Source organism: Myotis nattereri, assembly GCF_964212035.1.
Source record: "Myotis nattereri genome assembly, chromosome: 4".
NCBI lineage: Eukaryota > Metazoa > Chordata > Mammalia > Chiroptera > Vespertilionidae > Myotis > Myotis nattereri.
Genome location: NC_138079.1, coordinates 11838355 through 12415070, shown reverse-complemented (window position 1 = coordinate 12415070; position 576716 = coordinate 11838355). Strand labels below are relative to the sequence as shown.

Here is a 576716-nt window from a genome sequence, read left to right as displayed (position 1 = left end):
ATAAATCGTAGTTCATGTGAATGATAAAAAGTGTGTTTAGTTTGGATTTGCCAATCACCAACAATGTGGGTTCAAATACCAACCAGTTTACTAGCCCAAGATATGCAGGCCTGCTTGTACTAAGCTAGCAGAGGTCTTTGCCTCTGAAGATGCGGGGAAGTACTTATCTTCTTGGGTCTGGGAATTAAGCTCTGAAGCTGATCTTCCTGATCCCACAGGTCTCATACTTCATTCCTCAAGGGGCAAAATAACAACCTCCATCTTCCTGCTATTTCCTTTTCCCATGGCCCCTAGGCGGGAAGGTTTATAGCTAATTGTGTACCCAGGCAGCCATCTCTAGCAAGAGCTATTGGGTCCTGGAGGTGATTACTGCTGCTGCTTTGAGAAGGGACAGTGAGGAATCATATTTATTTCTGCACATCTCAGATTCAGATGCCTGCTCCTTGAGTCATGGTATGTCAACCTGCAGGTGGATAGATTGAGAGTGGGAGCAACTTCAAAAACTTCAGGAAGAAGCGTATACAACTCTCGTGTGAGTTTTTTTCTAAGGCACTGAATTCTGGTTCAATTTCACGTAACTCCTGCTTCAATGATGTTGGTTAATGAAATAAATATTGAAGTATGACTGTTTGTACACTTAAAAGTTACCAAGAGGTATAAAAAAGGGAATTCATGCTAAAAGCAACCTATTTTGGAAACATTTTCATAGTCTCCTTTCTTAGAAATATATTTCTCCCAGAAATCTTGCCTATCTATCGCATTGACGGATATTGTAAGGATGCTAATTGCTCCCTGGTAGAAGCAAAACAGACTCTCTGGAGCCACCCTTATCTGGACTCCTTAGCCCTGACAGATTGTTTGGTCCTGCTCATCTAGCATGGGGTTAGCCTCTGAAGTGCGGCATCTCCCTTCTCCCATCCTGTATTTTTAGGGATGGACTGAATACTGTGGTCCCTGGGAGCCTTGGCTTTAGGATCACAGGCCCGTGGGTCAGGCCAGAGGGCTGCTGACTACAGGAGGTGATGCTGTCCATGCGTCCCCCGCTTCCTGTGGCTCCCTGAGGAGATCCATCACCATGGTCAGTCAGAGGCAAAGGAAGATGGGCTCCAAGGCAGGCTCTTAGCGGATGAAAGCTTTCAGATAGGGTTCCAGAAGCGGCCCCAAACCAGAGGACTAGTGTTGCCACCTGTGCCCCACTCTCCATCTGACTCCTTCAGTGCCCAGGCTCCAGGGATTCGCTGTGGTTTCCAGTGACTAAAAATGGTGCCTGCAACTGAGGAAGCTAATCTATGTGCTCGTAGAAAGAGATTTTTAAAAACATAAATGAGGCAGCAATTTGAGTATTGAAAAAAAAAGTTTTAAAAGTCTTGTGAATTACAAATACCTTTTAAATTCTCAGTCACTCATTAAAATATAATAAAAGCTTGCTGACAGAATAATCTGTATTTGAAAGTGGTAGGAAAACATTAGTGTTTCATGTCTACCCGTCTTCTTCAGGCTGATACCACCCATTCTAGATACTTCAGAAAGCTCAATAGTATGCCTTTTGTATGCTGAAGTATAGTCAGACTTGTCACACTATGAATATTCTAATGTTGGGCCTGGGAAATATGGTTTCCATAATTTTGCCCATGTAGACCCACTACATCTCTTTGGGTGAGAAGCGAGATAGGTAGTCAGAAATATCTGAGAGAGAACAAAACTAGGCAGATCATCCAAATTGACTTTGGCGATCAGTGGAATAACAGATGTTGCAGACAGATGGCACCCATATTGGAGAAAAGTCCAAATGATAGGGTCAGGGAGCTCCACATGTTATAAAGAGGGTCTTGTTAAGTAATGAGTTCAGAATTAGATCAGAGATAATATTAACTCAAACTTAGTATCGGTGGTATATTCTTTTTTAAAAAAGTATTCTTTTGCCACCAAAGCATTATAGACTGTCATGCGAGGCCTTTATGCCAGGCGAAGGGTAGATACTGAGAAAATCTGCCTCAGTGAGTCGAAAACATTAAGCTTTTAGGGAGAATCAACATAAATTCAGCTCGTGGGCATTTGTCTCACTGCATTTTTATAGAAAGCTAGCATTTCTTTCTCCTTGATAACTTAAACCATCTGAGCACCCCATACCTTTGCAGAATTAAATAATGATTGTTTTTAAGATGTGATGTAAACATTTGGCTTTATATCTGACATCTGGATCTACTTAATCATTTTGGCCGGGGGTCAGAAGTTGGTGATTTTACCCTATAATTTAAAACATATTCAAATCAATGAAGTGTGGATTTCCTTTTTTCTTTGGGGTGTTTTGTTTCTATTTTAAACATTTCTCTGCAAGATCATCAACATAATATCAAAATATCAACTCAAATCTCTGAAAACATGTTTGTTTTTAAAATGATGACTGGAAATTTATTTTGTTTAGACCTCAACATTATTAAGAAAAAGATACATTGTGACTCTGTCCCATTTTTGAAGTTGAAATGCATGTTCTTAAATGAAATCTTTAGCTTCTATTAGCTGAACTCTCTTCCTCCTATGGAGTTGCATAAGTGATTCACTATAAGCATGTGCTGATGCATAGCTGGGTAGAGTTTGAATTTGGGAGTATCTGTGGTCCCCATAGCTGGATTGGACTCAGCACTTAGTAAGCACTCTGAATGACCTATATTCCAGAGTGACTAAGGTAACTTCAAATTCTTTTGAAGATAGGCAAGTTGAAAAGAATTTTGAAGACAAGTTAAGTGGCTAACAATGGGATGGGATAGGATTATAGTACTAAATGTGTGGAATGCCTTCTGGCCATAAACCCACTCATTTGGACAGCAGATGCTGTACTTAGGATTATAAATTAATACGTTTTACTTCATTTGAAACCATGGTTAGTTGGCTTCCAGAAAACATTGACCAGATATGGTCAGGAAACTCAGTTTCATAAGAAATATTCACCATTATTTTTCTGTTACTTTAAATTCTTGAAAGACTGATTGTGACTTTGATCATAGAGGCATAATATTCTCTTTTTTTTTTTTTTGCCTTTTTTCAATTACAGTATACATTCAATATTATTTTGTATTTGTTTCAGGCATATAGCATAGTGGTTAGACAATCATATACTTCACATAGTGTTCCCCCGATATTTCCAGTACCCATCTGGCACCGCACATAGTTATTAAAATATTATTAACTATATTCCCTATGCTGTGCTTTACATCCCTGTGGCTATTGTGTAACTTCCAATTTGTACTTCTTAATCACTTTACCTTTTTCATGTTGTCCCCTAATCCCCCTCCTCTCTGGCAACCATCAGTCTGTTCTCTGTATCTATGAGCCTATTTCTGTTTTGTCTGTGCATTTATATTGTTCTTTAGATTCTGCATTTAAGTGAAATCATATGGCATTTGTCTTTCTCTGACTGACTTATTTCCAATAGCATAATACCCTCTAGTTCCATCCATGCTGTCACAAATGGTAAGATTTCATCCTTTTTTATGGCCAAGTAATTTTCCATTGTATATATATATATATATATATATATATATATATTGTATATATATATATATATATATATATATATATATATATATATATCAGCACTTTTTTTTTTTTATCCACTTGTGTATTGATGGGCTAGCTGCCTAAGTTGATTGTGTAGGACCTGCCCACCAGGTAAGTGGTGGTCCCTGCCTCTTCATAAACTTTTTCCTTCATCACTCAGGTCTTTCTAAGTAGAGGTCAACATTTTCCTTCTTGAATTAAACTGGGAGAAAATTTAAAATGTAACATGGAGGAGACCATTTCTCAGCTTCAACACTATTGCCATTCAGTGCTGGGTAACCCATCAGAGGTGACAGAGGTCATCCTTTGCTTTGCAGGATATGTAGCAGCACCTCTGGCCTCCACTATTAGATGCCAGAAGCATCCCCACTCCCTAGACATTGCTAATGTCCCTGGGGGCAAAAATCTCCCTTGGGTGAGAACAACTCTGCCAGAGGAAGGCATTTTTATTTATTTATTTATTTAGTACTGATAAATACATAGATTAACATTTTATAATTTAAAACTAAACTGTGACGGTTGTATTAACTATACAATTAAATAATAGAGCATCGAGTTTCCGTAAATATTACCTTCCAGATAAAACTATGGTGTCATTGGAACCAGATTCAAACTCAGTCCATTTTGGAAACTTCCTTTCAGAAAGTTTTCCCATGACACATCCTCCCTTGCTTCCTTTCAAACTACTGTTTATTTTATGTAAGAAACAGCGGCTGTACCCCAAAGTGAGGGCATAGAATCATACTGTTTCTGTACCTGTGTTCTGGGAGTGTTGTAGGGCTAATGAATTTATGGGTACAAAATTCAGTGCACTGGAGGAGAAATCACAAGAGAAGAGCAAAGTGTTATGTGGACTAAGAGGTCCACATAGCTTAACAGGCTCTTCCTTTTATTGTGGTTCTGCTTAAGGAGGAGACTGTTTCTAAAGTGCAGACGACACCATCGATGCTCTGAGTGGGTCTTAGGGGGCAGAGGAGGATGGCAAGACAGGAAGCTCCTCTACTACACTGTCTATGTCTATATTGGGGTTCCCTGGGGGTGCAGCCAATCTTCTGTAAGGGTGTCTCCAGCACCAGTGTCCATCATTTCTTTTCTTTTTTTTTTTTAAATATATTTTATTGATTTTTTACAGAGAGGAAGGGAGAGAGATAGAGAGTTAGAAACATCGATGAGAGAGAAACATTGATCAGCTGCCTCCTGCACATCTCCTACTGGGGATGTGCCCGCAACCCAGGTACATGCCCTTGACCGGAATCGAACCTGGGACCTTTCAGTCCGCAAGCCGACGCTCTATCCACTGAGCCAAACTGGTTTCGGCCCATCATTTCTTTAGGCACATGGGGACAGAGGTCAAGCCAAGCAGCGAGGTCTGTGCCCATAGCAGTGTCATTTTCCTTCATCTCATTTCTGAGATGCCATGTATGGCCACTGTCAGAGCTGGGGACAGCCCTACCCCCTGCATAGTTCCCCACTGAAGCTTAGGAACTATGTCTTCTCTGATGGAGCCTGTGGAGACCTCCCTGTGAACAGGGCCATGGGGTAATTTCTGCGACCCAGTAGGAGGAGAGTATAAAGAGGAGTGTTAGTGTAATGAGCAGCACGTGTACAATGAGGAGTGCTGGTGTTGTTTTTAACTATTTTCTCACCAGACTGCTGGTGGGACTAAGACAGCCAGCTGGTTAAAATGTAAATATACCAACAGAAAGATAAATGAGATAGAATTTGTGCTGAGGGAGGTCTTTCTGAGCAGAACACTACAGTAAAAAATTCACAGGTCTGATGACATCAATATTTAAAATATCCCTACAGGGAAAATCTCAATGATGATCACCAGAATATTGAGGAACTGTCACAATATATGTAACAGAATTAATATGAACATAATAAGAATTCTCAAAAGCAACGAGAAAAAGACAAGCCTGGTCAATAGAGCAGGCCAAAGATATGAAGGAGGCAATTCAATAAAGGCCAGAAAATACATGGAATTTTAGTAACCCAAATGTAAACTGGGACCACAGTGGGGTAGTGCCATAGTTTAGCTGGCAGGTAAACAAAAATGGAAAAGAATGCAGTCGTCAGTCTGGCCATTGTGGAGTGTGGTGGGGGTGGGGGTGGGGGTTGTTATCAATACAGCATTAGAGAGAACTGTTGGCCAATAGACCCAGAGGTTTGAAAGTCTGAATACTTTGATCTAGCAATTCCACATCTAAGTACATAGTATCCTATATAATAAAAGGGTAATATGCAAATTGTCCCCACGGCAGGAGTTTGCCCAATCGGGAGTTAGATGTGCTTTGACCACCAAGGGGTGGCATGGACCATGGCGGGCGTCTGCGATGCAACTCTGGCAGCGGGCAGCAGTGGAGGTGCTGCTGGCCCCAATGGGCCCCGGCAAGAGTGGGATGGTGCTAGGCCGCTGCAAGGGACCTTACCCATGTATGAATTTCATGCACTGGGCTCTAGTCAAGAAATAATGTGATAAGGAATTTAGTCAATAATATTGCAGTAAGTTTATATGGTGACAGATGATTACTAGAATTAGTGGGGTGATCACATTATAAGGTATAAAAAGGTCAAATCGCTATATTGTATACCTGAAACTAATATAACCAATACAAGAATGTATACCAACTATACTTTAAAAAGTAAATTGAAAATAAATAATTAAAATTTTTAAAAAAATGAAAAGAAAAAGTGAGGTAAGTGCCCCAAATGAAAATTGAGAAAGCTTCCTTACATGTTTGTTTTTTTTTAAAAAAAGGCAAATATGTGAAAAACCCTAAGTGACTAGGAGAGTGTTTAAATAAAAACCATATGTGAACCATATAATGGAATGAACTCCTGCATGTATCAAAAATATTTATGTTGACCTATGTCTATGGACTTGAGGATGTTTATAAAATAATAAATGGAAAAAAAGATTGGAAGGTAATATATTATTTTATTTATATAAAAATGCATATGTATATTAATACATAAATATATAGAAAATTTGGAACTATATATACCAAAATATTAACAGTCACTATCTCTAGATTTTCAAATTAGAGTGATTTCATTTCCTCTTTTGTAATCTGTATTTTCTAATATTCTTATAAGCAACATGAATTATGTGTGTAGCAAACTAATAATAAAAGCAAAAACATACAAATAACTAGAGACCCTCTGACTCTGGCCTGGCCTTGTTGCAACCTGTTCCAGTTCTCAGAATCTGTTCTGCCTCCTCCCTTCTGCCTGACCTTCAAAGCTGGGCGTTGGTCTGAATCCTCCAGACGCTCATGCAACTCTCTTTCTCTCTCACTTTTATCAGGGTGCACGCACCTCTACATTCACTCCTGTTCCCCGAGGGATCCAGATCCTTCAGGCTCTTAGTGCCTCCCCAGGAACAAGTTCCCAGAAGCAGCATTGAAAGCAAAGGAGGCCTATGGTACACCTGTGGCTATTGTAAAGTACGTAATATTTCTCCTGCACAAAATCCTCCAGTGTTTTGCTTTCATATTCAGAATAAAGGCCATACTCTCCCTGCAATTTATGAGATACCATGGAATCTGAACCCACTCCAAATTCCTTCTCTTTCCCTTTCTTTTTCTTTCTTTGTCTACATAGAACACAATGTCCTCCGTGCTGTTCCTAGTTCACATACCAAGTTCTCTTCCACCCCAGGGCCTTTGCACTTCCTTCCCTTTGCCCAGATAATGCACAGTCTAGCTCTCTCCCTTATTTATTAAGTCTCTGCTCAAATGTCACCTCCATGAAGAAGCCTTTCCCAATATCCCACCCAAAATAGAACCTTCGCCCATCATTCCATATCGCCTACTCCACCTTTACTTTTCCTCATAGCACCTCAATCATCTCCTGGCAATTAATGATGCATTTAGCTATTCATTTGTATATGACCTGTCCCCAACTAGAACAAAAGCTCCGGGAGGTTGAGGGGAGGGGTGTTGGCTTGTTCTGTGCTATATCCACAGTTCCTAAAAGAATATCTGATCTGTATTGGTGGAAAGAAAGAGTAGGAATTAATGAACTAGAAGACAAAGAAACAAAATCAACAAGAGCAAATGCTGTTTTTTAGAAAAATATTCTAAAATAAACTGACAAGGCTGATTAAATAAAAAAAAAGGAAGACACAAATTATATTAGTGGCAACAAAGGAGGCAAAACAGATAAACGTTTTTTAGAAAGTAAGAACTGCCCTGACCAACTTTATAGCAATAAATTGGGAGATTCCACTGAGGCAGGGGTGCTGCCTTGCCCTGCCCTGCCCTGAAACCCCACCGCCACCCCCCTGGCCTCTGCAAGCCGTGGGCCAGGCACAACCCAGGCATCACGGGGTTTGAAGCTACGCAGACTAGATCATGACAAGAAAAAAATCACACAAATGTTCATACTAAAAAGCTGACAAATATGGCAAACATCATAAAATCCAGAAAAATAACAGGAAATCTTTAGCAGTGGCAGCAACTGCCTGCCTGATATACCTCTGTAATACTCATTTCTCTGGCTCCCCCCACCCATACTCTTACATTGCCTTTTCCTATGACAATAATTTGTTTTATCGTTTTCTGTAGAGAGAATAGAAAGCTAATTCCATCTTTCCTTGCAAGGTTGACAGAATTTGTTTCCTGTTATGAATGGTTTAGAAAAGCTGCTTTTAGTGCCACCTCTGGGAATTGGTAGAGCCACAACGGTGACTTTCTGTGGAGTGTCTTGCTCAGCGTCCTCCTAGCAGGACTGGAGAGGGGTGCAGAGTCAAGGGAAGCCCTCAGAGGCCTTGGTCTTTCCTGGGGATGGTGGTGCAGGACAGGCCAAGCCCTCAGAGGCTTGAAAGCCTTCCTCCCTCTCTCTCTCTGGTCATGGCCTCCCTAGCCCTGCCTCAGTGGCAGGTTATTTCCTCCCCCCATGTCTGTTCCCATGGTCTTCTTCAGCTCTTTGAACATACTGAATAGCTTATTCAAAGTCTCTGTCCAGTAAGTCCAATGTCAGGTTTTTCCATAATTTTTTTTAAAAAATCAGACCTTGAAAGTAATATAATGTGATAACTCTGAAAATTAGATTTTCCTCCCTCCACCCCCGTTCCCTAGTTTGTTTTCCTTGTTGCTTGTTGTAGTTGCTGTGTTTTTTGCTTGTTTGTTTGTTTTGTGATTGCTGAAATAACCTACCAAGCTGGTATTTTTTTCATGTGTGGCCAGTAAAGTCTCTACTCATTTAGGTTAGTGGTCAGCTAATTAGCGACCAAAGCTTCCAGCCTCAAGGACTGCCCCTTCTCTACACCTCTTCTTCAGCAGGAATTCACCTCTTTCCCTCCAAGAGCCCCTTTTCCATCTGAGAAAAGAAAGGGAAATAAGTTTTTCCTTTTATAAACACAGGAAAATGACGTTCTCACTTTTGTTATCCTGCACATCTATATTATTTACACTCCGAGGGATCCATGGTTAGACTTATATTTATCGCTAGGTAAACTGAAGGTAGTTTTCATCCTAATTTGCAGCCAATGCTTTCATTGCCTTAAAAAGTTGCACTTTGAAGAACCCTACAGATAGCACTGCCGATAAACACCAAATGGAGGGCCGTGTAATTGAAAACTAGAGTCCAGATTCTAAGGGCTGGAGCTGGGAGGCTGGTGACCAGCTTTCCTGGCCTAAGGGCCCAACAACAAGGTTTATTCCTGTCTGGGGCTTATTCCTGTCTGGGGGCACCACGCTGCTGCGCTTGACCTTCCCTGACCCTCTGCACCTCTGCAGTTTCTCTGTTTGGTATTAAGATCCCCACAGTCGCTGGCCCAGCAATGATTGCGCTTGGAGATGTGAACAAAGCAGAGCTGAATAGGCTTGTACTGAGGAGGAAAAGAGAGTGTCCCGGTCGGAGCCACCTGCCTTTCCTAAGCATCAAAACAAAACAAAAAGAAGCTCTTGGTCTTAGTGAATGTGTGTCCATTCTTTGTCTTCCCGGTTCATGCTGAGCTGATTGCTAATCTTTAGCATTGGGACAAATGTGTCCAGTTGCTGTGTATTGGGCTTTAATTATAATAAAGAATGTTTATTGGGTTTATCTTGAACAAAATGGTGCACTTAATGGCAATTTTAAGAATATTTTTATGCAGCAAAATGTTCTATTTGAAGTATAAATGTATGGCCTCAAAAGGAAATTTTTTTTGTAAAGGTTATAGAAATGGCAAAGTATGCTAATTTCTTTCTTTTTTGTTCTCCAGCCATTCACCCGCTTCCCTTCCCCACCCACACTTATTGAAGACGAGGCCTTGCCTACTGGCATGCTGGTCTACCTCCCCAGGCAAGAGCTTAGGAACCACCAGGAGCCAACAAAGGCACCAGGAAGTCATAGGTATGCTTGTCATTAAGTCATATTTCTTGAGCTTCCAGAATGGGAAAATCTCCGAGCCAAGGCAGATAGAAGCTAAATGAATGGAAAACCTGCAGAGACACACAGTGGAGGCAAATTCATCTGCTGGCCAAGAACACAAGCTAATAATTGCTTCTTCTCCATGTTTTCTACAATTTTTCAAGAAGAAACAGTACAAATATGATGGTAGCAGAAAAAGATTTTTCTCACATTATAGATGCGAATCTGTTTCAATTAATTTATCTGGAGAATTTGAAAACTCCGATGTTTGAAAGTAGGAATGATAGCCTAGCTAATATTTTTTTCCAGTTCTCCAGGATTATGTAATATTTCTTTGAATGAATCAGAACAGGACAGTGTTAGACAGTCAGTCAGACATTGCTGATTAATTTTTGTCAGGTATTTCTTTAAATTAAGGAGCTTGATATTTGATGAGAGCAAATAAGCATCGACTGTCCTACAGAAAACACCAGAAATAAGTCTTGAACTTATTTTTATTCACTTAAGAAATAAAGCATAGATTTGTCTTTATTCAGTAATTGAGAGAAATTGCATTCTGATAGATGCACTGGTCCTCCATTTAATATATGCTGTACCAACAATAACTGAGCAGAAAACCAGAATTGGAAAGCAGACACTGGACAACAGTATTCATTCCTCACAAGGCATCTTCCTGGTCCCTAACTAAGGTAAAACACCACCTGAGAAGCCTGGCTGGTGTGGTTTGGTGGTTGAGCATTGACCTGTGAACCAGGAGGTCACAGTTCAATTCCCTGTCAGGGCACATGCCCGGGTTACAGGCAAGATCCCCAGTACGGGGTGTGCAGAAGGCAGCTGATCAATGATTCTCTCTCATCATTGATGTTTCTATCTCTCTCTAGAATAGGATGACTTGTTTCCATCCTGTGGGAACTGGCCAACTTTCTGGGATGCTGCTGCTCAAGTGAGAGATGACCCCCTGGTGACTCAGGAGGCAGAGACAGTGGGAGGGCCTGGGAGTGGCTGCCCAAAAGCACACTGGCCTTTTCAAGAGGCCTGTGCCTTGTGGAGACTTTTTTCTCCACACAACAAAAGAAAAAAATAAAGTTTGTTCTTTGTTGCAGTGCAAATACCTATAGGATTATAATGTTCCCTGAGAAACATTAAGAATTGGGAGAATAAATTTGAATACCAATTTAAAGTACAGCTCAGTTCTGTGTATTTGCTAAATAAGGGAGAAGGTGGACAGGGGAGAAGAACTAAAATGGAAAATGAGAGCGAGAGGGAAGAGGAAGCTCAAAGGGGAAAAGCGGGAATTCAGTGGAAGGAGAATAGAAAAGGGCATGTCTTCACTCGTTCAGGCTGCTGTAACAAAAATACCACCAACTGGGTGGCTATAACAGCAAACATTGATTTCTCACAGTTCGAAGTCTGGAAGTCCAAGATCAAGGTGCTGGCAGATTCACTGTCTGGTGTAGTTTCATGGCTCATAAAAGGCCAACTTCTCTCTGTGTCCTCACATGGTTTAAAGGTGAAGGGAGCTCTCTGGGGTCTGTTTTTCATGGCACTAATCCCATTCATGGGGGCTCCACTCTTAGAACACAATCACCTCCCAAAGGCTCCACCTTCTTATATCATCACTTTAGGGATTAAGTATCAATATATGAATTTGAGGGGCACAAACAGAGCAAGGCACAGAGACAACAGTGAAGAGGAGGAAAGGAGAGGAAAGATTAAATGCAGAGATGCCGGCAGCAGCAAGGGGAGCAGGGTCACGAAAAAGGGGGGCAGCATAAGACAAAACATAGCGAGAGGTTAGTGAAAACTGTAGTCTCAGGTCCCCATTGTCTTTGGAGTAGGTTATGGCATGTGGTCATTAAGCACACAGACACTGACTTCCATGATGAGTTATTCATCCTGCAGGCAGGTCTGAGGTGCCCATTCTTTGTCAGGTGGAGTTCTGGGTGCTGAGATATAACTGTGAGGCCCATGTCCTGTGAGGTCAGAGACTGAGAAACAATGCTTTTGCCACTGGGAGCCATGATTTGTGTTCATTATAAAATTCTGGTGCTTACATTTTAAATAAGGATTCTTTCACCACAGATTTCTTGTCTTTGCATTCTTAGGAATGATTAAGGGTTTAAGGTGGTAGTTTGGGACATTAGAGAAGTCTAACTTTTTGGTAAAGATTAAAAGGCTGCTTTTATATTTGAAAGCAGCTAGATAGGTTTGTGATTTGATAAGGGGTTTGCACAGAGGGGTGGGGCGGGGGCGGTGAGAGAAGAATGGAAATATTTCATGAACCTAAAGGTTACATTTTGAAACGGCTTTGTCTTGGTCCTTTTCTTTTTTCTCTAAAAGTGATATCCGGATTTCTTCTTAGTCCAGTTTAGTCTCAGAAAGCAGAGTTCTTGGCACTATTATCCAGGGAATGAAAAGAAACTTCAGGTTAAATAAAGAAGTAAAACTCAGTCCTTGCTTTCACAACTGCTCTTGTCGTATTTGTGATGGCTGAGATGGCTAGTGAGTTCAGCAAGATAAGGAGAAGATGAAGGCAGGTTGTTTCTTTAGATCAAACTGTGCCTTGTGGTCCAGTGCTCTGGGCGTGTCCTCTTGGCCTGGTGTAGAACCTGGGTGATGGGTCCAGGGGGAGTGGGATTGCATCTTCCCAGTGGTGCCCTAGGTGGAGCATGGGGCAGGACCTGGGCAATGAGTGGGATTCCCAAAGGAAACTCCCTATGAGTTCCTGTCCCTATGCTTGAGAAATTATGTCAATAAAAAATACTGTTTAATAAAGTCATTTGGGAACAGATATTCATCTTCCACACAAAGTGAGATTTCTTGGAACTCTTAGACATGTCCAATTTTCCAGAAAAATTCTGGAACTAGATGATTGCACAACAATGTGAATATACTTAATGCCACTAAATTGAACACTTAAAAGGGATCATGTCCTAGCTGGTTTGGCTCAATGGATAGCACATCGGCCTGCAGACTGAAGGATCCCGGTTCCATTCTGGTCAAGGGCACATACCCAGGTTGCAGGCTCCATCCCTAGTAGGGGGCATGCAGGAGGCAGCCAATCAATGACTCTCATCATTGATGTTTCTGTCTCTCCCTCCCCCTTCCTCTCTGAAAGCAATATAATTTTAATAAATAAATAAAAAGGGTCACAATGGCTTGGCCAGTGTGGCTCAGTGGTTGAGAGTTGATCTATGAACCAGGAGGTCACAGTTTGATTCCCTCTCAGGGCACATGCCCAGGTTTTGGGCTCGATCCCCAGTAAGGGATGTGCAAGAGGCAGCTGATAAATTATTCTCTCTCAGCATTGATGTTTTTGTCCCTCTCTCTTCCTCTCTCTGAAATAATAAAAATATATTTTTAAAAGGTCCAAATGGTCAGTTCTGTGTTATCTATATTTTACCAGAAATATTTTTTAGGTGGTCAATTTTATTATGAAACAAGTTGCAGCAATAATTAGGCATCAGAGGTGGGCAAAGAGGGGGGAAATAGGAGACATTTGTGATAATGTCAACAATTAAAAATAAATAATTAGGCATCAATATAATAATACCTTTGTTTTTAAATCCATGGAGAAATTTCACCAAGTAGGCTCATATTTTAGTATGATTCGCTAATGAGGAAAATTCAAAATGGGAACAAATGTCTTAGCAGAACCATAGCTTCTGAGTTTTTCTGATGCAAGAGTAAAATTGGGAGGAAAAAACAGAAACAAAAATTAGCAAGAAAAATCCAGAGCTCACCATTATATCAGGGACTAAGAAACAAGGAACTGGGTTCCTAGGAGATAAATTGCACCATTTGGCTTATAACCACTTTGTTTGGGAAACACTACATTCAGAGGGAATGGTATCTAGTAGGAAAAACATCCTTTTAATCTTATCAGAACCAGCTCTGCACCTGGAGTTTGGAGCCAGCTTCCTCTTTCTTCATTAGTGGCTCAGTTTCAAAGCCTGAGAGGACTGTTTGAGGAGAAGCAAAGCTACATACAGTGATTCCTCTCCCTTTGCAGACGGAGCTGTGTGAGTCTGGAGAGGCAGCTCTCAGATCCCCAGGCAAAATGAGGGTTTCTAGAAAATGCAGAAACTTACTCTGTTTTTTTAAATTTATCTTTATTGTTGAAAGTATTACAGATGTCCACTACCCCCCACCCCCACTGACCCTATCTACCCCGCTCCCACTCCTTCCTCAGGCCTTCACCGCACCATTGTCTTTCTCATAATGGTAAAATAATTCACCTGGTAAAATTAACTTACATTGATCCACTACCATCTGAGGAATAAAATAAATTTTTCTCTTCTTTTAAGCTTTATAAACAGCAGAGACCAAGCATGTGCTCAGTAGGCTTCTCCTGTAAAGAAGAGATTGACATTATTATGTAACTAGAGGCCTGGTGCGTGTATTCGTGCACCAGTGGGGTCCCTTGACCTGGTCTGCAGGGATCTGGCCAAAGCCAGCTCTCCGACATCCCCCAAGGGGTCCTGGATTGCGAGAGGGTGGTTCTTGGGTGACACACCCTGGAATTGGGCTTTCTCCTCTCTGGTTCTGGGTGTGTCACCCGAGAACCACAGCTGCCAAGTCACCACAGCTTAGCAGCTCCTGTGTTGAGCATCTGCCCCCTGGTGGTCATTGCATATTATAGCTACCGGTCAGACAGTCAAATGGTCAGACAGTCGCTTAGGCTTTTATATATATAGATAAGCAAAGCCTCAATAAATGTTCCCAAATGATACTACATGTACCAGGATCTTAACCTCTTACAAGTTCCTTAGGCCATGAAATGCAATGTCAACTTCTTCTAATGTTTAACCTAAGATGGCTCTGCTATTAAAGAAATAATTTCTTTATCATAATGTCTCATTTCTTTAAATAATGTCTCTTATCTAGAAAGAATGAGGGAAAATGATTTATATATTATCAACTCATCTACTTCATGGCTGTTGACTGTTTCCTCCTTTTTCTTATCTTTAGGCTAATAAATACAGAAACCCTCATATTGACATTAAGAAATGATTCCCAAATTTTGATCATGCTGTAATTTTTCTTTGGATGTTCTTTAAGGTATTCCATTAGACAAACAGAACACACTAAGTTATTACTGATCACCCAGGAGCCCCTCTGAACTTGCAGAGTGAATACATATATTGTTGTCTGGATGGCATGTTATTCAGTATGACTACAGTCACCCATTGATGACCAGGGTTGATTCCCCCACCTGACTGATGGGGGGTATGTCCTCCCCCTCATTAATGAAAGAGCTCCTCTCTCAAAACTACACCCGGGAAAGAAAATATAAGTGACTGTTGTCTGCATCTAGTGTTCCTGACTCCCTCTAATGTTCCCTCTGGGGACTGCACCCACACCCACTCTCACTCAGTGCTGTTCTATAGAGGACAGTACATCCTTGAGGAGAACCATGTTCCTTGCCTTTGCCAGTGAGGTCCTGTTCTTGATGGAAGCTTTAACAGACAGCACCTGCTCTACTTTCCCTTATCTGTGATGATGGAAGCAGTGAGCCCCTGGATGTCCGAGTCCATGAGGAATTAAGATGATCAGTGCATGCAACAGACAATATAAGCAAGAATCCAACCTCACCACTTAGCCACTGAGATTTTTTAGGTTGCTTCTACAGCAGTACCCAATCTATATTGCCTGATACCTCACCAATCACAACTAGAAATATTGATGACTTTGTCTCTGGATTCCATGGAACAATAATGACCATAAGTGACTTTCAATCAATAACTATTCCTGACCTACTGATTCAATTGAAAGAGGAGCTGGAGTATCTGGGGTCAGCTTAGCTGGCAATCTTCCATAGATCAGTCAGTCTGGTTCAGACATGAAAATGGAGAGTGGATATTGAGGGAACCAGTGGTGACAAGGTTTAGTAAGTCTCTTGTTAGATGAGATAATAAATAAATGGCAGATGTAAAATAGAGGTGGGGCAGGGGGCATCCAAAATGAAATTTTATGTGGAGTGCTAGTAAGAATGTCTGTAAGAAGCTTTAGGGCAGGATTGTTATTCTAGAACTCATGACAACTTAATGTGGGACTATATTAGTCAGGGTTCTCCAGAGAAATATTTATACTTAAGTGCAATATATATTTATTGTAAAGAATGAGCTCATAGGGTTATGGACCCTGAAAGGTCCGCTGATGTGCTCTCTGCAGCTTGGAGACTCATGAAAACTGGTGCTGCAGTTTGAGTCCAGGTCTTAAGATCTGAGAACCAGGAGTGCTGATGGTGTGAGTTCCAGTCTGAGGGCAAGAGAAGACCCACATCTCAGCTCAAGCTGTCAGGCAGAGAGAATTCAGTCTTCTTCTACCTTTGGTTCTATTCAAGCCCTGATGGCTTAGATGATGCCTGTCCACATCAGGGAGGGCTTTCCTATGTCTACTGACTCAAATGCTAAGCTCTTCCAGAAATACTCTCACAACACATAGAAAATAAAGTTTAACTATCTGGACACCCTGTGACCCAGTCAAGTTGACATATACATTAACCATTACGGAGTCATTTGGACTATTTCCCCACTCTGGTGCCAATGAAATTGTGTGTGTGTGTGTGTGTATGTGTGTTCATACATACTGCAATTATTGAGGCACAACATACTCCCAGAAATGCAGACAAATCATAAGGATGCAGCTCAGTGAATTTTCACAAAGTGAGCCCACCGCACACCGTGTGACCAGTACTCAGAGGAAATGATAGTACCAGGCCTGAGGCTCCCTGTCATGTCTCCTTCCTCCTACTTAAGACTAATTATTTTCCTGACTTCCAAGATAAATAACATTTGCCTGCTGTGTCTGGTTTCTTTTTCTCAAGGTTGTGTTTGTGACATTCACCTGTGTGTAGTTGGAGTTCATTCAATATCATAGCTGCATAGCATTCCATGTGTGGACATATACTGTACTTTATACATTCTACTGTTGATGGTCATTTGAGTAGTTTCCAATTTGGGGCTACTACAAAATGCTTCTATTAATATGTTGATACTTTCTTTTGATGAATATATGTGTACAATTCTATTAGATACATGCCTTGCAGTGGAATTGCTGGATTGCAGGTATGTTCCATTTCAATATTACACCCCAGTCATGTTCTAAAGAAGTTATACTCCTACGAGCACAGTAAAGGAAGGTCTCACTTGATCCATATCCTTCCTAATCTTTGGTGCTTCTTGTACTTTTCACTTTAGTCATTCTAGTAGATGTGTGGTGATAGCCTATGGCGTTTTCTGTGTTTTTAAAAAATAGTATGCTTTTGTTGATTTTCAGAGACAGAGATAAAAAACGTCAATGATAGGAGAGAATCATTGATTGGCTGCCTCCTACATGCCCCCTATTGAGGATCTAGCCCGCAACCTGGGCATGTGCCCTGTTGGGGAATTGAACCATGACCTCCTAGCTCATGGGTTGATGCTCAACCACTAAACCACACTGGCCAGGCTCCTCTGGTAGTTTTAATTCACATTTCCCTGTTGCCAATTGAACATCTTTTTATGTTTATTTCCATTTGGAGTATTCTTTTAAATACCTGCTGAAATCTTTAGCCCTTTGGTCTATTAGTAGCCTGCCTTTTTTTTTGATGGTTTATAGATGTTCTTTATATATTCTGGATACAAGTTCCTTTTCAGCGATGTGTTTTGCAGAACTTTCTCTCCATGAGCTTCCCTTCCAGTCTGTTTATGATGTCTTGATGTACAAATTTTTAATTTAATCTGGTTCCAACTTAATCATTTTTTATGATTGTCATTTTATAGGTCTTGTTTTGAAATCTGTGCCTATGCCATAATCATGAGTATGTTTTCCTATATTTTTCTACTGAAAGATTTATGATATTACTACTTGCAATGAGATCTGCTCTCCATCTGTAATTGATTTTTGTGTTTAGTGTGATATAGGGCTTAAGAATCATTTTTTCCACATGGATATCCAATTGGTCCAGCCCAATCAGTCATAAAGGCAATCTTTCCCTCCTGCTTAGTAGTGTCACTTTGGTGAGTGCATAAGCATGGGTCTAGTGTCCAGACTTTCTATTCTGAATTATTCATCTAACCATGCACTGCATTAATTGTCAGTTTTATAATCATGAAATATATTGCATTCTAAAATTATTTTCTTAATACAAATTCACAGAAAAACAAGCAATGGTTCAAATAATAGAGATCACATTTGAGGAGCTCTTAACATAGATGATCAAATGCCCTCATAAGACTACACATTCCCACCCAGCTGGTGTTGCTCAGTGGTTGAGCACTGACCTATGAACCAGGAGGTCAAGGTTTGATTCCTGGTCAGGGCACATGCTCAGGTTGCGGGCTTGATCTCCAGTATGGGGCCTTCAGGAGGCAGCCGATCAATGATTCTCTCTCATCATTGATGTTTCTATTTCTCTCTGGAAAAAAACAAAAAGGCTACACATTCCCTAACAGTGTATAGCATTATTATTTTACTTGTTTGCCCTGAATTTTGTCAACTTTTAGTTCTAACATTTTTTTAAAGTGTACCACATCAACAGTGATATTAACAACCACCATTTATTCCATTATATACCAGGCATTGTGTTGGCGGTTCTCTCAATATATCTGCATGCTTGGGTTTATGTTCCTCATTTCCATTCATTGAAATCTTTCCAGGAAGTGTCAGAGATGCACTTTCATTCTTTCTGTCTACCTCTCTCAAGAGCTCTTCGTTTCCCCTCTGTACTATTGCATTCATGTGCAATTCTTTCATCACAGGGTAGGTGAGGCTGCTTTCTTATTGTGAGCCTCGGTGTCCCAGTCCCTATTGTTCTGTCTGATTCTTGTGCCCTTCTCAGGAGGGATGACAATTCACGAGGCTTCTTACTGCCTGGGGAGCCCTGGGTATTTTATCCTCCCACCCACCTCCAGCCAGGAAAGAATGATGGCAAAGATGCCCTTTGCACCGATACCTATTCGTCAGGGACCAGTGGTCTAAGAGAACTAGTTAAGCATGATTTAGAAAATTTATTGGTGACTGTACTGCCATTCGTCATGTGTAGGTGAAGAGAAAGATGTGTAGGTAGCCAGTTTTCAGGGGAAATTGAAAACATGGTGAGAGTTAGCTGTTTGATGAGCATGGGAGATGCCAAGGCTTTCGGGAGGACTGGGCTCAAGGCCAGTGTCGGTGACCCTGGTAGGAATTCTCAGGGACAGCATTCAAGGGGGGTGGGGAGGGGAGTGCAGCAGGCCAACTTGGCGGTTGAGGGTGTGTTACCCACCTTAGAAACAGGCTCCAAAGGAGGCCAAGGAGCAGAGTCTCTAATATGCACATTCTTTTTCACACCCAGGCACCCACAGGTCTCGCCCTGCCGCTCCCCTCCACACCAAGGGCAGAATATTGAGAACTTTGCCAATATTCTAAAAGGAATTTTGGCAAAAGAGCCTCCAGCTCTTCCCATGGCCATGACATATGTGCCCTGTTCTGCGCTGAGCAGGCAAAGGTGGGAAGAGGAGGGAGACTGAGCAGAGGCGAAGTGCCCTCTTGCACCAGCTGCTTTGTTATGCAGTTACCATGCATTTTGTATGTTTTCCCAGCAAAGTTAAAGTCATTGGTGGGAGCGGACTGTGGTGTATAGCTAAAAGTGTGGAAAGCAAGGAGTCTGGACTTGGGAATAACAGTATTTGGAAATAATCCCCTGTTGTTGGGGCAGACTTCGAGGGGTTCTTCTACCCCATTTAAACGGAGGATAATGTCACCCTGAGAACCAGGTTAGTTGGTACTGAAATCCTTGAGCTCCTCCAGGGACAGGAAAGGAAGCAAAGGCTCCAAAGGGGCTCTTATTGTCCCTAGATTAGCTCAGCTTCCGAGTTCTGTACACCTTACACTCACATCCGTGGACGAACAGGGACGAGAGCAGCAGACTGCTCAGAAGGAGAGGGAACCCAGCAGCCTTCTGAGTCCCGCAGGCCCTTCTGGAGCTCCGGACATGGTGGGAGCCTTTACACTGTTACATCAAGGTGGCAGGAGTAAGCCCGGCACATCCAGAACCTTACCTCCCTCCCTTAGTCTGTCCCCAGCACCAGAATGTGGCTACCTTCACGGTTTCCTTAACTGTCCATGAGATAAGATGTTCCCAAAGTGGCTCAGGTCGGGCTGAATGCGGTTCACGTTGATTATGCAACTCCAGCTTCATTACTTAGTGTGTTTTACCAAAATTGGAAGGAGGGCGTCGACATTGTTAGAGCAAGAGCATCCAATCCTGCCACCTGCCTAGAGCGTGCCTCCTGCTTCCATGGAGACAACTTGTAAACACAAAGGAAATAACCTTTTGCAGAATTTACAATGTTTAAGCCTAATTGCACTCTGACCCCTTAAGTTCTCTAACCCTCCCAACTCTAGGAGGCAGACATTATTTCCATTTTATAGATGGGGAAACTGAGGCTCGGAAAGATGAAGCCATTTGCTGAAGATTGCCTCAGTAGTAAAAACTGAAGAGAAGAGTTAGTCCAGATCTGTTTGACTCTAAAGCAGATGCCCGAAAGTGAAGCCAATTTTGGTCTCAAATACCATAACAGTCCTCAGGACTTAACGTTTTTATTAGTCCTGTGCACCATCTGTGGTTTGCTTCATGAGCAGCACTAAGGTTCTATGGAAGGTTGTTATCACCTTGGCCCTTCACATAGTCCCATTCTTCTCAAATATTTTAAAAGGTTGGTTTTCCAGGCATGGAAACGTAGGCAGTCTCACAGCTTCTAAGTGAACCAAAACATTCTTAGCAGACTGGGTAATTTTGACATGAGTTGTTTTATCTCTGAACTTTATGGTAATGGAGCAATTGACAGTCTCACCGAATGTTCAAATGTGTCAGGAGATCCATTCAGAATGGAGAGGGAAAACGCAGTCAGCACATGTGTGTGGCAGATGAAAATGCCTGCTCTGTGCCAGCAGTGGACAACCCAGGTGTTCTTCATTCGCAGCTCAACCCAGATCTGAGACTTGGAATCGAACTTGCCAGAGCTTTGGTTGAACTCTCTTGCTTTTGTGTAATTCCACACAGAGTGTCCAGAGAAACCTGCTTTCCCAGGCCTTGGCTGCAAATGGGTTATAAATGGGTTTGTTATAATTTAAATGCATCTGAATCCAAACAATTCCTTGAAGTTTTGAAGGTGCCGCGTCTGCAGTTTCTCAGATGTCTGGCGTGAGGAGGGCGTGCCAAGCAAAGGACACACCAAATGTCCTGGCTGCGTGGACCACACTTGACTGTGGGGTGGAGAGGAGTCACCTACACTGGGAAATTAGGGTGGACAGCTCTCAAAATGTGAGGACCTCAAGGGTTGTCCCAGCAAATTTCCCAATTAATCCTTTCCATTACGAGGCGTACATATCCAGTGGAAGTAGCTGAACTTTGTAGAAAGTGGATATAATACCAAAGACTTGAAGTAACTAGTCCATAGCCACACAAATCAATGCTAGAAGCTGAGAATAGAAACTAGTCTTCTGACCTCTAGCCTGAGACTCTATCCATCATCCTTGTCTCCCTGGGACTAAAATACACCCTTTTCTTTAAAAAAATGAATGGAACCAGCATGAAATTGAGCGTCATTACTGTAGTTGCCATAGCAACTAGATTTAGAATTCAAAATACAAACTGATTTTGTGTGTATTTTTTTTTTGGGGGGGGGATTAAAGAGATAGTGGTAGCCCCCTCTCCAAATAAATAAACTTTGCTTTTTCTGTGACTTTGAATCCTCATACAAAACGTTTTAGTGATTTGAGTTTTAGAAGTTCCAGACAGATCAACAGAATTTCCTCTCATGGATTTTTTGCTGTTTTTCTTTCTTTTTTTAAAAAACAAAATGAATATCCTATTTTAATTCTATGGTTATCTTTATAGTATTTAAGGTTCTTTAGAAACTTGATGATCCAATATGTAATTAGTACATTGTATAGGATTTTAAATAATTTCTAGCTAGGATGTAATTCTATGTATCATCACAATGGATAGGCAAAGGTTCTTCATTTATTTTGTTTCTAGGGTCATACAATTATCACTTCGAAAATGAAAATTGTTCCCCAAAAGTCGTCCCTAGTGAAAGGACTTTACATGGAAAGAGGTTATAATGATATGTCGTATAAATTCGTAGTTGCCGCTCAGTGTCCACTTCCCCCTTTTTCCTCAGTAATCAGAACCTCAATTTTTTGTTCTAATCTCTTTGCCCTCAAGCCCATGTCCACCAAAGCCAAATGTGCCCGTGCGTTTTGGCCAAGAAAATATAACTGGGAGTGCTTTGTGCAACTCCTAGGAAGTATCTCTAAAGGAAGAAGGGTCACAGGCTTCCTCTCCAGACCCTGGCTGTGAGGGCTTGGGGCTCTGGCATCCATCTGGGACTCTGAGGTCATGGGACACATTTGGGGGGGTGGGTAGCAGAGGTATTGGCTGGACAAATCCTGTGTCTTGAAGATTTAGGGGAGCAGGACCATGCGTGCCCTCACGGCCTGCCTCTGGGCAGCTTTTCTATTTTGTGTAAACCACTGCCAACCTGGGCTTTCTGTACATGGCAGCCGAAGCTCCTCTTAAGGGATACACGTAAAACAGTATTATCACGACCCGTTGGATCATTCTATTAAAAAATGTAAACTTTCAGGCCTAAAGGAAAGAAATAATCCATCTGGTCTTTTACACAGCTCACTCTACACATCCACACCCCAAGCAGGTCCCTGCTGGGATGGGTAAGAGGAGTTTGGAGCCATGTCTGCAGAAAGCAAACAGCCTTTGACAGCAAAGATGTATACCTAATCAACTGGCTGTCCAGGAAGTGCGGGCTGGCCGGCTACTTCATCAAGGTGCCATTTCCAGCCGGTGAAGCAATCTCGTCCTTCGTGCCCCTGCACCTTGATACAATTAATTTGTGATCATTATTGACCTTGGGTATAGAACAACCACAGAATGGGCTGCCTAATGCAAGTGGGCAAACACAGGCCTAATGCACTTCTTGTCTGCTCATCCCTGTCATTTAGTCCCAGCCCACATCCCCGGAGCAGTGCAGGGGAGGCCCAGCGCCAGCTAACTACTTATGTTAACTGGTTATGGCCCCTTGACTTTAGGATCTGATCACTTGGAAAAATACGGAAGCTGCCTTTATTAGATTAGATAACAAGTTACAAAAGGCCTGCACTGGTGGATGAACTTTGTCAGGGAGGCTGTGTCTCACACCCCTTTCATTTCCTGGAGCAGGTGGGAGAAACAGGGCCTGGCTGTGGCCTGACCTCGGGACAGAGGTGGATGCGATTGTCCAGAGGTGGACAGTTATTATTAACTCTCCCAGACCCTTGCGTCAAGTTCTCAAGGAGCAATTGGCTACTCTGGCACGGACACATCACTATCCACCAAGCACAAAACTCAGATCCACAGCAAATCACAGGAGGGTTTTCACCATCAACAAAATTTACCTTTATGATGGGAAAATCTAAGGGCAAATAGCCCTTCAGGTATCTTTCGGTGCAGTAAAAGTGAGCAGCAAATAGGCCAATATTTGCATTGCTTTTGAAATGGAAGAAGTCTTATTTCAGAAAAGTCTTTCAGGATAACAAATATTTTATCAAAAATACTACCTAAATATATGCCCTCTGCATGAACCTAAATATGCTCTGGAGGTTAACCACTTAAAAGTAGCAAAATGTGAATCCCAGCAACAACACAGAGCGGGTAACTATTAAGGAACCGGCTCTGGATAGTTGACCTCCCCAAATCAGTTTTAAGTGCGATAGAGAAGCCGTATAGACTCAGAGGCCAACCCCAGAACGCTGCCACCCAGAGGCTGAGCCACAAACTGACTCTTTGCTAAACACAAAATAAGGAAGTCTGGGAAACAAATACGGCCTGCTTTAAAATAAGGACTGTGGTTTACACACAGAGGAACAGTGTATTGCAGGGAAACTCAACACTCCCCTGAATACCTGGCAGGACTAAGGCGAACCAGACTGAAGAATAGAAGAACCGAAGGACCTTCACTACTGCAATTTTTTTTTCCTTTTTTCACCTTTTAACTAAGAAACCAATTTTTTTTTCTTCTTCTTTTTTCTTTTTCTCTTTTTCTTCTTCTTTTTCCATCACCTGATTTTACCCTTTTAATTACTACCTTCTTATTTTTAACCAGTATTATTACTGCTACCATTTTACCATTTTTTAAAGTGCCATTTTATTTTCTCTTTATTTTATTTTGGGATTAGTGTTCTCCATTCTATTTTCATCATTATATTATTGGTTCTTTATAGTTTGCATTCATCTCCAGGGAGCTGTTGCTGGAATTTGTTGGGATTAGTGGCGGTTCTATAGGAGTATTCTCCTCATATAAAAAGTCTCTTCCCCTCTTCCACTTCATTCTCTCTTTTCGCTCTTTTTTTTTTCCTTTTCTTTTCTCGCTTTTATTTTTCCCCCTCCTTTTTCCCAATTTCATTTTTGCACTCCTTTTTTTGGTCCCTACTTTTTTTTTCTTTTTTCTCTTTTATCTATTTCTCTTCCTTCTTCCTTATCCCCTAATTCTCTTAATTCGGGTGGTCACCTTTATTTGGGGTTATTAATATCGTGAATATATTTGGGTTTAGTGCCTGGTACGTGGTGCCTTGTTGTGTTGTATTTTGTGCCTTTAAATCAACGCAGCAGATCCAAGCACAGCAGCCTCCTGAGCACCACACCCTCTGCTGAGGAACAGCAGCTGTATGTGAAACCTCCCCCCACCAGCCAGAAGAGCCACCACAGCTGTGAACAGCACCCACCAGAGGAGCTGCTGCCAACTGAAGAGCAGCTGCTACCGCAACCGCCCGAAGAGCAACCACAGACCAAGGAGTCACTGCCACCCAGGGGGCAGCCACTGAACGACTCAACATCTAGATATGTCAGTGAGATCAAACATGGGTAGACAAAGAAACCCCCAAAGGAAAGAGAAGGAGGACTCCCCAGAAAAGCAGCTAAGTAATACAGAGGCATGCAACATGACAGAAAAAGAATTCCGAATAAGGATCCTAGAGTGCATAAACTGGATGGAGGAAAAAATCAACAACTTCTGCAAGAAGCAAGAAGAAACAGATGAAAAAGTCAACTACCTATGCAAGAAGCAAGAAGAAACAGATGAAAAAATCAATAACATATGGAAGAAGCTAGAAGAAACAGATGAAAAAATCAACAACTTAAGTAAGACCCAAGAAGAAATGAAGAGTGATATAGCTGCAATAAAAAAAAACACCATTGAAAGTATCAACAGTAGACTAGGAGAAGCGGAGGACCGAATTAGTGAATTAGAAGACAAGGAAGCAAAACACACCCAAAATGTACTGCAATTGGAGAAAAAAATTAAAAGACAGGAGGAGAGCCTAAGGGAGCTTTGGGACAACATGAAAAGAAACAACGTATGAATAATAGGGGTGCCAGAACAACAGAAAGATGAACAAGGATTAGAAAACCTATTCGAAGAAATAATATCAGAAAACTTCCCTGAGGTGGGGAAGAAAAAAGTCACACAAGCCCAGAGAGTCCCAAACAAGGTGAACCCGAAAAGACCCACACCAAGACACATCATAATTACCATGGCAAATGTTCAGGACAAAGAGAGAATCTTACAGGCTGCAAGAGAGAGATGGAAAGTTACATACAAGGGATCTCCCATTAGATTATCAAATGATTTCTCAACAGAAACACATCAGGCCAGAAAAGAATGGATAGAAATTTACAAAGTGATGCAAAGCAAAGGACTGAATCCAAGAATATTCTATCCAGCAAGGCTATCATTCAAACTTGAAGGGGAAATAAGAAGCTTCACAGACAAAAAAAGGCTAAGGGAGTTTATCACCACCAAGCCAGTGATGCAAGGCATGCTAAAGGGACTGGTATAAAAAGAAGAAATAAAAAGCTCAGAAAGAAAACAGCCACACAAAAAAAGAAATGGCTACAAACAAGTACCTTTCAATAATAACTTTAAATGTAAACGGACTAAATGCTCCAACCAAAAGACATCGAGTGGCTGAATGGATAAAAAAACATGACCCATACATCTGCTGTCTACAAGAAACCCACCTCATTAGAAGGGACTCACACAGACTGAAAGTGAAAGGATGGAAAAATATCTTTCAGGCAAATGGAAAGGAAAAGAAAGCTGGGGTAGCAATACTTACATTGGACAAAATAGACCTCAAAGTGAAGGCCATAACAAGAGACAAGGAAGGCCACTTCATAATACTAAAGGGATCAATACAACAAGAAGATATAACCCTGGTAAACATATATGCACCCAATGCAGGAGCACCCAAATTCATAAAAAAACTCCTGGAAGATATCAAAGGAGAGATCGACAACAATACAATCATAGTAGGGGACTTTAATACACCACTGACAGCACTGGATAAGTCCTCTAGACAAACAATCAGCAAAGATACAGCAATCCTAAATGACTCACTAGATCAGATGGACTTAATAGACATCTTCAGAACACTTCACCCCAAAGCCAGGGAATATACATTCTAATCATGTGCTCATAAGTCATATTCAAAAATAGACCATATATTGGGTCACAAGCAAAGTATCCCCAAATTCAAGAAGATTGAAATCATAAAAAGCATCTTCGCAGACCACGGTGGCATAATATTAGAAATAAACTACAATAAAAACAACCCAAAATACTCAAACACCTGGAAGCTGAATAGCATGCTATTAAATATTGATTGGGTTACCAATGAGATCAAAGAAGAAATTAAAAACATCCTGGAAACTAATGACAATGAAAACACAACAATCCAAAAACTATGGGACACAATGAAAGCAGTCCTGAGAGGGAAGTTTATAGCTCTACAGGCCTATCTCAAAAAACAAGAAAAAATGGTAGTAAATCATCTAACTCTACAACTCAAAGAATTAGAAAGAGAGCAACAAGAAAACCCCAGAGTGAGCAGAAGGAAGGAGATAATAAAGATTAGAGCAGAAATAAATGACATAGAGACCAAAAAAACAATACAGAAAATCAATGAAACCAAGAGCTGGTTCTTTGAAAGGATAAACAAGATTGACAAACCTCTAGCCAGACTCACCAAGAAGCAAAGAGAGAGGACCCAAATAAACAAAATCAGAAACGATAGAGGCGAAATAACAACAGACCCCACAGAAATACAAATGATTGTTAAAAAATACTATGGACAGCTCTACTCCAACAAACTAGACAACCTGGAGGAAATGGACAAATTCCTAGAAAAATACAACATTCCGAAACTCAATCAGGAAGAATCTAAAAATCTCAACAGGCCAATAACTATGGAAGAAATTGAAGCAGTCATCAAAAAGCTTTCATCAAACAAAAGCCCAGGATCAGATGGCTTCACAGGGGAGTTTTACCAAACATTCAAGGAAGAACTAAAACCTATCCTCCTCAGACTACTACAAAAAATTCAAGAGGAAGGAACACTTCCAAGCTCATTCTATGAAGCCAGCATCACCCTAATACCAAAACCAGGTAAAGACAACACAATGAAAGAGAATTACAGGCCAATATCCCTCATGAACATAGATGCCAAAATCCTCAACAAAATCTTAGCAAATCGGATCCAGCAGTACATCAGAAAGATCATACACCATGACCAAGTAGGATTTATCCCAGGGATGCAAGGATGGTACAATATCCGCAAATCAATAAACGTGATACATCACATAAACAAATTGAAAGAAAAAAACCACATGGTCATATCAATTGATGCAGAAAAAGCATTTGACAAAATTCAACACCCATTTTTGATAAAAGCTCTCAGCAAGGTGGGAGTAGAAGGATCATACCTCAACATAATAAAAGCCATATATGACAGGCCCACAGCCAACATCATACTCAATGGACAAAAACTAACACCATTTCCCCTAAGAACAGGAACAAGACAGGGATGCCCCCTCTCACCACTCCTGTTCAACATAGTACTGGAAGTGTTAGCCATTGCAATTAGGCAAGAAGAAGAAATAAAAGGCATCCAAATTGGAAAAGAGGATGTAAAACTGTCCTTATTTGCAGACGATATGATATTATGCATACAAAACCCTAGAGACTCCATCAAAAAGCTACAAGACTTAATACATGAATTTGGCAATGTAGCAGGATACAAAATTAACCCCAAGAAATCTGAGGCACTTCTATACACCAATAGTAAACTTTCAGAAAGAGAGATTATAAAAACAATCCCGTTTACCATCGCACCAAAAAAATTAAGCTACCTAGGAATAAACTTAACTAAAGAGGTAAAAGACCTCTACTCAGAAAACTACAGGACGTTGAAAAAAGATATAGAGGAAGACATAAACAGATGGAAGAACATACCGTGTTCATGGATTGGTAGAATCAACATCATTAAAATGTCCATACTACCCAAAGCAATCTATAAATTCAACGCACTTCCCATTAAAATACCAACGGCATACTTCACAGATCTAGAACGAACTCTCCAAAAATTCATCTGGAATAAAAAAAGACCCCGAATAGCTGCAGCAATCCTGAAAAAGAACAAAGTAGGTGGGATCTCAATACCAGATATCAAGATGTATTACAAAGCCACTGTTCTCAAAACTGCCTGGTACTGGCACAAGAATAGGTATATAGATCAATGGAATAGAATAGAGAGCCCAGAAATCGGCCCGAACCAATATGCTCAATATTTGACAAAGGAGGCAAGAACATACAATGGAGCCAAGATAGTCTCTTCAATAAATGGTGTTGGGAAAATTGGACAGATATATGCAAGAAAATGAAACTAGACCACCAACTTACACCATACACAAAAATAAACTCAAAATGGATAAAGGACTTAAATGTATGACAGGAAACCATAAAAATTCTAGAAGAATCCAAAGGCAACAAAATCTCAGACATATGCCGAAGCAATTTCTTCACTGATACAGCTCCTAGGGCACTTGAAACTAAAGAGAAAATGAACAAATGGGACTACATCAAAATAAAAAGCTTCTGCACAGCAAAAGAAACCATCAACAAAACAACGAGAAAACCCACTGTGTGGGAAAACATATTTGCCAATGTCATATCTGTTAAGGGCCTAATCTCCAAAATTTATAGGGAACTCATACAACTTAACAAAAGGAAGATAAACAATCCAATCAAAAAATGGGCAAAGGACCTAAATAGACACCTTTCAAAAGAGGACATTCAGAAAGCCAAGAGACATATGAAAACATGCTCAAAGTCACTAATCATCCGAGAGATGCAAATCAAAACAACAATGAGGTACCATCTCACACCTGTCAGACTGGCTATCATCAACAAATCAACAAACGACAAGTGCTGGAGAGGATGTGGAGAAAAAGGAACACTTGTGCACTGCTGGTGGGAATGCAGACTGGTGCAGCCACTATGGAAGACAGTATGGAGTTTCCTCAAAAAACTTCAAATGGAACTCCCATTTGACCCTGTGATCCCACTTCTAGGAATATATTCCAAGAAACCAGAAACACCAATCAGAAAGGATATATGCACCCCTATGTTCATAGCAGCACAATTCACCATAGCTAAGATCTGGAAACAGCCTAAGTGCCCATCAGTAGATGAATGGATTAGAAAACTGTGGTACATCTACACGATGGAATACTATGCTGCTCTAAAAAGGAAGGAACTCTTACCATATGCAATGGCATGGATGGAACTGGAGAGCATTATGCTAAGTGAAATAAGCCAGTCAATGAAGGAAAAATACCACATGATCTCACTCATTCATGGATAATAGAGACCATTATAAACTTTTGAACAATAATAGATACAGAGGCAGAGCTGCCTCAAACAGATTGTCAAACTGCAGTGGGAAGGCCGGGGAGGGTTGGGGGGCAGGAGGTAGGGGGGTAAGAGATCAACCAAAGGACTTGTATGCATGCATATAAGCATAACCAATGGACATAAGACACTGGGGGATATGGGAGGCTAGGGGACTGTCTAGGGGCGGGGGGAAAAAATGGACACATATGTAATACCCTTTGTAATACTTTAAGCAATAAAAAAAAAATAAAGATGAATTCCTAATGTTTGAAAGCAAAAAAAAAAAAGTAGCAAAATGTGCATTTATATACGAAGCTATGTTACAAATACTAATACAAAACCATAAACTTAAAAGCTCAGCTTCTAACAATTTAAAAAACAAAGATTGTTGTTGCAATTCAATGATCAAGCTATCTGATTTTTAAATCTGAGACACTATTCCTAATCATTCAACTTCATTATAATTGTGATTTAACAGTTTTATGGGTTAGAGATTAGTATCTCTTTTCCTTGAAATCCCCAGGTGATGGTTTAATTGAATCTTTTCTCTCTTCCGCCTTGTTTTACATGATTTAGCAAGTGGAATGTAGGTTTCCCTTCAAAAAGTGTTTGCTTCCAAAATAAGGAGTAATTATTTGTGGCCGGCCCAGAATCTACTGACTTTGGGAACATTGAGCATTGTGCAGTCTCTCAGTGTACTATATCGTAACCCCTGGGCGTTGCACATTGGTGACACTTGCTTAGATGCACCTCTAGAGAGTCCACTTGCAGGTCATTTCAGTGGTTTGTGGGTGTTTTTTGCTGATTTGTAAATGTTTAGAAGAAAAACAATCTGGCTTCTGTAGAGGCAAGGTTATAACATGGAAAGCTCATCAGGAGAGAAGGTCTGAGTCAGTTAGTCCAGAGGTGGACAGTTATTATTACCCTTCCCAGGTTGAAGCATCCTGGTGACATAAATACAAGAACAGCAGAATTAAGCAGGACCGAGAAAGGCCGTAGAGTTGGAATGGACAGGGCATTGGAAGCAATAGGAGCAGAGAGGTCTGTGGCATCCCAGAGGGAAGAATAAGAAAAACTATAAAGAGAAGAAATATTTTAGTCAAGCTTATATTTGATAAGCATTATTTGGGCGCACTTTGATTGTTATTAAAGCTTATATATCTTATACTTTGTGCTCTCAGTGGACTGTGCTGTTTTTAATAAGAACACCTACTTTAATGACTGCATGTTTTATATCCTTAATAAAGGGGATTGTGAGCTCCTTGACAATTGAGCTGGGGAAATCACACTCCTAGTTTATTCATTCAATGATTCAACAAAATTGAGCAATGTGTATTTTTATATCTGTATATTTGACTTCAGAGTGATTTCCATGGATAGTCATTTTTTTACATTACCTTGACTAACCAATACATTTTTTGGTGCTTTATAAAGATTCATGAAATGTATTCAGTTTTGTAGTGGAAAAAAAGCATAGGTTCATATATAACCTCCTCTCACTTGAGAAAAGCCTACTGTTGGTCTAGACAGCTCAGGTGATGGTTATCTAAAATATTAAAATGCATTTGTCGTGCTACAAAGCTCACCTGCCTGGGTTCAAATCCAGGCACTGGAAGTTATTAGTTGTGTGACTTTGGTCTTAATTTCCTTAGGCCTCAGTTTCTTCATCTGCAAGAGGGGGATCGCTGCAGAGGTGTTTCATAAGGTAAAGATGAGACATTGGCACACTGAGAATGGCAAGTTTCTACCTTGTAGGTGTGTTTGGGTGCGAAGCTCAAGGCTTGTCCTGCCAGTAGGATAAGGAAGAAGAACATTTCCTTGCCTTGGGGGAGCTTATGACCTAATGTGGCAATAAGAAAAGATACCGGCCTAGCTAGTTTGGCTTAATGGATAGAGCGTCCGTTGATGGACTGAAGGGTCTCCAGTTCGATTCTGGTCAAGGGCATGTACTTGGTTGCAGGCTCAGGCTCAGTCCAGAGCTGGGGTATGTGTGGGAGGCAACCAACTGATGTGTCTCTCCCCCTCACTTTCTCTAAAAATGAATGGAAACATATCCTGAGGTGAGGATTAACAAAAACCAAAAAAGATACAAAAATTATGAAAAAAGTGCTTCTGAATGTGTACTAATGGCTATAAGGTGACAGGGAACCTGTGATAGGTGTTATTTGTGATAGCTTTCTGGAGAATAGAGGATTTCAGCCAGGTTTTAAACTGTAGGTCAGATTTAAACTCATAAAGTGTGTTGTACAATCCTCAAATTCAAATGCTCTAAAAACCATCCTATCTAATAAAGAAGGAATATGCTAATTGACCCTCACACTGTCACAACGATGGTGGCACCCACAGCCAATGAGGAGGGGATATGCTAATTGCCTGTCCCACCCTCAAAGATGGCAGCGCCCACAGCCACAAGATGGTGGTGCCCAGTCCTCTCAGCCCCGCCGGGGAGGCAAGCATGCAGCAAGGCGGGCCTGGCCACTCTGCATGCCTGCCTCCAGAGACCCCCAGTCCCCTGGGCCCCCAGCTGCCCAGGGCTGGCCCGAGGTGCAGGCAAGCCTCGGATGGCAGCTGCCCAGCCGACGCCCAAGGCACAGGCAAGCCTCAGATGTTGGCTGCCCAGCTGCCCAGGGCCGGCCGAGGCTTGTGCTGTCGGCAGTGGCAGCAGCAGAGGTGTGATGGGGGCGTCACTTTCCCCTGATTGCCGCATCGCCTCCCACCCCTGAGGGCTCCTGGAATGTGAGAGGGGGCAGGCCAAGCTGAGGGAACCCCCCTCCAGTGCATGAATTTTCATGCACTGGGTCTCTAGTTCTATTTATAATTCATGGGACTACAAAAATGACTTCACACTTTTTAGTAAAAACTTGACATGAACTGATGTGAGGCTATCGATCTTCTTTATTATTCCATGTTGTGACTTTCTAATTTTTCTGCAGAAGCATTAATGTATTTGACTCCCGGGTGCCGTCCTCCATTGGTGGTGTATACTAGTTATCTTATTGCTGTACAATGAATGACCCCCAAACTTATGGCTTAAAACAGTAGTAACCATTTATTATCTCTCATGATTCTGTGGGTTGATGGGCTCAGCCAGGTTGTTCTTCTACTCCACCTGGTGTCAGCTGTGGGCTGTTGTCCTCTGGAAGTTCACCTGGGCTGGACCTTTTGACATGGCTCACTCATGGCGGGGGCTGAGTTGGAACTGAGCTGGACCTTGGGATGAGATGTCTCAAGTTTCCTCCACAACCTTCTCCATGTGACTCCATTGGGCTTCTTCATCATTGCAGTTGGATTTTGAGAGAGTGAACTGCAAGGAGATGAAAGAAAAGCTACAGATTTCCTCAGGCACTGGCTCAGTTTACAGTATCACTTACACTGCCTTCTAGTGGCCCAAACTAGTCACATGCCTGCCCAAATTCAAGGACAATGGAAACGAACAACCTCTCAATGAGAGAAGTAGGAAAGAATTTATGGCCAGTGTTAGCCCAAGACAGGCTGTTCTGTACTCTGTGGTGTAGGGACCACATCATCTTCATAAGGTGTGATACGTCTCCAGCTCAGGAGCTTTGGGTAAGAGGTAGATGATCTGTCTGTCATCCCATTGTGTACTTTTAGTCCAATCTGGTGCGTGATAATGTGGAAATACACCAACACCATGATTGACATTTTCAAATACTTTTCCAAAAAGAATGTTTTGTGACTGTTTCCCTTCATACATGCATAGGTTAATGTCCAAAATCTCTTACCATAAATTTAAATAATTGCAAGACTGTACTTTCAAATGTCCTGTTAAACATTGAAAACTCACAGTAAAGCCTTAATATTTTCTCTTTTAAATATCTCCAATGTATCTAAATTCCAATGTACTAAAACTTAATTGAATTAAGTTTTTACTTGACATGGACTGATATCCATCATCAACTATTTTTAAACGACATGAACAAACTTGTTTTTTTTGCAAGAGAAGTTTTACATCATTTCTTTTGCTCATGAAATTTGCATTTCCATTATACTTTTCTACAATATAAACATGGGAATCCATTTAAAGCTAATCTTCTAAAATACCACATGATATTTTAAATACCCTGCTCCACATTTTGAATAATTACTTCTGGATTTAGTTATCATTACAATAATTACCATTATATAATGGAATAAAAATAAAAATGTCTCACAAATTTTGATAATTATATGAAAGAACATAACATTTTATTGAAAAAAAATCATCCTTAGTTAGATGGGTAATTTTTTCCTTCTTATTTATTTTTTCTTTTAGTTTATATGTCTTTGCCTGAATATTACTTATTACTAAAATGAAAAAAAGGATTCAACATCTACTTGATTTATATTTTTCAGTTTTATACTAGTAACTCCTAGTACTTAGACAATTCAACCACATAACTAGATGGAAATAGAAGAAATTTGTTATAACAATGTCACTCAATTCTTTGAACTCTTCCAAGCTACACTCTAGAAATTATATTATAGTCTATCATTAAAAATTACTTTTAATGTTCTATCAGAAGGCAATTCACTTAAGTTCTCCCTCAATTTGGTTGAAAACAACACCAAATTTTAAAAAACTTGGAAACCAATCTGATTTTATTATACAGTCATAAGTATAGACTTAGACTTCTTTCCCATTTTGTGGAAAGATCAAGGAATGGTGAGAGGTATGCTTCTGTCCAATAAAATGGCTTCATCCCTTTCCCCCAAAAGGGCTACAGGAGTGATGGATCCCTGGCGTGAGTGCAAGTCACAAGAAGGAGTTGGGGGCTCTGCTGTTGTGGCTCAGTGGTTGAGGGTCAACCTATGAAACAGGAGGTCATGGTCAGGGCACATGCCCAGGTTGCAGGCTCAATCCCCAGTAGGGAGTGTGCAGGAGGCAGCTGATCAATGGTTCTCTCTCATCACTGATGTTCCTATCCCTCTCTCTGTCTCCCATCCTCTCTGAAATCAATAAAAATATATTTTAAAATATATAAAGAGAAGAACTTAAAAAAAAATAAGTTGGGTGACTGTGGTCTCTGGGTCTGTGAGTCACTGCTCCACACCAGGAAAACCAGCTAAATGTTCATACTTTAATACACAGAGCACTGCTGAGAGAATGGCTCCCTGGGTGACTAATAAGCCACAGCCTTTTGACGAAATAAGTAAGTGGGTTGACATGTTGGAGGGAGAATCAGTTAATACAGTTTGTTTCCCTTTGGAAAATCCTTAACAAATTGATATTTTAAATGGTTATAGGTAGTTAAGTTACGTATTTTACACTGGCAGAAATATAAAACGAAACTTTGTGTCTGGCACCTGATAGGAAAATAATGAATATTTCTAAATGAATGAATGAGATTATTAGAAATTATTCAGATTCTTCTCTGGGGAATAGGTTTATGAGATGATTAGATTTAATATTATTATGGTGTCTGAGAGAAGTGTGTTATTTGGGTGACACTATGTTTGTCCTCGACCCCAAAACTTCAGTATAGACTGAAACTCTGCAAGTGGACGCAGCAATATTAGATGAATTTTCATTTTCAAGTGTTACACAACCATGTTTTAAAAACTAGAGTATCATTTGTTTGCATAGAAAGATGGAGTCAGCCTGACCAGGTTGGCTCAGTGGTTGAACATCGACCCATGAACCAAGAGGTAACCAGTCAGGGCACATGCCCAGCACGAGGCATCCAGTTGATATTTCTTACTCTCTCCCTCTCTCCCTCCCCCTCTCTCTGAAATCAATAAAAACATTTTTAAAAAGTTGAAAGATATAATAAAATATTTTTCAAAAAATTGAAAGATGAAGTCAGTTAATAACTTAATGCTATACATAGAAGCTACCCCTTGAATTTTGAAATAGAAGTAACATAACATTGACATAAAATGAGGCCAGTGTTTTTTTAAATATATGGGAAACAACGTTTAAAACGTTTTACCCCACAAAGTGATTGTGGCAGAGGAGGCTAGCTATGACCGCAGAATAGTGTTCCTTCTTCCACAATTTAGAGATGTTTTTGGTTGTGGCTGTCCAATTTAGGACATCTTCCCACTCAGCTTTACCTGGGCCTGGCCATGAACCTGTTCTCTCCAATGAGAAGTTGGAAGATATAATAAAAAGTTGAAAGATATAATAAAATATTTTTCAAAAAATTGAAAGATGAAGTCAGTTAATAACTTAATGCTATACATAGAAGCTACCCCTTGAATTTTGAAATAGAAGTAACATAACATTGACATAAAATGAGGCCAGTGTTTTTTTAAATATATGGGAAACAACGTTTAAAACGTTTTACCCCACAAAGTGATTGTGGCAGAGGAGGCTAGCTATGACCGCAGAATAGTGTTCCTTCTTCCACAATTTAGAGATGTTTTTGGTTGTGGCTGTCCAATTTAGGACATCTTCCCACTCAGCTTTACCTGGGCCTGGCCATGAACCTGTTCTCTCCAATGAGATGTGAATGGAAATGATGGATGTTGCATTTTAGCCAGGCTACTTAATAGGCAGATAAGCCTTCCTCCCTGTCTTCTTGCCTTTTTGTTGGCTAGAAACAGGATAGAACTCTGGGGGTGGGGGGGGGGTCAATCACAGCACCAGGGATGTTGACACCACAGCATGGAAGGTGTTACGGTCTTTGAATCACAAGTTAGAGGAAAACTCCCTCGTGACCAGAAATTTTTCATCAGACTGTTGCATGAACAAGGGGGGGGGGGGAAGCCATTATATTAAACAACCAAATGTTGGGTTTATTTCCTATAGTTGCTAATATTGTCTTAATAAAACAGAGGTCAAATATATAGAGATCAAAATCACTTAAATAAATTAAGGAATGGTAGGTTTATATTTTATATTTAAGGGAATATACAGCATTTAAATAAACCTAAGGTATGTGTGTGCTTAAATTTTTCTTGCTGACTTTGAGAGATTTGAATGTGCCTCTTTATTGTCAGGACTCCACTCAGACATGCTAACTTTCTGAATACCTGCCATTAAAAATGCCTGAAACTGGCACAAGCAAATTATGGATGACTACAAAAGATTCTTTGGAAAATGTTGTCATTCCAACATGTATGAGAGAGAGAAAAAGAGAGAGAGAGAGGAGAGAGAGAGAGAGAGAGAGAGAGAGAGAGAGAGAGAGAGAGAGAGTGTGTTAAACAAGAGCAACATGTCATATTATTAAAATGATTAGGAGTTAGCAGCAAAGTCAGAGTGATGGCATTGACTGGGACGGGGAGCCGTTGTTCTGGCCGTGGCATCTGTTAATTGCACTCGGGTAGTGCAGCCCTGGCCAGTGTGTTGGCATCCACGATTGGCAGTGGAACAGCCTGACTGGCCAGGGCTCGCCACTCATCCATCTTCATTCAGTCTTCCTTCCCAAAGGCCAGGGTTATTGATGCTCTAACAAGCACACTGACAGGCTTTCTCCAACTTCTGTCCAGAACCCACTGCTCACAGGAGGGCACAGCTTTCCCTGCAATTTATACAAATGACTTTGAATATGTGGGTTTTAATGCTGATTTTTTTTTTTAAGGAATCTGTTGAAGTCTTCTTGTTTTTATTTGGGGTAAAAAGAGGAATAGGACACAGCCTATCAGTCTGTCATATCCCTTCTAAAACCGACTTATATAAAACAGGAGAGAAACCAAATACCATTTGCATCAGTTATGGGTAGACATCCCACTCTATATTAACAGATACTCAGCTAACACCACTTTTTAAATTTTGCTTCATCTTTGAAGTAGTCAGTTTTGATTACTCCCAGAGAAAATTACATGCAGCACATATTACGGTTATGTAGAGTGCAAGCACGTTCTAATTACTAGGATTCTCCTAAATTCAAAAGCATTAAGAATTTTTATAACATGATGATTATAGTCAGACAATAGCAGGGCAGGCAACATCTTCACTTTGGTCCACATTTCAGTCTGTAATCCAGATGTTTTGTTTACATGCGGCCAAGCCTTCATCTTTCAGATTCTTTCAACTTTAATTGACAAAATCTTTTAACCATATTGACCTGATGCTTCATAGGCTCAGCCTTGCTTTACTCTCCTTATGTGAATAATCAACTAAACAAAGAGTTGGTTAATTCCAGAATCTCTCAATCCGTTTTCACTATATTTTGCTGCAGAAACAACCCCCAGATGTCTGGTTTATGTCTCACTCACATTTGATGACATCTGCATTTGGCTTCATGTATCTTTATTCTAGGACCTAACTGGGAAGAGCAGCTTCTTTTGTGGACATGCCATGGGCATGGCTGAAGGAAAAGAACAAGAGAGGTGATGTAGACACACCTCTCCTCAAAGAGGAAAAAACAAAACAAAGCACAGTTTAGATGTAGCATATATCCTGTCAGCTCACATGTCAGCCCAAGCAAGTCACAGGTCAAGTGGAGGTGGGGGGAGGATAATCCTTTTACTATAAGAAGGAGCCAATCATTGACAATAACAATACAAGCTATTTCAGTGCACTCTCGTGGTTGCAAACATTCACTTACACCAGCGGTTCTCAACCTGTGAGTCGCAAACAATGAAAATACATCCTGCGTATCAGATATTTACATTACAATTCATAACAGTAGCAACATTACAGTTATGAAGTAGCAACGAAAATAATTTTATGGTTGGGGGTCACCACAACATGAGGAACTGTATTAAAGGGTCGCGGCATTAGGAAGGTTGAGAACCACTGACTTACACCCATCTGTTGAGATTTTGGTTCCCGGCAATTATCATCAGTTTGGCTCAAATAAACTCATAAAAGTTCTTACAGGTTTGGACATTTCTTACATTGACAGTAGGTAGAACTTACTCTGCTGAATCAGAAAGGGTGGACATATTGTTATCAGTGGAAGTGGAGTTTTTGGGGTGCCGTGAAGTAGAGAATTTCCTGAGCCCCCAAGGGAGGATGGGGTTTCGTGGTAAGCTTTACTGATGGTGTAAAATTAAGGGGGTTAACCTCCAAGGTCCCATTTCTGTTCCTCTTGCCGTGGAAGAAGTCCAATCTCGTTTTCAGCAGGGTCAGAATTAAGGCTACTGCCCAGAATTTCTGCTCCATATTAAAGTCCAGTCCAGTCCAGTCCAGCACCTGGATAACTTAGTTTGTGTTCCTAGCTTCAGTCCATTGTGTGTAAGTGTGTGTCCCAAGCAAGAGAGGGCAAAAACATATGAGCCAACAAAAGAATGAGAACTCTTTGTCCGGTGATTTTAACCATGAGTCCCTTCAAACTAACAAGTTAACTTTTCAAGATGTTGCACACTTCTGATGGGGTCCACCCCTAGCCAATCCATTGCTTCCCAGGCTTCATTGCACATGTGCCCATCTTCCCTTTGTTGGATCCCTTCCCCTAGTGATCTGCAGGGAATGGACTGGTTTTTCTTTGGGGAGTTGAAACTGCAGCTTCCTGGTGAAGTTGCTCAGATGACCATGCTTATAATGTCTGGCCTCCCCTTTCCTCTTTTCCCATTATTAACTAGAGGCCCAGTGCACGAATTCATGCACCAGTGGGGTCCCTTGGTCTGGCCTGTGGGATCGGGCCAAAACCAGCTCTCCAACATCCCCTGAGGGGTCCTGGATTGCGAGAGGGCACAGGCCAGGCCGAGGAACCCCACCGGTGCATGATCGGGGCCAAGGAGGGATGCGGGAGGTTGGCCAGTTGGGGAGGGACCGCAGGAGGACTCCAGGGCATGTCCGGCCCATCTCGATCAGTCCAGATTGGCCAGACCCAGCAGCAAACTAACCTATCGGTCAAAGCATCTGCCCCCTGGTGGTCAGTGCACATCATAGCAAGCGGTTGAGTGGCCTTAGTATATCATTAGCATATTATGCTTTGATTGTTTGAACAGACGACCGGACAACCGGACACTTAGCGTATTAGGCTTTTATTATATAGGATATTAACTAACTAATTATGATGATAATATCACAAAACATGGCTATCCCAAAAGGAGACCTTCATTCAGCTCATCCCCTATTTCTAAAGCTTAATAAACCTGGACATCAGAAGAAAGAGGAAATGACATGAGACTGATTTTATCCATAAACTGAAATGAGATCTACATCCCATTCCTCTTGAGAAAGGGGACCAAAGTTTTGCCACCCTGAAGCTACCTCTGGGATATTGACTTTAAGCTGGTTATTGAGAAGTAAAAGACTCAGGAAGAACCTTGGAATCACCCCTCCCCCCTTTCTTGCCCAAGAGATTCAGACAGGAATCTTCCTGTTTCAGGAAGGAAATTTTAGGATGTTCACCTTAGCCTGAATAGCCTAATTTGAATTAAGCAGATAGAGAACTTCAGGCAGGGGTCTGTTAGCTAGATACCTTCTGGGTCCCGCTGTTTCTGAGTCCCCTAGCAAGGATTTTCCTGCCATGTGTGGCCCAAGATTCCTCAACTACCTGTAAATTGCCCAGTCTCACTTCTGAAATCTAAGACAAGCCCCTTCCCCCTTTCTCCTTTGTTCAAAATTCCTTATGTACTCAGTGCTGTCTCACTGTCTTTGGAGTTGTTGTGCTTGTGTGAATTATCCGTGCCCATGCATTAACACTTTGATTTTCTCCTGTTAATCTCTCTCTCTGTTCATTTGATTACTAGCCCAGCTAGAACTTAGAAGGTGGGAGGAAAAGTATTATTATTGTGTTTAGCTCTCACACTAATCAGACTCCCAGGATCAGGCCTGGTGCTCAGGGGTCCTGGGAAAGAGATACAATCTGCTTTCAATGCTTCTCTCCTACCTCTTTCCAGGAGCCCAGGCATTCCTCCTGAAACAGCCTTTATTTCCATCCCCAGCTGCCCCACCCCCATCATTCTACAAGCACAGGGAGGGGGGCATGTGAGGCGTGGGGGAGGGGGAGTGCCTCCAGATAATCCCTGAATCTTAGGTTCCCTGGTGGAGCCATTCCTCTTGGAGCCAATCACTGCCCACTTTAACAGAGTGAGAGCTACTGGAGGGTCTTGAGTGAAAATGTGTTCACAGTGGGGTCTGATGACTGTGTTGTGAAATCAACTTTTAAATGTTGCCTATTCTTCTGCTCAGTTGCCTATTCTTCTCCTCTAAGGTTCACTGCTTTATTTTTTTAATATATTTTTATTGATTTCCGAGAGGAAGGGAGAGGGAGAGAGAGATAGAAACATCAATGATGAGAGAATCATTGATTGGCTGCTTCCTGCAGCAAACTGGGCACGTGTACTTGACCGGAATGGAACCCGGAACCCTTCAGTCCGCAGGCCGGCGCTCTATCCACTGAGCCAAACCAACTAGGGCTCACTGCTTCCCATTTTACACTTCACCAGCGACAATTCCAACACTCCTTGCTTTGTGCCTTTCTACAGCCTGGGGCCAGAAGCAGAAAGATGCTGATGCGCCCTTAGTGTTATTACATAACCTTGGGCCATTGCAAAGTTTGCATTTTAAAGACGTCCAAACCGAAGAAAATCCCTGTCTTTAGGAAGCTTACTTTCTGGTTATTTTAGTTTTAAAAGTAAAGTGTATTGTTTGTTGTGTGGTGATAGGTGTCCTGGGGTGGAGAATAGATCTCAGTATGAGATCTAGGGGTATGGGGAGCAGGGTGAAAGTTTAAATGTAACCACCAGGTAGGTGTCACTAAGAAGGTGACATGTGGACAAAGATTTTAAGAAGGTAAGTGTGTAATAACATTTCTGACTGCATTTTTTGTATTTGCTGACAGCTCTCAAGCCCCCATTCCCCTTCTTTTCCTGGTTCACCCACATGTGGGCAAGGCAGTGGTGCTGGGGAAGTTCATCATATAAGCCCTGGACCCGTGCTGGAATAGCTGTGCAACTTGGACAGTCCCACAGCGCCCCTTGCTCAGGCGTCTCCACGCTTGGTTCAAGGCTCTGCTGTCCACATCTTGAAATGCTTAATCCGTTTTGAAAGAGAGGCCCTGTGCTTTCATTGACCCTGGGCCCTGTGGATTACATAGGCAGTGTTTCCCTTTCTCCCAGATCTGAAGCAGAATTCCCAGGAATCCTAATGTCAAACTCAAGGCTGGCCTCCCAGGTTATTCACAAAAGCCCCACTTTTTAACTCCTCAGGTAATTATCACAATAATGTTTGAGGTACATCTTGCAACAATCATAGATTCACAAGCAATTGGAAGAAAATCTTCAGGGGGGTCCTAGGTATGCTTTACACGGTTTCATCTAATGCTAACATCTCATACCAAAAATATCTTTTTTAAGATATGAGGATAGAGCATCATTTCTGGAGAGGATGTGGAGAAATGGGGACCCTAGTACACTGTTGGTAGGAATGCAGATGGGTACAGCTACTGTGGGAAAGAGTATGGCGTTTCCTCAAAAAATGGAACTGCCTTGCCTGGCCAGCATTGCTCAGTGGTTGAGCATCTACTGTGAAATAGGAGCTCATGGTTCAATTCTCAGTCAGGGCACATGCCCAGTTGTAGGCTCAATCCCCAGAGGGGGGCATGCAGGAGGCAGCCGATCAGTTATTCTCTCTCTCTCTGTCTCCCTTCCTCTTTGAAATGAATAAAAATATATTTTAAGAAATTTAAAAAAGAAAAAAGAGATGAAACTGTCTTTTGACTCAGCAATCCCACTTCTGGGTATATATCCTAAGAATCCTGAAACACCAATATATGCACCCCAATGGTCATAGCAGCATTATTTACAATATCCAAGATCTAGAAATAGCCCAAGTGCCCTTCAGTAGATGAATGGATAAAAAGGCTGTGGTACATATGCACAATGAAATACTATGCAGCTATAAAAAAGAAAGAACTGGATATTATGCTAAGCAAAATAAGCCAGTCAGAGAAAGAGAAATTTCACATGATCTCACTTATATGTGGAATCTAAAAAACAAACTGACGAAATAGGACCAGAAGCATGGGTAAATAGAATAGTCTGACAGATCTCAGAGGGCAGAAGGACGGGGGGACAGGAAAAGAAAAAAAAAAGTATCTTTTTCAAGATATGAGGATAGAGCATCATTTCTGTAATAGCTTGTTAGTTCCATTTAAATATTCAGTTAACTAGGCCTCTTTATACAGTTTTTTTCTGTTCACGCATGTTAGAATTCAAGCCATGACCACTACCCTGTGTAGCAAAACTTTAAAGAGAGCCTCCATTTCTTCTCTCATGTTCTCCAACATTTGCTCCTCCATTCCCAAGAGCTGCTGTCATGGATTCACATGGTTACAACCAGGGGGTGAATCTCTATGCAGCTAATTTCTCAGCAGCGTCCACAGAGATGATTTCTGCCTCTTCCTGAGCCTCCTTCCTTCTCCTGGCCTCCAGGATGCTGAGTACTCCCAGCTTGCCTCCTGTCCCATTGGGCCCTCCTGAATCCATTGCTGGTTCCTACCCCCACCCCAATTCTGAGTGCTGGGGCTCTTACTCATCTCTCATCCTGCCAAATCCTCTCCCAATAAAGACCCCCAAACCCCTCTTTCAAATTTCAGATGTGTGCATCCCCACTGCTCGCCTGAGAAGTACTTTCTGTCCTCACTCTGGTTCCAAGAGAATAACATTTCTTAAACCAAGATTAAAAGAAGTATACTGTTATAAAGAGAATCAAGGTTATATTAAATAGTGATTATCTGACCCACTTCTAATCATTACCGAGGAACTGCTAACATGTTTCTGCTTTTCTTTCTAGATTACATTTTGTTTATTCTACTTGGAGGTCTCCAAGAATAATTTGAGATGCCTGGTTCTTCTATGCCAGCATGAAGTATGTATGTTTAACTTGGATTTTCTGCTTTTGCATTATTTCCAGTCATCTGTAGGTTTTAACATTTTGAATTTAAATTTATTTTTTAAATACCCCGCAAATCTAATCAATGTATAAAATGTGAAAGTAGTGGGTTTATTCCCCCCCCCCCCCAGGCTTATTCTTTTAAATTGAAAGCAGGAGAAAATGGTTATTTTATATATATGCTAGAGGCCCGATGCATGAAATTCGTGCAAGGGGCTTGGCCCCTGCTGCAGCTTCGCCCCCGCTGCGGCTTCATCCAGAAGGTCGTCCAGTCTAATTAGCATATTATGCTTTAATTATTATAGATGAAGCCTGTTCTCTGTCAATACTCCATGCTGACTCTCTAAATTGGTGGTTTAGATTAGTAAGAAAGTATTATTCTAAAAACACCTAAGTAACAATCAACCAGTTTGTGGTCCTGTGAAAATGTTGCTCAGAACCCATGAAGCTCTGCCCAGTACCACTGTCTATGTGGGGCAACCAATTAACTAGAATTTCTAATCAATCAGGAAAAATATTTTTCACTAAATGGGGAAGAGATGTAATCAAAGTAGGTTAAACCAGTTAAAAGTACTTTCTATTGTAAAATTTTTTTCTCTTTTTTAAAAAAATATGTTTTTATTGATTTTAGAGAGAGGGGAAAGGAGAAGGATAGAGAGATAGAAACATCAGTGAGAGTGAAAGATCATCGATCTGCTGCCTCCTGCACACCCCCTACTGGGGATCAAGCCTACAACCCGGGCATGTGATCTGACCGGGAATTGAACTAGTGACTTTTTGGTTCATGGGTCGATGTTCAACTTCTGAGCCACCCCAGTCAGGTCTATCCTATATAATAAAAGGCTAATATGCAAATTGACCGAATAGCAGAACGACTGGTCCAATGACGTGCACTGACCACCAGGGGGCAGACCTCAATGCAGGAGCTTCCCCCTGGTGGTCAGTGCACTCTCACAGGGGGAGTGCCGCTCAACCAGAAGCCCTGAGCCAGTCTCACTGCTGGCGAGTACAGTGGCAGTGGCAGGAGCCTTTCCTGCTTCCACGGCAGTTGGACATCCCCCCAAGGGCTCCTGGACTGTGAGAGGGTGCAGGCCAGGGTGAGGGACCCCACCAAGTGCATGATTTTTGTGCACTGGGCCTCTACTCATATATAATAAAACTATAATATGCTAAGTGGCCAACCAGTCAGTCAACCAATAGGTCTACTGCTTGATCAGTTGCTATGATGTGCACTGACCACTAGGGGGCAGAAGCTCTGACTAGTAGGTTAGCTTGCTGCTGGAGTCAGGTCAATTGGGAGTGGGCGAGAGGGCTGGACATGCCCTGGAGCCCTCCTGCGGTCCCTCCTTAGCCAGCCAGCCAACCTCCTGTGGTCCTTCACTGGCCGGCCCCCATCAGCTCTAATCAGGACTAAGTGAGATGGTCCTGATTGGCCCGATCACTGGCCAGGCCGAGGGACCCTACCCACGCACAAATTTGTGCACTGGGCCTCTAGTTATAAAATATTGCTAAATATTGGCACTTTCATCTGGTTTAACCAAATCTGTACAGGAGTGAAATTGCAGAAATTTCTGAGAGTGATGAAATTGCTAACTAGCAGAACAACTCAGAAAGAGATGACTCAGAGCAAAGAAAAAAGATAAATAAAACAAAAAATAATGAGAAATGCAATTCTTAATAATGGGGAACAGCTTGGGGAACATTTGGCTTGGAGGGCTGGCCTGGTCATGGAGCCTTCCTGCCCTCAAGCATCTCTCTAGGTGTGTGTATCAGAGAAATGGGAGCCAAAGCCTAGAGCCACAGAAACCCAAGGCAATATAATCATAGCAAAAGCTTTCGCCGCCCTTTTCACTGACTGTAAAGATAATCGTGTGCATTGTGAAAATATTAGAAACTATTGGGGTCCAGCCCCAGCGGGTCCAGGGGTTCCCAAAGGTGTGGACGGAGTCGGCGAAGAAGGAATGACACAGAGGCAGCGTTCAGTTGACCAGCCTAGCCAGGTTCTCTAGCCAGGTTCTCCAGCCAGGTTCTCTATTTATTCTCCTGTTACATCTATATTTATACCATTTGATTTTAATCCTATCCATTCTATTCCAAAGGTTTTGGGCATTTATTATCTCCATTCCAAGGTCACTACTCTACTGTTCTGTTAAGCTACAAGGAAATAACTGAAGGAGATTATCCTAAGTAAAGATTATGTAACTTAAGCGTGATTGTTCATAGTTAAGGTGATTAACTACCCGCCTGGTACTTAGTTAAGGGGTTTTACTGATTTATTCCCTTCTTTAGTCCTGTTAATCCCTAACTCCAGGGAAAAATCCCCACCTGGGGAAACAACCTTTCTCAGGGAGGTGGTCCTGGTTAAAACACATAGCGCTAAGAGGGGGAGCAAACATATGCCATATACACCAGGTCCCTTGAAACATAAGCTGTACAGGTGTTTCTTCCCTGCATCAACTGTGTCAAGCAGCAAGTGTGGACCGGCTTCCATCAAGAAACTATACAAAATCATAATGGAGAAAATAATCACTCATCTATGTACATACTTCCTGTTGTTTTTTTATGCATACTTGTGTAAACTACAAAATTAGAACTATATACTTTATTTTATTTTTTTTGTTAATCCTCACCTGAGGATATTTTTCCATTGATTTTTAGAGAGAGTAGAAGGGAGGGGAGAGACAGAGAGACAAACATCGATGAGAGAGACCCACATTGATTGGTTGCCTCCCACACGAGCCCCGACCAGGGCTGGGGGTGGATCGACCTGCAACCAAGGTATGTGCCCTTGACTGGAATCTTACCTGGGGTCCTTCAGTCTTCAGGCTGATGCTCTATCCACTGAGCCAATCTGGCCAGGGCTAGAACTATATACTTTAGACGTTGATACACAACCTGTGTCATAACATAATTAGGTTGCAAACAATTTTCATAAGAATGTCATCAACAGCTTTCCATGTGTTAAATAGGCTGTGAGAGGACAGTTAAGATTCAAGTGGTTCCATGCCATGTAGTAGATGAAATGACCTTTGATTGTTCTTCTGTTGTGGCTATTCATGTTGCTTCCATCTTTCTACTTTGTATGAGTGCTACAGGGACAATGTCTGTCCCCAACTTTTGTAAACCTCTCACCTCTCTTATTACTTCTTTAAATTAATTTGGAGTGAAATGGTGTGCTCATTTTAAAAGCTCTTGCTAAGTATTCCCTTCATAACATTTATACAAATTTACGTACCCACCAGTCAGGCAAATAAGAGGGCAAAATATATATCCTTGTCAATTTGGTAGATGAAAAGAAATTATCTTTTATTTTTTAATTTTTGAGCAAAATTAATTTTTAGGTTTGGTATCTATTTTATTGTTCCTTTTATAAATTTTCCTTCATTTACCAGTATTTTTTATTTGGAATTTTCCTATTCTTAAGCACTCTATATATTTAGCATCACCCAGATGGCCCATATCTTAGTAGAATAAAGTAGCTTTAGGGACCCAATCAATTATAGGAGCTCAATAGCCACCAGGCAGATTGCTGGAATCAGCTCACTACCAAGCACCTGCTCCTGTTACTTCCGGGAGAGCCCAGAGGAATTCCTCCACATGCTAATAAGTCCAGAAGCGAGTTGCCATAACTGCCTGCTCTCCAACTTTCTCTGCCCATCTTGTTCTGGCTCCTTCTGGTCCATTTCTACCAGAGGATGCCATATGCGGAAGCCACACCGCTGCTACCAATTGTCAGGAATACTCTCTGAAGTTAACAGAGCTGTCCTCTCTGGGGTGGAAAACAGAAGTGCCAGTCCTATAAACTCTGTGGATGCCTGTCCTTTGGATGCAAGAGTTTTCCAGGCTTCAGAGAGGGAGTGAGTGACTAGAGAAGGGGAGGGAAGCTGGTGTTTGTACCGCGGAGCATCTGGGGTCCAACTCACATAGCCAGCTGTGCCCTGTTGTGCGAGCACACTAAGCCTTTGTTTCTGGCAAATGTTGCAAATATTTTCTTTCAGTCTGTGGCTTCCATTACAATTAACCAGGTTGAAGTATGTAACTTGGCTTGCTTCTATGTGAATGAAATAGTGAGTTGACTTCTCTCAATAGAAACATGGCTCATGAGGTGTTCTGAAGCTCTCCTCACCACAGAACACCTGAAAAGTTTGGATAAAGATCAACTAAATTTCTTTAAAATGCATAGCAGAGCTCACAAGAATGTATGAAACTTCCAAAGGCTAAAAATTAAAGAATAGAAATTCGCTTGGTTGCATTGTGTGAATCAGGGGAGAGGGTAAATGGGGCATGCCTGTCTTAGCAACCAGTAACCAAGGGACTTAGATTTTAATGGTCACAGGAAATAAGGCTTTGGGACATGCATGAGGATATGAAGGAATTGCTCCCCCGTCCAACTCTACCCACACACCAGCCTATTGATTGCTTACATCCTCTGTGAAAGGGTATGTAAAACACCCATTCACTAGCAGAGATAATAAAGCTGTCTGCTCCTGGCTCTTGGGGAGAAAAACTCTTCCCTTCTATGAGAAAAACTCTTCCCTTTACAGTGAGAACCTCCAGGTTTCTCCCATGAAAGTTTGGAGTTGACATTACTATACCAATACCTGAGATCTCCAAAGGAGGAACTGTCACCAACAATAAAGTAGCCCTGGTCTGACATCACTCCTGGGATGCCCAAAGCCTTCTCCCAGGGGCCTATTTTAATCCAGGACACTCACATACAGAGCCCCACTAAATACAAACTCACACTTTAAATTTAAAAATCACAAGAGAACAAGCTACCACGTGCATAGGTGGTCAGCAGAAAACACAGAGATTCAAAAACTGAAAGAATAGGATGCTGACTATGAGATTAGCACAGTTGAGGAGACTAAGGCACACACACACACACACACACACACACAAACAACAAAAGAACTTTGATATTTTTACAAAAAGACTTGTACTTTCTACCCATGAAAATTCTGTTCATTGAAAATAAAAGCTTAATGGGCAAGTTAAAACAAGGCGTTTAACCAGATGTATTCAAAATGTGAACCTTGAGCAGTAAGGAGTTAGTTATTCACCAGCTCTAATATGATTTCAGGTATAAGGAGAGCCTGGGCTGACATGGTCCAGTGTGGATGCCCATTATTTGGGAGTAGAGGAAAGATAAAGTGACAGTAAAGGACCAGGTCGCCCTAAAGTTGTGGATGTGGAATTTCCTGTAATTTTCTTGCTGGCAGTATCACCAATATTCTAGACAAAGGGGATTTAGAGGGAAATGGTACAGTCACACTGCAATAACCTAATAATAGGTTGTTTTTCTAACTATTTGTGCTTAACATTCAGAAGATTTCATAGTGTGGCAGAGCCAGCTCATCTTCCGTGATGTTGACTCCTGTAGCGATAAGAACCCCGAGTTTTTTTTTTTATGTTTTTTATGTTTTTCCCTCCCTAAACATTTTTTTTAATAAAAAATATATTTTATTGATTTTTTTACAAAGAGAGGAAGGGAGAGGGATAGAGAGTTAGAAACATTGATGAGAGAGAAACATCAATCAGCTGCCTTCTGCACACCCCCTACTGGGGATGTGCCCGCAACCAAGGTACATGCCCTTGACCGGAATCTAACCTGGGACACCTCAGTCCGCAGGCCGACGCTCTATCCACTGAGCCAAACTGGTGCTGCAAGAACCCCGAGTTTTGCCTGAACACTAAGCCATGTTGAAAAATGATTTTATTCTTGAGATTAAGTTCTGAATAATGGGATTGAGCAGAAATGATGTGTGAAATCTCCACGTTGTGCCTTAACAAGCAAGGACATAGGATCCCTCTTCTGCCTCCTTCCTGGGGGACACGGTGTAAGAAATGTTGGGCCATGAAGGCAAGACAGTTAGGGAGGCAGAGCCCCAGGGAGGAGGGAGCCTGGGGGCCCAATAGCCTTGCGGGGGCAGAGGCAGCACTTCAGATTTCATGTGAGAAAGAACTAAACTTTTTTGCGCTTAAGCCACCATGCACTGGGGTCGCTGTCACCCACACCTGCATCTGTAGCGCAGAATTCGATTACCGGAAAGGGCAAAGTTGCCTCTGTTAGAATCTAAACCTGATGCCCCTGGCCTGGAGGAAGCCTTGTGAGAGTGGGCGGCAGAGACTCGGGTCCTAGTGGCTGGGCCTCTGCTGACCGCCGTGATGCTGTGAAAAGGATCCGGTGCCGCTGTCACCTGCAATGTTGTGGGAGGCAGAACTTGTGCCGTCACCAGCATTCAGGGATGTGTGCAGAACATGCAGAATGTTGTTGTGTTCTGGCTGCTACTTAGCACACAAGAGAGGTGAATTTGAACTCCAGCCAGGGCAGCTAGCCATGAAAGAAAAATGGAAGGGCCACCGCTCTGCTAAGTGGAGTGGCCGAGTTGCGGGGAGGAGGAGCCGGGTCCCTGAGGGACTGGGGAAGTATGGCACCAGGGCAGCTCTGGCTTCTTCCTTTACCCAAAGACCTCCAGTGCTGAAGCCCTTGTTATTTCGGGTGTCTGTCACATACAGTCCAATTAAATGCTTATTACTCTATGTAGTAAGGTTAGGCCATTCTTGATTAATTCTTTCATGGTCTTTGTGCAATGTTTTATTAACAGGTCCAAGTAAATGAAGAATTATCTGAAAATAGTGGATTAAACTAAATGTATAGCCAAAAACAATTGTAGATGTGCCCCCAATACTGTCTTGTCTTTCCTTCTTTTCCCTTTCCCTCTCCTGCCCTCCCATTCCCTTCTCTCTCTCCCTCTCTCTCTCCCTCTCTCCCCCCCCCCTCTCTCTCTCACACACACACACACCCTTGCACTTTTGAAGGTGAAGCAAGGAAGGATAAATTAGGTCCCCTTCCTTGTAAGAAGTTAGTGGGTATAGTGGAGCCTGGGGGGTGGGGGTGGGGATGGTTGATGTGCCAGGAGACTGGGCATCAGATATCACTTGTTCCCAGCTGGCTGTGTGAATCTGAGAGGGACACATTATCACCCCAGCCTCTGAGTCTTCATCTGTGTGATGAGGTTTAAGATCAATGATCTCAAAAGTCCCTCTGGCTCTCAAACCTTATCTCGACATTCACAAAGTAATATTAATTTTGCAGTTTCATAATCTGCAATTATACACTCTCGTCTTCAACTCCATCTGCTTGCCAACCTCAGGAACGTGAGCCATTAAACTTGGAATAAAAAACGCTTAGAAGTTCAGTCTGCCTTTTTGTTATAAAATAAAATTAAAGTGCCAACAGTGTTTTGTCAGTTCAAATTAACATTTGGACACAGGAAAGCCCTGATGTGGGTGGACCAAAGACAGCCAGTGGTCTTTTCACACTCCCGCTGAGTTCAGTTTTTCTCAGCATTGGGGAGGAAAAAGAAAAGTCACACTTCAAAACCAAATGAGATTCTCATTTTAAAAATTCACATCGTTTGGAGGACATTTTAATTTCCCACCCATTATTCTAAATAAAGACCCATGTGGCCCCGGGGCCTGTACGACTGCTGGAGCACTGAGATGTGTAAGTAGCTCCTTGCTGTACATCTGCTCTGTGCCCCGAGGGGGGAGTTGGTCCTGGCAGGTATCCTCTGCTCGAGCTATTTCTAGACATGCGCAGTCAGCCTGATCCCAACCTTTGAACTCTAAGGTCTGTGATTGCCCAGCTGGGCCAATGCCTTTTGTGAACCTACAACCTGCAAATCCTTTTGTCCCCAATCTCTAAGGAACACTATCCTGACAGGAAAGGGCCTCTTCTTAAGGGGAATCAAACTCTGAGCAGGCTACATTTAATGTGACGTGGGCGAAACTCAAGACCGTCTTAAAATGTAGATTTTTCTTAATGTATCAACTGGGAAGAATGAGCTACGGTACAAGACCAATGATTTCCTCGCACTAGGTAATGCCATTCTCTGAGTTACAGCAATTTACCCAAATCCTTGTATTTTTGCCACATTTAAAAATTCTTGGAAGCGATCTAACATAGCAGCAATAGAGTCATTCATGTTCTTCTCATTCTTCAAGCAAACAGTTTTGAACACCTGGTAACACAAACCACTATACCAGGCGCTGTGAATACTGAGAAGATAACACCTGATTCCTGGCTGACGTTCCAGAAAACAAAATTCCTGAGAATACAGACTGCAGGGGGAGGGAATGATAGGGATTTAGTCACAGGAATTGCGGGCTTTCATATTCATTCTGATTTGCTTTCAGAAGAGAATGTGCAGACTGTGCGTGTTAGTATTCCTCTAGACCAGTGATGGCGAACCTATGACACGCGTGTCAGAGGTGACATGCGAACTCATTTTTTTTGGTTGATTTTTCTTTGTTAAATGGCATTTAAATATATAAAATAAATATCAAAAATATAAGTCTTTGTTTTACTATGGTTGCAAATATCAAAAAATTTCTATATGTGACATGGCACTAGAGTTAAGTTAGGGTTTTTCAAAATGCTGACACGCCGAGCTCAAAATGTTCGCCATCACTGCTCTAGACAGTGGTTCTTAAAGTGTAGTCCCCGGACCCTTAGAGTCCATATTATCCTGGAGACAGGCTACATGATGCCAGTGTTGGACCTCACCAAGGCTTAGTGAGTCAGAAACTCAGGAGGCTGTGGGGCAAGAGTTCAATTTTAACACTCCCTCCCAATGATTTTGAGGTGTATCCACAACCTGGGGGCAGATGTAGCCTTCTGCCTGCTTTTTACATAGAGTGTTATTGGGACACAATTAAGTTATGTATTGTTTAGAGTTACTCACAAAGCCAGAATATATACTCTCTGGGCCTTGCAGGAAAAGTTGGCCCTACCTGGGTCACCAGCCCGGCCCCACGCAGCCCCCATGTGCTTGCTCACGTGTGTGTGTGTGTGTGTGTGCCTGTGTGTGTGTCTATTGCTGTGTCATGAAACTGTGCCCGTCACCCCATCAAACAAGTGAATGGCCATGGAGACCACAGTTATGCAACTTTCGGTGTGTGTCATGACAGCGTTCCTGCTGTTTGGACTTGATAACTCTTTATTTTAGTAAAATGCCCCAAGAGTCTAAGAAACTCCTGTCAGACATGCAGAGGTTTTATTTTTTTGGTCTTAGACTCTACAGAAATTAGGAGGTACTGACCCTGTGCAGCAGTCCTGGCCCTGGATTGCATTTGCCTTAGTGGATTTGTTTACACAGATGAATATAGGAAGTTCTTTTTCTTTTGACTTATTGCTTTTCTTTTCTCTCTTCTCATCCCCCCCCCCACCCCCCAAGACCAATTTCTTCATTCAGGGTACAATGATTATTATTTTTAACTAAAATAAGATAAAAATTATATATTCTTAAAAAAAAAAAAGTTGGCCAAACCCTGGGCTAGTGCACAGTAGAGGCAGTGGTGCCATCTGAATCCTACCCACACCTCCTGGTTGTTTCTTCGCAGGGGAAATGACTTCACCTCTCTCTGCTCAGTGTTCTCATCTAGGAAGTAATGATTAATAAAGTTGCCAGCATTCAGAGTTATGGGTGGACAGGTTAATGGTAGTTTAAACCTCTGAGGCCAGAGCCTGGCAAGCAGGAAACTCAGTGCATGTCAGCTCCACAAAAGACACATTGCAAGACACTCACTGAAGGTTGCCTGAGCCTCAGACATTTGTGACTTCACCCATGCAGTCACCAGATGTGGTGGATGAATCACCGCTCAGGACTCTGGAGAAGGAAATCGAAGACAATCCAGCCCACTCAGAGAGAGTGGCAGTGTTCATCTTGGTGGGCACTGGAAGGTGTGGCATGAGTTTCTGGTAATGAGGTACCTACAGGCCATTTCACTCCCCTGTTCTAGATCATGACATGTTTCCCTGGGGGGAGCTGGAACGACATCTCCTGAGGGTAGGGGAAAGTGAAATAAATATTATTGTAGCTCTTATGTTGGCATGATTAGATAACCATGTCTCTGTTCTTTGATCTGGGAAGTTAGGTAGAAGGAGAGTAAACAATGGTCAAAATTGTCTTGTGCTACTCAATGGGATGCTTCCTCAGGTCATATCCCACAGTAGGCTCCTTCTACTCATGCACAAAGCTTCAAATCTGATCTAGCAGAAAAGGGATGTGTGACAGAGTGAGAGAGGCAGAGTGGCCCCCACAATACTGGCATTCCCCAAAGCAATAAACTTGGCAACAAACATTTTTCAGGTTATATTACAGACTAGAGGCCTGGTGCACAAATTCATGCACAGTGGGGTCCCTCGGCTTGGCCTGTGGGAAGGGGCTGAAACCAGCTCTCCGACATCCCCCGAGGGGTTCCGGATTGCAAGAGGGCACAGGCCAGGCTGAGGGACCCCACCGGTGCACGATCGAGGCCGAGGAGGGACACGGGAAGTTGGTCAGCCAGGGAGGGACAGCAGAAGGGCCCCAGGGTGTGTCTGGCCTGTCTCAGTCCCAATTGGCCAGACCCCAGCAGCAAGCTAACCTACCAGTCAGAGTGTCTGCCCCCTGGTGGTCAGTGCACATCATAGTGAGCAGTTGAGTGGCTTTAGCATATCATTATGCTTTGATTGGTGAATGGCCGACCAGACAACTGAACACTTAGCATATTAGGCTTTTATTATATAGGACTAGTGGCCCAGTGCACAAAATTCGTGGGGGGGGGTGGTGTCCCTCAGCTCGGCCTGCACCCTCTCCAATCTGGGACCCCTTGGGGATCAGGCCTAAACCAGCAGTCAGACATTTCTCTCGCAATCTGGGACCACTGGATCCTAACTGCTCACCTGCCTGCCTGCCTGATCGCCCCTAATGACTCTGTCTGCTGGCCTGATCAACCCAAACTGCCCCCCCTTCTGGCCTGATCACCCCTAATGGCTCCCTCCCTGCCAGCCTGATCGCCCCAACTGCTCCCTCCACCAGCTGATTGCCCCCAACTGCCCCCCCCCCCCGCTGGCCTGCTTGCCCACAACTGCCCCCCACTGCCTGCCTGATCACCCCCAACTGCTCTCCACTACTGGCCTGATTGCCCCTAACCTCCTCTGCCTTGGCCCTGCCACCATGGCTTTGTCCGGAAGGACATCCAGAAGGTCTCCTGGAAGGTCTCCCAGTCTAATTAGCATATTACCCTTTTATTAGTATAGATAAGCAAAATGTTTTCTAGAAATCAACTGATAATAATTGATATTTTAGTGAATCTTTGAGCAAGATGAGCACACATTTAAGATATTCTCTGATTACATAAAATTCTAAACAGGAAAATGTGTCTCAATAGATTTTAGCATGGAATGAGTTGCTATATAGGATACTCAGAGCATAACCCTTAGGGATAGACAAGAAAGCACTCACAACTGGACATTCAAGTCTTTGTTCTCTTGGATCATTTCTTTCTTGGGACTGTCAGAACCATTTATGCTTGGAAGGCAGGTGAGCTTTTGTACAGACTATAACCTGAGGTTAATGGTTGGTAACAAGGCTATGGATCATTCATCTGGGGATCTTTTTTAAAATCATAGGTCGGGGCTCACCCCCTAGAGATTGATTCATGAGGTGTAGGGTCAACCTGGGCTTGTTTATGTTGAAAAAACTCCCCAGATATTTCTGATTAGTCATACTGGTTAAAGGTCATGGTGACTGGCTCCGTCCAAAGGAGATACTGGAGATTAACATCACATTTCATTGTACAGTCATTCAAGTTTCCTGTGTGGAGACTTGTATAAGAAGTCTGATACAGTAGAAAGAGTATGGAGTTTGAAGTCAAACACTTCTTGGGTTCCTCGGGTTATTCCTTTGCATGTTGCTTCATAGAGGCACACCCACTCTGAACCACATTTTCAAGTTCTGTAAAATGATTACAGCAGTAATCATTTGCTCCTGGCTGCTGTCTTCTGAACATCCTGGATCACACTGCCTCATTCACTAAAGATTCCTCTTGATAACTTCAACATCAACATTGGGCACACATGGAAGATGCGTGCCTTCTGTTTCATGACCCATCTGTCCTCTCTGCCTTCAACATCATTAACTTCTTCACTTCATCCCCCATTGTCATGGAACCATGTTGGGCCACTGTGCCTCCTCTACCAACCACGCCTCCACAACCACTCCTGTTCACTTCCTCCAGGTTCCCATTGCAATGACTGACCTTGTCTTTTCCTTCAGTCCATTGACACCATTGTCATTTTTGTTAATTTGCATCACTTCCTTGCAAACATCGTTAGCTTTTCTGCTTCTCTTTTTTTCTGTTACCTGGTGAAACCATCTTGTGGTTGGACCCAATCACTGGCCTTCTCCGCACCAGAGCCTGAGATGCTGATGTTTGCTGGAAATAATTCCACTGTAATGTGGATGGAGTTCATTTTAGGATGCTGAGCACAAGCCTCAACTGGCTACTCATTGCAGCATGGTGATGACGGTAAGTTTGTTTTCCTGACTTCCAAGATGTTGATTTCATAGCATTGCTTCTCTTCTCTAATGTTCTTGCCATCTCTGTACTTGTCACTCAAACGTGACCTTATACAGCTAGCTGGCCCTCCATATTTATGGGTTCCCTATCATGGATTCAACCAACCTTGGGTAGGAAGTATTTGAGAAAATGTTACAGTGTTGCTGACATGTACTGTGTAGATAGGCCTACGGTGGTTGTGTCTGTCCTGAACATGAACGGACTTTTTTTTTTGTCATCATTCCCTAAACCATACAGTGTAACAACTGTTTACATAACATTTACATTGCATTAGGGATTGTAAGTAATGTAGAGATGATTTAAAGTATATGAGAGGATGTGCATAAGTCATATGCAAATACTCCATCATATTATGTAAGGGACTTGAGCATCTGTAGATTTTGGTGTTGGGGGCAGGTGGAGATGTCCTGGAACCAGTCCCCTCAGGTACCAAGGGAAGACTGCATTTCATTAGGAAAACAAATAGTTCTTAGAGGGGCCGGTCTTCATCTGCACCAACAGAACTTCCATTCCTGCTTGGGCCTGGTCTCCCTTGGTCCTCCCTCCTATGACAATGCTAAGAGATCCCCTGTTCTCCCCAAACACAAGTTCTATTGCCTCTTATCTTTCCAAGGCTTTTGCTCCTGTGATTATCTTGTTGCTGTACTGCATAATCAATGTCTCTCTGTCCATGAAGGAATTTCAATCAAGTATAAACATGCTTCCAATGACCCACTCTAAAGAATAGCCCTCTGTGCTCACATCCCTCCAGCTGCTACCAGTCTCTTTGTTCCTCTGCAGGACAAAGCTGCTCTAATGAGCTCCCTCTGCCTAGGTCTGCACTTCCTTACTTCCCATTAACCTTCTTTATTGAATTATGACATTTTGTGAGCATACAGAAAAGGATAATAATCTAATGAGCACCCACCGAGCCACTTCTATCCAATCTTCACGTTTTTCAATATTTACTTCATATTTATTTTTTATTGGAAAACACAATAACGGATAAAGTTCTCTTTTCACAATCTCTGCCTCTGTCCCACCCAACCCAAGACAAATAACCCAAACTTAGTGTATATCATTTCTGTACTATTTAACTACTGTGTATGTATTCATACATTATATAGATATGATTTTTTGGTTGAATGCTTTATATAAACTGACAGTATACTGCATGTCCTCTGCAACTTTGCCAACTGGGCTGTGTGGAATGGACATTTTTAACTTGACTAGAATGGCCAAAATGCCTTCCCATGTGATTATACCAATTTACACCTCTAAAGTTCCCCTTGCCAATACTTGGTAACAGTTGGTATCTCCAGACTTTTTTTATTATTGCCAATCCAATTCGTATGACATGGTGCCATCTTGTTTTAATTAAATTTCCATGATTATTAGGGAGGTTATCGTCTCTTCTTATGTCTATTGGCCATTGAGCTTCCTGTTTCATTTGCACAGGTTTCTATTGCTTCCTGCTTCTCCAGTGGAATGGTAAGTGTTTGAAAATATATTCTGTGTATCATCTTTGTCAATTGTATGCACTGAAAATTCTCCTAGGCTAAAACTTGCTTCTAAGTTGAATTTCGTCATAGGGAAGGTCTAAACTTTAATGTTGTTTGCTGTATTGATTTTTTTGTTTTCTTTATGGCTGGTCTTTTATTTTGAGAACTGCTTCCCTACCCAGAGGTCAAATACATAGCTTCTTATATATTTTCCTTAATGTTTTCATGTTTTCTCACTTTAGCTTTAATCTACTTTAAAGTTATTTCTATGAGTGGCTTGAGGGAAGTTTCTAATTCCGTGTTTTCCCACCAGGGCTGTCCCTTGTTTTAGATCTGCCTATTGAGTCCCACCTCTCCTCAGTGAGCCCTTGTCACATGTCAAAGACGGCGTATATGTGGGTTTGTTTATGAAGCCGGTGTCATGTTCTCTTCATCAGTCCCTGTGCCAGTATCTCAATGCCTTAATTTCTTTATCTTTATGAACAATATTGATACCTTACAACTCCCACCTACCTTGTTTGTTTTCTGCAGAAATTCCTCAATCACTCTTAGACCTGTGATTTTGCCTTGCTTATAACTTTTAGGATCTATATAAGTTCCATCCAGCCAGTTGTGATTTTGATTGCATCTGCATTGTATTTAAGGATGAATTTGGGGAGCATGAGTTTTCTGAATGAATATTAAATATTCAAGATATTATATACTGAATCATTCCATGCATAAATATAGGATGTATCAACTTATCTAAGCTTTCTTTAAGACCTTTAAATTTAATTTTATAAGTTTTCCACAAAGGTCTAACATGTCTTTGTCAAAATTATTCTTAGGAAACATATTGATTGTGTTTTGTTAATGTTATCTTTTCTAAATTATATTTTCTCATATTTGCTGCTGGTTTATGGGAACACAATTGATTTGTGTATTGGGAGTCTAGCTAGCAGACTTGCAGAACTTTTCTTTCTTCTAATTATTTATCTGTAGATGTTCTTAAGTGCTTTTACTGGAGACAATTATATTGTCTACAATTAGAAGTTTGTTTCTTCCTTTGGTAGGGGTTGGGAGTGAGTCTACCCAGAATATGTACCCCACCTCCCCCATGCAGATTATTTCCAGCTGAAAGCAATTAAAGCCCAAACAACTCAGAAAGAATTTGTTACTCTTTACCTGCTTCTAGCAATTCAGGTAGCAAACCTGCTTCAGGAAGGGAACTTCAGCATAGCCACCTGAGCGCATAGGAATGAAGTGTGGCAGACTGGAGGATCCAAGCAAAAAGCTCTGACTAGATCCCCCCTGTGCCATTGTTTCTGGGGGACCCTGCATGCATTTGTTTACCATATGTTTGCTTTCTTATTTACCTGTAAATTGCCCCTCCTTAATCCAAAATGACATTTTTGCTTCATTTTGCCTCACTGTCTTTGGAATTTTCATGCTTATGTGAATTCCCCCGTGTGTAAATATTAAAATTTAATTTCCTCCTGTTAATCTGCTGTCATTTGAATGATTTGATCAGCCAGAAAGAACTAAAGGAAGTAAAGTGAAAGTTTCCCTGCCCAATACTTTCAACCAGTTGTTTCAGTGTTGAACAGAAGTGTTGATATGTGCACACTTGCCTTTCAAGTGAATATCTCTAACTTTTCACAATTATATGTAAAATTTCTTGTTGATTTTTTTTTTTGTAGGTAGTCTATCAGGTTAGGTAAATTTCCTTTCTTCTTCTAGTCTATTAGTTAAGAGAGGTCTTTAAAAATGATAAATGCATGTTAAATTTTATCAAAGTATATTATGTAGCTGTTGAAGTGATCATACAGTTTTTCTTAATTCTGTTGATGTGGATGAAAGGGGGATCATGTACTAAACCTGACAAGCTCAGGGCAGTCCTGCATGGGAGTCCTGCTAGATATAAACTCAGAGACCTCAGGTAACCACACGGGATGGTCTAAAATTAAACTTTCCTAACTAAAAGCTGATAATGGCAGGTAGTCTTGTCCTAGGCCAGTAACTTCCCTGACAAAGGTGAATCTTTACCTTAACTGAGCCTCTGGAATGTCAGGGTAATTTCCTTTTTTTCCAGACCCCCTCAGGCTACAACCACACACCCTAGCAGAGACCACAGATCCCCTCATTGTTAGTGTTACTGTATTAATTGTTGACTGTTAACTAGCCTATGCCCACCTGTGTAAAATAAGTATGTGCCTAAGTCCTTTTCCTTTTTATCCAATCCCAGAGATTTCTTGCCCTTTGACTTATAAAATAAGTGATTAACACTGACATTTTCTGGAGCATTTTCTCTATCTGTTGAGAATTTGCTTCCCGACAATTGTCAGTTTGGCTCAAATAAACTCATAAACATTTTTACAGTTTGGACATTTCTTATGTTGACAATGAGATGATTTATATTAGTATGCATTCTAGTGATAAAACATCCTTGAATGTTGTGACTTTAGCCTATGACTTTATTCATTAGAATAACTTTCATAAAATAGGGATGAGTCTTGAATATCTGGTAGGATCTTCCTAGAAAGCCATTTAGGAATGTGTGTTTGTTTTACTCGTTATATATTTATTGATTCAGTTTCTTTAATGATTGCAAGTGTATGTGAATTCTTATTTCCTTTTAGTTTCCTAAAACAAAATATTTTGAGTGAGTTATATATATTTTACCAGAGGTTGGTCTATTTTATTCAACTTATTTTTTTAAACAGCTTTGACATTGTTGACTCTTTCTATTGTACCTTTATAGTCTTTCATTAATAGGTGATATTAACTATGTTATTTCCCTTTGCACTTTTTCTGACTTTTTGGGTTGGACTTTTAGCTTGTCAATTTCAGTCCTTCTTTCCTAATAAAAGTATTTAATACTTTCTCTGTAAATACTGTTTTAGCTACATCACATAAACTTTTTATGTTGTATTTTCATACAAAATATGAATCTTTCTGATTTTCATTGTCTTCTATGTTCCATAAGTTATCATAAATGTGGCTTACTGGATGGGTGGGGGAAGAGATAGAGCAAAAAAGGAAAAAAGGGAAAAACTCATGGACCAGGAGAGTAATATGGTGATTGCTAGGGGGAGGTCAGAGGAGGATATAAAAGGGGATAAATGGAGACTTGATAAGCTCCTTAAGGTAAAGAGTCACCTTTATTAGGAAAAATACCACCCTAGGAGACTGCCTGCCATGAACTGCTTTTGGAAAGTTTTCATTTCAGACCTTCCTATGTGGTGACTGTAGGTCTGAGTTTGTAAGGCCTGTGCAGGCCTCCCTTGAGCTTCTCATGTTTAGTGTGTGGCCCCTTTTCTGTCCACAACATGTTTACTGAAATTCTACTAGTTCTTCTCTTTCTACATTTCTTTTCTTTCCTCTTTTTTTTTTTTTTCCTTTCCAGCCTTCACTTGGATTGATCAAGTTATCTTTATTTCATTTTCCCCTCTCTACTGTTTTAGATTATATATGTTTCTTCTTCTTCCTCCTCCTCCTCTTCTCCTTCTCCTTCTCCTCCTCCTCCTCCACCTCCTCCTCCTCCTCCTCCTCCTCCTCCTCCTCCTCCTCCTCCTCCTCCTTCTCCTCTCTTTTTTCAATTACCATCCTAGGTATTTTAACAAGTGTGTTTCAGTTAAATTCTAAAATATCTCCACTCTTCTTTGGAATCTCACTCCTTCCCTTATTTACTTGTTAATCACTACTCATCCCTCAAATGTCGGCTCAAATGCCACCTTTAGTGATGCCTATCCTGACTCTCCAGACTAAACCAGACATCCCCAAACTTGTCTTTCCTAGCATTTAGCAGGGCTTATGATTACATGCTTGTGGGATCAGTCCTTGATCCCTACCTCTTCCCAAAGACTGTAATTCCTACAAGGGCAGGGATTGGCTCTGTGCTGCTCTATTCTATTCTTAGTGCACTGTCTGTGCCAGGGCACATGCTGTGCAACAAACTTGGTTGAAAGCCGGAAAGCAGAGCCAGAGGGAGGGCCAAGTGGGTGGTAATGTTGAGAGAGGAGGACGCAGGGAGGCCAGATCGGGACAAGCCTTCTACCTTCTTCTGCTAGAAATCACATTATCCTCAAAACCCAGAACGGAAACAGTGGTGGACAAAACCGAAGGGAAAGTTATTTGTTTCTCCTGTTAAGAAGTCTGGAGGTGACAGTCCATGGCTGAGATGGGGGCTCCAGAGGGTCACCAGGAATTCAAGTTCCTTATTTTCAGCTCTCCTGTTCTTGGCTCATGGCTTATATCCTCAAGGTTACCTTACAGTCCCAGAGGTTGGCTGGGATTTCAACTATCACAGTCAAGTTCCAGGCAGGAATTCAGAAGTGAGATGTTACTGGAACCCCAGTGTTTTTCCTTGGGTCTGCCTGCCTGCACACACTGGCCCAAAGAAATGCATGAGAAGGAGTTTGCAAAATAGTTTAACATTGAATTGGCCAGCCCAGACACTGGGAGTTAACACTAAAAATCCGGCTCCCAGATGGCTTCTAGGTAACAGATTATATGCTTAGGGCAAAATCACAAAACACCATGGGTTAGGGGTTTGGGGTCATGCTGGGGGCAAATTGATCGGAGGTGAGGAAAGGGTAATAAATCATTTCTTTAGGTCTTGAGGGCAGCTTTGAGGTTTTTCTGGAGTCCCTCTGTCCCTCTCATGGGAATGAAGCCAGGGGGTCATTTCACCTTTAGGCTCAGGAAATGAGACATAATTTAGGTCAAGATGTTTTCTTTAGCCTGCCAGAGGTCCCAACAGTGTGACTGTTATAGAATAGTAAGAAGCTAGGAAAATTCTAGGACAAGCAGAATAGGGAAACTAAGACATAGTTAAACAGCAGTTTGCACCCACCTAGTAAATTCTATCTTCCCTAAACCAGGAACACTTAAGAATAAATGGTTTGCACTTCTCCTCCCCAACCAGAGGGTAAATAGTTTAAACACCCTCCTCAGGGAGACAGGTAACAAATTCAACAAGTGCCATTTGCCAACCACACCTAAGAACAGACAAATTGAAGAGAATGAATCTCATTTTGGTACATTACCATAAAGCTGATGAATAGTCTATTGATTCTCCCCTAAAAGCTCCACTAAATGCCCAGCCTTTAAAACCCCTGAAAATGAAGGTCCCAGTGCACTGTCCCTCCAGAGAGCATGCCTGTGCCTTTCCGTTTCCTCTCTCCTTTCCCCACAGGCATGTATCCCTAACCTCTAAGGTAGTGGTTCTCAACCTGTGGGTCGCGCCCCCTTTGGGGGTCGAACGACCCTTTCACAGGGGTTGCCTAAGACCATCAGAAAACACATATATAATTATATATTGTTTTTGTGATTAATCACTATGCTTTAATTATGTTCAATTTGTAACAATGAAATTGGGAGTCACAACATGAGGAACTGTATTAAAGGATCGTGGCATTAGGAAGGCTGAGAAACACTGCTCTAAGGGATACCATGAGACTTGCAACCAGGGGAGCAGTGGGCAGCGGGAGCTTGTCCCGGCTAACCCCTGAACCTGTCTCCAAGGCCCCCTTTTCTCTGACTTCCCAGTGAGCCAGAGCAGCTCAGCCTAGGCTCTCCCTTTGCTTCCTCTAATCTATGCCCTTCCTTGTTTCACTGTCCTAAGTATGTTTTTGGTCCAGTCAATACATTCTTGCTTGCTTTTCTACACTTTGTCTCTTGATTGAAACCTTTCCTTCAAGAAAACAAGAACCAAAGTCTACTCATCTTGCTGGTAACATCTTTGGTCCCAGTCGGTAACCCCAGTCACTAGGGTTTGAGGGCCATGCTGGGAGCAGATTGATCAGAGGTGAGGTACGGGTAATAAATAATTTCTTAAGGTCTTGAAAGCAACTTTAGGGTCCTTTCTGGAGTCCCTCTGTTCACTCTCATGGGAATGTAGCCAAGGGGTCATTTCAGATGTAACTTAAGGTCAAAATGTCATCTTTAGCCTGCACAGCTCCAGAGTGTGTGACCATTAGGCAAGTCCAGGCTGTCGTCTTCTGCTGCCTTGGGGGTTGCTGATTATGTGGGGGAAAGGCCAGGTCTCTGAGGGATATATATATATATATATATATATATATATATATATATATATGGAGAGAGAGAGAGAGAGAGAGAGAGAGAGAGAGAGAGAGAGATGATTTCTAGAGCTAGGATTTAAAAATAAATTTAATCAAAGTCATATGGACCCTCAGTTTCAGGAGGGTAGGGCAAGAAAGGTCACACATAGCTAGTTGTTGCTCTCTCTTACCAAGAACTTTCTTGGATTCCCACCGATTTGCACCTTACTGACTACAGCTAAGTTCTAGGAAAGTTGCTTTTTTAAAAATCTTTTAAAGCCAGGCAGATTGCAATTCAAATAAAATCAGGTCCGTTATTAAGGATGATTGTGTTGTTGGTATAGTGGTATAGACCAGGGGCACAGGGAGACCTGTAGGCCAGTAAGAGTTGTTGGTGCTCCGGGTGAGCTGATATTCTGAATTAAGGAGGCAACGGTAGGAATGGAAAGGAGGATCTGAAATGAGAATTGACAGAAGGGTGACGGGATCCTTGACAGCTCATCTTCCCACTTATATGCTTCAGGAGACACTTTGCCTCCTGGTCAATTTCACTTAGCAGATATTCTTTTCAATTATCTCAAGGGCATCATGAGTTAATCTCCCTAGTAAACCATGGAATAAACTAAGGCAGAGTAATTTGTATTTCTAAATCTATGTAGGATGAACATTATTTTTGAAAATTTATTTCCAAATGTACTTATTTCTCCCCAAAATCTGTTTCCAAACACAGTAATATAGAGGACATTGATTAATGGGTATCAAGCATATCTGTTATAAAAGCACAGCCATTCTTCACTTACAGACACTCAAGATATACACAAGGCTTCATGTCAGAAAATAACATTCGGGAAACCATATGGATGCTTTATCTCCATGCCACAAACCATCTGAATTTCCTCTAGGTATTCCAAAAATCTTTTAAACCCAACATTTTTCCTCTCTTCAGAACATACTTATAAAAAGGCAACTTGAGGTATTTTGAGCACAGCAATTTTATTGTAAGGGAATTGGGTTGCTAGAAAAATATATCAAGAAATTTAACCATAAAAACAAGGCAATAAAAAGAAAAATAACAAACAAAAAAGACAAGGCAAAAATACTTGCGGAGGTGGTTTTCACCTGTGGAGTGAGCTCTAGTCTAGAGCGTGCAAAGGTGAGAAAGCTCACCTGGGTTGGATGATGACCAGGTTGCTCTGTGCCAGCCTCTGTGGTACAGCTGGCAGGAGCAAAACGTTGCTGGCAGACATGAGAAGCTGGAAGCAGGCCCTAGGTGGGTACGGGTGGAACTCAGAGAAGGGAGTGTGATGAAGTGTCCAGTGTACTGACGGGCAGAGGGCTGGCCAGCAGGTGCCCTTGTGGTTGCCCTGGTCCTTCCCTTTAAGGTCCAGGACCCCAAACTTTGTCTCATTCCCAGCTCCTTCTCAGATGTGCCATACTATTTTGTTTGTATTCTGTTTTAGTTTCTGGCTGTTGTTTTGAATAAAACTAGCCTGCTTACCTCTGTCATGGGAGTGGGCTGCTACACTAAAGGGGGAGTGAGCATTTCTAGGGTTAAAAACCCTAAAGAACCCTGGTGCAACTCAAGGGACTTGAGTCAGGGCCGATGGCTCCCTGAACTCTCCCTATTTGGTGATTCTTCTCTCAAGACTTTGGGGAGCATCACAGCATTATCTGTAGCCATATCATGAGTCTTTCAAATACTTAAAATAGTATATGAACAAAAACCAGCATGAGGCAATCTTAGTGAGGCATAAAAACTGCATGTCGTTTTATCAATGGCCATTTAAAGAAAAAAACTAATGGGGCTGATCAGAGGATCTAGCAGTTTTTTCAATTCTTAAATGCCACATCTTAAAAAAGGAAAACAGTAGAAAAAAGGAACACTTCTGGAGACTGTAATGCATCCCTGGCTTGTTTGTAGGAAAATCCAGTTAAGATGTAAACATCCATAAGTCATGATTTCTGGACTGGGGTTTTTCATGATACTAATACAGTCCGGGCGTTGTAAAGGTCACAGATACCGAGGTTTCCCTTGAAGGTCACTCCTGACCACAGCAGCGTCGGCAGCTCCACCAGGTGACATTCTCTTCAGCCTCCTCCCTGCGGCTCCCCTCGGAGGTGGCAGTTTATGGATGTAGCTGAAATTCAAGCACAAGGGAGAGACATACAGACAAGAAAAACGCCGTTAATTATTTCAGAGACAGAAGAGATCCTTCATTTGACCACAGAAATGGAGGTGAATCAGGAAATGGATGGCGTTTTTCAGGTCACATGAATCAGTGCCCCAAAATTCATCATTTTCACCGAGTGCTTGGTTGGTGTTCTCATTCTTTTACATTGTGTGCATGGGTGACATAAAAGTTTAGGGAGAGCCCTACGTTTATTTTTAAAAGAGAACTAAAGAGTTTTGTTTCGAAAGTATCACCTCTAATTCTATCATGTGATAAGAGGCTTACTGTAGGAACAGTGAGCAAATGTTAAAAAAACTAATAACAAGAACACACTCAGAAACTTCATTTGGAAGAACGAAACACCTGTGCAGGCTTTAAAATAATTGGATTGCAGAGAGCCTACTTCTGTGCTGGGCCCTGAGTACTCACATCACCTCATTTCTCTTTCAGAGCTTACAAAGGACACACCTAGGGCAGGTTCCCCTAAACTCCAGGTGAAGCGAGGGTAGCTCAGGAAAGTTAAGGAACTTTCCCTAAGTCGCAAGGTGAAATCAATGGACCTCAGATGAGGGCCAGTCACTGTAAGGATGCCCTCTAATTTACTCTTTCATTTCTCGTCTGTCCCCAGTATTAATTTGTAAATCATTATCATTAAACATACATATTTTAACAATGCTTGGGTGTAGCCTGTAAACTGCCCATCTAGTTGACCTCTCTCCTCCACATACACATAAAGTTACATAATTTATTGAGCTAAACGTTATCTTATCAGCCCTGGGTTATGGTGTAGAAAGCTATTTTCTTCCCACTGCTAAGCTCTCTGTATGCCAAGATTTTTTTTTAAGTGTACACACCTTTAACTGTAATTCTGAAAGCCAAGGGCAAGGATTAATTACACATCGGGATCTTTATTTCCGTCTCCCTTTGCCCTGGCGGCTGGAGGCTCCAAAGGTACCCAAGCACCCAAGGGCTGCAATGCCAGGAGTAAGGCAATGCCCTCCCTCCCCTTCCCCCCCAACCCAGGAGCAGAGAGGCCAGGCTAGACCTTGGCAGCCTCCTCCTCCCAGGGTGCCTCCTCCTCCCAGGGCGTTCCTAGGCCTCTGTGCCACGTAGGCAAGAGAATCGGAATGTCAGGAATGGAGCTAGTGCCCCTCATGCCAAGCGCAGAACTGTTAAGCTGTTCACTAAGGTCCCCAGGAGCCAGGCAGCTGCCAGGCCTGAGTGCCCCCAACTCAACCCAGGGAAGAATGCTTCTCCAAGAGGCTCCCAGCTACTGACATTTCCTCCCCAGTGAGGCCTTGAGTACCCAGGCAGAGCTCAGCACGACAGAGAGAGAGAGAGAGAGAGAGAGAGAGAGAGAGAGAGAGAGAGAGAGAGAGGATTTTGGGCTGCACTAGGCTTCTAAGAAACCTTCAGGATTGCTTTCATTTAATTCTTTTATTAAAAACTATTTCTACAAAGTAAAAATTCAATGTCAATTTGTATTTCTATCATCTTTCTCTTGGATATGACAGGCTAAGACACACCTTCCAGCCAGTGGTGGGTTCTCTGTTGCACAGATGAGCTCAGTGGCACAGTAATGGGCATACCGGCCCCTTTCCAGTATGGGGTATGTCCACAACCCGCTCTGGGGCCATTCGTGTGTGGGCCACAGGGACATCCTATGTCACTAGCTAAGAGAGGCCCGCGGCGGGGGGCGTCCACGCGTTTCCCTATGCAGGGGAACTTGAAAGCCACCCTCAGAGGTCCACGCGGAGACAAAAGGGCCCAGAGATACTGTCCCCACCCTCACCCAGAGGAAAAGGGACAGGCGCTGCTCTTCGGAGTTCTGAGCAGATGCTTTGCTAAAAAGTATCAAATTCTAGGAGTCTTGAAAGGTACTTTAATGTAGTATTACGAATCTTTTTACCTGAGTACTTGCTCCATAGATCCCAAAGATTCTACAAAAGTGCAACAAGTAACATTTGGCCCCAGAATTGGACGAGCTAACCTTATCCATCCGGGAGCTCCTCTCTTAGTGCTCAGCTGCCTCCCTGGTTCATCTGATCTGTTCCTGTCTCTGATTGAACTCCGCTGAAATCGACCCAAACTAGGCGGGAGGCTCACCCCACAAGTCGCTCCTCTGAGAACCGGCAGCGACTCTCTTGGTCTTGAAGGAGTTTCCAGTTCAGAGCCCGCAAGAGGATGTCACACAAAAAGGAAAAAACAAAACTCACACATCTCGGGAGTCCGAGAGGACTTTGCGGCGCCCGCCCACCCCCACACCGCACGGCCGATTCGGCCGGGGACGCACACGTACCTGGAGCGGAGGCCGGGAGAGTGGACGCGCCACGTCTAGGTCTCGGCCCGCGCCGCCTCCGACCCTTTATACTGCGCTCCCCACCCCCCCCCCACCCCCACCCCCAAAGTAGCCACGTCCGAGCGGCGGGACAGGCGCGGGGAGCCACGGACGGTCCGCGCGAGGGAGCGGGGGAAGGAAGCCCCCCAAAGTCCAGGCTGGGGCGCACGGCACCAGGGAGGCCAAGTGGGGCTGCTGGGGTGCAGGGGTGCCGGGGGAGCCGAGGGGCCCGGGCCCGGGCAGGGGCGGGGCCGGGGGCGGGGCTCTGGGAGGCCGGGCGCGGGTGGAGCGCTCGGGTTTCACTCCGAGGAGGAGGCGCGGCGGGGCGGGCCGGGGGCGGGGCGAGGCGGCCCCGCGCTCCCCGCTCGCGCTCCCCGCGCCGCTCGACTCGCGGGGAAGGAGGCGCCGGAGGCAGCAGCTCTCGCGGCGCCCGCTCCCGTGCGCTGCCTTCCCATCGCGGGTGGGCTCTGCCGTCCTCCACCAGCCGCGGCCCCTGCCGGGCGGCGGCTCCCGTTCTCCACCTCTCCTCCGCGGGGGCAGCCCGCTCCTGGTGACCCCTCCCGGGGGCTCCCTGGCGGAGCTGGTTGGGGCACTCAACTTTGCCCCCTTGCAGTCTCCCCCGCTGGGAACGAACCTGCTTTCCTCCGGGCCGGCCGCTCACGCCGGCGCCCCCAGCCCCGAGCGCATAAGCGGGGTACGGCTCTGAGGAAGTGGCAGGGGGCGGAGGCGGCTGCTGCCTCGACTTCCCCGGTCGGGCGCTGAAGAGGGACCCTACGACCGCTCCGGGGCTCCGGGCGCCGGGTAACTGGCCCGAGGAGCGCGCATCCCACCTGGTAAGCGACCCCCTGCCCCATCCCTGGGTGGCCGCGCTGCTGGCGGGACCCGGGGCGGCCGTGGAGGGCGGGCGGGTCCTGTGGATCGGGGCAGGGGCGGTCTGCAGGCCGGAGCCGGGTCAGCGGGAGGTGGCGCGCACGGGATTAGAAGGACACCTTCCCCGCGGGGGTCCCCCTGTGGAGCGAGTGCACCAGCTGGAAGTTTGTGTCCCTCCCTCTGCCGAGGCCTGAGCGTGCAGAAGTGAGGAGCGGACGCGACCCTCGGGGCGACCGGTCGGTGGGCGACCCCCACCCCGCACCTCGGGACGGTGCGCAGTGGCAGTGTGCCCGCCCCGGCGCGCCCAGGCTCGCATGGTCTGGAGCGAAGGGCAGGGGTCCGGGTAGCCGGGGCTTCGCGGGCTCGGAGCCGCTGCCTGGCAGCCTCCCGGCGGGGGCAGCTGTTTCTGGTTTAGTTCCAGCGGTTTGGAGGCGCACGTGCGGAACTGGGAGGCAGTGGGACTTGGGCTCAACTCCGCCGAGCGCTTTGGTTAAGGAGGGAGATGGAGGATGGGGGCCGCCCTGAGCGCCGCGGCCGGGGAGGACGGGCCTGGAGGACCCCATGGGCCGCAGGCTGGCGAGTCCCTTGCCGCGAGCATCTCTCCGCCGCTGCACGGATTTCGCATCCTCTGGCTCAGGGTTTCGGGGCCGGAGGAGATCTGGGTCGCGGAGGAAGCTGGTCCTCTCAAGATGTGTGAGGGAACCCCCGCGGGGGAGCGGTGCTCCCGGGACGCCCAGTGCGGGGCCTCACGCAGATCCCCATCCCCCCGGCTTTGGCGGGAAGCGCGTTCACCTCCTCGCCCTTTCCTCGCTTTGTACCTGGATGCAGCCGCTCAGAGTTGGGATTTAACTTTCCTGCGCCCGCGGCGTCCCGGGGATCCCCGGAAGGGGGCGCTGAGAGCGAGCGCTGGGAGCGCTAGAAGAGAGGATGCTGAGAGCTGCGAGGTCCTGGGTGAGTGGGTGAGGGTCCCAGTCAGCAGACAGCGGGACCAGGCAGGTCTGGCAATAATGTCGTAGGGGAGGAGGGTGGCGGCAGCTGATCTGTTGACCAGAGGGAGCTGTCAGCATTGCTAGAAGAAGGGACAGGAAAGGTGGTTGCCAAACACAAGCCCTTTAAATAGAAAGGTTCCTTCCAGAGACAAACATATCGCTGCAAACTCTTCTTGTCTGTGTATCTGTCTTCCTCCCTGTGACGACTGTCTTTACTCAGAAAAAAAAAGAAAAAAATAAGAAAATCGAAATTGCATGAAGGTAATCTGAGTTAAGTTTAATACTGACATAAAGTTCTGTTCCTTGGGAGAACATTCGTTAACATGCCAGGAGTTACAAATGATCATTGCAGCCTGTTTTTAAGGAAAACAATCGTATGTCACCGTTAGCTTCTCCAGAAGAGCGCCATCATCATGACCAAGTTTGGGAATAGCAGATAGTAAGTTATTAATTATAGGTAGTCTCTCCTAAGGAGGCCCAGAAAGACAAAAACAGACTTTACTAGGGAAGGTTTTAAACACCTAATGAGCATTGCTAAATTAATTGTTAATTAATGCCAGTTTTATTATTGAAGAGTGAGTAGTTTATCTTGCACTATTTTGAGTGACCAGTTCACAGTTTCAGTTCGGGCAGATAATATGTTGTGCATCACTAAGTAACTTTTTCTGGTGTATGCCTGTGTTTATCCCAGAGGAAACATAGATATATATTATTTTACCCGCAAAGATTTACATCCATGCTTGTTTGTAATAAAAAAAAGTACAGTGTAACAGTTCGGGTCACTTGAAAGACAGATTTAATTTTGCTTGAGTTTCTCTCTTGTGAAATCTTGGCCACAAGATAGCAGTTCTCCTGGGTGTCTCATGGTCTGACTCCCGGAACTGCGGGGTGATGAACTAGTTAGGACCTGCTTTTACATGCTTTTACTAGTACCCACTTTTCTTAACGGGGAGAGGATGGATGATGCTAATCATTTTATGCCTTTTACGAATTGTACTAACGTATTTGATGGTTTTAATGGCAAACAGCTGGGAGATCCCTGCTGAGAGCAAAGACATTGGTCTCCGGGGGTGGTCAAGCTTGTCTCTGTCCAAAAGATGCTTCTGAGATGTTCGGAATTTGGTAACAATAAGCCTGTGTTCTTCACTGCCCTTTCCTTTTAAAATGACTTCTTCACCACGGCTGGATAGAGTGAAACCTAGGAGCGTCCAGTGCTGCGGTGTCCGTGGGATCTAGGAATACGTGCACATTCACGGAAACGTTGGCTTCAGTGTCAGAGTGTTCATGGACCTTCCGAAGCCCCATCCTTGGCTTTGCAGTGAGGAATCTTGCTTCACAGTCACTTTAGACTCTTGGTCAGGGATTAATGTTAAAACCAACAAACTTTTCTCTCCGTTGTATGCCGACTCCTTAAAATAACAGATGCCAGCTCCTTGAGACTACGTTAGCAGAGGGAGCTGCTTAACGGAACCATTGCATAGTTTTTCTTTAACTTGGTGATTATTTTTTTAATGATTCCAAATGTCTTTTCATGTTGTTGTCAAGTCATTGAAATTGAAGCTTTGCTTCTCATACACATACACGTCCAGCCAAAGGCACCCGAAACTAATCGCTATGAAGAGGTTTGGATTACAAACCATATAGCGTGCAGGTAGAACAAATCAGTTAGTTAATAATACGTCCCAGTCAAGGAATCCATTTCTGTAGTAGCATGTGTCCAGTGTAGCAGAAAAATCTCACATCCCTCAGTACCGCCTCCATAATTCCCGGTTCTATAATTATACCACATTTGTATTTAAAAATGCCTCTGAAATTGTTGCTATAGTTACTCAAAGTGCTTAGGGTATAATTATAACACCAAGGTGACCGGTTTTTATGTTTAGTGTTAAATAATTTTTAAACGTAAATTACAGTGTCTAACAAATTGAGCTACAGCAGAGTGCAAAGTGTGTAAGTGGGACCTTGTACATTTCCGCCCACCTGCATCTTTTGGCAAATTTAGAGAAAAGTGAACCTTTTTCTTGAGTCCTAAGATGAGTATATATGTGTGTTTTAAGTTGTTTATATTCTATGTTCTCTTAGTGACAACACAGACATTTTCACATATGTAATACCAGCAACCTTTTAAAATCGAGATACAGAAGTTTTCTTGAAAATTGATGGTTTTTTATCACCCTGCCTGCTGCCTTGTGGAAATGACCTACCATAGATAGGGGACAATCAGCTGTCTCTAATTCCTGTACAAGTTGGTTGCATCCTAAAGATAAATTCAACAGGTGAGGAGTTGCTCTTTGGCAAGCAGGTTGATGAAACACCTTTTGCCTTTTGGTATGCTTAATACATATGTCACTTATTTCTTTGATGTGAATTCGTCAGGTCCTGGTTTTCTGATATATAAGATCAGTTTCTAACAGAAAGAAAAGGAGAAAACAATACGAGTGCACCAGAATATACATAGGTAAAGTTTTCACTTTCAGTGAGCCTCCCCCACACTTGTTTTGTTCAGAATTTAAGCCACACAGAACAAAGCAAATGCAAACTCCGTCCAAGAGAAGGTAGCATACACTAAGTCACTTATTATAAATTACTGGTATTGACACAATTAGTCTTTGCCGTTTGAAGGTTCTAGAGCTAAGGAAACCTGGCTCTGAATTTCAGAAGAGTATTTTGAAGCCAGGCAACTTCAAAGACAAGTTATATTTCACCTGGTGCATGACATTTAAAACAGGATTAGCCCAACAGTGGGCTCAAGAAAACAGAACATTTTCTCCTAGGAATTGCTGTTGTCTTTTTTTACCCCTTCTTTTTTGTCCAAGATTAATGGTTGTTTGACAAGAGCAAAGATGAACACACTTTATTTCCCTTTTCTAAGTTTTAAAATATATTGGCATTTGAAAAAAAAAATCATTTCATTCTTTATTTTTTATCTTATACAATAAAATTGGTTTCTGATTAATACAAAAAAAGTGTTATGCTTTAAGAGAATACATTTTAGGGGTGAACTTCTTTTATTTCTGGAAGGCCATGAACTCACTAATCTTTTATCTTCTCATCTTTCACTAGCTGTCACTGTGTCTCTATGGAATTGGCTAGCCTATCATTTGTAGAATGATGAGGAAGTATACCCACAAAATTTTATTTTATGTTGCATTTTTATGTACATTTTGAGAGTGGATCACATTACTGTAACAGGTAATGCAATTGCAGATATGTATGATAAGTAATCAGAAGAGTGACGCTATCAGAAACCAACTGTACTGGGGACATAATACTGTATTTGCTGAGATGTGAAATTAAATAAGTTCTAGGCAAGTGACAATCAGGATTGAGCAAGGACAAATTGTTCACAGGAAATAGAGCCTCTTCTCAATCACTTCACACTCACCTAACAGTGATCTGTGAGGTGCCTATGCAAGAAAAGCAGAGCCAAGAAAAAGTCGCGAGGAGAATTCTGCTGAGCAGTTTCCTGTGAGCTCTCTGGAAAATGGTTAGTGCTTGGCTAAAACTTCCCCGAAGAGATGCATTCCTCATAAAACCGAGTCCAGATAAAATTCCACGCAAAGAACTCCCCTTCTTGTCAAAAACAACAACCCTGGAGATGTGACTCAGCTTGGAGAAGGCTTCCCTCGCTGTCCTCAGTCAGCCTTGGAGGCTGCCCGCTGCCGGGACTGCTCACGCGGGCTGTGGGGAGAGCACCTCCAAGGCCAGGGACACGTATGGTCGGACCTCCTGCAACCAAGTGGGTGTTAGAATCACACTGGCTTCTGCGGTTTCCTTTACAGGACTGAGATTTAGATCTGCCATAAAACCTTACCAATTGTAAAGCCAGAACATTGTTTGTGCGTGGTGACATAAAGCAAAAAGAACTGCCGTGGACGTTAAACTTCCCTTGTCCAGCGGAAAGTGTAATAAAGCCATTGTTCATGCCAGTTGACATACAAATATGAACTAAAGGAATTGCTTCTAGGATGTCTGTCTTGTAAATTCTTGTGTTTTCTGGCTGTGAACTTGACTTTTAGAAAGGTAGCACTAGAAAGCTTAGAAAGCTGAGCAGAATAAATACCACAAGCCCACGGTTTAATAGAGCTGGTTGCCTAATTGGGCAGGGAGCCAGGAGAGGTCTACACCTGAATGCACTCACTGGCCAGGGAGAGGTCCCCAGGGTTCAGGCCCGCCCACTGGTGGAGAGATGTCAGCAGTGGTGGACAAATTCCTGGCTAGAACTGGGCAGAGGGGAAGCGAGGTGTGGGTAGCAGCAGTGGACAGTGGCATACCGGGCCCTCTGTGACTCGGGAGTGTTGGATAGAGGTCCTGTGAGGGCCCTGCCCAGAGTTTGTGGGTGGAATGTATGAATGGACTTGGAGATGTCAGTGGTGGGTCAGAATCCATGTGTGCCTGAGGTCTGTGGGACCTTACAGAATCAGGGCCTGGAAAAGATGAAGAGGGTGTGGAGACCGGAAGTCTGGCAGGACTTGTCTACAAGAGTGGTTAGGATGTTTGGTTACCAGGGCAGGGCCTTGGGAATGATGACACAAAACCCATTACTGGAACTAAGTTCTGATGTGGAGAACAGCTCAAGCGCACAGCAGGACTGAGGTCCCTGAATTTGGATGTCAGGATAGAATCAAGCTAGCAGGACTACTTGCCTGGGAGTGTGGGTCCAAAGCTTCAGTGCAGGATGATCCTTGGGCTGGAGACCTGCAGTGGGGACTGAACTGGTTCAACGGGCAAGTGGGGGTGGGGGCGAGGCCGCTGTGCACCTGAGGCTGGGACATAGGAAGAGACTTGTGGGACCATGGCTCCCTGACCTGAGTTGGCCTGGCTGCTGTCCCTCCCTCCTGACTCCAGGCCCTCCCGCCTCCTTCTAGCCTTTGTGTGTTCTCTTCCCTCTGTTGGGGAGGTTCTCCCTCCACTGTCCTTGATGGCTCACTGCTTCTGGATCTCCCTGCTTTGAGGGCATCTCCAAGCTACACTGTCTAAAGTTGCATTCCCTCTTGCCTCTCTTCCTTCAGCCTCCCCTTCCTCTTCATAGCATTTTGCGTCACCCGCCACACTATTGATTTCTTCAGGTCTCTCACCAATAGAGAATATAAGCTTAGGGGACAGACGAGGCTGTCATATAGTGTCTCCGGTGCTGCAATAGTGCCTGGCACACATGTGGCTCTCGGTCCATGTGTGATGCGTGAATGGATTAATAAATGCATTTATGTAGTCTATAAACAGTACAGACTGCACAATAGTTTCCCAGATAAAGGACTGTGCCATGGGAGCTAAACACTAATTATATTCTTTAAATGGAGAAAAATGTTTCAAAAACCCTCCCAAGCTGATTCATTAGCCTAGTCTTGAAATACAAATGCCTTTGTAAGCCAAGGACTGTATATACTTCATATATGCTAATCCAGGGCTATTTGCACAGTAAGTAAATGCTTGTTCAATGAATGGATGACCTTGCTTGAGTTAGAAATTAGCATAAAAACACTTTATGTGTATTAAAACATTTTATGTATATTAAAAAAATAAAAGAATTGAAACCCAGGGGTGTTGTCTTAGTTAAAACAGCAGCCCTCCACTCCCCTGCCCCCACACACAAAAATTCCAAGGAACGCATTGTGTTCTTATTATCTATTTTGACACATTACAGATATTTTAGAAATTCTAGAGTATATTAGAAATATAGCAGGCTTTCTTATTTTATTTCTATTATTAGGCCAATAAGCCTTGTCACTTAGTTGGATTTATGGATTTAATAAGCTGAGACAGATGTGTGGATAAACACAGTGTAGGATAGCCATACAATGGACTACTATTCAGCAATAAAATGAGCTCATGCTGCGATATGTGTGAACTTCAAAACGCCATGCTTAGTGAAAGCAGCCAGTCACAAAAGACCACGTATCCCGTGGTTCCGCTTATATGAAATGTCTAGAAAAAGTAACACATGAGAGACAGACAGCAGTAGATTCATGGTAGCCTGGGGCTTGGGATGGGAACGGGGCACCGCAAATGTGTGACCGGTGTTTTTGGGATGATGGAAATGTTCTATCACCGGATTGTGGGGATGATCCACGCAACGCTTCACTTACAGAAATCATTGAAATTGTACACTTGCAATGAGTTGATTTTATGGGATATAACTTACACCTCAATAGAGTTGTTAAAAAATGAATCTGGGGCATAACCGCTAAAGGTAGTGGGTGTTCAACTGCCAATGGCCTAAACAGGGCCTGCTGCCTTCTCTGGGAACTGGAGTCCGTGTCTCCAGGATTGCCACAGAGCCTGGTGCTGAGGCCGTCAGATGCCGGGATGAGCAGCAATGCTTTGATGCGGAGGAAGTGTGTCAGAGCTGGGTCTCTGCTAGGAAAACAAGCAAACCCAGGTTGTCTCCAGATGAGCCCACAAAACCGAACTTAATCAGGCCATTCGACGAACCAGCCATCCTCGCCTGTTTGGTTCACTCCAACCCTCGTCACATGTTCGAGTATACTTCTCTCCTGCCACTTTCATCTGCCACTTCTATTCTTGCAAGATCAGGGGGGACACGCTGGAGAACAGAATCTCATGGTCCCATTAGGGCTGCGGAGTACTGCTTTGCTCAGCACGCGATGCTGCTCTCCTGTGCAGGGAAACATCCAGGGAGCCTGCTCTGTAGCCTTGTGCACTTTCTCAGCAGAACACTGGCTCCTGCAGGTGAGGCGCAGACTGCCAACAGCCAGACCCAGGGGCAGAAGGCAGGTTTTTCAATGCCCCGAGTTTGAGTACTTAAAGGGGCATGTGCTCTTTTTCTGCCTTTGTAGAAGAGGTATAGAATCACTTCGAGCTTTTCCTGTTCTGCTTTGCCATGTTTTGCAGTTCAAGTACAGCTGAAATGAGACTGGGTAGAGGGACATGGGGATTGCCTGTAATTGCCTTGCTCCACTGCTGTCTCAGGGTGGAAGTGACTTTAGTTCTCCCCTCTTGTTTATTGCTACTTGCATCTGTTGAGTAGTGTGTTCACATCCTCTCTGCCCCCTGCCTCGGGGCTTCCTCAGGTCTCTTCCGGGCACCATCCTCTCCCCACACCAGTTGGTTTCCATGTGGGAGTGTTTACTTTGGCACAGACGTAGGAGCTCCAGATATCCCCGCCTGGCCTTCAGGAGCTGGCTGAGACCCGCCAGCCTTAGGGCTCTCGTGCATCTCCCCGTTAGTAATACAGTATTTTGATCCAGCCCTGTGATGTTTCCAGCAAGCATTTTTGACGATGTCTAATTTCTTCAGTCCTTCCTTGTATGCAAAATTCAAAAATTCAGTAGTTGTATGCAAAATTGAGACCAATAGAGTTTAAATCCTTGTGCCACACTTTTTTTGACCTCCTGCCAATGTAATTTTGGACTAGCTTGTTCTGAACTTGCCTCCGCCCACCCTTGCAGCCTAACCTAGACACAAATTAGGAGCAGAATTTATAAAATGCTCATGTTTTTTCTATTACCACCAATCCTAAATTATTACTCACTCTCAGTGAGCGGTCAGGCGTTATTTATGAGATCCCATGAATATTGAATATTTCCTTCTGCATGTCACATGGCAAAGGAGTAGCTGACATTTTTATTTTTGATGTCACTTTGGATAGTTTTAGTTGCTCAATAAAATACTGTTTAGGTTGGAATTCTTTGTGTGTGTGTGTGTGTGTGTGTGTGTGTGTGTGTGTGTATGTGTGTGGTTTTGTTTTCTTTTATTTCCTATGAGTTAATGTTCTCCAGATTTCAAGGAGAACTAGTTGGACATTCTATTAAACAGACTGACTGGTTACTCGATTAGAAAAATGTCCATGTTGCCAGGCCATATATTTAGTTTTGAAACACAAGGAATAAGAAACGATGCAATTTTCTCTTGTTTTAAGACCTCCTTTAGAGGAATTGTTGATTTGTATTGGATGTGATAGCTGGAGTTGATCATAATTAAAGTAACACGTAGTGTTATATACAGGCTTATTGAAGATGTTGTCCTAAGTGGTGAAAATGTATTAGATCATTACTTTAGATGATTTTACTTTTTTCTAACCATTTCCTTTCCTGGAAAGCTTCCCAATGTTAACATCGATACTGATTCTGGACACTCTAAAATGAATAGGGTCCTAAGTTCCTTCTGGCAGGCCGGGCCTCGGGGAAGAGCCAGGACTGTTGACTGCATAGGCCTGCAGGGCTGTGTGCAGTCCCTTCTTCCCTGCTGGAACCTCCTCACCTCTTGTTGTTTCTCTGAAATTAAAAATTGGAGCATATTTGGCATCAGGTCAGTGAAGGAAAACTCTTCTAAAGTTTGAGCAGGGGGTTAAAGGTAGGCAGTTCATTCATTTAAATTTAATATTTCTGGGCTGTAAATATAGAAGAAAGACCATGTTCTTTCTTTAGTAGGAGTCCAGTGCCCAGATATTGAGCTTTTGCTCAAGATAAAGTGACCAGATGTCCAATGTGGAAAGGAGAGGACTGGACCGTGGTTGCCTGTCCTTTTTGATAAGGCTGCTCCTCAAACATCCTTTGATGATGTTCTCCCCCTCCCCCATATCTGAGGGATTCTCCATTTCTCCCTCCTTGCCATTATCCTCCTGCAGTTAGTTTCTCTGCTAATCCAACAGCCTTTTAATTATTATGTTCCTCCTTCACTAGAAAGGTTTGAATCAGGCTGAGCTCAAAATAACTTCTCATTGACCCTTTATTTCTGATAAGACCCAGCCCTCTCCCTTCCCTTTCCCTTCACTGTTACAATGCCCTTCACCATGTCAAAGGGGGTTTGCTTGGTTTTGCATCTGTGTCTGATATTGTCCCATGTCTCCAGTACCTGGTTCTTTGCTATGGGGATTCAGAGTTGCTGCTGCTATGACAGGGACTCCGTAGGCATGTTCTTTTTCCCAAAGATTGTTCCTGGGCTGCTTCATGTTGGCTCATTTGGACCAGACCTCATCTAGGTCAGTTGTGGGGATGTGAGGGCTATTTAGTTACATCCCAACATTTGCTTCCCATTTGGTACCTGCTTATGAGGAGAGAACCACTTGCCACAAGGCAGTAGGACCTCCTTCATTCCTCAGTCTTGCCTCTTATGGGAAAGACCTGAAGCCTTGGAGCTATGCCTCTTGAGGCCCTCCCTCCTCTCCAACGTTGAATATGTTTCACTTCCTGGGCCTCTGGCTACACCGCAAAGGTGGTGCTGGGCAGGTGGGGCTACCTGGACCCAGGTGCTTGGGATGAAAGTATTTCTCATTCTACTTATCCACCCTTGTTCCTTTTTTGTTTGTTTATATATATTTTTTACAATGCACATCTTAAAGCTGTGTTTTTCTCTACAGCTTTCTGTACTGAAAATGCCACGCTTGAAAGTAAAGTGTGCAGTGGTCAAGGGGGTGGGGCTGGAGGTGGGGCTCTGCAAGTCCATGCAGTACACATTGGCTGTCAAGGCTTTCAAAGCAGACTCCAAAATCAGGCCTGGAGCCAAATTTATTCTCTGCCAGCAGTGATGGAATTCCTAGGTTCTATTACCAGCCTGTGAAAAGAAATCATTCAAGAAATTGCAAGCTGGCAAGTATGAATTGCAAAGATTCATTCACTTGAAAGCTGATGCCTGCAAATATTATTTAGCTTTGGACATTTTTCCCAGGTCCACTTGCTGGGTTTCCATCTCATGGAGGCTTATCTTGGTGCAGATCTTAGGGGACACGTGCCAGAGATGATGTTAGAGAAGGGTCTTCCGGAGGTCCCACACCTCCCTCATCCCTGATCCAAGAATCTGTGTCATAAGGTAACGTCTCTAGACTTGGACTTTAATTGCTAAAGCTATAAACCACAGTTAGGGCAAGAGAGGGGAACAGTATATCTTGATAGTGCTCAGATACCTGTCCATTAAAATACCTTGAAGGTATATTTTTAAAAGAGTATCAACCAATGAACTAATTGTTTATTGTGATAGGCTCAATGATATTAATGATCTGAATGTGGCTCATGTCTAGAGGGAAGATTGACTTGACCAATATGGGGAAGAGAATACAGAGAATACCACACTTTAAGTTTTGGGCTGAGAAAAGGGTTATTTCCCAATATCTAGATACTATTTAAAAGGGACTTTGAAAAAAAAATATCATGGAAATTATAACAGAAAATAACTCACTTCAGGTTCAAACACAGTTTAGAAGTGTATAAGATGTCTTTGTTTTGGTTGGTAGAGGGGAGTAGTCCAGGCTTTGGAGTGAGTTTGGGAACAACTGTTAAACCTTCTTCATTTGATCTTTGTGACCTTGAGAGTCCCTTCATAATCTTTTAGAGAACCTTTATCTTCACATAGCCAATTACTTTGCTCTTGTGTTTCAAGGGGGAAAAGAATCATCAGGACCTCTTAGCCAGTGAGCGTTCATTAAAGGAGAGACTCATAAAGGTGCAGCTCTTATTTTATAATTCTCCAGAGCGTCATCCACAGGCCACCAGATCCTGTGCTCCTTCAGAAGGCCCAGCTCCATTGGTGGGTTGATTTGAGGTCGACATGAAGGAGAGGAGCAGAAAGGAAAGGATCACCCTGAATCATGGAGAAGCCCTCTGTGCTCCAGAGAATGCTGGTCCCATTTAGTCTTTTTATTCCTTTTAATGAAGTCCACTCTGGCTTCTTCTGTCCTCCTCCTGCATCTGAGACAGCAATCCCTATTTGCAAAAGCAGCTGTGGTTCTGATCCTTCCCACAGCAAGTTTGCGATCGGCAGGTGAGCATTATCATGAAGTATGGTGACACAATTTGGTGTGGGGATGGAGCCCCATGGACTGGCACCTGTGGCCCATAAAACATGGCTACAAGTTCACTTCCCACGACCTGTAACCAAGAGTCTCTTTAATGGTGGGAGGGCATGAACCTGGATGCAGTTCTGGATTTGCTACTAAGTGCCTTTCAGTGGGATTTTCATTCCCCCTCTCCCCAAGAAATCTGGCTTTGGGGCCAGATTTCCTGCCTTGAGTTTGTTGGAGACTGTGCTGGGAGCGGGAAGAAGGGTTGTGAATGGAGGCGTGGCAGTCATTCTTAGGAGGCCTGGACCAAGGACATAATTAGTAAGTGGCTCAGGTTGGGGGCTGATGTGCAAGGCCCCATAGGGTCAAGTGGTGTTGGTGGATTCTCCTTTTTTTTTTTTAATAAAAAATTATTGATTTATTTTAGAGAGAAGGAGAGAGAGGGAGAGAGGGGAACATTGGTTTGTGGTTCCACTTATTAATGCTTTCATCAGTTGACACTTGTATGTGCTCTGACCAGGGATCGAACCCACAACCTTGGCTTATGGGGATGAAGTTCTGAGCTACCGGCCAGGGCCTGGTGGGCTCTTCTTTAATTGCACTGTTGAGTGAACATAGGGTTGGCTGCCAGGCTCATTGAAGCCTGCAGGGGTAAACTTATGAAAGCAAATCCCATGCACTTTGGGAAGGCTGCTTGCTGGAAGGGGCATGGGCTGCTCCTGGTGGTTTTTATGTCTCTTCAGGAAAAGGCTACCGGGTTTTTAAAACCTACCTGTTGGGATACATTTTGACTTTTGGCAGTTAGCCATTTTGCCTGATAATGGCAGTGCGACCCAAATATGTCACATGTTGTGTCAGATATTTAAAAAGCCCCTGTGCAGGGGTCACCAGCGCCAGCCAGACCCATCCCTTGTGTCTTTCCTATATGTGGGAAGGAAAAGGTTTTGTAGATGTATTTCTATATAAGAGTTCGGCATTAGACTTTTAAAGATTGGTAGACAGCTAATGGAACTCATATGAACACATACTTAGAGGTACATATCAAATACACTTGTTTGAAATGTTTGGCTTTTTTGAGCAATTAGGAAGTTGTCAGCTGTTTCCTTTCCCCATATTAGCTTCCAGATGATTAATTGGATTGTTTAATTAAATGCTCCACATTTAAGTGGAGTGGAGGCCCAGGGAGTCCTCTGAAATAATATTGTTTTCTATTGATCTGCAATATACCATATGGCTTGCTTCTCCTCAAAGAAAAGATGTTCAATTTTGCATTCACAGTCTTTTACAATACTGTTAGTTCTGAAGTGAAAAGTCTGTTTAAAAAAATCTTACGGACAATCTCAAAAATCTCATGTCACGGAATTCTATTCCTTTACTGCATTCCAGAGGAGCAAGCCGGGTCTGAGACGAGAAGCCCTGGTCTGTGGCTTGAAATGTTCGCAGGGGCAGCTGGGCTATTTTTAACGACTGCAAATGTATCCTGTGGTGGCCGATTTCCAATGATCCAAAATTAGTCCTGGGATCTTGGACACCACAGTGTCAAGGGCTCAGACAATCAGCACGCTCAACATCTTTGAATTGTCAGCCTTAATCTCACACCAGGATTGATGGCTTTGGCCAAACAGTACATCATTGTTTGGAGAAAACAAAAGGATAACCTCCTTTGAGCGCAGAGGTTAGAGTCTGCAGAACTAGGTGCTAGCAAGGTGGGTGTGAGTACAATTGGGAGCAGTTCCTAGTGACTGGGAGGTGTCAGGCTCTTGGTGATGAGGGCAGTTAAATGTGCACAGGGGCATTGTTATTTTATCAGTAGGGGCATGAAGGAGAACAGCTGAGGTTTTTTCCCCCCTCTTCTGTTTTATTTTTGTTGAAAGAAGGTCAAAGGAGCAGGTTGACCGGACCTCAGGGCAGGAAAGGCTCGGCCATCACCTCGGCCTTTCATGGAGGAGAAAAGGAGAGAGACAGTTACCCTCGCTTCTTATACATGTTGCCCCTAATTATCTAGAGACAAATGACCCATTAGTTTTGAAAGAATTATATTGACACATCCCCATGTCTCCAGAAACACTTCATTATTAAATTCATGCGCAGCATACAGTTGTCCTCTGTCTGGTTCATTGATTACCGGGTTTCCCTAAGGTTTTCTGTTTGCTTATAAATGAATCCATAGCTCATAAGGAGATGGGCTAATTTTTAATAGCTTTATTCTGACAAACCCTGTCTGTTGTCTTAACTCAAATGGACACGGCAGAGAGGAAGTGGATCTGATTTAAAGGAAGGGAGATGCACTTGGTACAACTATAGTCTTATTTGGGGAATGTTGACTGCCTCCTAATTGATGTAACCATTCCACAGAATTCCAGAGTTTGGAAGCCGCTGTGGAGGCTGACCAATGCATCTCTGTCTCCAGGCAGGGCCTCATCTAACCCTCATAGAGAGGTGAGGGGCTTACATGGGGCCTCCATTATAACGGGGCCATTTGTTTTACCATAGTCCAGCTCCAGGGGAGCCCTAGGGTGACGGATAGCATTCAGCCAACCAAGAAGTATTTACCAGAAACTTCTGTGCCAGACTCCAAGCCCTGCCCTGTGAATACAGTGAGTAAAGAGATGGGTTTTGTTCTCTTGGTCCTGTTTTCCAGTGGGATGTCCCTTGTCTTGGCATGGATGCCATTTTTCTCTAGTGTTCCTCCACAACCTCAGTTGATTCTGCAGGTGCAACCAAACACCTAGGATTCCCTAGAACCTCCAGCCAGATGGCCGTGAGGCAGGTGGGAGGAAGAGTGAGTGTGGGAACAATTGGAAATGTTCAGTTTTCTGCCCATGTAGAGCTGCCTCTCTTGCTGGGATGAAAGGGAGGGGTGGGGATTTGGAAGGTGCATGCCCCAATGGCATGGACACATGGTGAGTACCCTGAGCCATGGCTCTGTGGGGAGGACCCTCCAATCACTGTGCACAGCCACACCCATCAGAGCACATGTAGCCAGAATATGGTGTCTTCAGAGGTGGTTCTCTACAAGAAATAGGGCCTGAAAACCAGAAATGGCTTCTGGCTGAAGAAGGAAAAGATAGAATGTTCCGGGCTTCCTTTTCTGGATCTCAGAGAAGTTTGCAGTCCCTTGTGTCTCTGTGGAATCACCGAGAGCCCTTTCTTATTGGGAGCTGGATGCCGAGACCTCTGTATGAGGGGCTCACTATCTAGCATGGCCCCAAATGTGTGACGTTTCTTAGGGACAAAATTGCTTACTTCACCTTCATTGCTGGGCCGTCTTTTCCAGTGTCTAGTGCACTGTGCAGTCAGGATAAAGAGAGGCTGACCTTTCCCAACATTGTAGCCTTGGGATGTGAAAAGGAGAACGGGGGCCGAGTCAGGTAACGAAGATGCTCAGTGTCCTTCCCACCAGCCTTCCCTGCCGGTGTCAGGGCGTTCTGCCTCTCACCTGTTTCCTTAGTGTGGAGTCTGGTGTTTTGTGGACATTCATGTTTAGAGTGATTGCCAAGAGTCCTAGTAGACTGTGTGCTTCTGCAGAAGGATCATTCTTTCATAAGCTCCTCTGAATCGTAAATGCTGCTTTTATCTGAGCTGAGCCATCATCAGCGGGGTACCTAACGTCAGACCGTTATTTGAGATTCTTATTTTTGAAATAAGAGGATATCATAAAGAAGCACACCCCCTTCCCCCCGCACTCCCTACTGCTCCAGGGTGTTGTTTGAGACTTGAGTCTATTAATTATGAGTGTTGTATCCTTCTGGATGTTTAATTAGATATATGTGTTTATGTTATGACTAGAGGCCTGATGCACTAAATTCGTGCACTCAAGGGAGTCCCTCAGCCTGGCCTGTGCCCTCTCACAGTCCAGGACCCCTCGGGGGATGTCCACCTGCTGGCTTAGGCCCGCTCCCCAGGGGATTGGGCCTAAGCTGGCAGTCAGACATCCCTCTGGCAGCCCGGGAGCCCTTGGGGGATGTCCACTTGACAGCGGGGAGCAGGCCTAAGCTGCAGTCAGACATCCTTAGTGCTGCAGAGGATGCGGGAGAGGTTCCTACCACCACCGCTGTCCTGGCAGCCATCAGCCCAGCTTGTGGCTGAGCGGAGCTCCCGCTGTGGGAGCGCACTGACCACCAGGGGGCAGCTCCTGCGTTGATCGTCTGCCCCCTGGTGGTCAGTGCACATCATAGTGATCGGTCGTTCCTGGTCATTCTGCCATTAGGGTCAATTTGCATATTACCCTTTTATTATATAGGATATAGGATTGCCCATCAAGTTCTCTGCAGCCGTGAACACCTCTACACCAAAAAGCATGGCTGTCAGTCTAAATGGGGATGGGATATCTGGACTGTCCTGTCGTCACCTGCAGCCCTGTGAGAACACTGTTGTTGTTTTTTTAATACAGGGTCTATCTCTGTATAACCCACGTAGGAAAGAGCTGCTGGCTTTCCTATGTGACACACAGCTCTGGAAACAGTCACTCCGAGAAAGCCGGGGAAGGCAGAGATCCAGACAGCAGGGAGTGGGAGGAGGTGCCTCCTGCTAGCAGATGCCCCTGAGCGCCTATCTGCCCAGCCGGCTCCTGGACGTTCCTCCTTCAGAGGCCACACTGGCCGCCCTGCCCTTTGGATACTATGTTGAGTCTGTTTGATTGTGACTCTGTTAGGGTTTCATGGTGCTTAGATTTCAGATAACTCTTCCAAAGGCCCCAGTTCCAGTGACCCGAGGGGGTGTGTCAGCAGGGATTATCTGAGTGGAGCAGAGGAAGAGCTGAGTGATACAGCAGGTTGCCCCCAACGAACTTTTACTTCCCAAGTTAACCCCCCTCCCCGGCCCCACCCGAAGAGCTTTAAACAGTGTGAATGACAAATTGAAAGCTAACTTCATAATTCCTTTCAGATATACCCATGGAACTTTATGAGGATTGAAATACCAAGAGGAGGCTAGGATTGGAAAGCAAGTTACTAGTTTATAGTGGGAAGAAACATATAATGCTGGCTCCAGTTCAGTGAATGTCTTCATAACGTCAACAGAGGCCTTTGGGTCCATGTCTGAAAGATTCCTGGCATAAAGAGTTCACGTTCTTTATTTTGTTTTAATTGTAGTTTATTAGCTGCAATTTCAGGTCAGTAGCTTACCATGAACTGAAGTCCATAGTCCTATCCCCTGACACCCCTGGGAGGGGCTGTGCAGCTGGTGGAGGAGCAGGTGGGGAAGGGCAGGCTCCCCCCTGGGCCGGCCAGTGGCACCTGACCTCTCAGAAAGGTGCTGACAAGCCTGGCAGCCAGAGAGAAGGCTGTGAGGGCTTTTGCTTAATTAAACTGCGTGGAAATGATGGGCAGGAAACTCCTCTCACCCAGGGCCTGGCCACCATCCTTAGCAGGTTCCTCAGGCGGTGGTGTGGCTGACAGCTGGTTGTGCTTTCAAAGCTGCGGGAATAGCCAGAACCCTCTGCATGCAGCACTACAGCAGGTTCAAGACTCAGAGAAGGCTGCCCTGGCGCCTGGGTGTGGGTTTTCCAGAAGTACCAAGATCTGCAAATAAAATCGCTACATCTCACAGATTACTTAAGGGCAGCCAAAGCAGAAATAAACAAGTGGGACTACATCAAACCAAAAAGCGTCTGTACAGCAAAGGGACCCATCAACAAAATGGAAAGGCAACCTGTGGGATGGGAGGAAGTACATTTGCAAGTCACATATCTGATAAGGGGTTAATATTCAAAATACATAAAGAACTCATACAACTCAATAGCAACAAAACAAACAAAACACCCCACAAATAATCCCATTATGAATGGACAAAAGATCTGAATAGACATTTTTCAAAATAAGACATACAGATGGGCAATAGGTACATAAAAAGGTGCTTAACATTGCTAATACTCAGGGAAATGTAAATCAAAACCATAATGCCATACCACCTCACGTCTCTTGCAATGACTATCATAAAAAAGATAAGAGCATTATGCTAAGTGAAATAAGCCAGTCAATGAAAGAAAAATACCACATGATCTCACTCATTTGTGGAATATAAAGACCATTATAAACTTATGAACAAAAATAGATACAGAGGCAGAGCAGCATTGAACAGACTGTCAAACTACAGCGGGAAGGCCTGGGAAGGTTGGGGGGGGGGTATGGGGGGAGGGGTAAGAGATCAACCAAAGGACTTGTATGCATGCATATAAGCATAACCAATGGACACAAGACACTGGGGGGTAGGGGAGGCCGGGGGAAGGTCAAGGGGGGGGGGGAAGGAGACATATGTACTACTCTTTGTAATATTTTAAGCAATAAAACAAAATTTAAAAAAAGCATATGGAGAAAGGGGACTCTTATACATTGTGGTTGAGATTGTGAATTGGTGTAGCCACTAGGGAAAACAGTGTGGAGATTCCTCAAAAAATTAAAAATAGAACTGCATTATGATCCAGTGACTCTAGTTCTGGATATTTATCTAAAGGAAACAAAAATACTAACTTAAAAAGATATCTGCACCCCTATGTTTATTGCAGCATTATTTACGCTAGCCAAGAAATGGAAGCAATAAGTATACACACACACACACACACACACATATTATGCATAGTATACACAGAGATTTTCAACTGGTATGCTGTAAGAATTTTTAAAACATGCAATACCAGACTAATTACTTAGGGGCACTGATCTCTTTTCTCACAGATTGTCAAATAAAAATTGACAAAAGCCAACACAACAATAACCATTCAGTGAGAATGAATCAAAATTATACAGTTGTTTTTTTTTTTTTGGTCAGATTGGCAAAAAATATACTATATTTTTTTAGTGTGCCGCAGAATTTCAGTAATTAATTTGTGTGTGCCATGAGTTGAAAACTGCTGGTATGTTGGAACTGACAAAATAAATGTGTAATCACTTGCTTAAGTCAATCACACTTGACTTCATTTCTCTGAAGACAGGATTTGGAAGCTAACACACTGGTACTCAGAAGTACAATATGCAAATGTCAACCTACAAATCACAAAATGGGTGATCTTTTTCACTCAAGTAGATTTTTTTAATGCCACCAGAAATATTGCAGGATTTCTTAAAAAATATAAAGGTCTTCTAAAATGTTTCAATATGATTACAAGGCAGTATAAATGTAGCGATTATGGGAGAGCGTTTTGGATAGAGGTGATCAGATTTGTAGCTCACCTTCCTCAATTCTAAAATGGTAAGATTAGTGCCTCTCATTAGGTTTTTCTCTTCTTTTTAAATATATTTTTATTGATTTCAGAGAGGGGAAGAGAGAGGGAGAGAGGGATAGAAACATCAATGATGAGATAGAATCATTGATTGACTGACTCCTGCACACCCCCTACTGGGGATTGAAGCCACTAACCAGGTATGTGCCCTGATCAGGAATTGAACTGTGTCCACCTGGTTCACTCAATCACTGAGCCACATGGGCCAGAATTTTTTTCCGTTTTTTAAAAAATTGATTTTAGAGAGAGGAGGGGGGAGAGAGAGAGAGAGAGAGAGAGAGAGAGAGAGAGAGAGAGAGGAAAAGAGAAACATCGATGTGACAGAGAAACACAGATTAGTTGCCTCCCACATCCCACATGTACCCTGCCTGGGGATGAAACCTGTAACCTGGATATGTGCCGTGACTAGGAATCGAACCCACCACCATTTGGTGTAGGGGATGATGCCCCAGCCAACTGAGCCACAGCAGCCAGGCTGTGAATGATAGAGACTGTTGATACATGTAAATTGCCTGCTCCATAGTGAGCACTGGAAATGTTAGCAGGTATTAATGTTGTGATGATTCAGAGAATCAGAATTCTCTGGAGTCGAGCCATTGTTGGGTGAGCACCTTCCTCTACTCAAAGGCACATCCCACAGTGCACTTGTTGCAGCTCCTCTACTGGATCAGCTGCACAAGGATGCCCACACAGAGTCCTGGAAGGGAGGTAGGAGGAAAAGTGGAATTGCTAGAAATAAAACTGGGATGAGCACTGTTGCTTGACTCTGCATAAAAGCAAATATTTCTTGGCATTAGAGAAAAATAAAGGGAAGGTCGGTGATTTCCTGTCTGTCTGTGCCGGGTATATTCTGTGCTCAGGCAGATCCTCTCAGGTGCATTCTCCAGACTGGGGAGGTTCAGCTGCAGGGAGTGCACAAGGCTTGCTAGCTCTCTACTTCTTTCTGGTGGGCTTTCTCCCACTGGTTGCCCTGCAGAGCATGGAGGAAGCAGGGCTTATTTCCTGAGGGGTCTCCCTGGACTAGCTGCTTCCTTCCACCCAAGGCCACAGAACCCCTCACCCCCGTCACCCTCCCAACCCACTCTTAGGCTCTGGTACCTGGAAAATGACCCCTCCTCCCAGCCCAGCAGGCCAGCTGAGCCACTGTGACTAGCCCTAGCCCTGACCATGTATTTCCTCCTTTTCAATGATACTGGTGTTACACTCTCCTGCAGATACCCATGATACCTGGTGAACAGGACCCTCTGTCCCTCCTGGCCTCTGGACACCCCATCTCCAGGATGATTAGCATTTACATCCATATTCAATTGGTTTTGTGGTGGCTGTTCCTGCTCTAAAAGAGGCAGTGAGCAGTTAAGAACTGTATTGTCTTGACTAATGCCAGGGAGGAGCTTCCCAGCTGGAAGCATTACCTTGAAGTCACTGCGGGTCCTGATGGTAGGCAGCCTCCCATAATCTGAGTCACCTAAAGCTCAGGAGGGATGAAGCAGATCATGTGATCAGAAATATGATCTTGTGCTTAAATCAGCCACCAGGGAGGATGGAACCTGGGACATGGACTTGCAGCTTGAAGCCAAGTGCCCCAGGGTTCCTGGGACCTTCGGGTGCTGATGGCAAGAAATCACCTCTGGAACTTAACTAAGGCCTGACAGTATTTCTACTAGAAAATTGGGAAAACCTATGTTTGGGGTCTGTCTGTCTGTCTCTCTCTCCCTAAACTAGGTAATTCTTGTTTTGTAAGCTGATATCTTCACTGGGCAGTGGAAAGCTGGTTTATGTAATTAAAGGCACCGGAGTATGCTGTGAATTAGTTTTGATAAAATCAGTAAACTGTTATTACCCTGGGATAGTCCTAATAAATGTGGTCTAAAGTATATTTAATTTTAGATGTATAAACACACACATTTCTCTTTACCTACTGGTTTATATACACACATCCCACTTGGCTTCCTAGCTTAATCCTAAACTTAAATGAATGTCATCACTGGTTGTTAGTGTGCTTATGGGTAATTGACAAGAATGGAAAGGAGGAGACTCTCCCAGCTCAGACAGACTCCCTCCTCTTGTCAGCATTTCTGTCTCCTGGGGAAGCCTTTGGTAGCAAGGCTTTTCCAACTCAATGTGCAATACAAGCTTTACAGCTGGTCGTATTTTGGCTGAAGTGTGTGGCTTATTAATGAGGAAGAAATGCTCATTTTGATAATAATCCCCAAGTAGGTTTCCAAATGTCTGAAACTTCCCCTAGTTCTTTAAACTATAATTACTGCAATCATTGCAGTAATTAATTAATCTTTATGATGTGACCCTACAAAGAGCGACATAGATATTCTAAATAATGTAATTTTTGCTCTCGATTCAATTATTTTACATCTATAGAATTTAATTTTCCTAATAAAACAATTTTATTTTACTTTTGTCCTGAACTTCTATTGATTCCTGCTAAACTAAAAGGATAGCATTTCTTAGACTGGAAGTTCTGGTGTTCAAGGAAAGTTGGCCTCTCTGAAAGCCGAACCAGACTTTTCTCATTTTAATTTCACTTCACCCGGGGGTCTCAGCCAAGACAGTGCCCTGAAGCAGGGGGACATTTTTGGATGTCCAGTGACTGGGCTGCTGCTGGCATTTGGGATCTGTTGTCATTCCATCAACCCCTGCAGAGTCCTTGTCCCCTCTGGCTCAGAATCTAGCTCTTCCTTAGGTCCCAGCTGAAGTCGGGCTCTCAGGGGACACATTGCCCTGATCTCTCCTGCTTCTAGAATTCTGTTGCCTTTGCTGTCACTGACAGTCATTTGATGTAAATATTAGGTTAAAACAAAGGATGACAAAGTTTTCTTGTGAGGAGCCAAGTGGTAAACATTTTAGGCTCTGAGGGCCATGTGATCTTAGTCATGGCTAGTCAGTTGTGCTGTTGTAGCGTGAAAGCAGCCATTGGCAGTATGCAAAAGAATGGGCATGACTGTGTTTCAATAAAACTTTATTTACACAAGCAGGTCGAGGATCAGATTTAGTCCCCTGCCTTAAACCATATGAAATAGTTATTGTTGTAGTTCAAACATGGTCAACTGACACTTTTATGATTTAAGCGATTATATCATATACTTTGTTGTAAATCTCTTTACCCTCTGGATGTGTGTCTTATTTCTACCCCAACGGCATCTGAATCTCTTTCTCCCCATTCTCCCTTTCTTTTCTTTGGCTTGATTTTAGCTTCCCATGATGTGTAAGTCAAAACCTTAAATATTTGGGCATCCAATTAATATATATTTATGATAAGACTGAAGTGCACAACATTAAACACAAAATTTCTTCACTGGAAGAAACCTTACAGTTTATTAAATATTCTCTCAGTTGCCATAAAATGTGTTTATGTATATGTATGACTGCATTAATAGTGGTTGAGAATTTGCTGAGTCCTTATATTGTGACCAAGGGGATTTTCATTATAGTTGTGGTTGTTGCCATCTGCATTTGTTTCCTAGGGCTGTCGTAGACATACTTGGTGGCTTCACGCAGTAGAATTTTACTTTCTCTCAGTTCTGGAGGCTAGAAGTCTGAGATCAAGGTGTTGGCAGAGTTGGTTCCCTCTGGAGGCTCTGAGGGAGAATCTGACCCATGTCTCTTCCTAGCCCCCTGTGGTTGCCTGAAGTTGTTAGTGTTCCTTGGCTGTAGACAGGCTCTACCTCAGTCATTATGTGGGGTTCCCCCGAGTGTGTCCTTGTGTCTCTTGTTATAAGGACACCAGTCATTGGATTAGGTCCCACACTAATCCACTATGAGCTCATCTTAATTTAACTAAATACATCTGCAAACAACTTTTTTTCAAATAACATCACATTCTAAGGTTCCAGGTGGACATAAATTTTGGGGGAGGGGAGAGGAACACCATTCCACTATCCAACCCAGTGCATCATCCATGGGGGAGGGTGCAGATGCCTGGTGCTGGAGATGTACCTGTGACATCCTGAACAGAAGCCCCCAGGTCTACAGAGACCTTTCTGCCTCTGGGGATGGTTATTTGCTTTGGATCTAGAATGGAGAGCTAAGTTTTCAAGTGCTTAATAGACATTTGGTGATGTTAATTTAACTGTGAGCTTCTTCCAGACCAATTATTGACAAAAGGGAGTTCACCCAAGAGGGGATTATTATGTGATATTTGATGATAAGTTCCTGCTGAAACACTGACTCATGTCACCTTCCCTTTGGTTCCTCTTTTTATCTTTTTGTATATTTGTATGATAACTTAGACTCTTAGATTGTGTTTAATGGCTTTGATTTCTGAGCTTTTGTGAACAATTTTACACAATATACAGAGGCTGTGATGACAGTAAGATTTGAAAATATGCTATGATGTTTCTCACTTTATAAATATTTATAGTGCCTATAGTATTTTATGGGATTTATAAGCATGATTAAGTTTGTCATTTTAGAAATTGAAACCACCTTCTAAGAAAGATGAGATACAGGAACTTAGATCTCTAACATAAGGAGAAGACTCTGGAAAAGGGCACAGCATTCAAACATCTGAAATAGCGGTCCACAGCCACTGATTTTTTTCTGTTCTTCTACTCAGATCATATTGTTCTTTTGGGGGCTCAGTCTGGCAAGTAACATAGTTCTCTGATGTAGGTTTCATTTTCCAATTTCATTTTTCTCTTGATTGGAAGAACTAATTCCCATTTTATCTAAATACAGAAAACACTTCTTTAGCTTATAATAGATTTTAAACACTTCTATTAGCTGTGTAAATCACTTACTAATTGCTTTATCTTATAAAATTGCTTATATTTTTGTCTGTCTTAAGCTCAAAATATGCATGTGCATATTGAGTTTGGAAAAGAAAAAAGATTACCTCTGTGAAACCGTTTAAGTAAGAGCAGCTGCGTCCGTCCTCACTACATAAGAGGCTGCGGGAATTCGGTTTCAGTTGAAGACCAATTCGATCAAGAACTTTGAAGAAATTCCACAACTAAAACATAAAAGGGAGAAGCTGGGTTGTATTAGGGCTGCTGTTGGAGGCTAAACTCAGGAGATTTTTCACTTTGCTAACTATTAATTCCACAGTTATCAAGAACCTCCAAGGCTTGGTGTAACTTTCCAGATAAAACTAGTTAGTTTCGGAAGTCCAGGAATCAAGCCTTCAGGAGAGTGAGGCATCCTTGGAGACTCACCCCCCATTGTTTGCACAGGGCCCACGGCCTTTCCCTCATTTTCTCTCTCCTCCATATAGCCTGGCTGCTCCAGAGGTATGGCGTCATTTATTACATTAGCCTGATCGTGCTTGTCTCCTTAGAAGTTATCAGCATTCTTGAAAGAATAATCCGTGGGTGTAGAGATGGTGTTGAGCTGGGAAAGTACCCAAGGAAGAAGTGCGGTCAGCTGAGAAGGTGCAGTCTTTGTAGATGAAGCTTCTTATATAGAGACGGAGAAGGAGGGGCCCGGGGACAGGTGTGGCAGCAGCCCTACCTGAGCATCTCCTCATATTTGTGACCCTATTTCGATATCAAGCTGGTTTTCTCACCCGTGGCCTTCTCCCTGGAAAATGCCAGGCCTTCTCCCTGGAGATCGTGACAAGCAGACACACCAGTGACAGGGGGACACTCACAGTAAGTGCAGTTCCCTCAGAAGCCAGCAAAGGGAAGGAAGTACTTGAATGGAAAAGCACTTGCCATAAATAAAGACTTGAAGGGCTGTTGAAAGGAAGGGAGGTTTTCTTGTCATTTGTGCCCCAGGGGAAAGAGTGGGGGCACTTCATAATTTAGAGTCATGTAGGAATGGAATGGGCTAGCTTTGAGGGTTCCAATAGATCTGATAAACTACTTAGCAGGGCTATGCTGAGAGGCGATAAATCCTGAATAATTAACCTCGACTGGTAAGTTGTTACATAATCTTCATTATTTTTTATTTTAGTTTGTCTTCCAGCATCACTATTATCTGAACAGAGGAGCATTTCATATTTTTAACAAAATCAACTTTTAAAAAAATTTTAGGATAGTTTAAATTTATGGAAACGTTGCCAAGATAGTACAGAGAGTTTCCATATGTCATGCGTCCAGACGACCAGTTAACATCTTATCTTAGTGTGGTACATGGGTCACAACGAGAAAACAACACTAATACATCATTATTAACTACAGTCTGTACTTTATTTGGACTTCCTCAGCGTTTCCCTCATGTCCTGTCTCTGTTCTGGGACTCCATCCAGAATTCCACTTTCCATGTAGTTGTCATGTCTCCTTAGGCTAATCGTCACTGTGACAGTGTCCCAGGCTTTCTCTCAGATGACCTTGGGAGGTTTGACAAGTATGGGTCAGGTATTTAAAATGTCCTCAGTTTGAGTGTGTTTGATGTTTCTTGGGACTAGCCAGGGGTGGGCAAACTTTTTGACTCGAGGGCCACAATGGGTTCTTAAACTGGACCGGAGGGCCGGAACAAAAGCATGGATGGAGTGTTTGTGTGAACTAATATAAGTTCCAAGTAAACATCATTACATAAAAGGGTACGGTCTTTTTTTTCAATAGTTTTATTCATTTCAAATGGGCCGGATCCGGCCCGCGGGCCATAGTTTGCCCACGGCTGGACCAGACAGTAGTTGCTGGTTTGGGGGAAGGAGACCACAAGGAGGTAGTGCCCTTATCACATTGTATCAAGGGCACATGCCATCAGCAGGACTCATCATTGGTGATGTTGACCTTGATCACCTGCCTGCAACAGGATAAAATAGGCAATAAACATACCAATCCAATGTCTAGTCGGGTCCGAGGCCCTAAGTGAGGCCTACCGTGTGCTTCCCCTTCCCACTCACTGCCCAAGCCCCTCTGGCTCTCCACCCCTCAGAACTTGCCCCACCTACTGATGCTATGTTTTGTCTGGCTCTGTCCTGCACCAGGGGCACCCTGTGTCGGTTTGTCTGCTTGGTTGATGTCTCCTCCCTAGAGGGCAGGCTGCAGGAGGTCGGAGAGCCTGCTTTGTTCACTGTATGCTTAGTCCCTACAACAGTGCCTGACACATAATAGGTGCTCAAAAAATATTGAATGAACAAATGAATGAGTGAATGATTTGTAGGAGAAAGGCCACAGCATTCAGACCACAGTCCTCTCAACACTGCAGGTTCCAATCTGGGATGAATAAAGACAGATGCGTGGCCACAGTGATGGGCCAGGTAGTAGTAGCACTTATGCTTGGCTTTTTTTCTGCCAGCCTTTCTCACAAACATATTCTGAGAATTGTGGGGTTCAGGGGCACTCTTTTACTCTAACACTTTTTTTTCCTAAGGGTCTGCACTTCTGGTTGCTGTAAGTGTTGTGAGAGTATTTGCAGAAACGCTTTGTCTATGGGGATTAAAATGGGTTTCAATCAGGGAAATGCGTCAGAATTAATCAGAAGTATGCCGCGACAACAAAAGGAAGGGTGATGTAATAGATGTGATAGATGATGTATTAGAACATAATGATGATGGCACAGAATGCACGGAAACACAAGAGAGTTACAGGCCTGAGAAATCCGCCTGTGCTGGTCCTGACGAGGCCCTAGGCTACAGCCGTGGGCAAACTACAGCCCGCTTGAAATGAATAAAACTATTGAAAAAAAAGACCATACCCTTTTATGTAATGATGTTTACTTTGAATTTATATTAGTTCACACAAACACTCCATCCATGCTTTTGTTCCGGCCCTCCAGTCCAGTTTAAGAACCCATTGTGGCCCTCAAGTCAAAAAGTTTGCCCACCCCTGAATCTGCGCCCTGTGGTCTGTGCATTTAATTGTTAGGAGTTGGTGATAGCTGGTAGTTCTGCTTTGCTAGTTCTTGGCATCAGTACATGCATGGCGATTGGGAACATAGCTAAGGAGTTTTTCCTTCTACAAAGACATAGGGTGCTCAGTGGCAAACCCCTAAGGCTTCTTTCAGCATTAATTATGCGGTTGGAGCAAATAAATGAGCAAATGAGAGCATTAACACAACTCACAATGACGCTGGGATGGTTATAGCAGCGAGTTTGGTTGTTTTTGCACTGTGGGGATGGAAGGCTTTTTCTCACTTCGTAAACATGGAGTGGAACAGTGGAAAGTTCAGGGGCCTTGTCCTGGCTGAAGCCACATAATAAAACAGTATTGGACTTAAAGCTCTTTTTCTTTTTCTAGTTAATCCATCAGCAATGTCCTATGCACACCATGGAATGCAAACATTTAATTTTGAAAATCTTTTAGAGTTCCTTTTAGATTTTTGTTGAAAGTGGGACACTCACTTTTAAAAAAGTCACAACCAGGGGGGTCTCTGCAAACAGTGTCAGCTTTTGTTTGCACAGGGGCTCCGTCAGTGCTTAAAGACAGGTTTCTTAAAGAGAAAGAAGGAAAACCAAACACAAACACACAAAATAAGGTAAAAACTCATATTAATATGCTAGGAAGAATAGAGCTCAAAGTTGTATTTATGACTTTCTAATATGCCAGAGTTATTAATGGGACCCTAAGAGTGGTAATTCAAAGAGCAGGTGCCCCCAAAGGAGCCTTCATTTATCAAGCTCAAAAAATATTTTCTGTTCTGGTGTGGAATAAAAAAAAAAAATAGGTGAACAATAAACATGTCATTCTGGCCTATAAAAGTATCCTTGAGACTCATGTAAAAATTTCCTGTTTACTCCCTTCTGTTGTGATTCAGTATCTTCTCTCTTTTTTTAATAGAGCAGTCATTTTCTCCTGTGGATATCCATTAAGCACCAGGCAGTGCTCAAGCTGGTCTGAATAGGGAGTAAGTAATTTCTGATCTGAAAATGAGGGAGAGCGCATCACATTGATTAATAGGAGGACCTGCAGCAACACATGGGGGAGTTGCCGTGGCAGCAGAGCTGGATGCTCGCCTCTAGGCAGGGGGTGGGTTGGCATTAGTAGTTCAAGTTTTCTTCCTTTATTTTGTCCCTATAAATGATGTATAAGGTGAGCCTGGCCAGCATGGCTCAGTGGTTGAGTGTTGACCCATGAACCAAGAGATCACTGGTTTGATTCCTGGTCAGGGCACATGCTGGGATTGCGGGCTCTATCCCCAGGAGAGGATGTGCAGGGGGCAACTGATTGATGATGTTTCTCTCTCATCGATGTTTCTATCTCTCTATCCCTTTCCCTCTTTCTCTCTAAAAAACCAATAAAAACTTTGCTTACATCAGAAACATAGAGAGGACCAGTGTAGCAAATGTACAATAGGCAGTATCCTTGATCATTCATCTTTTTTTAGGTGAGCATTAGATATTGTAGAAGTACTTACATGAATTTCTTGAGTCTCGAAAATTGATGAGATGCCACCTTACTGAATTTTAGGAGTTAATTCACCTCCTAGAGAATAAGCCTTTCTCCTAAGGAATTAGCTGATGCAAGAAAGGGCCCATTTTATCTTCAGACTGCAAGAAGATCTAGATTTAAAATGCCACCTAAGTAACCCAATTGTACAAACATGCAATTTAACACTTCCACAGTAAATAAACAATCCCTCGTGGGGCCTGCGTAGGAAGTGTGTGTGATTATCTTCTGCAAATTCACCTATTTCTGGGAAACATTTCAGCGGATTTGCCTATAATTATTGTTACTTTTGTGTGTGTGAGTAAAACAGAGTTGCTCTGCCCTTTGTAAATTTCAAGTCATTTTTGAAGTTTTTGTCTGGTTGCCATAGTTACTTGTTATGTTTCTTTTTCATGGGATGATGCAAATATTGCTTCTCTTGACCTTTCTCACCTGTTGCTACCACAAACCATGACCAGAAGGGAGAAAACTCTGTGTTGTTCGCTTTTTTGTGTGTGTGTTCTAAGGATGCAAATTTGAGTTGCTATGGTTACAGGAAACCAGATTGGAGGGAATCAGCTCTTGGTAAGGTACAGTGGCTACTAGGTTCTTTTGTGACATTTTCTTCGTAAGGGAAATTTTTGGTAAACCGTAATGATGCACAAAAATTCACCATTTCACAGATTAATTACATTGAGACCTTTCTGTTAGCCAAGGAATTCCAGCCATCACTAGCTTCAATAATGACAGAAATGATAATCCATAGTTTGAAGAAGTAAACTACAAGAGGTGACTTTTTTGTCTTGGTTGTACTTGAGTGTTTATGTCGCTGCTTCTCCTACCTAACGGTACAGCCAGAGCATCTGGGGTTCTGTAGAACCGCAGGTCCTGAGCCAGTGGTTCCGGGGTGGGCCCGAGATTCTGCATTTCTAGCATGCTCCCTGAGGACGGGTGCCCCTGGCCTTGGGGCTCCACTTTGAGTAGTGGGGGTTGTGCTACACAAAGCTGCTCTGCCAGCATGGACATTTAGTGTACAGATGAGGCAAAATTTAAACAGATTCTCACTGTTGTGTATTTCAAAATATCAACAGGCTTCACAGAATTTATTTTCCATTTGTGTTCTGTGCATTGAGTGGTGGCAACAATGACGGACTTTCCTCCCCACTTCACATAGGTTTGGGATTTTTTCGTGTGTGTGGGGGAAGAATACATTGGACTTTTTTTTTTTTTTTTTTTAACCACAGAGCCATGGATGTTCCTGTGTTAATGTGGCTGAGAAGAGGGTAATAATCAGGGACTGGTGTGATGGCAATGAAGTGAATTCTGTGTTCACACTGACATTTTTCTCTACTTTCTTTCAAAGAGGCTGCTGTGAGAATACTAGGATTTGGTAGAGCTTAGAAATTCTTTTCAACTCCACAGTAATTCTTTTGTCCCCATTGAGAGATGGGGCAGACAGTCTACTGGGTGTGTTCATTAAGTCTCTACATCTGTGTTGGCAAAAGCCTCCCAGGGCCTCTGGTGTGCCCCACAGGTGTCACTCCAGTGTGGCCCCAGGTCTGCTCGGGCTACTTCTTCTCCAGTTGTATGCCAGGGCAGCCAGCCTTGCTCCCACACAGCTGCCGCCTGGCATCCTTCTCTGCCTGGGCCCCAGGGTGCTTCGGTGTGACAGTGTCTTAGGGAACTGCCTACCGTTTGGTAGTAAGTGGAAGACTTCACAAACCATCGTGCCTCTTTGCACTGGGCTCCCTCGGTTGGGATGGTACAGGATTGTTGTATTCCTACTAAAGCGGAGATAGTTTTCTAAATTTAAAAAATTTGCCTAGTGTGTGGACTGTCACTAAAACAATGGAATGTGTGGATGGATTGTGAGAATGCGGAAATGGTGGACAGGAGGACTCTCGGTTTTTCTAGAGATTGGAAGTGTGACCCCAAGTGAAAGTGCTCCACAATCTCTTTCAGTTCTCTATGTCATTAACAAGACAGCTCTTGCTCTTCATGGGTAAATCAGAGAGTGTATAGTATGTGTATGCATGTGTAAGTATGGATATGTGCATAGCTTTCTGCATATGCGTATTTCTGTATATGCATGGTATGTGCATATGTGTATTTGTATAGACACGTGGATGTGTGCATACATATGTGGTATATGTGAATATGTGTGACATGTATGTATATCTGTATGTGTGCATGTCTGTGCATGCCTATATGTTCATATGGTCTGCATGTGTGTGTTTATGCATGTATGTGGTATGTGAATGTTTTGTGTGGTATGTGTATTGATGTGTGGTGTTTTATATGTATACTAGAGGCCCGATGCATAGATTTGTGCACTGGTGGGGTCCCTTGGCATAGCCTGCGGGTATCGGGCCAAAACTGGCAGTCCAACACCGCCTGCCACTCCTGCCTGCTGCTCCTGCTCATCCCGGCCCCCCTGCACCTGCCATGGGCTCGCACCCAGTCAGTCCCGATTGGGAGTGGCTCATGCCACCACAGTGGCACTTGCCAGCCATGAGCCCTGCGTCTGGCCCTGGCCAGCCATGAGCCCTGCGTCTGGCCCTGTGGGTTAGCTGAGCAGCGCTCCCACTGTGGGAGTGCACTGACCACCAGGGGGCAGCACCTGCATTGAGCGTCTGACCCCTGGTGGTCAGTGCACGTCATAGCAACTGGTCAACTGGTCATTCTGGTTGTTCAGTCAAGCGGTTGCTTAGGCTTTTATATATATAGATAGATGTGTTTGGTGTCTGTGTGTGTATAGTGTGCATGTACCTATGTAATGTGTGTGTCTGGGTGTATATGCGTACACTTGTGTATATGTGTATATGTGAGTGTATATTTGTATGCATGTGTGATGTGTGTGTGTGTGATGTGTGTGTGTGTGTGTGGATGTATGCATGTGTATATGTGGTGTATGTGTGCACTCATCTCCTTAAAGTCAGGGCTGAAGTCACATCCAGTCTTGCACGCTTGGCCTTGCATTGCACGATGCCTTACAAAGAGTGGGTGTTCGGTAGATCTGCTCACTTAATTGCATTGACTGTGTGAGTACTGGCTTTGATGGAATGAAAAGAGATTGCCTTCATGTTGAATTTACAAATTCAAGTTACCACGGTTAAGAAAGGAACAGAGGAATTCCTAAGTGAACAGAATTCCCATCACCGGTTCCTCTGTGAGGTGCCACCTGACGGCCTGACGGAGCAGTGAGGTGCACCATGGGCCTCGGCGCCGGGGAACACAGCTGGATTTTTAACACACGTTTTTTTTTTTGAAATAAGAAATGAAAATCCTGTGATTGATGTATTTTCAGATTTTCATACTGCCATTAAAATATTTTCTCCTCCTCTCTGTCTTATCGGTTGCTGCCTAGGGGTCGGCTCTGAACAGTAGCTACTGTTGCTGGGTTATCACTGGTTAGCCGCCCTGCGCTGTGGCCTGGCTGGGGGGATAAGACATCTGTGTTTCGTTAGAGCTGAAAGTGTCTCTGCTTTGTGGTTCTTAGATGATCTAGGAGTAATTGGCAACATTGCACATTCTCCCAAGTATTTGCTCAACTCCGTATTGCTGTAACCATATTAAGCATGTATTTTTCACACCTATTTCCAGGATCTCAATGACAGTTTCCATATATTCTTACTGTCACACAAGCTGCCGTATATCAGCTTTTTATGAAGCTTCTGTCCAATTTTCTTTTGCGTGATGGACTAGTGGGTTTTGAAAATTATGTCCCTGCAAACGTGATGCACAGTGCACGTGTCTTAACGTGCCGTGTGGTAACAAGGAGTTTTAGATGTCCATCCTTTGCCTGTTGGGCGAAGGAAGGAAGGACTTGCTTGTGGAGTGTGTGGGAGGCCATCCCCTGGCTGGGGCTCTGAGTATACAGCCAGCAGGGACCCTCTGCAGGGACTAGCCCCATGGGAGGAGAAATGGTATCCATCCCCAGAATATAGGAAAGCTGCCTTGCTCCAGTTGTGGTTTCTAGGCGAGCCTTCCTCACCCTTGAATTGGAAAAGCTGACTTAAGAGTGACATAAGTAGGATATAATATATTTCCCCCCTCATCTGTACCCTAGAAAAAAAAATGTTGTATAGGCCCTCTGAAGTTCCACAGGGTGAATTTGTACACTCACCTTGTTTCCTGTTGACAGCTCATGGTATTGCTACTTAGAGATGAAGATCTCCCATTGCTATGCCCTTTAGAGATGGAAATCTCAATTTGGCAAGGCAAGAGTTCCCTAAATGTTTCTCTCTCTCTCCCTCTCCCTTCTTCTTTGAAATCAATATCTATATCTATCTATCTGTATATCTGTCTGTCTATAATGTGTTTTCCTGAATAGTGTTAAACCATATTTTAAAATTGAATAAGATTTTTAAATGTTTTTACGATAATTCACATTATTTAAAGAACCCTGTTGAAAATGTATATGTAGGTGAATATAATTCAAAGAAGAACATGAAGTATTTTTTAAAAATATATTTTTATTGATTTCAGAGAGGAAGGAAGAGAGAGAGAGAGATAGAAATATCAATGATGAGAGAGAATCATTGATTGGCTGCCTCCTGGACACCCCACACTGGGGTTGGAGCCTGCAACCCGGTCATGTGTCCTTGACCGGAATTGAACCGGGACCATTTATTCTGCAGGTTGACACGCTATCCACTGATCTAAACCAGCTAGGGCTGATTTTTTTTTTTCCTTTTTAAAGCTAAAATTTTGTATTGAGGCATTTATAAATAATTTTGTGTGTTTTTTTAAAATTGATTTTGAGAGAGACAAGGGAGAGGGAGAGGGAGAGAGAAACATCAATTTGAGAGTGAAACATCCATCAGCTGCCTCCTGCACAACCCCAACCTGGGATTGAGCCCAAAACCTGGGCATGTGCCCTGTGCCCTGACTGGGAATCAAACCAGCAATGGAGTCACACTGAGTGCACGGGGTAATGCCCAGTCAAGCCACACTGGGCAGAGCAAGAGTTTTGTGTTTTTAATCTTGTGTACTAGGGATGAATATAAATCTATCTATCTATTTATAATTTTTTATACAAACTGATCTGCTACTTAATCAGATCTTTATATACTACTTATATTTTATTCCATTACTTAAGCTTCTAGAATTTTTTATGTGCCAATGCTCATGTGCTAAATAGTGTTTCTGACACCCAGTTTGGAAGGCTCTGCCACTTACCAGCCTTGTGACAGTGGACTAATGAGTTAACTTCTTTGTGCTCAGTTTCTGTGTCTGTAAAACGCAGATGATAGTGCTTATCTTTCAGGGATTTTTTTTTAGGGTTCAATGAGTTAATATAGGAAAGCACATAGAACTGTGCCTGGTACATGTCACATATGTATCATCATCATCACATCATCATCATCATCAAGAACATTATCTTATTAAACATTAGAGTTACATAAATTATTTGGGATGAGGGGGATTAATTTTTGTTTTTAAGCAGCTGTTATATTCTAATAACTGTAATGTATACTTTACTTATTTAATCTCCATTAGTTGTCCTCGAACCTAATGACAGTTATTTTAAGAGCCTGCAGCATGTATCAGATTCTGCGTCTGATGCTTCGTTCCAGGAACTGCAGGGTAAGATGGGGCCTCTGAACAGAATGTATGTCCCGCCCTCCAGACTGACCTTGTGTTGCAGAGATGGACTGCTTGTTCCAGAAACAACAGCGGGCTGTGGCTATAGGACTGCCTGTCACCAAGGACAGGCAGAGCCACCTGAGGAGCAGGGAGGGACAGTTGTGATAACAGAATAAATGCAGACAGAAAGAAGGCCCTGAAGGGGATGGAGTGGGAGGACAGAGTTTGTGTGATGGGCAGAGGCACTCAGACGCTGGGCAGTGGGTGAGGTGTGGGCACAGCTTGTCCATCAGCCTGAGCTGTGGGGAGAGCAGCTCTGGATGCTGGTTTCTTTCGGGCTGTGACCCTCCAGCAGGAGCGAGCTGGGGACTGTGGAGTGGTTCCTACATCCGTGAGTCGTGCCAAAGCCATTGCTTCATCTGACTGTTGATAAAATAATTTAAAAGCATACCTGGAAAATTTTATATCTGCTGACATATTAATTAAAAATATAATATTAATTAGCTCAGCAATGCCTTGAAAATAGCCAGGTCTGAGCTCAAATGTCCAATTATTTATTTTGTACACAAAATATCCCATGATCACAGCTACTCATGTCTTACTCTCATATCCCACAACTGTAATGTCTTTGGTCGATTCCTTGACATCATAGGCTGATGTTAAATGAGCAAACTTCTAATTTTTTTTAAACATGAAGTATAAAAATTACTCACTAGGACCAATTTCTAGTTGGACTTTGGCTGCTGTTATAAAATATGATTTGGGCGTGGGTAAAAAAACATTTTTGCGGAATCTGACTTGAAACTTTCCAGCGTCTCTGTTGGCAGAATGAAGGAAATTAAGGGATTACATCCCAAAAGTTTCTCCAAAGGTTTCATAATGCACAGGGTGAAGGTTTAAGTTGGAGTGAGATGGAAGCTAACCAAAGCTTTTGCTGTGAAGGCATCTTCGAAAGGATATATTCATTTATGAATACGATTAGGAAATAGTTTGGAGGGGTTGATCCTGAGAGGTAAACAGACTGCTGTGCTTGGCAGAAGACTGGTCCCAAGGGTGCCCCATCATCATCCCTGGAACCTGTCAATGTCACCGTATATGTGAAAGGAGCTTTGCAGATGTGATTAAGGCTCCTGAGATGGGAGATGATCCTGGGCAAGCAGGAGGGTTCTGGATGTAATCATAAGGGTCTTCCCAAAGTAGGCAGATGAGTATTTGCCCCAGATGGAGAGGGGAAGGGATGTGCAGATGGGGCAGAGAGATTTGAAGATGGTGTACTGTTTGCTGGCCTTGAAGGTGACGGGGTGATAGGTACCAAGAGATGCAAGAATGCAGCTCTAGAAGATGGGGAAAGCAAGGAGACAGAGGAAAAACCATTTCAGATTTCTGACCTCCAGAAATTCAAGGGATACAGTTGAGTTGTTGTAAGCCACCATGTTTATGGTAATTTGAAACAGCAATAATTTCTTACAGAGGAAACTAATCTGCCACTCCACTATTTAACTAGTAAGTTTTTGGCTTAAGGGCATTGAGTTTTAAAAAGAAAATTAAGCCTGGCTGCTGTGGCTCAGTGGTTGAGCATTGACCTGTCAGCCAGGAGGTCAAGGTTTGATTCCTGGTCAGGGCACATGCCAGTAGGGGGCGAGCAAGAGGAAACTGACCCATGATTCTCTCTCATCATTGATGTTTCTATCTCTCTTACTCTCTGAAATCAATAAAAATAAAAAGAAGAAGAAGAAAATTAATATTCAAATGTATAATGAGCCCATGTGAAACTGGAATAGCTATAGTGATTCAAATTGGGAGAATTCCAATGCCAGAATTCTGAAGTGGATTCTGGACTGTAGATTGTTTGGAAAAGCTATGGAAGTAGACAGAATCAGTGATTCTTTAGTTTCTCGGCATTTTGTGGCACAGCTGTGTGTTGTACCATCTGTTTTAGTGACGGCCTGCTACTGCCACAGTATCACACAAAGATGGTTAGTTTTGCTGAGGACTTATGATCTTCACAACCTTTCCTCCTTTCCTTCCCCCATATCCCACTCAAACATGTGTTCCCGGTGGCAAAAGTTTTCTGTAAGACGACTGTATTGGCTGTCTGTGTTTGTGATTTGATTTGATTAACATTCCTAGGAAGAAGAAATGTTTTGGGGTTATTTTTGTAAAGAAGTTTGCTGGAATCTAGAGGAATAACATCTTAGTGATATAATTTTTTCTGGATTATTTATATTTTCCCACTGAGGATAATAAAGTTCTCCAGTTTAATAATGTTATTAGGAGCAAATCATTAAAGTCCTTACATTTATTAAAATATACCTTTAACCCATGTGACTGATTTTTTTTAATTAAATTTATTGGCTGACATTGATTAATAGGATCTATAGGTCTCTTGTGTTGGGAGATTTATGTTCCTAAAATATTTTAGTGACATAATTCACGCTGACAACATTGAACGTACTTTAATTCTCACTTTGATGTTTTCCCTTCGCATCTCATTTCGATGAAATAAGGCAGAACATTTTCACTACTTGATTGGCTCCCTTTGATTCTTTGTTTTCATTAATACGTTCCTCGCTTTGGCACAGAACACTATTTGGTTCACAACACTCTAGGAAAAATGCCTAATGACTGAAAAACTTTGACTGAAATTCCGGGAAAACATGCAGGGGAACATATTTGTTCAGTTTAAGTTTATTTGACTTTCAAAAATAGATAAAAATAATCTGCAACTAAACCACATTGGTGCTTTCATTGAAAGGATTTGGTTGTGAGTGGAACGGAAAGAGATGGTGTGGAGGCTTTCTTTAGTTTAAAATGCCTTAAAAGGAGAAGCAGAATGCATCTCGGCGCTCCTGCTGGCACGCAACCAGGCTCTTCCTGAGGTCTTTCCAGGATCCCGTACACAGTGGAGCAGAGCTGGGCATGAATGCTGACTTTTAAATCCACTCTGTGTTCGTTGAGATTGCTCAGTTACTATGAACACCTGATTTACACAAAGACAGAAGAAAGTTTCACTGGATGATGAATCAGAAGACCAGGATCTCTGGTTTTGGAGTCATCACTTCTTACCCACATAGCTTTAGACAAGTCCCTTCAGGCACTGATCCTGCATTTCTTTTATTATTATTTTTTAATGTTTTTATTGATTTCAGAGAGAGGAAGAGAAAGAGAGAAAGATGAAAACATCAGTGATGAGAGAGAATCATTGATTGGCTGCCTCCTGCACACATCTGGGGATCAAGCCTGCAACCTGGGCATGTGCCTTGACTGGGAATTGAACCACGACCTCCTGGTTCATAGGTTGATGCTCAGCCACTGAGCCACACTGGCCGGGCTGAGCCTCCATTTAATTTGCAAACTAGCAATGTGTGCTTTGCTTGCATTCAGGATTTTTCAGAGCATGAAGATTAGGTCTGTGGAAACATTTAGTAAAATATAATTTTATGTAAAAAATGCTTAATTATAAAGGTGTTTTGATCATTGCTGAAGTCAGGGATAAGTAGATTTTGCACATGTGTTTATGTTTTGGGTGGTGTTAAGAAGAATCAGATCTGCTCCCAGGCTGTGAAATATGCGAGGAGGGTCTGGGGCTGTTTCAGCTCTTCTAGGAGCCACAGTTGTGACCTCCTCTAACTTTCGATGCCAGGAACCTGAGACTAATGGATGCCTCTTTAGCTTCATTCATTCCTAAACTACCAAGTGTGTTTCCAGATTCTTCACCTCCAATCCCTGGAACCTTCATTGGGCCAAAGAAAATGGGAAGTCTTAAAAGTAACTTCAGTGAAGTCGGGCAAGGTTTTGGAAGAGAAAGTAGAGAAAGTTTCACAGTATGTATCAGGAAGGTGGCAATTAGGCAGGGTTCAGAAAAGATCTTATAGAGGAAGGCCATTATGTGGACACCCATGGAAGGCAGAGGGCCTAGCTGAGGTGGGTGGTGGGAGAAGATGTTCAGGCAGAAGGAGCTGCATGTTGGAAGGCCAGAGAGCGTGAAAGCTCGCTCTCGAAGAACCGGAAAAGTTCATCTAACCAGCATGTATCCCCACAGTCAGTGCCATGCACCCATGAGAATGTTACAAACCATCCTTTTCTGCAGGGTAGAGAATGGATTGGTGGATATGAGATTGGATGCAGGGAGACCAGCGTAGTAGCCTCTTCAATAGCCCAAGCCAGATATGGTGGTAGTTTTTATCAGAGAGGTAATAATGGAGCAAGAGGAAATAGATCTATATAACAGGAGTCTAGGAGGCTCAATGTACAGGATTTGGTGCCTGCTGGATGTGGTAAGAGGAGAGGGCTTCATGTTGAAGAGGGAGATGACACTCACTGGTTTTTGCTTGATCTTTAGAAGAAAGGTTTTTGCTGTGTTCCAAGGTGAGAAACCGGAGAAGGCGACTAGTTGTTATGTTGGTGGGGTGTAGAGCAGCGGTTCTCAACGTGTGGGTCGCGACCCCTTTGGGGGTCAAACGACCCTTTCACAGGAGTCGCCTAAGACCATAGGAAAACACATATATAATTACATATTGTTTTTGTGATTAATCACTATGCTTTAATTATGTTCAATTTGTAATGATGAAAATATATTCTGCATATCAGATACATTACGATTCATAACAGTAGCAAAATTACAGTTATGAAGTAGCAACAAAAATAATTTTATGGTTGGGGGTCACCACAACATGAGGAACTGTATTAAAGGGTCGCGGCATTAGGAAGGTTGAGAACCACTGGTGTAGAGGGATGAATTTAAATCTTTGGATCTTAAAACTCACCCACTCACAGTGACTCATCTCTCACCAGTTGCTACCATAGCCTTATAATCATGTTCTAGAAACACTTCCCCACACTGCCTTTCTAATGTTTTTCTTTGGCTATGAAGAACAGCCTTCCATGGTGGATACTTCTAGGGTGGAGCTTGGGTCCTGCCTGTGTCATCTTATGGCAATTACAGGAGTCTGTTTGCTTCCCTCATAGGCAGACTTGAGAATAGTGTCATAGGCTTTATCGGTGTTGCATCAGATAGGGAAAGCAAGCAATAAGGAAAGACCTCAGAAGTATATCCTGCAAGAAGGAATAAACATCTGTATCCATATTGTGTCGGAGGCACAGGGAAAGAAGTTTGACAAGAGAGTCAATTTATTCGTGAAGAAGGTGAGTGCGGCATGTGTGGGAAACATGAGATGATGGCATTCAGATACACTGTTGATGAGAAGTCGTACGGGGCCAGATGGCATCCCCTCTCTCTGAGGAACGAGTTGACATGTAAATCTGCTCCACATATTCCAGGATGGTTTTAACTTGAAAGTGACTCGAAGATAATGGGGGTGGAGACCTGCTATTTCAGGGTGATGGTGAAAGTTCAATGACTCCCTAATCCAAAGCACGTGCTCCTTTATTACAGCCATAAATGTAATTAGGTCTAATTGAGATGGAACGCACCCACATGATTTATTAAATTTATTTCATTCCTCATAAAATAACACCTATGCTACCTCCCTAATTTCATCCCATTTCTCACAAGAATAGACATTGGTCTATAAGGAATTGACACCCATTTCCTTACTGGTTGTGGCAAACTTTAAATCAGATCAGCGTCTAACAAAGACTGGGAAGTTACTGAATTTTAAAGGTTATCTTGGCACAAGCTTGTGCTTCAGAGTGATTACAGAGAAGGGTCCCTGTAAGACACGTGGTGATCTGGGTAGCATGTGGGGTGGGGGGCATGGCTTCAGCATGGTAGTGTGCTCATGGCGGTTGAGGTCCATTGTGTTTCAGTATCTCATAACCAGGATCTGCTGTATGGAAGCTCCCCGTTGACCTTGGGTTATAAAGACATTGTTTTCATGTCTACTTGCCATTTTTGGCAACAGTTGGTGAGAGTCCAACAAAGCCACACAGATCTCCTCCCTTATTCTGATGCTGTAGAGAACTGGGGTTTTTCCTTCCCCGCGCTCCATGGGGATGCCCTTAGTTGTAATTAAGTTTGGCCCCCTTCTTAAGTGGGTTTCTTGTCAGCCAGTCGTCTTGCCAAAAATTAGACCATGTCAGATTGTCTGATGATGGTTATTTACAGTTTTCAAAAAGAGACATTTTATGTTAATGTTGGGTTTAAAACAATAATTTAGGAGTTGAACATCAGAGCTGTTTTAACAGCTTGCTAGAACCTTAATTATGTATTAATATATATTATAGCACTTCAATGTAGAGATGAACAAACTAAGAAGTCAGGTAATTTTAGCAACTTCTAACCAACGGTTTGAAGTTAAAACATGTAGCCTGCTAAAAATGTCCAGTTACAGCTAATATAAAATTAAACTTTTACAGTGAAATTGGAACTTGTCTAATGCTCAGTCTTTAAATGATTCTGCATTATCTGGTCCCTTCTATGTCATCTGTCTGTAGCACCATATCATATAAATCATACTGGTTGGATGTGTTAATTTACCTATATTTGGAATTTTTCATGAGCTTGAGAACCCTCTTCATGGTCCAGGGCACCATTTCTCTTAATATCTACTCACTCCATGTGGTTTTATTTTCGGCATATTTCATCTGGCTCTGTGCATGGTGAATGTGCAGAATAGCTGCTTGGGTGACAGTTAATCTACCAGGATGAATTTCTGATTGCTCACTATAAGGCTGTTCTTATCATTGATCACAGAAATTATAAACCTGGAAGTCAAAGGCAATGAAGAAAAATTGTGCCCCCATCCATGAGCCTGTACCTTATTTTATTTGCAGTGGTTAGAAAAGAAATCACTGTCTTAGCTTTGGGAATCTGGTGGTCCTCTCGGAAAACATGGCCGGCAGAGGAGTTTGGGTGCCACGTGCCCAGACCTCCTCTTGGGGTCCTCAGGTCTCGGGACTGGGGTTATTTGTGTGTGGGCACTGGCGCACTGCCTGCTCTGGCTTTTAGGAAGGGGGTGATCAGCTAACGCTCCATTCAGTGGTGCAGGGAAGGCAAATGGATGAGAGGGAGTTTAACAGCTTCCACCTTGTGATCAGAAAGAGTTGGGACAATCTGCAGACCAACCCCCATGGGGGGCTGGGATCCATCCAGCAGACTGTTTCCTGTTTCCCTGAAGAGTGAGGCTGTACCTGGGATCTCCAGCTGGTAATGAGTGAAAATAACTGATGAAATAGGGTCGTAATTGAAAAGTTTGATTCATAAGCACATTATATATAATGTTAAAAAAATTATACTAAATCAATTTCTTCACTGGATAAGCCGAGCCCAGTGAGCTCTCTGTTGAAAGCTAGACCCAGGATAGGGGGAGGAACTTGGGTATTGCAATCTTAGTCCCCCCAGGTGAATAATTACTTAATAATTATTATAGTAATAATGGATGTTTCCAGCACCCCCCCCCCAAGTTATAATTGTTCTGCCCCCATAGAAGATAAATAGGGAAGCTAAATTAGACTTTTAATTCATCAGCATTCTGAACTTCGTTGAGATTTTTGGTCAGAAGAAATTACTTGCTGATGAATTTTTATTTCCATGGAAAATGCAGTTATAGGAATGCTGAAGGTGATTGGACATCAAGCTGGTGTACCAGGCATACGAGAGTATGAAAACATAATACTATCATTATTTGGATACATAACGTATTCAGAACCCAGGGTGAAAGGATCAAGAAAATGTCTTCTCTAGAGGAAAACTTTATAACCTTGGCTGAGCAGTTTCGTGTTCTTGTGTGGCCCTTTGGGAAAATATGCAGGAAATCAAAGAATGGGACCAAACCTGTTGATCCGTGACACTTCCCTTCCCATCCTTGCTTCTCTTCCCTTCTCCTCCCCTCCCTCTGCCCCCAATTGGAACCATTTGGGAAGACTATTTAATTATGTTGTGGCCTCTACTTTTTCAGGCACCATGTCTCTGAGGGATTTCAAAGGCGTAACTTGTTCCTCTACTTGAAGTTGAAGACTGCAGTGCCAGGGGCCTCCTGCCAGGAAGCCTCTGGTTTCACTGGGCTGGTGCCAAGTGACAAGCTCAGCACGTGTGTCCTTGTGCAGAAGTGGGCCGGCTCACTCTTGAGGAATCCCGTGGAAACTCTGTAAGCCCAAGATGTGGGATGTTTAGAGATACTCATGGTTGACAGGGAGTCCAGGCAAGCTCTCTGCTATTTCTGGAATGAGGTTTGCTGGGACACTGCTGTCCCCTCAGGCTCACCATGGTATGGGTGTCTCAGGTACTTCAAATCACATGGAACATGGCTGTCAGAAGCAGGCATGCTTACCTTGGGCCAGATGGTGCCTCTAGAATGCACATATATCTCTGGGTACTGAGGCCTCAAATCCTAGCACAGCTTGGTCCATGTTGCAGATAGATGGCTGCGGCTGCTTTTATTTAAATTCCAACTATGCCCGGAAAGTGTTCCTCTCCTCCATCTTCATTGCTGCTGAGCAATGAGCTTTGCCTCAAGGAAAAGTGATTCATGTTGAGTACAGACATTGTTTCTTTTCCCCATTTAACTCAGACCCTTCAGATACGTCCACAGTATTTTCACTTTTATTGAAAAAGTGCTATTTAGGGACAGAGTGAGAGTTTACTCAAATATGTATGATTAGATATTTGACTATTTTGGTTTCTGAGGTACGTTTGATCATTTTGAATATTGTCCCAATGCTGTGGCAAAAATGTGGACACCTGCATTCCATCATATGTTTAGTAATTACAGTGGAACAGTGTAGAAATTTTTTCTATAGGGGAATTCACAGAAAGTGTTAAGCTTCCCATTTTGTTACAGTTTGGACAATGGTTAGCTGCACACACCTAAAAACTCAATGTATGGCAGGTAAGCCAGCTAAGTAAGACTCGTGTTCTTGTCATGTAGAAGGCTGTATGTTCAGAGCTGGTGGGATGCTGTGGGGGTGACCTTTGGGACTCTGGTCCCTTTCCTCTTTCTCTCAGCCATCCTTAGTGTGTGGCTTCGTCTTCATGCACTTAGGGGGGCGCAAGAAGGCTGCTCCATGCCAGCAGACAGCTGCATCCTGCACGAAGAGGGGAAGGGCAGCCTGTGCCAGGCAATCTCCTCTTGAAGAGCTTCCCAGTGCCTGCTGCTTACCTCCCGCTGGCCTGAAACTATCAAGGGTTACCCTGATGGCAAGGGAGGGGGAGATGAATATGGGGGTGGGGACAGAGATGGAAACATGGAGGGGAGATGGGCACATGGCTGCCCTGAGTCCAGCGGAGAGGGACAATGATTAGGTGGGGAGAAGGAGTGAAAGGATATTGGATAGACAACACCCGTGTCTGCTCCATATTTCTGAACCATTCCCATTACTGACTTAGCTTTTGGATACTTCTTGTGCCTACTTAATTTTCTTTATTTATTCTGCCCGTAGAAAAACACCTAGAAGAATGTGTGTCTATATTTATATATGTATACGTAATAAAGTGTTTTATACAAACATACACCTGTGGAATAACAATGTGTTAGTCAGTGATGGACCACATATATGAAGGTGGTCCCACAAAATTATAACAGGGTTGAACACTTCCTGTCACCTAATGATCTTGTACAACGCATTACTCACGTGTTTTTCAGTGATGCTGGTGTCAACGCTTGTGCTGCCAATCCTACAAAATACAGCACATAAATGACTACGTTACTGGTTTATGTATTTACTGTACTGTGCTATTTATCGTTATTTTAGAGTGTGCTCTTCTTATAAAATACACGTCTGCTGTCAAACAGTCTGCTGTGTTACACCGGTAGCAGCCCCACACATCTGTTTACCTTATCTCTCTGTTGCATTATTTTCTCTTGTACTTGATTTCATCTCATGTTGTTTGTACAGTAATATACGGTACTGGCTTATAGTATGGGAGTAATAGGATACACCATATAGCCTAGGTGTGTAGACCAGGCCACCTACTTTGTATAAATGCAAAGTATAAATGAACTCCATGATGTTCACACAATGACATCGCCTAACTATGCATTTCTCAGACTTTATCCCCACTGTGAAGTGGCACATGACTGTATTTTGATGTTTGTCTTTAGAGTAAAATATAATTTATTGGCAATTTAGGTTTTCTCTTAGCCTCCTACACTTTTAAATGTAATATACATGGATTTTATTTTTCTATGTTATAGTCAAATTCTAGTAACAGGTTAGGGATTAAATTGTGTTAGCAACTATTTTGACACAGCTATATATATGAAACGGCGAATGTGTTTTGTGAATTAAGCAAATTGAAGAAACACTGTCTTATTTAGAATGTTGTTAATTTCCCCCCATAGTCTTTGTATTAAGTTATTATGAGTATCAAGAAAATCAGTGTAAGAAAAGTTAGCTCACACAATGGCTGTTAAATGTGTTAGCTTTTTTTTTTTTCTTTCTTTCATAAAGGCAGGGGTAGTTAGTTCTTTCACTAGGGGATGAATTTAGTTTTATCCTTAATTAACAGCGCAACTTCTGAAGATATTGATAAAAGATCCTTATGGAGTAAAGGCCCAGCATATTAGTGATGTGTTGGCAAGCGCCAAAAGGCAGGGAGAGACTCAAGAGGGAGCAAATGTGCTTGAAACACCATCAAACATTTTCATCTTTTGAAACAAACAGTGTGGACCTGGCTGGCCAGGCACACACCACCACCTGATGTTCTGTGGGTAGGGTTGCCAAAGTTAACCAGTATGTTAGTCTAAGTATTTCCTAAATGTTGCGTGGGGATGATTATCATAAGAAGGTATCCCTTGGTATCTGAAATGCAAATTGAACTAGGCATCCTGGATTTTCTCTGGCGCCCTATCTTCAGGGTACCTCAGCGTGGACCGTTGGGCTCCGCCAGCCTGGATCAGCTGGGTGCATCCGGGTGAAGGGGTAACCTCTGGATCCGTCGGGAGAAAATGAGAGGTTTTGGTTGTTTAGTGAGGCACGCTTTGATTGAAAATGCACACACCGAGAGCTAGCATGATTAAAACCTTTGGAAGGTTTTGTGTTTTGCCAGACAGCTTTCCGCACGTGTCTTGTGAGCAGTTTTCGAGTGATTTGGAAAGAATATCGCTTCGGAGGCCTCCTGGGGAAGATGTCCGCCCCACCTTCACCATCAATATGTGGCGGATTTTCAAATGATTGAGTCAGAACCGTGTGTTGCATTTAATGATAATGCAGTATAATCACCCCAAATGGGTTGAGGATGAATCAAAACTTTATAAACTGGTGCTAAATTGACTTAGTGATTTGCATCTGGCTCCGTGTGGTCGGCCTGTTGACAATAACTTACTGGGAAAAAATGGCTTTGCAATTTCTGCTTAATTGCATGTGTTGTTCTATAGGGTGATGCAGAAGATATTAAAATATGAGGAACAGATGGATGCTTGCTAATGGAGCTTCACATCCCATATATTTTCTCATTGTTTTCTATTTATTTATGTCTCTATTTCTGTAAAATAAAACTTTTGCCAAATGGCACTAACTTCGACCGTTTTCCTCTCAGTTTTCCTACACTTTACCTCAGTTTCTTCCTGTCACCTTGCTGTGGCTCAGAAGAATCTCTGCTCAGGAATCCACATGGAGTTTGGTTTTTGTTATTAGAGGATGCAAGTTCATGATACATAACCAGGTTGAAACACTTTGAAGGTGATGTGTATTCAGGTATTGATGGTAGTTTTGTTACCTATCTGGTATGGCTGTAATTTACGAATCCTTATTTAAATTAACAGAAAAATGAGATACTAAAGAATCAAAGTGTCTATTTCTGGACCACTGGAAAAGATGTCAGATGTTAAACTTCATGCACTTATATTAGCTTGTTGGTAGAGCCTACTGTGTGTAGGACATTGACTGATATAGGAGACATAGGAGGTGTTTGTCTCTTTTCAAATAGCTTGCAGTTTAATGGGGGGGAGGAGAGAACACGTATCCATATAATTCAGTGGTTCTCAACCTTCTGCACCTTTAAATACAGTTCCTCATGTTGTGACCCAACCATAAAATTATTTTCGTTGCTACTTCATAACTGTAATGTTGCTACTGTTGTGAATCGTAATGTAAATATCTGATATGCAGGATGGTCTTAGTCGACCCCTGTGAAAGGGTCGTCCGACCGCCAAAGGGGTCGCGACCCACAGGTTGAGAACTGCTGATATAATTCTACCAATGGGGCAGTCTTCATGTCCCACAGGAGGCGAAGCTTCTTGGTGCCATTACTAATAGTGCAATTCCTGCAATTTGGTAGTGTATTCATTGCCAAATACACTCAGCATTTTTATCCATTCCCTGTCTTTATTTTGGACTTGATGACTTTTTAATATAGGAAAGTTGCCTCAGGTGGGGACAGAAAGAGAATAAAGAAATGGCACTAAACTGTTTGATGTTTTCTCTTTAAATACTTTTTTTTTCAAAGTACCCCATAAAGGTTTGTGAAGTTTTAAGAGTAGTAATGCTTTGATTCTTGTAAAAAGTCTCCTGAGGGTGAGTGTGGGGTGAGGACAACCAACCATATTTATGACCAATTGCTTCAGTCTCCTTTGCTCCACCAGGTGGCACCACAAAAGCATGAGCTTCCTTCTGGTCCAAGGGAGCGACTGGGACCTTGAGTAGAGTCACCCACGCTTTTATGTTGACTAATTTGGTTGGGACATCGTCATCACTGCGTCATGCGTGCATTTTCATTGTGTTCCCTTTAGCTTGTGGTAACAAATATGTCTGTTTGCTAGTGTGAGTCCTGTAATTGTTAATCATATACAAAAAACAAATACACAGAATAAATACAGAACAAAAACACATGCTCACCCTGCTAAACCCAACCCATCCCAAGCCCTGGTAAACACTGCCTTTTACATCCATGGTTTGAGTTATAACGGCCCCTGGAGTGACATGTTTACCGGGTCAGAGTTGGTTATTGCAGCACTTGGATGACATACCCGTGGGAACCAAGCAGCTGCAGAGAATTCATCCTGGTGATTTTGTGGTCTGGGGCTCATCTGCCGTTTCACACTGAATCTCTCCCTGCTGCCATATTGTGGGCCCCACATCTCCATAGTGGCTGTGCCTCAATGGCCAACCACCTTCCAGGTTAGACTCTACACAGTGTTCTGAGAGAACCCAAGAATAACTGCAACGCTGTCTTTTTAAATGTCATAACCTCCAGAAATTTGAATTAAGGTCTCCAAAATTTATTTCTGAACTACAATAACAGTTTGGCATAATTTTCTCAAAATAGCTGGGTGGGTAGTGAATGAAAGTCATTTCCTTCTTGGTGGCATTGTTATGTTTTCGACTCTTTGTTTTTATTTATGATAATGATGCTCTGAAATTATTGTGACAATTATGTTGTTATTCCAGAAACTCTCTTTTGTATTGTAGGTAACAGATGCATCCTTGTGTGTTGGCCCAGAATCTGTACTCTGTGGGCAATGATTGCACCCAATTTCAGGAAATGGTTTCTCACTTCTAGACAAATGGATAAGATATTTCATCAGGGTTAATTGCGTATGAAGCCGTGTAAGATGCGCTGGTTGGTAGCAGGGAGTTTAAGAACACTTAATTCTGATTCGGAACATCTACCATCTGCCAGGTTGTGGAGGGAAATAAAAGTACAGAAGCCAAGCCAATGGCAGGTACAGGAGCACCTTATTACCAGGTGGGCTTTTGCTCCAATCCTAATTTAACTCCACCCTCCATTCCCCATACCCGCCATTTCCTCTCCTTCCGCTCTGAACCCCTGTCCAAAGCAAAGATAAACATTTGTTTCTTGATCGGGGTCCCGATCCCAACCCAGGCCCAGCTTCCTTTCCACCCCCCATTTCCCTGCAAACCTGGGCCTGATTTTTGACCAGACCCCTTCATTAGAGAGGAAAGGCCAGTCTAGGGAAAAAGATAAACCCAGCCCTCATAAAGGAAGCAAAGGTGGAACGCAAAGGAGGAACACAAAGCCAGCAGCTCCCCAAGCACAGGACTTCTCTGGCTTAGGGTCTGACACCTGGCTCCTTAGGAACCTGAGCTCAGGCAGGCAGGCTGCTGCTCTGGGCCCAGAGATAGGGAGGGGCAGAGGACCCTGCCCACTCAGAGCTGGTGGCCTGCATGCCTCCTATCCATCTCCTTACCTCTCTGACCTAAAGACAAAGAAGCACTTTCCTAGAGCACAGTGAGACCTCTATTCCCGGAACATACCTGTTCGAACACCTCTGAACTAGAGCATCCCCGCAGACTAGGAGGGTGGCTGGGAGGAGCCAAGAGAGGGTTTGCAGCCTCCCTCCCTCCCCTTTGACCAGTCTCTGTCTTTCCAGAGTGAGGCCCAGGGGTCCATGACAGCCCATGGCACATATAAGGCGATCATGAATCTCTGATAATGGTAGGAAAGTGAAAAATGGTTCTCCCGCTAACTGGCACATCGAGTCTTTTAATAACAATAGAAAAATGTTTTTAGGCAATGGAAACATATTAAAAGCACATAAGTAATTTTTAGTTACTCAATAATTTAAAAACCAACTGTTGCTTTTCAGTTGGAGAGTAAAGGGGCAATTCAATGGACATTACTTGCTACTTATTTGGAGTTTAAATGACTGACCATGACTGACAGGGTCAGGTGGACTGCAATAGGGGTATTGGCCCCTGTCCAATGAACTGGGATGTTGTCTTTGTATCCAAGGCTGTGCCCAGCTTTGCACACATCGGATCCCCCAACATTGAACACATAATTTCACAACATAGAATATAATGGTGTGCAACTGCCTGTGAGCACTATCCAAGAGTCAAACCACTGGCCACCACACGATGAGGGAAGAGGGACTAACGTCAGAAGCTTGCAGGTTCAGTGAGAAAGGAACGAAGGCCAAACAGCCTAATGGTTAAGAGCAGCGGCTTTGCAGAGAGAGGCTCACGGCTGGATCACTGCTCATCACTTACTTCGCTTATGACCTTGAACAAATACTGACTTCTGTGTCTCATATTCCTCTTCTGCAAAGTGAGGACAATAACAGCACTTTCTTATGGGGCTGTTTCGAAGATGAACTGCCGCCATCTGTAGCGTGCTTAGATGCCTGGGGTCTTGAAGGGCTGGCTAAATGTTAGCACACACAGTCTCAGACATTTATTACCGGAGTTCTATGACCCCCAACCTTCATCCTCAGTTATCGTGAGGTGTACCGAATTATTGAGATGCACTAGAAGACAATAATCTGAGCTCTCCTGTCTCCTCCATCATTGCTGCTGCAATAGTCTCTGTCCTCAACTACCTGTGTCCAAACACTGTGGAGTCTATATTTGAGAAAGTATCATGGAAAGGTAGCAATCATAAAAAATATACAGGGCTTTTTTTTTTTTTAAATAAAGAGATACTTGAGGATAATGGTTTTGGAGGCAGTATGAAGAGTATTTCTTGAGGAAGCACTGATGTTAAATATATGTAGGCCAGTTACCATGATGAACTCGGTTTTCATCAAGTGTGGAAGCTGGTGGTCTCCATGTCGTTATGGCTTCCCTGGCTCCAGTGTTTTAGAGAAAAATACCTGTCCCTTAACTCCCCAGTACACTAAGCTAACAGAGGGACGAAAAATTCGACCATACAATGCTTTTTTTAACAAGGCTTTGCATTGGGAAGACGATACCATATTAACTTGTTTAAAAGACAAATATTGGAATCATATGCAGGCTGTCTTAAGGCCTTTTTACTCATGCATATTAAAACACAAATGAACAGTCATTATCGCAAATGGGCTGTTCAGAATATTGTTCTTCCTGGTAGCGGGTTGCAGGGTGTACATGGTTTTATGGGCTTTGAAAATATTCTTATGGACTAATTGGTGAGTCATAAAAATGTAGCTCTGAAAATAAAAACGGAAGAATCAAGGCAGTTCTAAAGATCCAGCCTTCTTTAGGTAAGTTACCAAATACCCTGGGACCGCAATTTTCTAGTAGGGACCCCATTATACTCCACGTGCGACCAAAGGTATGGCAGCCCCTGCCTTAGAAGGAACACAGATTTCTGTTTTGCTTAAAATAATGGCAGCCTCACAGGGAATAAAAAAAGAACTTAAACACTTTGAAACATCCTACAGCTTTCTTTTGTTTTGAAGTAGGTTCATGCACTTATGTACAAATATTGCTCTTTGCTGAAATGCCTAGCTGTCAACTTTAGAATGGATATTTTAATATACATAGACAGTTTACAAGAATTTTTAAAGTGAAAAAATTCCAAAAAAGGTGCATTTATCATTTCTTAGAAACCTGAACATTTAACCAGATCCGTTGGGTAGCATAAATTTTTATATGTGGATAGATGTCACTAATATATGCCAGTCTATTGGACAGACTACTTTTTAAAAAATCTTGCATAATGTCTAAATTTAGCCTATGGTATATGTTATTTACTGGCTACAAACAGGGATATATCATATAACCTGTGTTTTCTCTTCTAAAAAGATGATAATAATGATATGACGGGTAAAAATTAGGAGAATCAAAGGCATTTTGCAAACTCTCAAGTGCCATACAAATATTAATTTGCTGTGGGGCATGGGAGGAAGCTGACTCATCAAAGACCTCATAGAACTTCAGGGGCTGGTAGCAGTGTGGGTTAGAAAGCTGCCCAGGTGGATCTGAAGAGCAGCCAGGTTGGAGAATGACTGGCAAGCACATCAACATGTTGCCTGCATAGATTTTGTTCAGATCAAGTGTCCAAATGTTTTGGAAACTTACCTGGAAGCAGAAAGATGATATTAAAAAAACATAGACTTACTTCTTTCATTATAGCCTTGTCTATACTGCCTTGAAGCTCTATTTCTTTGATTGTCTTGAGTTTGAGAGTTAAAAAATTAACTTTGTTGTATTACCCCTATTCCCTCCCCTTTTCTCTTTCTCTCCCTCCATGCCTCCTTCTCTCCATAAGTAACACCTTGAGGTCCAGATCTATGTCTTTGTTTTATTTAATTTAATTTATTGATTTAGAGAGAGAGAGAGAGAGAGAGACATTGATTTGTTCCACTTATTTATGCGTTCATTGGTTGCTTTTATATGCGCCCTGAACCAGGGTTACACCACAACCTTTGTGAATCATGAATATGCTGTAAACAACTGGGCTACCCATCCAAGGCCAGGGCCTGTGTCTTGAATTTCTTTTATTTATTGTTATTCTGAAAGCACCTGGCTAATTATGTAAAAGCAAAGAGCTCTGAGGATAGTTGCTGATTAAATTGGGTTTTATTAAAAACGGGTCATTAAGCTCAGCCTTTATGGAGAACACTTGGAAGGACAGATCCAGATAAGAACATGGCCCACTTGTATTTGAAAACATGCATTTTCTTATGTAATGAAAAATAGACACTATTTAGCACCTGCCAGAAATAGATAGTGCTTGTTAAGAGTATGGTAGCCCTCCATCTGTTGTGTTGAACCCAGGCACCTTGAGAGATGAAAACAGATGATATGTTGGCTTACTGCTAGAAAATATTCTTTCAAAAAATTAAAAAACATCTTTACTGTTGGAAGTATTGCATATGCCCCCTTTTTTCTCATTGGCTCCTTTTAGCCCACCCCATCCCCCACCCCAGGCCTTCACCCCCCTATTGTCTCTGTCCGTGGGTTATGCGTATATGCATACATATACACCAGTTCTTTGGTTGATCTCTTCCCCTCCACCCACCCCCGCCTTCCCCTTGAGATTCACAAATTTTATTTCCAGAAAGGTCAGTTCTGAGCTGCTGGTGTATGTGTGTCTGTATTTGTGTATGTGAGACTTCAGCAGGTGCTGGCATCATGCCAACATTGCATCAAAGCCATCATCTACTAGTTAGCATTTTTTATATGAGTGTCCTGGGTATCTCAGACAATATAGCATGGGAAAAATGTCTTGCAAGGACATAGCACACATTTCTAAGAGAAAAAACACACAATATCAACTTAATTTTGCATATTTGGAGTTGGGAGAAAAATAACTTTAATCTCATTTTCAAGGGCTGTCAGGCCCTAATTAAATTTTTCTTTCTTCCTTCCTTGGCCTTGTGGTTTCAGTTAGTTCGGTTTAATAAATAGAGAGACTACACTGACATTCTCTCCATAGAAATAAATAAGTTAATAACTAGTTATTAATGTTACCAGGTCATGATTCTTGAGGAGTCTTGTAGTAATCAAGCTAGGTATTGGTGGGAAAAATAGAGGGAAGCCATTATTAAAAAAAATTAGGATTTTGTAACTTTTTGATTAAACATTAATATTTCGTGATAATAGTATGCTTTAATACATACATTTAATATACATCATTCTATATAATAAAAGGCTAATATACAAATTGTCCCCTCAGGAGCTTGACCAAGAGAGCGGGAGTTCAATCGTTTTCTATGACATGTGCTGACCACCAGGGGGTGGTGTGGAACATGGAGGGTGACCAGCTGCGGTGGTGGGGTGCTGAGGAAGTGAGGGAAGGAGGAGACAGGGAGACCAGGAGGTGGGGAACCTGATCAGCCCTGATTGCCAGCCAGGCCTAGGGAACTACCTGTGCACAAATTTCATGCACTGGGCCTCTAGTATTAAATATATTAATAATGAGATATAATGTGTAATTAAATATATATTAAATATGTTATGTATATAAATTTATAGACTTACTTTTAGAGCAGTTTTAAGTTCACAGAAAAATTGTGTGGAAAGTACAGAGATTTTTTTTAAATATATTTTTTTATTGATTTCAGAGATGAAGGAAGAGGGAGAGGGAGAGGGAAGGAGGGAGGGGGAGAAAGAGAGAGAGAGAGAGAGAGAGAGAGAGAGAGAGAGAGAGAGAAACATAAATGATGAGAGAGAATCATTGATCGACTGCCTCCTGTACATCCTCCACCAGAGGGGCATATTCCTTATAACTGATGCACCTAAGTTGACGCATTATTATGACCACAAGTTCATAGTTGACTCGTATATTCTTGTAGTATATTCTCTGGGCTTTGACAGATGTATAATGATGTGAATCCCTCATTATAGTATCATGCAGAGTTGTTTCACTGACCGAAAAATCCTCTGTGCTCCACCTGTTCATACTTTTCTCTTTTCTAACCCCTGCAAACCACTGATCTTTTTTTTTATTGCCAGAGTTTTACCATCTCCAGAGTGTCATATAGTTGGAATCATACAATATGTAGCCTTTTTATATTGGCTTCTTTCACTTGCTAACATGCTTTTAAGGTTCCTCTGAGTCTTTTTAGCTTGATAGCTCATTTCCTTTTAGCACTGAATAATATTCCATTGTCTGAATGTATCATTCACCTGCTGAGAGACATCTTGGTTACTTTCATGTTTTGGCAATATGAACAAGAAAGTATGCCTTTAGAGGAAGTCTCCTTTATACTGTTTTCTTTTATATAAAGATTTCTGTAAAAATGAAAAGCAAATGAAATTAGAGTACTACAGGTACCAAGAAGAATGGTGAGAAGGAGGCGCTTGGGTGTTGGGGAGGTTGATGAGCATTGAGTCATCTGGTGTCCTGTTCCTATGTGTTAACTTATTACCCAGCTTGCAGTGGGTGTAGGGCCTGGTTTCCCCATTCCAGTTGTTAATGAGGTCTCTTCTAGGATTGCCCAACAGCCCAATAGTGTAATACTTAGACACTCTCTGATGTTATGCAGATGTGCCTTAGAATCCTTATGTCAGTACTTCCCATTCTGTGAATTTAAGCAAGTTTCTTCCTGAGCCTCAATTTTCTCCTCTAGAAAAGGTGTCGATAATGGCTTCATGGTAATGTGTGCAGAAAGCCCGGCCCAGAAAAAGAGTTCAATAGGCAATTATTATCATTATTATTATTGAGCTTATTTTCCTACTTATTTTAACATTTGCTTATTTTTATTCTTTTTCTTCTACACAAATATGAGCTGCATGAGAGCAGATTTGTTTATCTGACTTGTTACTGGTGAATCCTCAGTACCTAGAGCAGTGTCTGACACAATAAAAACCTGTTGAATGAGTGAACTTTCCAAATGAGCCGATGGACTTCACAGAAGCTGCCGCGTTCCTTTTGTGTGTACTACAGGAAGACTGACAGCTGATTTACTATGGCAGAGCATGAATAGTAGCAAGTAGTGTTTGTCCATAAATTGAGGACCATTACTAGTGGCAAATTAATTTTATCTATGGTGTCCTCTTTCAATAAATATATTGAATAAGTTTCCCTACTCCTGGTTGTAGATATAAAACCAAACTAAATAGTTTTATAACCTTTCTTTTGGGTAAAATGGCAGTGGCAATAAAGAGGTTTTTCTTTTTCTTTGAAAATTATTTTTGTGCTTATTTTTATTTTTATATTTTAACATCATTTTTGCAGTGGCAATTTAAGGGTGATCTGATTAAGATAAAACATTAAAGTTGATGATAGAAATCTGAACCTGACTTTCATCAGAGAATTTGCCAGTGCTGATTATCTGCTCATAAACTTTTACTTCCTTAGATGTTTTTCCTGCCTTCGCATCTATTCAAGTCTTGGAATTGCATGTATAGTCTAGGTATATAAATTAAAAAAGAACATCAGAGCTCCTGATGTACTGTATGTTGATGGCTACTAGGAACAGAGAGCTGTGATGGCCAGGCAGGCCCAGATCTCAGGTTGGGGAAACTGAGGCAAAGGGTTGTGGGAAACAAGTGTGGCTCCTTCTTTCCAATGCTGAACTGGGTGAGGTCATGAGCCAAGCGCTGGTCATATTTGGTGGACATGTCAGGAGGCCCAGACTGCCTGTCACTGGTTTGGGACAGGAGATTCCTAGTTTCTCTCCAGTGGACCTTGCCACTAGGTTCTGACAACTCTGGCTTGCAAGTCTCTCTGTGTGAGGATGAAAACCAAGAGACAGAGTTCATCTAGAGAGGACACAGTGGGAAGGCAGGCGGTGTGCCACACGGGGGCAACTTGAGCTTGGTCGCTGGACCAACTGCCACTTGTCAGTCTGAGACAAGTTGAAGAAAAGAAGTCAGATTTAACACGAGGTTAGCATCAAGGACATTGTCCCTTAGGTGGCATAGCAGCCACAGGCCTGGTGAGATCTGAGGAGGTTCACCCCAAGGAGCAGCAGGAGAGTGGAGTACATTCTCCAGTGTGATGTGGGATTAGGCATTAGCGTCAGAGCTGTGCAGGCCGGTTATTTTAGGAGCTACACATTACCCTCCCTGTGAGTACAGTAACTGGATACCGCCTGAAGGAGGAATACATTTATTTATTTATTATATGTCCACTTTAATGAATGCTTTTGAAATGAAATACTGATGGCCAAGGCATCATTTTATTGTAAAATTATTTTAGTGATTTTTTTCTGATACAGAGAAATTAATGACGGATCACATAAAAGAAGAAAATGATCTTCTATTTTACTGTATTTTACTCGTCCTTAAAAATCTGACTTATGGTCTTCAAAAGCTGTAATGTAAGGATGGGTTTTTGCCAGACAAATCTTGTGTCAATTTAAGTAAGATGTATTACGCTTGTCTTTGGTTCTCTTTCCTGCTGTGTGAGGTCTTCATTCAATTCAAATTGGGCCTTTTTAATGTCCTCAAATTGCAGATGTTGCTCTTAGTAAATGAGCAGATGAAAGTTGACAATCCTATTTGTTAAGTGCATTTATTTTGAAGAAATTTGCTCAGACATTTTACATATGTTTGATCATTTTACCTATGCATTCTCACCAAGGAATTAAGTTTGTTTGGGGAGCAAATAAGAATCATTCCCCGATTTGTTCTATTTTCTATTTACAAATGTCTCATTTATTTATTTTCAATAGTCTGCAGTGATTGGCTAATTGTGTATCTTTTTTATGATCACGTGGCGAGAAGAAAAACACCAGCCATGTCTTCGTGGGGGTGAAGTGGTACTGACGAAAATTGAATATTCCAAAGCTAAAAATTAGAAATCCTGAGAGGTGCTTGAAGCCAGTGTATTTAGAGCAAATACTCAGTTGGGTAACCTATTCGATAGCAATTTGCACTTTGAATCGCAACGGTTGATGTTAGAAATAGGCATCTCTCCATCAGCAGTGACAGTAGCCATGCGCCTCTCCTCTGAGCTCTGCTTCAAGGACACTTTGGTTTCTTAAGTGTTAAATACCTACTTCACTGTTTAATTCTATTTGAGCTATTTTGACCATCCTATTTGGAAAGTGGTTTTTCTCAAAATTTTTGATACTCAAAATGATCATTAGAGACCAGATATATTTACAATGTACTCCACATTTAGCACATTCCATCTAGTTGAGGCAAAATACACCTACCACCATCTCCTCCGATCCCCCAGCTTTCTTCCCATTGGCTGTTTCTCCATTATCTTACATTTCTCCCCTCACAGAGAGCTTGTCTTCTAGGAGGGACTACAAAGGTATATGTTTTATGGAAAGACTGAAGTTTTGTTCCCTTTTGCACAATCTTAATTAGAATGAAAGAAATTCTTTGTATTCTGGGCCAAGTACATTTAGTAAGCATCTGTAAACAAGTTTTTTGAAAAAGCTAACATTTTCTTCTTTCTTGACCATGGTTCATTAGAACCAAAGGAACCCATTGTTGTTAGCTTAATTCGGCATTTAAACCTAGTTTTTTTCTAGTTGGGCCAAAGCTGCTGAAAGGACACTTTTTGGATGTCATTGTATGTGCCACCTGCCTGTCTGGACCTCAGAAATGGTGTTGTGAGCCTTGTCCAAGATTTCTGGTTGTTCAGAGAGAGAATAGTCATGAAAATGTTAAACAGTTTCTCTCTGGAGCTAAATGCAAAATATATAACAAAGAGAAACCATACCAATAAACACATCAATGAGGGAGCATTTCAGAAGAAGCTTTGAGAACAAGGCTTTGTGGACTTAACATGCAAAAGAACACAAGAGGGTAGTTCATACTAAAATTTACTCAATTCAGAAGGACCTTCATAGATTTCTAACATCTTCCTTTCCACAACATTTTAACCCGGTGGTGGATTTCAAATAAACCTACACATCCCTCTGTTCCAAAAAGGACTCCCAAATGGGTAAATTTTATTCTAGAATATACCAAGTAATTATAAGTAAACACTTGTGATCTGGGGGCACGCAGCATTAGGATATACTAGTAGACAACATCAATTTAGGAATCGATTAACCTGAGGACAGCCTCTTACTCGGGTGTGTGGTGGGCATATGCCTCCCACACAGAGGCTGGTATTCAGAAGCTACAGGGTTAAGATTAATCACAGCCATCAGGCAAGATATAAAATGCCCAGTGGTGTGAACCAGACATGTGGCTATTCTAACTTCAACTCAGTTCACGTGCAGATGGAGATGCCCATCTAGGCAGAGTTCTCCTAAGGAAGGAAGAAAGAGTGGGTGATCCCAGAGTGTTACCTGCAGTACTGATGCAGAACCTAAACTACCATAGGCTTTAAGAGAAATGTGGGAAATAACCAGTTTCCTCCCATTAAAGGAGGGAAGAACATAAGGATGCTGGCTATCCAGTGCGATTTAATGCTGTACTGGAAATTTTATGCAGTGCAATCAGATAAAAGGGGAGATAAGAAAATATGAATGTTGAAATGGAAAATATAAGATTCCACATTTTGGCCCCCAAAACACATAATCAGTTCCATATATTAGAAGAAATAAAAATTCTGTCAGGTTACAGTTTCAAAATAAATATGCAAAAGCCAAAATTTTCTTTTTACTAGCAATAATTGGCTAATACATAATCCTATGTAATAAACGGGAATATGCTAATTGACCCTCACGCCATTGCAAAGATGGCAGTGCCCACAACCAATAAGGAATATGCTAATTGACTGCCTCGTCTTCAAAGATGGTAGCACCCTCCACCAATAAGGAGGGAATATGCAAATTGACTGTCACACCCTCAAAGATGGCGGTGCCCACAAGATGGTGGCTTCCAGTCCCCTCGGCCCCACCTGGGCGGCAGGCACATGGCTGCCTCCAGAGTTCCCCAGTCCCTTCAGCCCCCCCAGCCGCCCAGGGCCGGACCGAGGTGCAGGCAAGCCTTGGATGGCGGCTGCCCAGCTACTCAGGGCTGGCTGAGGCTTGCGCTGCTGGCAGTGGCAGCAGCAGAGGTGTGATGGGGTTGTCGCCTTCTCCTGATTGCCGGGGTTGCCTCCCACCCCTGAGGGCTCCTGGACTGTGAGGGGGGCAGGCCGGGTTGAGGGATCCCTCCCTCCAGTGCATGAATTTTAATGCATTGGGCCTCTAGAATATAATAAACATATAACATGAAACTTAAAAGAATCTGTGGGACTCATAGGGGTCTTTGGTGTCTCTTTTTATTGGTACTGATTTTCCTAAGGTTCTTTGGTCATTAGATCATCTTGAGAGCCTGTAGTCTCCTGTCTAAGGTTTCTAGTTTTGCTTTCTTTAGTTGGATTTCATTGCTGAGGTTGATAGGGCTCTGTGTACACGGTGTCCATAATCATTCAGGCACCTCACTGCTTCTTTGGCCCAAGTACTGAAACTGGTGGTTCCATTGAGAAACCCTCCCATTGTTTGACCCAGGGTAGGGGTGGCAGGCACCATTGTTTCTTGTTCTGAACAGGGTTCCCCAGTGAATCCCCATGGCTTTAGTTTCTCTTGTCCAGGCATCTGTTGCTTCTGAACTTGGAGCAGTCCTAGCGGCACTGCTTTGTTTTCTAGTAATCTTTTTAGTTCATATTCGAGGCTGAGATTTCCTGTTTAGGTGAGTTGATTTCCTTTCTGTCTTTCAGAGACTCCTCAAGACTTATGGCCTATAATAGCACTTCTTGTCTTCTAGCACTTCATGAACATTTTCTTCTGCATGCACACACCCATTTCGTCATTCCCAGGATCTGAGGTTGGGAAAAAGAAACAGCTACATGAGCTGAGATAGCCAGCCTGATTCCACCCAGGACAGGACTCTGAACTACACAAGAGTTCACATAAGACCCCTGGTAGGGTTGCCAGATAAAATACAGGCTGCCCATTTGAATCTGAACTTCAGATAAATAATGCATAATTGTGTTTGCATCAATCTGTCTTATACTTACTAAAAAAAAAAAAAAAAAAAGTATTCACTCTTTACCTGACATTTACATCCAACCTAGGAAACTGTTTTTTTATCTGCAATTTAAATTCAATTGCAAATTCTGTCTTTTTAGTTGCTAAATCTGGCTGTCCTGACCATGGGTGTCTGGTGTACAGATGCCCACTCACTTTACAGGTGTATGTGTGATGGAGGGTGTAGATGGAGATGATCCACACTTTAGCGACTCTGAAATATGAGTCTTCCTAGACCCCCCACCTCTGCAGATGCATTAGATATTATCCACCTGGAGAACTGGATCAAATTAAATGCTAGTTGAACCAAAACCGACCCACCTTGTATAGGTCAGGTGCTTTCTTTATGCCAACATCACAATTGTCTTAGTCTCTTCTGGTTACTATAACAAAATACCACACACTGGGTGGCTTATACACAATAGAAATTTATTTCTTACACTTTTGGAGGCTGGGAAGTCCAAGATCAAGGTGGCAGATCCCAGGTCTGGTAAAAGCCCGAGTTCTGGTTCATAGACAGAATCTATTCACTGTGTCCTCATGTGGTGGTAGGGGAAAGGGAGCTTTCTTGGGCCCTTATTATAAGGGCACTAATCCCAACCCTGAGGGCTCCACCCATATGATCAAATGTCCCATCTCTTAACACCATCCCCTTGAGAGGTTAGGCTTCAACATAGGAATTGGATGGTGGGGGAGGGGACACACAAACATTTGGGACATACTAACAATTAAGTATATGAGTGATCCAAATAATACTTAACTCTGAATGAATGAATTTCTAACAATAAATATACTGATATTAATGATAAAGAATGCTTCAAATGTGGTATCATAAAGTCTACTGAGTTATATCTAGTACTCTGCTTGAAATGTAAAATAACCCTTCAGAGGTATTATCAAAACATGCTCTTTAATTACAGTTCTTCCGTGGTTCCATTTAGTATCATTAACTTCAAAGATGTTGAATGTTGACTGTGACAGCTAGCTAACTAGCTATTTGCATACAGCCTCCTGATGACAGGCGGAATAAGAACCACTGTGTTAAAACAAAGAGCTCGCATAAGGAATTTTTAGTATTTCCCTGACTGTGGGAAGTCAATGAAATAATGTCAGTGACTAATTATTGTTGACATATTTGTGAAATGATTGTAAGAGCTATATAAACATAGCTTTCATTTTTATGTAACAGGATCATCCTTTGCCTTAATCTTTGGAAAGAAGTTCTCTATAAAATTGCCAATGTTTTAATGATTTTGAGTTGGAAATCTGTTCCTTTTCCCTCTGAAAAGAATCTGTGGATGCTGACAATTCATTTTCTCCTTTCGTTATTATTCTCAGGTGGCAGAATTTTGATTTGGTTCTTCCTGGGACCCCTGCATTGCAGAATGGTTCTGTGAACAGAGATTTAGCTCCCAGGAATGGTCACGTTCAGAGTCATATGACTTCCTATCTGTGTATGCACATGTTGGCCATACTGCCTGTGTCAGGCAGAAAGAAGTAACTGACCTTGACATTATCTCTATCTTTAATAGCTTTTTTATTCTTTGTCTAATCCCTCACAGCTGCTTTTCCCCCCTCTCCTTTAAGTCTTTGAGTATTTATTATTTTAAAGTGCACTCCTTTTGTAACTTAAGCTTTTCAGTCTTTGGAGCTGATTTACTTTTTTCTTCTAAACCTTTTGATATATAAGAACATACTCTGAGGGCTTGGTGAGTACATAGCCGGGCGAAGGGAAACCAGAAAATAAGAAATAGCACTCAGAATTTTTATGGCCGCATTTTTAGCTACCTTTAAGTGGTTAGTCATTTCTCTCGTGTCTGTCCATTCTTTTGTCATGTGTGCTTGGTTTTGGTACATATATTAAGTGGGTAACATGCACTTTTTTATGCGCTCAGAGCATTGTTCTTGCTTTTGTCATGGGTGGTGTTTTGCTGTGCTTCCATTCATTTACTCCTTCCCATTAGCTCTGCAGTCTGGCATGGCCCTCTTAAACATGATCGCCTGGGTTCCAAGGTATTTTACAAATATCGGAGCCGAGCAGTGAGGGCTACGGTCAGCACATCGAATTTACACACTCCTCATGCACCTCTCTCTTCCCTGTGAAGTGGGTTAGCTATGAGTCTGCTGCTCTCAGGAGCGGGGCTGGCTTCTCTTCTCCACAGGCTGGAGGACCTCTTCCCGCTGACAGGCACTAAGAGCAGATTTGCGATGAGCAATTTTCCTGATGAATTGAAGAATACACATAGCTTAGTCATACTCGCAAAAGCAGGGTTGCCACCAAAACGACTCTAATTGGCTAAATAAATAACCCTAAGGTTTTAGTGCCTGAAGCCTGGATCCTCCTGCAGATTAGCAGCAGCTAATGACTGGTTTGCCTCAGGCAGTGACTGTTCTATCCCTTGTAAATATCCCCATGACTTATTTTCTAACTTATGGCTTATATTATTAGCTCAACTTTCAAAACAGCTTTGAATTCAGGAAGATAGGGAAAATGAAGCCATTTTCAGCATTGTGATTTTTTAGTAAAAACTAAATTTGTTTGTTTTTCTGTAACCTAAAGCAGGCGTTCTTAACCGGTGGTGGTCTTGGTCTCTCAAGGGACATTGGCAGTGTCTGCAGACAGTCACTGCTGGGGGGTGGGTGGGTGTGCTGGTGGTGTCCAGTGGGTACAGGATGGGATGCTCGGATGGACACTGGTAACACAGATACGAATGAGACATTTCTCTTGCTATAGAGTCGTGTTCAGTCTAACTTTTGTACCTATTGGCCAAATTAACCTCACTTTCTGTTTTTGGGTTCTTCCTCACTTTGTTGCTCTGGACCATTCGGTTAAAATAGAAATAGTCATTTGGTCCTGTGCAGGTGAATTATTTTTCTGCATATTTCTCAAAAAAATTTTTGAATATTATGAAACATAAAAGAAATATTTTCTTATAAGCCGTGTTTTCCCTCAAAACTTAACGTGTGTCATGACCTGAGAGGCTCGCAGTGGAGAATGTATTCACAGAGAGCCTACAATGGGCTCCAGGTGTATATTGATGAGTAAGAAGTATGTGGTCCTTTCTGTTTAAAGTGTAGTTGAGGAAACAGGAAACAAATATGGAACAAAGACTTGAATGTCTCATGAAAATTGAGATGCGGGCTGTGGAGGAAATGGGCATGGTGAAGATTTTGACAGGGCTTTCTACAAGAGCCTGTCTGAGGACATTTACAAGTAGACCTGAAGAATGAGAGAGGCAGAGGCAGTCAGACTGGACGAGGGGCGTGTTCCAGGATGTGAGAACAATGGGACAGGAGAAAGCTGGCCATATTTTAGTCTCCAGTGGCTCTTGAGAGTTGGCCAGAGTGAAGGCAGGACGGGTGGGCAGGGCTGGACAGCAGGAGGCAGATGGCCCTCCTTTCTGCTGTGTTACCTTTGTGCAGAGTGGGTAGCCATTTCTCCCTGATGATGGGAATGATTCTGAGATGACAGGCAAGTCTTATACATGTAGAGGTAGAAGAAGATAAATTCCACTGCACATGGTGGGGATTCCTCTCCTAATTACTTAGCAAATAAATAATCTTTAAAACACAGATAGGCTCTTTAAGATGAAATATCAGAATGTCCTAAAAAAGTTGGTAAGATGATTCTCAGATATGCCTATTTACTCCTTGGTTTTTTTCAAGCCAAACTCCTGTTTCCTGGTGGGAGGCCTGTCCTTGTCTTTGACTCCTGTCTGTCACAGTTGGTATCCCTGTGTGTCTGGCTTCTCCCTCTGAATTCTTGTAAACTTGCCTTCAGGCTCAGCCTTACTTCACAGCCTTGTTCAAACTTGGCCTCAGCCAGGTGTGCAAGAGGTGATCTGACTCATTAGAAAGTCATTTCTGCCCACAGACTAATCTGGTCGCCAGGATTCACCCTGAGGGACTGAACTCCTCACCTTTGAGAGAGAGGGAGCTTCTTTCTCTCACAGTCCACAGCTTCTATTAACCGTCTCCACCATTTTTCTACTATTCAAACTTTTGTAAAATGCACCATAACCCTGCTACCTACAAATAGATGTTTAAGTTGTTGGTTTTTTTTGTTATTTTAAATCCTTTATATGACTGGCTGACTTTTATCATTCATGTTTATTATGGGAATAGACAAAAAATCCCCACAAACAACAACAAAAAATGAACAACTTAAAATATGGACCAAAGAAATAGCCACGAGTAAGGAAATGATTTAATAAACAATGCTGTATAAAGTACATGAATATTTTTTAGTTGTTACAAATCCTCCTTCTAAAGGATTTCACTTTATATGCATGGAAACGGATCTTATACATAATATTTAATAAACACCAATTCTGTATAAATTTATGTTATATATACACATATATAAATATTATATACATATAAATATAACATAAACATAAATATATCTTTTTCTAAAAATAATTCGGAGTAGATAAAAGCCCAGAAAGAAATGCACCAAAATGATAATGGCAATGACTTTTTTCCTTTATTTCATATTGTTATACATTTTCTAAGTGGATATGTGAATACACAAGGAAGAAAGAAAGACCTCTGAAAACATTAGGAACATACCTGGAAGTGATAAAAAAAATTATGACGATGCAGTTTTTTTGGGCTGCTTCCTCTCTTACCTTCCAACTCTCTTATTCCCCTCAGATCTGCTGTTTGAGACAATTCCTTTGGCTGCTGCCCTGGACTGAACTAAGGATTCTTTCTGTGCCCATAGAACAGTTCATGGAAAAATAATGATACAGCCTCAATAGGACTAACTCTGCTCTTTCAACACAGGGCAAGAACTTTTCATTTTATACCTTATTTGCACAGCACAGCATTGATTTTCTAAGCCATGTAATGTTATCAGGGGGTGCCATTAAAGGACAAAAATAAAATAAAATAAAGAAAACTCTTCTAGAGTACTATAAAATGTCTTTTTTATGCTCAAAAGTGTCAAGAGGCAGATATAAAGAAAACCAAACCAAACACTGCCAAGCTTTTAAAGAAAAAATGGAAGAAAAATTTTCCAAAGGACAGAGCCTTAGAAATCCTACCACTGGCTATACTAGTATGTATTTTGAGAGACAAAAGCAATGAGTCCATAGTTTATTTTATAAATTAAAAAAAATGTATGGTGCTGTTTTTAAAATTTTGCATTATAGCTCGTATAGTGTAAAGACCATCCCATCATTTTACTAAGAGCAGGTTGTTACTTTTCTGCATTCTTCTTTCAAGTAAAATAGAAATAAAGATGTATCAGGGAGCATTTAATTCAGAGTAAATTCATTTGCTTGTAATTGTATCATTCAGCTAGGTATTTAGGTATTACAGGAATATATACAGACTGGTTAGTTCAGAAAACTTATTCAACATAATGCACATGACTTATGAACCTTAGTTTTGCTATACATTTTGGATATTAAAAAAAAAAAATCTCTCTTGCTTATTCTAATCAAACCCAAAATCAGTTGCTTTGGCAACTGTCTCTGAATTTTCCAAAGTCATGGCTAGTTCGAAATCCGGCACCAAAGCATTTCCCGTCTTTCTGGTGGTATGGGTGGTGGGAAGAGGCCTTGTCATTCTGTCCCTGCCTGACTCAGTCAGTGACACAGAAACCTCAGGGAGAGGGCTGTGCATGCTGGGCAGGAGCAGACCTGCTCTATCTGTGCAGTTTCACTAGATCCTGGCAGACTTCTCTCCACTTGCCTCACTGGGCAGTGTTGCTGAGAGACCCACAGGTAGGAACTGAGAAATCAGTCAGCTTGTTTTGTCTTTTTATTTATTGACTAGAGGCCCGGTGCATGAAAATTCATGCACTGGGTGGGGGGGTATGCCCTCATCCCGGCCTGCCCCCTCACACAGTCTGGGATCCCTCAGGGGTGTAAGGTGACCTGGCGATCAGGGGAAGGTGATGCCCCCATCACACCTCTGCTGCTGCCACTGCCGGCAGCACAAGCCTTGGCCGGCCCTGGTTATCTAAGCCTCAGCCGGCCCTGGGCAGCTGAGCAGCCACTATCCAAGGCTTGCCTGTGCCATGGGCGTTGGCTGGGCAGCCGCCATCTGAGGCTTGCCTGTGCCTCGGGCCGGCCCTGGGAGGCTGGGGGGCTGAGGGGACTGGAGGACTCCAAGGCAGGTGCGCGGAGCAGCCAGACCCGCCTGGGGGTGGCCCCACCTGTGCAGCACGCCTGATGCCCTGGCAGGGCTGAGGGGACTGGGAACCGCCATCTTTGAGGGTGTGACTATTAATTAGCATATTCCCTCTTTATTAGATAGGATGAGGGAGGGAGAGAGGGATAGAGGAAGAGAGCGAGAGAGACATTGTTGTTCTACTTATTTATACATTCATTGGTTGATTCTTGTATGTGCCCCGATTAGGGATTGAACCCACAGCGTTGGTTTGTTGGGAAGACACCCTAACCAACTGAGCTACCTGGCCAGGGCCCAGTTGTTTTAGACTCCATCATGGGTTCACCCTCAGGGCACCCACTTCACCTTCTTTGAAGAATTGGAGGTGTGATCTATGGATGTGAGGGAATTGGGTTCTCCTGGTTCTTTAATTCGGTCTTTCTGAGGCCCAGACCTTCTCCAGGGAAGAAAGCAGAGTCCTTCTCATAGTTCTTGCCTCCAACTGCCCAGTGCTCTGGAATAGCCTTTCTCTTAGGCCACCTCTTCTAATTGAGAAAGTCCCCATGATAATAGTTATTAATTATTGATTATTACTGTTTTGATCAAAACCTAGAGTTTTTTTTCTAGCTCTACTGAACAAGACTGACAAATTACTTATAGTAATGTCAGCATCCATCCGATGGGTCAGGTAACGTAACAAACAGCCCCCAAATCACCATACTTTAAATAATGAATGTCTGGCTCTCATTCCTGCTCCCTCTGTATCTGGGGTTGGCAGAGGCTCTGCTCTGTGTGATCCTTGCTGGAGTGGCAGGCTGCTTCCGGGGCTGCTGTCACCTGGAGCATTGCTGTCACTGTGATAGGGATGAAGAGAATGTGGTAATACTGAGCACTTATTTGCAAAGGCTTGGCCATGGCCTATGTGGATTCTACCAGGAAGACTGGGGAACAGCATTCATGAGGACTATAATACCTGTACATAGTTTTCTTGTTTTTTATGTGCCAGGCTTTGTCACCATAACCTTCGTTAGTGTACTGCTATCTTCTTTACTTTTCGCAGCAGGTAGATTCTGTCGTGATCCTCACTTTACACACAAGCTCACAGAGGATGAATAAGTGCTCCGTGTTGGACAAGAATGCTGGCTAGAGTTGGTTGTAGAAAAAATTTTTATCCTTTTCCCCAGAGATTGCATGAAAGATTATCTCTACAGAATTTTGGGGACAAAGAGTGCAGGGGTAGGGAATTCAGCACTCCTGGAACTGTTCTAATTGTGCCTGCCTGGGTAATGCAGCCCAGGAATTAACCCTGACATCGTGTGGGCAGAGTTCACTATGTGTGGATGTTAGCTTTCTTTCTTTATCCTCTGAGTCAAAAACCTATGCTATACCTTCATTGCCTTGTGGAAATAGTGCAAATTCTCCTAACACATTAATCTTACTAGCTGTTGTTTCTTGAGGATATACCACATTCCAGACATCAGGACATCCCCTCTGCATGCACTGTCTCCTTTAACTCATCTTCAATTCACAAAGGAGCTCTAGGTGGCATGCCCAAAGTCAACACACACCTTAATTTTCAGAGTCAGGACTAAAATCTACAGTTGTCTGACTCAAAGCTTACCCTTAGGGTTTCATTCAAATTACTAAAAATTCCCAAGGTTCTTACGAAGTGTTCCTTCCATTCAAGCCCATTGGGAGTTCATTGAAGGCAGAAGGCTGTTTTAAATCTAGGACTGAAAACTTTTCTTGAAAAAGAGGAGGGAAAATAGCCATGGACTAACTCCAAGGGCCTCTTACCCTTGGAGCTAGGGTCCCCAGGACTGGTTGGGTTCCCATTTATATTTCAGTAGGATGGAGAAGTTAGTCAGGGCTGGCATCCTGGCTTCATGACTTATAAATAAGCTAGGGAATCTCTTTCAGCCTGGTTTTTCTCAGATGTATAACACCTGCATGAACCTTATACATGGGGTGTTTTCCTTAGTTGCTTATTGAATGGTAGTGGGAATGGAGAAATGTTAGTTGCCGTGACATTTGTGGTGCGGTTCAGGATCTGAAGGAGGGGCCGATGCACAAATGAAAATACTATACAAGAAATATGAATTTAGAAGGCATTGGGGGCCAGGTGGAGCCTCTTTCTTGAAGAGACACACCGAAGCCTGGCCTTATCTGCTTTTTATTCAGTTTCAGATACACATCTTGCTCTCAGTAAAGCATGGCAAACAGGTAGCTCGCAGACCATCTCTAAGGTCAGTAAAGGTCAGTAAAGATTAGTAAGGTCCAATAAACATTTACTTGGAGGCTATCAGGTCAGGAAATTGCTTCAAGCCACCACTATCTCAGCATGAACAATTGGTGCTTAGCATCAGCCCTGCTAACACTCAAGGTCCATCGGCCTTCTGTGTTCCTTGGTGCACTCTCATGATAGTATTGGAAAGCAGTGGCTTCCTGCAATTAGTTTTCTCCATTCTCTGGAAGCCTTCTCTAGCCATCCCAACAAGCTTTCTGTAAACATGGCTTTATGCCAAGTGCCCTTGACCATGACTTGCAACCCAATGCCACTCTTAAGCCCCACCAGTATAGAAAAATTAACCTCTTACAGCGGGTGAAAGTGGAAATTGATACAGTCTGGTGAAAAATGGTAGCATATATGAAAAGCTTTAAATATGTATGAATCTATTAACTCCATGATTTCTCTTCTAAAAATTTGTCCTAAGCAAATAATCAGAAAGATTGATGAGAAATGTTATGTGGTGTCATGGAGCAGTAATTGGAAACCATCACAATCTCCAGTAGTTAGGGACTGGCTCAATACATAGTTACAACCATTTGACAGATTGCTTTGTAGCCATTTAAACCATATGTTTGAATATTCCAGGATTTAGGTGAAGATCAATGGAGCAATTCCAATCCTATCTAATAAAAGAGTAATATGCAAATTAACCATCACACCCTCACCCTCACTCTGTCAGTCCGTCACAAAGATGGTGGCGGCCACAGAGCTGGAGTGAGCAGGAGGCTTAGGTTACCCCCGGCGATGGAGGAAGCCAAGCTTCCTGCCTGCCATGGCCTGCACTGAGCTCCACTCAAGGCTACAAAATTCCAATTATAGAAGATAAATAAACCCCAGATACCTGCTTCCAGCTGCCGTGGCCTCCGCTCAAGGAGGGGCTGGAAACATGGGTTGCCAGGGGCAACCCAGGCTTCGAGTGGGACCAAGGCTACAAAGTTTCAATTATAGAATTAAATAAATCCCAGATACCTGCTTCCAGCCTGCGGCCATGGCCAGCCTGAAAACGGCCATCAGCCCCTCACCCAGGCTGGCCAGGCACCCCAGTAGGGCCCCCCACCCTGAAGGGGCTGTGGCCAGCCTGAAAACGGCCATCAGTGCCTCACCCAGGCTAGCCACACTCCCATGGGGTGAGGGTCCCCACTGGGGTGCTTGACCAACCTGCAAACAGCCATCAGCCCCTCACCCAGGCTGGCCAGGCACCCCAGTGGGGACCCCCAACCTGAAGGGGGTGTGACCAGCCTGAAAACAGCCTTCAGACCCTCACCCAGGCTGGCCAGGCACCCCAGTAGGGACTCCCACCCTGAAGGGGGTGTGGCTGGTCTGAAAACAGCCCTCAGCTCCTCACCCAGGCTGGCCACACCCCCATGGGGTGAAGGTCCCCACTGGGGGGTTTGAACAGCCTGAAAACAGCACTCAGCCCTTCACCCAGGCTGGCCAGGCACCCCAGCGGGACCCCCACGCTGATCCGGGCCACCCTCAGGGCAAACCAGCCGGCCCCCACCCGTGCACCAGGCCTCTATCCTATATAATAAAAGGGTAATATGCAAATTGACCCTAACAGCAGAACGACTGAGAATGACTGGTCACTATGACACACACACACCAGGGGGCAGACGCTCAATGCAGGAGCTGCCCTCTGGTGGTCAGTGCACTCTCACTGTGGGGAGCTCTGCTCAGCCACAAGCCAGGCTGATGGCTGCCAGCACAACAGTGGTGGCGGGAGCCTCTCTAGCCTCCTCAGCAGCACTAAGGATGTCCGACTGCAGCTTAGGCCTGCTCCCTGCTGGCAAGTGGACATCCCCAGAGGGCTCCCAGGCCGCCAGAGGGATGTCTGACTGCCAGCTTAGGCTCAATCCCCCCGGGGAGCAGGCCTAAGCCAGCAGGTGGTCATCCCCCGAGGGGTCCCAGACTGTGAGAGGGCAGAGGCCGGGCTGAGGGACCCCCCCGAGTGCACAAATTTTTGTGCCCCGGGCCTCTAGTTTTACATAATAGAAATGAATTTACATGTATAAAAATGTACAGGTAGAACATACCCCCCAAATGTTACCAGAAATCATAATCCAACACCAAGAGATCATTTACTACTGTCACTTCCCTTTTCCTTTTTTGTGTTTTCCAAAGTTTATTAATAATAAATATATATTCAGAAAACTATTATAACTTAAAGAAAATGCTACGGAAGTTTAGTACTCATAATAAGCATTTAAGGTTGTGATGGGAAGCAGTAGAATGTAGGGGCCACCGCAGCTGCCTTGTGAATGAGATTTGTTGAAATCCTACCACCTATGTTCCAGTGATGGTGGAGTCTGTCAGCATCTCAAGTCAGCCCTTTCTAATTTGGCAGAATTACTGTCATTTACTGTTATTAAAGCTACAACCAGAAACAATGTCTACTTATTTTATTTTAAATAAAATCTGATCACAAGTGTCCCTGAGTAATGACAGACTCCTAGCTGACCCTCCCTGTGTTTTAGTAGCTGCCTGAGTCAGCGGAGTAAGGAGCCGCTGTGGTTCCCAATCTGGACTTGGTTGCTACCCACATGTGAGTAACTGATCTTCCCATAGCCCCGAGCTAAGCTTCTTACCGCTCTCTGCGCTCCATAAATGGGGCTAAGCATACTCATTTGCTTCCCAGCTCACCAGGGTGTTGTAAAGATTAGTTGGACTTTGTTAGGAAAAGGACTTTGAAGTTTTAGTGCCCCGAATGGTATTATTACTAAAAAACCTGTAAAACTTTCAGCTGCAGTGTTCCCTTATTTGTAGCATTTAGGAATTCCACACAAGGAACCAGCCTCCCACAGGCTTGACGCCAGACCCACGCTGGGCCAGGACGGGCTCTGGCCTGCCTAGACAGCTCCCCCACCCTGGCTCCTACCTCTGGGCATGGAGCTGTGCGACCTGCCTTGGCTTGATTTTGGCTTAGTGGCTCCTTGGGGTTTATTATCCAAATTCTGTCAAGGTGGAAAGCCACCCATGCTCAAGGCCCTCTAGTCTATGCCAGGAAACAAAGAAACTTTTTCCATGTATGCCCTCTTGCCTGGTTGTGGAGTTCTGCAATGCAGCATGGCCAAGCAGAGCTTAGGCATCCATCAGCCAGTGCCTGGAAGCTCCCCAAAGTGCCAGAAGTCACCATCCAGGACTAATAAATGCTCATCGGTCTCAGAACAGTTCATGCAATGCACGTTCCTGCTCTTGGTGCCTGGGTCTTTTTATTGACATAGGTGAACAGGGAGGGACATCGGTTTGGACAGTCAGTTATGAGGATGCCTTTGCCTGTCTGTGGTCTCTGGTTGCTCAGTAAGAAGGAGACACCTCTGCACTGGGGTTGCCAAGCCTCACTCTCCTCTTCCCTCAGTCGGCCCACTCCTGTGGTGAGTCTGAGACACACCGATCTGAAAACACAGTCTCGCCCTTGGCAGTGACTGAGAAGGGTGTCTTCGAAATGCTCCTTGAGAGTGGATGCCAGTTATTTAATGCTGAGTGGGAAGAGGAGGAAGGAGTAAAACCAGCCAATGACCCAGGTGAAATGAATCCCAGATCGTTAACTCTGAAATATTTATGATAAATGTTGAAAATAATAACTTCGTAGAAACATAAGAGCAGATTGCATTCATTTAATGACTCTTCAGTAATTGGATTTCCTTATCTTTGACTGTAAATACATTACCTAGTTTCCTAAACTAGAAATCTCAGAATCATTCTAAATAATCTTTCTTCCACAACCCTTCTCTAATAGCCACCAAATTCTATCTCATAAATAACTGTCCTTCTCCCCCACATCCCCCCAATATTCTAGCCCTTCTTTTCTAATCTCTTCAACCACATTGACTGTTTGAGGCATAATTCATTTACTGGCCTCATGATTCCTCTAACTCCTACCGGTTTAATCTCTGCTTCCAGAGGATCTCCACATTGATAACCAGATTATACCTTGTTAATGTAAAAACATTCAAACCTGTAAAGAATTTTTGTGAGTTTATTTGAGCCAAACTGTCGACAATTGCCAGGAAGCAGAATCTCAATGGATTGGGATAATGCTCTGGAGAATGGTGGTTTTTCACCTTGTTTTATACCTTATATCAAAGGAGAAGACTTACGTGGGTTACATGAAATCCATTGGTGATAGATTAGGGAGGCAGGAGAAAGCAAAGATGGCGGGGGGGGGGGGGGGGGCGGCGGGAGGGAGGGGGGTGGAGATGACTTCTGGGATTGTATAAAAAGTAAAAAGATAGTGTCCCACATGACGTTTCACCTAGTAAGATATTAAACCTACTTAGGTGGGTACAGGATAGTTAACAGTCAACAATTAACATGATAACAATAACAATGAAGGAATTTATGGTCTCTGTCCTGGCGCCCAGGCTCATTAGGTTGTATCCCAGGGATCTGGGGAAAAGGGAAGTTACAAGTTACTCTGATATTTCATAGGTATGTTATCTTAGATGCAAAAAGACAATAGGCTCAGTTAAGGTAAAAATTGACCTTGTCAGGGAAAATACCAGCCTAGGACATGACTATCCACCATAACTGCTTTTATTTTAATTTTTAATTAATTAATAATAATAATAATTATTATTATTATAATCCTCACCTGAGGATATTTTTCCATTGATTTTTAGAGAGAGGGGAAGAGAGAGGGAAAGACAGAAATATCGACAGGAGAGAAACACATCGATTGGTTGCCTCCTGAATAAGCCCCTACTAAGGTCCGGCCTAGGAGGAGCCTACAATCAAGGTACATGCCCTTGACCGGAATCAAACCCGGGACTCTTAGGTCCGCAGGCCAATGCTCTATCCACTCAGCCAAACCGGCTAGGACCATAACTGTTAAAGTTTTAATTTCGGACCATCCTTTGTGGTTACTTTATGTCTTTAAGTTTGCAAGACTGCCATGCAGGCCTTTTCTGAGCTTGTCAGGTTAGCATGTGGACACCTCCCCCTCACCCCCCAAGTCCACACCCATAGACAACCACTCAGATCCTTGCACCCCCAGCTGTCAGACATCATTGGTTTCCCATTGCCCTTGAGATAAAGTAAGAAACAGACTTTCTTATATGCAGATTGCTTCAATAATGTTAAAGAAAGATCCCCCTGGAGAAGTTAAACAGGTAAGGCAGACTTTATTCAAGACTATTTCAGTAGCGGAGAGAGATTGGACTCAGTTCCAATGAAACCGTAAGCTAGAGAGTTTTAAGCAGTGGAGAGCTAATGGAAAGATACTGGAGGATTTTCGGGGAAAGGGTGGTCAGTGTGGTGAGGTCATCTGTGTTTGTTGACTGGTGCTTACTGAAGTTAGTTAGGCTCCTTCCCTCCCACAGAGCTGGAGAGACAGGGCCCCTATCTCTCTTGATGATTTCATTTCAAAAGGATGGCTCCCAGATTCTGGAGAAAAACAATCCTGGGTTGTAAAACTGGCAAGAGGCTGGGCCAAGATTTATGTCTCAAAGGAGCAGAGAAAAGATTTGAAATGGTGAGTTTTCTAAAGTAAATGCTCTCAGAAAAAGGGAGATCGGGGGCGTACAGTCTGGTCACGCTGAGGGGAAGGTCAGTAGCGTCGACCATCAATTTAACTTGTAACTTCATTTCTGAATTCCCCTCCAGGCTGCTCTCCCTTTAACTCACCCTGAGCTTCTCACTGAAGTTCTGCTCTCACCTCCTCCACTTCCATGCCCTGGACACTCTTCATACTTTTTGAACCTGTTCCACGTCACCTTCGCGCTCCAGGCAGGGACTAGTTCTTTTGCCCAAGGACCTGAATCCCTGTAGAGTAATTAAATATCTACATGGCCGTCAGCCCAATGGGCTATGATTGAGTCTATTAAGCACATCTTGGTAATTGAAATACTTTTTTTTTTTTGATGAGTAAATTTCTCTCAACTGTTTCAGGATTGATCCGTGGGCTCTTTTGAGAACATCCTTAGGAAAGTCACTATATTTTTACATTAGGTTCTGATTTTGAACTGAAAATAAACTCCCAAATAAGCAATAAGTATCACAGGAATCACCCGGTAACTTGTTAAAACAGAGTCTTTGAGGATCCTTGCCTAGAGTTTCTGGTTCAGTAAGTCTATGAGGGACCTGAGACCTTACATTTTGCTGTTTCCTTAGTGATTCTGATGGGGAGTCAGAACCCAGAACTAAGTAAATGACTTCATGTCACACAGCCTCACAGTAAGTTCCAGATAATGGAACTGGGACTCCGGAAACTAACAAGGCAATGAAAGGTCTTTGGGGGAATATAAGGAAACCTGTGCAATACTCCCTCACCCCTCCACCCATCACCCTCCACTCCACACTGATGGGATTCGGGATTCGACAACCTCTGGTCACAGATGGCTGCAAACCAATGCGTAGGACTTGCCACCAGCCTTCGTTTTTCACGAGTCCTAATGGTCTCATTCAGGGCTAAGACTACCACGCAGCAAACATTCATTTGTGGCCACTTGTGGCCCTTCCCACGTTTTCTCCTGATTTCACTCAGCACAGGTGGCGACAGTGAGCAGGCGTCAATGCGAGGCCAACGGAGGAGGAGAGTCAGAGAGAGAGACATTGATGTGACAGAAAATCATCGATCGGTTGCCTTCAGTACATGCCCTGACCTGCAGGGATCAAACTGCAACCCTGACAAGGAATTGGACCAGCAACCTCTCAGTGCATGGGACGACAGTCAAGCAACTGAGCCACTTGGGCCGGGCTAGTGTCACTAATTTTAAAAGACTCAGATGGATCTTGCCTTCAGAATCAGCAACATAGATGAGGGTCACAGAATATACGCAGTGGTAACCCCTCAGGGGTGAGGGCACTGCCTTTTCAAACAGAGCTGTGTGTGGACGTGTCCCCGCCTGGGCTGGCGTGCCCCATCTGCTGGTTTGGAACGACTTTGGTGGTCTCAGCATCTACTACCTGGATATTAAACCCACCTTGTCATTTCCTGTCACATCACTTCTCTGGAGGAGAGCAAGCTGCTTCGGGACAGAGGAAGGCGCGCTGGCAGTGGGGCCCTTGGCGGCTCCCAGCACCTGTGGAACCTATAATTTCATAGGCAAAATGAGAGCATCCGTTTTTAGCCCCAGAGGGGTTTTTTACATGGTTTATATTCTGGCTGCTTTATTTTTGTAGCGGTTCCGCTGTGTTTACTTCATGCCTGGATAAAGAGCCCTTTCTTTTGAGAATGATTACAACGGACTAAGCTTAGAAAAAAGCGAATGAACTTGCTAGGGAAGTCATGCTTAATTATTAACAATATTGTCCTGACCTCCTGTCCTTCCCCACAAAGGCTGTGACAACCTTTACTATTTAGGCAGCACCAGGAGCTCGTGTGTGGTTTTGTTTCTTTCTGGATTTAAAGCAACTCTTTCAAATGCAGTTGATAAACCGGGCCTCTCCTCCTCCAGTTGTTTCAATGAACTTTTATTTATCAGAAGCCTTGCTGCACACCTGCATTTCCCAAGTAAAGTTTCTTGTTTAGCATAAGTTAATCCCCACCAAGTGAGAGTTTGTGAGAGCTCGGGAATGAGGTGCATCATTATTTTTTGGAAGACTCACAAACATTTATTCAGGCTTGGGGTACCGATGCTGCTAGCAGCAGCGTGGGGGAAAGTCTGGTGGTTGAATTGTTCCTAGCAGCCTTCAGTGCAACCATCATAACAAGGGAAGTGCAGAGAGGACTGATAAAGACATTCGTGTGTTTTTAACTTTTGAGCTGTCCCAGTCCCAGTGTCTCCTGGGTGTTTGATTTCCTGACTAGAAAGGCTACTGTAGAGAGGATAGGATGGAGTGGAAGCCCCTTTCCTGGCACATAGAATGAGAATTTCAAGCATTTGGAGATTGCCTGCATATGTGGGGGTGGGGGATGGGAACATACCAGGCTGTTGAGACTGTACCTATCCTTTGCTAATTAAAAAGCATAGACTGCTGGCCTCTAACTTGGAGGTCTCTGAAGGTCTCTACCACCACTGTGGCCCCATGTACAGTTGCGGAGTTAAGTATCTCTAGTTACACCGCCTTCTGAAGGTGCGTCTTGCAGGGAAGAGAGGTAGCAAGGTGCGCTAGAATGGTACTGCAGTGGTGCTTCTGAGCGGATATTCATGGCCCAGGTTTGATTCTGCTGTAAAAACAGGTGACTCTCGATGTTTATTTGGAAAAGTGTAATTCTTCAGGCCTTTCTCCCATTGGATCCACTGTTACTCAGCAGTAAAGTATTGCTTCTTCAGTTTTCAATGAAAGATCTCGCTCTACCTGTGTCATTGTTATAAAGGAGCTAAGCTGAGGTTTCCATGTCCTAGTAGCTAGCCGACTGCGACTACTGTGGGCATTTTCATTGCCAAATGCAAGCTGGACCTTGGTCATTACATTTCCTTTGTCCTAAGGCAGTGATGGCGAACCTTTTGAGCTTGGTGTGTCAGCATTTTGAAAAACCCTAACTTAAGTCTGGTGCCGTGTCACATATAGAAATTTTTTGATATTTGCAACCATAGTAAAACGAATATTTATATTTTTGATATTTATTTTATATATTTAAATGCCATTTAACAAAGAAAAATCAACCGAAAAAATGACACGCGTGTCAACAGCCATCACTGTTCTAAGTGATAACTTTTGGTTTTCCATGCCTCTAGGACACTTTGGAAAATTTAGTGAGCTTTCTCTATATGAGAAGAATAAAACTAAGTTTGAAATAATATCGAGAATTTAGGCTTCCCACCACCATTTCAGCTCTTCCAGCTTTGCTCAAATAACTCCCTACCTGGTCTTGCATAAAAACTTTGTTTTCTCCCCCCCATTGATTTTTAGAGAGAGAGGCAGGGAGAGGGAGAGAAAGGGAAACATTGAAGTGAGAGGGAAACATTGCTCCGCTCCCTCCTACACGCCCCCTACTAGGGATCAAGCTTGAAACCCCTGAACGAATCAAATCAGCAACCTTTCAGTGTATAGGAGGATGCCCAATCAAGTGAGCCACACTGGCCAGGGGGCATAAAAGCTTTTAATTATGGAGTTCCTTGTTTCATTTCTGTTTTAGGAAATCTCAGTGTGAAATGCATGGCTATAGATGGGAGAAGTCCATGACTAAGGAAATGAGCATTCCTACAACTAATGGAAATTTCAGTGAGACTGTTTGTATTCAGTCTTCTTAGCCACTTTGAGAGTTGGGTCCAAAGAGAAGCTTCATGCTTCTTGCTCAGTAAGATTTAGGGAGGTCTAAGGCAACAAATAGAAGAAATAATTGTCAGCGTAATCTTTATAAGAATAGCAAAATAGACAATAGATTAACCAATCAAATTTAAGTCTTAAAACAACAAATAAGTTAAATTTTTCAAAACATAATGACAAAGGCTTATCAGTAGAGGGAAACATGACTTTAATATGGTATTTATTTTCTTTTGATTGTATTGTACACTTTCAATGACAAGAAAAGAATGAATTTTATGAAATAAGGAACTCCATAATTTCTAGGAGCTAGAAAATATAAACTTGGAACATTTGGTTGTGTTTCAAATTGATAAACACTGTCAAGATGAGGAAAACACATCCTCCTGCTTCCCCTCCAAAATGAAGATGTGGTGGAAAACATTTTGCTTTGAGGAAGCAACAAAAGTTTTGTACTTGGATGTCTAGCACACTCTATTTTATTTCACAAATTTTTAGGATCTTTAACAGAATGCAGATGAAATAATGTATTTAAACATACCCATCACATTTACCTTATAAACACAATTTAAAAAATACTTTAATACTTATTGCTATGGACTGAATGTGTCTCCCTCCCACCCCCAATTCATATGTTGAATCCCTAACTTCTGATGTGATGATTTTTGGAGATGGGACCTCTGGGAAGTAATTAGACTTGGTTGAGGTCATAAGGGCAGGACCCTCATGGTAGGATCAGTACTCTTATAAGAAGAGACACCAGGGATCTCCCCACCATTTGAAGACACTGCAAGAAGATAGCCACCTGGGTTTTAGGAAGAGAACCCTTACCAGGAATGAATCAGCTGACACTTTGATCTTAGAATTTTTACCTCCATAACTGTGAGAAGTACATTTCTGTTGGCTAAGTCACCTAGTTTGTGGTACTTTGTTATGCCAACACGAACTAATACACCGGTGTGGACCATTTCATGTTGGGGAGTATATTTAATCTCTAGAATGTTTGAAATGAACAGTGAGATATTTGCTTTAATGTGAGCTTCTTTGTTCTGTGTAAAATTTAGAAGTCTGCATTTATGATTTCATTAACATGTACTCCTGTAAATTCATGGACAATTGTTCAAACCTGTGAGCTGCTAACATAGCACAGTTTAGTAATAGCTTGCTCATGCCTATTCAAACATTCAGATCTTTCATTTATACTCTTGCTAACTTCAAAATAAAAATTTCCTAATGCTGTTTTATATGACTTGTTGGAATTTTGAAAATAAACTGGCTGTATTTGATATGCCACTTTATAATTGAACTATTTATGATTAGTAACCAAAGATCAAATGTTGATGTTTTAATCTTCTTTAACTTAGCTTCCTTTAGAACCACTTGCAAAGCAGTGAATGGAAAATGAGAATCAGCTATCTACAATGCTTGATTTTATGCAGTAGTTGAAATAAAATTATTAAATCAAACATATGTATATAACTGTAGTCAAAGACAGATAAATTTAGTTGAATAAATTATAATATAGTTATTTTAAATAAAATTATTTTAAATAAATTATAATATAAAGTTATTTTAAATAAAAACAACTTGAGTTTTAATGATCTGCATTAGTTATCCTATATAATAAAAGGCTAATATGCAAATCGACTGAACGGGGGAACGGCTGGTCGCTATGACGTGCACTGACCACCAGGGGGCAGACACACAAAACAGGAGCTTCCCCCTGGTGCTCAGTGCGCTCCCACAGGGGGAGCACTGCTCAGCCAGAAGCCCTGAGCTGGCTGGGCTCATGGCTGGTGAGCGCAGTGGCAGTGGCGGGAGCTTTCCTGCCTCTGTGGCAGTGCTAAGGATGTCCAACTGTCAGCTTAGGCCCACTCCCTGTGGGAGCTAAATTGGGTCTAAGCGGCCAGTCAGACATCCCCAAGGGGTCCCAGACTGTGAGAGGGTGCAGGCCGGGCCGAGGGAATCCCCTGAGTGCACGAATTTTATGCACCGAGTCTCTAGTCTACATATATAAAAGCCTAAGTGACTGTTACAGCCGAATGACTGGAACAGCTGGATGACTGGCCAGTATCTATGATGCGCACTGACCCAGACCTTACTGCTGGGGCTCTGTCAGCCCTGAATCTGGTTCACCTGCACCCCAGACCCAGACAGGATGGAGTAGGGAACCTGATTCCTCACAGAATTGACCATTGGTTAGCTTGCTGCTGGGGCCAACCTCCTGTGGTTCCTCCCCCAGGCAGGCTGGCCCTCCCAATAGGCCCTGATAGCTGGCCAGGCTGAGTAACCTACCTGTGCACAAATTCGTGCAGTAGGTCTCTTGTCTCTTAATATGTAAAAATGGTACAACACACTGAGTTAAAAGAACACACACTTGTGATCTTGTTTCTGTGAGCTATCATCTGGGTTCTTAGCAATGCTGCAAATCAAGGGCAGTTGACTGGGGTTGATGTCTCATTTGAAGGCTTGACTAGGGAAGAATCTGCTTCCAGGTTCACTGTGTTGTTGACAAAATTTATTTGCTTGTGGTTGCAAGATTGAGGGCTTCATTTTCTTGCTGGAAACTTCCTTCAGCTCCTCCTGATTTCCCATAGCTTATTGTTCATGTGGGCTTCTCCAGTATGGCTGCTGGCTTTCTGAAAGCCAACCAGGGATAAAGAAACTCCAGCCCTGGCCAGTGTGGCCGAGTTGTTTCAATGGCATCTCATGCACGGAGAGGTCGCTGGTTCTGTCCCTAGTCAGGGCACATGCCTGGGTTTTGGGCTCAATCCCCAGTAGGGAGGTTGCAGGAGGCAGCTGATTGTTGCTTCTCTCTCTCTCTCATTGATGTTTCACTCTCTCCCTCTCTTTTCCTCTCACTCTACAATCAATAAAAACATATTAAAAAAAAAAGAAACTCCAGCAAGCTGGTGCTGCAATTTAATATAACGTAGTCACATTGTCACTCATATCTGGTCACCTTGCTGTGTTCTATTGGTAGAAGCAAGTCACAGGTCCCATCTGCCCTCAGGTAGAGGGTTCATGCAAGAGCATGGACATGTGGAGGCAGGTATCCTCGGAGCCACTTCAAATTCTCTCTCAAGCATGGCTTTCCAGGAGACATTTTTAATTTTTAAAGAAAACAATGTAATTATGGACAAATTAAAAAAAGAATATTTTATATTAGATATTAACTTCATACATATGTATAGCATAAAATACTCTTTATTTAGTTATTGCCACTGTCATTGATAACAATCTTCCTGGTCTATATTTTATCTTGTCAAAATACATCAAATCGGGGGTTGAGTCATTAAGATTTTGGGAACCAGTTTTCATTCAACATAGCTCTCCTTCTCCTAGCTGAAGGTGAAAGTAGTTTGAAAGCCTTTAAAGCAGCGATTTTCAACCAGTGTCCCACAGCAGGCACACCAGTGTGCCGCAAGAGTTTTGGCAATACTTGACTATTGTGTCAGGTGCACTGATCTCTTTTCCCTTAGATTGTCAAATAAAAAAATGACAACAGAGAACACAACAAAAGCTGTCTGGTATGAATGAATCAAAACGATACCCTTTTTTTTTTTTTGTCAGTTCGGCTAAAAATATATTTTTTAGAGTGCTGCAGAATATTAGTAATTAGCTTATGTGAGCTGTGCGATGAAAAAGGTTGAAAATCACTGCTCTAAAGGATGTCACTGTTGGTACAGATCTGATTGTAAAATGTGTACCTCTCTGGGACTCTCTGCCTGAGCTTCTCAGCTTCTTATACCTGCCCATTCCCTGTCATTGAGCCCCCAAATATTGATGCTCACACATGTCCCACAGAATTGACACTCATCCATGGCAGTGCAAGGCTTCCTGAGATATATTTCACAGCCAACTTGGCTTTAAACTGGAGACCCAGGCTTTGCAGAGGTTTTTTTCGTTAATCTTGGAGCTTCAGCTTGTGGACAGGGCAGGTCATGCAGCCCAGAGCAGTTTACAGCTGCCTTCCATGGTGTGATGGGCAGCCTGACCGTTCGTTGCTTGAATTTTCATGCTGGACCACATGTGGATGGCGGCCTGCCACCCTGGTCTCATGGATAGATTTATTATCGATGTGCGTACACAGTGGCATAGCTTAACATTTGAGCAAAATGCCTCGTTGCCAAATGCTCATCTCAGTTCAGAGCAGATCCTTCAGGTTTAAACTTTCTATGTCATCTTGAGGCATTTGAGAAAGACTGCAAGACTGGTCAGATCAATGCTTAGAAGGTAGAAAGCGTGACGATTTAGAACAAAACTGCTATCTGTAGGGGAAAAAAGCGACTCATCTGTCATCAGCTTTTATATTTTATCACATATCCCTGTTTCCCCCATTCTCAAATAAAAGCAGAAATGCTGATTTGTAGAGAATACGTCTTCTTTTCCTTTGTATCAAAACTTATCTTGTGAGCCTTTTTAAATATGTGGTCCTTGTATGCTCCAGAGGGAATCAAAGTGATGTTTTGTGTGTTGTTTTTTTCCCGGGAAAAGTAACTCTGAGAAATAAAATGTCATGCCAGGTATAGAATGAATTTTTGAAGTTGCAAAGTACAGGGAAAGAAACCAAATTCCCAGACAGCTAGATTTTCAAGACCTGAAGCAGCCACTAAGGAAAATAATGTAACCCACTGACTCTATTTTGTAGATGAAGCAGCAAGGCCCAGAGAGGTGACGTTAGAGCAGTGGTTCTCAACCTTCCTAATGCCATGACCCTTTAATACAGTTCCTCATGTTGTGGTGACCCCCAACCATAAAATTATTTTCATTGCTACTTCGTAACTGTAATTTTGCTACTGTTATGAATCGTAATGTAAATATCTGATATGCAGGATGTATTTTCATTGTTACAAATTGAACATAATTAAAGCATAGTGATTAATCATAAAAACAATATGTAATTATATATGTGTTTTCCGATGGTCTTAGGCGACCCCTGTGAAAGGGTCGTCCGACCCCCAAAGGGGTTGTGACCCACAGGTTGAGAACCACTGCGTTAGAGACTCCCGGACTGTAGACTAGAACACCGTTTGTTGTAATGAGAACAATATTGACATTAACTTGGAGCCGGAAATTTGGGTGCATAGTTTTGAAACCTCATTACTTTCCTGTAACCTGGTTGCTGACATTATCCCGCTTTTATAGCAGAAGAAACCCAGGAAGCTTTAAAACAAAACAAAACATGTCCATGCTGCACAGCTAGAGAGGAGTGGCAGGGTTTGAACTTGGTCGCGGAGCCATTTCTTCTCAGGGGAGCCTTTTCAGACGTTTTCTCAAAGAAGACAGACAGCGTTGCAGCTTTACTCCGGCACCGCCATTCTGAATAGATGGCACGTTCTTCCTTTTCTCACTAACTTAGGAAGTTCTGGGCCACAGTTTATATTTTCAGGAATTAAACTTGGAAGCCAGCATGCTTTTTGTACCAGCAGGGAGACCCATTATTTCACAAAAGCTCTGAAATAGGTACATAGTTGGGCTAATTTGCTAGGATTGATTTGGACATTTTAGGGGGTAACATTATTAAGACTCTAGAAACTTTCAGTGTCTCAGGGGCTTTGAGGCCTTTTCAGGGCCGAGGAAGTTTTCCTGGGGAGATAAAAGGCCCGTTTCGTCCTTTGAGGAACAGTCTGAGCAGGGACTTCTGAGGATTTCTCTGTTTGATCCCATTCTCTTTCAGAGGCCGGCCCCTCTGTTGTCATTTAAACACCTCATTGAAAAGCAGTTTCCAAATGGTTTTAAAAATGATGTCTGGTGAGGTCCAGTGCTTCTTGAAGTCCCCCAGCGCTGGGTTTCCTCCTTCCTTTGAATCCCAGTGTTTATTTTTAAAAGCTTTCGTGGTTCGACCTCTCAGCTTTTGTTATTGCAGCTGGGCTGACTTAGCTCTCCCTCGCCTCCAGCCTTTGTGGTTTGGGGGAAGGTTCACCCACATTAGGACCGGGCTGTGGGGACAGGAGACCAGTTCCAGGGACACATCTGCGTTTTGTTAGCTCCCACAGTCACAGGTGTCCGTCAGTGTGCTGTCTGCTCGCCAGAATGGTCCTCTTTTCTCCTTCCTGGTCCGCTCACCTCTTCCTGTCCTCCTTGAATTCCCTTGGAAGTCAGGGTTTTGAATTTGCTCGTTTTGTTATGTTTTGTTCTCTGCTTCCAATGACCTCCTTCTCTTCCCCAGCCCAGTCCTTATTCTCACCTGCATGTGGTGCAGAAGCAATTCTTTGCAGCCAGTTGCAGGAGAGAGATTAAACGTCTAGGAAGGCAACAGTGTGACCAACCGAGACACGGATTTCCCTCCCTGGCTGGGCCATGGGCAGGGTAGTTCTTTGTCACGTGCAGAAAGATGAAGGTGATGAGTGGAAATTAATTAGAACTGATGCCCCAATCAAAGTGCTAGGGCTGCGGGCTTTGCAGAAACAAGGAACGGGCTCCTGCTGTCAGTGGGAGGCAGCTGATGCTCCCTGTGAGCCCCTCCTCTGCGCTGGCTCAGACCTTCTGGTCACTGGGTGCATTTGAAATCCAGAGGGGGTGTCCCCTGCTGACCCTCTTCCTTCCCAGAAGGCTCTTCTGGAAGTTTTAGTCAAATATCAATCATTTCTCTACTTTTTGGTTTAAACATTTTGTGGCGCTTAAGCCTTCCTTTCAAGTTGCCACTGGATCTCTTTAAAGCTCTGTGAAGTTATAGACACACATCCTTATTTTAGCATTGAGTATTCTGAGATATCAGGGACTTTTTAGAGCCAGATTTGGCTGAAAAGCGAGAAGGAATCGTCATTTATTTCTTTTAATTCACACAACTTCTTATTACAGGATTGCTTGATCCCAATTTGAAACCCTTTTCCTGTCCTGGCCCGTTCCTATTGGCACACTGCCTCCCAGTCTTGAAGCTTTTTCTGGAAACAACTGACTGTATGCAAACTAACCAGGAAACTCCAGGAGAGGTGTGGTTAGTTTGCAATAATCATAGCCTCGGGGTATAGGCAAGAGAAAGGCCTGTCTGATGCTGAGGAAATAAAAACTCTGGTGCCTGACTCACACCCATGACACTTGAACTTGATTTACTAGTATTGTTCTTATAGGCTATGTGCTTTTTTTGACAAATATATTTGTGGAGCCTACCAAGTTATCTTTTTGGGATCATGGTAGAGACACTGTTTTTCTTGAACTTGGGAAACGGTGCATTGCTTTATCAGTACGTTTTCTTAGCCTGAGGACACGTGAACCGTTTCTGTTTGGGTTTTTTTTTTCTCACTTTCTATGGACAACTAACAGTATAGAGGTGGAGATGGAGAAGGAGGCTCAATGTTTTTATTTTTATTTTTATTATAAAAGAAGGCAAGTAGTTCAAAAGGAAGCCAATTCCATTCCCAAAGGTTTGTAGTTATAGATCTTCAGATGATAATACAAGGGGAGAAGCTGCTGGGGGGGGCGGGGGGTGGGGAGGGAAGGGGAGGGAGATGAGTCCACCAGGAAGTAAGGAAATAAGAGCTTTGGACCTTTTTATTCTATAGCATCTGTGGATTGCTTTGATTGTTTTGTGTTTCAATGTTCAATATCTCCATGTACTAAAAGTGACTCAATTAAATTATAAACCTGTACTTGACTGGACAAAACAGTACTCGCTGTTCTCTACCAGTTTAACTTCTCCTCCTTTATATGCTGTGCAGTGAGAACACACTTTCCTATTCAACACATAACAGATGAGAATATGTCAGAGGGGCCATGTGTGACGTGTGTGGGTATTTAGAAGTTCAAGTTAATAGCCTGGGCTGTCAGGAATATATTATCTCAAGTGTAATGAGTTGCAATCAACTCTTTAGACGGTAATCATCCCTTAAATAGACGGAGCAGGAATCACTGTCAGATGCAGAAGATGGGGGTCTGGTTCACATTATGTGAGCCGAAGAGTCCTGCCAGCCACAACCAGGGCCTGCCTCCGGGAAGCGACCTTGCCTCTGGCCTGTCACCCCTGATGCCCGCTCATTGTTCAGATTCCTGTTTTGGAGGGGCCTAATTTTCACTGTAGGATGACGTCAGAAAGGTCTCTCCCCTGATGTGGTTCGTGCCAGACAGTCAGGCACTGGGGCCCTGCAGCTTGCAGCAGCACCATGAGTTATGTGCTCTGCTGGAGCAAGAGGGCCCATATTTTGTGTATCAGGAATGATCAGGCAACTTGTCGCCTTTTGAGTTTCTGTTGCCTGACTCCCAGTCTCCTTCCATCAAGGTGGTTCCTCCTCTGAGCAATACCCACTCCATTCCTACAGTCTTGCAGTATACTCGCCTTCACGCCAGTCAGCTTCGGAGGTTCCTGCGCAGAGCAGGGCCACTGCTGGGGTGTTTTACTGTGGCTCAGGTCCTTCAGTATTTACAGGCCGCCCTCACGGTACCCATGCTGTCTCTGTGTAGTCATTGCGCACAGTGTATGAGCTGGTACCGAACCATTGCTCCTAGGACACCTGGCAGGTTAAGCTCCTGAAGCCTTTGGGTGCAGCATCTTCATCACCCATCCACAGAGAACCTTGCTATGCGTCTTTCTGTTTAAAGCATCTTATTTAATATATACTTAATTCATTAGCTTTGAACTCACAGCCAACAGCACATTTTGGGGTTACAAATAAGTTTTAGCAAATAGGCGGGTTTGCGACATGGAATTCGTGAGTAATGAGGATCAACAGTTGTTGTTTTTTTCTTTTTCTTTCATGAATATTAGTTACCACATGAAAGAGTAATGTCTGGCGTTACTTGACCCCTTCTGTACTCTGAATCCCGTAGGTGCAAGGTAGATGTTTAAACTTGTCCCTGGTGGTTGTAGCATCATGGGTGGAATTGTCACAGGCTCCGCAGCAGCTCACAGGACAGGCCTTCTTCCTGGTGATGAACTAGACCCCTGTGGCTGCAATCTAAACGAAACTTTGGCTTGGTTTGGTTTAAAGTGTGTGGTCTCATTTGTGGGAGCCCGCCATAACTTCTTTTAACATGGCTGTGGAACTTCCCCCTAAAATACAGGGCCAGCCTCTGTGCCCCGGTGGGTACACTCAGGGTGGGGTTGGAATAATCTAGGTGGGATGAAAGCGTGTGGATTGCCAAGTGTGATGAATGCTTGCTGACAGCAGTGTCTGCCCAGGCTGCTGTCCCTGTCTCAAGCCTGGGACACCTGGGATTCCTGCACAGCAGCTTGCTCGGGCACCCGCGGCTCCCTGACAGCCATCCGTCTGTCACAGCAAACCGGGGTTGAAGAGAGGTGGTTCCCTCTGGTGATTTCAGCCAGAATAAAGATGTCTTCTGAGCAGTGACAGTTTCTGGACTGAATGCCCTTGAGGGATGAAAGCACATGTCATTGTAACTTCTCTGCCCTTCCTTTCTCTGAAGGCCTGTCATATGTCAGGTGCCTCAGAAGCACCCATGTTGAGCTGCAAGGCCAGCAAATGGACATAAAGTCAGTGGCAAAGGTAAAGGAAGTGGTTGAGGGAGACCCTATTTCTACTTACAGTTTATCGTTTGACACCAGATGGACTAGGTGTAGGGCTGAACCCATTTAATTGTTCAGGTTTCCATCATGACTAGTATTTCCTTTACTTCTACTGGCGGTTCAGCTAGAACCATCGTCAGTACTTGGTGTTCCCACCTCGTCAGGTGGATGTGCCTTGTCTGTGATCAGATTTCTTGTCTCCTGTCCTTGGCCAAGAGAAGAAAGAGGATGGGGAGGTTGACATATCCAAAGGTTTGCAGCAGAGGGAAATCATGAAACCCAGGCCATTTCAGGATGCTTATGATCAATGTGCTTCTTTTTAGCTTTCGCTGAAAGACTCCTATGTGCCCTGAATATGAAAATAGGAGAGACCCAATTTGAAGGGCATGAGTAATTTATGAAAGAGCAGCTGTAAACATCATATTATAGCATCAAATTATGTTTTGGTGGTTTACCTTAGGAGTCTTTGTTAGCTGTCACCAAAATTTCCTGCCACTTTTCTGATGTACAGCTCTTTCATGGTATTTAGGAAGGGACCTGACTTGAGAAACTGTCAGTCAGCAATGAGTAGCCCTTCTTCCTCGTGTAATCCCAGCCATGGGAAGAAGGGAACAGCCAGCAGCGCAAGACATTTTGTTCCAAGTATAATAAAGGGCCTATCACCTCCCCCCACGAGGCTGTCAGCTCTGCACTTGAACGAGGGGTTTTGTTTATGGTTTAATTTCCCCAGAGTTCGCAGTGACTGCTTCAGTGATAGTCCAGTCCATCATTAGATGATAGTTTCTCTGACGGGGTGTGTGAGGAGAGAGGCAGCTTTGGCATTAGCACTCTCCCGAGCTGCAGGGGGTCTGCTGGTGTGAGAGAGGGGGCATGGGGAAGAAGCTGATTGTGACAACGCATCTTAATTTAACACTTGAGTCTATATAGTTTGAGAAACAAATACCCAAGCCAGGGCAGGTCTGGGCCCTGTTGTCATTTGAGTTTATTTTCTGCATCACTGTTCTGTCTTCATATTAGAGTGATGCAGGCCTTTCTTAAGGCTCTGACTTTAATTATAAGGCCTTTTGCTCTCAGGAAGCAGCATCATTTCTTACAGACCTAAAAAGTGGTTGATGAGAATAACAAGTGGGAAATAACTAAAAAAAAACAAACTAATCCTGTTGAGATTAAAATGCACATTTTGGAGCCAACCATAAAATACCTCCAAGAACATAATGCCTTTCTGGTGCTTAATTACTTACAATGCTTCTAAGTTGTTAGTATGGTGAACCTCATCACAATTTCTTGCTCATTTTGGCCAGGGCACACGCATGTGTTCTAAAGCCATATGAGAAATAGAAACTGGGACAAAGGAGCTCCTTTAAACATGTCTTTTCTCTGCAGATAACTGGGGGGAGAGGGGCATAGGAGTGAGGAGGGAGGGGTGAGGTGAGTAGGCAGCCAGCCCAGGGTCAAGTGCTCTTAGGACCCTGCAGGTGTGAAGATGCCTGAAACCCACGAATTACAGAGAACAGAGAGTGGAAGCCCAGGAGGCTGCAGAGTTGCTACAGGGCAACACTCCAGGTCCAGCAAACAGCAGCAGGTCAGAAATTGGAGAGCTGATATCTATGAAAAGCTGGTTGACTAAGGGAATTATTAGTGTAGACATGAAATTTACAAAGATAATGTTTATATTTCTAAGGGATATGTCTTTTCATGACCAGTCACGATTGGCCATTGGGTTGGCCTCGTTCTCCTGTCTTGACTCTGTCCACGAGAGCAGCTGTCTGTCCGTGGGGACATCTCTGACCAGGTGGGGAGGTTCTGGATTTTTTTTTTGGGGGGGAGGGGGGGCTGGATGCTGCTTCTCCAGAGAGTCTGTAGAAGGATCCTTGTATCTGCCAGCCAGCTTAATAAGCAAGAAGAGATGAGACTTTGCTATGTTTGCCCAGCAGAGTCTGTGATAAGTTTGGATTTTATAAGAGTTTGAAGAAGATGTAGAGGAAGGGGCCCCAAACCTGTCTGAGTAGCACCAGAATCTTCTTCTGAGACCTGAAAACCTTCTAAAGGATGTGGAAAGATTTTATTTGGAGCAAGATGGGATCCAGACAAGCCTAGAGCCTCTGGCCAGGGAATTGAGATTTTTCTCTTCTCAGGGCTTGCTGTCCAGCTCGGCACAGCCGTGATCCTCCAGCTCCTGCCTGGGCACCTGCTAAGGGCCTGGCACATTCCAGACCCACAGGAGGTGGGGCAGCACCCAGTGCCTCCAGGTGGAGTTTGCTCTGTTTTTCTGGGTGATTTTGACTGATGTCAGATTAGGCAGTGAAGCTGACTTTTGGGTTGTGCCCCGATCTGCTAACATTTATGCAGACCCTGAAGTCAAAGAAAGGAATCCTCATCCAGTCTTTCTTGAACGTGCATATTTACTTGGCCTGCCCGCAGCTCTTCAGAGTTGAATATGACATGAAAACTGCTCTTGACAGGGAAGGTCAGAAAATTAACACCAGAGAAAACCAGAGGCGAGCCTTGGGGTCCTGGCCACAGAGGACAGGTGACTACATCACAGGGGCACACGGAGGGTGCCTGTGGATTTCGGAGAGCCAGCAGGAATGCAGGAACCATCTTAGGATGAACTGCGTGAGTGATGAGGTCAAGCCAATAAAACAGTGTAAAGGGCAAGAAATAAGAGTTCTGGATTCAGAGTCATAAATAAGCTTCATACAGCTTATAAAATCAAAGCAAAAAAACAAACCAATACCCTTGGTCAGTTTAATACTATTCATTCAACAGAGGGGAGGTTTGTCTTCCTGACAGTTTATAAAAAGAAAACATAAACTCAACCCCACTATTTGGGGATGGAGGGTAAAGGGGCAGGGTAGACACTCATTCTGGGATTACCACCTGTCGGGCATCGTCCTGTGCACTTTCCCTGAGTTATCACCTTTGCTGGCAAAGCTTGTCAGCAAAAAATAATGAAATACCATTTTGTAAAACATGGTGCATTTCAAACTGGTCTTGTTTTCTTTCCAGTTAGTTCAAAGGAACAGGATTTTGAATGTGGTGGTGAGCAATGAACTGTGGCTCCTTGAATAATCGGTAAACTGACAAATTCCCTAAGATTATCCAGGATTCCTCTCCCAGGAGTGATGTTTTACGTCCATGGTGGGGAGGAGGAACCAGGTAGCTGTAGGCGCCTGGGCTGACATTTTGAAGGCTGTGTGTAGCAAAGAAAATGAAAGAAAAGTCTTTGGCTCATACAATGGAGAGTTCATTTCCCCAGCAGGTTTGCATCAGGGCATGCCCCGCCTTCTGGTTCCGATTACGAGTCAGATTTGATCAGATGACTCCTTGATGGAGGCTGCAAGATGGGCAGACTGGCTTCATGACTAATCCAAGGCAGCTGCCATGGTTGCTTTTAAACATGAGGGAAGCTGTGCTGGTTCTTCTTGGGGAGGATGCTTCAGTACAGTCTGTGCCGAAGTGGATGAATGACTCATTGCCAGTAAAAAAAGAGAATCTTTTCATTCCCCCACGCATTTAAACACTCTAAATACAGCAGTGTTTAGAGATAGGTGATACACCAGCTGGTTCAATGTGTAGTAGCCTATTTCTTATTTTTATCACCAATTTATTTTGAGAGGATGACAAATAGAACAGAATTAGATTTCTGGTTCTGCCACACAGCCAGGCTTCTGTAGTCTCAGGAGCATGACACAAATGCTGGGGGTAACGGCTCATTTGCCTGCGCGCTGTAACGCAAAAAAACGGGCAGCGTCTTCCTTCTTCAGGTCTTGGTGCCCACCTTGACAATGGAAGACCCAACAGGTCACTGGGCCTGAGCTCGGGATTTAAAAGTCTTGTATTCTTCATCTCTTCAGAGAGATGAATGTTCTGACATGGCTTCAGAGTATTTGCTGGGTTTAAGCCAAAAAATAAAAACAAAGACCACTGTAGTTTGTCTTCTAAGTCCAACAGAATTTGTTTGGTCCAGATCACTGTACACCATGTCAACCAGCAGCACTGGCATCTAGGCTCATAGAATGAGTAAAGTCCTGGAGAACCCGATCTGACACAGCTCCACATGGATACTGGCTTGGCTTGCATGTTTGCACTAATTTGATTTGCCTTAACAAGTTAAAGGACAACATCTTTTTATTTCTCGGTGTTGAGGTGGAGAGAGCATCTTTTGTAGCTATGAATTCCTAAAGTAATGCTATCTGTGCATTTTTTTTTTTTTTTTAGGAAAATATTTTTCTGAGTCATTTGTCCCATTTTCCTTTCACGAACAATTCATCATGAATTTCATAGTCAGCCATCTTTCCAGTGATCAGTAAGCTCCCTTTCTCCTTCATGCTCATGCAGCCGACCTTTGTCTTAGTTCAGCTTTATTCTGGGGAGGTTTTGGTGCCATTTGTGGATTTGATCTGTGGCTGATATCCACCCTCCCTCTCCCCCCAGCTTCCTATGTAATGACCAAGGGCTAGCTGATATATGAATCCAGCCCTTCCTATTTGCTTTAACAAAAGTTAAGTAACAATAATAGTTACATAATTTTTTAGAGTTAAATCTTCATCTTAGAATCTTGAATTTAGATCTAGAGTTAAATTTTGAATCTCTTGTGTGGGCAAGCAAATGCTTACACGTCTTATCTAATGTGTTGTTTTGAATAAGTAGGAATTGAGAGACCACATTTTTCAAAAAGCCTCAGACACCCTTCTCTTTCTGGGTATTGAGAATGTCATCTACAAAGGATGGATCAATTTAGCTGTCAGAATGAAAGCTGAGGGCCCAATTGCCCATGCAAATTGGCCACTTGGACAAGCGCTTCAAAATTGCCTGCATGAAAAGTAAGCGCCTGCCCTTTGAAAACTGGGCACATGGAGGCAGGAATAAGAAAGAAAGTAGTCACTCCTTGGAGACCTTGGTGTCCCCAGAGAGCTGATTTTAGAAATTGCTCACTTTGAGCAGTTGCTGTTTTCTTGGCAACTTGTTTGCTTTAATAAAGAAGTCATTTTGCCCCTCTCTTTCTTTCCCTCTTCTCCCATGCCTCTTAGCAGTGCAGAACACATCTCATTGTCTGATGTGGGAGTAAAGGCCTGGGAAATATTTTACTCCAGCTTTATTCCAGTGACTGAGGCAATATATTGGTTCCAAGGTCAGCCATTCTGGCCAGCTTTTATATACTCAACAAGGGTGAGCTACACGAAGACTGAATGGAAACAGTTGGGTTTCTCTCTTCCCAAATGCTGTTAGGATTACTCAACACTTAGAGAAATAAAACCCCCAGTTCTCGTCTTTTCTGTAGGTCTCAGCTGTGTTTAATATTTTTAAGGCATTGCATTTCATAGTGACAGTTAACTGAAGGAGAGAGAGGTCTTGGGTGGATCAGGGTGTGAAGGCTTCAAGCAAGATGAATATTTTTTTTTCCTGGTGCATCTTCCTCTTTGGATACAACTTTCAGAAGTGCCTGCTCTTCTGTTAAGGATATGCCTCTGCTGGTCTCAGAGCCTCAAGATTGCATCATTAAATGACCCAGATGTGAGGTCTTATGTTCCCATGTGAGGTCACATTGTCCATGAAACCTCAGCCATCACAGGAGATGGTCTCCATGTGCTCCTACTTGGGACCTAAGATAGCAAAGAAGGGAAGATTCAAAGAAGCGAAAGTGTGACACGTGGCACTTGTCATTTTTAAATGTACACAAGGTAATTATTAAAGAGATTCTTTATTAAATGACCTTGACCAATATGGGGGATTATTTGTACAGAAAATAATTAGCTGTTTACTAATTATTATACAGAACCCTCCCATGTAACTATGGCATTATGTCATGCATCCTGTACTCGGATGCAGGAGAAAGTGTCTTATTGTCCATATATATTGATATGGAAAGTAAGGAAAAACATTTATTTACCTTTTGCATTACAATATTATTGTATAGATACAAGTCTTAGGAATTGATTTTAAGTGTATCTCCCTCTCATCCCCGTACATTTGCACTCATGTTTCCCATGGAAACACTACTTGATTTAGATGCTGTTTACAATTATAGAACGTGGCATAGAATCCACAGGCTGGCCAGTGCGGGCAAACCTTGGGTGAAGGAATGCCTTTAAAACTGAGAACATCCTAAGAGGTGGCCCCTGACAGCACATCTCTTTTTAACCCTGCTCTCAGCATTTACACATCATAATGTCAAAAAAGGTTCAAAGTTCAGGTGGGAATATTGAACAAAGCAACAGACATATATTTAAAAAAACAAAACTAAAAGCAGTTTCATAGTGCAGATGGAAGAATATACCATGTTCATGGATTGGTAGAATTAACATCATTAATATGTCCATACTACCCAAAGCAATCTATAGGTTCACTGCAATACCCATTAAAATACAAACAGCGCATTTCACAGACCTATAACAAACTCTCCAAAAATGCATCTGGAATAAAAAAAGACCCCAAATAGCTGCAGCAATCCTGAGAAAGAAGAACAAAGTAGGAGGGATATCAAGCTATATTACCAAGCCACTGTTCTCAAAACTGCCTGGTACTGGCACAAGAACAGACATATAGATCAATGGAGTAGAACAGAGAACCCAGAAATTGACCCAAACCACTATGGTCAATTAACATTCAACAGAGGAGGCAAGAGCACACAATGGAGTCAAGACAGTCTCTTCAATAAATGGTGTTGGGAAAATTGGACCGATACTTCCAAAAAAATGAAACTAGACCTCCAACTTACACCATACACAAAAAATAAACTCAAAATGGATAAAGGACTTAAATGTAAGACGGGAAATCGTAAAAATCTTAGAGGAATCCACAGGCAGCAAAACCTCAGACATATGCCAAAGCAATATCTTCACTGATACAGCTCCTAGGGTAATGGAAACTATAGAGAAAATAAACAAATGGGACTACATCAAAATAAAAAGCTTCTGCACAGCAAAAGAAACCATCAACAAAATAACAAGAAGGCCCACTGCATGGGAGAACATATTTGCCAATGTTATCACCAATAAGGGGTTAATCTCCAAAATTTATAGGGAACTCCTACATCTTAACAAAATGAAGATAAATAATCCAATCCAAAAAATGAGCAAAGGACCTAAAAAGACACTTCTTGAAAGAGAACATACAGAAGGCCAAGAGACATATGAAAACCTGCCCTAAGTCACTAATCATCTGAGAGATGCAAATCAAAACATTAATAAGGTACTATCTCACACCTGTCAGAATGGCTATCATGAGCAAATGACAAGTGCTGGCGAGGATTCAGAGAAAAAGGAACCCTCTTGCATTGCTGGTGGGAATGCAGACTGGTGCAGCCACTGTGGAGAACAGTACAGAGTTTCCTCAAAAAACTAAAAATGGAACTCCCATTTGACCCAGTAATACCACTTCTAGGAATATATCCCAAGAAACCAGAAACACCAATCAGAAAGGATATATGCACCCATATGTTCATAGCAGTACAATTACAATAGCTAAGATTTGGAAACAACCTAACTGCCCATCAGCAAATGAGTGGATTAAAAAACTTTGGTACATCTCCACAATGGAATACTATGCCGCTATAAAAAAAGAAGGAACTTTTACCGTTTGCAACAGCATGGATGGAACTGGAGAGCATTATGCTAAGTGAAATAAGCCAGTCGGAGGAAGATCACATGAGCTCACGCATTTGTGGAATATAATGAACAACATAAACTGATGAACAAAAATAGATGCAGAGACAGAGAAGCATCAATCAGACTGTCAACCTCAGAGGGAAGTCAGCGGAGAGTGCGGGGACGGAGGAGAGATCAACCAAAGGACTTGTATGCATGCATATAAGCATAACCAATGGACACAGACACTAGGGGGATGAGGACATGAGCAGGGGGATGGAGGGCACTGGGGCGATAAGGACACATATGTAATACCTTAGTCAATAAAGAATAAAAAAAAATATCCCTCAGAAAAAACACAAAAAACCAGTTTCAAGTTTGCATCCTGACCTGTCTTGGGTATAAAACGGTCAGCAATCCTATGTTTTGGGGGATTGAAATGAACCTGCTCTGTAGGCCAGCCTCTGACCCCAGGGCATCGACTGGAGGGGTGGGGTGGGTGGCGGGGCAGGTGGCTGCTGCAGTGACAGGACCAGGCCTCACCTTTACATACACTTTCTTCATCAACCTCCAGCTTTATGCCCAGTTTGCTTTTCCTATTCGCATTGTTTTCTTGAATGCTGGCATTTTTGCTCCGGAATGTGGGGGCAGCTAGGAGCAGAGGCTCCCTCCTCTGCTTGCCCTGAGCCCAGCCTGCCTTCTCTGTTTACATCCCTAACAGTTTGCACCTTTCCAGTCACCCAGGTATCTCTGCAGGCTGCTGCCTGTGTATTTCCCTCTCCCCTCCCTCCTGCTTTTACGTGTCCTTCCTCCCCCCCCCCCCCCCGCCCCCTTGTCCCCTCTCCTCTCTGTCAGCTTCTCTTGATGTCTCTTTCTCTGTTCCTGTTGTCAGCACCTACTTTTCTTTTCTTGAATGGAGGAAGGGCGGGGGGTGGGGGAGGGTGTTTCTGATGAGCCCCAGCCCACAGGAACCCGCCTTTCTTTCAGTCACCCTCTTTCTTTAACCTGAATGTCCACTGTCATTTTAGTCGGAGGAACAACGTGGACAGAGGTGACAACATAGGAAGAGCAAAGTTAGGGACAGACTCCGAAAAGGGAGCAGTGTGTACACAGAGCATAAACAGATTGCCTGGACCCCACTCACCTCTGAGTGGCGGATTCTTCAGACAGTTCCTCCCCACTGAACCAGGGGCCTTGGACCAATGAGCAAACAACATAATATCCTGTATTTATTTTGTATTTTAATTCCTAGTGAGAAAATTCTGATTCTCCTTGTTTCTAGTATTGTCTAAAGTACAAAGACATTCATTCCTCATTTAGTATAGGCTCAGTTTCTAGACTGTTTCTATACAACTAATGCTTTGCAAATATGGGCTTTGATTTGTAGTCTTTTTTTAAAAATGTATATTAAAATCTAAAGTTCTCCCGTGGAGTTTCAAGCCTCTGGTTTCACCTCTCCTTGTCTGTCCGCTGCAGAGCTGCCACGTTGATTCTCCCAGATGCCACTCTGGCCTTCACTGAGCCGTCCATGGCTCCCCCTTCCTTTGGGTGAAGTCTCATCTCTTTCTCATGTTCATGTTCTCTAATTATTTGCTTTGTCACTGAGCAGTTCCTTTGAGCCTTCCAACAACACATTGGCCATGTGTTGGAGCCTGTGTCAGGCTGCCTTGCTGGTCCACTCACTCCAGCTGCTGCCCTTTCCTGACCCTCGGCTTCCCACTGAGAACCCATTTTGTTTGCTTCCTCATCTTCCTCCACAAACTTGAACATCAGGCCAGCTTTCCACGCATGATTCCCGCTGCTCTCCAGTCCTGACTTTGCAAGTTAGAAGAGTTGTTTTGCTTCGCCTGTCCCAGTTCAGCCCACACTCCGGTGAATTCCTATCCTTCCCCAGGTTTCTATTAATTCATCCTGCCCCAAGGGTGGTGCCAGAGGCTCACACTCCGACTCAGCATGACTCTAGCCAAGATGGCTCTTCCTTCCATCCGAGGATTCTCAGGTCTGCCTGTTTGATCTACCATTTGCTTCACCTGTGGTTCACCCCACTCGGATAGTCTTCATCAACTCCTAATATCCTACCCCCCCTGCCAAGCCCTGATCACATCCCTCATCTTCCAGGAGGCTTTTCCCGACTCTTCCATCTGGAAGGAACTTCCTTTTCCTCCAGTTTCAGAGCTTTACCGAATCGTGTAGCACACAAATCAGACAGTGCCTGGTGTGAGCTACCAAGAACATAATCAGTCCTTGCTTTGTCTTCTAGCCGCCTAGAATGGCCATGAGGGTGTGCTGTGCATGGTGATTAAGCGACCACTTGACTGATGTGGATGAAAATGGGCCACATGCTAATCTGACAAGCTCAGGGGAGGCCTGTGTGTTGGCCTTACAAACTCAGAGACCTAAAGTAACCACATAGGATGGTCTGAAATTAAAACTTTTTAACTAAAAAGCAGTTTATGGTGATTTGTTATATCCTAGGCTGGCGTCTTCCCTGACAAAGGTCAATCTTTACCCTAACTGAGCTTATTTTCTTTTTACATCTACGATACTATACTGTTGTAATGTCAAAGTAATTTGCCTTTTCCTGGAACCCTCAAAGCATAGGCACCCTTCTGTGGAGACCACAAATCCCCTCATTGTCATTGAGTTGTTGACTATTAACTATCATATACTCACACACACATTTTACATATTATTTTACTTTTTATCCAATCCCAGAGACTTCCCCCCCCCCCCCCCCCCGCTTTCTCTTGCCTCCCTAATTTATCACCAGTGGATTTCATGTAACCCAGTTACCTCTCCTCTTTTGGTTGTAATGTATAAAATAAGGTGCAAAACTGCCATCCTTGGAGCATTATCTCAATCCCTTTAGATTTTGCTTCTCAGCATTTGTCTACAGTTTGACTCAAATAAACTCACAAAAATTCCTCACAGATTAGAATGCTTCTTACCTTGACACTGATGATGAGATATCTCAAACTCTGTAGTCACGGGTGAAATTCTTGAAAGTTGGGAAACACTAGCCCAACAACTTACAGCTTATAGGTTTCCTGAGCCTGTACTGGTGGGGTTTCTTCTCCACCACTTAGTGTCTTTATGATACCAGGTGGTCTTGTCCATTTTTATTTTAGTTCTTGTGATTTTTCTGTGGTTGGTTCAAAATTGAGCTCTTAAGACTGGTCTGAAATTTTAATTTCTCTCATGTACATGTAGGACAGTGGCCACCACTCAGCTGACCTTTGGTCTCTAGGAGAATGTTTAAATCCAAATATTTTCTCATTCTGAGTAGAATGGGCTGGGGCAGGTTGCATATTTTAGCGGAGAGGCGTATGTTGAGGAGCACTCAAGTTGTAACTGATGCTTAAAATTTATTCATGCATTTCACTGTAGAAAGGACTTTAAGAGCCTGTGAATGTGGCTGAAGGGTACTCCTGGGAATGGTTTATCATTTGTAAGTCACAACACCTTGCAGGGGGCTAGTTCTGCATGGGTGTGTGTGTGTCTGAGACTGGTTTTTGTTGGGCAGGGCTGTAATTGAGAATTATGACACAAAGGCTTCTGAGGTCATATCTACTGAAGATGATACTAAGCTAAAAGAGGAAAGAATAAAATGGAATTGAGTCGAATGGGGACATTTTATGTTAGTGAAACATAAGCGGTTTCTTATTTAATAGATAGTTAAATATCCACCTTAAAGCATTTCACCCTTCAGTCTGAGGCCAGCCCCTGAGCTTTGCAATTTCTGTACCGACTCCGTTTTCTAGAAAATGTGTCCGTGATTTATGGTTTATACATCAGCTAATGTATGACCTCACTGGAGAAGATGGGCTAGCTCAGCCTTCAGACTTGAAGGGGCCACTGTCTGTGATTTTAATTTAGTTCCCATTCAAGGTTACTGCTTTGTTGCTGTGGTTTCTGCTTGTATATGTGGGTGTTGTATCGAGTGATATATGTGCCTCCTGAAGGTGGAACTCTACCCGGGCAAGGGCTGACCTTAGGGAGCAAAGGGTCCTGATGCTGTTCACTAGCCTTCATGCCCCAGAATGGTAAAAATCCTTGATATAAACAGTGGCATCTTAAAACTTTTCATGGGGTATGGGCCCCAATCCTGCTTTTTGGAACTGGTTTTTGGTTCGGAAATCAGATTCCAAAGGAAGTTATGCTGTCCCCTGAGCCATGTGAATTCTGAGCTGGGCATTCTGCCACTTGAATGTTGCCTTTTTATAAGGAAGGGGCCTGGATTCAGCAGGGATGTTCTCTTCCTACAGTACTTGTTGTCTGGTTGCATGAAGGATTCTGAATTCTTAGTCCTCTTGGCCTCTGTCCCCTCTGCTGCTTAAGAGGATGCCGTCCTCTGCAGGCCTGACTCTTGGATGTCCTAGCAGAGGGGCCTCATGGACTCATTTATGACCTCACTAGGGGAGGCTAGGGAAACTCAGCCTCTACACCTAATTATCAACCCTCAATTTTAAATTTAATTCTGATATGTGGGAGCCAGTAGAAATCTCCAGGTATTCATGGCAGCAACCAGTGGCTCTGTCCAACTTTATTACTTAAATTTTGATTAAGTTACAAATAAATACAAGGACATTTTAGTACTAAATTACAAAGCAGATTTTAGGTCTCCGGAAAGTTGATGTATTCAAATATGCTGTTTAATAAAGAAGTCTCAACTAACATATTTGCTGCCACACCCGAAAGAGATATTATTGGTGTAAGAAAGAATTGGCCACTCCTAGGAATTTTTCCTGGGCTGAGGATGCCTCCTTACCTTGGGGAGAGCTCCCTTACTCCTCTTTTGGCCTCAAGGATTTGCATCTGTGCCTTCTCCTTTCCAAAGGATGATGTCACGAACTTTTAAAGATTCTGCTGGGACCACATAGGGATTCGGGATTCTGCTGTGTGTCGGGGCACCTGGCCTGCGGGTGCCTTCTCGGGCAATCTGAATGAGTTGCTTTGGCTCACCCCATCACTTCCTATGAATTAACCAAAGGCACCTCTTGGAGAGATGATGTTACCTAGTCACTGCCCTCTGACCTCTGGACCTGGAGACTTCAAAATTGCTCTTTAGCAGATACAAAATTTTACAAATTTCCAGATGCTGTAATTCAGTTTATCTTCTGCAGGCAGATGGCTTTTTAGATAATTACTGAAGGAGACGGTGTGGGAATTATTGCATAGAGGAATAGCCAGAATGTTCCAGAATATTCTGGGAAGTTCTTTTCTTGCCATCATTCTCAGCTGCTGCCTAAGTGAGTGTGTGATGGGATAGGCAACATCAGTGTGTTCCAGGTTTATGGCAGCCAGAAGCTGCAGAGCGTGGAGAGCAGGAAGAAACTGTGTGAAGGAGGACAGTAGAAAAAGCATGAGCCCTGAGTGCAGAAGTGCAGTATTTGTAGTCCCAGGCGTCCTTAAGGAATAAGGGCACATTTCCTTTATGAATAAGACGTGGGAAGTAACCTATTTGCTGGAGCAGGGGTTCTAGGGGGGCTGGTGTTTTGTGGTAGACTTTCTGTCACATTACAACGTCAAGTTTGCAGGATTTTTGTATGTTAAATTGGATGGGGAGATTGGATGGCTTGGCTTGATTTTAGTAAAGTGAATCATTTTTATGCTTTATAATTTTTTCCTATAAAGTCTCATATTGTGAACCAAATAAGTCAACATAAAAATAAAAATACAAACTCAGATTTTTGATATTAGTTTATTATAAAACTTCTGCCTTTAATCAATTATTTTAAAAATGTATTGCCGAAACCAGTTTGGCTCAGTAGATAGAGCATCGGCCTGCGGACTGAAAGGTCCCAGGTTCGATTCCGGTCAAGGGCATGTACCTGGGTTGCGGGCATATCCCCAGTAGGAGATGTGCAGGAGGCAGCTGATCGATGTTTCTCTCTCATCGATGTTTCTAACTCTCTATCTCTCTCCCTTCTTCTCTGTAAAAAATCAATAAAATATATTTTTTAAAAAAGGTATTACTTAAGGTACTGTATTAAAAAAAGAAAGCATGAAAGAGTCATCCTGCAATGGGTAAATTCACACAACCAATCTGACTGACCTTCAAACTGCTTAAAGTAATTCAAATGGGTTTGAGATGATGGCCCTTTCCATTGTTTCCTGAAATTTGTTTTCATATGTTAACAGCATCTAAATTTTTATTTCTCCTTTTCTGAAAAGAGAAATCCATAAGTGCATGGATATGAATTAAGCCAGGACTGTCCTATTTGTCATTTTTAAGCTATCCTGTGTCACTATTTTAAGTCTCACGTTGCTAAAGCAGCTTCATCTGGTTGTGCATGGCACTAATGGAACGTTCTAGAATTGATACACAATGACTACAACATCTTTTAAACTGGGTAGACAGGATCATTTTTTTCTCTTCTTTTTTTGCAGTGTTGGAGTGTGAGAGTTGAGCTCCAGTGAGCAGATGGCTGTGGATCCTTAGTGTGATACATGATCCAAGAAACACTCCAGCCTTTTCCTCCTTGGTAAGTCAGACATCTAGGTGGGAAATGAAGGAACCAACAGTTTTATAGGTTCAGATACTGTGACAGCTGACGAGCTTCACTTAACTCTGCTGTTAAAAATGGCAGTGAATGGGCAAGCTTTCAGAGAGACAAGTCTCTTTATGGCAAAACTATTTTGGGCCAACCCCTCAGCCAGGAAACCCAAAGCCCTGACTGGGTGCCATTGACACAGCATCCTCTGGCCCACCATGTGCTTGTCTACCTGGTTTCAGTTTTATTTTACACCCCTAAATATACTGATATATATATATATATATATATATATATATATATATATATATATACATACACATACACATACATACTAGAGGCTCAGTACACAAGATTCTGCACTGGGGGCGGGGGAGACCCCTCAGCCTGGCCTGCGCCCTCTCATAGTCCGGGACCCCTCAGCAGACATCCTTAGCATTGCTGCGGAGGCATGAGAGGCTCCCGCCACCACTGCTGTGCTCGCCAGCCATGAGCCCTGTGGGAGCTCACTGACCACCAGGGGGCAGCTCCTGAGTTGAGCGTCTGCCCCCTAGTGGTCAGTGCGCGCCATAGCTACCAGTCGTTCTGCCATTTGTTGATTTGCATTTTACCCTTTTATTATATAGGAAGGAGGAAGGATTAGGACAAATATGCAGTTATTTGGGGTTACTTGGTAATTATGTTGTACAAAAGTGTTCTGGTATCAAATCTCCCTCTTTTATTATAAGCAAAAGCAGATGTTTATAAGAGTCAAGTTGAAAAGGATTGGCATACTTAAATCATGGGATAAGATGGGGATACCCTTTGCCACATACATCAAATAATGTGATTTTTAAAAAACTTTTTCTTAAAAGGGTACACTGACACTTTAAGGCCTATTTGATAGGTTTTAATCTAAAAAATTGGCAAAGAAAAACCACTTAATTTGTGTTTATTTAAAGAGTTTACACGGGGAACTACTCTGTTTGTTGTTCATTCGTTCATTCATTCATAGAAATAAATCATTGTAGCAAGCCCATGAGTCAAATGTAGCAGAACTTTTGGAGATCTTTTTCAAGAACCACTGGTTCCTATGTACTTCCATGAGTGATGGTAATGTTTTCTTCACTTTAATGGCAATGATATAAAAAATAAAATTATGGTTATAAAAGTGATGAAAAACTATATGTGGTACCTAATTAACTGGAAAAAAGAAATTGCAGAATAATATTTAATATAACCCTATTAATCTTCAAAATATACAAACACAAATGTGCAAACATATAATCTCTACCCACAAGTCATGTGTGTTATAAAGTCTACGAGAGCATTTATCAATATATACCAAATTGTAAATAGATTAACACTGCAATTGAGGATGTTGGCACTTCATGAGCCTTATCTTCACTATCTAAAATTTTCAATGTTAAAGTTTGCAACCTGAAAGAAAAATGAATTAAAATAGTGAATGCTCATTATAGAAAATATAGCGTGGAGCAAAAGTAGGCTTACAGTTGTAAGTATGTGAAATGGAGTTTATTCTGGTATTATTATTTATTAATTATTACAATATTTTTCATACAAACAATGGTAATTCTAACTTTTGCCTCACCCTGTATGTACAAGAAGGGCACAATTCCCCCATAATCCCTTAGCTAAAGACAAAGGCCTTTGCCCACATCTTTGGCATGTGCCATGGTTGGTCATCAAACAGGACAGCACCCAACCTAGTCACACCGTCCTAGGCTATAGTATGTTTTTGATTAGTAATTCATAGATTTGAATTAATACTGGGCATAAAATTTTATATACTGCTCTTACACTTGCTATAACATATACTTGTATATTATAAACATATATGTTGATCCTATATCATATAATTGAAGATTGTTAATGACCCTCATTTAATGCATCATACTAGTCTATCATGTAAAGAAACTATAATGTAATTCACTGTCTTTTGGGGGTAGATATATATGTTATTTCCAGTTAAGAAAAATAATAGATGATGCTGAAACAATCATGAGAAGCACATACCTCTTACACTTGTTTCCAATACTGCTTTCTAGCTTTTTGTAGGTCACACTATCTCCTGCCTTGTGAAAAGCAGAAATTTGGTGTATGAAATCGATATTTTATCAACAATAGCAGCTGCAACTGTAAAGCTTTCTTTTAGTTTAAGGTTAATTCATTATGTTACAATAGCTATAGCTGACTTATAATTTCAAAACCAAGGAGTTTTAATGAGACTGCTAATTGGCTTTGGAAAGTGTTGTAGATATTTATATTTTACCAATAATATGCCAGAGAGTTTGCTTTGCTGAAACATCACTGAGTATCATCATTGATTGTTTAGTCAATTTGTTAGTTTTTCTTCCTTTTTATATGTGTCATTGCTTACTCATTATGTTATTTGGTTGGTTTCATTTTTTTAAATATGTATTTATTGATTTCAGAGAGAAGATGGGAGAGGGAGAGAGGGATAGAAACATCAGTGATGAGAGAGAATCATTGATCTGCTGCCTCCTGCATGCCCCCCTACTGGGGGGTCTGCAGCTAGGACATGTGCCCTGACTAGGAATCAAACCTTGACCTACTGGTTCATGGGTTGACACTCAACCACTGAGCCATACCTGCTGGTAATTATTAGCCATTACGAGAGAGAGAGAGAGAGAGAGAGAGAGAGAGAGAGAGAGAGAGAGAGAGAGAATGTGAGAGATTTGTTTGTTTTTATCTTATGCTTTCTGCGCTACTGAGATTCAGAATTTTTATTACAGATTTTAACAGTCTTTAAGAATATTAATTCTTTGTTGTATTTTTCTCCACTTCATTTGCTTAACTTTATCTTCTTAAATTTAAAGTTTATTGTAGTGTTGCCTAATTTTTACTTTATAATTATATCAACCAGTGCTTAGAAAAATAATAATTTTTTAAAACTTTCTTCTAATCTTATCAATATATTCAATGCTTTAATTCAGGAAAACAGTTCAGTTAGCTTTATAAAAATAGATACTTACTTTTGTGATTTTTTCTCACAGCTTTATTCTGCCTCTGTTCTTCCTCACTGATAAAAATCAATCCTAAGTTTTAATTTAATGAGGATATTCAAACAATTAAAATATTTGTATAGATGAAAGATCTCAGTTGCACATTGCTTCATTCTACAAATAGAGACCGTGTTTAGAGCCAGACAACTGAATTTTTTTTTCATTCTTTTATTTATTTCTCTTTTGGTTAGGGAAAGAGAAAGGTTAACCTATATTTTGAGATGTTCTACAGCCTTTACCTATATTTTTAACAGCTACCTTATATATATATATATATATATATATATATATATATATATATATACTTTTTAATAAGAGAAAATTTATTTAGAAAGTCAGAGGGGTAGAGTAATAGAAGAAAATCAGCTTAGGAAATAAGTTACAGAGGCAAAAAAAGGGCCCTTGGAGTTTATAGGAAAGAGAGAGAGGCAAGGAAAACTCACCTGGGAGGAAAGTGGTGGGGAAAGGTGTGGTCGTGCTCCTTAGAGAGAGCCGCCTTGTATATGTTATTTAATAGTACTTTACCTGTTATGTTGACTGTTAACAAGTCATTGTCACAGTGCTTTTCCTGTCATTTTATTTTTGTCCCTAATGTTGGTGTTGTTTGCTTTAAATTTTATGTGGTGTTGTGTCCCCAAGACCAAGGCAATACTGGTCAACTATACCAGTGATGTGTAGGTTGATGTCCTTACTTGTTGAGTTGAGAGCACTTGCTTAGAATATTAATTGGTTATGGTGTTTCTGCAGTAATGGTTTCACAGTTTATAAGTTCCAAGAGATAGAGAATTAGCTAGATTTCTCTTTCTGGGCTTGGACAGATTGAGCCACAACTCAGTTCTCCATCTATACTTTTCTTGGTTTTCTAGATTCATTGGCTGTAAAACAAGGAAAGTGAAAGGATATCATTTGAGACTAGGAAAAGGCAGTGAGAAACCAGACTGAGTTTCTGGAGACAGAATCCACATGTGAAAAGAATGTGCTTACTGATTTATTGGTGTTTTAGTTGGTAACATTGCTGATAGGAATTTCATTTTGTGGTATTTGCTGTTCATTTCTATGAATATTATTGATATGGATACATCACTTGCTTAAACATGCTGTGTGGTTGTACTGTGAGATAAAGATTTAGCCTGTCATTCTTAATGTTGTCAGAAATACTGAAGCTATGGACTCCACTTCTTGTTCCTGCCCTATTGTCTAGTCAGCCAGATGGAAAATCTCCGTGAGATGATCTGAGTTGTGGTGTCACATGCATTTCGCTTTTCATGAGCCAAGTTCACTGACAGGAGGATCATCTGCTCCTATTATCTGCATTGGGATGCACTGGAATTCCCATTCCAGGAAGGAATTGCTCTCCTTCCTTCTTTCTCTTTGGTATGGGATTTTGGCTCCCCCAACCCCCATTTCTTTTAGTGAATGTCTGCAAAGTATGTTATTATCCTGAAGGTTGTTGGCCCTATGAATACTATAAATATTTGTAAATCACAGATGTATGGGCAAGTTCAGAATCCATTTTCTTTTCTTCTCTTTGTGAAGTCAGGCTGGAAATGGCATATACATATGTCTGTTTATTGTCAGACACCCATTAGAGGGGCCGATGTGTGTGGGGTTAATTACTTGGAATTGAAGATTTACGTGTGCACCAGAGGAAATTGCCCCCTCGATTAAACTGTGCATAACATCTTTTTTTGGCAGAACTTTCTGAAGGACAGAAATGACCTTGTGTTTGGATTTGGGGTTTCAGGGGACTTGAGGTTTTCCTACATGTCTTTAGATCAGAGCATTGGAGAGGCTTTTATAGCTGCAGGGCTGCCAACCTAGGCAGTTCATGCTTCATCCATTGGGGCTTTCCTTGTGATTTTTGTGTGCGTTTGTGTCTCTTTTAGTCTCACAGGCCACAAAGGGATCAGAGTCATTTTGTTTCATTTGCTTTTGCTTAAAGTTTGGATAGTCACCACTATTGGTTAAACAGAAGCAGGAAAAGCAAAGGTTGGAAAGATGGTCAGGAGTTTCTGGGAAATAAATGCCACCATATTTTCATATAACCGTATCTAAGAATAGCCAACAGATCTTACATTTCCAATGTGGAGGGATTAGGTGGGTGTATCTAAGTTATTTATCATAGCTCAGACTTTTTTGGGCGGTGGTGGTGACTGTCCTGCTTACAGCTCAGAGTCATACACCTTTTGTGAATGCTTCCTCTTCCATAGCAAACCACCTCCTTGCTACAGTGATGGCTTGAAGATGAGGCACCTGCCCAAGTTGGCCAATTACACATTGCATCTGGCTAGCCTGACTAATTTCAGTTGAGGCTACAATTCCAGCTTGGACACCAATATCTCATTCTTAAACAATCCTCCTTCATCCCCACATCATCATCATTTGTTAGTTTCCTTTCTATACTGGATATTTCCAATAGGAAGGCAAACATCCACTATCTTAATAAGATGACCTGTTGACCCTAATTTTCTCTCCATCTATGGCCCATTTCTCTCCTCGTCGCAGAAAGACTCCGTAACAGTGCGTGTTTATATTTGTTATCCTTAATTTCTGTGTTTCCTTTTTCTCTTGAACCCACTTTGACTACTAGTCTTTCTGTCAGTACTGCCTTGTGAGGTCACAGTCGCCACCATGTTGGTAAATCCAGTGGTTGAAGCTCAGTCCCCATTGCACTTGACAGTCATAGTTGGCAGCTTTGGTATAGTACAGTGGATCCCCCACCTCCTTTGACACTTTCTCGATCTAGTTTCAGGACACCACATTTCTTTTCCCACCATTATCACTATTTGTATAATTTCTGCTCTCCCCCCAACATAGTCTCCATGACAGCAGGCATTTTTGCCTCTTTTGATCACTGTAGCATCTCCAGGCATAGAGAAAGGCCTAAGGCACCAAAAGCTGTCAATAATCATTTGTTTTATGGAAGGATTTGTGGAACATTGATGGATGGATGGGTCTTTGGGGGATTTTTCAAAATCAGTGACAAAACTTTATTTCTCATTTGGACACAGAACTGGAGGATAATGAGATTGTCTCCTGGAGGAAGGAATAGTATTATTCCCATCTACCCCCCAATCAGAGTTTAGTGTATTTGGCATGATTTTTCCTATATTGTCCAATGGGAGAATAGTTGCTTGTTCACCAATTCTCAGCTCACATGTCACTTTCTCTATGGATTTGTCTCTTCCCTCTCAATGACCAGGCCAGTTAAGTTGCACCTTGTCTGTGTCTCCACACTCCCATGCATGTTTCTTCAGGGGTGATTTACAGTTGGATTTCTTGTAGAATTTTTTGTGTACACATAGACTTTCCTCTTCATATAGTGACGTGCTTGACTTGATTGAGTTCATCTTTCCACACTCTGACACACAACTAGTGCCTATACTTATGTGTTATTTTATGAAGTGGTTCCAACTGGAATTTTGTGAAATATAACTTCTTTACTGTCCCTTTATAGGAGATATAAATGTGCTCCTCTAGCCTTCTGATTGAGTTACATTTGATTTAAGATGTTTATTTCATTTTTTTTTAGTAATTCAATAATTAGATTTGCTCTTGCTATCATAGACTGTCCCCATATTGTCCACCTGAGGCCACTTACTCTATGGCTTTCCTTAATAGCCTTTGTTGTTTTCCATATGAGTGAACATTATTCACAGTATTTCAAAAACAAGAGAGAGTGTAAGATCCTTCCACAATCTCTTTCTATGAGCTGATTGTCTATGAATTGTTCAGAGACCTGAAAAGGAAGGTAGGAGTAATCATATGTCATGTAGACCAAGACCTTGGGCCTCTCCCCTACACTGTAGGGTCAGATGTCAGCTCCTTCCTGGCATTTAACATTTCTTAAATTGAGCATTTGGACCTACTCTCAGTGTTATAGTTGAATTTGGCAGCATCATCTTCAAGGAGTACAGCATGACTGTCAGGCCTTGGAGCTGAGCCAAGCTCAGAATGTTGAAGTCATATTTCCTGTAAATTAGTTTTATGGTATATACATGTTCAATATTGATGTGTTTTTAAGGAGCAGGGAGCACGTTTCTGCATCAATTGAATAGATAGATAAATAGATATAGATTTCTAGACATAGATATCAATATAGACATAAATAGATATAGATATACAGATGTAGATATATAGATAGGTATGTTTATAGACATAGATATATATGATTCTGACATAGACATAGGCATACATATAGATATAGATATAGATAGGATTATAATGGGGACTCATGGCAGTCACTAGGCAGACTTACTATCAATGAAATAAATGTCTAAAACAGTGTACTATAGATATAGATAGGATTATAATGGGGACTCATGGCAGTCACTAGGCAGACTTACTATCAATGAAATAAATGTCTAAAACAGTGTACTAAAGTCTAGCCTTGTGGCTTAATTATAAATTTCTGGTAAATTAACTGCTAGCTGCTGAAGGATCCACTGAATAGGGGAAGATCTGAGCTTTGCAGCATCTTTAAAGTAAACAGTCTTTCACTAACTTGGTGCTACAAGCACATGTGAGCTTGCATTCATGCATGCACACCAGATTCTCTCAATCAATCTCTCCTCTCTCTTCCTCTCTCTCTCTCTCTCTCTCTCTCTCTCTCTCTCTCTCTCTCTCACACACACACACACACACACACGTTTTTCATCGAGCAGTATGGTTAGCCATTTTTCTTCTTTCTTTTTGGTTTGGTTTTGTTAATCCTCACCTGAGGATAGTTTTCTCCATTGATTTTTTAGAGAGAGTGTAAGGGAGGGGGAGAGATAGAGAGAAACATCAATGTGAGAGAGATACATTGTTTGGTTGCCTCCAAGACTGGGGATTGAGCCTTGAGCTGACAACTGAAGTATGTGTCCTTGATCAGAATCGAACCCATTACCCTTCAGTCCTCAGGCCGATGCTCTCCACCGGCAAACTGGCTAGTGCTCAGCCACTTTTCTTTTCAGCCGACACTGAACACATACCTGTGTTGTGTTGACACCTGTTCATGGCTGTGAGCAGCAGGTAGGGGGCATCCACAGGGCATACAATAGGTGCCAAAGTAGCAGGAACATCCTCAGTGAGGCATGCACAAGACCACACATTCCCAGATTAGAGCTCATTCGAAAAAACCATCACTGAACCAAGCATCTTTTTAGTAGGCAGGTCTAATTCTTTCTCCCAAGTAACTATAGCTTTTCTCTCTTTTTTTTTCTTCTGGAATTCTTAACTTCTTCCTAACTCAATTTGATCATAGTTTTATGCTAACTTTATCATTCCACTGTCATATTTTCTATGGAGCACATTACATTTCTTTTCATAACTTTCTATTTAATTTATTGTGTTATGGTTTTCTAAGGTTATTTTATAACCCAAGTATAAAAAGGGTCTGTATGCTCATTGGAGGGGGGATTGAGGGGAATGGGGGACACCTATAATACTGTCAACAATAAAAGTAAATACATTAACTAATTTAAAAAAACAGTCTGTGTAAAGGTCTTGAAGTTTCTTAAATTGAGCATTTGGAATGTCACAATAATAGCAATAATTAAAAAGTAAATTATGATGGTCTAATGTTGTTTTGTGTTTTTCTAACCTTGACTTATTTTCTCGTCAAGTTCTGTCCTAATGGAAGAACATTTACAAAGCAACTGTGGTTTTCTTAAGCAAATCCTCAATGGTCAGATACACTTACAACTAATATTTCTAACCACAGTTGCATGGTTTGTGAAGACTATTGATTTGGATTCACTTCTTTTTTTTTGAACCCAGGCCAGTTCCCCAAGTGTGGACAGCATGGAGTGTAAATCTTACTGAGTTGCCTCCACCTGCAGTAGTCATCCTTGTTTGGATCTGAAAGAGATCTGGTAGAAGTTTTAATGCCCTTGCATGTAGCAGTGACAATAGAAATTTAATAATGATTCTCTAAGATTTTACAATATAAAACATTTTATAAACCACTGATAGTAGCCTAGTAATACTTTATAATAAAGGCTCAAATGATTTGGGTACTTCCTGCATCCCAGGCATTGGTATAATTGCTTCACTCCTATCATTTTATCTTCTCAACACCATATAAAGCAAGTTTTAATCTTATTCCCAGTTTAGAGATGCGTATACTGAGGAAAGGTTAAGAAACTTGCCAGCGTGACTCAGAGGTGAACTGGGTGGCCAAGCCCAGTGGATAATATATTATCCAGTATGTGTTTCAGCCTCCCTTTTTTATAAAGCTCACCAAGGGAGCCCCTATGGTGGAATATTATTGAAAAGAATGGTAAAGCAATAGAACCCACCTATTTAGATGTTATTGCAAAATAATGCAGCTATAGGTTTCTGCAAATAGTGTCTTGGTTTTATTTACTGAGCTAGCAGATATTCTGAGGGTTGGAACCCACACTCACTGTGTAATTTCCTTGCCCAAAACACATGATTGGTGGGTTCATCTCAACAAAAATTCCTCATAGACAAGCATCTGTGTAAACAAATGGTGCCTCTGCAGCATCTCTTCCTGTACATGGGGTCACCAGGGACTAGCGGGCGTCCCAGTTAATGTCCTATTTGGAACTGTGTTTCTATTATTGACATAACACACTGACCACTTTTCTTGAAAATTGCAAAGAATGTGACAAGGATTAATAACCTGTAGCTCCTACTTCCTTTAAATATTTACTGAACACCTACAGTTTGTGAGGTTTTTAGGCATTGGCAATCTACTGGCAAACAAGACAGGCTCCCACTTCCCAGGGAGTGTGTATTTTAGTTGGGAAAGTCAGAACGTAATAATTTTGTCACAATACATAAGAAAAGTAGCATGTAGAGGTAAGTGCTAAATGGTAAGCGGTAAGAGATTCAGAGAGGTCATGTGATAGAGCGTGAATAGGTTCAACTTTGGATTGGCCTGTGTGTGATGGGGAAGGGGAGAGCGATGTGAACTGAGACCACAGTGGTAGGCAAGCATTAGGTTGTGTAGGGATTTGTAAGACAGGCCTCAAAATATGGATGTTCATCCTGGGTGTTGGGAAGCCTTAGGAGAAGCACTAGGGGAACAGGATTTGTTTGCATTTTTATTTTTATTTTTTTATTTTTTTTTAATTTAATTTAATTTAATTTTATTTTATTTTTTTATTGCTTAAAGTATTACAAAGGGTATTACATATGTGTCCATTTTATCCCCCCGCCCTAGATAGTCCCCCAGCCTCCCCTATCCCCCAGTGTCTTATGTCCATTGGTTATGCTTATATGCATGCATACAAGTCCTTTAGTTGATCTCTTACCCCCCTATCTCCTGCCCCCCAACCCTCCCCTGCCTTCCCGCTGCAGTTTGACAATCTGTTTGAGGCAGCTCTGCCTCTGTATCTATTATTGTTCAAAAGTTTATAATGGTCTCTATTATCCATGAATGAGTGAGATCATGTGGTATTTTTCCTTCATTGACTGGCTTATTTCACTTAGCATAATGGTCTCCAGTTCCATCCATGACGTTGCAAATGGTAAGAGTTCCTTCCTTTTTAGAGCAGCATAGTATTCCATCGTGTAGATGTACCACCGTTTTCTAATCCATTCATCTACTGATGGGCACTTAGGCTGTTTCCAGATCTTAGCTATGGTGAATTGTGCTGCTATAAACATAGGGGTGCATATATCCTTTCTGATTGGTGTTTCTGGTTTCTTGGGATATATTCCTAGAAGTGGGATCACAGGGTCAAATGGGAGTTCCATTTTCAGTTTTTTAAGGAAACTCCATACTGTCTTCCATAGTGGCTGCACCAGTCTGCATTCCCACCAGCAGTGCACAAGTGTTCCTTTTTCTCCACATCCTCTCCAGCACTTGTCGTTTGTTGATTTGTTGATGATAGCCAGTCTGACAGGTGTGAGATGGTACCTCATTGTTGTTTTGATTTGCATCTCTCGGATGATTAGTGACTTTGAGCATGTTTTCATATGTCTCTTGGCTTTCTGAATGTCTTCTTTTGAAAGGTGTCTATTTAGGTCCTTTGCCCATTTTTTGATTGGATTGTTTATCTTCCTTTTGTTAAGTTGTATGAGTTCCCTATAAATTTTGGAGATTAGGCCCTTATCAGATATGACATTGGCAAATATGTTTTCCCACACAGTGGGTTTTCTCGTTGTTTTGTTGATGGTTTCTTTTGCTGTGCAGAAGCTTTTTATTTTGATGTAGTCCCATTTGTTCATTTTCTCTTTAGTTTCAAGTGCCCTAGGAGCTGTATCAGTGAAGAAATTGCTTCGGCATATGTCTGAGATTTTGTTGCCTTTGGATTCTTCTAGAATTTTTATGGTTTCCTGTCGTACATTTAAGTCCTTTATCCATTTTGAGTTTATTTTTGTGTATGGTGTAAGTTGGTGGTCTAGTTTCATTTTCTTGCATATATCTGTCCAATTTTCCCAACACCATTTATTGAAGAGACTATCTTGGCTCCATTGAATGTTCTTGCCTCCTTTGTCAAATATTAATTGAGCATATTGGTTCGGGCCGATTTCTGGGCTCTCTATTCTATTCCATTGATCTATATGCCTATTCTTGTGCCAGTACCAGGCAGTTTTGAGAACAGTGGCTTTGTAATACAACTTGATATCTGGTATTGAGATCCCACCTACTTTGTTCTTTTTCAGGATTGCTGCAGCTATTCGGGGTCTTTTTTTATTCCAGATGAATTTTTGGAGAGTTCGTTCTATATCTCTGAAGTATGCCGTTGGTATTTTAATGGGAAGTGCGTTGAATTTATAGATTGCTTTGGGTAGTATGGACATTTTAATGATGTTGATTCTACCAATCCACGAACACGGTATGTTCTTCCATCTGTTTATGTCTTCCTCTATATCTTTTTTCAACGTCCTGTAGTTTTCTGTGTAGAGGTCTTTTACCTCTTTAGTTAAGTTTATTCCTAGGTAGCTTAATTTTTTTGGTGCAATGGTAAACGGGATTGTTTTTATAATCTCTCTTTCTGAAAGTTCACTATAGGTGTATAGAAATGCCTCAGATTTCTTGGGGTTAATTTTGTATCCTGCTACATTGCCAAAATCATGTATTAAGTCTAGTAGCTTTTTGATGGAGTCTCTAGGGTTTTGTATGTATAATATCATGTCATCTGCAAATAAGGACAGTTTTACTTCCTCTTTTCCAATTTGGATGCCTTTTATTTCTTCTTCTTGCTGAATTGCAATGGCTAACACTTCCAGTACTATGTTGAACAGGAGTGGTGAGAGGGGGCATCCCTGTCTTGTTCCTGTTCTTAGGGGAAATGGTGTTAGTTTTTGTCCATTGAGTTTGATGTTGGCTGTGGGCCTGTCATATATGGCTTTTATTATGTTGAGGTATGATCCATCTACTCCCACCTTGCTGAGAGTTTTTATCAAAAATGGGTGTTGAATTTTGTCAAATGCTTTTTCTGCATCAATTGATATGACCATGTGGTTTTTTTCTTTCAATTTGTTTATGTGATGTATCACGTTTATTGATTTGCGGATATTGTACCATCCTTGCATCCCTGGGATAAATCCTACTTGGTCATGGTGTATGATCTTTCTGATGTACTGCTGGATCCGATTTGCTAAGATTTTGTTGAGGATTTTGGCATCTATGTTCATGAGGGATATTGGCCTGTAATTCTCTTTCATTGTGTTGTCTTTACCTGGTTTTGGTATTAGGGTGATGCTGGCTTCATAGAATGAGCTTGGAAGTGTTCCTTCCTCTTGAATTTTTTGTAGTAGTCTGAGGAGGATAGGTTTTAGTTCTTCCTTGAATGTTTGGTAAAACTCCCCTGTGAAGCCGTCTGGTCCTGGGCTTTTGTTTGCTGGAAGCTTTTTGATGACTGCTTCAATTTCTTCCATAGTTATTGGCCTGTTGAGATTTTTAGATTCTTCCTGATTGAGTTTTGGAATGTTGTATTTTTCTAGGAATGTGTCCATTTCCTCCAGGTTGTCTAGTTTGTTGGAGTAGAGCTGACCATAGTATTTTTTAACAATCATTTGTATTTCTGTGGGGTCTGTTGTTATTTCGCCTCTATCGTTTCTGATTTTGTTTATTTGGGTCCTCTCTCTTTGCTTCTTGGTGAGTCTGGCTAGAGGTTTGTCAATCTTGTTTATCCTTTCAAAGAACCAGCTCTTGGTTTCATTGATTTTCTGTATTGTTTTTTTGGTCTCTATGTCATTTATTTCTGCTCTAATCTTTATTATCTCCTTCCTTCTGCTCACTCTGGGGTTTTCTTGTTGCTCTCTTTCTAATTCTTTGAGTTGTAGAGTTAGCTGATTTACTACCATTTTTTCTTGTTTTTTGAGATAGGCCTGTAGAGCTATAAACTTCCCTCTCAGGACTGCTTTCATTGTGTCCCATAGGTTTTGGATTGTTGTGTTTTCATTGTCATTAGTTTCCAGGATGTTTTGAATTTCTTCTTTGATTTCATTGGTAATCCAATCAATATTTAATAGCATGCTATTCAGCTTCCAGGTGTTTGAGTATTTTGGGTTGTTTTTATTGTAGTTTATTTCTAATATTATGCCATCGTGGTTTGAGAAGATGCTTTTTATGATTTCAATCTTCTTGAATTTGGGGATACTTTGCTTGTGACCCAATATATGGTCTATTTTTGAATATGTGTCATGAGCACTTGAGTAGAATGTATATTTCGTGGCACTGGGGTGAAGTGTTCTGAAGATGTCTATTAAGTCCATCTGATCTAGTGAGTCATTTAGGATTGCTGTATCTTTGCTGATTGTTTGTCTAGAGGCCTTATCCAGTGCCGTCAGTGGTGTATTAAAGTCCCCTACTAAAATTGTATTGTTGTTGATCTCTCCTTTGATATCTTCCAGGAGTTTTTTTATGAATTTGGGTGCTCCTGCATTGGGTGCATATATGTTTACCAGGGTTATATCTTCTTGTTGAATTGATCCCTTTAGTATTATGAAGTGGCCTTCCTTATCTCTTGTTATGGCCTTCACTTTGAGGTCTATTTTGTCCGATATAAGTATTGCTACCCCAGCTTTCTTTTCCTTTCCATTTGCCTGAAGGATATTTTTCCATCCTTTCACTTTCAGTCTGTGTGAGTCCCTTTTAATGAGGTGGGTTTCTTGTAGACAGCAGATGTATGGGTCATGTTTTTTTATCCATTCAGCCTCTCGATGTCTTTTGTTTGGAGCATTTAGTCCGTTTACGTTTAAAGTTATTATTGAAAGGTACTTGTTTGTAGCCATTTCTGTTTTTGTGTGTGTGGCTGTTTTCTTTCTGAGCTTTTTATTATTTTTATACCAGTCCCTTTAGCATTCCTTGCATTGCTGGCTTGGTGGTGATAAACTCCCTTAGCCTTTTTTTGTCTGTGAAACTTCTTATTTCCCCTTCAAGTTTGAATGATAGCCTTGCTGGATAGAGTATTCTTGGATTCAGTCCTTTGCTTTGCATCACTTTGTAAATTTCTGTCCATTCTTTTCTGGCCTGATGTGTTTCTGTTGAGAAATCATTTGACAATCTAATGGGAGATCCCTTGTATGTAACTTTCCGTCTCTCTCTTGCAGCCTGTAAGATTCTCTCTTTGTCCTGAACATTTGCCATGGTAATTATGATGTGTCTTGGTGTGGGTCTTTTCGGGTTCACCTTGTTTGGGACTCTCTGGGCTTGTGTGACTTTTTTCTTCCCCACCTCAGGGAAGTTTTCTGATATTATTTCTTCTAATAGGTTTTCTAATCCTTGTTCATCCTTCTGTTGTTCTGGTACCCCTATTATTCGTATGTTGTTTCGTTTCATGTTGTCCCAAAGCTCCCTTAGGCTCTCCTCCTGTGTTTTAATTTTTTTCTCCAATTGCAGTACATTTTGGCTGTGTTTTGCTTCCTTGTCTTCTAATTCACTAATTCGGTCCTCCGCTTCTCCTAGTCTACTGTTGATACTTTCAATGGAGTTTTTCATTGCAGCTATATCACTCTTCATTTCTTCTTGGGTCTTACTTAAGTTGTTTATTTTTTCATCTGTTTCTTCTAGCTTCTTCCATATGTTATCGATTTTTTCATCTGTTTCTTCTTGCTTCTTGCAGAGGATGTCGATTTTTTCCTCCATCCGGTTTATGCACTCTAGGACCCTTATTCTGAATTTTTTGTCTGTCATGTTGCATGCCTCTGTATTACTTAGCTGCTTTTCTGGAGAGTCCTCCTTCTCTTTCCTTTGGGGGTTTCTTTGTCTACCCATGTTTGATCTCACTGACATATCTAGACGTTGAGTCGTTCAGTGGTTGCTCCCTTGGTGGCAGTGACTCCTTGGTCTGTGGTTGCTCTTCGGGTGGTTGCGGTAGCAGCTGCTCTTCAGTTGGCAGCAGCTCCTCTGGTGTGTGCTGTTCACAGCTGAGGTGGCTCTTCTGGCTGGTGGGGCGAGGCTTCACATACAGCTGCTGTTCCTCAGCAGAGGGTGTGGTGCTCTGGAGGTTGCTGTAGCTTCGATCTGCTGCATTGATTTAAAGGCACAAAATACAACACAACAAGGCACCACGTACCCGGCAGTATACACAAATATATTCACGATATTAATAACCCCAAATAAAGGTGACCACCCGAATTAAGAGAATTAGGGGATAAGGAGGATGGAAGGGAAAAAGATAAAAGAGAAAAAAGAAAAGAAAAGTAGGGACCAAAAAAAAGAGTGCAAAAATGAAATTGGGAAAAAGGAGGGGGGAAAAAAGTGAGAAAACAAAAGACAAGAAAAAAGAAAGAAAAAAAAAAGGAGAAAAAAGAAAAAAAAGAAAATAAAAGAGCGAAAAGAGAGAATGAAGTGGAAGAGGGGAAGAGACTTTTAATATGAGGAGAATACTCCTATAGAACCGCCATTAATCCCAACAGATTCCAGCAACAGCTCCCTGGAGATGAATGCAAACTAGAAACAACCAATAATATAACGATGAAAATAGAATGGAGAACACTAATCCCAAAATAAAATAAAGAGAAAATAAAATAGCACTTTAAAAAATGGTAAAATGGTAGCAGTAATAATACTGGTTAAAAATAAGAAGGTAGTAGTTAAAAGGGTAAAATGAGGTGATGGAAAAAGAAGAAAAAAAAAAGAAAAGAAAAAAAGAAGAAGAAAAAAATTGGTTTCTTAGTTAAAAGGTGAAAAAAGAAAAAAAAAAAAAAGACTTGCAGTAGTGAAGGTCCCTCGGTTCTTCTATTCTTCAGTGTGGCTCGCCTTAGACCTGCCAGGTATTCAGGAGAGTGTTGAGTTCCCCTGCGATACACTGTTCCTCTGTGTTGTAAACCACAGTCCTTATTTCAAAGCAGGCCGCATTTCTTTCCCAGACTGCCTTATTTTGTGTTTAGCAAAGAGTCAGTTTGTGGGTCAGCCTCTGGGTGGCAGTGTTCTGGGGTTGGCCTCTGAGGCTATAGGGCCTCTCTGTCCAGTGGAAGTTCACTGCCCAGAGCTGGCTGCGTAATAGTTAGTTACCGGCGCTGTGTTGTTGCTGGGATTGAAAATCCCTCTATAGGCCAGACCCTGTTAACTCCCAGGGATTGATCAGATTATTTTAATCCTTGATCTCCTACAGGGTGGAATCTGGGTGTGGCTGTGCTCCTTGCCTGGGGGCTGGGGGGAGGAGTCTCACTCTCTGGAGAGAATGGCTGCCCCAGACCTGGGCTCAGGGGTGTCTCAGCACTCAATTCGCTGCCACCTCTCCCGGCCCCCCTCTCTCTTCAGTCTCTCCCCAGATTCCACTCCTCCGCACACTCTCCCTCTCTTCAGCACAGGTGAGTGTCTGTATCCGAAATGTCCCATGAACAGGATTCAGTGAAAACAAACAAACAAACGCCGGCAGCGGAAACGGGAAAGGCTCGGTTTCTGTAAGCTTCTTCTCTTACCGGGACTGCATGGTCTGGTCAGCTCTTCAGGCTGCCCCCTTTAGGCTCAGTCCTCCGTCTCTGGGCTCAGAGGTCTGGCAAACTTTCCTGCCCAAAACCCTGGTTTTTTTTACCTTTCCAGGGGAGTTCTGCTCTTCCCGGCTGCAAACCGTCTCACCAGCTGAGCAATTTCGCCAATTCGGAGTGGATGCTATTAGTTTCAACTGCTCTCTCCATTTGCTCCGGGACAGGACCTGGGACGCGTCTGCCTATATCGCCGCCATCTTCTCCCTCTCTGTTTGCATTTTTAAATTGTCACTCCAGTTGTCAAGGTTACCAGTGAGGAAATGGATTTTGGGGTAGCAAGAAGGGAAGCAGGAAGGTCAATCAGGATTTCTTTACAGGTGACTGGACACGGCATGATGTTGGCACAGACTAGGGTGTTGTTGCTGGAGATGGAGAAAACTCGATGGACCACATACTGATACAGAAGTCCTGGGGAGATGCAGGTTTTGGAGGGGAAAGCCAGAATTCTAGGGCCATGTCAACTTTGAGTTGACAGTTTTCATTTCTCACCCAATTGGAGATAGTAGACATTTATATAAGTGAGGCTGGACTGTTTGGGAATGATTGGAACCAGAGGGCGATTTTTGACTGTGGGGAGGAAAAGCATACCTCAGACAGAACTGTGGGTGTGGGAATGTTGAAAGAGGGTGTTGGGGCAGTCTTCATAGTATTTTACTTGATATAACAGTGCTTTGATACTTCAGAAGTGATCTTAAAAGTGTCAGGAAGTCCCAGAGGTAATCCTCCCCTTGAGAGATTTCATTCAACATCTTAGCAGCAAAATTCCCTATGGTTGTAACATAACATGCCATTCTGATTATAAGGAACAAGGTCAGATTCTTCCAATGAAGTATGTGAGGGGAGCCCTTTGTAGCCTTTATTTTGCTTGTTTCTTCCCCTCAGTAGTTCAGTCTTCTATTGTTCTCCAAAGCAGGCTCTTAATTGAGTCTTGGGAGGCACTAGGCAGGGCAAGACAAGTTTTCCTTGTTACCAAAATGCTACTTTATGATATTAAAATTTGCCCCACTGTTTTCTCATCCTGCTCTGTGCTCTTTTAATTATTATAATTATATACTTTTTCAGGAACCTTGGACCAGTGACAGTTGAGTATTTGAGAGGCCTGCCGAATGTTTTTGCTAATGTATTTCACGTTCTCAGTGTCGGTTCTGGCAGCAGTCAGCGCACTTGTTGACTAAATGAATCTGTGAACATTTGCCATGTGCTGAGGAAGAGCCTCTGACACAGTGTTAATAACAATCCAGCAGACAGCGGTGCAAGCCGGAGAGCCACTCAATGTGTGATTCCCTGCAAGGGTTTCGGTTAACACCACTTGCATTGTTAACACCTTTTGTAGGAGAATCAAAGCTATGAAACTCAGGATGTCACCAGAGTTTTATCAGTGGCTTAGAACATTGATTTTCCATCAAAGAGAAATGCATTTGGCCTACTAATGTAAAGTCAAAGACTTACATTTCTCGTGGTTAGTTAAAATAAGATTTGGCACTGGCCTTTAAGATTTCCTGGGGCAGGTGCATTTTACTGTAAACCAGGCTATGGGACTGGATGTTGAGAAGTTATGGGTTTGACCATCCAGAATCCACAGAGAGATCTTTGTGAAGGGCACATGCATAATTAAAAACCATTTTATATTCTTAAAAATTTTAATTGATTGATTTTTTTAGAAAGAGAGAGAGAGAAACATCAATTTGTTGTTCCACTTCTTATTGGTTTATTCTTGGATGTGCCCTGACCAGAGATCAAACCCACAACCTTGGCATATCAGGACAATGTTCTAACCAACTGATCTACTCAGCCATAATTTGTAAGGCACAGTGATTAGGCACTTGTTAAAAGAGATGAACTGAACTAAATAATAAGAATCTTTTCTAGTGGATTATTTCATTGGTCAAATGCCAATACAGAAACTAGTCTGTAAAAAATCTGAAAAGCCTCATTAAAAACACACACAACACTTTACTGAGATATGACTGACATATTTGATGTATAGCTCTGCATGCAATAAGAAAATACCTATGAAACTATCAATGCCACCATTAAGGCCAAAAAATATACAATACCACCCAAATTTTCCTCTGCTTTTTATTATTATTACTAGAGGCCCGATGCACAAATCCATGCATGGGTGGGGTCCTTTGGCCTGGCTGTCAATCAGGGCCAATCTGGGTCAGCTGGCTGAGGGACTATGGGAGGTTGGCCTGCTGTGGGAGTTTGGTTGTGGGAGCTCACTGACCACCAGGGGGAAGTTCCTGGGCTGAGCTCCTGTGGTCAGTGTGCATCATAGCGACTGGTCAACCGGTCATTCAGTCACTTAGGCTTATATATATATATATAGATTATTACTATTAATATTTTAGTAAGAATATTTAACCTAAGATCTGATCTCTTAGCTTAAGTATAAAATACAATACTGTTATTCACTATGGGAGCTAAGGTGTATAGCAGATCAAATTTTTAAAATTTGTGTTAATTCTAGAGATTGAGAATCACCTCTCATCAATGCCATTTGGAGCAAGTCTATTAGGGTCAGAAGTCAACATTCAGTACCCTAAATACCCTAAATCACAATCGGCCTGAATTTTAATGTTTTACGATCTCCCCTTTCTGCTGGAGGTGGCGTTCAGATTTCAGGTAACACATGTAGTGCTGGTGTCTCTTTTGAAATGAATGAAGTGCAGTGCACTGAGGGCAGTAAAATATAAAGATGGGATTTGCCTCAACTGATGGGGCTTTTAATAATTGTTTGCAAATTGTCTGTGAGCCCTAAGGACATATCTCCTGTGATTATCATATGATTTGACAGTGGATCCATGCTTTCAGATGGGTCAGTGAGGTCAAAGGGGATTCCTGATGGACATGGGAATTGTTTATATTTTGGGAAAGCAGTTTAACAATCCTTATGAAAAATATGCAAACCCTTTCATGCAGTAGTACCACTTCTGGGCATATAAATTATTAAAACAAAAACACACATACATATATGGTATGTGTATTAGGTGTTTATAGTGGCATTGTTTTCACTGTCTCCCTCCTCCACAACACTCGAAAAACTACCTTGCATGTTGAAAATGTGTATCAATATCTTATAGATTATGTATCAATTAGAATATGAAAATGCCTAAAATATGATGCAGGCATTTAAAGATCAATTCATACCTGGCTACTGTGGAGAGATTTCCATACTATTCAGTGAGAAAAATAGATCCATTTTATAAAGCAGAAAGACCCTTGTCCCCCGAGTCTGTATACACATGTTTGTACGTGATCCCATGGACATGGAGAAGGAACTAGAGGGGGGCCCACTAGAATGGTAACAGCGCTTATGTGGGTAGGAGGAGAAGCTGCTCCTAAGAAATGGCCCTGCTGTGGGTATTGAGCTGGCAAAAGTATGAAGATATGGTCATCAGAGAACCATGAACTTTGACCCTGTTGTTCTGGATATAGCAGAGTTCTGGTTATAAGTAGATGGTCAGAGAGCCTTTTCATTTCTTTAAAGGGCAAAAGTAACTCCTAGGAGTATCAGCTCTTCCCCAGCCCCCAACTTCATGTCAGGGGTTCTTTGTGACTGTCTTCTGATACCATTCATTCTCCTTTCAGATGTTCCGGTTTTAGAAATAAACATTTGCCAGGAGTAGATTAGAAATCCTAAATCTGCCCTTAGGTATGTGATGTAAGATATTAAACATTTCTCCTTCTCTCCAGCCCATGAGTAACCCTGGGCATGTCAAAAAATGCTTCCCCTGTTTTCCTTTCCTTTTCTATGTGTGCAAATACCATAATTCTTGTGTGTATTATGGGTAGAGACAGATACTATAATTAAGGTAAATTATAATGGTAAGTGCCTAACTTTTTATTCAAGAGATGTTGTCTAAACAGAAAGATTGCAGCTAATACAGCCCCTCAGTACCACTGTGTTAGCAAAGCTGCTGCTATTGCTTAAAAGGAGGAAGCTGGCTTGGCGGTCGGGGGAGAAACTTAAATAACTTGCATGGTGACCTCACAGGAGTCAGTGACAAAGATGGGGTTTCCATGAGTGTCGGAAATGACTCTCTGACCCATTGTTTGAAGAGCTCCAGTGCATTACCCGTGGTTCAGGATGGAGTGTCACATGTGCATGTGGACCTGCCCACAGCACCCAGGAGAAGTGGAGGCTGGGCTGGGGATGAGACGCCTTCCGGCTATTTGAACAGCATCCAGAACCAATATGGTGGCCTATGGCCCTGCAGGAGTGCATCCCGAAGCCAGTGTTCTAATAGGGCTTTGGGATGCACATTGGAAAGAGAAGTTGTTCTTAATTAGCCTTTCTGAGAACTTGATTTGTTTTTGCTAGTTGTGGGTTGACTTAGAGGAGCTTTTCCATTTCTTCTCATGCCCTGATTCAGGAGGAAAATGAAATGCTCCTTGAAGAATAAACAGAAGTCACTGGTGTGTCATTGATATGCATTTCAGTGTACCATGCCCTTGTGCATGCATGCAGGCCCCAGGAAGGAGAAGGAACCTCCTCTTGTATCCCTGCCCTCAGGACCCTACCAGCATCAGAAGAGGTTGCCCAGGTACTCAGGAGACAGGGCCGCTAGCTAGGGAGTCTGCCTCCAGACTGTCATCACCTTGGCCCCGTTAATCGTCAGCTCAGAAATGCACTTCTTCTTCACTGAGTGTGACTGTGGAATGATTTGGCATCACCCATCCTGTGCCTCTGCCCTTTCTTCCTAAGGGAGGCATGTCGCCTGGCCACGACATGTTCTAGTTGACCTTCACTTTGTCCTAAATAGCTAAGATGCTTGTTACTCACCTGAGCCCCTCTTGGCACTCACAGGTGTCTGGCACTTTCTACCCCATTACTTGTCCTCATCAATATCAGAAGCTTATGTACTGCACGTTTATGACTTTGGTGTATAAATGCATAGGTATCAGAGCTCCCATTCTTAAGGAGCTGATGTTTTAGTGTACCCTAAGTATCTGCATCTGCAGAAGGCAGTTGTCACCTCCCAAGGATAAAGAACACTCCTGTTGTGTGGCAGGAGTTGTGAGCAAATGGCAAATTGATTGCGATCATGGAAGGGCTCTGATAACTATATGCTAAAACCAAATGCTGCTGCTAATGAGTCCATGGAAAATGGAGTTTGTGCCCTTAATTTGCTCCTTCCTGCACATCAGAGATGTTATAGACTGATTGCTTGGACCGCTAAACTTTCTGTGTTGAATTTCTAACCCCCCAATGTGATGGGGTTAGGAAGTGGGACTTTTGGGAAGCGATGAGGTCATGAGGGTGAATCTCTCCTGAAAGGGAGAGACGTGTGAGAAGTATCTCCCCTCCTCTCCTCTCCTCCCCTCCCCTCTCCGCCAGCTCTCCCCAGACATCAAATCTACTAGCACCTTTGACTTCCAAGCCTACAGAAATGTGAAAATAAATGTTTGTTGATTAAGCCACCTGGGCTATAGTAATTTGTTACAGCGGTCTACGCTAAGGCAGGAGGGATTTAATAAAGATTAAAGTGAAGTTATCAGTCAGAATGGCTGATAGGCAAGGGATGCTCGGATCTCAGGATCCATGATAATACAGATATGGTAGAGAAGTGAAGGAAATGTCTTGAGATAAGAGTGCAGTTATGGAGTCAGGTATATTAAGCCTTCATTATCAGTTTTGTCCCCTTTGAAACTAAAAGAAGTAAGAGTCAGTTCCTACCTTGCAAGTTATAGGCAGTGCTGAAGAATAACTAGGATCAAATAATATGGGGCATTGAAGAAAAAAATGCACAAACTAGCATCCTATTTAAGGCTTAAATAATTGTAGGTTTGTGTCAGAAATTAAAAAAAATGTTTTAGCAAAGCAGATGATGCACATAAGTAGAAATGGTAAATATATTCTGCATGTTCAAGGCAGTGGGGTAGCATATTTAATTAGAAGTTGCAAATGATAATGTTAAAAAATACTCTGAAAAACAATTGTCTGTGAATTGTGTTCAACTGGTTTTATTTATTCTAGTGAAACTTCTTATGGGTAAAATGTCAAAGCAGTAGCATCTTAAAATAATACAGCAGGGAGTTGAATGCTTGCTATAAATGACCTCTCATTTTTCATGTGGCAGAATAAAGAGAATCTGTATGGGTTATCAGAGAAAATTAGAAAGTTGTCCAATGACTGTACCAGGCTTCCTATTTTAGTAACTGAGAAAAGTTTCACTGGTAGGGAGCCTACAGCTTAGTGTACCCTCAGTATTTATGAATAGTTCTATGGCAGACAGTTATCACACCCCGATGATAAAGAACATTCCTGTTGGGAGGGAGGAATTGTGGACAAATGGCCAGGCTTTCATTGGGATCATGGGAGCGGGTCTGATCATTACTTCTGCTAATTGGTTTTACCAATTCCTTTCCTCCTTACAGGGCATAATACTACTTAAATTGCAACTCTGAAGCACAGTTCCTCATCATCAGCACTATTGACATTGGGGGTTGGATAATTTCTTCTTGTGGAGCTTCCTGGACATTTTAAGTATTTGTCAGCATTTCCAAGTCTTTCCTCACTAGCATTGTGCTCCAACCAAAATGTCTTCAGGCATTGCCAAATGTTCCCAGGCAGAGGGAGTCAGAGCATCCTCGGTTTTGAGCTATTGGTGATGGCGAGGTCTTAGATGTGATGCGCCGCAGTTTGCATGTTATCTTTGTTCGTATTCTGGACCTTATGCCAATAGCTTCCATCAGTACATGGACGAGGTACCTGGGGTGGAAGTGAGGCAGGACCCAGCAGTGACTTCTGCTCTCCCTTCCCTAGAGGCTGTGGGAGGCTCCCCGCCACCAGAATTTAATTGCTGGTAAGTGTCCTCTCTAACCTCCCACGGTTCCAGTTTTCAATGCTTTTTCTTCTCATTTATGTAGTCATAGATTTTTACTAGTAAAATGAAAGAGTGGAATAAATAAAATCCAACCCCCCCACTGAAGGTTGAAGAAATTAAGGCTACATTTTTCTAAGACAAGAGCTTTGAGAGTTAATTTATGATCTTATGACCTACTGCCATAATTTCATTTTCCTCTTTTTTTTTTTTCTGACCACTCTCGAAACTATCAAGATGTAGAGTGAAATGAATACTTTTTGGTCTTATCCTTTAAACCTACAGAATTTGTTGAGCTGAGTGAGTGCAAGTTAAAGCTGCCTTTGAAAGAGTGTAATTTAAGACTTTTTTTAAAAATTATTTTTGCTGCTCAACTTTCAACTGTATTTCAAGGAAGGAAGTTGTCTAACAATGGAAGATTTCACAGCCTGTATATTTGAACTAAATCAGAGATCTGATGGCAAGTCTAATACCGCACAACATTATGTGAATTTGGGGAACTTTTGAAACAGAGTGAGGCCATAAACCAGTGAATAGAATTATAATGATGCAGACAGTAGTCATTTTGATTTGATAGGTGTTCAGCAGGTCTTTTAGTACATATATTTTCCATTTTGTTTAAAGGGAAATTCCACCCAATTTGCTTAGACCAACCATCTGGAAGTACTTTTCCCCTTTATTGCCTTTTGATACCTTGCCAACTGAATGAAAAATGATAGATGATGGAAAAATTACAAAAATCCTGTTTTTAATGCAATTTAATGTTAAAGAAAATGCTAATTTTTCATCTTTCAACACATGCATTCAGTTAAATGAAGTTCCTCTGAGTTTTCTTTGGTACTGATTTGTCACCTGGTATGTGTGACAAATGTTCAGATTCCTGTTCTTCCTCCTGCTGTCATTTTACACCTAAAGGCCCAACGTCTCCCAGATGTCTGTGTTCAGTCATCATCACTGAGGTAGGAGAACTCCATCTTACATCTGTGCAACCCTGGACATGACTGTCCCGTTCCGATGGTTGGTGCAGTTTCCTCTATGCAGGTCAAAGCTTGTTTCCCTATTCTGTAATGAAATTTTGCTTAAAGAAAGCAGCTTTATCAAAGATGCATTTTAAAAGTAACCACTCATTGGAAGCACTTAGTGGATGAATCAAGTAGTGGTGGACTTATCATTTGAAAAATACAAGTCTCTGATTTCATCTCAGCCAAATGCCTACCTCTTAAAGAACCATCCTGTCTTTCAGTGACCGGGTCTTTGCCTGTCTTTGTATCAAGTGGACTGAGCTTTGGGTGGCAGTGAGTCACACAATGGAGACCCAGTTATGAATCGGTGTCATATTGTGAAAGGGTGTCATGTCTATAGCAGACATGCTATGTGCCAGGCACTGTCATAGGGGTTTTTGATTGTTATGTCAGTCATGACAGAAACCCTGTGAGGTAAGGGGTTTTATTCCCTTCGAATTGATAAAGTCAAGACACAGACACCACATAACTTTCCCAAGGTAGAATTAGAAAGCTGGGGTTCATTTCACAGTCTGCTAGCTCAGAAGGCCATGCCCTGATGCTGGGGAAAATTCTCCTCTTCTCTTAGTTGTGAATAATATTTATGGTTGATGTTTTTGTCTAATGAATGTATCGGATAGGTTTTTGGATGAGTTTGTTGTTGCATTTGTGTGACGATTTCTAGTAAATAATGTTACCAGTATTTTTATATTATGATTATGAGGCAGTAAAAGCATCAATCGAGCCAATGACTTATGAACATTTTAAAAGGGACTTATTTCCATCTTAATATTTATGCAGGATCTATGATCTTTAAAGCACTGAATGTAGATCTCTGCTATAAAATATAATCAGAGGGACATTTTAAAAAAATTTATGCTCATTTAGAGAGAATATATTGGATAGGCATTGGCTGAAAGAGCTAGAGGAAAACTATCATCTTAGATGAAAGTAATTTTTTCCTATTCATAGGGAATTGCTGGATCTTGAACACAGCTGAGTAGTGTTTTCCATATCTTATGCTTCACTTATTGTAAATGTAATTAATTTTTTGATGGTAGCCTTTAAAGTCTCAAATATTATCATAATGAAATATGATGATTGTAATATCTATTTATGCATGTAATATGTGTTTCCCTAAAATAATTACATAATAAATTTTCATTTCCTAGTGACAAAAGATTTGGGTATCTGTTTAGCTCTCATCTAGTTAAGAGAGGCAGTAGGTGATAATTTTGAATCAGATCCTACTAGATAGAAACAAAATTAGAAAGTGTTTTCTCCTAATTTCTTGAGATGAGTTTTACTTACTTTATAAAAATTTTACATACCAATTTTGGTACATATCTTGCTTGGGTTCAGTGAAATTTATTTAAAGGAGAAGTAGTAAACTTTGTAAATGCTAGGCTGCTGGGGCTACTCAAGAGTTCAGGAATGTTTAAGAAACATAAATGATTATGGCTATTTAACTTGACTTTTATGTAGCCTATGAGCTGCTGTCCATGTATGACAAAAACATTGGCATACTATCTGCTGTCATGTGCCTTTCCTGTTCCATATGGATATATGTATATTCAACAGGGTGAAAATACTTATGGATTTCAACCATTTGTTCTTTTTTTTTTTTTGTCCTTCAACAAGATTTAATATTTTTCTTCACATAGGTCTTGTACATTTTTTTAAAGTGACTGAAAAAGACAGTATAAAATGAATTGCTTTGCTACAAATCCTTTTTTGGAAGATGGGGAATACAGATATTTTAAATTTCTCTTTATTGTTGAAAGTATTACAGATGTCCCCTCCTCCCCCCACATTGACACCTTTTTGGGCCTCCCTGCCCCCTCCCCAAACCCCTCTGGCCAAAGGCTTTACCATACTATGATCTGTGTCCATATATGCGTATAAGTTCTTTGGTTAATCTCTTCCCACCCCTGAGCATTTTTTCTTACCCTTTCTTCCAACCTCCCCTCTTCTATCCCCCTTCAGCCACACTCTCCAGCATACCTTTTCACTCTTTCCAGTTCATACTATTTCAAGGTTTACCCTTCTCCCTTTATGAAGCCCTACTAACTCTCCTGGAAGGTTTTTGCCTTGGTGTATCAACTTCCACCAGCCTATTTATGTGAGTTCTAGTGCTACCTTGGCCAATATGATGGGTGTGCCATTTAAGCCTTGTATTCTCTGCCTAAACTTTCAACATTTTGTTTAAGGCTTCAGAAGCCAGTTGAGTTTCTTTTTATTATTCTCAGCCCAGCTTTCTTATTTCTACTTAGCTCCACCTATATCTGGCGTGTACTATTACATTTGCTATCACATATTTAAATGATGCCCCTTTTCCTTCCATGGAATACTTCCCTGATGATTTGGGAAAAGTTTCTGCCCTCTTTCTTATCATTTTATAATTTTATTTCCCATTCTCCTGGGGATGTGCCCTTTATTCCTACAGTTGCCTCCACTCTGACTTCTAGGAGCCCAGTACTTGGCCACCTGATCTTGTGACCCCTACTTGGGGATGAAGATTCTGCTTACCTCCTGCTAGCAATCATTCTACACATTTCTTTTGGTGTGTTATGTGGAATGGTGGACATTGTGGATGAAACAGCAGATATTGCTGATGGATGCAGATATGAATGCCGTGTTTTGATTATGAAGTTCCTTCATATAAGAAAACATTCACATTGGGGACTGTTCAGTGTAGAAAAAATTAAGTAGTAGAAGAAACAAAACAAGCAGTTCATAGTTTTTTTTGTTTGTTTTATATGACACTTTTGATCTGAAATTCTAAAGATTATTGTTAGTCAATCAAGATAGTTATTCCAAAGTAAGTCATGGAAGTATAGGGTAATGTGTTTTTAAGAAATAATTCTTTAGGGCTTAATTAGAACAAGCAGAAGAAGGGAGGGAAAAAGGAAAGGGTACCTGGAATCCATGACAAGATTGATTTTCTACCCACCATTTACTGGGACAGGACACTGCCTTCTTGAAGAAGACAGTCTTTCATCCCAGGGACCATTTTGCATGGATTCTGCTAAGATCCCCTGTCTTATTCTAAAAGAAAGATCTAGCACTGACATTCATAATATTATTTAGCCTTAATTTATGTTCTTGTAAGTTGTGACTCATGATCCCACACTTAATGTTTTTCCTTTTGGTGAACAAAAGATTAACTTTATTTCCTCCTTCTTCTATTCCTTCCTTGTGAGTAAGTCACCAGCACAGTTCAATTGGGCTGGGAAATGAGCCATTGTTCTGGCAGTGGGTGAAGCATGGTACTGATGTGACTTGACTGTCAGTCTATGGCGACTTAAGAGAAGTGCCTCCCCTGTTCTAGTTGGGGCTGGCATACTCAGGTGACCCCGTATCAGATATCTGCTTCCATGTGATGCTGCTTGGACATGGGCTAGAGTTGCATGACCTCTGAAGTGGCTGAACGGAGAGGACACCCACAGTACAAAGGAGGCAGAGAGTACACATGCACAATAGACTCCTCTCTTCCTGGTTTGCTTTAGCCCAGTGGCTGAGCTAAGTGTCCAATTAAGAAGATTTATTAAACTCTGGAGCCCCACAGGATAGTCAGCAGCATAGCAGAGCACAGGCTGGAGACATGCCGTTTTCTTTCTTTCTGTTCATTGTGCCGCCAACTGACCCTATTTCTTCTGCCTGGGCTGGAGCAGCTAGCATAATGTGCACGCAGATTGGGAATAATTTTTGGAATGGTGCTGTAAGCTATTTTATTTATGGTTACGCAGTGTACATAGTCTTTCACATTATCACAGAATGAAATGAGAAATGACGTTGTGCGAAAAAAAAAGTCCAGATGGAAATTGTCATTTGCTATAACTCAAGAATAAATATCGTAAGTAGGAACCGAATGCTCTGGTGGAAATGTAGGCAGCATGTATGCCTTTTTTCTTTACTTGCAGATTGTTTTATTTACTTATAATATGTAGGAAGGATAGGCTGGATGCTTTGCAAGATGAAAGGCCAATGAAATGGAAATCCCAGTCCTGGGGAAATTGACTGCTGACCATCCAGGGAAATCAGATATTAAAACAGCCCCTGGAAAATGGAACCGAGTGCTTTGCAAAGGTGGACAAAGGAAGGCCCTCCCCCTTTGGAGCCCATGTAATGTCAAAAAATTTTATCATTTACAGAAACAATATTTTTACTAAGATCTACAGTGCCTTATTATTATTAATTTTTACTTTCTTAATAGCTAATTAAGATTTCTTTTGTCCTAATATAGGTATAGGTTCATGCTTATATGTTATTTACACTCTTTCTGTTGTTTAATAAAACCACATCTAAGATACTAGAAAATAAAACTAATGTTTAATTAACAGTTTCTAAAAAAGAAAAATTCTCACAGTAAAACAAAAGCAAAATGAGTTTTTTTTCTTTTCTAATTATTTTCATCGGGAGATACATAACAGTTTTTATTAAGATTAAAAAGAATGCCCGGATATACAGATAAATAAAACACCCTAAATAAAGGGTATAGTGTTATAATTCATATCAATATGAAACTGGAGAGCACCGGGGGGTCTTATTCATTGGTTAAAGCTGCAGTTTTTCTCCGAAGCCTTTTTCTCCTTTTGCAGACTTTGGTTTGAGTGGCTGCCTGAATGATCAACAGGAGCAGTTGGGTAATGACATAGCTTCCCCATCGAATGCCTCCATCGGAGGCACTTTCCCTAGGAGGCCAGGTGCATTTCATCATTTCTCAACACCCCCTCAGGGAGGGAAGTATACTTTTCCACAGGGAGAAACTTAGTCATGGAAAGGTTTAAGATGTGAAGGTCTGAATGTCAACCCCCAAATCAGCTACGGAGCTGCCACCGAGAAGCCACGGTGTCTTCTCCTCACAGGTAAAGGCCCCTTCCCAGGTGTGGGCCAGTAGGGAGAGCCTGGGTCAGGGGCATGACTGGATACAGATGGACAGAGAAAGACAGAAGGACACAGGGTTTTAGCTCTTGCTCTGCCATAAGCTCAGGTCACTAAAGGGTTTGTTTTACAGTTTCTCCATGGCTAGCTGCATATTGGCTACTCTGGTTTACCGGGAAAAGGCTTTGGACTTCATAGATGAGAGATATAGCCTGAATCCCAAATTTCACACTAGCATATTTGACCCTGAAGAGAGAGGGTCATGTTGGGCTGAATGGTTATCTTTTGGCTTTCCTGGTGAATAATTTTCATATGTTTTTAGGCATGTTTGTAAACTGACGGATATTAACCTGTATTTTCCATATAATGCTTATGTGGCGATTCGCCACGGTGTATTGGCATCAGAACTCCTGGGTTCTACTTTCAGCTCTGCTATCCATAGTAATTCCTGGGCAAATTACTTCCCCTCTTGGGGACTCAGTTTCCATGTCTGTGAAAAGAGAAGGTTGAAGTGAAACTACTGGTTTTTAAACTGTTTATAATGGCCCAGGTTTTCCCCAAAGTGCTCTGAGAGGAAAGGGAGGCCGAGGTCATGGCTTTGGAAAATAGCAGTCTGTTCTTAGAAAAGGATGAAAAGACCAAGTGTTGCTGGATCTCTGTATGACTCCATGAGGTTTATTTAAACTATAACTTAAACATGAAATTTGCCTTGAAGTGTTTGCAGTATTGAGTAGCCACAGTGTGGAGTGGTTCAGGTGGAGGTCTTGAGAGGCTGCAGCCAGGTTCAGATCTTAGCTCTGTCATTTATTATGACCATGGGCATGGCTTTTAGTATCCCCGTGCCTCATTTCCTCATCTGTAAAAATAGGATCAGAACTTCGGGTGATAATGATATATCATTAATTGTACTACTCTGGCGGGGGTGGATGTTGATAATGGGGGAGGCTATGCTTGTGTGGGGGCTGGGAGTATATGGAGATCCTTGTACCTTTTCATCAATATTGCTGTGAACCTAAAAATGTTATAAAAAGTAAGGTCTATTAATAAACAAAAGTTTCATAATAGTAACTGTCTCATTGGGTTGTTTTAATGGCAGGAGAGTTAATATCATAACATATTTTGAACCTGGCACCTATTAAGCCCTGTGTAAATGGATGCTCACCCATTGGAACACTTGTTTTGCAAGTTGGAGAGAATTTCTGCAATTTATGAGCAATTTCAGTATTTTCTACATGTACAATGAGTTTCAGATTGACATACTAAGTTGGTAAGCTAAGTGTTTGTGTAGAGTGGATGTCACAGGCCAAGAAAATAATTTGAGCAAGTTATGGAAACATAGCAGTTCCAGAAGTGGCAATGTCTAGTGTAGGTAAGAAGTTAGTGCTGGAAAAGTTTGTTGGGCTTTTATGTCTAAGTTGGGGTGGGACTGTGCTGGAGCCCAATACAGAGTTGCAGGATTCATTATTGTAGAGGTAAGACTTTCAGCTGGTGGTGGGGGTGATGACCATGGTGGTGGTGGTGGTGGTAATAATGATGGTGGTGCTGGTTGTGGAGGTTGAGGTAGTGATGGAGGTGCTGGTGGTGGAGGTGATAATGTTGGCAGTGGAGGTTATTGTGCTGTTGTTGGAGTGATGATAATGATGGTGGTGGTTATGGTAATGATGAAGGTCGTTGTGATGGTTGAAGCAAGACAGGAGTCTGTTCTCTTACCTCAAAGAAGTAGTGTGCAATCTCCCCCCAGAATGCAAAGACACTTGGCACACTGCTGTGCCAGTTGATAAGAAAAAGCTCAGTTAACTCTCAAAACTGAAGGAAGGGAAGCCTCTGAGCAGCAAGCGGAAGACAGAAGTAAAAGTAGGTAGCTTTCCTTCATTCTATTCTCCCGATTGACCCCCGTGAAGGTCATATAGCCTCTTCCTCAGGTGCACACTTGGCTTGCAATTTTATGACCATCTGCAGAGCAAAACAAAAGCAGTCAGATAGCTGGGGGATCAAAGTATACTCCTAGGGAACATCCGGGCTTCCTGTTCAGGTTTTTGAAATGGATTAGGTGAAGGCTTTGCTTACAAATTTCAACAACGTTCATTGCATTTACCAAACTCTGCTGTCCTTGTGACTGCCTCTGTAGAAATGATCTGTGAGATTCCCATTTCTGTGTGTTGAAACTGTGTGTTGTAGCGATTCAGAAATAGTTTTGATGAGTATGTACAGTATTTCCTAGTTACTGGATCACTTTGGCATAGTAAGTAGGCAACAAAATTGAAGTATGGAAAAAGATCAGAACATGCCCTTTTTAGGTATAGTCCTTTTGTTATATCATGACTCAACAATTGCTCTGAGATTTTAACTTTGTATATAAGAGTGATTCTCAATGCGGGGGAGGGTGATTTGCCCATCCTTTTCCTTGCCCCAGGACTGTTATCAATATCTAGCGACATTTTGATTGTCAAGACTATTTGTTGTCTTATGCTACTGAGTTCTCATGAGTAGAAGCCAGCCATGTTGCTAAATACCATCTAGTGCTTAGACAGCGCCCCCCCCCCCCCCCCCCGCCCCGCACGGCCCAACAAAGGTGCATCTCTTCTAAAATGTCAGTAGAGATAAGAAACTCTGGCATATAGTGTTCATCCTATCAGAAGTTTGAGGGAATATATTTGTCATTCTCGAATCTCTTCCTTTCCATTTTCCAAATTTCATAACAATAACTGTCTTATCATTTACCTAAAGATCTATTTGAAATCTGTAGAAAAGAAACCTACTTGCATTGGGGTAATTTTATATCTTTTCGGTACATTTCCAATTTAAGTGTTAATTCTACAGATATCCTATGCTTTCCCCACGATGTTTGTATCAGTTCTTACAAGTCAACTGATATATATGTTTCTTCTCCTAAATTTCGTTTTAAATGTCTGAATACAGTGTAAAATTTCTTTGAATTATCATTATTATTTTTTTTAATATATTTTATTGATTTTTTACAGAGAGGAAGGGAGAGAGATAGAGAGTTAGAAATATCGATGAGAGAGATACATCGACCAGCTGCCTCCTGCACATCCCCCACTGGGGATATGCCCGCAACCCAGGTACATGCCCACGACCGGAATCAAACCCGGGACCTTTCAGTCCGCAGGCCGACGCTCTATCCACTGAGCCAAACCGGTCTCGGCCTTTGAATTATTTTTGAATGTAGTTTAGTGCAATACGTGCTTTACATGGCCAATGCATACTTAGTGTTAAAATTTGATACTTGATTCATTTATATAAATCAAAATATTTTCTTAATATTCATTATCCCATCATTGAAAAGAAAAACCAGTGCCCCCCAAAAATAAACAGAAATACATTTAGATCTCACTGAATTTTGATACTGACATGAGAGAAGTTTGTTTCCTGTTTGAGAAATTATTTCTAGCTTTCTACATTTCTAGGCTTTAATTATTATATTTATTTTTAAAATAAGTCTAAGGTAGAGCCTTTATGAGAATGTTCCAACTTTTAAACACTTGTGTCATGCTCTCTTTTTTATGATATTATAAATAGATATCCATGACTTTGCTAAACTTAGCAGTGGGTAAGCCGTTGCCATTCGGAAAATGTGTCTGTTTGGACAAATCCTGTTATTGGGCATGTGGATCCCTTTGAGATAGAGCTAATTTGCTGCTGACATTTCAACTGTGTTCTGTTTATTTGATTTCTAACCAGCTCTTTCTTCCATGTCCCTTTCTCTGATTAGGTAAGACACCAAACATGTATTGGCATCATCATAGGGAATTAGATAGATAAAGGGAGGTCCCTGACATTCATCATTTTTGGTTATTTCTTCTGGCCTATGGGTCACTTTCTCTGTCTAGCCCTCCCTGGGAGGGTATAGACTCAGACTGTGCCTGCTAGCAGTGACTGAGTTGGTGCCTTCTCTTACAGATATTGTTGACCCAAACACATCTTCCATGTGGTCAATTCAGTCATAAGGACTATTAAGTGATATGGAAGAGAATTTAAGATATTTGAAGTTCCCTTTTTAAATGGTCATGCAAGCTAATTCGTGAATATTGACCATGAGCAGGGCTCCAGCACCTTGCTAACCTTGTTGTTGGTACTATTAGCTCACTGCTCCTTGCAATCACCCCGAGAGGTGGCGTGTTATTGTACCGACAGAGGAACCACCACAGAACTGAAGTAACTTGGCCAAGGTTTTTCTTTCTGTGTTTGACTCGGGTCTGTCCAGGTCCAAATATGGTATTCTTTTCACACTGTCTGCACACCAAGTCTCATTGGCTTTTATTATAAATTACTCAGTTCAATGAGGGTGAAAGGAGGTGACCCAGCCTTGGAAGAAACGCTTCAGAAACTTGATTTTCAATGTTGCTTAAAATTAAGAAGGTGCTGCCATCTGAATGGAAAGTTTGACAAGCCCCGAGGTGGAGAGAATTCAGGCCAATGGATGGCAGGGGAGGTTTTAAGGAGAGCCTGCAGGACAGTCCCCAGCATGGATTCCTGTGGAATTCTGGATCTCTGGGGAGGCTGCTCTTCTGTGAAGCCATTTCTAAGTGTTACCCAGATTCTCAGGAGGGACAGAAATGCTGTAACAAGCAGGGCGTTTTCAACACCCTGTTTTGTTTCCTGACGTGTACAAACACAGTTTCAGAGGGCATTCCTGGAACTGGCTGCTTGGGCCTGTTGTTTCATGGTGGGATAAAATAATGACTATCTTGCTTAACATTCTGTAACTCTAGAAGTTGCTTCCAAACCACATGGCTCCTTATTAAACTGGGTGAGCGAACATGCTCACGGAGCTGGTTACCTTATGTTCACCCTTTCTTTGGGTCGCTGGATAATCCATTCTGGAATCTCGTACCTGTTCAGAAGGAGGGAGATGACAAAACAGCTCATCAGTTGTTGGTTATGGTCATCATGCTAGTATCCTCCTTCCATGAATTAACTTTTGGAGGCCGCCTGGGACAGTTCACCTGGAAGGCCTTAGTGTTTGTTCATTCATTTCTGCATGTTTTCTTCCTGTGAGCTCAAAAGCTTGCTACCAGAGGTTAATTTCGTTATGATTTCTGTTCCGATCAAGGGGAAAGTATTTTTCTTCAAATTAGCTGCCAATGGGACACTGGAAGGATCCTCTGTAAGGGAACCCTTCTAATAACTCATCATTTCAAATTTCAAAATAATTTGATTAAATAAGTGATGTAGTACTAGGGACTTTGAACTGTTACCAAGTCTTATAAATGATTTAGCTGTGGCTTAAAGATTTATTGCTGGTACTAGAAAGTTATGAGCACCCAGGCTGTAATTTGAGTCCTGTTTTTCTCCTACACACACACACACACACACACACACACAGTGGAGAGTGCTAGTTGAAACCACTTGACATTATGACTTTGATTAGAAAAAAAAATAATTGATGTATTTTGCTTTGTTTAACCTCATGGCAGGCAGTTAATGAAAGCATACATCGCCATGGTTTGTAGAAATAAGACAGCCCTGAATTTTATAGATGGGAGAATTAACATAGGAATCATATGTGCATCTTCTGAAGATGATTCACAGTAGGATGCTGAGCCTAGCAGGAGAGGAGAGCTGTGTGTGTCCAGTCTGTTTCTTTTCTCTCTCATTCTCTTTACCTATTTTATTAAGTTGTTTGTTTCTAACACTTTAGCCTCTGAGCACTGATGAGGATTGCTCAGAAAAGAGGATTGGCTCATTTTTCAACAGAGTATGAGATGCCTTAAAATTAGGGGTTGTGATTTTCATTACAATATGACAGCAGGTATGTGTTAGTCATTTCCTGCTAGTTAGTGTGAGATGATGCATGTAAAGACTTTAATATTGTAATCTTCACAGCCATATATGGGGAATGTACAATTAATTTCTTCGTTTCACAATGAGACAGTTGAGCCTCAGAGAGGTTAAGTAAGTTGCCCAAAGTCACCCAGCCAGCAAGTCTGGAAGCCCAGTGGAGGAGCTGGGCTTCTTAACGCTTCTTGTCCTTGCCTATTTGTCTCAAAAACATTGGCTGTGTCTTAAGGCCTAAGTTCTCCATTATGGTAAAAAGGTGCAATAACTAATAAGAGTGTTATATTGGGGAATTAAGTTTATAAATCATTATGTCACTTTGTAAGTGGAACAGTAAAGTTTATATACAATGGGCCCGGGGTGCAAGATTGAAGGAAGAATTGACTCTCATGGAGAATGAGAGTTGGACAAGAATACAGCTTTCCCAGATGCATTTGAGGCAGGCCTTCACAGGAAGGAGGAATAGGTGGAAAATTCTACTTTGGAGAAGGGATTCTGAACACAAAGAGCAAAAAGATGTGTAGGCATGAATGTGCTGGCATCTCAAGAATGCTGAATCACATGCATGATTCCTGGTGGGAGATGAGGCAGGAGTTTGAGTGAGATTGTGGCTGATCTTGTTGGCCATGCTAGGGAACAGTCCACAAGATCGAGTGCGGAGGTTCAGAGCAGAGTTAAGCCTTGTTGAGGATAGATGAGAGAAAAACAGAACAGAGCCAGGGATGATTCAACTAGGACACTTGCTGAGGCAGGAAGAGAAAGCCATTCAACAGGTACCATTTAGTGGCCACTTATTGCATGTGTGGTGATGTTATGAGAGCATTAAAAGCATGAGCTTATGTGGTCCTCACAAAAATCTTGACGGGTAGGTGTGGTACTAGTACTTTAGATGAGAAAAGAGAATTGGCAGAGGTTAGTAAACTCTCCCAAAATCACCAATTTAGAAGGTAGCAGCACTCAAAGTTACATCTGTTGGATTCCAGAAATTGCTCGAAGGACCTGTGAAATAGTTTCATTTACATGGTACAACTGGATATAATGTCATAGCATCTCTTTAAAAACTGAGGGTGAGGTGGACACATGCCACTTCTAAAAAGTCTAGAGAAGTGCTGATAGATCGAGATAAGTAGTCAAAGTCCTTTTGAGCTCCGTAGTTGAATATTTACAGTGGATTTGTTACTTATAGTCCATAGCCATGAGCAAAGTCACCTCATTTATTAATTGTAATAATATGTGGATGTTTTAAGGATCCTTCATTATGGGTTGATATAAAGTAAACATGTAGACCAACAGAATAGGGTTTAGACATCTGAGTCCAGTGTGTGTGTGTGTTTGTGTGTAAATGAAGACACAGTTCTTCATGCTGTAGATAAGTGACAAGTGCAGATGACTGTCTAGTGATTCATACGTGGGGTCTACTTGCCTGGGATAGGCTTGCATTTGATTTATTAGAATGTGCTGAAGAGAGAGCTCTGGCCTGCTCGGAGACAGTGGCATGGAGGGAATGGTGACAGTCAGGAGAAGAGGCAGCTGTTTGTTAGGACTGTGTTGTGCTTAGCTAGTGACCCTGGGGCAATTCTCATCCTTGAAATTCCTTAGGAAAACTCCATGTGATGAGAATCTTGCCTAGAAAATCCCCGTAGGATGAGACTCTTGCTCAGTGGTCAAGGAATTAATTTGCAAAGAGATGCTAGCTAAAGATTTATAGCATTGCAGTGTTTGGAGAAAACATTACTATTTCATGATCTGAAATGCTCAGTTGACAGTTCATAACACACTATGACCTCTGGCTGTGGGAACTGTGGAGGAAGGGGCGATACTGATATTTAAGAGCTGAGAAGAGGACCATGAGGGACTGCTGATTCCAAGTCAATTACACAAGTGTTGCATGATGGAGGCTTCCCATTAGGAGGTGGAACCTGTGGTCCTTGGGATAGTTCTGAGATTCCAGAAACATTCTCTCGGGCTGCCATATGGCACTAGATCCTTAGTCTTCTAAGACCTCAGTGCTCTGAGCAAGCAGAACATTTGTCATTTACACAGTTGAAGTAATACGTCCACATACTTGGACACCGCTATTATGGATACTGCCCATTTGCCTTCATGTCCACTGGTTCTTCCATTTGCTCTTCTTTTTGGAGAATGAGCAATATTACAAAAGCTTTCCTTTAGCTATCTGCCTTAATTTCTTTAAACTGGGCAAAAATACTGGGAAAAGAATGGAAATTTCTATTAAGTGGGTGAAGAAGTGTATATGCATGGTCTCCAGGGACTGTCAAAGGGTGTGCGTGGTATGCATGTTGGAGACGACAGTTCTTGGGCTTGTAGCCAGGTCTCCACCAACACAATTATTAAGTAATAGAACATAAGTAATATAGTCAATTAATAAATAAAATTTACACTAATAAAAGAGAAACATGCAAACTGGTGTCACTCCGCTATGCCCTCCAGCCAATTAGGATGAGTGTGCAAATTAACCCAACAAAGATGGCGGTTAATTTGCATATGCAGGCACGGAGTGAAGACTGAAGGCTCCGGCCCCAGTGAAAACTGAAGACTGAAGACGACTGAAGACTGAAGATGACTGAAGACTGAAGAGGCTTGCCTTCTCCACTGTGGCCAGAGCCGAGAACCCTCCAGGCTTGGCTTCTCCACTGTGGCTGGAGCAAAGGCCTGGGTCCTGGATGCCAGAGGAAAATGGGTGTTGGCAGCCAGGGGAAGGAAGGCCAATTGCACGAATCTCTTCATGCAACGGGCTTCTAGTATAATATAAAAGAATATAAATTGGGCTAATTTTTGATGATAGATAATATATACTAGAAAGTAATTTGTAGTTATAAATAGTGAAAGGTATTTTAAATTATTTAACTCCTAGGGATGCTACTTTCTAGATTGATGATAACCTAGGGCTAGAAGGTTGACTTCTCTGGATCATAGTTTCTTGTCCAGATTAAACTCAGGTCTGTGTTTCTCAAGCTTCCATATTTTCTTCCAAAATTTTTCATGTGATTGCATGCAGAAAATGGTAACATCCACACGGATAATGTTGGTAAATGGGGGAGACTTCCCACCTGGAGGCTGAAGGGGTTGAAACCTGGTACATCTGAGCTAGAGTTCTTCAGTATCCTAACCATACTGGATGCTCCTCTCCTCTCCTGTGACTCTCCTCTGTTAGGAAATCATTTTCTCAATGTGCCTGCACTCTTGCCCCTTCCTATAACCTCTCTCCTTGTAATCTGTGAGAATCACCATTAACACTGGAGAAAAATATTGGACAATAAACTAAAGCTTTTGAAAGGTTATGATCTCATTGTATTTTATCTTTAGTGTGGTGTGTGGAGGAAACTCACAAGATAAATGAAGAGCCCAGTGATGGTGCTTTTGAACTTTAGCTCTGACTTCCATTTAGGAAGTTATGGATGACCACCCCCCACGCCTTTCATTGGATCTGGCATTTGAAGCCATGCCATTGTCGGATTTTTTTTAGGCTTCTGAACATCATTTTGTTTTTCTTGATATTTTGTTCTGCACTTGCTTCAGTCAGTAGCTCTCTGGTCAATGTGCGGCTTAGATATAAAAAAAAAAACTCCACAATTATAAATTACAGTTTGCTACTGTGAGTAATATCTTTGGCCATGTGGAATTTCCTCTAGAGAAGTTGGGTTTATCTTCTTGTTCTATTCTATTTTTATTTTCATCTGGAGATTATTGCTCTCAGAAGAGGACCACTCAGATGCTCTTGAGTAAGGTACATGCCTTTTAGATGATGACCTAGCTCTGAGGAGATAAAATAATTCTGGTTCCTTTAAAATAGTTAGAGGTTGTCTTTGATACCATCTTCCCTTTTCCTGCAGTGCATCTTCATGCATGACCCTAACCAGTGTGCCCAAACTGGACTAATTAGATAGGACTGCTTCTATCCTGTGGTGATGGAAATTAGTCAATGAGGGAAATAAGTCCCCAACTCATTTGGATTCTTCTCTGTAGTATTTCTTAAAAATTTTGTCTGATATAATCACACATGCTCATTTGCAGTTAACTTGCAAAAACAATCCCCAAAAGTATTAAAAATATGCAGACCTGCATATCTCAGAACAGTTTAATGATTGGATGTATTTTCCTCCAGATGTTAATTGTAACAGTGAAGATCCCCATTGTCATGTCTAACAATTGTGAGCATTGCAGTGGGCCCACATTGTTCTCAGTGTTTCGCATGGATTACGTCATTCGATCCTCAGAACCTTGTAAGAAAGGCACAGAGGTTATCTGCACCTGAAGATGAAAATAGAGGACATCTAACCAGCAAGAGGCCGAGCTAGGATTTGCATCCAGTGTAGAGTCAGACTTATAACCCAGGGTCCCATTGTTTGTATATTTGTATTTCAATATGAGAATGTGGGTGAGTGTATGTGTGTGAGCACATCCTTGTGGGTGTGTGCCTGTGTGTGTGCATTTTTATAGGCCACACACAGTTTGGTTTACTGTGGATACACTTAATATTATATCTTGAGCATTTCTCATGTCCTTGAAATTTCTCTTAAAAATACTCTCTGGTGGATCAACCAAAGGACTTGCATGCATGCATATAACCAATGGACACAGACGCTAGGGGGGTGGGAGTGGCTGGGAAGAGGTCAATGGGGGAAAAATGAAACATATGTAATACTTTAAATAACAGAGAATTAAAATAAATACTCAATGACCCTAGCTGGTTTAGCTCAGTGGTTAGAGCATTGGCCTGAGGACTGAAGGGTGTTGTGTTCAATTCCTGGTCAAGGGCACATACTTCGGTTGCAGGTTCCATCCCTGGCCCTGGTCTGGGTGCATGTGGGAGGCAATCAATGGATGTGTCTCGCTCACATTGATGGCTGTTTCTCTCTTCCTCCTCCTTCCCTCCCTCTCTAAGAAAATCAATGGAAAAAATAACCTTGTGTGAGGATAAAAAAACATACTCTCCTGTCTTCCTTATATACTTAATTTGTATAGAACCATTTCCATGCCCCTAAATAGAAGCTTCTGAATCCTGATTGTATCATGTAATAATTAATTAGAGGAGAACATTTCAATGTACATCTTTGTTGACATCTTTGATGAATTCCTTCAGAGAATGTTGTAGAGATAAAACCACAAGGCAAAGTGTATAAATACTTTAAAGCTCCTTAAAATGTGTGTATGTGGGTGTGTGGGTGAGAAATACAAAAAAAACACACACACTCTGTTTTGTTAAACAGCCATAACCACCATCAACAGCCTCACGTTTGCATTTCAAAAACGCAGTCAGTAAAGTAGCAGCAAATTCTACAGGTGGAAAGATTTCCCCCTCGGACTTCTCAAATAGGTAGCTTTACTTGCCAACTTCTGTGATCCGTTAGATTAGTTACTGCACTAGATAGATCTGTTTGTGGTTCACGCGGCATGTTGTGCTCAGGATACATCGGCTTTTCCAGACTGAGCTGTTTGTGAGTTAGAGCACAGCCCCATCACCTCCAATCTCATCTCCGTGGTTAATGAGCTGCTTCTTGTGCTACTGTGGTTGTAAACAGCGAACTGCAGGAATTTTCCAGAACAGCGAGATTAAGCATAATATTTTGCCTCTTATATATGATGTTAGAGAAGGTGCATCACTTTCATCTGTGCACTCAGCCGGAAACGCAATTATTGCTTATCGGCAAAACAAACAGGTGTGCTAGCTCTCCTAGGATGATTTCACAGGGATGTTCTATTTACCAAGCTAAAGTGGCAGCTTTGAGGACAAAAACGCAGCATTGCCATGGAGGATGGAAAGTGTCTGTCGATGCTGTGTGCCCCAGCATTCCTCCTCAGTAAAAGCAGAGAGCTTTGCATGGTACAGTTTATCTGTCAGGGCCCATGAAACCAATTTCCTTTCTGTAGGTTAGAGTGAAGTTTATTTTCCCTGGCTAAAAGGCATTCAGTAAGGAAAGGAGGGGAGATTCCAGTTTCAGAAATGTCCATCATTAACTCAGTTTACACCTGCATATTCTGTGTTCTCATCCCACCTATTCTTCACAGACTGTAAAGGAGACTAATGGGAGTTTCTTGTTCTGCTTGGAGACTACTGATCGGAAGTTCTTGATCCGAGTTTGTACCTTCTAACCATCCCTTCTTTGGACCTGCCCTGCTTTCTGTTCTGCCCTGCACTAAGTGTTTCTCCATTATTTCTGACCGCCTGATACCCAGTAAGTCAAACCTGATGGAATCTAAATCTGTACCTTAGGGTTCCAGTCTCATTAGTTAATCCATAAAGTTAATCTCACCCCACTCGTTTATTCTAAACCTCAATGTGTTTACTCACTTTAAATTGCAATAAATAAATGCTTATTGAAAATTCAAACAAGGTAAAAGAAGATAAAATATCCCCCCTGCTTAGGAATAATCACAGTTCTTTTTCTCTTGCATACATATAAACATAGAAATCATTTGGTTTATTTTAGTCAAATATTGGATCTTTTTCTTTCTTTATCTCTGTAGATAGATAAATGTCTACATTCCCCTCACCCCCACTCAACATCATTATTGGATTTTTATGTCAGCGTGTGGTCTTACTACATTGGTTTTACAAGCTGCATGATATTTTATCTTAGGCATGTGCCATCATTATTTGATCTCACCACTTACAACTTTGTTCCTTTCATTTTAGACAGGTAAATGCATTTGCTACCCCCGTTCTCAGTAATTTCTACCCTGCAACTTTATTCCATTTTTCTGCCAAAAGTGTGTTCTTTTAATTTCCAGTCCATTTACATGATTCCCACTCTTCCAAAACTCACCTTCCCCAGCCTTTTCCTAGATTAGCCTGGTGCTTCTTTGCATTATTTGTTAGTGGTTGGTTGATCCCTTCATTCAGTAAGTATAGGAAAATGAGGTACTTCCTATGTGCGAGAAACTGTTGTGGGCTGTGAGGGGCTCCGGTGACAAGTGGGGCTGAGGCTCTCTGTGTGGCCCTGCACAGATGCCAGGCCTCAAGGTAGAAGAAGTCAGGCTTTGACAGAGTCTGGGGCCACAGAGAAAAACTGCATCCTCAGGAGGCCAGGTGGAGGGGTCCTTTCTTGTCGCTGGGAAATGGTCCCAGGAATGGAAGAGCTGCTGGTGTTTGACCTGGACCTCAGAGAGGGCAAAGGCTCTAATATAGACGTGGGGGGATGTGTTCTGGACAAGGGTGGGTGTGGGAAAGTGTGGGGCTTGGGGAGGATTAGTGAATTGTTTAACTCTACCTGGGAGGTTTGGCTATGGGAAGTTGATGAATTAGAGAATTACCCCTGTTGTTTATTCAACATTCATGCATTTTCACGTTAGCACTACTGTGACATTTCTCTTTACATTTCCTAGCCTTTTTTTTAAAAAAAAAATATTAACATAGCTTTAACAAATGCAAAGTATTGTTTAGTTTAGTTTCTTTTTTATTTTCAGGAAATATTTATTTTGTTATATATTATTCTTGATTTTTCTGCCAACATTATATTTCTAATATTTATGTTGCATGTAGGTGGAGTCCATTCATATTCACTGTGATATAATATTGCATACAAATTTCTGTTCTTTCAGTGGACACCAGTGTTATTTCTAGTTTTTGTTTTTTGCTATGATGAACAAGGCTGCAGTGAATGCTCTTTTACATGTCTCCTGGGCAGATGTGGAGGCTGGCTAGCCCACCGTCATAGCTCATTATTTAGTGAACTGATTTTGTCTTTTCTTTCTAGGAAGACACTAATTTGGTTGCTAGAAATTCTTTTCCTGTTAGATTTAGAAAAACACTTTAAGAATAGTCCTTATTTGTTTATATTTATTAAAACTCTTTTTAGTGCTTCCTCATTGCTAGGGAGTACACTCCATCCTTTCAAATTACTCATATAATTTTAAGTCATGGTTTTTATCTCCAAATTACAGATGATAGAATCTCAGGCATAAGGTTAATAAGGTTGGAGCTAAAACTGGGAGGCAGGCAATCTGGGTTCAGAGTCTGTGTTCTTAAAATCTCCGTACTGCTGCCTCCTCTAAGCTAGTGTTGCTGCACAGGAGGGCCGCTGGGCTGTAGACTGAGGGGCACCATTAGAGAGTTTCTAACCTTTCGCATAGCAAAGGCAGGTGGGCAGACATCCTGGGGCCGTGTTTAACTGCTAAGAGAACAACTTTCCAAATTGATGCAATCTGACCTTCCTTTTTCTGGACTTATATTTAGGAATCATTCCTTTTGTCTGTTCCTTACGGAATTTAAAGCATTTGGGATTACATTTCAGCCATAATGACCTTTATTGTGATGTCCTGAATGACCTTTCCACTCTCAGGCTAATGAGCTGAAGAATAAAATACCATATGTTCACAGCATGTCTGCATTTCTCAGCATCACATTTCGTGCTAATCATTCGATGCTTCTGTGGCAGCTAATTCAAGATTTTTATTGACTTGTTCTCTTGAAATCTCACCTGAAAGACTGATTCCTTGTGAGTGAACTTGTAGTTTTCCATAGAAATTCTTCTAAATCTTGCGGTAAGCACTATTCAGCAGCACTGGCAGGAAGGATCTTCACAATGATTTTTTTTTTTTTTTTTGTGGACAAAGACTGTCTTGGTTTCTATCCCCTCTAGTGCCTAGCCCAGCCGTGGGCAAACTACGGCCTGTGGGCCGGATCCGGCCCGTTTGAAATGAATAAAACTATTGAAAAAAAAGACCGTACCCTTTTATGTAATGATGTTTACTTTGAATTTATATTAGTTCACACAAACACTCCATCCATGCTTTTGTTCCGGCCCTCCGGTCCAGTTTAAGAACCCATTGTGGCCCTCGAGTCAAAAAGTTTGCCCAGCCCTGGCCTAGCCAGTCAGTCGATTATTATATGAGTGATACTCTCTTCTGGGTACTGGGATGTCAAGTGAACAAAACCAAGGCTCAGTCCTCCAGTTAGTTGCTTATTTCCTAGTGGGCTATAAACAAATACACCCACTGAGAAATTTTAAGTCGTTGTAAGTGACATGAATGATTTCAAGTAGTTATATGTGACAACTGTTTAGTGCTTTAGGACAGTGGTTCTCAACCTTCCTAATGCTGTGACCCTTTAATACAGTTCCTCATGTTGTGGTGACCTCCAACCATAAAATTATTTTCGTTGCTACTTCATAACTGTAATTTTGCTACTGTTATGAATCGTAATGTAAATATCTGATATGCAGGATGTATTTTCATTGTTACAAATTGAACATAATTAAAGCATAGTGATTAATCACAAAAACAATATGTAATTATATATGTGTTTCCGATGGTCTTAGGCGGCCCCTGTGAAAGGGTCTTTCAACCCCCAAAGGGGTCGTGACCCACAGGTTGGCGAGCCACAGGTTGAGAACCACTACTTTAGGAGGTCTTGTGGGGGAATCCTTTCTGAAGAGGTGGCATTTGAGGGTTATTTGAATAATGAGGAGTCACCTTGAAAGGACCCAGAGTGAGAGAAAGGATCTCTGGACCTGTGGGCCAGTAAGTGCTATCTGAAAGGTGATGAGCTCAGTGGTCAAAAACATCAGAGAGAAGGGGTGTGTGTGTGTGTGTGTGTGTGTGTGTGTGTGTGTGTGTGTGTGTCAGGGGTGGGGCGGGGGAACATGCACGTTTGAATGCACAGGTCAATACAAGACCTGGTGTAAGCAAGCCATCACCACCTGAGGGAAAAGTTAATGGGTGAAAATAATGCAAACCCACATACAAATCTCTACCTTCTTAACAATATTCATGTTTCCATTAAAATGCTACTCATGTTCCTTTTCTTCAGTTCTGCTGTTCACTGTCACAGATATTTTATTCCCTTATTAAAATTTTCTTAACATAAGAATTGGGGATGCTGGGAAAGGTGCAGAAGTGGGTGGGGCCAGACCCAGCAGAATTCTTGTTGATTAATTTTTCGCTCTTTATATAGGAAAGGAAATTGCAGCTACATACATATTTTTTAAAATATGCAAATAGTCTATTATACTTGTTTTTTCCCACCTTTATCTATAAAAATAAAAGGGTAATATGCTAATTAGACTGGACGTCCGGACATTCTTCCTGACGAAGCTGGGGCCAGAGGGAAGCCAGTCCTGGTCACGGGTGCCTGTGGGCGGCTGGAGGAGGGAAGCTTGGGTCCCAGGTGCCTGAGGGAAGCCGGTGCTGGCAGCTGGGGGATGGAAGGCCTACTCTTGCACAAATTTTCGTGCATCAGGGCTCTAGTTGAAGTATAATTTGCAAATAAAAATTGTTCATATTTACCTTGTACAATGTGATGTTTTGATACTTGTGTATGTGTGAAATGATTACCACAATCAAGCTAATTAACACATCACCTTATGTAGTTACAATGGGGCCTTGACTTACGAGTGTCCCGACTAACGAGTTTTTTGAGATACCAGCTGTCTTTCGGCTGATTTTTTTGCATTGAGTTGATAGAGAAATTTGAGTTAACGAGCTCCTTAACAAGCTCGGTCTCGGAACGAATTAAACTCGTAAGTCAAGGCCCCACTGTAGTTACCTTTTTGTGTGTGTGGTGAGAGCATTTAAGATCTGTCTTAGTACATTCTGAGTATATAGCACAGTGTTATTAACTGCTACCATTGTGTGCTTTCACATGTTGGCAAAGACATTACACTCCGAGTCCTCCTCTTGTATGTAGTTAACATGCTGAACATTAGATTTCCAGAACTTACTCATCCTGTGTACCCTTTCATCAACATCTTCCTATTTCCACCAGCCACAGCCCCTAGCAACCACCATTCTAGTATGCTTCTGTGAGTTTCACTGTTTTAGACTCTTTACAAAGATTGCTCTGGTTGCAACATAGAGGATGGACTCTTGGGGGACAAGCATGGAAAGCCCCAAGACAACTAGAGCAGCTTCTGCTAAGTCTGGGTGAGATATGGAGTGGCTTCAACTGGGATTGCAGCAGTAGAGGTGAGGGAAGAGGACAGGCATGTGACCCACTTGTTAGGGTTTACTGATGGTTTAGAGTGTCCTGTGGAGGAATTAGAGAAATAAAAATGACTACCTGTGACAGGGAGACTCAGGCAGGAAGTGGACTCAAGGAGGGGGAATTGGTGGTTTTCTAGGTCCATGTTTGATTGGAGGTTATTCTTTGTCCATTAGAAAAGAGATGGAAGTGGCAGTTTCAGGGGCATGTTGGGGCTGGGATATAATTTTATATTCACCAGTTGAAAACTGCTATTCATCATCATGGGCCTTCAAGGAGGGTGCGAGATGGCAAGCAGAGGATGGCACAAGACATGGAGAAGGCTATCCATAGTTGTGTGAGGGCTGGTTCTCTTTTATCATTGGCTGAATGAAATCTTGGTCAATTAGGTTTCTGGCTCTAGGACCAGTGAATGATGCTGCAGCTGGTTACTTAGTGAGATTTCTCTCCCCAAGGGCACATGTTCAGGCCTAACACAAGGTCAGTTTTAGAAATAGAGCATCTGCTTGTTTCTTAAGCCCAGTGATCTATGTGTCTAGCGGGGCTCCCAATCGTTAGTTAGTATGGTCATTGCAGAAATCCTATATAATAGAGGTAATATGCAAATTGACCCTCACTCTGTCACACCGTCACAAGATGGCTGCACCCACAGTGGAGGCGGGGTTCCTGTAATGAGCTGTAATGAGTGATCTGCAAGGACCTGAGGCTATGTGGTGCTGGGCCGGGGTAAGGGACCTGAGGCTGTGCCCCCTGCGCGGTGGGGCTTGATGGGGACCTCAGGCCACACCCCCGGCCCAGAGGAGGTTGATGGGAGACCTCAGGCCGCGCCTCCCGCCCTGGCGCCAGAACAGAGGATTTGAGGTCACGCTCACAGCCCAATGGGGTTTGACAGGGAACCTCAGGCCGCACCCCCGGCCCAGAGGGGGTTGATGGGGGACCTCAGGCCACGACCCCCCACCCAGCAGGGCTTGGTGGGGAACCTGAGGCTGGGCCCACCACCTGGCAAAGCTTGACAGGGGACCTGAGGCTGCACCCCTTGCCCAGTGCTGAACCAGGGGACCTGAGGCTCTGCTCCCCGGGGGTGTGGCCGGCTGGGTCTGGGTCTCACACGATTTTGAGGTGCACGGGGGTGGGCAGGGACTTGATTCTGGGTCCTGTGGCATGCCCCAGACTCTGACTGGAGGAAGATTCTCATATACATTTTACTAATTTTCTTTCATCTCTGACACTTCTATCAAAGAGAAAGGGCAAATAGCAATATTAAAATATTTCCCCTAATTAATTCCCTTTTAATGGGCACAAATTTCATGCACCGGGCCACTAGTGAGGTATAAATAAGAATAGGATGTTCAACACAACAAGATGGCCAAGGTCTTGACTGTCAAAATCACTAATTCTTCCATTTTTCTGTGGGGCCTCCTTGGGTCTTGTCTCCATGTCTGTCAAACAGGAAGGAAAGAAAATATTTTTACAGGTTTATTTCAGGAAAATAAGAGATATAGTAATATTGTTCAGAATCACATAATCTTCTTTGAAATTTCTAAAATTTTATTATTTTCTGATAACTAGAATCTTTGATTTTGATATGATATGAATCAGTAATATTTTCTTGTGATTAAAACTTTTAAGATTCCTTCCTCTTAGCAACTTTCAAATATGCAAAACAATATTGTTAACTATAGTTAATTTTCTGTTTTAATGAGGATTTCTTATTCTTGCTTTTAATAAACTGAGTCAAAAGTAGTAAGTAAGTGCACTGCATTTGAGATATGACCAAAGATTATGACAGATTTAAATGGACTCAAATATACTGACTTTGCCATGTCTGGTCCTTTGGGCCTTATAGGTATCAACTAAAATCTGAAAATACCAATTCAGGGCCTTTTAATTAAATATTCTAGTTTTCCAAGTATATTAACAGTCTATTATGTGTGAATTCACTGTATAATATTTTAAGGTATTTGTGTTTTCATCTTAGAATAATGTATATGATGAGTTTATTTCTGTTATGAATTGTAACATCCTCCTTTTTCTGTCCTTTGACTTTCATGTGTTCCCACAGAGGATGGTGTGCCAGAGTAATGTCTCTGAACCCCTCAGGGTTAACATGGCATGGTGATATCTTCCATGAGCTTTCAGTTTCCAGGCCCAGGAGACTTCCTCTTTTTAGCTGGGCTGCCTATAGTAATCCCTTCATCCGTTTGACTGTTAATTGGAAAATTATGACATTTAGAAAGGACATTTCTCAAAACCATGGGAATCCTTGTATTTGGACCAGATGTTAAGAGAATTTTAACAGAGAAATAAAACATCTGTGACAACGAATAGCAGAATTGAAGAAAAAGGAACATGAATAGCATTTTAATGGAAGCATAAATATTGTTAAGAAGGTAGCGATGTGTATGTGGGTTTGCATTATTTTCACCCATTAACTTTTTCCTCAGGTGGTGATGGCTTGCCTATATTATGCCTTGTATTGTCCAGAGGTGGAGATTTTCACAGCCTTATTTAAGAATAGGGCAGATACCCAGGTATTTGCAGTCAGGGTAGTAAAGACTGTCATAGAAATGAGTATTGATGAACAGTGGGGCCAGGCGGGGATGGGGGCAAAGTGGAAAAAATCAAAGAGGGCTACTCAGAGACTGGGGCTACGGATGGAGTATAGAGGCAGGGAAACCCATAAAAAAAAAACAGCTGATGCTGCAGAGGTGAGAAATAGATGGGTTGGTCAGGGTGGGGAAATGGGCATCATTCTAGATATGGGTGAGGGAAGGGTTGTCAGAACATAGTGACCAACTGAAAGATGAACTTCGAGCAGATGAAGGGAGCTGGTGGGTGGGTCCTCAGATTCTGAGTTGGATGTCTGAGTGAATGGTGTCGCTGGATATGAGGGCAAATAGGTATGAAGAAGAGAGCTGGTGAAGACAGGTATTGAAGTCATCTTTAAATGAGGCACCTTTGGGTTATTTATGTGAAGATATCTAGTTTGATTTATGAGTTTGGATCATGTACAGAAGTTTTGAAGAGAGTTATAGATTTGGAAGTCACTAGTTTTTTAGAAAATTTGTAATATTATGTGAGTTTTAATAAAAGGCCATTGAGAATGTGTAGGCTGAGAAGCGATGAACCTTTAGGAGAGATTGGGTTGCACCTTCATGTAGCAGGAGCCCTAAGCAGTAAGAGATCTAGATGCAGTAGGAGCACAGGGAGATTCAGGTGTTATTGAAACCAGGGAACAGGATTTTGGGAGATATTCAGGAGAAAAGCTCAGTGGGCACATGTGCCATGGAGACTTTCAGTTGCATAGGCTCACAGGGTTTGACAATCAGGAGGTGGCCAGTGATGTTGACCAGAACAGTGAAGATGGAAGGGTGAATCCTTTTCTTCCTGCTACCATTGTGTGCTTTCTTTCCCATGTTGGCAAAGACATTGCACTCCAAGTCCTGCTTATCTTAACTAAAAACAAATGGGAGCTATGAATAATAATTTCAACACCATGAGAGTCATTTATAACTTGATTATCTTACTGTGTCCAAAACCCTTTAGAAATTGTCCATTGTTGCCTTGAAAACCCATTATTTAAATTTTCATTTTTAGAAAGAACTCAATTGTTGGTTTAGTAACACACAAGTAGATTCAATGAACTTTCACTTAGTTTTAAAACCTGCTGACAGATAAAATTAATATTGCCTTTGTGTAAATAATAATTTTATCTAATGGACTTCATTTATTTTTATGGATCCTTCAGGCGATCTGGAGCTAAAGTAAGGGAAAAAGGCAAAAATGCAATAACAATTCCCTTTGAAGAGAGATATAAAATAAGGTCATTGGAGCCGAACTATTATTGAAATATATAAAATAGTTTAATGTTTGCTTTTTCCCATTTTATACCATGAGGTCATTTTATATAACCATAAAATTCCATCTCATCTCCATTCAGATATTATGAAAATCTAGAAGGAAGAAAGCAAGATTCTTATTCAGTTACCTGAAGGTGGCAGCGAATGATGCTTCTCTCCTTAAGGCAGTCGCTGTTTTCATTAACACGTTCCTAAAAATGTTTCACTAATCCATTGATGCTAAACCTCTTTTGGCTGAAACTTGGCAGTCGAGACACATGGGTTAAAATAATATAAAAAGGATCTAATCTTTACAAAAAGGTATGTAAATATGGAAGATGCAGTATGTCTGGCGAGCATCCTGATTCCCCATAGAGACTCAACGTCATAAGAAGAAACCTTTAATTTCACCTTGTTTTCCAAATAACGTTCAGTTATTAATTTTGAAAAAGGTTAGAAGAATCTATTTTCTTGCATACTGTGCATTAAGTTTATTGTTTTATTGATTCTTCATTTAATCCCATTTCCTGCTCAGTACCTAAAATATCTGAACTATTGCAAGAAAGGAACATAGGTTCATTCAATACATTGATTCCAGCCTTGAACACATCAGATTGATTGTCCTGGATCATTTCTTCCTGCTGCTTTAAACACTCTTAACTTGAACTCCTTCAGAAGCCATCACTTCTGCCTTCTTCCATTTAGAGCAGCGGTTCTCAACCTGTGGGTCGCGACCCCTTTGGGGGTCGACGGCCCTTTTACAGGGGTCGCCTAAGCCATTGGAAAACACATCTATCATTACATATTGTTTTTGTGATTAATCACTATGCTTTAATTATGTTCAGTTTGTAACAATGAAAATACATCCTGCATATCAGATATTTACATGACGATTCATAACAGTAGCAAAATTACAGTTATGAAGTAGCAACGAAAATAATTTTATGGTTGGGGGTCACCACAACATGAGGAACTGTATTAAAGGGTCGCAGCATTAGGAAGGTTGAGAACCACTGATTTAGAGGGAATTCCTTTGTCTTCTGGGTTTCCTAAGTCTTTACTTCTACTTCTATTTGATAATTATAGAAAGGTGGATTTCTAGTTGTTTGACTACTCTTAACTGTGACCTTGAAGGGCCCCCCATTGTATACTCTTCACCTTTGCCCCCTGTGTTGGAGTGCTATCTCTTGCCCATAGGTGACATCCTTCAATGTGGCTGGTTGGTTAATGATTTCCCCTATTACTCCTCTTGTTTCTGTGCCAAGGGCTTATTCCTTATTATGAAATTTGGGGATACGTTACTGGAGTTGGTTCAGATCATCTGATCTTGTGGCCCTTAATAAGTGTGTGGTTCTGCCAGCATGTGTGGGAAGACTGAGCATGCCTTGCAAAGAGCCAGGGGGTAGTAGCCTCACCTATTTGGTGTGGCTGCCACAACACACTTGATCTTACAGCAATAACCTATGAGATGCCTTTAACCCGAGCCTTCATATCTCAGACACAGAGTGAAGAGAGAGATTGGGTGATTTCAACCTCCCCTTTCATCTCTCAAATTCATTGAATCATTGACAAGTTCTGTCTCATATGTGCCAAGGGAATGAATGAACCACCTCACCATGGTGTTTGCTCAATGGCAAGGGATGGGTGAATTCTAAATGCTCAATAGGTCATTGGCTATGTGATTTCTGATTCATTCAGACTGCATATTCAACATGTTGGAATGCATAAAACTTGGGACTATAATGTTCAAGCCATAGGTGGTTTATAATAAAAAGGAGAAACAAAAGTGTAGGAATATGAAAGGTTGTATGCCTATACATGCAACCTTTGATGAGGAATCAGGCCTTAATTGCTACATTGGGATTCCTGGAAAAGAGCTGCCACCGTGGGCTGGAGTGGGTAGCCTTGTGTATGCAGAAGGTGGAAGCCAGTCTGAACCAAGCCCAGTGGGAAGACTTGGGCAGGTGTGGGGCCCGTGGCATCCGCAACGTGCAGATAAGTGTGCAAGACTGACTGAAGATCCTGACTAGGCCAGCGGGGCTGGAGGGATGCCTTTGTAGTGGGAGTAGCGGAGGTGGAATTGGAGGAGATGGTTGTTGGTGAAGGGGTAGAGTGTTTTCTTTGGAATGCCGTGGAGGAACCCTGAGAGTTTTGAAAGGCCTGGGCTGTTTATCTGGCAGGAGCTGATGATTGTGCAACAGGTACCGTATTTAGCTGTGCCAGGGGGTGTGGGGATGAGACCATATGGTTTGTTTGGTTGGTGGAATGATTCTTCAATGGTTCTGCTGCTTTCAGTTTAGTCTGGGACCTAATTCTGGGGGAGCCGTTGGTTCATCGGATCCCATGGAGTAGGGCCAGGAGATGGGAAGAGGGAATGCAAATACACACATTTCAGAAGAGCTGTCCATTAGACATTACAACACGCTGTAGTAGTTCTTTGTATCATTAAGAGGCACATGTGTAACAGTCTCCTCAACTTTGCCTTCAGCCCTTTGATACTAAGGGCTCTGCAGTGGGCAGGTATGGGGCACGGCTTCCTGAGTCCTGTCCGAGTCAGCTCACCTGATTTCATTGTCCTCTCCCCAGTGGAAGTCCTGGCTTTATGGACTCTCTGAGATGTGCCAAAGGATTAGGCCACTTCCCACTTTATAGTAGACCTAAGGCTCAGAAGAAACCCAGCCACTAATGAATAGAAGCACACTAAACTTATTTTGGATCTGTGTTTATTAATAACTAGTTAGACTTTGTTTCCTAAGCAAACTTCTTGTGTAAGTGCTTATTCTTTTGATTTTTTTCTTTCTTCTTCTTCTTTTTTTTTAATCTGACAGCATTTTTTAAACTAAGAGGAACAGTTATTTCTGTTCCCTAAAGCCTATTCATTTGTGGTGTGGGTGTGAATGGGAAATGTTATTTATTGCACACACATTTATACTCAGAGTTTTGCTTATTTAGATGGAGCTTGTAGAGAGATCCTCCCACATCAGGAAACTAAAAGGAAGGCCTCAGGGGTTTTGAAATAGATGCAACAAAAATGCTTCTATTTTGTAGCCCGAATTAGCCTGCTGTAATAAATCTTCCTATTTGCAAAATTGTTTGTTTAGTATTAACTCACCTAATGTGTTTTTAATTTTTCAGAGGGAGTGGGATGAAATTAGAACAACATTTACTTAAAGTGATCTTTTGAAAATTTCTTCATAATATATTTCCCAATGTAGCAAATAGTTATAATTAACATGACTTTTATTCTTAGTGAAATTTTGCTGACGTGACTCAATACAAATTTAGTTAGGATGTGTGTATATGTGTGTGTGTGTGTGTGTGTGTGTGTGTGTGTGTGTGTATATATATATGTATAAACAATCTTTCAAGTGATGATAGCTTATTTAATTTCTAAAGAGTGAGAGGTTCACAGAAATTGGAGGTTCTCAACCAGGGGTGACTGGCAGTGTCTGGAGACTATTTGGGTTGGCACACATGGGGCGGGGGTGCTACTGGCATCTAGCCAGGGATGTTGTTAAATGTGCTGAACAGTTCCCAGAATAAAGAATGATCTGGATCTAAATGTCACAGTCCTGAGATCCAGCACTAAAATCCCTGATATAATTATGTGCCTCCCCACCTCTGTCATTGAGTGGCCAGAGCTCTGTGACTCAGTGGAAGATGGAATTACGTAATCTGGGATGGAGCCTCCTTAGAGTCAAGTCATTCAGGGAGTTAGTCATGCATGGCAGGCTGCTCAGAAAAGCCCACTCTGTAAATGAAGATGGTGAATACCCTGCCATGGCATCTTACCACGAGGATTGTTTATAGTCCCTTTATTTTAAGAAAAAAGGTAACATGCTATGTAGTCTGCAAATTATAAACTTCTAAAAATCACCTGTTCTCATTAAAAGTGCTTCACTTAGTTTTTCATGGCAAACATGTAATTTCATCTCATCATCGTGGGCCTACAAGTCCCATTTTAGCTGCTCTCCTACTTGACGTGGCATCTCCTCCTTCTCTAATGGTCCCTTTCCACATCTAGACACTTGTGCTATTTTCCCCCACCTTTCCTTCAGGAGGCAAAGATGCTGGCATTGAGGTGAGAAGTTCATGGCTGTTGACTTTGGACAGTTTCGATGGGCGGTTGTTCAGTGGAACTCATTTCATAGGTAGCACAGGGGAGTCTATGTTGGTGTGGGCCTGACACATTGAAAAATCATGTGCAAGAGAAAAATTTGCTCTTAGTCCCTAGTTGACTTGAACTCAGGCTGGGAGGTCAGGCTGAGGCAGTGGTCCATCCATCTCTGATGGAATGTTGCCCAGTGAGAGATAATGTGTCAGAGGTACTGCTCTGGGTGCCCGTTGGGTGCCAGGCACAGTGTGAATGTGTCATGCCTCCCACAGAGCTAGCACTTTCTGAGGGTTTACTGGTACTTTCACTAGCCATCCTGCGTTATTTTATCATCACTGATTTGTTTTGACATGAGCGGTGATAATCTATCTCCAGGGGGCTGGTGAGGGTGCTTCAAATGCCCTTGCTCTGGACAGAACTAAATTACATCTGAAACGCCTCTAACAAGTGTTATTCTATGTTTTGTCATCCGATGAAATTTCCTGTGTTAAGTCTCAGGTCAGAAGGATAAGAAAAGGAGGGCTACTTCATGTGGTTACCTCTAGACTGGAGTTCTAGAGCCTTGCCCAGTTTTTCAGAGACTATGATACCTTGTCCAAGAGTGAACTTAATCATCTTTTAATTTTATAGCCCAGGAAAAAAATAACTCCTGTGCCTTCATTGTCCATGTCTGGGTAGGGGTTGTGGCCTCGTTGGACAGGTGCCCCACCCTCCCAATTTTCCGCTGCACTCCTTCTTCTATCTTCATGCTCAGGGTCCCTGACTCCTACAGAAGCCATACTCTAGCTTAGTCATGATTTACAGTCCCTCCACCATCTTCTGCTCAACGTGTACATTTTCATCAATGGGAACATTGAGTCAATGAGACTCAAAATATAGAGACTGAGAAATATGATGCCCCCTAAAATTTATGTGTCTTCTTTGTGAAATATCACCATATATTCAGGGGACACTCCTTTAGAGGATGAGGCCTCTTTTCTTCATTCATAACCGCGTCCGTTATGAGGACCCTGATAGCTTCCCACTTTTGCATTTTTTGGGTCTTCTATTTGATATCTCCTCTCCCTCTTAAATCTACAGTCTCTTCCCACTCACCACTTCTCAGAAGCCACATTTCATGATCTGTTTTCTTTACACTAAACTTTCCCTAACATTAACTGTTTAGTGCTTCTCTGGTTTCCTTGAATGTTCTTGGCATTTCTTGGAAATACCTGGCATTTAAGTTAGCCATCCATGTTCTAGTCCACTTTTCTCCTTCCAATCCTTTTTGGTTCTTTGACATATGGATTTTGTCTCTTGTTTTACTGAAACTGTTCCCCTCAATTTTTAAAAAAAATATTTTTATTGATTCCAGGGAGGAAGGGAAAGGGAAACATCAATGATGAGAGGGAATCATTGGTCAACTGCCCCCTGCATGTGCCCCTCTCCTCCCCACTCCTTACTGGGGATTGAGCCTGCAACCTGAGTAAGTGCCCTGACTGGAAATCAAACCCTGACCTCCTGGTTCAAAGGTCCATGCTCAACCACCATGCTGGTCAGGCTGTTCCCCCTAATTGATTGATCATTGACTACCTTTTCACTAAAACATTGGTCTGATTCATTGGGATGCAGTTGACCAGGTCTCTTTTTAAGAAGTGTTATTATTATTTTTTAAAAATCTAACTTGATCTCCATTTTCGCTTGGTGAGCTATGTCTGATTTCCTTCTCATCTTTGTGTTATGACTGTTTAATTAGCAGCTTCTAAACAAACATAAAACTACTTAGCTCCTCCTTTTCCCCCTCATGCTTTCCCCTGGTGAATTTAACCACTCCCATGATTTTAACCCTTCCAAACGTTGTATGCAATCTCTGACTTCTTTTTATATGAGCACCCAGCCTGGATTTTCAAGTCTGCTGCTTTTCCTTAAGTATTCTCTCAGCATCTTCAACCCAACATGCACACCACTAAATGATCATATTCTCCTCTAAATAAAATTCTTCTATTGATTATCATGTTAAACACAATGGCACTACCATCTTCACAGTCTCTTATGTTCTCTGTCTTGAGTCCATCCATGCCTCTTTACTTTCTGTTTTCCTAAATTTTGCAGATTAGAACAATGATCATTTTATTTCATTTCACACTTTGCAGTTAGGAATTTGGACAGGGCTCACCTGGGTGATTCCTTTGCTCTCATCCTTACTGAAGTCATCAGTGGCTTCCACATTTACTCATATGGCAGGTGCCTTGGTGGGGGCACTGGGAGGATGGGCTCTGTGGGAAATGTCACTAGAGCTCCTCTATGTGGTCACTCTAACATGGTAGGCTCAGGATAGCTGGACTTCTTACCTGGGGTCCCAGTGCTCAGACAGCATGTGCTAAGAGATAGGACGTGGAGACTGCCAGTATTAGGGACTGGGCTTAGAACCTAGCGCATCATCACTTCTGTTGTCTCTGATTGAGCCACATGGTCACATTGACAACCCAGAGTCAAGAGAGGGTCAATAGCCCAACCTTTACAGGTGGAATTTCAAGGAACCTGTGGCCTTCTTTAATTTGCCATACTTTCCCATCACTTTGAATGCTTGCCTGCATTTTTATTCACATGGACACCACTAGAAGTCACAGCTTCATTTATTTCTCTTCTGAGCAATTGCATTGTCCTCAAATGAACTTCTTCACCTCTGTGCTCCTTTCTACCCAGTTTCCCAAGTACACTGTTGTGAGAATACTTTTGTTAATTTTTCATCTAATGTAATATTAATATACTATGGTAGCTTGTTGCCTAAATATAGAGACATCAGACATTAGTATAGTTTGCCTTTCAAACCTTAAATCAACCTACTCTGTAAGCTGCTTCCCACTATATCTCCTTTTATATCCCCTGGTGTTTGGGTCAAGTATAGCAAACTGTTCCCAAAACACATTGCCTACTCCTTCCTCTTGCCTCTCCAGGACATCTTTTCATCCTCTTCCTTTGGCATGGAATGCACTTCCAGAAATCTCCATCTGTTGAAATCCTCTTTATCCTCCAAAATGAAAGTCAAACGTGAGCCCCTCTGTGGATATACCCTTCATCCGTCTAAATAGCACGAGGACTCTCAACTCCCACCGCATTCCTGCTTCTTTTTATGGCTTTTTAACAACTTGGATTATAGATATTTTTACAAGCCTATCTTATTTTAAAGCTTATTCATCTTTTAAATTATTCATAGGCTTTCAAGTATCAGCACTCCCAGTATAGTAATTTCATCTCACCCAGTAGGTGCTCAATATAGATTTCAGTGGATTTATATTTGGTCCCTAGCCAGAGACTTTGCAGGTCATCTATACATTTCAAAGGATAAATTCACTAAATATGGGCAATTTTTAAGAGTCGGGTAGCATAATAACTGGCTTATAAGTCAATGACAATGGTTATGGCCTTATTAAGTAGAGTCTTTTGAATATTAAAAAGGAAGGCCAGCATTCTCTGGGTTTCCACATATAGGTCTGTGTTTGCATGTTCCAAGGGAAAACCAATTGATGATTATAGCCCTTTAACTGTATTCCTTAGGATAGTGACTGTCATGTTTTCATGGAGCTTAAACTTGAATATTTCTCCTTTTATAAAAAAATGGGTTATCTCATAAAATTATTGTGAAAAAAGGTCCTTATTGAGATACATACACTCATATGTATCTGACAAATAAGCTAGAAAAAAGTCTGCTTGTCTGAGCTCTCAGAGCTCAGACAAGCAGACATTTTTTTTTAAAGGCAGTGGTAACAGGGCATTACCAAAAGGCCACCACCAGAAACCCTGGCCTGTTTCCATCCAGGTGTTCTCCTTTGTGTTTCAGGCACTTTTCCCACATGACGGGAGGACGAGCTTCTGGTTAGAAGACAAGCGCAGAGCCCGAGCCCTCGTGCCCACCATGAAGGGCCCCTGTGTCATCGCGTGGCTGTTCTCCAGCCTGGGCTGGTGGAGACTGGCCCAGCCCACAACAGACCCTTCTCAGTGCCAGAGAGCGGAGCACCCTGTCATTTCCTATAAAGGTAAGGGACAGGCATGCTCTGAGTGCCACGGCACTTTCCACGCTCAGTGACAAGAGGATAGCAGTTGCTCCATTACTTTCATTTTAGACATCGTTCACAGTAGGAGCAAAAATATGAACTCCTTCATCGCCAGAATTTCATGTCCAGAAACGGATCACTAACTCAAGAATTTTTACAGATAAGGAAGCCCCCGTGTTGAGACCACTGTTATGTAGCAGGTGCTGGAAGCATCCTGGACATTTGAACCAGGGGGTAAAAATGTGACCCACAGACATAACACCAAAGTCAAGGAAAACAAAAAAATTCTCAGCTCAGTATTTCCCAACAAAACCTTAGTCTTGCCACAAAACATGTTTTGTTCCTGACTGGCATTGCATGGCAGACAGAATTGGTTTAATTGTCTCTGGTACCTCTATGGATCCATGGGATTAATGAATTGGTATGTGTATCCACTCATGTGTTTTTTCATTAATTAGAATTTATTTAGGGTTCTTTTCACCCCAGACACTCAGCATGCATGAAGAAAATGAAATGTCTTTATCCCTGTCCTCAACGAACTCAGTTTCATTATCAAGTGAACCAAACTTACTCTGTCATTGTATTTTAATAATCCATCCAATAGTTTTATGTTTTGTTACTTTTTAAACTTTGTATCATAACAATTTCAAATAGACAAAAATAGAAAAAATAATTTAAGGAATACCCAAACCCTGTATTTATTAATTCATGGCCCACTTTTTAAAAATAAATCCTCACTTGTAGTCCACACCACACCCACCAAATTATTTTGAAACAAACTGAATAAATCATATAATTGTATCTTTAATATTTCAGTTTGACTATCAAAAAAAGAGAACTTAAAATGCCATTTTCATAACAAACAGACAAAAACAACAATAACAAAATAATTCCGTAATGTCACCAGACATTTAGTGAGTATTGTGAGATCCCTGAGGGTCTCATGGATGCTTACACATTTTTGTAACAGTGGTATTAAATCAAGATCTAAATGAAGTTTACATATTGCACTTGGTGTTGTATCTTTTGAGGTCCTTTTAATCGTTTACTGTTTGTTGTTGTTGTTGCTCCCCTTGCAAATTAATTATTTTTTAAAAAAACTAAGTACTTAGTAGTATAGAATTTCCCAAAGTGTGGGTTTTGCCAAATGCATCCCATTGGTGTTGTTCAAATGTCCTTCTGACTTGAATGTGCCTGTAAATTTGTAGCGATATCAAGGCTGCTTAGATTCAGGTTCAGCCCTGTCTGTCTCCACTCTGTCATGGATGGTGCTGTGCACTTCCATTGGAGGCAGATAATGACTGGGTGTGAAGTTAGCAGTCATTGATGATCACTGCCTAAATTTACTGATTTATTCATGGGTACGAACCTGGAATTTCGTCATCTTGTCATTCTTAATTTAATGGCAAGAATATTTCTATACAAAACAACTTTTCCTCACTATCTTATTTGATTATCCTAAGGGCACCCCTTATATAGGAATGGCTGAGTCAGTTTCTTTAAGACTAGTGAGGTTTTTTTAGCATTACCCAAAGAGGACAAATAAGGTATTATGTTTGCTTTTTGTTTATTTTTCTTATTTTGATGATGATGGTGATTTTAATTCTCACCAGAGGATATGTTTTTTAATTGATGAGAGAGAGAGAGAGAGAGAGAGAGAGAGAGAGAGAGAGAGAGAGAGAGAGAAAGGAAGAAAGGAAGGAAGGAAGGAAGGAAGGAAGGAAGGAAGGAAGGAAAGAAAGAAAGAAAGAAGGAAGGAAGGAAGGAAGGAAGGAAGGAAGGAAGGAAGGAAGGAAAGAAAGAAAGAAAGAAAGAAAGAAAGAAAGAAAGAAAGAAAGAAAGAAAGAAAGAAAGAAAGAAAGAAAGAAAGAAAAAAAACAGCAAACATGGGTCATTTGCCTCCGATACACCTGTCAACCGAGGCATCAAACTCACAACCTGGGTATGTGCCCTGAGCAGGAATCAAACCTGAGGCCCTTTGGTACATGGGATGATGCTACAACCAATGGAGCCACACCAGCCAGGGCTGATTATTAGGATTATTATTAATACATGGGTTTAATGTTTGATATCTTATTTTAAGTAGTTACAGTTTTTGTCCTTATAGATGGTGAAATCATCACATTTCAAGCCCCTGGGAGCCTCTTGAATTTGGCTCCTGAGTTCTTTTGACACAACCCACGTGACTTCCGATGACGTGCTAACTCCCTGGGACAGGATGTCACTGACTCCTCTCGGTCATTTCCTTCCGTAGACCCAACAGCCTGGCATTTTGGCTGATGCTGCGTGGAGGTGCTCAGTTAGGGGTTTTGAACTGAGGAAAACATTTTTAAAAAATGCACCATCCATTCTAGATAGTTTCAAGTCACCTTTGGACTGTCGGATATTTCTGAACCTCTTCTGTCTTGTGTCTACATCTTTCTCTCCCCTGCACAGAATCCTGAGTCTCTGCAGCCAATATAATTATTCCTTTGACCTTTCCTGAATATATACTCAGCTGTTTCAGAATAACAGTTTCATGCAACTGGAGTCCTTTTTGACTACTGAAAACCCTGTACGATGATTTTCTTCCTTTTGTTGTCAGGGTATACATTTCATTGGGAGATTAAAGCAGAATTACTGCCTTGAAATCACTTGAAATAATTTCCTCTTGTACGGTTATGCCAACTCAAAACCCAACTAGTTTTGTTGAATTTTGCTTTTATTTTTTAGAGATTTTTGAAACTTACATCTCATTATTATGTGTTACTTCAAAGTCAAATTCATGACACAAAGGTGTTCAAGGAAGCTAGCTTTCCTTCCTCTTTTCTTTAACCCGTTTAATCTCTGCTTTTAGATAACATTTTACTTAGTATTTAAAGTTCATGCTTCTTTTTAATACAAACATATATGTATACAAACACATATTCTTACCTTCCTTTCTTAGATAAAAGCTTGCATACATACAAACTTTTCTCTATGTAGCATTTTTTGACATAATAATATACCCTAGAGGCCACTCACTAGTAGTATAGATTTATGTCATTTCTTTTTATAGCCTCATAGCTCTTACTTTTTGATGAACATAGTTAGGTTATTTTCTGTCATTTGTGATCATGAACTATTAAAATGGGCTATTAAAATAGTCCATTTAATGGGCTATTACAATGAGTAGCGCCTCCTGCAGTCAACTTTTAATATTTTTGCAATAGTACCATTGGGAGACATTCCTAGAATTGGGATTGCTGTGTCAAAAGGTAAATGCACAGGTGGTTTGCTAGGTATTGCCCAATTTCCATTAATGAAGGTTGTGCCATTTTGCATTCTCTTTGCTCTGGATATGAGTATCTGTTTACGATCAGCTTTTCCAGCAAAGTATACTATTAGACTTTCGGATTTGAGCCAATCTTGTAGCTCATAAGTGGCATCTCAGCTTATTTTAATTTGCACATTTTAGATTAGGAGTGAATGTACAACAGACATTTAATTGGTACCTATTATGTAAGAGGGTCCGTGCTAAGTATTGAGGAGCTAGAGGCAAAAAATACAGTCTGTGTTAAGATATTAGAACACCTTTAGGAATATAAACCAAAAGGACCATTGTATTACATCCTATTAAGGGACCTATTGGGTGTCATTGCTAGGGTCGGTGGGAGCCTAGTCTGAAGGAGTGTGATTAAGGAAGCTTCCTAGGATGAGGTGATGCCAGAGCTCAGTCCCAGACGATGGTAAGCAGGTGTGTGTGAATCTCACGAAGGGGAAGGTGTTCCAGAAAGAAAACAAGTGCATTGGTCTTGAAGTGAGGGAGGGGAGAATAGTGTCCTGCAAGAGGCATGTACAGGGAGTCATGAAATCTTAGTCTAAGTTTTAGAGAGCATATAAAGGGAGGTGAAGCTAAAGTGGTTAGTGGGGCTTTATAATGCAAGGTGTTGGAAGGCATCTTAAGAAGTCCCCCAGCTATCTGGGCAGGCTCAGCTTGGAGGGTGGCAACATGGTGGCAGGGACAGCCCATTCTGAGGCTGCTGCTCTGATTAGAGGGAGCAGTAATGTGGGTGGGGGCTGAGGGAGAGGTAGTAGAAATGGGAAGAAGTGGGTGGATTCTAGGAATCTGAAGAGGATTTTGTTGGTGATTTAATGGGTATAGGAGGGAGAAGGAGGCACTGAATATGATCCCGAAGTTCTTGGCTATTTAACCCATATGGAAGAAAGAAGGGGGAAATATTTGAGGAATGTGATGATTTTAGATGGAGAAAGCTGAATTTTTACCTGCCATCAGAAGGAATTATCTAGTTGAGAACAAGGCATCATGGGATCCAAGAACAGGGGACTTTTCAAGAGGGAGGTGGCCATCATAGTATTCAGTGATGCAGAGAGTTAAGGAAGATGTGGGCCAGAAGGTAGAGTGAGAAACTCACCCTGGTTTGCCAGGGACTTTCCTAGGTTAGCACTGAAAGTCCTGTGTTCCAAGAAAAGCAATGGTATATTAGTTTCTTAGTGCTGCTGTACCAAAATACTATAAACTGGATTGCTTCAAAGAACAGAGATCTCTTCTTTCACAGTTCTGAAGGCTAGACGTCTGAAATCAGGTGTCCGCAGGTCCATGTTCTCTCTGAAGGCTCCAGGGAAGAAACCTTCTTTTCCTCTTTGTAGCTTCTGAGGGTTGTTAGCAATCATTGACCTTCCTTGACATGTAGACTCATCACTCCAATCTCTGAGTCTATAGCCACATGACCTTCTCTCTGTGTGTCTGTCTTTTTGTCCTCTCCTCGTCTTATAATGACACCAATCATATTGCATCTAGGGCCATCCTAACCCAGCATGACCTCGATGCAACTAATTACTTCTGCAGAGGCTCTGTTTCTAAATAAGGCCACACTCACAGGTATCCAAGATTAGGATTTCAATAAGTCTTTTGGGAGGACCCCATTCAACCCATAACAAATAGCATTTATCAGAGCAGGTTTAGGGCAGTGCAGGAGGAGAGACTTAGCTGATGATGAGCAGAGGGATAAACGTGGCATGAAGAAATCGATATAAAAGGAGAGAATTGTTGTCTCAGCCAGCAGGGACATGAGGACAGGGGATGGCTATTAAGAGAGCATTATTTAAGCATCCCTAAATGGTGATGGGAAGAAGCCAGGTGATGCAAGAGGCTGAAGAGAAAAAAGAGAGGGGGAGATCATTGATTAGGCAAAGTCCAGGTTGTAGGAGGGGTAGGAAGTGGGGGATTAGTTTACAGGAAGAGACTCCACCTCCAGTGAGGCTGGAGGATGAGTGGCCAAGGCACCCAGGATGCAGGGAAGTTAGTGGGTGGCGGTGGCTGGAAGGGGAGGGAGTTCCTGAGAACCTCCATGTCAGCTGAGAAGGAGTAGGCAGGGCAAGGACCAAGAGTATGGGGGTTTTAGGAAGGAAGTGCTTCTCTGAATAAGGGGTAAGACTTGACCAAAATCACACACAAAGATCCCTGTCTGTCCTTGAAATGGCTCATGTTACAGCTGAACAGGTGGCCACTGATCACCTACATGGCCGCTTTTCTGTAACACACGACTCCACAAGAGGGGTTGAGAAAGCAGGATGAAATAGTGATAAGGGAGAAATACAAGAAGGACTGGATCATCTTGACTTACAAGATCTCGATTTCCATGTACATTTAGAATATCATGAGTTAGTGTGGTAACCCTGGAGGCACTCTGCACAGAGGCTGTTGATGAAGTGAACCAGATGCTATAGCAACGTCTTAATGCAGCTAAGCACATCTTTTTTAAAAAATCGCCGAAACTGGTTTGGCTCAGTGGATGGAGCGTCGGCCTGCGGACTGAGCGGTCCCAGGTTCGATTCCGGTCAGGGGCATGTACCTGGGTTGCGGGCATATCCCCAGTGGGAGATGTGCAGGAGGCAGCCGATCGATGTTTCTCTCTCATCGATGTTTCTAACTCTCTATCTCTCTCCCTTCCTCTCTGTAAAAAATCAATAAAATATATTTAAAAATATATATATATGTTTTTATTTATTTCAGAGAGGAAGGGGGAGGGAGAGAGAGATAGAAGCACCTCTGATGAGAGAAAATCATTGGTCGGCTGACTCCTGCATGCCCCACACCAGGAATTGGAACCGCAACCTCCTGGTTCATAGGTCATTGCTCAACCACTGAGCCATGCTGTCCAGGCATAAGTACATCTTATTGAAGTCTTTTTTAAACATTTTATTTATTTAAATTTTTAAAATTTAATTAAATTTATTGGGAAAACATTGGTTAATAACATTATGTAAATATGAGGTGTCCAATTCTGTAATATAACATCTGTACATTGCATTGTGAGCTCACTGCCCAGAGTCTAGTCACCATGTATTTGAACCCCTTTATCCTCTTCATCCTCCCCAATCCCTCCCTTCATGGAAGTCTTGATTCAATGTACCTGGCCAGGCAGAAGATGCTGGCAGGACTATTTTCCCCAGCCTCTGCGGGCTTCTCTTGTCTGCTGGAGTTCATTGCTCTACATGCTCTAACAGCTGGCTGAGTTTGCAAGGTTGCTCCCTGGCTGCATGTTCTGGCATATGTATCTCTGAGTGTGCAGGGGCTGCTAAAACACCCTGCCCATTACAGACAACTGTTCACACTTATGTCCTTGTCGTTTGCTTAAAAGTCTATTCCAGTAAAGAGGGGAAAGATATAGGGACCCTTCAAGACAGCATGTTTCTCAGCATGCTTACTGAGTCTCATAACCATCTCGGAAATGAGTTTTAAATGTTTAATGTTCGCTGAAGCGACCGTGCCATATTCTGCTTTTGTTTGTTTATTGATTAAAGTTTAACCCAGCTATTTCGAGAGTATGCTGCAGTTATAGGAATTGGTTTATGGGGAGCAATTTTCCGTTAAGCACAGAGAAGGCCACTGATGGGGTGAGTCATGTCACACTCAGGCTTTCTTGCTGTTGGAGCCTTAATATTGTGACTAATATGGAGCCTTTTCTTCAGTGGCTTAGCTGGTGGCACTTGGTCTGAATGCCTCAAATCACTCCTGCCTGCAGAATCAGGCAGAGCACGATTAATTCCAATCTTAGGACCCTGAGATCTTTATCTCTGACTCCTTGGTGTTCTTGTTGAGTGTCTTCCTACATAGGGATCATTTATTGGCCTGAGAGTCATTTTGGAATTTACTTCAGAACAGTTATGTGGACACTTGATAAAGGATGAGCAACAATTGGCCAAAGACCTTAGGAAGGGCATCTGAAGGGATCAAAATGTATATGCTAGCTTGGGCCACCACTGGGCAGGACTGGGGTGGGGCACGTGTCCCTTGAATTTGAACAGTTGCCTTTATCCCCATATGGAGTCAAAAGTGATTGAAAGAATCATGACTGAAAGGGTCCAGCACAAAATCTTAAACTTGGCTTCTAGTCTGATTCCACAGGATGAATGATTATTTTTTATGGATCCTCTATTTTTCTTGTGAATCACATAATTATATTTCACAGTGTTCATGTCTGTGGTAAAAGCATTTGTTTGTTCATGTTGACAGTAAAAATATATGACATGTTTTGTAACTCTCTGTTGACTCTTCTTTGTATTAACTTCTGGGGACCCCCAGCCTCTCCTACCTCTGAGAGGCTGTCTCCTACCTGTTTGCAAAGTCGCCTCATACATATTTCCTTTTGTGCTGCTAACTGCCAACCTGCCCTTTGTCCTGCCTCTTTCTATTTTCCCTTGACTTGCTCACAGTCCCTGGAGTCCTGGCATTGCTTGGCCTACTACCTGCTGCACTTTGGACTATATAGGGTGTAACTTGGGTATCCTCAGTTACCCTTGGAGGCACAGTGAACTAACCTTTTATTTGAAATTTTTAAGTACATTTTTTTGAATATATTTTTTATTGATTTCAGAGAGGAAGGGGGGGAGAGAGAGAGAGAGAGAGAGAGAGAGAGAGAGAGAGAGAGATCAATGATGAGAATCATTGATCAGCTGCCTTCTGCACGCCCCCTAATGGGGATTGAGCCTACAACCTGAGCATGTCCCCTTGACTGGAATTGAACCTGGGACCCTTCAGTCTTCAGGCCGATGCTCTATCCACTGAGCCAAACCAGCTAGGGCAGTGGTTCTCAACCTTCTGGCCCTTTAAATACAGTTCCTCATGTTATGACCCAACCATAAAATTATTTTTGTTGCTACTTCATAACAGTAATGTTGCTACTGTTATGAATCATAATGCAGGATGATATGCAGGATGGTCTTAGGCGATCCCTGTGAAAGGGTCGTTCGGCCGCCAAAGGGGTCGCGACCCACAGGTTGAGAACCGCTGAGCTAGGGCAACTAAACTTTTAGAAAACAAGGATGGAGATGCTGGAAGGAGCCCCAAGGAACCATTTCTGTGCCATGGCCCCATACATGTCCCACGGCCCCATGCAAACCCCATGGTTCCATACCTGTCCTATGGCTCCATATATGACCTGTGGCCCATGAATGCCTCATAGTTACATGCACGTCCCATGGTACTGCATTTCCTTCCGAGTTTTGGCTGTCTGGTGTCTAATGCCCCAGACAGTCATGTGATGTCTGGCTCTGGTTGGATTTATCCTCTTCTCTGGTTTCTGGGACCCTCGTCATTACAACAGGAGCTGTGGTAGTTGATTTCTTGAGTCCCTGTAAGAATTCAGTCTTCCAGTACGGAGGCCTTGATTAAAACTGTTTCTACTATTTCTCCCTGTTCACCTGTTCTCGGAGCTGCCATTTGACCTTTGTAAGTCACACATGGACATGACTGCATGACAGTGGCCTACTTTCTCCAAGGAAGAATTAGGAAATTTATTTTAATAAAACATAGATGGCATGAAATTGATTTTACTATTTCGTTTTAGTATTTTCATATGAATCTGCATTGAGTTTAACAAGTCAATACCAATTGTAGAAAGCTCTCTTGAACTCAATGCTTTTCTCTGTAAAAACTAAAATTTACATAAACCAAGTGTGATTCTCTTTGGTTTCATTAATAGGAGATGTGTTATTCTCCTGTGAATTTACTTAGGGAAGAAAGTGTTATTTGGATCCCTAAAAAGTCCATTGTTCCATTAATATTTTGACTTTTGTTATGCATACATGAATGTTCCTTATACTGTAAAGTAATGTCAAAATCATATGGGCAAAATATTCGAACCAGTTTGCAAGTGAAGCAACTGAAGTACAAGCACACTGCCTGCCTTTGACATTGAAAATGGCAGTTGGGAATACATTTTGTATTTTAAAATCTGTTGCTAGTTTGCTATCTGAGAAAAAATGGAATATTAAAAAAGATACCACTTTCCAATTCTATAATGTAGGTATATCATGATTATTTAAAAATGCATAGAGGTGTTAGTGGTTCTACACTGTATTTTCATCTAACATCTCTATGAGTTATTCATTAAATAAACTGGTTCCAATACCTGCATTGTACTTTGTTGATGTTATTGATCTTTTGACTGATGAGACCCTGAGACAGTCTCGGTTGTATGTTTTTTTTTATAAATAATGATTAGGTTCTGAAAGTGATTTATTGAGTTTTGAGAATTAGCAATAAATTTTGTATTACTTTTGTGTTCTAGGGCCACTAGTGAAATAATTTATGAGTGAACATCTATATTTTATCCTAAGATAAAATTTTTGTGTTTTGATTGATTTGTCTCAGTGGGAAATAGTTTTTATTATTTTAAGAATACAAATGGAATACTTTATAAGTGAAGTAGTTCAATGTGATTGCCTTAAAACTGGGAATATGATTTTATAAAGTTAGTGTCAGAATTCTGATTTAAAACCTTCATTTCATTTGGCCTCAAATAGTATGTAATTGTGTTTTATTTATCTTTAAGCATATCATAGCCTTTCTAAGCATTAAATGGCTAATTCACCTGTTTGTCACACTGAAGGTAGATAAAAATCTTGTCCTTACTTTATGCATGAAGAAAGAGTTTGAGATTAAATGTATGGTGTGTAAAGTTTTAATTTTGCAGTATTTTTCTTGGACTTATGACCTCTTGCGTTCTAGTATGAAGGCAAGATAAGCAGCCATGCCTACATCTGAGAGACAAAACATTAGGCCAACTCTAGCAGACAGCAGTGCTGAAATGTTTCTGTCATCAATGTGACAAAGAAAAGACTCCAGTGAGGTTCTTAAATCTAATTTAGTTTGTCTACTAATATAATCAATACCTTAACTTTTAATTTTCCGGGAGGTCTTTTATTACTGAGTGAAGAAGGGCCAGAGTTCTACTCTGGCTCTCAGAGGAATTATGTTTGATTTCTTTTTGCTTTCCCATTTCCCGCATGTGGCTCAGGGGTGGACTTCAGAGAGCCTGGGCACATATGTCTTGCATGAGGCAGGAAGCGTTCTCATTCATAATCAAGAGCTCAGTGATATTGTGTGCTAACTGCCAAAATGAATAGATCCCTCCAATCCACGGTGTGACAAGTTGCAGTAAAACAAGGTGACCATTCCCACCTTGGTAGCACCTGGGCACATGTGATGTAGACTAGACATTCTATCAACTGAAATCCATGAGACCAGATCCTGACACCATGAATGGCTAGCAACCTGTTTCTTGTAGCTCTCAGAAGGTAACTGAAAATTGTCATTCTCATTTGCATTTCTGAGTTTTGTGCTAGATAAGACATTCCAAAATATAAAACTATAGACCAATAAATCTCAGAAATATAGACACAAAACTTTTTAAAATATTTTATTGATTTTTTATAGAGAGGAAGGGAGAGGGATAGAGAGTTAGAAACATTGATGAGAGAGGAACATCGATCAGCTGCCTCCTGCACACCCCCTACTGGGGATGTGCCCACAACCAAGGTACATGCCCTTGACCGGAATCAAAACTGGGACCCTTCAGTCTGCAGGCCGACACTCTATCCACTGAGCCAAACTGGTTAGGGCCACAAAACGTTTTAATAAAATTTTATCAGTTGAATTCAGCAATTTTTAAAAAGGATAATACATTGTGTGCAATTGATCTTTATCCCCAAATTGCAACATTGCATGGGATTTCAAAGATTTAACATTTAAGAATCAATTAATGTAAATCAATGTATTAACTATATTTTAAAAAATATTTATTTCGATACATATAGTAAAAAATACTTTTTTTCTTAGAGTGAAAAAGTCATTTGATAAATTTCAGCACATATTCAGGATGAAAACTAGGAGTTAAATGTATTGCCACAACATGACAAAAGTCATCTTAATAAATCTAAATGTAACATGATACTTAATGGTTAATTGTTAAAGGCTGAATGCTTTCCACACAAGTAAGTTGACTCTTACCAATCAGTGCTTTTAATTATCATTGTGCTAGCCACTCTGAAAGGTAATAATAGATAAATAATTTTTAATATTTATTTTATTAAAAGTAATAAAATATTTTATATATTTTAATAAAAGTAATACAATAAACAAATAGATGACGTACAGATTGGAAAGGAAGAATTGCAACTCTTCTTGGTAAATGAGATTATATGGGACATTCTAATTAAATTTTTTAAAAGAAGTATCAAAGCTAGCAAGTGAATTTCTCATGATTTCAACATATGTAGTGAATATAAAATATTCTGTCGCATTGTGATATATAGTCAACTAATAATTAGAAATTGAAATTAAATTATATCCTTTATAGTAGTATTATAGATATGAAATAAGGATATATTTAACAAGATATGTGTAGCTGAACATTGAAAACTGTAAAACATTACTAAGAAAATTAAAAAGACCTAACCAAACGACAAATATTTATAAATCATAAGATTCATTCTTAAGATATCAATTTGTATCATATGTGTTGCCACTATAACACATGAATTGCAATCTATATTTGTAACAAATCCAACCAAAATTTTACTGTTCTTTTATTATATAAATTGAAAAGCTGTTTTTAAAATTTATATGGAAATGTGAAATATTTAGAAAAACTAAAAATATTTTAAGATGATCAAGCTTACAATACTTTCGAGTACCTGACTTCAAGATAATGTGGTGATTCCACAAGGATAAACATAAATCAATGGAACAGAAATCAGAGACCAGAACTAGACCCCCACACATATTGTCAGTCAATTTTAAGCAAAGTGGCCATGGTAATTCAATGAGGAAATGATAGCTCTTTCAACAAATAGTACTGGAGAAATTGGACATCTCTAAGCCAAAATTAGCTGAAATGGATCATAGACCTAAAGAACTAAATTTATAAAACCTCTAGAAGAAAATCTATGAAAAGTTTTCCTGTGACCTTAGATTAGGCAAAGACACAAAAAGCACACAAAAGAGAGTCTGAAATTGGACCACAGAAAAATTAAAACCCTTTGCTATTCAAAGAGACCATTGAGTACCTGGAAATGCAAGCCAGATGTTATATGAAAATATTTACAAGACCTGTGTCTACTAAAGGTCTTGTGTCTACATATATGAATAAATTCTTACAACTTAAGAAAATACGTAATCCAAATGTTAAAAAATGGACTAGAGATTTATAGTTTACAAAATACAAATGGCAACCATAGTGAGATACCTCTATACATGCAGCAAAGTGACTAAAATTAAAAAGACTGATAATACGCTGCTGTAAAAAAGAAGGAAGTCTTACCATTTGCAACAGCATGGATGGAACTGGAGAGCATTATGCTAAGTGAAATAAGCCAGTCAGTGAAAGAAAAATACCACATGATCTCACTCATTTATGGATAATAAAGACCATTATAAACTGATGAACAAAAATAGATACAGAGGCAGAGCAGCATTAAACAGACTGTCAAACTACAGTAGGAAGGCTGGGGAGGGTTGCGGGGGGGGAGGGGTAAGAGATCAACCAAAGGACTTGTATGCATGCATATAAGCATAACCAATGGACACAAGACACTGGGGGGTAGGGGAGGCTGGGGGAAGGTCAAGGGGGTGGAAAGGAGACAAATGTACTACTCGTTGTAATATTTTAAGCAATAAAAAAAAAGACTGATAATACTAAGCATTGGTGGGAAGGTGGAGGAACTGGACCTCAGGCTTTGCTGTTAGTAATTTATGATGGTGCAGCCACTTTTGAAAACATAGTTTCATTAGAAGTTACACATACACTTACCCTAAATACCAGCAAACCCACTCATAGGTATTTGCTCAAGGGTAATGAAATGTTAAATAGGGTCTACAGAAAGATTTGTGCTCAAAAGTTTACAGCAGTTTTATTTATACTAACCAATATGGAAAATTCAAAGGTCCATCAATGGGAGTGGACAAATTAATTATGTAAAATGGAAATTACAAACAATAAAAAAACCCAAACTGGATTAATTTTCAAAATATTATGCTAAGTGGAAAATTCCAGATGCAAAAGACTACATATTATTTGAAATTTTATAGAAGAAAAAACTAAAGCAGCAGAATACCTATCAATGGTTTCCTGGGTATAGGGTAATGGGCAAATTTCACTCCAAGGCAGTGGTTCTCAACCGTCCTAAAGCCGCGGCCCTTTAATACAGTTCCTTATTTATGTTGTGGTGACCCCCAATTTCATTGTTACACATTGAACATAATTAAAGCATAGTGATTAATCACAAAAACAGTATGTAATTATATATGTGTTTTCCGATGTTCTTAGGCGACCCCTGTGAAAGGGTCGTTCGACCCCCGATCCGCAGGTTGAGAACTGCTGCTCTAAGGGTTTGTGAGAGAACATATAAGTTAATATAAATTTTTATATCATCATTGAGGAGGTGGTGACAGGGTTTATACATTTGTTAAAAGTTGTTGAATTTACGTTGGTAAATGTTATTGTGTCTAAATTATACCGCAGTGAACCTAATTTTAAAAATTGTATAAGTTCCAACTGTAGAGGAGAAGCAATGACTTGCCAAGAATGTAAGATCCGGTAATCAAATTGCTTGCGAAGCAGCCGGAGTTTGTCAAAACACTGTGCCCAGTTTCCTTAGCAATAAGGCCAAGCATTATATGACAACTTTACAATGGGAAAGTTAATTATGAACAACGTGTTATGCAACATTTAATAAAATGTGTAACTCTGTGTGTGTCAGAAAAGCTACCTAAAATTCAAAATATTCGGGTCTATGATGGAAACCCACCACATAAACTATTTAATCAGTAAAGTTTTCCCCCAAAGTTATTTTAAAAGATAAAAAACCTAATAATTTAGGATAACAATGTTATTAGAGAGATAATTTATATGGAAAGTTTCTTCTTTAAACACTGCCCTGGCCCAGGGGTAATCTTTGGAGGAAAATATTTCTGACTTATATGTGCTTTGAGACGATGTCATCACATCCGAGCATTGCTGATTTGTAGGTTTCTTGGAAGGAGACTTGAGTTGGGGTGGTGAACACGCAATACAATATCTTGATGATGTATTATAGAATTGTACTCCTGAAACCTATATAATTTTATTAACCAATGTCGCTGCAATATATTCCATAAAAATACATTTTATAAAAGAGGTAATAGTAAGCATAGGGAGGAAATGGGAGGGGCATTCATTTAGCCACAGTACCTTTGGTTGTAATGTGTACACAACTCTCCTTTTTTCCTCTCAGGGCTGATTTTCTACAGGTGGCCTTTTACTTCCTGCAATTGGAAATGGGGCAGTAAGAGGACCTACTGGTACACAGCAGTCCAATAGAACTTCCTGTAATGACGGAAATGCTCCAACTCTATGCTGGCAAATACGGTCGTGTTAGCCATGTGCAGCTGTTGAGTACTTAAATGTTGCTAGTGCAACGGAAGTAATGAATTTTCAATTTGCCTTAATTAAAATATAAAGTCATCTATTGGTGGTGACTATCATTTTGAAAGCTCAGGTATGGGCTTTTGGCTTCTAGCATTATATATAAAAATATTGGCCTAGGCTGCGGTGTGTGTGTGTGTGTGCCTGTGCGAAGGCTGTTATATCCTGGCATAATATTGGAGTCTTCTTTTGGAAACCATCATGGTTCATGTTTTAAGAAAACTGGCCTTGGAAAAGAAAATTTTTTCCTAGAAGTGACTTTTATACTTCTGCTATTAATTACTTCGCTGATGTAAAGAAATCTCTTACTGTTTTCCTGGTTGGCTTCAATTTTCTTAAGTGAAAAATAGGCATATTGGGTTTTATATGAAAGGTTTTACCACAGTGATGATTCTATTGCTCTTTAAACTAGGCTAATAAGGTAGCTTAAGAGGCATTTGGGATATTCTTTATCCCTTAGAGAAACTCCTTCCTCTCTTTAACCCTTAGAAATAACACAAACAGATTCCGTATTAAAGAACAAAATAGCAATTGAGATGCCGTTGACATTGTTGACATTGACAACATTTGTATCACAAATGTTTATTTAATAGGAAAATTAATAGTTTATATGAAGAATGATGTGATTTTTCATTTTCATACATTTTCATAGTTAATTAACATATAAAGAGTTTAGAATCATATTCTCCTTTAGATTTAGCACTTTTTCTTGCTACCTAGAAGGAAACAATTCAGAGATGCAATATTTATATTTTAAGTCATCAATGCAGTGGGATTTAGAAACTTACTCTGAAAGCTGCCTGGCTATTAGGCTTAAAACATCAATTAGAAATATTTGGGCTTCAAGTAACAGATAACTGACCTTTAGTGTTTTAAATCATAAGGAGACCTATGGTTCTCTAACTAGAAGTAAAGTCTCTCCAGGGCTGGTTCAGAAGTGTCAGCAAGGCCCTAGCTCCCTCATTTTGCTCGATCATCCTCATGGAACTGGCTTTGCTTTCTGTTTATTTCACATTGGGATGGCTGCTGGCAGCATTGAAAGGCAGGCAGCAGAGGAGGTTGGAGGATACCCAACTTCTCTACTCATCTGTTTTATGTCAGAAATCAACAACATAGGAGAATCTTTCATGTGCAGAGTTGTTTACGTGCACGTGGCCAGTACTGTGTCACGTGACTGACTCTAGGTACAAGGGGAAAGGAAGGGTGTGCCAAACGGGAATGGAGAAAATCATAACTGAACCCCCCTGAGTCCAGTTGGCCAGGGACTAGGGTGAGGCGAGGACCCGATTTTCAGTGCAATATTTAAGAGGCACCCATAAATTTAGTGGTAAAAATAAATAATATATTAATGCAATATTTAAAAAAAATCAATATTCATGACAAAAAATTCATACTGAACAAACTATCTGGATTTTAAATCAGGATCCAATCAGTGCAGTCTCATGGCAAGCCCTATTGGAGCTCTAATGTCTTTATTAAAAATGTGGGCAGTTTGTTCATTAGGGATTTTATAAGTCATTAATGTAGACTTTTAAAAACATTGCATGAAGGTATTGTTTTGGTAGGTGAGTTTCTTTTGGGTTTTTTTTGGCACCCTCTTAAATTTGATACTAAGGGGAGGACCTCACTCGCCTTAAGTCTTGTCCCAGTCCTGCTGTTTAACAAAATCAGGTTCTGTTGGCAAAGAAGACTGGTGGGCATCAAAGCTTGTCTCCACAGCTGTGTAATTGGTTCTGGTGTATGTGCTTCATGAATATTCATAAGTCTGTTTCTGTTTCCTATCTGCTCCATGGAATATGTCTGTCTCTTCTCTTTTATTCTAAACCTCTGGTTGATAAACGATGTCTACCTTATCTTGTGTCTCTTTCTAAACAATGAATACTCAAAAATACTCTTTATAATTGAAATGCTGAGTCAATCCTCTCTTGACAAGAATCAGAAAATTTACCCTAGCATTGTGATTTTCAACTGCTGTGCTGCAAGAATTTTTAAAACATGTGATACCTGATTGTCAAATTAAAAAACAGCCAATACAACAATAGCTATTGGCGTGAATAATCAAAATTATATGATAATTCCATGGTTTTCCACACAAGTTAGTAGTTAATGTGTGCCGTGAGATGAAAAAGGTTGAGAATCGCTGCCCTAGCAGATTATTCCCAAACAAATCTGATATAAAATAAAGAAGTGCAAGAATTTCCCATTTTTTGTATTTTCTCATTAAATTTTTTTTGAATGACTTGAAATTTGAAAGATGATTCATGAAAAAGTTGAGAGAATAGAAAGATCTGCTGGTACCTTTTTGTGTATCCTGATATGGGCAATGGGAATTTGATGGTCTTTGAAGATGGTTGAGTATGTTCCTATTTTAAGGAACTCATGCCATAAAATTGTAGAAGTCATAATTATGCAATATGAAAGCTGGCATAAAAGAATCCACTCTTCATTTTAATCTCATTCTATCTTTGGTCTGATTAACTACTAATGGTTGATGTTGATAAACTGTTTATTAGAAACCTCTTAAGCTTTCCTTCCCCTCAAGGGGCATGATAAACGCAAGCTATCTCTCAATGGAGAAGCTTTAAAATGCTATCAGGATGCTTTTGTGAATGAATATAAGTAACTTGCCTCCAATGAAAATTTTATATGAAAAAAATTTATGTAGACCTGTGAAACCTGACTAATATAGATATGTAGTAGGAATTTCATGCAAGGCTATAAAATACGTTTGCATTAAGGACCAAATGTAGTATTCACACCATTTATAAGATATAAATTCTTTAAATTCAAAGGTGGGTCTGCACAAAATTGTTCAATGTTTTCTCTGATTTAATTCAGCTTTTGAAAGTTCTTGAGGCCAATGTTTGGAATTTAGGGGGGAAAATGTAAGAACATATGGAAATAATAAATTGACAGAGTTAGTTGTTAAAGATGGCTGCTATGAGAAAATTTAATGTTTGCAGCAGTGAGAGTAAAAATGGAAAGATTACAGTGAACTTTGCATGTGTTTATCATTACCATTCTTATTCAGGACTTCACTTTCCCCTGAGCCAAACCTGAGCACCCAGGATTTTAAAACTATCTTCTTCTTTAAGCAACCAATGAAATATTATGTTTCTCTTTGCTATATCTTCTTGCCTCATTCCCTGTCTTACTTCCATATACCCCATTTTCTTCCTGGCCACTTGAGTTGCCATTTTATTTTATTTTATTTTTTTGATTCAGTCACCCCATTGCATGAATTAACAGTTGCTTTTGTTGCAACTGAGCAAGGGATTCTTTGCAGATCTGTATCTCCTAGCCAGAACCATGTAACTGTTGCTGGGCAGGGGGCTGGGTTGTATTGTTAGAGAATATGCTGTATGTGGTTCATTTTGTAATTCTCAAACACTCTGGGATTCCTCTGCCTTCATACCTATGTGATGCTTCCATTGATATCGCCAAGAATTTCACACTCCTACAGAAAGATAGCTCCCAAAGGATGTATAATTTTGTTATGCAGCAACAACTCTCTCTAAGACTTCAAGCCAAGCAAAAACATGTGCTAGTGCTGGAGCTACTTTTCAGCCAATGCAACCATGTGAGCTTCTCGATCTTCTTTCAATGCAGCAGTTTGCTTTTGACCTATTCCTGGCCTGCCATATAATTGTGCCCCCCTCTTCTGCTGCGGTAGGTGGAGGAGCAGCCGTACTGTTTTCCAGAGCCGATCCAGCACATGGCCACATCTGCCTCCGTGCTCAGTTTGTTTTTATCATCTGTGGGACATTAACGGACCAGTGTGCGTTTTCAGATGGAGTAAAACAGAAAAGATTATATCAGCACTTTGCAATGATTTCCTGTGTACTATAATTGTTCATTGTAGATTAGAAGGACTTATGCCTTTTATAGTCTGAGGCCAGCTCCTCGACTGCATAACCGCACAAACAAATCAATATCAGAAGCAAACACGACTGTAAGAGCTCATGAAAAATTCTGCTCTTATGAAATGGACTATAGAGCCCAGGAATCTTTAATTACTGGGGGTTTTATAACCATATTAAAAGAAACAAAAAATGCAAAACAAAAAAGCCACATCTCAAATATCATGCCTAGATATCTTGCTGAGGACCCCTCCTCCCCAGGTGGTGGGGCAGGTGATATACTGAATGGTTTTTGGGCAGGTCGTCATTTCTCCTCTAATCATTTTCATATGGTTTTGCACATAAAAATTAAGATTTGAGTTGGAGACTAAAGAGTTTTTGCTTTAACCTCAGTTACTAACACTAAAATCATCTCACATTTGGTATTTCTCTAGCACGGGGCCTAGTACAGAGATTAGCATGTGTGTGGGCTGAATCCCGAAACCACAGGACAAGTAGATTAACTGTGTTTACTTGGTTTTTATGTTCTCTTTTTTTGGATATAATTAGCAGTTAAATTAGATTTACTTTAATAGTTTAAATTCTATTTTGAAAAGACAGATGTAAAATTGGAAGTAGGGACTGAAAATTATATACCTCTTCCCTGAAGATTTAAAATGTTAGTATTTGTCAATGTGAAAGTGTTGGGAGAGCATTCAACAAATTTTCTCTGTTCATTTGTAGAAGTTTTCCTAGTTACTGAGAAACTGATGTGAAAGCATAATGAAGACAGTTCTTATAAAAGATTTCCAGCAAAAGAGTGCACTGGGCTTATGAGAGAAATCCCTTACCCTCATATAATGGCATTACAAAATACAGAGCTGCCCCAAAAGCAAGAAAGGGGAAGTCCCAAGGACAGTTATTAAAAAGAGTAATCAAGTGTAGAATCCTTAATAGGAACCCATGTTGAAGGGCCTTAGGGGCTAGGGTTTTCAAACATGCTTAGAAATGGGAGTAGTAGGTGGTAGAGGGTCCTGGTGGGCAGGGAGAGCAGGAACTCCACTTCCTGTAGAAAGCTACAAACCACAATGGGCTGTCCTACCTGAGAAGTGGAAGTCCAGAAGAACCGCATATCACCCACATAGAAGAGGGAATGCAGCTGGCTGTGGGTGGAAACAGACCCATGAAGGAGAAATTGGAATACCAAGTCTACTCTATAGAATCCCATGGGGGACCCAAACATGTACTCTCCTTACCAGGGAGTAGTCCCAGGTCAAGAAATAGACACTTGACATCTACACACCAAATCTTTGGTTCTAAGAGGGGTCTTTGGTCTTCCACTCTCTAGCAATGCTCCAGGATAGTTCCTGGATTGTGGTCTCTTGTTGGAATTACTCTTACTGAAGATGAGCACAGAGTTAAAGAATAAACCTCAATGAGACAATCAATGCAGAAATTACATCCCCTGGTCCATATAACAGACCAATAGCCAACATATTTTAAAGTGTATAAGAGACACACAGTAGAATCGGAATGACCATAGTAAGGGACCATGATATAGAAGTGACAGAGAATCCTGTATAATAAAGAGGTCATATGCAAATTGACTGTCACACCCTTGCACAATATGGCTGCCCCCATGTGGTCACAACATGACCACCACAATATGGCTGGCAGGGGAGGGCAGTTGTGGGCTATCAGACCAGCAGGGGAGGGCAGTTAGAGGCGACCAGGCCAGCAGGGGAGGGCAGTTGGGGGCAATTGGACCGGCAGCGGAGCAGTTATGTGTCGATCAGGATGACAGGGGAGTAGTTAGGGGGTGATCAGGCTGGCAGGCAGAAGTGGTTATGGACAATCAGGCAGGCAGGCAGGCAGGTGAGCGGTTGGGAGCCAGCAGTCCCAGATTCTGAGAGGGATGTCCGACTGCTGGTTTAGGACATCCAGTAGTCGGACATCCCCTGAGGGGTCCCAGATTGGAGAGGGTGCAGGCTGGGCTGAGGGACACCGCCCCCCCCCCCCTTCCGGTGCACGAATTTTGTACACTGGGCCTCTAGTAGATGTAATAAAGAAGATGAGTTGGAAAAAAATTCTGTGGAAAGCTGTGTGAATGTAGTAGTTAGAGAGGAATAGATCAAGCCATATTTGAATTCAAAGTAAATAGTTCATTTAAAAATTTATCTACAACTCATAACATGTAAGAAATACATGAGTCAGTCTTTTATCACAGAAAAAAGGAGGTCGTGATTGCGTAATTTTAATCACTGTCTGCCTTTATCTCAAAAAAGAACCATGTATTCTACTCTTATTTTCAGTGAGGAAAGTACATGATCCTGCATAGACTTGGGTGTTTGGATGGCAAGATTTCTGTTTTATTTATTATTGTACCCCAAGCAAGGACTTCATAGTGGAGAGGATGACTTCATACTTAGTTTCCTGCTTCCCAAGAACATAGTCTCTCCAATAGTATGGAGACAATAAAAAAATTAGACATTTAAAAGATAAATCATAGACTGAGAGAGGAAATTATAAAATTAAAAGCATTCATCATTTGTGTTTCTTGTTCTTCTTTGCCTTTTAGCTCTTTGACTTCTAGTTTTCTTTCATGAATCATGTGAATAATAATATCTTCCTGCAAAATTTTTACAAAGATTTGGGAATGCACATGTAAAATAACCATGGGGTTGCTCTGCTTAGTTCTTAGAATATTGTATGAAACCAATATCTACCAATACTGGTGTTACTATTTTCTCTCAGATTTATTATTTTCACCATATTATCTGAAGTAAAATTCCGCAAGGGTGTATACTAAAGTTTCATTACTTTTGATAGCTATTATCTTGTTATCAAAAGTAAGGTATAATACAAATTTCTTTTGGAGAATACTATTGAAATAGGTCATCTTGCCTGGGTCTCTATCTCTTAATCTAATCTCTATTTATGCCTTTACTTTCTCAGTATATATATTTCGAAAAACACAGTTACTGATCTTTAGACTACTGGAATCTTGTTTCTTTTTGAAATATACTCAATCTGACAAATTTCTTAATATCTTGCACTCTGTACTCTATCTGGGTTTGCTAATAGAATCAATATCCCATTCCTATATGTTATCGCCAAATGTGTGCACCCATATTTGATGCTGACTTCTGATTCACCTCCAAACAGTACAGATAATATATATGAAGACCCATTGCTGAGGTGAATGGTGATTCATATGGTGACTAGTTTCTTGAACTGGCCAAAGGGCTCAAAGCCATTTCTTGACAGATGATGTCACCGTCAAAATTCTTATTTATCTTGAATTTAGAAACTAAACAAAAACAACCTCTCATTATCTTTTTGTAAAATGAAGACAATAACAATCCCAAAATCGGTTACCATGACTTTAGGAGAATCCACCATGAAATGCTGTCAAAGAGATAATTTTCAGAACATTGTAGTCTTGGATTCCGGGTTGTTCTGCCTCTTCTGTTCCTATGGTTCTTATGAAACTAGGTGGACTCTTTGCCCTCAAAGGGTAACTTTTCCCATGGTTTATTTTTTCCCCTCACACTCAAGGAAATGGTTGAGTTATGCTAGCGTGGATATTTCCCTGCTGAATAAACCCACAGGATGTGGTGCGGAAACATAAGGCAGAATAAATTGGATTGATGAAAGTTTAAACTTTTTAAAGAAAAGAGCAAAATTTGGTATAAAGAAATAATTACTATAGGCATAAAAAAAAGTTGTATCATTTTCTTCATGCAAGAAAGGACTCCTTTAGATTCCAGGGATCTCAAACTTGTTACTGATTCAGTTTCCATCTAACATGTGGGAACCCCCTTGTCTGGCCACTCCATTACTCTGACCTCTGAGTTACAAAAGGAATCTACTGGATGAAAATAACATGTCAGGTTGTGAAAGAATATAGCAGTCTTAAATTCCAGCAACGCCTCACAACGTAAAATCACAACCCAGCGGGAGATATTTACGGAGTCTCTTATGAATGGCATGCCTTTTAGTGTTTATAAAAGTCTATAGAGTGGCTCTGTCTCTACCGTATTATACAGCACCAGAAAGAGACTAGGAGACGTTCAGTGACTAGTCCACAGGCCGAGGTGTCTTTGGAACACAGCAGGGATGAGAATCTTGGCCTTCAGACTGCAGTGGCCATGCTCTAAAGTTCTACAGCCTGTAGCTGTGATGGGGAGGAGCTTGTTTGTATCATACTGTTCCTACCTTGTGTGTGTGTGTTGGGGGGGGGGGGAGGGCAGGTGAGGGAGGGGGGTTTGGTGCTGTGCTGAGGAGCTGGAGCCCTGGTTGGGAGGGGAAGCATGCGGTGCCCAGATCAACATATCTGAGCTCCCTCTCTTCAGGTTCACAGAAGGTTCCATAGCCCTGCTGGCTGCTGCATTTACAAGGGGGGCTCTGAGTCAGTGCTTTCTTTGCTCCTTGAATCGAAAAAGTTTTGAGGTAAATATATCTCATCATCTACCTCATTACCCCAAAAGAGAGTCTCTGTTATAGAGTCTAGGGATGCTCATTGCACTAGAGAGGCACAGAGCACCCCAAACATAGTCCAAAGAACTCGTCTAACATTCATCACTTTTTCTTGTTTCCCAGTGTTCACAATTTATTCACTTAGTTATTCGTTGAAACAGCACTCATTCATTTACTAAGTACATTTCCATTGATTGAGTGCCTCCTTCATGTCAATTTTGCATCAGGCACTGGGAATATAGGAAGTGGGAAGACAGATGTGTAAACAGGGTCATGGGGCCTCATTGGGCAAAGTTTGTGCATCATACGCACATGGGTGGGGTCCTTCATCTTGTCTAAGGAGACCCAGGGAGGCCTCCTGGAGGAGTTGTCATTGCAGCTGGCTTCTGAAGGGTGGCAACGGAGCACCGGGTGAGAAAAGGTAGATAAAGGAAGCTCTGGAGAGTCTCTGGACCAACAGGCCTTGATACAGTCAGAGCCCAAAGTGCACGTTCGATGGCAGGAAGATGGGGGTTAGAGCTAACAGGGAGCTAGATCAGTGCAGTTTGCTGAGGTTTCATCTAAGGATGCTGATGTGGAGTCAGAGGCAGGGGGCGCTTGATGGCCAAAGCACTGAGAGAGTGACTGTTGGCATAGCTGGGGAGCAGTGGTGCAGATGCGAGAGAGCGGTGGCCAAACCAAAGTTGTAGCAGAAGGGACAGAGGGAAGCATGGCCAAGAAGAGGAACTAACAGGGTTCTGTGAATGGAAGGGGCAGGTGACCCTGCAGTGTGCTCCAGGATGATCCACTGTCTTCATTTGTTTTAGTTGAATTTTAGCACCAAAAAAAGGCATTCTCACAATTTCTGTCCAAATGTGAGTTACAAAGGAAATCTACTGGATGAATCTACTGTGAGTTAAACAACTTTAGTTAAAAACAAATGAGATTAGAAATTTATCTGTAAGTATTCATCCTATGTACTGTATGATGTAGAGAGAAAAAATTTGCCTTATATATTGTAAGAGATGAAAGATTCAAATGCCCCTCTCATCTTTGCACTGGGCACCCGCCTGACAAGAGCTGTGTCTCCTTTAGTAGGAGCTATTCCCACAGTCAGGGGAATGCTGGGGCTTTTACCCTGACATCAATTAAATGACAGCTTCCTCCATAACAGTTCCTCCTATGCTCTCTTGTCACCCTAATCCTTTTGACAAACTCAATATTTGAAAAGAGGTTTATATTTACGCCAGACTTTATAAAGATATTGCCAGGCTCTCCCGTCCCAGCTATCTTTAATGTAATACTGTTTATGTTTAGGGAAGAACAAAAATAGAAATGTTTATACCCGGTGGGGTGAGAAAAGAACTAATGCAAGCTGGCACCATCAGCTTGGTGGATCCTGTTTGTGCAAACAATTCTTGTTAATTATAGGCCTTCTAAACAGACAGCTTTATTATACTGACCATATGTAATTAACTTGACTTTTCTTTCTCTAGGTATGAAAATAGAATGCATTGCAATTTCCTCTTTACTTATTCTCAAGCAAGGACTGCATATCCTTTAGTGGACACAGTCTAGCATTCATCTTTTTTTTTTCTTTAGAAGTTCTGAAATCACTGTATGGCATTAAATTGAATAGGCCTAGTATATCAAAAATAGAATTATAATTATGAAAAGTCAGTTAAAAGGAGAGTGAACGGTAAAATGAAATGAGATTTTTAATGGCTTGTCGGCAGTTATAATTAATGAGATGGAGCTTGGGCCATGGATGTGACCTTCAGGTAGGCATGGGACGAAGGCCTGTGTGAGTGGGCCCCGGGAGGAGAATGATTTTTCAGAAGACAATTCCTCTCTACATCTTGCCAGCTTCTGCCTTCCCCTCGGTCAGGACTTTTTCTTGAAGTTGGGCTCCCAGGTATGGTCAGGAAGCTGCGGTCCCATCATTGGGCGCATGAGAGCATCCCTGCAGGAGGCAAAGCAGGCCCGGCATACAGGCCCGGGAAGAAGGCAGAGCCGCAGCTAGACAGCGAAGTCTGGATTTGAGAAACCACTTGTTATCTTGCTCATAATAGGAAACTGCTTTTCATGACAATGTTAATTCAGAGGTCGACCCACTTCAGTTTATGGTTTACGCAGTGATTTTCTTTGAACACCAGTTGCAAACAGAGAGAATGAGACAAAGGCATGCTGGCTTCAGCGCCTGATACCATCCAACTGCACAACCTCCTCGCACACCGAGTGGGTTCCTGAGGCTATAAGAATTGTTTTTGTCTGATAAACACAGGTCCCTTTGAACTCTGTGGGGGTTCTTTTCCACTGGCACTTTCTTATAGCTGTATGCAAAGTCTTTTTTTTTTTCCTGGTCTGATTTGGAATCTAAAGAGTCTACATGTGAGCCTACCCCCACCTCCTTCATCCTTTTGTTAAAGCATAAAACATTGTAGTTACTGTAACATCTGTTATGTTTCATACCCCGAGGCACAGGCAGGCAGAGCTAAATCTCTTCACACACGCACACACATGCTAACCTCTTTTCCTGCTCATGCACATAAAATGGGTTGACTGGAAGGCAGAACAAATCCGAACAAATATCTAGCAACTGGTTAACAAAGGCTGTTAGTTACCCATCTGATTACTATCAACAACAGTCTGTCTTTCAAGGGAGCTCACAGAGAGGAAGTGCATTCTCAGTGAGGCTGGGACCTACCTGAGATTATAAAATGTCACTTCTGGGGAAAGATTTGGGGTGAGAAGGGGAGGTTAGAATTTATATTTATGGCACTAGAAATAGTATCCTCTTGGGAGACACCTAAAAAGCACATGCAGATAAATGGCTTATTATCTCAGGAATGCGTTAAATAGTCAAATTAATTCTAAGATCAATACCATTATGGCTGTTAGCTCTATGATTCTACAGTGACCTATAGGAGTTGTAGAAGATTGGAGAGGAGTAACATGCCCCCACTCAGGAAGAAGGTGGAATTCTTACCTTCATTCTTGCCTGCGTTTATTGTTCCTTTGCTCATATTCCACAAATGTCTAGTGACCCTTCAGTGTGGGGTCCCATTTTCCTCTTGTTCTCACCTGCTTCCTTTAATATCCCAATCAGAACTGTATTCACTGTCATCTATGTGTTGATGGATATCACATTTTTATCTGCAGTTCAACCACACCTGAACCACAGAACCACCTGCACCTACCTACTCATCTCTCCACTGGGATTTCCAGTGGGGATCTCCTCTCAGGCATCCATAAAAGAACTGTTGGGTTGTTTCCAAACCCCCAAACCTGTTTTTCCTCCAATCTGTCGTATCTCAGAAATGCCCTCAGAAGTTGAGCTGCTCTAGTAGAAGGTTGGGTGTCATCCCTAATTCCTTACATTCCTTATTTCCCCAATTAGTTTAAAACATCTCCTCAATCTGCCCTTCCCTCCTTCTCCCTGGACTGCAGTCTATGTCCTCTGTGGTCCATCCTCAACACAATGGCCATAGGAGCTTTTTAAAGCACAAAGTGCCCTGACTAGGTGGCTCAGTTGTGATCTCTCTCTCTCTCTCTCTCTCTCTCTCTCTCTCTCTCTCTCTCCCCTCCTTTTCATCTCTCTCTAAAATCAATAAACATATTCTCAAGTGTGGATTAAAAAAAATAAAAAATGGGGAAAGAATTCTAACCTCCCCTCTCACCCCAATTCTTTCTCCATTTCCTCCCCCTTCCACCCCTTGGCATACACCTTGGTTTCCTTGCGCCATAGAACAGGGTTTGTGAGAACAAGAGCTCACCTCCATTTATTGTGAATATTTTCTTGGAGCCCAACACAGCCACTCCTTTACCTTTGCCTGCAGTGACAACAGCAGAGTGGAGTAGCTATGACAGAGGCCATACGGCCTGCAAAGCGTAAAATACTATCAGTACCTTTATAGCAAGAGTTTTCTAGTTGCTCCCATTGAATAAGATCTACACCTTTCACCTTGACCTTCAGGACTCTACCTGAACTGTCTCAGCCTCCCCCTCGGCTCTCCTGGCCTCACCTCTCATACGCCCCTGCCTTGTTTCTGTTGCTCAGTTATCCTGATTCATCCCCACCTCAGGGCCTCCCCCCGGAATGCCCTTCTCCCAGGTGGCTTTTTCCTGTCACTCAGATCTCAGCTTAACGTCTCCTCAGCAGTTCCTTGGAGACTGCATAACATCACTCTGAGCCTCAGTCTAAAAATTGTCCTCTGTTATGTACCACTACACCATGGCACTTACTACTTCTTTTATTGATTCTGTCCTTGTCACTAGAATATCCACCTAATGAGACGAAGAACCTTCTCTCTTTACTTTCCTGTAGTGTCTCTAGTTCCAAGCAAGGCCAGACACAGCGTCGTTACATGTGTTTGCTGAAGGAAGGCTGTCATGCCCCTGGCGGTGGATGGCCCAGTGAGGGAACATTAATGGGATCAAGCAAGTGATTAGAGTTGACCATGATGAATGCCATGAAATTGGGCACAGAGCAGCAAGGGTCTCTGAAGTCTTTTGGGGACATATCAGGAACTGAGTACATGCACTTGTCAAGAAAAATTGAAAACAAGATTAGAAATGTGGCTGTGACACTGAATTCACAATTCTCTGCAAGGAATTCATAAATACAGCTCCTGCTCTGTGTGCAGTGGCTTGTTGCATGCTGAGAAGCAGAGTAGCTATTAGACAACCAGGTGCTGGTATCTGGAAATGAGAATAACCACAGCTTCACCAAAATAAACCAAAGGGGGCAAAACAAAAGAAAAAAACAGCATTTATTTTCCCTGTGTCCTCTGACCATACATCACCTGTCAACCTGTCCTTGTCAAGGTTGGTGATTTGAAGGTGTGAGTGCAGAGTTCTCTTGGGCATGCTGGGCCAATACAGAAATTCACTTCTGCCCTCAAGAACAACCCTCAAGCCATAAATTTCAGCTTGTGTTTCACATTTAAAACATATGCTTTTAACATCTTGAGTGTTTGACTTGGGGCTATTGGTACCTAAGTAGGCCTCCTAGTGAGGCATGTAAATTTTATGAAACCACAGATAACATCAACTAATAGGCCACGCTAGGAGTTCTAGCAAGTTTGCTTTTTCTCTGGGAGGAAATGGAAGTACAGTAATTAGCTGGGGTTTCAAGATGTTTTGTGTGACTGTGTAGAGAACACTCCATGTTTGTCCATGAGTTGGGTAATTATCTCTTGTATGCCTTTCTCGTTTTAGTGGAAAGAAGCTCGGGCCATATAAAACTCACGGAATGAAACACTCTGGAAATGCTATTACATATTGATGCCATGCGATGTGTTGTAAATCATGTACTGTGAGGGGTCGGGGGTTCTGTCTAGACTAGACTACATTGATGTCTGCCTGGGTGAATGTCAGTAAGTCCCCTTGCTCTTCTGGACTCCAAATTTCTTTCTTTTTTTAATTTAAATTCTTTATTGTTTAAAGTGTTACATAAGTCTCCTTTTTCCTCCATTGACCTCTCCCCGGCCACCTCCACCTCCCAGCACATGCCCTCACCTCCCCACCCGCTCCGTCTGTGTCCATTGGTTATGCCCATATGCATGCATATAAGTCCTTTGGTTGATCTCTTACCCCCTCACCCCCTGCCTTTTCTCATAGGTTGGACAGTCTATTGATACTTCTATGACTCTGGTTCTATTTCTGTTCATCAGTTTATGTTCATTATATTCCACAAATGAGTGAGGTCATGTGATATTTATCTTTCTCTGACTGGCTTATTTTGCTTAGCATAATGCTCTCTATTCCATCCATGCTGTCGCAAATCGTAAGAATTCCTTTTTTTTTTTTTTTTTACAGCAACGCAGTATTCCATTGTATAGCTATACCACAGTTTTCTAATCCACTCATCTGCTGATGGGCACTTAGGCTGTTTCCAAATCTTAGCTATTGTAAATTGTGCTGCTGTGAACATAGGGGTGCATATATCCTTTCTCATTGGTGTTTCTGATTTTTTTGGGATATATTCCTAGAAGTGGAATTACTGGGTCAAATGGAAGTTCCATTTTTAATTTTTTGAGGAAACGCCATTCTGTTTTCCAGAGTGGCTGTACCAAATTTCTTCCTCTCTGAAATCAATATATATACATAATATATATGTATATATATTGATTTCAGAGAGGAAGGGAGAGGGAGAGAGAGAGAGGAACATCAATGATGAGAGAGAATCATTGATTAGAATCCTCCTGCATGCCCCACACTGGGAATTGAGCCCGCAACCTGGGCATGTGCCCTGATTGGGAATGGAACCTTGACCTCCTGGTTCATAGGTCGACACTCAACCACCTGGCTATGCTGGTCAGGCTCCAGATTTCTCATTGATAAAATGGGGCATCTAAGTGAATGTGTTCAGAGGTTGCTTCTTACTTTAAGGTTATGTATTATTTTTGTCTCCGTTACTAAAGGATTATACTTAGTATGTTTGATGACATATTTATTGAGCTCTTACTCTGTGACAGTCTAGAGCAGAGGTTGGCACTTTTTTTTTTTTTTTTTTGCTGTGAAGGACCGGAGGGTAAATCTTCTAGACCTTGGAAAGCAAATTATCTATATTACTAGTAGACTATGCTGTTGTAGCACAAATTCAGCCACAGAGCATGCATAAACAAATGGGCAGGGCTGTTCACCGTAAAAATATATTTACAAAAAACAGGTGATGGGCAAGATTTGGCCCATGGACCATCATTTGCCAATCCTTGTTCTAGAATCTAGACTAACAATTATACTCTCTAAATATTACAGGTGGCTTTAAAAAATAAATTTACATTATTTAGATATAAACTCTTTCACATGTAAACCACTTAGAAATGTGATAGAATATAGTCTATAAGTGCTACTTAAAAGTAATCACCAATCAATAAATGTAATAGACAGGCATTGTTGGTTGAGAAGAAGGGATGGAGAATAGTGCGTGAGGTCATTAAGGAAGGATACAGGTGGATTCTAGGATTGCATTGTGCCTTGAAGTTTTCAACATTATATTCATTCAAGGTCTGTTGCACTGCATATTAGAACAGAGATATTAACAAAAGTACATGATACTTTTCAGTGGCTTCCTACCTGTTCTGTTTGTTAGAGAGCAGGAGGGAAGCAGGAGGGAAGATCATTCAGAAAGGGAAGATCATTCATGTTGGTGATGTGGGAAGGTGAGAGAGTGAGGAGCTGCTTGTAGAGTGACTGAGGGGTCTGAGTTGGGGAAAAACAGAAGAGAAGTGGAGAGCAGGTAAGTTTGAGAGGCACTGACAGCCAGGCCCAGGCAGTTTGACAGCCCGTGGAACCTTGCAAGCAGAGAATGACAGTGCAAGCAGAGCACAGCTTTGCCTTCCAAAGGCTGGTGTGGAGTCCACGCGTCTGGAATTGCATAAGACACCGTAAGCTAATGTGCCTTCATCTGTGTGTGCAAATTCCATGAGAACTGGGGCACTCATGATGCTGCATCTGACTTTTCTCCTTTCCAGTCTTCCTAAAAGATTTATCCAAAGTAGATTTCATTTTGCCTTTCTTCATTGAATATTGCTGTTAATTATTCACTAGACTAGAACAATGTGGGGTGCCTGCCACTTTTGTTAAGCTATAGGCATCTTGTTGGTTTCTGTGGAAGAGTACAAGGTAAACATTCTTAAGTAGAGAATTTTTTGTACTGGTTTAGAAAAAAATGAGGTTGCTGTGGGCTGTAAAATATGTGAGGAAAGAACACAATGAAATGCACTGATTATGTATTATGAATGATATTTATCTGTTTTCCAGCCATATGTCTGTTTCAGCTCATATGAAGAATTTGGCGAGCTTGCTCCTATGAAAGAATTGCCCCTTTGGAAAAGCTTTAGACTGGCCCCTTAGGAGATTCTTATGCTATCCCGGAGAACTGAGATCTCTTCTCAGATAAGCAGGTTAAATAATCCCCTGATAAAGTGAGTGAGTGATTCTGTGTCTTTCTGACTCATGCAGACCAACATATCTGTATTTGAATAGCTTCCAAGAAAATGTACATGGGTTTTATTATTATACTGATTATCATCACAAGAGGAATGACCTCCCAGTTAGGGTTTCCCATAACCACCCTCGGGTTTAATGATTTCACTAGAAATGTTGTTATAGTCATAGTTACCGTTTATTACAGAAAAATTAGAAAAGTTAAGTGCATAGAGCAAAGTCTGGGAGAGTCCAGGTGTAAACTTCTATTTGTCCTCTCCTAGTTGAATGACCTGGACAGTGCTCAATTCTCTTGGCAATGATATGTGACAATATGAATGGAATAGTGCCACCCAGAGAATCTCATTTGAGTGTCAGTGTCCAGGGTTTGTTTGTTTTTTCTCCTCAGTCAATAGCCATGGAACGCTCATGCGACTACCTTAGTTAATTCAGTCTCTAGCCTTTATAGAGGTCAAACTGACACAACATCGTCAAAGTCCCCACCATGAGTCACATTGCTAGCATAGAGGATCTGGGATGGCCCAAGGCCCTCATGTATACTAGGGCACTTTTATCAGGCAGGATATTTCAAGGTCTTAAAAATGATCTCCCAGTAGACAGTGAGGGGTCACACTTTTCTTTGGAATATGCAAGGATTGAGCACCTCAGACCTATGTAACCTCTCACTGAATTGATAGAGTTCTGCCAAAGGGTGGTCCCTAATCAGTTCATTTTCAATGGTTGGTCATGGCTTTCTTCCTTTGGCAGGCCTTTCACACCCTTAGCAGGTAGACTGTGATTTACATGAAATTGTGTGTAAGAGGAGATTAAAATTGATGATTGATATTCTGCCTGGTACTCAGGGTGTTGTCAAAAGATACAGTGGGGCCATCCTCATGGTACATACAACTGTGAAATAGGTGAAAACTCCCCTTTACTGCCTAGAGTGGCAAGGGTGGGAACTTGAGACCCTTCCAGGCCTTAGGTACTCTGCTGAATGCTTCATGGGAATTGATTTACATGTTCTTCTCAAATCAACTATTGTTTTCTTATTTCCCCTCAATTTTATAGTTTGTTAAGAAAAAAGTGAGGATACTGGTGGTGGCCTCAAAGTCCCACAGATCAAAAGTTCCTCATCTAAGATTTAACCCAAGTCAGTCAAACTCTGAGGACCATGTTACTTTCATTAATGATTAGGTGAATGGAGGGCAGGTTTGTTGGAATCAGTCTGATTTATTTGCAGTGTTAATGGCAGTTGGTTCTGAGAAGACCCACAAATCATTCGTTTTTCAATACTGGATATGATAGAACAATGTTTCTATGTGAACAAGAAAGCCCTGTTCTTAATACCTAGATGTGCACTGTCCAGTAGAGTAGCTGCTAGCCATGATTGGCTGCTGAGGACTTGAAATGTTGATAGTCCAAATTGAGAGAAGCAGTAGCATAAAATCCACACCGGATCCTCGAGGACTTAGAACATACACATGAGATGAAGATGTCTCAAGTTTTATCTTATTGATAATATGTTGAAATGATATCTTGGATATACTGGGTTAAACAAATTAATTGTGCCTGCTTCTTAACATTTTTTAATGTAGGTATTGGAAAATACAACATTACATGTGTAGGCCATATTTTGGACCTTTTATTGGACAGCATGCTTCAGAGCATTTACCATCACACTTTTCTTGGGACCAGCTAGCATTTCTCTTCTTCAGTTTACCTCTCTTGTGTGTATGTCACTTCTTTTTAGCTAAATGATTATATACCTCAAAGGCAAATATGTGTCTTACATATGGCGTCCTAGCCACTACCTACCATGGGTAGCATGTAGCGGGTACTCAAAAAACGTTTGCTGACTACAGAAATAAATTACAGTGCTGCCTCAACATTCTTGCTGTGTATGACCCTAATGCTTATCCCGAAAGTTCCTAGAAAAATCTGGTCTGTCTTGGAAAACATTTTATTTCTGGTGTATAGATAAAGACCACCTTGGGACTCAGTGGAATGTCTTTGGTAAGGAAACTTTTTTGCACAATGTGGGCTTGTCTCCTGAGTTCTTGCAGCTTGCTCCTTCCCTGGAACCCTGATATCTGCAGAGGTAGTATCTTAGATGAGAAGATACGGATTTTCCACTATCAAACAGAGAGAGAAGAAACTGATAGTCCAAACTGAGTGTGAATTGCGAGAAAGAGGTATTAGCGCCAGGAAATGGTTTTTTTCTTAAAGCTGAGGTCTGGCAGTTCCTGAATATGTGGCAAAACTAAGTGTAGGAATATTTTAAACCAAGTGCCCTAAGGTTCTAAGCGATGCCTGGAATGATCTTGTGCAGTCCCAGTAGTTCCCGGGAGGGCGGGGTGGGCAAATGGTCATCACCACTTCCACAGCAAGCACATGGCCGCTCCTGCAATAATCCAAGTGCCTGTCGAATAGAAATGGTTCATTTTTATATTTTTAGTCATATTAACACCATTTGTAATTCTAAAGTTATAAATCTAAAGGAAATTGCTTTTTAATGTCCTCTGGCACAACATTAAGATTTTGCAATTAGATTTTATAGCCTACAGTCATATGCTGCAGGTCACAAGGCAAAATTAAGACTCCTCTGCACCAGGAAAGTTTCCTGTAGGTGGTGCGGGGTACTTACTTATAAGCCACACAGAGTTTGAGGCAGGGCAGCCCTGGCACCACCTTCATAGCCTGGAGGACCAAGCTGGTCAGAGTTCAGGAGTCTGAGGGTCTTGGCCTATGAATTTGTATGATCTTTTAAAGAAAGTCTGTCTTGGTGGGTGGCTAAGTAGAAATTGCTTCTTGTGTGAGTTATCCAGCAATAAATACCTGCCACTGATTAGTTTGGTTCTTATCCTGCAGTTATTCAGAATAATTGCTCCATATGGTCTAATGAAATAGGAGGTTTCCATGATCTGAAATGTTAGACAAAGGGAAGGCAGTGCCAGTTGGCCAGGAGGAGCTGGAACCTAGCTTATTGACATCCCAGAAGCGTCTTTTACCCCTTGCCAGTTGTGTCCAGGTAACCTTGCACAACTCAGAATTTCTTGGGCTGCAGGAGCCTGGACCCCCACCTTAATGTTGATATTTAGATCCTGAGATTGAACAAGTCTTTCTGTTCTGGCCAGAAATTCATGCAAGCAAGCGAGAGCTTGGGGAAACAGTGGGAATCATGAATTCCACTGGATTCAGAATTGGAGTACATTTCAACCGGTCATGATGGCAGTTGATTGCAGTGAAATTTTGCTTCCTAAATTTCTTTTGTAGTACATGTCCAGGAAAAATATCAAACACAAATTATTTAATTCTGTATTATTCTGCAATAACCTAACTTTGAAAAAATATGTCTGAAAGTCACACAAGAATCCCTTCGACGAGTACAGTGTGCCCTCAGCCTGCCCCCAGCCAGCCTTTTTCTAACCCTGCCTCCCCATGCTGGCTTGCCTCTCCTGCCCTTTCTGGAATAGTGTATGGATTCTTCCCTATAATTTAACAGGTTTGTGGCTATTATTTAGTGCTTACTTACATTGTGAACATATAGTATACCGTGCTTTCCAGGCTGTAAGGCATAGCTTAAAATGAGACTTGTGGTTTTTAAATTAGTTTTGCATTAAGAAGACCCAGATCAGGAATGCTTCAAATGAAGTGAAGGATCACAGCTTTTGGTTTCTTAGAAATCCAGCAGGCAGGCTGTGCAAGATGAAGCAGTGAACTTCAGAAGAACCCATTTCCAGAGTACAGATATTTTACAAACTTGCAGCTCCTGGGTTTTTCCATGTGCAGAATGGATTAAGTGTGTTACATGTCTTTGCAAAGAAAACATGACAGAACCCCTGACTCACATGGAGCAGAGATGCAACTAAAAACAAAGATGATGCCAGACAGCACTGTTTGCAAGTTAAAGCAGTGCTTTAATGTGTCATGCTTACAAATAAAAACGTCAATGGAGATGCTTTATGCATTTTTGATATGTTGTATTTTTTTTGCTTTTACTGATATAAAGATGTTTAGTGTATATTTTATATATACAAAGTAAATATATGTAATATCCAGTATATACTTATGCAAATACACATGTATATAAGCATATATATGTGAATGAACATATTGATGACTGTATCTAGACATAACTATGTATAAATATATATATATATACACATCTGCATCTAGATATAAGTATATGTAAATATATACTTATATATACTTACCCATTTATATATCTGAGCATGTGTATGTGTATAAACATGTATATACATACATTCATATACATATATATGAATACATTATACCTAAATATAGATATAGTTATTTTAGTCCCTTAAAATACTATATTTGAAGAGTTGTATGTGCTCTGATGGAGACTAAAGCATGGTCTTCCCACTTGGTTATTCTGCTAGTGCTGGGCTGGGGAAGATAGAGATCGGTAAAAAAGTCACAGGACTAGATTGTCCTCTTTGCATGTGGCTTTGGAAGGTCATGTAATTTCTTTGCCCTTTGCTTTGTCAACTATGAAGTCCAGGAGGTCGATTGCAGGATAGCCAGTGTCATGTCCTGCTGGAATGACTTTGATTCTACTAAGTCCCAGATAGGAGTTACAGTGAAAATAACTGAGCTTGAACATTTGGAGGAACAAGATTGGCTTGCTATTTTTCAACCTTGCTACAAAGCTAAAGTTAGGCAGAGTGTGTTTGCCTATTTCTAAGTGAACTGATATAACCAGGCGCTGTCTTGGAAAAGACATGATGAAGGAGAGTAATTTTCCACTGTTGGGTTCTTCCGCCGCGTGCCTTGTTCTGTGTGGTGACCCTGGTTTCTCTCTGCCTTGCTCTGGGACCTTCCTTTTTCCAGTTGTGCCCTGCCCACTGGGCAAATTGAGCCATTCTTTCCTGTCTCCATCTGAAAAAACCCACCAATTTCCTGCTTTCCAATTTAGCTCTTTTGGTGGGTGGCAACTGCTGTTTTCAATAAATTATTCCATGCTGATATATTACTAGGTGCTAAGGATTAATGTATTTTATACATTTCTTGGAAAATTGGTTGTAAATATGGACGTTATGGGAACATTTCTGTCGTCCTATTTTGGTTTAAATTCCAGCTTATCTGCTTACCACTTATGTTACATTTGGCAAGATATATAACTTGTCAAAATCTCAAGGTTTTTAACTTTTACTTTTTATTTCTACAAGAAAGATTTTAGATCTGGCTTTACAGGATTATGAACATTAAATAAAAGAAGTTGTTAACATGTAAAAATATCTAATCAGTTCCTAAAACCAAGTAAACACTGAAAATATAGACAGTAAGAAAATAAGTGTAAATAAGAGACATCAGTTATTCTGATTTCTTTTTTTCATGAGCATCAGTGTTTGTGAATTTGCATATTTCCTCTCTGATGAAGTGTTTTGCCTTGACCTGCCACTCAACAAACACATGTGGCTTTGGGACTGCAGAGGTAAGAATGTCAACAACTGTAGAAACTTTTTATAAGATTTTATTTGAGCCAAAATCATAACAGTTGCCAGGGAGCAAGATCTCCAGTGCTCAGGAAAATAACAGTTTTGCAGTTTCTTTTATGTATTTAAAATTAAGGAGGGAATTTAAGAAGATTAACGAAGGTGGGAGAAAGCGAGGTGGGGATTGGATTACAGGAGAGTTAACAAGATTATATGCTCCTTTGAGGGTGGGTACACTTATTTCCATGGTGTGTTAACCTAGATGCACAGAAACAATGGATAGGGCTTGCTTAAAGCAAAGATAAACCTTTTACTAACAAATTATATGCCTGAGGTGTGACTTACCCACCTGACCTATCCAGTTAGGAATTTATGATCAGATCGCCCTGTGAAATTACTTTCCCTAGAACCCCTTTTTTTTCTCCACGAGACTGAAATCTATTGTCATCACTTACAGAATTCCTGACAGGACTCAGGTAGCTGAAAGCTGATGTATCTTATTTTAGGGGGTGGAACATGGCATGTGGGTGCTGCCGACCCACTGTGGTAAGTGCACTTGACTTGCTGTGAGTGACTGTGGGTGGGACAGGCCTGGAAAAGCAGGCAGGAAAGGAGGAGGAAGGAACATGGTAGCAGTCCGGTCACAGTGCACTAACCCGGCACAACCCTGCCATGCTTTTCTTCTTCTTATGGCTTTTTAAAATTCCACTCTTTTGTTTTCCGATCATATTTTTAGCTCAGAGTGCATTGGTCAAATGGGTTATGTGATGCACTGAAGCTGAAAATGAAGTCCCTAGAAGGGAGATGCAGGCCAACTCTATAGAGTAATAGTTGTCTTTGCAATAGGATGGCTCCTTTCACCACCTGGGAAAAGAAAGGGCAGGCAAGGAGTATTTCCAGCATGCCCAGCCAAGAGTACACCCTGCCTTGCTCCCTCTGCCCCGCCATGCCCTGCCCCTCCTGCCCCCCCACAGAAGGGTCCTTCTGCAGAAGGGGAGAACCCAGCTCCTGCATTTTCAGAACAGTGTCCTGTGCCCCCCATATCATAGCTGAATGCTTAGACTGCTTAGAAATCCAGCCATTGCCCCTTCCTCTTTTCATTCCAGAATGTTCTTCACTCCAATAAAGCCGATCAGTGATGGTATTGACATTTTCTTCCCCCTTATTTACATAAAGACCCTTGGATCATAAAACCTTAGGAGTGAAGATGGTGAAAGTTGTGGAACTTAACCGACTTATAGATTATGGTTATTAATAACAACAACAGTAAAGACAATAAATGCTGTATTTATAGGTTGGCATAGTAGCTGGCTTTGGGAGAGTCCACCTTTCGCAACTGTATCTTTTCTCTATTTAGTGAAAATAAACTCATTTTTCAACTGAAGAGGCCGTGCATTTTTTTTCTTCCTCATACTTTTAAAATGTGTCACATAGGAAGGTACAGTTTTGATTTACGGCAGCTAAAGAGTCTAGTGTAGTGGCTACAAACACCACCTCCCAAATCAGGAGCTGAATCTTACTAGCTGTTGACCTTGGCAAGACTTGGTTTCCTCACCTACAATAGGGTGGATGTAAGAAATCAGGAATTAAAATGTGTCAAGTACATAGAATAGCACCTAGCAGATGGCATGCACTGTTTAAATGTTAGCTATTTTTGTTAGCTGCTTTACCAATAATCATGTCGTCAGCTTTATTATTATCTCCATGTGTGGTGGTAGATATTGATTGAATCAAAATATAATTTCATGAGAATCGGGAAAATTAAATCTTGATTTGCATTTTTTATTAAAAAAATCTTTATTGTTAAAAGTATTACAGATGTCCCCCTTTTCCCCCATTGACTCCTCTAGCCTGTTCCTGCTCCCACCCCTTCCCCAGGCCTTCACCACTCTATTGTCTGTGTCTGTGGGTTATGTATATATGCTTTGGATAATCTCTTCCCACCCACCTACCCACCCACCCCCACCTTCCCTCTGAGATTTGACAGTCTTGTTCCTTGCTTCTATGTCTCTGAATCTATTTTGTTCATCAGTTTATTTTATTCTTTAGATTCCACATATGAGTGATATCATGTGATATTTTGGTGCCACCTGTGCTTCTGTGCTTCCCCAACCTCCTTTGGCCCCTTCTAGTTGAACCTGTGACTCAGTTTCCAATATGGATTTCAAGTTTGCCAAAGAAGTTTTGTTGCCCTACTTACTTGATTCCTTAATTGACTAAAATTTGAAGGAGAGAAAAATGAAACTCAGGCCACTCAGAGCCGATCTTAATTCCACCAGAGAAGTTTCCGTTCAGTGTTTGCCCGCAATCTGCTGGATCTCACGCGACCAGTGCTGCAACCCAGCCAGGCAGAGCCATCCATCAGGTTTTTGGAAGGACTGTCAGGTTTTGGACAGGTGCTGTTCTTCATCAGCACAATCTCCTGTGATCCTTACTTATCAAGCACTGAAAGGTTTTCTTGGCTCATAGCCATCATTACCTTGGATATCTTTAGAGTGTTTTTTTTTTTTTTAAGCAACTTTTACTCCTTTTTCTTTTTTGGAGGGCGGGGGGAGGTGACTAACTTGAATCTGTGAAGCTAGTCTCTAGTTTACATATGCGAATAATTTGGACCACGTTTATTAATACTGGGTATATGTTTATAAAAGTAATTTTTCTTGAAGCTGTGACACTAGGTTCTTTTAAAGATTGAATCAGTACACTTTTGATAGATGTTACTAAGCATTTATGTCGGTGCTTAAATAGTAGTAAGAAAAGGCAACATGAATCATTGCAACTCATTTTGCAATAGAAAATCAGTGCCAGAGGCCATATTTCTTTCTTTCTTTTTCTTTTCTTAAGCATGTATTTATATCTGTGTTTTTTTGAGAGAGAGGAAGAGAGAGGGAAAGAGAGGAACATCAATTGGTTGCCTCTCATATACACCCTGACTTCGGATCGAACTCACCAGCCAGGGCTGCCAGAGGCCATATTTTAACACTCATGTTTGTGCAATGAACGGATTAACTAGGATGATCACTATTAAATATGAAACACTGTCGATAAAGCATTCAATTAAAATGTACAGATTTTATGTTACTATTTAATTTCCACACTGGTCATATTGCCTTCCATATTTAAGGTCCATTTCATCATATGGTTCTTTCAGTAAGATCACATTCAGAAAGATCAGAAGAGAGGGACAGGAGGGAAAGGTGAACACATTACTTGGGGAAAATGAGCATGTATTAAGAAAGGCAATGTAATTGAAAATTATACCTCCCTCATTCATTACCTGCTGTGTCCCATCTCCAGATCACCTCACTCTCCCTGGCCTTTCTTTGGCCTCTGATGAGTTTACTCAACACCACCTGCCCTGGTCCTCTCTCCTCTCCAGACTCTGTACTCTGCTAGTTCTTCTTTTGAGCCCATAACTGTTCATTTTCTGATTTCTTAGAAAGCATGATCAATAAATCTTCACGCTATTATTGAATTCTGTTATTTTGTTGGTGAATTCTATGGATAGATTTTCTTATGTTAAGGTTTTCTGAGCCATCCTTGTTTTTCTTAATTAAACCTATCACATATGAAAATGTGTGTGTGTGTATATGTATGATATGCTGATATTTAGCTGTGTTCTTAAAATGAGATGGCCCATAATTTTTCTTCCTCATAATGCCCTTGTCTAGCCTTAGTATCAAGATTATCAAGATCATAATAGCCTCAAAACTGCAGAAATAAGAGCTTTGACTAATCTCTGAAATAATTTATATAAAATTGGAATTATATGTTTCTTCAGGAATTGGTAAAACTTAAATGTAAAACTGAGCCTGTAGCCCTTTCTGACATACTGTGCTTGGGAGTTTATTATATGTTTTGTTTGGGTGTTTGAAACTCTAATAACAAAAGAGTGTGATGAACAGTATTTTCATGCGGGGACTATGCATATTCTTATAGGTTGAAGGAAAGGGGCATTATAACAGGAGTGTAATCGGAGGATACAAGAGGTAATTTAGGGTTAGGGTCAAAGACCGGGGAAGAGAATGGATTGAAACCAAGTTGCAGGGACTGATCGTCCAAAAGAGGACAGAGCGTGATGATTCTGATCCTACAGGAGAAGTTGAGGCGATAGGTATAGATGCAGGTATTTTTCAGTGAGACAGATGGGTTCGTAGGAACTTTGTCCAAAGGTCCTCATGGGACCCAGTGAGTAAGAAGGCTCTGTGATGCACAAAGTTGAGCTAGACAGACCCTGTGGAGGAATGTGCATTAAAAAATCAAAAACGGACAAAATATGCAGATTACCCAACGTGGATGTAGTACTAACCATAAAAATATACAGTTTTAATGGGGAAGCTAGTTAGCAATTTAAATAAGGAAAATTAAACAATATTGACAGAACTATGTGCTGTTAACTCATTTTCACCTCTTTGCATGACTTCTTGTATTATTTTAATATTTTAGGAAGTAGTGTAACCATTGCTCAATATAGGATTTAAAACCTGAAATATGTGTCTTTATCCTTTTTTTTGGTCACTCTCATTCAATTCTTTTAAATGAAAATAAAGATAACTGCATGGGAAAGGAGTTAACTCAAATCTTTCCTTCCCTTTTACCTAAGCCCCAAATCATCTCTCCTTTCTATGTATGAATACTTCCTGTAATGGTATAACTACCTGCATTTATAAATACTGTGTTTAAGGGAGATTTTAGCACTAGTTCCCTAACTGGATTAATAAACTCCTAGAAGGACTGTTTATTAATAAATTTTTATAGTTCCAGTGCCTTTTATATACTTTGCTATAAATAAGTACTTTGTTTCAATTGACTTGCTTATAAGATGAAAAGTTTATATAAAGTACTAAAAAAAACCCAAGATACCATATATATATATGAAATTTTCAAAAACCACATGCCAGTCTCTACTTAACTCAACCTTGGTTTCCTTTAACAGAATAGAACTTTCAGTTTGTCATTTCCCCCCTCAATAACTGATAACAGAGAAATACCATGTTTGTTATATAAAGCTATTACTTGAAAATAATCCATCTCATTTGCATCAACAAAGGCATTTTTATAGGACATGTTATAGGACATGCGTATATTCCTATATTAGATCTGCTTTTAGCATCTGCTTTTGCTGAAGGACATTTTTCCTGTGCTGCACATTTTTCCCTTGAACCAGTAATTTTGTTGATTTGACAGTTATTATGTGCCTATTTAGTCAGCGTGATAGCACTCAAAATGTTTAATCCCAGAAAAAGAGACAATCAGATGACATGGCTAATTGTCAGGGATGATGGTAAGGTATGGCACAAATGGCAGGTGAATCAATGCATATTTTTGCAGTGTCAGAAATGAGCTAATGAAATTTACTAGAATGGCCCATGAAACACCATTGTAGCCATTTTCAAATACTGTCATTTTATAAGAATAGGACTCTGGGCTGGAGGCCATTTAATAGGATTTAACAGTGCTTATAAAACACACATACACACACACACACACACACACACACACACACACACACACACACACACCCCAAAACAAACACTGTCTCTAGAGAGAAGCTGTTTCCTGATTTCCCTTAGAAAGAAAAATGCAGATGAGGCCTGGAAATCACTGGGGACCTCTCATGTAGGAAAGGCAAGTCTAATCATGGGGCCAAAGTAGAAACCCAAGGGAAGGGATCTGGAACTTCTACTTTGAAATAAGGCAAATGGTGCTCCAAATGGTGTTTGTCCTTGTTCCGATGCAGGGCTTTGGTGATTTCTCCAAGTCTTCAGCTCTTTCCTGTCAAGTTGCAGAGGAAATGGTCTTTTCTGTGAATGCTCTGTTATTTTCTGCCCAGCCAGAGCCAGTGGGAAAATGCACATCTGGCTTGTAAATCACCACCAGGCGTTGATGCCTCGCTCACTCTTTATTGGGTGGCTGTCCTTTGCGCTTTATACACTCTCAGTGTGGATTGTGTGACCTCCTGATGGAATCCTCCAGTGCCCCCCCCCCCCAGGGTCACATTGGGGGACCTTTACATCCTCTCTGAAATGTAATGTTTGCTACCTGAAGTGCACTCTCTGTGGTCCCCAAAAGAAAAATCATTCATTTTTACCTTTTCATTTATTTATTTTTCCTGTTTAGAAATTGGCCCCTGGTTACGGGAGTTCAGAGCGAAGAATGCTGTGGATTTCTCGCAGTTAACATTTGACCCAGGACAGAAAGAACTTGTTGTAGGAGCAAGGTGAGAGATCTAACGTTTTGTCACCACACGTATTTCCGGACTTCATTTTACGTCTGTGCTAGTTGCACATGAGCTGCTCTGCCAGAGGTGATGAGTGCTAAGTAATAATTCTTCTATGTATGAAATACAGTGTGAGTGTCATAAAGCAGCCTACTAATAGTAGGATCACTCCTGCTTTTTACAGCAAGTGTTCATTGGGCCTTCCCCATGTGCCAGGAACTGTTCTAACATGAATTCATTCACTTTTTCCTCCCATGAATCCTGAGAGGTAGGTATTGTAAGTATGGTCAACATCCGTATTTTAGAAATGAGGAAATTGAGGTAGGAAGTGGATAAATACGTTGCTTGGGGCATGTTTATTGTGTCTGATAATAGATGGACCCAGGTTTTAGACCCTCCAGGCAGGTAGGCTCCAGAAAGCATGTTCTCAACTTCTCACTAGATTCCTCAGTAAAACTGTAGAGATCAAGAGACCATAATGTCCACTCTGGCCCATGTTACCTTTTTGTGTGACCATGATGAGGCTATTTAACCGCCGACTGGGAATTCAAGGAAGTTGTTACTCTTTATATCTCTTAAGGTGCACAAGTTCCTATATTCAGGCCAACATTTGACGTTCCAGTTTGACATCAAGGCCACTAGAACACAGACAGCACAGATCTTGAGTTTTCCCCTCAAACTTAGCATGATTTCCTTAGAAAACAGACATAATCCGAGCATTCAAAACGTCTGTTCTTGTCAGAGTATTTTGAGTATTTAAAAAACACTGTAAGCATCTTTTAGGAAAAGTGACATTGAGCTTGAAGAAAGAGGTAATTTGTAGATTTGGACTCTCCTGGAATCTAAGCAAAGTATTTTTGGACAGTGAAGTGCTCATCTCTTTTGCCCAAATTTACTAGATTATAAAACATACCTTTCACAGCGAGAGAGGTTGTTCAGTTTCCACATAGACCCGAGTGAAGCTAAATCTGACTTAAGTTCTGGGCACTATAGATAAACATTGGACATATGGCATTGTTGTTTTTGCTGTCAGATCTTAAGGAACCCTTGTACATCCACCCAATACTTGAAGACATTAAGACGTATGGTTCTAACTTTAAATTAATATATAGAAGTGGGTTTAATTCCTGACCCTGAACATGTCACCTGCATTTCTTTATGTTTGTGCATAGACAGTGAATATGGACTGGATGGGCTCAGTTGGTGTGCTTTTGCTTACTCCAGCCATTGCTAATACTTGGTGGATTTCTGATGCTGATTTCCATGGAAATTCATCACTGGAAGCCTGAGCTCTTTATTGCAGGGATTTTTAACTGATTTGCTGGCTTCCAGATTTTCTCTTCCTTCTACATACCATGGCCAATGTCATCTTTTAAAATATCTGCTTCCAATAGCTCCCACTGGATAAACCTTGGCTCTTTGGTGTGGTGCACCAGACACTCTGCCTTGTGGTCCCAAATCACTTGTTTTTCTCATTATTTATGTTACCCAAAAAGTAAAAAGTTCTCTTTCTTGCCTCTGGGATTTGGTTACTTTTCTGGAATATTAGCTACCCATCCAACCCACCGCAAGTTATCTACTTGGTGAACTTGGAGTAAAGATCTGGCTCCAGGCTTCTTCATCCGGCCTGACCTGCTACACTCCTTGCTCTGTGTGGTCTTATTAGAATTCCTGTTAGATGACATCTGTCATCTGCCTTCATTAGTTCACTTAATGCATTATTTCTTGTCCAGTGCCCTCCACCCCTTGTGATCAGATAGTGACTTACCAATGGAAAGAGGATGTGTCTCTTGTGTTTCTCTAGAACAGCGGTTCTCAACCTGTGGGTCGCAATCCCTTTGGCAGTTGAACGACCCTTTCACAGGGGTTGCCTAAGACCATCCTGCATATCAGATATTTATATTATGACTCACAATAATAGCAACATTACAGTTATGAAGTAGCAATGAAAATAATTTTATGGTTGGGTCACAACATGAGGAACTGTATTTAAAGGGCCAGAAGGTTGAGAACCACTGCTCTAGAATATAGCAATTTCTCATCCCGGTAAAAACTCAGAGATGTCTGTTGTTTCAATGTACATATTTCCAGGATTTGATTTGTATGTGCACCCCTCTGCACCTGGAGGAAACAAGGGAAAAGGGGTATGGGTTGAAGCAGATTCATTCCAGATACCTACATTTTGTCAAGGACACAAGCTAGTGGCAGCCCCTAAGCCTCAAAACTAACCCAATGGAAGATGAGCTCTTTCCCTTAGCCACAAGGGAAACAGGCCCCCTTCTAGGACAGCAGGTGCAAATATGACCTCAACTGGTATAGCTGTCTCAAAATCCCTCATGTAACTATAAAGAACTTTAGAAAAGGTTTTCTTGTGAGCTTGACTCAAAAGACACTCCATCAACTCCATCAATTCTGGAGATTGAATAGGTTGCACCACACGTATGCATATACTTTGCCAGAGGTTGACATTTGGTCAATGGCTCATAATGTTCTAATGAATATGAGAAGCCACTGAGCAAAATGGAACTTAGAACAGATATCTCATGGCCGCTCTAGGCTAGAAACAGTTCCCGGGAATTGTTCCCAAGGGACACCTATCCTTGAATGTCTCAATCCTAGTGACTGTGGAGGTTTTCATCTCAGTGTCCTGGAGGTCAGCATCCCAGCATCTCTGAAGATCTCCATCCCAATTTTCCTGGAGGTCTTCCTCCTAGTGCCCTGAGAAATATCCATGCTAGTGTTCCTGGAAGTCTTCATCTACCTCTTCTCACTACAGCCACAGCCCGGCCACACCAGGAGGGACTGGACTAGTCACTGAGTCAACCTAGTATGCAGTATGACATGGGGACCAGGAGCAATAGGATGTCCAAACTTAGCACATAAAAGTCCAGGATATGCAGTTAAATTTGAATTTCAGATAAGCAATCCTAGGACATGGGCTGCATTTTCTATTCTAGTACAGTGCATAGCATATTGTAGGCACTCCATAAACAAAAGAAAGGATAGCCAGGACTTGCTTAGCTGTGTGACCTTGAGCCCATTTCAGAGTCTAATTTTCTCATCTTTAAAATTGATATAATTATTTCTATTCCTTTCAGCTGTTGTGAGGATTAAATGAAATAATGCATGAAAAGTGATTGTCACAATAACAGGCACCCAGTAAGCACGCAGTGGTGGGGCACTCTGTAGCTATTTATGGGGTCTGGCATACATGTGCATATATATTTTGGCCGATATCACTGAGTAAGAATAGGAATTTTACCTAGAAGACCTGCTGGGATTAGGCTCAGACTGTTTGGGAAGGAGTGTGAGCCAATTTAAAAACTTTAAAAATAATCCAGCCCTCAGATTCCTGTTTGGGAGGGCTTTGACCTAACAAAAAAGTTTAGGTAGCAGGTGTATATTGTAGAAGTCTGTAATGATTTAAATATATGATGGATAGAAAAACACAATGAGAGGTTTTGTTTTTTCATTAGCACTAGGCATTGTAAAATTGTTTATTGGATGGCTTCACTTCATACCAGTCACACTTTATCTTCCTGAAATTAAACTCTGTTCAAGATTCTTTGTGCTCTTTGCCAAAAGAACTTCATTGTGCAGCAAAACAAAAACCTTTCCTTAGGCGATTTGTGTTGTGTTATGCCAGAAGGTCCTTGCATCTGAACTCATACATTTCTGGAAGGATCCCTAACGCTACCATTTTCAAGGAGCACATTATCTTTCATAATATTTTAAAAGCATTGATATTCATAGCCTGTTTACCCAAGCCTTTTTAAAAATTAATAATGTTGGTGTTTTAAATGATGTGACTCAGGCATTTTTATTGTAGAAAATATGGAAAATGCAGTAAAGCATAAAGAAAAAACAAGTTCAGAAATATCCACAGTTAATCTTTTTAGTTATTGTCCAGCAGTATTTGATTCTATTTGTTTATATTAGGGGATTATATTTTCTGACAGATTTTTATATATTTTGTCCAAAAATCTACTAAAAGCAGCTCCCATGATATGTTGATAAAACAAACATAATGAAATTCCAGAATGAAAGAATATGCTGTGGTTTAGAGATATTTGAATAGATAATTATGGAAATAATTATAGTACTAATAGATCATAAAGTTGACACAAATGTAAGTTTCCTGCATTTAGAACTGTAACAACAAATGTACGGGAGGGTGATTGAGTTCTCCAAATGAATCTGATGATTTTTAGTGTTTCAAGTTCATTATAAAGATGGCAGGAGATTCTGTGCTGAATTTAAATATTATTCCAAAAGGTGACTATCTTAGGCTGCACACAGTGCGGGGTGTTCACAAATCATCCATATTTTTATAAAGCATAAAGTCATACAGCAGTAAGGAAAAGAGATTCTCATCAAAGATAATAGGGGTTGATTTCATCTTTTCCTGTTTGTTTTTTGAGTTATTTTGTTCCTATAACTTTATTTCTGGGTATCTTCATTATCTCTGACAAGGTCAGTGTCAGATAAACATATAAATTGAAGGGCATAGAAAGGCTTGCACTCACCTGTGAGCTCTCACACAGTCCCCTGGGAGTCCAGGAGACCCAACCACTTGCTTATGATTAAAGTGGTGGAATGGAAGCCCGTGCACCCAAAACTTGGGTCAGGTAATCATCATAATTGATGACAAATACAATAATTTTTGTCATTGGACATTTTTAATTTTATTAAAATTGCATCACAAAATGGGAGCATTATAAGGATATCAAGAAAAAGGGAGTCTTCTTGCACACCTGACCCGATGTGAGTTCCAGCCCACAGTGCATCTCGAATAGAACTTACTATTGTGATTAATGGATTATTTCCATGTATTGGAAGGTATTTCTGTATATATGTTTGTACAAATAGTATAGATTCTTAAGCAGCATGTTGATTATCTAAAACTAAAACTAAAACCTGAGTGCTTCCAAGGCCGAGCTTGGTATTCCTTAACTGTCACAACAAAGTGGTTTTGAAAAAAAATAATTTTTTTTGTATTAATTTGAACCATTTGTTTTGCTCATGGTTTGAATCTACCAAACTAAAGATAAAAAGGAAAGATAAATTACTTCTGTTGTGCTGGGGCTGCGTTTGCTTTAAATATTCAAAGTGCCTATTCCCATAAGATGACATGGAATGAATGGGCAGGCTTCTATTTAATTTGAATGAGTTCCTTCTTTCAAGATGGCTTTGTCACTGGTTCTAAACAAAGGACTCTATATTTTAGATTCATAGAGAGGAATTATAAAGACCACCTGTTTGTTAGAAGGGCACACTCCAGGACCCCCTTCCAGCACTGAATCAGAGGGGATGGGGCTAGGGAGCAGAGATAGCTGAATTTTGAGTAAATGCCCCTGATGATACTTACTTAGGTACACTGTTTGGCAAATATTGCACAAAATTTAACAAATCCAGAAGAAAAAAGAGTGGGCTTGGTCGTTATAATTCCTCTTTTCATTTTAAAGTTTTAGCTTAGGACTAATTTGTTGGAAGCAGCAGGTAATTAAAAGGAAACTGGAGATTTTTATGAGATTTCTGCCTCTAGTAGCCACAACTTCTATTTCCCAAGGGCTCTATTTTAGTCAAGTGTGTACATTAAAGGAAACTCTGCTGAATAGATTGAAATCAGCAATTAGGAGTGAATCCAAAAAGCAGCAGAACCCCATCGTGCAAAGAAATCCCAGGTAACGGTGATGTTTATGTTGTATTTACATTAATTACAACTTAGGAAAAGCAGCTGGTGATGACAAGAAGGGCAGTGCCTTTCATTCTTGGTCTGCATTTTCACCCCTGCCCACCTGGAATTGCTTTAAACCTATACTTTATGGTTTAAATATTTTTTCTCTGTCCTTTCCTTCTCCCTGTTGGCACTCGATTCATCGGTGTGTGTTTTTCTCTTAAGATTCTCTCTACTTATCTTTCTCCTCCTCCTACGGCTCTCCCCTTTCTTCCAGTAGGCCCATTTGATTAATCTGGGTTAAAAAGTCCACTCCTTTTCTTCTGGCTTTGTTAAATTTTGTGCAATATTTGCCAAACAGTGTACCTAAGTAAATATCATCAGGGGCATTTACTCAAAATTCAGCTATCTCTGCTCCCTAGCCCCATCCCCTCTGATTCAGTGCTGGAAGGGGGTCCTGGAGTGTGCCCTTCTAACAAACAGGTGGTCTATAGACACTCTTGTGGGAAAGACTTCTAACCATGTTCCTTTCGCTGTTGTGAAAAACAAAATAATCTCAGTCCTTCCTTCCCTGCTGGAGCTAGAGAGCTGATAAGCCGAGCTCTAGTCATTTCGGTAGTTAAATCGATAGTCTTCCATTTTCCAAATTACATGATTGAGTTAACACAAGAGTGTGATCAAAATAAATCTGACTCTTTACTTTGAGTGTGTATGCGAGATACGAGATACAATATTAGAGTTGAGAGTTTTTCTCCTCGTGGGTCCCACGTGGCGTCCATCAGAATTTAATAGTTCGTTTGTTCTTCTTTCATGACTCTTCATTCATCAAATATTTATTGAGCCTACTTTATGTCAGAAAGTATCTTAGGCATTAGGAAAAAAGGTTGAAGACTTGATAGCCTGGCACAAGGGTTAGCAAGCTAAGGCCCAAGTTGGCCTCCTGTCTTTATAAATAAAGTCTTATTGGAACACAGCCACACCTATTTATTTGTATCTTACCTATGCCTGCTTTAGAGCTTTAGCTGCAGAGATGAGTACTTGCCAGTGAGACTACAAAGGTGAAATCTTTGCTCTCAGATCCTTAAAGAAAAGTTTGCTGACTCCTGGACTAGTGAGTGGGTCAACACAAGCAATTAAATTCTCCCAGGGAGGCCTGAGTTCAGGGCCCCGGGAACATCAAGAGTGAAGGAGCATGATGGAACCTTGCGGGTGAAAAGGGTGCACTGAGAATGGCTCTGCCCATTGGGCCTTGGAGATATATAAGGAGTCTGGCAGGTGGGATAGTCTTCCTTCCAGAAGGACCACACCACAGGGAGAGTCCCAGATCATGATGAAGTGTGACCTGTTGGTGGCTGAGGGGGAACTTACTATAGGTGAGGCAAGAGCTTTAGGTGAGGACAGATTATGGAGGAGTTTGGACTTAATCCTCTAGACCCATGGTTCCAATTCCAGCCTTCATGAGAGTTATTTGAGAGGCCTTTCAAGAAAGCAGATGCCCAGGCCTCTCTTCAGTTTATTAGAATTAGACTTTCCTGAAGTAATGTTGGAATCTCCTCTATAAGCAGCTCGTGTTGATCTGCTGGCGTGGCAAATTTGAGAACCTCTTCCAGAGTCATTAGTTGCTCAGGAGATTGTCTAGGTCTATCTATTTACAAGCTCAGATTTGCATTGGGGAGATATTTTTGCCATACTGTATGCAGAATGTCCTAGAGTTTCGAGAATTTTGGAGGTAGGGATAGCAGTTGGGGGCTGTGGATCAGGTGACAGTAGAGAGATATTAAACTTAGTGATACTGCAAATGGAGAGGAGAAGTTGGATTTGAGACCTGTTTCAGAGATGGGTTTGACAGTGACTGGTGGTGAATATAATGGGGTAGCTGAGGGCAAGAGCCAAAGGTGAGATTTGGGAGTGTGGCTTGTGATGGCATCAGCTGGGCTTGACCAAATGAGGAATGAGTTGTAAATCTTTGATTGTTTGAAGAAACATAAAAAAAAAACCCTCATATTTTGCTAATTCTGAAGATAACCCAGAAAAATAATTGCATATAGAGATAATTTGAGCAGTGACTATTTCTAGGAAAACAGAAGTTAAAAGAATCATAGGGTAATTCACTTGGTATTTTTTAAAATGAAAAATGATCTCTATTAACTCAAAAATGGAAAGGAATAAATCAAATACCCAGTGGACATACACAAAGCAAAAGTCACCCGTTAAATTTAGAATAGTAAGTCATCGTAAGTCATCATCTATAATCCTCAAAGCACTTAGAGATTTGCAAGTAACATTTAGAGCAGGGGTCCTCAAACTTTTTAAACAGGGGGCCAGTTCACTGTCCCTCAGACTGTTGGAGGGCTGGACTATAGTTTAAAAAAAAAAAAAACTATGAACAAATTCCTATGCACACAGCAGCGGCAAAAACACCCAGCGGGCCGGATAAATGTTTTCGGCAGGCTGCATGTGGTCCGCGGGCCGTAGTTTGAGGACCCCTGCTTTAGAGCATAGTAAAATTTAAACTATCAGTGTGATTAACAATATTGATTAATAGCTATATCACTAAATTTGCTTAAGGTAAAAGGTTTTTCTGATTTTATATCTCTGAAATTTGCTAGAAGCATTGGTCTTAATTGTAGCATGCCACTAAAAAGTCCATCTTTTTTTTCATTCTATTTGTCAAATACCAAGAGGCTATCCATGTACTTCTGTGACTTTTAATCTTGGTATTGAAATATATCAGAGTGCTATTAAGACTGTTTGATCTTGGTTTTGATGTATTCTTTGAAACTTATTTCTAATAAACAGGACTTATAAAGGATTTGAAGTAGGCTTTTAGGGAATGAAATAAAGAATGAACTAAGCCAATAAAATTCTGGGAAAGTGGTTACTCAACACATATGGTAACAACAACGATAATAAAATCAAAATTGTTTTTAAAATTTTATTGCCCAAAGTACACATATTTATTATTTTTCAGGAGAGTAGGAAAAAGTTGGCCTGAGGATGTAGCTCATAACATATGACCATATTATAAATTTGTCTCCATATTAAAAAGAAAAAAATTCAGCATTCAAAGCCATGATCTAAATGGGATCCAACTATTTAAATATTGTGCTATATATATGGGATAGTTTGCCAATTTTAAAATTTAATCAAGCTCCCCCAAACTTGTGGAAAATGTATGTGAAAGAGATAATTTTGGAAATATTATAACCACAAAAATAAAGGCTTCTGGAAGTTGTTTCAAGTTAACCGGCATAATGAAAGTCTTAGGAATAGCAATTATAAATAGGTGGGTGAACTAGGGAAGATGGTTACATGGTGGAATTGAATCTTTATGTATTTTAAAGCTATGGATATGATTGACATAATAAATATTTGCATTTAAACAGTTTTTATAAAACACTTTTGTGTTTTAAAGGATAAAAGGATATAGTTACTACTTTTCTGTAGCTGCAACGTCAGACTTATATTTTAATGCACAAGTCTGTCAGTGCTATTGAAAATTTGGGCGTCTTGCAGGTGCTTTAAACTCTGTGCCTGTTGGCAATTGGTGCCAGTTAGAATGGAATCTAGAAATAAAAAGAAATCTCGGGGGGACAAAGCTGGCACAGTTCCAGGTGAGTCTAGCTTTTCAGTAGCCGTCAGCTCTCAGAGCAGAGTTACCTCAGTGGTCACAGGTTTTATACAATGTGCATTTTGTCTTCAGATTATTTCATGATCAACCGAGGTCTAAACCTCGACATGTTTTTATCATCATTGTTTAAAACCTTTTCTTAAAGATTTACTTGCTGTTTGTCTCCATTTTCTCTTTGTGCAAAATGCACGACTGTCTTGAGTACTTGGTATTCTGCTCCTTTTCCTTAAGAAAGCCTCTCACCTACCTGTTCCATAGGAACTTGGAACTTTTTCTTTGATTTTATAGCTGTATTCATCAGAGACCAATTGAGTTATTCTAAGAGAATGTCATTTTAAAACACCTGTGTCTTTCATAATTAATGGAGGTCAGAGTTAAGTTTTATGGTGTCTCTAGATAAAATGAGTCATTTAGTTAATATGCTCATGATGGCTCAACCTTTTCTTTAATGCCAGTTGAATTTTATTACTTTACACGAGGATACAGATGAACTTCTCCTACGAAAGCCCATATTCCTCCCTCAGAGAATATATTGTTGTGCTTAGTGATTTGTTGCTAATAGGCCCCTGGGGGAAGTGAGGGGACACAGGAATGAGTTATTCAGTCCTGCAGTCAATAAGAAATAAACCCCAGTGAAGAGGGAGGCAATGCACTCAGGTGTCTAGTGAGTAAGAGATGAACCAGCTTCAAAACTGTCAGCTCACATCTGCCAAATTGAATGGCTTTGTGATTTGAATTATTCATTCTATTGGATCTGTGTATTACCCCTGTATTAGCTCTCCTAATAGTAATATTTATTACATTGGAATGGGCAGTGTCAAATGTTATTCCAGAACATCAAAAAAATTAGATCCCTACCAAGGGGAGAAAAGCTCATACTTTTGTTTACCATAGCCATTAAAGTGGACCTTTGCAGCGTAGTAAACCCTTGCTTTGCACTTCTGTAATGAGAGGGGTTGGGGAGGGGATGGAAATAGAGAGCAGCTCCCCTAAGCTGTACAGCTAATACACTCTGAGAATCTAATCTCCTAACCTTGTGCACCACAGCCTTTCTCCCTAAAGAATGCTAATATTCCTCCTCACTCCCTATTTACATCTAAGGGTGTTATGAAGATTAATGAGACCACTTACATGCTTTGGGTTGCTCAAAGCATTGCCCTGCAAGAGAAACTGACCCGGTGTGAAACATTTGGTTAGCGTTCCCTGTTGGCGGAGAGCCAGCAGCATTACTCCTTCATGTTGGAAAGGTTGGTAGCCTTTCTCCTGAACCTCACATATGTGGTTTTGCCTCCTCTGTGAGCTCACAATAGCAAGATAAAGAGGTTGCCTCTTTGGTAATGCCCTGGAGAATAGCCACTTGCAGGGCACTGTAGATCTTCCTTTACTGTGTGAGTGGCCCCACGTCTGGTAATATCAATTTTTTATTCCCTTTAGAAGATTTTCTTTCTTTTTGTAACCTTTAGCTTTGTAGGTCGTTGACCTAAACTCTAACAGATCAAGCTGTCTGGGGAGATTTTGGGTCCCTCATCTTGCTAGCTGGATTGGAATTTTTCCAACAGCAAAAACGCACTTGGACTTGGAGCCAAATAGTTTGAGGAAAGAGGTTTGAGAATTGTAGAATACACCCTGGTGTTTTGTCAGATTCTTAGATTCCAGTGAGACTAGGGAATTCCACAAATGTTTCACTTTTATTTCATCTTTTAGAATATTTTTTAAATCACTGAAAATTATGATGGATAAAGTGAATACTGAAATGCATAATATTACATATTTCTAATATGGAAAGGTCCAGCAAGGCATTAAATTGCTTCCTTGGGGTTTGTGTAGACCACAGTCATGTATTAAACAAGTATTGAAAACATCTACCAATTCTTTGTCTCCAAAATTAAACAAATAAAGACAGAGCAACAAAAATGTAACCAACCAACCAACATTAAAATAGACCTTAAATACACATTGAGGCTCTGCAAGCTTACGGATCTATTAATTCCACTTTCAAAACTTTCCAGTCAGTGTAATCAACTGACTTTATGATTAACAAATGTTATAGGTAACTACTTATTGAGTACATTTTTACTAGTAAATAATTATCTTTCATATTTATATGCTGAGATTTTAGTTAAGATTATGTTGAAATACAGTCCTCATTTGCAAATGATAAAAACTTGAAAAGCATTTCCCAGGAATTTATCAAAACATACCATGGTAAGTCTTTTGAAGTCTTTTGTTAGATGGCCATATGGTCACCCAACTCTAATGGTCATTTCATACATCTGAAAATGGTCATGGACTTGTAGGAATTTGTGTTACTTAAATATTGCATAGTCTTTCATTTCATAAATGAAGAAACTTGGGTACTCTTAAAATAAGTATGGGTAGGCAATGTCAGGAAGAATTTGTGAGAAATAGGAGGGTGAAAGGAAGCACCATCTAGTCAACCAGGATTTACATTCTCTTAATGAGCAGACACATATGTCACAGTGAGATCACAGTCCCAGAGCTGAAGTTTCTCCATCTACAAATGAAGTGTATATGCTCTCTGATGACAATCCAGCCCTGCAATTTTTGGATTCATTGGTTTTTATTAGGTTAAAAAAAATAATTGAGGAAGAGTTAAAAAAAATTACCAATTTGCATCTTATAATCCAGAAGATATCAAAGAAAAAGTCCAAATTTCTGGTGCTTTTCTTCATTAAGGTGGTGGTGGAGGTGGGACTGGCAGTGATAGTATCTCATTATCACTGTGATATTTTTCCTCATAAGCACACTCCTCCTCTCTGCCCCTTCCATTCACCTATTAAATGCCTCTGCCATCCTGATTTATTACTGATGAGATAGTTGTGCAGGCACCATAGTTCCCAGCTGTTTAGTGAATGCAGAGTAAATAGTTAAAATCACTGGTAAAGTATGGGAGTAGAGAGTGGTACTTTTATAGACAGTAGGGACCTGAGGGACAGAAAAAGAATGGTCAGCAGAGTTAGGTTCGCTTGGGAGCTGTAGGCTGAGATGTGGCATGATTGTCATCATAAATCAGTGTCTTCCTGTCTTAGTCCATTCGAGCTACTGTATCAAAATACCACAGACGGAGTAGCTTATAAACAACAGTAATTCATTTCTCATACATCTGGAGGCTGAAATTCCCAGATCAGGGTAGCAGCATGGGGAGCTCTGGTGAGGGCCTGCTTCTGGATGGCAGATGGCCAGCTTCTAGCTTTGAGTCCTCACATGGTGGACAGGGCTCGGAATATCTCTGGAGTCTCTTTTATGGGGGTGATAATGCGCCTCTCAAAGGCCCTCTGTCCTAATACCATCACCTTTGGGGGTTAGGATATTTAACGTGAATTTTGGGAAGACTCAAATATTAAGAGTGTAGTGCTTCTCCTATAGAAAACACCTGAGAACTGGACCCAGGGGTTTTGGAGAATGATCTCTGTACCTTCTCCAGTCCTCTCTCCAAATAGAGAAGACTTTGAATGCTTCTCTCCAGCTGGCCTGCCCAGAGCTCTGCAGAACATCAGGGACATTACCGTCCTCTTTCCTCAGTGACGTCAAGGGACGCTTTGCTCTTCCTTTGGGTATGAGAGCTGCCTTTCTCAAAAGTTTCCAGTAATAGATACAATAGTGTGGGCATGTATGTGTGTGTGTGTGTGTGTGTGTGTGTGTGTGTGTGTGTGTGTGAGAGAGAGGAGAGAGAGAGAGAGAGAGAGAGAGAGAGAGAGAGAGAGAGAGAGAGGTGGATGGCCTTGTAATATCATCAAAGGCCTCAGGTAATTCATTGACTGAACATGTGAATGGTTTCTTTTACAGGGAATATTAACAGAGCCAATGAGTTGGAAAGAGTGTGATGACTGGGTCCCAGAACTGAGATAAGATAAACAATGTCTTTTTTTTTTTTTCTTGAAAAATTCAGCCATGGAGAATATGCTGAGAATTTCATTGTGCCTAGAAATTTTGATATATTTATAAACTGTCTAGCAGTAGCTATATTAATTGCATTTTTACAATGTGTCAGACACCATTCTAAGTGTTTTCCTTTGATTTAAACCTCACAACCACCCCAGGGGGCAGCTTTGACTGTTGGCTCCATTCTACAGATGAGAAGACTGAGGCACACAGTGCTACAGCTTCCTTCCTAAGGGATGGTGGTAGAGCTTTGGCTTTTGCACAAATATTCTCAACCGCTAGGCAATGCTATCTCCTGTAACAGAGGGACAATGACCACTGTCTGCTTCCTACATCCAGGAAGCCACTTAGAAAACCAGCCTGGGGGTCAGGGTCAGGTGCCCTGGTACTGCCTGATGGCCAGTGATTGCCTCTGGTGCCACTTGTATACTCGGCACCTGAAAGACTTTTCTCTCTGTGTGTATAGATTTCTAATGTTTCTTACAGGAGTCCTGCTAGTCTCTATTTACCATCAGTGCGATCTTGGAAGCTCTTCAAATGCAAGCTGGCCTCCAGGGGTGCCTACCAGGCAGCTGGTCTGCAATCTTCCACGCGTGCACTGAGTTCACCATCCTTTCCCTGCAGGGAGGCGTTTCTGTTGGAAGCCTTGCCTCTGCATGGTGCCTGACTAAATAAAAATAGACTCTTGCCCAAGCCGGTTTGGCTCAGTGGATAGAGCGTTGGCCTGTGGACTGCAGGGTCCCAGGTTCAATTCCCATCAAGGACACATGCCCGGGCTGCGGGCTCTATCCCCAGTTGGGGCGAGCAGGAGGCAGCCGATCAATGCTTCTCTCTAATCATTGATGTTTCTCTCTCTCTCTCCCTCTCTGAAGTCAATGAAAATCAATGTGCCTGGGGTTATTTTCAGAGGTTTAGTTGGAGGGACACAAAGAATGTGGCAAAGAGGCCATTGTAGTGGTTGGAGGAGGCAATTTTCACTGAGTTCACGATGGCAGTGCTCCCATGGCAGGGGAACAGATTGTGGGAAATCTGAGTGCCCCGGGGGTCGATTCGTAGGATGCGTGAGACCAGCCTGAAAGGGATCTTAGTCCTGTTTCTTCCTCAAGCAGTATGTGCATTCATGCTATTGGATGTCAGCTTCCCTACTGCGTTGTCCTCCCCATCTCTAGCCACACCATAAGCCCGTCGTTTGGTCCTGTAGGTTTTGCCTTTGGCCTAACTCGACTGTCACTTCTTATTTCTACTGGGACAGCATGTCTGCTTCTGACATCTACCTACCTTCCCATATAGTTAAAGTAATCTACAATTCTTTCTTACTGGTGTTGGAAAATTGGTTTTTGTTTTATTTTTTAATATATATCTATAACCTTGGACCAAACCATTATAACTTAACCTCAGTTTCACTGGAACTCCTCCCCACCATCCTGCATTCTTGGGGCCTGCTTTCCATTACTATATGCCAATTTCTCCTGGCTTTATTGTCTGCACCTGGGCTGACTTTCTCCTCCATTCATCCCTAGAGTGCTGCTCCTGCACTCCAGCTTCTCATCTGCATGCAGTTTCTTCACGATTTGAGTTAGAGGCTGAGACATCTCACAGGGAGGCCCATCCGTTCTTTCTAAAAGCCACAGCACTAGGGTCCAAAGCCTAATGCAAAGCTAATGTGACCCAAACATACAGCCCCCAGCCAAACCCCTGTCTCATGCTCTGCTGGCCTTGATTGCATATTTATGTCACTGTTCTCCCCATTCACAGTTGAAAGCTGATAGTTTCCTTCTCTCTGATTTCCTGTTTCACACTTGGAAAGAGAGGGCTGACTCTTTCAAGCCCTTGATGCTGGATAAAGTTTCTGCTTCTAAACTTATGATCCACTAACTACATCTAACAAGACAGAGCGCTCTAATACTCAGAGCACTGCTGAGTTCAAAACCTGGACACATTTTCATGATAAAACCCAGTGAATGTAGGCGACCTATAAGAATGAAGACTCCTGAGGAATGGTTTTCTATCATCTTCAGTTTCAGAATCCAAGGCCCATGTCCTTTTGTCCATTTCACATAGATCAAGAGAGCCAATAGTAATGTAGACTTAGCTGAGTCTCCTACACGCACACACACACCTTGTACCTTAACTTTCTCACCTATCTTAAATGTGTGTTTGTCGCATTACTGAATTCCATTTTAAACTCTGAGGTCCAAGGAAAACTGTGCTACATGCATTCTTAGCAGGAGGATGCTTTGAAAACCAAAATTCATGAAGGTGGTTTTTTCTTTATTTCTTTGTTCTTATGATTTTTATGAACTGTTATTTTTTTTTTTGGACTTATGAAAAATAAAACTCTCTTTTTACCTTTTGCAGAAACTACCTCTTCAGGTTACAGCTTGACGATTTGTCTCTGATCCAGGTAGGTGCAATTTATTTTCCTCAAGCTTTCCTTTTCCATCCCAATTAGCTCACTGTCCGAGGGTGTAAAGACAGATGTGTGTAAAGGTATTAATCAGGGCCGTGCGGGGATGCATTGCATCCGAAGGTCAGGCCACAGGGTTCTTGGCTGCCCTGCTTGATATGAGTCACCACCTGCTTTGATTCACAGTTGGCCCCTTTCTCCCATTGTGAGTTCCTCTTCCTTTCAAGGGCACCATCTGACTTCTCTTCTTCAAATGATAGATAATTTAAAGGACACTTCCTCAGTGTCTGGGGGTGTCCTGTTCTGCCCCAGTTGGAATAATCATTGATTATTTAGTTGATGCTTTCAGCCATCACATTCTCATAAAAATCAACCCTCAAAAAAATCATTGTTTCCTCTTTCTAATGAAATAACTATGAACATATGTGTGGAAAACTACCTATAGCAAAGCATTAAAATAAGTGATGCTACATAAAATGACAATTTACCTACATCTGTGTTCAGGGTTTAAAGAAGGAGCATGTGACTCTTATGTTGAATGGAGTATTTATTTTATTGTCGGAGCTGAACCACCAAGGCCCAGTTCCCCTCCTGGCTTTTAAACGTCTGATGACCAGGGTCTCCTTGGAGGGGAGAAGGTTAGGGCACAGTGTCTCCTTCAACAAGGTTCTAGAACTCCCCTTGGACATGCCAGAATTCTGGGGCTGTGTAATTTGGAAACGGTTCCTCAAGCAGTTTTAATGCCACTCTCATGTGCTGGAATTCTATGAAGTTATTGGAAAGAAGTTTATATCATTTTCTTTTCTTTGTGATGCTGGTATTAATGGACATGCAGGAAACTTTCATTACCAGTGGTGAAATAAGCCAGTCCCACAAGCAAAGCTGATATTGGTAAAACGCAAGGGCTTTGAAGGTGGTAGACTTGCTAGCTCCATGACTCCCAGCACTGGTGGGTTTCCTCATCTGTGAAATGGCCACAAAACACTCCCTCCCCCATACTGTCACTGCCAAGGTTAAATGAAGTAAAGCATGCACAAGAGATAAGGCACAGTGCTTTTTGAACAAATGTTAATTGCTTGTGTTTTTTAAATGGAACAATAATAAACAATACATTATTATCCTAATTGTTTCATTGCACTGGGCAATGAATTGTCTTTTCACTGCAATTTTTTATATAACTAAAGTCTTTAAAAGAGTGCATTGGTTGGTAAAAGTATAACGTATGAATAATGACTCAGAATGGTCAGCAATTTAACCAAAATACTGTTTTAAAGTTCTGATTTTTAAATAATCTTTTGTAAAAAAAAATGTAGACTTTTTAGTAGATTGGAACTGCATATTATGCTCATTGTGATTCTCATGGTATAGTATATTATCTGGCATACTGTGTGTTTAAGTAGGATGTGCAGCCTGGCCATTGTGGTTCAGTGACTGAGCATCAACCTATGAAACTTGAAGTCACAGTTCAATTCCCAGGCAGGGCATGTGCTTGGTTTGTAGGCTTGATCCCTAGTATGGGGTGTGCAGGAGGCAGCCGATCAATGATTCTCTCATCATTGATGTTTCTATCTCTCTGTCCCTCTCCCTTCCTCTCTGAAATAAAAATATATTTTTTAAAAAGTAGGATGTGCAGATATATGTGTGTACAAGTATATTCATGGATTTCCTAATTTCCTAGTTCTCTTGGTTTAGAGGGCCTAGAAAGAAGCAATGAACACACTGAATACACAGGACTCGATTTCCTAATCTCATTCTCCACTGAAATAAACCAAGATTTTTTATCAAAGTAGCTGGTTCTAGGGCCCAGGTAATGAAAGTCTCAGTTAAGCCTGGAAGGTATTTTGCTCCAGAAATTAAGGATGCATTCAGAGAATGAGGAGGGCATGTCAAAGGGAACTAGGGACCAGCTTAAACAGGATACATGGAGGAGCTCTGGGGCAAGTTGATTGCTGAAATTAATAATGATGGTATCAGAATAAATTAAGAATCCATGAATAATAACTAATATAAAAAATAAGTGAACGAATTACCAATTGAGACAGAAGGGGCTGCCCTTCCTTACTGTAAACTGCCAAAATGAATGCTGAAGTTTATGGGTAAGAGTTTGATGATGACCAAGATATCTATATATTCTCAAAGTATTCACCTATAAAATACTTATTTATTATAAGAGGAAAACTTGTGACTTGATAGTAAAAAAAACCTGGTCAATCTCACTTTAACCACTTAGTTGAAGGTATCTTCACTATTATGGGACAAAGAGCTGGTATAAACCACCTGATTCAGTGCACTGAGAAGGACACAGCAAGATTTCCATAATATTATAGCCAAAAATTTTAACCAATTTCACTATGAGGAACCATTACACAAACCAAAACTGAGGGGGCAGTCTACAAAATGCTTGCTTCCACTTTTAAAAGTCACCAAGTCATGAAAGGCTTGAAAAGAAGACTTATTCCATCAAAAAAAGAAAAAAAGAAAAAATTGACCTGATAATCAAATGAAACACTTGAAGAACCAAATTGCATCTTGTAACAGAAAAAAAGAATATTTATAATCCACTCATCTGCTGATGGGCACTTAGGCTGTTTCCAAATCTTAGTTATGGTAAATTGTGCTGCTATGAACATGGGGATGCATATATCCTAAATTGTGGTACATCTACACAATGGAATACTATGCTGCTGTAAAAAAGAAGGAATTCTTACCATTTGCAACAGCATGGATGGAACTGGAGAGCATTATGCTAAGTGAAATAAGCCAGTCAATGAAAGAAAAATACCACATGATCTCACTCATTTATGGATAATAAAGACCATTATAAACTGATGAACAAAAATAGATACAGAGACAGAGCAGCATCGAATAGACTGTCAAACTACAGCGGGAAGGCCGGGGAGGGTTGGGGTGGCGGGAGGGAGGGTTTAAGAGATCAACCGAAGGACATGTATGCATGCATATAAGCATAACCAATGGACACAAGACACTGGGAGGTAGGGGAGGCTGGGGGAAGGTCAAGGGGGGAAAAAAAAGGAGATATATGTAATACTCTTTGTAATACCTTAAGCAATAAAACAAAATTAAAGAATATTTGTGCTATAAAGAATACTACTGGGACAACTGCCAAAATGTTAAGGTCTTTAGATAGGATAGTAAAAAGGTATTAATATTATTGATTTTGATATCTGTAATGTGATTATTATATAGGAGAATGTGCTTATTCTTTGAAAAAACCTACTAAGATAAGTAGAGGGTAAAAAGTATTATTTCTGCAACTTTTCCTGTAATGATTTTAATAATTATAATGTGTGTATGTAATATTATATATAATACACAATTGGCAGAAAGAGTGATAAAGCAAATGTGATTAAAAGATAATAGGGGTATTGATTCAAAATAATATTGAATGTAAACTATGAATGAAAATAAGAAAAGTTAATAGGTGAAATCTAAAAGTCTGGGTGAGTAGTTTATAAGAGTCCTTTGCCCTTTTCTTGCAGTTTTTCTTGATGTTATTTCAAAATAGATGCAAAAAATTGGAAGATGCACTTGCCATTAGCCCATATATGATGTAATTGTGGAGAAAGGGAAACTGCTTTTTCATTTCTTGCTTCTTGTTGTCATGACTGCCTGTGGTGGGAGTCAGGTCTAGGTTGCTGGTGGAACTAAACTGTTCTTGAAGTATGGAAAATCCATCAGCATCACCACCCAGTCAGAGATGAGAGTCTATGACATAGAGCCAAGCAAGAGGACAGGGGCTTTCTGAACGGTTGCCTTGATAACCCAGCCCTAATAACAGGTGCCAGACATCACGCAGTCCTAGTAATATTGGTGCAAACCGCACAACTCTCCTTTCACATTTTTGGTTGTGTATGCTTCTTGGTAGCCTCCTGTCTACTCACTGTGGAGAGAGATAAAGCTGGCAGTTCTTCCCATCAGACTGTTTTTTTCTTACATGTCTCCAATAAAGTTGTCTTGTTGATATCTATGAATATTTCAGTTTAGTTTACATGACTGTTTTCAAGGCTGACAAGAAAGAGTAGGCACACCGATGAAGAAAGGACTGAACTGGTATTAGAAAGAGCTCTGTTCAGTAGGAACCTCATGTGAGTCTCATTGCTAATTTAAGATATCTGGTGGTGGTCACATTGAATGTACAAGTATGCAGGGGAAATTATTTTTAATAACATATTTTACTGAAGTCATTATATCAAAACCATCATTTCAACATGCACCCATAACATTAGAAGAAATTGAGATATTATATTCCCTTTTTCTTTTTGTATTAAGTCTTCGAACTCTGGTGTGTGTTGCTCTCAGAGCATATTCCTATTCGAACTAGCCAGCATTTGAAGGCTCAGTGTGGTTAAGTGTAACCCAGTTGTACAGTGGAATTCTAGATCATGAGTAACAGACACATTTATGACTTCGATGCCTTTGGTTGTGTTTTAAAAATGTTATTTTCTGCCTGGGAGCATCTGGATTGATTTGGATATCTCAGGCTAATAATTGTATCCTTCCCTCGCTCTCCAAAAATAGAACTTTTTCTTTAAACATGGGAAAATGAGGAAACTGAGTCCAGGGAGAACAAGCAATGGGCAAAATTGGAGAGCGTCAGAACTGAGAATCAGTGATACCCCAGACAAGCTTTGTTTGATCTTGTCCCTCTCCACCCAGCATTGCAGTGTTCTTGCCTGTCCCTGTCACCTGCACCACCGTTGGACAGTTTCACCTTGTCTCTCTGCTGCTTATAACTTCCCAAACTGCAGGTTATTTCCCAGCTTTAAGAATGTGCTCTTGCTGTCCTCTCTCCTGGAAACATGTTCACCCTTCCCTCTTCTCAATCTAGAAAAAGATGGCCCAGACTGAGTCTCACGTTACCCGTTCTCCTCTTTGTAACCCATCCCGACTCTCTTTGGGCTGATGGCCCTTGGATGCCTTTTATAGGGGCTGAGCCCTTACTTCTGACTCGAACCTACTGCCTCTCATTGATGTTCACAATGTGTGCTGTGAGGGGCATTGTGCTTCTCTGTCTCCTCAGTATTAGAGTCGAGCAGGCCATTAGGTTAGGTTAGGTGGTAGACTCAAGACAAATGTCTGTGAAAGTTTTCATCCCTTGATATTTAGCAACATGTTCACTCTTTCTTTATCTTTTTTAACTTACCATTAGCGGAGTGTGGGTAAATTGCATATTTTTGTCCATAAAATGAAGAGAAAGAGGTTGTGCAGCCCAGATAGTAGAGCAATGAGAAATACATGCTGAAATAGGCACCCTAAAGCACAGCTGTGCACATTCTCACCCCACAGGACAGTTCTAGAACAATCTAGGCAGTTCTGACTCTGATTCACTTCTTTTGTACATCCCTGTCTGCTCAATACTGTTCTACACTGTCCCTCTTCTGTAATGTCTTCTCCCATCTTGACATTGTTTTAGGATTAGTGCCGGGAAAGCAGATGTTGAATAGTTTCTTTTTTCAAAGCTGCAGTGATTTTCACAGAATTGTAGAGCCCCTCCTCGCTGTCCGTGTCCCAAGCTCAGCGTGCTGCTTTATGTAGAGAGCCAGCACGGGCTGGGGCACAGCAGGAGCACGTGGAATACCCTTTAGTGCTTCTTTTCTCTCTCCACTTCCTCAGGTCAAGGTGGTCCCTACATGACTATTTGGTGATCCCCAAATCTGTTGTTTAGTGAGAGCAGAAGAGGGGGTTTCAGCTCTCATTTCTGCCAGAGTGGTGAGAGGAGGTTGGGAAGTGAGCTGATGGTGTGATAGTAGGAGTTGGAGCACATTTCCAAAGATGGTCATGCCTGTGGCTCAGCCTGGGGAATTGTGCTGAAATCCACTGATGAGAAAACGGGCTTTTGTGGGGTGGCTGCAGAATGGGAAAGCTCGCTGCAAGCCTGATGTTGTCAACAGTCTGGAACTGGAGTCCACAGAACCCAAGTCGGAAGTCTTGGGACAGGGTATCGGGAATAAATGGTGCTGGAAAAATAAATAAAAGTATATAAAGAAGAAAGAAAAAGTAGTCTTGTTGCATTTGCCTCCCTTGTAAGGTGAGATATCAACAGTGGAGTTTCTAAAGCAGTAAAGATTTGAGCAAGGATTGGGTTAGGACACGATTAATCTACTACCCTAAGTTAACAGTATCTTTTTGAGTTAGATCTCTTGGTTTCACCACAGAAATATTCACAAATAAATAAAGCACGAGGTAACAATGGCTGTATTTGGAATATGTACTATGCTTTTTGTTTTATCAACAGCCTAAGGTATTAAAGTGAAAGACTGAGTCACTTTTAATTTCAATAAATAAAACCTGGTTTTCATCAACCACTAGGAGGGAATCAAATATTAATGTGATATCATTTATGAGGGAAATTCCCTCGCAGCTTGCCACGTGCTGAAATGGAGCCACTGCATCTTGGAAACCAATCATTTTCAGGCATCCTGATGGAAGACGTGGTGGTTTACCGTTATGTGTCTCTCCTCGTCATAATAACAGATTCAACTCTTCAGTATCACTTTTCTTCTTGCCTTGATCACAGTCGTTATTTTGAAAGAACAAAGCTTTTCGAAAAATATGAAAATGCAGCTGGTCTCCAGACTGATTCCCATTTGCCCATCTGGGATTGTACCCTGGCTGGCCCCACGTACACGCTCCCTGAACAGCCTCCTGAGAGTGCAGAGGGGCTGCAGCTCGTTTAACCTCGCTCTCCTCCTAACGTTCTTCAGGGAAATAGCTCAAAATACATTTCTATATTGTTTTGTTACCGAGAGAAAAGAAATTCACAGCCTGCTTCTCACTTACAACTGCAGGAGTAAGCAGAAAAATTGAAATCTGTGTTTCCATTTGCCACCTGCCTCTCTGTGGCTTCTAAATTGAAAACTGTTAAATCTCTCTCTACCTGGTCAATATCGGTAGAGAAGTCTCTGGAAAGTTGACATAGGTGTTAACTTTGTTTCCTGTATATTTGAGCTTGGGGAATTGAGTTTCAATTTCTAAACCAGGGTTGCTCAACTAGGAGCTGTTTAACCCACTGGAAACATCTGGTTGTCACCCCAGGTAGGGGAGGCTACCACTGGCTACCACTGGTGGATAGAAAACTGGGGGAGGAGGACACTGCCAAAAACCCTGTCATGCCCAGGGAAGCCCCTTCATGTTCAACTAGGAATGTCCTGGCTCTGAATATGAGTGGTGTCAAGGTTCAAACACCCCGGGTAAGGCGATTGTAACCTCAGCTTCCACATGTTTTGAAGAAGCCACTCTTCCAGTTGGTGGTGTTACTGTTACTTGACTAAATGTATAAGATTCGTTTTGGGCTTAAGGAATTTTCCTCTTTAGATTTCTTCATATATTTAACCAAACACATGTATGAATCCTTAGTGGCCATTTCTAAAGAAGCCACTGGGAGCCTTGGGTTTAAATTGATTCCTTTTATTAATATGAAATTGAATTTCAAATAAATTGAATCAATTTATAATACCAATACTCTCTCTAATAGGTCAGAACAATATGAAATAACTCCCCTCTGTTGCAATTCATCTGTATAGTTTCAAGAATGATGTATTAATTAATAATTTAGAATAACTATTCAAATGAGATAATCACGTTAATTCATTTTTAAAATCAAGCTTTATATTCATATTGAACAAGAGGAGATTTGTCTCCCCTGTAGTCCTCAAAAATCACGATTCTAAATTTTATTTAATTTCTTTCTTTATTAAATATATTCTTAAAATTATAGTGTTGTAGAAGTAGAAGGAATCTTCGAGATAATCTTTATTAAAACCTTTTAGGGGTCTGAAAATGAAAGCCTGCATCTCAGTTAAATTTTTACTGGAATACAGCCACTCTTTTCTTTGCATATCACCCACTGGCGATCATAGTTAATAAAGTTTATTGGAACATAGGCATATCCATTCCTTTCTATGTTGTCTGTGGCTGCTACATTAGTGGGGCTGACCAGTTGTAACAGAGCCTGTCTGACCCACACAGCCTAAAATAGCTACTGTTTGACCCTTTAAGGAAAAGTTTGTCACCTGTTATGGTACCTAGTACACTGTAAGTTTTCAATGAGTGTTTCCTGAATGGACGAGTGAACTCAGTATAATGCAGTGTTATTCTTTGTTTTTGCTCTTTTAGACAGTGTTGTGTCGATGTGCTCATTTTGACTCCTTGTGCAATAATTTAATGGACCTCTACTAAACTGTAACCCATAGGTTGGGAACTAAGATAATGTAATCATTTGTCCCCAGATTCGTGTCTCTTACATTTGGTGAAAATTCCCTGTCAAGAACTGTTTTATCTACCCATTTGTTCAATCACATTCCCCTTCTTTTTCTCATAACTTCCTGGAGGATTTAAAGTTACTCAGGCACATTTTATATAGACTAAGGTTTTATTAATTTCAGAGAGTATTTGTCAAATTGTGTTAACTGCTGTTAACAGAGCATTGCACTGTCAGTGGCTAAACATACATGCAGAAACCTTATTCCTCATTTGTGTGACAATCTCCTGCACAGGGTCAGGCTGTTTTCCCTGCTGCCATCCAACGGCCCAGGATGGTCTTCTTTATAGTTCACCTTCTTTATAGTTCACCATCTTCAGCCCACACTTCTATGGGCAGCATGGAGGAAACCGTGGAGGATCATGCCAAGGAGATCTATATGGGCCATGCCAGGAAGTGGCACACCTCCCTTCTGCCCAAATTCCAGTGGCCATAACTGAGTCACATGGCCTTAACCAAGGGAAACGGGCTGGGAAGTGTAGTTCATCTGTGTACCCAGGAAGAGGCGTAAAACTCTGCCATTTAGATAATGGAAAGCATGAGCATTTTGTCCTAGACAGCACTGGGGGAAACAAGACTACCCCCTAGGGATGCACTTAGATGTTCCCTGTTCTCTCAGCAGGTTTCCCACACCCAGCCATCCCAGCCATTCTAATTTCCTACTAAACACAAAAAGATTTATTTATGCTTCTAACATTTCTGTAAATAACAAAGTGGGGATACTTTGAACAAACCACTTAACCTCTTTGGACCTCAATTTTCTCCATGGTGCGTTTTGGAGAGGAGACTCAGGAATTATCCCTGAGGTTCCTTTCAGCATTAAAATCTTAATGTGCACCATTCTTCCACTTACTCTTTCTTCTGTCATTGCTTAAATGCTCCTGGATTTCTTCTTCTTTAAAGGAAACTTACCCTATAATTGGAAACTTGGCTTTATGCTTATTTTATGTAACTTTAATGACCTAATTTGTCATAAAATAATGATGACTCAACAATAGTAATAGCAGACAGCATTTGCTGTGCCCTTACTCCGTATTCAGCTATTCTCATGCATCATCTCATTTTTGTTTTCTCAGCAGCACTAAGGAATAGGTATTATTTTCAATATTTTATAGAAGAGGAGTTGATTTATCCAAGATCCCTGAGCCAATATGTCGAAGAGCTAGGCTTTGGACCTGGGTATGTTGGGCTTGAGAGGAAAGCCTCTAATCTCTACCCAATATGCTACTTTATTATACTCATCTGTATTGACCACCACATGACCGATGGTTGATGACTGACTCTTGGTGAATAGAATTGTTAATTCATAATATAATTTATATCTGGGTTTTAGGTCAAGTTTCCTGTAAGTCTGAAATGGGGATTCCTGTGTTTGTGTCTTGTTGAGAGCACATTCTCAGTGAGTGTGGAGTGGTGGGTACAGCAGAGAAAGGATGGAAGCAAGGGTTTGCTCTCAACTGGAGTCCAGCACCTGCCTAATGCCAAGGGTATTCTGGAGTGTGACTAGAATCTCATTTGATTCCCTTTGAGGCAAGGGGGATGATTTATACCCAAGTATTCCTTGTCCTCAGTCTTTAGCTAAAGATTTTCAAATTTGGAGGGTATGGTGGCATAATCTCTTGACCAGCCAAGAGCAATTCTCCAGAGAAGGGAACAACCTTGAGCCAGTATCAACCAGCAATGACAGCAACTGGAGGGAGGTGCATCACTCTGCAAGGAGAGTTAGGGAGGGCACGAGAGCACTCTTATAATGTGCATGACTAGTATTTTACGTAGGCTTGTCCTGATGTTCTAGATCCTGACTAACCCAAGCACTGAAGAAGTGAAATATTATTTTTTGTGTTTGGAAAAGAAAGCAATACATGCTTGATTATTGAATGCATTCTGTTGTGTTGTACATGACTTAGTTTTTAATAATTCTACATATCCATATCTGAATTTATGCTTCACTTGTAGCCTCAAAAACTAAATTGAAGATGCATGAATATTTTTCTCAGTCATGTGTATCATTTGGTTTCATGATACCAAATCAGGAAATTTCTGTAAGACAATAGCAAACACTGTCTGACAATCACAGGCTGCTAGATAAATGGAGGGGTACATTTCATTTATCTCAAATGCATTTCTCCTTCTATTTCAGAAGTGGCCCCAGAACCTGACATAACTGTTGAATGATGGGCATGCTTAGAATTCTCTGCCCTGTTTTCATTTTCTTTATTTGTGTGCCTCATTCAAAATGCTGACACAGATAGATAAACCAATGTACCAGGAAAGTCCTTTGTTTCAAATATAAGTAATGGATTTCTTGTTTGGTGAGATTATGTATTCTGGAGCTTAAGTCTCCCAATTACCTAGGGACCAAGTGAAAATAAATGGCAAGGGAGAAATACATATGAAAAATGTGAGTCACATTGGCCTACCATTCTTTTGAATGAATTAACTGAAACTCTTTATTTGATGACTAGAGGCCCGGTGCACAGGATTCATGCACTGGTGGGGGGGGGGCGTGGCCTGTGGGGATCAGCCCGCTGTGGGAGCACTGTTCATCCTGGTCAGCCGAGCAGCACTCCCACTGTGGGAGTACACTGACCACCAGGGACAGCTCCTACATTGAGCATCTGCCTCCTGGTGGTCAACAAGTGTCATAGTGACTGGTCGACCGGTTATTTGGTCATTCCGCCGTTCGGTCGCTGGGATTTTATTAAATAGGATTATTTAACATATAAGCCATTTGTCATCCTGAATTTATTCAGTAACTGTGATGGAGTTGGATAGAGCAACTGTGGTACCACTCTGATGGGTACTTCCCTTGTTTAATATATGTCCCTCAAACTCTCCTTTTGCTATTCTGTTGTAGCTAACCTAGAGTTTATATATTATTCTTTCTTCATTATGTCACAGTCTTTAATTTGTTTACATTAGTTCCACTGTCCTTGGAGCTAGCCTCTTGAAAACAATAAGATGTGATCTCCGCTATGATCTTGTATGGTTGACTGAACAGTTAAATTCTTGAAGTCTTCATTTTCAAATTTTGGGGATACTCAATTATTTTTTTCATGTTCTCTGGAAAGTACACAGGCAAGTTGCCCACTCAGATGTTTACTATTAGAAGTAGTCTATTTAATAAGAAAATAAGTGTAACTAGGTATGAAGTTGTGTTAATAATTGCATTCCAAAGACCACACACAGTCTTTTGCTGTAAAAATTTAAATCATTTAAATAAAGGAACAATGAAATCAAAAGTAGTCTTAAAGTATAGCCATTAGTTTCTGGTTTAAGAGGGTGAAGAGAATTCATATACAGATTCTACATATATCAAAACCATAGCATTTAAGTGGCAATGCTATATAAAAGAAAAACATGAGTACTAGAAATGGAATCTTATATATACCCTGATTTGAACACTTTTTTTTTTTTTAAGGATAGACAACATCCTTTATTTGAACATGTGGGAATATAGAAGAATAGGAGAAACATACAATCCAAAACATGGTGTTAACAGCCAAATAACAACCAAAATTAATTACTTCAGATGAAAGAGGAATAAGTTAAGGAGTACAGTATGACATTAAATAAATTTTAAATATTCAATGAAATTTCAGAATATACTGTAGGTTTTCTGTAAAAAATGGAAGATTGAACACACACACTCCCAATTACCTCAGCTTTTTCCTGACACATTTTGAGGACAGAAGGAAAATTTTAAATGTCATAAGCCCACAGGAACAAATGAAATGGGAGAGAAGATGAAACTGCTCTGGATTTAGCTAGAGGCTGAACCTCCAGTGATGGCTGCTGCTCAGAGAGAAACAAGCAGCTATTTGGCAGTCATACAAAGGTCTAGTCACAAATTAAAGATTAAATGGGCTTCAAACATGTGGGCAGTCTTCTCCCTGAAGATGTTTTCCAAACTGATGATGCGAGGGACATGCAGCTAAAGAGCTAAGCTAGTACAGAGGACTGAGGAGCAAAATACCCACCAGGCTCCTGATTGAAGTCCTGGAAGACATGTCCTAGAAACAAAGATGGAACAGGAGTACATTAAACTCCAGACTGTACCTCAGCCTGGACTTAGCTCAGTTCCTGCTTTCACTCCTCCCAGCCACCCCCACATTGTTTAGAGTCCCAGCGGTTCTCAACCTGTGAGTCTCGACCCCTTTGGTGGTCGAAAGACCCTTTCACAGGGGTCGCCTAAGACCATCCTGCATATCAGATTTTTACATTACGATTCATAACAATAGCAACATTACAGTTATGAAGTAGCAACGAAAATAATTTTATGGTTGGGTCACAACATGAGGAACTGTATTTAAAGGGCCAGAAGGTTAAGAACCACTGGTTTAGACATTCAGAGATAAATGCCAAAACTGACCAGTCAAAGAGTTGAAAGGTCTTTGAACAAACAAAATATATGCCATACATAGAGGGCTTACTCTAGCCTTCTGTATTAAGTCCTATAGATTTCTTTATAAATTAAGGACATGTATAATTTAAAAAACAATATAAAGGTGATATTGTATTTACAAAGATGTGAAGGATGCTATGGAAAAGAAAAAACAAACAATTCATGGAAGTAAAAATATGAAGCCATATATATATGGTTCATCAAAGATTATGCAAAAAGAAATTGGGAGTTTTAAATAATAATGCTTTTAAGAAGGAAGTAGATTTTTTTTTCAATTCACAAGGCTAACAACTAGAAAGTGGTTAATTATATAACTATTAATATTAGCAAAAACAGAAGTAGAAATTCTATGTGAAAACAAAGATAAATAATAATCATACAACAAAATGGTGCTCCAAATATAAAACAAACTTGGGATAATTTTAAGTACAAGAAAACAAAAGCATCAAAGTTGGGTGGAACATAAGGACCACAGCCTTTAATGTGTATAATTTTATTATAGTTCATGATAAAATTATGTTTATGTTTCTCTCTAACAAGTGATTTGTCTCTTATGAATGGGATATTTTGCTGGATTAATTCTCATCTTCTCCCTTCTGGGAGTCATGCTAATAGCAAGTTTAGATTTTAACATTTGTTCCTTTTCAAAATATTATGTAAAAGATTTAATCAACTTTGTAATTGTCAAGGATTATTTTCTGTTTGTTTCTTCTGATTCTTCTTGAATAGCTGATCTAAGTTTTACTACCTGGAAATGTAACCTTGTTTTATAAAGAAACATGTAGTTAAAAATTAAACAACAACATTAATGACCTTATGTTCAATACTTTTTTAAAAAAAATTAGCGATAACTTTTAGGAACCTTTAAGGCTTTATATGTCTGATGAAATATGAATTTCAAGTAGTCCTTCAACTTGACCTCAATATCTCTTTTTATAATTAAGTTAAATCTAGTGTTTGAAGTAAGTAAATTTGCCAGTGGTCATCTCCATGGGATGGGTGGTGTGGATTTTCCTTTTTATACTTTATTATAATTTGCTAAATTGTCTGCATTATTTTTAGTATCAGCAAAGCTAATCAATTTAAGTAGATTTATGAAGGATGAAAAGGACCAAATTTTAGAACCCGGTTTCAAAAATTCTTGCTGTATAATAATTAAAGTTTATTGAGGGGGTCCTTCTCTCTCCTTCTCACTTGGGGCTAGTAGGAGTTAGGGAAGAAATGCTGAAAGAATGGATACATATCTTCTTTTTCACCATTGACCCTGTTCCCTGCTAGGCTAGCATTTGAACTTCAGACTTCTCAAATTTAGAGCATCAGCTTCTGTCTGAATTTCTAAAACATTGGCTTTTTCTGGATGTGGTGTTGACACCCCTGATCTGGGATCCACCTTGACAATCATGGCATATCTGCTCTGAGAAACAGCCATGGGTGAGTCAGGTTCCTGAGCATGAGTGGAGATGGCCATGAAAATGAGCATGAAATAAAACGCTCTCTTTTCTCACAATCAGTTTCTGAGTTCCACCATGAGGTATGAGATTCAGTTTGGCTTATGTGACGTTTCTAATGTGTACTGACTTCACTGTACCTAGAGAATCCACAGCTCTCCTTTAGCCTGTAGGGGGCTTTGTCACTGTCTTGCTTGTTTACTCTCTTTCTAGGACTACCAGAACTTAATTTCTCCATGATTCTGGAAGAAATGCCAGTGACACGGTGTAGTTGGTTGAAATTAGCAACCCCCACCCCCCAAATGATACCTGTGTCCTAACTTCCTGGAACCTATGAATGTCACCTTATATGGTGACACCATGGTGAAATTAAGACTCTTGAGATGGGAGGTTATCTTTGATGATATGGGTGGGCCCCAAATGCAATAACAAATGTCATCACAAGATGGAGACCGAGAGAGCTTTGACACTTGACAGAGGAAAAAATCATGTGAAAGTGGATCAGGGAAACTCACCTTGAAGATTGAGGTGATGCATCCACAAGCCAAGGAATGTAGCAGCCACCAGCAAGTGGAAGAAGTAAGGAAGACTCTCCCCTGGAGCCTCGGGAACGAGTGTGTCTTTGCTGACACCTTGATTTTGTTCCAATGATGTTGATTTCTGACTGCTGGCTTCCAGAACTGTGAGAGAATATGATTCTCTTGATTTAAGTCATCAAATTTATGGCAGTTTTATTACAGCAGCTTCAGGAAACTAATACACATGACATCTGTTTCTTGGATTTTGCAGGCAGGCCAGTGACCCAGGAAGCCTAATTAGAGTATCTCATCCAAGGGTATTGCTTTAGTAGCTTTTAAGGACTTTGAAATATGCATTGAGAGAGACAGGGCTCATCTCTTTTTTCTTTTCAATTTTGAACCCAAAGGAGGAAGTGAATTGTAGGCTACTTGTAGCCATCTTGGTCCATGTGGTATCTGCTCAAGAATAAGACCCTACAGAGGCTTTATTCAGCAAAAGCTAATCAATTTAAATAGATTCATGAAGAAGAAGAAAAAAAAGGCCCAAATTTTAAAATCTGGTTTTAAAGCTTTTTGCTATATAATAGTTAGAATCAACACTCTTGACTTTTTATAGCATACTTTGAATCCCTGGGCTAGTCTGTGCTTGAATCTGCCTTTTTCCTCATGTTTTTTTCCAGTTACTAAATATTTTAAAACTTTTCTTTTTGGCTTACACTATTTGGAGTTGAATTTTTATCGCTTCTCACAAAGACAGTCCTAAGGGCTTGGTTAAAATGATTGTACTTCTGTCTGCTGCTCACATTTAAATCTTTTCAAAACACATCTGAATGCCAGTGTACACTCACTTTGAGACTCCTGATACTTAGGGATTTTGCTGCCTAAAGTTTGTCTACCCTTTGAGAAGGCTTTGTCTTTGGAGTGCTGAGTCTGATGCATGTACCAAGGGTGTTTTTCTTCCATTTAAAATAAATGTTACCATTGCTTGAGGGAGTCATTTAGATCATAAGAAGCATACTTGGCTTATAAATACAGATCTCAAAATGCTCATTTGGAAGTCGCATTAAACCAGGCAGTCCTTTCCATTAAAAAGGACAAAAGTTAAGTCTGAACATATTATCCTTTGGGTAATGTGTGGTTTCCTAGGGCTGCTCTAACAACCACAAATTTAGTGGCTTAAAACAACAGAATTTTATTCTCTCACATTCTGGATTCCAGTGTCTGAAACTGAGGTGTCAGCGAAGCCAGCGGCTCTAGGGAGGGACCTTTCCTCGTTCTCCAGCTCCTGGTGTCTCCGGGAAATTGTGCGGTGGTTCAGTGCCTAACTCCAATCCCTGCCTCTGGCCTCCCCTGTGCCTCAGAGGGTCTCAAACCTCCCTTGCCTTTCTAAGGACGCTTGTCGGTGGATTTAGGGCTGACTAGATAACCTAGGATGATCTCACGTTGAGATTCTCAGTTGGATTTGAAAAGATCTTTTCTCCAAATAAGGTCATGTTCACTTCTGAGGAGGTACATGTTTTGGCAGGCCACTGTTCAACACAGTGCGGTAGTGTTCAAGGTTCTCTATAGAAGAAAACTTTCCTGAGTTTATGCATTTTCACTTTGAGTAGGTCCTACCTGTTCATAGTGCCACGAGGCTTTTCTTGGTGTTACGGCTGCATGCTTTTTTAAATGACTACTTCGCTTTTTCTCTGTCTCAGGGATCCTTAACCTCAGCACTAGTGGCAGCCAGGTCAGATCATTCTTTGTTCTGGTAGCTGTCCTGGCTTTGTGGGAGGTAGGACAGAGTCAGTAGCTCTGACCTCAACTCACTAGATGCCATTAGCGCCGCAACCTTCAGTTGAGACATCAAAAACATCTCCAGGTCTTGCCAAATGCCCATTGGGGTGCACCAACCTCCCCCAGTTGGGAAGCAGGACTCTGTCTCTGTTTCACACTATGATGGTGATAAATGCTTTCTGACAGAAAGACGGAGAGATAAGAGAACAGGGAAGGAGAGGGCACAGAGAGGAATATAAATTCTGTCTTTCCCATTCCTGAGGTGGACAGAGTGGATTTTCAATGGACTGTGGTACAAGGAAGGAGCTGGAATCCACCCAGTTGCCCCTTTTCTGGAGTGCCCATACCTTAGATGGAGGAGGAGGTTGATAGAGACCTTTTTTGTCCTAATGCCAGTCCCAGTGATAACCAGAAACATGACTCCCTGAGGGACCACACAGGGGATCATTGCAGGCTGGCCTGCTACCCCGCCAGGAGCTCCATGGTCCTGGATCCTGGCAATGCCATTGGAGGGAGAAGGGGGTGGGATTGCAGTTTCTTTCTGGTCATATTTGGATGTTGACTCAGTACTGTAATAGTGCCTTAAGGTGACAGTATTGGGAACTTCTGGTTCTTCTTCGGGCCCCTAGAGCAAGCATGTCAAACTTGTGGCCCTCGGGCTGCATGCCTCATTTATTTGGCTTGTGTTAGCCTTTGAGTTTGGCATGCTTGCCCTAGAGGGATCCTGTTGTATTTCAGCTGCAGCGGACATCCATGTCCAGTCCCATGAGGGAAAGAGGAAATGGGAAGTGTTGCTCCTGTCTGTGCAATTCACAGTAATACTGCCAAGTTTTTCTTCTAAATATTCTTTGGCTTTTTGTAGTTTCAGTTAGGAGGACAGAGAAAGGTGCTACACATTATGGCCTCCTCCCCACAAACCTGTTCAAATGGCAAGTGTTTAGAAATGACAAAACTCTGCCCAAGGCTCTACCTAAAGGGATGCTCAGAGTTGGCCCTGAGCTCCACCCTGCTGAGGTTGACTTGGGCCGCTGGTGGGCTCTCCTGCCTAGCCTACCCCGTCACTGCTCTCCCTCCCCACACCTAAATAGGTGCCCAACCCATATAAGAAGCTGATGAAAATGCCAGGTCAGCTCTGAGAAAGTCCCCAGGACAAGATGGGCATTAATTAGGCATTCCTATTTGTCTACATTTGAGTGTTTGCCTGATCTCCATCTGAATTCAAGCCTCCATCTGTGTTTCTCCTTGCCATTTCTTCTGCTCAGATCCTACCACCTGTGTCTACTCTCCCCCAGATCAACTCGGTGGGTATTATTTTAATTGTCCCCATCCATGGCAGGTTGCTTCTCCTGCCTCTGGTTTAGTTTACTTGCCTCCATCTCACCAGGATTAGGGCAAATGGGCAGAGGCTCTCCAAAGCTCCATTCTGCAGCAAGCTTCTGAGATTTCCATGTATTATTATGGCTGTCCTCTTCTTCTGAGCAGTTGTGCTCACCATCAATGTTTCATTAACATTGAGTGTGCAGCACATCTAGCTCCCCCTGTGCCTTTAATGGCCTGTTGACTGGGCTTGCTTTATCAAGTCTGTCCAAATGACTCCCTGGAGAGAGCCCAGGCTCCTAACACCTGCATAAGGGAAGAATCTACTTCGGCTAGTGACCTGCATTCAACAGTGGGCAGAGCCGAAATGAAGGCTGCAAGTTCAATACTAAAATATTATGATAATGATTGGAAAATCATACAGCAAAAGGGCCCTTTAATGTGCTTGAATGTCACCATCCTTCTTTACTAAAGATGTCACTCTGGGTATTTAAAGCTACAAAAATGTCAGCCTCTGTCAGTCTTGGACCAGAACTGTCTTCACAGATATTTTCCTTTAAACTCCTTGTTCAGAATTGTGTGCCAGATAGAGAACAGACCTTATGTTTAATACTAGGGGCCCAGTGCATGAAATTCGTGCACTGGGGAGGGGGGGTCCCTCAGCCCAGTCTGCCCCCTTTCACATACTGGGAACCCTCAGGGGATGTCCTACTGACGGCTTAGCCCCACTCCCTGCTCCCCTTGAGGAGCGGGCCTAAGCCAGAGTCTTGCCTCCCTTTGTGGGAGGCAACTGGGCTGATCAAGGGAAGGCACCAGCCCCATCACCCCGCTACTGCAGCCACTGCCAGTCACCGCAGCCACCAAGGTGTTTTCATCAACACAGACTCCAGTCCCTTCACCATGAAAAATTGACAACTTTCTTTAGGCATTTTCAAGATGTGTCTTTCATAGGAAATGATATTTATTTCTTTATTTTTTTTTATCCTCACCTGAGAATATGTTTCCATTGATTTTTAGAGAATGTGGAAGAGAAAGGGGACTCCCAGCTCCCTCTGAACCCCCTTGGCTCCCATCGCAGGCTCAGGACCTTCCCAGGAGTCTGCTGGCTCAGGCCCTTCCTAGTCTGCTCAGGGCCCACATGGGGCCTACCTTGGAGTGACCTGGGTGCCCAATGATGTTCCTGGGACCCAAGCCACTGGGCACCTTCATATGTAATTTAACCACCATCTTTGTTGGGTTAACTTGCATACTCCCCTGATTGGCTGGTGAGCATGGGGGAGGAATGGTCAATTTACATGTTTGTATATTATTAGGTAAGATTCTTGGAAAAATAGAATCAGTACAATGCAAGGAAATTAAACTATGTAAATATTTATTATTTATATATTCTTATTTATTTAAGAATTGTTCAAGAAATTTAATGAGATTGAATTGTGATGTTTTTATTCTAACCACTTGCATTAATTTTTTAGGACTGTGTGGCCATGAGTGGTTAAAAACAACAGGAATGTGTTGTCTCACAGGTTTGGAGGTCAGAAATCTGAAATCGAGGGGAGGGCAGGGCCCTACTCTCACCACAGGCTCTTGGGGTGGACCCTTTCCTGCCTCTCCCAGCCTGGGGTGTTGGCCAGCAATCCTTGGCCTCTCCTGGCCTGTAGGTATGTTAGTCACAGGGCCTTCTCCCTGTGTGTCTGCACATGGACTTCTCTTTGTCCTTATCCTCCTCCATGTGCAATTTTCTGCTTTTTACAAGGACACCACTCAGACCGGATTGCCGCCACCAGAAGAACCTCATTGTAACTTCATTACCTCTGTAAGGTCTTATTTCCAAATCAGATCCCATTCTGAGATGCTGAGGGGTAGGACTTCCACATATATTTTTTTGAGGGACACAATCTAACCTATAATACCATCAATGCAATTTTTAGTGAACAGATGGCATTTTTGTCATTAAAATGCCATCTTTATAACTACTAGAGGCCTGGCGCATAAAATTCGTGTGTGGGTATGGTCCCTAGGCCTGGCCTGTGATTAGGGCCATTTTCCCTGGCTGCCGGCAGCTGGCCCTGCCCCCTGCCACCATCCACTCCTGGTTCCCCATTAACATTCGGGTGATCAGAGCCTGCCGGCCAGAGGGAAAAACCAAGAGGTCAGCCGTTCTGCCCACTTATCCCCGCCGCAGGTTGCCCTCTGTGTGTGGGGTGACTGGCAGGGCAGAGGCCTTGTCCTGGTGCTGCCCAAGTCCCCTGCCACCCATCCCCGATTCCCATTTCGCCATCGGGTGATCAAAGCCTGCCGACCAGGGGGAGGGATCGAGAGGTGGTCACTGCACCTCATGGTGACTGGTGGAGAGGTCGTTCTGCTGTTAGAGTAAATTTGCATATTACCCTTTTATTATATAGGATATTCTTTACTGTTAAGTATGTGTATGCATGTGTATTTGTGTGTGTGTGCGCATGTGCGTGTGTGCATGCCATGTAAGTGTATTTCTCCCCTTTGTGGAATGTTTTAGTTGATGGTATAGAATATAGAAAAAGTATATATTTTTTAAAAAGTTGAACTTGTCATTTTTCAAAATTCTGTTACCATTTGAGTTTCTAAGTTAACCACATACAACTTGAGTTCATTTTTTGCCCCACCCCGTTACTTTTCTCATAATGGAGCATCAGTGATGCTGGTTGTCTGCTCTGAACTTAAGCTGCGCCCGTTGCTCTTTCCCCATCATGTGCTCCTTCCCTGGTGTCTTCCAGAGGGAGACCTGCAGCTTCAGCCAGAGCTCCGTTCAAGCTCCCTGCAAAGAGGCCAGGCTTTTATCAGCTGCCTCCCCTGTGCATCCCATTGGGGACAGAACCCGCAACCTGGGTATGTGCCCTGACCAGGAATCGAACCGTTTAGTGTAGGGAGGGAGCTCCACCCTACCGAGCCACACTGGCCAGGGCAACTTTTACATATTTTTTGAGCCTACAGAGTTTGGAACATGATGTCTTCCACCTAGAAAATACTGTCTTTTCCTCCCCTTGTTTCCTTTCCTTGACCAACGTTGTTATTGTTCATACTAATTCTGAAAATTAAAACATAAACTTTTACAGAGGTATCATTTCATTAGCTAATCCTGAAATTCAAAAATTAAAATGTATTATATCTAAATCAGATTACTTCCTATATGATTTCAGTATGTCTTTGGTCCTAGACTTTCTAAAATGTATATTTCCCTTTGTAATAGAAAAACAAGTAGCTAAATTAACCTTGAATAGAGAAGTTATAAAATGTAAAATTTTAAAAAAAGGCATTATACGATCTGACCAAGCACATAATGATACGATGATTTCTAGCAACTGAGTATAAAATGGAATTACACATAACCATAGATGTAAATATGTTCAGAAAAGAACTTGTAATTTACTTACCTTGGTAAAAGAGATTTTTACGTTGATGGTTTTTTTTTATTTGCCTTACATTTATGAGTAACAGAATAGTTTTAATAATAGATGATTTCCCTCCCAAGGAAATCATAATTAAAATGGCCCTTATCATTTTGAAGCAATGGTCAAGGACATCGGAATGTTTCTACAAAAAAAGATAATGTATGAACAAGGAGCAATAAAACTTGAGAAGACAGTATCCACTTGAAGTAAATTGGAGAGGAAGGGGAAAAGGTGATTCAATTTGAACAAAACCCTTAGTGTCCATGCATACACACACTATGTAAAGTTTTGGTGAAATTATTTAATGTCCTACTGTAGCATTATCTTCCTATAAACTTTAGATACTTTTTTACTTTTTTATTAAATCATACGTCAAATTTCAGGCCCCAAATGTCTAGCTTTTTCCCCCATAACATTCAAAGTGGGAATGAATCCTGCCAGAAGAGGCACATTAATTGTTAAATCAATTAATGCAACACACAGGGAAGTACAATCCTTTTTGCAAAGGAACACAGAGAGTTTTCTATTTTAATGGAAAATGTATGTTGCATAATTATAGAGTATAACACAGACGTGCAACCTGATTCTAGGAAGGCTCTGTATAAATATAGCACATTTAGCTATTTCAAAAACAAAACTGTTTTCCCAGTTTTAGACTAATATATCCCCAATATATTTAAAGATTCCTTGGTCAACTTCTGAGACACGAGAAGAGTATAATTGGATGTATAGGGAGTATGTTAGTCATACACTTTACAGACCAATAACCTTTTTCCTGACCCTCTAAAATAACTGACATTTTTAGACTCTATCCCTTCCCTGATGTGAGATGCAAGTGTCTAGTTCTGTGTATTAGTCACACACCCTTAAAAATTAACCTGGTAGCATGTGAGGTTTTAAGTCCTTAATTATCATTCATTAGATTCCAACATCTTTAAATGGTAAGAAATTATCTACTTGCTCTCCTGGTTGATTAGATTTGTTATTTGGCAAATAGAAACTATATTCTCTGCTTATGCTACCTAGAATCAAGGGAAGCATTTAGTGATATTTGGACAAATACAATTATTTCCACCCAGATCTTTCAGATATGTTCAGTGTAATTCTCTGGAGATTTTTAACAATATAAAGACATTACATTTTCCTGAATCTTGTCATGGTGATCATAGCCAATCTTGGGGCATTGTTATTATATCCTTCTGGATGATAAGAGCTCAACAAGCACTGAATCTCATCAGGGCACCTATTAGATAGGCACCTTCTTTATCCTGATTTTGCATGAGAGGAAAACTTATCAATGTCACACATCTCTGACCTTGGTGGACTCCAATTTAGAACTCAGACCTCCAGGCTGCCGCATCCATGCTCTTAACCTTCTGCTGATAATATTGAAGAGAAGGATAGTCTGGGACTCACTTCCTCCCTTCCCTCATCACTTCCACATACCACCTGAGTCATAAAATTCTACCACACCAAAGAGCCAGTCAATGTGAATTATTTGGTCTCTCATTTTTCTCTTTGTTCACTTAATTCTGAAGAGTAGATGAAGTTTGCAAACCAGAAATCCCCAACTCACAAAGGAAAGTTTATTTCTATGTACTGCTTTTTCCAGGAGAATGAGTGTTACAGATGGTCCTTAGATTATAGGCTTATCGGCTTTCTAAAGCAGTGACACTAGAATCTGTTAGGTCATCAGAATCACTTGAATAGAATTTTAAAGATGGAAATCCCCAAATCCTTGCCATGCCTATTGAAAAAGGGTTTGGGGTCATGGGGATTCTAGCTTTGAACATGAGCCCTGGGAAACTAAATATTGACGTTAGTCATACTTAGTGGGAATAGGTCCAAGCATGGGTTTTGAAAATAGTGCGTTTGCTCCCAGAAGTGCTGGTGAGGAGCAGGGAGAGTGGGGCACTGAGCAGCTCTATGTTTGGGTGGGTTGAGGGGATGGAAGACAGGACGTTCTGCTTTGACCCTAGTGACCTTGAGTGAGGGTGAGGCATCTAACTGGCTGTCCACTGGGTATTTGAAAAGGCAGGTTTTAATCCTGGTGTGGAGGGAGAGGGAAGTGAAAGTGAAAGAGTGGGAGAGAATGAATGAATAAGTGAATGAATGAATGAAGTGTGATACCAGGTAGGTCTAGGAATGGGACTAGTTTGTTGGCTCATTAGGAAGCCACTTCTGCACTCTCAATGTAAGGGAAGAATGTGTTGAATGCTCTGAGGAGGTGTAGGAGTCCAGAGTCCCTGGACAAAGCAGACGGCAGGGATGGGGTTTAGAGTTCTGAGAGAACAAGCAGGTAGGCTGGTCAGTGGATCTCTGAAGAGCTTTCTGTTACAGTAACTGAACAGCACCAGGTATTTGGATATTTCAAGCAGGGAGTTTGACGTCAATACGTATTGATGTGAAGGAGGCATCATGTCAATCTTTGTGTGAGGAACAGCAGGAGGAATCCAGGGAAGAATGGGTGGAACTGAGTCTCAGTGTCCATCATGGTGTCTGGCAGAGCCATGACTTTTGGCCCCAGGAAAGGGCCCACTGCCCCAGCAACTTTGCTGATGTCATTGGAAAAGATCTCACGGGTGTGCGCCACTTCAGAGTGACACAGGTTGCATGTGCTGAGGTTCACACCCCAGGCTTAGCACCTACATGTGACATGTCCTAGTCTCAAATCCCGGGCAGCTACAGCAAAGCTGAGCTGGGCGGCGATTATGTGTGGTGAGTTGCCAAGTGCCGTCCGGCAGGATTGGGGGTTAATTCACTGTATGTGATTGGAGCTTCTGTTCCCAATTTCATTTTCCTGTATCCCCCCCTCCCTTCAATTCTATGATTCATTAAAAGCCAACATTGTTCAAACCACTTGTACTTCTGTAGGTAAAAGTACTACCAGGTATAAGACAGAGTGGTTGAAATATAGAGGCCACAATTGTGATATTGCAAATAAAGGGACCAGTTGCTATTTGTTTCTTTTCTCTTTGTTAGTATACAGCTAACACAGATGCCAACATGAACTTTCTATTCATGAACTTTGTTTATTGATTTTTGCAAAAAATACCAATATCCTCTCCACCTTTACTTGAATATTAGTTATTAATTTGGGTTAACAGTGTCTCAATTCCAAATAATGGGTGTAGTGGGGCTAACTCAGGCATATGGTAGGTCAATGATCAATTTAAACAAATGTACATATTGGAGGAAGAGCGGAAAGGAAAGTGGAAAAAATAAAGAAATTAGATGAGCAAATATCTCATTTCAAGGAGGAGGAGACTTGAAAGTAAAATTATATAAATGCATAGTGTGTGAAACTGAGACCAAGAGCAATGTAGACCTTAGTGACATTTATTAGAGTCATCACGGTTATTGCTAAAAAAACAGCAATTACCGATTATCTATACAGAGAGTATAAAACAGCTGGGATTTCAGTAACCACATGTTCAAAAAGTCAAGTTTGTGTTTTTCCTGTGATAACTTTCTCTTGCAATTTAAAATTAGAAAACATTTGCTTTTCTTATGCCCTGGAGGGTGATGCAGAAAGGATGGTATTGTAAACCCTTAAGAGCTAAAAGACTGTTTAATGAAGACATGTTCTCAGAAGGAAGCAATTGCCCGATTGCTCTGAGTCTTTCATTTCAAGTTTTCAAGAGGTAGAAATTGCCAAAACCGGTTTGGCTCAGTCGATAGAGTGTCGGCCTGCGGACTGAAAGGTCCCAGGTGGATTCCGGTCAGGGGCATGTGCCTGGGTTGCGGGCACATCCCCAGTGGGAGATGTGCAGGAGGCAGCTGATCGATGTTTCTCTCTCATCGATGTTTCCAACTCTCTATCTCTCTCCCTTCCTCTCTGTAAAAAAAGAGGTAGAAATTATAAGGTAAATCATATTGACAAATAGATATCAGGTATGGGCTGCGCTGCACTCTGCTGGGGAGGAAGGGGCCTGAGCGTGCATTAGCTGCTTGTGTTCTAGTTGGCAGGGTGAGATTTATGCTCCTGAAATACTAGTAGTGATCGTGGTGGCACTGTTCCAGGCACCGTGTGATTAATTGCATGGGAGTGACATGCAGTGTGTTAGAGGAGCTCAGAGCAGGGGCAGAGATGGTCAGGGACAGGGACAGAGCAGAGAGGGTATATGCCAGGGCCTCTCAGCCTACGCATTGTTGATACTTTGGGCCAGATAATTCTTTGTCCTGGGGGTACTATCTGTGCACTGTAGGATTTTCAGCAGTGTCCCTCACTTCTACCCACTACCAGTGGTCCCTCCTCCTGCCCCCAGTTAGGAGAACTGAAGATGTCCCCAGACATTTGTATATGTTCCCTGGGGGGCAAAATTGCCTCCTGTTGAGAATCATTGGACAACAACAACAATGGCTTCACAATTTGAATTACCCATATGGTACCATTGACTACATTTTATGTTATTTAGGAATAAAAAAAAGTTTCTCTTTAATAAATAAAGCACCATGAAAACAGATTGTTTAAACTAAACAAGCAATTCTGGAGTTGTTAATCTTTTCATAAATACAGCAAAGTTTAGTTATCTGGCTGTCCATCTGCAACTTCTGTGTCCCAGAGATAGTGAAGAGGGAGTTTTGGGAAATCCTCTCTGGGTGTCCCCTGCCTCCGCTCACTCTATGTGGTGTTGGACAATTTACTTAAACTCACTGTGCCTCGGTTTCCTCTCAAGAGTAATCATAATCTCTTCCTTGAGGTGTTTATGATGGGTGAGTGAGTTAATGCAGATAAGACTTGGAAGGCAGCCTGGCATAGCACAAGGACTGAATGAATGCCACCGCTATTTTATTCTTACAATTGTGAACTTTACAAATGAAGTTTACACTGGCAAATGCTATACTTTAAGATCAAGATCAGGACTCCCAGAATCCATTTGTAAATGTGGGGTAGTAGGCCTTAGGTTAGGGGGAAGGTGGCTTAAACTTTTGCATGTTTAAAAAATTATTATTGTGATGTTTGGCATCTTCTAAAAGCCACTGTTACCTCCACACCAATTATGTGCTTCCTAGGTGGGCAAAGGGAGCCTGGGTGGGCTGATGAGTTGGGGGACAGAAGCCAGCCTGTTTCTAGTGCTGCAGCTTGATTCACAGATGCTGGTATGAGAGTAGGCCTGGTGCATGTGGCACCTATAATGAGCAGGGCAAGTGTCTCTGCTAGACATCTAGACGTGTGACAAAATAATTACTCCTTGTCCTACCTGGTTTGGCTCAGTGGATAGAGCATCAGCTTGCAGACTGGATGGTCCCAGGTTCGATTCTAGTCAAGTGCAGGAGGCAGCTGATCAATGATTCTCTCTCATCATTGATATTTCTCTCTCTCTCTCTCTCTCTGAAATCAATAAAAATATATTAGAAATCATTACTCCTTGTTTTGGTGGTCAATCGCTGCCTAACAAACTATTATAAAACAATTTTTATTTTGCTCACAATTTTGTGGATCAGGAAGGAACTCCAAAAAAACCTTCGCTGGGAAGTTCACTTATGATCATGGTGGCATTAGATGAGGCAGCTGGGACTGGAGGTTCCATATTCAAGCTGGTTTATTACACCTATCTACACATCATTGTTCCTTGGACTCTGTCTGTCGTCTGTCTATCTAATCCATCCATCCATCCATCCATCCATCCATCCATCCATCCATCCATCTCTTCACCCTTTTCACTTAACCCCATTCCCCTTCAGTCATTTGTATATGCACACATACGAATGTCTATCTGCCTCTCCTTTTTAAAGAGAAGAGTGATCCAAATTTGTTGAACTTTCTATAATTTTTAATGATATGATAAACAGTAGGCACTCTAGGAAAAAACATAATCTTTTTTTTTTCAAGAATTAGTGAGACAGATCTGTTTTGTAAAAAACCTCATGCAATGGAATTTAGAGTCCTATTGAAAGTGATTTTTCAACCGTACACTTAAATGTTTGTGAATTTGTTGTTGAAATTGACATATAGGTGATCACTATACTAATCTTATCTATACTTCAGATTTGAAAATTTAGAAAGTTTAAAAAACATTTTTTACCTCTTCTTTTTACCTGGTTATAAAATTTTCCATGGGAGGTTTTCAGTGTATTTTCTGCTCAAACTTTTCTTAGGTTTGAAGCACAAGATTTTTGATATCAGTGAGGATAGAAATGCACTATGCAAATTTCAACAGGAATCTATGTAAGTGAAAGATAGGTTTTAAAAAACAGAAGAATAGTCAACAATGCTGTTGGATTTACATATCTCTTTGAAGTGTCTACTTCAGTTGTAACAGTTTCTATCTAAAAATAAACATAAAATGAATGTAAAAACAGATTTTCTAAACAGAGTTTTTAAATCACTACCACTATATCATGAATTATTAAAATAATATATAAAAGCATGATCAATTAGAATGTGAAATAACATATATTTATAATATCTTTTATTTTATGTCATTTAACAATATGTACATTATAAATCAGCAGAACATTTTGGGAAATACAGTAGAGTTCAATTGAAAGTGTTTTGTGAACACCACAACATTCGCCTCTAGTTAACTTAAACAATGGATTAAAGTAGTCCTGCAGCTCAGATTCTCTTTCCAGAGAAAAGGCATTTAATTTAAAATTAGTTTTTTAGAGAACAAAGCCTTTGTTTGGAGAGCATGATGAAAGGTTTTACTATTCTTCATTTGTTTTGTTTCTTCATTTCTCCTTTTTTCAAATACCACATAGTAAGAAATAGGTCTAGGTTAGGACTTGCATATTAGCTACTGCCAGGTTAATTGGAATCTTATCAAGACTGTCTTTTTGTTCCAGTCATTTCAACATATAACCTGTTTTTGTTAAATTGTTTTTAGTTTAATGTTGGGAAAAAGAATCACTCTTAGTCTCAGCCTGGTTTTAGAAGATAAATTTCATTTATGAGTCTACACTGCTAGTCTTATTTTCTCCTGTTCCATCACCTTTGAAAGCTACATATATGTGCTGGGCATCTTCCCCTTCTCCACTGGGCCCTGCTGCATGGACTGCTTCAGAGTCCTGTGCCTTCAGATGTCCAGTTGGATGGACCAATGGAGAAGGTGCACGGACTGCTGGAAGAAGCTGGGGTAGGTCAAGGTTATGATTCCCTTCTCTTGCCCCCATAGAGTCGAACTGGCCTTGGCCCTTGACTGAAGGTCAGCTCAGAACAAAGACAAAGCTCTACACTATATCGCTCTCTCTATGGGCCCAGTCCTCTCCAGTTGTCCATCTTGACCCTCTGGTGGCTACTGGGGACTCCTGTTTCTCTCCACCTCACCCATGTCTTTGTTTATAGTCCTTCTACTAAGTCTTCCTCAAATTACCTTGTGGGATGGTGCCATATATGTCCTATGGGACCCTTGATTAGTAAAGTATCCTACAAATGTATCTTATGACTTTCTTTGTTTTGAAAATATTTTTAATTCTGTTTGAGAACACAGCTTACTGTCATCTTTTTCCTTTACATTTGTCAGGGGTTTTAAAGAGAGAAAGATTTTAAGAATCTGCATTTTTTATTGAGTTTGGTTGAATAGGATGCCATTTAATTTTTCTAAATTAGGGTTTGAGAAAAAAGTGCTTTGCTGTATTTGACTAGAGTAGGGGTGGGGAAACTTTTCTCTGCCAAGGGCCATTTGGATATGTATAATACCATTCATTTAATATAATTCACTTAATATAAATTTATGTTGCTATGAAAAAACCCCTCCTATATTTATTGAATTTCGAGTCCCAGACTGCCGTTGCCTTGGCAGGGCCAGTCCAAATGATTTTGAGGGACTTATACATTCCTTGGGCCAGATGTTCTCCACTCCTGGACTAGAGAAAGGGTTGGCAAGTTACTTTTGCCAACCCTTGCTCTAGGAAAGGATTAGATAGTAAATTTTGAAGCTTTGCAGACCATTTGACCTCTGGTGCACCTAATCAGCTGACACTGTGATGCCAAACCAGCCACAGGCAATGGGTGAGCGAATAGAGACAGCTTTGTTCCAGCAAAACTTTATGCATAACAGTAAATGTTGGGCCAGATTGGCCTGCTGGTGGGCTTATTTAACTCCTGTGCTACAGTAACACAAATTAAAACACGTATATAATTTCTTTCAAAAATCTAGAATTTCTAATGGTATATTAATTATAAACCCTTACAATGGATGACATAAATTTTTCAGATTTAGTCATTATTTAAATTTTATTTACTGAAAATGCCTAGTTGTATTCATCTAAAAAGAATTACAATGTACAAAGAAATACTTGGCTGTAAGAATTGTGTATTTATCAATGTCTATGTCTATACATATAGATAGATATAGATATAGATATAGATATAGATATAGATATAGATATAGATATAGATATGAATAACTTGAGTGTCTAGTCTGTTTGAATTGAGTAATATTTAGTGTGATACCTAGAATTAGAATTTCATACCCTTGCTGATTCTAAAACCACGTAACAGATATTTAATTAACATTAGCGATTGCTGATACAGTTGGTGTTTTTCAGATCATGCTGGTGTCTAAGTTAATGTAGAAATGAATGACCTTATTTGTTTTGTACATGTGTGTGCATGGGTGCACATTTGCCTGATGAGGGAGCAGTAAATGGGCCAGCTGACCCTTTAGCTGCTGGTCTTCTTTACAACTGGCCACCCCAGACTGTGTGCCCACTTCTTCCTTGCACAGGGTGCATGTAGATAGAAGCAGTGGGTTGCAATTGGTTGTGATGGTTTTGACTGCAACAAAAGAAGGGAATATATTCTAAGATTAAAGGGTGAGCAAGGGTGCAGGAGCAGGCCTTGTCCAAGGCAGATCTTAGGAGACTCATGTTTCTCATCATGTATTGTGTTATTCTCTGCTGAAAACAAATGACTAAAGAATATCCTATTGGAACTGAAGTAGTTTAACTGTCCATCTCTGGCCCAATCAGTGATGACTCAGAAACAGATGGCAATAAGACCATGTCTTTGTCTCCTCCCTCCCCCTTGACGGGGTACTTTCCTGGCAGTGATCATGCTGAGCTGAGGTCCACTCTGCTACCCAAAGCAGTAAGTGAAAATTCAAAATCATGCAGCAGAGATTACTTAACCTTACTAATAGATTGGACTGGGAAATGGAGAGAAGGATGGGTGTGGGCACCAGATTCTAAGGAAAATGAAACTATCAATAAATGGTAGAAAAAATTCTCCTATAATATTTATTTTTAAAATTAACTCTTTCAGTATTGTACCAACTTGAAAATTTGACTTTATGTTGGAATAATCAGATACATTTTCAAATACAACTTCAAAAAAATCTCTTTGTTATTTCTTTTTATTATAATACTAGAGGATTGGCACATGAAAATTCATGCACTGGAGGGGGCGTCCCTTAGCCCAGCCTGCCCTCTCTCACAGTCCAGGAGTCCTCAGGGTGGGAGTGAACCCAGTGATCAGGGGAAGGCGACACCCCGATCACTTCTCTGCTGCTGCCACTGTCAGCAGCGCAAGCCTTGGCCGGTCCTGGTTACCTGAGCCTCGGGTGGCCCTGGGCAACTGGGCATCCCACATACATTCGAGGCTTGCCTGTGTCTCGAGTATCAGCTGAGCAGCCGCCACCCAAGGCTAGCCTGTGCGTCGGGCTGGCCATAGGTGCCTGGGGTGCTGAGGGGACTGGGGGACTCCGGAGGCAGGCGCACAGCAAGGCCAGGCCTGCCCCCCAGGTGGCCTTGCCATATGCCTGCCGCCCTGGTGGGTCTGAGGGGAGTGGGCGCCGCCATCTCGTGGCTGTGGCAATGCCATCTATGTGTGCCGGGGTCCAGCCCCAGCAGGTCCAGGGGTCCCTAAAGGTGTGGACGGAGTCGGCGAAGAAGGAATGACATGGAGACAACGTTCAGTTGATCAGCAGCCTAGCCAGGATCTCCAGCCAGGATCTCCAGCCAAGTTCTGGTCTGGATCTCCAGAGAGGTTCTGTTCAGGATCTCCAGCGAAGTTCTGGTTAGGATCTCCAGCCAGGTTCTGTGTCCATGTTCTCTTGCTAGGTTCTCCAGATTCTCCAGCCAGGTTCTGTAGCCATGTTCCCTCGCTAGGTTCTCCAGCCAGGTTCTGTCCAGGTTCTCCAGCCAGGTTCAGTCACCAGGTTCTAGTCAGGTTCTCTTGCCAATTTCTGTAGTCAGGTTCAGTCCAGGATCTTTTGCCATGTTCTCTCGCTAGGTTCTGTCTCTAGGTTCTGAGGCCAGTTTCTGTCCAGGATCTTTTGCCATGTTCTCTCCAGCGAAGTGCTTCTGTCTCTAGAGAACGTTCTGTGTAGGTTCTGTGCCTAGGTTCTGTCTCTCCTCGTTCTGTCTTCTTACATCTGTATTTATACCAGTTGATTCCAATCCTATCAATCTCTATTTCAAAGGTTAGGGCGTTTCTTATCTCCATTCCAGGGAGTAAAGATTATGTAGCTTAAGCATGATTGTTCGTAGTTAAAGTGATTAATTACCCGCCTGGCACTTAGTTAAGAGGTTTTATTCCCTCCCTAACTTCAGGGGAAAATCCCTACCTGGGGAAACAACCTTTCTCAGAGAGGAGACCTTGGTTAAAACACATAGTGCCAAGAAGGTGAGCAAACATATTAAGAACAGTATGCCATATATGCCAGGTCCCTTGAAACAGCAAGCATGGACCGGCTCCCGGCATATGAGGGCATGACAATCAATTAGCATATTCCCTCCTTAGTGGCTGTGGGTGATGCCATATTTGAGGGTGGGCAGTCCATTAGCATACTCCTTCTTTATTACATAGGATTATAGATGGAATGGTAGCACCTTAATTTATCATCTGCATTTGGTCAGGATGGTGGGACAAACTCCTAGTATTCTTAGAAGCTTGGTACAAAAAGATAAATATCATTCAGTGCCTCTCTGAAGATTTGCCTGAAAGCTCATACCTCCTGCCTTGGTTTTCTTGTAACCAAGCATGTCTTTGACAGTATTTCTCCTATTCCCTGTGAAGCAGACCGTAGCAGAGCATCTGGGTCAAGATTCATTATAGGGTACCACTTCTCATGGGTGAGAAGGACATTCTGAGACCTCCCTAGGATTGTGTTCTTTACCCGTGCTCCTGAAATTAGCCTTCCCTGCTTCACTGCCCCGCCCATGGCCCACTGCTGGGCAGAGTGATACATCAGGCATTGGAAACAGCTCTTTTGGAAACTTGTAAGCTGATGTTTAAGTTTGGCTTAGAGAAGAACTAAGCCTGGCTGGTTTTGAGTCTTATGACTCATGGCTTTAACAGGGTGACTGTGGTTTGGGGTTAGAGGATATGTTCAATTTGCGTGTGAATATGTTGAGACACTAAGTAAGAAGGAGGTGTGTTAATCCCAAGTCTCTTTGGGAAGCTAAGTGCTCTAGGTTTTGTCAGCTCACAGAGGCCAACTTCTTGGCTGATTCTTGGCCCAGTGATGGACTAATGGGATCTGTTCTAAGAGGGATTGCAGAATCCAACACTCTACCGTGAAGATAGGTCAGTTACATCAAGAAATGCAAGCATTTTGTGGGCAGAAACACTTTCTAACAAGAAATATTATAAATCCTTACTACAGTAGAAGGCATTGTAGACAAGTGGTTGGAAAGAGAAAGGGACTGTGCAATGATGTGGAAATGCTTCTAATTAAAGCAGGGGACTTGAGAAGTGTTGGAGGTGTGAGGAATTTAGCACATAACCACATATGTTTCTTTCTCCCTTCCTCTTCTTTGGTGTTATTATTAGAATGGAAGGATCTGTGAGTTGTCTTGCTGGGCCAGCTGCCCCAGACGGGCAGCGTTTATGTGGCCGGCCAAGGGTTGCCCTCTTCCTGTGCTGCTGGCACATTTCCTGGCCTGGGGCCTGGCTGTCAGGACTGAGCCCTCCCTCCCCCCATGGTGGAGTAGAACTTAATTGAAGCAATGTGTGGTGTGTTGGCACAAGGAGAGCGATTTATTAAAGCATATCCACTTAGTAGTGGTAGGCAGGCTTCTTCCAGCTGAAACCTGCAAGAACAAATGAGAAAGCTGTTCCTCGTTTTACATAAAAGTACCTTGGGTCCGCACTGCCCATGGTGGGGAGGCTGTTCCATTTCTGATTTTCTGAAAACTTTACCTGACAAAGCCTTCTTGAATTAGAAAATAAAGGGGGGGGGGATATCCATCACTGGTGATTGTTAAAAATAATTGATAAATAGTGTTGAATTGGAATTGGCCCAATCCGTCATAGAGAAAGGGAATGGAAATAATTATATTCTCCTCTTTCCTTATTCGCTGGCTCATTGTTAACTCCCACATGGCCTCTTTTTCTACATAATTCATTCAGGATGTGTCTATGTTGATACTTTTCAGGCAAGCAGATCTAGGTTTGAGTTTACATTATGAAAATGAAGGTCTTTTGCTTTTCCCTTGTCACTATTGCTTTGATTCAGAATTCTATATTGACTACTGTTTTATAGTCTACTGAAAATTATTGCATTGCTCACTATTCATTACAATGTGCTTTCATTCTGAATTGGAATATTCAATCAGGAAAACACATTGGGCAGACAAAATCATTCTATACATATTTTTTAGTAAATGCGGGGATCATGTGCACTGAGGTGTATGGTCAATAATTCCATGCACCCCACGTTTTGTATTAGGTACCGTGACTTTGGAAATGAGGTGAGGTTTGAAATCTTTGAGACAGGTAAGAGGCACCAGGGGACACAACCTGAGGGCAGCCACTGGAAAGAGAAGGGGTCATGCCTGAGGCTACACGTGTTCCATGTAACAGTGAGCATAGGGCAGTGCATACAGCTCTTTTGCCTCTGTTGGGGTATTTGGTGGTAGATTTGGTGCTTTGGGGCAAGCCGGCAAAACATTTAGTTTTCCCAGCCAGGGAGTATGGCAGACAGTATGTTAACAGCGTTCTCAGGATTCTGCCCACTGGTGGACCTACCCTGTGCTGTGTTAATCTCTCCTTGAGGGTGGACAGGACTGATAAATATTATGGGGGATTCACGTCCATGGTGAGGTCATCTTATGTTGTAAAGGCAAAGGGATTTTGCAGATGTAATTAAGAACACTAATCAGTTGAGTATAAATTAATTCAAAAGGAGATAATTTGAGGTGTATTTGACCTAACCATGTGAGCTCCTAAAAGGGTCTCCAAGCAATAGCAGAATCTCTACTATTGACCGTGAAGAAGCAAATTCCATGTTTTGGAAAGAGCCACATGGCAGAGGTAGTTGGGAAGCCTTTAGGGGCAGAGGGCCTCAATTCTAAAATCACAAGGAACTGAATTTTGCTACAACCAGTGGGTTTGGAAGAGGCCTCAAATATATTTCAGTCCCAGTGGACACCTTGACTCAGGCTGGTGGGATCCTAAACAGAGGCCCCAGCTGGACACTGGACCCATGAGAACTGTGAGATAATAAAGGGGTATTGCTTTACGCCTCTTAGGTTTATGGCAGCATCATAGAAAGCAATAGAAAATTAAAACGAGGAGTGCATTGGTTTCCTTTTGCTGCTATAACAAATTACTTAGTGACTTAAAACAATGTGCATTTAGTAAATTTATTATCCTAATGTTCTGGATGTCAGAAGTTCAAAGTGTGTCTCACTGGTCTGAAATCAACCCATTGGGAGGGTTTTGTTTCTTCTGGAGACTCTAGGGAGACAAGCTGCTTCCTTGCTATTCTCAGCTTCGAGAGACCACCTGCACTCCATGGCTCATGGCCATGGCCACCTTCCATCTTCAAGGGTAGCTGGCACAACTCTCTGACCTCTGCTTTCTTCATCACATCTCCCTGTCTGTCTCTGCCTCTCCTTTTCTCCCTCTTTCACTTTAAGGACCCTTGTGATTACATTGGCCTCACTAAATATTCAAGGGTAATCTGCCATCTCAAAGTCAGCTGAGATGGCAACCTTCCTTTCATTTGCCACCAAAATTGCCCCCTTGCCATGTAACATTCTCTATTCACAGGTTCCAAGGATTAGGGTGTGCACATCTTTATTCTACCTTATCACTAGGAATTTGGCTTTTATGTGTGGAATGGGAGGCACACCTGTGACAGGATGGAATGTGTAATTTAGAAAGAGCATTCTGATGTCAGGCAGGGGGCCCCATTGGGGTTCCCTTTCTCCATCTGGTCAAATGGGGTTGCCAGGAAATGGTAGTGTCTTTGTGTGCATGGCAGTTGAGATTTCACTATTTCTTTTCTTATATGCTACGAATGGTGCTTCATTAAGTGGATTTAGCTACAAACAAATGTTGTAAAATGCTGATTTTCTTGAATATCCACTTCCCAAGGAGAGAGCAGTGTGTCATTTTGTACATGTGTATTACTTTGATTGGAAGTTGTGGGAACAGTGCAGTGACCACTTTTCGAGTTATGGCCTTTAGAAGATTCTGGGTCCCCTTCACCTGCATTCCAGTCACTGCCAGCATGCTCATAGGCCTCACTGCTTGTATCAGTGTTGGAAAGTGCTGGCTTTCCAACCTTAGCTTCCTATTTGATTTATTTTTCTTAGCCATTGTTACTATTTTTAATTTTCTTCTACAGTCATGCATTGCTTAACGGTGGGGAAATGTCTGATAGATGCATTATTAGGTGATTTTGTCTTTATGCAAACGTCACAGAATGCACTTGCTCAGACCTAGGTGGTTTAGCCTGCTACACACCTGGGCTATGTGGTAGAGCCTGCTGCTCGTAGACTACAGGCCTGTACAGCCTGTTACTGTACTGAATGCTGCAAGGACGTTGTAACATATGGCATTTGTGTTTTTAGACATATCTAAGTATAGGAAAGGTACAATAAAAATACGGTATAAAAGATTTTAAAAAATTGTGCACCCATTTAGGAGCCTGCAGGACTGGAAGTTGTTCTGGGTGAGTCAGAATGAGTAGCACTGGAGATTTTATAAACACTGTATACTTAGGCTTCACCAAATTTATAAAAAGTATTTTTTTTCTTCAATAACAAATTAGCCTTAATTTCTTTAATATATATATATTTTATTGATTTTTTACAGAGAGGAAGGGAGAGGGGTAGAGAGTTACAAACATCGATGAGAGAGAAATATCGATCAGCTGCCTCCTGCACACTCCCCACTGGGGATGTGCCCACAACCAAGGTACATGCCCTTGACCGGAATCAAACCTGGGACCCTTGAGTCCGCAGGCCGACGCTCCATCCACTGAGCCAAACCGGTTAGGGCAGCCTTAATTTCTTTTACTATAACTTTTTCACTTTATAAGCTTTAAGTTTTTAATTTTTTTTTACTTTTCTGTAATAACACTCAGCTTAAAACACAATTGTACAAAAATATTTTCTAAAACACAAACACATGCCTTAGCCCCAGCCTACATAGGGTCAGCATCATCAATACCACTGTTCTCCACCTTCACAGCTTGTCCCCCTGGGAGCTCTTCGGGGCCAGTAACAAGCATGGAGCTGTTACTCTCCTAGGATACCAATGCCTTCCTCCGGAATACCTCCTGAAGGACCTGCCTAGGCTCCTCTTAAGGAGGTGTCACTCAGAAATATGTCCATGAGGGTTTGCTTGGGTTCTTTCTTTTTCTTGTCATAAATTTGCTCGTGAGTAGATAAAGCACTATGAATATGTTTTCCTGTTAATGACGATGTCACTATGCCTCAGGAATGTTTAGCTCCATGGTAATCTTGTGGGACCACCACCATATGCGGTCTGTCATTGACTGAAAGTTCATATCTGGTGCATGACTGTATTTGTTGGTCTTTGTATTTTTATTGTATTCATTATACTTAAAGGTGTGTTGGACATTAATCTGTTTGCTCCAGAGTGAACTTCATTTAACCTAAATTTGATGATGTTCTTGTATTAAGACTGGGGAGGAGCTGAGGCATGAGCCAACCATCTCTCATGTTACTTAATAGGCGCCTGTATCTCTGAGAGGTTAACTCACCTGACAGATGTCAAACAGCTGTCTTCTCCCCTGTCAAGGACAGCAGTATATCTTAGTCACATTTGATCAGTGTTCATGGCTGTTTTTGCCTTATCGTTTTTAGGGATCTGGACGTCTAGAAGAATCCAGATATTTCTCGGTATTCCTCCATAAACCTGTGTAGAAAGTCAATAAAATATATGGATAAGAGTTTGCTTTTATATAAACTAAAACACCTTTGGAAACAGTTCACGTTTTGGGCTGGATAATTCATTGTGGGGCTCTCCTGTACATTCATTCTCGACTGTTGTGCAGCATCCCTGGTCTCCACCCATTAGATGCCAGTAGCATTCCCCACACTCCAGGTTGTGACACCCAAAAATGTCTCCAGACACTGCCAGTGTCCTAGGAGGCAGTGTGAGGGGATCGTTCTCAGTTGGAGACCACTGGTATAAACTTATGTGACTGTCAGGAAAACATACTGTGAATGGGAGCTATTGGTTGGGTTGAATTAGGTGTTTGAATGAAGTGAAGAATATTTAAATTCCAACAGAGAAGATTTCTGTGCAAAATTTATTCTTATAGAAGTAAATATGCCATTATCAAACTATACAATTATCTATTGCTTTTGCATTTTTAAATCTTACCAGGTCTATCAAGATTATTAAATCATAGAAGTTAGATTTTGACATCCCATCTTAATTTACACTGTAATGCATTTAGTTTTCTCATCTGTAAAATGGGGATGATAATGGTACCTCCATCAGGGTTATTATGAGGATCACTTGACACTTATGAAGTGGCTTTAATTGTACCTAGAAGTTCTGCACTCATGTTAATGAATATTATCAATAAGTAATCAGGTTAGGTTAATGAATGAATTATTTAAATTATTTAGACACAGACAGGCACACATACACACACTTATTTATTTTTTAAACTTCACATTTCTTAGTATCTTCTTACTAACCCAAGGTTCCAGATAAGACAAAGTTTATCACCTTGTCCTGGAGAAATCTCCTCCAAATCTGACTAGACTGAGTCCAGGCTGATGTTCATTGACTGGGAGCCACTCCAGGGCTCTCGGGCCAACCTGAGGGAGAGTTCCTGAAGTGAGCGCTGGATTTCTGAGCAACCACAACGTTCACCCAGCCTGGAATGCCTCTCACATGCTCCTTTCTGCCCAGAGTCTAGAGAGGTGCGATTGTATTCAGGGTGAGTGGGCATCTCTAAGACCAATCATGATTAAAGGCTCCCTGGGAGGATTCCTAGGCCTCAGGGCACAGACATGCTCATGGCTGTGCTTATTACAGTGGAGGATATGGAGCCAAATCAGCTGAGGGAAAAGGCTCCTGAGGGAGGTTAGTGGAAACCTGGTGCAAATTTCCTGGGGTCCACTCCCAGTGGGTCACTCGGGGTGGGTGTAGCTCCTCCTGCAACAAGTTGTGACCTGCATGTGAATTGCTGTCTTCCAGGGAGGCTCATCAGACTCAGTGCCCAGGGTTTTGTTGAGGGCAGGTCACATACTAGTAGACACCCTCCCCCTGGACCGTCCTAAAATTCCAGACTCCTTGAAGGGAAGCAGGTTTCAGCATGGACCACGTTGTGACATACACAATTTAGGTATGGTGAGCCATTCTTAACGGAAAATGGTGAACGCCATGCTCCCAGATATCAGCTAAGGGCCACCTTCGCCAGGAGGCCATCAGCCCTGGTATGCTGATTCTTCTCTGCACAGTATTTATTAAAAGGGGACTGGAGTTCATTATATGGAATTTAATAGCACTGGTTGCCTGAGTCAGGAAAAACCATTAGAACTAACCCTTATATTTTTGCCCATGTCGATTTATTAAATTTTGATAATGTATTAGTAGAAGTAGAGAGTATAAGTTGAAAAATCTTATAAAATTTATAAAAACCTCAAGGTCACAGTTTATTATTACAAAATCTTACATTCTGTGTTTTCTTTGCCTTTTTTGCTACTGTTATAAAGATTATAATTAAAATGTTTCTATTCTATTTTTGTGTTAACAAGTGTATTTTCATGGACATTATCTCTTTTGCGCTCTCTAGCACCACTTTTTGGTAATTAGGGCACTCATTATTTTTTTCATGCTTCCAAAGGAGCAAACTAACTTGACAGGGTTAGCCAATTTGCCCAAGGTTGCATAGCTAATAAAAACAAAGCCAGTACAAAAATGGTATTGTTGTATTCTTTTATGAATTCCACAGCCATCTTTAATGTCATTATTGAATCAGAATAGAGTCACACCTCCAACACAATAGATTATTGTCATTAATATATATTTTTAGTCCTTTTATGCCTATAGAAGATAGTATTACATTTTCTCTCATATGTTGTCCACCTGTCTATCTCCTCTCCCCCACCTGCCACCAAGGTGTCGCTGGTTGTGGTGGGGATTCTATTCCAGGTAATTGTTGTAGGTGAAAACTTGGGGTGATTCAATGTGCATAAGGCTCTCAGCTCTCCACCAAATAGTTGTTCTCTCTGTGTAGTCCCCTCCCCATATGGCCTGTCATGTTCCAGGGAATGCATTTCTGGTAGTTTCTTTAGTGTAAGGATCTAATCTTATAACCTGGAGGGGGAAAAATAGTGTTTTTGCTTAGTATCCCAGGAGATAATTGTATGATGCAAGTGTCGTGCGCCTTACCAGCTTATTTATCATGAAATTGTCATCAGTTCTAAAACAAATTGAAATATACCTACTTCAAACATAAATTAATATGTTTAAAACAGAGTTTAATATAAATTATCCCCTAATTATTAAGCAATTACAAATCAAATAGTTGGTGCTGATCATCTATATACAAGATAGCATTTTAAAAATTCATGATAAATTACAGCAATCTGTTGAAGTGTTGAAGGTGATTATTTATAAAGTCTGATGTAAATGAAATTTGCCAGCGTGGAAGGAAAATAAATTCTTTATTAACATCTAGTTATCTATTTCTCTCACTTCTAGATTCAATGTGTTCTACCTCTGCATCAACTCTTATTGCCTGGGGAGGGGGGGAGTGATATTTCTTAGGGTGGCATTTTTAGTTCATCATCATTCAAGTTTTTGAAATTCTAGCTCAGTGTTATCACATTACCATTGACTGACAAATTCTGAAGTTTATTGCAAAAAGGCATAAAAAGTAAGCTTTATATTTCCTTTCCTTAGGGTTTCATGACCTCATATACTGTGTTTTTCTCAATAAATGGGTGATCTTATCACTGTTTGTTTAATAATCACCCTTTCAGACTGAATTGTCGGTACATTTTCCACACAAAGAAAATGTTTGCAAATTCGTTCTCTAGGTTTCTAACCTCAGACTGGCTCAGCATTTTTATCAATGATTCAGGTTAGGATTTAAGGATTTGCTGAAAATCTTGGTGGATAGATGACTGACAGTTTTAGGGTTCACTAGCTCTGAACAGGTGAAATCTATCAATATAATATTTTCAAGAGCAAATAATCAGCTTTGCAATTGGAGCTAAATCCATCAACAATAAAAAATAACAAGACTCAAGCATGTTAATCAAGAATGGGAAATAGAATAGGTGTATCAGAAAACACAGCTCAACAGATTTAGATGGCTCTAAAAAACGTAATCATCTTTTCCAGTAATCAATATTATGATACTGAATGTAGTGTCTAGCTTTTTCTAACTAATATTATCTTTGAAGTATTACACACTTTTTTCATGCTATACTCTTAAAACAACTATTTATTATGGAAAACTTCAAACATAGACCAAGGTAAAGAGAATATGTGATTAAATTTATCGATATTTTTACAAATCTTGTTTTATCTGTTATCTTAACTACTTCCCAGGGCACATACCAGCACGAGTTATTCTGAAGCAAATCTCAGACAACATGACATATCATCTTTTGATGTTTTAGTTGAATTCTATCCTTTTGAGTTATAGCCAGTCGCAGAGAAGAGAGAAGCAAGGGACCAGAAGAGCCTGATGAATCCGATATCATACCATCTGAGAAACTAGCAAAGGAACTTGGGCACACTAGCCTACAGAGGAGAAGATCTGGGCAGACAATGCAGGGATTCATAAACAAAAGGAACAAGAATGTGGAAGAAAATTAAGAATTTATGTGTCTCCAAGGTGTAGCAGAACCAGAACTAAAGGGTAATAGCTATGGGGTGGTAGATGTCAGCTTAGTTTCAGAAAAAGCTTCATAAAGTCAATTGGACCCAAGATTCAATTGTCACAAGGAATTGATGTTTTCAACCAACTGGATTTACTAAGCAGACCTGACAACAGCTTGTCAGTGTGATATACTGAGGAAGGTAGAAAGGGTTTAGGTCAGATTTGATGTCACATGGCTCTCTCCAAATCAAAGAACCTATGAAGTATGCTTGGATTCTTAGCTCAGCCTCTTCTTCTTCTTAGTACATACAAAATGATAATTTATTTTTTTCTGAATTTGACAGCCATGTAAGAGCTTCATTCTACTGTTTGTAGTCTGGGCACCTAGGGCTGTGACCAGATCCTAGTGTTTTGAGCCAGTAACCTAGTTTCTCACCTTGATTTTGCCACTAGCTGGGCAGAGCTCAGTGAGGTGTTTACCCTCAACCTGAACCTTAGGCTCCTGATCTGTAAAATAGGAATTTTAAGGAGTTTTCTGAGAATTAAGTAAGGGATCATAATTAAAGTCTCCCTCCTTTATTCTCTCTTCAGTGAAGTACTTGGTAATAGATGCTTGAAGTTATTGTTCAAATGTCCAGAACATGTTAATATCATTATGGAAAATTTCAAACATAGACTCTGAACCAGGGCTACAAAGATGAGGTATACATGGTCTTTCCAGAACAGTGTAGAATTTGGGGGGCATTTGGGGCTGGCTCAAATTTTCTTCATTACTCTAGGACCGTGGTTGGCAAACTGCGGCTCGCGAGCCACATGCAGCTTTTTGGCCCCTTGAGTGTGGCTCTTCCTAAGCCTTAGGAGTACCCTAATTAACTTAATAACAGTGTACCTAACTATATAGTTTAAGTTTAAAAAATTTGGCTCTCAAAAGAAATTTCAATCGTTGTACTGTTGATATTTGGCTCTGTTGACTAATGAGTTTGCCGACCACAGCTTTAGGAGAAATAGAATATTCTCAATTTAACCATGCTTGCTGCTTCCCATTGAAAGAGAATAATTGCAATCATTTCATTGCTATCATCTTCCTACATTCTTATAGGGTGGAAGAAATTGTTTTAAAGATAAAATATTTTTCTAGGACTGTCATAAGGGGCCTGATAAAAGTTTCCAGTGTAGCCTTAAATTACACTAACAAATAATGGCTTGTTCAGCCAAGCAATTACATCATTATATTGATAAAAACTTTGTAAATGTGTAACCATCATCTATGGAACCATAGCCTTGAGAAATTGTCACAAATAACAGGATGTCTCCCCCGCCCCCCCCCCCCCCCACCAAATCATATGTTACTAGTCATCCTCTTTACTATATTAATAATATTTATAAGAAGAGGGATGGGATGCCAACAGATTCTACTTATAGGATACCTAGGAAGTACAGAAATCCTCTTGTGCTTTGAAATACACCCTGGCTAACTGACATCTCACAAAACTGCTAACAGAAACATCAAAACAACACCCAAAACTGGACAAGACGGTTCTCTCCTTGGAATCATCAACCTGCTTTCAGAGACTTGCACCAAAAATCCATGTTAACCTAAAATGCCCTCGGGGCAGATGCAGAGCCAGTGACATTTGGAGAGCACAGTGTGGAACTGAGCACTGACGCCCTTTGTTCATGAACAGGTTGGGAAATGTGAGATAAATGGATTTTTTTGTGATAGTGGGAGAACATGTGGGAGAGGCTTAGAAGGAGGGGTTGCTGGGGGGCAAGGAATGTTAAAACTTTAGCAAGTCCTCTTTGGTCTTCCTCCGCAAAATACTGCCCTTTTCCTTCCAGCATTTTTCAAATGCCAGGCCCTCAACATGAAAACACGGCGCGCCAGTCCCATGCCTGACATTCCCCTGGAGCGCGTGGTGAGGATCTGGCCAGTGCTCGCTGCCCCTGCGCCTGGAGCCCAGACATTCATTGTGGGTAGAACCCATTCCTGGGATGGTCTGAATGGCAGCCGAGGGGGCAGCTCCCTTGAACTTGGTTCAGCATAAGCCCATGTTAATTAATTGCCTCCTTCTCCCCCAATGGTAACAGAAGGGATCCCCTCCCATGAGGTAATGGAGATGGCTGAACACAAGACATTCAACACTGGACAGATGTGAGGCAGCAGTTTGTCACATATACTCACAGCTGGGGAAGGAGGACACCACGCAACAAGTAGGGCCCATGGGGAACAGAGGGAACAAGCGGGGAAATGGGAGGCAGGTTGTGTAGGGTGCCCCTGGGTTCCCGAGGGAGGATGTAGCTGGCTCATGTGAATAATGGCAGGGGCTGGCAGAGAACTGGAGCCAATACTCAGTGATGAGTGGGAACAGCACCTGGTCCTGTGACCCAGCAAGGTTGTTGGGCTCAGGCAGCTTATTCATGGGGACAGAGCAGGGAGGGGAATGTGCAGTTAGGCCATCTGAGACCCCTAGAGTGTCCCCCAGGTCTCCAGCAGCACATTATAGTGGGCCGTGACTGTAGGGACCCTGCTACCATGTCTGAAAAAGAAAGAAAAGAAAAAAAATGCACTCATTTGTAGTCAAAACACACCACTTGCTCATTGTTTGTCACTTGGCTCACATTCCATTCCTAAATATTGAAGTCTCTGTACATTATAGAGAAGAATCCTCAGAATAATATTAGAAGATATTTCAAATCAAAGACAATTCTTATCCCAACCGGTGTGGCTCAGTGGTTGAGCATCAACCTATGAACCTGGAGTCCATGCTTCGATTCCTGGTCCAGGAACATGCCCAAGTTGTGAATTGATCTCCAGTAGGAGGTGTGCAGGAGGCAGTTGATCAATGATTCTTTCTCATCATTGATGTTCCTATCCCTCTCTCTGTCTCCCTTCCTCTCTGAAATCAATAAAAATATATTTTTTAAAAACGACAATTCTTAGCTACCTTTTTGGAATTCAAAAGAAGGGATACAGAATTACTTAGTAGATAAAGGATTCTTGGCTCCACACCATTCTCTCTTACTTCACCCCAAAACCTCAGGATAGCAAGTGACTTAGATAGGGACCAATGTTCTTTGTTATTTCTGCTATTAAAGAGCTATAGTCATTAGTGAGAGGAAGATAGCTTTCTCGCAAATGGGATATACAAAATCGTAAAACTAGAGATGGGTTTCCTGTTTTGTGTTTTCATCCTTGGGCTCCAGGTCCACTGAGGAAACCCTGAACGTTACCCACATGCTTACAGGGAGGATGTCACACTCTCACCAGCCGGGAGCCTCAAAGCTGAGAACCTTAGGATATTTTCTAGCCGAGTGACTCATTTGACATCAATTTTGACTATTTCCTTATAAAATGGTTCCCTGAATGTATGGCTACATTTGAATTTTAAGTACTTAGAAGATTATTCTGGGATTTGCTTTGAACAATATTGAAACAAAATGTAAACTGGGAGGTTAAGTGCTTCAACGCTTTCTGCTTTATCATTGCCGCCATCTTTCCTTGTAGCACACCCCTTTCCCTCTCCTCCCTTGCTCTCTCTTACCTTCTTCTTCCCCTCCTTCACTGCCCATGCATTTATTCCTGCTGCACAAGTCCAGTTCATTTTGGCTTATGGAAATGTGTTGGGCAAATGTGCACTGTTTAACCAGGAAGTAACAGACTTAAACTAAAAGGAAAGTGGTCTATTTTAGTGCTATGTTTTATTCTCTTCCAATCTTGCAACAGGATCCCCCCAAATAGACTTGAATTTCAGTTTGTTTACATCTTTCATTACAGACCATATTTCCTAAAAAGAAACTAGGCACTAAGCCACCATTCCAGAGTTTCCAATCCTAAAATTAGCTTAAAGACAACAACAAAAATAGATTTACAAGCTAAATTCATTTCTTATCAATCTCTGCAGGATAATTAGGGAGATGGTAGGATACACGTGCTCTGATGTCACCAGGGAATCTGGAGGACAGAGTGAAAAAGCAGGGGCAGTTTTATTCTTTTCCTTGTCCAATCTGTTTCTATTTACAGCACTTCTGACATCAGATGGGCATGTTTTTCCATACCAGTCAATTATCCAACTCTGCACGTTAACCAGGTGTCTTACAGTTTTCTTCAGTCTGACACTATCTGTAGTTTCTTCAACCCCACAGGTTAAGGAATCAGTCCCACAAGGCTGATGATTCCCACTTCAGACACCAATCACAAATCCAGATTGTCACCTGTATTTCTGACTAACTGGCTATATATCAAGGCTCCCCTAGCCCCCCTTCAGATTCAAAAATTCTCTAGACTAGCTCACAGAACTCAAGGAAACACTTTACTTACATTTACCAGTTTATTATAAAGGATGTGACTCAGGGACAGCCAAATGGAAGAGATGCACAGGACAAGGGTATGGGGAGGGGAGTGCGTGGCAAAGCATCCTATTCTCTCCTGGTGTCCACCCTCCCAGCACCTCAGTATGTTCACCCATCTGGAACCCCTTCATTTAGGTATTTTAATGTGCTTTATTCCATCAGCATGATTAATTAAATTATTGGACATGGATGATTGACCTCAACCTGCAATCTCTCTTCCCTTCTTGGAGGCCCAGGGGTGGGGCTGTAAGTGCCAACACTCTACCTTATGCAGTTGCTTCCCCTGGCAACCAGCCCTCATCCTGAAGCTGTTTATGGAGTTCACCAAGAGTCACCTCATCAGCATAAACTCTGGTGTGATTGAAAGGAGCTTGTTTTGAATAACAATTTTTAAGAGTTTCAGAGCTCTATGTTAGGAACTGAGGGTGGAGGAGTATGTATTTTTCACGGTATCACACATTGATAAGAACTTTCCAATGATTCCTTAATGAACATTCCTTAATGTTTGTTCCAGCTTTCTCCAAATATTGCAAAATCTGTTAATACTCTGAGCAGATTTTTTTTTTGGCAGACATCTGTATCATCTCACCCCCTACTGACTGAATGGATTTAGCTTTTCCTTAGGTATTTATTGGAAATTCTGTCTTCAAATCTCCCCCAAAGCAAAGAACAATTTCTCCTCAACACGAGTGGAAATATTAGGTACCGTGAACTCTTTAAGACTATTACAAACAAACTTTTGCCCAGTAGCTGCTTGCATTTCTTCCTTCCATTGTAGCTGTACAGTAAGTAATTCCCTCCTCTCTACTAACCTGAGAGATCAACCATGGTCTGAAAATATTAAATAGGAAATTCTAGAATTAACAATTTAATTTTAAAATTATATTCTGTTCTGAGTAGAGTGATGAAATCTCTCCCCACCCCACTTCATCCTGTCTGGGTCATGACCCATTCCTTTGTTTATCTTCTGAATGCTGTAGGAGGTATATGCTACCTACCTATTTGTCACTTAGTCACCTTGGTTATCAGATTGATTGCCCTATATAGCAGTTTCAAGTAACCCTGATAGTAGCCTAACTCTACATCACAATGCCTATATCATTCACCTCGTATCTTCTCATCGTTTACTCATTGTATCATCTCATATCATCACAGAAGTGGGAGTACTGGACAATAAGATATTTTTGTTCATTGAGAGAGAGAGAGAGAGAGAGAGAGAGAGAGAGAGAGAGAGAGAGAGAGAGACCATATTCACATACTTTTATTACAACATATTGTTATAATTGTTCAACTTTTTTAGTTATTGTTAATCACTTACTGTGCCTAATTTATAAATAAAATGCTATCCTGGATATGTATGGATAGGAATAACATAATATAAATAGGTTTTAGACATCCACTAAGGCTCTAGAAATGAATGGGTTATGTCTCCAAGGATAAGTAGGAGCTACTTTATTGCCAAGTTAAAAACAGATACTTGAAGGATTAGAATGGGTTAAAAAGGATTTTATTTAAATAATTGAAATCATTAAATTGTTAACTTTGCAGGCTTCCTATGTGCAGGCTCTGTATTAATTCCATGGATAAATTCTTCTTAGTACTCTCCATGACCCTTTGAGGTTGTTGCTATTTATTATTTTCATTAAACAATGAGGATTTTTTAAACATATATACAAAATTTACAATAGAAACCAAGAACTGGTAATAACTGGTTTGTCTAGTGAGTTACAGAAATGATGGCATAGCTCTGCAGTGAACAACAATAGGACCATTAGCTGAGTTCAGTAAAACAGTATTTCCTGGATGGCCTCTCCATGCCAAGTTCATGATGTGCAGAAGATTGATGAGCCCAATGAACACTATGAGCTTGGCCTTTGCTCTCATGATCAAGATATTTATGAAGTTTGTAGAACATCAGGAGATTGTGTTATAATGTAAGCCAGAATAGAGGATATGAAATTACATAGACAGCATAATCACAGCCGAGGAAAATGTTGGCTTGAATCAGAAAGAACAACCACATTTTCCTTCCAGATAGGGAGCAGGAAGAGGCAAGTCACCTGTCTGTAATCTAGTCCTATGTGTATGTATGTGCGCATATGCGCACGCGTGCAAACACACACACACATTTATTACATTTTAATTGAATTAAATGGGCATTGGTTAATAACATTATATAGATTTCAGGTATACAATTCTATAATACATCATCTGTACATTGTACTGTGTGTTCACTGCTCCAAGTCAAGTCTTCTTTCATTACCATTTATCCCCCCTTACTCTCTTTTACCTCCCAGCACCCCCTTTCCCTCTGGTAATCACCATAGTGTTGTCTGTATCTATGTTTTTTTTTTCTTTCAGTCCCTTCACCTTTTTCTCCCAGCCCCACTGCCCTCTTCTCCTCTGACAGCTGTCAGTCTGCTTTCTATCTGAGTCTGTTCCTATTTTGTTATTTATTTAGTTCATTAGAGTCCACATAAGTGCAATCATATGGTACTTGTCTTTCTCTGACTGGCTTATTTCACTTAGCATAATGCTCTCCAGGATTAATGAGGGGAGAGAGAAATGAAAGATTCAACTAAATTACATAGCCAGGATTCAGGCAGCTCTCCATATACCCGATTAGACCCAAGAGTGGTTGGAGCAGGATTCTCATTGTCTTTTACAAATGAGGAGAGAGGGACCTGATGATGTTAATGACTTGGCCTGTGACCCTGAAAGTGGAGAAGACAGACTGACACACAAACCTGCTGTCTGTCCCTTCCTCCTTGATTAGCAGCATGTCTGCTTGGCTATTAGTCTCTGTTACATAACATGACACCATCTCTGAGACTAAATTTGATCAATACATTTTTAATCCAATATTCAGGATTTTTATTGGGTTGTAAAACTTTGGTTCACTGAGCCTTCTAATTTGAGAACTAAAATGAATATATAGAAGTAAGCTTCAAACTAGCATTTTGAGAACCTATTTGAAGGGAAGAGAGGAAGACTTGTAACTTCTTTAGAGATTCTTTTCAAGCCGGAATGAGCATTTCTATTTTATTTAGCAACATGACATTTGACAGCTCTTCTCCCTCATGTTCATTCTCAGCCAATTTTCAGTGCTTAGTCTAAATGAGGCTTCAGCAGATACACCCCCTGGGTGCTGGCAGTTGCTGGTGGGGTGCAGTGATATCACCCTGACCTACCCTGAACTTTTGCTGGACTTCTCTTCATCTCCTGGGGCCTCTGCTGTGTACAGATCTGTCACATTCTGTTCCTTTTTTATAATTTATATTTTTTATTGATTTCAGAGAGGAAGGGAGAGATAGAAACATCAGTGGTAAGAGAGAGTCATTGATGGACTGCCTCCTTCACACCCGCTACTGGGGATCAAACCCTCAACCTGGGCATGTGCCCTGACTGGTAATCGAATGGTGACATCCTGGTTTATAGGTAAATATTAGTTGAGTAAGTTTACAACTAATCCAAGTTAAAATGGATTACATAGACATATGAGTATTAGCATCACCTGTCTCCTTAGCATAGAACCAATTAAAATGATTATATAGGGGTGACATAGGGTTTCTATCCAATTTCATATATCATGAGTTTGTTAATATTAAACGCAGATGAGCCTCAATGGCTATGTTAAGTGGTGTTAGGCATCAAAGGAGAAACTTTGTCATCTAGGGGTATTATGCAATAATAATTTTATCTCTGATGTAGTTGCAATATAGAAACTATTTCGTAATGCTAAGAGTTTCTCCTGAGACACGTCATTATTTAAAGGAAAAGCAGAAATTGGCAGAGATGGCCTAGGGATCAAATCTCTTGGAAATACCCAGGGTGTGATATCTAGAAAAGGTGGAAATCTGAGATTTTGTAGATCACGTATGGACTGGCTACATCCATTAAAATTTTTTTAAATTTATTTGAGAGGGAGAGAGCTAGAAAGAGAGATCGACTTATTGTTCCATTTATTTTCCATTCATTGATTGCTTCATGTATGTGCCCTGACCAGGGATCTAACCCACAACCTTGCTGTACTAATGACACTCCAACCAATTAAGCTCACCAGCCAGGGCTGATGCATTCATTCTTTTAATAGACTCAATTAAAATGGGGTAATTAAAACTTATGTGTTGGTTGAGTCACCTAGTTTGTATATTAGTATAAACACAAATCTAACCAATTAGAAATGACATTTGTCAAAACACCATAGAAGGTAAACCAATCAAAGTGGTTATAAATAGACTGATGAGGTCTCTGCATATGCAAAGAGAAATGATGAACTCACTGGGACAGAGATAGTTCTCATAACCAGAAATCACTTCTAAATTAAAAAGCAATTAAATATTTTATAATTGCTATTTGAATGTTTGTGGCTTGATTTTCACAGCTACAACAATCCTAAGAAAATAATTATGAGACCTAATGATCCATCATCACAATCCATTAAATCGGTTGGCCTTGAGTGAAAGTATATGTGATGTGTGTGGGGGGAAAAGTTATTCTATTTGGAGAAATAAAGAAGAAAAAGCAGCTTCTCAATTATCCATCCTAATCAGATCTCTAGGCTTTAGGAAATGAGGGCATAGCTGTTAACATTACTTATTTCAGAGATGTTAGAGCTCCTGTAGGGTTTGACTCTCCTTAAAAGTACAAGTTTTTCCACAGCTTGTGTGGTGGCTTCAGGAGATATGTTTGGTTTTCCCCTTTAATACTGGCATTTTTGTCAGCCTGTGACCATTTAGGAAGACACGAAGAGGACAGCAGGGGGAATTGTAGACCATTTTGGGACAAGGAAGAGTGACATGCTGGGAGAGACCAGGTAGGCTGGCTCCTGGCCAGTGTAAGAACCCAGAGTGCACCAGGCCCCTAGTCTGTCTTTTCCAGGCCTGACTTCACCTCCTCATTGTCCTTTACACACCTCCTCAGGGTGTCCCTGTGCTGTGCTGTGGGAGAAGGGGGTTAGATGGCCCCCTTATTCCAGGTGAGGTGGGGTTGGGGGGAGACCTGTATTCGAATCCATAGTCATCCACTTAATAGCTTGGTGACCTTTGGTGAGGTATTTACCTTTCTACCTACTATGTAGGATGAATTTAATACCACTGCCTGATTTGCAGGGCTATTGGGAGGGCAGAGAGTGTAGTGGTGGGCAGAAGAGCACCAGGCATCTTTTCCCACCAATAATTCTGGGATGTTTCCCCCGATATATCTTCCTGACAGCTTTTTTTAAGGTGTGTGACTCTCACACCTTGTCTGATTTCTTGTTGCTGTTGCTGCATTGCTCCTGTATGTACCAGTCACTCTTGGAACAGTATATCAACTCCAGATGACTGATCGCTTTCTGCCGGCCTCCTTGATCTGTTGGGCCTGGTTGATCTCACTCTGCTCATCTGAAAGGTGGTCAGTAGTGATTACATTCAGAGTCGAAACGTGAAAAATCAGTCTGACCCGACTTGTTCACTAAAAACAGCATTAAATTTCCTCTGTTGATATTGAGAATTATAGTTGAGACCCAACCAAATATACCTGAAACTCTAGTGTCAATTCTGAATTTTGTGGTTAAGAGACTAAATATTTAGTTTGTAATAGCTAGCTTTTTTTCAAAATTTTCCACATATATGATAATCTAAGGCAGTGGCCAGCAAACTGCGGCTCGGCAAACCGTGGGTCGCGAGCCACATGTGGCTCTTTGGCCCCTTGAGTGTGGCTCTTCCACAAAATACCAACTTCTGCACATGGGCCACGAAGTTTCAATCACACTATACGTGCAGTGCATGCCAGCACGTGGTATTTTGTGGAAGAGCCACACTCAAGGGGCCAAAGAGCCGCATGTGGCTCGTGAGCCGCAGTTTGCCGACCATGGATCTAAGGGAAATATGAATCTAACAGATAGGAAAAAATTATTTTTTCTATTCTATTTTTCTTATTTTTTTCCACTCATAAATTTCAACTTCTTTAACATTGGTAAGTGTCCTCTAAGTCAAGTACCTCTAATTTTTTCATTTGTTCCTGTCATATTTCTTTTACATCATCCCATTTGTTTGGCTTAGGGCACAGAATTCCAAGCAAATAAGGCATTATCATTAGACTTTGATAAAGATGTTCCTTTGATAAAGAACTGTGAGTTCTTAAAATGTTAGCACAACCTTTCATGTGATTAATATGGTTTGTTCTTTCTTCGGTTGGTTTTGAAACAACAAAATTTACAACCAAGGTATGAAAGTATGTTTGATTCAAAAGTGTGATGATAAAAACACCCTAGGAATTTTTTTGTCAACTGTTTTCTTTTTGGAAATAAATTTATTGTCCTATTATGTTTTTCTTCAAATGGTATAGCAAAGGTAGTTTATTTTTCTGGGACTGGAGTTACTATGGGGATGGAAGTAAGGCAGTCCACAATTGTGTACAGCCTGCACTCTAAAGCCAGACAAAGGAGGGGAATTATTATCTTATTATAGATAAGACAGACTTGAGCTACTGATATCCACCCAATAGTCGAGTCAGGTGTATGGGTGTCTCCTTCCCACGCACCTATGGTGCTCTTCCCACTGCTAATAGCTGGTTACCAACCCCCTGTCATTGTATTGTCCCTGCTTATTTCAGCTCAATATCTGACTGCTGGTTGCCTGCAGTCAGTCTCCTATCCATCCTTATTGTGTCCCCAGAGAGATCTTTCTCCATTACTAATCTCACCACACAAACATCTTGCTTAACATCTTATCCATAACTTTTCTTTAGTTCATGAACAAAGTCTGAACTCCTTGGCAGGATTGGTGATGCCAGTTCTGAGCTGCATGCCAACCTGTAAAGCCATCTTCCTCATCATTCCCACTCCCAGTGACTTTTAGTTCCTCAAATAGATATACTTTCTTTCCATTCCAGGTGTTTTCATGGGCTAATTCCTTTGCTTTTCATGAACACTCACCCCTCCATTCACTCAGCAGTTCTTTGACAATCCGGCTCAAGCCTCAGTTCATCCCCAGCCACATGTAGGCCCCTTCAATACTCCCCAGATCAGAGTGGCTCCCTCTGAGACCTCTTTGATATGAGGGACTCCGAGCTCAGATATTTGGCAGGAACTGGAGGTGAAGTTTTCTATCTGATGACATAAAAATCATTTGTGTGTGTGTTTGTACATGTGTGCGTGACTCATGTGTACATATGCCTGTATTAGTTTTCTGTGGTTGCTGTAACTAATTACCAATAATTTTGGTGACTTAAAGCAAACACATTTATTATCTCACAGTTCTAGAGCCAGGAGTCCAAAATGATTCTGTGGAACTAAAATCAAGGTGTCTCCTGGGCCTCCCTCCCTCCCTCCCTCCCTCCCTCCCTTTCTACTGTAGATTCTGTTCTTTGCCTCTTCTAGAGTCTGGTGGCTGAGGCTTTCCTAGACTTGTGGCTGCACCATTCTCATCTCTGCCTCCGTGATCACATTACCTTCCCCTCTGTGTGTGTCACTCCTTCTGTTTCCCTTTATAAGGATACATTTCATGATTATGTATAATCCAGGCTAATTTTCCCACTCACGATCCATAATCACATCTGCAAAGTCCCTTTTGCCTATAGGTAACACTCACAGGTGTCAGGAAACAGGATGTTATCATCTTTTGCAGGGGTCATTATTCAGCCTGCCACACCAGACATACACAGTTTGTGTTTCTGGATACTACTCAGAGTCATAGAGCCAAATAATTGACTTCAAAATCAAATTCTTTTGCAGGAATTTGGGTAAAGTTGCAAGATCTGGCAATTACTTGTCAGCTCTGTCTAATCACATATAAGAAGAGTTGCTAAGAATATATGAAAGGTGTGTGTGTGTGGGGGGGGGAGTCTGAGTGACGTGCACCTCCATTTATTGTAAAATATAACAAAAATATAAATTTTCAGTCAAAATATCTTAAATATTATATATATCATAAAGTCACTAGCTCTTATTCTCATACTTAACACTTTTTTACTTGTTCACGAGATAGAGTGCTTTTTCATAGAAGAGTTTAGGAAGGATAATATTTTAGGGCTTGCCCCTGGCATGTAAATAAATTGTTTATACTATAGAAGAGAGAAATGCTTTGAAAAAACCAGTGGCAAAATCACAGATGGATGTTTAATGTTAAATTATGTATTTGCTTTAATAAGTTCAAGCAGCTATTCCTAAAATAACAAGACTGTTAAATATTAACTGAGAAATGAATATATCAATAACATTCATTAAATCCACATTTAATATTGTGATATTGTAAATAATGCTTCTTGAGCAGAAGTATATCATTTTGTTATACATTTTATTTTAAAATAGGAGAGAAATGTAACTGCCCAAATGTACACTAGAAAATAAATTTTAATGTTTATTTCTCTCAGCTGCAAGCAAAAATTTATGGAAATAATACTGATCAGGCTCATAAAAGGCTTTTCAATATATCTTGTGATCTGGCAAATAGCTCAATATGTTCTGAAGTTGGAAGTAAAGTTAATCTTGGTAGCGGTAAGATGAATCTCAGGAATCAAGTGTTTATAACGCAAATAGTAAACAAATTCTGAATGATCCTGAGAGTATAAAAACAAATCCTCGGTAAGCATCTATAATCTGAGCTTTATATGCTCTCCAGTGGTTCTAGCCCACACGTTCTAACTCAAAACTTTGGAGAAAAATCAGGTGTGAAGTGTTGTTTGTTTTTCATGAAGCTAGTTTCAGAAAAGTAGGAAATATTGATGGGAAAAACTAAAAACAAACATCCATATATTTGCATCTTTATTGGTTGTTAAGCTAACAGTTTGTGTAGAATGTCTTCATTAGGATTTATCCAATATAAAGAATAATAGGACCAAGACTGATGACTCCAATTTAGGTGACCTTACACTCCAAACAAGAGAAATCTAACACACAATCACAAATAGGATAGTCCTCTTGAAGGTGTAAAAATATTCTATTAACCCCAATAAAATGAAATTTTAAGCCAGACAAAGAATTACGGGATTCCTGCATCTTCATTTGCATCTATGCTGTAGTTTCCGGAGTCCCTTTATACATTTGTTTCATGTGGCCTCAAAAGAGAAACCCTACCGCTTTCATGACCTATGATATGCAGTCTCTTTTGAACCCTTTAGCTATATTTCCAAATGAAATTTCATCATATTGGCTAGAAAACTCACTTCTGTATTAGGGCCTGACTTGTTTCTCTTCATTTTCCCAATTGTCCTAGAATATGATTGCCAGGAGCCAAGTGCTCTGTGCAAGAAGAATATTACAGCTTGAGTTTTGTGAAGACATTTCCAAGGAAGCCTTCATTATGTCAAGTTGCTTGTCTGTAGAGTTGATCAAGGTCCTAAGCATCCCATGCCAACATACTTCTTATTCTTTCTTTCCCTTTTCTTTTTTGCAAGAGCTCATGTTATTCATTGTCCCTTAAAGTCTTCAAATTGTCTTAATAAGCTCAGTTCAGTCAGATATGTTTCATGACATCCTATAATCAACTTATTCCTTTTGGAGTATCTCTTTGCATGTGCAGAATAATTGTTACATCAGCTAAAATGTCTAATGTTAACTTGATTGGGTTATGTCTGTTTAGCTTCTAGAGAACATCTTGATTTCTGCTGAATACAGAGACTATAATGTTTGAATGGTATCTTCTATGTTATTGTATGTTCTAAAAAGGAGAAAATGAAACACTCCTAGGAAATATTCAGTTAGGCAAGTTCTTGGGAATTCAGTCCATTCTGATGGCAACACTTCAATCCCATGCTTGACTGACTTTGAATTGAGTTCCTTCCATATTAATACTTTAGGAAATTTATGTTGAAAATAACCATTCCTCTAGTAATTGGACTTTTTCACTACATTTAGGCTAACAGATTGGACATTAAGACACTTTTCAAACCAATCCACTTGGATCCATGAAAGTGATTTCTTTGAATCCTAGAGCAGCTGCTCTTAATAGCCTTACCTTCTCACATCACTTTCATTAATGACAACATTTTTGAAGTGCAACAGTTGTTTGAAGCTTCCATGTCTGACGATTATCATTGAAAATTATACCAGATCTTATAATGTCCTTTATATTAGGTTCATTTCTGATGCCTTTTTTTCCATAAAATCATCCTAGTGGGGCACATATATGTTCAGTAACAGAGTTATTAGAACTCATCTTCCATTATTTTGTTTTGCTCTACCCTTAGGTCTATTCCAAGTCCTTTGCACTGCTTACCAGACACATTTGGTCCCTTAAAACAGTAATTTGTCAAATATGTTTCCTAGGATCTCAGGCTTCTAGAGGTGGTCAGGGATTTTATATGTATTATACATTTTAATCTATTACTTCAAATAGAATTTACACTTATGTAGACCATACACAACATTATGAACACATTGGAAATCTTACTGAATTAGCTTTTATTATAATATGACCTGGATTAATTGGTTCATTGTAGAGCCTGGGGTAAAGTGTCTTCTGTCATTTCTGATTATACACCAAAGTAACTGAGATTAAAATGTGGACTTCTCTATTACTACTCAATTTGTATAATCAGTGTTATTACAAAAGTAGGCAAGAAAGCAAAATGCAGAAATATTTACTGAGAGTCATGACTCGGCAGTTGTTGGCCTCCCTTGTTTAATGATGTTATCATTTTGCACTTAAAACATGACTTTAGTAAATACCATGTTTACCTTCTTTTATATGAAATTATGCGAAAGAGTTTACTTAAAGAAATGAATCTATTGCTGAAAAAGTGTGGAAGTCCCTGCTCCTACTCCATCCTGCCCCTCATTAGAGTGAAGCCACCTTCATTGCTTCTCTTCACAATTCAGGTCAAAGTGAAGTGTTTGGAAAAGGAATCCTTGTAGGGAGTTTACCATAGAAGTGCAGCTCCTGGTTTGCTAACCAGCCACTCAAGGTCTCCAAAACCTCCCATGCCCATTCCTCATGGGAGGTCCTCCAGTTCCAAGGCTGTGTGTGTACAGCATTCTATATTCATTCATCAATTCAACAACTGTCTTTTGAGTTCTTGTTGTATGTGAAGCACTGTTCTAGGTGCTGGGGACACACAAGTGAACCAAGAGGGCAAGATGCTACCCAAATGTAACTTACCTCCTAGTGGGGTTGAGGAGGCAGATGTGGTTATTCACACATAATTGTATAGGCCACAGTGAGGAGATAACACGTGAACAAAGACATGCAGACAGCATGATGTTAGCTAGGTGGGTATCTGGGACAATAGCGTTCCAGGAAGTGGGACTAGCTGGTGCATAGGCATGGGAACATGTCTGCATGGTCTGAGGATCACAAGGAACCCATGTCTCCAGGAACAGAGTGTGGGTGTTGGGGTGGGGTACTGGGACATGAGACAGATTGTAAATCGTTGTAATGGCAGAAGTATGCAGGTGCCTTTAGTTTGTACTACAAACTTTAGTTTGTAGGTCACCAATAAGAAAGACATGGACTTGCCTGTATGTGTCATGGACATAAATGCAAGTATATGGAAAATTAATATTAAAGTGAACAAGTACACTTCATATCCACCCAGAAATAATGGCAGAGAGGAAAGTTGGATGCATTCTTCCACAGTGACTAAAGTCACTTTATGCCTTTCAGGGCATAGCATGCCACCGGATGTGCCACTTGTTTTAAACCAATCACATGTGGCCATTAAAGGTAATTAGCAATGACACCTATCCTCAAGGATAGCTGGGTCGACACTTTATTCAAATTTCATAAAAACCACAATTATTTCAAGTTTCGACCTGTTTGTGTTTGCTTCCGTTTTGAACAAAGGTATGGGCTCACATTCCCTGGCAATTTGTTTATAATCGCCTTGACAATTTAACATTCTCCAGCGTGTCACAGAAATACATGACGTAAGACTATGAATGCAAACATATAAAACAAGCCCTCAGGTGGTTGTTAATTTTTGGCACCGTGTAATTAAACTGGGTTTTTAAAAATGTTATCTTTTGCCAGTATCTAATTAGCAAAGCCATCTGCTGCAAGAGTAGTGGCCCATCTGCCTAAGAATGTTGTTCTCTTCATTTTTATGAAAAGTATCTGCCGTTGCCGGTCCCTGTCTAATTAACTTCTCTCATGGCGGAATGTGATATACACAGCTTTGTTTATATACTTCTGAGAACTGTGGATTTATATGTATGTAACACATACATAAAAAGAGCCCATCATTTTTCTTTCCTGCGTCTGATTTGCTCCTGAGATCTCAGCTCAGCTTGTCATCACCCAAGCAGGTGTGCGTGGGGGGGGCGGGGGGGGGGGGCGGGGGTGACAGCAAAGCATTTACTGCATCATGAAACACTAGGTGCTTCCTTAAGTGGTCAGGGTTTCTGCAGATTAAAAATGACTTTGTTAAACCTACTCCATTTCCATTTAGGTCTGTCTGTAGCACTGTTACTTCCTGAGAGTTGCTGATGTAGTTACTTCCAGTTTATCACTGAATCTGAGATGACTATGTCTATGCTAACAATGAAAATGGGCACCGTCGCATTCTTATGATCTTGTCTAGACTGATGAGAGACACTTACATTTTATTATAAGCTAATATTCGATTTGGGCAAATATTATCTATATGTCTGCTGTTCCTCCTATCAATCATTACCTAGCACAGTGCCCTGCACTTGCTCAGTACCTACTGAATATTTATTGCACAAACAAGAGAATGAATACATGTGCATAAAGCAAAATCTTTTTAAGAACTTGAAGACTACAGATGTTATTTGTGTGTATTTACAGACAAAAAGAATGCACCAGAAACAGAAATTTTCATGTCTTTCATAATGTAGGTGTTACAAATTCTTTGCCTACTGTGCATAGCTTTTGCCTGTCCAAATAATTGCAGTATTACTGCTATATATTTTCTATTGAAAAATAAAATGAAGAATAAATGGATAATGGAATAGGGAATTAACATTCCTTTTCTCTACTGGGCTATTGCTATTGTACAATGGAAAAAGATAAGATTGGATAAAAATTAAAGATTAAAGCAACTCAGACAAGTGGGAAATTAGATCATGAGTGTTGTATTGAGATCTTGAATGTAGAATGAAGAACAATTTTCCTTTTGACTATCACAGAGGTAGGTTTGGGTAGGTAGAAAAGTCTCTTAAAATGAAGTTAACCAGAAAGATGGCTTCATACATACAAATCCCAGTTGTGGGATTTGTTCCAAAATCATGATACATGAAAGAACAACTAAGAATCTCCATTGAAAATAGAGTAAGGAGGCCTGATTATAAATTTAATTGATTAGAACCAATCTGTGGAATGAAAAAAAGTTATGCTCAGGCTAAAACATAATCAAATTTATACAAAATGATGAGTAACTTTGAGAACTAAAATGTCCTACAGGAGAGTTGCATTAATATCTATATTTCTCTCCAAAGAAAGTGGGTTTTTTGTTAGTTTGGTCGCTTGTTTTTTTCCACAGTCATCAAATGGGTAAAATCTAGTTTACTGAGGGAATCAACAAACACTATGGGATTAATCTGAGACACCCAATTTTTGGTCATTGTGGGGGAAAAAACACACTTCCAACTCCATTCTTATCCATATTCTGTGATATCCTACAATATGGGTTCAGCTTTATAATAGACTGGAGGCCCGGTGCACAAAAATTTGTGCACTCGGGGGTGAGGGGGGGCGGTCCCTCAGCCCAGCCTGTGCCCTCTCGCAGTCTGGGACCCCTCGGGAGATAACAACCTGCTGGCTTAGGCCTGCTCCTGGGTGGCAGAGGGCAGGCCTAATCCCTAGGTGCAGCCCCTGGTTGAGCTCAGAGCAGGGCCAATTGGGGAGTTGGGGCGCCGCCCCCTGTCATGCACAGAGCAGGGCAGATTGGGAGGTTGCGATGCCACCCTCAGTCATGCTCAGGGTAGGGCCGATTGGGGGGTTGGGGCACCGCCCCCTGTCACACTCAAGGCAGGGTCGATGGGGAGGTTGCGGTGCCACCCCCTGTCATGCACAGAGCAGGGCTAATCAGGGGGTTGGGGCGCTGCCGCCTGTCATGCACAGAGCAGGGCCCATCAGGTGGGTTGGGGCTCCATACCCTGTCACGCACAGAGCAGGGTCGATCAGGGGGTTGGGGAGCTCCCCCCTGTCACACACAGAGCAGGGCCCATCAGGGGGTTGGGGAGCTCCCCCCTGTCACGCACAGAGCAGGGCCCATCAGGGGGTTGGGGAGCTCCCCCCTGTCACGCACAGAGCAGGGCCCATCAGGGGGTTGGGGAGCTCCCCCTGTCACACACAGAGCAGGGCAGATCAGGGGGTTGGGGTGCTGCCCTCTATCACCCACAGAGCAGGGCCGATCAGGGGGTTGGGGCGCCTTCCCCTGTCATGAACAGAGCAGGGCTGATAGGGAGGTTGTGGCCCCGCCCCCTGTCACACACAGAGCTGCAGGGCGATCAGGGGGTTTGGGCTCTGCCCCCTGTCACGCTGATCCTGGTGCCGGGAGGCCTCGCAGCTCCACTGATCCCAGTGCTGGGAGGCATATTACCCTTTTACTATATAGAATAGAGGCCTGGTGCATGGGTGGGGGCTGGCTGGTTTGCCCTGAAGGGTGTCCTGGATCAGGGTGGGGGTCCCCACTGGGGTGCCTGGCCAGCCTGAATGAGGGGATGATGGCTGTTTTCAGGCTGGGACTGAAGCTCCCAACCACTCCTTTTTTTCTTTTTTTTTATTCTGGGCCAGCTTTAGCTCTGAGGCTCCAGCTCTTAGGCCTCTGCTCCTGAAAGCAGGTATCTGGTTTGTTTCGGTTCTATAATCGAAACTCTGTATCAACTCCAGTTCTGAGATCCCAGCCGGCTGAAAGCTGCTTTCTGGGGTTTTGTTTAGCGTCTATATTTGTTACAGTGTTTGAAACTGCAAGCTCAGAGGCCTGCAGCAGCAGGCGGGGAACGTTGGAGTCCTCCATCACTGAAGCAAGCAAGCCTCATGTTAGTTTCAAGCTGCCTGGCTGCCGGCCGCCATCTTGGCTGACAGTTAATTTGCATATCTCACTGATTAGCCAATGGGAAGGGTAGTGGTCGTACGCCAATTACCATGTTTCTCTTTTATTAGATAGGATTGTTCAGTTCCACTGCTAATATAATTCCTCTTTATCCTATCCTTTATTCAGGTAGAAAGTCAGAAGTGAGTCAACAGAAAAGCTACACAGTCATGGTCTTTAATTAATTCTGAATTTGAATATTGATGGAAAGCTGATGATAGTATATGAAAATGTTTCAGGAAAGTAAATTTTGCTATTTTCAGAAACTTTCTTCAAAAATCTGTAAGATTTGTTCTATTCTCTGTTGGTCTGATAAACTTTTGTGAGTAGTTGCTTTTTCTTAGTCAACTGAGTAAAGTAGTGAAATATTTTTGAAATCTCTCATTCTTTTTTTTATTACTTTCCCCTTCCAATCATTGGCCAGTATTTATCTTGAAAATGCAAAGGCTACTTGGCAATTAGGTGGACTTGGGAAGCTCTTTGTTTGCCATTTCGGCAGAATGATATGAACAAGTTTGATGTCATTTGATAAATATTCTGTTCTTAACCCTGGGACTAACCCTGCTCCTCATAGCTCTATGTTTACTGAAGAAAGTATTGCTATTTCACTTTCAACACAATCGCTAGGCCATTGAGGGCCACTATAAATACCTCTTTATCTAAAACATTTCACTGTATAGAAGTTAGTTAATTTCTCTCTGTGATGTATAACACTAAACCCTCTTGGTATCACAGTTATAATGAGGTCTACTTTGCTAAGAGAATATATCATAGTGAATCAATTCTGTTTAGAGTTTAAGTAAGGGCAACGGCATGGGTATGTTCATTTAAATAAAAGCAAGAACGAGCTTTTAGAAAGAGACCAAAGAAAGGAAAGGACCACTCAGAATGACAACGGTGAATTTATTTCCTCTGCGTTTCATGGGGACAGACAGTTATACAACTCTGCATGAAGCTCTTATCACTTCTGGAAGTGTCATTACTTTGCGTCAAAGTATTTGTCATTGTACCATGGAAATCAAGTCATTTGTTTGCATGAGGTGCTGATTAACTGTGACTTTATCGTTGCCATTAAACCTTATGAACAGGAAAACATCATAGAAAGAATAAATCTCTTATCAGATGTTGACACTGACAAATATCTTGAAGTCTGCACGAGGGTAACGCTGTAGTATTGTTTCTCTTAGAAAGGCACTGGAGTGTTCTCTCTAGAATACTTTCCTTATGGACTCATATTTGCCAAGTTTGATAAGTTATACAACTTGCAGTGTCTCATGTTTTAATCTTTGTTATGTCACATTCTTTGGAGGACAAGTAGACGTTAGATAATGATGTTAGCATGACTTTGTTTTTCTTCTAATTTTAGGAGAATTATAAGAAAAATTTTTCTGGAAATAAGAGTGAAACCATTATTCTTATAATACTTAACATTAGTTTAGTTTTAGCTAATTTTGAGTTTTATTAAACATTAGCCCAAATTAACAAAAAATGCCCCCTCGCTTAGTTTTTTTTTTTCTGACAATGATTTAACCAGTTTTTCAGAAACCCCAAATTTTTCAGAAATTCGACTATAATATTAAGATAGAACATAATTATAACAACATGCATACAGATGAAGAAAACATTTTTACCCATGATAGTTCACATTCCACTCAGTAATATAAAAGATAAACAACTCGGATGCTTACTTTTGTTCAAAAAATGATTCACAATGTCATCATAGAGGTCATTAATGTTTGCAAGCACCATTCCCTCCTCTGAAATAAGCGCTGTATGTTATCTTAACTAATCACAGGTTCTGTTTGTGAGTTAGCGTCCTATGTGCAAGTAACTACGTCCACTTGATCAGGATGAGTTGGAGTTGAAAAGTCTGAGAAAAAAATATTTAAAAGTTGTGACTCTAAATATTTAGCCAGAGCTAAGAATAGTATGAAAATTACTGGTTTGTGCTTTTTGCAAGAGGTATTTATTTTATTGACTATTTACCAATTATATATGTACCTTGGGAGTAATGATATGCAAAATCTTCCTTGCTTCATTATCAATGAATATTGATAGGTGACATGCTGTTAAAATAAAATGAAAATGTCTAAATGAGTATTCAGATCATTTTGTTTCCAGGCTTCTCTTTGAAGTGTGCTGTGGGTTTATTCTGTGATATCACAGAAGTGACAGTTTCTTTAATCGTGCACTAGTCACCAACGCATTGGACATGCCCCTCTTACAGTGACTAGATCTACATATCCCATGATTGCTGCTTAAATATCTCATGATTTTAAAGGGGGCGAGCCGTTTAAAATTCTTTAGTTCTGAAGCTCAGTGTAAGCCCATATGACCGGATTTTATGTACTTGTTCTAAATCCTATATTAGTTTTAAAATATTGGTGTCATGTTGCTCCCCCTAATCTGGTTACTGGTATCTCCTCCTCCCCTCCTTTTGTTCAATCAGAACTATAATAGTTGTTGTATTGTGGTGTTTCCTGCAGGCTGAGGAGTGGGAGTGTGATGAAGCGACCAAGAAGGCCTGCTACAGTAAGGGCAAATCAGAGGTAAGGAGAGCGCGGTCATGGCGGTCACCAGCTTTTTGAAGGATGGAACATAAAGCATGCTAATGTGAAGGCTATTCCTGATTATGGTGCCATGTGAAAAAGGCAAGCTTTGAAATATATGTGCAGTAAATTCTCCAGGTTTTAACATTCAGTGAGTTTCCAAAAGGGATTTAGAGCATAAGATCAGATCTAATTTGCACTCTCAGACATTAGACTAAGCAATGAAATTAATTGGTTATGATGTCATTTAGAATACTGTGGGCCTGGATTTTTTAAACAATATTTTTATTTCTCCCAGTTTTGCCTTACAGCTAACTCCAGAAAATGACTACATGATATTGAAAATAATGGCATCAAAAGTGATTTGAGAGTTCTTTATAATTTAGCTTAACCTATTTTAAAAATAAGCACAAGAAAATCTATACCCCAAGTTCCTAAGGGCAGAGTAGCTACGGCTCGAAGGCATGTCTTGAGCAGCGGTGCCCATGGCAGGGGTGCTCTCACACAGTTGGCTGCCTAGGAGAGGTTCCCACCGAAGTCTGTTTCTGAGAAAATGATGCTGGATCATCTTGAGGAAATGCTTCTGCCGCTGGGTCTTAGGCTATAGTAGGTCTCATTCTGTTAGGGATCACCTTCCTTTGTTGGAGCAAGGGCTGTCCAACCTCAGTCACACTTCGGGTCCAGAAAAAAGTCAGTCCTCAAGAGCAGCAAAGAGGGCTTGTTCTTTACCAAGTGTGGTCCCAGGGCAAACAGTGTAGCAAATGCAGAGATCGCTGGGAAAACTCGCTCATACCGGTGGTATGTGTAAGAGACTCTCTTGCACTTTATTTTATTCAGCTTCATTGCCTGCTTCTCTGTCTGAACTCAACCATCTTGATGGTTAGACATGGAGGTAAGTCTCAGCAAACTTTAGTCATCGTGTTTCTCAAAGCCGAATAAAGAGCTAGGAAGAGGGAAGAGGGGGAGGAAGGAAATACAGTCTTAGCCAGGGAAACCCTTGCAGACAAAGAAAAAGAAAGGCTATTTACCAAAAGATCTCCAACCTCACGGAATGCCTCTGAAATAAGTCATCGGACATACAGGAAGATTTAAAGGTAGCACCAGGTTACAAAAAAAATTAGAATGCTGTCTCTTAAAATACCTCTGAAAAGAAATAAGTTCATAATAAATGTATTTACCTCAATAACCTTATTGAGTCTGTATAGATTATGTACAAGCCTTTTGACAAAGTGCTTTCCAAATGGCTTTCTTTCTCCTCCCTGTGATATTTATGTCTTGATATGACAGGTGTATTGTTATACCTTTGCTCCTCACTCACCAGAGCACAGGGAGTTCTTCAAATAAGATCACCTGTGCTTGAGGAATGACATGTGAGGAATCAAATTTACCAGGGGCTGGGTTGGGAAAAAATCAGCTTTCTTTCATTCTACTAGTAAGATTCACTGATGGAAAACATCGGCCTTTCTTTCCATGGTGTAATGCCAACGTCCTCCCCTTTGCCTGGTGACATCCGGGCCTTCCAGGGCCCAGGGCACTGTCTGATGACCTCATTCTTCTCTTTTTCTTAATCCTCACTCTAGGATATGTTTTCCATTGATTTTAGAGAAAAGGAGGGATGGTGGGAAGGACAGAGAGGAAGAGAGAAACGTCGAAGTTAGAGAGAAACATTGATCAGTTGCCTCCTATACACGCCCTGACCAGGGGGATCAAACCTGAAACCTAGGTGTGTGGCCCTGACTGGGAATCGAACCTGCAACCTTTTGTTTTATGGGATGATGCTCCAACAAACTGAGCCACCCGGCCAGGGCTCTATTACTTTCTAGGAACAAGAAAGGGGGAAGAGGAGAGACCCAAGCTCAATGCCTGGGGCACAGATGGGGAGGCAGCAGGCAGCCCCACTTAAAAGCAGCAGCTTAGGCCAAGTGCCACCTGCCTAAGGGCTACCCCCTAAATTAGACACCCCAAATTTCCCCGTTCTGACAGTGCCGGGAGCCAAATCAGAAAACATTCTCTGAATCAATTTGACTAAAACCTAACAGCGGTTGAGGGGAGTGGAAGTCAGATTTTTCTCTGTAGCCATGAATTTAGAAATGAGAATTCAGTGTTTCATATCTTTGTATGGTAGTATTATGAAACCTGACACAGAATTACAGTTTCCCTGCCCCCCAAAGTAAAAAGAATAATGGACAACGTGACATCTCAAAAATGAGAAAAATGCCAGCCATTCTGACTGAAGAGGTCTTTTTCCTGCGCTAAGAAAAGCGGTCTGTGCTGCTCCACACAGTGGGTTTTCCCGCAGAACCAGGAATGTGGAGCGTGGCCCAGGCTGGGCCTGGGGGTGGCAGCCTGCGCCCACTCACTCCTGAGAGCCTTCCTCAGCGGCTGCAGAGCAGGGGAGAGGAAGATGACATGTGTTCTCCTCCCCTGGGATTGCTGGGACGGACATCGACAGAGGTTCATGTATAGTCCATCTCAGTGACAATTTAGGGAATCGGGGTCAAGAAAATGTTCCACATCTTTGCTTTGGGCCTGTTTAGAAGAGAAGCAAAGCACTGGGCCTGCTCATTCTTCCTGAGGTTTGCGTGCCATTTTATATACACAGCTTTCAGCTCACTTTGGAGAAAGGGGGTGACTCAGCTGCAATGGCTTAAACATTCTATGTATTAAAAGGGGGGGAGGGGAGAAATCTGTTTTTATGAATTCCAAGGCCTCTTATAATAAATTCTGTTGTATTTAGTTTCCTTTGAAAGACCATTATAGAAATCAGCTTTGAGAGCTATTTAAATGTCTTTTCCACAAATGTTATTTTAAACATAAATAGTCAATTCTCTGGTGATCTAACAAGAGTCCCTTGTCTGTTTGGCGTTATTATGTCTGAGCCAAAGCCCTTCCCACCATGACCTTTAGGAACTTGACAAAAGAAACACAACTGGTGATTAAGGGCATGAAAGAGCTGCTTTGTGTATATGTTGCACTTTTTATAATTTTCAAAAGTTTCTTGTTCATGATCTTATGTCAGTACTTTCAACACCAAGTTCCTAGAATTATTTTGCTAGTCAGTGGGAGAGTTTTGATTAGGATCTAGGGCTCTTTGTACTGTTCCCCTGCTCTACCCTTTGGTCCTGCTCCCGAGTTGTCAACTTGGGTAAGTAAAGAGTTAAACTCCACCTGAGCGAGCAAAGACACCATCCTGCCTGGGAATCTGGTGCCATCAGGGTTGAAACCTGACATTTTCACCTGAATTGCCAGTATTTGGAAAGCTAGGAGTTAATCAGTGCCTGTGGCAAACTACAGGCCTGCCTTTCTCCTAAATAATTGCTGCAAAAATTGAGGATTCCTTAGGTGAAATACTAACAACCTGTGCAGGTTACACATGCCAAATTTTGTTCTTTTTCATATCGAGCTTCCCAAACAAGTTTCCCATGGAGTTAACTTCTTTTAAAATAGTCGTATTATGTAAATATATAGTAATTACACTTCAATTTATTAATTCACTGTGTTATGTAACATAGTGTAATCTTAATAAAATCTGTGTGTATACATAGATATATATTTACAGATTAACATACTTAAATATCTCTATATGTATATCCAGGGGTGGGCAAAAAGTAGGTTTACAGTTGTTCGTATAGACAAAGACATGCAGGTTATGATTATTGCAATAGCTTTGTTAAGTCAAAAGAATGTCACAATGGCACAGTGCACTTAGGTACAATCTTATAAATGCTCAAATTGCAGACCTTCATCAATTACACCAGAAAAGAAGGGTAGCCTTTTTTCTGCCAAGGGCCATTTGGATATTTATAACATCATTCGCTTAAGATAATTCACTTCATATAAATATATGCTGCTATGAAAAAAAGCTCCTAGATTTATTGAATTTAGTCCCACCTGCGGTTGCCTTTGCAGGGCCAGACCAAATGATTCTGTAGGCCTTATAAGGCCTGAGGGCCAGATGTTCCCCAGCCCGATTTACACATTCTCGTAGTCTTTGAAAATCAGTAAACAAAGCTGAATTTCAATGACCTGCTTGTGTTAGCCCCACTGCCTCCTGAGGATGTTGAAGTCAGCCCTGCTCTTGCCAACCTCTGTATTTATATATACTTCTATAATTTGTATGCACATTTATATGTCGGAAATACACACATATATCTTTATATACATTGTGTATATATATTTATATCGATTGGATCATATTGTTTTCAACCATATGGTACTCCACCTGGTAATCATGACTTTGGTTGGTATACATTGGACCTAAAAGGCACATGCAATTACTCTGAATTGCTCCTTGGATGCTTGCTTTGGATGCTCACACAGGTAATGCCTCATTAAGAGACAGACACTGCTTTTAGTGGGAGCGCTGTGATTAACATAAAGGCTGTCAGGCTCCTGGCCTTCCCCCCTCCTCCCTAAAATTGATGGGTTTGGAGATGGGCTGGCTGTTGCTGAGGCATCTACCTTGTTTACAGTTAATCTTTCTACACGCTTACAGTCTTTCTTCAAGCAAAACATAACTGTTCGAAAGGAAAATGATGAAATGCTATAAGGCAAAACCAGTTAATTCATTAAGAAGATGATCCGACCTAAAACATGTATTTTCTCTTCTGGGGCCAGACCATATGTCCTTGAGACAGAATGAGCCTTGGCCAGTCTCGTCTAAAAGCTCTCAGTGAGTCAGCAACTATGCATCTCGGCTATCAATTCAAATAAAAATTGCATCGAAGTCAAGGACAGGTTGACCAGCTTGCAAGAATGCAGGCACACATGGGTCATTTTAATGCCCAAGTGGTATTATCAAAATGTAGATAGATGGCTCTCATTATCAACAACAGAAACCATGTGGTGGCAGGCTGCTAGTGGCCTTGGAAATGAGCACTATGACTTCTTGGAAAATCAGAAGTCATTAAATCCCCTTCAACCATTTTGAAGATGGGATAAAGGGAAAAAAGAATTCCTAGATGAGAAGAAAAATCAAAGACATTTAGATAAGCTGATTTGTAAGAGAAACCTGTAACAGAATCTCCTAAAGGGGCTTCTAATTATGTCTATACTTTTAAAAAAGGTGATTCTGTGCAGTCTAGCAAGTTCAGCTAATCCATATGAAGGCCACATTTGTAGCACAGCTTGACAAAGAGGTTTACCAGGAGATTTTCTATAGGCAAATTAGAGTCTAGGATTATCACCAGTAAGAGACTAATTATTACAAAGCCTGGGACACAGACCATTTTTCTTCAATCTTAATTTTGACTCTTCATTGCTAAAAACAAAAAAACAAGGAGTTATTATTTCAAATGTATTTCTTTATTTAAGATTCATATTAACTGATTCTAGAATCAGTCTGGGGGCAGTTTGTAAGTTAAACCAAAGAGAACTTCCAAGTGAGTAAGAATAGGAAGGGTCTGAGATAAGCTGAGCCAATCTTTTGGACAAATGAGTTGAGCTCTTGGCAGGAAGAAACAACATCTCAACTGCCTTCAAAAGTTTCTCTTGTAGGACATCGTGTTCCATCGGACCTTGCATCCTGGACTCATCTCGAACATGGTCCCATTTATCATAAGCAAGTCTGGGTTCCATAGGGCTGGGTCCTCCATCCTTTTAGAAAAGGATTGCACAGACCTTCCTGTCTGACCATCCTGGTGCCTGGAATTGACCTTCTTCCTTGCTGCATACTCACTGAGCAGGGTTAGCTCATCATGGGCACATGACCCTCCTCAGATAGCAGAGCCGCCCATTGTATCCTCACATGATTCTGATGACCAGAATAGGCTTTACAAAAAACAAACAAACAAAAAACCTCTGTGTTAATTGAAATAATATTATTTTCTCCTTCATTTACTTTTTTCAAGATTAAAAAAAAATTACCAGTTGGATTTGCCCTTCCTCCCTGGCGCAAAGCTACATCCTGGTTATGACAACCCCTAACCATCTTTCTAATTCTTTCTCAAGTTGTGATGGGCCTTCAGAATGTTAAGGACCTACAGTCCTATTTTCACTTTGTCTTTTTTGGGGGGAGATTAAGATAAACACCACCTGTGTTATCTTCATTGTTTGCCTTCCCATAATTGATTTGAGGCGCTTGCTTCCTCTTCACCAAGTCTATAGCATTCAGCCTTGAGATCCCATCTTTTCAATCTGAATGATTCTCTTGGAATATCTTACCCCTGACCTTCTTTATGATTAACAGGGACAGCCTCTAGCACATTTCTATCTTGAGTCAGTCTCTTGCTTCAAAAAAAGAAACAGCATCTTGACTCATTCTTGAAAAACTTCTAAAAGCAGCAGCAGAAAACAAACAAAATCCCCACCTCTCTCCTCTGTGCAATTCTCTAGCCCATTCTTTATTCTGGTGGCATTTTTGTATCTGTTTTATCTGCTAATGTGTCAAGCCCTCTTGGCCCTGTGTTCTCCAAGGTCTTTTTGGACTCCCCCTCAGACAAGCTTAGGCTTTTGTGTTTTCCTCCTCATCTTTGCAACTCTGTGCCCCTCTGTTACCTGAGGTGGGAGCCCCATCTCCTATGCTCAGGAATGGATGATGATAAGGTTCTTTGAAATCTTGTTTTTTTTCTTTCTCTATAGAACTTTCTTGCTCTCTCCCTAGTTATACAGACAAAACCAAACACACCTCCCCATCTGGTGCACCTTTCTCACTTACCCAACTTACTGTCTACTGTTTACACTCATTTCTTAATTGTTCTGATAGTTACCTTAGCTCTTTTTTTCTGTGCTTTTCTTTCTTCAGTTGAAGTGTCTTCAAGTTGGCACCTCATGATAATTTGTCACTTTTATTGCTAGTACTAGTATTAAGAGATTTATCTACTCTTGATATTTCACTTTACACTTAGAAAGCAAATTCAAATAGCTTAGCTCTTTTCATCCTCACAGCCAGCCCACAAAGCAGACTGAGTTGTGACAGATTAACATTTCATGGAGCCTGGGTTGCCACTTGGTTGAAGGAGCATTGCTATGCCATTTAGTCTAGATCTCCCTGACTTGGGACAATGTGTGGTTTAAGTCATTTTTTTGGGTCCAGCTGGTTGGTCAGTGCCCACATCCTGTTGATTGCCTGGATCCAGGCTTTGCCTTTTCACACCTCCTGCATGAGTCAGGCATGGGATGAGGAGGGACTGAATTATGGAAGTGGTTTCCCTTCCTTTCTCTGAATTGCAGTCTCCCTACCTCCAGGTTAGCTTCCACACTGATTCCCCAGTGGCCTAATTGATCACAAGCATCGGATCAGGTCAGCACTTCATGCAGTAACAACATATCATGAGTCCCTTCAGAATCAGAATAAATGTAAACTCGTCAGCCGGGCACACCTGGCCTGTGTCTGGCTCCCCTGCTTGTGTTCCCTCTTCTATACACAATGAAAGCACCATGATTTCTCTAGCCAGTGTGCCTTGGCACAGGCTGTTCCCCTGCCTGGAGTGGGTTTTCCTTTCTTTGCTCAGTAAAACCCTGCAAGTGTTAGATAGTACCATTTCCAGGGAGCTTCAGTAAATTTTACTCTTCCTTTGAAATTTGTGTTAAGTGTCACCTCCTCTGGGAAGCCCTTCCATACCTCTTTCTTTCCCCTCTCCTCTGGAATTAGGAATATGCTGTTCTTATGTGGACAACTCTACAGTAATTGTTGTTGCCCTCAATTTTAATTTTTCTCTTAAGAGCCTAGATTGTGACCTTCAGCACAGTGCCCCCTAAAGAGTATCTGATCAGTAAATGCTTGCTCAGGTCCATGCACTCCTATGACCATGCACCAGATTTTCTGTGAATACTTTGCAACTGCAAGAAATATTCAGCTCTGGGTCACCCCTCAACATAGGCTTTCCTACCATATGTTTGAGACATCCTTCTTTTCTTAGTTATATTTTTATTTGTCCATCAAAGAATCAAGAATGACAATAGAATCTTGCTATGTATGTAACCCACCTTGAGAACTTAATGTAAACCTTGTTCCAATTTGTATGCAGAGTTTTTCATGTGGCCTTCACCTTGGAGAAGCATGCACATGTATTTTAAAAGTCCTGGGATTTTAATTGAATACTAGAGGCCCAGTACACAAATTCATGCATGGGTAGGATTGGCCAGCCTGACCTGATGGGAGCCAATCGGGGGCAGGGCTGGAAAGGGGGAGGCGCCATGGGCAGTTAGCTGGCTGGCCAGCCCTGCCCCCAGTTGTGGTGGGGGAGGCCAATTGGGCCCTGATCGAGCTGGTTTGCCACTGCAGTGCACGTCATCCAGTCATTCCGGTCATTCCGGTGTTCCGGTCGCTTGACTTTTATATACATAGATAGTATCTCCCATTGAACAAGCATGTGGATAGTCATATTATTTAATAGTGCTGAGGCCTTGTTAATGAATTTCTTGTGATATTTTTATTTCTTAGGATGAATGTCAGAACTACATCCGGGTGCTTTTAGTAGCCGGCGACTGGTTATTTACCTGTGGGACCCATGCATTCACACCCGTCTGCAGCAATCGCACGGTACGGCTTCATGTTGAGACTTGACAAAACTTATACCAGGAAAATGCAAACCTTCTATTAAAGCACGGGTGTATTTTTTGCATTTCTGTTCTCCAATGAGTTGCTCTTTAATTCAGAAAACCTCTTTTGTCAAATTGAATGCATATTTGATGTATTGATTTACTCCTAATCACAACTCTCAATTATATAAAGAACTGGAAATAACCATAGCTTTTATAATTAAATTTAAATAGATTTTGAAACTATTTCTACCAGCTTTTTCACCACCAGTGACTCTAAACATTAATCATAAATATGTTCTTTTTCCTTACTCTGCTTTACTCTAGAGATACTACTAAATATTGATATGGCCTTAAACTACAATCTGAATGAACAAAGATATCACAAATTGGAAAAGAAACATGACAAAAAATTAAAGCAAGGAAACAAACCACTGGAACTCTAGGCAAAGTAGTTATAACCAATGCTTTTTCTTTCAAGCTGTGATTACTGACAGGGATTTTCAGAGTCCCGCATCTTTTGCCAGGAGAGCAGCAGGGTTATCAAAGCAAACCTGTCATCTTCCCAATGCGAGATATTCATTTGATCTTCCTCAGGGAACATAATGGAGAACTATCATCAGGTTAATTTCCTGGTTGCACAACTTCTCGCAAAACCATAATGTATCATCAGCTTCATTATTTTTGAGTTAACATCCAGTTATTGTAAAAAAAAAGAAGATGATGGTGATTTGAAGTGATTCTCACAGAGATCCCTGGGTGCCATGGCCTGTTATAAGAGCCCTATGTGCACTCACTCATTTAATCCTCACATCTACCCACTGTGGTGGTTATCCTTTGTCTCCCCTTTTATAAAAGGAGATCCTCAGGCAGAAAGACTTTGAATAACTTAACGGGGCTACAAGGCTACCCATAGAGCAGGCAGTGGTTCTGAGTGTCCCCCACCCCATCTGCATTCTTGCCTCTCAGGAAAGAGTGAGGGAACAAGTGGACCCAAGATTCCCTTACCACCCAAAGAGCTTTTCTCACTCAGTGATTGACAGGCTGGATCTGCCCCCCCCCCCCCCCCCCCCGCCCAGATGACAGCAAGACTTGGAGTTCTCTCTAAAAACTCAATGAAGTTTGGAAATTTTGGCATGTTGCTATAAATATCCATACATCCTTACCTATGAACACATTTTGGGCTATTCATAATATGCAGATACACTATATTGATAAAATTGTACCTAATTTTTATTGTGGTTTATATTTCTGTAAGTATTGAAACCTATGTCTTTATTCAAGTAGAAAGAATATCAGTGCCCCATGCATTATGAATAGAAGCCACATACAACAATCTTCAGATTTTGGGAGCACTCACTCACATGAGGTTCTGTTACTCTGTTGGGATGATGAGAAAGATTGATTCGTGCACATTTAAACCATGCCCACAGCACTCAGTTTCATCAAGGGCAGAGCGTGAAAGTTGGTTGTGTCTTGTCCTGAGCCCCAGAAAGCTTGATTCACATTCTTCCTAGCGGTACAGGCATTAACAGTATTAAAGGGCTCACCCAGGGTAATCGGTTTCTCTCACCCACAGTTGAGTAACCTGACCGAGATCCATGATGTGATCAGCGGCATGGCCCGCTGTCCCTACAGCCCCCAGCACAATTCCACGGCTCTCCTCACGGCCAGCGGGGAGCTATATGCTGCTACAGCCATGGATTTCCCCGGACGCGATCCTGCCATTTACCGAAGTCTGGGCCTCTTGCCTCCTCTACGTACGGCCCAGTACAACTCCAAGTGGCTTAATGGTAAGTCCTACAGTCACTCCTGTTTCCCATCTCATGTGTCTGTGATGCCTGGTTACGTGGTGCTCAAAATCAAACTGTCACAGTTTCTAAAGAAAAGCATATCTTCTAAAGAAATCAAAATGTAATGTGCTTGTTACTTCCATGTGTAAGGGTATCATGTGGCTCTTTGGTGATAGAAAGAGCAGTGATAGTCCCTACAGTGTAGACCGTGAGAATAGGACTCATTTGATATTCATCAAACCTAGGCTAGTTTTTAATAGTATTGTTTATAATTTAGAAAATGTGATGTTATGTCCAAGATATCTGCAGATGCATGTGCATTTTCCTTTAACATCTTTTGTTAAAGGAAAAAATTTGTGCACTCGGAGGGGTCCCTCAACACGGCCTGTGCACTCTCGTAGTCTGGGACCCCTCGGGGGATGTCCACCTGCTGGCTTAGGCCCACTCCCTGGGGGATTGGACCTAAGCTGGCAGTCAGACATCCCTCTGGCAGCCCAGGAGCCCTAAGGGGATGGCCACTTGCCAGCGGGGAGCAGGCCTAAGCTGCAGTCGCACACCCTTAGTGCTGCTGAGGAGGTGGGAGAGGCTCCTGCCACCACCGCTGTACTGGCAGCTGGCAGCCTGGCTTGTGGCTGAGCAGAGCTCCCCCTGTGGGAGCACACTGACCACCAGAGGGCAGCTCCTGCATTGAGCGTCTGCCCCCTGGTGGTCAGTGTGTCATAGTGACCAGTCATTCCCAGTGGTTCTGCTGTTAGGGTCAATTTTCATATCACCCTTTTATTATATAGGATCTGAAACAGAAAATTACTAGCATTTCATGAAACGTTCAGACAATGTGTAAAAGACTGTGTATAGTTACTGGTAGCTCCAGATAGCTTAACCAGTTTAAAAAGAAAGGTATCAAATCAGGGTAGACATCTTTGGAGTTACTTATATCAGTGGCTCAAAAGTTAATAAGGACCCCAATGCTGTCACTGGTCTCTCTGCACCCACAGCCTGTCCTCGGGCTAACTCACTGCTGAAACTTCTGGTCCTGCATTCGGATATGACAGTGGGAGAAGAGCCACATGAGACTTCCCTTCAATCTTGGGCTAGAACTTGGTTACCCACTCACTATTGAGATTGGCTCTGTACCATGTCCTGAGATGAGGCAGCCAAAACTCATCCCCTCATCTATGTGTATGTTCATGTGTGACTGTGAACGCACACACTCACAAATGCAATGCTGTGGATAGACATGTGTACCATATGTAGTTCACTCCCTCGTGTTTCTGAGAGTTTGTGCTAAGATGAAATCTTCAAATTGCCATGATTATATTTACTATGTTGAGCCTTCAAGTTCTATAAAGATAGAACACACAAATTAAATACAGCAGAGCTTCTCAACCTCAGCACTATCAAAGCTTTGGGCCATATAACCTTTTGGGTGGGGTTGGAGTTGTCCTGAATATTATAGGATGGTTAGCAACATCCCTGACCTATACTCACTAGATGACATGCTTCCACCTCCAGTTGTGACAACAGAAATTGCGATTGAGAACCACCTATTTAGACCTATTTTTTATGAATGTTTATGTGTATGTGTATATATAAGCACAACACAGGTATTTGGTCAAATAATATAGTCAAAACAACCACCACAGTTTGCTTTTTGAAGAATCCCTTGTAGAAAAGGAAATGTTCTCATCACGTTTCTCCAGGAAGTTGAATGAATATGTGCTTCCAAAGGGAGGCATGGGCTGATATTCCCAGACGAAGAGTGACTGGATTCTCTCCATTAACATTATTTCTGTTGAGCTGATTTCATCTGAACCCATCCACTCTCTACGGAAGGTCTCCTTTCATCCCTGAAGCTTTCATCTGTGTAGCTCAAAGTTCTGCCCATTTGTTGATTTTTACTAGTCAGGCTGTTTCCAGTTAAAAATCAAAACTCCCCAACCCAAAGGCATTGCAATTAGAGTTTGCCGGAAGCAAAGTAAAAAGTAATTAGGAGCACAGTCTCTTTCTTTTCCCTCAAGTGATACCCTTAAGAATATCCTAGAAAAATAATTCAGGTCAGAGCATGAGTTATAAACGCTGGCTGTTTCTTTACACGTGACTCTGATACCCACAGGCTGATCAGATGGTGAGATTCTCCTAACCCTCTGGGTGGAATTCTTTCCATTTGAGAGTCAGATGGTAGAACAAGGGCCATGGAGAGCTAACACACTGTGCACCCCAGTCCAGCAGGTGTGCTGTCATCGTTCAGAGGAAGTTTTAGATTCTCAGCTCACAGTGGCTCTGATTTCCTCACAGAGCAGCACTCCTTGCTCCCTCCCCAGGCCACACCAGGGAGGCCCTGACTCCTGGAGCAGAGATGGAGCCAATTTTTGCCTGCTCACTGTTTGTTCCCTCTCCTGCTTTCTGCTGGGGCAATTCCTTCTTTGACTGAATCCTGCGATATTGGTTCTGCTCCTTGCTGGCCGGCCCCGTTTTTCTGCTCCTATTGACTCTCCATCCAGGACAGATTCTGGCCTCTGTCCCTCACTTCGCTCTGCTCCGTCCTCCACTGAGCCTGGGTGTGGAGTCATCTATTATCACTGGCCTAATTGAAACCCACACAACATACCCCGTCTGTTCTTTGACTATTTGTCCTGTCTCAGTTTTTTCTGCTGTGTGTGTTTTGGAGGAATTTTCTTTCAATAGATTGTTGCTCTATCTATTATCCCTTATTATTATTTTTTTTTTTTGCCATGGCCTTAAATCTCTTCCTCTCTAATGGTGATCACTCTCTTTTTATAAAAATGCTCAGATTTCTTCTTTCTTAAATAAGACAAGAACAAATAAAGAAACTCAAACAAGCTAAAGCAAACAGCCTTAGTTCTGCCATGTCTAGGAAGTTCCTCATGTGGCCATCGCCATATATGAACAGGCCTATTGGATTAGGGGCCCACCTTCTCCAATATAACCTCGTATTAATGAATTATATCTGAAATCACCCCATTTACATATTTAATATACTGGGGGTTTGGACTTAAACATATTTTTTTGGGGGGGTATACAATTCAACCTATAACAGTATTGAAATCTTAAATGGCAGCCTCTTATTTTCTGATGATGATAGTGATCTTCCTTCCTGTGCTGTGGGTGAGTCCCCTGCCCATCCTCAGTCTCCTAGCTCAGCTGTATCACCTTCACTCTGAGCAAACAATGGTGTTTCCTTATTTCCAGGGATGTCAAGACTGTGTGGTTGTCGGTCCCCTTAGTCCAAGGCAGAGCTGGTTTATTCTTCTCCTCTTCCGGCTTTCCAGAGCACCGGGATGCAATACATTTCCTTAAACTGCTGCTCTCTGCACTCTGCATCCCTCCTGGCCCCATGGCCTCTGGGGAATGATTTCTGTCCCTTAGGCAGCATTCTGGAGTGCATCTCCTCCCTCCCATTCTATGTTTGAGTTACTCTCTCAAAAGGCTACAGTTCAGGCTTGGCTCAAGCACAGTGACAAAAAAAAAGTCTCTTCAGGGCTTAGGGCATGTAGAGAGCACTGCAGGCCCATTGGCAACTTCAGACTCCCAGAACCCCAGAACTTCAGGGCCAACCTTCAGGCAAATGGTGGCATTGGTCTGTCCAGGGTGATGTCCTGCCAGGACACAGCAAACCCAGAGTAGAGACCTGCCAAGCCTCTAATCTTGGCATCACACCTCCTAGAAGCCAACATAAATACCTGGTACCATTCAAACAACCTTCCTTGAGCATGTTGAGTCCTTCAGATTTAATGCTCAAGTTCCAGGCACACATTTTTATTATACCACTACGGCTTTACACCATTGAGGTGTCCCATCCCACCTGCACCACTGCACCTGTGCCACATGACCCGGGTGGCAGGACATGCCATCAGCTGTCAGTAACAGCTGGCATAGAGAGGAAGGACAGGACTTGCTATGGACACCTTCCTCAGGTTTACCTGCTTCTCTTTCCCAGCCTGTGTGATCTGCTTTGCCTGTGTTTTCAGCCCTGACTCCAGCCACATTCCCACGTACACCCTTGGTGCTCTAGAGAGGAAGTGTGCTGTTCCCTGGCTACAGCAGGCCTTCCTCACCGTGGTCCTGTGCACATGGCATTGATGCTGTACTCATGTCCCTTGATTTTGTCTACTCCCTCCTATCAGCTCTTCTTTACTTCAGCTTAAGTTTCCGTTTCCCCCAGACTTAGTTGGGTCTTTCATCTGCCCTTGGGTGTACTTACCCCACTGTACTGGAGCTCTTGGTCACTTTCCTCATCAAAATCTACCAGAGCTGCATTTCCCTGCAGGGAAAGCCACAGCCCTGCCCGCTGGCCTCCCTTCGCCTCCATGTCCTCACTGCAGACTCCTTGCTCTCTCTGCTCCAGCCTCTTAAATATTGCAGTGCCACTGGCTCTTCCCACTTTCTCGGGACCAACAAACTTTTCCTAGAGAAGGCTAGAGAGGAAATGGCCTAGGCTTTTAATCCTCCACAGCTTTCCATTTGGGGATCATAGCAGGCCCACAGATAAGAAGCAGAAATATGAATGATGGTGTTAAATGAAGGGAACATGTTGTATTAGTTGTAAAACCCCCCACCCCCCAAAAAAGGTTTGTATGTTTTTAACTAAGTCAGTTCTAAAGATTTAAAAATCTTCCTTTTCATCTTATTTGTACTCCTATTTTTAGCTATTATTTATTCAGTCAGTTATCAAAAACAATGCCATCAATTGGATAATGTTTTGCAGGTTTGAAACGTTGAGTTTAAGTATTTGGTAATGAATCTAACTTTTAAAATTAGATTTCCCCCTGTGCTAAAATCACTCTTAAAGTAAATTTATGTGTTTAGAGAAGTACCTTAACAGCTTTAATGCATTAAAATACTAATTATTAATAACCATTAGTAAATGATTATTGTACTAGTAAGGCAGGATAATAAATGTTTAATGGCTGATGCTTAAAATAGAGAAGCTATAAAACTTGCCTTTTAAGAAATTGGCAATCAAATTGGGGGGAAAAATAAACCCATGAAAAGGGAAAAAATGACACTTCTAAATTAATAGTGTGCAAATTGAGTTTGTGGGTTCTGAGGGAACTGTATGCTTGCCATAGAATAAAACCTCAGTGTGAGCTTAGAAAAGCTAATTCATCAATTAGCCTTAATAACTCAGTGTGGACTTGTACGCAGACATAATCTCATCAACACTCGGCAGTCTGCTTATTTTCTTCTCTCTTGGAAATGTTAGCCTTTCTTGGGTTGTCCTGCTGAACCCCATGGCTTTCTCCATTCTCTGAGATTCTGGCCATGACCTCATGTGGAGGCAAAGACACTTGAAATCCACAAGGGTTCTCATGGTAATAGTGTCACTTTTTATGAGCTACTATGCTTTTAGTTAAGGAAACTCTTAATGTAACAATCTCAAATTCTGTTGGTTTGAAATACTTTAATCTTATCTACTCATTAAATAGTCTTTAAAAGATAATGATTAACCTACTAATGATTAAAGGTAATTCATTTGAAGTGAGAAAAATCCCCTCTGTGCTTAATGCCAGGAGAAATTGTTTCTGCTTATGAGGTCATGGGCTTTGTGGAGCAGGCGACAGACCCTGCCCTTCAGTGATCCAGGCATGGCCAGGTCGGGTGACCTTGTTGGGCTCTGTCCTGGGGTTGGTGGGAGCCCTTTAGGCAGAGGCTACGCAGTTCCTTTCCTGAATTGTCTGTGAGGCACTTTCTGGACAGATGACATTTGGTCTAGCAGTAAATTCATCAATGAAAGCAGAGTTCTCAAAACAAGCGAAAACACAGACAAGTGGGGCTTGGGACTCCACTGTGTTTGTGTAGGAAAGCTTAAGTACCGTATTTATCAAAGAAAAGCAGTTTGGGAAAACCAGAACTAAAATAAGGTTGCATAGTCAGCAGCCAAGTTTTGTATTTTACCAAACAAGCATCATCATCATAAGTGGTGGGAGCTTTTTAGTCCTGCAGCTGCAAGGCTAAAGTCTGACACCTAACTCAAGGTTAAACTTGCTGAGTGATGAGTCTTAGACCTATAGCATGCTGAGCTACATCCTGTGACATGCAACCCAGCACGATGAGCTGTTTTTTTCTAACTTTCAGCCTTCGTCCAACCCCTCAGAGGGCATGGGCAGGTTGTCCATCTTGTCAGGGATGGATGCATTTGAAAATTGTGTTGTAAGCCAAATCTGATTTTCGTCATAGGGTCAGAAAAGATTTTAAATAAATTATCTTCCTGCATACCATCGGCCTGAGAGTGCACCTGTTGGCGTCTCTCTAACCTCCAATTATTACTCTAGGTTCGAGGGGAGTCACATGGCTGTTTATAATTTGCCAGGTGCCTGGGAGACTCCACATACATGCTGTCTAATCCTTCACACAACCTTCCATAGGAGATGGCATTGTCCTTATTTTACAGTTGAGCAAGCTGTGGTTAGAGGGATTAGCCACCTAAAACAGGGCACACTCCTTGAATCCTTGCCCCTCTGTGTGCTCCTGGCCTCCCCTTTGTTTAGTCAGCATCATAGGAACTAATGCTTATTAGTTATTTAACTTCCTAACTCGCCTCTATCACTCTCTCCTTGTGCCTATGCTTTTATGCCCAAGCTGAGGTGGAAGAGGAAGATAGAAACTTTGGAAATAGTTGAAAGAATTTTCTTATACAAGCTTATACAAGGAGGTGGAATAAACTGGGATTATTCAACCCAAAACAGAAGAGCCTGTGGGCTAATTTAACATAGCGTTTATGGGCACAGATATAAGCAATGCGAAGGCATCGATTCGTGTGGTGCTCTCTGAGAGTAGTGTCCTGCTCTGTCTTGGTCATCCAGCACTGAATGCCTGCAACTTGGGAGCCTCAGCATCCCCTCAGGTTTGTGACGCAGGCTCTATACTTGCCAGTAAGTCATTTGGAATTTCAGTTTGCACATTTCAAAAGAGAATGGATAAATGAGAACTTCCGTCCCCCACCAAGATATTATGAGGCCAAAGGCACCAACCATATATACTAAGTCTTATGCAGACTTGCATCCTACCCCCCAAAAATAAATCCACACAAAGAAGACATGCCCCATTACAGAGAATACGATATATTGTGTAGAAATTTACTAGTACTTCTGTAACCACTCAGGAAAATGGCTTCATTCTCACTGAAGCTTCCTTGTGACAGTCCTGGGTGGCTCCTGGCATCCTGGCATGAATATTAATGTTGCTCTTTCCTCTCAAAAGTGTTACAATTTGGCCCATAAATCCTACTGCCATCCTTTTATAAGATAATTCAGTTCTATGTGTTTCAGTAAATTTGTCTCCAGAGTATTCCGTTAAACTTTATTTTTTCTCCGTCAGTGACCTCTCACAATTTTTCATCCACTGCCACATATTGGGCAGTTCATTTTCTGTGTTTTGTCTTCTGTCTTGGCATGGCCCAGATCCCCTAATAGACAAAGATCAAGCCCACATACAAGTTTACTTATTCTAACTGTATATACAGTATCTTCTTTCAGATAAATCTTTTTTCCTCTTAGTCTTTTAAAAATATTTTTTTAAAAAATATATTTTATTGATTTTTCACAGAGAGGAAGGGAGAGAAATAGAGTTAGAAACATCGATGAGAGAGAAACATCGATCAGCTGCCTCCTGCACATCTCCCACTGGGGATGTGCCCGCAACCAAGGTACATGCCCTTGACCGGAATCGAACCTGGGACCCTTCAGTCCGCAGGCCGACGCTCCATCCCCTGAGCCAAACCGGCTTCCGCTAAAAATACTTTATAGGCATTAAACATTTCTAAAATATTTGAATTCAAGATAATTTAAATTTTTAATTTCCTAATGAAAAAACTCCCTAAGATTTGAATTATGATTCTACAGGTTAAATTATTAGTTCTTTAAAGAAATGAACCCATGTATTAAAAATATAATCAGGAAAAAATGAACATGGTAATTAGAAACTTTTTATGTTTGCAAAATGTTCAGAAGTGGTTGTGAAATCACTTATAACTAATTGAGCCGGGAAAAGTGTGATATGGTAGAATCTTACAGGAGAATGGAAGGGCTGCCGGTGCTTTGTGCGTGCACTGGGGTGAGAGAGCAGAATGGACAAGGGTATCTGTGTTCCTTTGAGCTAGAACATTTAGACAAAGAGCCAGTTAATGAAGCTCCTACAGACATAAAGATAAGGAGAATTCTGGGTGAGAGCTTTGGGCTCCTAGGATGCGCGCTATGCTTATACAGAGGTGCAGTTCTCATTTAGGGAGACAGCAAGTCTGGGTGGTCCAGTCACTCCTACTCAAATCAGCAAATCCATGTAAATCACTCATTTCAACAGGGCTAGTCCCCTTGAAAAGGGAAGGAAGCAGATTTCCTGGAACCATGTTTCTAGTCCTTCTGCCAGGGGCCCAGAGAGAGAAGGATTTGGGATCCAAGGCTCACTTTGCTGTGTCAATGACCATTAAGGACATGCTTGGGGTGACCCCTCCCCCCTTTACCTGCCCACCTACATCACCACCACCACACACACAGGTTTTTGGATCATACAGTTTTCTCTAAATCTCTTCTTTATCTCTCCTGTGGCAGTGGAAATTCAAGCTCCTCGCTATGTGTGGCTGGGCTGGCCCCCTAACTCCCATCCCATTGATTTCTTCTGTTCCGACACTGGCTTTGATTCATGCCTGGCTACCCTTTGGGTCTTCTCTCAGGTTGCTCTTTCTCCAGTTCTTTGGCATGGTGGCCCCTTTCCCAATCTCATACCTGTCCTTTCCCCAATTCCCGCTTTTCTGATTCTCAAGTTCACCTTTCTCCCGTTGGCCCTTGTTATCCTCCTACTCATCATAATTTCTTGTTGGTCTGTGTCTTATTTGTCGGCTCACATTGTCCTTGAGGGCACTGGCCATGTCTGTCACTTTATCATAGAATACCAAGTGCCTCGGACAGTCCGCAGAGTGGGTGGTCAGTGAGCTCCTGGTGACATGGGAACATTGTTTGGCATCAAGTCTCTGTCCATAGCACAGCCCCTTCACCTGTTTGGTTCTAGATCTGCTGAATGGAACACTGACCCTCATTTGGCATCTGTATAAATAAAAGCCAAGTGACTAGAACGATCGGAATGACCAGTTGCTATGACGCGCACTGTGGTGGCCAGCTGGCCTGATGGGGGCCCTAATGGGCCTCCCCACCCCGATTGGGGATGGGGCCAGCCGGCCAACTGCCCGTGGCCCCTCCCCCTGGCTGGCCTGGCCCAATCAGCCCCCCAACCCTGATCAGGTGCAGGGCTGCTGGCCAACCTCCCGTGTCCCCTCCCCCCCAACCTCACCTATGCAGGAATTTGTGCACCAGGCCTCTAGTATAGTAAATACTGGTGATGTGTTTAACAATGTCTGTTTATGTTTATATATATATATATATATATATATATAAATTATTTTATATATTTAAATAAATATATATTCTATATTTTGATGAATAGCAATCAACTGCCAGGCACTTTGCATGTGTTACCTTTCATTCTCTCAGTGCTACTGCATGTTGGCCATTGTTTCCACCATCCTCAAAAGGAGGAAACTAGGAATTTATGCTGTTAAATAACTTGACTAAGTTCATATAACCAGTAGGTGGAAGTATTGAGCCATATATTCATACACTTCTATGCTTTATGTCTGTATGTTGTTCACAGACACACACACACACACACACACACACACACGTATGTTTGTCTCTGTATCTATCCAGTACTAGAAATATTAGGGAAAGAACTTAAATACATTAATGGCTTTTAAACCACATTACCACATTGTACTTCATGTAATTGAATTTTAGTTTAATTATCCCCTCATCATAGATACCTAGATGAAATTAGGTTTACTTTGTTAGCCTCTGCAGTACATTTTCATGTAGCTGTGACAAGGGACGCAAGGTGCACAATAGGACAGGGTCTGAACTTTAGACATATATAGATGGAATGATTTGATAGTAATTGACACCAAAACATTAGAGAACAGAAAGTCACTGGCTAACTGTGAGTCACGTGTAGAGATAGTTTCCATTAACTCTGTTTCTTTTGGTGACATAGCTTGCTATTTTAAAAACTCAGCATGTGTGGCTGTATTTATGTTCCTTAATTTCTGATCACCTTTAAGTTTTGTATATGCATGTTTATTATTATGGGAAGTTCTACTAAATAAAAATTGTTAAAAGGGGAATCGAGAGTAAACCATGAAATAATAATTATAGCCACCATTCATTAGAATTTTACTAGTCGTCTTTTTAATCCCTATAGCAAATTAGATCTTCTATGCCCTGGATCATTATACAGTGTTAAGGAGCATTCTGGATGTCAGTGGTTCAGCCTGGGATTTCAGGCTGGGATGGGTGGAGCCACAACCTGCACAGGCCGCATGCCAGGCATTGACCAACCTGCCTTTGGCAAGCATATCACAAGATGGCCTTTGTTTGCAAAAGAATTTACAATAGATTTTGATTCCAGTAAGATTTCTGTAGAGTTGGAAAACTGGAATTCCTTTTTGTCTTTAATATCCATTCTCATCAATGTAGACAAATAGGTCTCTATCAAGAGTCTACCAGTGACCTGGGCAGGCCTGCCATTGAACCATTGGACCTGGTGCACCCCCAGGCTGATGCTGTGGGCATTGGAATGGAAAGAATCCTATATAATAAGAGAGGAATATGCTAATTAGCCATTACACGAGACATACGACCAAGTACGTCACAACCAGATCACGGATCAGTGGGAGGGTGGGCCAGTGAGGTTCAAGCAGGCTGCTGAGAGCTACAGGAGGGGGCAGGGCAGCAAGCTATGAGACAGGGAGGGGGAGGGGGAGGGGGAGCTACAGGAGGGCGGGGAAGCAGGCAGAGAGCTACAGGAGGGCGGCAGCACCTACTGGCGCACAGATTCGTGAGCAGGGCTACTAGTCCTATATAATAAAAGGGTAATATGCCAATTGACCCTAATGGTGGAACCACCAGTCGCTATGACACACACTGACCACCAGGGGGAAGACACTCAATGCAGGAGCTTCCCCTTGGTGTTCAGTGCGCTTCCACAGGGGGAGCACTGCTCAGCCAGAAGCCGGCTCATGGCTGGTCAGCAGAGTGGCGGTGGCGGGAGCCTTTCCTGCCTCCACAGCAGCTCTAAGGATGTCCGACTAAAGCAGTGGTTCTCAACCTTCTGGCCCTTTAAATACAGTTCCTCATGTTGTGACCCAACCATAAAATTGTTTTCGTTGCTACTTCATAACTGTAATGTTGCTACTGTTATGAATCGTAATGTAAATATCTGATATGCAGGATGGTCTTAGGCGACCCCTGTGAAAGGGTCATTCTACCGCCAAAGGGGTCGCAACACATAGGTTGAGAACAGCTGGACTAAAGGCTTAGGCCCACTCCCCGGAGGCTGCCAGAGGGATGTCTGACTTCCATTTTAGGCCTAAGCCGTCAGTCAGACATCCCCTGAGGGTTCCCAGACTGTGAAAGGGCGCAGGCTGGGCTGAGGGACCCTCATCCCCCAGGTGCATGAATTTTCATGCACTGGGCCTCTAGTATAGAATAAAAGGGTACACTTGGATATTCAGCATCTGTTGGTTTTACGTGGTCAAAATCTTCTCAACAGTGTTGATGCTTTGGTTTTTCCCACGTTCACTTATATTGTGGATCTTCTGTCAGTATTCATTTCTACTTGGTTACTCTTATGTACGTAAAAGTGTGAAATCAAAGTTCTTGTATCATGAAACATGATTCGTATGATAACATGATATATTTAGCATAATACTGTAACCATCACTCGACATGTTTTACAAACATGAGATTAAACGGCTTTGTGCATATATTTATAATAAGCTGGCATATACTCATGTTTGTTTTTATTTTGAATTAGCAGCACACCTCTTATTCCTTTGTAGTTCTATAAATAACAATAATGAATAAAGGACCCCTCTGATCTGTCATTCATGCAGTGACATTCCTTGTAGGTAATCGCTCAGTGCCTGATTTATGACTTGTTTAGTTCACTCAGGAGTGACAGATACTGGTTGGTGGTGAATTGCATTTTAACCAGAGACAGAGCTTGAATAATGCAAGAGAAACAATGTGCATCTTATTATCCTGCCTGATGAGACACAAACATCCCCTACCTCCAGATTTATATCTGTAACTGCAAGAGACACTTGGCTGCCTGTTGAACAGTTATTCCTGCTTTTTTGCTGTCTTTGAGAAAGCAATAGGATGTGGGCTGAGTTTCAAAAGATTCTGCTTTCCAAGACATGGAGCTGCCTGACTTTGCAGCAGGTCACTCAGTCAGCGAGCTGCCAGCTTCCAGAAGGAACACTGCAGGATGACAGGGTGTGTGTCCACATGTAGTTCAGCCCCTAAAATGACCTGTGCGGTGAACTAAGCATACACTGCACACCAAACACACTCTCTCCCCTGTTTTCTCAGCAGGAGATTGTGTTTGAGCATTCTATGTAAAAATGTGCTTTGTCACCTTGTAAAATTGGTTCAGGGTAGTTCGGAGAGAGATGAGGGATTCTCTGTGGAAAGAGGAAGCTGTGGGCCAGTCTGCTTCACATGACTGTATCCTCCTGACATGAGAATCCTGACTGGGATGGTATAGTGAAGTGGACATGGAGCATGACATGGACTCCCTGACAGTCACCCCTGGGCACCCTGGGGTTACGGTAGGTGCCATGTGGAAAGCCATCTCTGGGGTTGGGGCGATCACTTCCCAATGAGATTCTTGTTTATAAGCCCTTGCTTGGATTGTTGGCGTCTTCTTCCTGCTTTTTCTTCTTTCTGTGTTGTTCCCCATGTTTCTATTAGGTGCTGAGTCAGGTTTCATCTGGACATTTATCATCCCATCTAGTTGGTTGTGAAACCCTCTTCTTCTTAAGCCTGCTCCGCACTTGGGTTTCTAAAGCATTGTTCAGCATTCCAAATCCTCTTCGTGAATATTGTTAACATAATGAATTGTTCTTGTGCAGCCCTTTATGTTTTTGAGTATAGGGTAAAGATAAGTGTATAGGCATGAGGTCAGACTCTCTGGATTCAGGACATCACCTCTGCCCTGCCCCCCATTGCTATTTGTATGAACTTGGACAGATTATTAAACCTCTGGGCTTTAGTAGCTTCATCTATGAAACAGGAAGAATGGTCCAGCATTTACCTCTATGATTCCTGTGAGTTTAATGAGCATATGAATGGGGGCTCTGAGCTCAGAGCCTGTCAGGGCAGCAGCAACACACCACAAATATTGTTAAATTATAGACCTGACCTTGAGCTGGAAGATACCATGACCAATCCCTTTATCTTTGTAGCTTTTCACTTTCCTACATACCAGAGATATTTACTATGTAGTTTTCATGCTACTTGTCCCAGGTTAGTAGCAGAAGACGGTGGTTGGGAGAGTGTATGATATAGTTTGTGGTCTCTGCCTCATGCCTTATCCACATGTACTGGTTACTGTCATCCTGAGCTAGACATATCTAGTCTTGGACCATCTTTCTTTGCTTTCTCTTTTTTAGATAAGGTTTGTTGTTGTTATTGAAGATGATGATGGCTTTTTGTTTGTGTTTCGTGCAATGATCAAATTGTAGCCTGGTTATAGGAGCCTGGGTGCAGGACCTCTTCTGAAATGATTTAGCCTATTATTTCCTTTATGAGACAAATATAATTTGTACTTGTTCTGTATCTTGGCTTTGGGGATCTGCTTCAGAGGTACTTCTCTTTTGGAGACTCATAGTGAACATGGTTTCAAAATTTCCCCCAACATTTTGTTTTATGTGCCAACAAACACCAGTCAGAGGTATACAGCCTCCTGTTTTGTGAGCCTCTCTCCAGGACATAAAGGCATGTTGTAACAGTAAATATATATATTTTAAATATCCAGGTTTAAAGCAACAGTTATCTAATAGTATGTTTGGCAGTATATAGGATGTCCCAAAATTGATGCAAGATTTGAATTTTGCGTGAGCATTAACAACATCAACAACAAAAAATAAAAGCCTAATTTTACTTGGTTTATTGAATCAGATTCTAATATCTGTTGCCCTTTGATTTCAATCCCTTCAATTTGATAAGCATTACCAAGTACCAATTATGGCCCAGGAGCAGGGACAATGAAGACTGATGAAGACCATAGCTTTGTGCATGTGCCAGCGAAGCTGTGGAGGCCATTTACCCGATGTGCTATTCCATACATAACCCTATACAGCATACTTTATGAATCAATAAAAAATTTACAATTTTTAATTATAAACCCATGTTTTCTATCAAATTACTCTTTGCGTGACTTTTGGGACACCCTATAGAAGTTAAAATAATTTCTTATAGATTTCTCTTTGTATTACTTGCTATTCTTAAGTGACTTAAGAAAAACATAATGGACTGAAGAGAAAAGCACATTACATATGCAATTTAGATTATTTGCTGCACTTTTAGAATGTAAAATTTAATTAAATTTAAATACTTTGTGAGGACAGAGAATGTATGCCTTGATTGAAAACTAGCTACAGTCCTTCTGGAGAGCATAGTGGAGTGCTCAGTGCCACCTTCACGATAGCCTCTGAATCAGTGCCTACATTTCAGATCTGAGGTGAGCCTGTTGTGTGTCTTACTCTTAACATTATTGGGTCCATATTTGTAGTTGTCCTGCCAATAACATACCTATTGGTGCAATCTGACAAAGTCCAAGGCCAATTGAATTTCCCTCCAAAACTAATTGTCCCTGAAATGTGTTCTTGTGGATAGTAGTGGTCTGTAACTTTCTTTTTTTTTTTTTCTTTTTTTTTTTTTAAATATATTTTATTGATTTTTTACAGAGAGGAAGGGAGAGAGATAGAGAATTAGAAACATCGATGAGAGAGAAACATCGATCAGCTGCCTCGGGCACATCTCCTACCGGGGATGTGCCCGCAACCCAGGTACATGCCCTTGACCGGAATCGAACCTGGGACCTTTCAGTCCGCAGGCCGACGCTCTATCCACTGAGCCAAACCGGTTTTGGCTGTAACTTTCCATTAATTTTGAACACCAGAAGTTATTGCTATACTAGAGGCCCGGTGCATGATATTCATGCATGGATAGGGTCCCTAGACCTGGTCGGGGATCAGGGCTGATCAGGGCCAATCAGGGCCTTCCAGCTGCTGGCTGGGCCCTCCCTTCCCTGGCTGCCAGCTGCCGGCCGGGGCCTTCCTTCATTCTGTTTGTGGTCAGTGCATGTCATAGTGAGTGATCAAACTACTAGTCTCCCAGTTGAACACCCGTGGGGACAATTTGCATATTAGGCTTTTAGATATATAGATTATTCTAATTGCATCATAAAATTAAAACACTTGATGATTGAATGAAAAATTCTTAGCAAAAGGAAAAATAAGAATTAAACCTGTTTATTAGAGGTTTTTAAGATGATTATTAGGGCATTTCTGTGTCTGAGAGGGTATCATCTGCATTACTGATAGGCTTAAACACGGAGCTATAAAGACGCACTTTCAATGTTGTATGTATAAATTTAGTGGATGCTCTATATACTTCCTAAAGGTTTTGTCATACTTCTGTCATTTCAAAATCCCTATTTTTAAGCTAATTATGAGACCAAAAAGGTGCGGCCAGTGACTCTGTCTCAGTGCACTGCATTTCTCTAAATGGATGCGCCAGCAATTCAGAAAAAGAAAACAAGGGTTAATCCTCACAGTTGTGTGGTTACCATAGTGATGGGAATTGCTAAAGCTAATTCAGGACATAACCTTACAGTCTCAGTTATTGCTTCGGTTTTCAAAAGTGAAAAACATTTTTAAAGTCCTTATTAAAAGCATACAAATTATGTCTGGCACACGTGTGTATTTTAGTAAAATTCAAGAATTTCATTGTCTTATTATACAAAAATGATATCAGCCATCTATACAGGGTGGAGCAAATTTTGGTTTACAGTTGTTTGTATGGAAAGTAATAAAATAATAAGTAATAATACAAGAATAAGCTCTGTGTGTCATGTATTCACAACTGTAAACCTACTTTTGCCTCACCCTGTATTCTGAATCACATTTCATCTTTTTAACCTTATTCCCTCTCTCTTTCTGAAGATTATGTAAGATTATATACTTTTGTATTATCTACAAATACAGGAATAGGTAGGTTATTTCTTTAAAGTATACTGCCCATTCGGTATTACTGTCATGTTCGTTTGACCCTGCATTAATTCAGGAAGCTCACCTGTGGAATTATAAATGGTCATTTCTTATCATGTAGAACCTGTGTACAGAGTTCCACCCAGAAGCACAGAGCAGTAAGATGCTCATAGGGCCCCCCATTCATCCTATAAGATGTTTACACAAAACCAAGCCTCCTGGGAAGAAATAATGAGCAGGCAAGACCTAAAGAAATAGTGTATTGATGTTGAGACTTTTCTTTTTTCCCATTATTTCCAGAACCAAACTTCGTGTCATCTTATGCCATCGGGAATTTCACCTACTTCTTTTTCCGAGAAAACGCTGTGGAGCATGACTGTGGGAAGACCGTGTTCTCCAGAGCTGCCCGGGTCTGCAAGAATGATGTGGGGGGGCGGTTCCTGCTGGAGGACACCTGGACCACCTTCATGAAGGCCCGCCTGAACTGCTCCCGCCCCGGGGAGGTGCCCTTCTACTATAATGAGCTGCAGGGCACCTTCTTCCTGCCCGAGCTGGATTTGATCTACGGCATCTTTACCACTAATGTGTACGTAACTGGAAATAATTGCTTTCCCTGCTCTTCTACTCATTCTGAACGAGTCTATTGTTCTTTGACCTTTGTGGTTAAAACATTGCTTTAAAAAGAAATCTTTCTTATTTTACTGGGATAACAGCCAAACATTTTTTGTTAGTATGAATTAAATGTTGTGCTAAGATCTGTGACTTCTGACACTGGTATTAGGGAAATACAGCTAATCCAAAGGTTTTGCTCTATCCTTATTGTAATAGTAGCATCCAATTGTTCTGCTCTAAATTTGTCCTTTCCGACTTGCCAGTGTGTTCTTAGTACTTTATGAAGTGCTGGTATGTATTAGATGTGTGTGTATGTTTTTCTGTTTGCATGTTATGTATTTGTCATAATGAAAGCACTGTTGTCTGGAAAGTCTGGTCGTTGAGATAATGTAACTCTTGACTAAACCGCGGCTCATGTAGGAAATGCACATTCTTACTTTCCCAGAGTTGATTTGAAGCCACTGTTCTAGAAGATGGCTATCCTAGGCATTTCTAAAATGATGGTTATGCTTTTAAAAATACTTTTGAAAAAATAGCATTTCTTTTTCTTTTGTGGGGAGATACTCTTAGCTTCAGAACTGACACTGTTTGGACTAGATGAAGTGTATGAAGTTTCTGATCTTTCAATTCACCCTAATCTGGTGGACTGGAGCACAGCCCCATTCTCAGCTGATGTGCTGTGATAAGACTCAACAAGTTCACACCCAAGCCCAGGCATCACAGATCACACTGCCACTGGCCTCCATCCTTCTCACTGTTGGCAGTGAGCAGGAGGATTCCACAGCCTGGATTCTGTTTGGATCACCTTTGAAATTTTAAACTGTTAACCTAACAGTTTGTACAATAGCCCAATATTTATAGCCAACATAAATGTTCTGAATCAGGACGGGTTGAAAGTGCTGATAAATGGGGTGGGATGACCAGCCATCTGGGTTTGTCTGGAATTGTCCTGATTTTGGAGTTGGGGAGAGCCCTGCATCCCGGAAAACCTCTCAGTTCTCAGTAATCTGGAATAGTCCATCCCCCTATGACATCTCTTGGGCCTCTAAGTCTTTTTACTTTTTCATCTCTTCTGCCCATGAATCTGCATTTTACTTTTCTGTTGATCTTTCCCTCCTGATCTTTCCACTGCTGAGCTGAAGTGTTAGCATCCACTTGATAAAAGCATTGACTCCATGAAGCAACTTCATTCTGACATGAAGTGAGAAAAATAAGACTAAAATGAATGACTCCCTACTCAACACCACCCTGCCATGAACATCTTTATTGTAAATCTGGCTTTCAACCCCAGAGGTTATTTTCCTCCGTGATGAGTTTCTTTTAAAAAATCAATTTATAGTTTCTGAAGTTGATTTGCTTTCCAAAACCTTTTTAAAGAAATAGTGTAGGCTGCCCAAGATGAATGTTCCGTTGTTCAATTGACATCAATTTTATACACAATGGGAACTTGGCTTCGTTAGCTGTTCATCCCCCTAGCTCTGGGCTCAAATGAACAATTTAAAAAGTTAGATATGTACTGTGCCTAGGCCATTCCAAGATGGTAAGTGATCAGTATAGGTACTCACAAAAATAAGTTTCAGACTATTATTTGTTTTGTGTTGTAAACACCCATCATGTTGGAAATCAGCCGATATATAGCTTCTATACTAGCAGAGGCAGAATTTCTAGATCTTTCCTTTATCTATCGAATATTTATTCTCACTGGGTCTTGGGAACAACTTTCCAATATATCATCCATAACCCCACAGTGTATCCCACTTTTCCTCCCTCTTACGTCTCAGCCTTGATATTACCCTCATTCAGTAGCTGGGTGCCTTTGGGCAGGTGTGTCAGCCTAACTGCCCAGTTTTTCTTGTTAGTGACTGTCCCTTATCTTAGGACAACTAAGTGAATTAGAATTGGTAAAGGCTCTCAAATGGTGTCTGGTAACTAGTCTGTGTATGTCAAACAAACCAAGTGGAAAGAAGGCAGATATTTCTGTTGTGGGGTTCCTCTGGAATTTCTTTTGATTCAGAAAAAATAATTGATAAGTTGACTTATATTGGCTAAGACTCTTAACAAGAAAATTTAAAACCAAAGCTGAGCTCAAGTGCAGATCTATTTAGCCAAAAACTATCTTGCTGTTTCCTTGCTAGTAGAAGGTCATGAATTTCTGAGGGCCAGCAGGTATGCATCTCTGCAGAGCTTGGAGTCTAAGTTATGGCTTCAAGATGTCAGTGTATTCTCAAATTTTTTCTCTCTGGCCCTTTTTAAAATATTAACAAATACATGAAGTGTGCCTATCAGGAACTTTCTGCAAAATGCTTTTTGTTGATTCTTTTTACAAGGTTTACAAATAAACACAAATGTTTGGGGGTTAAAAAAAAGAAGCACTGGCTTGGCCCACTGCCCCCTAAAGTCACCAGATGAACAGGGGGAAGGGGCCATGCTAGATGCTGGGAGGCGCCTCCACTGGCAGAGAATATAGTCTTTTTCCTCCAGAATTTAAAAGGCATAACATAGAGCTCTTCAAAATCCTTGTCACTCGGTTGTGGCTGAGTGAATTAATCCTACCCGGCAGGATTACAAGTGCCATAACTGGTAAATAATCCTGTTTATATGCTGAAATGTTTGATCTTCCACAAAGAAATCACAGAGTGCACCATCATGGCCCCCACTTCATCCTGAGGGTGTGTAAGCGGCTGGGACCTTGATATTCTCTAGAAGGTATGTCCCCTGGGCGGTGACCTAGCATCTTCGGGAAGACAGTGGTTTCTGCGGGACTTTCTGACCTTCCTCTTCTTGCTCTTCCTCGGTCCCAGGAACAGCATCGCTGCGTCGGCCGTGTGCGTCTTCAACCTGAGCGCCATCTCACAGGCCTTTAATGGGCCCTTCAAGTACCAGGAGAACTCACGCTCCGCCTGGCTGCCGTATCCCAACCCCAACCCCAACTTCCAGGTAATTTCAGGGGGCATTGGGGTACTCAATCAATCATCACCCTTAAAAGTGTGCCGAAACCTTGTAGAGACGGCTGGGACAATTTAAACGCCTGGTGGAGCACAGGCATCTGTGAGCTCCCCTGGCCTCTCCTGGACAGTCCCACACTGGGCTTGGCTCATGTGAATGGACTGAGCCTGTTGTCAACTGAGCCTTTTGTCAATATGAGGAGCCTAGACCAAAAAGGGCCTTTTGTGGGCTGTGATGCCTCAGGCTGGACTGGAAAAGGGCATCATAATGCAGCAGTTGGGAGACCAAGGTCTAATTAGTGCTAATGATGGTGGACTCTGCCCCGAAGCTCTGATCCCTAATAAATGATGCTCCTATGAATGGGTTCCAGGGCACAGCCATGGAGATGCACAAACAGAATTGGAGCTCTCATTGCTGAATGTGGTGAGATTTCCTTTTTGGGTAAATGGGATGGCATGGGGCAGCTGCGGGGAAAGGAGAGCAGATGGAGGCCATTCATTCATAAATCTTAAAATTACAGGGCGTTCAACCGGTAAGAGGCTCTGCATGCCATTCAGTGCAGCTCCAATGTGCAGAGATTGAGACCCAAAGAGATTCAGATTTACTCTGGTTTGGTTGGCCAGCAGGTACATGAGTTTGCTGGGTTGCCAAAACAAAATACCACAGACTAGGTGGCTTGACCAAAAGAAGGTTTTTTCTCACAGTTTGGAGGCTGGAAGTCTGTGATCAAGGTTCTGGCCAATTCTGTTTCTGGGCAGAGCTGTCTGCCTGGCCTGTAGATGGCCACCTTCTCACTGTGTCCTCCTGTGGCCTTTCCTCCGTGCACCTTGAGAGACACTGAACCTATGGGATCAGGGCCCACACTTATGACCTCATGAACTTTAATTACCTCCTTAGAGGCTCCATCTCCAATGACAGGCACTCCAAGGATAGGGCTTCAACGTAAGAATATGGGGGAGACATAGACATTTATATCATAATAGTAGGCTTCCCTTGAGGCAGTGACGGCGAACCTTTTGAGCTCGGCGTGTCAGCATTTTGAAAAACCCTAACTTAACTCTGGTGCCGTGTCACATATAGAAATTTTTGATATTTGAAACCATAGTAAAACAAAGATTTATATTTTTGATAAAAATTATCTTATATATTTAAATGCCATTTAACAAAGAAAAATCAACCAAAAAAATGAGTTCGCGTGTCACCTCTAACACGCGTGTCATAGGTTCGCCATCACTGCCTTGAGGGCTTCTCTTTTGACAGAAATAGTCATAGGATCCTCCTCCTCCCCATGGCTGTGTGTTTAGTACCACCCAGTTCAAGAAGGCGCTCAGTGACTCGCTGCATCATGTTACATGCTGGCAGAAACACTCTGACCCTTAACAACATCTCCAGGGTGACAATCCTGCCAAGGACACTGGGGTTAGTGACTGAGCTGGGGTCCCAGCTCAGGTCCTTCAATGCCAAGCCCAAACCTTTGCCTACTAAAGGACCATTAGTTATCCTAATTAATCAGTCCCGTATCCAGGCCTCCGAATTCTGGTTGGTTGATCATCCCCACGCATACAACCTTTGCCTTTGAGAAAACTGGAGGTATGGAAACGTTCAATTGTTTTACACCTTACTTCAAATTCGGCGGAGATTGTTCAATTTTAATTTAATTGCTTTGAAAAAGTTGGGTTTTTTTTTACATTTTTAAAAAAGAATGGGATTGAGAATAAAAAGGGTGGTTATACGTCCTCTTCACCATTGTTTTCTTTATTTAGACAATATACTTAGCATCTTTCATATCATACTTTCATCAATAAAATGAGGAAAGAGTGATACAACTATGCAGGCATACATATTTTAACAGTAAATATTTATGATATCAATTAATGTGCATTGCTTACTGCATAATTTGCATGATGAAGATGACTCTTAGGGACCATTTATTGGGTGCCTCCTCAGTGTCACATGTTGCAAATGCTTTATAAACTTTGTCTTATTTTCTCCTCTCAGCAACTCTGTAAGGTGGGCATCTGTATCCACACTTTACACATCAGGTAATTGAGGGATCAGGTTTACATTTATTATCCTAGGCTTGCTAATGAGAAAGTTCAGTGCTGGACAGAAAAAGTCCTATTTGGGGTCAGATGAGCTAACAAGGGGAACCAAACCTGCAGTAGTCACTTTTCCTGATGACATACATGCTTTATATAATTATTAACTCAACACTGACTCTTGGCTTCTTTGTTGAGTCTCTGTATGTAAATCACACCCATGTCCAGATGAAATGTAACTATTTAAGAAGGCCCTTTGTAAAATCCAGAAGGTGAAATAAACCATTCCCTTTAATAGAGACCATTGCAAAATCCTGAAGGTTAGAAATGTTTAACAAAGATGCTCACTATATTTAGAATATACTTTTAATTCCTGATGCTAGTATTGCAAAAGTCTTCCCAAAGAACAGACTTAATAAACTCTGGGAAGCCTTACCGCCTCCAGGCAGGGGGTAACTTTTAGCTCCTTTATCTGGATATATTTGTAGCCCAGGAATATCTTCTCCCTGCCTGAGGCCACGGGCATGCGGTTTTATACAGCCAGTGCCACACTGAAGAGCTTACATTTATGAGATGGGAGTAGGTCCCATCTGCAGTTTAATAAATGAAACTGTGGACAGTTGGCTCTCACTGTAGGCAGGAAGCTCGCTCAGCTGAGTTTTTCTTCTTTGGGTGGCATTTAAGATTTGTGGGAAAGTAAAGTTAACGCATTAGGGTGGCTCTTAGTATAGCTCCTAGGACAGACATGTTCCAAGTGTTTCCTTTAGGCTCACCTTGTTTGAAACCACGCTAGCTCAGGCTTTCTTACTGACATTTCTGAGACTCTCTACACTGACATAAAGTGGAATAGGTTTTGAACTAAGTCCCCCTCCACTAGTCATGTATAAAGGGCTTTATGTTTGTAATAACCAATGGTGAGAAGTGGTTAGCTTTTTTATTTATGTTTTTATTCTTGTTTGCCTACCAACATTTGGAATTTTATGTGGTACTTACATACTAGAAGTAGCTATTAATTAGAGAAGCAGAGAGATGTTTCAAGTTCAGGAAGAAGTATGGGTTAGGAGAACAGTGCATAATCTTTCCAGATTTAATACAGAAATCTCAATTGAAAAGGATAAAGAAGCAACAGCTATTTATTTATCAATTGCACTAGAAACCACTGTAGGTGGTGCTGCAAAGCCCTGCCCTGTGTGAGGCCGCTGTCCCGTCATCCAGACCCAGTGGGACCCAGCTGTGGCGTACAGACTGGACTCTTCTGGGCAGTTTTCATTAGCCACGATCAGAAATGAGGGAGCTGAAATGCACAGCACAACTGCCCTGGTGGCCAAGCAGATGAGGACTGAAAGTCCAGCCCTCTAAATCACAGGGTTGTTTCCTCTGGCAACCAGCCCACATCCTTAGATGCTATCCAAAAATCACCTCATTAACATACCAAAAGATGCCTTTATCCCTCTCATCACTTAGGAAATTCCTAGGGTTTTAGGAGCTCTGTGCCAGAGACAGGAAGAAGACCAAATGTATTATTCTTATTAGAAATCACAGTATCACAAGGCGATGACTTAAGTAAGATATGAGGTCCGGGAGTAACAACAAGGGGTGGTTGGTGATCCTGCTACACAGTGCTAGCCCAGACACCACCAGGTCTCCCAGATCTCCTGATTCCTCATGAGCAGTGAGAGCTCCTCAAATTCATTGTCCAGATTTTTATGATGACAATCTTTAGAAAACACTGTACATACAAAACAAAACCTGTGTGCAAAACCTCACCCAACAGGCAGGTTAATTAAGTACTGCCATTGATTTAAGGAAGAGTAAACACCAAACATAAAGTCACTCTCAGGACTAGAACTCCCCTGGATAGACTTCTGGCCACATCAGGTAGAGCTGTCTTTCATTTTGCAACACATTAGTTAACAGGTAATGGCCCTGTCCTTCAAGTGTTACTACTATATGTGATGTTTATGTGAAATCTCCTAGCACAGTCCCCCCTGGCTGAAAAGCAACTGCTAGCGTATTCACCCATTGATTCCTTCCTTCCTTTATTTATTCATTCATTTCCCTCTGGCCAGTGCAGCTCAACGGACCATAGAATTGCTGTTCTGCTACAAGACAAATGCATTGACCAGTTACTGTGCCAGGCATACCGTCTCATGCCTTGGCATTTACAAGCACTTGCAATTAATTCACAAATGCTCTACACTGGTTATCTCAGTCGGTTTCACAGAACCTGTAAAGTGAGCACAGTGTTTTTCTAGCAACTTTATAGGCAGATGCAGAGGCTGGGAAGCAATGTATCACCTGAGACCACATGGCTCTGTGGTGGCCAAGCTGGGCCCTTCATCTGACCGCATGTGGTCCTGTTGCCTGGCATGTGAGGTGCCCCGTAAGGATGTGCCTTTAAATGAAGCGTTGAACCAGACTCAAAATCTATTTCATTCCAAGATTCTCTAATTCTACAATCAGCTATTGTTTTATGGCATGTAGGACATTTTTATCAAGAGCGACATAAATATGGTTTTTAAAAAGCAATTTCCATCTTACCTGTTATTAAACCAGGTATTAGAAATGGCACGTTATAAAGGGTAATTTCAGATGGTATGGACAGGGAAGTTTATTTTTATCAAACCGACTTATATGAAGTTCTGTCAAGGATCAGCCTTTATTGGAACTAGGATTTAAAGTTTATGAAAGGAATGAGAAAGGTCGGTGGTAATTTTCTAATTCTGTGCTCTGTCCCAGGAAAGCTTTGCTTTCTTTTCTATTCCTCTTTTTCATCTCATCCTTGCCAAAGAACATCCTATGTAATACCTGCCAGCCTCTGCAAAACCCAGCTCTGAATTTAATTCTCAGCCATTTCTAGGCCGATCCTCCCCCCAACCCCCACCACACACACACAACTGCCTATTCTAGATTCATCATTATATATTTTCTCCATCTGAAAACATCTTTGCTTACTTCCTTCTTCTTTCCCTTCTTTCACACTTTTCTCTCTCCCCACCACCTTCCCTCCTTCCCTTTTTAAAGACAATCTCGTTATTCCCTCTCTTTCTGTAAATTTGCCATGTTATTTCTCATCTTGTTTCAAAAAGCTTGGAAGATGAGTGCAAAGCAATGCAGCCAGCACAGTGTTCCTGTTGCCCAGGAGAAAGATATTAAAATGGCCTAATTCTATCTCCATGGAATCCGTATCTTGCTTATGGACCCACTGCTCCAATAAGAAAACTAATAAATCCGTGTGCTGTATTTGATTGCTGCATTTTCAATTTGGGTACCTGATTGTCAGACAGATATAAGAGTGTGCATTTAGTCAGACAGCTCCCACATGACTCAGCCAGCAATGTGGATTCTTATGCATACGCTGTTCAAATTAAAGTTAGCAATGGCTTCCACTTCGTTTATTCTTTTTAACTTCTTTTCATCCATTTATGATAAAGTGGAGAGACTCTTCAAATATAAATTCAAATCTAAAATGAGAGTGACACGAGGGTGGGGACTTCGGGGACAGTGGAGAAGCGGGCATGTTTGCACAGTTCAGTTATTCAGTTTCGGAGTCAGTCTTCGGCTGGGTGGCCAGGATCACTGGGTTCCAGGTGGCTGGCTCCAGCAACGGCCTGTCGTCCCTTGCAGTGTGGCACGGTGGACCAGGGAATGTACGTGAGCCTGACAGAAAGGAACCTGCAGGATGCTCAGAAGTTCATCCTGATGCATGAGGTGGTGCAGCCCGTGACTGCAGTGCCGTCCTTCATGGAGGACAACAGCCGCTTTTCCCACATAGCCGTTGACCTGGTTCAGGGCAGGGATGCCCTCATCCATACCATCTACTTGGCCACAGGTAAGTGCTCTCCCTTATCTTCCTCCCTCATCCTCTGTGCTTCCTTTGAGAAATCTTCATTTCCTTCTCTCTCTCCTCTCTCTCTCTCTCTCTCTCTCTCTCTCTCTCTCTCTCTCTCTCTCTCTCTTATATTAGTCATCATTTTAATTGGAGAAACAGTGTCTTATTTCTTAACTATTGTTCTTTAACTTAAAAGAAGCCTTCTTGGGGCAAGTGTAATTGGGATAACTTAAGATGATGGAATTTTTTAGAGGACATTACTGAGTGAAATATTATCCTAGAAACTTCCATCCTCATGGGGACAGCCAATAAGAAGACCATTATTAAGGAAAAGGTGAGAGAGATGATGACAAGTTTAGGCAGTGGGTGTGTATACAGCGATGTGGTAGTGAGAGCTAGGGAAGCTCCTGTAGTAGCTGCTGGGGGGTGGCTTCTTCCAGGAGGTGACATTTAAACTGAGAGCTGACTGAGGAGGAGGAGCTGGCTTTGCAGGTGCCAGATGCAGGAGTGGTCAGCTGTGGGCAGGGATGTGGCCATCAGATCACCAGAGGAGGCCAATGGTGCCTCTGAGGTCATTCTGAGGGAGGGCTGGGAAGGAAAGGAAAGGAGCATGGAGGAAGTTAGATGGAAACAGCTGCTCTGACTGAGGCTTCCAGAAGCTGTTCAGTGAAGGCTGGTAGAAGATTGATCTGCTAGCCTGAAGTTTTAAGACTTTGTTGTTTTAAGAGAAAATGTAGAGTTACCACTCCATGACAGTATCTGCCTTGTTCACTAGGGTATATAAAGGAACCATATCTCTTTTCTGCCATTTTCATCCTTATTTGCCTTCCAGATGCTTGGCATATTCTAGATTGTAGAATTAATGAACTGGACATTTCCAAAAGTTTTCCTAGTTTTTCTTCACAAATGTTCTGATTGATGCCACAGAGAAGAGTTTGGAACTCCAGGAGGCTGTTAAGTTCTTCATCAATACCTGGAAGGGGGGTGGCAAACAGGAGATGGGCTGGCCCTGAGCAGGCCTGGGCAAGTCAGTGCAGAGCAGCCGGAGGCCTCTAACTGAGAATTCTGACCTTTTTCACAACCAAGCCCATAAAAAGGTGAAGTTTGCTTCTGCTCTGAGCTTCCAGTGATTTCCAATGACACTCTCCTACTTTAGTTGTGACGGTCTTTGAATTCAATCTGCCATAGCAAAATGGCATAGACTGGGTGGCTTAAACAACAGAAATGTGTTTCTCACAGTTCTGAAGGCTGGACTTCCAAGATCTTCCTGGTACAATCCCTTTTCCTGGTTTATAGAAGGCCATCTTCTTGCTGTGTCCTCACATGGTAGAGACAGAGATCATCTCTCTCTCTAGTCTCTTATAAGGGCACTAATTCTATTCATGAGGGCTCCATCCTCCTGACCTAATTATCTCCTACAAGCCCCACTTCCAAATAGCATTACTTTGAAGAAGAGGAATTCAACATGAATTTGGGGAAGACATACTAATTTAGTCTATGGAAATGAGCAACTTGCTCTACCACTATTTAAACATGCTCAAAGGAATGAAATATATATGGTATGTTTGAACAGAATCTAAATCAAATCAAAATAGACCGACTTAGATAAATTATAGATCTGAGATGAAATTATAGTCAACACCTCTGGCTTTTAATTATTTTTATTTTATTTTTTAAATATATTTTTTACAGAGAGGAAGGGAGAATGATAGAAAGTTAGAAACATCGATGAGAGAGAAACATTGATCAGCTGCCTCCTGCACACCCCCTGCTGGGGATGTGCCCGCAAACAAGGTACATGCCCTTGATCAGAATCGAACCTGGGACCCTTCAGTCCGCAGGCCAACGCTCTATCCACTGAGCAAAACCAGTTAGGGCAACACCTCTGGCTTTTTAAACAGTACAGCCTTCAAGAAACTAACTTGCTTGCCCAGGTCTGTTTGGAATGATCTCTTCCTACCACAGTATAACCAGGGAATTAGTTCAGGTTGCCATAGGTCCAGCAATTCCAGGCTGTCCGATCCTGTCTCCAGGTTTGCAGTTGTGATTCTGTAACCATACACCATATGCCATTCAGCAAATATGTCTTACAGAGGTACGTTTTCTGTTCTACAGACCTTATTTTTGGCTGTTTTATTCTACTGCCTATTTACAAATTGAATCATGGCAAATACATGAAGATGTTGCTGACTCAAGTTACAGGTTGGGATATGGGGGAAGATTCCACACATCAAATATTTCTGCAATTTCCATGTCTCATTGGTCAGGGTATTTGTTAAACTCAAGGGGAAGAGGAGTTTGCAGTGGGTGAAGGTCCCTTCCAGCAGGGGAACAACCATGGATTCTTGGGTCCTAAAGAGAGTCCTACTTCAAACCACATGTAGGGACTCAGGGCAGACACACAAAGACATCTTTTGGTGACCAGATACACAGAATGCTCTTGAGTTCGTTTAATCTAGCTTGGTAATTCTACCTTTAGGACCTCTAGGAATTACGAATGTCATGTCTCAACCAAGGTCTGGATCTTCTCATTTATCCTTGATCGCACTGATTACTACATTTAGAAAGAGATTTCTTCTTTAGCAAGTTTTAATTCATAATAAAATTTAGTTTTAAAAGATATAATTTTAATGAATCAGTATATAAATTTCTTTTTTATTTCCAAAGTATGGATATATAAATATGGACTATTTAAAAGAATATCTGAAAATTTCTATCTGTTTTAACTAAACCTGTTAAGAGCTGCACAACTCCTCATAGTAGTAGGGATCACAAAGATTAGAGATTCTGATTTTTAAAATTCAAAAGGCTTATGTTTACACATCCTTCTATTGAAATCTTGCCCCAGTAAACTTAAGTCAATGCACACCATGTGCAGCACATCCTGGAATAATGTCATTTGGTTCGACTTTGTTTCATTATAATGTTGAAGAGACAAAAAAAAAAAAAAAAAAATCGCGCCCTAACCGGTTTGGCTCAGTGGATAGAGCATCAGCCTGCGGACTGAAGGGTCCCAGGTTCGATTCTGATCAAGGGCATGTACCTTGGTTACGGGCACATCCCCAGTAGTGGGTGTGCAGGAGGCAGCTGATTGATGTTTCTCTTTCATCGATGTTTCTAACCCTCTATGTCTCTCCCTTCCTCTCTGTAAAAAATCAATAAAATATATTAAAAAAAAATCGCTTCTCCCCAAGTGTGCATGGGTTTTCTCCAGATGCAGTGGTTCCACATCCCAAAGATGTAGGCATGAGGCGAACTGGCTTTTCTCAGTTGTCCCAGTCTGACTGAGTGTGGATGTACATGAGCGCCCTGTGATGGGAAGATGTGCTGTCCAGGGTGGGTCTCTCTTGTACCCTGAGCTACCAGAAGAAGCTTCAGCCACATATGCCCCTGAACTACAATCAGAAGATTAGAAAAGACTTATCTTACTTGTTTTTATTAATCTTTTTGAAATGTACATATAGCTCACATTTATTTCAATGTTTGGGTCTCTATTTAGAAGTTTAGTGATGTTTTCGTGACCAGAAATATGCTATAGGAACTTAACTCTTGTTTATATCAGTTACCATGTAGTTCCTTTATGTCATTTCACTTAAAGTCCCAGTTTCCAAGACCCTATCCTGGACTTTGAGGATGACTGTATAATCATTTTCTTTGATATTAAAGCTGATCTTGAGCTCACATGGCTGGGGGTCCTTAAAGCCCAATTGCACATGCTGGACCTTATCCAGGAATTGACAAATACTCAGCTGATAAACCATGAGCTTGACATTTATAGCAGTGAATGTTGAGCTAGAGTACTCCTTAACTTGATAATAAAATCAGTTTATTATCTAAGTTTATTTTCTTCCATCTTGATTTCACATGAATAAATACAAATGGGAGAAAACCTATTCATGGCCATCTGAAAGTTGAGTTATTGTATTTGTCAGTATTATCTAAATGTCAACATGAAATAGACCTCTGCCAGTAGTGCTGTTCCTGGTGCTTCCCGCAGCTCCAATAGGTCTCCCTGCTGGCTTCCACCCTGCCATGTCACACAGCCTTTCCCAGGCACCTTCTGGGCCTGTTATCTTCCTACTTCCATCTCTCTCATGTAGGACATCCAGCCAGGGCTAAGCACATTATCTGGGCCATTATCCATGCTGATATTTTATGTTATTTCTTTGAAGTTCTTCTCAGATCCAGAGGCAAAATGGCAAATGCTAACTCCTTTAGAATATTTATGACTAGAGTTCTCCAAGTGACTGAGTCTTATATCCAAATAGCTGCTTGGCTCCTCTCCACAAAGACAAAATCTCAGTGGTGTTGACTATGCATGTGTCTGGGAGTCTCCTTGCTTGCTTTGCAAAGCACTGCTCTGTGATGTTCCTTTGCTGGCTCTTCTGCCTGCCTCTCCCGTGGTCCTGTTGCTCTGGCTCTGCCCATTGCTAAGCTTGTGCTAATTCTATGTTGCCTCCCTAGAAATACCACAAGGCTTAAGAGCTATTCCTAGGATGAAATATATTACTTCTATTTTCCCTTTGCCTCGATTCCAGGCTGTCTATAATTAAACATGTATCTTTTTTTGTACAATCTTGATGCCTCCCCAATATTCTGTCTCACTCTTGTTCAGGCACCGCATCCTATAGATCTGCACCCTCTGTCCTCTGGGCTAACTAATTACTTTATTTTTCCATAATTATGTATCCCCTTAATCCAAACCCTTATCATTTCTAGAGTGCTCTTTTAAACCAGTGTTTGTTCAACTTGAGAATGAGGATGGAGGGCATGTAGAAATACTGGCTCCGAGCCCAGCCCCAAGGAGATTCTGGTTCAGTGTAGAGAGTTGCTGGTTCTAAGAGGCTCCTAGGTGAACCTCACACTGGGCATTTCTGGACCATATCCAAGTAGTGCTGTCCTAGATGAAATAATGCTATTCTTGACCTAGAATCTCTCGGATGCACCTTGCTGCTCTCTCTGGTTAGATGCTGACATCATTGGGAGGCTGATACCAAATCTGTTATTGGATGTGAGCCTAATAGACATGTTTATTCTTTATTTCAGTAGTTGCAAGTATGAATTGCTAACGAGTTGACAAAAGAGCTGTGACATGATTTAAAAGCAAATGCTTTAAGATGCAACAAGCTAATACGGAATGATTAAAATATATCAGGTTAGATAAATGGTCATATATTATCTGTAATAGAAATTGGTGGTCTGGGCAGGGACAGGCAAAGGTTCCAGGAATGATTTCCCTGACATAAAGGAAGAAGCGAGTCTGCAAATTTAAAGCACACCACGTTTGAACAATATTGATTCAGAATAAATGAGCACTAGATGTACCCAGGTTAAGTTTTTAAATTCCAAGGGTATAGGGAATTATTCAGGAGGCAAGGAGTTACTTCTGGAGAAAAAATACCACCAAATGGAAAGAAGTTAGATGGTCCTTGAATACTATCCAGCTGCATAAATCTGTGAAACATAGTCTAAAAAATAATGAGAAAAGTAATGTGAATTACGAGTGTTATACTCAACAAGGAAAAAAGAGAACAGGCAGATATTTCTCACAATGAAAACCTCAGGCAGTAGAATTCCAGGGATCTCTTTTACAAACACAAAACAAGATTTATCGCTGGCTAGATTCAGCCAAAGGGAGAAGCTTTGAGAAAGAAGGAGCGGGGGGAAGTGGAGTACTCATTACCAGATTTCATGTAAAGCCATATATGTATGTGAATTGGAGGAAAAGGACATGTGACTCAAGAGTTTTATTATAGACTAGTCTTTCCCTACAAAAAATAAAGGCATATGGAAAATTTAGGAAAAAGCAGTTGTGATTCCAACTTTAAAAACAGAAGCATTTTATTTCTAGCCAAAGAAGAAAATCAGGACCAAAATCTCAGGAAAAAAAGTCATGGAAAAAGGATGGGTGGGGAGCTGATAATTAATTTTCATTTCAGATAAAGAAACATTAAAGTGTCTATAGAACATGATGGTAGGTAGGGGCTGGGAGAGTTGGTGGAACACAGTAGGTTCAGTCATATGGAGAAGATCTCTGAATTGAACATGGCTTAAGCACCTCCTCAGACTCTGTTGGCCTTATGTTATCCTGGGCCCTCAGCCATTTGCTCTGTCTCAGCTGCCACCATGGCTGATAGATTCCTCAGCAGGACTGCAAGGTTCTTCCAACTGATGCTAACTAGCTGGTGGCCAGTCCCCTCATGCCGCTTCTGGGCTTGGGTTGGAAAGCATCCCACTGGCGTGATCTGGCTTCTCAAGCAGATACTAAAGGGCCTGGGAGATACAACCAGAAATACAGGGGGATGCATTCCCTGTGAGGTGAGCTTCAACCAATGAGAGGCAGAGTATGGAAAGAAACTGACTAATAAGTTTTCTTTCCCTTTTCCTCCCGATGGGCTGTTCAAGGCAGCTTTCATGTAACCAAGCAAATGTCCATTTGTGCCTCAGCATAAAGGAGTGGCCCCATGGTAATACCTCACATGGCATTACTTTTCATCTTTCCTCACTCATATAACTCTGGGATTGTACCCTGAACTATGCATTAGCTCGTAATCCTTGCCCCCCTCAACCCTCATCCCTGCTTTCTAGGGATGAGGGATGAGGGGGGGAGAATTGACTCAAGCCTGTAGAGTGGCATGGCTACAGAACATGGCCGGGGTAGATGATATATATACTCTATAGTCCATGTGGAGAAACACAGATTTTAATCAACTAAAATAATAAAACTGAAAAATTTGTAAATCATGCAAGTAACATAAAACAGCAAATGTGTTTAAAGATTACCATCCATTATTCCTGGAGAATGAATTGGAGGGTAGCACAAGGGTAAAAACAGGAAAAATTTGGGTCAAACTTCTTTTTACAGCATCAGTGTGATTTTGCTGCAAGATTCACCAATTACAAAAATAAATAGACATTGTAGTGACATGTCATTACATTGTAATTATGGTCTAGTCACTGTGTGGTCAAGGCTATTTCAGTCATAAATGAAGTCCAGGAGGAGATGTGTGTGGCCAGCATGGCTGGCACACAGGCAGTGGTGCAGAATAAGGCATGCATGCTCAAGTGGGTGATACTGCCTCCAGGAGGCAAATATTAGTTCTTGAGGGACAAACGATCTTATTTTTGTGTATGGATAACAGATATACAGACACATCACAGACAAATATATAATCTCTAGTATTAAAATTTCATGAGTAGTAGGATAGTTCCAGAAAAAAAAAAAAAGTCAAGTGTCTCTTTGCCTTAGTGATAATGAAAAACACTTTGAGAAAAGCTGTTCTTGGGCATTTTCATGGAGAGAAGCTGTCAGGTACAGTAAGTGTTGTGGAGGTATGTAGGGTGAGGGGATGGGTAAGATCAACAATGACACCTGATCGTTTTTGGTTTGGGCAGGTGAGTAATACTGAGGAGGGAGAGAGTGAAGTTCTGTGTCCAATTCCCAGAAGAGGATTTGGCTGTGAACACAACAGACAGACACTCTGCCCTCAAGAAGCATATATTTGAAGAAAGATAAAACAAAGAACAGAAAATGTTACATTAAATGTTAGCTTGGGAAAAATAAAGCAGGAAGGGGGAATGGGTTAGGTCAGGGTTTCCGTGTTAAGAAGTAATTTCTGAGATCTGTTGAGTTTACATTTCCAAGAGGTGTAAGGTAAAGACTTGAATTCATGTTCAAGGACTTTAATTTTTTGGAATGACCCACCTTGCACATTTTCAGTAGAGATTAGACCTTATGAACTTGCCTTTCATAAAGTTTACAACTATTGATGGGAATCTCACTGAGAAGGAAGTCTGATGGAGCAAGAGAAGGGGTCCCCAAATAGGTGAGGTTTTGAGGGTCACAAGGGGTCAGAGAAGAGAAAGAAGGTGCCTCATCGATGTAGATGGGAGCCCAAACTCATGCCTGTTGTCTTCCACTGAGTTTTGTGACTCTATCCTACCCGCCCATTCTTCTCTTCCAACTATATTTTTAATACACGACATAACATTCTTACTAGTTTCTACTAATCATTATTGAAATCCAGATACTCATACTTCCAAAATGATCAGGTAGAAAAAACAAATAGACAATCTCCTATGTAGTCCAGAACTGTCTTCTGTCATAGCAACAGATGGCAACTGGCTCCACAAAAAGTGAAATCGCACTCCTGACTCTATCTCTGTGTGCAGTTTCTTCCAGTAGCTAATTCTCTTCAGGGCTTCAGCTCCCTTTCTAAAGAAAGGGAGAGTCTGCTGAGTGAGGACAGACTTCAACATTCCCTTGGACTAAGTACATAAGACTTGAGAAACACTGTGGAGGTCCTTTTGGGCACCAAAACTACAGTAATGCATTTCCTGTTGCCATTACTAGCAATCATCTCCTTCAGAATTTGTAACCAATTTGCAACTGCCTAAGTGTTCCAAGCAAGCATTACATTGTGAAAATACTATACTGGAAAGATTGTTTATGGAACTCCAAATTCTGTCCTTCTCCATGGAAATTGGGAATCCAAACCCAATTTGGACGTATTTTGTATGTGGCATTTATATAAGGTGTTCCCATATGCTGCTAGGAAACATTATGCAGTTTAATGCTTGCTTGATAACATTTAATGAATGTTGAGTTTAATGATAGTATAATTTTCAGTGAATAATGGCAATGTAGGAAGATCTGGTGTTATGGATTAAATTGTGTCCCCTCTCCCCAAAAGATAGGTTGAAGGCCTGATATGCCAGTATCTCAGAAAGTGATGTTACTTACAAATATGATCTTTGCAGATGTAACTGGTTAAGATTAACGTATACTGGAGTAGGCTGGGTCCTTAATCCAATATGACTAGTATGTGTTTGTTTTTTTAAAATATATTTTTATTGATTTCAGAGAAGAGGGAGGGAGGAAGGGAGGGAGGGAGAGAGAGAGAGAGAGAGAGAGAGAGAGAGAGAGAGAGAGAGAGAGAGAGAGAGAGAGAGAAACATACATCAGTGATGAGAGAGAATCACTGATCACCTGCCTTCCACAAGTCCCACACTGGGGATGAGCCTGAAACCTAGGCATGTGCCCTGACCGGAATTGAACCATGACTTTCTGGTTCATAGGCCAATGCTCAACCACTGAGCCATGCTGGTCAGGCATGACTAGTATTCTTATAAGAAAAAGAGAGACACACACAGAGAGAATGGCGTGACAATAGGCAGACATTGAGAAGCTATTGCCAGTAGCTGGAAGAGAAAAAAAGTACCACCCAGAGTCTCACAGGAGCGTGGCCCTGCCACCTTTTCAGATTGCTGGCCTCCAGAACTGTGAGATAAGACATTTGTTCCTCTGAGCCATCCAGAATATGGGATTCTACTCCAGCGGCCCAGCGCCACTAACTCAGCCGGGTATGCTTTTGCACTGTGCTTCTGGTCTTGCAGCCAAATTTAAAGTGTAGACTGGCTTTCTGCTGTTCCCCTGACATTTCTCAGTGTCGTGAACTCAATCAGCAAATGTAGTTCTTTAGTATTAGTTTATGTCAGGCCCAATTAGAATGAAAATTCTACTGTTAAAAACAACTTATTATATGCCAAAACACTTAAAATGGCATAAACACAGCTAATTATTTTGTTTTACTAAATATAGGAATATGAATTCTTGCATTTTAATATGTTTTGTTTTTAACTATGTTTCCAAATAATTTTAATAGTTAATTCCTAGTTCCCCAATCACAAAGTAATATTATGAAGTTATATGCTATGAATCAGTAAATACACCAATTTACTCTAAATGTGATGCAATGGTCTTTCTTTCTTTCTTTCTTTCTTTCTTTCTTTCTTTCTTTCTTTCTTTCTTTCTTTCTTTCTTTCTTTCTTTCTTTCTTTCTTTCCTCTGTGGAGTAGCGATTTTATGGTTTTCTTGGTCTCTCTCTCTCCATCTTGTTTTGTTTTAGAACCATATACATCTTTCTACTTTCTTGTGTTTCACATGATCAGTGTTAATTGAAAGTTGTCCCAGTTATTAAAGCAGTGTGTTCTCTGGACAAAAAAGATACAAACTATTTCTCCTTACCTTGCATTTTCATATAAAGCTTGCCTGATGCAGGTTTTTTGGTATAATTGCTTTAGGTACCATGGCAGTTATTGGAGTTTAAGCACAATAGTCTCCTTTTCTGGACCCACTTTCCTGCTTATACAAAAACCTAGTTAGTTTATTGTTTCGGTGTGAAATTATGTATCTCATAACTCCAAAGAAATGTTACTACTGTCCACACAGTGCCCCAGGTTCCCTTGTTTTGTGAAGTCTGAAATTTCACTTCTGCAGAGGGACATTCAAAACACTTTCTACATGAAAACCTAAGGCAAGCCTGATGGAGAACACTCTTATTGGAGGACATGATTGAGGATCATGCTTAATAAGTTTTAGCAGATATTTTTATCATGGACAATTCAGTTATGAGAAAACCTACTTGTCGGATAAGTAAATTAGGAATCTACAAGTGTTATTATAATAGAATTTTACTTATAGATCTCCTGGTCTCCATCTCATTCATTTCATTGGCAGTGGCAAATACATTAAGTATATTTTGAAATTTTAGTAATACTTGTCAACTACTCCTTTTCATATAAAATACTCATGTCTTAAAGGAGATTTTATGCAAATGCATTTTACTCTAGGGGGTCACTGTAATAAGATCAGTTGTATTGACTATAATTGAAAGTGTTTCCTGTGCCCAATACACTCTGATGATTATTTTTATGCAGAAAATCAAGAGAGGATATGCTACCAGGGTTTAAACTTGAGTAGTAAAATTCTGTGTGTTTCTCTACCTTTTCCATGATGATCACGTAATCAACTATGTATTAAAAGAAAATGACTTTTAAAGAAATACATCCAAGTCCTGTCACTATTAGACTACCAATTGTATTAGTAATGTATGTGGCAGCCTGCAAGTTTCAGTTTACCTGATTTACCCTTCTGTAAACTCAAATTTGTTGTGAGATCCTTGGGAAATTAATGGGTACCAGAGCTGGTAGTCAAATTATACTCAGAAATGTAAGAAATCCCAGATGCTGGATGGTTAGGTGAGACATGCTACCCTCTGTGTTATCCCCCAGGGGATGCTGCCTCGCTGACACCAGGCACTCCAGCACCCCCGGGGAGCATTCAGGATCCCCAAAGGAAGGACTGTCTACTGCTCAGGGTTGACATGGACCTCTGCCATGAGGCTTTGTGATTTTTTGGGAGGGCAATGCAAAGAACAGACATTTACTAGTAGAATACAGCACACCTCCACATTGCTGATGGGCATTAGAATAATATGTGAAATTGCTGTCAACTGGCTCACCACAGACATTCTTTAAGGTGTTAAATCAGAAAATAAAATTCTCCCTACTACCATAAAACTTGGAATAATTTGATTCCGTTACGATGTGTTAACAAATTGAATCTTGGCAGTAGGAAAACTAGGTTCCTCTCAAGTGACCAGAATGCTGTCTTCTCATCCCTTGAAAGGCAGGCTGTCCTTAGAATAAATCTTTCTGTTGATTTCATATAACATATAGGACATGGTAACAAGGGCTTTGCAAAGGTGTCAGGAGATTGGGCCAAAGTGGAACCATATCTCATCATAGTAACCAAATTACTTGTAAGATTGTTTATGCCTTGGTTTTGAATGTCTACTTTTTTAATTCTTCATCTGAGCACATTGCACTCTCCTTGATAACCTGTATATATGACCCTTGCCTGGCAATAACGGCCAGCCATTACTAAGCAGATCTGGCCCTTGACCTGTAGGTAATTGAATTCTAAAGCAAGCAACCATGCACACCAGGACTAGGGAGGAATAATTGCAAGTGTCCACTGCGTGACGGGATATCATCAACAATTTTATTCTGTGTGGACTTTCTTCCAGAAGTTGTTACACAGCAGAGTGATTGGAAGAAAAAACACTCCATCATTTCTTTGCAAATAAGCCTTCGAAGAGGAGCTGTTGGTAGAGGAATCCCCTGTTGTCCAAGGAAGAGATTGGACAGACCTGCAAAAGCACTAAGGTGTGGGGAGTGAGACATACTTACCAATATTGTAGTCCTACTTGGAACCCATTAGAAGAAATGGATTCTCCTCAAATCATCCTGGTGAATTAACACAGTGCAGTTCTTTGCACCAGGATGCCTGCAGTTAGTTGTGATTTGGGCCAACAGCTGGTGGTGGTGCAATCATTCACAGTGCACGATGTGAGGAAATAGTATTTGTCATTTGCAGAGGTGTAGAGGTGTCAACATCAGAATTTCTTTTAATTTCCTTCTTTAAAACAATAGCGTAGTGAGGTTAGAAAGCTGTCTATTTATAATATTATCCTCTCACTTTCCTGTTTGAAACAGATATGGCCAAGTTGATGTTTCTTAAATGGGGTATTTTATGGTCTTTAAATAGAATTGTCTTTGCTGTAGGGGTTCTTATCAAGGAGCAGACAATTCTCACAGTGTTAAAAATGGGATGATGTTTCAAGCTAATGTCCTGAGGGGAAAATGCTCTTTCTACCTGATCCTATCTGACGTATCCATTGGATAAATAAGAATTTCTTAGGAGAAGCTGAGGATGTGACTTCTGCTAATGAGATTTTTTTATGAAGAATCAGGGCAGCCTGAATTTAAGCAACAACCCCTGAAGTCATGAATACCTGAAAATATAATTATGTAAGCAGTTATTCTTCTAGACCAAAGAAAAATCAATGTGAAGGAAAAAGTTCCTTCCTTTGTTTTGCATTGTCCGACCATAGTAAATGCTAAAAGAAACATGTAATAGATGGGTAGAGTGGAGAGCCATCTGTCCATCCAGCCATCCTCGAAATTTACAGCCCCATTGTCATTATTTTAACTAACACCAAATGTGAAAGGAAAAGAGAAAAAAAAAAAAACCTCTGAGCCACTTAAGAGCATTCAATGCAAATTAATTAACTTTCTGTCCAAGTGAATGATTATCATCACTTTTTGGATTTCTGAAGGTTATAAAAGCTTAACTTCTGTTTGAAATTATTAAAGCATTCTGAGATTAAAGCAATATTCAGAAGGGCAGTTCTTGTTATCTATTTTTAGTCTAACTCTTGCATTCCACCTGAGTATAAGAAACTGATTAAAGCCTGGCCAGTTTTGCTCAGTGGTTGAGCATCAACCTATGAACCAGGAAGTCATGGTTAGATTCCCAGTCAGGGCACATGCCTGGTTGTGAGCTCCATCCCCAGTGGGAGACATGCAGGAGGCAGTGATTGATGATTTTCTCTCATCACTGATGTTTCTACCTCTCTCTTCCTCTCCCTTCCTCTCTGAAGTCATACACACACACACACACACATAGAAACTGATTAAATACATAATATTTTACTTGAAGAATTAAACTTGAGTTGAGAGAAAAGAGAGGAAAATTTACTCAATTAAGATTTTGTTGTTGTTGTTGTTTAACTAGAAATATGTGTGAGGCTAAAATATTGGGAGTTGTCTACAATTAGTAAAAGTCCCTTAGCATGATCCTGAATTAAAATCAGCAGAAAGTGAGGGTTTATAGGCCTCCACTTTTATGTATTTGTGCCAGAGAAAAAAAAAGTTCCAATACATTGTCTAAATACAAACATTTATAAGATTTTGAAATAATAAAAAATTCTCACTCAGTATTGAAAGTGATTTCTAAGATTAATTATCAGGGTAGGAGCTTGATTAGGAACTCATTGATATGATCAGTTAAGAAATTTTTATAATCTGACCTTGACCATAGGTAAAAAACACTAGTTCAAAGTGAAAAACAGCCTCAACCACAGAGGCCTTGATTTGTCCTTGGCAAATTGGGTCTTTAAAGGCAATCTTTATAATGAGCTGCTCTTCTTTAAGTTAAAGTACAGTTTTTTCGCTCAATTAGAAATTGTATTGATTATTCAGTGTTGGTGTTGTGTGTTTTTTAATATTTGAGGGAAGCCTTAATTTCCCTCTGCATGGATTGGATATAAGACAGCTGTCTTAGTCTTCATTGATTCATTGGCCTATGATGATTCACCAGACAGCTCATCTTCAGGACTTAACCTGAACCTTTGGGTTCTCAGGTTCTGGGGCCTCCCTGGCCTTAAGCACAGAGCATGGCAGGAGCACCAGAGGCAGGCAGAGTGCCAGCTCATCTAGCCCTGCCTGTGCTTTGACCTCTCACCCAGCTTTGTTGATGAGGCTTTTGACATTTCTAGTATTCTGTGATCCAATCTTTTCTCCATGTTTGAGTTTTGTTCTGCATCCTCTGACACATACCCTGAATGCATAACTTGATTTTATATGATTTTGAACTTTAGGCAAGTGAATTTATGTATATTCTCCTGAGACTTGATTTTTTTAAAATTGTGTTCAATATTTTTTGTAATGAGTGATTCCTCCATGTTCATGCATGCAACTTCAGTTCCTTCATCTTCACTGCTGTCCAGTTTTCCCTTGTTTGCCTGAACTTAAGGTAATCTTGTTTGGCATTTGGGGAGTTTCCAGTATTTTGTTGTTCTAAGTATTGTCGCTAAGGTGTGTCCTTGTCATATCTCCTGCAGCCCATGTGTAGGACTTTGCTCAGGGCAGGGCTTCCCGATCATGGCAACCATAGAGAATGACGTTCTGTAGATGGCACATTGGAGAAATCAAGGTCACTTTCTGCCATGAGGGACCAACCCAGCAGGACAAAACTACCTGCTCTGCACCGTAGTTGCAAGGGATCTGTGTCACGGTGTGTTTGTAACCCATTCATAGGTTGGGAAGCTGAAGTTACCAGTTCCCAGAGTACTAGAATCTTTACCTCTGCTACCTTATTGCAAATTGCTGACCAAAGTGTTTTTCGGAGTCCAGCACTTTCTTATCCTTGATATAGTTTGTAGCATTGCACAAACACACATAAACTGGACTGTTTTGCAACTGGCTCCAACCCAATGCACCCACCACCTTTCCAAGGAACGTTAATCCTACATGCCCATGCATCACGGTCCCTAATCATCCCTGGTTTGGTCAGGCCACCCTCCCTCCCTCACATGCCCTTGTTTCCTTCTCTGCCTGGCAAATGCCGGCTCAGTTGGTCCAGTTGAAAAGTTTAGGCCTATTCATCCCCATCATTTCCACAAGGACTGGTTAAGCATTTCTTCCTTTAGATCCCTGAGGCACAGGGATTTGGGACCACTGACCTGAGCTAGAAGAGTCAACCCCCTCCACCCACACCCCTGCCCAGAGAAGTGTGGGAGCTGGCTCTTAGAGATAGGGCGATGGTTGCCTGGTGGAGAAGGTATGGATGGATGTTCCCAGGAGAAGGTGCAAATTAGACAAAATCTGCAGATATAGAAAACCAGTGATGTTCTGAAAGGTGACAAATGTAAATTAGCTGGTGTTGTGGGTAGAGTGATAAGAGATGAAGATGAAAGGTATGGATAGGTCAAATTGAAATTTTTACCCTAACAAATGAATTCAGGATTTCAGGTGCATGGACAGATTTGAGCCAAAGGGGAGACATATCTCAGTCCTGAATATGCATGTGTAGGTCTGATAGCTGCTTGGAAATTCATTGAAAGTAAAAGGAGAGTCTGAGTCTGGAATAGAGACCTCAGATCAGTTTGAAGCCATAGGAATGAATAAGATCCTGACTGAAGAAAGAGTGAAAACTCCAGCTACCGAATAGCTTGATATATGAGACAAGCTATAGTTCATAATTAGTATACATATGAACTACTAGTTCACAATTAGTATAATGTAGCAATTCAGAAAAATGACAAAATAATTTTCTTATTCCATTGAGTAAAAAGCTCTCTTTTTCTTTTAAATTAATTTTGCAAAAATATAAAAGTGCTTAGCATAGATTTTTCTCAACCATCTCAATCCACACCTAATGGGATCAGACGCAGGATAAATTTCACCGCTGGGGGTGAGAGGGTAATTTAGACTCTGTATTCCTGCCTGGTGACTGTCAGGGAAGAGCTGCCAACTTTGCCAACTGGGTGGCTGTTTTGTAATTTAGACACAATAAATCTAAGCCAAGCAATTTCCTTCTAGAAACTTGAATTGCCTCCTTAGCAGAATGATGAGAGTTAGATTTCAGCTGTGGGGTTAGATGAGAGCTTTAGAAAAGATACCCAGAGGACTCTATTAATTGCACTCTTGTTTTAAAGGTAATATAGTTTTTCTTCTCAGGAAACTTTGGTGGTAAATTTCCTATAAGCATCAGCTTATGAGTTAGAAGACTGAATGGTGCTTCTGAGGTTTTGTTCTGCAGGCAGTAGAGGCAGTATTCATAGAGTGATCATCTCTCCTGTTTCATGTGTGCAGGGCTGACAGGGGCAGGGAGCTTGCTCATGTTGTACAAGATGTGCGTAGGGAATATAATCTATCTATAAGCTAAAATTAGCAAGAAAACAGTAAAAGACATTTTTACATAGCGGACGCTGTGTACCAGGCACCATCCAAGCCCACTGCATGAATAAACTCCCTGTGTGGTCCTGGGCCTGTGAGCTGGGCCTCAGGATGAAGAAGGCATAGAGATGTGTCACCTGGATCCGGGAGTGTAACCTGGGCCATCGGGCTCCACGGTCCACACACTGAACCATGTATTCACTGGAGCACCTACTGTGTGCCAGGAACCCTTGTAGACTCCAGTGAGACCACAATGAACAGGACAGACTTTGGCCCCCAGACCCTGACTCCTTGAAGCTTATATGCCACAGGTCAGGATGTGAGAAAATGGCTTAAAATAATACTTGAAATAAAAGAATGTTGCATGTAATTTATGACTAGGATGTTTAAACTGGCTAACATATGCTTTTGGGGAAGAAATAAGCCATTAGTTGCATCTGGTAAACAGAGTTAATTAAAATCATCTTTTCAGGCATACACTAGCCAAGAAGACCTGCTTTTTCTTTTACTATATAAATGTAATGCTGAGCTCCCAGTGCCAAGACCAATTTAATTCACTTGCTCAATTACAAGTTAAAAGAAAGAACTTTCATAACATATTCGCTCTCTGCTACTTTGGGGTAATAACTGGCTGAATTGATGAACTTTATATAATGATCTGTTGCTATGGCAACATGCTGCCCAGAGAGTGGAAGAGGGCATTTCATCATTACCTTATGGATAATGGTTGGAACAGCAAAGGATGCAAATACAAAAGGTTTCCTTTTACATGGCAGTACGCTGGGTCAATGAGACAAGCATGAAAAACGGCTCTCAGATACAGTGTCTGGGATCAGAGTCCAATGACAAGTGGAAATAAAGGAATTTCGCTTTCCAGGCTCATGGCCTTGGTGTCGGCAAGGATTCTCCAGCCTGTCACAGGTCACTGTGTCAGATTTGCCACTTGTCCCTTCAGTCTTAATTTTGGTACTGGATTCAGCACAGGGAAAGCAGAATAATAAACATTCCTTTCAAACATGACAAAACTTAGAGAAACAGTAGGAGGAAAATGGAGTGAAGATTAAAGATTTCACTGTTCAATGCTTTGCAATAACCACAACATCTTTATATCACATTCTCCTGAACTAGCTCTCTGTTTCTCGGTATGAATTTTTTCTTTTCTTATAAAACAACAACAAAAATTCTATATATCAAGTATGTTGCCACTCCACCTTCTAAGATTTTTATTGTACCTTAGAGAATTATATATACATTATATATATATATATATATATATATATATATATATATATATATATATATATAATGAGTTTTGGAACTTTTTCAGGCTGCTGTTCTTCAGTTATTTTTTTTGGCATCTTTTTCATTGTACAGGGTTCACTATACACATAGGGAATAATGACTTTCACTTTATTGTTTCATTTTTTTTAAATTTCAGTGAATGAAGGAAGGTTGTCTTATCATCTACAAGTATGAAAAATAAAAATTATCTAATTCACAGCAATAGTAAACATTTTATTGAGCTGACCACATTTCTTTTTTTTTTTTTTCATCTCTCCCTCTCTCCTCCCTTCCTGCCCTCCTCCTTTCCTACAAAAGGATTTTGTTCATAAAATCTTGAATTTTGGTGAGACTGAAATTCTATAAATCTTCCAAAAAGAAATACATTATGATCAGCGACCTTTTCCTCAGATACTTGAAAGTTCATTCTTGAGTGTTCATTAGTTCTCTTTAATTTTCCCTAAAGATCACCAGAGTCATTAGCCAAAAGGTCGTGAGCAATAGCGTCAGCTATATGAGTTATTGGATAATGTTTATCAAAATGCATCAGTTCTTCACAATGTTACATGTCCCACATCTTCTCCTGTTCTTTTCTACCCTATAACCATATGTATAGCTTATAGGCATCAAATAAAAGAAACGTTAATATTTGAAAATATTCATCAGTAATGTAAATTTTAGGTTGTGACCATAATAGGTAAAAAAAATTTGAGTCTGACATTATTTATAATACTCTTGCATTAGAATTGAGTCATAATAGCTTAGAGAAATAGGGAAAATAATTTACAGTCTATTTTTGAAATTGCTTTGAGCAAGTATCTGGATGACAAAATCTATTTTTATATTTCCTACTCTTGACTTGGAGTCTCTGTGCTAGTTTGCTAGGGCTGCCATAACAAAGATAACAAAGTACCACTTACAGGGCGGATTAAACAACAGAAATTTATTTCTCACAGTCTAGAGGCTGGAGTTCCAAGGTCAATGTGTCCTCCATGTGGGTGCACACGTCTGTATCCTAAGTTCCTCTTCTTATAAAGACACCAGTTACATTGGATTAGGGACTACCTTATGACTTAATTTTATTTTCATTACTATGTTAAAGGCCTTGTCGCAAAGTATAGTCACAGTCTGAGGTACTAGGAATTAGGACTTCAACATATGAATTTTGTGTCCATAACAGTCCCTATTTGATTGTAAGGCATATTTTTCATACCAAATGATATAGACTGTTATACTTGACCATCTCTATCAAAATGCAAAATAAAACCTTGTTAAAATTACTAAATTCATGTTAGTTGGCAAACTGAGCATGATAGTTTTCCACAAAGTCAAACATATGGTTGGTTAATTTTCTTTTTTTTTTTTGTTTTCTATATATGGTTACTTTTCAACAACTAATAACTGAATTATGTGCATTAGAGCTTACAGTAGACAGAGCTTATATTACATACAGCAATTAGCAGTTTAAGGTTCTTACTTTAATTGTAAATGTCTTCATTTCAACAAATCTTTGCCACCTTAAATCCTCCCTCTTTTTTTTTTTTTAATAGAATTGAAATAGATTTTTAAATCAGATTATTTCTTTTTTGCTTCCTGAGCTTATGGAAATGAGAGCCTCAAGCCTGATAGAGAAGTCAGATCTGTCCTGGGCTTGGCCCCACTTATACATTAATTATCTGTGTTTTGAATTCCATAAGATAAGCACATGTTTATAAATCATGGCTTAATCTTTGCCTTGAATAACAACTGCCATTGAGTACACTGTTTTATCAGTCCACCTGATCTTTTAGGAAGTCATCAGCTGCTATACCATTACTGACTCACCTTTATGGGAGTTGAATAATATCTTTACATGCTTTCAAAACAAAAATGCCTCTGAAGGTACAGAAACCAGTTCTTGATTGATATGAAGAGGACCTAAATGCTGGCCCAATAGTCTGATCTTTCTAATTCAACCTTTCTGGGCTTTGCTTTTCTCACCTGCCAAATTCAAAATATTTTTGTGGGTCCCTTCCAACTTTAATGTCCTGTGACCATTTGAAATTGTAGTTTAGAAAACAAAATGATGGTACATGATTTGCATTGGAGGTGGCCCTACCAATGAAATCACTCATTGTCCCAAGTGAATGATTCAGAAAAGGGACTGAATTCAGAAAACGAAGGTGGTCTATATTTTTTGATGTGTACATCAAGATAGCCACCTGTGCTTTTCTATGCATGTTAGCTTTATTTTTAAACAATTGGTTAGTTTTTATTCCTGTTTGCATTAGCTTTAACGTGTTGATCATTCCAGCGGTGTTTGATGAGAGATCCTGTCACCTACACCTTTCTATATGAAGGTATTTCAGGGTCATTTGTTTTCTCAGCTTTTTACCAGTTTTCAAAATCTTGTTGTAGCTCTGTTTCTTTCCCAGCGAATGTTTATAGTGTTCAGTTTGAGAGATAAACTATAAATATGTGACTCTCAGATTTGTATCCATACCATTTTTAGTAGTTGACATGTCCCCTTCTTTTCCCTCCCCTCCCCTCCTCTCCCCCATGGAGATTAAGGTCAATGTGGAAGTCACAATACAAGTGAATTAGCAATTAAACTGTGATAGGTATTATAAAGCAAAACAACAACAAATGAAGTGCTCTGAAGGTCCCATTGTTGTGCAAATCATTGGTCTCTTTCATGAACTGACCCTGCTCTTCTGCCAAGAAAGAAACAATGACTCTGTCACATCCTTGTCCAGAGCAAGTGCGCTTCAGCCTTGTGTTGAATAAGGAGGGGAGGACATTGGACTGGAGCCTGATAGAGCATAGAAGGTTTGATGCACTGCCTACCCGTCAAGGTGCTGGCTGGTGGGGATTCTCAGTATCCTCTCAGAGTCTCTGATTACATTTCTACTTTAGTATAGTGGTGTCATTAGTGTTGTAGGGTTTAGAAATGTCACTCCTTAAACCAGTGGTTCTCAACCTTCCTAATGTCGTGACCCTTTAATACAGTTCCTCATGTTGTGGTGACCCCCAACCATAAAATTATTTTCGTTGCTACTTCATAACTGTAATTTTGCTACTGTTATGAATCATAATGTAAATATCTAATATGCAGGATGTATTTTCATTGTTATAAATGGAACATAATTAAAGCATAGTGATTAATCACAAAAACAATATGTAATTATATATGTGTTTTCCGATGGTCTTAGGTGACCGCTGTGAAAGGGTTGTTCGACCCCCAAAGGGGTCGCGACCCACAGGTTGAGAACCGCTGCCTTATATCCACTCTTCTCTGAAATGGAGAATTACTCAGGCTTTCTTTTTCTTTATTTGATTTAATTTATTCAAGGAGAATTATATTCCTTGGAATACTTTGAAATTCCTTGGTTATTTTGTTTCAAATTTACCCATTTGTATATGTAATAAATGTCTCAAATCAACACATTACCCGCCTTAAACACATTGTACACAATGTCATATGTTGATTATATCTTAATTTTAAATAATTTCTATATAATCACGATTAATAATTCTTTAAGGAAGTTGAGCACCTATTATGTGCCAGGCACCAGACCAGACCCCTGAGATGGAAAGAACAAGATCCCATCCCTGCCCATGGGAGATGTCCCTTGTAGAAAGAGGAGTCAGTGGTGGGAGAATGCCCTGACTTGGGTGTTATGGGAACCACAGGAGGAAACTTGTGCCTGGGAGTGTGCGGAGGGGCCAGAGAAGACTGTCAGCCATCTGAACTGGGACACAAGGACAGCAGGCTTCAGAGCAGGGTGGCTAGGAGGCCACTTCAGGCAAAGGACCTGCTTTTGCAGGGACCAGGGCAATTGCAGGCTCGCTGTGCTGCAAGCGCCCCCTGGTGACCAGCACAGAGAGGTGAGGGGGGAGGGGAGTGGAAGGTTAAGAGACACACAGGCGAAGCAAGGCCCATGGATGACTCAGATGGTGCCTGCACCTCATGCAGAAGGCCTGAGGCAGGAGACAGCGTGGTTGTGTGTGCCCTGATGGTCACTTCAGACTCGGTAAGGGGAGTAGAGTGAATATTCTGGAGACATCCAGGTGAGAAAGGTGTTCTACACTAAGGTGACAGTGTTCTGGCCATGGAGCGAGAACAAAGTGCAGAAGAAAGAAGGAAAGGCTTTAAGGAACCTAAAGAGCTTCATAAGTGCTGTGGGGAAGGGAGTTCCACAGGTGCTGACCCTGGTGCCATGGGAGGGAGGGGCTTCAGGAGGCTCCTCATGGGATCAGATGCTTCAGGAGGAGGAGACCCAGCAGAGGCAGAGGAGGTGGACCACCTCTTAATTCCACACCAAGCACCACTCTCTGAGGTGCTTCTAAGCCCCACGATGTTGTCACTTCCAGGTCAGCCAGAACACCAGATCCCGATGTGCAGAAAATATGCTGGAAAGTTTTGATCTGTGATGGTTATTTCTTTGAAGTCATTTTATTAAAGATCTTTTGAAAATTTTTACGTGCAGTTGCTTAAGAGTTTGAAATGCATGTCAGTGTATTGACATTTGAATAATTATTTAGGCAGGTTTCTCAGAGTAATAATCTACCAAAAGTACATGTTAAGCAGTAAGGGGTCTTTGCTCAGCTGTTGCATAGGATTTAGTTCTATAAGCTGTGTTTCCCATGAAAATAGTGTAGTAACAGACAGAAGATGAGGGTTCGCCAGGTGAACTCCCCTCACCTTTGTCCCCTCCCCACCCCACTCCTCCATTGCTATAAAATGCTCTGTTTTGCCCCAAGAGTCTCTTATTTAAGCTCTCATAGGAGCCTTGCCATCAATGCCACCCAGTGGATGACAGTGCTCCTATGAGAGCCTTGCCATCCACTGGCTCAGTGTTTCCTGATGTCCCTGTCACTGCTCCACAGGAGGCTGTCACCTCCCTCTGCTGGTGAGGACCTCCTCTCAGGGTGCTGTGGCTGAAACATCGCTGCTCACTCACCTTCCTGAAACTCCCACCTTGTCCTGGTCACTGCCTTGATGCCTTGGTTTATTCATGCTTTGCACTATGCCGGGCAGGAAGACCCTGAGTCAATGAAGGCGAATTCCCCACCAGCTGGGAACGGCGATTTCCAAGTCAAGATTAAGTTGACTTGCACAGTAAAGTCATACAAATTTTCTTCAGCACAAATCTATGTATCATGTATTTATTAAAATGTCTGCCTGCCTGTTCCACAGACTGCCCCCTCCCTCCATCCCCCCACCCCCCCTCTTTCTCTCCTACTCACAAACACATACTCCCCCCACCCCTGCAAAGACAGGTACTGTGATTTTAATCATCCCAGCATACCACAGAATTATGCTTTTATGCTTGAACTTTCTCAAACACATTTAACCAGCTAGCTTAAAATAAAATTAAGTAATAGTTTACTAATGGTGCATGTATTATTTTGTAGTCAGTTCATAACACATGTTCGAAGAAAATGTTTCAGATAGCCATTTTTAAATAAATTCAGGACAACATATGTCTGCATAAGTATTTTTTACTTTAAATGTAAACATCTTTTCTCTATAAAAGTAAACATCTCTAAGGACTTCCACGAAAACAAAAGAACTGGAAGTATTTTCTGTCCAGAGCCTTCCAAGATTAAACATTGACAGGAGGCCTTGGAGCCAAAGGGTTATGACTTACTTTTGGGTTTAGGTCACTTCTTAGCCTCCTTTTCTGTGTGCAGAAGAAGGATGTTGGAAACCTTGGACCCTGATGGGTTTTGTTCAGTCAGTGCCTTCAGGATGACTTGAGGAATTGATGACATGTTGGGGAGGTGCTTCTAGAGGGTTGGGTTCATGCACTGGGTTTGCAGGTTGATAGCAGGGGCCTAGATCCAGGGACAGTAGCATGGATTTTAAGTAGGTGTCCGTGACACATGGCATTGACCCCTCACTGGCTGAAAGGCCCTTCTTCCGTGTCCCTCAGAGCCAATCTGGGGAGTCTATGTGGTCAGGGACACTCATCCTTGGGCAGTGCTTATAAATAAGTGAGCAGACACATGTAGTGAGCAGAAAAACTGCAGGTGGAACTGCAGGATCCAGGTTAGCAATGGATGCTTATCGTACAGGGAAGAAGGCTTTGGGGAGTTGAGACCAAGAAAAGCATCACCAAGAAGAACATCAGAGCTAAAGAGGAAGGGGTTGATGTAAGCTGGGAGGAAGGGGACAGAGAAGGGCAGGATGGAAAAGGGGCAGCCTTCGCTGTCCTGCAGATTTGCAGTTGCCCATGGCCTGGCATCTGCCTTCCTGGGGTGGCAAAGTCAGGACCTCTGACACTGGAAACCCAAGGTTGTCTCTTAGAATTTCTTTCACCTGATGGTCCACAGTGGGTGGGTGGCTCCTTCGAGCTGCAGTAAGCTCCGGTCTGCAGACACCCTCCAGGACGAGGCAGATGGTAGCTGAGTGTTCTCTTCCCTGGCTGCATGGTAGGTCTGCTGAGAGCAGTAAAAATGCCTGGTGCCCAGGCCCACACCCAATGCGGCTGATTGACTAGGTCTGGGTTGGGGCCCCAGCAACAGCATCTTCAAAGCTCTTTCAGACGATTCTCTGAGCAGCCAGGCTGGGAAGCCCACTGACCTTATGTCCTTCCTTCCCTGTTGCCTTTGCAGATTATGGCACCATTAAGAAGGTACGGGCGCCCCTGACTGCGACCTCGGGGAGCTGTGTGCTGGAAGAGATCGAGCTCTTCCCGGAGAGGCGGGGGGAGCCCATCCGGAGCCTGCAGATCCTGCACAGCCAGAGCGTCCTGTTCGTGGGCCTGCGGGAGCACGTGGCCAGGATCCCGCTGAAGAGGTGCCCGTTCCACCGCACCCGCAGGTAGGGCAGCCCCAAGTCGATCCTGCACACTGTGCCCTTGCAGCCATACCACCTGAGAGAAGGCACAGGAGCCAGAGGCCTTCACATTCCCTGGGGTTGAATAGCAGCCGGGCCTAAACGTCTCTGTGTCCCGACTCCCAGGATGCAGAGGGTTTTGAAGAAAACTGATTTACTGTGATGATCATAACCCACCAGTGTCTGTGGAGGAGGATCCATATTATTACATCTGCAAGCAACGGTCAGGGCTACAACAAATTACTCAGTGCCTTAGGACACTCAGTGATAATGCTGGTCATTGGCATTCCTGCATTAATTTGGCACAAGTTTCATTTTATTTGTGTAATGCATGTGTGCGTGTGAGTATGTGTATGTGTGTGAGTATACATATTTTCTATATGTTAGAATATAGGTATCTGAACAATATGAAGTATGCATCCTCTTAACCCAAAGTTAATCCCCCCAAAGTGGCAATGGCACCCCCTCTCTGGGCAGTCCTCACGGTTCTGTGCTGGGCACTTGCTCTCTAGGGATGCTGTCCCTCTCCAGAGGCTCCAGATTCACCTAGGCTGCTGGGAGGAGGGAAGGAGAAGGGAGTTTCTCCAGGCTTGGGAGAACCCATGTACCAGCACATGTTTCCTCACTGCCTCAGCCAGTCTGCTCACCCACCATGCGGTATCCACTATTGACCCAGTGCTACTTGAAGCTCAGTTTGTGAAAATGCTGGCCCATATGCTTGGGAAGCTGCAGGTTTCCGTGTACACCATACATTTGACCAGCAGTGTAATGTTGGAATGCTGCATAAATGCTCTGGCCCCTGGTACAAGATTGGCTCTGGGGAAATCATAAGCTTCAATGTCCATAGGGATCCGGGCTCTTATTAATACAAGTCCCCCAAACAGGGCATCGGTGCAGACTTGGTGTAGAAGTGGATGTTTAGATATATTACTCACAAACACCATACACAGGTCATTGTTTCTCAAACCAGGCACCCAGTGGCACTAGCTTTGTGTTCAGAGGCCGGGAGTGACATTACAGACCTGCACATGGTGTTTCTTGATCTGGTCACTACAGTATTTTACACCCCACTTTCTTACCTAACATGCAAATTACTGTAGAATGAAATGGAATAATGTGCAGAGTGAAAAATATAAAGCACTCTGCAAAGTGTAGAAAGAAGGTTTTATGTGTTGCAGTATCTCCTTCTAGATGATTCTAGAAAATGAAGTCTGTACTATCATACCTTCATTGGTAATAGAGTGTTGAGAAATAACATTAGGGACCTTCTATCTAATAACAATGCTATTGCGAGCATTAATACTGGATGGTGATATTTATTACCAGCTATCTTTTATAGAGCACCTTTTCCCTAACATTAACCAATGATTGCTTAAAACTTGTTTGGATTTGTGTTCCCTGCCGGACTAATGGAAGCCAGGGATTATTCTGCCAGTTGCTGATGACTCAGTGGGGGCAGACAGGGAGAGTTGGAGTCTTGCTAACAGACATGTCACACATCAGAATGCATTAGAAGGGCACCAGTCTTGCAGCTCCATCCCCATGAGCTCTGAGATCCAACAGTGACTTGTTCGGGAGTGACCCTGATTACTGTGCACAAAGACACAGGCCTGTGCTGTGTGTCAGGTGTTTCTCGTGCCAGAGTGGGAGTTCATGGCTTGCAAAGCATGAGGCCATTCATCCTCTCATGGCGATTCCCTTCATTGGACCTGGGTTCCTGGTGCTCAGCTCCTTGTAGGCAAGGAAGCCAAGTCCTGCATCAGATCCCAGAAGCCAGGCCTCATCTTCCCTCTCACGCCTCTTACACGACTGCACTTCAAGGCTGGTCATGAATCCACAGGAGCCACGGCCACCAGTCACTGTGGCCAGGGAACAGTTCACAGCTCCCTCTTTCTGTTGAAGAAATTAAGGCCACTTTTCTGTCATCATCAGGCTCCTGCAGAGGGAAGATTTTACTATTATATCCAGAGCTGTCTCCCTGCTGGTTACTCGTCCACTCCCTCAGAAGAAAGCAGAGTGAGACTGTGACTTCACTGTAGATCGATGGACTGTGGTCTCTGTGTGCCCACTCTCAGTGGGGGGTAGTTTGGGTCTGACCCTTAGCAATTCCACTTGCGAAAAGAAAATATTTTAATTCAAGAGTTTCTCTGGATTCTTTCCAATGTTTCTCTGCAATCCTCCTATAGAAAGACAAAAAAATCTCCCTAGTGAAAATTAACTGGGGGAAAAAAATCAATTTTTAAGAAACTAATATCTTTGTGACCAGATTTTCTTTACATGAATTATGTGGGGGAATTGTTTTTTGTTTTTGTTTGTTTGTTTGTCTGTTTTGACAAAAGCAATGTTGATTTTCCAGAAGTATGCCTAGGGAATTACACAAAATAGGAACAGAATAATAATTGAGTAACAGGAGGTTACTGATCTCTTCTTTAAATAAACTTTCTGTAATAGAATGTAAGTCATTTTAGCTGCTACTAGAAACTCAATTTTATTAATGAATTTTGAAGTGTTTAAGAAGAAAAATTGAGCTTAAGTAATCATATTCCCATTTTTCATTTCTTAGAATGCCTTTTCTTCAAAGGCAATGCATAGTTTGATGAACGTGTATAAATGATAACAATTCATACAATTCCACAACTTTTATATGTTTGGCATTGTGCTGGGTTTTATCACCACTTGATCATTTTATCATGTCAATCATATACCCTGAGTGTAAAGTCATATATTATCTCCATTTTTCAAATGAAGAAATAGTGGCTTCAATTTTTGGTGTCCTGCTCAAGGTCACGTGGCTCTAGTGACATGAAGCCCAGGTTCAGAGCTGGGAGTTGCTACACCTATGGCCCAGGCTTCATCTTTGGTTCTCTGCCTCTTTCCTCTCTTCTATTTACTTCTTTTTTTAAAAAAAGAAATTATTATTGATTTCAGAGAGGAAGGGAGAGAGAGAGAGAGAGAGAGAGAGAGAGAGAGAGAGAGAGAGAGAGAGAGAAATATTAATTATGAGAGAGAATCACTGATTGGCTGCCTTCTGCACCCCCCCCCCCCCCCGGGGACTGAGCCTGCAGCCTGGGCATGCACCCTGACCTGCTCTTTACTTAATAACCTAAAGAGAAAACCTCAGTTCTTGTGGAACAGTAAAACCCCTTTACAGAGAAGAGTAGTGATATAAAACATTAGCCAAAAGATTGGAAACCCTTGGGCCTTAGGTGTTTGTTTTGTTTTGTTTGTGTTTTATTATAAAAACTAACTGGGAAGAGGAGCAAAGCTGAAAACTGGATGAATCATAGCCTATAAATAAAACAGAAGACACATGCCTTTTAAATGTTGCTTTATAAAACTGGGGTGTGCATGTGTGGATGAAACCATTAAAATAAGGAGCTTGGCTCTATTGGGGCATTGGTATCTAATTATCCTTAATCCAGTCAACCTGTACTAGTTATCAGGTTGATAGTTTCATTATTAAGAAAATTAGTATGGAAATTAAGACATGGCTTGAAAGGGAAAATTTTTAAAAGGTGGAGTTAATTGGTTGGCACTGTTATTAATTACATATTATCTAAAGACTGCATCTGCCCAATGGGAGAAATATACACCTACAGAAAGACATTGCAGGATCCCCACATGTCCCCAGCAAGACAACCTTGGCCATTCAGGTATGAATCACATAAGCATTCAGAAAGACATTTTGACATGTACTCATTTTACAAACTATTCTCCCTTTCATATGAATTTAATATTTTTCAAATCTCAACGTCTTGAGTTTTTGTTTGTGTTGGCATTGGTGTGGCCTCTAAAGACCGTCCGTTTTCCTTAGTTAACTCATTGCTAGTATATTTATTGAACTTAATATGTGCCAAGCACCAAGCCAGGCCCTGAGTGGATGTTGACAAATGAGGCAGCCCTGACCTTGTCATGGAGCTCAGAATCTAATGAGAAATTCTGGCATAAATAAAATCTCCAGAATATCTATTGTTGATTTGAGCCAACGGGCCTTGGAGTTACCTTAGAGTTTATCCCCAGATCAATTTATCATTACAGCTGATCTCAGATGGACGACATGAGGACCTAATCGCTGAGCCTGACATCCCTGTCCAATTACTTTTACAGTTGTCTTGGAATCACTCCCAGTGTTCCAGTCCCAAATTTCCAATAGTGAGGGAATGAATCAACAAGTTATGATATACGTATTCAGTCAATTATTTGCTCAGTGGGTTATTCTTAAGCCATTAAATGATGGCTATGAAGACATCTGTGACGTGATAGTAATTGGAAAAAGGAACCCATTATGTGTATGTCATCATTACAACTGTTTAAAAAGTAGAAGGGGGAAAGACAAAGTGCATTCATCACCAGGCTCATTACGATTGTGAAGTGCGCCTTGCATAGGGGTCTAAGGTGGGCTGGGGCTGGAACCCAGTGTCTTCTAGCAAAGTCACAGTAAATCCCCGGGCCTAGGGGAGGCTGCAAGAAGAATGGATAAAATGTGTAGAAGGTGCGCTTGACTTGTGGATTCAGAAACAGAAGGCATGCTAATGTTCTGTAATAGGGAAAAATGTAGGTGTTGTGGGGCCTGAAGCTTATACCATTTGGGGACGGTTCTCACTCAAGAAAAGAATATCAAATTATAAGTGCGAAATGACTGGGTTTAATTGCGGTGCCTTAAAGGGCATCATGAACTGAAGAAATAAAAACTTCAGGAAGTAAAGCTGCTTTGGCTTCATTGTAAATCCACCTCTGGCAATGATACAAACATACATCTTGATCCAGGTGGACAATAAAAGCAAATAAAATATAAGTGCCATCTTGTAGAGATGCCACGGCTGCCCCTGCCTCTGCTATGCCCACTCTCTTCCCCTACAACCATGGTTGGGGTGCTTTAATTTTTTTTTCTTTTCCTCTTTGGCCAAAATGTTAATGTATTCATATTATTATTTATACTAGGGCCCCAGTGCACAAATTCATGCACCTTGCAAGGAACTGTGGGCCCTGAGCCTGTGGTGTGCACAGGGGCGGGTCTCCGCCCATCCTTCATGCCCCTGCCTGGCCCCTCCCACTGCAGCCCCAGATCCCCTCTCTGCCAGCAGCTCCGCTCCCAGCACGGAGCAATTGGGGCCGGCACCATCAGCAGGTGCGAGTGGTGGCTGCTGCTCCGATCACCCCTCAGGTGCAGGGGGAGGTGAAGCCCTGAGGGGTGATCGGGGCCAGCAGCTGCAGCTCGCACCCACTGACGGCACTGAGTGATTGAAGCTGGTGCTGGGTGCCAGCAGCAGGTGTGAGCGGCAGGCAGGACCACGGCCCACAGGAGCAAAGAATTTTCAGTAACCACCAGAGGCTAGCCTTGATGACAGCAACTGGTGCCCCGCCTTGGTCTGGCGCCCCTGCTCACCTGCTCCACCATCCTGCCGCAGCTGATGCCCACCATGTTCCTCACTCTGCTGCCTGCTGCCAAGGCCTTCCATATTCCACACACGCCCCCTAGTGGTCAGTGAATGTCATAGTGACTGGTTGTTTGGCTGTTCCACCATTCGGTGTATTTGCATATTAGGGTTTTATATATATAGATTATTTAATCATATTATATTATAAATTGTTATTACAATGGAGAATATGTTTTTAAGAAGAAGGTGTACTAAAAATATTCCATAGTCCTTCCAATAGTGTAGGCTCTTAGCTCTCCTTAGCTCTGCATTAGGCAGCCAGCAGTTTTGCTCAGTTTCCTAGGAGCAGAGCACATGTACAAGAGCAGTTTGACTTTGTTTTCCTGTGGTTTTTTCTTTGCAACTGGCTGTGGTATTTATTGCATAATTGTTTAATGTTTTTTCCCCTTTACTAAGAACTAAGTTCTCTAAGTACAGTGACTATGCCTGTTTTTGCCAGGTTGTGCATGAACTCCGTCATTGGAGCAAAGTCAAAATAAGAAATCCACTGTCCACAATACTTCTGAATAATATGTAGAATATTGTAGACAGCTATATTAAACTATTATTAAACTGATATTTTGTATTCATTTTAAGCCATAGTACTGAAAAGGAAGACATACTCATTTTATTAAATTTGAACTAACCACATTGCAGGGTTTGGAGTGTATTTGCTTGTCCTTGGGCCAGTTTTATAAATTTTGTGTCTGTTTTCTTTGCTGTTTCATCAATACCTCCCTTGTTGGAGTTTTTTAGGTGTCTAAATGATATAAGAACCTGTTATACCACAATAGGTGTTCAACAAATAATGTCTTTTACTAAGGTGTTGATGATAGTGATGATGATAAAGATAGTGGTGGTGATGATGATTATGGTGATCATAAAAATGATAACAATAATACCTCCCTATAAAAGTTGTTTGTGTCTAAATGGAATAATTTGACATATCACAGTAGGTTTTCAACAAAGAATACCTATTATTAAGGGGATGCTGGTGGTCATGGCAATGGTGGTGGTGGTGATAACAACAACTAGTGTTTTTGAGCATTGCAAAATTCCAACTTTAGCTCTGTTGATAACACCAAAAGGCTCACATTGGTACAGATAGTCATTTCGTTGTCTGCCCTCTATCTTAGAAAAAAATACAGGTGTTTCAATGAAAATCAGTTATTTAATTTTAGTTGGATACTTGCAAGTATGTACAGATAGCTATGTTCTCTCATGGCAGACTGAAACTTTGTTTTGCATAACTAGTTCCCATGTGAAGTTAGAAGAGTTAGGCTTGCCTTAGTCTGCATCTTTGTTTAGTTAAGCTGCCTCTCTGTTGATCCTTGGGTGTGTGTTTGCAGTGCCTGCATCGGGGCCCAGGACCCTTACTGTGGCTGGGATGTGGTGATGAAGAAGTGCACCAGCCTGGAGGAGAGCCTGAGCATGACTCAGTGGGAGCAGCCCCTCTCCACCTGTCCTGTAAGTGTCTGTGCTCTCGGGCCTCTGAGCACCCTGTCCTCAGTCACCCCGCTGTCCTCAGTCACTAACCAGCCCTTTAATGACGTCCATGCATTTTTATCTTAGACCCTTTCCTGCACACCCTGTCTGTGCTCTCTTAACTTATTTAGCTCTCCCCTTGCATGAGAGCCACATGGGATACTGGCATAAGCTTTTTGTCTGTTTTGATGAGAAGTATCTTAGAGGAAACAGTGCTGGTTTGAAAAATGGGGTGTAATATCTCTGTTTTAGTCTTGGATTTTTATCTCCAGAGTTTGGTGTGAACCATTGTACCCTTTGTAGCATTAATAAAATAGTACCTTCCACACCCATCAATTTCCCTTGGGAGCTATGGTTCCAGAAGCCAAGATAAGTAGAGCTTTTAAAAGAATGAACTAAAGGCTATTACCATAGAGCCCCATGTGGGACAGTCTTGTAGATCCTGCTCAGGGTCACAGCAAGGTCTGGGAGAGACAGCCTAATGTACATTCCCACAGTGAATTCTGCAGAATGAAGAGCAGCTCACTTGCATTTGGAGTCAGAATCTGAATCCAAGAAAACCGATTCCACATTTTCTATTGCTAGTATATTTATTTGGGTCCTCACTTCTAAGAACCAGCTGCTTTTTTTTATTTGTCTTTTTTCTCTCTCAGGGAATATGATTAACAGCTATTAGCTTCCACACATTTGCAAATTTATTAAGTTACTTTGCTGTCATGTAACCGCTGTTCTCTGTGACTGTCAGCTCTGGCATTCCTCTGTGAGACAGGGCTGAGAAGAGAAGCACCACATTCGTTATTTGAAATCAGTGCTGTTGCTTCAATACAGAACTGCCTGAGGCATGTGAACTTTGGGTCTGCATCCTGTCAAGGAACTTGCTAAGTCTCTTATCTAAACCTGTGTGCATTAAGACTGTCCTTCCATTTGTAAGTGGGAAAACAGACAGAATGACAAGTCGAAGGCCAGGGCTATGAAAACCAGTGTCCTTCCCCAGGTGTTGGCACGAGATGAATGTACAACCTCATCTGGGCTTCAAGCAGGTCTTTGCAAGAGGGTTAGCTGATAGTCCTTTGGGTGATAGCTTCAGATCTCTGATTTTAGAAGCAACTTTTTCTGCAGTGTTTCTTGAAAGAGGTCCCTTTTCATTTCTGAACAACACTCAAGAAGCACAATGGTGTTCACCTTCCTTTTTTTAAAATCCTCACTGAGATTATGTTTTTATTGATTTTAGAGAGAGAGGGAGAGAGGGAGAAACATCAATGTGAGGGAGAAACATTGATCTGTTGCCTCCCATAAGCACCACGATCAGGCATCAAACCTGCAACCTGGCTGTGTACCCTGACCAGGAGTCGAACCTGCGACCTTCTAGTGCTTGAGACGATGCTCCAACCAAATGAGCCACCCACCAAGGGTCAAAGAAAGCAACACGGATTCTCTGAAATGCCATTCTAATGTACTATGTATACTTTACAAGAATCAGCACACCTTCTTCTAGATATTTGACCTTGACATTTTAATGATAGCAGTTCTTTTGTTGCTGTTGTTAATCCTGACCACAGGATATTTTTTCCATTGATTTTTCTTTTTTTTTAAGAGAGAGTGAAAGGAAGGGGGAGACGCAGAAAGGGAGAACCACTAACATGAGAGAGACACACCCATTGGTTGCCTCCCACACTTGCCCAAACTGCAACCGAGGTACATGCCCTTGACCAGAATCAAACACATATCCTACCGTCTGAGGGCCAGTGCTCTAACCACTGAGCAAAACCGGCAAGGGCAATAGCAGTTCTTCTTAAGCAATAAGGCCATCGGTCTGGGACTCATCATGGTTTTATTAAATATCTGAGGCATGCCTTCTTGTGAAATGGAAAATACACATGCTGCCACTTGGTTTATGACAAATATGTGTCCGGTATATTTCTACAGTAAGAAAATAGAGATGAGCCCAGCTGGTGTGGCTCAGTAGTTGTGTGTCGAGTCATGAACCAGGAGATCATATTTCCATTCCCAATCAGGTCACATGCCCGGGTTGTGAGCTTGATCCCCAGTAGGGGGAGTGCAGGAGGCAGCCTATCAATGATTCTCTCTCATCATTGATGTTTCTCTCTCTCTCTCTCTCTCTCTCTCTCTCTCTCTCTCTCTCTCTCTCTCTCTCTCTCCCCCTTCCTCTCTCTGAAATCAATTGAAAAGCAACAACATAAAAAGAAATGGAGTTGATCCAATATTTGAGAAATGACCAGAGGGTTGTTACTAAAGTTGTCAGTGCTACTGAGAGGAACATTTTTGTTTTAAACTCAGGAAAGGAGGAGGGTGATGTACATCTGCCCTGGGGTTGGAGCTGTCCCTCCACCTCCTCTGTTGTAAAATTATACCTGAGATGTAATCACTGATTCACTGTCCAGAAAACACATAACAAGGTCCTTTTTTTTCTTGTTTGAGGTGATTTTCTTATATAAAACCATCCCTATCATCTCACCCTATATAATGTCATATTCAAGATACACTTTTAATAAGTTAACAATATGGAAAGCATCTAACAACAGAGAATAAATTATGTCACTGAGCAATAACCAGGAAATAAAACAATGTATTTTCTCATATATGAAGGCTACCATGTAGAAAAATGAGTTTTGAATAACCCAACTACTATTTTAATTATGTATTCTTTTCTAACAATCTATTTCTTAGAAAGAAATGAACTAGATGAAAATTATTAACATTTATTTAGAGCATTCTTAGAGAGGTATTTTGAAAGTCTATTAAAAATGTAATTTGCTTTTATGTTATTTTTTAGTTTTGACTGAAGTGGAAGAAAAGCTTAATTTTACTCACCAAATCTACCATATTTCATCATTTCTGATATGTCATTGATCATGAAGTATACTACTATTTTAAAGAAAAAAAAATGCTTCCATGGATTGCAAGATGCCAACTGATTTCAGAAATGTAAAAATACATTAAATCTTTTAATCAGCAAAGTACATTTCTTTGTTTATCTACATATATTTAGCCCAATGAAATTAAGCTTTATAAGCTGAGGGATTTTTGAATGAGACCAGTGCATCTTATATCCAGTTGAGTAATGAGAGGAGGTCCTGTTCCATGGAGCTCAAGGTTAGAGGGGTGATGAATGTGCTGAGATTGATACCACACCCTCTGGGGTACCCACCTTGTAAGTCTTCACAAACCTTGGACAAACAGCTACTGAGTTAGTTTTCCAGCCACGCCTCAGGCATAGGCTGCCATTTGCTGCTTAGAACCTCTGCTCTCCAGAGAGAGCAAGTTGCCAATGGGACCCCAGAACCTTCCCAGGCACTTAGCAACTTAAGACCCATTTTTCCACCTCACAGTCCCTATTTAAAAATGTTCATAAATTTCTGTTGTCCAGGAGGTAGGGCAATAGTTGACTAACTATTGACTACAGTTCTGTGTGTTTATATAAATGTGATTAAAACATTGTTCTCAGTTTAATAGATTTGAACTGCTTGAGCAAGATCTAAATCGCCATATCTAGCATGATTTGAAAAATATGTACATATGTCCTGCATGACCTGTAATGTCGCTTAACAAGAATCTACCTGGGCTTTATGCATGAATACTGTCCACATCCTTTGTGCCTCCTGGGGAGAGGAGGCATCCATGCCAGGGTTGTGTGGGCACTAGAAGCCATGCCCTTGAACAGGATACGCCCCAGCCAGGGGGGCCAATCTATATACAAATGTAGCAGAATTGTACATCTGTGGTTTTTCACTACAATTCTTGTTCCTTGGTCTTCTCACGTTAGTGGATAATTCTGCCATCACCTGATGGTCAAGCTATTAGCACCCTGAAAATTCCCTCCCCTCCTCCTGCTCCTCTCTCTTCTTTTCCTCCTCCATTTCCTTCTTCTCCTCTTCTGCCTTCTTTCTCCTCCCCCACTGTCTCCATCATCATCCTCACCGATGACTTCTGATGCTTTACTTTGAATTATTTTCCCCGTTCATCCATCTTTATTATAATATAAAATATTCTAAGTGGTTTCTGATTGTCTTGTAAGAGTTTTTATGTTTTCTTTATGTTTGCAGCCTTAACCCTTTCTGACATCCTTCTTGTATCTGCTTCCTAGACGAGGAATCTCACGGTGGATGGGCACTTCGGTGCGTGGTCCCCGTGGACGCCCTGCACGCACACGGATGGCAGCGCCGTGGGAACCTGCCTCTGTCGCACCCGTGCTTGTGACAGCCCGGCCCCCCAGTGTGGCGGCTGGCAGTGCACGGGCCCCCGCATGGAGATCACCAACTGCTCCAGGTGCGTGGCTCCCAGCACTCAGGCCTGCTTTCACCTGTGAACTCTGACTGCAGAGGAGTTTGGGAAATCATTCCTAATGTGTATCTTCCCGCCTCAAGAGAAAGGCAGAAAAAGACAGAGACACTTACCACTTCAAAACTGCGTTGTCTATGGAAGGAGATTTTAAACTCTAAAGTAGATTATAAATCTGATCCTGTTCTTGTTTCCCTCATCAGATTAAAAAAAACATTGCTCATGTGCACAATATTATTGGCTTGTTTGAGGAAAACGTCCATGTCAATGACAGTCTTTTTCTGGAATATTAGACTAGTTGTCCCTTATTAGACAACACGGTCTGGTCCGGACCATTTGTTATGGGCTGGCCAATCCACTTGGCTCTTCACAACTGTCTCTTTCTGTTGACAGCATCAGTGGCCCCCGGTGGTTACAAGGGAGAGTTGTAGGCCCCACCCTTCTACCTTGCCATTAGGTGGTTCCTGAGAATAAAAGCAAGTCTCAGATCAAAGTTAGGCAGACACATGAAACTGTGATATGGCTGTTCTTGTAAACAGCGGGCCCCAGGTCCCTGTCCCTCAGGCCTGCTAACATGCGCACCTAGGAGAGGTTCACACAATGCAGATGTGATGCTCTGGCAGCTGGTCAGCCAACCTCCTAGGCGAACCAGGAGAAGGCACTCTGTTATCATGGATATCGCACATTTTAACTAATAATTACTTCACATTGAAAACTGAGATTTTATTGGAATTCCATTCCTTAATGCCATTGTTTTTAATTCCCAATTATTGTTCCTATTCAGGCATGAATGCACCTGAATCGGACAGGGCTTTACACCAATTCCATCTTTATGTTTTATTTTTCTAGTTCTAAGTTTGGATGGATCTTACTTACATAAGTGGTTGGAAATGTAAGGTCAGCACTGTCACTCACTTCCCTGTTTTTTTTTTTTTTTTCAAAATTATCTGCCAAAATCATGATAAGCTAACATCAAATACTTTTGTAATGTCCTGTATTAGTTAATAAATTGTTTATGCTGGCCTTTGATTTTATTGGAAGTAAAACACTGGAAACCACCTAATTTGCAAATGGAAATTTTTGCTTAGCCAGTACTGTCAAATACTTTTCAATTTGTGCAAAGTACATCAAAGAGCCTTTAAGACGACCATTCAAATGATTCTAAATTCAATCTGTTATTCTTATGTATAGGCACCTTGTTTAACCCAACACACTCAAAAAGTGTTTGAAAATTCAAAATGTTGCTAATTTAATACATTTTACAGGTATAATATTTTTGGTTATGTGCTTTATCTCATCACATTTAAATATGTTTTCTCAAAACCTTGGAGCAGCAGGATTAAAGACATTCAATTTATGAAAGAAATCCACAATATAAACTAATTAGTTAAGCCAGACTTTACTGTCAAACCAGGGCCAAGTCAGACTTACTATTGATTGGGGAAATATGGTTTTATTTTATCATTAAAATGAACATTTGAATGTACATCCTTATGATATTATGTCACTTCTGAATTCTAATTCTTATCAGGGAGGGAGAGAGGGAATGGGGAGGGGGAAAGGGAAAGATGATTGATTGATTAAAAAATATAACTAGGTAATCAAAAGGTTGGAGATCAAGGGAAAGCCACGAGCCTTGACAGGAGTTTGTCATCTAAATGCATTGAGTCTCTGCAGCCTTCCAGTTGTCTAACCTATGCCTTCCCTTATGGAACTTCAGGAACAAAACCTGTGTTTTTCCTGAGATGGTCAGGAGTGCCGCTGTGACACGAGATTTGTGTTCAGGACCAATAAAGGACTTAACTGTTCTCGGGGGAAATCTGTAGTTGGGACGACCCTTGATGGGTTAGACGACCCGTGGTGAGCTAGATCCTCTCAGCTGAGCAATAGCCACCAAGCCTCTCAGCAGCTGGAAGAAGGCAAGCTCAGTCCTCAGGGCACCTGTGTGGAATCTGTCCGCTGCTATGTGGCAGTAGCTGAGAGAGAAGAAGCCAAATCCAAGTCCAAAGGCTCTCTGCTCTATAGGATATCTGAGCGCCAATGTCCAGCTCTGTAAGATTCAATGCTGGGTAACCCGGAGGTGTGCTCAAACAGCTTGATCCATTGAGCAGGTTCCAAGTCTTCTGCTTAGTGCTCTGTTGTTGCTGTTGGTTTGATTTTCTTTTACAGCTACACGCAGTTACCTCCTCCATCCCCGGCACCTATGGCGCCATGACCACAGTAGAATTTGATATTTTATAAAAGTGGTTCATTTTTTTTTATCTTTTACTATCTCCACCTTATTGCCTATCCATATATAAATAACAAATTCAGATAAACACAATTTGCAGTCTTTATATTCTTTATTTTTGTCAAATTATAAGAAAATAGCCAAGAATCTGAATTTAAAATAGCCTTCATTCATTTTTAATAAAGTTTGTTTTAAATGTTACTGTGTCCTATATCAATATGAATGCTACCAAGAGAATTACTGATTTTCATTGATCTTAAAAGTAAGCATTATGTATAGGTTTAGATAATTATTGTGTTTATATGTGTACTTTAAATTATAACTGAAATAGCACAAGTCAAGTGAAAGTATACATCCTAAAGTTTAGGGGATTCATCTCTAATTGCTTTTCAATGAATTAACATTGCTTTTTAGATTTACTTTTTCAAAATTAAAGTTTCTTAATAGTTTCTAATACAGCCCATTTTGAATTCTTTATAGTGCGCTTAAAATGTCACTCTTAAATTTCTTACCCGGGCTCTGACATCTGATACCAGGGAGAAAAATCTCACAGTAACAGATCCCCAGGATGCAGTACCTTCAGTCCCATGGCCCCGGTTCCCTTTCTCCTCCCACCCCGTAATCCGTGGTCCATGTGGGAGAGCACCTGTATTGGGAGGTGGGTGCAGACGGGGATGGACTCTGAGACAGTGTGACTCAGTGACCGCATTGCTTCTTCCCCCCAGGAATGGAGGCTGGACCCCCTGGACCTCCTGGTCTCCCTGCAGCACCACCTGTGGGATCGGCTTCCAGGTGCGCCAGCGGTCCTGCAGCAACCCCACGCCCCGGCACGGGGGCAGGGTGTGCGTGGGCCAGAACCGAGAGGAAAGGTACGGACCGCTCTGCCCAGCATCGCCGTCTTCACATTTACTGTCATTCTGGTGCGGTCGGTTCCCTGCGGCTTTAGTTTTGGATCCAGCTTAGCTTATCTGTAGCATCCCTTTCTGTTGAGCTGAACTGTCCTTTGCTTTTCCTGACACCCTTAAATGTTGACCAAAGCCTTGAGTTGACAGCTTCCCTGGGCTGCTGTGGTCCCTGTGTGGTTCTCTCCACTGAGCAATTCCCAACAGGGTGGAGCTCCAGGGACAGTGGGCACCCTGCCCCTGTCTGTGCTGGGCTCCCTGGGGACTCAGCAAGTGAGTTTGCTGGAGAAAGCTTGTGTTTGTTGGAATCCAGCTGTCCCAGTCTCAAAACCTACAGTTCCCTGTAGGAGCAAAGGCCGTCCTGGGTCCAGATGTACTGGCCAGATGAAGTGAAGTTCTCCATCAGAACTACACTAAGCAGCTGGAGCAGAGGTGGGGACATAGTCAAGGTTTTGGTTATATCTGTAACTAGTACACACCCTTCTATTAACGGACACCCTCGTTGCAGCTACGGTAGGACCCAGGGTGGGACAGTCTCTCCTGTGTGTATTTTAAGCTTTCAGCATGTCCTGGGGACATTTCAGTTCAGTCTTGCATTTAACAGTTTGTTGGTTTTTATAGAATCAGACATTTGATTTTGGCCTCATAAAATCTACAGTTGTGGTATTTCACTCTCTCTTGCATATTTAAAGTACATTTCCGTTTATGGTCGTTGGAGAATATCCAAGTAGGTAATTTTCACATCACTTTCAGGGTTCTTACTCTGCCATACTCCCATAAACTTATTGTATTAGTCCCATGTGAAAGAAAATGACTTTCAATACCTTTTAATTAAAATGTAGTAAGGCTTGTATCTAGTGATATGGATTCACTGGGAACCTCATAAAATACTGTGTGCAGTCATTTGTTATGTGGTAAATATTTATATAGACAATGTAATATTTATATATTATACTTACATAAAGTCTTACTATACAGATAATCCTCTACTATATATTTATTACAACCTCAAAACAACCAGACAAAATCATATTTTCTTTCTTCACTGTGTTCCTAAATTACCAATTAAGATTTTATTCCTTTCAACTCAGAGGAACATGAAAGCTGATTTCTGCAATGCCGGGTTGGTCATTTTTTAAGTAGTTCCCCCAAGATACTCTTGGGAAAGTATATCATTTCTGAGCTAACATGAGTTGGTGAGAAAGCTGATTATGGGAGAGCAGTCTCCCTGCTATTTCTAAGCCTGGTAAGATTTAAATTTGGTTGATAGTTGCCGAAACCGGTTTGGCTCAGTGGATAGAGCGTCGGCCTGCGGACTGAAAGGTCCCGGGTTTGATTCCGGTCAAGGGCAGGTACCTGGGTTGTGGGCACATCCCCAGTAGGAGATGTGCAGGAGGCAGCTGATCGATGTTCCTCTCTCATCGATGTTTCTAACTCTCTATCTCTCTCCCTTCCTCTCTGTAAAAAATCAATAAAATATATTTTTTTAAAAAATTTGGTTGATAGTAAGCCAGTCAGAGAAAGACAAATACCGTTTGATCTCACATATATGTGGAATCTAATGAAAAAAATAACCTGACAAACAAAAATAGAAACAGAGGTATAAATACGCGGAATAGAATGACAGCTTGACAGCTATCACAGGGAAGGGTGGTTAGGGGACTGGATGAAAGAAGGTGAAGGGATTAAGCAAACACACACACACACACACACACACACACACACACACACACACAACACATTGACACAGACCACAGTGTGGTAATAGCCAGAGGGAAAAGGGGGTAGAAGGGTAAGTGGAGGTGGGCAAAGGGGGATCATATGGGGATGGAAAGACTTTGCTTGGGGCAATGGGTACATGATACAGTGTTCAGATGATATTTTATTGAGTTGTACACTTGAAACCTGTATGGTTTTGTGAACTAATGTCACCCCAATAAATTCCATTTTAAAATGCTATATATTGTCATAGAATACAGTCCACTCAGGTAAAGCCACCTTCATCTGTGTGAAGCTACTGTTAGAATCACAGCACCTCCACACATCCCACACCTGTGGTCACCTTTCCTGGGCTAAGCAACCAGGAAGCAAGAAGCTGTTAAACTCTGGTAAACATATATGTATGTTCAGTACCCATTTACGATTGTTCTTAAAGCTTTGCTTTTAGAAAAAGGTCAGAATGGATAGTGTTTGGAAGACTTACATTCAAATGTTTTGTTTTGTTTGTTTTTTTTTCAGAAGAAATGCTCATTTGGGCTAAATGAACATTTGGTTAATGGAGGAAATTTGGATTTAAGTAATAAATGGATGGGTGTTAAGAATAGGGACTATGTAAGATTTTTTATAAAACTGAAGCCTTCCTATTGAATAGCCTTTCTAGTGGCTTAGCAAGAGGTTAATGAAAACCAGAAAAACCAAGAACATGATATTTCTTTCTTGGTCTTCACAAGCAAATAATTCTTAGGTTTGCCATATTCTGTAGGAGGTTGGAGGTCTCCCCATCTAAGTAATATAAAGGAATACTATCCATTACAGACATTTTAGAATTAAACTGAAGATTAAAGGAAACCTGGTCTCCATTAGAAGGAACAAAAGGCCAAAGGAATAAGCATCCACAACCATTAAAACAGTGATGTTATGTGTATTTAAACTCCAACAACCCTAAAGAACTTCTGAGAGATTGCAGCCAATAGACTGATTCTCCCCAAACATGTCCCTATGTTAAATCCAGGCTTAGCGGTAATGATTTTTCACTTGAGACAAAATCTCCCATATGGGGAATAAATCAATGGGAACTTTATTGCAACAAAAATCTCAGAAATATTCATATCACTTTTTCTGAAGTAATAGATAAAGAAAATATCTAACTTATTTTTTTACATGTACTCTAAAAGGTATGGACACTTTGTTTATCTGTTCTAAATTACCCAGAAATGATTTTCACAAGTTCCAGGAACTGTGTAGAAACTTGATTTCCAAAGAAGCCACCAATAAGGATGAAGCCATGGCCATTTGTGTGAATATTCTCCAAAGGCAAATGTCATGATCGGTATTAGTTTTCTCCTGCTCTGTAACAACAGTTCCAAAAACTTCAAGGCTTAAAAAACCACATACATTTTTTTTTTAAATTTCTCAGCCTCAGTCACCAGGCAATTCATTATGACTTACCTGGGTTCTCTGCTGGGCCAGAGATGCAATCTCATCTTAGACTCAAGTAGGGAAGGATTTACTTCCAAGATCACGGTGGTTATTGTCAGCATTCAGTTCCTCGTGGGCTTTCAAACTGAGGACTTTGGTTTCTTATTAGTTGTTAGCCAGAGTCTGCCCTCAATTATTTGCCAAATAAGCTTCTTCATCATGGTCACTTACTTCCTCAAATCTAGTAAGGAGGAGTATCTCCTTGCAAGATGGGGTGGGAGAGTCAGGGGACCCAAGCCATCAGCTTGCATATTCCCTTGGTTGGAAGTAAGTCACATTTCCTGTCTGCACTCAAGAGGGGAGCTTACACAGGACATGGATACCAGAACTCAGGGATCATTGCAGTCACCTGAGAGTTTCTGACATAGTCTGTAGATTACCAGTCCCTCAGTCATTCACATCCCTTCAACATGCAAAATGCATCTTACCCACTCCCAAGGACCCCTAACATTTTATGCCATTAAATCATTTCACCAAATGCCAGAACTTTTATCATGTAAATCAGGCCCAAATGTGATTAAAGTTCCCTCCATGTGGTTCCTCTCAGCCTGTCAACATGAGAGATAAGTTATCTGTGACCAACGTACCCAACATGCCATGGGGGGACAGGCAGAGGGTACCTGCTATGGACATTTCTGTTGAAAAGGGGGAAATGTAACCTCTGCTCCATAGAAATTCTGAAAGCTAGCCAGACAGGTATTGGGAGGTGCTGGGGGCAAGGGGTGTGCTCAATTAAGTTTCAAGGCCTGGCCATAATTTTCCCTAGTTCATGGCTCTGCCTTCTGGGCTCTTAGTTCCACTTCCTGAATCTTCCTTCCTTGAAAAGATAGCATGTGCTTGCTTCTGGGTGCTTTCATCAGCCTGCTTTCTTCCAGTAGAATTTTGGGTTTTCTAGAGCCTCATTCAATTTGTAGTTCCCATGTCCCTTACAATCCAAGCCGGTACTTCGCTGAAATAAACTCTGTGAGTCTTCCCTGGACTTCCTAAATAAATCTGCACCCACAAATATTTGTGAGATGGCCCTGCTCTACCTGGGAATCCTGCCAAAATGGCTGAGGGACTACACCCTATCGCTTGCTTGTGATTGACAGGATCTGTGAGACATGTCCTTGTTCTTGACCTCTTGAAAGGACCCTTTGTGTGGCTGAATACTACTCTGATCATTTGATCCTTCTGTGGTTTTAACAAAAGGTTGTACAGTCACATCCTCAGCCTTTTACTTTGTCAGCCATTTCCGGCATGCTCAGAAGCTTTTTCTTGATTTTAGCATCTTTTGCCCTCCGGAGAGGCTCGAAATTGCCAAAACTATTCGGCCCTGGTTCCTTCTGTTTAATATTTCTTCCCTCAATTTCTTTCTTTATCACACATTTAACAATAAGCAGGAAGAAGAAACCAGGAAGCACCTCCACTACTTTTTCTGGGAATTTTCTTAACTACATAACTACTTGACACTTACATGTTCCGCTTTCCATAACTTCAGCAACAATTTTGGAAGCTTTCTGCTCTTTCTTCTTCCAGTTTCCAGGAATATGCTCTTATTTCCTTTTTAACTTTTATTTTCATGATATATATATATATATATATATATATATATATATATATATCATAAAATTTGCCACTTAACAATTTTTAAGTGTACAATTCAGTGACATAATTTTCATTGAGAGAATTGTGCTATCTTTGTCACCATCTATTTCTAAAACTTTTTCATACTCCCAAACAGAAGTTCTGAAACTATTAAGCAATAGCTCTCTATTTCTCCTACTTTGCAGTCCCTGGTAACCTCTAATCTATGCTCTGCCTTCATGCCTTTGCCTTGTCTAGGTATTTCATATAGAATCATGTGATATCTGCCCTCTTCTGTTTGGCTATTTCCTTGAACATAATGTTTTCAATGTTCATCCATGTTGTAGCATGTGTCAGAAGCATATTTCCTTTTTCATGGATGAATAATATTTGACTGTATGACTATACCATATTGTATTTATCCATTTACCGATTAGTTGACATTTGGGATATTTCCACATTTTGTTTATTGTAAATAACACTGCAGTAAACTCTGGCATATGAGTGTCTGTTCAGTTCCTGCTTCATTTCTTGTGTAGACTTATCTTAGAGTAGAATTGCTGGGACATATGTTAATTCTATGTTTAATTTTTGAGGAACTGCAAAACTGTTTTCCAGAGTGGCTGCACCATTTTACATTCCTACCAGCAATATATAAGGGAAACAGTTTTTTTCACATTCTCACCAGCAATCCTTGTTACTTTACTTTTTTTTTTTGTTTTTTAGCCATTCCAGTAGCTATAAAGTGGTTTCTCATTATGGTTTTGATTTGCATTTCCCTAAGGATTAATGATGTTCAGCATCTGTACATTGGCCATCTGTATATCTTTTTTGGAAATGTCTATTCAAGTCCTTTGCTCATTTTCTGGTTGGGTTGATTTTGTTGTTGTTGAGTCTTAGTTCTTTATTCTCTGTCCAATTTATGTACAGATTCTGTGGTGCCACGAAAGATTCCATTATTTCAGTATGGCCCAGCAAAGGGACAATCACTTACAGAGAACCAAGGAAAACAGTTCTGACAGGGCTGTGATTGGTTCAGCTTAACAGAGGATGCAGTGAGAAGCTATCATGGACCTAACCACAACAGAACACAATTTATAGCACAAAGAAATATGAAAAGAAACATGATACAGTGTTGAGAATCTAGTCTATATGGGTTTATGAAAAGCATTTCTTTTCATAGAGACTAAGTTTGTGGGAAAATGGATAATTTATGGAGAAATATTGCTGGGTTATTAATTAGCTTTAAATGCAAAATGAGAATAAGCAGTCATGGGCAAAATTAGAATCTTAATTTTTAATGCATCATGAAATACATCTGTGACTGTCAGTGATTTAAGATACTAGAGATCCAAGAGAGCCCTTAAAAGTTCAAAAATGTTTAGCTTGTTATTTGGTAAAAAGGCAGCTGCACATGGAGGACTAGAGCCATGAGGATCAACAGCTAGCCCATTGTGTAGGTACCTGGTCCATAAATCAATAAGAATCCTTGAACAAGCAGAGTTTCCAAGGTAACCAACCTTCAATTTCCATTTTCGTTTGTGACCAAGAAAGAGTAGTGTAACAAGAGCTGCATCTCTTAGGAGAACATGTTAGTTGGGGTAGGAGAGCCAGGGGACCAGAGGGGCGCTTCTTCCTTAAAATTGCAGAGCATCAGAGTTAGGGGTTTACAAGGGCTTTGCCTCTCAGGGTGGATTTGTGAATAAAAACCCAGACATAGGTGGACAGAAGAACCTACACATTTCTGCTTTCCTTCTGACCTCCCTTGCAGAGGGTAACATGTTCACAAAACCAGGGCGTAGCTTTTTCCTCTGGATCACTCTGGAGGGAGAAAGAGAAAGAAAAGGAAGGCAGGTTGTGGCCAGCCTTCAAATGCAGCCAGATACGGAATTGATTAACACTGTTTGAAAGTTCTATGCCACATGCACTTTTCAGGTTCTCCTGAAATAGATTTTTAGCTATAACAACAGGCAGGGCGTTTTCAAAGGTGGCCTGCTACAGGCAAATGTGAGAAAGTTTTTATGCACTATGATTTATTTTGCTCTGGGGAAATGGTAGCTCAGTCTTGTACTTCTTATTAAAAGTCAAAGGTCTCTTATTTCCTTTGCTCTCCCTACCCTTTTCTTGTTTGTTTGTGTTTTTGAAAGCTGAAATTAGGGCCAAGGCCTCTAGGATGTCGATCCCTTTTAAATGTCAGTGGATCCACTTGGAAACAGGAGGTGGTTTTCTACTTCTCGTTATACCCACAGTGAGAGAAGCGGCACATGGAGATTTTGAATTACATGCTGAGAGTTCTGATGTTCTGAGTTTTCTTGACTTACTGCTTCCAAATATGTTCTTAAAATAAATGGCAATTTCCTCTTGGAACAGTTTATGCACTAACACATATGTTAGTAATCTCTGAGCAGTCGGGATGCTTTACATACTGTAACTCTACACATTTGCACGTGCTTCCTAAGGTCACATTCCTTTAATCTATTGTATCCTCAATTTTGTTTTGGCTCTTTTATCTAGAGGTCTCTTAATTAGAAGGTCCTTCTCTTCTATGACCTGAACCCTGAGCTCTCAGAACCAGGGCCCTGGGAGACTGTATGTGACTTCTTAAGAGGGAAACCTAATGTTTCCTCTTGCCTCAAAAGTGGAAAAGATGAAGAAGAGTGATGACTCTTCAGTTCTATTGGCTACTCGTACTTTTTTAGACTATTTTATTGATTTTTAGAGAGGGGGGGATGTCAATATGAGAGCACAACGTTGATCAGTTGCCTCCTGCTTTGCCTCTGAGCAGACTCTCTCTGGGTAAGAAGCTAACTGACTTAGCCTCACAAATAATACCCTCTGCCTCCTGTTTCTAAAGGCAAATGGGATGGGCGGGGAGAAAGACAGAAACATCTTTCATTGTAGTCTTTTCTCTACTGGGGATTGAGCCTGCAACCTGGGTATGTGCCTCTGACCAGGCAAGCCAGCAACCTCCTGGTGTACAGGAGGATGCCCACTCAACTGAGCCACAGGGCTCATTGGCTACACTTTTCTGTGAAAATTTAGAGAACCTAAACCATTAGTGTGATTGGTTCTGCACTTCTGGAGGCATTTTTCTGCCAGGACCTGCCAACTCTCTCTCCTGGGAAGTAAGCATTCCTCCCATTTTCACTTGAGAGGCTGCCTTTTGACTCTACCATGGGTTGTTTTTTCTGTACATTCACACAGTTGCAGTAACTTATTCCCACTACACCAAACCCCATGTGTATCCCTTCCTCTACTCCTTCCACCACCATCATGATTGTTGGGCTTGGACTAGCTCTCTCTTCAGTTGTTGCAATCTAGATTCTCCTGGCTGGTACTTGCTCCGTCAGCTCTTCCTGCTGGTGGTCTCACTTCTCCTATCTTTGTAGACCAGACCCCACCCTCAAGCTTAGAGAACTCCTTAAATTTGGGGGACTTCGGGGGGATGAACCACCAAACCCTGGGAATCATTGTCCACACTAACTCGGATGGTACTATTTTGTCTCTGGAGTTCTGTGGGATTTTCTTAGTTCCTTATAAATAAAGTTCAACTTTCTGTCATCTTTTTCTATTCTTGGTGACCTCGCTTACTTCACTCTTCCCATTTCCACTTTCCATTGTTTTCTAGAATGTCAGTCAGTGTTCCATGTGCCTTATTTCATTGACTCCCTTCAGTGGGCCTGGCTTTTTATCTTTCGTCACTACCTGTCCCCCAAGCCTTCATATTCTATGTAGCGTTTTCTTGGTTTGATGAAGAAACTGTTGAATCTTACCAGTATTAGCTATCAGGAAATTACGCTGCCTAAATCACTTTCCCTGGTTTCTGGAAACCAGCTATCATTTCCTCCTGTTTTCCACGCATTGAGATAGAGGGTTGTGTGTCCTGAGCATCCTGGGCTGTGTCCATCTCCTGGTATTCATCTGTGACAGGGAAGCACTCTCTATAATGGCCTTTGCACAGTGCCCTGCAAGATTAGGCATTTATTAGTTGTGATGACATTAAAGGTAACTGACTTAGCCTCACAAATAGGACCCTCTGCTTCCTGTTTCTAAAGGTGATTGCATGGGTAGGGAGAAAGACAGAAACATCTTGCATCCTAGTTTTCAGTAGGAGCCACATTTGTGTTTAGTGGGTGAACTATTGGTTTAAATAGTCATTTAAATGGCCAGATGTGTCTCACTAAATTTGGCTGTGTTCAGAGTAGCATCTTCTCCCCTATGAGTTGTAACGTGTAGAACGCCAGGCTGTTTCTTGGTTTTTGTTTGTCTATTTGTTTCTCTCATGTCACCTCATTTCACTTGTACTATCAAAGAATGAGGAGAAATTTGACTCAGATACAGCTTAAGAAGCCCTTGCATATTTGGCTAAAAATTGGCAACATGTATATATATGTAGAAGTATAGAAGTATAGTCAACCATAAAAATAAGACTAGTATTTGTAAGTAGTAATTCAGTTCTTTTTAGATAACCAGTAGTCTTTTAAATTAAGGTTGGACATGATTCTGGGAGTCTGCAAATAAATTAAAAAATGCAGTAACCTAAGCAGTATATGACATGAAGCTTTATGCTAAAATATGGCTTTAACTTTTCTTTAACTTATTATATTAATAGGATGATGAGCCTTATTTAATTCAGGGATGAGAAATGATATCCAAATACACTTTTGCTGACTTGGTATTCATAACCTGCTTTATCTTTCAATGTTTATGTTTAGAAGATAAATGCCCTACCTAGGTATTTTCTATGTGTTCTCATTTTCGGGTGTCTATTTGAAGGGTTTTGTTTTGTTTGTTTCTCCTTTAATTGGCTGCACAGGAAGATCCATTCTGCATTGTGAGTTTAGCATTTTCTTCATTGTCTCCCGTGCATCCCATTGTCCGTGCACACACAGCATGGCCAGCGCCACATCTGCCTCCTTCACTGAGCAACCACTTCAAATACAAAAGCCCCTCCACGCTGAGCATGCCCATGTGCCCAACATCTGGTGCAGGGACGGAGCCTGGAAGGTCTGGGGCCTCACGTTACACTTTGACGCAGTTTCCTTTTCCTCTCGGTTTCTCCTTTACAGATACTGCAATGAGCATCTGCTGTGCCCCCCGCACGTGTTCTGGACGGGCTGGGGTACTTGGGAGCGGTGCACAGCCCAGTGCGGGGGTGGCATTCAGGCTCGCCGCAGGACTTGTGAGAATGGGCCCGACTGCGCCGGCTGCAATGTGGTGAGTAGAGTCCTACTCATCCCCAGTCCTCAGCCTGGACCTGGGAGAGCAGAGTGAGCACACACTAGATGTTTTCCTACCCACGTACGCTGAGCACACAAGATACACTGCAAGCACTCAGTGCCCTGCAAACACTAGATGCTCTACAAACACATGTGTAAACATGAGCTATTCTGCATGCACTAGGTTATCTGTACATATTGTATGCTCTGTGGGTACTAAGTGCTCTGCAAACATGACATGACTAGACAGTGTACACTTGGTACACACTGGATGCTCTGCAGGTGTCAGGTGCTCTTACTCACTAGATAGTCTGCAAATGTTAGATTCTCAATAGACACTAGATGTTCCGTAAACATTGAATGCTCTGTACACATGACGTGTCCCGGCACTGGGAGCTCTGCACACACTAGATGCTGTGAATCAGACAGGTTTCTCTGGTTAATGAGAATGTTTGCAGGAAATACTGGAAATTCAGCTTTTTGCATTAAATATTCTCACATTTATGAATTTTCAATTCCCGTTTCTGAGCTATGACAGCAACTTCAGCCTGCTTCATTCTGGTCCATATATCTGGTTTGGGGACACGGGGTAAGGTCTCTACATTGAGCCACAGTGAGGTATGGAATGCAGGATGAACCCGAGACACAGGACTGAGAGACTTTCTGGGATCATTGTCAGAGCACAAAGGTACCAATTCAGAGGGAATGAAAGACAACTTGTGGTTTTGTTTTTCTTCTGCCTTTAGAAGTCATATTTTTTTAACACTTTAAACTTTCAAATAAAATTCCTCCTGTGCGAGTACCTCCCCCAAGGCCCGTTGCTGCTCCTCCTGTGCCATCTGTCAGGGTGAGTGGCCACGGAGGCTGCTGGGCTTGCACCTCACTCATCTTCCCCTGGTCCTGTCCTCTCACCCAGGCTCCTTGCATGGGCTCCTCCTTGAGGTGTGTGCTTTCTCCTTTCCTTCCCGCCTATGGAAGCTGCCTCTCAAATGCCACTTCACAACTGATAATCAAAGGCATGCTCTTTCTTAATTGCTATGCCTAGTGGATTCGATCTAAAATTTTTATGTAATCCATTACCAGGAAAGTTCAACAAAGACTTTGATCTTCATGAAGGTCACAGTCTGAACTCTTCCCCTGCACTGCGCTTGTAAAATGCATGCACTTGTATTTCCAAGTTCTTCTTCAAGGGAAAGGATCAGCCTCCCTAACTGAACCTTGATATTGTACCTTCATGCATGTGGGAACACAAAATTTGCTTTCTTTTTATTATATCTCAGCAAAGAGCTTGCAGTTATGAAAGATGGTCAGAGTCAGAATGTCACATTTTGTTAAAAGAAGCTGGAGTATTTTGAAAGACTTAATATCAGTTCACAAAATCACGTGGTAGCCACAAAAGTGTACATTTTCTGAAATTTAGCACTGAAAATTCGGTGATCAAGTTTAAAGACTGATGCATGATGCAGAGGGAGAGAAGAGGAAAATGATGGATTGTAGGAATTAATCCATCAAAAGTCTGTCTCCAGAACATGTAAATTATTTACAGTATCGGAAATTGCAATTGATATGGACGTCTGGAGGATTTCACAAAAATGTTTCATTTATAGACTTTTAAGAGTCTGTTGCACAGATTTCTGTGGCTCCACAAAATAATCAAACTATTTCTGCCTATAATAATTCAAACACAGTCATTGCAGAGTTAATTGAAAGGAGAAGCTGTCGTGAATAGAGGTTCTCTGCTATAAAAGAGACCTAAGTGAGACACGCAGAGAGATTTTTCCTTTACCATTTACCAATAATGTCCCTGATAAAGCTTTTCCTATACCTGACACTAAAATACCTAAATGTACTTAGGCAAACACAGAAACAGTATTCTTACTTATAGCAATTTCCACTAAATGGCCATGAGTTTTAAAATCTTTTGTAGGTCTACATTGATGTATACACCGAACAAATTGATTTTTAAAGGCATAACAAATACCAGTTGCCATTATTTAAAAGAGGGAACCCCAGGTCTCTTTAAATTATGCCAGATTTTTAACTGCTACAAAATAATTAAATATGGCTTTCTAAATGTAAAGCCTTAGTAGACTTCCTCCAAACACAGCCAAAGAATATTCTTTTCCAAATGCATCTTCCATATTTGATTTGTATCCCTGAAGACACTATTGGGCTAATCATGGATTATCTATCCGTAGAGAACACTCCTTGAATCATCTAGTCGATTTGATGTCCCTGCTAAATTGGGCACTTATTTTGGTCAATTTCTGTAGCTCATCTTGTCTGCTTCTACTTGCACTAGGCACTTGCCACTGTAATTAAAGAGAAGGCTCTCTTAATTTTTAAAAAGCAATTTGTTTATCCAGCCAAGTTGGCTTTTACATGATGTGCTAAGATGCGGTCCCTCTCACTGGAAGACAAATGCTTCCTGTCAGGGGGAAAGGGGGAGTTTGCAGCATCAAGATTGAGCTCCTGCATTGATTTGCATCTTTGGGCTCTTCCATCTCCCATCCAATTTTTAAAAAGCCAATTTCAGTCCAGCACCACACTGCACAGGCTGGAGTTATGTTTCCAGGAAACATTTTCGTGCATTATAGCAGCTTGGGCTGTGACTGCTTGAGAACATCCTGCCACTCGGCCGTCCCAAGCGGAGACCTGTGGCTGTACACTGATAGTAACTCTGCTCAGCTAGCTTACAGAGAAGGTGGAGAGAAGCAGGGGTCCGACCCATTTTAGGTTTCATGTTAGACAGGCCAGCATTGCATCAGCTCAAGAACCCTCTCTAAAATCAAGGTAATATGCAAGCAAACAAAACCTGGTGAGACATCCCTTTAAGAAAGGCTTTGTCATTTACCTAACTGATTGTGCTTCTTGTGGTGTGGCTTGCCTTTGGTTTACTCGGGCTTGCAAGGCCTGCATATATCACACTCTGAAAAGATGTTTGCCTGAGCTCACACTCATATAACCAGAATCTGAGCATCTTGATTTTTTAACCCATTTCACTCCATCATTGTTTAATAAATATTAAGATTAAGCTTCTAGCCCCTGATGGGCTCTGTGGAGAGCAGAGTGAATAAGGGAATCACAGTGCCTGCTTAGAACTTTGGACAGGGACTGTCTGTGTATCAGTTTGTTCAATGCCTATTTTTATTTGTGATGCTGTTTTTCACAATATATTTAATACCAATCTCCATGTAGCAAGGAGGGGCATGCTATAGAGTTAGTTCACATGTATGCAAGTGCAGGCAGAGGATTTTCAAGTGAGTTTTGATCACATTATACTTGTCTTTTTGTTTGGCTCATGGCAGGCAGTTCTTCCTTTTGAAGAAGTAATCTAAGTGTTTAATTACATCAACAATATGTTTTAATTAGTGTTTTACTTAAGATTTGCATTTCACATTTTATTATCTCATCGGAGTGGAATTTCTGAACATGTATAATTTCAGTTGTTAAAACAATTCACGCACATAATAATTTTCAAAGCAACTTGTAATTAAGTAAAGGGGAAAGTGACAGATGTTAGAGGATGAAAAAATGGTTTCAAAACATTGATTATTTTCACAGATACCATTATTTCTTTCTTCTCAAGTGTTATCCTCTTAGTAATCTTGGAGCCTTCGAAGAACTTTAGCCTACTTCAGATCTCTTCTATGTGAATCTTAGAATAATAGAAACTAGTGCTACATGTAGATATTATAATCTTTCTAAATGGAAACACAATGCTACATTAAAAGCCTTCTATGTCTGTCAGAAAAGAATAAAAGCCTAATTATTTTGCTCTGTGGTTGGATGATCTGCCCCCAATGCAGACATTCTTAGAACAGCTGTCTCTTCATTTCACTCCACAGCATGCTTTTTTTTCCCTAGATCTCTTTGACGTACCGAATCTCATGAGGTTCTGGTTTGAAAGAAATCATTGCAATAAAGACACTTAAAGCTCGACTTGGCTCCTACCATGTCACATCTTCGCATTACTTTATAAGCCATGCAGCGTGAGAAAGTAACATCGCACACACTCCTCTTTGGCATCTTGCTTATTTCACGATGCGAAACATTTCCCACATCTGTTCTACTCCATCCTCATCCCAGGAAACTGCCCAGTTGCAGATGATTGGAAAGCAGTCTTCCAAGGAGCTCTAGTGTCATTGTGTGGGAGAAGGAAGGGGCAGGGGCTGAAGAAAGGAAGCTGTGGGATCTACTTACAAATGGCTCAGGCCCCACATGGGAAACCAGCAGCACAGGGACCCGTGCCTCTCAACTGGGAGTGAGGCAGAAACAGAGGGGCAGCCAGATGGAGCCCAGACCTCACGAGGAACCCTCTGAGGTTCTCCAGGCAGGCTTCCTTAGGAAGCTATTTCATCGCTTTCTTTCTCTTATCCTTTCACAACTGCTAGTACCACTGTCAGGCCTGCTGCATGAGTCTTCTTTGAGGATTAATTTGCCTAATGCTTGGTGTGATCTCCTATGGTATTGTTAATTTCTCTACAGTTTTACACATGGGAGAAAAGGACATTCTCCATGACCTCGGTTATTGATCTGTCATCCTTTTCTTTGTAGTATTTTCAGATCATTCCATCTGTGTATTTGGTCAACCAAAAATGTTGAATACCTAGCACAGAACTGTCCTACGCCCTTTGGAAGATACACAGATGCAGGCAATAGAACCCCTAACCACAAAGATACGACTTTCTAGCTTAAGAGAAAAAAATATAAATCGAATAACTAAGATATAAGGAAGAAGCTAGGAATGCCAGTGGAGCAATTAAGAGAAAACAGTGGGTCCACAGGAGGGAGAGGTTATCTGTGGCTGGGTCAAGGGCACCCGCATGGTGTGGACAGGATTTGGCCAAGTTGAGAGGGGCATGGGAGCTTCCCTGAGAAAGGAACATAAGTGAAGAATGTGGATCAAAGGATGTGGGGGTACACACTGGGAGCTGTAAGTAGCATCATTCGGGTGACTGGAGGATGTGTAGTTATGTGACCAGACACAGATTTGGAAAGTCAGTTGCTTCATTTCAAAAGGTTTTGAGTACCAGCCTGTGGGGTACATAGTTAGGAAAAAGCTGAGGGATTTCACCAGCCCCTCTAATATTCCCTGCTGTACTGGAGATCACGGCCAACTCAATATAGCAAAACAAAGAAATAAGAGTTGTGAGGTCAAGGATGAGAATAAGTTCTCCACAGGATTCCCGCCAGCTCTCTTACCCATGTCTGGAAGGTCAGAGACTGTTGCTGAATGACTGGTCCTGGGAGGTAGTGTGGCATTCACACATGGCAGTGCTGGGCAGTGGTGCCATGCTGGGCCCTGCAGGGAGCTTTGGGGGTGCTCAGCTGCATGAGCCTCCACCCCACATGGACCAGAGCCTCCTGACCTTTCTCGGTTTATACACCGTTTACTGATTGAACAATTATTCAGTACTTACAAAGATTTTGAACACCACTGAGGGAAAGTGGACCCAAATCACACAAGAGACGGTGGCGTGTTTCTGACGTGTGGACCCCACTGGCGCCTGTTTGACTGCGGAAGCACTAGGAGGTCCGATGCTGCGGAGCGCCTGCTGTGTGAGGACCAGCAAGTGTCCAGGGCCCGGCCAGAAAGAGTAAAATGAAACGTTGGCAGCCGCTGTCTGCACAAACCTCACGGTGTGTGAGGGAGACCCCTGTGCAAGCCAGTTATTGCAGAGCTGCGTCCTTCCTCTGTGACTGCCCGGGGGCCAGGGGTGGCACCCTGGAGGCGGCAGAGTTTCCAGGGAAATTTAGGAGAAAGCTGGCAGGTTATAGGAAAGGCAGCAGCAGAGGCCTAAAGCCACAGCATGTGACTGTGGGTCTTCAAGACAGTGTCGCGTGGCTGGGACACGGGCCATGAGGTGGGAGGGGTTGAGACAGAGCCGTTGATCTGATTTTCTGAGTCATCTGGGGAGCTGAGCACTTTCTGTTTCACTCTGCCAGCAGCATGAGCCACAGAAATGCAATTAGAAGTACTGATTAGCCCAGGGTTTCTCTAGATGGGCACCATGACCCCCATTCATGATGGCCTTCTCGAGTACTATTTTGTTATAATTTTATGGAATTATGGCTCTTTTATATAATTAGGTATTAAATATTTTAAATGTATACTTAGGCTTCTAGCTGCTGGTGTTGTTCCTGCCTGCCCGGGTAAACTCCTGTTTGAACAAACCTCACGTCTACTCCCCTGACTGTAATGTTCTGCCTGATTGTGGGTAGAGCGTTTCATGGTGTAATAAAGACAAAGAAACTCTATTACTGAGGGACGGTCTAAAAGAAGAAAACTACTTTTTTTTTTTCTTCTCATCACACTATAAGAGAAAACTTAGATGTCTGCAGTCACCCTTATATCACTTATGGCTTTATTTTATAGACTAATATTTGTAAGAAAATAAAGCAATTTAGAAATACTTGAGTCATATTTTAGAAGAGCAGGCACTTTTACTCAGCCACCTTATGGAATTTTTTGCCCAAATGAATAGAAATTGAGGCAGAGAGCAGTCAATACTCTTGCTTAAATTCTGCCATGTGTCCAGAAGAGAAAAATGAATTTTAATGTCGCCCACAGTACAGAATTCTAAGTATTTCAACTGGGATACTTTCTGTAGGCCAGAAAAATGGCTTTGAATAAGAAACTCCCTTACCTTGTTGAAAAGAGAAGCGGCTTTCTAGAACGTGAGCTTTGTGGCTGCATTTGTTGGTTTAGATCAGTGGTCGGCAAACTGCAGCTCGGCAAACCGCGGCTCGCTAGCCACATGCAGCTCTTTGGCCCCTTGAGTGTGGCTCTTCCACAATATACCAGCTCTTCCACAAAATACCAACTTCTGTGCATGGGCCACAAAGTTTCAATCACACTGTACGTGCGCGCCCGCACGTGGTATTTTGTGGAAGAGGCACAGTGAAGGGGCCAAAGAGCTGCATGTGGCTTGCGAGCCATGATTTGCCGACCACAGGTTTAGATAATCTTAATATATGAATTATCAAGTGACTTATATCACGTGTTCATGTTTTCATATATAGAAGTGCATTTATATGGTGATAGTAGTGGGAAAGAAAATTTGTACAGTTAAAAAACTAAGGAATGGCCCTGGCCAGTGTGACTTATGTGTCCCGTGCACCAAATAGTGTCTGGTTTGATTCCCGGTCAGGGCACATGCAAGGTTGCAGGCTCCATCCCAGATGGGGGTTGGGCAGGGGGCAGCTAATTGATGTTTCTCTCACATTTATGTCTCTCTCTCTTTCGCTCCCTTCCTCTCTGTCTAAAATCAATAAAAACTTATTAAAAAAAAAACACAAAAAACTAAGGAATGGATATAACAGCATGCATCTGTGACCAAACTATGAATTTGGAAGAAGTTTACCCACTTCATTATTTAATCATCATTTTACATTTTAGGAATTTATAGCAGAACTAGAGGCCCGATGCACAAAATTCCTGCAAGAGTAGGCCTTCCTTCTCCTGGCTGCTGGCAGGCACCTGGGACCCAGGCTTCCCTTGCAGCCCCGGCTTCATCCGGAAGGTCGTCCAGAAGGATGTCCGGTCTAATTAGCATATTATGCTTTTATTATTATAGATGATTTTCTAATCATATTTAAGTAGATGAAAATTCATAATGTAGCTCGTCTTTAAACATTGATTTGATCGTTTCTTTTTTTATAGGAAACTTCTAGATAAACTGTGTTATGCCATTGCCATATGTTAAGTACATTAAAACCTAGAAATGTTTAACTTATGTTTGATTCCAACATTTTGAATATTTTAATTCTACTGCAGACCTCACTTATGGGAAAGCAGCCATTGAGGGTGGGAGGTGTAAGTGCAGGAAACACAGAGTTTATTCTTGTATTATTGTTTATTTATTATTGTATTATTTGCCATGCAAACAACGGTAAGCCTACTTTTGCCCCTCCCTATGTTATGCTGGCAGTCAGGAGCAGGGCCAGGTTCAGAAAGCATGTGATCAAGACTTTAAACTTTTCCTAAGATGGCTAAGATTGCACTAGGGCTTTTGTTTTGTTTTCTGTTAACAATGACATTCTACTATTAGGGCATAGATCATTTTACTAGAATTGGTTAGTCAGGCAACTAAATTGGTGGGCACATCCCACCTTCAGTGCTGCGATCGAGGAAGACCATGCACCTTGGTGTGAAAGTGGTCTTTCAGACAGAGAATCCCAGGGGAGTGACTTATGAGACTGGCCACAGTGCCAGTTACTATGTCGTCTTATTGAAGGTCAAGTCCCTCAGACATCTTAACTCCCTTCACACATAGTTGGTATGGGACTGCTGGTACTTTCATGTTTCCCTTGAACTTTATGTGCTTATTTTCATCATTAATATTTAATAATATTTAATATCCCTTGAAGAGGTATAGGTTCTTCAGCAATGATTATTGAAAAATGGATTAATGACTGAGTGGATGGATGGATAGGTCACATGATGCTTCCATTTTCATCTGCTGTTAATTGAAAATGTCATTTGGGCAATATTACTTTGACTTTAATTTCAAAAATATAAATGTTTAAATTAAAATATTTAGGTCAATACCCATAAGTTCTGGCAGGAAACATTTATGAGATAATAGGAATATAATTATAAAATTTGAATTATAAAATGGGAGTCATTTATAGATCTTTTTTTAAGAGGAACATAATTTCCCACAGTAAATTGGCCCAAAGAAGAGCAAAAAGTGCAATTCCTTGTGAAAGATGTTGATAAAACACACATGTTTTTCATTTCCCAGATCCATTAAATGATGGATCCCGGCTTAGAGAGCCAAGAAAATACCCAAGAGTTCCAAATATTTCCCTACTGGTGAAACGAAATTACAGAAGGACTTTGACCTTAGCAATGAATTTTCCAAATACATCTTACACGATATCGGAATTTTCAATTAAATAAATGTTCTTACTACTATCTTTTAGGGCATGAAATCTTAACTAATTATTTAAGGAATATGAACTGATAAAAAGTCAGTTTCATATAAACTCAGATAAGAGCAAATTCAGAAAATAATTTTCCACCAAATGATCACATTATAGAAGGAATGAAATTATATACATGGAAACTTGGATACTTATGTTACCAGTTGGACAAATCCATTCTCCTGTGTGTAACCTTGCTAGGGTAATTATGGCTTCTTATGACCATCTGAATTTTTTTGGACAGAGGTTGCTATTGACCAACTTTGGAGAACTAATATTTTTGTGTTCTGTACCCCATCTTTGTTTCCAGACCTCTGTGCACACCAACAATGCCCTGAATACCAAACTCTCTGATAATTACTATAAATGCATTATCTGGTTTGACACTCCCAAATCCTCATGATGTGTGTCTTTCTATGACCACTTTTCAATGAGAAATCTGAGGCACTAGATAATGGACATGAAGGGAATAGACCGCCCTGGACAGACCTGGTGGGCTACTTTGGTTATCACATAAAGTCACAAACATGGAAGTGATCAGAGAGTTTCACAGTAGAAACTTATGAATAAGCTCAAAGGTGGAATCACTGGAGAAGAAAGACTAATGAAGTTCCAGCCCCCTAGGCCTCATCCACTCCCTGGGAAGCCACCACCAGCAGCCTTGAAGGCTTACTTTAGATGACTTCCCCATTAGAACATGGACATCTCAATGGGCTAAGGACATAAAGCATATGACATGGGCTAAGGATTTTATGAACATAAGACTCCATCTTCAGTCTTTCACGTCCTGGTTAGGTTTGGCAGAAGACAGGAATCTTCCACACAACCTCGGAACCGCAGGGACACACCCTCATTTTCAGTTTTGAGTTAGTGAAGTCGATTGTAAAATCAGTCACACAACAGTAAAATTGCTTTCACTTTTTGGGAGCTTGTTTGATTCCAGGTAGCATCCTCCTCGACAGCATTTACTAATATGCAATCTGTTCAGTTAGTCAATTCTGGTTTTTCAAGAAGGTCTGAGAAAGGGACTCAAGATCAGTTCGTATCACGCTTGCTTTGAAGAAAGCCACTTATGTTTGTTGAACCCAAGGCCCCTCAGTCCTTCCTGACAACAGATGCTTTTTCCTGAAGCACACCATGAGCTGCCCAGAGACACGCTTTAGGAAAAGCTCTTTTATGGGATGAATAGAACACCACTTAGAGTCTGCTTATGCCCTTAAAGCAAAAGGCATATACCCAATATACTTCACACACACATAGTGGACAGAAATCCAAAGCTTTAATGGAATTGGTGAAATTGAAACTCAAATCGATGGTCAACATGTATATTTTGTCACAGTTCTGCATAGCTGAATTAAAAAAGAATTCTGCATAGGGCCAAGCATCTTTAATAAAGCATGAGTTCTAACAACTAACCTCCACTTGGCACATAACCTGTGGGACTCCCATCAACAACTTTCTATGTATTATTAATAGCAAGTAATGGTAATTTAAAAAATTAACTCAAATTTTCTCATAAGAAAAAATTGGAGGAATATTATAGCAGGAAGATAATGAGTTTCTGTGAAAGAAAATTCCTGCCAATGGGAGATCAGACTAAGAGGCAAAAGCAGGACATAAGAAAAATTCAGCTTCATTTGAATCTTCTAATAAATTGAATCCTTGGAGTATTGGATGAAAATCAGGGTCCCAGAATACATTCCTTTTTATATATACAAACGAATATACATTTACATCAGTATGTATTAATATTCTAGTGTCATGTAACAAAATTAGCATAAATTTAATGGCTTAAAAGAATATATTTTTTTTAATCATCTCACAGTTCCATGGGTCACACATCTGGGCCCATGTAACTGGTTTCTCTGCTCTGTCTCATAGGCTGAAGTCAAAGTGTCCAGAGTTGCAAACTTCTCTAAAGCTCTGGGTTCTCTTGCAAACTCTCTGATTGTTTGAAGAATTTAGTTCTTTGCAATTTTAGGGCTGAGTCCCTGTTTTCTTTAGGCTGGAGGTCACTGAAGCTCCTAGACGTTGCCCTCAGGTGCCAGGCACGTGGCCCTCTCACAGTGTGGCAGCTAACTTCTTCCAAAGCCAGCAGGAGAATCGAGAGAATGGACATGTCCATCAACCTAAAAGTTTCCTTGTTCCCTATTGTCACCCCTCCCTCATGCACTGTGTCCTTCTCAGTCCCATGGAGCCGCTTCTCTGCTTTCTGACCCTACATTAGTTTTCATTTTCCATAATTTTATAAGTTACTTCCTTTTGTTGGATTCTTTCTCTCAGAATAATTATTTTCAGATTCTTCTGTGCTGTGCACATATCAACAGTTCATTTCTTTTATTGTCAAGTAGTGTTATATTTGGATGTAAGATGAAGTATTTAGTTATTACCTGCTGATAGACATATGGATTGTTTCCAGTTTACGGCTATTACAAATAAAGCTTTTATGAGCATTCATATACAAGGATTTGTATGGACATAGACTTTCTTTCCTCTTAAGTAAATATCTACGAGGGAAATGGCTCGATCATATGATAAGTGTGTTTATAAGTTTTTAAGAAAATGTCAATAGTTTTCAAAGGGATTGTGTGATTTTACATCCCTACCAGCAGGGCAGGAGGGAGAGTTCCCGTTGCCCAGAAGCCCACCAGCACTGGACTGGCAAGTTTCTGGTTTCTTTTGTTTTCTTTTAGCCATTCTAATATCTAATTTGTGGTGATTTACTTGTGGTTTTAATTTACTGTTTCTAAAAATTATCTCAGCATATCATAATTTGATATTGTAAGTGAATGCATCATATGAAACCTCAAAAAGCAGTTGAAAAGAGAAATGCCTGTCTCGTGTTAAAATGTGTGCTATGAGGGGTTAATGAACAAAAGAACAGACTTTGTTATCAGAGGTTTCGGTCTAATGAGCCTGAATTGACCTTCTTTATCCTTGAGTGATTCCCGTCGCTGGCACATGTAGCTCCTGCCATCATAAAGTGACGTTAAACTTATTAATAAAGACCTGTATTTTTAAAGCAAGGGTCCATAAACAGCATATGTTTTAAGTCCATTTCAGCAAGGAGCCTGGACATTGGCCCGGCCAGGTGGGCACAAAGTCAGGAAGGGAAGGACAGTGGCATATGGCATTTTCAATCTGGGGATGACAGTGCTGCATACCACCAGCCTGAGAGATCCCAGATGAGGTTTAAAGCATTCCTATCATGTGGCTTCCATTTCAAGTGAAATAGAGCGAGCTCACACGTGTCCTGTCTAGTTTCTCACACCATTGAGTTTATGGCCTGAATTGGGCTATTTTTTTCATTCGGGAGGCAGCATCCAAAAGATGCCGTGATCAAAGACGCTGTAAAGGGAGGAAAATGCAGTCATCTGTCTTCCGGTGTGTGTTGCTGGGGACAGGAGCAGCACCTTGACAGGGTATTACATCAAAGACGCCGCGGTGATCACTTCACATACTTTCTGTTAAAAGCCTATGATGTCACCAACACAGAGAACTCTGGAGTATTTTCCCCTGTAAAAACAATAAAAAATGAGGGATTGTGAGTGAAGAAATCTAGTTAGAATAGTGACAAAATCATGACTTTAATAGACGTCCAGGTAAAGCTGATGGTGTGGACACACATGGCTACTTTCTGTCGTATTGGAAATTCACTAACAAACTATTAAAAATATTAAAGGGATATTTTTTCTAACCAGAAACCCACAAAGACAGTTCTAACTGTGTCTGACTACATGACAGGGCTGAAGTAATGACATGCTCATTGACACGAACCCACTTCCCCCCAAACCAGATGAGCCCTTAACTCGGATTGGAAGGGAACTGCACCAGAGACAGAAATCGATCATGGTTTACAGCACTCACATGTGGAGAGTGCTCCCCTAGTGCTCTGAGCAAACACTGCATTTTGACCTAACAAAGTGTAGCTTGGCCATATTATGATGACGGAAGATGTGACTGCATTAGTGTTGAAGATGCAGGGAGGGAGGTGGGGAGTTAAGAGCTAAATCCCTATTTTCCATCATGCACAGTGAATGGACAATGCCTGATGGAAAATTCTCATTAGCTCTATGGGCTACCTATCAAAATGCTTAACTAAAAATTGATGGGGGAAGGATGGGACAGTTCTCCTTTTTATAATACAGCTTAGAGAGCAGTTTATCTCTTATTTTATATGTATGTTTAACATTGACAAATATCATTTTAGAAGTATGCCCATAATTGAATGTATTGTGTGTTGTGGATTTTGCTTCGAATGAAACATCCTTTGTTGTCAAATGGAGGAATTTCCGTGTGGTGCTCTGTCCAAAGTCAAACCCAGGACCCTTATATTTGGCCCTATTTCTGGGGATATAGAGTTTAAAATTTTTGCCAAATAACCATTTTAGTGCTTTGGATTGATCTTCATAATTGTAGTCTTAAATTCCAACCCCCCAGCATTCACTGTACCAAACCTTCAGATCTCTCTGCTCAGCTCCCAGGACCTTCCAACCTGTGTGCCAGGGAGATTCCTGGTAGTGAGGGAAGAGAGGAGAAACTGACAAATGTCACTGAGGTATTAACCAGGAAAATCTGGTGAAAATTTCTTAGTGACTAAAAGTCATTATCATTTGGATACCTACCAGTCTATCCCTTTGAATCTGTCATTCCAGAGCTTAAAATATCCATTAATCACAAACTGAATATACCGTGGTTCAAAAAACAGGTAATGGTTCCTCATGTTAACTTTAATCTTTTAGATAAGATAGCTAAATTTAACATCTGAGTAATTAGCATTTTGGTCACTTATTAAGTGAAAGGAAGATGATTTATATGGAAATCATGATTTTTATTCACATACAGTTATGTCCATTGTCTCATTTTCATTATTGACACAGGAGAACTTGTGCAGATCCTGTTGGAGTTGCATTGAAAACAGAGCGTTCTCCTAAATGCCTAATTTAACAAAAATGGGTTTTAAACCTTCTAGAGTGGCTGATGGGCATATTAAGATACGAAGTGTTAGAGAGCCCTGTCTTTCGATAGAGAAACACCTGGTTCTATTTATGCTGTGTGCTGAGCACACCCCACACCTTCTCTCTCCCAGGAGTACCAGCCTTGTAATACCAACCCCTGCCCTGAGCTGAAGAAGACCACGCCCTGGACACCCTGGACGCCTGTCAACATCTCTGACAACGGTGGCCACTATGAACAGCGATTTCGATACACGTGCAAAGCCCGCCTCCCTGATCCAAATTTGCTGGAAGTGGGAAGACAGAGAATTGAAATGCGGTACTGCTCCAGTGACGGAACCAGCGGCTGCTCCACAGATGGTGAGTGGGGACTCCTAGGGTCTGACCCACTTCCATGGACAGGCATGTGATCTTTTCTCAGAGAAGAGTGAGGAGGTATTTTTTCTTTCAGTGACTTATGGTTTAGCAATCTTTCTAACAACACATCCCTCTAGAGCAGAACTGCCTGTATAGCAAATTGATAGTAAACAGCCTTACTATAAAAATGTAAATGGCCCTGTGAATTCAGCCTTCAAAATTACACTATGTTTATAGCAAGGCCACAGTAATTTGTGGGAGATTTATTTAGTATCAGAAAATATTACGGAAGGGTCAGTGACCTTTCCACAATTCTTTTGGTACTAAAATGTGCAATAAGCTTTTATTTTATTTACCTCAAAATTGGACAAAGAAAACAGAAATGCATCTCTCTCTCTCTCTCTCTCTCTCTCTCTCTCTCTCTCTCTCTCTCTCTCTTACATATACATATATATATATATATATATATATATATATATATATATATGTAAGAGTGTGCCTGACCAGCATGGCTCAGTGGTTGAGCATCGACCTATGAATCAGCAGGCCATGGTTCGATTCCCTGTCAGGGCACATGTCCGGCTTGTGGGCTCTCTTTCCAGTAGGGGGCGTGTAGGAGGCAACCAATCAATGATTCTCTCTCATTATTGATGTTTCTCTCTCTCTCCCTCTCCCTTCCTCTCTGAAATCAATAAAAATATCTTAAAAAAAGAATACAGCATGTGAGAACCCTTTAATAGTCTTTGAAATCGATTTGCCCCTTGTACTTGTATAAATCCCTTCAATGACGTATTAGTAGCAAGGGGTAAGCTCTGGGGTGGACCAGAAAATCCACCCTCTGCCTGGGCATTTCTGCATCGTTCTCCATCTCTTCTACCATTCTCATCTAATGCCACATAATCTGGCCAATTCTAAAAGGAACACACATGCCCATAGATGGGTCCTCACAGCATGGTTTGGTGAGAACAGCAAAAGTAATAATATCTTGCACCCAACCATCTCCCCCTATTTCCAGCACATCTGTGTTTATAATTCTATCTTAGTCTCCCAACATGAGTGTGATAGAGAAAGCACAGTCACCATCAAGGTCATTGTTAGAGAACGAGCTTTAGACTCAGGGTGGCTGGGCTTAAGGAAACACAGAGCTGGTGAGTCACCACCTTGGACTGTTGCAGGTGGAATAAATTCTTGGAGGTACAAGAAATCTCCTGCACTGCCCAAGGGAAGCTCTTAAACGAGTGGCTGTGAGTGAGGGCCACCAGCTGCACACGTCACAGAACTCCATGCCTCTTAGCACTGCCAGCCTGGATGCTGGGAGGGCCATCAGCAGCCACTCCTGTCATGCTGCTTTGCTGACATTAACTGTCTATGCTAATGACATGAACTTGATTCTCACCTCAAACCATAATGCTTAATGTTGTTCAGCAAACAACAAGCTTGCTTCTTGTTTCTTTGGAAAAAAAGAAGTCTGCTTTAGTAAAGAATTTGGTGTGAATAAGTCTACTATTTAAATAAAACAAATAAACACCATTCACTTATTTCCTTATTTCAGAGCTGGCTGTGAACTATCTTATTTTTTAGGATACCAAAGTAAAATAAAAAAAGAAAGAAAGAAAGAAATAGAAAATGAGTAAACAGCATTTTCCTATACATTAACTTTATTCTCTTTTCTGAATATAGATTTTGTTTTTCTTCCATTCTCAGATGCATACAAAACCAAAGCTAATGTTTGTTTTAAATGCTAGTAATATACACTAAGGAAAAGTTCACTATACTTTTATAAACACAGTCTATATTGCCTCCCAAAGTATACCAAGGGCATGGCTTAAAAAGACTTCATCTTTCTTGTGGCTTAATGGCTTCAGGTTCTAAAGAGTATCCACACATTTTTGGTATCGATATCTTGGAAATGCAAAATGGGACTTGCTTGCCTCTGACCACACAAGATGAGGCTTAATTGTGAATAGTTGTCCTTTATTGATTAACCACAAAGTACTGGTTTGTCACAGAGAGACATTTCTAATCCATTTTCTCCAAAGAGCATCCTGCTTTGGTTTCTGATTCGGTTTTTAAGTAAACAACAATATTATTTCACAGTGGATAGAACTGTTAGTGCATTTGCCTTTCACACTTAACCAGAACTTTGTGCATACTTAGAGAGTTTTTGGTTAAGCTGTGTCATTCTGCCTACATTTGAGAAAATTACTGAATGTTTTCTAGTATTGTAAGTGGGTGGTACGTTCATTTTTGAACGGAAATTTTGACTGTGGCTAATTAAATGAGTTAAGTGCAAAATGCTCAGAGCTGACCTGACCCACAGTATTCAGAGTCTGTTTCTAACAAGACAACTCCCCACACTCAGCCCTACCACCAATTGCTGCTGCTTCTGTGTCTACATTTGTTCCCCTGGAAAGCACATCTTGCTAGTAAGTGGGCTCTGAACTTCCTGGGAGCATTTGCTACAGGACCAAGTCATGTGAGCTCAGCCCCATTGCAGGGACCTGGAGCAGACACATGTCTCCATGGCCTGGGATTCAAATGCATGAACTCCACACCTTTCACCAGCCTTACTTCACTTGGCAAAGGTTAACAGGGGAAGGACCGGGTTTAAAAAATGTTTGAATCCGGTTCTGTTCTTACAGACCATATTCTTGACAGTGAGTCCAAGGGCCGTGTGTTGAGGAATTCCCAAGGGAAGTGCAAAACTTGTGTTTTCTTTGTAAAAAGTTTCTCAGAAAAATAAGTGAAATGCAAGGCCTAGGCAGTGATGGCGAACCTTTTAAGTTCGGCGTGTCAGCATTTTGAAAAACCCTAACTTAACTCTGGTGTCGTGTCACATAAAGAAATTTTTTGATATTTGCAACCATAGTAAAACAAAGATTTATATTTTTGATATTTATTTTATATATTTAAATGCCATTTAACGAAGAAAAATCAACCAAAAAAATGAGTTCGCGTGTCACCTCTGACACGCGTGTCATAGGTTCGCCATCACTGGCCTAGAGCCTGTGTGAGCCTAGAGCCAAAGTGAGTTCTTATTTGCACCTGTGACCTAATAGCAACTGCAGAGAAAGACTCGTGAGTTATGGGAGGTTAGCACGCCACTGCTTCTCTTTTCAATGTTGGGTTTTGAAGTGCAAAAAGCGTTCCACCAAATTTGAGGTGTGGTTACAGAAGCAAAGCAGGCAGCAGGTACACAATGAAAGTTAGTTTAGACTCTGGTCACTTCTAGAACTGACACCTTAGCCTTTCCCTTGGCAGGTCTCTCTGGTGATTTCATGCGTGCCGGGAGATACTCTGCCCACACCGTCAACGGGGCCTGGTCAGCCTGGACATCGTGGTCACAGTGCAGCCGTGACTGTAGCAGGGGCATTCGGAACCGGAAGCGTGTTTGCAACAACCCTGAGCCCAAGTACGGGGGCATGCCCTGCCTGGGCCCGTCCCTGGAATACCAGGAGTGCAACATTTTGCCTTGCCCAGGTGAGTGGATTGAGGAATCGGAAAAATATCTGAAAAAAAAATCAAGGGCTTTGGAAGACATTCTGAAATAGGGGAGGCTCAACTGGCTTCCCTGGCTTTATATATATATATATATATATATATATATATATATATATATATATATGAAAGAGAAATGCATATTTTAGAGATATTAAGGGTTCAGTTCCAAACCACTGCAATGAAGCAAATAATGCAATAAATCAAGTCACATGCATTTTTTTTGTTTGCCAGTGCATATAAAAGTTATGTTTACATTATGCTATAGTCTATTAAGTGGGCAATAGCAGTAGGTCTAAAAAGAACATTGTACATATATTAATTAAAAAAGACTTCATTGCTTAAGAATGCTAACCATCATCTGAGCCTTCAGCAAGTTGTAATCTTGCTGGTGGAGGGTCTTGCCTTCAACTAATCCCAATAAAGCGAAGCACAATAAAATGAGTTACCCCTGGATATACAGACATACACATACAAATTCATAAACCACAAAGTGTGTCTTCCAACAGTATTGGCATAAAAGCAAATAGAACCTAGGCTGCATTGTATTCATGTATTTCTTCAATCTACGAGAAATGGAAACATCCTCATGAGCAACTGTGAGCATGATCGGCACCAGGCACTGTGCCAGGTGGAGAAGTCAGTGCTACTGCCATGGTCAGGACAGAGGCTCCTGTCCTTAAAAGTGGGGCCTGGCCCCCACCCAGGCTCTGATGGTCCCTGCCCTGAAATGGCCTCTGTTCACCACAGCTTCCTGTTCCAGGTGATAGTTATCAAGGGTGACTCACCAGGGTGCCTTGGTCCGCAGGAGTCCACTTTTTTCTAAGTTGGGTCTCTAGACACACACTCTTCTCTCTTGGAAGCTGACAAAAGCTGTGTGTCTGGGTCTTCCTCCTGAGACCCGGCTTTTCATTTCTTGGAATTCCCAAAGAAGCGCCAAGTGCATAAAATGAGCTAAAAGAGGCCCCAGAGCCTGTCTTCCTGACAGGGCCTTGTCTGCACACACAGCCCCATAGGCTCCTCTGCCTTGTCTGTCCTCTCCTGCCGCAGCTTTGGGCGGGGCCCTGTCGCCTGCTTCACTTCCCCTGACCTTCCCACAGAGAAAGGATGTCTCACCTGATACCTCAGGCCATCCAGAGTGCTGGTGTGCAGTGTGTGCTGCCTTTGACTCAGTCAGAGTGAAAGCTCCAGGAGGGCAGGGGCTGTGGTGAAGGTGTCACTCACTCACTGCAGTGCCCTCACCCCCAGCACGGGCCTGACACACCCCAGGAATGCCGACCAGTCACTGTTGAAGGATGGGAAAGCAAGCAGTTGGTTATTTATCTTCCTTCCTTCAGTCAGTTGATCAGCAAACATTTTTGGATAGCCTATTATGCACTATTCACAGGGTAAAGAAAGGTGCAGTGAGGAGGCATCCTGTGAATAATGCCAGCCCAATATGGTCACCAGCTATTGGGCTGCATATATTGGATATAGATGCAGTGGTCACATCAAATAAGGATTTGCTGAGCTGAAATCATGGCCACTGCCCTAAGCAGACTGCCTCTGAGCTGAGTCTGGAGGGAGTTGGACAAACAGACAAGCAGAGATGGGAATGCAGGGTCATTCCAAACACCAGATCCAGTGTTTTTAAAGATACAGAAGCTTGAAAGTATAGCATCTCTTTCAGTAGGTATAAGCAACTTGCTGAGTTCTTTGAACAAGAAACTGGGTTGAAGCCATACATTTGGTGGATGGGTAGATGGATTGATGGATGATGGTAAAATGCTTAGTGGATGGATGGTTGGATGGATAGATGGATGGATGGATAGATGGATGGATGGATGGGTGATGGATGAATGGATGGATGATGAATGGATGGATGAGAAGATAGATGATGGATGGATGAATGGATAATGGACGAATGGCTGGATAATTGAATTAATAGTTGGATGTTTAGATGACAGATGGATGAGTGGATGGATGGAGAGATGGCTGATGGATGGATGGATGGATGAATGGATGGATGGGTGGATAGTGGACTATGGATGATGAATAGATAGATGATGAATGGATGGATGTATAAATATGTACATTAAACTAAAAATACACAGTTCCCAGCTTTGTAGCTGAGGCTCTCAGTAATGTCCCTGCTCATGCAGCTGCTCTGCTACTCCTGGACTGTCTCTGCCTGAATTTCTCCAGCCTCAGGAGACTTCAGACCATCCAGCCTTCCCAGCCAAGTGGTGCTGAGGGGCTGGGAAAGGTCACAGAGCCAGGATTTTCCCATGGCCCCAACACTGAGAGTGGAGGATTCCTCCCCAGGGCTGGGAAGGAGATAATGGGTGGCATCACTAGATTAGGGTCAGTGCTGTAACTGAGCAGGCAGGGTGACGTGGGAATGTTAGGATCACTCCATGTCCTCTCGCCTCCCAGGCTCCAGACATGAGTCCTCATTGATGTCAGCAGAGCGGACAGACTCTCTAGATTCTAGGATGCTGCCTTGTCCTTGAGAGCAGGCTCGGTGCCCATGTCAGAGATATCCATGAGCATGGTCTGGTGGCTGTGTTTATTTTAGTTTATTTGATGGCCAAGACAGTATCATGTATATATAACCTTAATATCTTGAAATAGCTCTGTCTTCATTTTCTTTCTAAAAGCCAAGATTCCATAGAGGGTTGTGAAAATATTCAGAGTTGCCCTCTTCAGTTCCCACTCGGGTGTGGGTGGATTTGAGGGGCTGAGTTGGGTAAATGTCAATTCTCTCTCCCACCTCCTAGAAAATTCCTGAACACATGAAAGCATGTAACTCATCAAGGAGGGGTCGAAGCCTTCAGGGCTCTGGATGCAGAGTTGCTCAGCCATGAGGAGGTCCAGTTACAAGGCTATTTTTACCTAATTTCAGATACTCTCCTCCTTATGAATTTACTCTCCCTTAGCTCCATTTGGTCCATGGTACGCATGTGCAAATGGGCACTGTATTTTATTAAAAAACAAGCTTCCTCATTATGATTAAGTTTGAAAATAAATCTAAGCAAACTAGGTGAATGTAAAATATCTTTTAAATTTGATCTCCAGTTCAAATGTGTATGACAAATTACAACACGGTAAAATTATATTTTTCAACTTCTTGTGGTACCTTCACCTACGTAATTTACCTGCAACAATGAAAACTAGCTTGGTGTTTATCCTTCTCTCCTTTCTTCCAGTCCATGTTGGATTCATAACTATGGCTTCCAGACCTTGGCAGACCAAGGTAGAGACTACAGGTGTTTCTTTTTACTAAATAATGGTCAAATCAAATAACATAAGTGTGAGTGAGAAAGAACAGAGTGATAGTCTAACAGAGGGCCGGACCCTTTGCATCAAAGTGTATTAACAACTCAGTGTTGTTAGCTCTAGGCTGCATGACTAAGACCTCATACCCGTTGAACAGCAGCTCTTCATTTCCCCTCCCCATCTCCTGGCAACCTCCATTGTACTCTGCTTCCATGAGTAAAAATTTCAGATTTCACATATAAGTGGAACTATGCAATATTTGTCTTTCTTTGGCTTATTTCACTAGCATAAGGTCCTCCAGATTCATCCATGTTGTGGAATATGACAGGATTTCCTTGGTTTTAATGGAATATCCCATTGTACACATATACCACAGGTACTTTTTCTATTCATCTGTCAATGGACACTTATGTTGTTTCCACATGTGGGCTATTGCAGAGAATGCTACAATGAACATGGAAGTGCAGATATTGTTCTGAGATCCTGATTTCCTTATGTTTAGATATATGCTCAGGATTTCTGGATCATATGGTAGTTTTTTAGTTTTAATTTTTTTTTAGGAACCACCATACTGTTATTCATAGCAGCTGCACCAATTTACATTTGCACCAACAGGGTACAACTGTTCCAGATTGTCCACATCCTTTCCAACACTATTGTCTACTGTTATCTATTGTTTTTTTGTTTTTTTTTTACAATAGCCATCCTGACAGATGTGCGGTGATATCTCCTTATGATTTTGATTTATATTTTCTCGCTATTAATAATGTTGGGCATCCAACTGTGGAGAACAGTATGGAGCTACCTCAGAAGACTAAAAATGGAACTCCCATTTGACCCTGTGATCCCACTCCTAGGAATATATCCCAAGAAACCAGAAACGCCAATTAGAAAGGATATATGCACCCCTATGTTCATAGCAGCACAATTCACCATAGCTAAGATTTGGAAACAGCCTAAGTGCCCATCAGCAGATGAGTGGATTAGAAAACTGTGGTACATATACACAATGGAATACTATGCTGCGGTAAAAAAAAAGGAACTCTTGCCTTTTGCAACAGCATGGATGGAACTGGAGAGCATTATGCTAAGTGAAATAAGCCAGTCAGAGAAAGATAAATACCACATGATCTCACTCATTTGTGGATTATAGAGAACAACATAGATTGATGAAAAAGGACAGACCCAAAGACTGAGAAACAGCGATCAGGCTATCAATCCCTAGAAGGAAAGTAGGGGAGGGTGGGGGTAAGGGGAAGAGATCAACAGAAGGACTTGTATACATGTATATAAGCCAAACCAATGGACATGGACAACGGGGGGATGGGAGCACGAGTTTGTGTGTGGGGGGGAGGTTGGGGGTTAAAGGGGGGGATGAGGACACATTTGTAATTCCTTAACTAATAATAATAAAAAAAAAAAAGAAAAAAAAAAATAAAATAATGTTGGGCATCTTTTCATATACCTAGTGGCCATTGATCTGCAGGTTCACTATGCAATAGAAAAGTCAAGGATCTTTAGACCACATGGTTACTCCAAGTCCAGTTCCAGCACCCATCTAGATGAGGCATTTGAACTGAGCCCCAGACGGCCTTGTGTACATTCAAACATCTGTACTCTGTGACACCTGCTATTCTGAGGCACTCTGAATTATCTGTGCCTTAGTGTGGGGTGTGTACATGTACCCACTTGAGACCAAGCTTCAGCTCTGTTTACAGTGAGAATAGACATGGCAGTGGGTGTTTGCAAAGTTTAAAGTTCTAAGCAAATCTCTGTCTGCCTTCCTTTTCTGGTATTATAACCAATGTCAGATATTCATTCTCACTTTCTGACATGCTTATTTCTTATTAGGGAAAAGGTTGAATTCTTCAAGTCTGGATAAACTGACAAGTCACAATATTCCCAGTTATATGTCAAATATTTTTTTTTCTGTTTTTACTTTTTTGCAAATTAAAATATCATCATAAACATGATGCTTCTGCTTATATGTCCCAAAAATTCTTTAGTTTTATCTATGCCTATATTTAAAGAGACATAATACTTTATAAAAAGATGTGTTAGTTCACAATGGGTGTATTCAAATATAAACTAGGTCATTCTACCTAAAATAGCCTTATATGTTTAAAGATTTTGGCATTCCCTTTCCTTGTTGCTTCTGTTCTATTTTATGAAGGATATGGAGAAAATAAAATATGATACTATCTACATCTTGTAAAAGCGAATCTCTCATCAGCTTTTTTATGTAGTATGCTGTGGTTATGATTGCTTTTTGCTAATTGGAGCCTAACAACATCTTGACAAAAGTCCTGCAGCTTTTCTCTGGGGCTCAGTTAAAACAGGGCAGGTCTGGCTGACAAGAGGGCAGATCAGCAAGGAGTTAGACAAATGGCAGATCATATCGGACAATGTCAGACAGAAGCCAGCGTGAGGTCTCAGTTTAACAAGCAGGCGGGAGCACTGAGAGCCAGGAGGGTCAGCTGACCCAGTGCTCAGGAGGCCCCTCCACTGGTATCAGGAGCCCAGCCTGGAGAAAACAGGAGAACGGCTCGGGGTCACGGGCAGGCATGGCAGTAGTTCATCAGGAACCAGTTCTGCCTAATGTTCGAGTTACAAAACTCGCCTTCATACCCAACCTGAAGTCTGGCTGCAGGTAGCAGGCCCTCTGTTTAGTCCATCACATAAACACACCATCCAGTCTGCATTGTATGGACTTCATTTGGTTGTTTCATTTCTGCATCTATGGAGCATCCCCGCAGTTCTTCCTCACAGGACCTGTTACCCTTGCTTTATCCCTCTGTCCTGGAGCAAATCGTAATCCCATTAGCAAGGAAGGCGGTGACTGGAACTGGCTGTCCTCGGCTATAAGTCTCCACTGGCCAACTCGACTGAGTGGTTAACAAAGACGAGAGCACGCTGGGGCTTCACAGCAGAATGTTGTTCAAGGTCATTCCCAAGGATGGTTATTTTCTGTTGCATACACTGTACTCTGTCATCCTCATGCTTATGTTTAGAGATATTTCTTGAAGGGACAAATCAGAGGAACTGAAAATGTGAAGGGAGGAATATGTAAAACAGGTTCCCTCAAACAGGAAGACCCCCAAACACCCTACTGTGGGTGGTCAAGTGGCTTCTCGGATGTGGTCCTGCCTGCACACTCTATCTGCAGCCTCATCAGTTTGGTCAGCTTTGCATTTCAGAAGCAGCCTGACTGTGTGTCTTTCCCCAGTGGATGGCGTGTGGTCTTGCTGGTCCTCCTGGTCAAAATGCTCAGCAACGTGTGGCGGTGGGCACTACATGAGGACCCGCTCCTGCACAAACCCAGCCCCAGCCTACGGCGGGGACATCTGCCTAGGGCTGCACACGGAGGAGGCTCTCTGCAACACGCAGCCCTGCCCTGGTGAGTGGTGGGACTTTGGGACCAACGTGCCCCTATCCCTGACTCAGAAATGATGAATTGATGATGCCACATCATAGGTACTGAAAGAGGAGAACACTTCCACCCATCTGCCGCCCTGCCACCTGGAAGTGACTTCATAACACATGTTCTGCAATAAAATGGTTCTCAACCTGGCATAGTTTCAGAACGAGTAGCCGAAATGGGTTACGACTGAGCCTTCGTAAAATATTTCATTAATCTCAGCTAATGAAATCTAAGATTGTGTGGTTGAGAATTGGGGTGGGGAGCATGGAGGTACTGAGCTCTGAGGCTGGCTGGCACTGGTGCCCACTGGATGAGTGACCCAGTCTCCCCATCTGGAATTAGCTTCACCTTCTGACATGGAATGACTTGGAAGGAAGATGAGACCTAACTTTGACATTGAAACAATTTTACGTTTTTTTAATAACTTGCTCTTGTATTTCTCTCTAGAAGGTTCCATGTATATTGTAAAGGGCCTACAAACCAAATTCTTATAGTCATTCTGAAAACTGACACATTTCTAAGGGTAAATTGTACCCTTTACATGGATCTCTCTTCCCATTGGGTCAAGTCCCCATCAGTCTGATTTCCAAAATGTCTGAACTACAAAGATAGTCAGGTTGCTTCAGGTTGCTTGCATTTAAAAAGAGGAGAAAATCAAACTGCATAGAAAAATACTTTTATGTTGATTAATATTTCATAAATAATATTAAGAGTTAAATTTTTGTAACCTCCTTACTTCAAATATGAGAGTTTGTCTGCCACACATCTGCAGGCCTGGGCTAATTTAACACAACCTGGCAACTCTTGCACTTCAGGGTGAAGGGCCCTGTTATCACTCAACTCTTGGCCTTCACCCAAGACTTGTGCATTGATCTTATGAGCAAACACGGGACACAATGAATTCTGCCTAAAATATAGCCTGACTTTGCGATATTGATTCTGCAGAATTGTTTTTATAAGAGAAGAGAACGCTTACATTGTAGGTTTCTCAGGAACTCAGCAACCGGGCTTTCTCGTAGATGCACCTATTTCTCTTGCCCCAGCGCTGAGGCCTGTGGGAGTCTCTCAGGAAAGCCTGTGAGGGCTGCTCCTAGCAGAGGAGCATTGCCCTGATGGAAATAGTGTCTGCCTTGATGATTTCTGTTCCCCTGCCACTGACAGCCTGTGCACAGTTGGACATCAGTGATTAGCTTATTGAGCGTCTAATTCAATCACTTTAAAGCATTCAAATAATGTGGTTTCAGCAAATGTAATTCTAGCACATTATTTCAGGTCAATGATATACCAGTTCTTTTATTCATGCTCGTGTGTATTTTATCTGCTGGGCTTTTAAGAAGATAGGAGTACATCTTATTTATATACAGGCCCATTAAAGCTGATAGGAGGGCATAAACTCATATATGTAACATGACAGTACTTCCAGGGTGATTGATCTTAGTGCCTCTTGCTGCCTCTTCTCCCCGCTTCTGGTCACTGCAGAGAGCTGGTCGGAGTGGTCAGACTGGTCGGAGTGTGATGTGTCTGGAGTCCAGGTCCGCGCCCGCCAATGTATCCTTCTGTTCCCTGTGGGCAGCCAGTGTTCTGGAAACACCACGGAGAGCCGGCCATGTGTATTTGATTCCAATTTCATCCCAGGTAAGGGCAGAGTGTGAGCAAGATCCCTGCCCACATTCCAAGTGGAAATGAATCATCGGTTAGAGTTGCAATTATTCTTTGAGTTCCCTTTTGGTGAAACAGATGATTCTGTCAACTCTTGTATTTTCAGGGTGATTAAAGTAGAGGTTTATAGGTAGCTGCAAGTTTAGACTTAAATTTAGCCTGTGCATTTGAAGATTTTTTTCAACCATAGACATTGTTAAGCACAGTGTTGTTTCTACAATTTATTGACTATAACACATGTGGAAGCTTTTGCCCAAAAAAATGCAAGTGGCACATTTGGTTATTTTAATCATTAGGTAAAATGTCTTGTCAATGCTTGTGTGCATGTGTTTGCACAGAGAAGAAGGACCATTTTCTTTATGAAAACTTACTGTATTTGGGAAGGGGAACCCATTATGGCTCTTATCTTGGAGAAGAGGGGACTGGCCCTCTTGCCACTGCCTTTTCCATGTCAAATCAAGTTGTTAGGTGGTCACCTGTCACCTGCGCACTATAGGTCTGGTGTATATACTGACATATCATTTCACACATGCCTACTGTGTGGCTTAGGACTGAGATGTGGACCAAAGCAGAGACAAACCTTTTACAAGGCAATAGTGGGTAATAGCTTATCTTCCTCCATTTATGGAAGAGATAATGTTTTAGAGAAAAGTATAAGCTTTAGCCTTGTCGGGCACTTCAGTCATGTATGGTATAAAGTTGCAATGTTTATTGTTGTTTCCCTTTTAAATTATAGATATATTTTTTATTCCTGGTGTCTAAGGAAAAATCAATACGGAGAGAATAATGTTTCTGGCATCCTGAAATGGTGTTTCATTGTGTAGGTCGATGTCTCCTCACAATGGTGTCTCCCATTGTGGCATAGCAGAGCATCAATGGGCTCTGAACAGGGACTTATTTGTTCTGGCCATTTCCTTGGAGCTCTGGTGGATCAGTCACCTCTGCAGGGAATGTGACAACCCAGCTTTGATGAAACAAAAGATCTGAGGCAGGAACACCACAGGCCAACACCATGGGGTTCCACAGCTGGGAGGATGTATTGTAACTGAAAATCCGCTCATTCTCTGGTCTCGTTTTGAAGCTACTGCCCTGGCTGTAGCTCAGGGGACCATTGCATTTTCTATCTGTGATAATGAACCTCACCCCTTCCCAATCAAGATGACCTTGACCAACTGCAGCTCAAGTTGGCTGAACAAAGAAACAAATATAATTTTTAAAAATCAGGTTTTTGGAACTTCAACTCACATAAAACTCAATATCATTGGACATTTTGTAAATGAGTCACTGATATGATATTTCTTCCCAATACCCTTTACACATTGTGATTGGATTTTTCTTTTTCCAGAAGTATCCGTGGCAAGATCTAGTAGCGTAGAAGAGAAGAGGTGTGGGGGTAAGTTCTTCCTTTTAACTACAGTCTAAGTGATTTCTGATATTTTCTGCTCTTTGGCCAAATGATGTTTCTATGTTTCTGCTGTTGGCAAAAAACAAAACAGACTGGAGAAACTCCTGGATCCCAAGCACCTTCTGCTTTGGTAGTATACATGCTAAGAGTCAGAGTTTGACATCTGGATTAGTGGTTCTCAAGTGGGGTCCCCATATCAGCACCACCAGCATCACTTGGGACTTGAGATAAATACAGATTCTCAGGCGCCACCTTGAGCTGAAGAATTAGAGCCTGTTTGAGTGGGACTGGGCACTCTGTGGTTTAATAAGCCCTTCAGGTGACTGGTGAATGCTAAGCTTTACGAATCCGTGATCTTGATATCTTAATACTGTATAGGTACTAAATATAGATATTAGACTTCCCATGAGTAAAACAGTATTCCAGCAGTTTGTTTATATTTATAAATCCTGGCAGCCAACCTCAAATATTCAGACTGATGGAATGACAAAATTGTAAGGGGCATTAAGTTCTACTGGAATATCTCAAGAGGAACATTTTAAACTTCCCGGAACCCTGAATGACAAATATCAACATTCTCTGGTTCAAGTCTGTGATGAATTCAGACTTTACCGTGTATGACTATCTTGTCAGGAAGGGAGGGATTGACTGTCTATATATCCAAGCCCAGTCCCTGTCCACCTTTGCCAATCAACACCAACAGTCTTGTCGTATGTGTGTATTCAGACTGAAGACCTATTAATAACCACCCTTACTGTAGTCCACCCACCAGGGGAGTCCCAGGCAGCTCAGCTTATGCTCAGGTGGAATCTGGAGCTTCTACACATATTTTAGGAATGTACTTACCATTATTAACTACATTTAATAAGAGTTCGCTGTTACATCCTTTCTGCTTAGTCGGCCATCTGTTAACCCATTCATTCAGTGATCTTTGCTGAGTGCCCACCCACTCTGTGCCAGTTTTATGAGTGGACTGAAAGAGCCCCCTGGAGCAGACAGTCATATCCTCAGAGGGACAATGTCTGTCCTTGAGTCCACAGACTGGCAATCACTAACTTGGAATCCAGCTGGAAGATGAATATATGCCACTTTAAATAAAACTAATCCTAAGAATTCCTTAATATTTTGAGATCAGCCACTCCATGCCAGACACTGTATTAAATGACAAGAAGGATCCTATTTGATCCTCACAAAGAACATTCTTGTAGGTGCCGAAGTCCACAATTCTTTATGTAAAAGAAGAATTGGAAATAGGGAAGGGTTTTGGAACTGAACTCTTTTCAGAATGTGGATGGGTCATATGGGGCATGTACTGGGTATTACATAATGCCCTGCAGGGTCTGGGGGCAACTTCATAACCGGTTCCTTTAATGATGCTGCAGTGACACGTGGGTGAACTGAATATGCTAATGCTTCTGGCGGTTCTGGTCAGTTCTGCAGCAAACAGGGCAGGGCAGGTCATGCTTTGTTGCCAGGTAAGTGATGAGAAATCACTTTTCTGAGATTTTGGTGTAGGGAATTGTAGAAAATTATCAGCCATGGGTTTTTATCTGCATTTTATACGTATGGATTGTGAGGGTCAGGGACATGAGACCCGTGGTTGAAGTTCACGTTCACACAGGCAGTCAGCCGTGGAGCCCAGGTCAGATCCAGGCAGTGGGGTCGCAGTGAACTCGAAACTTGGAGCACCAGAGGAAAGCGTCCAGGAGGATTGTGTCTGGGGACTGGAGCCACAGCAGCCCTGGTCAGGTGACACTCTTGGACAACACCCACGGTCCAGGGATGTCTGCTGCCCTAAGGGGCAGTGAAGGTCCAGAGTGGGTGGCATTTGTAGGGATTGGTCCTGTCTTGAGGGAGGCCACCAGCTGATGTCTCTGCATATTTGGCAGTCGGTGCTCATTAGCCACAAGTTTGAAAACCACTTTCCTTCACGGGCCATCTCGGGGTAAAGGGAGGGGAGTCCTTCCAAGGCTTTTAATATACAGGGGAACATCATGCAATGCCCATCCATGTCCTAAAATGCTGTTGCTATGTGTCTGAGCCAGGTGTGCCAAATGGCTGCCTAGAATCAAGATTTGAGGTGCTATTGATTAAATCATAGAAACTTTAATTACTCTGCACTATTCAAAACTAAGTGTTTTTTAAAAAAATATTGTTGAAGGTATTACATATGTCCCCTTTTCTCCCCTCATTGACCCTTCTAGACCCCCACCCTCACCCCACCCCGGGCCTTCACCACCCTATTGTCTGTGTCCATGGGTTATATGCATACAAGTTCTTTGGTTGAAATCTTCCCAAAATGAAGTTTTTAGGCTGCTGACATTGACATACCAGAATAGTTGGGTAAGAGGTCAAATGGATTTGATTGTTGGGCTGATATGTAAAAACAATAACGTCGCAAGGATGTTTAGGGAGATAACATTGTTGTCTTTTTTTAGTGTGTTGCAAAAATCAATCACATTTTGCACAGGAAATCAGGCAGTTGAATCAACTGGGTAATTGGTTTCTATTCCGGCTTTGCTGACCAAAAATCCCAGCCAAAAAAAAGCATATTCAAAGCAGAGAGTCAAACTAAGCAAATTCAAGAGATTTAATAGGCACTATTTTTCCTTTCTGCAGAAAAATGTGAGTCTTTTGAAATGTTTCATCTTAGAGAGCTATTTTTAGTTGCCTGTGACACACAGACTGTATAATCGTCATAAAGATGTCAGTGGCCCCAGCCTTCCCCGGGCACCTGTGGGAATGATTCATTTGATTAACGATGAAGTATCTGCATACGGATGGAGCCCTACATCTTCCATGTGTTATAATAAAATATGCTATCCGTGCGGCAGAAAGTACTTACATCCAAATCTGGCACCGACCCCAGGGAGTCTGAACCCTAAAGTACGAGGCAATGACAACACTGTGAAACCCACAGCTCCCATGTTACAGCAACACCTATAGTGGGCGCTTAGGGGAGCATCCTCGGTGCTTCATCCAACTGTCCCAGACAAAATCAGGAAAAGCCGAAGATGAATGAAGTCCTTTTACTTTGTCAAACCATTGGCCAAATAACCAAGAAGTGGAAACCTGAGGTGGATGAAAAACTGAGGTCGTGTCTTTGGAGTCTCAGTGCGGGTAGGAGCCTGTGAGCTGTGCTCACAGACAACTGAGTAGGCAGCCTCAGCACAGTGTCTGTCCCCCCGGGGAAAAGGATCCATCTCTCAGGAACCTGGGAACAGCTTGGAGGGAGAAGTCAGGGGTTGGGGACAGGCGAGAGGTACTCAGCGTCTACTGCATATCGTAGGTGAGGTGAAGTCTGCTTGAAACATCCTTGGTGGGGAGTCTGGGTGGTAAAGATGCAAGTACTCCAGCACCTGGATGTGGGGGGCAGGCCTGTGGGTCTCCTCTCCCTGAGTGCCCTGAGGGCTTCGAGTTGCAGCTCTGCAGACACACCTGGAATTGACAGTGGTGCCCAGCAGGCATTGCCATTCGTTCCATTTGGGGCCCTATGGACAGATAGGGAAGGGGAGGTGTTGAGCTTGGGTGGCAATGCACCCTTTGGTGGCCAATGGAAGGGACACTCAGGGGGAAAGCAGGGGAAACATGTAAATCCACAAGCAACTGACTAGCCACATGGGGCCAACACAGCAGAAAAAGGCAGGTCGGTTCTGCTTTATCTAATTTTCCCTAAGCCCAGCTTCACCAGCTCTGCCCACATGTTGTCTGCAGTCTCTGAAAGTCTTGAAACCTTCATTGTAAAGTGTTTTACAAACACACCATGAATATCTGTTTTGTTGTTGTTGTGTCTCAGACTTCATGCAGGTCTTGCTTATGTTACCTTGAGGTCACTCAAGCCAGTGCTATGTCACAGTCATAAATCCATGCCCATTCACTTTGCCAATGCTTTGTACTCCTAATTCAAGGAAAATAAGTCAGTCTATCAAACAGAAAAAAAAAATGTAAAAAGAGGCTCATTTCATGACCATTAAAAGAACATATGTTATTCCTTTGACACAAATCCTTTATTTCTTTGTAAGATCTCTACTTTCTTTATAACATCTCCAAAATACAATGTAAGTGAAAAAAAGTGGTACCCAGGATAATATGTATGGGTTTGCACACATGCACACGCACACACACACACACACAGAAGTGTGCAGAGGACATCGGAAACGGCACACCAGAAAGTGGGTGTAGTAGTCCCTAGGAAAGAAAAAGACTTAGTACGTTTATATTCCCTTTTACACTTTCTGATGTTATATAATGTGTTTATATTCATAATAAACATATAATGAAAACATCAGCATTATGTAAGTGGAACGCATTTTTAAGTAAAGTGAAATAAAGGGAAGGGGAGAGAGAGTCTGGCTTGCAGGAGAGCCGTGCTAGAAGCAGTGAACGCATTCTCCCTTTGTGGGAGGGACACCCAGCCCATTAAGGAGCCTGGAGGGTATGTTTTGGACCTCTCAATATCTACCCTCCTAGAATCCTCATAGACCAGAGAGTGAGCTGTACTTGAAACTGAAGCACATTCTTGTATGAGCTTTACATTAAAAAATTTTAAAAAGCTTCTGCTAGTGTGTGAAGGTGACCTCCAAAAGTCTTGATTACGATGCATTAACTTAAAATATACTGTGCTTGCTTTGGAGAAGTGTTTTGGTGGCCATGCTATTTCGAAGGAATTGGCATATGATGTCTTTAATTTTGAATGGATATGGGGCTTTCCATTTCATCATCCTCTTTTCACCAAAGCACTGAGCTGTTGGCGTAGCATGTTCCTTTCCAGTGTAGCATCACTTTCGATGCTGTCTTCCCAGAGTTCAACATGTTCCACATGGTCGCTGTGGGGCTGAGCAGCTCCATCCTGGGCTGCCTTCTCACGCTCCTCGTCTACACCTACTGCCAGCGGTACCAGCAGCAATCCCACGATGCCACCGTCATCCACCCCATCGCACCCGCCCCGCTCAACACCAGCATCACTAACCACATCAACAAACTGGACAAGTATGACTCGGTGGAGGCCATCAAGGTACGGGATGGGCAGAGGCCGCAGCGTCCAGATGTGCAAAGAAGGCAGGGGCCCTGGGGGCTATTGGCAAAGCACACTGGTGGTGGCACAAGTGACAGGGTGGGGTCAAGGTACCGGACTCTCACTCACAATGAACTGCCTTTTTAGCTTTGCTTTGCCCGTGAGCAGATGGCATCTCATATTGGGAATGTAGTTAAAAATAGCACATGGAAACAGCAACAAGTAAAATGCTGGAAAATATTAGGTCATTGGCCAGTGTCCAGCTCTGTCTCCACTGTGCCTTCTGCAGCCACACGGAAGTCATGCCAAATATAAGAGCTCCAGGCTGAGGACTGATACGCACTGGGCAGTGGTAATGAGGACCAGGACTGGACCCTTTCAGGAATCACAGGGTGGCGAAAGTGTTACAGTATTATAAGACTATCTTCAAAGAATTGTCAAGCACAGTGAAGGTCTCTGTGATGTAAAGGGCTGTGTGGCTGGTGGGTTTTGTTAAATTTCCCCAATGCGTGATTAACCCAGTGTTTTCCCCAGAAAGAGTAAATGACCAGTCTCCTCCTCATTCCCAGGAAGCAGGGGTGGGAAGGGTATCGGCACTGGAGCTGGCAGACCTGGGTTCATGAGTCACTGACCAGCTGTTATTCAAACTCACTGAGCCTTTGTTAATCAAACAGGGTGATTTGTATGAAATGCCTTGAACAGTGCTGGGCCAAATAAATGCAGTTGTAATTCCAGGCATTTTGCATCATAGGTCAGACTGCAAGTTAGTTACTCCTTTGAATCTCAGTTTCTTCATCTTTAAATGGGTGTAACAGTATGTGGTATTAACTGCTGCCTAGTCACTAATAAATCCTTCTAGAACTTTTTCCTAGAAGGAGAGTTAGCCTGAGCCTACAATCCTTCATCTTTATTTTGGACCCCTCAATATCTACCCTCCACCTGAGGTAGTTCAGCTCTTTGAAAGTGCAGATGCCTGTAGTGACTATTAAAATACAGAACATCAGTGGCCAGAATGCCTGAGGTAGACACCACCTAACAAGTGCAGAAAAGGGAAATAAGTCATTTGAAATTCCATGCATTTACTTAAATAAGTTCCATTTTTAATGTCTTATCCCTATACTTATTCAAGGTCATCAGAAAGCTGCTTAAGTATCTACTCAGTTATATGTGATAACATTCTAAGTGAGCAGTGCTAGAAGCATTAAATGCATTCGCCAAGCGTTCGTTCATTTGAATTCGCTAGAGTTTTAGGCTTCCTTGAGGTTTAGGCATAGGTTTTCTAACTCTTGGGAACTTCCTGCCTAAAACTCAAAAATAGGCTGGAAGATGTCAAAACTTGCCAACTTCATTCCAGTTATGAGGCAAATCCCTGGGAAGGCCAACAGTGTGAGGAAGCAGGTAAGTGCGGAAACACATTTTCCAATAACGGGGCCTTAGGACAGAGTGTGAATTCAACATAACCATCTCCCAGTTACATTCTCTTCCTGAAATACTACTTACATCTTTTATTTTTATCTTTTGCAGGCATTTAATAAAAACAACTTGATCCTAGAGGAGAGAAACAAATACTTCAACCCGCATCTCACTGGGAAGACTTATTCTAACGCCTACTTTACAGATCTCAATAATTATGATGAGTACTAATAACTCTTATATTTTTGGCTTCTTGTAATTCCCTGGTTCCTCGAGGCCTGTGCTCCATGACTGCCCATGTTTTGGAGACTTCAGAGATGAAGTTTGGATACATTTCAAGTGCATTTCAAGCCAGGAGTGTCCGATTGCTGCCCAAAATAGATGTCCTTAAAAGCAACAAACGTCTAAATACAACAATGTGAAAATCTGGTCTACAATACTTGTTGAATGAGCCATGGTGTGGAGTTATTTTTTTTTTTTATTGTGTTCAGTCCATTTTTCTAACAAGTCAATTGTTTCCTTGAGCTTTTTAATAAATGCATCGCCTACATTGGAAGGAGTCTTTAGGAATAGGAGCCTCTTCTTGCTTTTGAGCATACATCTTCATGATGTTTTAATTCAAGAAAATAGTTCATATTATATGAGAATACCCCTACACACACACACATACGCATATACACACACAAAGAGTGCTTAAGTCCATAGTATTGCTAAAATGAAGAATATGAATGTGGCCATACAGTGATTCACCATGGATCTCCCATCTTCTCAATCTGGAGAATACTGTGGAATTCTTAGAAGCAACTTGTGTGTTTGGACGTGGAATGATTCTTGCCTGAGGAAGCTCAGGATGCAACCTGGCTTGCATCTGCAGAGGCGGTTATATGAAGTCTGAGACATTCCACCCTTGGTCTTCATAAATTTCCTGTTCCCACTCGGGGAGGCACAGACACGATGAAAGGGAAATTGTTCTGCAGGTTGCTGCGAAACTAGCCTTATTCTGACTTTTGGATTTCATGGCATTCCAGGATTTCCTGGCTGCACAGTTGGCTTGGGTGCCGTGCCCACCTGTCTGGTCCATTGTAACGTCCTGGAAAGCCTGTAAAATAACCATTTGTTTAGCATTTGGATAGACTCCACACCTCCTCTCTCCCTGCAAAGAAAACAATTTTGAACATTAATGATGACACTGAAGAAAGTATTGAAAGTACTGAAATATGATTGAAAACAACTTTTAAAAATTTTCCATGTTACGGACAGTATTGAGAGAACTGACATTTACTGAAAGTCAACTTTTATTTCCCAGTATTGATAGAACTAATTGTGGTGACATGCCCCTACCAAGAGCATTAATTATATGTAAAGCTCGCTTTCTGCCACCCATCGCTGTACATAGTGAACTGCTCCCCAAATTCCCAGCTGTCATTGCTGCCTCCGGGTCAAGTGAGGGGGAGATGTTTAGCTCTGGTGCCTTTTGGTTTTAATCTAGTGTTGCCTTCCCATCCACTAACTCCCACTTCTCCCTGCATGGAGGACACATTTCAAGATATACCCTGAGAAATTAGGGTATTTGGATGTGAGGTTGTTAATGATCCTTGTGGTTCTGAGCATTTTAGAGTGCTGTACAATTCAGAGTGATCCTCAGTAAGAAAAAAAAAAGAGAGAGGATAAATTATTCACCAACAACTGATGCATAACACATGACAGTTGGTTGAATAATTACTGAAAGTAAGAACAAGATTGAAAGTCATCATCAAATGCCTTGGGGCATTGTGGTAAAGGTGTGGGTGGACGTTGAAATATGTTCTTATTGATCAATAAACCTTCAGATCTGTGAAACTATATAGTGTGGGCATTGAGGAACATAGACTTATTAGCATATGTGTATTTTTACCCTACCTGATTTGAAGAAACAGTTTCATAAAGTGTTGGGAAAATCTTATGTTAGTAATAATTGAATTCAAAATATTCTCATATCTCCAAATTTGAAAAAATGACTCTAAAATAAAAATGTAAATGCCCGGTGGGCTCTGGGAGGCCTGGTAGATTTGCAAATGAATGGCATTCCAAGTCTTTGCTGTGGGGAGTTCAGTTTGCATCCCATGTATTCCTTCTGTGCTGTGTAGGATTGCTCTGTCTCTACATCGCATCTAGAGGTGCGATGTAGCCAGATGATTCCCAATTGTTCCTGGATTAGATTTTCACTGGATTCTTCAACTCATATCATCACTCTCCTGTAAGAAAAATGTTCTCACTGTGTATCACGCTATCTGCTATTTTGAATTCCACCCCCTCCCCCATGTTTCCTAAAATGAAAAGGTCATTCTATTTCCCTGAGGAAAGAGGAAACTAATATTTCAAAAAAGGATCGTTGGACTTCAAGGGAAATGCTTTCTAAATGACATCAAAATGGGTCTTTAATCAATCTTCTACAATGATTGGGAAAAACACCCTTCATCCACAACAGAATTTTCTTGTTTTTAATTACATAAATCTTTTTGTTTATCACTGCAAATAAATCACCTCATATGTGTTCCCTAACATTCTATTCAAAGGAAAATTATTCTGGCTTTTTTTTGGCTTCTCTCTCTTTCTCTTTGTATCTTTCTTCTCTCTTTTTCTTCTTACTTAACAGGTTTCGATTGGTTTAGAATCCTTTCAGCTATAGTATAAGCATTTTAACCAGCTGCTTTTCTGTCACTGTTGAGCTCTTGCTAATGTGCCACCTCCACACCCCACCTCATGGCAGGAGCCCTCACGTGTGGGCTTTCACAGGGGCGCCTACCACTTCTACTGGGACCTCCTTCACACAGCAGCCCTTCTTTCGGCTGGAACGTTTGGGATTCCTGCCAAAACCTCTGGGGACACTTGTCACATTTTTTCATTTCTGTGTGACTTTTTTTGTTCTCTCTTCCCTCTCCTTTTTCCTTTTACTACAAGAAGCACAGTTATAAATTAATACTTTATGCTCGACCAGGCAATTTAATCCCACTAAAGGAACCTGATGTCAACTGACATTAATCACAGGTTAATTTTTAGGGTTATTTCTGGATACAGTTAAAGTTTGGCTGGTTTTCCTTAGGAAACGACTTTAGTCTCATTTAAATTCTTTGGAAGTGGTTCCCAGCAGCGTTCCTTTCTCTAGACCAGACTAGTAATCATCTACAATGCTCCAACATTTTACAGGAAAGAGAAAAACAAAATTCTCATACTCCCTTTTTTTTTAAGGATGTATGTTACAGGTGCATCATACATATTTTTTGGAGCAGGTGGATCAAAGTTTTATTCAATGGTCTTATGTTGGTACATGCTACAGAAGCATCAGAAATGGAGACCTGTTCTCATTTAGAAATAAAGTTTCATTTCCTTCCTTCCTTCCTTCCTTCCTTCCTTCCTTCCTTCCTTCCTTCCTTCCTTCCTTCTTTCCTTCCTTCCTTCCTTCCTTGTCATTGTCAAAACTGCTTCACAAATTCACATAGTTGTCCCTCTTAATTTAGGTTAAGAAATTAATGGTATTTTATCTGCTGCAGTTGATTGCTTTTCCTCTATACCATGACTATTGGCCAAAATAAAACTTGAACTTCCACACTTTGAAAGAAAGCACAGTCTGAACCTTTAATCTAAGCACCTACATTCACCACCAAACACCACCATAGAGCATCAGCAGAGAAAATGCACAAACTTTGTCCAGTGTAGGAGTCTTCAAAGGTGTGTAACAAAACACGCTTTATGCCATTTGACAGAATTTGGAAAATGTTATGAAATGTTAAAAGCCTCATTCTCTATTAATTTGCATTTGCTGTTTTATGATACAAAATAAACTTATTTGAGATTGTTTCATTTTTTAAAAGGCCATCTATATATGAATCATGGTGGAGCTTTTTTAGAATGAAGTAGCATCGCCTTCCCTTCATTTGAGTGAGGAGATGGAATTTGGTTGCCTTGTTGGAATGTTTGGGGATTGCTGACTATTTCCTCACCGGCCCAGTGAACATGCCACACTTTTCTTTCAGATCTTATATTCAATGTGAAATACAAATTTCCAATGGTCTTCAATTTTGCCTTTCCTGTTCATCAATTCACTGGTCTTAAATGCTCCCTTAAGAGCTGTCCAGGTTGATACTTAAGAGAGTCATTTAATGACACTTGACAGATGTATTGCTTTCAAAAAATCAGTTGAAGACACCAATTGTGGCAGCCCAGGCAGGGAACTCATTGCCTATTTCATTGGATCAATTATGGGAGTTTAGAGAAGGAAGGGGTGGGCAGGGGGTTACCCAACTAGTCAGCAGAAACCAACTCACATTCTCCAGCCTCAACTTTGAAGAAAACAACCTAAGTTTAAATGAGCAGTTGCTACAGAAGTGAAAATGCCACGCTCATTCACTGCTCTTGGTAAATTGCCAATTCCTATAACCCAAACTTATTCATCTTTTTTAAAAAACAAGTTCATTAAGAATGATTCAAAGTACTGCTAACAGTGCAACAATCTTTGTTTCATAGTAACCCCCTCCTCACCTCGGTCTGGGACAAAATAAGGGAATCTTGATTATGTACAGTATAAATTGTATTATATTTTTTGTACTTAGGTGTTATGTAAATAGTTTGTCTCATTCAATTGTATGTGAGCAGTGAAATAAATCCTACCATTTAGGAAACAAGTTAGTGGCATTTTTCTTTGCATAGCGTCAAAGTCCCCTGCGTCCCCTGACATGCTAAGAAGCAAGCACTACTCAAAGGAGAGCGCTTCAGCAGAGTGAGGCTGGGTGGCCCTCTGGGAAAACCCCAGAATGTGCTCCTGTTGGTTCTTCAGACCCTGAAGCCTCTCAAGTGGTGGCAAATGCAGGGCCAACCAGCTTCATGATTCTGTGAAGTAAAGAACGTTCAGAAATATTTCTATGGACAATAAACATTGTGTGGCAAGAAAAGCCAATCAGGTTTTTATTATTATTATTATTTTTTACCTGAGAGAAAGGGAGAGGGAGAGATAGAATCAATGATGAAAGAGAATCATTGATTGGCTGCCTTTTGCATGCTCTGCACTGGGGATCTAGCCTGCAACCTGGGCATGTGTCCTGACCAGGAATTGAACCCTGACCTCCTGGTTCATAGGTCAATACTCAACCACTGAGCCACGCCAGCCAGGTGCCAATCAGGTTTTTAATTTATAAGTAGCTTGTATCACATACTGTTGATGATTGAACTGTAAAGTTTTATTATGCTCTTCTCTCCTCCACACCATATTTCATTCTTTGAATAAAACAAGTGTTTTGTTGAATAAACCTCTATCAGTCAGCATGGACCCAGCTAAAAAGATGCCTGGCTGAGGAAAACTATTGAGATCTATATTTCAGTATTCATGCTCTCTCTCTCTCTCCCTCTCTCTCTCTCTCTCTCTCTCTCTCTCTCTCTCTCTCTCTCTCTCTCCAATATCTACAATTACATCCAATATATGCATATGTATCCTATCTAATAAAGATGGAATAGGCAAATTGAGCGTCACACCGTCACAAAGATGGCAGTGCCCATAGCCACAAGATAGCGGTGCCCAGTCCCCTCAGCTCTGCCAGAGTCCCCCAGTCCTTTGAGCCCTGCCAGGGGGGGGGGGGGTGGGGGGGGCGGAGGAGGGGCAGGCACACAGTGCAGCTGGACCTGCCCTCAGCCCTCCAGCTGCCCAGGGCCAGCCCAAGGTGCAGGCAAGCCTCAGGCATCGGCTGCCCAGTTGCCCAGGGCAGGCCTGAGGCCCAGACAAGCCTCACATGGAGGCTGCCCAGCTGCCCAGGGCTGCCTGAGGCTCAGGTAACCAGGGCCGGCCGAGGCTTACACTGCTGGTAGTGGCAGCAGCAGAGGTGTGATGAGGGGAGGGCGATGCCTTCCCTTAATGGCCGGGTTGCCTCCTGCCCCTGAGGGCTCCTGGACTGTGAGCAGGCTGGGCTGAGGGACTGCCGCCCACCCCCCCCCCCCCCCGCTTCCAGTGCATGACTTTTCATGCACTGGGCCTCTAGTGTATATATAAACATGTATATAATTTCATATATATGTATATATAATTTTCAATTGAGCAAAAGATTGAAAAGCATTTACTATGGAGGCCAAAATTTAAAGTAAAACTATATAAAAATATAAAGTAATGGTATGTTGAGAGAATGAAAGGCCCTGTGGGCAAGGACTGGAGATTTATTAAGAATGGATGGTTGCCCCTCAGCAAATGTCAAATTGCTAAATCTGGAGGTCAGGACATAGGGGTGATCTCTCAGTGCTAGAAAATAGCCAACTGTCTTGTTTGTCTCAAAACCCATTACTGTTAACTTTACAATTTAGCAGGTTATTTTCTGAAAGCTGTTGAGACAACAAGTTTCAACAGTGCAATGAAATTGAAATGGGACCTAGGTCACAATGAACCTTATTGTTGAACTGTAGAAGGAAATTTGGAAGGTCATCCTTTGTGAGACAATGAGATGTTATGCAACCCAGATGGAAATGTCCTTTGATTGTGTTTTTAGTACCCTGAGGGGTGACAGCTCACCCACCTTGCCAAGTTTAATGTGGCTAATGAATAGACAAGAATAAGATGCTTGGGAACAATGGAGAGGATGGGATTTAGGGATAAAGTGCAGGTGTGCCTCAATCCTACATGTGCAGGACCATAACTGGGCATTGTTGTTTACATAATTTTAACAACCTGAAACAAAAATCAGGTTAACACATGTAACTCACAAATGGATTCATTAGACAAAATATTGCCAATTTTTGTCGTTTGCTACATTGCATTGTATTTTCCCTTTAATGATTAGATATCTTGAACAGGAAAACTATTTTTCTTGGAAAAGCTGGTCTTCATTGATCTTCTATCACCTGTGAAATATTGTGACCATTTGATACCAAGGCCTCTTTTCCATGCTGTCCTCTCTGCACACAGGGATGCAGATTGTATGTAAGGGAATAAAATATATTTACTGAAAATTTGCAATACTGAACGCTTTGCCATCCAGGAAGTTCTACCACAAATGCATAGTGTTCCTAAACTAAATATTTTGTTAAAACAGAAGTTTATAAAAATTCCAGTGGAGATGGGTAAGGTCTTCTGAATATTGGGACAAATGCACACTCAGCAGCCTATGTGTTTCCCCTGTGCATTTCAGTTTCAAACAAGGATGCCCTGTTGAGGTTGGCTGTCTCCTTTCTCCAAGTGCCACTCAAGTCCCTAAGATTCCCTGCTCCCAGTTTAGCTGGGCAAAGAATATGAAGCGCCCTGAGCTGCATGAAGCCACAGTCACCCATTTGTCATGACCTGTGTTGGGCACTGTCTTGTTTTTACCATAGTTGCCTATGGACAAGACTGATCTTCCAGCTAGATTGAGGAGATGTATGGGTACATGCTTCTCCCTGGGTTATACCCAAGTTCATGGTGCTTTTCTGCACTTGACGTGGGTTTGGAGTGTTAGAGAGAACAGGGAGTGCTGAAATAAAGAGATGTCATCAATAAAAGTCTACAGGCTGCGCCAAGTATATTTTATCAACAAAGCAGAGAGCAGATCTGTGCTGCATGATTGTGCATTATGACAAGGAAAAATATCAGCTTTTTTTTTTTTTTCATGTTCTGGAAGAATTTCATTGCTTAAATACAGGGGAACTGTTCACAGTTCTGTTATTGCCCTGTTGAGGGTGGGGATGGGGATTACAAGCATCACTGAGGATCCCAGGACTAATCCTTTCACATTCCAGAAGCCACTGTGGAGAGTCAATCTCGGGCAGAGCTTTGTCATGGGGGCAGTTGGGGATTCAAGATGATGACAGGAGCTCATAATTCATTATGTGTTTATGTAAGAACACCAGGGAGACATTGATCTATTCTGAGAGAACAGTAAAAATTGATGGATTAATTCAGAGGTGGGGGATTCCAGCTTCCCACTGGGTCCTGTAGAAGGAAAGAAGGAAGACCATTTCTTCACACCTCTTTATTTCAGCAAAGTGATATGAGGAGCTTATTAGATGGGGCTATCTTCACACCATGTGCTTTCTTGTGACTCAGCAGGGAAGAAAGTTTCCCTTGTGCATTTCAGTTTCAAACAAGGATGCTCAGCCCTAGCTGGTTTTTCTCAGTGGATAGAGCATTGGTCTGTGGACTGAAGGGTCCCAGGTTCGATTCTGGTCAAGGGCATATACCCTGGTTGCAGGCACAACCCCAGGAGGGGGTGTGCAGGAGGCAGCTGATCAATGTGTCTCTCTCATCGATGTTTCTAACTCTCTATCCTTCTCCCTTCCCCTCTGTAAAAAAATCAATAAAATATATATTTTCTTAAAATAGATGCTCAGCACAGTTCTAGAAAGTCACCCCTTCACTTAAATATAGTTTTCCCTCACTTGGAAATGATTATCTCATGGAAGTCTTAAAAAAGATTGTGAATTAAAATAATTTGAATTAGCAGACATGAATTCTGAAAAATTGGGGAGTATACTTTAATAATTTGAGATTTTAAAATTTTAAGATTTTAAATTCTAAGCTGGATTTTAAAAGGACATCCTTTTTTTACTTGTCAAGTACAGTTGACATTCAATATTATTTTATACAAGAGGCCCGGTGCATGAAATTTGTGCACTGGGGGGGGGGGGCAGTGTCCCTCAGCCCAGCCTGTGCCCTCTCATAGTCCGGGAGCCCTCAGGGGATGTTCAGGACCCCTGGCTCCTTACTGCCCGCCTGCTCGCTGCTCCTTACCACTCAGCTTGCTGCTCCTTAGGGCTGCCTCGGAGGTGGGAGAGGCTCCCACCACCACCGCTGCACTCCCTGGCCGTGAGCCCAGCTTCTGGCTGAGCAACGCTCCCCCTGTGGGAGTGCACTGACCACCAGGGGGCAGCTCCTGCATTGAGTGTCTGCCCCATGGTGGTCAGTGCACATCATACGGACCAGTCATTCTGGTCGTTCTGCCATAATGGTCACTTAGGCTTTTATTATATAGATTAGCTTCAGGTGTACAGCATAGTGGTTAGACATTTATACAATTTGCAAGGTGATCCTCCATAAGTCTAGTTCTCACCTGCCCTCATATTATACATAGTTATTACAATATTATTGACTATATTCCCTATGCCTTACTTTACATCCCAGTGGCTATTTTGTAACGATCAATTTGCATATCTCAATCTCTTTCCCTTTTTTACCTAGCCTTCTCCCAAACCCTCTCCTCTGGCAACCACAGGTTTATTCTCTGATCTATGAATCTGTTTCTGTTTAGTTTGTTCAGCCCTCAAGGTCCATCCAAGTTGTCACCAATTTGGCTTCTTTCATCTTTAACCATAATCTTTTTCCCAAGCTGCTTTGGTGATTATCCCATTTCCATCATAGATGCCATCATGTTAGATACAAGGATCACCCCTACCACAGAATTAGAAAAATGAAAGAGCTAACTGAAGAGAGGATTTGAGGCAGTGTTAGCCTGTAGATTTTCTCTCCAGTTAACATCTACTTTTTTTGAACTCGGTTCTTTATGAATGAATTTTATCTTTTTAAAATTTTTTCTTTACATCTAATATGTCTAACATAAGACACAGCAGGTCTTTCATGAAACCTAGATTAGAATTTTTTTAAATGAATAAATAAATTAATAGCATAATATTCTTTTGGGGCCATTTGATATTCCTAACTCCACATAATTTAAACTCACAACAACATGATGGTTTGTTACAACTGCTCCAACTCAGCACATCGCAGACACATGGGACAGAGTAGCCAGTGATGTACTTAGTACTGTCCAGTATCCTGCCTCTTTGTAAATAAGATGGCATGTAGCCATGATATTCAAAGTTTCCAGATTGTTTAATTAAAGAAAAAGAAAAATGGAATCATAAAACAGAAATGAAAATATAGAAATGAGGAGTGAGGTTAAGCTGACTTGTCAGGGGGCCAGGACTACATAACTTATGGGAAGATAGCATGTTTCTCCCCACAGGGAAGGCAACAACATAATTAGGCACCAAGGGAAAATCACTATTAGGCATTAGAGAAAATTTCTTATCGCACAAATTGGAGAACTAAAAGTCCGGGATCCTTAATACCAAGGGCATCTTGACTTTCCCTCCATCTTCATCACCCCGATTAGACCCCCTAGGTGTTCAATCAGATCTTATTTTATATCACGGCTTCTGGTAAATGATGATACAGTGAAATTAAATGGGCCTCACAGAACCCATAAGAACCATAATTTCAGCAGAGCACTAAAACTTACCCCCTGAAGTCTACTCAGAAGGAGGCTGTGTCTCATGTGATTGTCTATGAAAATTCATGCTTGACAGCTCAGGTGAGCACATCAAATCGACATGATATGTGATGTCAGTTGATTAGGGAGAAAAATATAGAAGTTTGGAGAAAGGTTTAGAGAAAAATGCCAAAAAGATGCAGACATGAATAGCAATGGACAAGTAACCACGGTATTGCTGTTTGTGTTGCCATTGTGATGACTGCATTCCTAATACTGGCTTCAGGAAAAAGGGCATCATGACAAAAATGCTAAATGAACCTCAACTGTTAATTTATTCAGAGAAATAAATCCTGTTAGATACAAGCCAAAGAATTAAGTTCACATTCCACATACCTTCTAATTCCTGGAAATCACTCAGACTTGGTCCTAGAAGTTTACTTATTTTGATGACAAGATTTCATCTGTGGAGGGAATGGCCCATCAGTGTGGTGAGGGCACAGGACTGAGTGCTAACATGGAAAGCAGAGTCTAATTGAACCATGGACTTGGGGAGAATATGGGCACAGCTGTGAGATTACTCTATCTCAGCTGCACCTAATAGATATAATATATCTTAATGAAAAATAACCTGAAAATGGAAAATGCCTACAATTTATTTACATAAAAGTTAACTAGCAAATACATATTGATAGGGGACACCAAAGGAAAAGTTCAGCAGAGCAGGGATGGGTTGTACTTATTTGCATTATTCCCTAAGGAAAAGAAAAAATATTGAGGGAGAAGTGATGTCATATTCTTGTTCTGAGCTCTGAAGGCCAAGATAATCAACATTAGGCCAATTATAATGAAATAAATTGCAAATGATTACAAAAGATGTGTAACAAATGCCCTAAAACTCAGCAGCAGAAAGCAAACGGGTATTATGATCATAGATTCTGTGGACTTGGAATTCAAATGGGGAACAGCAGGGACAGCTGGTCTGTGCTCTACAATATCCAGTCCCCAGAGGAAAGGAAGAACCAAAGGCTGGAGCCATCTGAAGATGCCCTCATCCGCATCTCAGCTGGGTGAGGCTGGCTTGCAGCTGGGGCCTGGATTCTACAGAAGGGAACCTTTCCTGTGGTCTCCTTGTGGGAGGCTTACGATATGGTAGTTGGGCTCCAAGAACATTTTCAGCTTCTGTTCTTAAGAACTTATATGTAGGCTTTACTCCACATAGGGAGTCCACTTATGGTCTCTTGCAGTAAATGGGCTGTGTTTAGTGGCTGTTTCTGTAAGGCAAATCTAATTCTAGTGTTCTTTAGGCCTAAAGGTTTGGCTCCACTCCCCAGATATATCCACAGATGTTTTGTATTATTTTTTAGTGTGTGTCTGTATTTGTGTCCATTTTTCACATATTTTTGGGTGGAGGGCAGAGTTCTTTGGTCATATTCTGCTCTTTTGACTAGAAGTGTTACCTTATAAAAAATAAGGATTCATGTTAGGAATGTAGGGGCAGGGAAATAATGGCTTTTTGAAGGGAACCTGAAAATATCTTCAAGGATTGATTAAAGCTGTAAGGAAGCTTTTTCTCCTGTTGTTATAGGATACATGCACAGATTAAAGACTAGAAGATTCATTAGTAGTTTATTATCAAAACTCTTTTGTTAAATACATTGGAGAGTGGTATAATTAATGCCTTAATGGCCACCCATTTTAGATTTCAACAATTGGATAGCACACTCATGCAAATTTAGATATGAGTTTCTTTGCAGCATATTAATGAGAAGTAATCATAGCCTAACAGTGGTCGGCAAACTATGGCTCTGGAGCCACATGCGGCTCTTTGGCCCCTTGAGTGTGGCTCTTCCTAAGCCTTAGGAGTACCCTAATTAAGTTAATAAAAATGTACCTACCCATATAGTTTAAGTTTAAAAAATTTGGCTCTCAAAAGATATTTCAATCGTTGTACTATTGATATTTGACGCTGTTGACTAATGAGTTTGCCCACCACTGGATCAAAAGTGGTAATCCACATGTTTATTAAAATTTGTTATTTTTGTTTTTTGATAACATAGATGCAATAAAATAGCCAAATCCACACGTGTGCAAACATACTCACATACTCACTCACTTTGGAACAAATAGATAACCACATAATTTTAGTGCCTGTATTATATTTACAATTCATTTGAATTCAGTTTTAATAGTGACAGCATAAATAATGGAGGCCAATGTCATAATTCAAGTTTCAACAAAGAGAAGACAAATGATCATCAAAAGCAGCAAAGAATCTTACATTATATCAGTGTTTAGAATGCTTATTTTTAATTTTTGGAAAATGAATTTCCTCTACATCATAATGAATTTTACCAAAAGAAATACATAAAAAATAATGATTCATTCTGTTCCATTGTTGTTTTTTGTTGTTGTTATCAGCAGTGAACAAAACGTGGGGGAGGGGGCTGGCAAGTCAAAGATATTTGACTGACTCTGGCATAGAGACTACTGTGTGGATTGTAAGGTATCATTTCAAATTTCCTTCAGTGGGTCAGTTGTCACATGAATGAATGATTGATAGATGCAGCATAATTGAAGGGGCATAATGCCTAGAAGCAGGCCTCCTTAGAGCAAAGGTTAGATAGGTAGCACTTTTTTTTTCAATGTCTACTTTTATTTAAATATCTTTTAGATAAATGGAGACAGGGTAGACACAGGTGATTGTAGGTTCTATCTCATTCAGTGAGCAAGGTGAGCCTTCCCAGCCCTTCAGTGAAGAGTCTTCTGTCCTAATACAGCAGGAATTAAACACAAGGGATTGTTTCTATGGTCTGGAATGATAACTGGGCATGAAAAGGGTCACTTAAGCCCTCTAGCTGGTTTGGTTCATGGATGGAGCATCAGCCTTTGGACTGAAGGCCACCACGTTTGATTCCGGTCAAGGGCACATGCCTGGGTTCAGGCTCCATCCCCAGTAGGGGGCGTGCAGGAGGCAGCCCATGAATGGTTCTCTCTCATTGATGTTTCTATCTCTCCCTTTCCCTTCCTCTCTGAAATCAATTAAAATATATATAAAAAACTTTTAAAAAAGAAAAGGATCATCTTAAAAACAGACAAAAGACACTCAAAGTTATAGAGGAAGTGCCTTGACAGAGACAGTGAAATGCAGACCCAACTAAAATCTGGAGAGAGCTGTCTTCAGCTTTCACAGTTTTTGGAAAGAGAGTTGGAGTCCATTTTTTCCTGAATATTAGGAGGTCAGGAAAACTCCTCTGACAGTGGATTTCCTCTCTGAGTTAATAACCTGGTCATAGTCAGCCACCTGAGTGGCATTAAACTCAGAGAGAGTCGCCATTGACTTCTGGAATGCTGCAGTGCCTTATCTGCTCTCTCCCCTGACCTTTTGGGCTCATCACCATATGCTGGAGCAAATTGGTCTGGGTATTTTAGATAAATTCCTCACAAGCTCCATGGATTTCTGGGCCAAGTCCCTTATGATTGTGAAAGTGCGTACAAATGGATTCTTTGGCAATTCATTCCACTATTTTTATTTATTGACTTTGACTCTATGCCTAGATTTCTTGAAGGTTTTCCCTTTAGCCACTTTTTTTATTAAAAAATGTATTTTTTATGCTTTTAGCAATTGCATGGATCCTATATGCTTTTCCAAAAATAATTGCTAGAGACCACATAACTGTTTTTATAGGAATGATGGTTGGCAGACTCACAACGTTCATGTGGGGCTCACTGAAGCTCCTCAGGTGTTATGTGCAGGTGAAACCCCAACACACACTCCAGACGATGCCCCAATATTCCCCTTTCCACCTTGAATATCACTGTCTTCACCTGTACCTAGTTGTCTTCTAGCTCCAAATGATTTGTATAACTCCTGGCCAGCCATATGACTTGCCATGGGAAGAATAGAAAAGAACAATTTGATTACCTTTTATTCTAACACATTAACCTTTTCTTCCTCCTGAATCCCAAAGGAAAACAAAAGAAAACAAAACTAATCATTGAACATGGTTTTAATCATTGTTTCTTAAAGTGTCAAATTAAGTTGGTAATTTTCAGCAGTAATTTAGTTAAATGGTTTTTAACAATTTGGCCCAGAGCCAGGTAGAAGTAGAAATGATGTGGCCTGTAAGTAGCTGTTACATTTGACTCCAAAGATGTTAACTGCCACCTGAGTGAGTCTGGTCTCCCGAGAATGTTCTGATGAGAAAAAGAAACTATGGGATACATATGATTAAAAGGAATTAAAAGGGATATAAGCTTCCTTTATAACAGGGGTGGGGAATGTTTGGCCCTCGGGTCATATAAGGCCTGCAAAATCATTTAGTCTAGCCCTGGCAAAGCATTAGGGGTGAGTTAATTAAATGTTTGACCAAATATAGCAGGCTAATTTTTTTAAAAAATATATTTTATTGATTTTTTACAGAGAGGAAGGGAGAGAGATAGAGAGTAGAAACATCGATGAGAGAGAAACATCGATCAGCTGTCTCCTGCACATCTCCTACTGGGGATGTGCCCGCAACCCAGGTACATGCCCTTGATCGGAATCGAACCTGGGACCTTTCAGTCCGCAGGCCGACGCTCTATCCACTGAGCCAAACTGGTTTCGGCATAGCAGGCTAATTTTTAAGTTGATAATTTTGTATGTCCCGTGAATCCTATATAATAAAACCCTAATATGCAAATCGACTAAACAGCAGAATGATCGGTCGCTGTGACATGCACTGACCACCAGGGGGAGATGCTCAACGCAGGAGCTGCCCCTGGTGGTCAGTGTGCTCCTACAGGGGGAGTACTGCTCAGTTAGAAGCAGGGCTCACAGCTGGTGAGTGCAGCGGTGGTGGTGGGAGCCTCTCCCACTTCCGCTGCCGATGGACAGTAAGGAGCAAGGGGTCGCGAACTGCAAGAGCCCTGGACTGCAAGAGGGATGTCTGACTGACAGGTGGACATCCCCCGAGGAGTCCTGGACTGCAAGAGGGCACAGGCCTGGGTTAAGGGACCCCCCCACTCCAGTGCACAAATGTTGTGCACCGGGCCTCTAGTGGTGTTATAAATTTTCAAATGGCCCTTGGCAGAAAAAAGGTTCCCCACCCCTGCTTTATAAAGATGGGTGCAGGAAGGAGTGCTTCCAGCAGATTTAAAGTTCTGGGACATAAGGAAAATGGTTTTGGAAAATTAGTCAAGGAATAAAAAACACACTCATCGTCTATTTCTAGATGTGTACATTTGCTTGTCCTCAATTTATGATCCGAAATTACTTTCTGAAAAATAAGACTATTTGTGTGTAGAGGATGGACTACATATATCATAGAATCAGGTGATTTTCTTGTCAGCATGAAATATAGTCAATGAGTTCTAGAAATTATAAAGGTTTTAAGCGGGATATATTTTTTTTAATATTTTTATTGATTAAGATATTACATATGTGTACCCTCTACCCCCCCCCCCCCGGCTCATCCCCTCGCCCCCCCGTTGTCCGTGTCCATTGGTTAGGCCTATATGCTTGCATATAAGTCCTTTGGTTGATCTTTCCCCCTTGCCCCCACCCTCCCCTACCTTCCCTCCAAGGCCCGACAGTCCAATCAAAGCCTCTCCGTCTCTGGGTCAGTCCTTGTTCATCAGTTTATGTTGTTCATTATATTCCACAAATAAGTGAGATCTTGTGGTATTTATCCGCTCTCCAGTTCCATCCATGCTGTGGCAAATGGTAAGAGTTCCTTTTTCTTCTTCCTCTTCTTAAAGAATACCTTTCAGCATTTCATATAATGCTGGTTTGGTGGTGATGAACTCCTTTAGCTTTTTCTTATCCGTGAAGCTCTTTATCTGACCTTCCATTCTGAATGATAGCTTTGCTGGATAAAGTAATCTTGGTTGCAGGTTCTTGCTATTCATCTCTTTGAATATTTCTTGCCACTCTCTTCTGGCCTGCATGGTTTCTGTTGAGAAATCAGCTGACAGTCAGATGGGTACTCCCTTGTAGGTAACTGACTGTCTTTCTCTTGCTGCTTTTAAGATTCTCTCTTTATCTTTTGCTCTTGGCATTTTAATTATGATGTGTCTTGGTGTGGTCCTCTTTGGATTCCTTTTGTTTGGGGTTCTCTGCGCTTCCTGGACTTGTAAGTCCATTTCTTTGACCAGGTGGGGAAGTTTTCTGTCATTATTTCTTCAAAAAGGTTTTCAATATTTTGCCCTCTCTCTCCTTCTGGTACCCCTATAATTCTGATGTTGGTACCCTTGAAGTTGTCCCAGAGGTTCCTTACACTATCTTCATATTTTTTGAAACTCTTTTCTTTTTTCTTTTTCGGTTGGGTATTTTTTGTTTCTTTGTATTTCAAATCTTTGACTTGATTCTTGGGATCCTCTTGTCTGTTGTTGGATCTCTGTAAATTATTCTTTATTTCAGTCAGTGTATGCTTAATTTCTAGTTGGTCCTTTTTCATGTCCTCCATGGTCTCACTATACTCCTTGAGGGATTCATTAAATTTATCGGCGGTTTCCATAAAATTCTTGACAAACCTTATAAACGTGGCCTTGAACTCTATATCCAGTCATCTGCCCTTCTCCGTTTCTGCCAATTGTGACCTGTTTCTTTGTCTCCGCATTTTGGCTGCTTCCCTGTGTTGATAGAGTGGCCCTGCGCGCCAGGTGTCCTGTAGGGCCCAGTGGCTCAGCCTCCCCAGTTACCTGGGGTGGACACTCTTGGTGCACTCTTGGTGCCTTGGTTGTTGTAGGATCACTGGGAGGAATTGACCTCCAGGCCAACCGGCTGTGGGAATCAGCTGTGTCTGAAGTGGGAGAATGGTCCCCCTCTGACCACTGGGTACAGTGGCTCCTGGATCTAAGGAGGTGCTAAGTCAGCCCCTGCCTGAGGCCACACAGCCGGAGAGGCTCAGCTGTGAAGCAATGCAAGCTGCTGCGGGGCCTTGGGCCTTCTCTTGGAAGTTCCGGGTCTGCCTGGCTGGGCTGTAGTTAGGTACATTGACATGCAAAAGCCTCTGCCGCAGCCTGGGTGGGGCGGGGTCTCAGGGAGTCAAAAGGGCGGAGAGAGAAGCTATGGCTGATTCTCTGCACCCGGAGTCGCGCATCTCAGTGTCCCGGTTAAGGCTGCAAGCACCTCTGAGGGAAAGCTGCCCTCAAGTTCGCCCGCTGCCGCCTGACAGACCAGCCTCTCCCCGTATGAGACCTGGGTCCCCAGAGACTTCCCGGAACCGGAGTTCAGAGCAGTCCGGAGCTTGTGGTTCAAAAAGACAGCCGCGTCCTCAGGTGCCACCCCCTTTCCGCGTGCGCGAGCCGCCGCCGTACCTCTGCACTCAGCCTCCGCAGCTCCCCTGGCTCTCAGCATGTTAAGCGGGATATTTTAAAGGGAGAATAAATTGGTGGCATTTTAAGGCGATTATGTCGAAGGATTTACTGAGAAAGCTGAGTTCATTCTCACAGTGGGATGGAAAAGGTAAGGCTTCACCATGAGCAGATTGGGACAGTGCTTCTATCAGGATATCATCTCCATAGTGGTGAGGAATAGACTATAGATCAGTGGTTCTCAACCTTCCTAATGCCGTGACCCTTTAATACAGTTCTTCATGTTGTGGTGACCCCCAACCATAAAATTATTTTCATTGCTACTTCATAACTGTAATTTTACTACTATTATGAATCGTAATGTAAATATCTGATATGCAGGATGTATTTTCATTGTTACAAACTGAACATAATAAAGCATAGTGATTAATAACAAAAAGAATATGTAATTATATATGTGTTTTCCGATGGTCTTAGGCGACTCCTGTGACAGGGTCGTTCAACCCCCAAAGGGGTCGCGACCCACAGGTTGAGAACTGCTGCTGTAGATGCTATCTGACCCTTTTTATCAGGAATGCCATGTGAAAGAGAGATGAACACTCAGACGGATTAACACTCGGTTTATTGTCCTGATGCAAAACTATTAAAATTATCCAAGAATATCAACTCTTCTTCTGAGGATCCCTTTGTTTTACATTGATAAAGAACACCCGAATGAGGAGTTACAATAAAGAGAAAGTAAGAAAATTTATTTTCAATATAAAAAGAGTACACATCCATTTTTCTAAATTATGACTATGATTTAGACTATGCAGACCCCCACAGGGACAGTTCTCTGGTGGCTGGGAGCTATGTGTAGATGTATTTTTGCAGGTTTTAGTTTTTTGGTGATAGCTGCACTTGACCTGTTCTCAACCTACCCCCCGACCCCCCCGACCCCCCTGACCCCCCCGGACTGGGGATGGCTCATGAATACTGAAAGGAGGAACCCTCAAAGGGATATGTGTACCTGGTTGTCCATTTGGCAACTGGGAAGAAGAGATGCTTCTCCAATATAGTTAAAAAGGGTCAGACTCATATGACATACTCTTTTGTCTCTTAACCCCTTTCCTTTTTCCACCTGGAATAAAAGTGTGATGCTTAGCCCAGCCAGGTGTAACTCAGCGGTAGAGCGTCTACCTAAGAACCAGGAGTTCACTGGTTCAATTCCCAGTTAGGGCATATGCCCAGGTTGCGGGCTTGATCCCCCAGTGGGGGGTGTGCAGGAGGCAGCCAATCAATGATTCTCTCTCATCATTGATGTTTCTATCTCTCTCTCCCTCTCCCTTCCTCTCTGAAATCAATAAAAATATATTTTAAAAAAATTAAAAAAAAATGTGATGCTTAGAGGCATAGCAGCCATTCCATGAACATAAGGATAAAAGTCATACAATTAGGATTACAGAATAGGAAGGTAGGGGGAACCTGGTTCCCAACCAAAATGTATACCTCTACCCTCTGTTTGCTGCAGATAAAATGTATGTGTTAAGCCACTTCTCAATTTTATATTACTTGTAGCTGAAGGAAACCCTATACAAGATACAGAATAATACAAGGAAAAGGAGAATTCCAGACATCTTAATTAATATCATGAAAGACATCAACCAAATGTGACCACAGACACTTCTTAGAAGATGAAATAAGAAGGAAACAGAGCTAGACAGCTAAGGTAGTCACTGTCTGCTCATTTTCCTTTACACTTACCATGACTGCATTTAACCTTGCATAGTTCACCCCCCACCCCACCCCCCCACTACACACACAAACAAATCCAGACAGATAGTCATCCTATTTTCTATTGAGATAATAGTCTCAGCATATTCCACTGGTTATTATAAGTTTTGTAAATAAAGGAAAAAGACATTAGAAGAGAATAGAAAACTTTTCTCCCTATTCTCTTTTTAGAGAAATCAAAAAAGAAATGGCATGCCAAAATTAGAAGAAGAAAAAAAACTAGCATTCTTATAGTTATCTTCACTGTTAAATGGCTAGACTGAACGATTTTCCCTTTTTTCCTTTTAAAGGAAAATTGTAAGCATCCGTGAACATTGATAATTGAGGCATGCAATGGAGGCCATTTTTACCTGAATTATCCATTTTGCCAATTATCATCTTTGACACTAACCATATGATTAGAACATTTCTTCCTCAATTTGATCTGGACAATCATGAGAAGTCAATATGAATTGATCTGTATGAATATAAAACATTATAAATATTTAATATCTTAACTCATCAACCAAACATATTATCACTGCTCTTAATGCTACAATCACATAGGCACTAATCAGAGTGGCCTCTGTATTTAAATGAGTTAAGCAGTTTTTACCATTCTGAAGACAACATGAATCAGACATGAGTAATTTTTTGCCACTTGGAATTTCCTTTTTATTCATATTTATCTCCTCTTTTCTAAGGCTTGTCTGTGAGGGCTGAGGAAGTAGAATATATAGCATCAAAGTAGGACATTTTGTGTCTCTCCTTTTTTTTTGTCCCTGTATTCATAATATTAGGAGGATTTGGAACAGATAATAATGATAGTCCACTTTTGCAAACCCCTACCCGTGAATTGCAGGTATATTCACCTCACTACAACAGGCCATCTTGGGCAGATCATATTACCAAGTATATGCTTAGATTTCTCAGTTGCTCATACTGTGTCAGGGAGAAGGTGCTTTTGTGATTTCTGCTTCTACAAGCTGCTGCCTTTCTAGTGGGCAGTGCCCAGTGCAGCAGATAGTCCCAATAAACCCCGTGGTAAGTAAAGAAAGAGTAAATGTTTGGTTCTCATGGACTTGAGGACTGGTGAGACAGCTGTGCTGCTCATTTCTGCTCCTCAATCCCCACCTTCAAGTATTGTTACTGATCCAGTCCAGGAGGAGGTGCAGAGGGTTGCTTGTCAAAGTGACAAATACACCCAACGTGGAGACATTGGAGGCACCTCACAGTTCCCTATAAAGTAAGACCCCTTGCCTTGCAGACTGACTAAAACCAATAACTCTGAGCTTCATTGAGAAGAAATATAGTGTCTGTCCTGGAATACACTACTAAAACACTCAGGGTTTTTCTTCAGTCTGAGTAAGAACGTAAGTCATTGGCTCTATTATTCTCTACCCAACCTAATGGCTAGGTCTATGATGATGTTGATATTTCATTAATGATGACTTTGTGATTTTTCTACCATACCCTGAGCTAATTTTATTTGATTATATTTTGTATACATGTATGCAGACTTAAAATAATGTATAATTTGGCTATATTCCATTGGGAAGCAAAACTTATTCAAAAGAGTCCTATAAATTTTTAGATTGTGTGCAAACCAATGAAAAGTTGCCATAACAATAAGAAAATGAGCCAACGGGTAAAAATGTAAGCCCCCAAGTATACAAAGGACAATAACACTCTGGGAAAAGATTCAAGTCCTACTGAGATTCAAAAATGTAAAATACCGTTTATCACTGACCAAGTTGGCCAGGGCAAAAAAAGAATGAAAATACTGTTATGGTTCAAATCCAGCCCTTTTGAACACTTTAATATAGTAATTATAAATGGAAAGAGCATTTCCACAGATAATTGGCAAAATATTGAAAAAGCCTTGTAATTGTGCTTAGCATCTACCTCATCTATGAAATATGGCAGGATTCCATGAGTAGATGATTAAACAGGAGGACGATGTTCACTCCTTGCTAGGTTTCTGGCCCCACAACTGGGTAGAAATGGTGCCACTGGAAAACGGATCAAGTTTGAAGGAGATATGGGACATTCAGTGGGGACAGCTACATGGAGTCTCTAGGGCCTTACATGCAGTAGTTTGAACTGTGTGTTGGGAGAAATGAGAGATATGAGTGAGTTAGGAAGTTGTGTTGAAAAAGAGATAAATGTAGGCAAGTTTTCAGGAATTTTTTGCTTTGAAATGAGAGGCAAACTGGAGGAATGCATAGAGTCAAGGGCAAGAGATTCTTGAGCATTTCTAAATGCTGATGAGGAGACAAAGAGAGGTCGACTATCCAGAGACAAGATATTTGCTAGATCAGGGCTGCTGAGAACTGAGGTGGTAGTGGTGTGGATGAGTCTGCAAGCAACCTAGGGTGGCACTTGGCTGAAGACAAAAACACCTGCTCCCAAATGACAGGAGGAAAGAAATAAATGATGAAAATGAATGAAAGCAATTTCCATGTCAAATTGGTGATAAAAATATGACATAGATCAGGTAATAGTTAAATTCTCAGAGATGGTTGAAACAAGAGCTTCTTTAGAAATGGAGGTGGAGTTTTAAGACAAGGGAAATATTTAGATAATCCAAAGTTAATGGAAAATTGTTATAGTTTAGACTTTAGAGACTTAAATGAGTTGGGAGGAAATAAATTTTCATTCCATTATGGATGTTTATTTTAATCTAAAGATATCTTCTCCTACATATTTGCTGTCTTTACTGAAGGTAAACTAGTTATTTATTTGATAGAGTTTTAGCAATGATTTTGAGTGGAGATAGAAACTCCCCTCTGAATAAGTTATGGCTTCTGTGTCTACTGTTTATACTTTCTACCATTTACTGTTTCTGTAAGAATCCTATAGTGTGTGATTTGCATCTCGACTGGAGTTTCATAAGACAAATACATAAGAGACAAAAAACACACACCCCAAAAACAAATAAACAAATGCACAATAATATAGTTCAATCCCAACTTTTGATTTGGAGACAAAGCCTTTCAGTCACTTTCATTCCACATCATTCCATACTTAAAAATGGCTTTTCATTAAAGGAATGTGGGAAATTAATATTTATGAAAGTATTGCTCATAATATTCTAGCGAGAAGTACTGGAACTTGTATGTATTCTCTATGTTATATTTTACTAGGAATGATCCCAATGGTTGATCTTTAAATACAATTGCTAAATGGTTGTAAACTCATTTCAACTGAGTCTTACACTTTGAATAATGTCTCAGGGGACATAAATCTACATTAGTAAATAATACTGATACTGTTCTAAGGATGACCAATACTACTCTAATGTATAAATGGAATTTTGAGACAATTTTCTTACCATATACCGAATATATTTGAAATTAACTACATTTTACACAGAGCTCTTGAGCAGTCAAGAGGGAGGTTTCCTCTCTACAGCTCACATAATGCAATCTACACAGGTCCTCAGGCTTTCTGTTCATCCTCTTCCTTCTGCCCTACAGCATCCAAGTAAAGTATAAAATATCAACATTGGAAAACACATGCAAACTTGCCAAGAGGAGTTTGGGGAAAGCAGATATTTTGATTTAGTAGAATTGGTTTAGTAGAATTATTTACCAAACTGGTACAAATAATGCTGCCTTTTAGAAAAAGGCACCAGATATTCCTCTGGGACCCAGGGGCCACAGATTTTATTATTTACTTATTTTTAAGATATATTTTCTTTTTTTTAACTCATTGAAGCATAGAAATGTGAAGAACTCATAGGTGATCAATTTAATGAGCTGTCACAAAGGAAATACTCATGTAAACACCATCCATATCAAGTAGAAAGCATTCTCAACACACCAGAGGTTCTCCTCTGCCCTTCCCTTTCACGATCTATTTCCCTGAGTTAGAAAACACTGTGTTCACTTCACATATCATAGCTAAGCTTTAATCATTTTTGAAAACTTTATAAGGGAAATCATCAAGTATGTTTTCCTACCATGCTTTCCTCTTACATGCTTATGAGATTCATCCATGTTGTTGTCCATTCTTGTTCCTGTGTAGTTTTTCATTGTATGAATGAATAAACCCTCCTTTATTTAGACATTCACTCTACTGTTGATGTCCATTTGGGTTGTTCCCAGATTTTTTTTCTATTATAAATAATGCTGCTCTTACCTTCTTATATAGGTCTCAGTGCTTATATGCACACATTTCTGTTGGGTGTAACTCTAGGTATAAACATGTCAGGTGATAGTATATGCAGATTATCAAAGGGTTTTTTTCTCTAATCAATCTATAGTGGATACTACAGAGCATGTTTCTTAATCTCAGGACTATTGACATTTGGAGCTGAAAAATTCTTTGTTGTTTGGAGGCTATTTACATTGCAGAATGTTTAGCAACTAGTAGCTATTGTGACACTCCAATTGTGATGACCACAGGTGTCCACAGAGATGTTTCTCTTCTAAGATGTAAAATGAACCCTGGTTGAGAACCACTGCTCTAGGCTTTACAATCTGAATCTGTGATTTCTCCTTTTACAACTTCAAAGAAAGATGGTAGAGCACTTTATCATTATGTGCTTTTCTTTAATCTTTTGTGCTATTGTTGCCATGTATTTTAATAATACAGCGATTTAAATCTCAATAACATACCACAATTGTTTTAGAAAATCAATATTCATTTAGATTTCCCCCAATATATTTGTTATTTTCTAGCTTTTATTATTTAATATTAATATATGGGTCTCTTATTTTTTCTTTGTTATTATTATTTTAAATCTGGTTTTATCTCCTGGTGTATTAAGTAATTTTTAATTTAATTCCACACATATTTTTTAAATATATTTTTATTGATTTCAGAGAGGAAGGGAAAAGGAGGGGGAGAGAGAGAGAAACATCAACAATGAGAGAGAATCACTGATCAGCTGCCTTCTGCATGCCCCACTGGGGATCAAGCCTGCAACCCAGGCAGGTGCCCTGACCAGGAATTGAACTGTGACCCTCTGGTTCATAGATCAACACTCAACCACCGAGCCATGCCAACTGGACGCCACACATATTTTTTAAAAGATGTAAAGATGACTTGTTATCATCCTTATAGAATTAATTTTACTCCTAACAGGCAGATGATTCATGTTTAAGCACCTGTTTTCCCTTAGATATCTGTGAATTAAAAATTTCAGAGCCTAGGGGCTCAGAAGCCAATCATACATTAAATCTCATTATAAATTGACTGTCAGTGGTTCTCAACCTTCCTAATGCCGTGACTCTTTAATACAGTTCCTCATGTTGTGGTGACCCCCAACCATAAAATTATTTCCATTGCTACTTCATAACTGTAATTTTGCTACTGTTATGATTTGTAATGTAAATGTCTGATATGCAGGATGTATTTTCAGGGGTTGCGACCCACAGATTGAGAACCGCTGGATTAGAGGCTGGACTTTATTATTCTTTATTATTTGTGTTTATTCTTACTCATAAGATGTAGCCCTTTTGGGTTTCCACTGAATGCCTGGGCTAATTGCTTTGCTGGGATCTAAACTTCATTTTTGGTCTCTCTAGTGCAATGAGACTTCTAAACGCTCTACTTAGCTTTTTTACCTCTCAGCTTTAGCTTTGAGACAGTGGGATCTAGCCTTTTAATTCACAAATGGCTCAAGGGGAAATGGTGCTTCATGGTGAGTGTACTTCTTTGTGCTTAATTTATCTCTGGTATCTTGGGTCACACTATCTTGGTAGCTCTGCAAAGCCTTCAAACAGATATTTCTTTATATTTTATTGGAGTTTCCAGTTGTTCTTGGTGGTTGGACTGCAAAAAACTAGTCTAAAAATATCAGAAGAGTGAGAATCCAGTGATAACTTATTGGAAAGCTAGCCAAGTCAACAACAAGGAATATAATGAAAATAGGTATTAGTAACATTTGAATAAATTTGTGATTGTCACCTATCATTATCCCTTAATCCAATAGAACTACATGAGTCCCCTGTTTTGAAGCACTCTGGGCCAATGGGCAGTAAAGGAGCAGTGAGGTGGCCTGAGAAAGAGAGCAGAACCAGCAGTCAGACGTCTTGGCTTAAATCTGACTCTGCCACTTCCAAGCTTTGAGCCCTTTAGAAAATTACACAAATTTTCTGTCTGATGTTTCTCATGTCTGAAATATAGCCAATAACTATCCTATCTTCCTTATAGCATTGCTGCATGGATAAAATAAAAATGAGAAATTGATATGCAGTCTATATCAATATTCTGCAATTATTTGAGGGGCATTTATAACTTTGATCTGTATCTTCAGTAGCTTTATGTCTTTAGTAGAAGACAAAGTATATAATGTGTCCCTTTATAATTGGGTTGTTCAGCAGAGAAGACAGAACTATGAGGGGAAACAAAATTGGATTTACTTCCTGGGTAATTTTATTGTATCCATGGAACCCACACTACTTAACATAACCTATTTTTACCCCCAGTATTTGAAGTTACATGAATTTTAGGGGCTCAAAGGGATGATAAACACATATGGCATCATCACTCCTGAGCAGGGTGACTTAAGGTTCAGTCGGTTCTGACTAATCTGAAAATATCTAAGAGAAACAAAAATAATTCATTCTCTGCTTCTTTCTTCCCTGAGAGTGCCCCTCAAGGAAGGCAGGCTGTGTCTCAACCAAGTCATGGACTAAAGCTCTTGGGAACTGGGAACCATTCTTCCCTGCACCCTAGGGCACTTTATGAGATTCCTGGTAAGTAGTATCACTAATCTTCAGAGTTGATTGATTCTTAATTATTTACTGCTTTGGCCACAACTCAAAATCTTAAGACAGATGAAGCTGACATAAAACTTTATTAGTGCTGCTGCCTCGACTATCAATGTATTTACATGAACTGGCTGATATGCAGCATCTGTAGTAGAACAAAAAGCAATAGCACTGTTCCCATTACTGATGCCATGGAGCAAACTGTGCATTATCTTTATGTGTGCCTGGGTAAAGGAAAGACACATTACAGAAAATCAATCACTGATAAGCTGAACAGGAAGGAGTTTATGGAAACATGACTGGGAGAAAATCCCTGAGAGGATGAGGAATTGCAGAAGGCTTAAGTACCTCATGTGAGCGAACAAGCATCCTCCACTCATCTAACTCCCCAAAAGGGAGAAGTACCAGGAGAGCAGACGGAGCTCAGGAGGGGTCGTGGAGGGCTTGCTGGTAATGCAGAGGAGGTAACGGGATTAAATGTGGGGATAACCTTTATCTCAGATGTTGCTAGCTGGCCAGCTTATTGTAAGACTCTGTATGATTTATGTGCATGAATTATGTATAATTTCTTCACTCCCTTCCTTAGCAAAGTAGTCAAAATGCTAGTATTACTGTATTAAAGTTACATAGAAATATTATCCTACGCACACCTGCTTTAGAATGGTTATGAAAACCTGCCATTTCTTGTAATGCCCTTTGCATAAAAGCAAATAATACAAAAGAAAATAGAATGAAAATTAAAGTAGATGTGTGGGTAATATTATGGGATACTTCATATATTGAAAGCATTAACATATGAATACCTCTATAAAACATATCTTCAATGAGACAAACCAAAAGATTAAAAAAGGTATTCAACATTTTGAATATTTCCATACCACTTAAGCTTTGTGCTGAGTATTTCCATACTAGGAAATATTTCTTGATGATTATTTAGCGTTCATATTTGACAAATGTAAGCAGAATAAGGAAGTCCTGTCACATCTACAAATTTAGCCATTTGTGAGGCAAAGTGCAATTCTGTCTGAGATACTAGCTCAGCCTTTGTGTTTGTAGCAAAATTTTTAAACCCACAAGTTACTGTATGGTGGGAGGATGAGAGCTTTTACATTGGGTTTCACCCAGCAGGCATTTGGGGGGGTGTGTCTCCACTACTGTTTGTGGTCCTTAGCCAATGCAAGGCCATAACTTGCCCTGTAAAGTGTTTCCTGGCTTGCTCATGTCTGGGATCAAAGTCTGCAACAATTTGTGACTCTTAAAGAGCTCATCACATCTATATTTAGTATATTCACTTCCTTTTTCTTTAAGATTTGAGTGATTGGTCTCAAAGTGATGCTGCAACCCTACCTGGAACCATGATATTAGTTAAAAAGTTCCACTACATAAGATGACCCATAGGAAACTATTAACATCTATGAAGTCAGAGAAAAAAATTGTTCCCATTGTATTTTAATTTCTTACATATTGTTTTACCTAGTTTCTTTAAGGTAAATTATTTTTCTTCATAGTCAGAGAATGCTCTGAGATGTCAGCTCCATGTTATTTGAACATTTTTATGGGTAGACAGAGCTGCTGTGGGTTGAGAAAATGCATTTTATAATCCCTCCTGAAGCCAAGGATGAATCTTTAACTTAAATACTAGGACAATGTAATATAAATAAATTATCTAGTATTTTAAAATAAGACTGTCAATTTCTAAAATAAATAACAGTATAAATAAAATTTAAAATTTTAGAAAACTTCCCACAAAATGTATTTTGTAAAAGAATACAATAAATTGTACTTTTTGTGTGGCATATTCCCATAAAGAATATTCCCAGATATTAAAATGACTACTTATTGGACAATACTGAGGTTGATAAAAATTTAGCTGGTATAGCTCATGATAGCCAGTAGCAGATAATAGGATTACTGAGAAGAAACAAAATTAATCTCTGAAAATGCACATATTTATATTTACATACTAAATATACTACATTACTAAACTCTAGGAAAATACAAGAACACACAGCATATATTCTTTTAGCTATCAGACTGGTAACAACATCATGTTATGCGGCTTTTAGAAAACTCAACTCTACATTAACAGGACAGTGAGGGCGAGAAAAGCAAATAATGTCTTAGGATTGTCGTGAAATGACCCATACTGGGTTCTGGTACCCCCTAGGGCACCCAGGCTTCATTTTGAGAACCTGTCAAATACTCCTCCTCCTGGCCATCTCTACTGAGGTGTAAGGGTGTCATCCCCTCTCATGGGAATCATGCGGCCCAAAGTTAAGACGGATTTCACCTAGTGAGCAGGAAACATGGGTGTCGTGACCTTTTCTGTACAGCATTATAAGGGAAATCCCAGGCAAGGAATACAGGAATCTGAGCCACGGGATCTTCTTCCTTAAAGGGACAAGATCATCCAACTGTCCAAATTTATAGATAAGGAAAATGAGAGCTCTAAAAACTGAGTATCCCAAAGTCACAGCTAGATGGATCAGGAGATGAGATAATGGTCCAGCTTGTATTATTTGTAGTATTAAAAATACTTAAAAATACATTCATGATTCCCCCTACAGTATGGAGTTCCTTCCAGTGCATATACAAAGAACTACACACAATTAAACTATCTCCCAAAACAACCTTTCTCTGCCACACACAGGAATGTTGTGTGACCTACATGTGAAAAAAAGGAAAGAATTCCTCAGCTTCTGCTTGAATTAACTACAGGCCCAGTGGAAGATGTGATGGAATAAGAACAATTCAGAACTTCATGTGTCTGGTCTAACTTTGGAATTTGGTGGAGTGCAGCTCAGGAAGTCCCCCACTCTGTTTTCTGATCCAGTCATATTCCTCTCCTGAGTACATTTTCTCTATTCATTGTCCCCAGTGCCACACTCATTTACAGGTTGCCCAGAATAACTGCAACTCTTTGAGTGTCCACCAAGAAACTCTCACTTTGCAGAAAATTCTTCCTAGATATATATCATTTCATCAAGTGATGACAGGGGATGTCTTGCCAATTATGACCCGCTAAGTTTTGGTTCCACCTCATTAAGCCAAGTCTCAAGTCCCCTGCTCCTCCTCGTTACCAAGTCCCACCTTTCTTTCACTGAGAAATTCTGAGCATTCAATGAGACTTTCATGTAATATCCTCAGCACTGTGCCTGACATATGGTAAATATGCAGTTTTCATGTACCATTACTGCTTCCTTTTTTATGAAATTGCAAAAATGGCCGTTCTCATCTCTCCATGGGGTCAGCATCATTTCTTCATGACGTCTACAGAAATAGCTCATGTTTAGTGTGCCATATTTTTACCACCCTGGGCATACCTTTATCTGCTCTTTCTGTTACCCAATTTCATATAACTAGGATTAATATTAAATATATAAACTCCAATATTACACATCTTATGCCATTGTATTCAGAATTTATAAATGTCACCTATGTGGAATCACGGTATTCCAAAAATCTATTAAAACTTTTATGCCATGGTATTCAAATTGTCTCATGTTTATTTTTCTCTGTTTATGAGAAGTGTTCCTCAATGCATGCAAATGAAATGGGTTTAAATCAAGAATTCAATTATAAATGTTTAATAGTAATATATAGATGAGACAATTGCTTGTCAGTTTTGATTTATAAACCATTCTGAGACACAGTATCTAACCACAGTCCAGACTTTGATTGCATTTTACTAAACCCAGGACTTCTGAATTTGGTTGGCTAAGTTACAAATCATTATATTCTTGGTTTGAAAGACTTTCATGGCTGCCAACTAATGGATGCTACATAGAAGATAATTTCAACTAGGAAATAAATTTTCCCATAAGAGCATCCTCTTGCAACATCCAGAATAAATTTAGTTGTTCTATGATAAATGTTGAAATGAATATTATAAATTGGCCAATTTTCTGTCCCATTTTCTATAGTTTCAAATTCACTGAATTAATATTTATTTTGTTCCTTTGCAGCAATGAAAAAGAATCTCTGCAGTAAAGATATGCACTTGTGCTGGCCAAGAAATGTTTTGGCAAAGGCTAAGGCATGACATATGGTGGAGGAGGCAGCATTTTACCAGGTGAATGGTTTGGCTGAAACACATTTAATCAAAACCTCCCCCTCCAATGGGCCACCTGTCAATTAATCCTGAGCTACAGGAGCTGGGCATTCCTCAGATTGTTCTAAAACCTCTGTTGGTTCCAAGTTCAAGAAGAGAAGAATGATAAAGACCTTGGCAGGAAGAACTCTTTTGCTTGTCCCAACAAAAGAGATACTTACCGCTCCCCTCCCCCCCCCCCCAACTCCCCCGCCCTCCACCTCAAAACAAGCACACAGGCTTTGTGGCTCCACAGGTAATGTGGTGCCTGGATGTGGGCTGTCCCCTCCTTTGCCATAAAGACTTGGGGTCTTTTAATCTAGCCCAGTGGTCGGCAGACTGCAGCCCCTTGAGTGTGGCTCTTCCACAAAATACCGCGTGCGGGCGAGCACGTACAGTGCGATTGAAACTTCGTGGCCACACTCAAGGGGCCAAAGAGCCGCATGTGGCTCGCAAGCTGCAGTTTGCCGACCACTGATCTAGCCTGAACCCTGCCAACCTTCACTGGTGTACACTTTCTGTGAGACTCTTGGAATGTCACTATCCCTCCTAATTTATTCTTTCCAGCGGGGAACAATACCCTCACTCAGAGTGCTGTTGGAGAGCTTTAATTGAAACGTGGAAGTGTCTGGTGATAATCTTTCCATTCCCTTCCTTGATCCTTTCCTTTACTCCCTACTGCCTCCAGTGGGGAGAGGCTGAACTGCTCCCTAGCCTCTCTAGGCAAACTCCAGGAAGACACTTCCACCCGGTGTTCTATGAGCTAAGTACCAGCTAAAAGAAAGAAGCCCTTGTGGCAGACATGGAAACAGACATGTCTCTTTCATGGTGGATGCACCTTTTGACACCTCTCCCAGCACAGGGCATCCTGTACAGTCCAAGTGCCTGCAGTCAGGAAGTCTGTGTCCAGGGCCATACAGAGGGATGGGAACCCAGACACGCGTTTCCCAGGGCACTGTCTGTGAGTTCTCTTTTAATCCTTACTACAGGCTGTGACTGATGGTCCCGTCACCCCCATGTCATACACGAGGTCACTGAGGTCTGGAGAGTTAGACGGCTCTGACCCTCCACTAGGACTCTGCAGGCAGGCAGCACGTGAGCGCGCAAAGACACACGGGACCCTGCTTTTCTCCGAGTTCTCTCCCTCTCCTGCCTTGTGGCCCCGGTCACAGCAGGTCAATGTGACAGAACCACACACTCAGCACTCCTGTTGTTACGGTGCCGCGTGAAGGAAGAACCTTCTGGACACAGGGAGCTGAAAACAGTAGAGAGAGTTCAAGATCCAAAGCCGTGTGCCTTCTTTGTGTAGTTTTCATAATTGTTGAATCACTCTTTTCTAACATAAACATGTGTCTTTCCTCCAGGGTTTTCCCAGAAAGCCTAGACATTAGCATGTATGGCTGTGTGTTTCATTCCTACTCTCAGACGCACAAGTCAAAATTGATTCATGGATACTTAATTTCAAGGAGATTTGAAAGGAAAAAAAAACACACATTTCATTTTACTATCCAGTTTAATTTAAATGTGAATTCCAAAAAGCTAGCCTCCTAACTGGACTAAAGTAACACCCCTTTCCTTACTCTGTGCAAACTGTGAGCAGTTGACGCATTGAAAATCTGTCACCAGGACAATTTTAATTTGTTGTAAGTTCAGCTTTCTGATAGACCTTTGTGCTTCTAATGCAGTTCGATGTTCTCACATATCTTTCACATAAATTATTTCAGTCCAAACCCAATAAATACACCAGGTAGTAGGAGCAGATGTTTTGTTTGTGTTGTATTTAAAAAAGACAATGAAGCTCTTGAAGGGAAATAATAACTTATTCTAAGTACATGCAACCTGTAATTTTTCGAACTAAAATATCTCAGTTTACTAAAGGAATTATATAACTAATTAGAACATAAGCTGAAAGAAATCAAGTCATAACATAAGAAATATAGAAAGTTTAACGTATTGTTTTAAATACTCTCAGCCTTGGAACCCTCTTTGCTGTTAATGGGACAGCTGTGGGATTTGCTTATGCCAGGTGATGCTCATTTCCAAATATTTCCAGCTTGTTTCCCTGTCTGAGAGGATTGGGGTAAGTCAGGGGTCCTCAAACTTTTTAAACAGGGGGCTAGTTCACTGTTGGAGGGCCGGACTATAGTTAAAAAAAAAACTACGAACAAATTCCTATGCACACTGCACATATCTTATTTTGAAGTAAAAAAAAAAAAAATGGGAACAAATACAATATTTGTATTTGCATGTGGCCCGCGGGCCGTAGTTTGAGGACCCCTGGGGTAAATGATCTGTTGCTTTGCCCTATCATGAAGAACTCTTGTCATTGCACAGTGCAGGGCTCTGATGTTAGTGAACATGTGACACCCAGAGGGCTCTGTTCTAAGCATTTTAGGTGTGTTCACGCCTTTGATTCTCACCCACCACAAACCTATGAGGTAGGTATGTCATCATCACATTTTAGAAGTAAGGGTTATGAGACTCATCAAGATTAATTAAGGATTTGCCAAGTCACATGATTAGTAAATGGAAGAGCTTAATTTTAAACCAGGTGTTCTAGACCCCCAATCTACCCTCGAAGCTTCAGTACTACCCTGCCTTGCCCTCACAATGAGACACTGACATGCTCTGGAGGCAGACCCAATGCATTGCTGCCGCTGGTGGGAGTGGTCTGTAGAGGAAGCAGGCTGATGGTTGGGTCGCCAAGGTCCTGAGAGGCCAAGAGAAGGAGAAGCCTGCAAGGGAAGGAGAGTAGTGCGGACTGAAGCATGGACAGAGGGGTAACACACAGTGATGGGTGGTGGTACGGAGATAGTTCTGGGTAGAGTGGAGAAGTTAGGAGAAAAGTACAAGGTGAGATTAAAAATTAAACTGAGGCCAAGCTTGGTAGATACTTGAGTAATGGACTGAGTGTATGTTAGTTTATGAAATCTGTGAGTAGAAAAGGAGGTAAACATAAATAATAACTACATACCAACTAGGAGATGGTCCTGGTACTGGGGATTATGAATATGACCTCGGTAAACTCCATACATCTTGAAATTGATAGGTTGATCCCTATTTTACAGAAAAGGAAACTGAAGCTCCGAGATGATAATTAACTTGTCCCTGGTTCTGGACCATTAATAAGACCATGTATTGAAGCTACAGGGTTGCTTGACATTTTTACACTGCTGGAAGGTAAGAGATTTCATCTGTGACTTTGGGAAGATGTGCATGATTTCAACAAGTTCACTGGAAATGCAACCAAACAAGGATCAACAGATTGGGAAGCTGAATTTAACACATTTTTCTTCAAGAAATTTTGCTGTTATATAGTCTGAAAGAGGCCTATGAAAATGCAAAGTTATTTCATCTCCTCGTGCTTCTGTAGGGGAGTTCCTCTGGCTGGCTTCCAAATGAAATGCACTGGCTGCTTATTAATAGTGTTTTGAGGCAAGAATATGGAGACCAAAATTCTAGAATTAATTTAAACTTGTCTGAAAAGCTACCATTTCATAATGAATCAGACCAAGTTAGAAACATGATAAATTTAATTAGAATTGACTTTGTGTGGATATTGCAATTTATTTGCATATTCATCAAGTCCCATGGAATAATATTTTTTTTTTACTTCCTTCAATGTTAAAGCTGAGAAAGGGCCAAAGCACAGACAGGGGAAATAACAAGTGTGCCTATAATTAAAAGGCATGCTCTCCCTGGGACCAAGTCTCTTATTTAAAATAAGAGCTAACTTCCTAGATTTAGTCCACTGGGCCCTTCTCTTTATCAATGTACATGGTGTACTTAATTAGAGACAACCGGATTCTATGCTTGGAGGGCTTGTGAATATGTGGGGGTGTTTCCAGCAGCTGGAAGGAGAAACCACCCCTCACTGCTCAGTAAGAAAGTCAGGAAGCCCAGACTCACTCCCTGAAGGGCAAGGTGCTGCTGACCTTGGTGCGATGAGTCCCCTAACTCAGTGGAGTTTCCTGGGACGCAGGCTTTCTGTCTCTCCAGTCCCTGGTCCACAGTCCAGCTCCTGTCAGGAGTGCTTCCCTGAAGGTGGACTCTCTAGGACCTGGGACTCTAGGATTCCTCACTCCTTCCTGGGGATGGAGATGGCTACCCCTGGGAGGTTCCCGGGACAACATTAGGAACTTCCTCTGAAGCCTGTGAACCCTCTCCTGATACTACATTGGTCCAAATGTTGCCATCCCACATCAAATATTAGCAATGAGGATGGCTGGACCTGATCCACTCAGATTATTCAGGGCACGTCAGCAAATGGGGGTGGGTTAAGTTATTGAATTACTATTTCTAAAAAGTCTGAAACAAAGGGCAGGCTGTGGAAGCAGTTGGTAAGTGAGTGAATGATGAATGAATAAATGGGTGGGTAGAATCAGCTTCTGACAAAGCACCTGAATGAAATGGCCACCTGGACAAAGTTAGAGTTCTTTTAAGGAGAAACAAATAGATGCTGGGTGCACAATTCATTAAATGTATATAGATGTATCCATCTCTTTGTGCATGTGACTGAGTTACCAAAGAGAAAGAAAACTGATTAGTGCTGTTTATTTAATCACTGTGGTAGTGGCTCTAGGGGGAGCTGGGAAATAATGAAACGGCACAATCCCAGCTAGCAGAGAAGAAATGTTTGCAGGCTACAGCTTCAGTATCACAAAGAAAAGCAGGGAAGAATATTTTGAGCTGAGGGGCAATAAAATGATATATGATTACTCCTTACACTTCTATACATATCTGAACTTCTGTACTGTACAGCAAAAGCATAACTCTGTTTCCACCTAAAAGGCATAGCTGTCCTCTGTATAACTGAACAAGTCCTCATTCCTTTGCTAATAGGAGGAGGCACATAGTTCTAGCAGCCATTGCATCCTTTACTGGCTATATTAATTACTCCTCAAAGTCAGTTATGACATCATTAACGATTCTGTTGCCTAAAGACTATATGCTAAAGTTCTCTCCAACAACTTACCCATGTAATATGAATATGTAAATATATGATCATCTTACTTTGTAAATTGGCTATATGACTGAGATATCATGATATCCTTGATTTTTTTCTCTCAAATAATCTTTTCACTTTTTTTTTGCCCTTAACCATAACCTAAGCTGATCACGGTTTCCTATCTAGTAAAGTGGTGTAAATGTTCGTGCCTGTATAGTATTAATACTCAAAAGTGTTATCCTTTTGATTACTGTAATTTTCAATTAACTTTTACTGGTGGGGATGGAAGTATGAAGCATTAGTCCAGTGGATCCTTATGTGTTCCAGACATAGTCTTCACTGTCTGCCGTTATGCAACAGTGACCAAATTTCTCCTTGAGAATGAAGATGAGTACTCCCTTTCTCTCAGTCGTTTCTATGGTATGAGAAGATCAAAATGTCAAGATGACAGTCTCATTTTCTAATTCAGTGAATCATTTTTGTATTCTCTGGTACAACCATTATGCTTTGGGAAATAAAACCTCAAAACCAGTAGAGTTCACAGAAAAGCCAAAAACCGGATTTAAAAGTGGGCAGAAAATCTGATATTTTATCAAAGAAGACATTCAAATGGTCAATCTATATAAATAAAAGGCTAATATGCTAAGTGTCCAACCGTCTGACTGGTCACTATGACGCACACTGACCAACAGAGGGCAGATGCTCAATGCAGGAGCTGCCGTGGTGACACTCACTGGCACCATTGACCTGGTGCCCACAAAGCAACACTCGGCTTCCCCCAAGTGGGACACAGGCTCCACCACCACCCTGGAGCAACAGCCCACCAAATTGCAGCCAATGCTGTGGAGTCCCCATGGTGCAAAATGCAGCCCACAGCCCAGCCCAGCCTAGAAGCAGTTGCCATGGGTGCCAGGTAATGACATCACATAGCAATGCCCGGCTTCCTCACCCTAGCAACGACTAGCCTCATTGCAGTTTCTTCAGCTCAGGAACACAACCTGCTTTATAGCCAGGTGAAAACATTTCACACTTTAACCAAATGTCTGTGAAGCATTTTCCCATGCCTCATCTTATTTGATCCTTCATTTCACAGAAGTCCTGGAGTAGGTAGGTAGGAGACTTGGTGGAATCCTATTTTCTTTTCATTAGATGGGAAATGGAGATATAGAAAGTTTAGAAACTTGACCCAACTGAAAAGAAGTAAGAAATGGTGAACCTTGAAAATGATTTTAGATTTTCTCACTGTGCAGAATATAGTCAAACACTGTTGCAGTTAAATATTTTACTCTTTGTTCTCCCTGCATGATCTACAATAATAATCTGCTTCATGTTGATATTTACTGCTGTGTTGCTGACAATTACCTGAAAGAGAAGTTGGGGTGCTTCACTGGGCTGGAAAAAGTTTAGCTACATCAGAAAGCAGGCCTAATTAAGCAAGTTTATTCTATATATATAAAAGGCTAAGTTGACTCGTCCATGCACGATACATATAAAGCTCTCACTGGCACCACTCGCACACATGTGTTTGGATCTGTCATTGTCAATCGTGAATTTGGTTGACAGTTCTATTATAAAGAGTGAATAGTGATATTAAAATATTTCTTCTATTTCATTTCAATGTGCACAAATCCATGCACTGGGCCACTAGTAGGTACATAAAAAGATGCTCAACCACATTAACTATCAGGGAAATGCATATTAAAACCACATTGAGATACACCTTACACGTGGAGAGCACTTGTCATTGCACAATGCAGGACTCTAATGTTAGTAAGCCTGTGACACCTACAGGGCTCTGTTCTAAGCATTTTAGGTGTGTTCATGCCTTTGATTCTCACCCACAACAAACCTATGAGGCAGGTATGTCATCATCACATTTTAGAGATAAGGGTATGAGACTATCAAAATTAATCAAGAAACTTGCCCAAGGCACACAATTACACAATGTTTTGAGGAAACTCCACACTGTTTTTCATAGTGGCTACTCCAATTTCCATTCCCACCAACAGTGTACCAGGGGTCCCTCTTCTCCACATCCTCACCCAACACTTGTTTGTTGATTTATTGATGATGGCCATTCTGACAGATCTGAGGTGATATAGTGGTTTCTATTTGCATTTGTCTTATGATTAATGACCCTGAGCATTTTTTTCATATGTCTGTTGGCCATCTGTACGTCCCCTTTGAAGGAATGTATATTCGGGTCCTTTGCCCATTTTTAAATTGATTGTTCTTTTGGTGTTGTATAAATCCTTTATAAATTTTTGATATTAATTAACCCTTGATTAGATATATCATTGGTGAATATGTTCTCCCAGTCAGTGGGTTATGTTTTCATTTTGTTGGTAGTTTCCTTTGCTGTGAAAAACCTTTTAATTTGATGTAGCCTCATTTATTTATTTTTTCTTTTCTTTTCCTTGCCTGTAGAGATCTATTAGAAAAAAAATATTGCCATGAGGATTATCTGAGATTTTACTGCCTCTGTTTCCCACTATAGATCAATAGAACAGAATAGAGCCCAGAAATAAACCCATAGTGAATTAGTATTGGACAAAGGAGGCAAGAGCATACAATGGGGTAAAGAAAGTATATGCAATAAATGGTGTTGGGAAAATTGGACAGATACATGTAAAAAACTGAAATTAGACCACCTTCTTATACCATGCACAAGAATAAACTCAAAATGGATTAAAGACTTAACTGTAAGGCTTGAAAGCACAAACGTGTTAGCTTTGCTTATTCATCTTCAGTGGTTTTATAGGTCCCATGTCAAGAATGTAAAATCTCTGTGGGAAGTTAGGTGATTTCCAAGTGTCTGATCACATACAAGGCTGTGATGACTATCTTTGTAGATATGTCTTAAGACATTTCCAGTAAATGAAGTTACAGGGTCAAAGTTATGCATGTATTTGAGGCTTTTGATTTAATTGTAAAATTGCTCTGTGGTAAGGTTATCCCAATTTATATTTCTGTTCTGTTCCCAAATACTTTCATTACAGCTAGGATAATTTTTTTTTCTTTTTCTCTTTTTTAATCTTTGCCAATTGTAGGAGTGGGACCTTTCTGGAATTATGAGGGATGCTAAGAATATGTATGTAATTTAATTAGGAGACAGTGAAGACTGTTTGTATAAATGGTATAAACCATGACAACCAAGAGATCACAGAAACTGCTCATGGTACAGTGACATGGTTTCGTGAAATTATGACATAGACAGTAGCAACTGCATTGCTAACTTCCTTCTGTGTTAGGGGTGGAACATAAGTCCTTCTCCCCAAGTGTCCTCCAGTTATTTCTTGGAGGGTGCTTATGTATCCCCACAAATACACAGCCTCCCCTTTGTCCATCTTTCTGGGTAAGTTTCCTCTGGCTCATGAGCTCTGACTGCAGAACTTATAGAGCTCTCCAACCTCGTGAGAATACTGAAAACCCACAGCAGGTCTTAGAGCTGCTGGACAGGGAGAGAAGCTGTTGCTGCTCAGAGGCTGAGAGGGAAAAGGAGCCCTCCCCCACACTCAGACATGGCTTTGAAGGACAGTAGTGGGACTCTAATGCTGTGGCTGTGACTTTCATGAGTTTCCAACGTCCTCTGCAGACCCATTTGTAAACCAGGCTTGAGTGTTTGCTTTGTCAGTCAGATGGTCAGAAGGAATTCCTCAAGTAGGAATGAAATGAAGAAAAGGAAGCAATACAACAGTCAGTGATGAAGAACTCTGAGCTCGTGGAAAAAAATATTGTGAAAATTTGTTACAGAAAATTGTAGTAACTCATTAATGAAAATTACGTAGACTACTTTGCAGTCTTTAAGAGAAAATTCCAGGTCAATTAAAAAAGTGAGTAAACATAGCATATGGAAAGCAGTTCTTCTCTTTGAAAACTAAATATCCAAATTAGGCAGATTGTTAACATGAAACATATTAACAGAAGGAAAAGAGTTCACATCTCTTCTAATATGTCACACTCTTGTTTCCTTCTGCACCATCCCACTGTCCCTGGTGCACCACACTGTGACCTGGGAGCATTTGGAGAAAGGGTGAATCTTCTTCAGGAAGAAGCAAAGGACTGCTTGAAGAGCAATTAAAAATATGATGCTCATCTGATTTCCGAGATTTCCCAGGCAGGACATGCCCTCAGCACCAGGTCATAGGAAGTAAAAATGGCTCATCCTGATATGCTCGTAGGTTAGAGAATCAATAGATAACAACAACAGCAATAACAGTTCTTGTAAACAGAAATGTTTAAGCTCTAAATTAGGAAGCAAAAGTAACTCTAGTTGGAATTGAGTTGAAATAAAGCGAAGTACAGGAAACCAAAGAAAAAATGCAGGGGAGTTCAGTGTGGCAAATTGTTCTCTTCACTTCTTTTCAGAGGGTTTTATTTTGGTTGGAGAACAAGGTGATGTGATCCAGCTCTGTCTTTGTAATTCAAGCCACTCCGCAGCTGCTTGTGCTGGGTACCTTCAGTTCTAAAAATCCTTGACAGAATTTCAAGTTACTATGTGCGTGAAACAGAGTCAGTGCTGATGGGTTCCAGGCAAGGAATGTTCACATGGTCCCTGAATACCTTTTCTTCTCTTTTATAAAATTTAAGTATAGGCAGTATATAATATTATATTAGTTTCAGGTGTACAATATAATGATTTGACATTTATATACCTTACAATGTGATCACCACACGAAGTCTAGTAATCATCTGTCACCATGCAAACTTATCACAATATAATTGATTATATTTCTCTTTACCTTTTTCACTCATCATCTCCCTCTTCCCTCTGGCAACCATCAAGTTGATCTTTGTTTCTATGAGTCTGGATTAATTTTGTTTGTCTATTTTGTGTGGGGGTTTTTTGTGTTGTTGTTGTTGTTTTTAGATTCCACATATAAGTGGAACAATATGGTATTTATCTTTCTCTATCTGACAGCATAAAACCCTCAAGGTCCATGCATATTATTGCAAATGGCAAGATTTCATTCTTTTTTATTGCTGAGTAATATTCCATGGCATGTATGTACTACATCATCTCTCTCTGTTCATCTACTGATGGACACCAAGGTTGTTTCAATATCTTGGCTACTGTAAACAATGCTGCAATGAATGTAGAGTGCATATATCTTTGTGAATTAGTGTTTCTATTTTTTTCAAATAACTACCTAGAATTGGAATGTCTAGGCCATACAGTAGAAAGACTAGGTTTTGGAACCATTCTGGTTTTCTTGCTTTCCTTATTATTTGTATGGACACTGTACCTGGATTTTCCTATTGATAAGAGTTTTCCTTTTCCTAGATGGACTGGGATAAGCTCAATGATCAACTATCCCGTATATACATTACATTATCTCTAGGTTTTTCTTTTAGTCTTGGAAAGAATATCTAGCTAGTTTTCTTATGAATCTGATTTAATTGGACATTGGTTTTTTGTTTGTTGCTTGCTTTTTACTGCTGATGAATCTTCTCTACCATTATATTTGTTGTGGGTTTCCCTTTTTTTAATGAAGGCAATATCTAAAGATTTAAAGTACACAAATTTAAACTGCTATTATCCATGTCATTGTTTTCCTATGGGTTACTTGGAAATTAACTCATCTCAAATTCTCAACTTCAAATATTATAGGTATGCTGTCAATGATTGTCAAGATGTCAATCATCTTGTTCCTGGGTAAAAAGTACTCTCTATACTAAAGTCCCACTCAGAGCACATTAGCTCAGAGTTTTTAGTAGTCAGGCATGCTGTGCTGAATAGTATTTCATTTACAGCATCTATAAGAAAAGGAGGCCCTGGGGGGAAAATAATGCAATTAAAGAGCATTTTCTCCAAGTTAATAATGACACCATGCAAGTTTACCTGGCTTTGCTTTAATACTATCTCAAATTCCAACATGGAAGCATAACATGAAATTGAATGTGAATGCTCAGCAGGGATAAAAACCAAAGTTTACAAAGAGTTTATCGTACTCTCAGCATTATGCAAGGCCCTGGGAATACAATGGTGAAGAACATGGTATCCTTAATTTTCAGGAGACAATATTCTAGAAGGAAAACAGATAGGTATGCCATTACTTGTAATATAGTAAGAAAATCTATAATAAGGGTGTTAATACATGATGCCAATAAATGATGAATGCAAAAGCATCACAGGAGATATCTTAGTTGAGTGTCTTTAAAAATAGTTCCAGTTTTAAGAGGATTATCATAGGACATTTTTTTAGAGGTTTCCTAAACAGAGAAAAATATAAAGATGTACATGGTTCACTCAGTTAAAGCTAAAATATTATGATGGTCTGTGGGCTAAGACATGGGGATAACAGAACAGGGAAGCATTCAAACACAGGGCTCACATACTGGTGATATCATTTGAATGGATAGCCCCAAACCATTTTGAGATTCCCCATACTATACTCTGCATTCAATCAGTGGAGCATTTTAAGCAGAATGGTAATTTCCCTTCAGAAAGATGTTTCTGGCAGCTGTTTGGAAGTGGAGGGGCAGAAAACATATTCATCTGGAAGACATGAGATCAGAGTAGGACCTCATAAAGTGAGGAATGGAGGTGCACAAACATAAGATAGATTTATCAAAGAAAGCTTTAAGAATTACAGCTTAAAATGCTCAGAGAAGGTGGAGGAACATGTTTGTAGTTAGAGCAAGTGGATCTCATTTAGGATATGAGTTTTAGAAACTGAGGAAATCCAGGTGTGCATTGGAATCTAGAAGGTTGCTGTGGCACCAGGTTTTCAACCTTATCACCCAGTTCTGTCAGAAGTCACTGGGAGTTCCATGAGGACATCAGGCTAAGGGTACACACCAGAAGCCTAGAGAGTCAGGGGCATGACTGGTGAGAAATCCCTGTAGTGAGGAGCTGACCCCAGAAATGGTGTTTTAGCAAAAGTCCCTAAACAAATTTGGAGAGGGCTGGGACAATGTGGAGGGAACTGAGGTCAGGATGGAGCTCAAGCCTTCAATGTCATGGATGAAGGAGATCAAGAGTGGTGAAGACTGAAAACAGGTTTTTAAAATATTTATTTATGTTAGGAAATCAAAGGAAATATTTGAGTATGAAGGAAACATGGAAGCCAGGTTTCTGTGAACTGGGGAGTTGATGGAAGGAAGATGGGACGTCACCATTGGAGCAATGTCTTAAATATATGGGGTGTAAATCCAAAAGGAGGTGAAGCTGGATGTGACTCCAGGATCAGAAGTACTTGGAAAAGTAAATATGCCAAGGAGAACAGTATAGGGAGAGAGGGAGATGGGAAGAGGGCGAAGAAAGAGAGTGGAAGGTGGGGTGGGGTGGAGAATGAATTCCTTTTGAAATAGAAAACCCTGGCTCCCCTCTAAGGAAGGAAGGTCATGGTATCATTGTAATGCGTAGCTCTGAGCAGATTACCCCTGCAGTGCTCCAGGAAGGGTACTTGGAATCAGGAAGGCCTTCAGGTAACACACATCCTGGCATGTCAAAGGAAGTCCATTAGCACAGGTGAGTCACAGGATATGGTCAGTGGTTCAGCATGGGCATTCATCCTGAGTTACCATAGGTCATTAAAAGCCTCATCTATTTGGCCTTTTGGGAGAGACTGAAGGATCATTGAGGGGCTCTGAAGTTTGGAATGTTTTTTATGATTTTTATTATAGAAAGAATATCTGACAGTGTGATGGATAATTTTGTCAACTTGACTGGGCTAAGGGATGGCCAGATAGCTGGTAAATGTTATCTGTGGCTGTGGCTGTGGCTGTGCCTATGAGGATGTTTTAGGACAAGATTAACATTTGAATCAGTAGACTGAGTAAAGAAGATTTGTACCACCAATGTGGGCAGGTTTCATCCAATCCCATGAGAGTCCAAATAGAATGAAAATATTGGGGAAGGGCAAGTTCTCTTTCTTCTGGAGCTGGGACATCCCTCTTCCCTTGCTCAGAATCAGAGCTCCTGGTCCCCAGACTTTCAGATGATGGGACATGCACCAGTGCCTTCTCCCAGGCTTCTCAGGACTTTGGCCTTGGACTGAATTATACATCTGACTTTCCTGGTGCTCTAGTTTGCAGATGGCATATGTTGGCATATCTCAGCCTCTACAATTACATGAGCCAATTCTGATCATAAATCTCCTTTTATATACCTTGTTGGTTCTGTTTCTCTGGAAAACCATGGTTAATACTACAGAGAGCAGTGAGAAAGCAGAAATACCAAGGAGGCTCAGGTATAAGATAATAAAGACTCAGGCTAGGCAATGATGGTGACAAATGAGAGAAGATGGGGTAAGAGACACTTGGAATGAAGAATCCATAGAAATGATGGGATGGATTATTCTGGGGATATAGTACTTCCAGGCTGACTTCTAGCTATGTGGGTGGATTGTGGTCACTGAATGGAGAAAGTGGAATAGATTTGGAGTGGGAAAGGAGAAATCAGTTCAACTCTAGACCAGCTAAGCTTGAGGAGCCTCTGAAACCTACAGGGGGCAGCTACCCATGTGCAACCACAGCAAGCCTACTAGTTAGGTGACTCTAGCTTCTACTGCAAACAAACACACACATATATAGTATCTCAATCATTGATGGAAGACTCACATAAATTCCATAACTGGTGTCCCTGATTGATAATACGCTCTCCTTCCAGCAGTGGTTCAGGAACCCCATCTCCTTTCATCTTGCACCTCCAACAACCCAGACATGTGATTTCCAAGGTCCCCATAGGAAGGAAAGAACCTGGAGGATCAAATGAGAGCGGTTCCTATTGACCATCGCTGTAAGTCTCTGGCATTAATCACTTAGACACACAGGCCATTTGCTGAAATGCACATCTAACTACAAAGGGGACTGAGGAAATGCAGCACCTAGAACTTACACTAGGTCTCCATATCTCAAGGCTCTACACTTAGTAACTGCACAGTAAAGGTAGGCATTATTATTAGCAGTGGGTATAGCCTGAAGTGGAATGTGAGAAAACTGTATTATGTGGAATTGGAAAGGAAGTCCCCAAGAGAGGGGTTGACATTAAAAGAAAAAGAAAGCTGTGCACAGACTTCTGGGAACTAATAAAGTTTCAGAAGTGGCAATGGAATGTTATTCAGCAACAAAATATGTGCACAACTGTACTACTGCTTATTTGCAAAAGAAATCTCACAAGTGCAATGCTGAGGAAAAGGAATTAGATAAAAGAGTACACACTGTGTGATACCGTTTATATAATGTTCAAAACTAGATAAAACTAGTATGAAACACTAGAAGCCAAGAGAGCAGGTACCTTTATTTGGTTGGTGTAAAGGGGTGGAGAGTGTGGAGAGCGCTGGTCATGTTCTTCATCTTGATCTGGGCACTGATTTCATAGGATGTTCATTTTGTGAAAATTCATTGATGTGTACACTATGATTTGTGCCGTTTTTGTGCATTGAGTTTAATGAAGTAGCTCATTAAAAATGAATTTTGTATATGTTTTAAAATTTCCACTGTTATACCCTAATAATGAAGTTATTTAAACACATTCTAATTAAGAACTCTCCCTAATTCAAAAATATTGGCCTGCACTCCCTTCTCTCTCTGTCTTTCTCTCCCCCCTCTCTCGCCTCTTGCTTTTCACTCTTCCTTAAAAGTGGGAATTATTTTACCCCAAAGGCAAGTCTTTCTAGCAGATTATTTTGGATAATCTAATCTGCTTATTTGGAATATTTTGATGTCCAGAGAAAGGAGTTCCTGGTTTGGACCCATGAAAGTACCTTACAGCATTCATAGTCCTGAAAGTTGTTTCAAACTGTACTGAGTGTCTGTGGTGGAGAGAGCTCTCTGGCCACCAAAACTCATGCATCTCTTCCCTAATGTAACTATTTTTTGCTGGCCCCCTTTTGTCTTAATGGGGCCACTGACTCCTAGCAAATTGGTTGTGGGCAGTTGTAATATATGCTTTCTCTAGACCTGATCCTTAAAAGCTTCCGGAGAGACCATCCACTCTCTCTCTCCTTCTATCACTGGAGAAGTTGTCAAGTGCAGGGTGACCTGGGGGGCCATGTGCTGTGCATGGCTGAGCTTCCCATAACATAGACCCCTGAATGGCTTCATGAAGTTGATCATGTCTGTTATTCTTTACAGGAGCAAGAAATAATTTTTTATTATGCTGAGCCACTGAGGTTTCAGGTTCATAGGTTCCTCCCTAAACATTTGCTTTCCTTACTTAATGTAGTTGTAAATGGCTCGCTCAGAATCTTTTACCCTTTCTCCTTGCAGGACCTTTACACAATCAGGACCTCCATGCACTACACTGCACTAGCTTAATAATCTGTCCCCGGGTCAGGCATCTTAGTCTACAGCAGTGGTTCCCAAACTTATTTGGCCTACCGCCCCCTTTCCAGAAAAAATATTACTCAGCGCCCCCTGGAAATTAATTTTTTTTAAATTTTAATAGCAATTAAACAGAAAGATATATGTATGAATGTTTCTACCTTTTTTGTAAAATATAGTAAAGAAAGGTGTAAATTAGAAACATTAAAGCTTGAAATTATGAAACTATTTATTGAACTCAGAATAGAAAGGTAATACAAAAAAAGTTAAAACAAATGCACCTGTGGCCATCACCGCCCCCCTGGATCGCTGCAGCGCCCACCAGGGGGCGGTAGCGCCCACTTTGGGAATCACTGGTCTACAGTCACGTTCAGATCTGCCCACTTAGTTAGAAGTCCTTTATTATCTTGCTTGGTAACAGGAACAAACAACCCCCCCTGGATAGAGTGGGTCAGCTTTCAGTCTCCCTTAATTTGCTGCTGCTTTGCATATTTCTTGTGACTGCAGCAACAGTTAAAGGTGAAAGATGGATGAGTATCAATTCTCAGAAAGGGCACTGGCCTCTTAAGTGGTTCCATGATCCATAGTGATTCTGGTCATTAAAACTCTGTCAGCGCATACAACCTGCATGTGGCATGCCTGTGGGAAGTGGTGTCTGCTGCTATCAGATAGCGTGTAGCTGCCACAAATAAAGCCCAACACCGCACGGTCCCCGGCATGCTGCTCGGAAATTCAGCAGGCGGTCGCTCTGCCTTTCAGCAGAACTCCAGGCCTGGGCGGTGGGGACTTACATTAATGAGGAAGGACTTTATTTCTCTTCTCATTAAATTGGATCCCACATGACCATGGAGCTGTGTGATAAAACAAAGTCTGCATGCTCCTTACCCTTATTTGTTTTAAATCTATTTGAAAGAGGAAAGATTCTTAGAGGGCATTAAAGTATTTCCAAATTTAATTTTACATTTTTTCTTAGCCAGCACAACCTAGCAAGATCATGCTCCCAAACTTGTTCATATAATCTTACTGAGGAAACATCTATAGAGTGACATGTATTAACCTTAAGTGTGCAGCTCAATTAATCCTACATAGGAAGAAGGTGGTTGCCTTCAAGGCAGAAGGGGAGGCCTCACCAGGAACCAACCCTGAGGGCACCTTGATCTTGGATTTCCTACCTCCAGAACTATGAGAAAATAAATTTCTGTTGTTCAAGCTGTGCAACGTATTGTATTTTTTTATACAGCAACCTAAGCAGACTAATACAGTGGTAATAGTATACTTGTTTGGTTAAACTTGATCTTGTTTTTCTAGCTTCTTAATGAACTTGCTTATATTGTTGGGTTCATGTGCATTTTCTGTGTCTTCTACTTGTACTGCATATTTGTGTTTCATTTTTTAAAATTTCTTCTTTGAGAGTATGTGATTACTTTTATGCTATGTGATAAATGATTTATTTATTTATTTTAAATAATTGCTCAAGGTTTACAATTTAACATAGGCAACATATGTGTCATATTGCGACAGAATAAATGAGAAAGCACAAATAATACTTTAGCTGTCTTTTATTAAGCTTGGCATTAAAGAGATTTGCAAAAATATAAAATAATGCCACTCTACTAACTAATATTTTCTCTTTTGGAAAATGTAGTTATTTTTGTTAAAAAATGTTACTTTGTTAATATGGGATAGGTACTTTAAAACAAAACAAATTAATAAAGAAAAACACTTATTGATCTTTATTAATAAATATGTCTTCTTTTTAATTTCTAGCATGGCAAATATTGGTAGATGTAACCCATATATGCAAAGCTCTCTGAGGTTCTCAAAAAAAATTTTAAGATTATAAAGGTGTCCTGAGATAAAAATGCTTCAGAATTGCTTCTTTAAAGTGCTGCTTATCTTTTAAATAAGTTTTTAAAAATCTCTTAACTCCTATGTCTACCATTTCCAGGGTTCTTCATTCTTTTATGTACACACGAATTTCCATGTAGTAATATTTTCCTTCAACCCAAAAAGTTTCTTTACCTTCTGTTGTGGTGAAGATCTGCTTGCAAAAAATTGCCTCTGTTTTTGTTTGACTGAACATGTCTTCAATTTGCCTTCTAGTTGGGAAGTTAGCTAGATATAGATTTTTAAGTTGGCATTTTCCCCATAACAATTCATGCTGTTCATTGTATCATTCTCCTCTGACCCCCTTCTAGCTGCTGGGAACAGTTATTTGAGAAAGTCAATGTGAACTGCATGTTAAGAAAAGAAGGCAGCTGGAATCAGAGGGCAGGTAAAAAAACGTATTAACTCCACATTTAATTCAACATGAAAACCTGCCCTTTTTACCAATTCATGTTCCATCAGCAGAAGCTAGAGTATTTCAGGTTGAATTGTATTAGTAAGTTTACAATTTTCACCTCACCTCAATTCTTTAAAACCTTTGTTCAACCATCTAAAGGAATTTTTAGTTGAATTAAAAATCCTACCTTACGTGAATGACATTATGTGTTTTTGTGAAAAATATATAGAGAATCAGTTGGGTGACCTTTCTGGTCTCCGCCCAGTATTTATGCTGTTAAAATAATATCAGAAAGCCTTCTAGAATATGAGAATTCTTTATAGAATGTCACATTATTATTATATAGTTGGCATTTGAACATAGAAATGTTAAAGGGACTGACTTTTCTCCTTTGATACTGGCAACTTTGAACCTATTCTAGCAATAAATGCAAACTCCAGAACTTTCAGAAGAAGAAACACAAATCCATGTGTTGAAAGAGAAGTGGCACCTACCCATTACCAACAAATAGCAACTGAAAATTATGGGAAATGTTTAATAAAATTTGTCCTTTTAAATAAATGGATGTTTAATAATTTGTATTTCTGATATATGTCAGAGCTACAGACTCTCCCCTTTAGAGGAAGCAGCATCTTGAAGGAGAGGTGCAGAACCATTATAAAGTAAAAAATGAGTCTCCATTTTTTAATGAGTCTACTTTCCATTTCAGCTCCATGTTCTGTGATGTCCTGGTGACAACGGTTTCACTGACATGTCTATTCATAGGGGGGCTGAGGCATTGATTTCCGCCTTGTGCTCTTTGCTCTCTGAACACTGTGACCTGTTGAGAGCACAGATATCCAAGCCCTACAGGGCTTCTCACCACCCAAGCACCCACATCTTCCTGACCCCTGCTTCACCCAGATGCCTTCACCTCCCTGATCCATCCTAAATCCTACTTATCTTCAGGGCCCAAACTGATGATCACATCCTCTGTTAAACCTTCCCATAGACTGCAGGTGAAATTTGGGCTCCTTTCTCTGTAATAGAATAATTAGACTGGACAGCAGAAAGACCTTCCAGAACAACCAGTGGGTGGGGCCAGTGAGCCTGCACTGCCAGGCCAGCCATGGCAGTCCCAGCACTGCCCCTTCCGCAGAGGTGATGGGAGAGAGAGCGGCGCGTTCCTGGTGCCTCCACAGAGGCAGAATGTTATTTGATACCATTGTAATTAGGTAGTTATTAATAACTAGAGACCTGGTGCACAACATTCGTACACTGGGGAGAGGGTGTTCCTCAGCCCGGCCTGCTCCCTCTCGCAGTCCAGGACCTGTCGGGGGATGTCCACCTGCCATCTTAGGCCCGATCCCCCTGGGGGGATCGGGCCTAAGCCGGCACACAGACATCCCTCTCACAGTTCAGGGCTCTCACAGTCCAGGATGCTTCACCCCTTACCACCCGCCTGCTGCAGAGGTGGGAGAGGCTCCCACCATTGCCGCTGCGCTTGCCAGCCATGAGCCTGGATTATGGCTGAGCGGGGGAGTGCGGGTTCCCAGAGGGAAAAGGGGGAGAGGCAGGGGAGAGCTGCTCAACCAGAAGCTGGGCTCCTAGTGCTCCTTGCTCCTCTTTAGTGCTGAACCTGCCAACTGCCCACTGGTGAGAGGGGGTCCATTAGGCCGAGCTGGCTTGGGGAGAGACCGTGGGAGGTTGAGGCACCACGGTCGCAACCGCTCCTGCCTCTGTGGAGGCACCAGGAACGCGCCGCTCTCTCTCCCATCGCCTCTGCGGAAGGGGCAGTGCTGGGACTGCCATGGCTGGCCTGGCAGTGCAGGCTCACTGGCCCCACCCACTGGTTGTTCTGGAAGGTCTTTCTGCTGTCCAGTCTAATTAGCATATTAGCTCTTTATTATGTAGCATTGGAAAGGAGCAAAGGGAAGGCCAGACATTATAGGCATGCCATCTGCATTGCTTCATCTGAGAGCTGTAACTTTACATTCCCTGGGAACCACCTGCCCATTCCCTGCAGATCACCAGAGAAGGAACTGGACGAAGGGTGATGTGGGCCCATGCACAGTGAGTCGGGATAATCTAGGGAAAGCACTTGCTGTCTGTCAACCCTGGAAGCAGAAATCATTGGCCAGAATGGGTGGAGCCAATCCAAGACTGCAACATTTGGGGATACATACAAAATCCTCTAAACCAGTGGTTCTCAACCTTGGCTCCACGTTAGAATCACCTGGGAATCTTTTTAAAATCCTGATTTCTGGGCCTCATCCTCCAAAAATTCTGTTTCTTTGTTATGGGGTGGGGCCACAACATTAGTAACAAAGAAACAGAATTTCCGGAGGATGAGGCCCAGAAATCAGGATTTTAAAAAGATTCCCAGGTGATTCTAATGTGCAGCCAAGGTTGAGAACCACTGCTCTAAACAAAGCAGCTCTCTTGGCTCTTGGCTGGTAGGGCTCTCTTCTTTTTGCTTCCTTGCATTTGCCCATGTTTCTTCCATACACATGTGGCCCTGCAGACGCCACACCAATGGACTGATGAACCACAGTGGGGAAACACAAGCTCAGTTTGTGGACCATGCCCTAACATGGGATGGAAACTCCGGACACTGGCTCTGACTCTAGCTTTATTGAAACCACATCTATCCTTATTCTTTGGGGAGGATGAGGGGAAATGGAACCTTGGGAACTCAGGAATTCAATTCCATGCAAATAAAAATTATTTTTTCTTCTGTGTGAGTCTCAGAAAATTATTTTTCTTGGGATATCACAAGAAATCGACTCCTACAAGCAACAGGTGAGGATGAGGGCCTCTCCCCACCAATGACACATGATTTAACACTATATGGGGTGATCATTTACTTGTCTGTGCCCCTCCTGCACTGTTCATGGGGATTATTTTCAGACACAACTAGCACGTGGTACAGGTAAAACATGGGTTTACTGGGGAGAACTTAGGAGCTGAGAAGTAGAAGAGACATTCACCCCTATTTTCGTCTGTATTGGGCTGCTGTGAGCAAAATACCATAGACTGAGTGGCTATAAACAACTGAATTTTATTTCTCACAGTCCTGGGAGCTGGAAGTCCAAGGTCAAGGTGCTGACAGATTTAGTGTCTGGTGAAAGTCCCCATCTAGTCCAACAACAGCCATCTTCTCGCTGTCTTCTCACAGGGCAAGAGGGGTAAAGGAAGCTCTCTGGGGTCTCTTTTATAAGGCCACTAATTCTGTTCAAGAAGCTCCACTGGTGACTATTACCAGTGGGTGATGCCTGGGTTGAGAAGTTCCCTGTTAGGAAGGACGAGAGAGGCTGGCATCAGCCTGTCCTTCTGTTGAATTAACTCTGATCAGCTAAGTTACCTCTGTGCTGAGCTCCCCAGGAAAGGAGAACAGACATCTCAAGGGCCACCCAGATTTGACTCCTTGAAAAAAGGGCTATGGCCTTGTTTATTTTTATATCTTCAGTCCTGTACCTACACACAGAAAAAATATTTATGATGAACAGAGTCTAGAATGTCACCAACTCTCTGCTGCTGTGCAGGAGAGAACCCTGCATGCAGAGGCACATAGGAGCTATGGCTTAGGCCTATGAAAAAGTCTTTGAAATAAACTTTCAAGAGGAGGTTAGAACAGATTCCTGTTTGAAAAACCACCCAATGAGCGAGACTCCACAATGTCTGTCCTTGGGTTGAGAACTATTCTAACTACCTCAACATTCCATGTCTGACCAGTGACACCTCATTGACTCAGCTGGCCTTTCTGTATTGCATACTTAGAGGAACTTCATGTACTCTTTCTAAGACATTATTTGTAATAAAATTCAAAGATCATCATATGTAAAATATTTATGTTATTTTATATGTAATATATAAGATACTTCATATTATATAAAATATATGTTATGTTAATGTATAAATATATAACTATATAAATATATAAAATATTTCGTACATGTGCAAAGTGGTCCCAGCTACCAAATCTCTCTGCTGGAGGCCCTGAGTGCCCCGGAGACTGGGTGCCAGAGAACCCCAAATCTAGCTGAATTGTTCCTCAGAAAGAGAAAAGTATAAAACTGGAACTGAAAAAATACTTAAAGAAATAATATCAAAAACCTTTCAAAACTGATGAAAAAAAATTTACTTACATATGCAGGAATCTGGGTGACTCTCAAGCAAAATACTAAAAGAACTAAACTTAAGCACGCCATATTCAAAATGCTATAAACCAGAGTTAAAGAAAAGGGAAAAAAGACCTTGAAAGCAGACAGAGAAATAAAAACACATTATGTCCAAGCACACAAGAATTGGAATAATTGCTAATTTCACAGAAGATAATAGAAATACATTTTCAAGTGCTAGTAGCTAAAAATTTAAAATTTATCAGCCAAAAATATCCTTTAAGAGTGAGGAAGAAACGAAGACCTCTTCAGGTTAACAGAAGCCTAGACAATTTGTTGCCAGCCGATCTGCACCACGGGAAGAGCAAATGGTTGTCCTTCAGGCTGGAGGACATGAGGCTGCTGGAAACTTAGATCTGCAAGTAGGGATGAGCACTGCAAATGGCAAATGGATGATTAAATATAAAGACAGTGTGTTCTTTCTTCTTGCATTAATTTAAAAGAAAATTGACTTTTGAAAGAACAACGCTATGAAGTAAGTTTATAGACATATTTAGAGGTGAAAGATATGACAAAAATAGCAACAGGTAACAGTTCTCTGAAGTGGGCACTAGGTTATCTCTATTTTACAAGGAAAAAAAAAAAGAACGCTCTCAGTTCAATGGCTTACCTAAACTCACATAGCAAGTCAGTAGAGTGGAGACTAGAATGGGACTCACTGCCTAGTACAATTTCTTACTGTTCTGACACTCGCTGTTATTAGAACATATAGTCATTGAATAATTAAATCCTCACATTATGTTCATATGGTGAACATGGGACTATCAAAATACCAAATGTCACTAGAGGTATTTAGTATATTTCACTTGGTTATATTTTATACAACATTATCTATAGAAAGAAGTGGTATTTTTCTATTTTTCTTCTGTTTCACTGTTTTCAATTCTTCAGAACCCTTCAAAATTCACTAAGATTTTACCATAGTATCTGTTAGTTTGAATTTCATCCTCAGAAACCATTCAAGCAAAAAAAAAAAAAAAAATGTGCAAGCCAAGGAAGCCTTTGATGCGAAATATTTATCTACATTTGTAAATCATAGAAAGTGACTTCTCTCAATAAGAACTTATTTTGACCAAAGGAACAGTAAAAGGAACATTTGCTCTCTTATAAGTGTATAGTCAGAAGTTTTATGGCAGTTGGTGACCATTTTATACTATAAGAAATATAGAAAAATGACCCTTCAATTTATAATATCTACATCCCAAAAAGAGCTTAATGGTATCCCATAAATCCAAGTTCTTTGGCAATTTATAAAAATGCTTTTGATACTTTCATGCATCAAAATGTCTCTACAATGGATTGCTAAAGAAACCCAGAGTTAAAGCATCAATGATTGCTTGAGTGCTTAAAAATACTTTTGTTAGATTTTTTCTATATCTCTCATATTTAACCATTAATTAATCTTAATTTATGATGGATTGCTAATTGTTCAAAGTAGTGTCCTGCTGAGTGAAATGTGGTGTGTGGTCTGGCGGAGCCTGCCGCTCTGAGGCTTTGCTTTGTCATCACTCCAGTTAAGTGAAGGTGGTTAGTGGTTATTCAGGAAAGAACATGCCTTTATTTAGAGTTTTTGGTTATTATAGTTTATTTAGTACAGTGACTAAAAGCTTAAATGCCCACACTATTTAGAAACAAAATCCAAATCTGTAAGTGGAATATCATAAAAGAACCTGCCCATTTTTAAATAGTTCATACATCTATAATAATAAAAGCATAATATGCTAATTAGACCTGACAGCAGAACGACCTTCTGGACGAAGCCAGGGATGCGAGGGCCAAGGCAAGCCATGTCGGCTGTGAGAGCCGAGCTCCTTGCATGAATTTTGGCCTCTAGTTTTATAATAAAGCTTTCTGATTTCAAGTGTTAACATTAATCTTGAACATTGAAAAAATTATAAAAGTGGTGTGGGGTTGAAACTATGGCAATGACTGATTCTCAACACTCATCAACAATATATTGATGGGTACTGTGAATTAATTGCCTATATAGCAGGAGCTATTCTCCCTTCATTTGTATTTCCCAACTCACAGGTTTAAATTAGAGCTTAATATATTATCTCGAACATGTTATGCCTTTGACCACATTCTTACCTGGATAGCCCTAGTAAATGACAAAAACAAAACCTATGCGCTTTCAGTTATTTGCATTTTCAGGAGCATTATTTTTTAAAAATAAACATTTAATTTTACAATAGTTTTATATTCTGAAAAGTGTTGCAAAGGTAGTTTGGACAGTTCCCATAAATTCTTCTTCCTCTTCTTAACATCTTATGTCCTCCTAGAGGCCCGGTGCAAGGACTCATGCACCATTAGGGTCCTTCAGCCTGGCCTGCGGGATCGGGCCGAAACTGGCTCTCCAACATCCCCCGAGGGGTGCCAGATTGTGAGAGGGCTTGGGCCAGGTCGAGGGACCCCAGGCCTCTAGTATGCATATAAGTACTTTGGTTAATCTCGTCCCAAACCTCCCCCTTCCCTCTGAGATTCATCAGTCTGTTCCATGTTTCCATGCCTGTGGTTTCTGCTCCTGTGTTGAGTGTCATTCCCCTGGTGGTCAGTGTGCATCATAACTGCTGGTCAGATGGTCAAACAGTTGGCCGGTTGGCTGGTTGCTTAGCCTTTTATATATATAGATGGTATATTTGTGACAACTAATAGTCAATATTGATATATTGTGTTAACTAAACTCTATATTTTATCTGGATTGTCTCAATTTTCCCCTAATGTCCATTTTCTATTCCAGAATACCACCTAGGATAAAACATCAGATTTAGCCATCATTCCTTCTTATAGAGCAAGCTCTTCCTACTGCAGAGAGATAAGCTTCCTTCGTGAAGTGCACACCCTCCCTGGTTTTGTGCAGTGGAAGTGCACTAGCCAGGAGGGGTGCAAGGCAAATATCTGGTTACTCCATTATCTCAGTATAATAACTGCAGTTGGGTGCAATCACAACATCTTAGAGGCAGATAAGACTTTAGAGATCATCTAACCATACATTTGAAATATTTTAGATATATTCACATATGAAGAGTTAACGATATTTTTTTTCTCCCTCTACATTCAACTTGCTAGTCCTTACACTGTATTTTAGAGCATCGGAAAACAGACAACCTTGCCTTTCCAACCACAGGTCCCTTAAAGTCTATGATGTCAGCTGTGAAATTCTTTAGTCTCTGCTATAGGTGGATGGTCTCCTATTGTAACTGGTCGACTTTAATGAGGCTTTCAGACCCACCGTGGTGTCCTGCCCACCTTCTCTTGAGCTATTGGACCTGCTAATGATCCCCTTTATATATGGCAGGATTTTTCTCGAGGTACTCTGTAATTTTACCTCTTTAAGTTTTGTCCCTGTAAGAACCTACATTTCTGCTTAGCCCAAATGACAGGGGCCCCAGTAGGGAACCTCTTTTAGTACTTTTATTGGGTTTATTGGATGTACTCAGGTTTTGAGCTAAGATGCTATGACAAGCAGTTTCACAGCCTCTCTCAGAAACTCTGATAATTAATCTGGTTTAAAAACCTGAGTGCATTGCTCACTGCAATAATAAATGTCACATCTTGGAAAGTAAATCCATATAGAAAAATAAAGCTGAGAAATTGGGTGTGGAAATAAGGACCAACCCAAAGAGAAAAGTACAGGCTATTAATTCAGTTTCCTATGGCGAGGGAGTCAGCCACTATCACTTGCCTTTTGGCAGAGACTCCAGGGCAGGTGGAGCAGTGGAGAGTTGTCTAGTGGAAAACAGGGGAGGCTCAGGGCTGCCCTGATTGGAGGCTGTTGGCCTGGGCAAGCTGGAGGAGGGCTCACTAGAAGGGTGGGGGGGAGTTCTATGTGATTTGATTTTCTCTGGCTGGTCCTAAATTGGAACTGGGGACAACAATTAGGGAAGCTGTCCGTGATTAACCAAGTCCTGGCCCTTTATGACCAATTGCTACAGGAGTCATTGGTTGGCTTCTGGGATCATTCACTGGGATACTGGTCTGACTTCCTACAAGTCTGATTCACAGAGAACAGGCTGGCTCCCCGGGCTGGTTATGGAGATAACGGGGTGGTTTCCTGGTCTGGTTGCTTCAGGTTATGGGTCAAAGTTCTAGTTTTGTGTATGATCTGGACCTTGTCCACTTGTACATTCAGTTTCTCACATAATTGATTTCTAAAAATATCCTTGTGCCCCTTCGTTTCAATTATGCTCTGAGGAGCTGAGGATCCTGAGGTTTGCCTGGCTCTCCAGCGACACGCCGGGTGCGGAGGCGATGTACACAACATCACTCCCAGTCTGGGATTCTTTAAGGCTTGTTTCACCTTGGAGCATTTCACAGAAGATGTGGGTCACAGCTTACACTACAGTTGGCTTTTAAATCAAATGAAGTATTGTGTTGACGGTACGCAGATACGTCTACAAAATATCAAATTTAAATGTATTTCTGCTCTGGGAATATTCTGCGAGTAGGAAAACAGAAACACATAATGCACTCAGTTTTAAACTAGGCCTCACTAGATGGCTGCTCTGGCACTTTGGGCCGAGTGCACATTTATTTCCGGTGTGATAAATCAAATTAACACCAAAACACGATGTCAGTCCCCCAACAGCTGTGAGAATGCACGGCTGGCAGGACCAAGCATCTAACAAACTTAAGAAAGTCAAACAGAAGCTGCATAAAACAAAATTGCAGTAAAAGTAAACACACAGGAGATAATAAATGCTTAAAAATCACAGTTGCTTGTTTTTAATGAGAAATAACTATGGGTCTTTCCTTCTCCAGCTGCCACTGGTGTGCATGAGGTGCAGAACCTGGCTGGGGTCCCAGTCATTGGTTATTTATTCTCTCCTGCGATTGAATCTGAGCTCCTCAGAGGCAGAACCCAGTGTTGTTGTTGCTTTTTCTGTCATCTACTCCTGTCCACGCACCTCTAATCCAGAGATGGGGCAAAGGCAAGGCAAGGAAAGAGCTATGCTGATAAGGAATCTGTGAATATGAATGCTGAAGTCCCTGCCATGAGTTGGACTGAGTTTATCACAAGAAGCCCTTTTGTTGTGACTCACTGTGGCTGGGCTTTATGACACATACCCGGAAAGAGCGCATCCCTGTGTAAAACCATTAACTTAGGAACAGCCACATTGCGGTTGGCACCCATGGTTTCAACAAACAGAGGAGCATTTCCAGTGGAAAGAAGTGCATGAACACCATTTACCAGCTGGGAGATTGGAGAAGATTAAACTCCCAGGACCTCAGTTTTTCTCATTTGTGTACCTCACACAGTTACGCGATGACCCAATGCACCACTGCCCACGACAGTGGCCGGGATGCTACGTGTCATATAGCGGACTTGGCATGCTTTGTTTAATTAACATTTCAGGTTTGGAGGAATAATTTAGACATTTAACATGTTAAATTTTCTAAAAAAATACAGTTTATATTCAATATTATTTTGTATTAGTTTCAGGTATAAGCATAGTGGTTAGGCAATCATATACTTTACAAAGTGTTCTCCCAAATATTTTCAGTGTTCAGTTGGCACCATTGGTGGGAATGCAGATTGGTGCAGTCACTATGGAAAAGAATATGGAGGTACCTTAAAAAAATTAAAAATGGAATTTCCTTGTGACCCAGTGATCCCACTTCTGGGTATATATCCAAAGAAACCCAAAACACTAATTCAAAAGAATGTATACACCCCTTTGTTCATTGTAGCAGTATTTATAATAGTCAAGAAATAGAAGTAATCCAAGTGCCCATCAATAGACGAGTGGGTAAAATAGTGGTGGTACATATATACAATGAAATATTACTCAACCATAAAAAAAATGAAATCTTACCATTTGTGACAGCCTGGATTTGACCTAGAGTGCATTATGCTAAGTGAAATTAGCCAATCAGAGAAAGACAAGTATCACATGATTTCACTTATATGTGAAATCTAAAGAATAATATTATCTAACTAACAAAATAGAAACAGACTCATGGATACAGAGAATAGACTGGTGGTGGCTAGAGGGGAGGGGTGGTGGGAGGTTTGGTGAAAAAGTTGAAGGGCTTGCGAAGCACAGTTTGGTAGTTATTAAATAGTCATGAGGATGTAAAGTACCACATAAGAAATACAGACAATAATATTGTAATAGATACTTTAATTTCTGAATTGAATGCTCTAATGTCTCAGTGTTTAATAACCTGACAAAGTGTGACAGGGAAGGCAGCCTCACTTTAGGCTACCAGCCGTGGGCAAACTACGGCCCGCGGGCTGGATCCAGCCCCTTTGAAATGAATAAAACTGAAAAAAAAAAGACCATACCCTTTTATGTAATAATGTTTACTTTGAATTTATATTAGTTCACACCAACACTCCATCCATGCTTTTGTTCCGGCCCTCCGGTCCAGTTTAAGAACCCATTGTGGCCCTCGAGTCAAAAAGTTTGCCCACCCCTGGTAGCTGCTCATCTGACGGATACGTCATTGAGCCCCCAGGAGCTGTACTGAGAGATGGCTGGTCATACTCCTCTCATCATCACATGAGCTGTGTGGGTGTGGACACTTTGACCACCTTGGAACCAAATAACGTCAAATGGTGACATGTCATGTCAGAGGTCATTTTTTTTTCTAATACACTTAAAACCCTAATTACCTTTAATATACCAATTCACATACTCCAAGGTAATTAATTGTGCACCTGAGTCTTCATTATGGTGGGTGCTACTTGAGGTCTAGGGTGACATCATATCATCTCTGTCGCCCCAGCTCTCTTAAATCAGCACCCACTCAGATGAATTGACCTTCTGCGCACATGTGTGCCTTCCTCTGTGCCTAGTGCTAGTCACTGCACATTCCTGGGTCTCTGGTGGCCCAGCACATGGCAAACCACAGACCTCACTGGCCAGCCTATGTGGGAGGTGGGCATCTAAGCCCTGCTTTTCTAGGGCCTCGGGGCCTGGTCGCCCTTCTGCAGAGTTTGAAATGGCCCTGCTGTCCATGGAGAGTCTCCTTCCCTGGTTCAAGTCAGATGGGCATTTTCCTTCCTGGTGAAACTCTGAGGGGTTGCTCTGTGTGAGTCAGCAGCTGCCACGCTGCCCTGAAAAGGGGCTTCGGTTCTGCAGAAATGCATCGGTGTGTCTGGCAGCAAGTTCAACAAGCAGGTGCTTTTGGACCACTTTTGGAATTGTTCCTTTTCTCTTAAAATTCAGCTTTGTAATCATGTTACTTTAGATACCCCGGGGGGTTAACACAAGGCCACAGGGCTTTAGAGGTTTCTGGAGTCATTCTTTTGTCCACTTACAACCAGAAAACAAGGTCAAAGGGGAGAGATAGGTTCATTCATTGTGGATAATTTATACCCAGCAACACGCTTTACCATATCTCCAACAGACACCTTTCTTATCTGTGATAGAGGCAAAATGACATTCCTGGTTTCCAAATAAATTACTCAGTAGTTTTCTTGATTGCTGGGATTATTCAAGGGTCTGATAGCTTCTAAGCACTGGTCTGGTCTCTCATTTCCTGGCAGTAAATAACAGATCCTGAAATTGCTATGTAGTAAATTTAACCTGATGACTCCAAGAGACATTTCAATTATTTAATCCATTTCTGGGAGCAAGAAATAACAATATTCCCTGCCTATTTTATTCACTGGTTCCTCCCAAAATATTAATAAATATTAAATAATAATAAGCAAGTCCCCTTTGTAATTAAACTGGTTTTCAGGGTGGTGCCTACTCAATGACATATCACAGATCTGATCTGCTGTGTAATATGTTCTAATTCAAAAGAGTTGAGCTGAAAACCCTATTAAATTAAAATCCAAGTGTTATGAGATTCTCTCATTTCACCCTTTTTCTTTCTTAGGTCTACTTGCTGTCTTTAATAATTAAAGATAAAAATATGGGCATTTATTGATGGATTCTATGTCCCCAAGGGGCCTGGTGCATGTTCTGTTATATATGGAACTTTGCCTTCTTTCTTGTATTTGAAATATGTTTAATTGGATGACTTTTATGTGATGTTGTATGACTTGTACACAAAAGACTGAGAAATAAATGTGTAACTCGATGGCATTCTCATCAGTTACCCAGGAGCCAGTGATTCCCATTCCTGGAAGGCTGGTACCTGCTCTAATATTGAACCTCTACTCACGTGGGTCCACGGAGAGGGTTTGTCACTGTGGAAAATGAATGTTCTTATGATTGGCCTCCCTTGTGACAAATGAAAACGTGGACTTGATATCTCAGAAAATTATTGCAACCATGAGTTAGTTACCTTCACTCTTATGAGCCTCCTTAAGCTTTAATACTTAGTTTATAACCACAACTCACTTAAGACTTCCAGAACTAGACTTTAATGAGAACAAGGAGACATCACAGGTAAAACTGTGTCCTGAGTGTTAGGGTTGACACTTTTAGTCACCCTCCACCCACTGTCAATGTGCATTTCTCATATGACCTGCCAAACACCCCAGGGGTTCCCAGCAGGTCTCTCTCTTGGTGAACTCTCCGGGCTGAGGCACTGATCTCTTCCATGTCATCATCCTTGGCTGGTGCTCAGTGCAGGGATCTGTCAGCACCCAAGTGCAACCTGGGAGCCAGACTGGAGCCCAGACTTTATGTCCCCCACCCAGCTATTACCGTGAAGTGCAAGGCCTTCTTATGTTCCACACCCTCACCGAGGGTAAACATGCACAACAATAGAACTGAGCATTAGGTACTGGTTTTCACAAGACTGAACTACTATGGGCTGAGGAGAGAGAAGCAGACCCACAGGATAGCTTGTGCATAGGCATCATAAGCAATGGCTTGGGAAGCCAAGAACCACTGCACCCTGGAAATGATGAAATGTCAGACATATCTTAGTAATCCAAACACAGGAAGGCCAGCACCACACACTCACTCCTGTCCTCCAGTCCTCTGCTTCTAGGCTGCCAGAAAACAAAATTGTATCTCCTTGGAGGTAAAAGGATGTCTCTAACTTTTAAAGGGCAATTCTGATGTATCTTTTAATTCCCTTTATGTAAATGCTTGCACATTTCCTTTAGAATACTTTTGGTAAGTGGCTAGAATGAGGACGAGTGTTGGTGTTTGAGAGTTGTTTTTTAAAGCCTTTCTTATCTGAAGAGTTCAAGGACCTGTTGAGCCCAGTGGGCGATAAAAGAATCTCTGCCCATGACATTTATAGACTTGTTACAACTCGATGTGCTGCCAAGGTAACAACTTGGATGATAAACACCATAGATGGCCTTTATCTCCCCGGAGATTCAGAAGATGTAACAGACAGTTTAGTGTCTCTTCACAATGTGGGACAGTGGATAGTAAGTCATTCTTCCTGCTTTCCATTGCATGTAGGGAACGAAAAATGTAAAACTGGGTTATAGGGGAGAAACATAAGCGAAAACATCCCAGTAGAATGTACTCGCTGTAAACCTGGTTTATTCTCCTGACTTCCCTTGGTAGATTTCAAATAAATTCTCCACTTGGATTCTGGAAGGTCTATGGAGAGGTCACAGTACTGTAGAAAGTGCATCGATCCAGCACTCAGTTCTGCTTTTTATTCCAGGCAGGTCCTGCTGCTAACTCCTGGGGCATCAGTACAAACAAGTGATTTCCCTCCTTGTTTCAGAAAATGAGGCATTTAGAGCAGATAGCACCTCGTGCTCTTCCCGTCCTAAAAGTGTGTGCAATTGAAATGGCCCCTGCTGCCCACGCAGAGCCCCTCCAAAGCTCCAACCCGATGGGCATTTTCCTTCCTGGTGAAACTCCAAGGGGTTGCTCTGTGTGAGTCAGCAGCTGCCACACTGCCCTGAATAGGGGCTTTGGTTCTGCAGAGATCCACCGGTGTGTCTGGCAGCAAGTTCAACAAGCAGGTGCTTTTGGACCACTTTTGGAATTGATCCTTTTCTCTTGAAATTCAGCGTTGTAATCGTGATACTTTACATACCCCGGGGGGTTAACACAAGGCCACAGGGCTTTAGAGGTTTCTGGAGTCATTCCTTTGTCCCCTTACAACCAGAAAACAAGGTCAAAGGGGAGAGATAGACTCGTTCATTGTGGGTAATTTATACCAGGCAACATGTTTGACCATATCCAAGGGAATCATGAAATAGAGCTGTAGACATAGGTACAGGATAGTTATAAATAGATATAATTAATACAAAACCTTTAAAAGGGAGTGTTATTTAGCTTGGTTTATATATTTACATCAACAAGGAACATGTCGAAGATTTTTCAAATGCATTTAGCAATTACAAATTAGAGTTCAGTAGTTTGTTCGTATGAATTAGTAAAGAATAAGAGTTTTAATCAATAAAAAGGCAGAAGGCTAAAAGTTTGAAAATCCACAAATTCGAAATTTAATATCCAGCTTTACTCTTTAATGATTTCTGTTTCCTTCCTCATAAATTTCTAATGGTACTTGTAAGAGAAGTTGAATTGAATAATAAAAAATGGATTATAAAACTCACTTCAAATATTGCTCTAGTTCATGGCTTAACACAAACAATTATCTTCCTCCCACAGAGGCTTTAGACAGTTCTCTTTTAATTTATCTGTATATTTTATACATTAGCTTTTAATTGCTCATTTTAATATGTAAGAGATTTAACAATTCTTTATTTTAACATTTCAATAACACAGGAACCTAGATGCATTTAGTGCTGCTGCTTTGGAATATGTTTGGTTGTTATTATAGAAAATACTGGACTGTCCATTACGTGCAGCTCTGACGAGTTGAGGCTGGTTTTCAGCCTAAAATAGTAAGGAATAAATTGCAACAGTCAGAGTTAGATTTTCTCTGCCTATTTCAGCCTTTCAGAACCACTTACAAAGGAGGATGACTTTGCACTGGCAATAAAGATTACACACAGTTTCTCAGATAAGTTGGAAGACAGAATTCAAGCTATAAGAACTAAATCTGCTCCCTCCAGAAATCACCACTAGAACTAGTTTTAAAAGACACACACACAGCCGAAACTGGTTTGGCTCAGTGGATAGAGCATCGGCCTGCGGACTGAGGGGTCCTGGGTTCGATTCCAGTCAGGGGCATGTACCTGGTTGTGGGCACATCCTCAGTGGGAGATGTGCAGGAGACAGCTGATCGATGTTTCCCTCTCATCAATGTTTCTAACTCTCTATCTCTCTCCCTTCCTCTCTGTAAAAAATCAATAAAATATATATTTTTTTAAAAAGACACATACACAAAAAAACAAGAGAAGTAACAATAACAATGGGATTTTGAAAGCTGGATAAAAAGTCAATAAGATACATGGGACACCCGGGCTTCCAGGTTACACCATGATTTGAAGAACATATGTGCTCTGGGATGATCGGGACAAAAGCTCCAATCTCAGTTTCTTCCAGCAGGTTCGTCAAATGGCTTAGAAATTGGCATCACCCAGTATCTCAGAACAGGAGTCAAGAGGGCAAAATAAGGAAGCTTGAAGGAAAGTTTTCAATAAATAGTTAAGATCCTATTAATATAGACTCATGTTGGACTAAATCTGCTCCCTCCAGAAATCACCACTAGAACTAGTTTTAAAAGACACACACACAGCCGAAACCGGTTTGGCTCAGTGGATAGAGCGTCGGCCTGCGGACTGAGGGGTCCCAGGTTCGATTCCAGTCAGGGGCATGTACCTGGGCTGCGGGCACATCCCCAGTGGGAGATGTGCAGGAGGCGGCTGATCGATGTTTCCCTCTCATCGATGTTTCTAACCCCAGTAGGAGACATGGTCAGACAGCCCAGGAAGACTGTCTCCAGGGGAACCCGGACTGCAGAGATGATCTGGGAGTCTTGAGCCCATGTAGAACCATATCAAGAACCATATTAAAGACTGTTGGAGAGTATAAAAATAAAAAAAAAATAGTCCAAGAAGAAAAAAATAGAATCACACCATCCTCTTTGGCTTATCAGCAAACAATAAACAATAAAGTTTTAATAATGAAAATTCAGTAGACAGGGATATGAGTAAGTGAAACCATGGTTCTAATCAGAGGAGGTTGCTAGGTAACATGCAAAGTGATGAAGTGAGCTAGAAAGGGACAGAGACACAGGGCAGGCCAATTCCAGGCTAAGACCACACTGTGAGCAGCTGAGCTCCTGTCAGTCCAGCTTGGAACTAGCCAAGTCTGGGTATAAAGGCCAAGGTCAGAGAGACACAGCTTAGACCAAAGGGAGAGTGAAATCTGGAGGGTACTGAGGGCTAAAGGGAATGAGTCCTTTTTACTCCATCCCCTTGTGAAATGAGTGAATTCCATATAAGGAAAAAAAGATAGACTCTTACCAAGGCTCATTATTTTAGGAGAGAAAATAAATACTAGTAGAATCAAAGAACAGATGAAAGAGAAAGAGAGATCTGAGAAAGAGAAAGAAAATGTAATATATATATATATATTTCCTATATAATAAAAGGCCAGCCACCATAAGTGTAACGACCAGAATGACCAGAGACCAGAACCACCATGGCCCCTTACTGGGATGGCCCTGCCCCCAAGCAAGTGGTTAGGGGCAATCAGGCAGGCAGGCAGAGTGGTTTGGGGCAATCAGGTAGGTAGGCCAGTGATTAGGTGCAATCAGGTAGGCAGATGGCCCCTCGCAGGGCTAGCCCTGCCCCCCAGAAGCAGTTAGGGGTGATCAGGTAGGCAGACAAGTGGTTAGGGGTGATCAGGTAGGCAGGTGAGCGGTTAGGAGCAATCAGGTAGCTAGGCTGGCCCCTCCGCCCAGCAAAGAAAGAGGGAGGCCCAGGCCACCGGCGGCGGTGACTCTGCGGCAGGTATGTGGCCGGCCAGTGATCGCCCCACAGAGGGAGGCCCAGGCCAGCCAAGCCATCGCACCCCATGCCTGTTGCCTGTAGAGGGAGGCCACTGCTGCTAGGGGGTGGGCAGCACTGCACAGATGGCAACAGTAGCAGCAGTGGCGGTGGGGCCAGCTGCCTGCAGCTGGGGGAAGAAAAGCCCCAATAGGCCCTGATCTCAGGCCAGGCCTAGGGACCATACCTGAGGGGTCCCAGATTGTGACAGGGTATAGGCTGGGTTGAGGGAACCCCCCAATGCCCCGAGTGCATGAATTTTTGTACACCTACCTCTAGTATCCTATAAAAAAAAAGTGTAATATGCTAAGTGTCCAACCAATTGGCCAACCGCTATGATACACACTGACCACCAGGAGGCAGATGCTCTGACTGGTAGGTTAGCTTGCTGCTGGAGTCCAGCGTGGGCAAGAGGGCCAGACACGCCCTGAAGCTCTTCCATGGTTCTTCCCTGGAGGGCTGGCCTCAAATGGCCCTGATCGGCCCCGATCAGGACTGAGTGAGATGGCCCTGATTGGCTGGATCGCTGGCCAGGCCCAGACCCCACCAGTGCCGGAATTCATGCACTGGGCCTCTAGTGTATAAATGAAATGCTGTGTTGTGGTCCCATGAAGAGACTTATTTGTCTATGTGGATCCACATTGAAATTGATAATTGATATTTATCCAGAGAGGCCACAAGGCAATAGTGGTTTAATTGCCACTACTGACTTTTACTTACCTGGATGTAAATATGAATAGAGAAATTTTTCTTTTAAATTCACACTGCAACCATGCCAACTTGAGGGCAATTATATGGAAATCTCTTCAGGTTACTTATAAGCAAAAGCGTTATAAATGTTATTTTTAAAATATCAATTCATGAAGAACCACATTGGTTTAAATATTAATAACTGCAAATTTTTTCCCCTTAAAGCTTTCCAAATAAAATTTATTGTTGGCTTGAAAACAGCTAGAGAAATTTTAGGCCAAAAACTTTTTATCTATTTTTTTAAGAAGTAGTAAGTGGCCAAGAACAAGAGTTTAGCATAAAAGTAACTCTGCAAACATAGCTAATCATATTCCATACAGCTTTCCTGCACTTTAGCAGCATAATGCAGGCAGAAAATTAAACTAGAAAACAGTCAAAGGAAGAAAACAGACCATTTCTGTTAAAAAACGAGTGTTTTAAGATTTATTTACTGATACATCTAAACTCATGCCTACCTTTGTGTTGCAGAAATGTGACACCTTTCCTTTTCTATCATTCACTCCACAATAAATATGAAAGTGAGCAGTGGGAAGGTGGAGAAGGTGCCTATACATGAAGTTTTGCAGGAATTTTAAATGTACTTTCAGTATCTTGGTAGACTGAGTTGAATCTTAACATGCTCTATAAAGATGGGCGCCCATAAATTCTATAGGTTAATATAGAAAGCATCATCTAGGACAGCAGTTCTCAACCTGTGGGTTGCGACCCCTTTGGCAGTCGAACGACCCTTTCACAGGGGTCGCCTAAGACCATCCTGCATATCAGATATTTACATTACGATTCATAACAGTAGCAACTTTACAGTTATGAAGTAGCAACGAAAATAATTTTATGGTTGGGTCACAACATGAGGAACTGTATTTAAAGGGCCAGAAGGTTGAGAACCACTGATCTAGGACATCTTCAATATGGAAAACATGCCCTATATTTCCAGAGTTCATGGACACCCTGACATGTGCTAAAGAAAATATAATAGAAATGATCTTAATCAATGGCTTAGCTCAAGAGCAAGGGGAACACTGGTTAAGAAGTGTTGGGAAACTGAAGCTGAATCCCCTACAACCAAGGTGATACAGGATCTGGTACAGGTGCAAGGGGGATGGGATTCTAAATTACATGGAAAGGCAGGTTTTATGACTTTGATTCTACTAAGAAGGAAAAATAGAGCTGACTTCCTGGCACAAGGTCATTTCAATGCTGCCAAGCTAAGTAGGCAAGGAAAGCCATCATCGCTCAGAAGTGGCGCTCAAGTTTGCTCTCTGCCTGTGCCTCCAGGATCAGAGACCCACTCCTCTCTGAAAATTTCAGCTTCATGAGGACAGTTTATGACCCTTTGGGTCCCAGCTGGATCTGGCACCTGGAACGGTGCCTCACATATCATAGGTGTTCAGTAAATAGGTGTTGAATCATGGAAAACTATATATTGAGTCCTTGCCACACAAGGGTATGGAGTCTAAATTTGCATTAACTGCATGGATCAAAAATCCCATCCCAAGACAAGACCATAAAACATGGCCCTGGATTGATGAAACCAGCAACTTGAGCAGAATCAAAGGTAAAACCCCTCTGATCTGTTCACTTCCATTGAGGAGGCCCAGACACTCATTAGGACCTTGGAGGTGGGCAGAAACGCCATGGCCCGGTCAGCATCCTGGCCCTTCTATGGTCCTTGGGGGGACCCCAGTGGTGCCGGCGTATCTCTTGTGCGACTGGAGTCCAGGCCTGGTTATTATGCAGTTGCCTCTTTAGTAGCCATTATACAGTCAACTGCAAGAATAGTGATGCTTCTGCTACCTCCTGAGTGAGGAGCGCCATGCTGGGTGATCAGCACCATGCCATCTGTGTTTTTCTCTGCAGTTGGAAGACATGAGAGAATTAACTTCTTCTTATTGCCCCTCTGAAAGGATATGGCATGTGCGTGGAGGCGCTTTTCTGGGAGCAGTCCCAACACTGGAGTGAGCAGTCCCTGTCTCCTTGCTCCCACAGAGGATGGGGCTGGCCTGATGGCCGCCTCCCCTAGGCCTGATGAGAGGAAGGACAGTTTGCCCATCATGCCATCTGTACATCAATTGAGTATCTAACAATTGTGATGCTAATTAGAATGTGAAAGTTTTTATTTTTTTAAAGGGGGAATTTTACCTGATCCTCTCAAAAAAGATTCCTTTTTTTGTGTGTTATCTTTTGATAACTTTCAGTGATGGGGTGGCAGCTTGCAGACTGCTTATTTGGATTTTTTAATAGGTTTTCATCATGTGTGATTTATTTTTCATGCTGAAGTGAAACCTCTGGTTATTAATTTTTTGCAAATTAGCCTAGATAACACACCAGTCCCATAAAAAGACACATCATAGGCTTGAGTATAAGTTACAACAATGGATAATTAACGTCCCATTAATATTGTCAACAGAAGTTGTGAAATTACGGGTCTTAAGAGACTCAGCAAGCAGTTCTGTTTCATGGCATTTTCACTGTCTTTTCTTCTCTCTCTCTCTCTCCCTCTCTCTCTCTCTCTCTCTCTCTCTCTCTGTTGTCAGCATGATGGTAGCTCAGGCAGCACCTGCTGAGGAAGAAAGTGCCCAGGACCTCATGTGGCTGGTGGAGATGTGGGCCCACTGAGCTCCTGCTGGGGGGGCTCTGGGAGCCTGCTGGGACCCACAACTCCTGAGCATGTTCAGTGACAGAGAATGATCGGAGTGACAATCAGTGATAAACTAGGGAGGGACTCCTGCTTCACAGCCCTCTGAGGTTACTGTTCTGTAGCAACCACTGCAGCAGATGGCGTTTCCAAATTAAGCAAAAGGCATACAGACCTCACACAAACAAACACGACACACTTTCTGGAGTGGCCTCTGTGGTCCAGTGTCTGAGCAAGGACCACAGACATGCAAGCTATCGTGTGGAAGAAGGACAATGCCTTATAGCCACTGTTGCTTCTTCCTTTCCCTCAGCCTTAACCTTGACACTGACAAACAGAACAGGTTGGGGTGACATTATTCTCTGTTCTTAAGTGAACATATTTCCTTTCTATTGCTTAGCACACTGGATTGTTTTTAACAGAAAAGAAAATGGTAGCAATAGGGACTGGGGAAGTTTTGTGTGGTTTTTCTTTTAATATTTCCCAAACACTATAATTTTATAGTGAAAATAGAATATGACTGTGGGAAAGGAATCTGTAGAAAACACATGAAAAGGACTTTTGGAAGCTCCCTAAAGCAATAGAATAAAAATGATTTAATAGCAACACAGACTAAACTCCCAAGGTCAACAATTTCATTTCCCATCCTTGCATAGGCTCACCACCTGGAGGCTCACAGGCAAAGAAAGAGCCCTCCACCCCACGGAGTCCCTGACAGAACTTTTTTTGCTTACATTTCAGAAAAAATAACACAAGAAGTTCACAAGCCACTCACAGCAATCTTCCAGGAATAATTTACTCAAATCTGTTCAAGACAAGTTAATATGATTGATACAGAAGGAGAGTGACTTCTGATTCAATATCTCCACTTTATTCCCTTAATCTTTGCTGCCCAGGGACAATTGGCACAGATTCTGGTCAGTGCTGTTCCACGCAGAGTCAAAACAAGATGCCCAGTTTCCCACAGCAAGAATGGAAGATATTAGGCCTGAGCTAGGTCTGCATCATGCCCACCCATGACCCTAGCCCTGCCGGACAGCTTCTGGGAACCTGGACATTCTCAGGAGTGTGGAGTCAGTGACATGAATAATCAAATTATCCATCTTCACCTCTGTGTTCTAAGCTCAGAAGGAAAACCTGTTGTGTCCCATTTACCCTTGAGAATGACACCATCCTAACTTGGTTGTCATGGTACCCAGAGCTCATGGAAACTTCCAGATAGGCAATATTCTTCATAATAGTCATACCCAACTGCTTCACTTTGGACAATGCAATAGCTTATTTCCTGACTGACCTGAAATCTTATTTATGATTTACTAGAGGCCCGGTACATGAAATGCGTGCACTGGTAGGGTCCCTAGGCTTGGCCGGCGATTAGGGCCGATCAGGGCCTTCTGGCTGCCGGCCAGGCCTCCCTTCCCCGGCTGCTGGCCAGGGCCTTCATTCCGCACTGCCCCCTAGTGGTCAGTGTGCAGTGGGTCTCCTGGTGGAACTCCTGTGGGGACAATTTGCATATTAGGCTTTTATATATATAGATTGTCCCACACAACTCATCTTCAGACAGATATTGTCATTATTGACAGGGTGGTATTTGCCTTACATTCTTCAAATAACTCACTACAGCTGTATCCTCCCATGGGCTCCCTGGGGTCCAGGTTATTACCTGCCATTTTCCTAGAGGGCCTTTTAACCCAAACTATACTGGAAATGTAAATAATCCTCTGGGGGATACTGACATCTCTTTTGAGAGCTTCCTCATGCCTCCGGAAGTGTAGTGTGGAGGAATCATCCAGTAAAAGGGAAATATTAACTATGCCATTTGATTTCCAGGCCACTGTCTCAGTCACAGGTTCTGCCCATTAGTCAGCATTTATGAGCTTCTACCATGGGAATGAAATCAGTAGGCAGGTCTGTAATCACTCAAAATCTTTCATGCATTGTTAAGTGCTGGGTATCCTATATCCAAACGAGGTCTGCTGGCATTTTACACAAGAGAGGAGAACATTATAACATATTGTACCTATCCTATATAATAAAAGGGTAATAAAACAATAGGACCGAACGGCAGAACAACTGAACAACCAATCAAACCATAATATGCTAACGATATGCTAAGGCTGCTCAACTGCTTGCTATGATGTGCACTGACCATCAGGGGGCAGTGGACCCATTGACCAGTCGCTATGATATGCACTGACCACCAGGGGGCAGATGCTCTGACTCGTAGGTTAGCTTGCTGCTAGGGTCTCGCTGATCAAAACTGAGTGAGATGGGCCGGACATGCCCTGGAGCACTCTTGTGGTCCCTCCCAGGACCGATTGTGCATCGGTGGGGTCCCTGAGCCTGACCTGTACCCTCACAATCTGGGACCCCTCTGGGGATGTCAGAGAGCCAGTTTCAGCCTGATCCCACAGGCCACTCCCCTTGGGAGGGTGCCAAATGCAGGGCTCATGGCTGGCAGGTGCTGCTATGGCAGCTCAAGCCTCTCCTGATCAGGACTGATTGGGCACGAGTCCGCAGGAGGCACAGTGGGGCCAGGATGAGCAAGAGAGGCAGATAGGAGCTGTAGATGGTGTTGGACTGTGGGTTTCGGCCTAGTCCCTGTAGGCCACCCAGAGGGACCCCACCCATCCATGAATTCCTGCACTGGGCTTCTAGTTCTAAATAAAATAACTTAATTTGGTTGGTTTATTTTTATCACAAAGAGTTAGTCATATTTAAAAAGAAATGCAATTATTGAAATAAAGATTTTTCCATTTCCCCCAAATAACTGGTATCACAAATTAAACCATTGAGTGGTCAAATGAGTGGCTGTATGGGTCACAAGACTAGTGAGGTCAACACCCTTCCCTACATGTCTCCTCCCTCATAGTTTGGCCATTATTTATTCAACATTGAAACAGTACAAGATTATAAAACTCATTGAATCCATTGGGAGGGTTGTAAAAGTCCGGTTCATTACATAAACTATGGCAACTCAACATCCTTTAGGACATTTCAAGGGATTTCCACCCAGACTCTTGTTTGGATAAAAAATTGCTGGCTTATGTGGAAGCTTATCTCTACAACTGTGGCATTGATTCTGCCAGGTGAAGTTTAAGCCATCTCTCACCCTGTCCTCTCTAAACAGGGCTGATAATGGTGTGACATTATCAGCAAAGAAGGACCTGGGTTCATTCACAATCATGGAGAGGTGACTTTCTGTATACTGGCAAAACCAGTTTCTTAATCACCCAGATTTATGAAAGTAGAGTTATAATTTTGAATTTGTAAAAATAACTTATGACTCTTCATATTATGAGAAACTTTCTGAGAGAGAGAGAGAGAGAGAGAGAGAGAGAGATTTGCCTTACAATAATGACCTCCCCAGTGCAATTAAAAAATTTACTCAAATTTGTATGTATAAATGTGTTGATTTGCATTTCTATTTCTTGTTATTAAAAAGTTTGTTCTTTAATGTATGATTTCTTTTATACAAATTAAGATGCTCAGTTTTCCACCAACGTTCCCGATAGCCTGACACTAAACACTCACGTGTTGCCGAACAAGTGAACTGCTATGACCAATGTCTTTTCATTTCCAGGTGCCTACTGTGCCCTTTAAGTCAGTAATCCACTTGTTATGTTGTAAGTGCCTTTTTGTGAACCAACTCCCGATCTTTTAGTGCCGAGGAGCATCACCAATGCTCAGATTTAAGCATTTTGTGTAACATTATTATATTTAAGGTTGTTTTTCTCGAAATGTTAATGTTTATTGCATGTAACATTTTTACACTTAAAATCGTTTTTCTTGGAGAAAATAAATTTTCACGTCTAAAAAAAAAATTTAAGCATTTTGGTAGACAGAAAACACAAAACAAAAATATGTGCGTTAATAAGACACACCAAAGTCAAGGAAATCAGTGTGCCAGTCATCAATTTATTGCTGCTCCTCTCCAGCACAACCTCTGATAATGGAACGAATCTCACCTAGCCACTGCCTGCCCGTGCTCCTCCGACTGTCTATTGTAACATTTTTCTTGATGTTTCTCACTTGCAATTCATGTCTACATGTGCTACATCATTAAATATTCTTATTTCATATTGTGGCCTTTTCAGCAACACTATTTCCTAATCACATCTCAAAGTTTGATTCTAGAACCTGAAACAGGCACAGGCACATATAATACTCATCGTGGGTGCAGTGCCTCATGTGTGAGAGACCCCAAGAGGCTGTCAGCTCTCCGGGTACAAATCCTCATGACTCTGGCACTTCTTTACAAAAAATGACCAACAAAACAGAGGAGAAAAACACAGTGGAAGCATACATTCCTCAAGGTTATATGAAAAAGAACATTATTCCAGACAACAAATATTGAACAACTTATGGAAAACAAGAATGAGAGGTCAAAGCAAGCATATGTTACAGCAATCATGTGTTTATTCCCATATCAAAATACAGTATTTAGTAGGTGTGTTGACTTTAGAAGAGCAGTTCTCCATAGACGCACTGACTCAGACACAGGAATTCCCCTGATTTGTGATGACCTTATTTCTTCAATGACATACACCTTCCAGTCACATCGGCAACTCCTCTTGTGGTAGGCAGTTAGACAAGCATGAGCAGAGCAAGGAAGATCGGCCAGTAGAGCAGAAAGCCCCAGCTGCCTAGCTACAAGCAAAACTGGGAAACCAAGGACCTTTCCCCTAGCATCACTGATATTTTGGTTTAGTCCTCCTAACCTTTTGTACCACTGGTCATGGGATTTGGACCATGGGGTTTGGACCCTCCACTTACCTTTCCTCCCCTGGCTTGTTGCTAGTCATGTGGGTCAGATCCCCTTAGATCAGTGGTTCTCAATCTTGGCTGCACATTAGAATCACCTGGGAATCTTTTTAAAATCCTGATTTCTGGGCCTCATCTTCCGGAAATTCTGTTTCTTTGTTACTAATGTTGTGGCCCCAGCCCATAACAAAGAAATAGAATTTCCTGAGGATGAGGCCCAGAAATCAGAATTTTAAAAGATTCCCAGGTGATTCTAATGTGCAGCCAAGGTTGAGAACCACTGCGTTAAGCATTAAGCCTCCAGGCCAATGAGGTCCTGAACTCCATTAAAAATATCCAGGCCTCAGCTATGTTTCAGCTGCAAGCCCAGAAAAGCAGCAAAACCAGACAAGCTGACCTCAGCTGCATTGACTAATGATCCCCTGCCTGGCGCCAACCAATCAGTGGAGACCATGACACTGAAAAGACACACCTGGAAAGCTGATGCATAGTCTACTGAAATCCTCCCCTGGGACTTCCCCCAAAATGAAATAATAAAAGTGAGCAATAAAGAAAAATTAGTGTATAGAATATATATCACAAATGCTTGTATTAGCAGTTTTTAACTAGGGGATATTATCAGAATTACTTTAAAATACGACCCAACATAACAGTAACTAATATTTCTCATCACCTGAATCACAAACAAACCAATCTTTTCTCTTACTGCCAGGCTTGCTTTTCGTGGCTGTGCAGGTACAGTGATTCTTAAATCATATGTGTGCATTTCAGAACTGAGCAAGTGAATAAATGCGATAATATTATCTGAAGCCAGGGTCCTCAGTGTGGAAGTTGCAAGGGAAGAAAACACAAGTATAGAGTGAAGAAACAAGATAAAAATCTCAACCAGATGGTCACAATTCAGATCACCAGTGGGAATGATGGGCATTATCTTGTGAGCATATCATCATGTCCAAATTGAATTAGGTCATGAGGACATATCAGAGAAATTGAGAAAAATTTATAAAATATCTGGGCTGAATTCAAAATAGCTCTCAAGATATAATGACAATCTGAAGAACTAAGCTAGGAGACTAAAAGAGAAATGACAAAAGCAATATACAATCCTACTCTAGATCTATAACAGAGAAATACCAGATATGAAAAATGGCACTATTGGGGCAAGTGGAGGAATTAGAATATGGAATATAGATTAGGTGAAACTATCATGTCAATATGATATTTTTTCAAGTTGATCATTTTGTGTTACATATGAGAATAATTTGTTCTTATAAAATACACACTTAAACAGTAGTGGGAAGGACATGATATTAAATATATATTCTCACCCTGCCAGTGTGGCTCAGTGGTTGAGTGTCAACCCAAAAACCAAGAGGTCAATGATTCAATTCCCAGTCAGGGCACATGCCAGGTGGCAGGCTAGATCCCCAGTTGAGGGCATACAAGAGGCAGCCGATGAATGATTCTCTCTCATCATTGGTGTTTCTCTCTCTAAAATCAGTAAAAACATATTATATACACACACACACACACTAGGGGACCCGTGCACGAATTTGTGCACCTTGAAAGGAATTGTGAGCTGTGAAGCTGCAGTGGGCACAGGGACGAGTCTTGGCCCATTCTCTGTGCCCCCACTTGGCCCCTGGTCCCCTGTCTGCCAGCAGCCCTACTCCAGCTGCTGCAGCTCCCAAGCACTGGCAATACAGGCCCCGCTCGCACCCGCTGATTGCGCGAGTGACTAGGGACAGCACCAGCAGAGGGTGTGAGTGGGGCCCGCACAGTCAGCGGTGTGAGCAGCAGCTGCTGCTCCAATTGCCCCTCAGGAGCAGGGAGAGATGGAGAAGCCCTCAGGGGCAATCAGGGCTGGTGCCAGGCACCAGCAGCAGGTGCAAGTGGTGGCTCCATCACCAGCTGTGGGTGCTAGTAGGGCTGGCACCAGCAGTGGGTGAGAGTGGTGGGGCAGACCGTGTCACGTGGGAGCAAATAATTTTCAGTAACCACCAGAGGCTCACCCCAATGACAGCAACTGGCGCCCCTCCTTGGTCTGGCGTCCCTGCTCACCTGCTCCACCAACCCTCTGCGGCTGACACCTGCAATGTTCCTCATGCACCTCCTGGTGATTAGCGCACGTCATAGCGACCGGTTGTTCAGTTGTTTGGTTGTTCTGCCTTTCAGTCTATTTGCAGATTAGCCTTTTATTGTATAGGATATGCATGTATATGTATATAATCTCAAATGGTTCAGAGAAAGTAAAACATGCACAGTAATATAAATGAATGAATGAAAAAAGGAATAAAAGATGAGACAAAAAAATAAATGAAATATTCTTTATAGCTCTGTTCAAATTATCCATTAATATTGATGCACTAAGACTTCATACTAAAAAATTAAATGAATAAACTTTATATATTAAAGTAAATACATTGTGCATAACTGAAATTAATGAAAGAATGTACTGACTCATATAAAATTAACAAATTTCAGTCATTTGCACAGGTATTCTCAGTTTGTCAGATAATGCATTAACATAATATTTTTGACAAGATGTTTTCTGTACACTACACTATACAGTTTCCTTTGACGTCTATTCCATACACTCTCTAAGCTCATAGGTATGTATTTAACAGGTTCAATCGTATTTTTTTCTAGAGGTAAACCATGTTACTTTGTAAATTGTTGTGGTAAAATACTACTTTTTAATTCTCAAAAGGAGTAAGTAGCTACCAAATCACTGAGGCAGAAACAATCACCCCCAATGTTGTTGAGATAGTTATTTGGAAGAGATTTTCCCTTAAGGCCTGCCATTATTTACCTTAATTTTTCAAAATGCCAAATTTTGGAAGAATCTTTCTTCTTTAGGACATTAAGTTGTTGAGAATTTAGGGGAGTTTTTAATATATTCAAGGGAAGTCAATGTCCTATAAAATCATGACTGTCCCAAGTATATTAAATGCTGTAATTTAAAAGCTTACGGAATGACATTTTGATGAATAGTTTCATCAATATTGTGGGCTTCAGCTCCATTACCCTGTAAAGCATGTGCTTGGAGAGGACATCTGTGAGGCTGTGCCTGGAGCTCCGTGGGTGTGTTAATCCTTCAGGACCAAGAAAGGGCCAAGAGGTATTTGATATGGTACAGGAGAATTCTGACCATGAGATGTGAGCGAAGCAGTCATAGATAATTCTTCATACTTCCCTACTACACTGTTGAGTGTGTGCAGGCTAAGACCTCACCTCTAGTTTGCTTGAGCCAGAGTTTGTTCTCAGGCTCACATACAACTGCACATAATAGATCCTGGGAGCCCTAGGGCACGAATCATGAAAGATTGTGAGTTTCTTTTTAAGTCTTAATGTTAGTATTGTAAAAATGACAATTCCTTCTTATTTGGGCACTAGATGCACTAGTAAGAAAAGATTCTGAAATTTAAAAATATCAGAGAGTATGTTTAGGGAGATAATTGAGATAATGAATTGTGTGACTTTCTTTAACAGTTTTGATTTATGTTGACTAGGTCTCCCTGTGTCTTGATCCACTGATAACTTTCTTTTTTTAAAAAAATATATTTCAGTATTGATTTCAGAGAGGAAGAGAGAGGGAGAGAGAGATAGAAACAGCAGTGATGAGAGAGAATCATTGATTGGCTGCCTCCTGCACGCCCCCTATTGGGGATCGAGCTCACAACCCAGGCATGTGCCCTTGGCCGGAATCAAACCTGGGACCCTTTAGTTCGCAGGCCTACACTCTATCCACTGAGCCAAACCAGCTAGGGCTGATAACCTTTTTTTTTTGACCAACAGGGAGTAATCTATTAGGCACTCATCAAGAATTTTTTAGAAAAAGGCAATTGTGATTACATACTTTAGGCTAAAGGTTTTGCTGAGGTTGCTTCGTCTACATTTTTCAAGAACTGTTCACTCAACACACTTTTATGAAGTACCCACAGTGTACCAGAAGCTGTTACATGTGATTGGAAGAGAATTGGTAGAAGTCTTCAACCTCAAATCATTTATAAACTATTAAAACACATAAACAATTATTTACAACTTGATAAGAAATATATGAAAATTGAGAGAAGTCAAAGCAAAGATTTATCTTTTCTCAAAGTCAAGTTATATAAATGATATTATAAATTCTCTGTAACATTAGCCTTTGATATACCATCTAATGCTAAATTGATGCTGATCTCTATATGATGCTTGAAATTCATCAAGGAGGAGCCATTAGTTTATCTTCTTTTATTAAGCTAAAATAATTCTTTGCCACTACATTTCCCCTTACTTATGGAATAATCATCTTTTATATAAAACCACTCCTTCAATTTTATTCATCTTCATTTATTGCCTATATTGATGCAAGACACCATAGAAAATAATTACAAGTAAATATACTTTATGCCATACACTTTGGTAAGAGAGTGAATTGACTCCACCTTTTGAGAGACAGTTTAGTAAATTGTGTCAAAATGTTATTAATGTTAAAACTTTTTTTTAATAATCCTCTCCCAAGGATATGTTTGTAGAGAGAAGGAGAGGGAGAGGAAGAAGGAGAGGGAGAGGGAGAGGGAGAGGGAGAGGGAGAGGGAGAGGGAGAGGGAGAGGGAGAGGGAGAGGGAGGGGGAGAGGGAGAGGGAGAGGGAGAAACATTGATTTGTTGCTTCCCCTACATGCCCAGACCAGGACTTGAATCTGCAACCCTGTGTTGTATAGGATGATGCTCCAACCAACTGAGCCACCTGGCAAGGACAATGTAAAACTTTTTACCCAATGGCTGCTCTTCTAGGATTTTATACTAAAGGCATAATTGGAGCCAAAATGGTAGACAAATCATGTTCAAGAGGTCAAAATCTTCAAGAAAAGAGAAGTGCTGAGCAGTGAGGTTGCAAGTGGTCATATGCTCCTCTAAACATTTGCGAAATTCTTAAACTGCGAGGTGATGTTCATGAGGAACTAAGCAGACAAAAGTTGAACATTAGAGTGTAGTTTTCAGGAGATTTCCAACATAGAAGAGGAAAAAAATTGGAGCTGAGAACCTAAGGTGTATTTGATACCCTGGCAATGCAGTAGCCTTTAACTTGGACAGTTGGAGAGCTATGCAGTAGCATCAGAGCTAGACAGGGATTTTATAATTTAACCCTAAATTTGAGCCAGCTCAGACTTATACTGGGATAAAATGATTTGCTCCATGGCAGCTGTCTATCATAGGATATGGTGAACCTTCTCTGCCATTAGATAATATCTAGAGCTTCAAAGAAGGGGGCTGAATCAAAAGATCTGAGTTGCATATATTTAGAACCCCAGGAGAAAAGGAGCAAGATGGAGACAGAAATTAACAATTTCCTAAAAATCAATAAAGAAATCACTGCACAGATTCAAAAACCAGCTTACATACAAAATTACCACACACAGACCAGTCAAACACTGAAAAAGATGAAAGCAAGAGAATAATGTGAACAACAGCCAGAAATAAAAATACGCAGAACCTTCAACGCAGCAAGAGTGAGATTGCCTGCTGGTATTTTCAGCAAACACAACAGATCTCAGAAAAAAAATAAAGTTACATCATTAAAGGGCTGAAGACATAAATTCCAATCTAGAATTCCATACTAAGTAAAAATCTCCTACAAATATGCAGTTAAAATAAATAAGGACAAAACAAATAAAAACAGAATTATCACTTGCAGATATTCATGAAAATCAAGATTAAAAGTAGTTTACTTGAAAGAGTAGGAGGATACAAATATGCTAAATGCTGAAAGGGGTTCTTTCGATTTGATAGTTTCAATAGCAGATACATCTCAAAACACCAAAATCTCAAACTAAATTGAGATTATTCTGAGATTCCTTTCAGTTAAGTTATGAAGAAAATATTGAGACAAGTTTTGGATTTCGGATGACTCAGGAACCTCAACATCTTTAGAGAATTCAAGACTCGGATAATACGTAAACTTAATATTATTATTTTCATTAAAATCCATGAAAAACGACTTTAGGCATGGGTTTTATGAATTTCAGAGTGTTAAGTGAAGTTTTCCCTCGGCACAAAAGTATTTAAATTGGTTGAATAACTTAAGTGGATATTACTGCTTTGGGTGATTTAGTCACTTTATTTTAATGGCAGATTCAGTGCACTAATTATGTATTTGTGGCAGAGCGTGTGGGGAGAAACATGCTAGCAAAGCCTGAATAATTTACACTGCTGTTACTGAGAATATTACTACCTCCACTACAAGAATATCCATTTGAAGTACTCCATATTTCACTAAAATGCTAAAGTGCTTCATAAACCATTTATTGGGAAATCAATGGCCATTACAGAAAATTAATTTCTATGAGTTGTTGACAATTTATAACTATTTAATAGTGTAGTCACTATAAATTTTATGCCCTGCGTATAGATAGGTATGAATAGTTTAACAAGTCTTATGAATAAATATATGTGCAACTTTAGGAATAAATCAGTTTACTAGGGTTATTGACATGTTAAAATATTAATGGTCCAAATATGTTATAAATCACTGGTGATGTACTTCCTTATTGCTGGATATGATCAATTGATTGTTAATGAAAATATATGCAAGCCATGCTTATTGATGCTGTATACCATCTTTAGTTTATTACAATTTTTTGGAAAAGTAACATATGAGGTCTGACATTCTTAAAAAGGGACTTACAATTACCGAAGGAATGATTTGTTAAACCACAATATTTTATAACCAGGTTTACAACATAGATGTGGAAAACTCTGTTCCTATAGGGGTTAACCTCCAAAATCTACAGGAAACTCATACAACTTAACAAAAGGAAGATAATCCAATTTGAAAATTGGCAAAGGACCTAAATAGACACTTCTCCAAAAGGGACATACAGAAGGCCAAAAGGCATATGAAAAAATTCTCAAAGTCACTAATCATCCAAGAGATGCAAATCAAAATGACATCAGGTACCACCTCACACCTGCTAGAATGGCTATCATCAACAAATCAACAAAGGACAAGTGCTGGCAAGGATGTGGAGAAAAGGGAACCTTAGTACATTGCTGGTGGGAATGCAGACTGGTGCAACCATTATGAAAAACAATATGGAGTTTCCTCAAAAAATTAAATATGGAACTGCCATTTGACCCAGTGATCCCTTTCTAGGAAAATATCCTAAGAAATCTGAAGCACCAATTAGAAAGAATGTATGCACCCTTGCACCCCTACATTCAGAGCAACAAAATTTCCAATAACTAAGATATGGAAACAGTCCAAGTGCCCATCAGTAGATGAGTGGATAAAAAAGCTGTGGTAGTTTTATACTATAGAATACTATGCATCTGTAAAAAAGAAGGATCTCTTACCATTTGCAACAGCATGGATGGAGCTAGAGTGCATTATGCTAAGAGAAATAAGCCAGTCAGAGAAAGATAAGTATCACATGATCTCACTCATATGTGGAATCTAATGAACAACATAAACTGATGAACAAAAATAGACCCAGAGACATAGAAACATTGAACAGACTGTCAAACCTCAGAGAGAAGGCAGGGGATGGGGGTGGGGGAGGAAAGATCAGTCAATGAACTCATATGCAACTATGCATAACACAACATAGACAAAGACAATAGGGTGGTGAAAGCTTGCGGGGGAGGGCAATGGGGAGAAAAAGGGACATATGTAATACTTTCAACAATAAAGATTTATTTTAAAAATATAAACACACACAATAAAAAGACAAATTTTTAGAAACCTTAATATTCTCCAAACATATCTTTAATCTCACTACATTTTTAAGAACCTTATGGATGAAATCTGTGTTTGAAACCATACATTCATTTTCACTATAAGCACTTGACTTAATCTCATTAACATTGGTGTGCACATGGGAAATATATTAATGGCAGGGTTTTTTCCTGTCAAGAGTGTTGATGAGATGGGCATGAGGGCTGCTGTTCTAGCTGTCATTCTGGTACTGAGGTGCTCCTATGGCTGGAAGCTTTATGCTAATGGTGGCAGATGGATGGAGATTTAAGTACAATTTGTGGTGTTACAGCAAACTTCCACTCCTCTATGAGAATGAATCTTTATGGGTAAGACCTTTGAAGTCAAGTTTGTTTGTTTGTTTGTTTACTAGAAACTAAAGGTACATTCTAATAGGGATTTATATGAAATATGATCATAACTGAGCCCTTGCCAGGTGACTCAGTTGGTTGGAACATAGTCCCACACACTGAAAGGTTGCGTGTTTGATTACCAGTCAGGGTACATACTGAGGTTGCAGGTTTGATCCCTGGCTGAGTGTGTAGGAGAGGCAACTGATAGATCTCTCTCTCTCTCTCTCTCTCTCTCTCTCTCTCTCTCTCTCTCTCTCTCCCTTCCTCTCAAAAAAATATAATTACTGAGATGAAGTGAATATATTTTCAATTAGGAATAAAGAGAGGGAGAAAAACTAGAAACTAATTAAATAGGTCTTTGCAAATCACTGGCGTAATGTGGCCAGAAGTCACTGAAATCATCAAACTAAAATATTACCTTGCTGAACATAAAACCTTGAATAAGTACCCCTAAGATCATCTTTACTCTGAATCTATAGTATATGTTGGTTATATAATGCATTTGGCAATAAGATGGTTTCCCTTTATCATGTTGGAAAACTGTAAAGTATCTGTTCAAAGAGACATTACTCATTCATTAGTGAGAACTTAAACTGTTACTTCAGGAGGAAAACAGGAAGAGACTTCTGCGTGAATAATCCCTTAAAAATATTGACTGTATTAAAGGATGATGTTATGGGTGTTTATTTTCTTACCCAAATATATAGTCTAATTACCACTCCCCTAAAAGCCCTCCAGCTCTAAGGATCATTCAAAGTGTGGCTGGGCAGGTGTCCTAGTGTGTTTCCTGAAGACAAAGGAGAGTCAGGGGGTGCTTTGACATTGCCCCAAATTTCAAAAGTATGTAAAGAAAGGTTTTCTTACCAGTCCTAGAGAAACAAATCTACTTCTGTCCATGCCCTAGCTCCTCTCACTTTGCCATTAAAAGGAGTTAAAAGAAAGAGCAAACTTTTATGACAGCACATAGAATACAAAATGTCATGAGTATCATGTAACAACCTATAACCTCATTTGAATGTGAAAAGCTGAATTACACAGTACCAATAATGAGACACTCAGAAAAATGTATAATCCAACCATTTTTTCCCATTGATTTTTAGGGAGAATGGAAGAGAGAGGGGAAGACAGAGAGAAACATCAATGTGAGATAAACACATTGATTGGTTGCCTTCTGCATGCACCCGACCAGGGCAAGGGAACCTGCAACCAAGGTAAGTGCCCTTGACCAGAATCAAACCTGGAACCCTTCAGTCCGTGGGCCAACACTCTGTCCACTGAGCCAAACCGACTAGGGCAATTTTTTACTCTTCTTGAATGATTTTTCCAAATCAATCACTTCTTAACTTCAACTTTGAACAATTGTTAAATAACAAAGTTTATTTAAGAAAATATTGACAAAAAATACAATCCCAAAAATATGTAAAACATACCAAACATTTCAACCTATTTTTAATAAGGAAAATTAATAGAAAATTAACTAATATACTAAAGTGTTTCGATTTCAATTTAAATATCTTATGGTGGTTCATTAAATACATTTATTTTGTTGTTATGATGGCTAGATCAATCTTTGAAAAGATGATTTTGAAAGTAGACCTAAATTTTAGATATCTTGGCAAATAAGGAATCTCTTTAGATAAGAGCCACTTGGGAGAAATTGTTCCATATGTCTCTAATTGGCAAAACTTGCCTCACAAAAATAACACATTTTAAAGAGTTGGACTAATAATAAAAATAATAAATGCACACACAGGGAGGTATTAAACTCAGTAGCTCAGCCATTTGCAATTAGTTTTTTCCCCCCATTTTAGTTTGTAATGGTTTCATGCAGATCAGAGATGACATTGGTAATGATTCTGATACAATACTTACAAGCTGAGCTGCCCATTCTGTCTAGATATTTCTGTAGACTTTCAATCATTCGAATTGATTTGCTTGAAGTGAGAAACTTTACTAGTTTGTTTTATTACTATGGGAAATATAAAACTATAATAAATGCTAAGCTACTATTTTATTAATCTAAAAATCTGCAAAAGAACAGAAAGTTGGGATATTATATTTTAGTGTGGTAACAGAGTGAAGCATAATTTTCACTGATATTTTAAATATCACCAAGTGCAGGTTAAATGTGGACCAACAATGTGGGGTATTAAAAACATCAATTTTTCACTTTTTCACCAAGACAATATTATTATTTTTCTATATGATGTTATATGATTGAATAAATGCAAGATATATACCTTGATGGACAAATACCAATTTCCTATGCTTAATTAATAGATAAAATAATTTGTCATAATGCTTCCTGTCATATCTATTTTCCTTTATTAATACACAAGTCTTCAAAATGTTTAGTCATCTATGAGATAAGATGACAAGACAATTACTACTGTAAAAATTCTATAAAAATTTATTTTTTCATGGTTAATTAGGGAAAAATAATAGTTGTGTCAAATAACAGGGCATTTACCTTCTCTATTGTTATGGAGGCCCAGTGACAATTAAAACATGTGCCATCATTTTTAATAAATTTCCCGAGTGATCTAAAAATAAACCACATGTGCCAGTGACAGAAAATATTATGTTAGGTTAAGCTTACAACAATAATTATATTTTTATTTATTTAATATGTTATTCTCATTTTAAAATGCATTATTTGTTGCATGATCAAAACTTACAGGGCTGTAATAAAAATAGAACAGCTGTTTAATACCATCTATCCTGAGAAGCTACCTCTGTGACTGCAGGTCACAGTGGAAGGTACACTGGGGAATCTATTCTACCTGAGAGCATCTGAGAGGGATGAAGGGTGCACCTGCTGTACTTAATGCTCTCCTTTGAAGAATTCTACGTAATTTCTATTACTACCTTTTACAAAAACATAGTGGCAAGTACTCAGTGTTTCCCAATTGTCGAGTAAGACTCCCTCCACGTTCTGCGTGGAGTAGGGTTCGGTATCTAAAAGAGGAGCCGCACAACAAGTGAGAGAAAAAGACACGAGATAATTTTGCAATATTGGGGGACCTGGCGGGCAAGTCCCCAAGGACTTCCTTCCCTGCTCAGGCTGCTCCAATCTTTTATTGATCTGGAGTAGCCCTTAGGGTAAGGAGGTTTCAATGACACACAGATTAGCAAACAATTTCCAGGAATAGACAAAGTATCTGATTAGCTCATCAATAGATTTCCGGGAGTAGGCAGAGTATCTGATTAACAATAATCAACAAGGATCTACATAAGTATCTAAGGAATTAAGTGAACTAAGGTGGGGATGCTTCAAATATTATTACCTAAATTAACTGGGTGGTGCACAATTCTGACCTTTGTTAGAACTTCAAAGGTTACTAGCTTTTGGGGGGTCTCTGTCTAAACTCAGCTAGTGAAGACAATGAATGGCCCCCGCACCAATGACCTATAAGTCAGGATCATCCTTGCCATGACTTCTCACAACTCCTATCTCTGCCACTTCCACGTGGCATTGAGAACTACATTTCACAATCACATGCTTGAAAACCCCAGGATAAAAAGTTGCTCCACAGAAAGTAAACTATACTACTACTCTATATCTTAAGTTATATGGAAATGTGCTTTGTATTATCTTGTTTGATTCACTTTTAAATCCACTTTACCTAGACTCTAGAAGATAATGGTCTACAAGGTGAGACCTTTTGAGCTAAGCTTATTTTAGAACAAGTAAATAGTATGGAAATACATGACCTGTAAAATATCTTTGTCAGAGCTATAATTATTGCCTCACATTGCTGTTAATTGTTCTCAAATTTTAAACAAATTGCAGATAATCCCCGAAGAAGCTACAATTCAGGCAGCTACTAATGATTACATCTATTTAGGTAATAGCTCAGGTGACCTGGATGCATACAGCAAAACTTTTCTCAGGCCTTTCAGGGAAGCACAAGGTATTTATCTTTCTAACTTTTTTCTGCAGTAAAAAGGCATGTGACATTTCAAGCTAAATATAAAGTAGGTGACTGGATAATAATAATGGTGCAAATTTCATTAGAATGTTAACAGCATATGGGAAGTAAATTGGTGTGATGGGAGTGCAAAATTAAGGTCCTTTTACAAAAAGAAATATTAGCATTTTCAGTTGAGAAGAAAATGTCTGATCAAGCACACATGACAGTAATTTCCACTTCTACTCATTCACAAAAATTAATGCCACATATATTGTTAGTTGCAGGCAATACAAATGTCTGATTTTAAGAGCCCGGTCTAGAGACTGAGATGTAATCACATTATATAAATAATTCACTTCATTCATACATTTATTTAGAGACTAATATGACTTATTTAGGTGGATAAAATATGTGATCCTACTAAGAAATTCCTCAAATCTCCTTTCAGGCTGAAGTTGATAGAAGGTGCATCAGAAAACATAGTAAATGGATTCATTGTCTCATTGCTCACTCACTACAAGTTTCCAGCAGAAATTCAGGTAACTTCTAATAAGACTCTATTTTCCAGCCAAAACAAAGACATGCATATGTTTGCAAAACTTCATATAACCTATCACGTGTGATTTGAGTGAAACTCAGCAGGGTCCCTTCTATGTTTGTATAAAAAGTATGTTTTACCAGCAAACTTCAGTTGCTTCTGCATCACTTTTTTAGTGGAGGTCGATGCTCAGAAAGTTCCCAGCGATGTGACCTGTCCCTTCAGGACAAGATCAGTGTGACTGTCAGCAGAGAAAAGTTAAAATTTTAGTTCAATACGTTCATACAGCAAAATTAGGGATTATTTTAGCACTAATATTTGTATCCTAGAAAAAAAATGCTTGTATTTTTCAAAAGTATTGAAAATAATCCTATATAATTAAAGGGTGATATGCAAATTGTCCCCTCAACTGGGAGTTCAACTGGAGTTCAACTAGGGAGTGGGGCCCGCCTGCCTACCGCCTGGGGCCCCTCTCCCCGGTTGGCCTGCCCCCAATTGGCCCCCTGATCGGGGTGGGGCAGCAAGCCAACCTCCTACATCCTCCCCCTGGCTGGCCAGCCAGATCATAATATATGTTGGTAAACTGTTATTTCATGGTATATCCTATACTCAGTGTTATTTTTTTTTTTTAATCCTAAAGATTAAGTGAAAGTTTTTGAAGTTGTTTACTTGTAAAGGTAACTTTTTACTCATGTAACAGCTCCTCCTAGCATCACATGCGCAGACACTGAGAGGCAGCTGCATCTATGGCTAGCTGGGGCCATATGGCCAGTTTCTGTCAATGGAAACTGAGTGGAGGTGACGCGGAGGAAAGTGAATGTGGATGGACGTGGAAGTGTCACCCTCATCCTCCCAATGACCAGACCGCACACCAGCCAGGACCACGCACATCCCATTGCACTGTCAGGTGAGTTTGTGGCTTCTCTGTTGTCCACCGTCCCTTCAGGAGCGTTTCTGTGTTGCTGAAGCAGACACTCTCCTTGCCTGTCTGGGTCCAGATTAGTGGATGAGGACCTCAGAGCCAGTTGCAGGCGGCCTCCTGGCACATGCAAGGTTCTCTGTAGTTTCTTGGTGCGGTCCAGAGAAGCCCCTCCTTACTGCCACTACTGGGGCAGCTGACGGAGCTTCTTGGAGACTCCTGGGGATGCAACCTCCAGGTGAGTCTGAGAAACACCAGCTTCATTGCATCAGGCTGAGATGGCCAGGGGCAGCTTCCCTGACCATGGGTGACACTCTTCTGACCTTCAGAAGTCATGTGAGATGCTATATCCTATATTAGACCTTTTATACCCCAAATTCTTAGTGATCTCTGTTATCCTGACTGAGCCCTAAAAATGCATGACATATTTCCATGGTAAGATATTGAAATTTTAGGTGTTATCAGTTATCCCCTGTAGTATTAATCTAATTAATAAACATCACGTTTTTAATTATTTTACTAGAGGCCCAGTGCATGACATTTGTGCACTGGGGGGAGGGGTCCCTCAGTCCAGCCTGCACATTTTCGCAGTTTGGGAGCCCTCAGGGGATGTCTGTTGGGAGCCGGCCTAAGCCACAGTCAGACATCCTTAGCGCTGCCACAGAGGCGGGCTGCTGCATTCGCCAGCCATCAGCCTGGCTTGTGGCTGAGCAGCGCTCCCTCTATGGGAGCACACTGACCACCAGGGGGCAGCTCCTGCGTTGAGCATCTGCCCCCTGGTGGTCAGTGTGCGTCATAGCAACTGGTAATTCCACCATTTGGTTGATTTGCATATTACCATTTTATTACATAGGATTTTAAAAATATATTTTTATTGCTTTCAGAGAGGAAGGGAGAGGGAGATAGAAACATCAATAATGAGAGAGAATCATTGATTGGCTGCTTCTTGCATGCCTCCTATTGGAGATCAAGCCCCCAACTCAGGCATGGGCCCTGACTGGGAATCCAACAATGACCACCTGGTTCATAGTTGCTCAACCACTGAGACACACTGGCCAGGAAACATCACATCATTTTATAAAAAATATTTAAAAATTTGAAGTAAAATAAAAATAATAATAGCATATCTGCTTCACTTATTTATTTTAAAATATATGTTTTTATTGATTTGAGAGAGGAAGGAAGAGAGAGAGATAGAAACATCAATGGTGAGAGAGAATCATCCGTCAGCTGCCTCCTGCATGACTCCTACTGGGCATGTGTCCTGACTGGAAAGCAAAGCCTGGTGCCTGGGACAACTCTCAACCAGCTGAGCCAGGAAGGCTCTACAGGTAGACTTTTAATAAGCTAGGGGGATTAAAACATGCGTTCTTGCCCAAGGTGTGGAGAGCCCATGAAGCAACAAAGCAGAGCACCATGGGAGTCAGGTGCCCGTTTAGTACCTATCAGTCAAATGCAAACCAGCATCATGTAGTTTGGCTAAGGAGACAACTCAGATGTAGAACTTAAGGAAAAAACAACTCAGATGTAAAACTTAAGGAAAAAACAACTCTATTATAAAGTTAGAAACCTCCATCTTCATAGAAGTTCAAGGAAATGAGAGACCAGTATGAATTGGAATTTCAGAGAAAGGCTGGGAAAAAGAAGTAGGGCATTCAATTAAAGCGTGAAGATGTTGAGGTTGCCCAGAAAAGACAAGAACAAAACTTAGTGAGATTGGGGGGCAACTTGAATGATAGCCAAAACCATGGGAATATAATAGGTAAGTCCTTTGCATATCATGATTTATTTCACCCTCTCAGCGGCCTTGGGAGATAGGAACTACCATCTCCTTCAGACACTGAGAGTTTGGTTAACTGCTTTGCCCAAGGTCCCACAGGTGGTGACTGGGTCAGAACCTACATTTTTAAGAAAAAGTGGCCCATAATTGTCATATCAACACTCAACACAGTATTCAGGGTTGGGCAAAAGTGGGGAGTAGTCATAATGAGGACAATGTGAGGACACAGCTGGAGGAGCCTGGTGTGACTGAGCCAGTGGCTTCACATCAACCCTGTGAGGCTGGAGGGCAGAAGTCGAAAGAAGACTGGATGATCAATAGCCAGACTCCATCATGATTTAAGGAGTTGCCCCTTTTTGAAGCCATCCAAACTTATTACATATTGCATTCATACACAAGGTGATCATCCAGCAGCATGCGTGGCAGGATCAGCCCAGGAAAACACTGAGAAGATAAAGCAAATGGATGGGGTGAACAGGATGCAGAACCTGGAACAGGACCATTGAGGATTAGTGATGCAGTAAAATTGGGATAATACGCCTGGTTAACTACCTTCCTCTCAGCTCATTCAAGAGAATTAATAGTATCAAGATGAGCTGAGTATCCCATTAACTCTGTTTTTTTCACTAGAAAATTTCTCTCAGCAGTGAAACAGAATCACCAGTGAGAAGTGCTTCTGACCATTGCGCTGCTTACTTAGTTTATTTATTTACCCCAGCTGACTATCTTGGGGTAGAGCTTCCTGTATTCGGGCATTCTAAGCAAAATCTTTCTAGCAAAGTCAAAAGTGTAAAAATGAAGTTACATATTTAGCCCCGTTCTAAGTTGTATTAAGAATTAATTCTCTGTTTCTCATCGACAACTGTTTCCTAGATCAAGATTAACATGCTAAGGGTAATTTATTCAATTTAATTTCACTCAGGGAGTTCAGGTGTGTCCACTTTTATTGATGGGTGTTTGGTCTTAAGATGTGTAAAGGTGGCATCTATCAGTGTTGAAAATGCCTCCTACCTCAGGTCTTTTAATCTCAGGGAGCCCAGAGTATCATGTGATTTTGTTTTTACTATTGACATTTAAGCCTTTAATTGATTTTATTAAAATTAAGGAAAGGACAATGAACTAATAAAATGCCTAATCAAGTTTCTAAAGATTATTCAGAGCAAAAGTGAAACTACATTCTGGTAACTTGGTTTGAAAATGCGTTGAGTTAACTACTCAGTCTTTTTTCAAAGCCGAGCAGCAAATCTGAAATGCTGATAGCTTATCAGAATTTACCTTGCTGTCTGGGTCCCCTTTTATCTCTTGGATTACTTTCAGAAATTCCTTATCTTTTCAGAGTTGTCTTTAGTCTGTGATTAAAGACCATCTGATAAGGGAAGTTGAAATTTAAAATATGTCACCAGAAAGACTAGGCATTCATGAGTAGGGCGATACTAAACTTGACTTGTTTTAACTTTGCCAAGAGCCATCAGCTAGTCTCATTGAAGGGCCATAATGCAAAAGTTTAAAATTACTCTAATTGAAAAACTTTTTATTCATTTGTTGTAACAGTTTTAATGAAGTAGGCTATGAGAAATGGTGGTGTACTGTGACATTTTTAATATCTCTAGGAGAATTATCCATATTTAGGTGTAATTAATTATGGGAATAACCAAAATATGAAAATACTTACCTTTTCATTATGTTAAGCACAGAAGGAAAAAAAGTCAAGAAAAAAATAGAGTGAAATTGGCTTTACACTCCTAGATTTCAAAAGCTGATTAATTTTGACCATCATTTATACCATCAGAGACTGCACTGGCATTTACTGCAGTCACATGGTTTTATCTATAGCACTCCTGTGTCAGGGGAGGTGGACCTTTTGTAATGGAAATGCAACTATTCTAATCCACTTATAGTAACTGCAATAATGAGTAAAAAATATATTGTTATATTGTATTTTAAAATATTATTTAGTTATCGGCCCTTTCTACAAACAATTTACTTATAGTTTTATAGTTTAAAGTACATATAAGTAAAATATATTAATTTAAATTGACTTGAATTTCTCCTAAGTCTCTGAAGAATTTACTGTTGGTAGTGTACACTAGTCCTTATTTAAAAAGATACTGAAAAACAAACAACCCAATTAAAAAATGGGCAGAAGACATGAATAGACGCTTCTCCTAGAAAGACATACAGATAGCCAATAGACATCACTAATCATCAGAGAAATGCAAACCAAACTCACAATGAGATACCATCTCACATCTGTCAAAATAACTATCATCAATATACTAGAGGCCCGGTGCACAAAATTCATGCACTGGCCAGGGGTGGGGGGCGTCCCTCAACCCAGCTGGCTCCTTCTCACAGCCTGGGATCCCTCAGGGGATGACCTACTGATGGCTTAGGGGAGCGCGCCTAAGCCGCAGTCTGGCCTCCCTCTGTGGGAGGCCACCAGCCAATTAGGGGAAGACACTGCTCCCATCACCCCCTTGCTGCTGATGCCTCTGGCCTCCCTCTGTGGAAAGCGACCCTGTGATCAGGGGAAGGTGATGCCCCCATCACGCCTCTGCTGCTGCCACTGCTGGCTGCGAGGCTGCCTGAGCCTCGGCCATTGCAGCTACTGCAGCTTGCCTGTTCATCACCTGGTCCTCATTGCCTGAGCCTTGGGCCCTCACAGCGGCAGCGGCCATTGGCTGCAAGCTTCCCTGTGCTCAACCAATTGGGTGCACTCATCCAGTGATGGGCAGATGTGTCTTCCAGGGTTCTCCTGGCTGCAGGGGAGGATGCAGGTCTCCCTCCAGCCCTGGGTTGCTAGGTCTGGCTGCTAGAGAAAATTCCCTGCATTGGTTTCCTGGACACCTGGAGGCCTCCACCAGTTCCCAACCCTGACCTGAGGGGCATTGAGGGGTGATGGAAATGGCCTGGGAGTTTGAGGAGCCACAGGAAGGAGCTGCCTTTCTCAGAACCCCTGACCCGTGGTGCTGGAGGCCAACGTGGGGCATGGCCGGGCTGGAAGCTCTTAGCTGGGGAGCTCGGACTTTTCCTCACCTGCCTTTGCCCTCACCTGCCTTTGCTGCTAAGCTTTCCCTCGCTCATCTGGTTTCGCTGCTGGTACGGAGGTTTCCCGGCAGAGTGGCTCTGCTGCGTCTTGGCAGAAGGAACCTGTGGCAGTGGCCATTGGGAGCGCTCACAGCTGCCTCCGCCATGTGGGGAGTACAGGCCGCCCTCCGCTAAGCCCACCTCCCCCGCCCCCGTCCCTGCTGCCACTTGCCCAAGGCCGGCCCTGGGCAAGCGGCAGCTGCCATTGCATCCCCAATGTTGCAAGTCCCTGCCCACCCGCACCTGCGTACGCAGCCTGCTATGTTGTGATGGCATCCCAACAATTTGCATATTACCCTTTTATTAGTATAGATGAATGAACAAGTGTTGGTCAAACTGTTCAGAAAAGGGAACCCTCATGCACTGTTGGTGGGAATGCAGATTGGTTCAACCACTATGAATAAAAGTGTGAAAGTTCCTCAAAAGATTAAAAATGGAATTGCTTTATCCAATCCCTATTAAAATTTTTCCAGGGCAGTAATTCGGACACTATGTTTGTGGAGAAGCCTTCAGAAATCATCTTGACAGATTATCTGCTTTTGTTTTATCATATTTAGGCTACAGGATAGATTAAATTGTTATCTATATATGATCAAATTGTGTGCTGTGACCTTAGATGAGGGGTAGGCAAATTGTGGCTCATGGGCCAAATCTAGCCATGCCCCTTGGTTTTAGATACATCCTCTCTGAGGGCTTTGAATATTGCTGTGACAGAGTTGAGTAGTTTCAGTAGACACTGAATGTGACTCCCAAAGGCTAAAATAATTACTAAGCATCCCTTTTCAGGACAAGTTTTACAAGCCCTATCTTAGACCAAACTTGAACTATGGCATTGCTATCATTATTTCCACCACCACCATTTCAAAGTGAATGAGGATAAGGACGAGTTCTTATTCTTTTTATTTTCATAATAAAAATAAATTTGCACAAATGACAAAGTCAATGGATACTTCTGATTTACTCGCACACACACGGGCATATAATTTAAATTAGTCCTTCACTAGGCTGTAGAAATGAGCTGCAGGGGGACTGGCTTCGTGGAGTAGGGCTGAGAAAGCATGAGGACAATGAGAATTGAATTGCTATAACTAGGTGAACTGATATAACTACTGTACAACCAAGAGAGAGTGAGTGAATGTGAAAATACAGAAAAGTGGAATATGCCAATATTTGAAAACTTTGGATTTTTCTAGGCCAAACTGTTTCCCACAGTTCTAAGTTTTTACTTAGACTTTTTAGAATAATAAATATCTGACTTTTCTTAAGCATTTAACAATAGCAATATTTTAAAAAAAATTACTTGAGACTTTAATTGAGTACTTTAAAAATAATATTTTACCCTTTTTGCAATCACATAAATTCCCTAACTTTTTAAGATTCACAATATATTTGAAATGTGTGGTATACATTTATTTTCTTTAATAATGTTAACATAGTTTCCATTGGATAAAATTAAAAATAATTTAAGGATGGAAAAAATCAACAAAATTGTGTATTGGGGTGGGGAGAAATTTAATCAACTTTAAGACTTTTAAGATAGTATAGGTGAAAAATAAGAATCCAGGGAAATATCACTTTACCATAAAAGTGAAAATTAATTTCATGGAAAAAAATAAAAAGTATAAGATTTTTTTTAAAGTATGCAATTTGTTTTTGAGGGATTAGGAGTGCTCTTTTCAGGAAAAAAAAAAAGTAATTTTGCCATCGAGTGAATAACTTGGCAAGGTATTTTAAAATGCATAAACCTGTCTCCATTCCCCTTATTTCTCCATGCAGAGTTTATTGCTTTGGGCATGGAAGGAGAGTTCTCAGGCTACATCTCTAGACAAGCCTTGCCATTGCTTACCCATTCATCATAGTCTTAATGTTAGGTTTTCTGTCTCTAATTGGTTCTGACCAATTCATCATTTTACTAAATGACCACTGCAATTTGTTTCACTCTAATTACCATATCTGTGTCCGTGGTGCTTTGGGAAAAGTAATTTATTATGTGTATACTAGAAAGTACACAGGAAAGTACGAGAAAGACATTTAGGTTTGAAGATAGATGTGCCAATTGTGAAAGGTCTTATGTGGTCTGTCTTACTTCTCCCGTGCAAGCAAGAGGAAATTAAGTACAGGCCAAAATAAATCATGTGTTCACACATTGCAATATGTATATATTAATTTCCTCTACCTTCTATGAAAACTTAAAATTTACTTTGAAAAGATTGCAATAAATACTGATTACCACATGCCTCTGAGCATTTCTCTCGGTGGTTCCTTTTTTTATTCCCCATCCCTGAGTTTTTTCTCTGCCTGAATAAAAACCATATGTCATTTTGTTTTCATTTAAGAAAACAAAATTTCTAATTAGCAAATGTACATGGAGATAGTTTTACTTATTCTCTCTTGATTTCATTTTTTTAAAAAAAATCCAATCTCTTTGCATTGCTTATGTAGACAGAAGTCTAACTCATATACCTCCTCTGGTTTTAATTTTAAGTTTATAGTGTTAATAAGAATCTAAGCTTACTTTGATGTACTTCTTTAAATACTGTCAAAGTAATTTCATAAAACCTTATGAGTGTTATTCATATATGAGGGCAACAGTAGTTTTCCTTCCAAGATCTTGAAATGATGGGTTATTTCATTTTTCTAAAAAATAGAAGCAAGTTGCTTGTAAGGTATGTTATATTTATGCTGGGTTTCAGTGGGGAAGAAAACAGAACTACCATATGAACCAGTCGTCCCACTTCTGTGCATTTATCCAAGCAAATTCAAAACACTAATTCAGAAACATATGCATCCTTATGTTCATTGCAGAGTCATTAAAATAGCCAAGATATGGAAGCAAACTTTGTGTCCGTCAATAGATAATGGAGTAAAAAAGATAGAGTACATATTACTTAGCCATAAAAACGTAATGAAATCTTACTATTTCCAACAGCATGGATGGACCAAGAGGGTGTTATGCTGAGTGAAATAAGTTAGACAGAGGAAGACAGATACCATATGATTTCACTTATATGTGGAATCTAAAATAAATAAATAAATAAATAAATGAACAAACAAAACAGAAACAGACTTATAGATCAGACTAATGGCTGCCAGATCAAGGGGACCATCTGGGGATGGGTGAAAAGGTGAAAGAATTAAGAAGTATAAATTGGAGTTACAAAGTAGTCATGAGGATATAAAGTACAGCATAGGAAATATGGTCAATGAATGTAATAACTATGTATGATGTTAGGTGGGTATTAGGGGGAATCACTTATTGGGGGGAATCACTTCATAAGTTATATAAATGCTGAACCACTATTCTGTACACCCGACACTAATATAATATTGAATTATATTATAGTTTGTAAATGTATTTTAAAAAAAGAATAAATAAACCAATTAAATTGTATCCCTGCCTAAGTCACTGATCTTGTCACCTCCAGACTGAAAGGTGTATCAGCCTTAAATTGGCCACCCTCTACTAGAATCTACTTGGCTCCAGTGTCTGTTGTCTGAAAGCCACATAAAAGCTATGATTGCTCATCTAGCTATTGGTGAGCCCACGGTTTTTGCCTCTGAATCTTTGGGACAAAGCTACTTAGTGCTGGTTACAGGCACCTTCCTTCTGCTGTCACCTTGATCAACAAGAACATCAGCAATAAAGGCAGGTGTGGGAGAGAGGAAGATGATATGTAGGAACATTGCATAATACAGGATTTGAGATGTGTGACCCTTCTATGTGAGGGGTCCTGGTTACAAGCCTCTGTGGGATTTTGAAGCCTGACCTTTACAATTACAAAGCCTTTACCTGGCAGGTGGTGATGAGGAAAGCTGCCCTCCCCACTGGGTTCCCAGCCAGTACACTGCAGGCTCTGAGGGAGTGCCAATCAAGGACTTAGGCCTCCCAGACTGTCAGGGTCTTCTGCATTTTTGCCTTCTAGCCTCGCCTTTCATTCTCTCTCATTATCCTAGGGAAATGGATATCACTGATGTCATCACTGGGCTTGTGCTCACATTACTTCATTCATTTACCCAATGGTTCATTCATCTAATATTTTTGAGCTTATTCTTTGTGCCAGGCACTGTTCCAGGTTTCAAAAATGTGGCAGAGGAAACACTAAAGAACTAACATGCTAGTGGAGAAGATAGAAAAAAAAAGGCATACTCTGTATGTTAAAATACAATATTAGGTGGAGATAGTTCTCTGAAGGAAAGCTTTTATCCTTTCCTAAATAGGCACAGGAATCCTAATTTAAACTAGATGTCAGGGGATTTCTCTTCAGAGAGGTGATATGTGGGCAGAGACCTGTTCAGAAAGAGAGGTGCATTTATTCATTCACTTGTTCAGAATTTAGAAGAATACAAATTGTAAATAATCCAAATATATTCCCTTTTTTACTTTATGAACTCAGTGATATTTCAGTCCTTCACATTCACCTGCATTCACCAACATTTAGTTCAGTGAGAAAACTCATATGCTACCTAATAATGTACATTAAATTCAATGCTCACCACCAACTCACCCGATTTTCTTTTGCCAGGAGGTTGTTTAATAAAGAGTTCAGCTTTTTATAATGTTTACCTAACAAAAGTTATTCTTCTATTAGTACTTCCATTTTTCATATCTATATAACTAAAATGACTAATTTCTGGTATATTTTGACTTATTGGTCCAAAATTATACCTTCTTGTTCTTTTCATTTATTATTATTATTCTTTTAAATCCTTACCTATGGATATGTTTATTGATTTTTAGAGAGAGGAAGAGAGAAAGAGAAACATTGATGTTAGAGAGAAACATTGATTGGTTGCCTTTCATACACATCCCAGCTGGGAACTGAACCCACAACCTAGGTATGTGTCTTGACTGGAAATCAAACCCACAACCTTTCATTGTATGGGATGATGCTCCAACCAACTGAGCCACACCAGCCAGGCCTACTTGTTCTTTTTAAGTAATAAAATTCTATTTTACCTTGTGAAATGTGTATGAGATCACATACATGAAATGTCAGGATCATTCATGTCCTTATTTTTTGTTACTCTCAATACAAAATATCGTGGATTTACTCCAATTCAACCACAGAAATAAATTATTGTATATACTTTGGTATCCTTCTTTGAACAAGGAAAGATAACATAAAAACATTATTATAAACAGCTTCATCTGAACCGAATATGAATCATTCACTTTATTTATCTGACTGCTAGAAATAACTCCACAATATTTGCCTGGATATATCTATATCAAAAAGAAATGAAAACAACATCTGGTTTACATTACACATATTTTATTTTACAGCTTTAGTTTTACTTTATGCTGACAATTGATGACATTTTTCTTTTCCTGGATATTAATGAATCTTTAGGATGAAGAGCATAATTATTTAGTCATCAGTGATGCTTATGTGCCTGATCCAGTCAGTGATGAGGTTGGCAAGGGTGGCTCAGGATGAGCAGAGTGTGGGGTATCTGGTCTACTTAAGAGAAGGGATATATTCGTGCAATCACACATGTGTGCACACACACAAACATAGGTCTTGTAACAGAAGATTGCAATGCTAAAAATGTATGCACAACACCCTGAAAATGGTCAGTTCTTCCTGAGACCACGGGACACCAGAAAGGCTTCACAGAGAAAGGAACTCTTGAAGTGAGTTTTGGAAATTCAGTTTCTGCCTCATAGGAAAGATATTCCTGGGAGAAGGAGCATTTTTCACAGAGGTATGACTCCAACTGTCTTGTGTATTCAGGAAACAAGGAGCAGTTTGACATCACTGGTCTTGGGGTGGGCCATAAGGATGAATCCAGACTCAGTGAGCAGTAAGACTAAGAGATATGGGGCCTCCTGGGACATATCAGCGGACTGTCATTCAGGAGACTTTTGTAGGTCTCGAGGTGGGAGACACCATGATCATATGTGTGTCTTCCAAGGATTATTTTAGAAAAAAAAATGTGCAAGGCTTATTAGGTACAAGACTAGAGCCAGATGGTTGCAGGGGGAGATTCCTACAACAACCTCAGTGAGAAAATCTGTGGCCAAGCTGAGCTAATAAGAATGGGCTAATGAACAGAGAAGTGAACTACATTGAAGGCCTGGATGGGGTGCTTGGGGGCAAAAGGGGACATCTGTAATACTTTCAACAATAAAAATAATTTTTTAAAAATAAGATAATCTAGATAATCTATAGAGTTATTTTAAGGGTGGAAATACAATATCCAGGGAGGCAAGCTAGGACTTTAGCTCCAAAAATAGAAACATCTGAGATAAAATTAGAATCTAAAAAAGAGTGAAAAGAGTGGACAATAGTGGGACAAAATGACTAGAGGTGAGAGTGTGTCAGTAGTTTCTCAGGCCACTTCCAGGTTCATTAATTCTCTAGGAAAACTCCAGGGACTCAGAACAGAGTTGTGCTCACAGCTGGGATGTAGCACAGCAAAAAGAAACAAAGCAAAACCAGGAAAGGGGAAGGTGCAGGGAGATAAGCTTGGAAGAAACCAGGCTGGAGCTTCCAACAGTCCTCTCTTGTGATGTCACACAGGATTGCCTCATTCCCCAGCAATAAGTGGGGACCATACGTAGGTGAGAAATGTTGTCTATCAAGGAAGCTCATTCGAGACTCAGTACCCAGGGTTTTCATAAGGAGTTTTTACAATGTCATGTAGACATTCTCTGCCTAGCATGTTTAAAAATTCCTGACTCCCAGAAGGAAAGAAGTCATATAACATAGACGATATTGTTTGTGCAAATAGCCTAGGCACAGTGATGCACTCTCATCATTTAAGGAAAGTTTACATAAGTGCAGGGAACTGTTTATCAGCCAATTCCCAAATGCCAGCCAAGAACCAAGCAAGTCTTTCTAAGAACAGCAGTCTCAGGTCTACTGTTAATTTCTGCACAGTGAGAGGAAAGAAAAAAGGTACCAGAAGAAAGCCAGTGCCAGCAGCTGGGAGAAGGAAGGCCTACTCTTGCACAAATTTCATGCATTGGCCCCTAGTATGTGTACGTATGTGTATATATATATATATATATATATATATATATATATATTCATTGTTGATCTCTTCCCACCCACGCACCCTTCCTCACCCTCCTCTGAGATTCCAGTCTGTTTCATGCTTCTATGTCTCTGAATCTATTTTGCTCATCAGTTTATTTTGTTGTTTAGATTATACATACATATGAGATCATGTGATACTTACCTTTCATTTCATTCCTTTATATCACCAAATACTGTTCTATTTTGTGGGTATATCACCTTTTATATATCCATTGCTTAGAGAACTTCTAACATAGGGAATCACAAATTATTTTATGTTTAATTTTATGAGATAAAATCCTATTGTTCCTTGCCACTTAGAAGCTATTATTATGGGTATAGAGCCATAAACTGACTCCATCAGGTGATGGAGCTGAGAGAAAAGGATTTCTTATTCATATGCAAACATCTATAATAATGATGCGGACATTTCACTGTGTTGGGGATTAGAACTACAAAAAAACGCAAAAAAAAAAGTTTGTCAAAGGAATCAAAATAAACAATGTTCCTAATAATTAGGCCATAACAAATGCATACCTTATCAATTATTTATAATTAGTTTTCCCACACATTATTATTAAGTACTCTGTCATTTCGCTCCAACTTGGCCAGATAATATATCAAAGCAGACAATTTCATAGGCACTGCCAGAGAAGAGAGAACAAAAGGGACAGGTGTCTATGAAATAAAAATAATTTTCTGGACAATACGTGTCTCTGAGTGCTTGGATTCTGTTGTTCCATCCGTCATAAGCTAAGGTAGCATGTAAGGTGCTCTAACATCAGCTAAAAAAGTCTTGCATCTCAAGAGAAATCAGTGAACTCACACTAATGAAGAGCAGGACTTTGCAACCTGATCGCAATATGGGAGGACGCCAGCATGTTCTCATGACAGGTGGTGCTCCCGGCGACTAAAGTGCCGAATGCAGACAGGCTGGATGCTTCCCAGCTCATGGGCCGTCAGGTAGATGTGCCAACACACAGACATGGAAAATGAGCTACACAGAAGACCCTTCCATTCCCTGGGCTGATTCAATGCAACAGCTTTGTTGTAAATGAGGAAGGCATATACCTGAGAGAGAAAGAATTATTGCAAAATCTTTAAGAGGAAGAAAATTGTTAGAAAAACAAAACGCTGTATATAATCTAATAGTACTTAATTTTATGGAATTACTTAACTTGGAATAAGACTGATATGCTCTTCCTGCTATATATGTATAACTATTTGAGTTTCCTATACCACTAACATTAATATTTTATAAGCCACCTAACAGGTAAATTGAAAAGGGAAAGAGAACTTCTCCAGAAAGTAATTGCATAAGGGAACATATGAATTTTCAAGATGTATCTGAAAAAAATTTCTTCTCTGAACATCTTTCTGTCTCAGTTTCTATCCTTTTAATTTGAACTACCTCAATTAAAACAGAAATAGGATATATGAGATGACACATTCTCTTATTACACAGTACGTATCTGCTTTGACAGGAAGATAATTGCTTCAACTTTTCTTGCTTAACATCCTAACAAATAGTACCCCCACCCAATTTTACATTTTTAAAATATTCTTTTACTCTGACTTTCCTTCTGCTACTTTCCTATTTGCTCTAATATCCTCAACAAATCTGCATGAAAGATTTTCTCCTACAGTCTCTATTTCTGCATTTTCTACTCCACCCTCAAGTCTTTACCACCTGAGTTCTGCCGCTCTTCCTAATTCTAATCAAAGCCATCCTTGTGTCATTGCACCCTGTAAACAATTCCCCTTTTCCAAACTCAGCTTCCTTGCCCCTTCCTCCCTTACTTTTGTGGACAGTGTGTCACCAGCCTTCCCTGACCTCTCAGTTACTCCCCCACTTCTTCATCCTTTGCTTCTCCCCTACCAATAAATGCTGAAATTCCAAATGTTTTCAAATTCTAAAGGCTCTTCGGTCCCAACACACTCTAATCTCAGGAAACTCCCTTGCTTTCATTATCATCTGAATGCTGAGATTTCTCAAACACCCGTTATCAGGCCAATCTCTGGAGTAGCAGACACATGTGCATTTGACTAGCATCCATAGCTATTCAAAGTCCAACCCTTTAGCACATCATTTCTCCTTGTCACTGAGACTACTCATCTACCTATCATGAACCCTGATTTTCCTGCACCTGGCAGTAAATGGCACCAGTTCTCATAGGTCCAGGACAGAGCCCAAAATGCACGTGTTTATCATTAGGCTCTCAGGTTCCCTGCATTGCACAACTTCCTGAAGAGACTTCCCTGTAGATGCTGGCCGCAACACCCCTGAGTTTCTCAGCGCACAATCTGCATTATGGTTGGGTTGCTATTCTCCTTCTCCCTCACAGCCAAAGTTCAAACAATCTCCAAATATGCTTAGCTCTTCTTCTGGACTATTTCTTGCCTCTATCCAATTTTCTGATCCAATCCCTGACAGAACCCATAATCATCTTTTTCCTGGACCAGGGATCTGGCTCTGAATCATCTCCTGCCTCCAGCTCTGCCTCTCCAGTCTCTGTAGAGAGAGACATTTATAAATATAATTACAGTACCTAAATTCTTTAATGGCCTCCCCACTCTCTGCAGATTATATACAAACTACCTGGCTTTCTCAAGTCCACCAGGTCTGGTCCCTCCTCCCTCATTGTCAACATTCTTCCTCTTCTGGGTTTGGACTCATTGACTTTCTTCATTTGTCCCAAAGGCACCATACTCTCTCTCACCTCAGCCTTTGCTGTGTCCTCTAACTGGAGGAAACTTCCATTGCTTGTGTCCTTCACTTATGATTCAGGCCTCATTTTAAATATCTTTTTATTAGAAGATGGGTCCTGCTTGTCCTCTGAGCTCCAGGCCAGGCTGAGGCCAGGCTGAGTCAGCTGCTAGCATTCCTCAGTTCCCTGAGCTGCCCCATTATAACATGATCGAGCTTTGCAGAGATCCCAAGTTCCATGGTCTCTTGGCCAAGAGGATGGATGTCTTATTCAACTTGCATATCCCCAGCATCCAAAGCAACTCATGACACACAGTAGATACTTAACAAATCACTGTTGTATATTAAATATGTTCTATTATTTCCTTAGAATCTCAAATATGTGTGCAAAACACAGAAATAAAAACTCTCAAGATTTTAAGATGTTGCAATTTCCAAGCTACTATTCAGATGGCTTAAAATGTTTTTTTCTTAAGAAAAATATGGCCTCTAGAAAAGTAATTTTTTAAAATTAAAAATAGCTTGTTTTTTAGAAGTTAACATTTACAACCGGCAAAGTCAAATCTTCAGTAATGGAAGTGTTTTTGCTCATGCAGAGAATCAGGTGACAGTTTTTCTAAGGAAGACAAAGTGGTGTCTCTTTTTATTTTAAAACGTGCTTCTTATTGAAATCTGTGAGATTAACTTTCCCCGAGGGAGGACAATCTGGATTAATAAGTGAAAAGACTCATCATTTACGAATGTTATGAATTGTAACATATTTTTACTGTAGACTGCAGACACCTGACATTATGGTGACACATATGGCATATTACCTCAGGGTTGTTTTGTTTTGCTTTTCCTGTCCAGGGGGAAATTGTTCATATCGTCTGACACCTTCTCTCTCTTACTTCCTTCATAAACCATGCTCAGAATCTATAAATGAACAAATGTAAAATTGCATCCTTGCTGAATAGCAGATTTTAAAGGGGACATAATGCACCTGCCTTAAAATGTAATAGCACATTTCTCAAATGAGAACGATTTTTTAATTTAAAATCCTTGGTAATTATTTTGAGCTTCAGATGTGTGAACTGGAGCCAATCACATGTTATCGAAAACAAGTGTATACATATATTTAGATGCTTTATATGGGTTCTGACATTATTTTATCTCATAAATTTTAATGAGAGCCTTGTTAGATTCCCAGGCTAGGGGGAAGCTTTTAGCTCGGAATCCTCCTGGCTGTGTTATTGTGCAGAGAAGATGGGGTGGTAGGTTAGTCCACAGGAGGCCCAGCTCTTGGTTCGGGGCTGCAGTACCCAAAGGCACAGGGGCCCTGGCTCTGCCCTCTTCTAAATCTGATCTAGCCACTCCGATAGACAGACAAGAGAGACCTCGATGGGCCACTGGAAATAGTAGAAACTAAAAAATAGCACATGATCTGGAACTGGGTTGCATTGGGGTAACTGTAAATGCTCTAGAAATTCATAAAAGGGGGAGAAGTTTGGGGCTGAATGAAAAGAAAAGGCTTTTTGAAAGGAGGAGAATCTTCAGTCTTTAATGTTTGCCTTAGCTCAGCAGGAACAGGGGGACTGCATTTTGAAGCAACTGGTTGGGGATATGATAGTGACTGAGGCAAAGAGATCCCAACCTGAGCTTGAAGCATGGATGCAGTGTCACTGCAGGGAGCAGGCAACAAGGCAGGAAGACCAGAAAGCAACTGCATGCAGGTGTTGTTTAATAAACTTACTCAAAATGAAGTGTGTATATCTCTCCTGAGAACTTACAGTAATATTTTAAAATGGGCATCTTTATGTAAAAGTTCTTTAAAATTGGTATGAAGTAGACATGTTCAAGTCTATTCTGAATTCATTTTCTAGAGTGGATTCTGGAGCAAAAAAAATAAAACACTTGTTTTTTTATAAAAAGGGATATAATTAATGAGGTAATTTTTTTGGCAAAATATTTGGACATAAATAGATCTGGTGACAGAAAAGGATTTGACTTTGAGTGGTGGGCACACAATTCAATATACAGATGATGTATAATAGAATTGTACACTTAAAACCTATATAATTTTATTAAGCAATGTCACCCCAATAAATTTAATTAAAAAACTAAAAAGAAAAGAAAAAGAATACAATAATTAATAAATAATAATACAGAATAAACTCTCTATTTCATGTACTCAGAACTGTAAACCTACATTTGCCCCACCCTGTATGTTAGCATCTGTTTCTTAAAATTGACAACGTTATCTACTCATCACCAAAGTAAGTCTATATTTCTATTCTTAGAAATAAAAATATATAAGAATATAAAGATTATTTTATATTCCCGATGCCTAGAATAAATATTTTTGGCATATTAGCTTTTATTTATTTTGTTTAATATAATCAATGATGAAAATGGTCTGTGGTCAGAGAAAATTCACATTCCATAGCTATAATTTCTCTAGCTTTGCAAATGTTATGTAAATTTAGTATAAATGCAAATTTTATTTCTATAGTTTTTTAAGTATATGAATATATTTTTGCCATTTCTAAAAGAATGTGTTCATCTCTAAGACATTTGTTTTATTTATTTATAATTGGAAATATCTTATTGTTAAGTCAGTTTTGTTTTCAAGGCCTCCTCATGTTTCCAGGGCTATTTCAGGAGTGGCTCTGCAGGACAACCTTGAGTCACGCATACTCAGAACTTTATAGTGTCCCTACATTCCAATTTAGATAGTAAGTCCAGCCTTCTCCCTGAATGCCTCTAGGTTTTTTCCCTGAAGTTTAATCATTTAACTTGAATATGTGCTGGTATTTAGCATTTTATATTAAAATATCATGGTGTATGATATTATCAATTGATTTGCTGATTCAGTATATTAAAATTTATGGAGAAAATTTTAATGTATCTTTAAGAATATCTGTTTAATTTGTTTGAATTTATAATTTAGGAACAAAAATCACCTTGTATCTTTCATATCTATTCACATTTTCTTATTGTATTTGTGGTTTCTACATATATTCTATTATATCTCAAATCTTTACTTTATATTAGTAATTTTATATTGAATAAGACTACTCTGTTTCTTGATTTAATTCATTTTTTTTTTACCTATAATCATGGTTTTTTAATTCTAACTTTATTTCTCTCATTGGAAATCACCCTTTGCTTTTCATTTCCTTATTATCTTATATCTAAGCTCCTTTTAATGTGAATATTTTTATTGAGTGTCATATTATGAAACAATTATGAGCATTTTCCTTTTATTTATTCTGAGTTAAGTTTTCCTCTAATTGGTTCTTGTATCTCCTGTTCCCTATGATGCCTGCTTGCCTTTGTCCTATGGGCTGCATATTCAGCATCCTGAACTGTTTCTGCTGATCCAATGTGGGCAGACATTCTATTGATTCTCTTGAGGTGACATGCTGACTTCCTTACTCTCCTTCCATCCTATTGTGTAGCAGTTTACTTTCTCTGGAGAAATACAGTGCACTTTATGTAGCCTTCAGGGATAACTGGGTGCTGGAGGTGAGGGCGCCCCAGTGATATATTCTTTACTTAAATCACTTGTCCTCATCTTTTCCTCTGTGTTTGTTAAATGTCCTAGAACAGGTTCATTGCCATATATTTTGTCCTCTGTTTGTGAGTGGATGTGTGTGGATTCCCAATGGGTAACATCCTAATATTTTAGATCATATCTCAATTCACATGGTGCTATGGAGTCTCAAGTCAGAGGAGAGCAGTCTCCTTGTCCACTTTCTTTAATTTTCCCCATTTCCCCCAGTCAGAAGAGAAGGGGTTCCTCACGAACCTTCTATGTGATTATTTCCAAGTCTGGCGTGTTAGTGAACACTGCTAGGATTTAATCAACTCACAGTACGGCTCTGTGACATGAACGGGGCTGAGGTTAGGGAGAAGCCATGTTGCATTACCTGCTCCCCTTCAGAGGTCTTGTTCCTTTCCTTGGCCAGACTTAAAAAAATGTTATTATCAACATGAGGTTATGTCCCTTCCCTGATTCAGCTGCTCTAGGTGTTATATATATTTTTTCTCATTAACCTTATTTCAGTTCAGAGACATCCATCATAAATAGTTCAACATAGAGAAGGAACCATAAACCCTGTCTTAAGGATTAATAATACATACTCTGAAATAAGGGAAGGCTCAGTAAAAGCTAATGAATCTGTAGAGATAGATTTATGCCCATTAGAATACCTTTTTATGCAATCATATGAAAGCTTTCTTCAATGAGCTTTCATAGTTCAATTTTCTAATTGCTATTTCAGTAGCTAAGGTGCACAGTCTCATCTAGGTGCTGTAAACCTAGAGTGTCTTCCATGATGATGTGTGTTATTAACTGGCAGCTAAAAAGAACCGAAACTACTGCCAAGCTAAGCAGCTTAACAGGAGTTTTGCCACAGTTTATTCGTTAGCAGAAATGCTGTTATTCTGAGTTCCTTGCCATTGTGCACCTATGAAAGGAATGTGGAATCTGAACAGGTGATCCACACATTTTAATATGCAAGACATAAATCATGAAATACAAGGCACGGGTTATGTTCATGGATCCACCTATCAGTATTGTCCATCACTGACAATTAGTAGCCATGGCAGGCAGGTGAGTTACTTGGGACAATGATAAGAATAAACATTGCAGCCGTTATTCAGAGTGGCCAAGACATTGAAGTGTCCTTTGATGGATAAGTGGATAAAGAAGATGTGGTACATATACACTATGGGCCATCTAGATGGGGCAAATCTGGTAATATTTGTGACATTTGTAGCTCTCACTAGAACCTGCTTGCATGTGTGCTATCCTTCAAGGGGTATTATTTCTATCACTTAACTTCTAAAATATACACTAAGTAAAAATAAGGTCATAATTTTGTTTAAATTCTCATAAATTCAATTTTGTTCAATTCTTTATAATCTCTTTATTTTATGCTTACCCTCATATATACTGCCCTTCACACATTTATGCACTTGATCCAATTTTCAGTTATATCTTTTAATTCATATAATAAAATCTGCTTATCTTAACTGGTATAGAATTGGATCTCTATAATCACATGTTTCTCAGTATGAAATACACTCTCAAGCATCAGTCCACAGACAGCTTTATTTTTTGTCTTTTCTTGCATCTTAATTTATTATCTTTTCCACATGTACAGCTACTTAAATATATTTAATTCTAATTTACTTTGCACGTACTATACACTTATGTGTAAATAGATAGCATTCACATAATAAATAAATGTTTACTTAACAACTCTTCATAAAAGCATTTTTAAATGCTTGAATTTTTCTTCAAAATTGCTGTATTACTGCACTCTCCCACTAAAACATTATTTCCATATTTTCTTGACAATAAATTTAATTAAACTTTATCAACAGGGAGATATAAAGTGTTATTTTAATTTTAAACATACTGTCCTCTCATTCTTATAAGCATATGAAGAGATGCTAAAACTCATTGAGTATTCTGATTTTTTAACTATGATTTGCCTTTTCAGATTTATTGACAGTTTACCTACTTGATCATGTTTCTGTTTTTGTTTGTTTGTTTTGTTAATCCTCACCTGAGGATAGTTTTTCCATTGTTTTTCAGAGAGAGTGGAAGGGAAGGAGAGAGGGGGAGAGAGAAAGAGAGGAGAGAGAAATATCAATGTGAGAGAGACACATAGTCTTGTCTCCACACGCACTCCAACCAGGGAAGGTGAGTGAACCTGCAACCGAAGTACGTGCCCTTGATCTCAAATAGAACATGAGACCTCTAGGTGCATGGGGCTATGCTCTCGCCACTGAGCACACTGGCCAGGGCGATCATGTTTCTTTATCCATATTGATTTTAGGAGTTAATAGGGATATTTTAGACAACTCAATGGTCAATCATATAAGAAAAAAATACAGTATAAATTCCTGGTTGATAACTTGCCTCTTGTTGCTGTAAGTTTTATCAATTACAATCCACTGAATCTCTAAAGATTTTTATTTTTAGATACTTTTACTCAATACCAGTACAGAAAAAAATAAACCTCATAAGGAATAGGAGAAAAAAAGGCAAACTGTCATTATCTGCAGGGGATATTTAAATGTACATATAAACTCAGAAGAATCAATAGGAAGACTAATGATAAAATGTGAGTACAAAGTGACTGCCAAGATCAAAACAAATCTAAAGCAATACATAAAATGTAAGTAGAAAATGCAAGAAGATAGTGTTTCCATAAACATTAGGTTATCACACAGCCAGAAATTGCCCTAGGTAATTGGCTCCTCAGAGAGTAAATTTTAAGCCAATTAGTGAAATAAAAGAGTAAATATACACAGAAAAACATTGTTATGATACCCATCCCGCCCAAACCAACCAAATAAACAAAAAAAGAATGTGACTCTGATAGAAACAAAATAGATTTTACGGGAGATTGGACAGTTTACAAAATGTATAACAGTACACATCTCTCTAGATTTATAAACCAATTCTGAAAAAGAAAAGCGGAGGATGTATTCCACAATAGATAATACTACAAAGCCAAAGCCTGGCATTTTCAAAGATGCAGATAAATGGAACAGTATGAAAAAATAGAAGGAGTCTAGATGGCAAACCAGGCACCATGAATCAAGTTCACCAGGCTGGAAACTTGCTCACCACGTAAAGCCAATATAATTAAAATAGTATCCCAGAATAACATTGTTAGAAAAACCTCCATATAGAACATGTTAAATGAACATAAATGGCAAAACTTGGGCATCCTTGTGAAAAAAACTAAGACACTATTTTTAAGGAATCTTCCCCATCTTGAAGTCATAAACAAGTTGCAAAACTTAGAATGCAGACATAGAGAAATTGGCTGAAAATGTTATCACTTCACTGAAAATAAATCTTTGGAGGTATCTCATTTCCTACCAGATTAAGTTAGAAAATTAAGCCTATTTGTACTGAATGAACAAATGTTCCAGACTTGACCGGGATCTCAGAAGGAATGAGCTCACTGTGGTCGTGAGACTCTGAGCCCAAAAGCATCATTTCCACACCAAGCCAGCTAATCTCTTTATTCCCTGAACCATATGCTCATTTCTTAGCTGAAATAACCTGGGAGTGGTTGTCAGGAACTAAGATTTGCTAAATTGTGTATTTTTGCTTTTCTCTTAGCTCAAATTAGAAACATATGTTCATCACCTTCGCATACGATGGTTCAGGATGGAGCGTTTTCCCCATTTCAGTCTGAGCAGATCAGTCCGTTATCATTTCAAAGTTGACCTGCAAAGAACAACTTCTTTTATTAATTGCATTTATCCACAAACTAGCAAGTGAACTAAGTTAACTGAGATGTGTCTGCCATCTTAATGCCGTCTGCTGTGTTGCCTTCAGGTTGGAGATGCTGATGCCTCATGAAGCTGCGGGAGCCACATGAAGGACCTTCAAGTCCCAGGGTTCAGGTTTGAAGTAGGGACCAGTGATGGGGTCCTGGACTTTTCATCTCTGAAGTTCTGTCTTTCGTGGGGCCATGGCTGCTGGGAGAATAAGTACCATTTGAAGACCGCTCCTGGCACCATCCTGTCTGTGGAATTCTGGAGGAGCCCACACAAAAATAACCACTAGGTCAGTCCAGTGAACATGGAGAATGGAGCACAGTATGAAAACAGGTGCTTCTGTTCATGGCTGGGTGGTCATGAGCAGTGGAAGTTATCAGATACTCAGATGCCAATTGGGGGCATCTGGACACACTGTGATTTAAAATCAATGCTAAATCTACAATAGCTAAGATTTTGAAACAGCCCAAGTGCCCATCAGTAGGTGCATGGATAAAAAAGCTGTGGTACATTTACACCATGGAATACTATGCAGCAGTAAAAAAGAAGAATCTCTTACCATTTGAGTCAGCATGGAGGGACCTGGAGAGTACCATGCTAAGTGAAAGAAGTCAGTCAGAGAAAGACAAGTATCACATGATTGCCCTCATATGTGCAATCTAATGAACAAAATAAACTGATGAACAGAGTGGATCCAGAGACTCCAAGCATGTAACAGAGTGTGGAATCTCAGAGGGAAGGTGGGGGAGAGTGGTGGGTGGAAGGTAATCAACCAAAGACCTAGTATGCATATATGCATAATCCATGGACACAGACATTAGGGTGCTGAAGGTCTTGGGCTGGGGGGAGGAAGGGAGGAGGGAAGGGGGGCATATGTAATACTTTCAACAATAAAGAATTATTTAAAAAGTAAATAAAAATAAATTGATACGATGGATGGAGTGGTCTTTTATAAAGCTGGGACTCAGATAACAAAAGTTAGGCCATAGTTATCCCTGTCAAGAGACTGAGAAGAAGAAAAAAGGTAAGTCAAAGTGATCTATAATGAAACTCTTTCGTACCCAATCTCATTCTCTCTCTCTCTCTCTCTCTCTCTCTCTCTCTCTCTCTCTCTCTCTCTCTTTCAGTAGCATTCACAGAAATCCTGAAACCCTTTGGGATAAATATTTTTATATCTTAATTTAACACCATGTGCCTCACAAGAATACTTGCTCTCATGATTTCTGCCCTGGGTTATACATTCTTAATGAAGGAATATTCTTCAACTGTTAAGGCATAATGGGGCTGCTATTCACATGAAGTATCTGCCTGCATGGACCTCTATCGCATAACTAGGGCTGTGCTTAAAGGAAGATGTCCTACAGAAGTGTATGGCACAGACCTCGCTGTCCAGAAATATATATTATTCACTCATATAGCTAACACTTAGCGGGCACCTGCCATGTGGAGGGAACCATGCTGGGTGCTGGCGTCACAGCATGGAAAGCACCCTGTGCCTTCAGGAAGCTTTTTCCACTGGTGCTTTTTCTAGCTCTCTCAGCACAGCCAGTTCTCTCATGGGTCACATTTGATGAACACATAAAAGTCAGCCGTTTCTAGTATTTCCAGGACCTGTGTTGGTTGTCTATGCCAGAAACAGAGATGAAAAAAGACCCTGAGAAGTTCTTTGATTTCATAAAGCCTCTGTCATTGAGACATCCTGATAAATTACATTTTCTCTTCACTTTAACCCTGTCTTGGGTTGTAATCTATTCTTAGGAAAATCTACAAACACAGTGGCAAATCTCTATGGAATGCTCATGTGCTAACTAAATTAGCCTTTCTTCTCTTTGGAATTAGTAGAGTGCTATTCATAAATCTCCTGATAGCTGAGATATATTTGAGACGTGATCAGGACTTGGAGTATGACTACTGCTCTAGTAGTCCTAACTGAACAAGCCACAAAAACACTAAAAAATAAGCGCAACTGTGCTGTGTACAC

At 41.3% G+C, this 576716-nt stretch overlaps 1 protein-coding gene across 1 annotated transcript; it reads left to right on the top strand.

Annotated features, from left to right (window-relative positions):
- Positions 1-226775: 226775 nt before the first annotated feature.
- SEMA5A (semaphorin 5A) lies at positions 226776-471400 on the top strand (the record flags this gene model as incomplete). Its single annotated transcript, XM_081089965.1, has 21 exons — positions 226776-226896; positions 269452-269551; positions 285121-285166; positions 348155-348217; positions 356601-356699; positions 358278-358491; positions 374915-375200; positions 378028-378163; positions 383839-384043; positions 408290-408497; positions 415279-415396; positions 419520-419701; positions 422669-422812; positions 432679-432826; positions 446849-447074; positions 450333-450551; positions 457054-457224; positions 458728-458883; positions 460253-460300; positions 465115-465326; positions 466851-471400. 21 exons carry the CDS (start codon positions 226776-226778, stop codon positions 466968-466970), a joined length of 3222 nt encoding a protein of 1073 aa, XP_080946091.1. The 3' UTR covers positions 466971-471400.
- Between the last annotated feature and the right edge of the window lie 105316 nt (positions 471401-576716).